Raw genomic sequence first — 466,154 nt, 5'->3', positions numbered from 1 at the left:
TACCTAGAAGAAGTTCCACAAATAGGCCATCTTTCTTTTTCTTTTCTTATTTTTATTTATTTATTTATTTATTTTTTGAGACAGAGTCTCGCTCTGTTCCCCAAGGCTGGAGTGCAATGGTGCGATCTCAGTTCACTGGAACTTCCGCCTTAGCCTCCTGAGTAGCTGGGACAACGGGCATGCGCCGCCATGCCCGGCTAATTTTTGTATTTTTAGGAGAGACGAGGTTTCGCCATATTGGCCAAGCTGGTCTCAAACTCGTTACCTCAGGCGATCCACCCGCCTCGGCTTCCCAAAGTGCTGGAATTACAGGCGTGAGCCGCCGCGCCTGGCCTGTTTCTTTATCTCTTGTTGAAAAACATGTTTTAGATAAGAACTGGCTGTGCTAGAATATGTTCAAGTGTGTGTATTCGTGTCCTAGGCTTGCCATATAAATTAAAACAGATTGTGTGGCTTAAAACAACAGAAATTTATTGTCTCACAGTTCTGAAGACCAGAAGTTCAAAATCAAGGTGAAAGCAAGCTTGATTCTCTCTTGGGGTCTCTGAGAGATAATCTTTTCCAGGCTTCTCTGCTAGCTTCTCGTGGTTGCCAACACTCCTTGGCAATCCCTGTAGAAGCATTCCTCTTCACCTTGTTTTCCCTGTGTGTCTGTGTCCAAATTTCCCTCTTTTATAAGGACACCAGACATTGGATTAGAGCCTACCCTGATCCATTATGACCTCATCTTAACGTTATTACATCCGCAAAGAACTCATTTCCAATTAAAGGTCACATTTGGCCCGGCACAGTGGCTCACGCCTGTAATCCTAGCACTTTGGGAGGCCGAGGTGGGCGGATCACCTGAGGTCGGGGGTTCGAGACCAGCCTGACCAACATGCAGAAACCCTGTCTCTACTGAAAATATACAAAATTAGCCGGGCGTGGTGGCGCATTCCTGTAATCCCATCTCCTCAGGAGGCTGAGGCAGGAGAATTGCTTGAACCTGGGAGACAGAGGTTTTGCAGTGAGCCTAGAGCACGCCATTGCACTCCAGCCTGGGCAACAAGAGCAAAACTCCATCTCAAAAAAAAAAAAAAGTTCACATTCACAGGTACTGGAGGTTAGGACTTCAGCTTATCTTTTGAGGGATCAAATTTAACCCACAACAGTATGTTACAGAAATGAATGTAGAATGACAAGATGCTTAAGCAAGGAAAGCATAATTTCAACATTAGAAGTGGTAGGAATGTTCACAAAAAATACTCATATTTTGAGAGTTTCATTGCTCTTGTTGGCCTTTTTTTTTTTTTTTTTTTTTTGAGACAGCATCTTGCTCTGCTCATCTCAGCTCACCGCAATCTACACCTCCCGGGCTCAAGGGATCCTCTCATCTCAGCCTCCTGAGTAGCTGGGACTACAGACACATGCCACCAGGCTCGGCTAATTTTTGTATTTTTTGTAGAGACAGGGTCTTGCCATGTTGCCCAGGGTAATCTACAACTCCTGGGCTCTAGTAATCCACCCACCCTGGCCTCCCAGAGTGCTGGGACTACAGGTGTGAGCCACCACACCAGGCCTCTTATAGGATTTTTGTTTGTGGTCTTTTACCCTTAAGGGCTTGTTGCCTCAGAATATATCATTAAAAGGGAAGTTATGGAATTCAGGATCTTTAAGATATACACTTGATGCTATAATACATAAAAATTAAAATGTGAGTGGCTTAATATAAGTGTATTTTTTTAACCTTTTTAGCAGTCCAAATAAGTGTTCCTAATGAGTGAAAACTGATCTCCAGGGACCTGAGAAGATGGAGGGAGGGTGAGCTTCTTAAAATCCTTGTTTGGGAAATGCCACATATCACTACTATACACAAAACAGAACTCTGCCCCTAGAAACAAGGGTGCTGGGAAGCATAGTCCCTGAGTTCCCAAGTACTACTTCATGCTGTAGAAGGGAGAGCATGAATTGGTGGACAGCTGTCTATTCCACCTGGATGTATATCTATCTGGAATATTTTTAAAGATAGATCTTGCTTGTAGAAAGTGGAATGGACATTTTTGCATGTTCCTTTTAACCTTATAAATCTGTGAAACTATGGTGCAAGGTTTTAGAAAGTAGCATGTGATTATCTTTAAGATAAAACAAGTATAGGATCCTAGGGTTATTAGAATAATGTAAATTTGTTGTATAAATGCAGCGTGACATATTGGTGAGTATGATCTCTGGTGCTGGTTTATCTGAATTCAGAGCCTAAACTGTATAAGCTTACTTCAGACCTCTGTCCTTCTATCCCCCCAAACACAGAGGCATTTACTAATGGTCTGTTTTGCAGAATATTACATCTCAGCCATAATTTTTATAATTATGTTCATAATCCATATCTCACTGGGTTGTTGTGAAGCCAGTAAAATGACACATACAGTGCCTTGTATGTGGCAGGAGTTTTGTAAATGTTAGCTTTTACTATTACTAGTATTATTTCTCCTGAATTACTAGTAAGGGAATGCAGTCCATATGATCAGAAAGAAAATAATTTTAATTCATAACAGAGTAAAGTTTTCTTTACCTATTTTTATTTAAAAAAAAAAATGATCAGACTGTTGAGAGACATCTAAAACTAGTATTCATTCTTCTTCCACTCTTTCTCTTTCTCCCTTCCTTCTAGCCATACTGCTCCTGCTGGATCTCACCTCATTTTCTTCATTCAGGTCTCTACTCATGTCACCTCTACAGACTTCCCTGATCAGCCTATCCAAAAAACCATCCCCTCTCTCCCTATCATCTTATGCTGCTTGCTTTTCCTTCATATCCATTATAACAAACTGACATTTTAATATATAATTCATAAATATGTATTATGCTTATCATGTAAAACATATATAACTAAGAAAATGGATAAGCAATTATATACAATCTATTTACATATTACTTAAATAGATACTTAACTTCACCTCCTCCATTAGAATGAAAACTCATAAAGGCAGTGATTTTGTCTGTTTTGCTCCGTGCTCTATCCCCCAGGATCTTGAACAGTTCCTGGCCCACGGCAAGTGCTAAAAATATACTTCTGAGGCTGGGTGCGATGGGTAAGACCTATAATTCCAGCCCTTTGGGAGGCCGAGGCGGGCAGATTGCTTTGAGCGCAGGAGTTCATGACCAGCCTGGCAACAATAGTGAAACCGCGTCTCCAAGAAAAAGACAAAAATTAGCTGGATGGGGTGGTGTGAACCTGTGGTCACAGCTACTCGGGAGGCTGAAGTGGGAAGATTGCTTGAGTTGAGGAGTTGAGGAGACAAAGGTTGCAGTGAGCGGAGATTGTGCTACTGCACTCCAGCCTGGGCAACAGAGTAAGAGACCCTGTCTCTAAAAAAAAAAAAAAAAAAAAAAACACTTCTTGAATTAATTAATTAATGGTGCTGGCAGCATTGTAAATTATCACAACCTTTTAATAAATAAATTTGGCAATATATTTCAAGAGCCAGTAAATTTCATTTAATAATAGTTCATAATAATAGCAATATTTATTGTGAGACATTGTCCTAAACCATTTACCTGTACAATATTACTTCTGGATTCTGTCCTAAGGAAATACAAGATGCATTCAACAAATGTTTATTGAGCACCTACTATGTCACACCCTCCCAAGTCTAGCAGGATAGATAAAAACATGGGGGTGGGTGAATGAAAGTATGAACAAGATTTTTATTGCAGTGTTATTTCCCACAGCAAAAATTAAAAGCAGCCAGCCGGGTGTGGTGGCCCATGCATGTAATCCCAGCACTTTGAGAGGCCCAGCCAGGCGGATCACCTGAGGTCAGGAGTTTAAGACCAGCCTGGCCAACATGGTGAAACCCCATCTCTACTAAAAATGCAAAAATTAGCTGGGCTTGGTGGTGCGCACCTGTAATCCCAACTACTCGGGAGGTTGAGGCAGGAGAATCACTTGAAACCAGGAGGCAGAGGATGCAGTGAGCCGAATTTGCACCATTGCACTCCAGCCTGGGTGACGAGAGTGAAACTCCATCTCAAAAAACAAAAAATAAAAAATAAAAAGAAATGAAAAGCAGCCTAAGTTCCATATTAAAAAAACAAAAATAAAAAATAAAAACATAAAAGCAACCTAAGTTCCAACATGGGAAAATGGGTATTGATATGTGGCTGGTAAAATTACGATTTGAAAGACTGTGTTGCTGCAAAATTTACATGATACAATCATAAGGTTCTTTTAAAAGTAGAATTCAAAATTGTATGTTTCTTGCTTGTTGCCATGTTTTTAAAAGATGGAAAAGAAAAAGAAATATACCAAAATACTACAAATTGTGTTAGAGTGTTGAAATTGGAAGCAATTGTTTTCTCTATTTTCCAGATTTCTATAAATATTTAACTTATGGCTTAAAAAGTTGTGGATAAGAGAAACCTTACTTGCTTCAAAAATAGAAGAGGTTGAAAATGTAAATATGCATAATTATATCCTTAATCTAAAAGTAAATACAGAACTTCAAATGAATCAAATTTTCCTTTTATTTGCAAAGTATATATTCACATTTATATAGTTTAAGTCAAGGTTGTAATTCTATGAAATTTTTAAAATATTGAGTGTCAGGAGGATCTTATGAGTTAAATACTGAATTATTTGACTCCTTTAAGTGAATTAGAAGTTTCTGTTTTGGTAAGCATTGCTTTTAGAGGTGTCAGACATTTTAGAACTATGTATGTGGGAATGCCAATTTGAGTTCATTTGTGCCACTTACCCCTCAGTTTTCTTTTGATCCTTGTATTTAATTTCCTAGGGCTGCTGTAACAAATTACCACAAACTCGGTGACTTAAAACAACAGACTTTATTCTCTCATGGTTTTGGAGGTAAGAATTCTAAAATCAAGGTGTTAGGAGTGCTACATTCCCTCCAAAGGCTTTAGGAAGGATCCTTCCATGCCTTTTCTTGCTTTTGGTGGCTCTCATCATTCCCTGGCTTGTGAGAGTGTAACTCCAATCTCAACCTCCATCTTCACGTGGCCTCCTTCCCTTCCTCTGTGATAGCTCCTTTCTTTCCTCTTTCCTTTCCCTTGTAAGAACACCGGTCATTGAATTTAGGGCACACCTAATCAGATCTATAACTTATTTACATCTCTAGAGACATAATTTGATGACATCTGCAAAGGCATTACAGTCATGCGTCCCTTAATGATGGGATATTGTCTAAAAAATGCATTGTTAGGCAATTTTGTCATTGTGTAAACAACACAGAGTGGACTTACACAAACCTAGATGGTGTGGCCTACTAAACACCTAGATTATATGGTATGGCCTATTGCTCCTTGGCTACAAACCTGTACAGCATGTTACTATACTGAGTACCACAGTCAACTGTAACATAATTGTATCATACACTAAGTGTTTGTGTATCTAAACATAGAAAAGGTACAGTAAAAATATGCTATTATAATCTTATGGGACCACACAATCCTATATGTGGACTGTTGTTGACTGACATATCCTTATGCAGTGTGTGACTGTATTTTTGAAATAAAATCACATATTGAAGTTTCAGATGGACATGAATTTTGGGGGAGCTCTATTCAACCCACTACTGTTCTATTATCTTAATTTTCTGAAAACTTAATGTGACTTGCACCTACCTCTCAATTACCCTAAAGAAAAACTGGTGATTTATGGGGTAACATATATTTTGAAAACATTATTTCAGAAGAGATAAAGACCAACATTATCTATGTACCTTCTGCCTGCAGATAATCTCATTTGCCTGGGATTCTGGACATTTGCTAAGTGCGTGTTCGTTTTCCTCTCAGTGACACCACAGTTCTTCCTGCCCTAAAGTCTGTTTTCCCATTCACCTTTTCATTGTTCTTGCACATCTTATAGTTCTTTCTTGCTTTCTTCTATTTGCATATTACAGACTGTGTCCTAGACTCCTCTTCTTATAAAGTCATATTGGATTAGGTCCCACCCATATGACCTCATTTTACCTTATTACCTCGTTAAAGAACCTAACTCCAAATACAGTCACATTCTGAGGTACTGGGGGTTAGGACTTTAGCATATGAATTCAGGGGTGGCAGATTGAGGGGTGTAACACAATTCAGCCCATAGCCATTTCTTTTTTTCTTCTGAATTGCATTATAAAAAGTCCTTTTGTGGCTGGGCGCGGCAGCTCACGCCTGTAATCCCAGCACTTTGGGAGGCCAAAGCAGGCAAATCACCTGAGGTCAGGAGTTCGAGACCAGCCTGGCCAACATGGTGAAACCTCATCTGTACTAAAAATAGAAAAATTAGCTGGGCATGGTGGTAGGCGCCTGTAAGCACAGCTACTTGGGAGGCTGAGGCAGGAGAATTGATTGAACCTGGGGGGTGGAGGTTGCAGTGAGCCGAGATTGTGCCATTGTACTCCAGCCTGGGCAACAGAGAGAGACTCTGTCTCAAAGTAAAAAAAAAAAAAAAAAAAGTCCTTTTTCTGTTATCTTAGGTAGGTATAAGCCTGTTCCAGAAAAGAGTAAGATAGGAGAAATAACTCACTCCTGCCACATAATGAGACAGCAGACAGGAAAATGTGGCCCTTCTTTCTAATGGATGCAAGCAAAACAATTTTATTGAGAATATTGTATGTCACAGAATATGCCACTTAATCTACAGATGAAGAATAATAATTCCAGGTTATTTATTATAGGACTTCTCTACTTTCACCCTCACGATTATCCCAACATCCATTCTGGCTCCAAATTTACATTCTGGCTTCAATTCCCTTCTTGGTATCCCAGTGTGAAATAGTAGTACTGTTTGCATCATAAATACCAGAAATATTTTTAAATGTTCTTTTATAACTCTGTGTGATTTCTTTATGTTTGTCTTCCATCGCCTAATTATAGGAATTCAAAATTCAAATGGCATTCAAACAGGAATAAAAGTGAAAAATCACATGTAATGTAGCCCTTCACCAGTATGTGGGGATGTGTTCATACATTTGAAATTATAATGCGATTACTTCAGTTACTACTTTTCTTAACAGAGAAAGCTCTCAAACTGCCCTGCTTTTTGTGGCAGTAAAAAATAAAATTTGTGTTTAGAATCAAAGACTTAACAGCATGATAAGCTGTGCTTTAAAATTAGCTTTAAACCACAGCAGTCCTAAAATGAGGATTCTGTGAGTTCTAGTTAATAGTCAGCATCACCAAAGTAATACAATATGAAAGTGTAGAATTTATACTTATATGATTCCTTTAAATCTCTGGGTCTTCTTTTAAAGAAAACAGAGCATAGCAACAGCAGAGACTAGCAAAGAAGGAATCTCAACTATTAGAGCTTATCAGTCATACTTTCAAGTAGCAAATTGAACTATTTTGTTGCTACTGATTTCGAAGGGTCCTATAAAGATATTTGAGGTTGAAAGTTCTAATATAACTGTCAGAAATATAAATTTGGGAAGAATACGTATATTTTTAGATTGCATGCCTCACTGCCCTCAAATAAAATTAGGACTAAAACTAATTGTAACTACAGATCTGTGTTGAATTAACAGTACTGCTGCTTTGGATAACAATTAGCCAGAGCATGGATATCTTCATCTATTGAATCCCTTATTAATAACTTTCAAAGTAATGTTATAAAAGACAAAGCCTTGCTAAGCATCTCATTTGATTATCACTTTTATAATGGGAACTGACAGTACATTTCATATCTTAACTAAGCATTACAATTTTTATGAAAGCAGCACGGAGAACTACAAAAGTAAGGAGATGAGAAAGCTTTTTAACCCTCCCTGCCCCTAATTTCCTTAAGTTTAGTGTACTTCTTATGTTTATAGAACTAATTATTGGTTGCCTTTAGCATACAGGTAACTTTTATGCACAGTGATTGCAAATTTTTTAAAAAATCTCTATTGCTACTCATGCTTCTTTCAGAAAAATGAAAAAGATTGTCCTAATAGTTGGCATCCAGAAATAAATAAAACACCACAATTTTTATGGACAGATTTTCATTAGAGTTTGAAAAATGTTCTTATAATCTCAATGTAAAATCTGATAGCCTGACAAAACTGTTGAGCAGTAGTGACTAGGAAGGACAGAGTGTTCCTAGAAGACAAATTATAGTTGCCACCTCCACATTGCCTAAATAGAGTTTAACCATATTGAAATGACAGAAATGTTTGCCAAGAAAATGTTTGCCATGTAATTCAAGCTGCTGTTTTACCTACTTTTTTTAAAAAAAAAAAGCCAAACAAAAATTACTCTTTGTAAACACAGGATCTTAAGAAGTGAATTGAAGTGTTGTGTGCTGTTCACTTCCAACAAACAACTTCATCTATTCAATCTCTAAAAGGAAGCATTATCCAGCAAGCTAACTTCCAAAGAGCAGCTTTCAAACTGCTCCCATTCACAAGCTCTGATAGTGTTGACAATAAAATAGAAATCCTGAGGAATGGTTAATGTCAGAATTGTTCTTAATGTTGAAACATCTTTGTGTATTTTTAAGGGACAGCATAATCAGAGAATATAATTATGTATTGAATTAATCTACGATAAGGGTGAAACATCTTGTCATCCTTCTCTAACTCAGTTACAAATAGACTGGATAAGATGATTTTTTTTTTAAGTGTAAAACTCTTCTATTTTAAATTTGCTTAGTATGGGGAACTCCCATTTTTAAAAAAAATCAGGCTGGGCGCGGTGGCTCATGCCTGTAATTCCAGCACTTTGGGAGGCTGAGGTGGGTGGATTGCTTGAGGTCAGGAGTTTGAGACCATCCTGGCCTACATGGTGAACCCCGTCTCTACTTTAAAAATACAAAAAAATTAGCTGGGCTAATTAGCTGTGGTGGCGGGCACCTGTAATCTCAGCTATTCTGGAGGCTGAGGCAGAAGAATTGCTTGAAACCAGGAGGCAGAGGTTGTAGTGAGCCGAAATTGCACCACTGCCCTCCAGCCTGGGTGACAGAGTGAGATCCTGTCTCAAAAAAAAAAAAAAAAAAAAATTAAAATAGCTTTTATTTTAAATATTAATGCTTATTGTTAATAATTAAAATAATTCAGTAAAGAAGTAAAGAACTATCAGAAAAATGACCCCAAGATGCATACTGCTAATACTGTACTGAACATCATTCTGATTTTTTTTTTTTTTTTTTGAGAAGGAGTCTTTCTCTGTTACCCAGGCTGGAGTACAATGTCATGATCCCAGCTTACTGCAGCCTCTGCCTCCCAGTTCAAGCAATTCTCCTGCCTCAGCCTCCTGAGTAGCTGGGACTAGAGGCGCCCACCACCACACCTGGCTAATTTTTGTATTTTTGGTAGAGACGGGGTTTCACCATATTGGCCAGGCTGGTCTCGAACTCCTGACCTTGTGATCCACCTGCCTCGGCCTCCCAAAGTGCTGGGATTACAGGCGTGAACCACTGTGCCCGGCCCTGATATTTTTCTTTACTTCAAAGCCTATTGTACACACATAGAAGTCAATGAAAGTTTGCTGAATGGATCTTGGAGTTTGTAACCTATTTTTACTCAATAAGGTGCTAAGTACCTCTTTCCAAGTATTGGAGGGCTTAGTTATGTTCATATGGAAAACACGCCAGACCATGAACCTACAGGGGCAGTTAACCACAAATAGAAATAAATGATGGATATGTTCAGTCTTATTCTATCCAAGTGGAATACAAATCTTAAGTTGAATGTATTCTGATGTATCATGTTGTGTTAATAATCATCACCTGTGCTTTGAATGCCTAGAATGGCTTCTCCAGGTTCTTCAACTCCTTTGGCTCCAAAGAAGAGCAAAATGCTCAGGGGGATAGAAAGGAGAATGTTGAGATGCTGCATAGAGTTTGCATATTGTCGACTATACTTTCATACTTATATCGTTTAAGTTGGTAAGCAGTGTGTTTGCTTATGCAAATAGCATACAAAGATATCATTCATTTGCTTTTTGGCAGTAATGATTTCAATCTTCATTCCTCCTACTATGGCCTCAGTTCAAGCTATCATCTATTCCAGCCTGGACTATTTCCCTGGTCTATAGACTACCTGTAGTCTTGGCCCTTTGGTCCAAACACACAGCCACTGAGTGATCTTTCTCAAATGCAGATTTGATGATACCTCCTCAAAACGTTTATAATTTAGGCATTCAAAGTTCTTCATAATCAAGCCTTTGTCCTCCTCTGCAACCTCATCCCTGCCACATTCCTCAAATCACACCTCATCTTTGTTTTATGAGGCATGAAATATGCTCTCTCACATCTTCCTAATTTTCATGTTGCTCCTAACCTAGTAAGTTTTTCATTTTTCAATACTCAGCTTAGGCAGTACTTTCTTAATGAAGACTTGGCCTGTCTGTGACAGTTAACACCCTCCTCTCTGGTGCCATCCTCTGCTACAGAGCTTGCCACACTTCAACATAATCAATTTCCTGTCTTCTCCCTCACTAGATGGCTAGCTGAAGGTCAGGAACTTGGATCTTTTTACCCTTGTATCCCCAGGAATGAATGAATACAACTTGTTTCATATATTCAGAAGCTGTAGTTACCAAGTGTTTATTTTTGACTAATACATATAAGAAATAAATTGTTAGACTATTTTATTTAATTATTTGTTTATTTATTTATTTTGAGGCAGAGTCTCACTCTGTTGCCCAGGCTGGAGTGCAGTGGTGCAATCATGGCTCACTGCTAACTCTGCCTCCAGGGTTCAAGCGATTCTCTTGCCTCAGCCTCCTGAGCTGGGATTACAGGCCCCCGCCAGCATGCCCAGCTAATTTTTGTATTTTCAGTAGAGACGGGGTTTCACCGTGCTGGGCAGGCTGGTCTCAAAACTCCTGGCCTCAGGTAATCCACCTGCCTCGGCTCAGAACATTTTATTTAGTATATAAAATCTTTCAAAATAATGAAAAAGAATCATTCCAGGCTGGAATCGATGATAGCCTGAACCGAGGCCATGGTAGGAAGGATGAAGATAGAAATAATTACTCTCAAAAAGCAAAGGAATTGTATATTTATATGTTATTTGCATAAGCAAACACACTGCTTATCAAGAAGTCCTCAATGGAGAAGACTGTGAACATATATATAGTAAATATCCATTAAATATTTGTCAATTGAGCAATCATTCCTCGTTTAGATTGTTATCTTTCTAAGGAAGGGACCCGTGATACACTTTTATTTATTGTTTCCAGTGCCTAACAGAATACTATGTCCATAAAATATCTCAAATCTAATTTTACTGATTAATCAAATGAGTGAATCCATTAATTATCTCTAAATCTCAACAGGAATGTATAAGATCTATGTCTTTGAATTTCTCTCTACATATTGAAATATCTGTGAGCTCTTTGAGGAAAGGAGTTCTACCTATTGATTTTTATATTTTAAAGTCTTAACAGAGAACACTGAATATAGCAGAAGTTTAATAAATCTCTGTTATTAAGATTTCATCAGTGAAATACGAGTTTGCTTTGCTCATCATTGTATCCCAGTGACCTAGGGCAAGATCTTATTCATTGTAGGAATTTAGCAAATATTCGTTAAATAAACATGATTTGGAAATCTTGCTATTGGCAGGTACAATTAAATCTAACATGAAAAGTTTCCCTTGGGGGAAAAAGTAAAGTTTCCCTTGGTGTCTTAGATTCAGGAATAAATGCAGATCAGAGTATGATTCTGAAAGATGTTTTATTTTTTACTGTGAAACAACTCTACCCTACAGAGGTGGGGAGCAGGGAGGGGAAGGGAGAGAAGCTGGAAACAAATAAGTGAGGCTCACAGGAGAAAATAGCTCCTCCAAGGGGAGCCACATGCTCTGATACCCATGGCAGCCGCATGAGGAAGCAGCCTAAAATTAGCAGGACGGGCAATCCCAGGAAGGGAAAACCATGGCAGCCTTCCTGCCCTCAACAAGTGAGGTGAGGGGCTGGGAGTCCCGGCTGGAACTACCCAATGTAGGCTTTGGAGCTCCACTGCTGTTTGTGCCAGGTAAGGTCCTCCCTCAAAATTCATCTTGGGAGGTAAAGCAAGAGATTTCTTAAGGGGATGTCCAGATAATTGAAATATTTAATACTGTCCCAGTAAAAAGGTGCCTCCAGGAATCTAATGATTAAGACAGCAATAGATTAAGAACATTCATTCATCCTTAATCAGGGTATTCATCTGAACCACTCACTGTCACCTTATTGAATTGGGGCTCTCTGGGGTATGTAGGTGCTGCTTCTTTCAAGTGTTAAAGAGGGGAGGGTGTCCTAGAAAAATCTTTAAAGCCATGTGGGAAAGGGAATGATGAAAGGGCATTGCCAAGCAATGTAAAGAAACTGCAGAGCCAAGAAAGGAAGATCAGAGATAATACAAATAGGACTCAGTGGGCAACAGTGTGCTTCTTTCATGAATGAAGTGCAGAGCAATTGAGCTGATTGAGGACAGTCAACAGAATCCTGGAGGGGACCAGAATATTCTGTATTATTGTTTCATAAAGAATCGAATCAGTGATTGATTTTTACGTTGCACATGAATAACTCCCAGTCAGGGTACTGATCTATCACTCTCCATCGTTTCTATAAGTTTCTGTCTCCCATGCTAGAATTCATTTTAATAATATATTACCAATTGCTTTTTGAAGTTACAGCTCCTCATTAATGGTAAAACCTTCCAGTGCTATTAACAGAGTTTCTCACAGGGTTAATCTGAAGGAGTTGTGCAAGTGGATAGCAGAAATTCAGAACTTTAAAAAAATAAATTAATTGAGATATAATTAATACACCATACAATTCACCTGTTTAAAGTGTGTAAGTCAATGGATTTTAGAAAATTTACAGAGTTGTGCAACCATTGCCACAAACAATTTTAGAACATTTGTATCACCTCCTCATATCCAATAACAGTAACTCCTCTTTTCCTCCAACATGCTCCCACTAACAGCCCCAGGAAGCCATTAATCTACTTTCTGTTTCTATAGACTTGCCTATTCTAGATATTTCACATCAATGAAATCATACAATGCGTAGTCTTTTGTGAGTTTGTTTGTGTAATTTTTGAGACAGAGTCTCACTCTGTTACCCAGGACGGAGTGCAGTGGTGCTAGCTTAGCTCACTGCAACCTCTGCCTCCTGGGTTTAAGTGATTCTCATGCCTCGGCCTCCCAAGTAGCTGGGATTACAGGCATGCGCCACAGTGCTCAGCTAATTTTTGTATTTTTAGTAGAGACAGGGTTTTGCCACATTGGCCAGCCTGGTCTTGAATTCCTGGCCTCAAGTGATCCACCCACCTTGGCCTCCCAAAGTGCTGGCATTAAAGGTATGAGCCACTTTGCCTGGCCTGTTTTTTGTTTGTTTGTTTGTTTGTTTTTGAGACTCGCTCTGTCGCCCAGGCTGGAGTGCAGTGGCGCGATCCCGGCTCACTGCAAGCTCCGTTTCCCGGGTTCACACCATTCTCCTGCCTCAGCCTCCTGAGTAGCTGGGACTACAGGTGCCTGCCACCATGCCCGGCTAATTTTGTTTTTGTATTTTTAGTAGAGACGGGTTTCACCGTGTTAGCCAGGCTGGTCTCGATCTCCTGACCCCGTGATTCGCCCACCTCAGCCTCCCAAAGTGCTGGGATTACAGGCGTGAGACAGCGCGCCTGGCCTTGTTTGTTTGTTTTTAAGAGAATGCTTAAGTGTGCGAGAAGACAGAAGAGAAGCCTCTTTTGTTGTTGAAGTATCAACTGTTGATTCACCCAAAAGAGGATCTGTAATTGTCTCCAGTCTCTGTTTTCAGTGAATATTTATAACCCATTACTCTAAGATTGTCCAGTTATAGTGGTACTTCAGTGTTATATATAATGAAATGATTAATAAATGCTTTACAGTAATGATAATTTTCACTGAATGATAATCTTGGATATGATCTGATGGAATGAAGTATATCCATTTAGGATATCATTAGAGAACTTATATGGGACACAGCTTAAGGGTTTAGTAAATATTAAATGAAGTATGATGTAGTGTGTTTAGAATAGCGCCTTGCAGGTATTAGATTATTAGTAAATAGGCATATTTTCCTCCATCCGACTTTCAGTGTTAGACGCCTACTCGTGTTATAAAACCTACAGAGCAGATTTGAAAAAAATCTTAACCTAGCAGAATGCTTTGAACATACTACTCAATGAACACTTTTTTTTTTTTTGAGACAAAGTCTCACTCTGTCACCCAGGTTGGAGTGCAGTGGCGCAATGTCAGCTCACTGCAACCTCTGCCTTCTGGGTTCAAGCAATTCTCCTGCCTCAGCCTCCCAAGTAGCTGGGATTACAGGCGCCTGCCACCACACCCGGCTAATTTTTTTGTATTTTTAGTAGAGATGGGGTTTCACCACGTTGGTCAGGCTGGTTTCGAACTCCTGACCTCAAGTGATCCACCCGCCTCGGCCTCCCAAAGTGCTAGGATTACAGGCGTGAGCCACTGCGCCAGGCCGCAATGAGCACTTATTAAAACAGGGAAGGTAGATATAGTCATGAATATGTGCAATGTAGAGCTGTGACATTCTTTCATAAAGGCTGAGGAAAATAGTTTCACATTCCGGACTAGGAGGCACCAATTACAATTTCAAGTTTGAACTATCAATTATAATCGTAGATAACCTACTTACTTTCTCTGGTCTTTATGTACATCTCCAGACTAGGAATGATAACACTGGATTATAGCTAAAATGTTATACCTATTGTTCATACTGTAAAACTCCATTATGTCTCCAAGACATACCTGCCCTGTGTTTATTTCATGCTAAAGGTGACACATTGAATTATAGGATCGCTTCTTAGGGAAGTCCAGTTGGTTGACTGTCATAAGACCTTGTAGCTTATAATTACATTGATGAAATTATCGGGTTTCATTGTCTGGTGTTCAGCTTTTCAAACTCAGAAACATAATATATATTTTTTCCCAAAATTCTTAGAGTGATCCAGCCCCTTAGCAAAGTACTCACATTAACCAAATTCCCAGGAGAGTACTATATCAGCCAGAATTCCGATTTGTTAATTTACAATGATAAAAATGGTTTTAAAGCAAACCAAATAGCATGTTATGTTAAAAATCAGCTTTTCTTTTCTTTATGAGGAAACTTATTTTTTAAAAAACTAAACTGAAATTAGAATGCTGCTGGGTAGGCATGGACTGGAGAAAGGCAGGTAATTGATTATGGCATCTTGTGAGCATTGGCCTGGGCTCCCACCTTCTCCACCAGGAGCAATAGGGCTCTCTCGGGTGGACAGTGCTGATTCTTTATTCTCTGATTTCTCTTTCCTACCTGTCATTCTATTACCTCTTAAGATATAGATATATGCATATTTATATTTATGTATAAAGACATATATACATATATACCATCAACTAGACTACAGCCCTTTTTTTTTTTTTTTTGACAGGGTCTTGCCCTATTGCCCAGGCTGGAGTGTGTTGGTGCAATCTCAGCTCCTGCAACCTCCAGCTCCCAGGCTCAGGTGATCCTCCCACCTCAGCCTTTCGATTAGCTAGGGCTACAGGTGCCTGCCACTATGCTGGGCTAATTTTTGTATTTTAGGTAGAGATGGGGTTTCACCATGTTACCCAGGCTGGTCTTGAACTCCGGGGCTCAAGTGATCTGACCCCCCCTTAGCCTCCCAAAGTGCTGGGATTATAGGCATGAGCAACCATGCCCAGCCTAGACTACAGCCCAAATTTGCTCGTTTTTTTTTTTTCTTTTCCTTCTTTTGATGTGCTTGAGGCATTGTTTTTTTGATGTGGAGGAAGAGTTTTACTATTTTGTCCTCTTTATAAAAATAAACACTTTTATTAGAACTTTTTTTTTTTTAAGTGCAGCCAAAAAAAAAAAAAAACTACAAGAGAAAAATCACCCGTAATTCTACTCCCTGGCTATAACTAACATTTTAAAATATTGTAATCCAGGTTGGGTTCTTTGGCTAGTATTTGTAATCCCAGTGCTTTGGGAGGCCAAGGTGAATGGATTGCTTGAGCCCAGGAGTTTGAGGGTGCAGTGAGCTATGATTGTGTCACTGCTCTCCAGTCTGGGCAACAGAGCACAGCTCTGTCTCTAAAAAAAAGAAAAGAGTATTTGACTCCAGAATTTTAAAAAATAAAGTGGAGTCATAAATATTGTTTTGAAAACTGGTGAAAAAAATTTTACATATCATCTTTCCATGTTAAGAAGTGTATGTTGTTGGCCGTGCGCAGTGGCTCACGCCTGTAATCCCAGCACTTTGGGATACCGGCTGAGGTGGGTGGATCATCTGAGGTCAGGAGTTTGAGATCACCCTGGCCAACATGGTGAAACCCTATCTCTCCTAAAAATATGAAAATTAGCCGGGCATGGTGGCAGGTACCTGTAATCCCAGCTACTTAGGAGGCCGAGGCAGGAGAATCGCTTGAACCTGGGAGGTGGAGGTTGCAGTGAGCCGAGATTGAGCCATTGCACTCCAGCCTGGGGGACAAGAGTGAGACTTCGTCTCAAAAAAAAAAAAATGTATGTTGTTTCCAGTTTTTTGCTGTTACAAGCAGTCCTTGATGAATATACTTATAAATACAGGAATGCTAGTTGTTCTTTTCTTAAGACACGTCAAATTACATGCATTATTCATGATATGTTGATTTTCTAGTTAAGTTTTCAGAGTGTAGGAGTGCTCTATGATGCTTCCAAGTGTTTTCTATAAAATAAAATTCTTTCATAATTATGTCACTTTATTTTATGTGTCATGTTTAAGCTTTCAATCCTTTGTATATTATTTCATTCTTATACTCATTGTAAATTTTCTGAAGTAAGCAAAACAGTTTCCTCATTTTTCGTTAACTGAAAAGGTGAGGTAACTGAAGCATGTAGAATGATCTACCCAAGACTGTATAGCTAGTGAGAGATAGAGCTGGGGCTAGAACCTGCTTGTTTTCTTGGATCAGTAGTTTCTAACATGTGAGCAAGACCCCTGGAGGGCTGTGAATTAACTGTAATGGGCCCACAAATCCATGTGTATGTCAAAGATTATCTGAAAACAGATAATTTATTTTTTATTTTTTATTTTTATTTTTATTTATTTATTTTTTTTTTTAGTAGAGATGAAGTCTCACTATATTGCCCAGGCTGGTCTCCCATGAACCCTTGAGCTCAAGTGATCCTCCTGCCTTGGCCTCCCAAAGCGGTGGAATTTTAGGCGTGAGCCACCAGGTCCAGCTGTCTACAACATTTTTACATGTTGGAAAAATGAGGCCTCATCTCAACCTTGAAAAGGTTAGAAACCAGTGCTTTTGACCTTGCTAAGTTTCATTATATTTGCTCTCAAGTATTCTAAAATGGCTTAAAATTCTTGACAAAACCATGGCTCTAAAAATGTAGCTGATATCAGAAAGGGGTCTCGATCCAGACCCCAAGAGAGTGTTCTTGGATCAAGAAAGAATTCAGGGCAAGTCCATAGAGTAAAGTGAAAGCAAGTTTATTAAGAAAGTAAAGGAATAGGCCAGGCGCGGTGGCTCGTGCCTGTAATCCCAGCACTTTGGGAGGCCGAGGCAGGCAAATCACTAGGTCAGGAGATCGAGACCATCCTGGCTAACACGGTGAAACCCTATCTCTACTAAAAAAAAAAAAAAAAAAAAACAAAAAAATGAACCGGGTGTGGTGGCGGGCACCTGTAGTCCCAGCTACTAGGGAGGCTGAGGCAGGAGAATGGTGTGAACCCCGGAGGCGGAGCTTGCAGTGAGCCGAGATCGCACCACTGCACTCCAGCCTGGGCGACAGAGCGAGACTCCATCTCAAAAAACAAAAAAAGAGAAAGAAAGTAAAAGAATAAAAGAATGGCTACTCCGTAGGCTGAGCTGAGTATACATATTGTTGCTTCTTGATTATATGCTAAACAAGGGGTGGATTATTCACGAGTTTTCCGGGAAAGGGGTAAATATTTCCCAGAACTGAGGGTCCTTCCACTTTTTTAGACTACATAGGGAAACTTCCTATCATTGCCATGGCATTTGTAAACTGTCACGGTGGTGGTGAGTGGGAGTGTCTTTTAGCATGCGAATATACTATAATTAGCGTATAATGAGAAGTGAGGACAACCAAAGGTCACTTTTATCGCCATCTTGGATTTGGTGGATTTTGGCTGGCTTCTTGACCATATCCTGTTTTATCAGCAGTATCTTTACGATCTATACCTTGTGAAACCAATCCTGCCCACCTTCTGTCTCATCCTGTGACTAAGAATGCCTAATCTGCTGGGAATGTGGCCCAGCAGGTCTCGGCCTTATTTTATTTTTTAATTATTTTTTTTTTTTTGAGACGGAGTTTCGCTCTTGTTGCCCTGGCTGGAGTGCAATGGCACTGTCTCGGCTCACTGCAACCTCTGCCTCCCAGGTTCAAGCGATCCTCCTGCCTCAGCCTCCTGAGTAGCTGGGACTACAGGTGCCCGCCACCACGCCCAGTATTTGTATTTTTAGTAGAGACGGGGTTTCACCATGTTGGCCAGGCTGGTCTTCAACTCCTCACCTCAGGTGATCCATCCACCTCGGCCTCCCAAAGTGCTGGGATTACAAGCGTGAGCCACTGCGTCTGGCCTTGGTCTCAGCCTTATTTTACCCATCCCCTATTCGAGATGGAAGTCACCCTGGTTCAAACACCTCTGACATAGGTAGCAGCGTTTTATAACAAATAAAATTTCCTTCGTGATATGTAAATTAGGCTCCTCTGAAACAATGTTACTGGGTCTTAAAGTTTAGCATTTTCAAAGAAAACAAAAAATAGGTGGGTGTGACTATGTAAAATATAAGGCATGGGGGCTGGACACAGTGACTCAGGCCTGTAATCCCAGCACTTTGGGAGGCCAAGGTGGGCAGATCACTTGAGGTCAGGAGTTCGAGACCAGCCTGGCCAACGTAGTGAATCCCTGTCTCTACTAAAATTACAAAAAGTAGCTGGGCATGGTGGCGGGTGCTGTAATCCCAGCTACTAGGGAGGTTGAGGCCTAAGAATCACTTGAACCTGGGAGATGGAGGTTGCAGTGAGCCAAGATTGCACCATTGCACTCCAGCCTGGGCTACAGAGGGAGACTTTTTAAAAGCAATGAAGAAGATATAAGGCACGAGGCCAGGAGCAGTTTGGGAGGCTGTGGTGGATGGATTGCTTGGGCTCAGGAGTTCCAGACCAGCCTTGGCAACATGGTAAAACCCCTTCTCTACAAAAAATTCCAAAATTACCTGGGTGTGGATGTGGCATCACATATCTGTGGTCCCAGCTACTCGGGAGGCTGAGGTGGGAAGATTGCTTGAGTCTGGGAGGTCAAGGCTGTAGTAAGAAGAGATCACTCTATTACACTCCAGCTTGGGTGACAGAGTCAGTCCCTGTCTCAAAAAAAAAAAAAAAAAATTATAAGGCATGAAAGGCATGCATACGAATAACTCTTTTTTGGCCGTAATTTGCAGAAGCATCCTGTGGACTCTGGCAAGGTGGGAGAGCCTATCACAAATCACACTGCAGACCAGAGTCTCCCTGCCTCCCATCTGGAGTACCAGCCATTTACAACTCAACAAACTGAGTACCTAGAACCAGCCTAATGTGGATCCTCCAGGCAGAACTCTGTTACAGAGTCTCACTTCAGAGACTAATTGGAAGTGAATAATTTAAAGAATCTTCCTCTAAGTTTTCTTTAAAGACAAAACATTTTTGAATGTTCATAAGCATAGGTTATATGGAACTAAGAGTAGCAAGACAAAGTTCTAGGGACAGAAAGGAAAATGGTGGTTGCCAGCAGTTGGGGGAAGAGGGGAATACGGGGAGTTATTGTTTAATGGATACAGAGGTTTAATTTTGCAAGATGAAAAAGATTCTGGAGATGGGTGGTGACAATGGCTGTACAACAATGTGAGTGTACTCAATGCCACAGAACTGAAACCTTCAAAATGGTTAAAATGGTAAATTGTATGTTATGCATATTTTACCAAAATTCAGAATGGAAAAAAAAATTGTTATCTGGAGATCAGATTTCAAAATAAATTTTTTGTTAGGCCTTTTACTCACAAAATTGAAATAGAATAGAATTATGCTAAGACAATTCATTATTAGGTATGAATTTGATTCAGAGATTGGTAAAAGATAATATATACAAATCAACTGATATTTCTAATAGTTCCTAAATCATGTCATCCTATTTATGCGGACAAGGTTCACCAAAATCTGAAGATTTATAAGATAAACACTGGTCTGGGCAGATGATAACTCTTAATACTTCAGTATTGACTTGCCATGTAACTCTAAGTCAATTGTTCTTTCTGTATGTCAGTTTTCTCATATGTGAAACATGAGTATTAAAGCAGATCTGACTTTGGGAGGCTGAGGCGGGCGGATCACAAGGTCAGGAGTTCGAGACCAGCCTGGCCAATATGGTGAAGCCCCGTCTCTACTAAAAATACAAAAATTAGCCAGGCATGGTGGCAGCCACCTGTAGCCCCAGCTACTCGGGAGGCTGAGGCGGGAGAATCACTTGAACCCGGGAGGCGGAGGTTGCAGTGAGCTGAGATCGCGCCACTGCCCTCCAGCCTGGGCGACAGAGTGAGGCAAAAAAAATTATTCAAGCACAGTATTATTAATAATATTTGGGCATTTGAATATAATAGGATTTAAAACATCACTGTTCCTTTGTATTTGACATCTGTCCCAGTTCATCATCATTATCCTTAGGAGCATTTATTTAGAAGAACTGAATCTGCTTTGTCTTATTCTACATAAGAGTGTTTGTATGCATTCAACGGTAGTCTATTAGACAATTCACGATCATAGAAAGGTTAGGATATTCCTCACTTTCCTAGATTTCTATATTCTAAATCACTTAACCTTAACAATAATTTGGTTAGTCTATGTTGAATACCAAGCTTATGCTGACATCCTTTTTAGATCAGATAATATAAGAGATATACCAATACCCTCAATTATTATTTTCCTATCACAAAGCACATAGCATAAACTGAATATACTGCTCTGATATTTGTCTCTGCTCTACTTATTTGGCTAAAGAAGGATTGTTTGATACCTGGTTGTCAGATCAAATTATAATTTAAATCCTTTAGCTATGTTTAGCTCCTTGGCAGTAGTTGAGTCAAGAACACAGAATTCAGAAGCATATGGTTCAGGAGCATGGTAACTAGATATGAAGCATTTTACCTCTGTTACTGGTGTGAATCTGAACTTGATTACTGTTGGTGCTCTATACAAGATGTAAGTGATCTGATTTGCATCTCTAATGGAGCACCCCATGTTACAAAACTCATCACCCTTGGCACTAATTAGCATTCTTGTTGTCAGCCTCAGGATAGACGCCAAGGACTGAATCAGTCTGGAAACCTGAACTGCTGCTGTGTCTGACTCATCAGTCTAGGTGGCCCATTCAGCCTTTGGCCTTTCCTTAGAGTTTACAGCTCAGTGCAACTGGGTGTGCTCCACTCTGTGACTTCACAAAGTGAACTAAAATATTTATTTAAAATAAATATATTTTTATAGTAGTAATGATAATAGTGGTGGTTTACATTTATTGACCACTTGCTAGGAGCCAGGCATTGTTCTAAAAGTATTAACTCACTTAAGTCTCACAGCATTCCTATGATATTTTCCTCTTTTACAGAGATGAGAAAACTGAGACACAAAGAGATTAAATAACTCGCCTAATGTTTCTCACATAATAAGTGGCGGAGTTGGAATACAGCTCTAAGTACTGAATTACTCTCTTCCTAATTATAGCATTTATTTTATTTTCTCTTTTATCGTCTTACTATATAGCTGATTTAAAAAAAAAAAAAATCCGTGTCCAAACCAAATCGGGCATATATCAATTTCAAAATTTTAAAATCGTTCATCTTTCAATACTAGTTTTTAATTACTGTTTGTTTTCAAAAGAGGTGATGTCCCTTTCTTAAATTTAATTCCTGTGGGTCATTATTCTGAACTTAAGGTCCTTAAAGATCTCAATTTTAGGCCAGGCATGGTGGCTTATGCCTGTAATCTTAGCACTTTGGGAGGCCAAGGTGGGTGGATTGCCTGAGTTCAGGATTTCCAGACTAGCCAGGGCAACATGGTGAAACCCTGTCTCTACTAAAAATACAAAAATTAGCTGGTCATGGTGGCAGGCACCTGTAATCCCAGCTACTTGGGAGGCAGAAGTGGGAGAATCTCTTGAACCTGGGAAGCGAAGGTTGCAGTGAGCTGAGATTGGGCCTCTGCACTCCAGCCTGGGCAACAGAGCGAGACTCTGTCTCCAAAAAAAAGATCTCAATTTTACTATGGCTTTTATGCTTATCTATTTTTTTATTATTTAAGTTAAACATTACCTGATCGTGGCACTTGGGAAGGTTCTCTGCCCTTCACTTTCTAAATTAATAGATTTAGAATCTAAATTAATTTGAGAGGATAAAATAAAATAAATCTCTATCAAACACTTCATTCCAACACATAGTTCACATGATTGGTGAACAAATGACAAACAGGCAGTCCAGCTACTTCTTTTTATTAACATAGTAATCAGATTACTTTCACCACTATTCATGCAAAATTGGAAAGCAGATAAGAAATTTTTTGGCCGGGCACGGTGACTCACACCTGTAATCCCAGCACTTTGGGAGGCCGAGGCGGGCGGATCACAAGGTCAGGAGTTTGAGGCCAGCCTGGGCAACACGGCAAAACCCCATCTCTTTAAAAATACAAAAATTAGCCCGGTGTGGTGGCAGGCGCCTGTAATCCCAGCTACTCGAGAGGCTGAGGCAGGAGAATCGCTTGAACCCAGGAGGCAGAGGTTGCAGTGAGCTGAGATCATGCCATTGCACTCCAGCCTGGGCGACAAGAGCAAGACTCTGTCTCAAACAAAAAAATTTTTTTTTAAATCTGGGTCCTTATTTTATGAGATTTCCCATAGTAGCCAGGGAAGAAGTTTTTAATACACTAAGTGACCTTTAAAATAAAGTTCATGAAGCAATTAGATATGTTTCAATGAACACATAAATTAATCTGGTTCTCACAGTTTTCTTAAGACTTAGTAAAATAATAATGGTAGTAATTACTGTTTAGAGACATAAAATAATCTATAACCACCTTTTTTGTTGCCTTGTATACCCAGTTACTCAAAGCTGTTGTAAGTCTCACTTGGCACACATTTATTGCTCCAGTTTTGCTAATAGATAAAATTTGGGGTGCCTCCCAAAATAACCCTCGTTAAACTAAATTAATAATGTCAACTTGAAAATCTGAGTTTTACTGCTGGCTTACATGGTTATGCAGCATGGCCTTTCTAGTGCTTAACTCTCCTATATACAAAATAATCATAACAAAGACCAATTTCAAGGGCAGGAGTGTTGTTTTGTTGTTGTTGTTGTTTTTATTGGCATGTAATAACAAATATGTGATTGTAGATAACTTCAGATGTCTACTTTAAAAATAGTAACTACAGCCTGGCCAACATGGTGACACCCAGTCTCTATTAAAAATACAAAAATTAGCTGGGCATAGTGCCATGCGCCTGTCATCCCAGCTACTCAGGAGGCTGAGACATGAGAATCACTTGAACTTGGGAGGCAGAGGTTGCAGTGAGCCAAGATCGTGCCACTGCACTCCAGCCTGGGTGGCAGAGCAAGACTCTGTCTCAAAAAAAAAAAAAAAAAAAAGTAACTAATAATTTGCAGATAGAGATGCACAGAGAGAATTCCTTATTATGTATTGTTGCTTCAATTCCTTTAAGCTATTTCTTTTACTAGTGAGAGATAGTAAATCACCTGCATTTCCAAGGACTTGGAAATGCTTTGGAGGAAGTCATGAAATCAAGGTAATCCCAATATCACCGGATGTCTCCATCTTGTTACTCTGCATCTGCTGTGTTTTTTTTCCAAATAGATTCCTGAATGCATTACTAATGAGTGTGCAGGCCTCTGAAATGTGGCGTGGTGTAGCAGACAAGAACTGGGCTTCGGCGTTGTACGGACCTTAGATGTGAATCACAGCTCTGAGTGGCTTTGTGCAATTTCTTCTCTGATCTTCAGTTTCCTCCTCTATAAAAAGAGGATAATGATATAGTATACCTTGGAAAATCTTAAAGTATGCTTCCTAAGTCTTTTTCAGATCCTTGAATTTGCAAAAACCACAGTAACATATAATTTTTTCAGTTTCATCCTTCACAAAATAGGGATAATGACCTATACTTCCTGGGTTATTGTAGTAAATTAAATTATGAATTAAATATGAAGAACAAAGCTTGGTTAATGTGGATGCTGGGTTGGGGTGAGCTAGGGTCACTCAGGGAGCTAAATAATTCATTCTGGCTTATCTGCCTTTCCAGAAATGAGTCCAGTTTGCAGTCCGTCACAGATAGTTGAAATCTTGATTGAAATTAGAAAATATTGTGTGTGTTTTAAGTGTACTGTTTATTTCTGGGCAAACAGGAAACAGTCTGTGGCTTGAGTGGGATCCCCAAAACCAGCGCATGAGAATGAACAGAACTGCCCATCGGCGCAGCATATGGAAGAAGAAAGAGCCTGATCTTTACAGGGTGGATAGAAAGCAAGGACCTTATGTAAAACAAAGTTTGGGCAAAGGTAGTCAGAAAAAAATAGTAGTAAGCCAGTTTAGAAGGATGTAAAAGTACAAAAACACCTCTTATTAGCACCTGTGGACGAACCCTTGGGCAAGGTGGTCACTGAAAACAGCACCAAGTCTTTTTCAAAAGCAAGAGTTCCCCTATATCAATTATCTCAAGAATTATAAGCATCCATTGAGCCAAATGCACATACAGTTCCTCAGTTTGTGACTGGTGCATGGTGAACATACAATCATTTTTAGCTCCTTTCTTCATTTGATTTAATTTTTAATAGTATTTTTGTGTTAAAAAATCATAACCATTATGACAATTAAATCAGTTAATGTTGCTGAGAGTCTGGGCCATTTGATCTTTCCTGGCACATAATAAGTTTTCAGTAAATATGTGTTGATTGACAATAATTTAGGACAGTTTATACATCATTTTTATGGCATGCCACAGATAAATATTTATTATGTGCCTACTTTGTGTCATGCCTCAAGATTAGAACTGAGTGACCTAAAAAGAAAAATTTTGTCTAGCTTCAATTCTCAAAAAGTTTATCTAGTTGAGTAAATAATACATAAATACGTAAATAAAGACCTGGCTGAATTCAACAATATAAGAAACGCTGCAACAAGTAGTTGTTTAATTACATAAGTGGAAGTGACAGTGAACAAAGGCACGGAGTAAAGAGAAGGCAAGGAAATATTGGTGGAACATTTTGGTTGGAGATAAGTAATTGTGTAGAAGAGTGGCAGGTAAGACCAGAACAGTGGTTTGTATTTCATAAGATTGGGATGCTCACATTTCTGATTGTACCAAAGCTTTTCTTATTCTTGATGAAAATTTGCTCTAGCTGCCTTCATCAGTATGTAATGTCATCCTTTGGCCTGACAGTATTTTTTAGCCTTGTATTCTCTTTTGTCCGATATTAAGATTACTACACCAACTTTCTTTAGGTTCATAGTTGCTTAATATAAGCTTTCATTCCTTTCATTTTTAACTTTTTTTTTCATTTTGTCTTCAATGTGTTTATTTAATATTCTTGTTCTTAACTCCAGGTTGACAGTACCTGTCTTTTAGTTGGTGGATTTAACCTATTTGTACTTACATTTACTCAAATTTTTAAAACTTACTTCTGATAGCTTATTATATTTTTAATTTACTGAACCTCTGATTTCTTTTTGTTTTTGTTCCTGATTTCAATTGTATAGGTCAAGTTTTCTTCTGCTGGTTTAGAAATTGTACATTTTGTTTTTATACTTGTTATCCTTATCTTAAGATATAGTCTCATGTTTACTTATCCTTATTGACTTCTTTAACTTATTAATATTTGCATTTTTCTCCTAACAGGAAAAGTACTTTATCACATTGTCATCTGCCTTTAATCTTTTGCTACTGCCCAGAATTTAAATTCTGGTTCTCTTGAATGATGAATATTACCAAAATATTTGGTTTTCATTAATTCTCTATCTCTTAAACAGCAATTTTCAGGGATCTATTTCTCTCTCCTTTTTTTTTTTTTTTTTTTTTTTTTTTTTTTGAGACAGGGTCTCATTTTACTGCAGCCCAGGCTGGAGTGCAGTGGCACAATCAAAGCTCATTGTAGCCTCCATCTCCCAGGCTCAATCCTCCTGCCTCAGCCTCCCTGGTAGCTGGTACTACAGGCACACACCACCACGCCCAGCTAATTATTTTTTAATTTTTTATACAGGTGGTGTTTCATCATGTTGCCCAGGCTGGTCTCAAACTCCTAGGCTCAAGTGATCCATCCGCCTCAGCTTCCCAAAGTGCTGGGATTACGGCTGTGAGCCACTTCACCTGCTGTGCTTCTCTTATTTTTATTACTTTCTCCCAAAATGTTTTCTCACAAAAAATGAGTGTTTGTATGGCAAACCATTTGAGACCTATGTGAGAGAGTACTTTTATTATACCTTCAGATTTGAATGACAGTTTGTCTAGAAATAATATTCTAGGTTCAAATTTCTTTTCCTTCCATTATTTAAAAATATGGCTCTATTGTTTTGCATTCAGTGTTGCCGTTGGGAAATCAAATGGCATTCTGGGTCTTGTTCCTTTGCAGGTGAACTGCTCTTTACTTATGGAAGCTCTTGGAATATTTTCTTTGTATTTGATTATATTAAATTAACTACAATTTAAAAAAGAAAATTTGCACAATATTGTCAGGCCAGTGGACTTATCTACAATAGATTTATCCCCAGCTAAATTTATCCCCATTGTGAAAAATTTTTGTGTTTAACTTCTCTGTAACATTATCTGCTTACTTATCCCTTTTAGTGACGTTATCACCTGCATTTCGAGCTGAAGCTCATTGTCTAGCCTAAAAGATGAAGGGAAAGGAGATATAAGATATTTAATACACATGATAATTACATTGAACCATGAATCTTTGTTTGGGCTGTTTTGATTAATTCATTTTTAGTTTGGAATGAAGAGCAATTTGGAGGTGAGCAAAATGAATGAAAAAGCAAAACAAAAAGATTTTGCAGGTCTTCTTACTGCCTTTATTCACTTGGAAGTTTGCTGACTCAGGAAAATGCCAAACATATAGATTCATATGCAAATAAAATGTGAATTGGATAAGGATATAAGATACAAATTTCTTTTGAATTTTCCATGGTCTGTGTTCTCCAAGCTCTTCCTCTGTACTCTTCCCTCCTTGACAACAGTTTCATTCCATTTGGCACTTACTATTTTCCTGACAAACTATATGTAATAAGATGGTAACTTCCCAGAAGTGTGTATTAGCCATTGCTATTTCAGTCAACCAATTTTATTGAGTCTTCTTTGTGAAAACAGCCCTAGAGCTTAGTCATATGCTATTTTTCTGTTCCCTTCATGTTTCTATTAAATAAACACAAAGTCAATAAAACTAAAGTGATATCTTTAACAATCCCATTGCCCATCAATACATATGAAAATCATGATGAATTTCCTCCTTTGAGTGAGTTCTGATTTTTGAATTAATCTTAAAGATTATTCTTCATGATAAGACAGTGGGGGCCATTGAAAAGAGAGTAAGTTCTAAACTAAAAGGCTTAGGTTAGGCCGGGTGTGGTGGCTCATGCCTGTAATTCCAGCACTTTGGGAGGCTGATGTGGGCAGATCACCTGAGGTCAGGAGTTCAAGACCAGCCTGACTAACATGGTGAAACGCTGTCTCTACTAAAAATGCAAAAATTAGCTAGCCATGGTGGCAGGCACCTGTAATCCCAGCTACTTTGGAGGCTGAGGCAGGAGAATCGCTTGAACCTGGGAGCTGGAGGTTGCAGTTAGCTGAGACCACACCATTGCACTCCAGCCTAAGCAACAAGAGTGAAACTCTGTCTCAAACAACAAGAAGCCTCTAAAAGGCTTAGGTTTGAATCTACTTAATTGTGTAACTCACTGATTGGGTAACTTTGGGAAAACTATGCTTCTTTAAGGCTTAATTTCCTCCCAGTAACATGCAGATAACAACACTTTGCAGGGTTGCTATGAGAATTAAATGAGAGTAACTTAGGCTACTCCGCAACCTAGAATACGCTTGTAAGAAATGTTAGTTCCCATTTCCTTTCCCGCACATCATTAACATTAGTGTGATTACCTGGGTCATGAGTAAGAACACTGAACTTTGTTTTCAGTTTTTGGAGATGTCCAAGCAGACCAAAAATAGAATCTGTGTGGAATCACTCAGAGCCTGGCATATTGGCATATTTTGAGCTAACCTTACGAAGAGAGAATATTCAAGCTGTTATTTTCCTACCCGTAACTTGTAAAAACTTTATTGACCTATGTTGCTGTGCTCAGAAATAACACCAAAGCATTTAAATTTAGTTTTAAAAGAACAAACCTCTTATATTGTTTCAGCACAATAATTATAACAATTTGAAATGAAAAAATAGGTCTGTCATAGCATTCTGACTGCTTCCAATGCCCCACTTTTCAGCACTAATGCCTAACTCCAGTCTACATATCAATTCATGTTCCCAGATAAAACATTGCATATAGAGTTTATTGCAAGCATTTGCTTTTTTCTTTCTAAATTATCACTTCTTTTTTTTGCTTAGTCATACAAAATAATGTCAGGGTTGGTTTCAGTCAGAAAAATTACAAACTTAAACCCTATATAGTGTTCCCTTAGAATATTTACTAAAAGAAAGATATATTTTCTATTCTTTCTTTTTTCTTTCTTTCTTTTTTTGAGACAGAGTCTCACTCTGTCGCCCAGGCTGGAGTGCAGGGGCGTGATCTTGGCTCACTGTAACATCTGCCTCCTGGATTCAAGTGATTCTCCTGCCTCAGCCTCCCAAGTAGCTGAGATTACAGGCACGCACCACCGCGCCCGGCTAATTTTTGTATTTTTAATAGAGACAGGGTTTCACCATGTTGGCCAGGCTGGCCTTGAACTCCTGACCTCAGGTGAGCCACCCGCCTCAGCCTGCAAAGTGCTGGGATTATAGGCGTGAGCCACCGTGCCCGGCCTAATATGTTTTCTATTCATTTTTACCTTTAATTTTTCACAAATATGTTGGAAATATAATCATTTGAATATTTGCAGTGGTTACAAGCACAGACTCAGGTTCAATTTTGGCTCAGTCACTTACTTGTTGTGTGACCTTGGGCAAGTTTTAAACTTCTTTCTAAGCCTCAAGTTTTCATCTGTAAAATGAGAATTATAACAGTACCTACTTCATAGACGTTAAGGAAATCTATTAAATAAAACACATACACAAAGATCCTAGCATAGTGCCTAGCACATAGCTAAGGAATGTTAACTTATTTCTACCAAGACTATAGCATATTTATGTGTGTTAATATAATCATTATATTAATGTGGTGAGAAGTAGGATTTAACTGTATACCTTGAGGAGTACATACATGATAACAATTGTTCCAGATTTCTTTAGTAACTTAGTCTCAGAGTGCTCTTTTAAAAAGTTCTGAATAGATTTTCTTCGCGGAAATGATACTTTTTGAAAAGTGTAAACTTTGATATGTACTACATACCAAAAGCACAAGTAAAGGAAGCTTTGTTGTGTTTTAATGCAAACCACATAGTAAAGCTTTAATTTAATCACCTTAAAATTAGGGGAACAAACAGGAAGTGTTGTAATAATTGATTGTTTTTTCATATTTACCTTAATAAATGCCTTGACCATAGTCCCAGTTTGGTATCAAATAAAGATATTTATACATGTAATATGCATCCTGTGTATAGATATCTTATGTATTCCATGTGCTTTATTCTTGAGAATTTCTTTACTCTTATTTTCATTTAGACTAAGGAGAAATCAAGAAAGCCTATTTCCTTAGTCATCTTAGTCATTATCCACCCCCACCAGCTCTCCAGGCTAAGAACATCATGCAGACTGAGTTATTAAAGTTGATCTGAAAGAGCAATCTGTTCTAAATGACTGTCCCTGGATCTGCAACGGAACCCTGTAAATACCCTTCATTACTCTGGTGGGGCAGTATCACATTTCCTTCATGCCACTTTTGTGTCTGACACAAGTTAGGCAGTGAGATTTGGACTTTCGATGATCCTGGTTGATTGATATAGGAATGGTGCTTCTCCTGAGACAGGTAACCACAAATTTACTTCTCAGGATAATGTTTTAAAGTGGGTGTTCTGTTTAGTTTTTAAAAATGTTTTTAGTTTTTAAAACTAAGTGGGTTTTGAACTTTTAAATAGTTTTTTTAATGTTTTGAGTTTTCCCAGGCAAGCATTTTCAGTAGTTTAGATGAAAAAGAAATTTCTTAATGATTTCATTGTCTTTTTCAATTATATTGTTGTCATGCCTTTTGTATAAGATCTTTTATAATCCACCACCCATCTATTGTTTTGGATAGTCAAGAACTTGTCTTTGCTGTGAAAATTTTTCTCATTAAAAATGAATAAAAAATACATACTTTCTCTGTTTTTCAAAAATACGGCATGGAGGTTTTGTTTAGTTTTTTCATCTGATACTGGATACGTCAAGATGAATCTATGAACTTCAAGCAATACTTATTGAAGCTTTGGTATATGTGAGTAATTTGTTTTAGAGAACTGGAGCCTATAGCGATATAAAAAAATAGCAAATGCAAACATTTTATATGAATCTACTAGCATGGAAATTCTCCCATGCTTACCGTCCAAGTGAAGACTTCCTCTGTCATAGATCTTCCAGATTCCTTGGCATTCCTGTGGATCATCCCAATGTGAGTAAATTGTTTCTGTGGCTGACTGACTGAATTAAGAAAACAGCTGAAGGCAAGCACAGGATCGTGTTCAAACCAGAAGAAACACATGTGTTGGATGAGCCACTCAACTTTATGGGGAAGGCTTAAGACATGTAACCAACCTTGTGTTTGCTTGCCACTTAACAAAGTTTGTTTTTAACTATGTTGGGCATTAGAAAGTTTTAAAGATTATTTTTTGTATCAATAAACTCTAGTGAAATCTTGAACTATTAGGTTTGTGTTATAATGTTTATACAAATACGACTGAAGATAAGCAAGATGGGAACTGGGTTATTTGGGAGCAGAAATTAGTTTTTAAAAACTAAAATCTAAAATATGTTTGATGTACTATAGCCAGAGTGTTCACAATTGCTAAATATTATTTATTTAAAACATTTATATTCAGCTTTTTTTCAAAGAGCTCAAAAATTGTGTATGGTATCTGTATTTGAAAATGTTGCAGTAAAAATGAAAAGAGAAAGATGACTGCCATTCAGAATGTCTTCGGCTTCTCTTTTCTTTTTTTTCTTTTTTTTTTTTTTTGAGACAGAGTCTTGCTGTGTCACCCAGTCTGGAGTGCAATGGCGCAATCTCGGCTCACTGCAACCTCTGCTTCCCGGGTTCAAGAGATTCTCCTGCCTCAGCCCCCCAAGGAGCTGGGACTACAGGCACGCACCTCTATGCCTTGCTAATTTTTTTTGTATTTTTAGTAGAGACGGGGTTTCGCTACGTTGCCCAGGCTGGTCTTGAACTCCTGAGCTCAGGCGATCTGCTTGCCTCAACCTCCCAAAGTGCTAGGATTACAGGCGTGAGCCACCGCGACCGGCCAGCTTCTTTTTTCTGTAACTCTTCTTTTGCATTTTAAACCTACTTTAATTCTTCATATAGATTCCTAATTTCACTGCCCAACCAGCTTTATTCTACCTTTTAGTATGAGTCTCCTTCAACCTTAGTGTTCTATACCTGGATGAAAGGTAGAATACCAGGCTTATCATGGCAGTTTGCAGGAAAGTAAAAATATGTTTACTTATAGTGTGTTTAAACATTGCCTTTACTAGCCACCTGAAATAGAGGTTCTACTCTCCCATGGGAGAGACCTACCCAAGACCCAGCAGCACTTACATTGATTATGGCTTAAGATCTGAGTGGGATAGCGGAGGAAGATCCCCTTTTTAAATAAAAAGAAATTGTTGGCATATCTACATAAATAGAATATGCAGAAGGACAATTAAGTGGTCTTGACATTAGTATCAGCACAAGATTAGGTAAGAGAGAAAATAAATCTGTACATTGAAGCTCTGGATTACTGTGGTAATGAGAATAACCTATACAGATAATTCATTTGCTCCTGTATCCTCTTCTCTCCTCAATACCAGTTATTTCAGTCTGAATTATTTAAAAGTGTTCTTCATCTTTTTTTGCCTGTGTAAGCATAAAACCACATAAAAAAGGTGTAATTAAACCTCCAATGCGATCACAATAAACAAAGAAATTTTATATCTGTTCAATGTACTATAAATAGTCTCACGATGACTGAAGAGGATAAAGATCTCTTCATAAATTCCACGAGGTCAGAAATTTTCGTGTATTTTGTGCACTGCTTTATACTCAGTACCTGGTACACAGTAAGCATTAAGTAAATAATTATCAAATGAATGAATGACTAGGAAGAAACCCTATAAGCAGTTGTATGACTTAATTAAGAAAGCTAGATTTAAACCAATGTATTTCATGCTATCAGAATCTAAGAATGATCTTTTTAAAGAATAATAACTGGCATTTAAGTCTGAATTTTCAAAGTCCTGGCTTCTACCATGATTGATAATGTTATAGCATCATTTAATCTATACTAAGCAATCAGGTTAACTTTTTTTCAAGTTTATTTATTTATTTATTTTTAATTTTATTATTTTTTTTGAGACAGAGTTTTGCTCTGTCCCCCATGTTGGAATGCAGTAGCGCGATCTCGGCTCACTGCAACCTCTACCTCCCCGGTTCAAGTGATTCTCCTGTCTCAGCCTCCTGAGTAGCTGGGATTACAGGCATGTGCCACCACCACACCTGGCTAATTTTTGTATATTTAGTGGAGACAGGGTTTCGCCATGTAGGCCAGCCTGGTCTTGAACTCCTGACCTCAGGTGATCTGCCCACATCAGCCTCCCAAAGTGCTGGGATTACAGGCGTGAGCCACTGCGCCCAGCCAAGGAATTTTTAATGTTAGTTACCTTGTCTGCTTTTGCTTAGCCTTTGGACAAACAATTCAAAAAAGCTCTCAGCTTTAAAACGTTAGACCTTAGCTTCATGTTGGCTTTTCATAGTCAAATTTCCTAAAACGTATCAGTGATTTAATGAGAGTAAATTTCTTATTGATTAAAATTAAAGATCTTAAAAATTAAAATTAAGAGTTTTCATACATTTAAAAATAATGTCATTTTTTTGAATGATGAACTATGGTATAATGCATTTAGTGTTCATTCCAAACATCAATCAATAAATAACTTGGGCCTCTAGCTATAAGGGAAATTCTATAGGTAAAAGAACTGATTGACCCCCACCCCCATAGGTGCTGTCCTGCTATGGAATCCCTTTGCTCAGTTTTCTCCTGTCCAATCAGGTGGAATGTTTCACAGGCACATGGTTTATACAGCTCAAAATAACTTGGGACCTGTGAGCTGACAAATGCTCTGGCTCCGGTGGTGACAGGTTGTCCAGCTTCTTACAGCCATCTTCACTGAAACTAAGGTTAACTCCTCACTCTCTATGGACGGCTACTGTCTATTTCCAAGGGCGTGAAGAATTTCCCTCTTCTCCTGTGCTTTCATCTAAAAGTTCTCCCTGGATAATTATCATTGCAGTGGAGTGCCTCGATTGGACATCCTCATCTGGGTCAACTAAAAAAAGAAAGGTAATATCCAGATTTAAGTTCACAAGTGTGTTTTGATAACAGGGCACTGACAGTGGAAAAGCGAATATTTCAAAGAACTCATTACTGTTACTTGAAATGAAACCTAGGATAACTGTCTAATTACATATGACGGGACACGAAATTAAGTGAAAAATAAAGCTTTCCACATGTAAAGATTTTGGAGGGGATTGATGAGACTCATAGAGATCACAGCCTACTTGAGTTCCTAAGGAAAAATATCTCAACAGAAGAAGTTGTGACATGTTGCATATCTCACTGGCATTTTCCACACATTCATTTATTAAAAGAATGTTGTTTATATAGAGAATATGTATGCAATGCCTATTTCCTTTTTAAAGGAAGTTGAATCTAAAATAATATGCCTGCATAAAGACTTTCATTTTAAATTTTTTTATCATGTAAAAGGATACGCTTGCTATATTTAGTGTTGGGAGATCTGCTCCCTGGATTAATGTACACAACAGCTGCAGAAAGTCTTGCTCAAGGGACATTGCTCTTTCTTTCTCCTTTCTCTCTCTCTCTCTCTCTCTCCGTCTCTTTCTCTCTCTCTCTCCCTTTTCAGCTGCATCAGAAAGACACTTGACAGTCAGTGGCAAATGTTTGGCCTGGTACATTGCACTATTAGCAGTAATAGACGCACATCTTGAGTTATATTTTAAAAACTGTATAAGCAAAGAAAGAGAAAAGATGGATTATTATGTATTTCCAGTCCTCAAAAGTGAACATTACAGTAATGGTGTTAAGGAATTTTAGTACCTTATCAACAGATTTTTATATGCTTATTAAAGATATTAACATCAGCTTGAAAGAAACAAAACAGTCATCCAGTTTTCTTTCTCAAAAAACTATGATTCAATTACTTTTACTTTAGTAATAATGAAATGAATCCTACAAACACTAAATTAAAAATTTGTCATAACTTTATAGTCTCTCCTTAATAATAACGGTTCTTGAGTTCACATAAAATTCATAGTCCTTTTCTAGGAAATTGAGAATGTCTATACTTATAGTTATCATAAACATATTTTTTAAAACAGAAAATAAGATATACTGTCTGACACGTGATTTGACAACAAGCAAAATATTTAAAATCAAGGCCATCCCAAGAAATCTGAAATAGATGGATAATATACTTACAGAGGTGGGTGTCAAGAGATAAAATTATACGCCTTACAGAATCTTATAATAATGGACTATGAAACAAACAGTTGAACACTATCCAAATTCTGGAAGTGTGTCTCTATCCCCACTTACAGTATATGGCTAACGCTACTGGAACTCATAATAATGTGTTAAAACCCCAGTCTTCCATATATCTACAATTTATAATATAGACACTACTGCAATATGCTTACAAAGGCACTTTCAGTAGAACAGACACAGAACCACAATTTATGGACACAAGAAGTTGAATGAGTTTTTGTCCAAGCTGGTTTTGGAATTCATAGTGATAGTTTTTGCAAATTTGCTTTTGAAGATATGAGACAAGAAGTAAATCAGGTTCCATTTTGAAAGGGTTTTAATGAACTAATGTTGGTATGTGAAAATGTGAGAGTTCAATTTTTCAACAGTTAATTCCTACACGTAATAGGAATAGTAGACTCAGTTCACTAACCTGAAAATATAAGTCAAATGCTCCTGCCAACCCTAGAATAATTAATTTTTTTTCATTCACATTGAGATTTGACAAAGATGCTGCTGGTCTCATGGTGTTAGATAACAAGATAGAAAAATGAAAGGGTTTTCTTAACAGGTTTTCCCCTCTCCTAGGGGATGATATTTTTAAAAATATCTCTGTGGTGCTTCATGGTTGACCAAATGCTTTTAAAACTACTATAACATTACCCATTTGCTTAAAGGGAACAACTTAGGTAGAGACTGAATGGTCTGTTTAGAAATTGAAGAACAATTTCAGCAGATATATTTTTGGTGGGAACAAAGGTTGGTGGGACTATTTACCTGCAGTAGCTATAGAGTTCTCAGAGTTCATGTATAACCAGAGTCACCTTGACAAGCTCTGTGCAGGCTCCCTGCTACATAGACCTCCACTCGGAGTCACAGCGCACTCCACTCTCAGGGAGGGGCCCAAAAGAGCCTCCCAACAAAGTGCTTGAACTAGAACTTGATCTTGAGATCCCTTGGGACACCTACTGTTCTCTCAATCTAGCAAATGTATTATGTCAATTTAATTAGGGAAGTTAGCTTTTTTCAAATCCTTAATTACCTTAAAAATGACACAAATAGTAAGCTGAAGAAGAATGAAGTGTTAAATTTTTGCGTTTAAAAAACAAATATTTGAGTTGATAGGGATTGACAAAGTTTTCTCATTTGGGATTTCCTGTATAACAGTTTGGTTCATTATGAATGGTGAGATCTTGAGAGTGATATAAAACCTCCTATGCCTATCACTTTTGTGACAACCACCAAACCCTTTTTCTTTTTTGATCCTAGATGAAGTCTTCTTGATTGCCTTCCATGAGACTTTCTATGGGCCATAGGATTTATTTTTTACAGTATTTCTTTGCTGTCTTTCAGATTAAATAGTACCTTTGAGCTCTGGCTGCAGTGTCTTTCACTAGCGCTTCCCTACATGTTTGTCAACCCTGGATACAAAAACATACATAATACGCTTCGTAGGAGCCAGTCTTTTTTCTCCCACTCAAACGAAATCTTTACTTTCTTTCCTACATTCTTACTTTTACCAGTTCGATTAAAATAATAATAAGAAAATGGCCTACTCACCTTTGGCCTATTATCTAAAAGTCTTCATTACTTAACCTCTGCCCTTAAAGGAATGTCTCCAAACGGATTCCCATTAATTCCCTGATGGATCATCTCTGCTCGGCCTCTTTATCTCAACATTCTTTTCTGATGTATACATTTGTCTGTATTTATCTTTGTCTGTATTTTTCTTTTCTTCTTTCAAACTGAAAAATTTTTGAGATAATGTGTCTTGTATGATTTCCATATTATTATTGACATATCATTTCCATGTTCCTCAAGTTCTTACTCTGGTAATGCAGTATATACTAATTTATTAAATTACTAATGCTGTTCACACCAAAAATAGACTAGAAATAAGACTAAGATGGGGATGATCACTGTGATAGTGAAGGGATGGATATTGTAATAGTGTACCAAGTACACTCCATCTGCACCCAGATTTTAAAAAGGTGATCTGTACATAACTCTCCAGAACTGGTTCCTATTCACTGGGATTTGGTTTTTGACCCAGCAAGAACTTCTCCAAAAGAACTGACTTAGATACTTCTCTAGGGTGATATCATCGGATATAGAAGGCAAAACCAACAGGTCAATACTGGCATTAAAGAGAGGGAGCAAAGTCTATTTTTTCTTTCCCTAAAAAGCATTCTGGGCATATTAATTACACATCACCAGCAAAAGGTCACCTCAAATTTGCATAGTGCTCTAAGTTTTAAAGTGTTTTCACAAACAGACCTATGAAGTGAATAGGGTAGTTCTGCTCATCCCTGTTTTAGATGAGTTACTTAAACATATTTATCTTTTCCTATTCTGGCTGTCTTTACAAATAATTATTAACTATTAGGCTATTTTTGGGCCTGCCTCTAAACCAGATTTAGGTTACTCGGGAGTTCTTTGGTGTTTTCATGAATGTGCTTCCCACACTATAATGAATGTAGAGCAGTGTTTAAAGACACATGTAGCTAGGTGCAGTGGCTCATGCCTGTAATCCCAGCACTTTGGGAGGCCAAGGTGGGTGGATCGCTTGAGCCCAGGAGTTGGAGACCAGCCTGAACAACATAGGAAGACTCCATCTCTACAACAAATTTTAAAAGTTATCTGGGCATGGTAGAAAGCACCTGTAGTCCTAGCTACTTGGGAGGCTGAGGTGGGAGGATTGCTTGAGCCCCAAAGGTCAAGGCTGCAGTGAGCCATGACCGCACCACTATACCCCAGCCTGGGTGACAGAGTGAGATCTTGTCTCAAAAAAAAAAAAAAAAAAGACGCATTAAAAAAATAATAAATTCCTTTTTTTCAGCTTTATGAAGGTCTAATTGACGAATTAAAAATTGTATATATTTGTGATATACAAGGTAATGTTTTGCTATATGTATACATTTTGCAAAGATTAAATCAAGCTAATTAATATATCCATAGCCTCACATACTTACCACTTTTTTGTGTGGTGAGAAAATTGAAGCTCTACTCTTTCAGTAATATTGAAGAAAACATTACATTATTGCTAACTATAGTCCCCATGCTGTACAGCAAGCCTCCATAATTTATTCCTTCTCCTGTGTAACTGGAACTTTGTACCCTTTGACCAACATCTCGGCATTCCTCACACCCAGATTTGTTTTCTCATTTAAATATCTAATACTTCACAATCAGAATACTTCAGTATTTATGTTTGAATTCAAGTTACTTCATACTAGGTTTTGCCAATTCTCTGGTCAATGCCCCAGCTTAAATTTTCATATTATAACTTAAAAATGAATTTATTCCATGTATTTCCAACAACAGGGTCTTCTTAGAGCCTGAAGAAGGATAGTACCGAGTTAACATGAGTTGAAAAACATGTCCAAAGGTATCAGCCTCAAACTTTTGTTTTTATGAACCTGACTCTCTTTTTTTTTTTTTTTTTTTTTTGACGGAGTCTCATTCTTTTGCCCAGACTGGAGTGTGGAATGCAGTGGCACAATCTTGGCTTACTGCAACCTTTTCCTCCCAGGTTCAAGCGATTCTCCTGTCTCAGCCTCCCAGGTAACTGGGATTACAAGCACCTGCCACCACGTCCAGCTAATTTTTGTACTTTTAGTAGAGATGGGGTTTCACCATGTTGACCAGGCTGGTCTTGAACACCTGACTTCAAGTGATCTGCCTGGCTCGGCCTCCCAAAGTGCAGGGATTACAGGCGTGAGCCACTGTGCCCCACCATAAACCTGACTCTTAACATTTTCAGAAAGTTCTTAGGGCAGATCCTCTTTTCTGGAAAAGTCCTAGGGAAAAAATAGAGATATTTAGGAAAGTACAGAAGTTACAATAAGATGTCTATGTTGCTAAATTATTTTACGTGATTTGCTAAAGTCTGTCTTGATGTTTGATGCCACGTTAATTGTTTCATTTCCAATCTGGTACCATTTCATCAATGCCATGCTCTGTTTTCAAGGGCAATTACTCATTCTTATTTTGAAAGTGGGAAAAAAATCTAATTTTCCATTTTGTGAGAAACAGAAAAGAGGAAACAAACTCAAATGTCACTGTGACCGGGCGTGGTGGCTCGCGCCTGTAATCCCAGCACTTTGGGAGGCTGAGGCAGGCGGATTACTTGAAGTCAGGAGTTTGAAACCAGCCTGGACAATTTGGTGAAACCCTATCTCTACTAAAAACACAAAAATTAGCCAGGGGTGGTGGCACACACCTGGAATCCCAGCTACTCAGGAGGCTGAGGCAGGTGAGTTGCTTGAACCCAGGAGGCAGAGGTTGCAGTGAGCCGAAATTGCGCCACTGCACTCCAGCCTGGGCGACAAAGTGAAACTCCATCTCAAAAAAAAAAAAAAAAGTCAAATGACACTCTGAATACTGCAGCTGAAATGTCTAAAGAGAACTTATGATCACCTCCTGCCTCATCCCAGCAAATGATTTTGCCAATGACCTAGTTGCTCAGGGCATAAATATTGGAGTAATTCTTGACTGCTCTTTCTTTCACATCCCACTTTTAATCCATCAGCAAACTGCATTGGCTCTACTTTTAAAGATATCTCAAATATGAGCATTTCTGGCCATCTCTCATGGCTACCGCTCATTGGTCCAAGCCACCATCATCCCTTGCGTAGCATGTTGCAATTGCCTTCTAACTGATCTGCTCACTTCTACTCTTATTTCCTTCAGTTTGATTCTTTGCATAGCAGCCATGATTGAACTTTTTCAAAACCATGCCATCTGCTTCTCAAAACCTTTAAGTGGTTTTCCCTTCACACATTTAATAGAATTTGAAGTCCTTTCCATGGTCTGCAAGACCTTAAATGATCTGGCCTTGTATCTTTCTGACCTCATTTTCTTTGGCTCTTCTTTTTCACGCACTTCTTCGCTCACTGGGCTTGACTTAAACATACAAAACACTCACCTCTTCAGGCTTTGACGCTTACTTCTACCTCAGTCAGGAACATTCTTTTCTTACCAGATGGTCACATGAGTAACTTCTCCACTGCATTATAAGCTTTGCTTGACTTTGCTAGCTAAAATAACACACCTTCTTTCCTCCTCCTTTATTCTCAATCTCCCTTTTCTATTTTATTTTTCTTCCTAACATTAATATTTTTCCTACTAGAATGTCAGTTCCATTAGGACAGAGACTTTGTCTTTTGTTCACCACTGAATCCACAGTGCCTAGAACAGTGCCTGGCACACAGTAGATGCTCAATAAATATTTATTGGATGAATAAATGAATTATAGGGTACCTATAATAGCACTTGTGATTTTTTAAGTACAAATTGTATAATAGTTATACAATTAATGCTTAAAAGAGAAAGTTTTTAAATTAATGCTTAAAAAAGAAAATAATTTTCATATTTTTTATTTTGGCTAATATTTTATCAGTTTAACAATTTATATATGCATTTTCATCTGAGAATCCTCATAGAATTATTATCCTATTTGACAGATGAGGATAACTGAGATTCAGATGCATTAAGTGACTTTCTCAAGAAAACAAAATTATTTAGTGTTGGAGCTGGGATTCAAACCCAGGTTTCTGATTATAATCAGATGTTCTCTGATACTTCTGGTATGAAAGCAAAGCATTCCAGCCTGGCCAACATGGTGAAAACCCATCTCTATTAAAAATACAAAAATTAGCCGGGCATGGTGGCGGGTGCCTATAATCCCAGCCACTCGGGAGCCTGAGGCGGGAGAATCGCTTGAACATGGGAGGCAGAGGTTGCAGCGAGCCAAGATTGTGCCATTGCACTCCAGTCTGGGCTATAAGAGCGAGAGTCTATCTCAAAAAAAAAAAAAAAGAAAAAGAAAAAAGAGAAAAAAAGGAAAGAAAAGAAAGAAAAAAGAAAACAAAGCATGATTTCAGTTATTTTATCCATCATAAATAAATTTTCACTTGAAAGTCATCTTAAAGTTATGACTGCCTTTACCAGTTTATAGTTTTTCTTTGTGTCTGTAAGTTTTCTTTGTCCTCCTTTATTTGTCCTATTTTATCCTACAATTAAAAGTGAAAGATAGGCCAGATACAGTGGCTCACACCTGTAATCCCAACACTTTGGGAGGCTGAGGCAGGTGGTTCACTCGAGGTCAGGAGTTCAAGACCATCCAGAATGATCAACATGGTGAAACCCTGTCTCTACTTAAAATACAAAAATTAGCCAGGCGTGGTGGTGCATGCGTGTAATCCCAGCTACTTGGGAGGCTGAGGCAGGAGAATCGCTTGAACGTGGGAGGTGGAGGTTGCAGTGAGCCAACATCGCACAACTGCACTCCAGCCTGGGCAACAGGAGCGAAACTGTGTCTTAAAAAAAAAAAAAAAGTGAAAGCTAATAATAGAGTTAGGAGAAAATTCTAATGAACACATAAATTCAAAAAAAAATATTGCGCTATGTGGGTGCAGAGATGATGGTGTACAAAACATAGTGAGGGAGACAGAGAAGAAAATACACACACTTCATGTATTGTGATAAGTACTGTGTTTGGAGACTGTGTCAAGGACAGTGAGCTTTGGGAGCACATTGGAGAGGTACCCAACTCAGGGAAGAGAAGAAATCCCAGGGCAGTGATGTCTCAGCTAGGAACCAAAGACCATGTAGGATTAGGCCTGATAGGATAGTGAAAAGAGGTGGGCCCAGGAAGCAGTCCAAGCAAAGAGAATACAAAGATCTGAAGTCAACACAGTTAATTCATGAGACTGTATTTCAATAGAATACAGATACACTGAATTAACTATGAATGTAGACTTTGGTTTCTCTTCAAATTTTTCCTTGGATCAAGTCACTTCACTAGTTCTGCCTCCATTTCTTATCTATAAAATGGAGGCCATGACACATGGCCATAGATGTTAAATAATAATAATAATTATTATTATTATAGTAATAGTAACTTCCATTTATTGAATGTTTACTAAATCTCAAGCACATTTAATCATCACTTCTACCTATGATATGGCTACTACTATTATATCTGCTTTACAGATGAGTAAACTGAGGCGCATAGACTTTAAACTTTCCCAAGTTTATACTAGGATATTAGGAAGTGTCAGAACTAGGATTTCAATCCAGTTCTATCTAATGCCAAAGTACTAGGTCGTAAGTACTACATTAAAACATTAAAGAAATGTTTATTTTGAATACCTGAAAGTTTTGTTATAATAATTTATCATAACCATAAGAACAGGTACATTAACACCTCAATTGGCTTCTGTTCTTAAAAAAAAAAAAACTTATCTAAGAATTTTATTTTCTATTTCCACCACAAAAATAAACTTTTTTAAAGTTCTTCAACTTTAACATCACCTTCACCAAAGCATTGTTTTTTTACGAACATCAGTCGAATACCCATTATAGTGGCAAGCCCTATTTTAAGGACTTTGCCTTTGATGTTATTAATCCTCACTCCCCTGGGAAATAGATTTTTTCATGTTTTACAGATGAAGAAACCAAAGCTCAAAATAAGCTAAGTAAACTTCTCAAAGTTACATAATTGTTAAGAGATGAAGTAGAATTTGGAATTAGATCTATCTGGTACCAAGGCCAATGCTCATTCCATGTTACCTCAATGTAAAAGCTATCTCAAAATAAAGAGTAAAAGACAAAGTCACATTAAAACACAATATACAGGCTCAGCACAATGCCTCATGCCTGTAATCCCAGAGCTTTGGGAGATGGAGGTGGGAGGATCACTTGAGGTTCTTTGAGTTGGAGACCAGCCTGGGCAATACAGAGAGACCTCGTTCCTACAGAAAATTTAAATATTAGCCAGGTGTGGTGGTGTGTGGCTGTAGTCCCAGCTACTTGGGAGGTTGAGGAGGGAGAATTGCTTGAATCCAGGAGTTTAAGGCTACAGTGAGCTATGATCATGCCACTGTGCCCCATCCTGGGTGAGGGAGTGAGACCCTGGAAAGAGAAAGAAAGAAAGAAAAGAAAGAGAGAGAGAAAGAAAGAAAGAAAGAAAGAAAGAAAGAAAGAAAGAAAGAAAGAAAGAAAGAAAGAAAGAAAGAAAGAAAGAAAGAAGGAAGGAAGGAAGGAAAAGAAAGAGAGAGAGAGAAAGAAAGAAAGAGAGAGAGAGAGAGAAAGAGAGAGAGAGGGAGGGAGGGAGAGAGGAAGGAAGGAAGGAAGGAAAGGAAGGAAGGAAGGAAGGAAATTTAAAAAACCACAATAAACAGTAATGTCCAATGAATACAGAGAAAGCCATCCTGATTTATAAGGCACTTAATTTCCCCCCCATCTAAACAGAAACAGAAACAGAAACTTAAACAAGGCTAAAGAAATAGTTGAGTTACAAATGAGGATTTTCGGTGTATTAATTACATTTTCAAATAACATTTTGCACCTTATTTCATATTATCTTTAACTGTTCCTCCATGTAGTTGGTGCACAAATGAGGAAGATTTTCAATTGGGGTATCAACTATACTTTCATATACTATTTTGTATATTATTCACTGTTCCACAAAATTTAATGAATAGCCATATAGTTCTATTTAATGAGTATGTCATAATTTAATTAACTAATTTCTTATTACTGAACATGGTTCCAATTTTTAAATATTATCATGTGATAAACACCTTTGTAGACAAATCTTTGCCCTCCAACACCTTTGCATTTTATTTTATTTATTTATTTATTTATTTATTGAGACAGAGTTTTGCTCTTGTTGCCCAGGCTGGAGTGCAATGGTGCGATCTTGGCTCACTGCAACCTCTGCTTCCTGGGTTCAAGTAATTATCCTGTCCCAGCCTCCCGAGTAGCTGGAATTACAGGCACCCACCACCACGCCCAGCTAATTTTTTGTATTTTTGGTAGAGACAGGGTTTTACCATGCTGCTCAGGCTAGTCTCAAACTCCTGACCTCAGGTGATCCTCCCGCTTTGGCCTCCCAAAGTGCTGGGATCGTAGGTGTGCGCCACTGCGCCCTGTCACCTTTGCATTTTAAATTAATCTTTTTTAAAAGGCATAATAGACTTCATCCAAATAAGTAGCTCTAGTAGGGGCAATCTCAGTCCGTGGCAAGTAGGTAGGAAAAATATTTTGCTATGGATGGTCCTTTCAGTCATCTCTAATTGCCTCTCAAGGTGGCTGCCTACTTTGCCAATTCAGAGGTTAGTTTGGGATAGCATTCTAGAAGTTTGGGAACTGGGACAGCTCCTAGGAAGCCTTTTGTGTGATATAAGTGACCCTATCATATAAGAGAAAGGAAAGAAATCAACTGAAGTAAGTTCTGTTATAGGATGTTAAAGCCAGAAAATATTTAGAAGATTACTTTTTTCTCTACTTTCCCACACAGTAGCCAAGAATGGCAAATAGTCTTCATCTCCATTGCCATCTCTGATTGGTGATGGCTGAAGGAGTGGAGTGTTAGGAAAGTCAAGGTCAAGGGGAAAGTACAGTAATCACTGAGCTGCAGCTTTTAAGGATGAGAGAGAGTAGTGACAGCCTAAGTCACAAATTTGCCATCCTTTAGTAAATGTTTGAATGAATTAATGGATATAATATTAAAAATACAAAATTGGCTTGCATTATTATATTACTTTCTTAAGACTTTAAAAATATTTATTTTTTGAATAGGTAATATCATATAATTAAAATTCAAAAGTTGGGAAGAATACAGAGCGAAGTCTCCTGCCAAGCATCATATTCCACTATATCTCATTTCCTGTCTTAACCAAAGTTAATTTAAGATTTTTTAAAAACCTAGGCTCTAACTCATATCTTTGTAGCCTAATACGGAGAAGCTAAATCATCATAGTTTTCAAGAACAGGTTGAGCCTAATAACAACATTGAATTTAAACAGCTTGTCTCTAGCAAGCTTGTCAAAAAACAAAAGCATTGTTTATTTTCCATGAGCTAGCTAGATCAAGTTCATATTTTCAGTAACTAGATGAGATTATGTTGTCAATATCTTTCAATTTCTATAATTCTATTACATTCAAGGTAAAGAGGAGAGGGTGGAGAGCAAATCTCTGTATATGAAAGCACTTTATAACTAAAAGACCATTATTGACGTTATCAATATCAGGCTTAGAAATGTTATTTAATATTATTATAGTTATGTCATGGCCTTCACAACTGAACTTGCATTTAAAGAGTTTAATAAAGTGGTAATCATCCAGGTCTTTATTTTCAATTTCAGGGAAATTTCATTCTGTTCTTATTTATTTCATAATTTGAGAGTAATATTTAAGTCTTTAAAGTTTGTAAAAGGGGGAAGGCACGGTGGCTCACTCCTATAATCCCAGCACTTTGGGAGGCTGAGGTGAGCGAATCACCTGAGCCCAGGAGCTCGAGACCAGCCTGGGCAACAGGCAAAACCTTGTCTTGCAAAAAATACAAAAATTAGCTGGGTGTGGTGGCACATGCCTGTAGTCCCAGCTATGTGCAAGGGTGAGGTGGGAGGATCGCTTGAGCCCATGAGGTGGAGGTGCAGTGAGCTGAGATTGCATCACTGCACTCCAGCCTGGGTGACAAAGTGAGACCTTGTCTCAAAAATAAATAAATTAATTAAAAGTTTGCGAAAGTATTAAAATTAGGCAATTCTTTATTTTGCGCTTTAATTTCTAACGAATCTGCAGTGCTATAATAGACACAGACTTGTTATTCCCTAGAAATGATCCAAACTTTTTATTATTATTATTTTGTGACAGCATGCAAGACGACAGCATAGAAGCTTCTACTTCCATATCTCAGCTTCTAAGAGAGAGCTATTTAGCTGAAACCAGACATCGGGGAAACAATGAGAGGAGTCGAGCGGAGCCCTCCTCCAACCCTTTCCATTTCGGCAGTCCTTCTGAGGCCGCTGAAGGAGGCGGAGGCCAAGATGACCTTCCAGATCTTTCAGCCTTTCTGAGCCAAGAAGAATTAGATGAAAGTGTCAATCTGGCAAGACTGGCCATCAATCACGACCCTTTGGAGAAGGCAGATGAAACTCAAGCTAGAAAACGACTTTCTCCTGATCAGATGAAACACTCACCTAATTTAAGTTTTGAGCCTAACTTCTGCCAGGATAACCCTCGAAGTCCCACCAGCTCCAAAGAAAGCCCCCAGGAGGCAAAAAGGCCACAGTATTGTTCTGAAACCCAGTCCAAAAAAGTATTTTTAAATAAGGCTGCCGACTTCATTGAAGAGCTATCCTCCCTTTTCAAATCCCACAGCTCCAAAAGGATTAGACCTCGTGCCTGCAAAAACCACAAGAGTAAACTGGAATCTCAAAACAAAGTTATGCAGGAAAACAGCTCCAGTTTCTCAGATCTGTCAGAAAGACGAGAAAGATCTTCTGTTCCCATCCCTATCCCTGCGGATACCAGGGATAATGAAGTGAATCACGCCCTTGAACAGCAGGAAGCCAAGAGGCGTGAAGCGGAGCAGGCTGCCAGTGAGGCGGCTGGTGGAGACACCACACCAGGGTCTTCCCCTTCATCTCTGTACTATGAAGAACCTCTGGGGCAACCTCCCCGGTTCACTCAAAAGTTACGGAGCAGAGAAGTTCCAGAAGGAACTCGAGTACAGTTGGATTGCATAGTGGTAGGGATTCCACCACCTCAAGTAAGGTAAAAATGTCCCATTGGTAATGTTGAGTAACGTTGCTTTCCATCTACCATGACCCTCCCAAGTATTATCATTTAAGTATGTGGTTTACAAAATTATATACTACCTTTGAGAAAAGTAGTCGGTGTCTAAAGCAGCTTTGTCCAATAGAAATGTAAACCAAGTCACGTATGTAGTTTTAATTTCTCTAGTAGCTACATTTTTAAAAACTAAAAAGAACCAGGTGAAATTAAAGTTAATAAATTATTTAACTAACATATTAAAAACATTATCGTAGGCTGGGCGCAGTGGCTCACGCCTGTAATCTCAGCATTTTGGGAGGCCAAGGCCAGCCGATCACCTGAGGTCGGGAGCTCGAGACCAGCCTGACCAACATGGAGAAACCCCATCTCTACTAAAAATACAAAAATTAGCCGGGCGTGGTGGCATGCGCCTGTAATCCCAGCTACTCCGGAGGCTGAGGCAGGAGAATCGCTTGAACCCAGGAGACGGAGGTTGCGGTGAGCCGAGATCACGCCACTGCACTCCAGCCTGGGCAACAAGAGCGAAACTCAGTCTCAAAAATAAATAAATAAATAAATAAATAAATAAATAAATAAATAAATAAAATAAAAATAAAAACATTATCATTCAACATGTAACCAATATAAGAATTATTAATAAGATATTTTACATTATTTTTATTATACCAGGGATTTGAAACCCGGCTTGAATTCTACACTGACAGCATATTTCAATTTGGATGTTAAATTTTCCTAGGGAATACAACCTTCATTTTGGCCAGGCGCATTGGCTTACGCGTATAATCCCAGCAGTTTGGGAGGCCGAGGCAGGCAGATCACTTGAGGTCAGGAGTTCGAGACCAGCCTGGCCAACAGGGCGAAACCCCATCTCTACTAAAAATACAAAAAAAAATTAGCCGGGCGTAACAGGCATCTGTAATGCCAACTATTCAGGTGGCTGAGGCAGAGAGAATTTCTTGAACTTGGGAGGCAGAGGTTGTAGTGAGCCGAGATCGCACCACTGCACTCCAGCCTGTGCTACAGAGCGGAGGCTCCATCTCAAAATAAATAAATTAGGCCTGGCGCAGTAGCTCTCGCCTGTAATCCCAGCACTTTGGGAGGCCGAGGCGGGCGGATCACGAGGTCAGGAAATCGAGACCATCCTGGCTAAAACGGTGAAACCCCGACTCTACTAAAAATACAAAAAAAAAAAAAAAAAAAATAGCCGGGCATAGTGGCGGGCGCCTGTAGTCCCAGCTACTTGAGAGGCTGAGGCAGGAAACTGGCGTGAACCCGGGAGGCGGAGCTTGCTGTGAGCCGAGCTCGCGCCGCTGCACTCCAGCTTGGGAGACAGAGCGAGACTCCTTCAATAAATAAATAAATAAATAAATAAGTATAATTAAAAATTCAGTTATTTAGTTGCACGAGCCACATTTCAAGTGCCCAATACTGCATGTGTCTAATGACACTATTGGACAGTGCAGGGCTACAGTTTATAGCCTAAAAAAGATCTCTACGCAATGAGTACCTGCAGTATTTTTTTAAACTTTAAAGAAACCCAAATAATAGCATAAAAACCGATAGAATTGGGCTGAGGCTAAAGTCAATTTAAAGATTCATTATACATGTATTAAATGCATTATACACTTTCCATGTCAGCTTCATCAACACTATGACTGATGGATAGAGAGGATAGTCATCTTTTATTTGCCTACCATAGTCAACTTTTCTGTGAGGCAAATGCAGTGTAAGTTTCAGGACTCCTCACTTGCCTAGGCTATACCTAATTTTGCATTCTAAGTTTATTTTACTTTTTAAAGGAGCCCTTCCACATTTATGAGCTTCAGGTCCCACAAAACCTGGAACCAGCCTTAGCCCCCAGGGTAACATGTCCTACCTTTGATTTTATAATGGAATAACATGTGAATAATATGGTTGAAGTGGATTACTTTTGTAGGGAATTCCTGGTATTTAGAGTCCTATAAGAGTTACTTTGTGTTTGTAACTACCTGATTATCACTAGAATATGATTTCATTACTATTTAACATTTATTCTCTGTATGTAAATAGGGCATCTGGGCATCATCTTTTTATTCCATAATATTCATATTATAGAACAATAATAGTATTAATAATAGCATTTTGTTTATATATAGGCATATTAATTCAAGGGATTCTGGCCCAAAGACATATTCATATATTGATTTTTGCTTTTCAAAGGCAACATAAGGCAATGTCAAATATTATTTCTACAATGGCAGATACATTTGACTATTAGGTTATCCTGCTGACCTCCTTGAGGGCAGGGATTCTGTTGTTTTTACCTTTGTGTCTTGAGCACCAAGCACAGCTTTGGGCTCATAGTAGCCACTCAGAAATGTTGAATGAGCTGGTGGATAAAGAAACAGGAAAACAAGAAACTCAACTTAGATTTAAATCAGAAGTGAGACAGTTGGCCTAAGATGTAGCAAAGGGTTGGAACTGAAAAACACAGGGCGGTGTCTGCTCTTCTGCTCTGAACGTGCCTGATGATACTCCCAGGGACTCTGGTCAGTAATACTAGTGAGATGTCATTACAGCCCCGTGACAGCTACTACTCAGCGGCATCTGGTCAGTCTAAGTAAGCTGGTGAGCCCTCCAGTTGTGATATACACAAAACTTAGATTAGTCCTGTCCAATCCATTAGTTTCTGGACATAGATTGATTTAAAAAAATTAGACCAGATCATTCAGGTCTCATCCTACCCATTTTTCAACCATGACAATCTCAGATACAAGAATGAATTCAATACACCACTAAGAAATATCAATTAGGAAGACATTCCCCACAAAGCAAAGTAATGTGGTGGCCACTCAGAAACCATTTAATCAGCCAAGTAAAAATTTACAAATCTTCAAATTTAAAAGTGAAAGAAATGTACACAGTTTCCATGTAGCAATGCTAATTTTTCCTGGGAAGAATTTCTTTACTGACAGCATTCATGCCTGTATCCTAACCACTGGTTCGATGCTAGGAAATTAGTAGGTATATGCTAAATATTTTCTGAATGGGTTAGTACTTAATTTTATCACTGCAATTAGATTAAGAATAGAATTAGAATTGTCCAAGTAGACTATTAGCTACCATTTTCCTAAGCACAGAATTTATATAACTCCAATCAGAAAGCAAACATTTATTTGTTTATTTAGTTTTTACTGTGTGCCCAGCACAGTGATCAATGCAATGACAGACACAATATAAATATGCATCCCTGCCTTCAAGGAGCTTGCAATACAGTTAAAGAAATAATCCTAATTTTTATAGTACAAACTTTAAGTAGTGTCAGGTGTCAGAGAAGGAGTGAAGGACTAGAAAAGTCAAAGAAGTCTTCAGAGTTGTAGGAGGATTTTACTTGAACTTTGAATAGTGAAAATTTAGGTAGAAAGTTTCTTATTTACTCATTTAACAAATATCAATTGAGTTACTAAAGTGATTCACTGGGAGTACAAAACAATTGTGAGCTAGTGGAGGTCAGGAATCTTGATTTGAAACCAAATCTAAACTCTTCTGAGAGGGTGGCTCCCAGTGTAATGGCTAGAAATCAGGCAGACAGCAAACAAATCAATCACTGCAGTATTACATAATAACGGCTATGACAGGAGTCTGTAGAGGAGGCAGTGGTGGCTTAAAAGAGTATATGAGTTGCTTGGCCTGGAGTGCATGATAAAGGAAGTGTTAACACAGGAGGTAGAGCAGGCCAAGGGTAGAGGGGAAAGCAAGTGCAAAGCTCCCGAGGCAAGTGTTATCAGGGAACCATAAGTACTCATCTATGTCAAGAACATAGGGTAAAGGTAAGAAAGATCAGAGATAAAGTTGAAGAGGTAGGTGGAAGGAATGGGTCCTTTCGGGCCAGGTCACTTCAACATGTTTATGGAAAGGCACAGATGCTCTAATTATAATAATATTTTTTATATGGCAGGGAGGACACTGACCAAAGTGGAAAGGAGAGTAGAGTCAGATGACTTTGAAGAACCTTGAAAGCAAAGCAGAGTAGTTCAGACTTGGTTTCAAAACAAACTGGAAACCATTTAAGGTTGTGTATAGGGAAGTAACAAGATGAAAGGGAGGATTTAAGAAGAATTAATCTGAAACAATAAGTCACATCTGGAAAAAAAAGAAGCCATGAAGCCACTTAGGAAGCTGTGGAAGGTATGCCAGGCATCTGATGCTCTGGCTGGACTCGGGTAGGTGTGGTAGGAACGAGGAGGAAAGATGTCAGCGAGCAATGTTTAGAAGAAAAGAAATCAAGCTGAACTTGGTGACACACCACAGAGGAAGGATGGGTATACAAAATTTACTCCACAAGTTTGTGGACCTGGATACTTGAAAGAAAGATGGGGTCTCCAGCAAGGACTGAGACAAGGGAAGAAGTGGCTGGTTTGTGGAGGAGGTCGATGGGAATTTGAGTCTGAGGAGACAGAAGGACCATTTCCAGCAGGCAGCCAGAAATGCAGGACTGAAAGTCAGATGAGAGAGTAGTAGAACTAGAAACATTCCAGGGAATACCCTGGACACTGAGAAAAGCCTGACACAATATCTCTGTACTTACAAAGGAACTGTAAACACAACTAACACTTGGAACCAACTCCTAATTGGTTCAGTCCAGTGCTAGGGTGGAGTAGTGATTTTGACACAGAGTCTCTCTGTCACTCAGGCTGGAGTGCAATGGCCAGATCTTGGCTCACTGCAACCTCCACCTCCTGGCTTCAAGCAATTCCCCTGCCTCCAAGCAATTCCCCTGCCTCAGCCTCCCAAGTAACTGGGATTACAGGTGCCTGCCACCGCACCCAGCTAATTTTTTGTATTTTCAGTAGAGATGGGGTTTCACCATGTTGGCCAGGCTTATCTCGAACTCCTGACCTCAGGCGATCCACCTCCCTTGCCCTCCCAAAATGCTGGGATTATAGGCGTGAGCCACCATGTCCAGCCTGGGACACATATATCTTTTTTTTTTTTTTTTTTTTTTCTGAAATGGAGTCTCACTCTGTTACCCAGGCTGGAATGCTGGAGTGCAGTGGCACGATCTTGGCTCACTGCAACCTCCGCCTTCTGGGTTCAAGCGATTCTTCTGCCTCAGCCTCCTGAGTAGCTGGGATTACAGGCGCATGCCACCATGCCTGGCTAATTTTTGTATTTTTAGTAGAGACGGGGTTTCACCGTGTTGGTCAGGCTGATCTTGAACTCTTGACCTCATCATCTGCCTGCCTCGGCCTCCCAAAGTGCTGGGATTACAGGTGTGAGCCACCGTGCCCATCCTGGGACACATATATCTTTTTAAGATAAAGTAGTGCTATTGGGTTTTGAAGAGGGGTGGGGTAGAGACGCCTGGAGCGCTGCTTGTTTGTTCGCCACTGAAACTTTTGAGCCATCTCCACAGGACCCAGGAAAACAGATTTTGATTCAGAGGATTTCCTTAAAAAATACATTAAAATAACAAAGTAATGAGACATTTTGGTTTGCTAAATAGGAACACCACAGTCAATAAAGATAGTATCCTTTTTTGCTATCTTAGCAAGAAAATATAATGAGTATACTGGGCAACTGAAGCCCAACCTATGTGCTCCTGTGTATTATATAATCAGTATTTTGCCCATGTTCTTGTAACCCTAGTTTAACAAGTTGAAAAATTATTTTGTTTATATTGTTGATTTCCAAGTTAATTGGGTAGAAATTGTTGTATAAGTAGGGGTGGAATCCTGTATCACTGAAGCTAGTGTGTTTTGCAAGCCTGTTAATCTTTCTTGGACATAGCTTCATTGGAGGAGTTGTCTTAGAAAATGAAATACATTCATGTATTACCCAGAGATGAAAGAGTCTGTGAGAATTCACAGCAAATGGCCGTGATCCTTTCCTGTATCCCAGCTCCAAATTCTTTCCCCAGGAATGTACAGCTGGGTAATCCTATGTTTGCTTGTACACAACCTTTCGAGGCAGCACAAATTTACCTTTTATAGATGTCGATACCTGCTATGGCTGTTAAGTTTTGTTATTGCTGCTTCTAGACATTTGTCTACAAGTAGTGTAGGAAACAAAATAGTTATAAATAAAAAGCATATCTTAATTTCATATTACACTATTTAGAGGCTTTTTCTTTCTACTTTTTGGAAAAATCTAGATACCTTCATTCATTCATTCATCCAACAAATATTAAGTGCCTATTTATGTGCCCCATACTGTTATAGACACTAAGGTTAAAGCAGCAAATAGGACAGCCAAATTCCCTGCCTTCATGCAGCATAGAGTATAGTAAGGAACGCAGATAATAAACACAAATTCCATAACTGTTTATATAATTACAATTGTGATAAATGTTATAAAGGAGGGAGCATATAGCAAAGGGACCAAACCTTGTGGGTTGGGAAGGTTTTCTTGAAAATCGATATTAAGGCTGAGACATAAAGGACAGCTAAGAGTTAGCCTGGCAAAGTAGGCTGTGGGAAAAAGTGTTGCAGGCTGAGGGAATAGAAAATTTGAAGACTTTGATGCAGCAAGTTAATTGGTGAGTTTAAGAAATTGAAGAAACCAACTATGTCTTGATGTCACTAAATCTTAAAGAGTGAGGAGGAAATGGTTTGAGATAAGCATAGAGAGAGACTAGAGGCCAGATTCTCTCTCTCTCCTCTCTCTCTCTTTTTTTTTTTTAATGTGCCTTAAACTAGTTCCAAGAGGTCAGATTCTAAAAGCCTCCTAGAGCAGGCTACTCAAAGTGGGTCCATGGACCAGCAGCGTCAGCTTCACCTGCGACTTGATGGACAGGCAAATTCACAGGCCACATCTCGGACCCACTGAATCAGGATGTCTAGGCAAGAGGCTCAGCCGTCTGTATTCTAGCAAACTGCTGATAATTTGTTGAAGTTAAGCAATGTGAGCAAAGGGGTACATTGTTCTAGTCTCTCTATGTATGTTTGAAGGTTTTCATAATGAAAAGTTTTTTAAAAATAATATTAGTAACTTTTACATGTTTTAAAACTGATACAAGTGGAATCAGAATGTCTATTTTCTTCTACTACTTGAATTTTTTTCTTTAAAAAGTATATCCATGTTACACGCAACTCTAAACCACTTGTTTTCATTGCTATGCAGTATTTTACTGCATGGCTAGAATAACATATTATTGATATACATTTGGGTTGTTTACAGATTTTTTCCTAATATGAACAATGTCATTACAAATGTTCTAGTATGGTACACAAGTTTTTCCTGGTGAATGAGTGTGTTGGGCATAAAATTGCTGGCAGACTATGTATAACTTCAACTTTATGATAATACCAAATTGTTTTCCAAAGGAATTGTTTTGATTTACATTCCCACTGACATTGTGTAAGAGTTTTGGTTGTTCTACATCATTGCCAATATTGATATTATTGTTTGAGACCAGAAGTGTTTCAAATTTCAATTTTTATTGGATTTTGGAATATTGCATTATACTTACTAGTTGAGCATCCCAAATCTGAGAATTTCAAATCTCAGATGAGATTGGCTCTAATAAACATTTCCTTTGAGTGTTGTCAGCACTCAGAAAGTTTTAAATTTTTGTAGCATTTTGGATTACATATTTTTGGATTTGGGATGCTCAACCCATACCAGACTTTCACATTTTTGCCAGTCTGATGGGTATGAAGTATTATCTCAAGTGGTTTTAATTTTCATTTCCACAGTTACAAATGAGGTTGAAATTTTTTTGTTTATTGACCTTTCAGGACTCATGTTTTATGAAGGGCCTGTTTACATCTTTCACCCATTTTTCTATTGGATTGTTTGTTCTTTTCTTATTGATTTATAAAACTTTTAAAATATCCTGGATAAACCGGGTGTGGTGGCTCACGCCTGTAATCCCAGCACTTTGGGAGGCAGAGGCAGGTGGATCACCTGAGGTCAGGAGTTCGAGACTAGCCTGGCCAACATGGTGAAACCCCGTCTCTACTAAAAATATAAAAATTAGCCAGCCGTGGTGGCGGGCACCTGTAATCCCAGCTACTCGGGAGGCTGAGGCAGGAGAATTGCTTGAACCTGGGAGGTGGAGGTTACAGTGAGCTGAGATCATGCCATTGCACTCCAGCCTGGGTGACAAGAGTGAAACTCCCTCTCACCCTCTCAAAAAAAAAAAGAGCAATATCCTGGATACTACTGGATACTAGTCATATAACACGTTATGAAAATATCCTCTTCTGGTTTCATTTATTTTTCTATTTCCTCTTTTTATTTTTATTTTATTTTAGTTTATCTTTAGATAATTAGATATTCTTAACTTTAGCTCCAAATTAATTAATTTTTTCCTTTATGATGTTGGTTTTTGTAGTTTGCATCCAGTTTAAGAAATTCTTCCTAACCTCAAAGTCATAAAGATATTCTTGTATTTTGTCTTCTAAAAATTTTGTAATTTTGTCTTTCACATATAAGTTTTTAATCCACTTAAAGTTGATTTTTGTGTATAATGTAAAGCCGGGAACCCATTTTCATTTTTTAAGATTGGCTGGCCAATTATTCTAGCACCAGTTGATGGAAAAGTACATCTTTTCCCCACTGATCTATAGCATCAGCTCATCATAAATTGAAATTCCATAAACCTATGGGCTTTCTCTTATTTTCCTGTGATTTATTTATCTCATTATAATGGGCTTTTCACAGCTCTTGGTTTCCAAATTTTTCATTTTAAGGATTTTCGGCCTTTCTTGCTCTTTTGCCCTATAATATAAATTTTGGAATCCTCTTACCAAGTTTTAAAATCTAGGCCAGGCATGGGGGCTTACGCCTGTAATCCCAGCACTTTGGGAGGCCAAGGCGGGAGGATTACTTGAGGTCAGGAGTTCAAGACCAGCCTGGCCAACATGGTGAAACCCCGTCTCTACCAAAAATACAAAAATTAGCAGAGCATAGTGGCGGGCACCTGCGGTCTCAATTACTTGGGAGGCTGAGGCAGGAGAATCGCTTGAACTTAGGAGGTGGGGGTTGCAGTGAGCCGAGATCATGTCAGTGCACTCCAGCCTGGGCAACAGATCAAGACTGTCTCAAAAAAAAAAAAAAAAAAAAAAAAACCCTAATAAGATTTTTGGAATTGCATTGAATCTGTATATCAATTTAGGGGAATTTGACATCTTTAAAATACTGAGCTTTCATAGTCAAGGACATGGTATATTTCTCCATTTTCAAAGGTATTCTTTAATTTCTGTTACCCAGGATGGAGTGCAGTGGCACAATGATAGCTTACTGTAATCTTGAACTCCCAGGTTCAGGTGATCCTCCTGCCTGGTTGCCCTGAGTAGCAGGGACTACAGGTGTGAGCCACTATGCCAGCCTTCATAGGCGGTATTCTTTAATTTCTTTCAAAAAAGATTTGTAATCTTTTCTCTGGGTCTTACAAATCCTTGGTTAGCTTTATTCATAGGCATCTCATTTTTAATGCTATTTTTTTAATGCTATTATTAATGGTATCATTGTTAAAAATCTTTCTATGTTTGTTATGTAATCGAAATACAATCAACTTCTATAACCTTGTTAAATTCATGAAACAATTCTCCTTTGGAGGACTTTTCCTCATTCAACCACCGCTAAATTTATGGAAATCTATCTATAAATTTTTGGGTATGTTCTTCCTTTATAATCCTCTATTTTGTATTTCATTATTTTTGCTGTTTTGAGCTGGCTAAATCCTTTGGTACAATGTTAAACAGCAGTGTCTTGTTCTGTTCAGTACATGCTCTAGTCTTATTTCTGATCTTGAAGAGAATGCTTTCTAGCTCTATAATAACATATTATGTAGGATTTTGTTGTAAGTTCTGATGTCTAAAATACTAAGATTTTTAAAAATCGTGAATGGATGTTGAATTTTTCTGAGCACTTTTTCTGCATTTATTGAACTTATCATGTGGTTTTCCCCTTTACCCTGTTAGTATGGTAAAGAATATTGATTTTATAATGCTAAACCAATCTTGAATTCTTTGGATAAACACAATTTTGTCATAATCCACTATCTTTTTATATATTTCAAGATTTGGTTTGCTAATTTTTTTTTCTTTTTATTATTATTATTATTATTATTATACTTTAGGCTCTATGGTACATGTACGCAACGTGCAGGTAAGTTACATATGTATACATGTGCCGTGCTGGTGCGCTGCACCCACCAACTCGTCATCTAGCATTAGATATATCTCCCAATGCTATCCCTCCCCCCTCCCCCCACCCCACAACAGTCGCCGAAGTGTGATGTTCCCCTTCCTGTGTCCATGTGTTCTCATTGTTCAATTCCCACCTATGAGTGAGAATATGCGGTGTTTGGTTTTTTGTTCTTGCCATAGTTTACTGAGAATGATGATTTTCAATTTCATCCATGTCCCTACAAAGGACGTGAACTCATCATTTTTTATGGCTGCATAGTATTCCATGGTGTATATGTGCCACATTTTCTTAATCCAGTCTATCATTGTTGGACATTTGGGTTGGTTCCAAGTCTTTGCTATTGTGAATAATGCCGCAATAAACATACGTGTGCATGTGTCTTTATAGCAGCATGATTTATAGTCCTTTGGGTATATACCCAGTAATGGGATGGCTGGGTCAAATGGAATTTCTAGTTCTAGATCCCTGAGGAATCGCCACACTGACTTCCACAAGGGTTGAACTAGTTTACAGTCCCACCAACAGTGTAAAAATGTTCCTATTTCTCCATATCCTCTCCAGCACCTGTTGTTTCCTGACTTTTTAATGATTGCCATTCTAACTGGTGTGAGATGGTATCTCATTGTGGTTTTGATTTGCATTTCTCTGATGGCCAGTGATGGTGAGCATTTTTTCATGTGTTTTCTGGCTGCATAAATGTCTTCTTTTGAGAAGTGTCTGTTCATGTCCTTCGCCCACTTTTCGATGGGGTTGTTTGTTTTTTTCTTGTAAATTTGTTGGAGTTCATTGTAGATTCTGGATATTAGCCCTTTGTCAGATGAGTAGGTTGCGAAAATTTTCTCCCATTTTGTAGGCTGCCTGTTCACTCTGATGGTAGTTTCCTTTGCTGTGCAGAAGCTCTTTAGTTTAATTAGATCCCATTTGTCAATTCTGGCTTTTGTTGCCATTGCTTTTGGTGTTTTAGACATGAAGTCCTTGCCCATGCCTATGTCCTAAATGGTATTGCCTAGGTTTTCTTCTAGGGTTTTTATGGTTTTAGGTCTAACATTTAAGTCTTTAATCTATCTTGAATTGATTTTTGTATAAGGTGTAAGGAAGGGATCCAGTTTCAGCTTTCTACATATGGCTAGCCAGTTTTCCCAGCACCATTTATTAAATAGGGAATCCTTTCCCCATTTCTTGTTTTTGTCAGGTTTGTCAAAGATCAGATAGTTGTAGATATGTGGCATTATTTCTGACGGCTCTGTTCTGTTCCATTGATCTATATCTCTGTTTTGGTACCAGTACCATGCTGTTTTGGTTACTGTAGCCTTGTAGTATAGTTTGAAGTCAGGTAGCGTGATGCCTCCAGCTTTGTTCTTTTGGCTTAGGATTGACTTGGCGACGCGGGCTCTTTTTTGGTTCCATATGAACTTTAAAGTAGTTTTTTCCAATTCTGTGAAGAAAGTCATTGGTAACTTGATGGGGATGGCATTGAATCTGTAAATTACCTTGGGAAGGATGGCCATTTTCATGATATTGATTCTTCCTACCCATGAGCATGGAATGTTCTTCCATTTGTTTGTATCCTCTTTTATTTCCTTGAGCAGTGGTTTGTAGTTCTCCTTGAAGAGGTCCTTCACATCCCTTGTAAGTTGGATTCCTAGGTATTTTATTCTCTTTGAGGCAATTGTGAATGGGAGTTCACTCATGATTTGGCTCTCTGTTTGTCTGTTATTGATGTATAAGAATGCTTGTGATTTTTGTACATTGATTTTGTATCCTGAGACTTTGCTGAAGTTGCTTATCAGCTTAAGGAGATTTTGGGCTGAGACAATGGGGTTTTCTAGATATACTATCATGTCATCTGCAAACAGGGACAATTTGACTTCCTCTTTTCCTAATTGAATACCCTTGATTTCCTTCTCTTGCCTAATTGCCCTGGCCAGAACTTCCAACACTATGTTGAATAGAAGTGGTGAGAGAAGGCATCCCTGTCTTGTGCCAGTTTTCAAAGGGAATGCTTCCAGTTTTTGCCCATTCAGTATGATATTGGCTGTGGGTTTGTCATAAATAGCTCTTATTATTTTGAGATACGACCCATCAATACCTAATTTATTGAGAGTTTTTAGCATGAAGGGTTGTTGAATTTTGTCAAAGGCCTTTTCTGCATCTATTGAGATAATCATGTGGTTTTTGACTTTGGTTCTGTTTATATGCTGGATTACATTTATTGATTTGCGTATATTGAACCAGCCTTGCATCCCAGGGATGAAGCCCACTTGATCATGGTGGATAAGCTTTTTGATGTGCTGCTGGATTCTGTTTGCCAGTATTTTATTGAGGATTTTTGCATCAATGTTCATCAAGGATATTGGTCTAAAATTCTCTTTTTTTGTTGTGTCTCTGCCAGGCTTTGGTATCAGGATGATGCTGGCCTCATAAAATGAGTTAGGGAGGATTCCCTCTTTTTCTATTGATTGGAATAGTTTCAGAAGGAATGGTACCAGCTCCTCCTTGTACCTCTGGTAGAATTCGGCCGTGAACCCATCTGGTCCTGGACTTTTTTTGGTTGGTAAGCTATTGATTATTGCCACAATTTCAGCTCCTGTTATTGGTCTATTCAGAGATTCAACTTATTCCTGGTTTAGTCTTGGGAGGGTGTATGTGTTGAGGAATTTATCCATTTCTTCTAGATTTTCTAGTTTATTTGCGTAGAGGTGTTTGTAATATTCTCTGATGGTAATTTGTATTTCTGTGGGATCGGTGGTGATATCCCGATTCTTCTCTCTTTTTTTCTTTATTAATCTTGCTAGCGGTCTATCAATTTTGTTGATCCTTTCAAAAAACCAGCTCCTGGATTCATTTATTTTTTGAAGGGTTCTTTGTGTCTCTATTTCCTTCAGTTCTGCTCTGGTTTTAGTTATTTCTTGCCTTCTGCTAGCTTTTGAATGTGTTTGCTCTTGCTTTTCTAGTTCTTTTAATTGTGATGTTAGGGTGTCAATTTTGGATCTTTCCTGCTTTCTCTTGTGGGCATTTAGTGCTATAAATTTCCCTCTACACACTGCTTTGAATGCATCCCAGAGATTCTGGTATGTTGTGTCTTGGTTCTCGTTGGTTTCAAAGAACATCTTTATTTCTGCCTTCATTTCGTTATGTACCCAGTAGTCATTCAGGAGCAGGTTGTTCAGTTTCCACGTAGTTGAGCGGTTTTGAGTGAGATTCTTAATCCTGAGTTCTAGCTTGATTGCACTGTGATCTGAGAGATAGTTTGTTATAATTTCTGTTCTTTTACATTTATTAAGGAGAGCTTTACTTCCAAGTATATGGTCAATTTTGGAATAGGTGTGGTGTGGTGCTGAAAAAAATGTATATTCTGTTGATTTGGGGTGGAGAGTTCTGTAGATGTCTATTAGGTCTGCTTGGTGCAGAGCTGAGTTCAATTCCTGGGTATCCTTGTTGATTTTCTGTTTCGTTGATCTGTCTAATGTTGACAGTGGGGTGTTAAAGTCTCCCATTATTAATGTGTGGGAGTCTAAGTCTCTTTGTAGGTCACTCAGGACTTGCTTTATGAATCTGGGTGCTCCTGTATTGGGTGCATATATATTTAGGATAGTTAGCTCTTCTTGTTGAATTAATCCCTTTACCATTATGTAATGGCCTTCTTTGTCTCTTTTGATCTTTGTTGGTTTAAAGTCTGTTTTATCAGAGACTAGGATTGCAACCCCTGCCTTTTTTTGTTTTCCATTTGCTTGGTAGATCTTCCTCCATCCTTTTATTTTGAGCCTATGTGTGTCTCTGCATGTGAGATGGGTTTCCTGAATACAGCACACTGATGGGTCTTGAGTCTTTATCCAATTTGCCAGTCTGTGTCTTTTAATTGGAGCATTTAGTCCATTTACATTTAAAGTTAATATTGTTATGTGTGAATCTGATCCTGTCATTATGATGTTAGCTGGTTATTTTGCTCGTTAGTTGATGCAGTCTCTTCCTAGTCTCGATGGTCTTTACATTTTGGTATGATTTTGCAGTGGCTGGTACCGGTTGTGCCTTTCCATGTTTAGCGCTTCCTTCAGGAGCTCTTTTAGGGCAGGCCTGGTGGTGACAAAATCTCTCAGCATTTGCTTGTCTGTAAAGTATTTTATTTCTCCTTCACTTATGAAGCTTAGTTTGGCAGGATATGAAATTCTGGGTTGAAAATTCTTTTCTTTAAGAATGTTGAATATTGGCCCCCACTCTCTTCTGGCTTGTAGGGTTTCTGCCGAGAGATCCGCTGTTAGTCTGATGGGCTTCCCTTTGAGGGTAACCTGACCTTTCTCTCTGGCTGCCCTTAACATTTTTTCCTTCATTTCAACTTTGGTGAATCTGACAATTATGTGTCTTGGAGTTGCTCTTCTCGAGGAGTATCTTTGTGGCGTTCTCTGTATTTCCTGAATCTGAATGTTGGCCTGCCTTGCTAGATTGGGGAAGTTCTCCTGGATAATATCCTGCAGAGTGTTTTCCAACTTGTTTCCATTCTCCCCGTCACTTTCAGGTACACCAATCAGACGTAGATTTGGTCTTTTCACATAGTCCCACATTTCTTGGAGGCTTTGCTCGTTTCTTTTTATTCTTTTTTCTCTAAACTTCCCTTCTCACTTCATTTCATTCATTTCATCTTCCAGGGCTGATACCCTTTCTTCCATTTGATCGCATCGGCTCCTGAGGCTTCTGCATTCTTCACGTAGTTCTCGAGCCTTGGTTTTCAGCTCCATCAGCTCCTTTAAGCACTTCTCTGTATTGGTTATTCTAGTTATATATTCTTCTAAATTTTTTTCAAAGTTTTCAACTTCTTTGCCTTTGGTTTGAATATCCTCCCGTAGCTCGGAGTAATTTGATCGTCTGAAGCCTTCTTCTCTCAGCTCATCAAAGTCATTCTCCGTCCAGCTTTGTTCCGTTGCTGGTGAGGAACTGCGTTCCTTTGGAGGAGGAGAGGTACTCTGGTTTTTAGAGTTTCCAGTTTTTCTGCTCCGTTTTTTCTCCATCTTTGTGGTTTTATCTACTTTTGGTCTTTGATGATGGTGATGTACAGATGGGTTTTTGGTGTGGATGTCCTTTCTGTTAGTTTTCCTTCTAACAGACAGGACCCTCAGCTGCAGGTCTGTTGGAGTACCTGGCCGGCCGTGTGAGGTATCAGTCTGCCCCTGCTGGGGGGTGCCTCCCAGTTAGGCTGCTCGGGGGTCAGGGGTCAGGGACCCACTTGAGGAGGCAGTCAGCCCGTTCTCAGATCTCCAGTTGCGTGCTGGGAGAACCACTGCTCTCCTCAAAGCTGTCAGACAGGGACATTTAAGTCTGCAGAGGTTACTGCTGTCTTTTTGTTTGTCTGTGCCCTGCCCCCAGAGGTGGAGCCTACAGAGGCAGGCAGGCCTCCTTAAGCTGTGGTGGGCTCCACCCAGTTCAAGCTTCCAGGCTGCTTTGTTTACCTAAGCAAGCCTGGGCAATGGCGGGCGCCCCTCCCCCAGCCTCGCTGCCGACTTGCTGTTTGATCTCAGACTGCTGTGCTAGCAATCAGCGAGACTCCGTGGGCGTAGGACCCTCTGAGCCAGGTGCGGGCTATACTCTCCTGGGGCACCGTTTCCTAAGCCCGTCGGAAAAGCACAGTATTCGGGTGGGAGTGGCCCGATTTTCCAGGTGCCGTCTGTCACCCCTGGAAAGGGAACTCCCTGACCCCTTGCGCTTCCCGAGTGAGGCAATGCCTCGCCCCTGCTTCGGCTAGCGCACAGTGCACTCACCCACTGACCTGCGCCCACTGTCTGGCACTCCCTAGTGAGATGAACACGGTACCTCAGATGGAAATGCAGAAATCACCCATCTTCTGCGTGGCTCGCGCTGGGAGCTGTAGACCGGAGCTGTTCCTATTCGGCCATCTTGGCTCCTCCCCCTCGGTTTGCTAATTTTTAAAAGGGTTTTGCATTTTTGTTCAAGTACAAAATTGACCTCAATTTTCTTTCTCATATTTTTGTCAGAAGATAATTGGCCCCAAGCCCCAAGTGTGGTATTTAATTAGTACAACTGCTATAGCCCTTGAGGCTGGTTATGGTTTACATCTTTCTGATTGGTAGTGGCATCCATTCTGAATCAGCAGTTAATTACTTCAAGTATCACTCCTGTCCAGACCATACTGCAAAGGAATGCCAAGATTTAAAGTTTGGGTAGATGACAAAAATCCCCTAAAGGAAATTGGCAAGGAACATCCCAAATGGTAGGGGGGATATAGGGCAGTCATAAAAAGGAAGAGTTGCTTCAAGAGAGATTAAGTAGTTGACTACAGTGAATACTAATTAGAGGTCAAATAAGATGAAAACTGAAAAGTATCATTTGATTTAACAACATGGAGGCCATAATGACCTCAGTAAGAGTAGTTTGAGAGGGTAATGGGCACCAAAGGCAAATTAGAAGTAGTTTAGCAGTGAAAAGGGCATCATCATCCCAAAATGGTAGACTGAGCACATGGGCCTATCTTCTCTTCCAACACCCCAAAACCTAACTGGAAAACCATATAGAATGCCATGTGTAGACCTCAAATTTTTTTTTTTTTTTTTTTTTTTTTTTTTTTGAGATGGAGTCTTGCTCTGTCACCCAGGCTGGAGTGCAGTGGCATGATCTTGGCTCACTGTAACCACCACCTTCTTGGTTCAAGCAATTCTCCTGCCTCAGCCTCCATAGTAGCTGGGATTATAGGTGCCTGCCATCATGCCCAGCTAATTTTTGTATTTTTAGTAGAGACGAGTTCTGCCATATTGGCCAGGCTAGTCTCAAACTCCTGATCTCACGCAATCCGCTTGCCTCAGCCTCCCAAAGTGCTGGGATTACAGGCGTGAGCCACCATGCCCAGCCTATAGACCTGAAATTTTAACAAATTTCTCAAAGGTAGAAAGCATATAGATGGAAGAGAGTCAAGTTTTGTGGGTCCTGAAGTGTACACAGTTTGGGAAGTCCTCTTTAAGATAAATAATGCAAATTGTAAATATCCAATTGGGTACAGGGCTTTGAAATGGAGCCATGTAGGTGAAGAACCCTGAAGCTTCATTGGTTTCATGGTAAATCTGCCTCTAAGCAGATGGAACTTGATTGACAAGAGAACCCAAAGCCCGAATTGTATCCCAGAGAGGACTGTTGCGGCATAAGGAACTCTCTGGACATGCTCCAGGCTCAGGGGCAAAAGATACAATAAGCGAGAGGGGGCCCAGGGCAGTCAGGCTGATTAATCTGGGAGCTACATTCAGAGCAGCTATGTAGATCAGTGCCTCCTGCTTCCCCTGCTTGGGCTGAGCCACAAGCACTGCCAATTTACACGGAAGCCAGAGGAGCCAATGTGTGCTGGATAAGCAGGGCAGCATCCCAGATAGCCAGGAGGACTGAGGAGCTACTGGTACACAGTACCTGCCTACCTGAAATTACAGTCTGCTCCTCCCCAGCAATCACCAAACATATCCCCCTGTAATCAGAGCCAACCTCCCCAAAAAAGCAAGATTTTCAAAAAGCTAAGAAGTCAACATCATGAGAGGCTCTAAATTGAATAAATGGAAGAACTTACTCTAAAAGAAAGAGTTAACATAGCAAACAGAAGAAGGGAAGAAATCATTCTTCAAAATCTATAATATGCAAAAATTCAAGTACATTGAATTAACAATAACAACAAAACTAAAAAATTCAAGATGTTCATTTGTTCATTCATTCAATAACAATTCATTCAGCACTCCCTACTAATCTCACTACTATCAGGGACTATTCCAGATACTTGGGATTCATCAGTAAATAAAGCAAAGTTTCCTGCCATATTACATTTAGATGAGGTGAAGGAGAACAGATAAATATTATATTTAATAAATAAGTAAATTATGTGGCAATTTAGTAATAAGTACTATGAGACAAAGAAAAAGAAAGATTTCTAGAGGAGACAATAAAAACTTTCTAGTCACCCCTCCTCAAAGTAATTTAATGTTTAAAAAAAACTATTTTAGGAACTGTTTTCATCTTCACATTTATTCATCCTCTCTTTTGTTATATCTAAAATAGGATATGTGGGCCGGGCGTGGTGGCTCATGCCTGTAATCCCAGCACTTTGGGAGGCCGAGGCGGGTGGATCACGAGGTCAAGAGATTGAGACCATCCTGGCTAACAAGTTGAAACCCTGTCTCTACTAAAAACACAAAAATTAGCTGGGCATGTTGGTGTGCTCCTGTAGTCCCAGCTACTCCGGAGGCTGAGGCAGGAGAATCACTTGCACATGGGAGGTGGAGGTTGCAGTGAGCCAAAATCGCGCCACTGCACTCCAGCCTAGTGACAGAGCAAGACTCCATCTCAAAAAAATAAATAAATAAATAAATAAAATAAAATAAAATAAAATAGGATATGTGGTAAGGGGTGGTATTGATGTCTTGGTATTAGCCACTACCTACTTATGCTTTTCTTAAGTTACCAAGAAGTCTCTGCCTGGAAGAACTCAATAAATTATTTTATTTTATTTTATTTTATTATTTTTTTTGAGACAGGTCTCACTCCTTCACCCAGGCTGGAGTACAGTGCCATGATCTTGGCTCACTGCAACCTTTGTCTCCTGGGTTCAAGCGATTCTCATGCCTCAGCCTCCCGAGTAGCTGGGATTACAGGCACGCGCTACCATGCCTGGCTAATTTTTGTATTTTTAGTAGAGATGGAGGTTTCGCCATGTTGACCAGGCTGGTCTCGAACTCCTGACCAAGTGATCCACCTGCCTCAGCCTCCCAAAGTGCTGGGATTACAGGCGTGAGCCACTGTGCCCAACCAGAACTCAATAAATTTTAGTAACACTTAAAACATAGACATATCCTCCCACTTACACTCCTACCCTCCCATGAGTGGAACATGGACATGAAGACTTAAGTTTACTAACTCAGTAGCAGTCAAACAGGACACACAAATTGTGTCACAAAATTCAACATAACTTTATTAGACAACATTTATTATTATCTTATTGTCCAATATACTCCAGTTGCACTCTGTATATGAAGAAGAGTTACTCTGATGCTTGGAGAGAGCTGGAAATGTGAGTAAGTAAATGTACTACTTTTTGGCTGTGTTTTAGGCCCCACATTCTTCACTTAAGAGATCAAGCATTGTTAAATGAAGCTGGGCAAAGACAATTAAAGGAAAGTCCTTTTCTGGTGCCCAAGCCTTCTTGAAAAAATGAAAATGAAAAAAACTTGAGGCTATAATGACCCTAGTTGAGTTATTCAGTTAGCATTCATACAACAAATATGTTTTGAGCAGCTAAAATGTACCATACACTGTGCTAGGTGTGGGATAGACTGAGGTAAACAAAACAAACAAGATAATTTTAGCCCTTGTGTTTATTGTCCAGTAAGGAAGAGAGACATTAAAACAAATAAACCTACAAATAAATATATAATTATAAAATATATAAAAGTTCTGGAAAGGAAAAGAACAGGGTGTTAGGAGAGGGAATAACAGAAGTTGGGATAGGGACTTTGGAAGGGCTGGGACATGGTTCAAGAAAGACTCTGAGTAATCATTCTTTTAACAAGCGTTATTACTGGTGAGTCAGAATAACACATTCAAATTACGTTTAGAAGTTGCTAATGTGCTAAAACAATGAGTCATAATATTTATCCAAGCCATATTTTAGAAGAAATAGTAACCTCACAGCAGAATGGTGATACACAGCCAAAAGTCCAGTTACATCTGAAATATGTGTCTCTTCAGTGTCTTCCTTCTTTTTTCCCAGGCTTGCTAGGCTAGCCAAATGAGCAGATCTGGCAAGCCATCCTGGTACATGAAAGGTGGGTCCTTTTCTTTAACCATCTGGACCTGCCCTATTTATCCCAATCATTGACTCATTTCTATTGAGCCATGAATCATGCCTGGCACCTACTGCCATTCTGTAAGTGTCATGAGGATTTGGCGTTCTAAAAACATGCTGCCGGTCAGGGCATTTCTATGAAAGCATTCCCTAACATGGATGGAGGTTTGAAAGTATGGTTCCCCCTGACCCTCAAAAGTCTTCAGCATAGCAGGGTAAATTTAATACCTTTTCAGAAGCCAGCCTGATCCCTGCCTAATTTCTAAGTGGGTCATGCTGTTAAAGTCAGAGTGACGGTTACCGACTGTTTTTTTAGGCCTGCTGAGGCCATCCTGGCCATCTGAGTAAGGACAAAAACACTTCTGACAGAGAGTTTGGGCATTTGAATCATTCCACTTATCTCCTTCTGGCTATCCAATTGCTCATAGATGTTTCCACTCTCATTTTGGTAAGGACGAGAAATGTTCTCTAAATAATTTAGATAATCCTATAATGTTTGTATAATGGAAATTATTAGTTTTGAAATGGCTATTGATATTTGTTTTATCAAATTAATAGAGTTACATTGCTTTAAAAGCCAAATGTTATTAAAGAACAGACCATTTTCAACTCTTTTTTGCAGTTTTCTGTTTATTTACCTCTAGCTTCTAAATAACATGCCAGTGGTTCAAACTTTTTATTCTCAGGATCCCTTTACAATCTTAAAAATCAGTGAGCCCCAAAGGAGGTTTTATGTGAGTTGTAATATTTTATTTATTTATCATATTAGAATTTAAAACTGAAAAAGATTTTAAATATTGTTTATTCATTTTTAAATGGTAATAATAAACATGTTAACAAAAAAAATTATAAAAAATAACTGCATTTTCCAAAATGGACAAAAAACCATTTAGTGAGAAGAGTAGCATTGTTTTTCATTGTTTGCATATCTCTTTAATATCTGGCTTAATGGAAGACAGCTGGATCCTCACATTGGCTTCGGCATCCAGTTTGTTGTATTATGTTGTTTGGGTTGAAGTAAATTTTAAAAAATCCAAACTTACACAGTTATGCAGTCAGAAACAGGAGGAGTATTTTAATAGTCTTTTCAGGAAATTGTGGCTATTCTTATTTGATACCATATTAAAATTAACTATCAGTCGTTTCTGAAAGATTCGTTGCAATGTGAAATCTGAAACCACATGAATAAACTTTTGTACTCTGCTATACTGAAACCTACTGGTCTGTCTTGAACTTTGAATGGATAATATCACGCATTGGTCATCAGGAAAATTAGTAATGCAGATCTTCCAAAAGGTGATACATTTTATTATGTAATATTTTAAAATCACATTTGTTAATATCATCACTGATTTCTTTAAAAAAATTTAAGTATTGGAAAACCATAAACTTACCGTGGAGGATACAAGTTTTCCAAACTTCTAATTTTCCCTTGAAACCTCAAATTTTTTCATTCCAACAAATACTGTCAGTTTTTTTTTTTACTTGAAATATCAGGTTTACTTCCTTCATTTTTGAGAAAATGTCTGCTTAATACCCAAGTTTGAATAACCATAATTTGTCTATCATTTGTTCTTTCCAGTTAAAATATTGTTTCATGCATTAAGCAGCTAGTTCAACCCTTAATGTAAACATCACACAAGTGTTCTTCCATATGCAACAGATTTTTATGATATTAGTACTTATGCTATTAATACTTCTCATTTTACCACCCAAATATTAAGAACACATGGACTCAAGGTGGAGATTAATAAAAGTAATGACTTTTACTGCTTCATCAAGGACACTTTTTGGTGAAACGGAATTTTTCTTTTCCTTTTTTCTTCTTTTTTTTTTTGAGATGGAGTCTCACTCACGTCGTGCAGGCTGGGGTGCAGTGCTGCGATTTTGGCTCATTGCAACTTCTGCCTCCTGGGTTCAAGCGATTCTCCTTCCTCAGTCTCCTGAGTAGGTGGGATTACAGGTGTGCATCACCATGCCCACTAATTTTTGTATTTTTAGTAGAGGTGGGTTTTCTCCATGTTGGTCAGGCTGGTCTTGAACTCCTGACCTCAAGTGATCCACCTGCCCCAGCCTCCTAAAGTGCTAGGATTACAGGCATGAGCCACCGTGCCCGGCCTCTTTTTCCTTCTTGTTTCTTTCTTTCTTTTTTTTTTTAATTGCAAGTGTGGTGGTAAATGCAATAACCACTAATCAGTTTTGCAACAGTGCTTTAATTTGTGTTGCTAAAGCACCAGCAATTAGACCCACTGTGGCTTTTGCACCATCAGTATAAATGTCAATACAATGAAAAGGCAAATAATATCTTTGTGTTATACAAAAATAGTTCTGTCTTCACAGAAAGTGAACTGCACTTTCAGAACCACTGTGATATGCTTCTACTGCTATTGCTTGGTTTGCTGATGTTAGCTATTTCTGCTGACTTCCTATTCTGCAAGATGAAGGGTTAGCACCCCTTAAACTAGCATTCCCCTTGCTCCTTTCTTTGTCACTTCATTATAATCATCACACTGTGGTTTAGGAAACTGCCCACCTTCCTGTTACTACCTAAGTATTGTTCACTACCAAGCCTGGTAGGGTAAAGTGAATGCTTCTTTGCTTGTACAACTCTTTATTTTGATCTTAAAGTTGATGACGCCATTTTTTTTTACATGCTTAGTTCTGTGTTTCCATTGCAAATTTGTCTTAATTCTCCAACAGATTTGTGTAACTTATCCTAAATATTCTCTTCCATGTAGTCTTAGGTGATCCATAAGGCCCATGTTTTTCCCTAGAGAAATCCCTTTAGAAGCCCTTCTTCCTCCTGCTCCAACATGGAGCAGCTGCTGGCTCAGTCTGCAACTCAGCCTTCATTCTGGGACATTCGCTAACGGCTCAGAAGAGGAGAGGTGACCTAGTGGGGAGATCTAAAAGCTCATGTTCCAAACTTGTAACCAACCTCCCTGTTCTAAGCTCTGTATCTCTTCTCCCATTGTCAGCAATCTTGTGTCTCCAAATCCCAAAACTTTCTGGGGTTCTGCTGCACAAATTGGCTTCTTCTTTGACTAATATCCCCAAGTGGGCACTTGGTTTCCACATTTCTCAAATCTCCTGGCTCCTCAACCTGCTTTCCACCTTCCAAGAGTTTTGAAGTCTTAGATCTGCTATTGTCTCCCCTTCCATTCTTTTTGTCCTTATGGTTTTGTACCTTTAAAAAATTCTTTTATTCTCATTTTAGGGACATTTCAGGAGGGGAGTAAAGATAAACATATGTGCTCCATATGTCTTGTTTAATCGGACATCCAGTATTTGAATTTGGAACTGCACATGCTCTGAGGATTTGTTTGTACAAGCTCCTTGTGGTCTTGGTAGTTTTATGCTTTGGGAGATTTATGAACCCATTTCAGCAACTCTATGTTCTGCTGCTGCCACAACAGAAATCAAAGGTTGCCATTGAACTTGATGAAGCAAATAACAAATACTTAGAAAATATTAACTACGAATTTTTTCCATCATTCAATCTTTCAACAAACCCATCAAACACTTATTTTCTGAGTACCTACCATGTGCCAGGGCACTGTTGTAGGTGCTGGCATTGTAGTGGTGAATAAGACCAATACGGTCCTCTCCTGCACTTTGCAGTCTAGTGAAGGGAGCAAACCACAATAAAATAAACAAATATATAAGACAATTTCAGATAGTAACAAATGTTATGAAGATAACAAAAGAGGGTAATGTGCTGGAATGACTGAGGATAAGGGGGCTATATTGGGAAGAGGGTCAGGGAAGGCCTCTCTGAGAAGGTGACATTTGAGCTGAGATCTGACTCATGAGAAGGACCTATCTTTGTAAAGGTCTGGGGGAGGAGGGTTTCAGGAAGTACCAAAATTCCAAAGTGGGAAAAGCTTATGTGTTCACAGAATTGAAAGACCAATGTGGTTGGAACATATTGAAGGGAAGAGTGATGGGAGATGGGGTCCAGAAATCAGAGCTGGAAAGGCAAATTTGGATGTTGTCCCAAATAGAGGTAATAATTGCAACTATAGGATGAGATAAGATGGCCAAAGAGAGAGTATACAGAAATCTGTGGTAAGCACTGTGGATGCTTACAAGAGCATCCAAGACACTGTCCTTACCTTCAAAACATTTACAACCTAGGAAACTGGTGAGGCAAGACACATTTTCAAAATAGAAAATAATAAAAGAGTGTATAATCAAGTATTTGCATGACATAGTATAGGTTTTTTTTTTTTAGGTGAAGTTAGAAAACGTAACAATCATTCAGAATTGATGGTAAAATATAGCTTTGTGGAGGAGGTAATATCTGAGCCAAATTTTGATGGATGACTTATATTTGTAGTAGCTGAAAGGCATAAAAAGAGAATCTCAGAGAGAAAAAACATGGGCAGAGACTTGAATGTGGGGGGGTGACCATGACATATTTATGGAATAATAAAGAATAGCTTGACTGTTGGGAAGTAAACAGGTAAGTTTTCTTCAGTGTGCTTTAGAATCTTGCCTTATAGGATGTGTGTGGTGGCTCATTCCTATAATCCCAGCACTTTGGAAGGCCAAGGCAGATGAATTGCTTGAGCCCAGGAGTTCAAGACTAGCCTGGGCAACATAGCAAAACCCGTATCTACTAAAAACACAAAAATTAGCCAGGTGTGGCAGCACGTGCCTGTGGTCCCAGCTACTTGGGAGGCTGAGGTGGGAGGATCACCTGAGCCCGGGAGGTTGAGGCTGGAGTGAGCCATGATCATGCCACTGCACTCTAGGGCAACAGAGTGAGACCCTCCCCCAACCCCTCCAAAAAAAAGGGCCAGGCGCAGTGGCTCATACCTGTAATCCCAGCACTTTGGGAGGCCAAGGCGGGTGGATCACAAGGTCAAGAGATCAAGACCATTCTGGTCAACATGGTGAAACCCTGTCTCTACTAAAAATACAAAAATTAGCTAGGCATGGTGGTGTGCACATGTAGCCCCTGCTACTTGGGAGGCTGAGGCAGGAGAATTGCTTGAACCCGGGAGGCAGAGGTTGCAGTGAGTGGAGATCGGACCACTGCACTCCAACCTGGTGACAGAGCAAGACTCGGTCTCAAAAAAAAAAAAAAAAAAGAAACTTGCTATATAAATGGTGGGAGGGAGACAGGGATTACAGCACTGAGTGGTTAGATCTAAATTACAGTAAAGATTAGCAACTGCCAAGGCTACTTAATTTTTGACACTTAGTAGTTATTATACCTCCCACTTAACTACTTTTTATTATGTTGATTAATAGTTATTATTTCAAAAAATGAAAAAATGTAAAAGGGTACACTGAGCCATCTCACTCCTATCTGTCCTTATCCATCTTGTTTCCCTTCGCCCCAATAGCCGCTTATGATTTGCATTTTATTCTTTCCAATTTTCTTTCTGCAAATGCAAACAACATGAACATATCTTATTTTCTGCCCCCTTGTAAGGTCATATTCACAAGTATAGGGGTGGGGTAGAACTTTCACATATCTATGGTGGGGCGACATAATGCAACCTGTAAACCCCATTTCTTATACAAGGCTAGCACCCTACATGCACTATTTTGCACCTTACTGTTAAAATTCAATTATATATCTTGGGATTCTTTCCATGTCAGTACATAGTGATCATTCTCATCTTCTTTTTAGAGCAGCATAGTGTTCTGTTGTGCGGCTGCATCAGTCCCCTGAGGATGAACGCCTGAATGGTTTACAATGTTTTGCTGCTTTGAATGAGTAGCCTATACATTTGTCATTTTGTATGTATACAAGTGGATCTATACGATAGATTCCCACAAGTGGGATTGTTGGGTCCAAGGATATTTGCATCTGTAATTCTGGCAGTATTGGCAGACTTCTTTCATAGGGTTTATGCCATTCACACTAGCAATGTGTAAGAGTGGTCAAACATTTAGACTTTTGCCAATCTTCTACATGAAGAATGGAATTTCCATTTAATTTTAATGTCCATTTCTCTTATTATGCACCTCTACATTTTAAACATTATTTTAATAGTATTTTTGGTAAACTTTGGCCAGAAAACTAGGCTGTAATAAAAATTTCTAACTTCAAGGATATAGAATTAAAAGAAAATATCATAACCTACAGAAACATATTTAACTTCGGTTATTTGCCAGAGTTGGGCCACTCCTGGGAGAATATGACCCCTCCTCCTTACTCTGATGGCTCAAGTAACAGAACAAATTAATTTTCATTTAGTTAGGTCAGATGAAACTTAATAGAAAGAAATGAGTGTCCTTAACTTTACGAACCTGTATTATCTCTTAGATTCTCTCATATAAGCGAATGTAGCACTTAATGCATATGATAGAATCAGAAAGTCATTTTAGGAGAAGCCAAGTTCCACATCAAAGACCCTGATCTTTGTACTTGGCTGTTCCTGCTTTCTCACCAGTTTTCTCAGTTGTACCATTCTTAACTGGAGCTACTTTCTAATTTCTTGAGTATGGTGTCAATATGGTTTGAATACTGCCAACTCTTCTCACTGTTACAAAAAAATAATGTTATAATGATGGAGTTTTTTTGTTGTTGTTGTTCTGACTTTAAATGAAGCTCATTTAGAGAATATCTGGAGCTGTCTATGTTATTGTCTTGCATTTGAGTCACATCCAGTGACCATATTCTTTTCCCTGCAGGTGGTACTGTGAAGGCAAGGAGCTTGAAAATTCCCCAGATATTCATATCGTCCAGGCAGGAAATCTGCACTCACTGACCATTGCGGAAGCCTTTGAAGAAGACACAGGACGCTATTCCTGCTTTGCTTCTAACATCTATGGGACTGATTCGACTTCTGCTGAGATTTATATAGAAGGTAAAACAAAATACTCTTGGAGTATGACACTTAATAGTAAGACATTTAGTTATAATCAATAAATATTTATTGAGGGCCTCCTCTACCACATGCTCTTCTAGGAAATGAGGATACAGCAGTGAACTGAGTAGAACAAAAATGCTTAGGCTCATTTACTGATAATTTACATTATATGATGGGAAAGACAGAAAATAAACAAGATAAACAAATAAAATATATGATATGATAGGTATATATAAACACTGTGAAAGATACAAAAACCAAGAAAAAGAGATAGGAATGGCATATGTATGAGTGTGGAGGGCGGAGGGGTGGGGAATGAGCCACAAGGTCGTTTGAGAGAAATTTACTCTAGGCAGAAAAATCAGCAAGTGCAGTGGCCCTGAGGGTGGGAGTGTGCTTGTCTTAAGACACAGAGATGAGCCAATGTGGCCAGGGTGGAGTGAGCAAGAAAGTAACAGAAGATGAGGTTGAAAGGTAAGATGGGGTGGAAGTGGAAGGAGGGAGGTAAGCAGATCACAAAAGTCCTTGTAGGTCATTTTGACCCTGAGGTAGATGAGAAGTTCTGGAGCATTCTGAGCAAAGACATGACATGATCTTAGTTTTTTTGTTTTTTGTTTTGTTTTGTTTTTAAGACAGAGTCTCACTCTATTGCCCAGGCTGGAGTGCAGTGACACCATCTTGGCCCACTGCAACCTCTGCCTCCCGGGTTCAAGTGATTCTCGTGTCCCAGCTTCCCAAGTAGCTAGGATTACAGGCATGCACCACCACACCTGGCTAATTTTTGTATTTTTAGTAGAGATGGGGTTTCACCATGTTGGCCAGGCTGGTCTTGAACTCCTCACCTCAAGTGATCTGCCCATCTTGGCCTCCCAAAGTACTGGGATTATAGGTGTGAGTCCCTGTGCCCAGACGATCTGACTTAACAGTCACTCTGGCTGCTGTTTGAAAATATACTGCAGGGAGTCAAGGATAGATGCATGGATACCATTTGGGAACACTGGAAAGGCATTTACATTGGCATCAAGTTTATATGATTAATTTGAGGTGAAAAAAATCAACTTATGCTCCTTTGTATCTACCTATATTTGTGTTCCTATTTTATCTTATCCTCTGAATTTTGTCTGCAGATCATTCTTTAGCACTTTTTTCACCAATAATACCTTATGTATGCCTTGGTTTTAACATTTAAACATATTATTATGGTATAGATGCCCATATCAACTAGATTGTAAGGCCATGCCTTATTTATATCTCCAATATGTACTTGTACTAGGTACTTACATAGTACCAAGTACATAGTGAGTATTTGATAAACATTTTTTGAATAAATACATGAATAGAAATGTGTTGTATGTGTATGTGTTTTTATCCTCACATTTTTGGAGTCCAATAAATACCTCCAGATTTAGCTGTTATATATCTTCATGGAATGCACTATCTTGAGAAGTAAATCCAGGATCAAAGCTCTGCTAACAGTGCTGAGATTGGATTGCTGGGTTTTTTTTTTCTTTGTGACAAAAAGACTTTAAACACCCCCTCTCTCACAATGAAGTATGACTTGTTAATATTAGGACTGGACGGAAGAGCATCTACCTACACCTACAATGTTTGGAATCCAGTGTAATCCCTTCTTGTATTCAATCTGTGTAGGCCAAGAGCAAGAGGACTTACGAACACCAGAGAATGTCTGCAAATATTGCTCTGTTAGGCCAAAGGCATCAGCAGGTGTTTTACACACAAGAACCCTTAGAAGTTGGGTCAGTTAATTTGAACAGTACCACTAACTAGACATGTGACCTTGAGCAATTCCTTCAACTTCTTAGGGCCTATTTCCTTGTTTGTCAAGTTGGGTGTTAGTGTAGTGAATCACTGAGTTCATTTCTTTTTTTTTTTTTCTTTTTTTTTTTTTTAAGACAGAGTTTTGCTCTTGTTGCCCAGGCTGGAGTGCAATGGCGCGATCTCGGCTCACAGCAACCTCCACCTCCCAGGTTCAAGCCATTCTCCTGCCTCAGCCTCCGGAGTAGCTGGGATTACAGGCATGCGCCACCATGCCCAGCTAATTTTGTATTTTTAGTAGAGATGGGGTTTCTCCATTTTGGTCAGGCTGGTCTCGAACTCCGGACCTCAGGTGATCCGCCCACCTTGGCCTCCCAAAGTGCTGGGATTACAGGCATGAGCCACCACACCCGGCCTCACTGAGTTCATTTCTAAGATTCGGAAGGTATTCAGATATTTGGGAATCGGGTAAACAAAGTATCATCTTAGAAATCTCATGTCGTGTTTAGGAACCAATTTAAGAAATTGTCATCTTAACAATCTTATGTTTTGTTTTTATTTTTCCAGGGGTTTCTTCTTCTGACTCAGAAGGGCACCCTAACAAGGAAGAGATGAATCGGTAATTCTGATTTTCTATCTTATAGCTTTAGCAACCTCAGCTCAATTAATAGCTCAAAGAGAACTATTAATTGGTTACTAGAACTTAAGAAGGGTGGCTCCAGGGTTTGACCACAAAAATAAATAAATAAATAAATAAATAAATAAATTGAGTGGATTTGAAGAAGACCCTACTTTTGCTTAAGTCTTGCCTAGCAGATTAATTTGAATCTTTCCAATTTACTCCCTACAGAGGATGAGCTCCTTAAGGGCAGAAATCCTTTGTTTATGCCTACCTTGAAATGATAATTTGCTTCTAGCCTTTGTGCAGATATGAACATTCATAACCAGAGTAAATGATTCCTCTTTTACCTCCTTCCTTTATCATTCTCGTGGCCTTGAGTCAACTCCTCCTTCTCACCTGCCTTTTATGCCAACCACGTCCTTAGAGGGCTTCCTGTATGCTTCTGCCTTTTTCTCTCTTTTATAGTGTCCAAACTGCAACCAGTTATTCTCTAAAAGAGATCAAGATTCAGATCCTATTGTTTTCCTGACTCAGAAAAAGATTATTATCTATGAGAAAACAAAAATCAAACACAAAACAAACAGCAACATTTAAAAAAAATCTTAACATGGCGTACATACAAAGCCTTATTCAGTAGAGCATCAACCAGGTTTTTCTGTCCCCTCCTTCCTTCCCCACCTCAGGCTGTCTACATTGTTGACATCTCACCCAAATCATGTATAGTTCCTCTTCACTCCTTTGTTCAAGCTATTCACTTGCTAGGATTGCGCTATCTTCTCTGTCTAGCAAACTCTTATTTATCCTACAAAACCCAGTCTAAATGTTCTTTTGCTTTGAGCTCTGTAATAAACTTCTCCCCTATTGCACACGCATCACTGCTTCCTTGTGGCTCCCATAATGTGTTACAAACCTAAGGGGTATGAATTTTGATCTATAAACTTAAATAAGCAAGAAATATCCCTTTTATTTATTTGCTCTAAATCTACTTGTAGTTGTTGGGATTCAGCCTCAGTTGTGTATCATAGAGACTCAAATTAACTGTGACTTAAATGAAACAGATATTTATTTCTTATTTACATACAAATCTGGATTTGATGGGTAAAATGACCCCACATTCCACTAGGTTCCTCTGTGCTTCCTGCTTTCTGCTTTATCTCACACTAAGATGTTGCCCTCATCTTCTTAGGCTAAAATAGAAAGAAATAAAGGCTGGTCAGCCTTTTAAGGTCATCTCTCTTAAAATGCATATACCACTATCCTTCATATCCCATAATCAGAAAGTACCCATGTGGCCACACCTAGCTGCAGTGAATGTTGGGATATGTAGTCTTTATTTGGAGTAACCATGTAAAGCAATCAGGTATTCTATTATTGTAGAAGAAGAAAACAGATGCTTTGGATACACGGATTGGCTTTGCATTAGCACATCATTCTGCTTGAGATCAGATGCTGCCTGGTTAGGGAAAACATCCAGTCTGGTATTGAGTGTCACTTTCCCCCTCACAGTTTAACAATGAGCCAGAGAGAGAGAGAGCAGTTTTGGAGCAAGCACCATTCTAAACACGTTACATGAATTATCTCATTTAATCCTCACAAAACCCTAGGAGATAAGAATTTTTTATTATTTATTTGTTTATTTTGAGACAGAGTGTTGCTCTGTTGCCCAGGCTAGAGTGCTGTGGTGTGATCTCAGCTCACTGCAACCTCTGCCACCCGGGTTCAAACGATTATTCCATCTCAGCCTCCCAAGAAGCTGGAATTACAGGCACACGCCACCATGCCTGGATAATTTTTTTTGTATTTTTAGTAGAGATGGGGTTGCGCCATATTGGCCAGGCTGGGTCTTGAACTCTTGGCCTTAAGTGATCCACCCACTTCAACCTCCCAGAGTGCTGGGATTATAGGTGTGAGCCACCGTGCCCCCTCCAGGAATTATTATTTCCCCATTTTAGAGATGAGGAAGCTGAGGCAAAGAGATATAACACCTAGGCCAAAGGAAAGCCCTCTGTCATCCAGTCATCTATCCATGGGTTACAGGTGAGAGGCCCATGTCCCAAATCCCAAGTTCTCTTCAAGTCCAGAGCTTGTTGCTTTCTGACGTGTGTAATTACTGATATCTTTAACAAGACTGGGAGCCATTTACCGAGAGAGATGGCCTTCCCCTCTGGACGTAGGTTCTCCCTGGCTTCAGGTTCTCTGGCAAGATCCACAGACCTCTGTCTCTTCCACAGCAAAACTAAAATAATCTCCCCTCTGCAGCCTTCTCAAGAATACTTGCTGGCTCTCTTGCCCTTCAAATACTCTCTTTAATTTAATTTGTGTAAACTTGAAGAGCTTGTTGACTTCATGCCGTTTCTACTTTCTGCCATGCCAAATTCTCAGAGGTTAAGTTTTATATGTGAGAGACCCTGTCTTGGATCAGAGGTATAGATTTACAAAGCCTGGCCTCTTACTTGAAATGGGAGGGGGAGGGAAAATACCGAGGGTAACAACAAAACAAATCTCAAAAAATTACCTTCTGCACATGCTTCCATCACTGCATTTGTCTTGGATCTCAGTTAACTGTTTATATGTTTGACTCCCTGGCTACACTGAGAACAACGGCCCAAGGACAGGAATGGTGTCTTATGCATTTTCGTGTTTGCATTGCCTAACAAAGTGTGTAGCAAAAATGCCCTTGGTCAACGTTTGTAAAATATCATCAAACCAAGATTTTTATGACACTCACCTGTAAGCAGTGATGCCATTACTAGTTTTCCTAAAATAATTTTCACAGAGTGATAGGTCTGTTTTATAATCTATATTTTAATAATTTCTCAGAATCCAGAAGCCAAATGAGGTGTCATCTCCTCCCACTACCTTTGCAGCCATTCCTCCAGCAGTACCCCAAGACCAGCATTTGGTGGCCCAACCTCGTGTGGCAACCATCCAGCAGGTACAAGAATCCAAGTGAAACACAAGTGCCATCCACTGTGACAGACAGGCATGGTGACCATGACCATCTTGCATGGCATGATCGTGTTTTTCTCAGGTGCAACTCCATCATTAGGATAATCACCTTGTATTTCTGATGTTTGAGAGCAGTGGTTCCTGTTGCTTTGGGAACATATTCTCAGGCTTCAATAGGCAAATTTCTGAGGAAAAGAAACACTTTACAAATTAGTCCCTCGCTTTTCAGCTTTATAAAGGGTGCCGATTACATATGCAGTGAGCTGTCACCTCTCAGACTGGCCTAGAACAAACAGTCTATATCATAAAACCTGATTAGTTTCATGGAGCTGCAGAGAATTCCACTTTCTAAGACGAAGCAAGCATGTAGTTATTTTTTAGAAAACAGCAAAGGCTCTCATCCTTTAAGTTAATAATAATGATACATGCTTATTGTAAAAACACTTTAAAAGTACAGAAGTATGCCAGGTGTGGTGGCTCACACCTGTGATCTCAGCACTTTGGGAGGCCAAGGTGGGAGGATTGCTTGAGTCCAGGAGTTTGAGATCTGTCTGGGCAACATAGCAAGACCCTATCTCTACAAAAAAGAAAAAAAAATTAGCCAGGCATGGTGGCGTGCACCTATGGTCCCAGCTACGCGGGAGGCTGACATGGGAGGATCACTTGAGCCTGAGAGGTCAAGGCCACAGTGACCTGTGATAGCATAGCTGCACTCCAGCCTGGGCAACAGAATAAGACCCTGTCCTCCCACTCCCCCCCAAAAAATGTATTAAGTAAAAAGCTTAGTCAAGATTCTACTCCAGTGCCTTCACTCCTCAGAGGTACTTCATGTTAGTAGTTTCTAGTGGGTAGTTCCAGGCATTGTCTATGCATACAGAAGAATACATATATGTATGCATAGACTTTAAAACATATGAAGTCATACTATCTAAATATACATATAACATGTTATTGATGTATTTCTTTTATATATATATATTTTTTCTATTTTTGAAAAAATTATTTGTAGAGACGAGATCTCACTGTGTTGCCCAGGCGGGTCTTGAACTCCTGGCCTCAAGCCATCCTCCCGCCTCAGCCTCCCAAAGTGCTAGAATTACAGCTGTGAGCCACCATACCCAGCCTGATATATTTCTTTATTGATGATCAATGTATTTAAATATATTTATCTACAACCTCTTTTTAAAAATTATCTGACCCATTTAGTAGTGCAGAGGGGTCAAGTTTTAGTTCTAATCCATTGGTTTTCAAACTGTGATCTGTGTAGCCCCAGCGGTTCTATGGAGCCTCTTCGGAGGTTTAGGGTTAATGACATAGATCCACAGATCTATATGTGAAGGGGTGGTGTGGGGATAGGCAGCACATATTTTATAGCCACCATGACCTAGAGAGAAATAGAGTCAACTCAGTCTAAAATTTGAAGTCTGTGATTCAAAAACTTAGAATACATCAGTTTTTTGGTTTGAGATGCATTTCATATACCAAATTCTATAGGTTTGTTATGTCTCACTATCCATCTAATAATATTAGTAACAATGAATTTACTGTTGGTTCCCTTCTACCAGTGTCAGAGCCCCACCAATTACTTGCAAGGATTGGATGGAAAACCTATCATTGCAGCTCCTGTGTTTACAAAGGTAATAAAAATATTACTTCTTTCTGTCATGGCTTTAAAGATACCACAGCACCCCAAAGTTATAGGATACAAGATTTATTCATTTTTATCTCAGGATTTGGTCTTCTGTATGTACAGTATAGGGTTTGGGTTGTTTTGTTAGTTACTACAGTATCACTTCAAGTCCCAGATTTCTAATAACAGTTTTAGTAATGAGAGAAATGTCTTTCCCTCTTACCACACTGATCTCTGTGGCCATTATACAACTGTTCAACATAGGAGCCACCCCTAGAGGTCAAGTGATAAATTTCTAGCCACATATTACTCCAAAGGTTTCTCTGAATTTTTAGAAAAATTCAATTGCAGGTACCTGGCTTAGGTGCTCAAGGAGACGGAGTTAAATGCTTTTAGGAGGTTTAACATAAAGCCTCTCTCCCTCTAGGATAAAGAGCTTTCTTTTTCTATTCCATAGTATCAACTATTGAGGTGGCATCAAATTCTGAGTCTCATAATCTTTGTACTTAGCACTAGAAAATTTAGTCAAGCACATTCATTTACAAATGAAAAACCAAGGGAGGGCCAGAGAGATGAAGCCATGTAGCCAATGTCACAGATCCAGTTAGTGGCAGAATCAGGACTACAAACAAGTTCTCCCAATTCTCAGACTATCAGACTGTGTTTATATGTTGCCCAAGCCAGTGAGTGTGAAGATGAAAAAATTGAATCACATTGGATTTTATGGTATTATGAGGACCAAATAGGCAGCATCTATGCCTGGATTTACAGTTTATTGTTTGTATGAACACCAAACTTAGGCCCAAATAGATTTTATCCTCTTTGAAGTATGCTTTGGTTTAGAGCAATGGTTCTCAATCATGGTTAATTTTGCCCTTCAGAGTCATTGGCACTTTTGTTGTCACAACTGGGGGGTTGCGTCCCTGGCATCCAGGAATTGTGCTAAGCATCCTACAACACATAGGATGACAGCCCCCCACAACAAAAATTGTCTAGCTCAAAATGTCAACAGTGTTGAAGCTGAGAAATCCTGGTTTGAGCAAAACGGAAAAAATGGGCTATTTTTCTAGTGAGTACTGATCCTTAAAGGAAGAGCTAAATCCACAACTTCTACAGAAGCATCCATTTCATGGGAGCTCTGCTATATCAGATCATTCAAGATGGCTTTCCAAAACCCAGAGTGGAGTCTAGAGCGAACAACCATGTTTACCAATATCCATATCAGTTAGGCAAACATTCTTACATGAAACAAGATGCCTCTCAATTTTTCAAGTTCAGTTCATACCTACATTTGAGATTTTAGCTTTACTATTTTCAAAGTCTTGAAGTAGGAGAGCAACATGTTGTGATTTGGTGGATACAAGACTTTGATGAGGAGTTATAGGTGGACCTTTATGCGGGGGGTGTATGTGTGTTTGTAACATAGCTAAGAGAGCTACTTCTTATTGTCGCTTATCGTCATTACTAAGTCATCTAACCTTAAAACAGTGATTAAGTGCCACAGACACTTTAATTTATCATGCCAGTTTGTCACACCTTAGAGACAGTGCTGACTCTTCAAAGGCAGCTAAACCACAAGATAGTTTGTACTCAGTCTCAGCTAAAGTCTCCCCCTCTCTTCCCTTCCTCAACTCCATCTGCCCAGACAGACAGGTGACATCAGAGGGATATCAGGTGATATCTCCACTCAATTTCAAATCTTCCTAGGTACTGTGTCTTCCCTGCATCTATGTCCATGAAAAGAGTCCAACTCTGTAAAATAGTTGGAAGAGATTTATTCTCAGCCAAATATGAGTGACCATGGCCTGTGACAGAGCCCTCAGGAGATTCTGAGAACATATGCCAAAGGTGACCTGGGTACAGCTTGGTTTTATACCTTTAGGGAGACATGAGACATCAATCTGTGCATGTAAGATGTACATTGATTTGGTCTGGAAAGGCAGGACAACTGGAAGTGGGGCCTTCCAAGTCATAGGCAGATTCAAATTTTTTTCGATTGGCAATTGGTTGAAAGAGTTATTAACAATAGAAAGGAACATCTGGATTAGGATAAGGGGTTGTAGAGACCAAGGTTTTATCATGCAGATGAAGCCTCTAGGAGCAGGCTTCAGAAAATAGATTGTAAATGTTTTTTATCAGATCTTATCAGACTTAAAGAGTCTGTTCTATCAGTAATTCCAGGAGGGTATAATGAGGCATGTCCCCTTCCCATCATGACCTGAACTAGTTTTCAGGTTAGCTTCAGAATGCCCTTGCTGAGAGAAGGGATCCATTCAGATGGTAGGGGGCAGGCAGGGGAGGGTGCAGAGTGGGTGTGCGCTAAGAATTTCATTTTCGGTTGACACATATCACCCAGAGCATACCTCTGGCACGTTTATCACGGCAGTAAAGCTGTTTACCTTTCTATCTCTCCCGTTCACCTTGAAGACTCTCTAATATCTAGATAGGAGTCCATAGAGGCAACAATAGGTAAAAAGTTGTTATTATTTTGAAAAGTCCAATAGGACTTTAACATTTATTTATTTGTTTGTTTGTGTTTGTTTGTTTTTTGAGATGGAGTTTCACTCTTGTTGCCCAGGCTGGAGTGCAATGGCATGATCTTGGCTCACTGCAACCTTGGCCTCCCGGGTTTAAGTGATTCTCCTGCCTCAGCCTCCCGAGTAGCCGGAATTACAGGCGTCCACCACCATGCCTGGCTAATCTTTTGTATTTTTAGTAGACATGAGGTTTCACCATGTTGATCAGGCTGGTCTCAAACTCCTGACCTCAGATCCGCTCACCTCAGCTTCCCAAAGTGCTGGGATTGCAAGCATGAGCCACCACACCCGGCTAACTTTTATTTTTTTATTTTATTTTATTTTACTTTATTTTATTTTATTTTATTTTATTTTTTAATTTTATTTTGACAGAGTCTCCCTCTGTCACCCAGGCTGGAGTGCAGTGGCATGATCTTGGCTCAGTGCAACCTTCACCTCCTGGGTTCAAGCGATTCTCATGTTTCAGCCTCCCGAATAGCTGGGACTATAGGTGTGCACCGCCATGCCTGGCTAATTTTTGTATTTTTAGTAGAAACGGGGTTTCACCATGTTGCCCTGGCTGGTCTGGAACTCCGACCTCAGGTGATCCACCCGCCTTAGCCTCCCAAAGTGTTGGGATTATAGGCGTGAGCCACAGTGCCCAGCCACATTTATTCTTTACATTTAATTTTCATGAGCTGATTAGAGCCACAGATTGAGCTGCCTTTGTGTGGTGATTCTGATTAGCTCCTTCTATTAATAATTAGATGCTGTGATTGGCAGATGCATATACTTTTGATAAATAAAAATAGGAAAATGAATTAATCATTAACGTATTTTGTTTGTTAGATAAAATATCTAAAAGAAATAGCTTCATGGTGGGAAAAATGGTCCTTAGTACACAGACCCAAACCCTGACGAGGCTTTCTCAGCCTCGTCAGGATATGTGCTTTTGCCTCCATAAATGGGATAAGGATTGTTCGGGCATTGGGTACTAGGATAGGGAGTGGCTCAGATTCCAGAAAGACTTATCAGCGATGATGTGCTTGCGTTAGTTTCCATCAGTGAGGGCAGGATTGAGGTCATAGTCACTGCCAGTGTCATTAGCAAATTTCTGAGTCAGAGCCACCAGTGATGGATGGTATCATGTGGCTATGAGCCATGATAACAGATTATTTGCATATGTTTGTTTGGCTTATTCCTGCTCTATTTACTTGTTTACGGACTTCTGGCATTCCATTCCCTATGACTCACTTTCTATACTGCCCAACAAAGCATTTCTTTGCCAATCGTGGCAAGAAGCCAGTTTTTTTTTAAAGCAACGCTTAGAGAGCAGAGTTTTATTTAACTCCTTCCTCCGCTGGTGACAGCGAAGTACTTATCTTCTTTTAAAGAAAGTTAAAATGAAAAGGAGAGTAGCCCAGCAAAACAGTGGTAGAATTTGAGAGAGGACTGTGGGATTCCAAAACTAGTTCACTACTCTACTCATAGGTGATACCTATGTTTTTAAATACTCTTTAACTGTGGATAGAGATAGACTATCCTCCATCCTCTACGCAGTATCAAAAATACTTTTGCTCTGTTTATGCGGGGAAACAGCACTCACACTTCTTGAGTGTGAAGGGAGGTCTATGATCAAATTAGAATCTTACTCCTATCACTGCTCCCACCCCAGCAGCAGCTGCTCTGGCAGGCTTTCAAGGCTGCAGCAGCCCTGGCCCCAGCTGCTTCAGCAGTAATTTGAAGAGTGCAAGGGGGCAGGGGAAGTGAGAATTTGAAAAAGAGCACTTCATTATATAACAGCAAAGGCAGGAAACCCTGAAATAACTGGGCCGGTAGTGGGATCCAGATTTCTGGAGTTCATGGGCCCCTCTCCCCATTCAATCAATTCTGGAGACTTTTCTTATTCAATGATTGCATGGGACACTTGTGACAGTCAAGGGGCAAAAGAGCTTTCGACCAAACAGTTCTTTATCAGTAAAAACCACTTTGATCCAACTCCAGCCTAAAGCACTGTGAACTTGCAGCATCTTCCAAGGTGCAAAATTATCAACTGGATTGAAAAACAAATAAAATGGCAAAACGATCTTTGTAGCTGACATCTTTTAACCAATAAGGCAGATGCTCTTTCTCAAGGATGTCCCAGCATTATGTTTGTGGTTATAGATCTACTAAGCAAGAACTATATCCTTTCAACTCACATTTATAGCAGTGGGCATGGTGCTGGGCACAAAGCAGGCACACATTTATTCTGTGGCAAATAAATTCCATTTCAAGCCAGGCACGGTGGCTCACAATTGTAATTCCAGCACTTCGGGAGGTTGAGGCAGGAGGATCACTTGACGCCAAGAGTTTGAGACCAGCCTGGCCAAGATGGCAAAACCCCATCTCTAACTAAAAACACAAAAATTAGCCGGGCATGGTGGCACTCGCCTATCGTCCCAGCTACTTGGGAGGCTGAGGCAGGAGAATCACTTGAACCCAGGAAGTGGAGGTTGCAGTGACCCGAGATCATACCACTGCACTCCAGCCTGGGTGACAGAGCGAGACTCCATCTCAAAAAACAAAACAACAAAAAACAAAACAAAACAAAAAAACCCTTCCATTTCAGCTAAGAAGAAATTATTATTTTCATTACTTTGTAACTTCAGAGTGTCTTTAGGAGGAATAGAGAAAAAAAGTAAAATGTCAAATGGCCATGGAAGAAGACATGCTTCTGAAGTCTCTATGTTGTCAAGTCACCCTACAAAGAATGTCCTCCCAGATGACCGGTTTAGTGATGACACACAAGATAGATTTGCACTTTGAATACTGCATACCTGAGGAGGCTGTAGATCTTTGGTTATAGTGACTTTAGCCCAGAGTCATAATTCCTAGAAAAGACTAACTTAATCTTTGCTAGTTGGAGACTGTTTAGTCTGTCTCATTTGTTGTCAGTGAAGCTGAAATGAATATGATCAAGTCTGTACACCCCATGCCATTAGTAACAAACAGCCTAAGACCTACTGCCGTGATGAATGTGATGACAGCTACTATGTTCTAATAGTGTAACTGGTTTGGATCCTGATCTGTGGCAATGTGAGCCAGCTCTTTCTCATGAAACTTTGTAGAAAAGCAGCTTTCAGCAATAACAACCATCATCACCCTGATAGCTATGACTCTTAACAGTTTTCTAAGTGGCTTGTGAGATGACCCTTGGCACCTCCTTTACTGAGTATTGATGATGTGCCATACTGGAATGAGCTTCCATCACAGACATTAGGAGGCCCATTCCATACACTGTAGTATCTCACATAACTAGGCTCGGCTCTTGAATAGAACACAAGTCTTGGCCTTTGATGTTAAATGAATAACAACCAACTGATGGTTTAAATTGTGAACAACATATTTTCTCAAGGAGATCCCTTTGCAAGCAGGGCTTTCGTGTAACCTCTGCAGATTGAGAACTGGCTCATATATCTGAGCTGAACTTTAGGCCATGTCAGAGCATATTAGATTGACCTCATTCTACTGTGAACGTACTGTTTCGTTTACTCAACCTCTTCTCCCCCACCACCACCTTTTTTGATGTTTGGTTTGGTTTTCTAATTGGTTTGCCTCAAGAAGGAATGAAAACTTTATTATGTATAAGCTCCAGGAGGGTGTCTAAGTGCCATTAAAGTTTTCAATGGGCTCCAAAGCTGCCATTTGAACACACAATTTGCTCAGAGGTCAGGGTGGAGGACATACTCACCAGTTTGCCGGGAGCACCCAAAATTCACTGATGCTTCCTGTTTTCCGTTCTTGTCATTAGTAGATGTTTTGGGAAGACAAATAATAATTAGATTTTTCGGTCAAATAGTTCTTTATTAATTCAGAAACCACTCGGTGCTAATCCTGTCCGGAACTACTTCAGCAAACAAATTTGGGACCTCAGAAAGAATAAAACACTAGCATTGAACTACAGCGCCCCCTGGCTGTCACAATATCAATGCATAACATCCCTGAGATGAAAGTCTCTTACACAGCTAATCCTATGTGGTTTCCCCCAGCCCCATATTCTCCTTAGATAAATGCTATTAAGTACGATAGGATCAAGTACAGAATATCATAAGTTGTTCAGACAAGAACTGTAAAAAATAACGAAATATTCGTAACAGCGAATGACAAAAGAGAAAAAACGATTGGCTTTCCCCTTCTCTGAAGTAAGAGCCAGTATTTCCTAAATGCAGGTCCAAAAATTGTAATAATAGAAAGCCATGCAGCATTTGTTGCTTACAGAGTTTGTGGAGTAAGTTTAATTGTAACCTTTTTATGCTTACAGTCTTTGGGCCAAATGAAAAACAAAAATATGCCAATACATGTGCCGAACGAAGAAGCATTTCATAATCACATTAAGTGCCAACTACAGAAAAGAATGTATGGTTTTCAGCTCACAAACCATGATGAATAAGAAACTAGTTGTGAAAAAATGTGCATTTTATTATCTTCTAGAGTCTAGTACAGAATACACTGATATCTTACAATTCAAAGTGGTCTTCATAAACCTTTTATTGTGGGAGTGTGGAAAAGCATTTAATGATTCCTTCGCAAATTTACAACATATTTTACAATGACGTATGACTGTATGTGTGACTAGGATTTTATAAAGATTGTGATTGTTTTTATTCCTCAACAGATTAGTGAGCCTATCCTGTAAAGACCACATAAGAAAAACAAAACAGCAAAATGAAAATCAATTTCCAGGACTGCAGAATGTAAACAAGGCAAAGCTAGGAAGACAGAACCAGTTACTTGGGCCATAGAACCCTTCCACATTATGAGCAGCCACATTCTTTTGTGGACTAATACATCACTCCTATGTTGAACACATCTAGTAGATACTCACTGCAGATTTAAAGATTATTATTATTTCTGGAAATCAAACACCACTTGGGCATTTAAGAACAGAGGTACTGAGGCCAGGTGCGGTAGCTCAAGCCTGTAATCCCAGCACTTTGGGAGGCCGAGGCAGGTGGATCACTTGAGCCCAGAAGTTTGACACCAGACTGGGCAACATGGCAAAACCCTGTCTCTACAAAAAAAAAAAAAAAAAAAAAAATTAGCCAGGCGTGGTGACCTGTGCCTTTAGTCCCAGCTATTCAGGAAGTTGAGGTGAGAGGATCGCTTGAGCCTGGGAGGTTGAAGCTGCAGTGAGCCGTGATCACAACACTGCACACCAGCCTGGGAAAGAGAGTGAGACCCTGTCTCAGAAAAAAGAAAAAAACAAAAACAAAAACAAAAGCAAACAAACAAAAAAACACCCCCGACCAAAAAAAAAAAAAAAAACCCAAATCAAAACAACAACAAAAAACCACCCCAAAGATACTATATTAAAAGTAGCTACATTACTCAAAATATCTTGCCTAATATTTAATAAATTTACTTAGCATTGGTAGAGACAGAAAGGAAAACAAGAGTGAGGGAAAAGCTTTATATGGGCTCAGATGATTCTGTCTTCAAACCTACTTTTGGGGTGTGAGGGCGATCTGGCTGCGACATCTGTCACCCCATTGATGGCCAGAATTAATTCAGCTGATCAGGCTGGCTATGCGGGTGTCCTCTTTCTCCCTCACTGTTCCATGTGCGTCCCTCCCGAAGCTGTGCGCTCAGTGGAAGAAGATGACCATCCCTGATAGAGGAGGACCGATCTTAGGTCAAGGGCGTAGGAGTAGCCGCGCTCCCCTGCTAGAACTTCCAAACAAGCTCTCAAAACTACTTTTGAATGCACATCCACAGAACTGAAGCTGCTAGAGATGTAGATGCTTTGGAGAAAAATCCAAATATGGAGATGGCATCTTTTTCTAAAATTCAACACCAGAACTAGATTACAAAAATGTGTACTTTTTGGTTCTAACTACATTCTTCTTATCATTATAGATGCTACAAAATTTGTCAGCTTCTGAGGGTCAGCTGGTTGTCTTTGAATGCAGAGTAAAAGGAGCTCCATCTCCTAAGGTTGAGTGGTATAGAGAAGGGACTTTAATAGAAGATTCTCCAGATTTTAGGATTTTACAGAAAAGTAAGTTAATGCTTTAAATTATTTTCGATATTTTGTTATTATGAACTTATTGTACACACTTATTTTTATAACTTTTAACAACTAATTAAAAATATAGTCAAAAAGAATAAAACACACCTGTAATCATACTCCTGTTAATATTTCAGTATATGTTCTCCAAGAATTTTTCCATGCATAGTTTTTAAAGAAAAGCATCATATTCTTTTTTGTAAATTGATTATTTACTCAACGTTTAATGAACACCTTTCCATGTCAATAAACACAGAGCCTCCTTACTTTTTTTTTTTTTAGATGGAATCTCACTCTGTCACCCAGGCTGGAGTGCAGTGGCACGATCTCAGCTCACTGCAACCTCCACCTCCTTGGTTCAAGCGATTCTCTTGCCTCAGCCTCCCCAGTAGCTCTGAATATCTACAGTTATTGCCTTGGAATAAATTTCTAGTACGAGAATTGCTGCTATAAATTTACCTTTTTTAAGGCTTTTAAAATATGTTGCCAAAATGCCACCCCAAAGGGTTGAACTAAATTTAGGATGATCACACAATTAATCAGCCAAAATGAGATCCTTTAGGGGAGTGAAAGAGGATGCTATTAATAATTATACAGGGATCCCAGGCATAAACTAGGTCTGTCCCAGTTGAACTGGGACACACGTAGCCCTAGCTATATCCTACTACAGCCAACAATACGTGGGAATGCCTTTCATCTCACACCTTCACCAACGATGAGTGTTAGCCATTTTATTAAAAATCTTCACTAATTTTATAGGCCAAAAGTGGGAACACTTGTTTTAATCTGCACTTCACTAATTAAATCTGGGATGAAACTTTTCTTTTTCATGTTTACTTAAGTCTTTGTATTTCTTTATTTCACATTGGGTTCTTGCTCTTTTTTATCGTAAGAATTATTTAGAAATTTACATGGTTAATTCTTCTTTTCTTATCGCACAATGCTTTCACCTTGTCATGCAGTGCTTTCTCCTTGACCCATTTCAGCCATAAACTACATTGCAACATACTTGCTTTTTAAAAATATGTTTTATTAACTATGTAGAACAATCTATTATAGAAAAACTCGGGAAAGAAATTTGCTAAAATGTTGGCAGTCTTTCTCTGGGCAGTGAGTCTAGGGTCAATTGTTTTACTTCCTTTTGCATTTCTGTATTTTTTTAGTTTTTCCATAATGAACATGTATAACATTTATTTTTTATTTTTTACATTGATTAATAAAAATTTTACAATTTACCATGTACAACATGATGTTTTGAAATATACATTGTGGAATGGCTAAATTGAGCTAATGAACATACGTATTACCTCACACACATCATTTTTTGTGGTGAGTTATTTGCTTTTTTCTTAATCTTTTTCTGCCTATCACAAAATAGTAGTCTGTAGATCAGTGTGACATATGAATCAGAGCTACTGTCAGGTTTTATTGGTAGTAGCAGCAACAATAATATATTCTGAATGCCATTTAAACTGAGAGATGCTGGGCACAGTGGCTCACACCTGTAATCCCAGGACTTTGGGAGGCCAGGCCAAGGCAGATGGATCACTTGAGGTCAGTAGTTTGAGACCAGCCTGGCCAACATGGTGAAACCCTGTTTCCACCAAAAAAAACCAAAAAACAAAAAAACTCAGCCGGGTGTGGTGGCATGCACCTGTAGTCCCAGCTACTCTGAAGGTTGAGGCAGGAGAATCACTTGAACCCAGGAGGCAGAGTTGCAGTGAGCTGAGATCACACCACTGCATTCCAGCCTGAGCAACAGAGTAAGACCTTATCTCAAAAAAAAAAAAAAAAAAAAAAAAAACTGAGAGAGAGAGAAAAAAAAAACTTCAATGGGTCTACCAGTGTAGAAGATTAAAACTAAGTTCAACAACTACTTTTTGAGTGTTGGCAATTCAATACCAATCAAACAACTGTATTCAGTACCACCGTGGGCACTTTCATGAAGCCCAAAGAACTTTAAGATAAGATAAGAACCTACTCTTGGCTGGGCATGGTGGCTCATGCCTTTTAATCCCATCACTTTGGGAGGCTGAGGTGGGCGGATCACATGAGGCCAGAAGTTTGAGACCAGCCTGGCCAACATGGTGAAACCCCGTCTCTACTAAAAATACAAAAATTAGCTGAGTGTGGTGACAGGTGCCTGTAGTCCCAGCTACGCAGGAGCCTGAGGCAGGAGAATCACTTGAACCCAGGAGGCGGAGGTTGCAGTGAGCCAAGATCTTGCCACTGTACTCCAGCCTGGGCAACAGAGCAAGACTTCATCTCAAAAAAAAAAAAAAAAAAAAAAAAAACTGCTCTTGAGAAAACTATGATCTATCTTGAGTCTTAATCTTAGAAACCTCAGAACAGGAGGTATAGTGTACATTTTATTAGGCTATCCGAGCCCAAAGCCAAGAACAATCTCTCAATCTTCACAAACCTTTTTCAGGTAAGGCTGAATGAGTGCCAATAAAAGCAAGAGTCATTTCTGAAATATAACTAACTCAAAAACCTCCTTGGCTAAGGTTTATGTACCCCAAGTGAAACCCAGATTTATTTCAAGAGGAAGCAATATCATTTAATTGTTGCTCTTGGGCAAGGTGTAGTGGGTCATGCCTGTAATCCCAGCACTTTGGGAGGCTAAGGCGGGCAGATCACCTGAGGTCAGGAGTTCAAGACCAGCCTGGCCAACATGATGAAACCCCATCTCTATTAAAAATACAAAAATTAGCCAGGCATGGTGGCACATGCCTATAATTCCAGCTACCTGGGAGGCTGAAGCAGGAGAATTGCTTGAACCCAGGAGGCAGAGGTTGCAGTGAGCCAAGATCGTGCCATTGCACTCCAGCCTGGGCAACAAGAGTGAAACTCAGTCTCAAAAAAAAAAAAAAAAAAAAGTTTTTGCTCTTTTGCTGCCTTTCTGTAATATCCATCCTGTCCCTGTTGAGATCATCTTACTTAATATTGTCACATAACCTTATTGTATCACTCCTGAGTGTGCAAGAGACTGTGAAATTCTGTAGGAAGCTTCTGATGAACATGTAGTTTCTCAGTAAATTAAATGCTCAGAATCTTTTACTTTCTTTTCTTCTAGAACCTCGATCCATGGCAGAGCCAGGTAAAGATGATTTCAACTTTAATGTACTAGTATATGAGTGATTTTATATATACAAGAATACATAATGAAGTTACACTGAGATGAATAAAAAGTGAAAAATAAAGTTTTAGGAAAAAAAGATCCAAATGGGCCGGGTTCAGTGGCTCATGCCTGTAATTCCAGCACTTTGGGAGGCCGAGGCGGGCGGATCACTTGAGATCAGAAGTTCAAGACCAGCCTGGCCAACATGACAAAATGAAACCCCATCTCTACTAAAAATGCAAAAATTAGCCAGGCATGGTGGCGCACGTCTGTAATCCCAGCTACCTCGGAGGCTGAGGCAGGAGAATCACTTGAGCCTGGGAGGTGGAGGTTGCAGTGAGCTGAGATCATGACACTTCAGTCCAGCCCGGGCGACAGAACAAGAATCTGTCTCAAAGAAAAAAAAAAACCATCCAAATGAACTATAGCTATTATTGTAGGAGGAAAGGAGGGGTGCATGTGCAAATCTGGAATATATATTTAATACCTCATATGAATGCAGCTGGTTCTTGGTTATTGAGAAGTGTTTCTTAGGAATATTTTTCCTCCATAAATGGCCGCCATTTGAGCCCTCTCAAAACTAGGCAAAGCAATTTTTATAATGCTAGGTCAATTTCATTTTCATAGCCTAGGTATCTCAAAACTTATGCATCATCAGATTTTGAAGCTTGCAGAGATTCAATAAAATATCTGTGATGTTATTAGATTTGGTTGGGAGGATACTACGATGACATACAAGTGACAGTAGGCGAAGTTAGAAAATACAAGTCACTCACAAAACAGGACATAAACATCTGAATGCCTTCTCTGTGACCACCCAGAAAAATCAGATTGTATTTGCAACCCTGTGAGAGAAAGCTGGTTTTTTATCTCATTATTATCATTCTCTCTTCAGGCCAGGCATGGTGGCTAACACCTGTAGTCCCAGCACTTTGGGAGGCTGAGGCGGGTGGATCACCTGAGGTTGGGAGTTCAAGACCAGCCTGGCCAACATACATACAACCCCATCTCTACTAAATTTACAAAAATTAGCCGGGCTAGGGTTTTTAAGGGTTTTGGAGTGGGTTGAAGAGCGGAGATCACTGGTTGATTGAAAAGTGCGGGGTGAAGTCATGGGACAGGGAGATGAAGAAGCTAGGTTCTCATGCTGATCTCGATCCTCTGTGGGGGTCTTCAAACTAGTTGCTGGAATTCATGGTCTGAAAAAAATGTCTTAAGAGATCCTTAAACAAAAGCCTTATGAGGCTGGGCACAGTGGCTCACACCTGTGATCCCAACACTTTGGTGGGAGGATTGCTTGAGCACACGAGTTAAAGACCAGCCTGGGCAATATAGTGAGACTCCCACCTCTACAAAAACTTAAAAATTAGCCAGCCATGGTGGTGCATGTCTGTGGTCCCAGCTACTCGGGAGGCTCAGGTGGGAGGATCACTCAAGCCTGGGAAGTGGAGGTTGCAGTGAGCCAAGATTATGCCTCTACGCTCCAGCCTGGGCAACAGAGCAAGACTTTGTCTCAAAAAAAATAGAAGCCTTATGATTCTAAGGTTAGAAATCTAGTCTATAGTGGCTGGGTGCAGTGGCTCATGCCTGTAATCCCAGCACTTTGGGAGGCCAAGGCAGGTGGATCATGAGGTCAGGAGATCAAGACCATCCTGGCTAACACGGTGAAATCCTGTCTCTACTAAAAAAAATACAAAAAATTAGCCGGGCGTGGTGGCGGGCGCCTGTAGTCCCAGCTACTCGGGAGGCTGAGGTGAGAGAATGGTATGAACCTGGGAGGCAGAGCTTGCAGTGAGCCGAGATCGCACCACTGCACTCCAGCCTGGGCAACAGAGCAAGACTCCATCTCAAAAATAAATAAATAAATAAAAAATTTTAAAAACCATGTCTATAGCAACAATGGGGATGCAAATCAATTCTTAAACAGTCTTATGATCCTAATGTCAGAAATCCTATCTATAGGAACAAGGGGATGCAAATGGTCAGGATCTAGTGCTATGTGACTTTTAGTGACAAAGGAAGTGGGTCAAAGTGCAGCCTGATTAATGCTTAACTATATTTCTGTCCAGAACCTAGCATGCAATTCTTGTCAACCCTGTGGGGATGGTTTCAATATTACACTGACTGGAACTGTGTGTCTCAACTACCACTTAACAAGAATAGAGTTAGCTTGACTGGCTTAGACCAGTCATGATTTACCACCTCAGGCTGAGAGGGGCCAACTTTCTTCGAAACATATGACCATTCCAAGTAGAGTAAACAAAGCCAGGGTTCTATCAACAAGGAGGTAGGAGGATGAAGAGTTACTGAGTAGGTACTTGCCTTGGTCCACTGTGTGCTGCTGTAACAGAATACCTGAAACTGGGTGATTTTTAATGAAGAACAGGGATTTGTTTCTTACAGTTCTGGAGGCTGGAAAGCCCAAGATCAAGGGGCCTGCATCTGGGTGAGGGCCTTCATGCTGTGCCATTCCATGGCAGAAGGCAGAAGGGCAAGAGGGCAAGTGCACAAGAGAAGGGAGGGAGAGAGGGGGCCACTCTTAGTTTCATGATGAACCCACTCCCACAATAACAACATTTATCCATTTATTAGGGCAGAGGCATCATGACCTAAACACCTCCCTTTAGGCTCCACATCCCAACACTGAAGAATTGGGAATTGTTTCCAGCACATGAGCATTGGGGGACACATTCAAACAGCAATACTCAATACTGCCTTCCATGCCCCCCTGGCCAGATTTCCTAGAAATGGACTAGTTATTTTAATTCAATTATCATGAAGCACTGAGATGCCTGCCAAGTTTCTCCTAATGCAACTATTTTTTAATAATTTTGTTTTTAATGTCAGTTCAACGGAGTGACAACTGGAGGTTTATGCTACTGTCTTATACCTCCTCTTTATTAGCTGTCAAGGAATATCTAACTTTAATAATTTTGGACTGTAATCATGTGGTTCTACCTGGGAATCACCTCTGTAGTTATTCACAGAGGATCATCGTTCACAGTGTATCAGAGCAATCCATAAGAATTACCATAGTAATACAAAAGTAGAAATGCATTTCACTCTTCTTTCACACAGAATTTCAAGTTACTCTATCAGCTCATTACTACTAGTAAAGCAAAATATTTACCTGCTGTCCAATTTTAAATTGTGGTCCTGGTTTAAAATAATCTCAATGCAAAAGTTCCCCAGGGAAATAGTGAGAGATCTAGGCTTAGAAAATGTTTTATTAGTCCTTTAATTTCACAGAAACTTCCTTTTCCTTTGACTCCTAATTTGTTTTTGTGATTTTTAAAAAGTTTATTGTTATTCATTTCTATTTTTGCCATCTGTACTGATGACATAAAAATAGAAGATTATCTGAGAATCCATATTTTTTACAAAATCCCCTTGTCAGGACGGGCATGGGGGCTCACGCCTGTAATCCCAGGACTTTGGGAGGCTAAGGTGGGCAGATCACCTGAGGTCAGGAGTTCGAGACCAGCCTGCCAACATGGCAAAACCCCGTCTCTACTAAAAATACAAAAATTAGCCAGGCTTGGTGGCACACGCCTGTAGTCCCAGCTACTTGGGAGGCTGAGGCAGGAGAATCGCTTGAACCTGGGAGGCGGAGGTTGCAGTGAGCCAAGATCTTGCCACTGCACTCCAGCCTTGGCAACAGAGAGAGACTCCATCTAGAAAAAAAAAATCCCCTTGTCAGTACTTGGCCTGTCTGCATGGAGTTATTGTTTCTACATTCTTTGATTCATTTTGCCTACTAATCGGTCAATTCAATCAAATAATTGTTTTGACCAATTGTTTTCAAATAATTAATATAGCCAGCTTCTTATATTGACTTTGTAGAATCATCTGATATCAGTAAATTCTATAATTCTGTTCTCATAATTAAGTCAGTAACCATTCTGTTTCACTGGCATATAGAGGAGATTTGCACCTTGGTCATTGCCGAAGTGTTTGCAGAAGATTCTGGGTGCTTCACATGTACTGCAAGCAACAAATACGGCACAGTATCAAGCATTGCACAGCTGCACGTGAGAGGTAAGGGCCCTTTAATGCCAGAACAGTTTAGTCTATGACTTTGAGTGTGAATATGCAGATTTTGTGTTACCATTCCTTACTGTTTTTCATACAAAGCTGGCTTGGCTCTCCTAAAAAGATTTGAATTATTGAGGAAAGTGTTCTTGAACAGTGTCCAATTTTCAATTTCTTGTTGCACTTACAGCCACCACCCCAGTTAACCTGCTGTCGTCATTATATTTCCTAAGAGAACATCTCCTCAATAAATTTCTAAATTTCTTTCCAAAAGGGTACTTAGATTTTAAATTTAGTTTTTTATTTTTAATTTAATTTTTTCCTGTATCCTTACCATTCTTTAACGCCCCGATGATGATCTGTTTTTGACAAGCATTTTCCCATTCATACATTCATCTGGTGTGAACATTTTCCCATTTGTGCACATGACCCAATTCAGGCTTACAGTGGCTGACAGCTCAGGTCCTGTGATTGTCCTTTCAGGAAATGAGGACCTCAGCAACAACGGGTCTCTTCACTCAGCCAACTCCACCACCAACCTGGCAGCTATTGAGCCACAGCCCTCCCCACCCCACTCAGAGCCTCCGTCTGTGGAACAACCCCCCAAACCCAAACTCGAGGGGGTTCTGGTGAACCACAATGAGCCCCGGTCCAGCTCCAGGATTGGGCTTCGTGTGCACTTCAACCTGCCTGAAGATGACAAAGGAAGTGAAGCAGCCTCCGAGGCTGGTGTGGTGACCGCCAGACAGACCAGGCCCAATTCTTTCCAGGAGAGATTCAACGGACAGGCAACAAAAACCCCAGAGCCTTCTTCCCCCGTGAAAGAGCCCCCTCCAGTTCTGGCCAAACCCAAACTGTAAGTAAAAAGTAGGATGAATAACCAGGAGCTTCTGTGATCTTTTCTTGAATCTGATCTCCTTAAAAATAATGGAACTCAGCTAGGCACAGTTGCTCACACCTGTAATCCCAGCACTTTGGGAGGCCAAGGCAGGAGGATCGCTTGAGGCCAGGAATTCGAGACCAGCCTGGGAAAAATAGTGAGAACCCTGTCTCTAAAAGAAAAATTTTAAAGTAAAAAAATTAGCAGGCATGGTGGTGCACACCTATAGTCGTAGCTACGAGGGAGACAGAGGCAGTAGGATCACTTGAGCCTAGGAGTTTCAGCCTACAGTGAGCTGTGATCGTGCCACTGTACCCCAGCCTGGGTGACAGAGCAAGACTTGTCCAGGAAAAAAAAAAAAAGATGGAACCAAAAAGCAGAATTCCCAAATGAGAAAATACACGTTAAATGTTTTGCCAAATGTACATCCTTACATCAATAGAAGCATACTATCACTATTATCCTTAATTAATAATCTACCTCCAAGCAATGTTGCACTTAAACTAATTCAGAAACATTTGTCTGACGTTCTGACATTAGAGGCCCCAGGTAAAGCACTTCTGTGCTTCTCTTATAAAGACTTTTTTTGTGTCTAATCATCTTTACAGTCTGTAATTTCATCCTTATATTTCCCATTTCTGCTTCAATTTAAGCTTCTGTAGTCATTATGGAAAAGCTATTTAGTATTTTTTAGATAGTTCCTAGCTGCTGCTGGATAAATATAATAGGATGAATAAGTGGTCATGATTTTCTGACTCAACTCAGGAGCCTACTGTGGTTGTTGCCCTGACTCTCTAGAAAGCCATGTTGCAATGTTTAAAATGTCCATCCATAACAAAGCAAATACAGGGCATGATATTGCTATTATTTCCTGTTTCATCCACACATCAAAATGATAAAAAATTGTTTCTAATTACAAAAACCTTTAAATATCAACATCAAAATCTACAGTCCCAGTGCACCCACTGTGTGTTGCTCATCACCATGAGATGTTCACTAGAAGCCATTCATGTTTAGTTTTATATTCTTCTCACCACTATATAAGGCAAAATTCTGGACATAAGATTCAATGTTGTGAAACATGCCTCTAAGCAAGTCACATCCAGAAATGTCAGTCCCTTCCAAGTCCTGTCAGTCACAGGAAACAGGAATCCACTTAAAGTAAAAAGAGAGGAAGAGGTTATTGCAGGGATATAGGCAGAAATGGGTAAACCAAACACAACCAAACCCTGCAGGAGAAGAACTAGAGAGGCGGGAGCTGGGCCTCTTCACCTGTCACTCAGGATCACAGGTCAGTCCAGCCTCTGTCTGATGGAGCTTGCGTGGCTGGTTCCCCCTCTGTCCACGTGAGCATCTCCTTGTTTCCTCTCTACTTATCTGATCCATTCTTCCCTCTTTGAAGACCCATCAGCTCATACGTGGCCCATCATGGCCATGTCCCCATTCCACGTCATGATCTGTGTCAAGTACCACTGTTAACTAAATCAGTCTCAGCCCCTCAACTCCCAATTCTAATTGGTCCAGGCTGGTCAGGTGACCTCCTACTCCCTCCCCCAGTACACTCAACTGTTAGAGGATTTATGTTTGGAAGAAACTGTGGATGGGAGAAGTTCTCAGAGAAGGGAGTTACAGGGAACAGGTAACCCCAAACAACCTCCTGGGGAATTGCCTCCTTTGTAGGACTGTCTCTTCCCCAGTAACAGTTTTAGGGGCCGTTACATATGATGATGGAAAAAAAATTCTGCCAAAATATTTAAAGAGGTTTATTCTAAGTCAATATGAGTGACTGCGGCCCAGGGAAACACAGTCTCCAGAGGTCCTGAGAAAGTGCACCCAAGGCATTCAGGTTGCAGTTTGGTTTTATGCATTTCAGGAAGACAAGAATTGCAGGTAAAATCATAAATCAATACAAGAAGACAAACATTGGTTTGGCCCAAAAAGGCAGAACATCTCAAAGCAGGGACTTACCAGTCATAGGTGGGGCCGCGGACTCTATGGCTGGCAATTGAAAGAGTTAAGTTTTGTCTGAAAACTTGGAGTCAGTAGAAAGGAATGTTCAAGTTAAAATAACGGAATTCACTGTCATGTGATGCCATGCCAGAGTCGGGATGAAAAGAAAACCACCATACACGGGGTCAAAAAGGCCGGTTTCAAATTAGCCAGGTGTGGTGGCGCGTGCCTTTAATCCCAGCTACTCAGGAGGCTGAGGTGGGAGAACTGCTTGAACCCCGGAGGCAGAGGTTGCAGTGAACCAAGATCGCACCACTGCACTCCAGCCTGGGCGACAGAACGAGATTCTTTCTAAAAAAAAAAAAAAAAAAAAAAAAAGACCTGTTTCATGAGATTTTATGGCTTGTAGAAGTGACTTTCCAGCCAGGCATGGTGGCTCACGCCTGTAATCCCAGCACTTTGGGAGGCCAAGGCGGGCGGATCATGAGTTCAGGAGATCGAGACCATCCTGGTTAACACCGTGAAACCCCGTCTCTACTAAAAAAATACAAAAAAAAAAAAAAAAATTAGCCAGGCATTGTGGTGGGCACCTGTAGTCCCAGCTACTTGGGAGGCTGAGGCAGGAGAATGGTGTGAACCCAGGAGGCGGAGCTTGCAGTGAGCCGAGATCGCGTCACTGCACTCCAGCCTGGGCAACAGAGCGAGACTCCGTCTCAAATAAAAAAAAAAAAGAAGAAGTGACTTCTCTCTCTAGGCCCCTTAGAATAGGATTTGAGCATGGAAAAAGGTAAGAGTTCAGTCCTCAGGTATGTCAGTTAGGATTAAGTTGAGCTTCAAGTTGCAGACAACCCAAACTAACAGGGTGTAAATACTTGAGGGTTTATTTTCTCTCACATAAAGAAAGTAGACAGGGAGTCTGGGGCTGTGACGTTGGTTCCATGGTCATTAAGAATCTAGTCTCCTTCTGTCTTTCTGCTCTGCCATCCCAAACACTGGCTTCTTCTCTAGGTGCCCTCATGGTCCAAGACGGCTGATGGTGGTCAAGTCACCACATCTACAGTTCAGGCAGTCAGAAGGACCAATGGGCAGAAGTCACATTCTTTTTTTTTTTTTTTCTCTGAGATGGAGTCTTGCTCTGTCGCCCAGGCTGGAGTGCAGTGGCGTGATCTCGGCTCACTGCAACCTCTGCCTCCCGGGTTCAAGCAATTCTCCTGCCTCAGCCTCCCGAGTACCTGCGATTACAGGTGTGCACCACCACGCCTGGATAATTTTTGTATTTTTAGCAAAGAAGGAGTTTCACCATGTTGGCAAGGCTGGTCTCGAACGCCTGACCCTGTGATCTACCCACCTTGGCCTCCCAAAGTGCTGGGATTACAGGTGTGAGCCACCCACTGCACCCAGACAAAAGTCATACTCTTGATGTTAGAATCCCTTCTAAGGAGACTTCTTAGAGGTTTCAACCAAAATCTGCTTCTGCCTCTTTGGCCAGAATTTAGGCAGATGGGACACTAGTTGCAAAGGAGGCTGGAAGTACAGTCTTTAGCTGCACATATTGCCACCATGAACAAAATTGGGTTCTTTTACAAGGGGGGAATTAAGTAGACAGCAGTGTCTGCCACATGAGACTTCCAATTAATATAAGACGCCTTTCTACTAAATCATGTAGTGACGCCCTCTAAAAACATAGTTCTCAGCACTATATAATTCTTTAATATTCTTTGCTTTCCTTTTCTCTTGTGTATATGTATATGTTTACATTAGTATAGATATGAATATATATATTCACATCACATACACATACACCACACCCTTTGTAAATCTACATGCCTACAACATTTTCTTACTAGTTTTAACCTCATTAGTTTAACCTCACAACTTCGCATTAAAATATATTGACTCAGTCTTCTCAAGGATACAATTTTCTGCTTGTTCCTTCAATTTGCTATTCATATGGAAAATAGAGATAATGTAGATCTTAAAATTGCAACAGAAAGGGAAGCTGTCATTTTTAAACCTTGTATCATCAAAGCCTGACTTTGAAATTTCAGACTGAATATTAAGCTGCCTAGAGCAGTGATTGCTCGTCCTGGCTACATTCTAGAATAAAATGTGGAGCTTTTAAAAAATATTTATGCCCTCCATCTCAATTGAATCAGAATCTCTCCACAGATTATTTTAATGTGCAGCCAGTTTGGAAATCACGTCTAGAGTTAGAGAAATAACCCCGGCCGGGCATGGTGGCTCACGCCTGTAATCCCAGCGCTTTAGGAGGCCAAGGCAGGTGGATCACTTGAGGTCAGGAGTTCTAGACTACCCTGGCCAATATGGTGAAACCCCGTCTCTACTAAAAATACAAAAATTAGCCAGACATGGTGGTGCATGCCTGTCATCCCAGCTACTCAGGAGGCTGAGGCAGAAGAATCGTTTGAATCTAGGAGGCGGAGGTTGCAGTGAGCTGAGATCATGCCACTGCACTCCAGCCTGGGTGACAGAGCAAGACTCTGTCAAAAGAAAAAAAAAAAGAAAGAAAGAAAAAAGAAAAAAAAAGAAATAACCCTGACAGTTGCTACTCTTCCCCACTCCCTACCACCCACCTGGTATACCCAGGAAAACACAATAATTAACATTTAAAAGTGAGATAATGTCAGACAAAAGTCAGAATATACTAGAAAAGCCTATGCTTTGGGGCCAAATGTTTCTTTAGGGCAGTGGTTCTCAGTCCTGGTGACTGTGAGAATCACCTGGGGCCTTGTGGTAGGCAGACCTGCCGCATCAGCATCACCTGGAAGCTTGGTTGGAATGCAGACTCCCAGGCCCCACCTCACACCTGCCGAATCAGAAACTCTGGGGATGGGGGCCAGAAACCTGTGTTTTAACAGGCCCTCCAGAGGATTCTGAGGCCCAGTAAAGTTTGAGAATGACTGACCTGCATTTGAAAAGATGATAATAACTCTGTCTGAATTCCATCCCAGGTAAATTAACTCTGAGCAGGTGCCTAAAGCAGCAAGGTTCATTTGTCTTTTACAGTCTCCAGGTGATTCAAATGTGCAACCAGCACAGTGACTACTGCTAAAACCATAGCAGATTTACTCAGAACTAGTTTTCCAAGTCAGTGATGCACTGGCAAATGTTTAATGACTGACAGGGGTGAGAAAGCCCTGATTTTTAGCATTTGCACCAATTTCAAGCTACTAAGAGAAAGTCATTGAATGGGTAGTTGAGATGTGCACTATCTGTTCTTCAAAGCCAGTGAACTGGCTCCAGCACACACTGCCAGAAATTGTCGTTGCCAAAACTGCTTTCAAAAGTACTTGATACAGTATCTCAAGTTTGTTGTTTGGCATTTTATCCTAAGAATTCAAAATCCTTAATAATTTCTTTTGTATTCCTTATAATGCAGAGTCTCTGTGTCCCAAAAGCAACACATATTTCCAAAGAACATAAAACTGGCCAGGCGCATGCCTGTAATTCTAGCACTTTTGGAGGCCAAGGCGGGCAAATTGCTTGAGCTCAGGAGTTTGAGACCAGCCTGGGCAACATGACGAGACCCCTAACTCTACAAAAAATACAAAAAATTGCTGAGCGTGGAGGCACGCACCTGTGGTCCCAGCTACTTGGGAGGCTAAAGCAGGAGGATCACTTGAACTCAGGAGGTCGGGGCTACAGTGAGCCATGATTGTGCCACTGTACTCCAGCCTAGGTGACAGAGTAAGACTCTGCCTAAAATAATTAAATAAATAAAAATAGAATAAAGAACATATAATTAGTGGTCCTGAAGCACTGTGAACTCACCTATGGGTCTTCCCGTGGTTACTCATTCAACAGTAGATTCTCCTAAACATCAAAGTTTGGCAGCCTTAATGACTTTATGCATATATGATTTTAAGACATTTTTGTTGCACTTTCTTTGTTAAAAAATAACTCTTTTGTGAAGAGAAATTCAATACACTATTGAATTCAATGGACCATTAAGGCAAATCATGTGATGCCTCTGTGACTCAGGTTCTATAAATGGAGAAACTGCTTCCAGTTTGATCTTTCTCTTTTTTAGGAACAATAAAAGTCTAAGGCAAGGTTTATAATCAGGGTGAGCATATAATCATCATTCAAATTAGGACATTTCTGAGAGTGAAAGTGAGTTCTATTAATAATGATGTCAGGGCCGGGCATGGTGGCTCGCGCCTGTAATCCCACCAGTTTGGGAGGCCAAGACGGGCAGATCATTTGAGGTCAGGGGTTCAAGACCAGCCTGGCCAAAATGGTGAAACACTGTCTCTACTAAAAATACAAAAATTAGCCAGGCATGGTGGCAGACACCTGTGGTCCCAGCTACTTGGGAGGCTGAAGCACAAGAATCACTTGAACCCAGGAGGCAGAGGTTGCAGTGAGCCAAGATCGCACTACTGTGCTCCAGCCTGGGCAACAGAGTGAGACTCTCTCAAAAAAAACAAAAACAAAAACAAAAATAATGATGCCAGGAAAAGATGTTAAACCAGGACCTTCCTGAATGTATTGGGACATATGGTCACCTTATCTATAAAGGTTTGTTATCGCGAGAGAATGAGAAACCCCTCTGAGACACATCCGGCTTCTTTGTTAAGGTTGGCTCTGAAACAAGGCAGAGTGGAGAATACAGCATGTTCTTATGGAGAATTCAGCCCTTTTCAGTAACTCACACTGGCGTGTAGCTCAGTGCCTTCTGTTCTGAAGCTGGGATACTTTCCACTGATCATCAGAACTTTGAGAACTGCCTACAAGAGAAACATTGTCTCTATTCCTCTTTTCCAATTTATAAACTCTTTGTTGCACAACTCCAAGGTCGCAATACAAAAAATACAGTGTGAATGACGCCCTTGGAAAGAAGGAAAGACAAACTCACCAATTATTGATCAGCTGATTTCTTGCCACTCTGGTTGTGTGTTCTTTATCAGCATCAAGTTATTGTATTTATTTACTTATTTATTTATTTATTTATTTATTTATTGAGATGAGTCTCACTCTGTCACTGAGGCTGGAGTGAGGTGGCATGATCAGGACTCACTGCAATCTCCACCTCCAGGCTCAAGCCTGGGATCTCGAGTGATCTTCCTGGGATCACTGAAGCAATCCTCCTACCTCGGCCTCCTGAGTAGCTGGGGCTACAGGCGTGCACCACCATGCCTGGCTAATATATATATATAATTTTTTTTTTTTTTTTTTTTTTTTTTTTTGGTAGAGACAGGGTTTCACCATGTTGCCCAGGCTGGTCTCAAACTCCTGGACTCAAGTGATCCACCTGTCTCCACCTCCCAAAGTGCTGGGATTACAGGCATGAGCCACCATGACCCGCCTAACAGTCTGTCTGTACATTGTTTGAAAGGTGAGGCCAATAATAACACATTTCCTTCTCTCTCTCCACCCTTGTTTTGTGTACAGTGATTCCACTCAGCTACAACAGCTTCATAACCAAGTCTTACTGGAACAACACCAGTTGCAAAACCCATCTCCTAAGGAGTTTCCTTTCAACATGAGTGTTTTGAATTCCACTGCTCCCCCAGCGGTGACAACATCCAGTAAGCAGGTGAAGGCTCCTTCATCACAGACGTTCAGCTTGGCCCGGCCGAAGCATTTCTTCCCCTCCACGAACACCACTGCAGCAACCATGGCCCCTTCCAGCTCTCCAGTGTTCACTTTGAGCAGCACTCCTCAAACTATCCAGAGGACAGTGAGCAAAGAAAGCCTCTTAGTGTCTCACCCCTCTGTGCAAACCAAATCTCCAGGAGGGTTTTCCATCCAAAATGAGCCACTCCCACCAGGCCCAACAGAGCCAACACCGCCACCATTCACATTTTCCATCCCCAGCGGAAACCAGTTTCAGCCCCGCTGTGTGTCCCCAACTCCTGTCTCTCCTACCAGCCGGATTCAGAACCCAGTGGCTTTCCTCAGCTCTGTTCTGCCTTCTCTCCCTGCCATCCCACCCACAAATGCCATGGGGCTGCCTAGAAGTGCACCATCCATGTAAGTGTCATTGAGGTTTCTTGATGTAAGATGCTAGTTAAGAGGTGATGTGTGCGTTGAATAGCTTGATCTGGAACAGGGCTCTCATTTTGTGGATTCCTAGATAATCTTATTCTCTTAGACACAGAATGGATGTGGAACACTTCAGGACAAAGGGGATGATTACTTTGAATGATTATTAATAATTAAAATATCAGGCTAGGTGTGGTAACTCATGCCTGTAATCCCAGCACTTTGGGAGGCCGAGGAAGGCGGATCACTCGAGGTCTGGTGTTTGACAGCAGCCTGGGCAACATGGTGAAACCCCCATCTCTAGGAGAAACACAAAAAATTAGCTGGGTGTGTTGGTGCATGCCTGTAATCCCAACTACTCAGGAGGCTGAGGCAGGAGAATCATTGAACCCAAGAGGCGGAGGTTGCAGTGAGCCGAGGTCACACCACTGCACTCCAGCCTGGGTGACAGAGTGAGACTCTGTCTCAAAAAAAATTTTTTTTAATTAAAGTATCAAAAAGACCTTTACAAATACCGATTCTCTGCGCAGGGCTTAATTCCCTAAATGCCTAATGACCACTGGTTTCTCGTTGTCATTTCAACCACTCTGATTTCTAGGCCTTTTTACCCTGGCCAGTGCTTTTCATGGGTGTGTCGGGTGTGGATTTATCTTACAGGCCATCCCAGGGATTAGTGAAGAAAAATACAAAGTCTCCTCAACCAGTGAATGATGATAACATTCGTGAAACTAAGAACGCGGTGATTCGAGACTTGGGGAAAAAAATAACTTTCAGTGATGTCAGACCAAACCAGCAGGTAAGATTGTTGGATTCAGAAGATTTATTGAAATTTTATTGTAAGGAATATAATTTTGCTTGATTCAGTCCTCGGATACTCAGGTAACCTCAGTGAAGCTGATGTTGCCGCTCAGATGGTAGAGCACAGACTAACCAAAGGTCATGTGAGAAACCTGCCTGTGTGGATCTGCAGTTCTTAATTCTCCCAGTAGTTAACTCAGTTTACTTGTTTACATGTATTTACCCAGAATAGGATATATTAAACAAGAGAGTAGATAACTTTTGTGCATCCCAGCAATCCTCCCCTCAGTTTACAATCTAAAATTTTTTGAGACAGGTCTCCCTCTGTTATCCAGGCTGGGGTGCAGTGGTACGATCATGGCTCACTGCAACCTCGACCTCCTGGGCTCAAGCGCTTCTCTTGCCTTAGCCTCCCAAGCAGCTGAGACTACAGGCCCGGCTAATTTTTTAATTTTTTGTAGAGACAGGGGTCTTGCCATGTTGCCCAGCCTTGTCTCAAACTCCTGGGCTCAAGCAATCCTCCTGCCTCGGCCTTCCAAAGTGCCGGGATTACAGGCGTAAGACACCACACCCAGCCTATGACCTAGACTTTAAGGAACTCTGGGGTTCTAAGCTGTCTAATCTTCAATCTAATGTGCTTAAAAGTTTGATTACCAGTACCTGTCAATCTTTATATTAGGTGTGATCATGTGAAATAGCCATTAGGCAACATCCTGTGGTTCAACCTGTACAACTCTGCTTTCTAGTAAATGCTTGCACCAAAGGAAAAAGAGGAAAGCCACCTGCGAGCATCATTCAAACAAAAGAAAGATAGACTGAACATTTTCTTATTTGAGGCATTTATTTTTGCTTTTGAGAATCCAATGGTTATTTTTAATGCAGATTTTGATTTTAATAATCTAACTCTTGGTTTATTTCCCAAGATGAGAACTGATAAAAATACAACAAAATTTCAATCAATACAGTATGCCAAATATTGTGGAATTTGTGGACTCCTAGAAACAAAGCTCTCAATTTCCCAGACCACATGCTGTTTTCCTTAGTGTTTCTGTCTCTTATTTCCAGTGGAGCCATGGATATATAGTAATTTGCAATTGTGTTATATATTGAGCAACTTATACTGAGTGGATTCTTTTGAAAATGTGCTGCTTAAAACCTTTTAAAAATTCACTTAAAATTATTAAGGAGAATATTTAAACTTGTCATAACTGAGTATACTTTTCATGGATTATTTCACCAAATTTCATCTATTTCTGGGAGGCAAATGCCAACCCTACTATTCTTCTCTTCCATCTTCTAGACAGAGAAACTAAGGCACAGGCTCAGTAGTGGAACTAGAACTAGATCTATGGTTTCCAGGATACTCTCACATTTTCCCTGAAATGCTGCAGCGTTTTCAGTTTTATGAGAACAGTTACCTTCAAGCCCTATAAATGTTGCTCTGTCTAATGCAGATTTGTTTTCCTATAATACTGTCACCACACTTGTGGTTGTTAATCCTTCTAAGTGTCATTGTAATTATGGCTGTATTCAGCCTATGTCTTTTACAACTCGGAGAGAGAGCAATTAGAGACTTGTAAAAACAATGCTAGCTCAGCACATACGCTGTTTGATTTTACTTTTATAGTTACTCTGTAGGTAGATCCAGGATACCCCATTGCCCAACTCAGGGGAAAGAAGGGTTTTTCTCTTAGTTACCTGACATGTGTGTACATGTAAATGTGAAATTCCACAAGTTGAGTGCCATCAACCCAGTAGAAATCTCTCTTAAACCTCCATCATGAATTAACTTCTGGACTAATCGCAGGAACTAGGAAAGTCTCTAAAAGCATCTCAACACTCTCATCTGAATATTTGTGACATGTGTCATTCTCCTGAGAATTATTACTCTGAGAATTATTACAGTTGGTTAATTACAGAATTTATCTTAGACTACATTCCATGCCATGGATAATGAAATCCAAGCTGCATAAATGAAATTCGGGAAACTGGGAGCTGTCTGAGATGGAATGCTTGCATTTGGATGGCAGATGTTGACTCTGAGAAAGTTTTGGGAAATAAAATGATGATCGTATTATAATATTGTTTTATCCATTGCTGCCTTGGGAAATGATAGTAAAAACATCATGAAGAACTGTCTAAAATATACTGTGACCCACGCTGGTGAAGTTAAGAAGAAAGTCAGCTTAGGAAAGTGTAAAAACACTAGACAAGCAGAGAAAAATTAGGAAGAGACACCTGTGTATTGATAGTCATCTAGGCCTGCAGTCCGGGGTCACAGGAATGAAAATAATCTGTGTTCTCATTCCCATATTAGCCTACACACGTGGGAAGGGGGTGCAAATGATTCCTTTGGAAGAGTATGCATTTGTTTTGCTTTGAAAACTTTTAGGTCCAGAAAGCTGGGTTCTCTTGCCCTATTTTAGTTCTAAGTAAATAAAGAATACACTGTCCTAGAACATTTGCATGATCTAGCATTAACACATTGTTCTGAGCGTGAAAATAAATCAGAAGTCCTTGAACAATGAATATTACTGACTATAAACAATTTTCTCCCCAGAACTCAAATTTATAAATTATGTTTTAAAATGTGTTTTCTTTGATGTATCTACCACTTTGTGTTTCTCTGTTGTGATAGTTCGGTCTTTGCCTTAAACTCATGTTATGTATTTACAATTAGCAAGTAACATTTGTAGATTCTTAGAACCTTTTGAAATGAGAAGGTGCCATCCTTTCAGAGGCTCCTATTTATTAAAATTTTTAGCTTTCCAAACTTAAAACAAAGTGTCTTTGAGTTGGGGATAAGCCAAGAGAAAGGTTTCCTTATTTCTAGATTTTAGGCTGCATCATTTCCTATTTTGAAGAGTACCATCATCACCAGTGGATCCTGACTGGACATCAATAAAACCTAAATGGTTTAGGTTAGAATGGTGAATCTAAAAAGTCAAACGAATCCAGGATCACGGCCGGGTGTGGTGGCTCAGGCCTGTAATCCTAGCACTTTGGGAGGCCGAGACAGGCGGATCACTTGAGGTCAGGAATTCAAGACCAGCCTGGCCAACAGTGAAACTCCGTCTCTACTAAACATACAAAAATTAGATGGGTTTGGCAGTGGGTGCCTGTAGTTCCAACTACTCGGGAGGCTGAAGCAGGAGAATCACTTGAACCCAGGAGGTGGAGGTTGCAGTGAGCCGAGATCATGCCACTGAGCTCCAGTCTGGATGACAGAGCGAGACTCTGCCTCAAAAAAAAAAAAAAGGAATCCAGGATCACAAAGCATAATGGAGCTTTCATGACAAATGATTTTAATTCATACATGACTTAGCATGAAGTTCTGCATCCAGTAAATATTTGTTGACTAGCTATGTTGTTAATTTCTAATCTCCATTTCCCACCCCTCTACCCCCAGCTAATGTCTTATTCCAACTTTCCTCCTTGACCTCATTTCTCTGGAAACTTTCCCATCTCGTTATTTGGTCCTCTCACACCCCCTGCTTATTATTATTATTATTAATGTTTCTTTTAAACTATCTGCAGTTTCCAGATACTGCCCTATGTGACAGAGGAAAAAAAAATAAGTACCTAATTTTTGTTCTGCTTTTTGTTCCTCTAATCTTCTTCTCTGAGCTGTTCTGTCAGTTCTTCTATTTAAGTCTTTCCTCTTTCATCTCTTACCACGAATTCTTTATGACAATCCTCTTTTGTGAGCCGTGAATAGTCATGCCATTCATTCCCTTTCTAACAAGAATTTCACATTGGCCTTACATTCTACTTTGTAAGGCCACTGGCTTTATGCTGCCCACTTTGGGCATTGCAGGACCTTGGCTGCTGGGATAGTGAAGTGTCTCTGTATCCTCTGCCATGGACCCACACAGAATGCACCAGTCAGGAGCAACCTGGGGGCTCAGACTGGAAGGTGTCTTGTTCATTGCTGCATCCCTGTTGTGCATGGTGCAGAGCGGGTGCTCAGTGAACATTGCTGAGTCAACCCACAACTATGGAATTTACATTAGTTTCAGATAGGTAATAAAACTGTTAACCAAGCAGAAAAGTTTGGATTTGTTGCAAAACTATGGAAAATAGTTCACTTGACTATATAGATTCTGATTATACCTCATTATGGATACTACCCACTATGGTAACAATCCAACTTAATCAGCTGATTTTAAAAGATGAAAACTTTTTTATTTTTTTGAGACAGGGTATCACTCTGTCACCCAGGCTGGAGTGCAGTGGCGCGATCTCCACTCATTGCAGCCTTGACTTCCTGGGCTCAAGTGATCCTCCCACCTCAGCCCTACCCCCAGTGGCTGGGTCTACAGGTGCAAGCCACCACACCCTGCTTATTTGTAGTTTTTGTTTGTTTGTTTGTTTGTTTGTTTTAGAGAGAGGAGGTTTCGCCAAGATGAAAACTTTTAAAAACACACAGAAATTAAACAAAAGTCTTGTGTTAACCAAACATTTAAGTATAAAGTAAATCTGTGCATCTTTTAATAATTCTTTATTCTTAAGTACAAATTCGGATTAAAAGTATTTTTAGGCAAGCTCCTTGAAGGTAGAGTCTGTATTTTGCGGAATGTTGTATCCCCATTGTCTATCACAGTGTTTAGCATATAATAGGTACTTACTAAGAATTTGGCAGCAGAGACAGGGTGGGCTATGATAACTAGGTATTTCTACTGAAGGCAACAAGTGATTGTTAGATAAATGGCAAAATAAATTATCTTCTAGGTATGCTAACCTCCAAGTTTCTGTCACCCAGGCTGGAGTGCAGAGTGCAGTGGTGCATTCTCTGCTCACTGCAACCTTCAGCTCCCGGGCTCAAGCAATTCTCCCACCTGAGACCTCCAAATAGATGGGACTACAGGCATGTGCCACTACTCCTGGCTAATTTTTGTGTTATTTGTAGAGACGGGGTTTCACCATTTTGCCCAGGCTGGTCTTGAACTCCTGAGCTCAAGCGATCCACCCGCCTTGGCCTCCCAAAGTGCTAGGATTACAGGCGTGGGCTACTGTGCCCGGCCTACCTCCAAGTTTATCTAAGAATCCTTTCTTCTGTCTCTAAACTCTGTCTCTGGAAAGAAAAGGAGAACACTTTCTCTCATACGCAATGCTTTCTTTTAGTGCACATCATACCCAGAATCTGTCGGGAACACTTTGAGCAGGTTTTCTAGCTGGCTTGATCCTGTTTGATTATTTGCCCCTGAAGTCCAGGCTCAGGACCCAGAGTAGAGAAAGCCCGCAGTGAGCTCAGGCAGTGACTGTTGGATCATGGCCCATACCTCAGCAGTGCCATATCCAATTTGGGATGCGTCATTACATTATGGTTAGCAACAGAAAAACTGTCTCCACCAATTGGAAGGAACAGCCAATTTGAAGAAACTTTTTGCTGATGTGTCCCAGAAATCAAATGTTTCAAGTTGTCAATTTATCAGCCTGAAGAGGATTATCTTTTTTTAAAAAAATGGTTATATTTTCAAGTGGCATATTCTTCTGAAGTAAATATTTTTAGCTTTTCATTTCCTTTCATAGAGCAACTCTAATTCTATGCAATTCATGAGTCTAGAGAGGATGGGTCATTTCTCATTGATTTAATTTCTATAACACCCAGATTTACACAGAAAAAATATTCTTTCCTTTGAGTGTAGACATCATCTATGAGCAGCTAACACAAAATCTGTTTTTACTCACAAAGGAGATGAGGCAAAGGAAAATGGAGAACATGGCATAAACCCAGTACTGGACATTTAAAATGGACATTTACAGACAGTGGATTGATAGTGAAAGATTTGTGCAGAACCATGCAGAAAATACCTTTACATTTAATTTTAATTTTTTTTTTTTTGAGACGGAGTCTTGCTCTGTTGTCCAGGCTGAATTGCAGTGGCATGATCTCAGCTCACTGCAATCTCCACCTCCTGAGTTCAAGATTCTCCTGCCTCAGCCTCCTGAGTAGCTGGGACTACAGGTGCTTGCCACCATGCCTGGCTAACTTTTGTATTTGTAGTAGAGATGGGGTTTCATCATGTTGGCCAGGCAGGTCTCGAACTCTTGACCTCAAGTGATCCACCTACCTCAGCCTCCAAAAGTGCTGGGATTACAGGCGTGAGCCACCATGCCCGGCCTAACTTCTGCTCCTGATTCCTTCCTTTCTTGATCCTGAAAGGACCTAAGCTGATCCCACATTGACTTTGTTTTGTCTGTTGCCTACGGATGCATGATGGGAACCACAGCACACCCTCTGCCCTGACACACTGTAGGCCTGCAGGCTGCTTAAGGCAGCCTTCCACTTGCCCATCAGCAAACAGCCAGCTTGCTCCTCACTCTTTAGATTTCTCAGGCAGGGGGCAGATGGCAAACCCCTGTGTCCTCCTAACTGTAGGAGGCATAGCAAGCTCTCCAAGCTCTCCAATGGACCCTGTCCAAGAGGGTCCATTTAATCTCCCTCGCTAAACTTGAGGTGAAACAAGTACCCCAGGGTTAGGGGTGGAGGTAGGCATCTCACAGACATTAATGGCTCTCTCCAAAGTCCTCTTGCTGGGTCTTCTCCCTCCTGACTCTTGTGTCTGTGATGGAGGTAAAAGGTTGAAATCATCTAAGCTGTCCTTAAGCACCTGCTTTGAAATTTTTGAATAATAATGTGTCTCAAAAGTCACTTGTTTTCTGATATCTAGCCCATCTTGGTGCCTCAGTAGAAGCTTCTGATTACAATCTAGTTACAAGTGTCTCCTCACTACCTGGTTACTAATTTTATATATGTGTATATATGGCATATGTATATGTATGTGTATATATGGCATATATATACACATATATGGCATATATATACACATATATATATGTGTATATATGGCATATTTTTTTTTTTGAGATAGAGTTTTACTTTGTTGCCCAGGCTGGAGTGCAGTGGCGTGATCTCGGCTCACTGCAATCTGTGCCTCCTGGGTTCAAGTGATTCTCATGCCTCAGCCTCCTGAGTATCTGAGACTACAGGCACTCACCACCATGCCTGGCTACTTTTTTGTATTTTTAGTAGAAATGAGGTTTCACCCCGTTGGCCTGGCTGGTCCCAAACTCCTGACCTCAGGTGATCCACCTGCCTCAGCCATCCAAAGTGCTGGGATTACAGGCATGAGCCACCACACCCGGTCTCTAATAGTATATTTTAAACAACTCATTGAGTTCTCTGTTTTCATCACCTCTCAACTTGGAGTACTGGTTAAGATAATAAATATATAGCCAAGTGTGTATTTACTATACACATTTATAGTCAAACAAAATGCACATATTTTCATCATATTGCTTCTGTAGTTTCTTTGGCTAAATCAGTTCAAGCATTTAAATTCTGTAAAATCAGGCCCCAACTTAAAATCAAGTTCCTAAAATTAGTTGTTTGGAATACATAGAGACAATGTGGTATTTATATTCTCAGGCAGGTGCTTAAAGGCTATATTATAACCCATTGTATTTCTGAAGTATAAGTATAATCATAACTTACCACCATGTATAATAATATTTCTCTGGGGCCAGGCACGGTGACTCACGCCTGTAATCCCAGAACTTTGGGAGGCTGAGGCGGGCAGATTGGTTGAGCTTAGGGATTCAAGACCAGCCTGGACAACATGGCGAAACCCCATCTACAAAAAATACAAAAATTAGCTAGGTATGGGGGTGCTGTGTGCCTGTTGTCCCAGCTATTCGGGAGGCTGAGATGGGAAGATGGCTTGAGCCCAGGAGGCAAAGTTTGCAAGCAGCCAAGATCACACCACTGCACTCCAGCCTGGGCAATAGAGCCAGACCTTGTCTCAAAAAAAAAAAAAATTATTTGGAAAAAAAATAGTTCATAATATAGAATTTCAGGAATTCATCTTTCTCTGTAATAACTCTAACAGTGTAGTTAGCCAAGAACTTACCAGTTCTCCCCAGTCAGACAATAGAAGCTGCAGAAAAGGTTCTTTAGCTTGTAGCAAGAACTCTGTTAGAATAGGGGCTAGAGGTGGTGTGGATGGATTGGAAATTTGAGGACATAATAAAACAAGATAAGAAGCCATAGAAGGTTAAGACCTCTTGCCTATTGAAAACCCCCAGAGGCCAGGTACAGTGGCTTAGGCCTGTAATCCCAACACTTTGGGAAGCCAAAGTGGGAGGATTGCTTGAACCCAGTTCAAGACCAGCCTGGGCAATATAGGGAGACCTCATCTCTAGAAAAAAAAATTAAAAATTAGCTGGGCATGATGGTGCATACCTGTGGTCTCTGCTACTTGGGAGGCCGAGATGGGAGGACTGCTTGAACCCAGGGAGTTGAGGCTACAGTGAGCTGTGGTCACATCATTGCACTCCAGCCTGGGTGACAGAGTGAGAACCCTGTCTCAAGAAGGAAAAAAAGAAAATCCCTCAGAATGCTTCTCCATTTTGGGCTGGCTCCTTGGTTACTCCCTTTATTTTATTCTATAGACCTCAGGGACTGGTCTTCTTGTTTCTCTTCATCCATCAAGTTTTTATTTGTTCCTGATAATTTGGATTCAGATACATAATATCCTGATACAAAGCAAGCAAAGCCTTTATAAAGGTTTTCAGGAATAACTGGAAACAGACTATGTGAGAGTAAAAAGTGTCTGATATCCACCTTGATATGCCCTTTTCTTCACATAGTCCCTTAGGAACAAGGGCCATTCGTAGAGAATTGGTAAAAGGATCGGATGCATGAATGACCCAAATAAGATTTACCAGAGTAAACCCTAGGAGTCCAGAGTAAACCCAGATCCTGTGTTAACTGTTGGAGGCATTTTTTTTTTTTTTTAGATGGAGTTTCACTCTTGTCCCCCAGGCTGGAGTGCAATGGCATGATCTTGACTCACTGCAACCTCTGCCTCACAGGTTCACGCAATTATCCTGTCTCAGACTCCCGAGTAGCTGGAATTACAGGCACACGCCACCACGCCCAGCTAATTTTTGTATTTTCTGAGGCATTTCTTTAAGGAACTGTGGCAGGACATAGAAGTGAGATAGGAGCAGAGGAAACAGGAATGGAATGAGGGCGGGCAGCGGACAACACCAGGGTTGGGTCTGGGGAAACAGCTGCAGCCCCAGTGTCAGGGAAGGGACACGTTGGGAGACCAAGCCTTGGAGCTTTCCCTTCTGGCTTTCAGTGCCTGTGCCCTGTCCTTGGCTGGCCAGCACTAACCAGTCCTGGGAGTATGCTGAGAAGTGGGGGCTGGAAATGGGAGGTGGAGGACCAGGATCTGTAGCATCGAGAGAGGAAAGAGGAAAATCTCTGGTGGGTGAAAAGGAAACATCTGAAGCCACACAGCCTCCCCATTCCTGTTAACCATTTAAGGGTGGTTGGCTGTAACTTGGTGATGATGGAAACTGGGACTTCCAGCTGGGCGTGCTCAAGCCTGTAATCCCAACACTTTGGGAGGCCAGGGCAGGTGGATCGATTGAGCTCAGAAGTTCAAGACCAGCCTGGGCAACATGGCGAAATCCCGTCAGAAAGAAGGAGGGAGAGAGGGAGGGAGGGAAGGAGGGAAGGAAGGGAGGAAGGGAGGAAGCGAAAAGAAAAGAAAGGAAAGGACACAAAAGGAAAGGAAAGGAAAAAAAAGAGAAAAAAAGAAAAACTGGGACCTCTGCTTGCTTTAGTCTTTGTTTCTGAAAGATGAACAGAAAACTCTGAAAAGCACAGATTAGCTTTTAGAAAACAATAACATTTTCTTTATGATTTACCCATAACAAGAGTCCCCAGCTAATTCCCTAGTGGGCCTCCAGGGTGGGTGCCATCCGCATACCCTCCCCAACACCCCCTGCCAGATACAGGCTCAGTCAGCACCTCTAGGCACTCCTCCTTAAGAGCACAGGCAACCAGTCCACACTCCTCTCCACCAATGATCACAGAGCCTGAAATAAATGGAGAACAGCCACCCTCATGAAAAGTTTGGGGTCTAGGATCTGCATGTGGAGTGAGAACTATGTGAATTATTCGTTTTGAATGTCATTTGAAAGTAATAAATAATCAAATGTAGCACCTATCTCACATGGTAAGGGAATAAAATGATTTATTGGCTTACTTCTAAACATCCTGGAAAATAAACCCAAATTTATTAAAAAGAAAAGTAATATCAATTTAGAATCATGAATACAATCCAACAAAGAAAAAAAATTTCCTGGTGTAATTTTAAACTGGCAAGTCTAGAAAATACTTCAAACTTGTGAGACCATTTAACGTATTTCTGAAAAATATAGTCATTGTGAAGAATTAGGTTGAATCATATGAAACTTCTGATAGTCTACAATTGTTGACCTACAAAAATGTCAGTTTCACATGGTTCTACCTAATAGGTGGATAGTGGAAGCTTTGTTAACTTTTCCCAAAAATATTCCTATAATGTAGAAAATAATCTTAATATATTTCAACTAAATCTGGTTTCAGAATCCAGTAACAATCTTTTACTTTAACTGATTTGAATGATCTCATTAAAAATTAATAAGCTTTACTGGATATTAATCACTTTTTCCACCCTATAAGAACTGTGTACTTACTTTTTTTTTTACCCAGTTTGAGATGAGGCAGAGAAGAGCAGATTTAAAATTGGTTCCAATAAATTAAAACCAAGAAACGCTTGGTTTCTATAGTTCCAAAGTTAAAATTCTATCCAAATTCAGATGATTATGCTGAATGTATAAGGCAGTAATTAGAGAACATCACTAATGTGATTTAGCTTGAGAATGCATGAGTCCTCAACTCAGTTACTCTCCTGCTGACTAGGGGCAGGTGCATATCAGCCACGTGATTCCAAATTCCACTTCAGGAGCATCCCAGTACCATCTCCATAGAGCTCCCCTAAATTATAAAATTAGGGTTAACTAGAGTCATAAGTTTAACCAAAGTTCTCACTCTCACCCCAAGCACATGGCTCCAGATTCTTCAAAGATGTGGTAGTGTCAGAAAAAGTGATTGCTTCTATTTGATTCATGTATTCACTCATTCTTCAGATCTTATTGAGCTCTCACCTGCCATGGTGCAGGTACTCTTCTAGGTGCTGTCAATATAGGGAGAAGGAAGACAAGATCCCTGCTCCTGTGGAGCTAACATTCTAACACTTGAAGATTCAATCATTCAATCAATAAACAAACAAGAAAAATACTAGATAGTAACCAGTGCTATGTAGAGAATTAGAATGGGGAGTTACATTAGATGAAGGGATCTGGGGAGGCTGCTTTGGGGAGGTGACATTTAAGTTTGATGGGCAGGCTATGGCAGGGAGAGGGAGTAAGAGGAATCCAGGATGAGTCCTAGATTTAGGGTTTACTTAGTGCTGTCAAAGTGTGGTCCGAGGACCTGTGCCAGCCTGCAAGATGTCATCTCTCTGCCTTGAGACTAGCACAGAAATTAAGAGTAACCATTCAGGGCTGGGCATGGTGGCTCACACCTGTAATCCCAGCACTTTGGGAGACTGAGGTGGGTGGATCTCTTGAGGTCAGGAGTTCGAGATCAGCCTGGCCAACATGGTGAAACCCTGTCTCTACTAGAAATACAAAAGTTAGCTGGGCATGGCAGAGGGCGCCTGTAATCCCAGCCACTGTACTCCAGCCTGGGCAACAAAACAGAGGTAGACTTCGTCTCAAAAAAAAAGGAAATAGTAACCATTCAGAAAATTTCATAGAAATTTGACAGGGAAGTTTTATACAGTATACAATAATTTTGCATTTCTTTCATTGTGCTAGTAATTTATTTTACTTTACAAAAGTGCAGCCTGGAAATTCTTAAAACCTGATTTTCATGGTAGACAGTGTGAGAAACATTGGTTTAATCACTTAACCAAGTGATGAATAGTGGTGCCATTTCCTGAAATGAGGAAAAGCAGGTTACAAGTACCTCTTGGGGACAGAAATCAAGTGTGCGCTGTTTGAGCCATCCTGTTTGAAATGCCCATTAGATACCATAATGTAGAGTAGTAGTATATGACTCTGGAATTCTGGGAAAGAGACCAGGCTTGGAGATATGGATTTGGGAGTCATCAGCAGAAAGTATCTGAAGCTAGGAGACTGGATGAGCTCACCTAGAGCAGAGGAGCACAGGAGACTGGTGCGGCGAGAGAAAGAGAAGGAAAGACCAGTATGGTGTGTCACGGAAGAAAATGTTTCAAAAGGAAAAAGTAGTCATCTGTGTCTAATGCTGCTTAGATCAAGTAAGGTAAGAACAGATAAATGACAATTAGTTGTGGCATATTCGGAGACCCTGACGGTAGCAATCTCAGAGGAACAAAAAGAACACAAGACTAATTGAGGTAGGTTAGCAAGAGAATAGGTGACAATGAAATGATCTCATAACGGTAGAGGATTATTTCAAATAGTTTTGTTGTGAGGGGGGCAGAGAGATGCAGTGAAAGCAGATATGGCGTTAAGAGAGATTTTTTTCTTTTTCTTTTCTTTTTCTTCGACACAGAGTTTTGCTCTGTTGCCCAGGCTGAATTGCAGTGGCATGATCTCAGCTCACTGCAACATTTGCCTCCTGGGTTCAAGCAATTCTCATACCTCAGCCACCCCAGTAGCTGGGATTATAGGTGTGCACCGCCACACACAGCTAATTTTTGTATTTTTAGTAGAGACAGAGCTTTGCTGTGTTGCCAGGCTGGTCTCGAATTCCTGGCCTCAGGTGATCCACCTACCTCAGCCTCCCAAAGTGCTGAGATTACAGGCATGAGCCACCATGCTTGGCCTCTTTGTTTTTTTCTATCATTCTTGTATTGTTACAGTAGAGATATATTTTTCAAGACAGGTTTTCCTGAAGTGTGAAGATGGAAAAATCCAGTAGAGACAGGAAGCTGGTGATGCAGGCATGTATCAGAATGCAGTTCAGAATGGCTTTGCCAAAATAACGCTATAGGAAGTTTTCCATATTGAAAGGAACACTAATAGTAGCTCTGAAAATTATATTCCATCTACATTCCATTTCCTACAGAACTCTACTGGGGCTGCATGCTCAGGTGGAAAATCAGGATGCACTAAGGCCGTGTGGGATTTTAGGAGAGACACTGACATTTCCTTTAGTGCTCCATGGTGAGAAACTGGATCTGGAACATACCTGTTTATTTGGATTTCATGGTATAAATCTAACGTCTGAATCTTAAAAAGTGGCTTCCTCAATTGTACTGATGGACATGTTCTTCCTTGCCATATGGAAATTGAAACACATTTGTCATTTTGACAGGAGTACAAAATTTCAAGCTTTGAGCAGAGGTTGATGAATGAAATAGAGTTTCGCTTGGAACGTACTCCTGTTGATGAATCAGATGATGAAATTCAACATGATGAGATCCCCACGGGCAAGTGTATTGCTCCCATCTTTGACAAGAGACTCAAGCACTTCCGGGTCACAGAAGGCTCTCCAGTCACATTCACCTGCAAAATTGTTGGGATACCTGTTCCAAAGGTAGGGAAGATGACAAGCCAGTTGGCCACCTAACAGCATGGAACTACAGACAGTGCCTTCAAGAAGGTCTTTAAAAAATTTACACAATGTTTTTTCTTCTTCTTTGTATTTGTTATTGATATAGTTGTACATGTTTTAGGGTATATGCAATATTTTGATACATGTATACAATGTGTAATGATCAAATCAGGATAACTGGGATATCCATCACTCAAACATTTATCTTTTTTGTGTATTGGGAACATTACAGTTTTTCTCTTCTAGCTATTTTGAAATATACAACAAGTTATTATTAACTATAATTTTTCCACTGTACTATCAAGTACTAGAACTTATTTCTTCTATCTAACTGTATGTTTTTACCCATTAACCAACCTCTCTTCATTCCCTCCTCCCATCTACCCTTCCCAGCCTGTGGTAACCACCGTTCTACTCACTACCTCCATGAGATCATTTCCTTTAGCTCCCACGTGTAAGTCAGAACATGCAATACATGCCTTTCTGTGCCCAGCTTACTTCACTTAACATAATGACTTCCAGTTCCATCCATGTTGCTGCAAATGATGGGATTTCATTCATTCTTTTTATAGCAGAATAATATCCCATTGTGTATAGATACCCCATTTTCTTTATGTATTCATTCATTGGTGGACACATAGGTTGATTCTGTAACTTGGCTATTGTGAATAGTGCTGCAATAAATACAGGAGTGCAGATATCTCTTCAACATACTGATTTCCTTTCTTTTGGATATATATCCAGCAGTGGGATTGCTGGATCATATGGTAGTTCTATTTTTAGTTTTTTAGAGAAAAGAATCTCCATACTGTTTTCCGTAACAGCTGCACTACTTTACATTTCCACCAACAGTGTATGAGGGTTCCCCTTTCTCCACATCCTCACCAGCATTTGTTTTTTTTTTTTGTCTTTTTGGTAATAGCCATTCTAACTCTGGTGAGATGATATTTCTTGGGGTTTGATTTGCATTTTCCTGTTGATTAATAATGTTGAACATTTTTTCATATACCTGTTGGCCATTTGTATGTGTTCTTTTGAGAAATGTCTATTCAGGTCTTTTTTTTTTTTTTTTTTTGTGAGACAAAGTCTCACTCTGTCGCCCCAGCTGGAGTGCAGTGGCACAGTCTCAGCTCACTGCAACTTCTGCCTCCCAGGTTCAAGCGATTCTCGTGCCTCAGCCTCCTGAGTAGCTGGGATTACAGGCGCCCGCCACCACACCTGGCTAATTTTTGTATTTTTAGTAGAGACGGGGTTTCACCATGTTAGCCAAGCTGCTCTCAAACTCCTGACCTCAGGTGATCCACCCTGGAGGCCTCAGCCTCCCAAAGCACTGGGATTACAGGCATGAGCCACCACGCCCAGCCTATTCAGGTCTTTTGCCCATTTTTAACAGTCTTTGTTTTCGTTTTTGCTTTTGCTGTTGAGTTGTTTGGGCTCCTTATATAATCTGGTTAGTAATCCCTTGTCAGATGGATACTTTGCAAATATTTTCTCCCATTCTGTAGGTTGTCTCTTCACTTTGTTAATTGTTTCCTTTGCTGTGCAGAAGCTTTTTACTTGCTGTAATCCCATTTGTCTATTTTTGCCTTTGTTGCCTGTGCTTTTAAGGTCTTACCCAAAAAAAAATTTGCCTAGACCAATATCCTATAGTGTTTCCCCATTGTTTTCTTCTAGTAGTTTCATAGTTTCAGGCCTGGCATGTAAGTCTTTAATGTATTTAGAGTGGATTTTTTTATCTGGTGAAAGGTGAAGATCTAGTTTCATTCTTCTCCATATGGGTATTCAGTTTTCCTAGCACTATTTATTGAAGAGACTGTCCTTTCTCTCAATGTATGTTCTTGGTGCCTTTGTCAAAAATGAGTTGGCTATAAATACATGGATTTATTTCTGGGTTCTCTATTCTGTTCCATTGGTCTATGTGTCTATTTTTATGCCAGTACCATGGTGTTTTGGATATGATAGCTTTATAGTGTAATTTGAAATCAGGTATCATAATGCCTCCAGCTTTGTTCTTTTTGCTCAGGATTGCTTTGGCTATTTGTGGTCTTTTGTAATTCCATGTGAATTTTAGAATTGTTTTTTCTATTTCTTTATTTATTTTTTTTCTTTTTTGAGACAGGGTCTCACTCTATTGCCCAGGCTGGAGTGCAGTGGTGAGATCTCTGCTCACTGCTACCTCCACCTCCTGGGTTCAAGCGATTCTCCTGCCTCAGACTCCCGAGTAGCTGGGATGACAGCTGTGTGCCACTATGTCTGCCTAATTTTTGTACCTTTAATAAAGATGAGATTTCGCCATGTTGGCCAGGCTGGTCTTGAACTCCTGGCCTCAAGTGATCCGCCCACCTCGGCCTCCCAAAATGCTGAGAATACAGGCGTGAGCCACCACGCCCAGCCTGTTTTTTCTATTTCTGCAAAGGATGTCATTGGTATTTTGATAGGGATTGCGTTGAATCTGTAGATCACGTTGAGCAGTATAGACATTTTAACAATGTTAATTCTTCCAATTCGTGAATGTGGGATATCTTTCCATTTGTGTGTGTGTGCCCTCTTCTATTTCTTTCAGTGTTTTATAGTTTTCCTTGTAGAGATCTTTCACTTCTTTGGTTAAATTTGTTCCTAGGTATTTTATTTATTTATTTTGTAGGTATTGTAAATAGTATTGCTTTCTTGATTTCTTTTTCAGATTGATTGCTGTTAGTGTATAGAAATGCTACTGATTTTTGTACGTTGATTTTGTATCCTGCAACTTTACTAAATTTGTTTACCCTAAGAGGTTTTTGATAGAGCCTACATTTTTCTAAAATATAAGATCATGTCATCTGCGAGCAAGGATAATTTGACTTCTTCCTTTCCAATTTGGGTACCCTTTATTTCTTTCTCTTGCCTAATTACTCTGGCCAGGACTTTTAGGGCTACGTTGGATAAAAGTGGTAAAAGTGGGCATCTTTGTCTTGTTCCTGATCTTAGTGTAAAGGCTTTCAATTTTTCCCTGTTCAGTACAATATTAGCTGTGGGTTTGTCATATATGGCCTTCATTGTGTTGTGTTCCTTCTACTCTCAATTTGTTGAGGGTTTTTTATTATAAAGAGGTGCCAGATTTAATTGGGTGCTTTTTCAGTGTCTATTGAAATGATCATATGGTTTTTGTCTTTGATTCTGTTGATGTGATGTGTCATGTTTATTGACTTGCCTATGTTGAATCATCCTTGCAGAGCTGAGATGAATCACACTTGATCATGATGAATAATCTTTTCAATGTGTTGTTGAATTTAGTTTGGTAGTACTTTGTTGAGGATTTTTGCACCTATGTTTACCAGGAATATTAACCTGTAGTTTTTGTTGTTGTTGCTGTTGTTGTTGTTGTTGTTGGGTCTCTGGTTTGAGTATCAGGATAATGCTGGTCTTGTAGAATGAGTTTGGAAGTATTACCTCCTCTTTAATTTTTTGAAATAGTTTGAGTAGAATTGATATTAGTTCTTCTTTAAATGTTTGGTAGAATTCAACAGTGAGTCCATTAGACCCTGGGCTTTTCTTGGATGGGAGACTTTTTCATTACAGCTTCAATCTCATCACTCATTATTGGTCTGGTCTGCTTAGGTTTTCTGTTTCTTTGTAGTTTAGTCTTGGTAGGTTGTATGTGTCCAGGAATTTGCCAATTTCTTCCAGGTTTTCCAATTTGCTGGCATATAGTTTTTCATAATAGTCTCTAGTGATCCTTTGTATTTCTGTGGTTATCAGTTGTATTGTTTCCTTTTTCATCTCTTATTTTATTTGGGTCTTCTCACTTCTCTCTTTCTTTCTTGATCTAGCTAAATGTTTGTCAATTTTGTTTATCATTTTAAAACACCAACTTTTCGTCTCTTGTATTTTTGGTCTTTTGTATTTTTTTAGTCTCAACTTCATTGATTTCTGCTCTGTATTTGTTATTTCTTTCCATCTACTAATTTTGGATTTGGTTTGTTCTTGCTTTGTTCCTTGAGATGCCTCTTTAGCTAATTTATTTGGAGTCTTTCTGGTTTTTTTTTTATGTAGGTATTTATTGCTATAAACTTCCCTCTTAGTAAGAAAGTCTTATCAGACTCTAGTGAAGTATCTACAGAGAGAATGAAAACCCATACCAGAAAATTAGCAAAGCCCAGATAATTTCACTTAAAAAAAAACCCATCAGGAATGAGATCATTAAATAGTCAGGCTAAAAAGAAATCAGACTTATGGGTAAGTTCAAATTTTAATAAAAGTTTAAAATAAATGTCTTAGTCATGATACTATATTTTGGGCTATTGATTTTCATAGCCATCAAACTCACCAAATTGATATTCTTCTGTCTGCTTAATATCTATTTAATATCCACAGGGCACCTGTTCTTGTACAAAGTGAACTGTATTAGGTTGGTAAATGCTGAAGATGTCATATCGTTATCACCGGATGCTGAAAAATCACATGTCAGCAGATTTTTTGGCAGTCAGCTGAGAGAAGGATTTACACCCAGCATGTTTGTGGCAGAGGATCTCTCTGCTCTACCTTCATAAACATTAGCATAGTGTTATCATGTATGGTTAGGTAACCAGGAAAAGTAGAGGAGGACAGCTGCAACCAGCACTTTATCTCCTCTGTCTTCGAGAGATCTCCTTCACACATGCAAAACTTAACATGAGATATATAGATAGAGGTGTATGTGCGCACACACACACACACACATAGATATTTACATTTTGGCTAGATGAGAAATTTAGCAAGTTAATCCTAGCCTCATTCCATTTGGTGTAACAAACCATACTAACCTTTCAAGCAAGGTGACTTATTCTAAGTGCTGAGATCTGCAACTGCAGGAGACTTGAGCTTGTAAATAAGGTAATGAGAAAATATCCACTCTCCTGGTTTTCATTATTTTGCTTCTGAAGACACGTCCAGTCCTTAGGGTGGCTTTTAAAACTATGTGTGAAGTACAAGAAAAATAGTCAAAAGCTTCATCTTAGTCCTAAATTATATTGGATTCTTGACTTAAATAATATAATATTTAATATTAAATAGTATTATATAGGTACAAGTGGAGGGGCATATTATACAGACATTTTTAATATGTTTTATAACTTTTTTTCAAGTGCTTCATAAAGTATGCTCACTTAAAAGATGGCAGTTGGCCCTTTCCTCACCCCAGACCCTAGTTCATTAACCTCTAAAGATAAACAATACAGTGTACATCTTGATAATTTTTCATTTCAGGTTTACTGGTTCAAAGATGGGAAGCAGATTTCTAAGAGAAATGAGCACTGCAAAATGAGGCGAGAAGGAGATGGGACATGTTCTCTGCACATTGAATCCACCACCAGTGATGACGATGGCAACTACACCATCATGGCAGCCAACCCCCAGGTGGAGACGCAGGGTTCTGCGCTGTGCTGCACTCTGAGGAAGGAGCGGTTGATGTCATTGTGAATGAGACCTTGAGAAGTGCGAGTTACTAAGGATTGCTGAGGAAAATGAATGAGAAGCATTGTGATTTTGTGTAACTAGGGCACAGCATCACAACTTAAAGGACTAGTTAGCCACTGACGGGTCACTCAGTCCTTCAGCCTTTGTCAAGGGACATTAGTACTATTTTTTCACTATGTATACCTTGCAGACTTCTTGAACTAAATCTTGTGTTTCTCAACACATTGATTCTCTTGAAGAGTCAATAAATCATTATATCAATCATTCTATCAAGAATGATCTGTCATTTTTGTTCTTTAGTGAATAGGCAAATTACCTTGCAAAGGTTTGTGAATATCCCTCAAACTCATAATGTCCACATTTTGGGATTGTTTTGTTTTTTAAACTTGGAAAGCCATAATCATCCACTTTCCTTTTCTGAATAAAGCCAAATCTTAAAACTCCCCTAAAAGATGTGGCAGAATAAACATCTTCAATTACTATTTGAATAGGAAGTACAGAACCATAACAGCCATTCCTATTGAAATGTTAGTTCTGAAGAATCTCTGTTGAGGAACGTATGAAAATATTTGGCCATGCTTTCTAAATTTTGACTGAAAATAAAATACATAAGAATTCAAATTTCTTTTTACCTTTGTGCTGTTCATATCTCAGTTTAAAAATGAAAGTCCTTACCATACTCTTAAAAATCTCTCCCCCTGGAATATTACCAATGATTTAAGAAATCATATTTTATTGTTTTTATTCCTCTCCCCCAAAGAAAAACTCATAATAGCCAAAATTTCACAATGTTCTGGTCCAGAAAATTTTATGTAAGTTGAAAAAATGTGAGATTCTTCTTATTTTAATCTTGTTCATTTTCTGTTTGTCAGGGGAGAATCAGCTGTTCTGGCCACTTGATGGTACAAAGTTTGCCCATTCGCAGTCGACTAACTTCTGCTGGTCAGTCTCACAGGTAAAGACAATAAGAATTCCCCTTTTCTAGGCCCTTCCCAAGCACCTGCCCACTATCATGAGCACCGAAGTACTAGATCCACAAATTCTTAATTAAAGGTAGTCCTTCACTTGCAGCACTAGCATCACCTGGGAGTTGGTTGGAAATGCAGAATCCCAGGCCCCACTCCGAATCTACTGACTCAGAATCTGCATTTTAACAGAATTCCCAGGTGATTCACAAACATAGTAAAGTTTAACAAGCACTAGTCTCCGGGTTTTTTTTTTTTTTAAGTTTGATTTTTATTTTTTAGAGAGGGTCTCACTTTGTTGCCCAGGCTGGAGTGCAGTTGTGTGATCATAGCTCACTGCAACCTCAAATTCATGAGCTCAAGCCATCTTCCCACCTCAGCCTCCCAAGTAGCTGAGACTACAGACGCATGCCACCATGCTGGCTCAATTTTTCTGTGTGTGTGTGTAGAGACAGGTGTCTCACTATGTTGCCCAGGTTTGTCTCACACTCCTGGCCTCAAGCAATCCTCCCGCCTTGGCCTCCCAAAGTGCTAGGATTACAGGCATGAGCCACCACTCCCAACCTGGCATGCTTTTAATAGTTCAAAATTTGTAACCATCAGTAGCACCTGCACACATAATACATAAATCAGACCCGTTGAAGTAAGTTACCATCTTTCGTTTCATAAAACAGAAACCTTTAATGATTGAATATATATTGATGGCATGTTTTTGTTGTTGTCTCCAATACAACAACTGGTTTTCTTCCTCTCTGATTTTACTAACCACTAAGAAGAAAGAGCCTGGCTTTCCATCTGAATCTTACGGTGCCACAAAGTGTTAGCAAAGCATTCTATAGCTGCTGACACAGACGAATTAAATGTGACTTACCAAAGGAACAAAAATAGTGACCCATGTTTCAGATACAGTATTTCACCACCGTTGCAACTATGCCTTCTTCTTCTTTTTCTTTTTTTTTTTTTCTGAGATGGGATCTCACTCTGTCACCCAGGCTAGAATGCAGTGGTGGGATCTCAGTTCACTGCAACCTCCACCTTCTGGGCTCAAGTGATCCTCCCACCTCAGCCTTCCAAGTAATTGGGACCACAGGTGTGCACCACCATGCCCGGCTAATTTTTGTATTTTTTTGTAGAGACGGGGTTTCACCACGTTGCCCAGGCTGGTTTCAAACTCCTGAGCTCAAGCAATCAACCTGGTTCAGCCTCCCAAAGTGCTAGGATTACAGGCTTGAGCCACCACACCTGGCCCCCTCTCCCTTTGCCTCCTCCTCCTCCTTTTTCAAAAACAGCTGTTACCATTAGTCAGTCTTATCCAGTTTAAGTTCACAGTCATCTTTAATGGTCTGCCATAATTTATAGCCAGGTTAAATTTTATTACTCAAAGACACAGGGATTGCAGCTGCCTTGCTCTGGGTAATAAACAGGACTTCTCTTTTGGCTCTCGTCTGAGGTTCAGACTGAATACTAATCTATTTGTTTATTTTGATGGCTTTTGAATAACTGGTCGAACTCATAGCAAGGGGAGCTGAGCCCACTTAACCCAGAATGACAGAAAGAAGCTAAGCCTGTTTGTTTGATTGCAGATCTCACAAGACAATCCCACAGTGTATGAGATACTTACCACTTTGTGTTTTACATCAGCTCCACACCATTATTTATTGTTTATGGTCCAGGCTCCCCTTCCCCACTTCAAAAAAAAAAAAATCTGTTCTCTAGGTCCTGTAGCCATGCCTAAATGCCTATTATCATAAGTTTGTAAATTTATTTCTGTGTTTAATATCTGAACATGCTTGTTGTTACAGGGGAAGATCCCGAGCGCAAGAAAGAGACAAAGAGCCCCTACAGGAACGCTTTTTCCGACCACATTTCCTGCAGGCTCCTGGGGATATGGTAGCTCATGAGGGGCGCCTCTGTCGGCTGGACTGTAAGGTAGACTCCAGCACCCATGCTTGGTTCCAGATCTGTTCATATTTTGTATTTGTTTGCATTCATTTTTGTTTGTATTTGTTTTGTGGGTTTTTTTTTTCTTTCAGGAAAGATGAGATGGGGAAGGGAGACAGATCACTTTTTTTTTATCATAAGGCTTGTTTGGTATTTAATGTCAGATGAAATTATTTTATGAAATTTTTGAATCTTTATATATTAATAAAAATTACATTGGTATTATATCAAGTTAACTGAATTTTTAGAAGACAACCAAAGAGGTGATACACAGTAGTTCCCCCTTATCTGAGGGGCACGCGTTCCAAGCCCCGCAGTGAATGCCTGAAACTTTAGGTAAGTACTGAGCCCTACATATACTATTTTTTTAAAGTTGATAACAAAGACAGCTACTAAGTATCTAATGGGCAGGTAGCATAGACAGTGTGAACACGGTGGGCAAATGGGTGATTCATACTCTGGGTAGGATGGAGTAAGACGGCATGAGATTTCATCATGTACTCAGAACGAAACACAGCTGAAAACTTAGAAACTTTATTTCTGAAATTTTTCATTTAATATTGTCAGACTGTGGTTGACCTCAGGTAACTGAAACTTTAGATAAAAGGAGGACTACTATAATTCAGACGTTTGCGTCTAAGCCTTTTAAGAATTCTAGAATGCTATGGAAGATTTAGATACAAGTCTTTTCATATGGTGTCTGGAAAGCCTTTATTACTATAAAGCCATATGGTGTGATTTTCACATCCTTGAAGTGATTGTTGGATGTGTGGCCTTTGAAAATTTATAGACATGAAAATATGGCTCCAAGGTAGTGTATGAGAACAGAAGCTGATTTCTCATACTAATTAACCTCCATTATCTTTAGCTATTCTGCATTCTCATTTTTTGACCGGGCTCTAGTTGAGCAGCTTGGATATCTCTCAGAATGAAGAGAAGCTTACGTCACCCTTTCTGCCCATAGATGCAGAATGCTATGGAAGACTTAGATGCAAATTAGTCAAAACTTGAGGTTAAGCATTCATAAAGGGTCCACTTCTATCTGTGGTTCTTCTTCTCTCTGTGGCTGCCTAAATAATATTTGGATTGATTGCTACATCCCCCTCCCTAAACTCTGAAAGATTCCCATGCCTGGGTCCCATCCCCAGAGATTCTGACTTATGGTAAATGGGCACCAGGATTTTTAAACACCTCGCACATGATTGTAATACACAGCAAGATTCGAGAACTCTGGTTTAATATCTGGCCTTTCATCATCCTCAGCAAACTAACACAGGAACAGAAAACCAAACACCACATGTTCTCACTCATAAGTGGGAGTTGAACACTGAGAACACGTGGACACAGAGAGGGGGGCATACCATGCCCTGTTGGGGGGGTGGGAGGGGTGAGGGGAGGGAACTTAGAGGACAGGTCAATAGGTGCAGCAAACCACCATGGTACACGTATACCTATGTAACAAACCTGCATGTTCTGCACGAGTATCCTGTGTTTTTTTTGTTTTCGTTTTTTTTAGAAAAAAAAATCTGCCTTTTCTCTTGGCTATTAGGTATGTAAGCAGTATATTGTCTCTGAAATTGATGCTGCAGGCCTATTATATCTATCTATTTCACTTTTTTAATTCTTATTTATTCCAATCTAGAGTATAATCAAATAGGTTAACCATGACCTCAACTGTGATCAAAGTACCATACAGTTCAAATTCATACAGCCATTTATTCAGACCCTTCTTTTCTCTCGATGCCCCTACAGAGCGGTTTCTCATCACTCCATGTTTTCTCTCACTGTCTGTTTGGTGCCAAGCAAGGATAAAGAATTCAGCCATCAAATAAATGTGCCTGTCATCAGTCATTTGCCTCAGCTGTCCTGTTGTTTATTAGGTGAGTGGTTTACCGCCTCCGGAGCTGACATGGCTACTCAATGGCCAACCTGTGCTACCAGATGCCTCCCACAAGATGCTGGTCAGGGAGACCGGAGTCCACTCTCTGCTCATTGACCCGCTCACTCAGCGCGACGCAGGGACCTATACGTGCATCGCTACCAACAAAACCGGGCAGAATTCTTTTAGTCTGGAGCTCTCTGTAGTAGGTAAGGTTTGCTTCTGGGACCCCTAAACACAACTTCCTCCAAAGTCATTACCCAAATAGACAGAGCCTCTGCCAGAATTCCTTCATCCTTTGCCCTACTAACTCCAATCTCAGTTTCCCCTTCACTGTGGTAGGGGCGGTATTTCCCACAGCACTTTCAAAAACATGCCAGTAATCTAAAATCATAATATGACACCATGTGCATAATACCCATTAAATAAATGAGAGCCATTGTAATCATCAATCAATCAATCGATCAATTAGCTGTCACTAAATTCCAGTTATTTGCCCTGCAGTCCATCATTCCTGGAACATACCAGGCTCTTTGTCCTCCATCTAAGCTTTCATGCCCTTGCGCCAATGATCCCTCTACCTGGATGTCCTTTTCTGCCTGGCAACCTCCTACTCATTCTGTAAGACCTAACTGAAATGTCACCGCCAGGTACAGTGGATCCACCAGGCACAACTACCCCTTCCCAGCCTAACAACCATAAAGTGTTTCCACAGCACTCAGGAAAGGAGAGATTCACAGAGCAGGTAGGGCCTTCTGTGTAACTGTTCATTATTTGCCTCCCTGAAGAGATGCTGAGCTCCTGAGTTCAAAGACTGTGGCTCATCTTGCGCATCTCCAGTGCCTGTCTCTCTTCTGCGTATCTCAGTGCCTGGAACATGGAAGGTGCCCAAGAAATATTGAATCAATGTCTAAACAAATGAAACATTATATTCTTAGATGATGTGAACAAAACACTGTAATGCCTATATATAAGGACAACAAGACATTGTCATCTGGGAGGTGCCAGCCCTGCAGAGCAGTAGTCCAACCAGAAGTAAATGTCAGAATGCAGGAATTCTGGTGCTGGGCTTCCTCCTACTCTCAGTGTGGCCTTTAAGAAAATCAGGGTGTGGGGCGCAGTGGCTCACGCCTGTAATCCCAACATTTTGGGAGGCTGAGGCGGGCGGATCACCTGAGGTTAGGAGTTCAAGACCAGCCTGGCCAACATGGTGAAACCCCATCTCTACTACAAATACAAAAATTAGCCAGGTGTGGTAGTGCACACCTGTAATCCCAGCTACTAGGGAGGCTGAGGCGGGAGAATCGCTTGAACCCAGGAGGCGGAGGTTGCAGTCAGCCAAGATTGCACCACTGCACTCCAGCCTGGGTGACACAGCAAGACTCCATCTCAAAAAAAAAAAGAAGAAAATCAGGGTGGCTTCAGCATGCTAATCCTCTCTCTAGGCTAGTGGCAGTTTCCCCTGTATATCTTTTTCCTTCCCTCACTTTTAATTTCTTCTCACCAATAAAATAGGAAAAACTAATTCTGCAAGAATACGTTGATTTCAGGCTTTTACCTTTATTCCACTATTTTGCTAAAAAATATTGACCTTGGAACCCTAAGACATGAGGTACCTTTACCTAAATTTGTCCTGGCCAAATCTCTAAAAGCCTCCTTGGGAAGCACAGTCTTGTGTGTGTGTGTGTTTTAGATAGTATTATTCTGTAGGTGTCAGATTTTTGTGGAAAAACTAGTATGTCTTCTACAAAATAAAACTCCTCCCCCAAAAATCTGTTTTAGTAAATAGAATATATGATTTCTCAAAATCTACTGTTGAGATATAAAAGAAATTCCTTTAATTCCACCATTCCTGGCATTTGCATCCCATGCGTATGACCCAGATCCTCAAGTATTGCCTCTCGTGGGATGTGCAGAGATGGTTGCCCCATTTCTTTCTGTTTTTTAAACCATTTATGAAGCTTTTATCAAGGCAGCGATCCTCACTAAGAGACCTGAGGAGTGTTCTGACCAGGAGGTAAGGTGGGTGCATGCCCACTCTGCTAAATTCCAGAACTGTGGTGACTGTGAGGCATGAACCTCAAAGTACTTACTATTCAAATAAGAATGACCCTTCTCCACCAGGCGCAGTGGCTCACGCCTGTAATCCCAGCACTTTGGGAGGCCAAGGTGGGTGGGTCACCTGAGGCCAGGAGTTCGAGATCAGCCTGGCCAACATGACGAAACCCCGTCTCTCCTAAAATGACAAAAATTAGCCAGGCTTGGTGGTGCACGCCTGTAGTCCCAGCTACTCGGGAGACTGAGGCAGGTGAATCACCTGAACCTGGCAGGGGAGGGGCGCAGGCAGAGGTTGTAGTGAGCTGAGATCTTGCCACTTCACTCCAGCCTGGGTGACAGAGCAAGACTCTGTCTCAAAACAAAAAAACAAAAATAGAAAACAAAACAGAAAAAGAAAAAGAATGACCCTTCTCTTGCTCAGCCAAAGAGGTGAAGAAAGCACCTGTGATCCTGGAGAAACTACAGAACTGCGGCGTTCCCGAAGGCCACCCCGTGAGACTGGAGTGCCGCGTGATAGGCATGCCCCCACCTGTGTTCTACTGGAAGAAAGACAATGAGACCATCCCTTTCACCAGAGAGAGGATCAGGTACAGCAGCCACCACATCCAGAGGGACTCCCACTCTCAGTGGGGCTTGTTGCGCCACCCAAATAAGTCTGCTGCTATTTGAGTTTGGCTTATTTCATTTAGAATAATGCATTTGTGTTTCATCGATATTATTGTGTGTATTAAGAATGTATTCCTGGCCAGGCACAGTGGCTTATGCCCGTAATCCCAGCACTTTGGGAGGCCAAGGCGGGTGGATCACGAGGTCAGGAGATCGAGACCATCCTGGCTGACATAGTGAAACCCCGTCTTTACTAAAAAATACAAAAAATTAGCCAGGCGTGGTGGTGGGCGCCTGTAGTCCCAGCTACTCAGGAGGCTGAGGCAGGAGAATGGCTTGAACCTGGGAGGCGGAACTTGCAGTGAGCTGAGATTGCGCCACTGCACTCCAGCCTGGGTGACAGAGTGAGACTCCGCCTCAAAAAAGAAAAAGAAAAAAAAAAGTACAAGGAATTTATGGAAGATTTTGCAAATTTTTTGTCTCATGTCTTCAATTATATCAGGACCCAGAAAAGCTCTTTGAAGTAAAAAAGCTAAAACAAAATGAAACATCAAGGCAGTTATACTCCTTTTCCATCCATCACTAAATGATTGTTTTTAAAGTAAGCTTAAGGATACAGTTTCTTAAACTGGGTACTTTGCTTAATCTTCCCTAACCAACTTAGGGAAATGGCAATTTCTTTGCCATTTTGGTTTTATACCACAAGGGGACAAGTAAGCAAAGGTTGCTTCTGTACAAAACTTTCTACTGAGAATTATTTCGCCACAGTAAATGGAAATTTCCCCAGAGAATGTTGTAGCTGTTGGGTTTTAAAGAATTTTGTCATCTAAAATATGTGTGTGTATTGTGTGTGTTGGGGTTGTGGGGGTGTGGGGGTGTGTATTTTTCTACAGTAAAACTTAAGCAAGAACAGAGAATAGTCTTGGGTTAATGCTCCAATCTAACAACGCAATATGTTAAACTAGATTAAACTATATACTCTAAGTAAACTGAGGGTCTACAATTTTAAATATGGTTTTATTGGGCAAAAACAAAATCAATGTCTGGAAAGTTCATTCCCAGTCGAGGCTGACTGCTGGGACTGGGTGATTGCTCAGTCCTGGACTCTGAGGACCAGCTCAGTTTAGTCACCACTTCCTGGGGAAGGCAGTGGCAGGGGAGGGAGGAGGAGTGACTGAGATGCTGCCGTGGGGAAAGCCTAAGACTCAGAGACCGCTGCCCACTCACTGCCCATTCATCTTTCCCCTGCCTTTAGTGAAAAGATGCCTGTCATTTTAATGTAAGCATAGGACATTCTGGCTGGGCACAGTGGCTCATGCCTGTAATCCCAACATTTTGGGAGGCCAAGGCAGGATTGCTTGAGACCAGGAGTTCAAGACCAGCCTGGGCAACATAGCAAGACCCCATCTCTAAAAAAAAAAAATTAATTGTCTGGGCATGGTGGCACACACCTGTAGTCCCAGCTACTCAGGAGGCTGAGGAGGGAGGATTGCTTGAGCTCAGGATTTGAAGGCTGCAGTGAGCCATGATCATGCCATTGTACTCCAGCCTGGGGACAAGCAAAACCCAGTCTCAAAAGAAAAAAAGAATAGGATATTTTGATACTTTAAAGTCATAGTGATTGGCTTCTGAAAACCACACACCTAGGAACATCTGAATGGTCCTAAAATGCACACGCACACACACGCACACACACATACAGAGAGAGAGAGAGAGATACAGTTGCTCCTCAACTTACGATGGACTTATCTGGATGTAACCCCATCATAAATTGAGGAGCATACGGAATGCAAGCATCCTAAGTCAGGAACTGCCTGTATATCACTGTGATTATAACTGTGTTGTAAGTATTTACGGTTTTCATGTCTCTGCCTTCTCTCACCTATATACCTCTGCTCAGGACATTCCTTCTTTGGGAACTCTCTTCGCCGCCTTCTCTACCTCCACGCTGCAGCCCACCTCCCTAATGTCTGTTAGCCCTTAATACTCACCTCAAACATCATCTTTCTAAGGAAGAGCAGCGCCCCTGCTTCCTCCCCGGCTTGGTCCATGACTGAGTTGATGTTCTTCTACCAGCAACTGTTGCACATAGTCACAATTGTTAGTACTAATGGTTTCATTCTCTCTCCCACAACTAGACTGTGAGCATCTTGAGGGAAGAGACCACATCTTCTTTGTTTTCATATGTCCTGACTCTTCACAACACCCAATGCCTTTCACCTAGTAGCATATTATGTAAGATGAAGGAATTACAAACAAATGCATGAATTTCCACTGCTATTGCCTCACCTCACTAAACTACAGCAATAGCACCCTAATGTGTCTCTCTGCGGCCAGGCTCAAGCCCTATTCAATACCCCTCCTCACCACTGTGAGGATGATCTTTTAAGAATGCAAACTGACCGGGCACAGTGGCTTACACCTGTAATCCCAGCACTTTGGGAGGCCAAGGCAGGTGGATCACTTTTGGTCAGGAGTTGGAGAACAGCCTGACCAACATGGCAAAACCCCGTCTCTACTAAAAATACAAAAACTAGCCAGGCATGGTGGCATGTGCCTGTAATCCCAGCTACTTGGGAGGCTGAGGCAGGAGAATCACTTGAACCTGGGAGGTGGAGGTTGCACTGAGCTGAGATCACATCACTGCACTCCAGGCTGGGCCACAGAGTGAGACTCCGTCTCAAAAAAAAAAAAAAAAAAAGAATACAAACTGATTATATCAGCTCTTGCTTAAAATATATCATTAGTTTCCCATAATCTGAGAGGAAGGATCCCATCCCTTTACCATGGTGCACGTGACCCTCTCCCCTGCCTTCTTCCCCGTCCCCTCACTTGCCAGTACCCCGTGTGCACTCCCACCCCAGCTGTAAGGAATATGCCATGCTCCCTCCCACACCACCACGCCTTTGTGCAGGCTATTCCACCACCTGGAACAGCCACATCCCACCCTCCCTGTGAGTTTCCACTCGACCTTTGAGACTGAGCTGGAGCACATCTTCTGGGAAGTTTTCCCACCCTTGAATTGGCTACATTATATTTCAGTGCTTAAGAAATAGATTTTTAAAGTAATCTCATCTTAGTCATCTCAGGTCTTTCTACAGTGTTACGTTTTTCTGTGCGCCTCACCTCACATATGCTGGTGCTTCTGAACATCCAGTATCTTCAGGCCTCCTCCTTGATGCCTGCGGCTTCCCAGAATAACCTTTTCCCCTCTGTCTTCCCCAGGCATCTTTCCCACGACATTACTCTAGCATTTGTTGCATTCTATTTATCTTTATTTCTACTTATTTATCCTTTATTTATTTATTTTCCATAAACTTAGGGATCCTTCTAGAGAAGGAATTTCTTTGGCCGGGTGTGGTGGCTCACACCCGTAATCCCAGAACTTTGGGAGGCCGAGGCGGGTGGATCACCTGAGGTCAGGAGTTCGAGACCAGCCTAGCTAACACGGAGAAACCCCATTTCTACCAAAAAAAAAAACAAAAAAATTAGGCAGGTATGGTGGCAGGCATCTGTAATCCCAGCTACTTGGAAAGCTGAGGCACAAGAGTCTCTTGAACGTGGGAGGGGGAGGGTGCAGTGAGCTGAGATCACACCACTGCATTCCAGCCTGGGCAACAGAGCAAGACTCTGTCTCAAAAAAAAGAGAAGGAATTTTTGTCCTGTTCATCTTTACACCCTCAGCACCCAAGGCAGTAGCACCTAGCATTTTCCCCAACATAGTATTCGGTAAGTGTTTACTAAAGAAATATATCAAAGAATGAATGGATTAATTAATTAACTAATGAGAAGGTAAAGGTAGCCAATGTGTTAGTGTAGTGAAATTGTGGTGGATATTTTATTACTTTATTCTTGTCATACTTGTTATTAATTGATTTATTCTTGTTTATTCTTATTACTTTATAAATTCTTAGACATAATAACTTTCAATGAAAGGTAAACACTTATTCATCCTTTGAGCTCAGGAAGCCGTTGCTGTGGCCCCTACTGTGCAAATGAGCTGTGGCAGCCCCAGAGGAGAGCTTGGAACTATGAGTGATAAGAGGGCCAGGCCAACAAGGGGTGTAGGGAACATGTGGCCCTATGGTTTTTGATCCACGGCTGCATATTGGAATCACTGGGGAGTTTCCAAAAATCCTAATGCTTGGATCCCAGCCTTTGATTCTGATATAATTACCTGGGATGTGGCCTGGGATTCCAATATGCTGTCAAGGTGAAAAACTGTGGATGTGGAGAAAAACAGAAGGAAACAGCAGGCTGGTTTCCTCCTAAACCTCATGAAGCTGGAAGCTGCATGAGCCCGACTGGTTACATTAGGAAATGCCATCTATGCTGCCAGTCCATCCACCCGCTAGCTCTATTTTGTCCTGCTTTCCCTGTTCATCCCAGAGCGTCCTAACAAAGTTATCGATGAAATGTCCAACCTTGTTTGGAAAAGAGATCTTTCTGAACTTTGGTTGTGAAAAGTGGGGGTTCTGCTGGTGGGGAGCGCAACTTCAGTGGACTTGCAGCAGCGGGGAGGGCAAGAGCAGGTCTCAGCCCCAGCTGCCCCCTCCTCCTAGCATGATTAAGCTCACTGCTGCTCTTCTGGGACGTCTTCCACCTCAAATTTGTCTTGATGTCTGCCTTAAGCTGAGTTCCCCCTTCTTGCTGGAACCCTAAATTTGACAAAGGCACTTCCGCCCCCAGATAAAATATAGGTATATTCTCTCTTTTTCTCCAGTATGCACCAGGACACAACAGGGTATGCCTGCCTTCTCATTCAGCCAGCCAAGAAATCAGATGCTGGATGGTACACGTTGTCAGCCAAGAACGAAGCTGGCATCGTGTCATGCACTGCCAGGCTGGATATATACGGTAAGTGTAATGCTGTCAGTTGAACATCTGTATGCAACTGACAGCTTAAAAATTTTTTTTAAAGATAAGTGGGTCGGGCAAGGTGGCTCACGCCTGTAATCCCAGCACTTTGGGAGGCCTGTAATCCCAGCACTTTGGGAGGCCGAGGCAGGCAGATCACCTGAGGTCAGGAGTTCAAGACCAGCCTGGTCAACATGATGAAACTCCACCTCTACTAAAAATACAAAAATTAGCCAGGCATGGTGGCACACGCCTGTAATCCCAACTACTCGGGCAGCTGAGACAGGAGAATTGCTTAAACCCAGGAGGCAGAGGTTGCAGTGACCCGAGATTGCACCACTACACTCCAGCCTGGGCAACAGAGCAAGACTTTGCCTCAAAATAAATAAATAAATATAGATGGAATATGTTTCCATAAATGAATTGGGTAGACTATACTATATTTTAGTGCTTAAGAGATAGATTTTAAAAGTCATCTCATCCTGGTTACCTCAGGGTGTTTGTACACTTTTACATTTTACTATGAGCTTCACCTTCTTCCAAGACAGGGCCTCTAATACCAAGAATTACAGCTAGTACAGAGTTTGCAAGTGCTTGTGCCTCTGAACATCCAATGTTTTCTTTCCATCTCCTTGCTGCCGCGGGCCACCCACTGGAACGTCTCACTGCCTGTGATGCCCTGGCAGAATTTTTGAAACTCCTTTCATTTATTCATTTAACAAATGTGTATTGCTCCAACCCCCCAATCAGACTTCTCTAATAATAGAGAGCTGTCCTAATAATAATAATATCAAGTGACATTTGTAGAATGACACATAGGCTCCCCTCTCTCATCCAAAGGCGGGATTCAAAGTGATACCTTTAAATCTCCCAGACCCATGAGATTATTATAATTGTTACCTTCATTTAACGCTGAAGATTACATGAGAGTAACAACATTGTACAGGCTGTCCCACCACCTGGAACAGCCCGCCCCACCCTCCCTGTGAGTTTCCACTCAACCTTTTAGACTGAGCTGGAGCACATCTTCTGGGAAGCTCCCCCACACTTGACTTGGCTGTGCTATATATTTAGTGGAAGACTCAGAGAGGTTAATGACTATAGCTAGGAAGCAAATCTAGGCCTTTGCATTGTTTCTTTGAACCACATTTCCAATTTTCAAAAGGATCTAAGAAATAAATTTTTATTTATGTATTTGTGTACTCAATCCTACACTTTTTGACATTAACTGGTATTTTTGGAGACATATTTCTTAACCCAAAAGAGTGTTTCTTTTTTTTAATCCTTTTTTAAAAAACATAATTGATTAGAAAATCTCACATTCAAAACTGGCTTAACCTGATTAGCCAAAATAATAAATAAGACTAGCTCTGTCTATTACCTGATAGATCTCTCTGCTATTTATGGTTGCATAGCAGGTATTCCCTTTTTTTAGTACCATACAGGAGGGGCTTCAGGCTGCCATTTTCCCTAGGTCTAGTTTTTGGAGAAAATATGTAATTTTCTGGTTATTTTCCCTTATCCTAGGACTTGAGAAGAGATTAAACTGTGAAGGAAGCAGACACTAATGTACTTTTCCCTGGAAAAATCGGGGGAGAAAGAGGCCAGTAGTGATATGTTCCTTAATCAAGGCTCAGTCCTTAACCATTTCCCAGTCTTCACCAAATCAGAAGGCAGTAGGTCTCCAACTGAGAAACTCCCCACCAATAAGCCCTGAAACAGATGACTCTTGTGCCAATCCTGCCCTCCAGTGGCTGAGTTTCCAGATCACTTTGCCCTGGCTCTCCTCTCCCTTTCGTTCCTGTCCTGCTTCCATATCACCAACAATAGGCGGTGCTGTTTCCTCAGTTGGGACCTAGGATAGAGGAGGCGTGGAGGACTTGGGCTGGAATCAATTCCCTTCCCCGCCACCACACTTCCTGCCTTTCTGAGGAATAGGACACGTAGGCTCCCCTCTCTCTTCTCTCACTTCCTAATCCTAGGAAATGCAGTAGTCCAGTTAAGGTGTCAGAGAGAGCCGGGAAGGGCTAAGAGATGGAGGGGCTGGGAGGAGAGACTGCACAAGAGCAGGCCTTACTGAGTGTCTGCTCTTTAGTGAAACTGCTCTAGGTTTGGTTCTCCAAATTTTGATTTTTCTGAAGTCACTCAGAAGTATGGAGACTGAAAAACTGAATCAAGATGATGAAATAAAGGACCGATTTCTAAATCAGAATGCTAGAAAGGGGCACAGCTTTCCAGGACCCAGAGCACGAGAGTTCCCCACCTAGGGAACGCCCTTCTGCACATCAAGGTCCCCAGAAACCTAATCAAAAGATTGCCTGGTAATTTCTGAATCAGGAACCATAGCAGAGACAGATATCTCACTCAGGCCATGTTCAAACCTTAAAGTCATATCTGCTAAAAACAGCAGCACTTGGTGAACATAGAAACTCTAATAAATTATCTTTTGTCCCTGAACCATGGTTGATTGTACCTAAATCACTTTTCAGTCTTCTTGCTGTAACAATAGAACCCGATTAGGGAGGTGGGTAGGTAGGTAATGACTGATTAGGGTGATTAGGGTATGAGGTAGGCACTGCTCAGAGGGGCAAACCCATTGTTTGGCTTTCATTTCTGCAGCTTTCTTGTCTCTATCTTTTGAGGTACCCTCTTTGAGAGCCTACAACCTTCTGTACACTGCCCCTAACAGGTCTTCATGGTAGGACGGTGGAAGGGGATAAGCTTGAGAAATCACCCTAGTCACCCACTCTTCCATCTTATAGAATTCTTTTTTTTTGAGATGGAGTCTCACTCTGTCACCCAGGTGAAGTGGCGTGCCTTGGCATGATCTTGGCTCACTGCAACCTCTGCCTCCTGGGTTCAAGTGATTCTCGTGCCTCAGTGTCCTGTGTAGCTGGGATTACAGGTATACGCCACCATGCCCAGCTAATTTTTGTATTTAGTAGAAACTGGGTTTCACCATGTTGGCCAGCCTGGTCTTGAACTCCTGAGCTCAAGTGATGTGCCCACCTCAGCCTCCCAAAGTGCTGGGATTACAGGCATGAGCCACCATGCCTGGCCACATCTTAGAGGAATTCTAATCTCTCCCTTGTAGGATTCTAATCTCTTACTGAATTAGAATCACAGATTTTGGAATTAGGGGCTTAAGACATCACCAGCGCAGTTTCCTTATTCCTGGCAGGGAAGGCTTTATTGTTCTCTTCTACAAATGAGGCAATTCAGACCCAGGTATAGTTATATGCTTTACCAAGAATCTGCAGGGAGCATCGGGGTGAGGACAGAATGCACCTCTGCAGCGTACATGCTGGACTGCATTCCTTTGATCGTAACACATTATTTGGTCCATTTTCCAGCTCAGTGGCACCATCAGATCCCACCGCCCATGTCTGTCCGGCCCAGTGGCAGTCGCTACGGATCTCTCACCAGTAAAGGACTTGACATATTTTCTGCCTTTTCCTCCATGGAAAGCACGATGGTATATTCATGCTCTTCTCGAAGTGTAGTGGAGAGTGATGAACTTTAAGAATGCCTGGGTGCCTGCTGTGTAAGAGAGCGGACTGTGGAGGGGGAATGAGAACAAGCCAGACTTGGTGGTTTCCGAAGTTGAGTAAGTTTCCACGCTGCTGGACCTGTGGCAAGGAGTGCTTTGAATAAGTCAGCTAGGGATTCTTGCAGTCTCAGCTGAGGGAGAAAGGTAGGGCTGTGCCTTCTAAAGATTCCAACAGAGATGTGAGAAGATAATACAGATGAACCAAAGATGTCACACAGTTGCCATCCACTGCTTTGGGAAAAAACTAGCATGCTCCCTGCTCCCTGTTGTGTTAGGGATGTTTAGGTCGTACTAGGAGCAGTTAGGAGCCATATGCCTGGGCTGAGAGGAGTTAGGCAGTAGTGACCTTAGGACATGACTAACTCAACAAACAATGCCAAGGAGAAAGGCGGAGAGGTCACCATCGCCTTTATCGATTACACGTATAGCAGTAGTTTTGGTGAATTCACTAAATCAGCTTCCACTTAGCATTAGGAGGTCATGCCATACAACTCACGTATGCGGGCAAACACTTTTGATTTGCATATCCTGGGTGTACTGAGCCACATAATAAGGTGTCAAAATGTGCTTGAGATTCCAAAAACTTGCTGAAACACTTGATATTGCACAGTGCGCTTATTTTGTGGCCAAAACATGGCCTTATCAGCTTGTCTGCACTATTTTCTTTTGGGTGGTGACTGGTTTTTTCTGACTTTGCATATCCCTAGACACTAGAACTAAAGGATTGTTAATAAACCAATCAGAAAGAAATCCTCTGTGGGGTCACTTTAAAAACTACTAGCTTCAACTACCACTTACGAAATGTGCAAGAGTCATCATTTGCCCATAAAATACACCTCATGCGCTCCTACCCCTTTCCCCAAAAGTCTGAAAGTGTAGGAGGAAGGAAGAGATACAAACAAGGAGAGGAAATGATGGGAGAGTGTTGTTTTTGTCACTTGCCCCAGCAGAGCAGTGGTTTTGGAAGGAGAGGTCTTTAATAGCTTTGAAATGCTTTGAGATCATTGGTCGAATTGCATTTTCTATGTAGAGAATATTCTGCTAAATGGAAAAGTAGGGGGAAAGGGGAATATGCATCTTTATTCTAATCACCAATTCAAACCCTGCCTCTTAAGGAATTTTTAGACTTAAGTTCACTGTGATATCCCTAGTACCTAGAAGAGTACCTAGCACAAAGTAGAAATTCAATAAATATTTGCTGGATGAATGAATCTTCTGTTATTATGTCTGTTATAAGATAGCCTAATCTTATATTCTGCAGGAATATGCCACCCACACACCAGTCCAAACACTGCCCTGGGAATGCTCATCACAGCACAGTTTGCTCTAGGCTGTGCAGGGAAATGAATTGCAGGTGTCTGTTATCAATTGCCTGTGCTCGAATCTCTGGTGCTGTCTGTGCCAAGCACATTCAGCTGGCATTGTATTTGTGTGAACAGACAGTAACTGCTTAGAAAGGCTTGAAACTGTCTTTACTTCAAGGCAAGGATTTCCAGCATAAAAATAAATTCATTCACTCGAGAAATCATTTGTATGTCTACTCTGTATGAGATGCTGTGCTAGATACTGCAGCAGATGTAAAGATATGAATAAGTCACAGTCCCTACCCTCAGGGAGCTCACAACCTATTAGGGAAGGTAATATTTGAGGTATGCAGAATGCTGTCTCTTGAAGCAAAATAGAAGTTTCTAGTGCTCTTCATTCTATTTTTTTCATAACTTTAAAAATCTTTTCAATCTTTATTTCTTAATGAAACAAAGTGCCATAGGTTACATCCTGAAGCAATAACTATTTCAATTATTCAGCAGAATTATTAGATTCTGTTTTTTAATGTATTCAGTAACAGTAGTAAAATACAGGCATCCTTAATGGAATAGAATGCATTACATATGGAATCCAGTAAAATATTGTTTCCATATTGACTTCTGAGATCTCTTATAAACAAAGAGCACTTTTTTCTTTCTTTCTTTCTTTCTTTTTTAATGGAGTCTCACTGTCACCCAGGCTTCAGTGCAGTGCCACGGTCTTGGCTCACTGCAACCTCCGCCTCCCAGGTTCCAGCAATTCTCCTGCCTCAGCCTCCCAAGTAGCGGGGATTACAGGCACACACCACCACGCCCGGCTAATTTTTGTATTTTTTTGTAGAGACAGGGTTTCGCCGTGTTGGCCAGGGTGGTCTCAAACTCCCAACTTCAAGTGATCCACCCACCTCGCCCTCCCAAAGTGCTGGGATTACAGGCATAAGCCACCGTGCCCAGCTTAAAGAGCACATTCTAACCCCAGGACTGCTCCTAGATTGTACACCAGACCTCCCCGTCACACCTTCTTCTGTAAACCCTAGATAGTTCTCGCATGAAAGGATGTTCTTCATCTCTGTGTGTTTTAGCTTTTTGAACAGAGAACTAAGATAAATATTACATTTGGCCACTAGGTGGCGTTGTCTCACCCCAAATATTAGCAGGCCTAAAAATTCCTGAAATTTGAGCTATTAGGTTATGTTAAAGCAGGGTTTCCCAACCTCAATACTACTGACACTTTGGACTGGATAATTCTTTGTTATGGAGGACTGTCCTGTGCATTGTAGAATGTTTAGCAGCATCCCTGGCCTCTATCCACTAGTTGTTCTTCCCCACGTTGTGGCAGCCCAAAATGTCTCCAGACATGGCCATATGTTCCCTGAAAGGCAGAATCCGCCTTTGTTGAGAACCACTATGTCAAACAAATCAGGGTCCTGCTTTAAGAATTCCATTAGAACCCACCCAGTACCAGTGTAATCCTGGCACTTTGGGAGGCTGAGGCAGGAGGATCGCTTGAGCCTAAGAGTTCGAGGCCAGCCTAGGCAACATAGCGAGACTCTATCCCTACAAAATATTGACTTTAAAAAAAGAATCCAATTAGAATTCAATTACAATGAGGAATATTTGAATAAAAATTTTAGTTCCATTGGATATTTGTTTTCAACATATCCAAAATCAGATTCATCTTCCGTTTATAAACCATTCCTCAATCTAGTTTAATGATTTCTGTTATTGGCACCACCAACATTCCTCATAATTCTAATAAGAAACATCCAAGTCAATTTTTGCTTCCTCTACCCTATCAATGGACAAGTCCTGCTGATTCTACTTCTATCATTCTTCTTATAGTCAGGAGTTTCTTCCTTTCCCCTGCAGTACTCCAGTTCAGACTTCCATTACTTCCTTCACTTACCCTCAATAATACTTCTTTTTTTTTTTTTTTTTTTTGAGATGGAGTCTTGCTCGGCCACCCAGCCTGGAGTGTAGTGTTACAGTCTTGGCTCACTGCAACCTCTGCCTCCCGGGTTCAAGCGATTCTCCTACCTCAGCCTCCCAAGTAGCTTGGAATACAGACGCGAGCCATCATGCCCAACTAATTTTTGTATTTTTAGTAGAGACAAGGTTTCACCATGTTGGCCAAGCTGGTCTTGAATTCCTGACCTCAAGTGATCTGCCTGCCTTGACCTCCCAAAGTGCTGGGATTACAGGCATGAGCCACCAGGTCCGGCCACTTGACCTCAATACTTCTGCCTTCAACCATAACATACTCCTTCTGGTCTTCCTGCCTCTAGTCCTGCCATTTCTTCCTACTCAAACCCAGCCCAGATCTCAGCAGCAGATCTTCTTTGCAAAATACTGCTCCAGTTATATTAATATTATTTCCAAGGGTTCAAACCCCTAATGGCTACCTGGAGCCAATTCAGATACCAGCTGACCTGCCCTGTGCTACCTAATATGATCCCAAAGCTTTTCATCCATTACTCAGAAAACATACCCAACACAGCAGCAAACCTCACATAGGCACCTGCTTTCCAGCCACATGCCTTTCTTCTGCCTCTGCCTGGAAGGCTCTCCTCAGTCTCCACCTACGGAAGTCTTATCAGTTCCTTCAAGTCCATCTCAAATGCCATTACCTCTGATATATTTTAGGATCTCCCACACTCCAACCAAATAGAATTCTACTTTCTTTGAAGCCTTATACCAAGTTCCTTGAGTCTGGAGGAAGAAAAGGTTACTTTCTACATTTTTGTTTGTTTGTTTGTTTGTTTGTTTTTGAGACAGAGTCTCACTCTGTCGCCCAGGCTGGGGTGCAGTGGCGTGATCTCGCTCATTGCAACCTCTGCCTCCTAGGGTTCAAGCAATTCTCGTGCGTCAGCCTCCCAAGGTAGCTGGGATTACAGGCACCCCCCACCATGCCTGGCTAATTTTTGTAATTTTAGTAGAGACGGGGTTTCACCATGTTGGCCAAGCTGGTCTCGAACTCCTAACCTCAAGCGATCCACCAGCCTTAGCCTCCCAAAGTGCTGGGATTACAGGCATGAGCCACTGCACCTGGCCTCTACAGTGTTTTGTACAGAACACAGCCTCTGTATACCTGCCTGCCCTCCGTCTTACACTAGCCCACTCTTGCTTGCATTAGGTTTTGGCTACTTGTTGGTACGGACTGTGTCAGGAGTTTGTTTTCATGCCTTATATAGAGTAGTCACTCAATAAATATTTATTAACCTGAATGGAATTTTAAATTGTATATAAGTAGGTTTATTTCTATATAAAGTGTATTCAGTCTAAGCAGTGATTGTTAACCTTGCCTGCACATTAAAATCTCCTGGGGAGCTTTTAAAAAATCTCAACACCCAGGCCATTTCCCAAATCAACTGAATCAGTAGCCCTGGGGTTGTGACACAGGCATCAGTATTTTTTAAAGCTTCCCAGGTGATTCCGATGAGCAATCAAGGTTGAGAAGAATCATTTTATTACCATGATTATCGTAGAACTTACCCGTAAAGGTCTGAAGGGATGCAGATGGCACAAAGCTGTAGTGCTGGAATCCATGAGGAAGGTACTGCCCCTGGTTACACGTGCAGTATGTGCCTGGAAAATAGAAATAAGCACACATATTGTCTTTATTAGACCCTACTATTTTGTGCTACATTCGTTAGACATGCAGCATTCATGAAGCCCCCAAAGGAAGCTCAGAAACCTGCAAAAAATGGATCAGGGAAAGAAGGAAAGTTGATGCGATTTGCCTCGCCATTTATTTCAAAAATGTGTGCAGATTCCATAAGCACCCTTCTCTCCAAGCAACTGAAGGGCTTTTCATAACTTAATTAGTCATGGCATTGGGGATCAGAGGGAAAATGGAGAAAGAAAATGCACCATTTAAACCAAAACTGCCTTTTTGAGATAGATCACTCTTCACCAAACTAAGGGATTACTCAGAATTTCCAAATAGCAGAAGTGGTTTAAATGCATCCTTCTCTTTTTATTCATCACTTAACTTTTGTAGGCATTCAATAAGAAAACATGGTCAATAGACAAGCAGCAAGTAGACTTAGGGCCCTGAAGGACACGTACAAGGAAGAATCATTCCCAGAGGAGTCAAAAGATGACTTTGGTAAGGACAGTTTCACCTGGATAATCCTCAAATGATAAACGGGTTGTGCTCCACATATTCATTTGTAAAGTGGTTGTTTAAAACTGAGACTATATTTCCTTACACACATATCACCCAACGCTAGATTCCCAAGTGAATCCAGAAAAACCCATCTAATTCATGACTGATTACAGCACAGAAATACCTCCCTTTACTGCATCTCACTTCACTGTACTTCACAGATACTGCAGTTTTTACAAATCGAAAGTCGGTGGCAACCCTGTGAGAACATGTGCTCTCACTGCCTGTTTCTGTGTTGCATTTTGGTAATTCTGGCAACAATTCAAAATTTCAACATTATGATATAGTTATGGTGATCTGCGATCGGGGTCTTCGATGTTGCTATTGTAATTGCTTTGGGGCACCATGAACTGCACCCATAGAAGGCGGCAAATTCAATCGCTACACGTTGTGTGTGTTCTGACAGCTCTACCAACCGGCTGTTCCCACATCTCTCTCCCTCTCCTTGGGCCTCCCTATTCCCTGAGACTCAGCAATATTGAAATTAGGACAATTAATAACCCTACGTTGGCCTCTAACTGTTCAAGTGAAAGAAAGAGTAGTACATCTCTCACTTTAAATCAAAAGCTAGAAATGATTGAGCTTTGAGAGAAAGATACTTCAAAAGCTGAGCTAGGCCACAAGCTATGTCTCTTGTGCCTGTTAACCAAGTTGTGAATGCAAAGGAAAAGTTCTTGAAGGAAATAAGTGCTACTCCAGTGAACACATAAATGATAAGAAAGAAAAACAGCCTTATTGCTGATATGGAGAAAGTTTGAGTGGTCTGGATAGAAGATCAAACCAGTCACAACATTCACATAAGCCAAAGCCTAGTCAGAGCAAGGTCCTAATTCTCTTCAATTCTGTAAAGTCTGAGCTAGGTGAGAAAGCTGCCGAAGAAAAGCTGGAAGTAAGGCCGGGCGCGGTGGCTCATGCCTGTAATCCCAGCACTTTGGGAGGCCGAGGCGTGTGGATCACGAGGTCAGGAGATCGAGACCATCCTGGCTAACACAGTGAAACCTCATCTCTATTAAAAATACAAAAAATTAGCCGGGTGTGGTGGTGGGTACCTGTAGTCCCAGCTACTCGGGAGGCTGAGCCAGGAGAATGGCGTGAACCTGGGAGGCGGAGCTTGCAGTGAGCCGAGATCCTGCCACTGCACTCCAGCCTGGGCGACAGAGCGAGACTCTGTCTAGAAAAAAAAAAAAGAAAGAAAAAGAAAAGCTGGAAGCTAGCAGAGGTGGTTTCATGAGGTTTAATGAAAGAAGCCATCTCCATAACCTTAAAGTGCAAGGTGAAGCAGCAAGTGCTGATGTCGAAGCTGCAAGTTATCCAGAAGATCTAGCTAAGGTCATTGATGAAGGTGGCTACACTAAACAACAGATTTTCAGTGTAGACGAAACAGCCTTGTATTGAAAGAAGATGCCATCTGCGACTTTCCTAGTTAGAGAGAAGTCAATGCCTGGCTTCTAAGCTTCAAAGGACAGGCCGACTCTCATTAGGGGCTAATGCTGCTGGTGACTTTAAGTTGAAACCAATGCTCATTTACCATTCTGAAAATCCTACGGCCCTTAAGAATTGTGCTAAATCTACTTTGCCTGTGTTCTATAAATGGAACAACAAAGCCTGGTTGATAGCACATCCGCTTACAGTGTGATTGACTGAATATTGTAAGCCCACTGTTGAGACTCAGAAAAAAAGTTTCCTTTGAAAATATTACTGCTCATTGACAATGCACCTGGTCACCCAAGAGCTCTGATGGACATGTACAAGAAGATTAATGTTGCTTTCATGCCTGCTAATACAACATCCATTCTTGATCCAGCTCATGGATCAAGGAGTCATTTCAACTCCCAAGTTTTATTATTTAAGAAACACATTTCTTAAAGCTATAGTTGCCATAGACAGTGATTCCTCAGATGGATCTGCGCAAAGTAAATTGAAAAGCTTCTGGAAAGGATTTACCATTCTAGATGCCATTAAGAACATTCATGATTCATGGAAGGTCAAAATATCAACATGAACAGGAGTTTGGAAGAATTTGATTCCAACCCTCATGGATGACCAAGAGGTTCAAGACTTGAATGGAACATGTCACTGCAGATGTGATGGAAATAGCAAGAGAACTAGAATTAGAAGTGGAGCCTGAAGATGGGGCTGAATTGCTGCCATCTCATGATCAAACTTGAGTAGATCAGAAATTGCTTCTTATGGCTGAGCAAAGAAGGTAGTTTCTTGAAATGGAAACTACTCCTGGTGGAGATGCTATGAACATTGTTGAAAAAACAATAAACAATTTAGAGTATAACATAAACTTTGTTGATAAAGGAGCAGCAGGATTTGAGAGGATTGATTCTAATTTTGAAAGAAGTTCTACCGCCGGTAAAGTACTATTAAACAGCATTGCATGCTGCAGAGAAATCATTATAAAAGGAAAAGTCAATCAATGCAGCAAACTTCGCTGTTATTTTAGGAAATTGGCACAGCCACTGTAACATTCAGCAACCACCACCCTGATCAGTCAGCAGTCATTAACATCAAGACAAGACCCTCTGACAGCAAAAAGATTACGAGTCTGTGAAGGTTCAGATTATTGTTAGCATTTATTTTAGCAGTAAAGTTTTTTTTGTTGGTTTGTTGTTGTTGTTGTTGTTACAGAGTCTGGCTCTGTCACCCAGGTTGGAGTGCTGTGGTGTCATCTCTGCTCACTGCAACCTCTGCCTCTCAGGCTCAAGCCATCCTCCTACCTCAGCCTCTCAAGTAGCTGGGACTACAGGTGCTCACCACAGTACCTAGCTGATTTTTTTTTAAGTTTTTGTAGAGCCAGCATCTCACTGTGTTGCCCAGGCTGGTCTCAAACTCCTGGGCTCAAGCGATCCACCCCCTTGGGCCTCTCAGAGTACTGGGATTACAGGTGTGAGCCACGGTGCCCTGTCAAAGTATTCTTTAATTAGGGTTATGTACATTGTTTTTTAGACACAGTGCTATTGCACACTTAATAGACTGCAGTATAAACGTAACTTTTATATGCACTGGGAAAGCAATAAAGTTATGTGACTTGCTTTATTGTCTGGAACACAGTTCTCAGTATCTCCGAGGCATACCTGTACCTATTACACTAGATTGGGTTATGGTCCCAAGAACAGGGAACCAGACAAAGCAGTGAATAAGAGAAAAAAGACTACTTCCTCCTCCTTTTCGGTGCCTATGATGTGTCAAAGCTAGAGTGTCTATGATCCTTTCTGCATCTAGCCTTCATTCTTTTTTTTTCTCCCCAGGTGCCCTGTGCCCCACGTTCTATAATCTCACTGCTCTAACTTGTCCCATCTCATCCCTTCCCCAAGGCCTGCCAGGGTGCTTCATGCTCCACAATGACCTAACTCCAGTTCCATACATCTTGGCTTGGTATCCAGAAGAAACCAGTCCAGTTGAACAAATTCTAAATGCCCGAGAGTCTTTTAACTTCACAGAGGTGCTGAATTTTTAAAACCAATTGCTTTCTCCCTCCCATCAACTTCTGTTTAATAAAATTGCTGGCAGAGTTTTTTAAAAAAATCAAACCGTTAGGGGAAGTAGAGGGAACTGACTCAGACACCCGAAGTGTTCCTGCTGATCACAGCCTCTTCCTTTCTTCCTTCTCCTCCATGTGCTCCCAAAGTACCTTCCAAGCTGGGACCTTGAGTTTGTGTGCATATGGGCTGTTAATAAGTTGATTGTAAACTCAAAACTGCCAGGGAAATTATAAATGTAGGCAAATTTACTCATAATAGCCTTTATTCAGGGTCCTTTCCAGTGTCCTTGGGTAACCTGCATTGAAAATACTTCCACTAATGGTTGAGTTGAAAGTCAACGTGCCTTACCAGTAAATGAACAGTTACTTAGACTTCAATAGAGTCAAAGTCCTTTTAATCACTAATAGCTTTTTCTTCTTTTAAGTGTTTCAATATTTCAGAAAGTTCATTACTGAAGCATTGTTTGAAGAATGCCAAGCATCTTCTAAACTTTGACAATGCAGTGGTCATCAGTATGCTAAAAAGTTGCTAATATCATGTTTTTAAAAATCTGTGCAGTGCAAAAAAATTGCATATTTGCTAAAAATATGTTTGCCTCTTATTTCTGTCTAATTATATTAGTTAGCATACTTGGTATTATAGAACCATAAACAAGCCGCCTTTGGTTAATATGTACGTAATAGCCACTTCAAATTCCAAAGAGAAATAGCCTTGAACTTGCAAAAATAAAGAGCACACTTTTCAATCCTCTGAGAATTGTGCCATAAATGTTGAGAGTATTGAAAATGGCTGTACTGCTATAAACACTAATTTGCTAGAAGATTTTAACATGTAAGTGAAGAGAAACTGTTTCTCTAATAATAAAAAGTAAAATATTTCAACATTATTTGGCAATAGTATTTTAAGGCAGAAATAAATGTACATTTTTCTTTAAAATGTAGAAAGTAGTTATAGTTTCCAGGTTTAAAGATCACTTTTTGATAATGAATGAATCAATTTTTTTTTTATTTCTTAGAACTGATAAGAGCAGATACTACACTTGGTCTTAGCTAAAAGGCCAAGAAGCAATTGGACCAATTTTTCTTTCTTTCTTTTTTTTTTTTTTTTTTTTTTTGAGATGGAGTCTCACTGTATCACCCAGGCTGGAGTGCAGTGGTATGATCTTGGCTCACTGCAACCTCCACCTCCAGGGTTCAAGCGATTCTCCTGCCTCAGCCTCCCGAATTTTTAAATGTACAAATGTATTTGATTTTTTTTTTTTTTTTTTGAGACAGTGTCTCGCTGTATTGCCCAGGCTGGAGTGCAGTGGCGCAATCTCGACTCACTGCAACCTCTGCCTCCCGGGTTCAAGCGATTCTCGTGCCTCAGCCTCCCAAGTAGCTGGGATTACAGGCATGTGCCACCACACCCGGCTAATTTTTTTTGTATTTTTGAAGGAGATGGGGTTTTGCCATGTTGGCCATGCTGATCTCCAACTACTGACCTCAGGTGATCCACCCACCTTGGCCTCCCAAAGCTCTGGGATTACAGGTGTGAGCCACTGCCCTGGGCCTTATTTGACATTAAAAAGTAATTTTTATAAATGATTCTTATTTATATTGTATAAATTACTACATGTGTTATAACCTGGTTAAAATATCTCTGGAGCAACAGAAAGATAACTGGATTTTGGTTTTCATTCTTAAATGCTTCTTAACTGAAAACAAAGACACATTAAAAAATGGGATTTAAAGATGGGCAAGTACAGTTTGGACTGGAAATTCATGGAGATATGAACATAGTCTTGTTACAATAAGAGGTGTTTTTATACTCACAAGAAATGTAAATTATTTGTATATAGCTAGCATGGTAAAAGTAATTGCTCAATATTCCAAAACTCCAAAAAATCCAATGTTTCTACACAGATTCAATGAGTTATCAGCAAACAAGAGATAGATTCCTGTGCTTTCCACATGATTACTGTTGTAAGAATCCAGTGAATGTATACTAGTATTGACTATAGTTGTCACTGCCAAAAGATGGCTAAATATGTATACAGTATAAAAGTTTTACTGCGTGTTTTAAGGGCAATAAAACTCCTAAAATAATTCAAATGAGAAAATTCTAATGCAACTATATTTTAACACAATATTGGTAAAAAATGTTTCCAGTATTTTGATTTCAGAGACACCTTATCCTCTTTTATGATTTTCACTTAGTTTTTGCAACCATTAGCATTAAATTTATTGACCTAATCGTCTCTTTTCATTATCTCCCTGTCCAGATAAAAATCTGTAGAATATTTAATAGCATTAGGAAAGCTTCCTAGTTTGTAAATTCTTAGGTGAATTCTAAAGAGGATTTTAGTCATTCAAATGAGTTTAGATAGATTCTTTAATATTTTCATAACTCTGGGATCTCTGTTTCTTTTTTTGTAAAATGAGCAAAGTACTAAGGTTTGCTGAGGATGGAGGGTAAGATAAATGCATAAATAAATATTTATGAAGAGTTTAGACAACCCCCCCAAAAAAAGTGGTAGCAGTTTTTTTAAATATATATTTTTAAAAATGTTTTTAATGTTTAAAATATTTTTCTCCAAAGTAAATAGTTAACTTGTTTAAAAAGTTCACATTTCTGGCCGGGCGCGGCAGCTCACGCCTGCAATCCCAGCACTTTAGGAGGCCAAGGCAAGCAGATCATGAGGTAAAGAAATCAAGACCATCCTGGCCAATGTGGCAAAACCCCATCTCTACTAAAAATACAAAAATTAGCTGGGTGTGGTGGCTACTGTAGTCCCAGCTACTTGGGAGGCTGAAGCAGGAGAATCACTTGACCCTGGAGGCGGAGGTTGCAGTGACCCGAGATCCCACCACTGCACTGCAGCCTGGCTGACAGAGTGAGACTCCGTCTCAAAAAAAAAAAAGTTCACATTTCTTTCCTGGCCACTACTTTGTCCTTCCTTAGAAGGGTAGTACACAATGATGGGATTTTGTCTTCCAAGATGGCGTGCAGCAAAGAAATAAACGGGCAAACCTAAAGAAAAATCAAATGGATTTGCAAGAAATATCCTGTCTGCTTTCTGTAGGGAGATTCCAGGGAAATTCACTTCAGCGTAGGCAGAATAGCCTAGGGGAATTTTGACTCCTGTGTCTATGATTGAAGCTAGTGGAAATGATGACTCCACCGTGCAGAGAAATAGCAAGGGAGTTTCTGTGTTCCTTTCTGGCATAAGTAGTTCAGGACAATTCCACAGTACTGTCCCAAACCCTAATGAAGAAACATCCCATGCCGGCATCTCAGTGGCCTTACATTGGAATGAATCAGCTTTAGAATACCTGGTACACGTGGACCCTCAAAAATAAGCATATCCTTTGGTCTCTGTTTTTGCATTCTCAGCTACATCACGTCTGAACTTAATCCTGTTGATTCACATGAAGACTGACAAATGATGTGCACCCACACACACACAAACACACACACACTTCAAGTAAGGAGTCGTGGAGCACCCACAGCTGACTTAGTTCAATCCAAATCAAGTGACACCTTGTAACGCTTTTTCTCCCTCTCCATGCATGAGTTCTTCCCACTTGAAAACACACCAGGCCCCAGAAGGCTCGCAAACATGGTATGCTTCCATCCCAAGAAGCTGGAGTCAACTTATTTTCTAGAGTACTTTTTTTTGGTTATTGAAATCTTAATGCAAAAGCCATTATAGTGGCTATTTTGAAATGCGTGCATTGCATAAACTGTATATTTCACCTCTATTACTAGAAAGCAATTAATAGATCTTGGCTTTTATCCCTGTTTCTCCACATCATGCGTGTGAAGACCTTCTGTGGAACTGAAAACCAGTGATCATTTAAGCCAAAATGTCTGCGAGCATAACTCACGTCCTTCCTCAGAAGGCACATGGTATTATTGTATTCTGGTAGAACACGTCATCTACATGACACCCGTTGCTGTTCCCTAGTCGTGCTTTCTTAAGGATTTGTTGGGATTGTGTTTTGTTTGGAGATTTTGCAATTAGAAGAATAAAAATTAAATTTATGAATCAGAATTTAATATAAGCTGCATGTTTTTAAAGGCAATTTAGAGGATGTGATGGACTGTTTCTTTATTCATTAAATAAAGTTGTATTTATTCTCAATTAATTGTTGGGTTGGTTTTGTTTTGTTTTGTTTTGTTTTTGTCCCACTCTTAGTATCCTGTGTTCTGTTATGTGATGGTCAGTCAGGTACGCCCATGAGAGGAGTCATAGGAAAGGCTCAAGAAAACAAACTTTATTGTACTCACAGATCCTAGAAACAGGAGGCATGTCACACCATGCAGGGCCACACGGGGAAGCGCCAGCTTCAGTCAGGAGGCAGAAGGGGCTGGAGCAAGGTGAGAGCCTAGGCCACGGCCCTTATTGGAGTTCCTGTGAGGAAGGCAAGGCAGGGCAGGATTGGCTTGTTTAAATAATTTGGACAGGCTCTAAGGAGAGGACCCTAGGTACCTGGTATCTGGCCCTGAGATAATTAAGGCAGGTGAATATTACCTCCTGGTGTGTGCAGTCCAGATCTCCAGATTGGTTAGTCTGCATACCAAAGGCAAGCTTTCCTTTGAGCCCTTTGCTATCCTTAAAAATTGGCCAGCCTTAAGAGGGGCAGTCTCTCCCCACCCGGAGAAGTTTTTTGTTGTTGTTCTGTTTTGTTTTAAGAAACAGTCTCATTCTTTCACCCAGGCTAGAGTGCAGTGGTACTCATAACCTCAAACTCCTGGGCTCAAGCAATCCTCCCACTTCAGCCTCCCAAGTAGCTAGGATTACAGGCGCACACCACCACACCCAGCTAACTTTTAAAATTTTTTGTAAAGACAGGATCTCACTATGTTGCCCAGACTGGTCTCAAATCCCAGGCTCAAGTGATCCTCCTGCCTGAGCCTCCCAAAGTTCTGGGATTACAGGAAGGAGCAACCACACCCAGCCCAGAAAGCTTTTTAAAATGTTAAAACAGCATAATATACAGAACATTTTAAAACTAAACAATATACTTAGTATATGAGATGGGTAAATTCTTGTTTTCCAGAACAGTAATTTGCTGCATAAAAATGTTTTAGTCAATCACTTATATGACAGTGGTCTCTTAAGCTTATAACAGAGCTGAAAAATTCCTATCACCTAGTGACTTTGTAGGTAACTGATACCGTTTGGCTCTGTGTCCCCTCCCAAATCTCACTTTGAATTGTAATCCCCATAATCCCCACGTGTCTAGGGCGGGACCAGGTGGAGATAATTGAATCATGGGGGCAGCTTCCCCCATGCTGTTCTCTTGATAGTGAGTGAGTCTCACGAGATCTGATGGTTTTATAAGAGTCTGGCTTTTCCCCTGCTGGCACTCATTCTCTCTCCTGCCACCCTGTGAAGAGGTGCCTTCTGCCATGATTGTAAATTTCTTGAGGCCTCCTCAGCCATGAGGAACTGTGAGTCCATTAAAACTCTTTTCTTTATGAGTTACCCAGTCGCTGGTATTTCTTCATAGCAGTGTGAGAATGGACTATAATACAGTAACATAACATCGTAGTGCAACACATGACTCAACATGTCTGTAGTGATGCTACTACAAACAAACCAACTGCTCTGCCACTCATATATATTCAAACAATTGCACATAGTACATAATACTTGATAATGAAAATAAACAACTATCTTACTGGTTTATGTATCTGTTATAACTTACTTTTAGAGTGTACTTCTTCTCCTTATAAAAAGAATGGGTAACTGTAAAACAGACTCAGGCACATCCTTCAGGTGGTATTCAAGAAGGCATTGTTATCATAGGAGATGGCTCCAGGCCTTACACTACCCCTGAACACCTTCCAGTGCGACAAAATGTGGAGGAGGAAGACAGTGACATTGATGAATCTGGCCCTTTGTAGGCTCAGGTTAATGTGGGCCTACAAAGATTAAAGTTTCTTTTTTTTTTGAAACGGAGTCTTGCTCTGTCGCCCAGGCTGGAGTGCAATGGTGCGATCTCAGCTCACTGCAACCTCTGCCTCCTGGGTTCAAGTGAGTCTCCTGCCTCAGCCTCCTGAGTAGCTAGGACTACAGCCATGCACCACCATGCCAGGCTAATTATTGTATTTTTAGTAGAGCTGGGGTTTCACCATGTTGACCAGGCTGGTCTCAAACTCCTGACCTCAGATGATCCACCCAACTCAGCCCCCTAAAGTGCTGGGATTACAGGCGTGAGCCACCATGTCCGGCCATTAATGTGTGTTTCTATGTCTTAGTTTTTAACAAAAAAGTTTAAAAAGTAAAAAAAAATAAATTTTAATTTTAAAAAATCTTGTAGAATAAGAATATAAAGAAAATAGTTTTGTACAGCTAAAAATGTGTTTGAGTTTTAAGCAATGTGCTTTTACAAGAGTCAAAAAGTTTGAAAATGTAAAAAAATTACCAATAAGCTGAGGTTAATTTATTATTAAAGAAAGAAAATATTTTATAAATTGAGTATAGCCTAAGTGTACAGTGTTTATAAAGCCTGCAGTGGTGTACAGTAACGCCCTAGGCTTTTGCATTCACTCACCATTCACCCACTGGCTCAGCCAGAGTAGCTTCCATTCCTGCAAGCTCCATTCATGGTAAGTGCTTTATACAGGTGTGCCATTTTTTATTTTTAATACTGTATTTTTACTGTACCTTTTCTATGTTTAGAAACACAAATAATTATCATTGTGTTATAATTTTCCACAGTATTCAGTACAGCAATGTGCTGCACAGGTTTATAGGCTAGGAGCAATAGGCTATACCATATAGCCTAGGTGTGTAGCAGGCTAGACCATCTAGTTTGTGTAAGTACACTCTATGATGTTCATACAATGATGAAATCACCTAACAACGCGTTTCTCAGAATGTATGCCCATTGTTGAGCAATGTGTGACTGTTGTCTTTCAGCTCTGGTATTGTGGGGATACACGATTCATCTGAAATAGCAATCTAAAAATCCTATGTAAATTCAATATAATACTTGTTAACATTTGTACCCACTAGTATATTTATAACCAGAGAAAGGAAAAGGTGTACATATGAGACAACAGATCATATATTTATAGTCTTATATGTGCTTTGAAATTTCTGGCCAGGCACGGTGGCTCATGCCTGTAATCTCAGCACTTTGGGATGCCAAGACGGGCAGATCATGAGGTCAGGAGATGGAGACCATCCTGGATAACACAGTGAAACCCTGTCTCTACTAAAAATACAAAAAATTAGCCAGGCATGGTGGCGGGTGCCTGTAGTCCCAGCTACTCGGGAGGCTGAGGCAATAGAATGGCGTGAACCCGGGAGGCGGAGCTTGCAGTGAGCTGAGATCACACCACTGCACTCCAGCCTGGGGGACAGACCGAGACTCCGTCTTAAAAAAAAAAAAAAAAAAAAGAAAAAGAAATGTGTTTCACACATAGGTATAGAAAAGAGATATCTTCAGTGATGTCTAGACAGAGAGCAGATGCTAGCCAAATTCAGTACCGAAATAGCACTTTGCTTTTACTGCAATATGGCAAAATTTAAGTGAATTGAGCCTTAATTGTTGAATCCTGCAGCTCCACTAACCACAACCTAAATACACCCTCATCTGGGCCATATCTAGCAGAAATTTTAGATCTTCATTAGTATAAATGTCAACTCATTAACTAAGAAACTGGCAATATTGGATGTTTAGCCTCGTCTTCCTTATGATCTGCAAATAGAAAAATAGGAAGTCGGCCGGGCGCAGTGGCTCACGCCTGTAATGCCAGCACTTTGGGAGGCCGAAGCGGGTGGATCACGAGGTCAGGAGATCGAGACCATCCTGGCTAACACGGTGAAACCCCGTCTCTACTAAAAATACAAAAAATTAGCCGGGCGTGGTGGCGGGCGCCTGTGGTCCCAGCTACTCGGGAGGCTGAGGCAGGAGAATGGCGTGAACCCAGGAGGTGGAGCTTGCAGTGAGCCAAGATCGCGCCACTGCACTCCAGCCTGGGCGACAGAGCGAGACTCCGTCTCAAAAAAAAAAAAAAAAAAAAAAAGAAAAGAAAAGAAAGAAAGAAAGAATAGGAAGTCAGTATAACCAGTTTTTGGTAATGAGATTAGTGGTGGCTTGTCCCATCTTTTTTTGTTTTTGTTTTTGTTTTTGAGACAGGATCTCACTCTGTCACCCAGGCTGGAGTGCTGAGGCACAATCATAGCTCACTGCAACCTCGAACTCCTGGACTCAAGCAATCCTCCCCCAACTCAGCCTCCAGAGTAGCTGGGACTGCAGATGCACATCACCACACATGGCTAATTTTTAAATTTTTTGTAGAGATGGAGTCTCACTTTGCTGCCCAGGCTGGTCTTGAATTCCTGGCCTCAAGTTATCCTCCTGCCTCAGGCTCCCAAAGTGCCGCGATTGCAGGAATGAGCCACAGCGCCCAGTCACCTTTCCCATTTTGATAGTCCTGTTCATTTGTGTGTGTTTCTTCAAGAGTTCTGACCTTGGGGTTTGGGAGCTCAATCTCTAGCTTGCACCCAGGGAGAGCCCACATACAATAATAACTAGTCAAACTTCCAGAGGAGGTCTTCCTTTATTATTTAATGTCCATCTAGTAGGAGTTCTTACAGCACATATCCCTGGTACGACACTAATGAAGGATTCGGCTAAACTCTGTTTAAGACTACTTAATGATTAATGTGTATGTGTTCTTTTTTGGTTGTCTAGCCAAGGACAAGAATGATGTCACATAAGACTGGGTATGTGTAGATACTTGATAATATTTGTTGATTTGTTGAGAAAAGGGAACACAGACACAAAAATATTTTTGAATTTTAATGTCTTGTCAAACTAGAAAGAAAATGAATTTCCAAGATGAACGGTATAAAATACTATAGCAAGTTTTAGGTTGCTTGGTAATCTAAATTCTATTACATATCATGATATATGAATCTTGACTGCAAAAAGATTTTATACTTCGTTTTAGCTGAGCTCCTACTTCATAAACCACAATGGATCTCTCAACATACAGTTTGAAGAGTTTCATCAAAGATTGGATTTGATCACTGAGACTCATTTACTTTGCCCTCATATGTCTTCTAGGAAAAAAAAAAAAATAGTACATTGAGTAGGGTGGAAAAGTTTAGAAATTTGGTGAAAGCTAAGTTGCTTCCAGAAATCTTCAAAACCCAGAAGCAGAAAGCTAAAGGCTTAATATTTAAAAAACAGACTCCCATTCTTTTGGAGGAGCGAGGTTAGGGAAGAAGTATGAGATTAGAATCCCATCATTTTAATTAAATTGTTTTATTTCATTAAGAAAGTGTTGTTAAATTAGTAGCCAAAAATGAAATATCTATTGAAAAAATAACTTTTTTCTGTGCAAAGCCCTATACTAGAAGCCATTGAGATATAATGAAAAGCACACTACTCTTTCACAAGGTATTTACAGTTCAGAGAGGGAGATGTGACACCCTACCTGAAAAATGACTAATGATCTTAATATATTTTTGAGACATTCTCTGATAAAAGCACCGATTTTGCTCATTCTCAAACTCTGCACACCTACTGCAGTTATTAATTAAGCTTCTCAGGAGATCTGAGTAAGTAGACTATTGTGCCCAAATAGCGAGTAAGGCAAATGCCTTGAATCTTGCCATTGACCCAAGTGCACACTGCAGAGTGGAGTTGTGACTAGAAAGGGGTCCTGGCATCATGACTTCTAGAATTGTGTTGTTTGTCTGCTAGATCACATAGCGTCTTTTAAGAGTTGTTGGAGTCAAGAGGTTAAACATTTTACTATTGAATTTGCAGTTTCTAAATTTTCAGTTTACTATCAAATTTGCAGGAAGCAAAGTTCTGAGCTCTCCTCTGTTTCTTATTAATGGATATCACCTGGAAAGGGAAATGCAGCTTCAAACTCCCAAGGGGTTTCTGAAAATTCACTTGTGATTTTTTTTTTTTTTTTTGAGATGGAGTTTTGCTCTTATTGCCCAAGCTGGAGTGCAATGGCACAATCTCGGCTCACTGCAACCTCCACTTCCCGGGTTCAAGCGATTCTCCTGCCTCAGCTTCCCAAGTAGCTGGGATTACAGGCATGTGCCACCACGCCTGGCTAATTTTGTATTTTTAGTAGAGATAGGGTTTCATCATGTTGGTAAGGCTGGTCTCAAACTTCTAACCTCAGGTGATCCACCTGCCTCAGCCTCCCAAAGTACTGGGATTACAGGCATGAGCCACTGCGCCTAGCCCACTTGTGATTTTTTTAAGTGTAAATGTATGTATGGGCTGGGGAAGACACTTTCCCTCATTACAAACCAAATGGATTTTGATAGGGATAACTAAGAAAATAAAAATTGTAATAAAGTCTGTAGATAAACTGCGAAGAGGAAGCTGTGTCTGAGGTTAGGCTTTGGAATCCAAAATAAAAGAGTTTTGGGAGTCATTGGTGTTGTTTTTGTTGACTTGTGACAAGACAAATTCCAAATGCATAGATAACTTAGAGTCCTGCTTTTCCTAATTATGAGTAAGACATTCTCCCAAATGCATGCACCACTCTTCACCAAGTCACTCTTTACATGAAGGGCTTGGTTTATTCATGCAATGGTTAAGCAAATTAATAAAAGTAATTCAAACCAATACCATGTTTATTATTTTGCTCCCATTTTGATTGGTCTTGATGGTAGTGAAGCCCTTATTGTCCAACTTGTACTGACTAAAAGGAAATCACTTCCAAAGGCAATATTTTTAATTTCTGTGTTTTAGAAATATAGATGTGTATTCCTGTATATGTGTGTATATATACATTACTGTATACATATAAGAATAACTACATATATTTGGGTACTTGTAAGGACTTAGTAGCAATCTGCTTAATATGGGTAATAAAATATTGAGGAACTGTGTATCTAGTTACTTAAAAGCTAAATATTTCACTTTAATCTTTTAAAAAATCAACAAAAAGTTTACAAGTTGACAAAGAAAATGTTTAAATTAATTACATGTACTCTCATCAGCTTTTTGAGGAAGTACTATAAAGCGGCACATTCGTTTATTGGTCGGATTAGGTTTAAACACTCTACATCTTTGCTCAGGGAAGCATTCTATATCATCATCTCCAAAGAGTTCTTTAGCGCCATCAGGAAACTGGCAAGGTACTTGGCATGAAAAACAAATCCACGTTTTTATTTATATTTTATAAAATGTATATTTTAATAATGTGTACACAGTTTAAAAAAATACAGAGCACCGATACCCATGTACTGTACCCAGAAAAAAAAAAAGTGTTTCTACTTCATGCATGCACACACAATGCACTAAAGCAAAAACGCAGTTACACAACAGGAAGGTAGCTCTGTTGTGAGCAAACACAAGTAATGGATACTGTAACTTCACCCGAACAGGACAAACTCACAAAGTTTAAGAAAGTGATTATTTCTCTGAGGACTGGAACAGAATAGCCTAATCCTATTTTTCTTAAGATTGTTTTCCCTCAAAGTAGCCCAGAAAAGGGGAAAGGGGGCATTACTTTCACAGCAATCAACCCATTCACAAGATCCATTAATGAAATCTACAAAATACAGAGGAGGAGGGGAAAAGAAAGGCAATTAAATGATTGCGTCCATAGGTCTGGTGATGCGAATAAAGGTAATCTGAGAATTGACTAATTTTCCTCGAGGAATGCATCCTTAGAATCCCGGGCCGCCGGAGGCTTCTGGGCTACTTGGGGCAGGGCCGCGGCTCGGAGCTGCTGCCGGACATCCACCCCCGCGAAGGCGCGCGCCCTAGGTGGCCATCTGGAAGGGCTCGGGCTGGAAGCCGAAGAGTCTCTGGCTGTACAGCTCGCTCTCGCCCGGCAGCTTCGCGCCCGGGAACGGGAGGTAGTGGTCGCGGCCAAAGTGCTCACAGTGGAGACCCACCCAGTCCCGCTCCGAGCCGAATCGCTCGGCCTCGGCCAGGATCCGGGTCAGAGCCATGATGTAGCTCAGGGCCATCTGTAGGGTCTCGTACTTGGACAGCTTTTTATCCTGGCCCCACTGGGGAACCACCCTGCGTAAGCGGTCGAAGGCCGTGTTGAGCCCCTGCATGCGGCGGCGTTCGCGCGCGTTGGCCGCCAGGCGCCTGCGCGCCGCGCTCTCCAGCCGCCCGGCCCCGGCGCACGTGCCCGCGCACTCGGCGCCGCCCGCGCACGGGGGTGCAACGCGCGCTCCCGCCGGCAGGCCGCTGGGCTTGCAGGACTTCATCCCCGGCCCCAAGCAGCGAGGCGCCGACCTCGCACGCCCGCCCGCTCAGGACCTGCGCGTGGGCTGGTCTCTCGAGCCGCTTCCCAACGTGCCTCTTCTGAGCAAATAAGTCATAAACAAAGCAACTCACGTGCAATCAAATAGTTTACAGTGGGGGGGTGCGGGACTCGGCCTTCTGTCCTACTGGATGACCAGGCTGATATCTCTTCACTTGCCCAAATTTAGGGGAAATTGAGATGCTCAAGAGAAAGTCATTTTCTCAACGTGAAGTTGAAAAAGAGAAGGAAACCTTCTGCAGCAGAGTTTGGTGTGGCTGGTTCGAGGAAGGCCTTTCAAGTCCTCTGGGAAAGCCTGAGACTCCTTTGCAGGAAGATGAACTCTTTCCCGAAGCTCAGGGAAGGAGCGCTTTTAGCGCAGTAGCTGTCGGAGAGTGCAGGATGAATCTTGGAGGGAGGAGAATTTATAGCAAAGAGCTGAAGGAGGGAACAGGTGGTGGCAGGTGGGCGGGCGTCCCTCGGCTTCTATCTCAGCACCTTCCTACTCTGGGAACTGCGGGGGGGAGGGGGCGACGCACAGCAAAATCCTGACATTACAGCCTTAGTCTGTTGAAGTTTCTCCAAAGCTATGTCCAACACTAACTAACACACCATCTGGAGTGGCCTGGCTGTCCCCAAAAGAATAACAAGGTGGGGGTTGGGGCAGAGCTTGGTCTATCTTTTCCCATATCAGTGGGCAGCTTACGTATCAAAAACTTAACCGAGATTTGTAAATTATTAGAAATCATCTGTGTGAAAATGTTGGTTTTGGCATTATGAGATACATCGGGACTGTAGTATAAGAGGATGTAGCTTTGTTGAGAAGTGTGACAATTTTGCATAACGCTGATCTAATATACTGACATTTTAATTTTAGTTATTAAGTAAGTTGGAACAAATTAGCAGGTTCCAATATTATTGCAGACCTGGAATTTTACTGTGCAAGTAATTTGACTGTTTTCTATGAAATAATGTATTATAACATATCAAAAGATATTAATGTGTATATAAAACTTTATATTATTCTAATTATATAATTGGGTTGCTTGAGTTCAGATACTTAGGCAAATCAATTCAGTATTTATACTTCATTTCCCCTGCCACAGGTTCATAAATGTTTGTGGGAAATGCACTGAGATGATAACTAATCATTTAATCGTTTAACCTTTAAATCAAAGAAAAGTAATCATAATGCACATTTTTGTGCAAAATGAGAACATCTAAGTAACTTCTGAGGTTTTAAAAAACAGTTCCTAAGGCACAATTTTTGAAAATAGTTTACATCTTTGAACATTTCAGTTGTGTCAACTGCCCGCAGGAATAATAACAAAGCATGATTTCTGCTATTGATAATGACAATCTAATTGATGCAGAAAAACCATTAATTTGATTCTCTCATCTCTGCTCATTTCTCACTCTTAAGAGGAATCAAGGAGCAAGAAAACTACCTCCAAATAGGTTCAATCCAGAATCCTTACTGGATTCTTTAGGAAGACCAAGTATGCTCTTTCTCCTTTTGAAATATGGATATGTCAGCATTATTCTCAAATATGTTTATTTAATTAAAGTATCAACAAACTGTCACAAACCAGGAGTCTTTTAACCGTGACTTGCTTTCCCCGCCATTGCTGAGACTATAACCCCATTGTGACTGCCCTGACTCCAAGTCCTGTCTTCCCATAAATAGTTGATTAATCCCCCAGCTGAAGCAATGACAATGAAATGAAGTTGAATGACATGAAGACAATAGGAAGCAATTGAACATTAATGATCTCCAGCATGACAGATGTTGAACACAGACTTCTGCATGGAGCCACTCAGCTCTGTTACTTTGAGTCATAACAGTCTTGGTTGGGAACAGCAGTCCTGTGACAGAAAAGACTATGTTATATAGTCATCAAAATGTCAAATATATTTTTCTGTGTTTCTGTGGAAATCTGCCCTATTAATGCCGTTGTTCTTCATATTCATTTGCTTCATCCCTTTCCTCCAAAGAGCTCCCTCTGTGCTGCTCTGTGGAATGTTTCTCTGCAAAATGGACTGTACATTTGTTCTGGACGTTATTGTCCAAACTGCTAATGAGATGTATGATTTTGAAGGCCACGTACCCAGGATTGATGAGATTGTGCAATGAAAGGCAATGAAAGCATAACTTGAAGAGAAACAGGAAATACTACTGTGCACACAACAGTTATATTAGAACATAAACTAGCAGATACCTATGATATGAAGTTGATCCAAGAATAGAGAGAGTTGCTGCAATAAAGGGTCTTGGAGGGCATGTATAACACATTTCCCAAATGTATTCTGAAAGACATTATTAGTATGACAAAGATGCTTCTGGGGGAAAGGGTTCCATTGTCAAATAAATTTGGGAAACATTATCTGCTGTCTTACATTTGGAGAGTCATGAAGCAAAATTGACACAGTAAAGTTTCTGAGAAATCCTGGAGTAAAGAAACCTATTGACTTCAGCATTTCTGAGATCTCCTTGAACACAGAACCCTCTTATCCTAGAAAGATCTATTGACAAATTTCCTTGGCTGGGTGCAGTGGCTCATGCCTATAATCCTAGCACTTTGGGAGGCCGAGGCAGGAGGATTGCTTGAGACCAGCCTAGGCAATATAGTGAGATCCTATCTCTATAAAAATGTTTTAAAAATATTAGTCGGGTGTGGTGGCATGCACCTGTAGTCCCAGTTACTTGGGAGGCTGAAGTGGGAGGTTTGCTTGAGCCTGGGAGGTGGAGGCTGCAGTGAGCAGTGATCACCACTACACTCCAGCCTGGGCAACAAAGTATGACCCTGTCTCAGAACAAACAAAGTTCCTTGGACACTTTTTCTAACCTGCTCTGGTACATTTCGTTTCATTTATTTTATTTATTTATTTATTTATTTATTTATTTATTGAGATGGAGTTTCACTCTTTTTGCCCACACTGGAGTGCAGTGGTGCAATCTCAGCTCACTGCAACCTCCACCTGCCAAGTTCAAGTGATTCTCCTGCGTCAGCCTCCCAAATAGCTGGGATTACAGGCATGCGCCACCACACCAGCTAATTTTGCATTTTTAATAGACATAGGGTTTCACCATGTTGGCCAGGCTGGTCTCAAACTCTTGTCCTCAGGTGATCCACCTGCCTCAGCCTCCCAAAGTGCTAGAATTACAGGCGTGAGCCACTGCGCTCAGCCGTCATTTGTTTTACAGAGGAGAAGGAGACTGAGATCTAGAGACTGAACATTGTACTAAAAGGCAGTGAGCAATTTAATGATTAGATTGAGGCAAGAAGTCAAATCTCCTGCATCCCTTCATTTTAGAGGCTTTAAAATTAGAAGATCACTTAATACAAGCCCCTCATTTTGCAATGGGCCAACTGATATCTACCAGTCAATTCCCAGTCAGACAAGTCACTAATAAAATTTTCAGGAATAGAATTAGCAATTTTGTGCATAAAGGACAGCATCAGTTATTTTATAACCCTAGTGTCTAGCACACTAAACACTAGAAAATAATAAGTAGTCAGTAAATAACCTGGAATGAGTGACTGGAACAATAAACTAGGTAAATGATAGATGCGGGCCAGAATGAACACATTCCTAGTGAATAACCCAGACAGTGATTCATGTTCCCTCACCTGTAGGGAACGGGAGCTAGCTGCACATTTTGAATGCAGAATGACTTCTTAAAAAACAGGCTGGGTGCAGTGGCTCACACCATCATTTGAGTACAGGAATTTGAGACCAGCCTATGCAACACAGTAAGACCCTGTCTCTACAGAAATAAAATTAATTAGCTGGGAGTAATGGAGAATGCCTGTAGTACCAGTTACTTGGGAGGCTAAGTAAGGGAGGATAGCTTGAGTATAGGAGGTCAAGGCTTCAGTGAGCTGTGATTGCACCACTGACTCCAGCCTGGGTGACAGAGCAAGACCCTGTCTCAAAAAAAAAAAAAAAAAAAAAATCCATAGCCTTTTGCGCCAGAAGAACATGTATGTCAGACTAATTTCCATAGTGTTTCCATACTGAATGTATGACCCTACCAGTTGAATTGGTGGTTACCATACATCTGGTGGTTGGCCAGAAATCAAAACTGGCAGATGGAGATAAGGAGATGGCAGGAATTGGGGGTGGACCCAGGGAAGAAGGAGTTTACACATGCAGAAGGAATAGAAAAATAGAAAATATTATTTTAAAGGTAAAAGATCCATGGCTAGAAATTATTACATAAAATGTGTAGAATAGGTTTAAGGGTAAACATTCCTTTATTATCCAAAACTGTGTTTAATTTTTAAGATGAAAGCTCTCAAACACACACACACACACACACACACACACACACACAACTAAAAGAGAGAAAGGAAAACACTTGGGAAAAAAATTCATTCTGAAATTTGCAGAGAAAACTATGGAAATTGAAGACTGAGGCTTCGTTATGGAGAGTGTAGCAGTCAGGAGACTCTAGGTCCCCTAAAGACTAAGAGGAAAGCCAGCAAAGGACAAAGGAACAATGAAGCTGAGGTCCACTCCTATTTTATTGAAAACCAAAAGTGCAGTGTGTAAACAGTTCCTGTAGCTTTATTTATTTATTTATTTATTTAAAGGCGGAATCTGACTCTGTCTTCCGGGCTGGAGTGCAGTGGTATGATCTCGGCTCATTGCAATCTCTGCCTCCTGGGTTTGGGCAGTTCTCCTGCCTCAGCCTCCTGAGTAGCTGGGGTTACAGGTGTGCACCACCACACCCAGCTAATTTTTGTATTTTTAGTAGAGATGGGTTTCACCATGTTGGCCAGGCTGGTCTCAAACTCCTGACCTCAGTGATCTGCCCGCCTCGGCCTCCCAAAGTTCTGGGATTCCAGGTGTGAGCCACTGCGCCCAGCCAAGTTCCTGTAGCTTTATAATGTGCTGCATAGTTACTAGGAGGAGAAAAACCCACAAAAAGATTGAAGGATTGATATGCTTAGAGAGAGGAAGGTAGAAGCCAAATCTTGTACCTCTACTCCCTGCCACTCAAAGGTCCAGGGAAGAGAAAAGCCAGTGAAGAACAGAAATTAAGAAGGGACAGGGACTAATCATGAGGTCAAGAGAAAGATGACAATGGGGGACTTTGTCCCAGGCCTCCGCAGTAATCACTCACCAGAAAAACCCAAGCTCACCAAAGGACCCCAGGAGGTTCTCCAGCTTCCAGTCACTTGGCACACTGCTGGAGAATTCTAGCTAGGCACTTTGATTTAGACTCTAATTGCCACGAGCCAGACCGACTTGCACAGTTTGCACTCTGCCTTCACTCTTCTTGCTAGTGGATCTTACAGTCCTGTTGGCATTGTGGCTAAACATAACACCATCTTTGGAGTCCATTTTGAATCCTGGACCCCCCATCAACTAGCTGAGCTGTGTGCTCTTGTGCAAGTCACTTCTCCTGTTTCTCCACCTGCAACGTAGGAATCATAATACCTACCTCATAGGGGAGATTGCATTAAATAAGACTGGGCCTGCAAAGGACCCTGCCTGGTCCCTATGAAAGTCACCCTTTAAATGACAGCAAGGATTACATATTATGAATTTTTTTATAAATCATAATAAAAATGAACTTGTCATCAGTTTCTGAAGATTTTGAATTAAATGAATAATTTTTGAACCTTTTATACATCGAACTATAAAGTCATGATATGAATCTCAGCTGTGTGATCTTGGCCAACTTACTTAACTTCTCTGTGCCTCTCATGTTATATGTAAAAGAGGAATAGTAATAGTATAATCAATCTCATACAATAGGATTAAATTAGTTTCTCTTTGTAAAGCACTTAGATCTATGCCTGGCATACAATTAAATGTAATATAGCTGCTTGCTTAAATAAACAAAATAACCTGTTGCAGTTTTCCAGGGTGTAGAATAGTCACCCACTCCTGCTTATTTTTGCTTCAATTTTCTGCTCTTGAGTGCAGGTACCTTAGGGTGAACAGGGACAGGGAGAGAAGGGAAAATTCAAATAGGTTCATTTTGCCTTTGATATTGGAGCAATCTTGTTTGAAATGTCAGAGACTGACCAGGTGCGGTGGCTCACGGCCGTGATCCCAGCACTTTGGGAGGCTGACGCAGGTAAATCATCTGAGGTCAGGAGTTCGAGACCAGCCTGGCCAACATGGCAAAACCCCGTTTCTACAAAAAAACTACAAAAATTAGCAGGGCATAGTGGCACACGCCTGTAGTCCCCACTACTCGGGAGGCTGAGGCAGGAGAATCGCATGAACCTGGGAAGCAGAGGTTGCAGTGAGCCGAGATCGTGCCACTATACTCCAGCCTGGGTGACAGAGTGAAATTCCGTCTCAAAAAAAAAAGTCATTGACAGAAGCCAAAAGGCTGCTCAGGGAAAGCCTTACTTCATGGTAAGTTTAGTGATTTCATTAGAGTTTGAGGTTCAGTTTTACAGTTGCAGACACATAGTTAAAAGTGTTCATTTTCAGGGGATGCTCTACTTGTCCAGTGACTGAAATATTTGCATTTACCATCGAGGCCCCTTCCTTCCTGGTACTGAGGTATTTGAGAAGACAAACTGACAATCATGATGTTGCTTTACACATATAGAACCAGAACAAAGGGAATGGGTCTTAAGGATGTGCTAAGCTTTTTGTGGCATACTTAGGCTGGCAGCTACATTTCTCAGAATGCCTTTCTCTGTGTGGCTCCAGATTTGAGCTGGGCAAACGAGCAATTGCATGAGCTATGGGAGGCATAAGTAAAGTCACCAAAGTCTGGAGATGACTGCAGGTTGAGGGACAGGAGAGACAGACACAGAGGTGCCATTGGAGCCCAGTTTGTGCTTGTCTTCTCTTATTCCACATCCAGCACACACCCTCTCGACTGTTGGCCCTACTGAGCAACAGCAGCCCCAGGCCCACCACCAGATGCTTCATGTGAACTCAAGGAGGTGGCAGCCACAGGGCACCTGACTTCTCTGCCACCTCCCTGCCCTTACTTCAGCAGCTGGACATCCCTGGCTTCCAGAGTCCTTGCATGCTCAGATTCATTCATCCAAGCCAGTGCTGCTTAGGGACTTTCATCCAATCCTTCAACAACCTTTTTTTTTTTGAGACGGAGTCTTGCTCTGTCGCCCAGGCTGCAGTGCAGTGGTGCTATCTCAGCTCACAGCAACCTCCGCTTCCCGGGTTCAAGCAACTCTCCTGTCTCAGCCTCCCGAGTAGCTGGAATTACAAGTGTGAACCACCAAGCCTGGCTAATTTTTGTATTTTTAGTAGAGATGGGGTTTCACCATGTTGGCCAGGCTGGTCTCTAACTCCTGACCTCAGATATTTGCCCAACTGGGCCTCCTAAAGTGCTGGGATTACAGGAGTGAGCCACCGTGCCCGGCCAGCAACTTCTTTTTTGGACCTTTATGTCCCTAGCTCCTCTCCCAATTGTGTAAGGCCTTGTGCTTATAAGAAATTCCTTCTTCCATTATGCTCAGAGTGGCTCTGCTTTCCTGATTGGACCCTGGCTGGAGCAAGAGATATTTCATCCAGACCGTAGTAAGGCCACAAGACCTATCCCTGCCTGCCAGTGGAGAGAGACCCTCTGCGCAGTGTCCATGTGTCCACCAGGATTCGAGACTTTGTATGTTGGACAGGGATTACTGCTTCTATCTGTTCAGCCCTGTGCCAGGCAATATCAGGGATAAGACGGCCTTTAGCCTGTTGGAATTCACGATCCAATTCTGCAGGTAAGACCCATTTAACAGATATTAAAAACCTACCCAGAGCAGTAAACCAGGGTCTTGCTCCCCAACAGGTGCATAAGACAACCAATTAGAGTATGGGAAAAATAATATAAATTTTACTGATATTTGTTTTACATCATTCTTTTAATTTCTGTCTTGGGGTGGAGGGACCCCACACACAGGGGGAGAGTAGACATTGCCCCGCCCCAACCCCCAGCAACACAGCTCTTTTTCCTTTTGCTAACGGCCCCTTTCGAGAGAAATAATGTCCTCCAAAAGCAATGGCAACAGACCTGCTGCTTTGTTTCTGCACTGAAATGGTGGCATTTGCTGTTTCACAGTGAGCAGGTGGCTTTCTTCCCCAAAGGGTGGCTCTTATTACATCCAGGTTTCAGGCGGTACCTGAGTCAGCTCAGAGTTAAAGCCCAGAGGCTTCACTTGCCCAGGCCAGCCGCTGATGTCGGCTCCCTGCCCCGTGGGAAGTGGTTTTCTGTTTATTTTAGTTGGTCTAGCCTTTTTTGTTTCCTTGTGCAATTTCAGCAGCTTGGCTAAACAAGTTATTCTAAGTGTCCAGACACCCGGGTCTTCTGATTCTGAGGTTGTATTCCCATCACTCTTCACCATTGTTTTTGACTCCTACTTCCTGGCTGTGTGCCTGCCTCGTGCTGACCTCCACTGAGAGGGAAGCAAAAAGATACCATGGCTAGCTGGCCAGACATCTGTCCCAATCGGATTCCTAGGCGATCTTTAAGTAGAATCCCAAACTGGAAGCCATATGAGTGTATAGTCTTTTCTATTCCTTTGGTAACTATATACCAACTTGTTTCATTGTTTCAAATTGATTTTCATTTGTTCATTTATTCAACAAATTTTTATTTTATTTTATTTTATTCTATTTTTTGAGACAGGGTTTTACTCTGTCACCCAGTCTGGAGTGCAGTGGCACATCATGGGTCACTGCAGCCTCAGCTTCCCTGGGCTCAGATGATCCTCCCACCTCAGCCTCCAGAATAGCTGAGACAACAGGCATGTGCCCACCATGCCCAGCTAATATTTTTATTTTTTATTTTTTGAGACGGGGTTTCGCCATGTTGCCCAGGCTGGTTTCGAACTCCTGAGCTCAGGCAATCCGCCTGCCTTGGCCTCCCAAAGTGTTGGGATTACAGGCGTGAGCCACTGTGCCAGGTTTGACGAACATTTATTGTACTTACAATGTACCAGGGATTGTAGGCCCTAGAGATAGTGCTGAACAAACTGCAAAAATCTCTGCCCTCATGAATATTTAAAACTGATATTGTTGGTATCTTCTTACATGTTTATTTCCTGCTTCTCCAAATAGACTAGAAATTCTTTGAGAGAAGGGACAAATTTTTAATGTCTGGTTCTTGCCAGAATGTTCAATAAATACATATTTGCTGCTTGGCTGACTGAAGTTCTTACTTATTCAGGCTTACCTTAAGCTAAAAAAAAATGGTTATCATCACCATAACAATATTTGCACCTTCAGGAGATACCAATTGCTCACCCAGTGTTAACTCCAATTCTTATAACCCTCTTTGAGTGAGGACAGTTGTAATCCCATTTTGTGGCCGAGAAAACCAAGGCCCTAGTTAAACTGAGCAACACAGCAGCCAGGTTTGAACCCAGCTCTCTTTCTACACAGAGCTCATGCTCTGTGCTGCACTGGCCCTTGTCTGTGAGAGTTTTGATGGCAGGAACATGGCCTTATTCTTCACTGTGCACCCAGTTCCTAGAAAAGGAGCTGGGACCCGGTTGCGCTCATTAAATATGCTGGGATGTGTAAGCAGGCACTGTGTCAGGCCCAGCTGGCCCCCATTCTGCTAAACTGTAGGCACAGGATCTAGCAATCTGCAGGCACAGATGAGCCTCATTCTGTGAACCAAGTCCAAGGGTTTCTTGGAGCCCCATTTCCCACTAGGTGTTGTCTGATGTACCTGGGAGTGAGCCAGAGGCTCCTGAAGATGCATAAGCCTCACCTTCTTCTTTGGACCTTCCTGCAACACCCCTTCCCCCATGGGCCCTCCTCCTTAGGTTCCCAAAGTTCCCATCAGCTTGGGTAACGGGGGTCCCTTGTCCACCGTGAGATCTCTCCTCTGAGGACCTGGACTCTTGCTCTTCTCTCAGCAGAGGACTAGGGGCCTGCCTAACCTACACGCACCTTCCCACCCCGGCACCCACCACTGGATTACTCCCACACTGCACCGTACCTGGAGCCTCTGCATCTCTTCACATAAAATCAGATCCTTGCACATTGGTGCCAAAATAAAGAGTCTCAGTTTGCCTTGTCCCTCTGCCACTGAGCATCTGACCATCCTGCTCACAGGCCAATTTCACCTCCGAGTCAGTTCCTCCAACCCTGGCTGCCATTGTTTGCATGTTCACCTCCCTGGGACTGCCTGCTCTTGCGGCTTCGGTGGACCAGGAGTGGACCTGAGCACCCGGCACTTTGACAGTCATGACATCCCTGCTGACTGCAGTGCTCAGGTGACAAGTGACACTCATGACCTTTCTTTTCAGCACATTTGTCCTGTTCCCTAGTGGCTACTCCCAATTGCCATATAATTTGTCACTCTATGTCACTTGATTCACCTTAGCAAGCTTGCTTTTCTACTATCCGAGGAACACTGAATTGGGTCCCAGGTAACACTGGTTCCATGTCTCCATGCTCCTTGGTGGCATACATGACTCACATAAGTCATCTAGGATGGAAGCCAAAGTTGGCTTATATACTTAACCACTTCAGGCTACGAAACACTCCTACAACATAAGTTTTCTGCAGAAGCCCATTAAAAGAACCTCTTACTGATCGGATCCCCAACATGTCCCCAGAATCAAGTGGTTCGGAGTAATTCCAGAGTGCTGACTCAAACCCCAATCCCTCCTTTTTCTCATTACTCACTTTATCCAGATCAGCTTTATTGGTCCTCCAAAGTGTGTTTCCCAAATTTTGTCCTGAAACTGCTACCCTTCAACAAAGAAAAGAAAATTCTGGCTTAGACAAAGCTATACGGTCATCCTTTGGTTCCTGTTGGGGATTGGCTTCAGGACCTTTTTTGGATATCAAAATTTATGGATGCTAAAGCCCCTGATATAAAATGTGTTATATTTGCATATAACCTATGCATATCCTCCCATATACCTTAAATCATCCACAGATTACTTGTGATAGCTAACACAAAGTAAATGCTATGGAAATTATTGTTGTACCGTATTGTTTAGGGAATAATGACAAGAAAAAAGTCTGTGCATGTTGAGTACAGACACGATTTTTTTTCTCAAAAAAATTTTTTTTTTTGAGATGGAGTCTAACTTCTGTCGAGCAGGCTGGAGTTCAGTGGTGTGATCTCGGCTCACTGCAACCTCCACCTCCTGGGTTCAAGCCATTCTCCTTCCTCAGCCTCCCGAGTAGCTGGGTTTACAGGCATGCGCCACCACACCCAGATAATTTTTGTATTTTTAGTAGAGACGGGTTTCGCCATGTTGGCCAGGCTGGTCTCAAACTCCTGACCTCAGGTGATCCACCCGCCTTGGCCTCCCAAAGTGCTAGGATTACAGGCATGAGCCACTGCACCCGGCCTTCTCAAATATTTTTGATCCACAATTGATTGAATCCATGGATGTAAAATCCATGGATAGGGAGAGCCAACTCAATGATTGTTTTTTTTTTTTTTAACTGCAGGACTTTTTAGAACCTTTACTATGATTATGGTTTTTCTCAAGACAGAATGTGCAGCATTTCCCGAACTTGTATGGCATGGAGCTCCTTCATCTCAGAGGATATCCAAAGAGTGTGTCCATAAAAAAAATTTTGAAAAATGCTAAATCCAGCTGGGTGCAGTGGCTCACACCTGTAATCCCAGCACTTTGGGAGGCTGAGGCAGGCAGATCACTTGAAGCCAAGAGTCCAAGACAAGCCAGGCCAACATGGCTAGACCCTCGTCTCTACTAAAAATACAAAAATTAGCCAAGCGTGGTGGTGCGCACCTGTAATCCCAGCTACTCAGGGGGCTGAGGCACAAGAATCCACTTGAACCTAGGAGGTGGAGGTTGCAGTGAGCCGAGATCACAGCCCTGCACTCCAGCCTGGGCGACAGAGTGAGACCCTGTCAAAAAAAAAAAACAACAGACAGACAGACAGAAAGAAAGAAAGAAAGAAAGAAAGAAAAAGAAAGAAAGAAAGAAAAGAAAAGAAAAGAAAAATGCTAAATCCATAACTTACATTAAAGAGTAGTCTGTCTTAAAACATTTCAGTGGATAATTTTTAAACATCCGTACATCTTTACACTGAGAAATTTTTAAACTTGCTATTTTGAAATTAAAGAACTAGATTCCTCCTCCCTACATTCTAGTCATTCTTTTGAGCCCTGAAGATTTCTCTTATAAAGTGACTTATAAGCATGCAAATTCTCCAGCAGTGTCGAGGGTAAGGTAGATGTGCTGGGAGAACATTCAGGGACAGAACTGGTTGGCAAGGAAGATGCTCAAGCACTCATAGTTCCGTTGGCTGTGAGGGGAGGAAGACTTTTCTTCATCCATCCTATGCTCCTGGCTGAGGCCCCTAAAACAAAAGGTAGCCAGGCACTGTGTCTCACACCTGTAATCCCAGTTCTTTCGGAAGCCAAGGCAGGAAGATCACTTGAAGCCAGGAGTTTGAGACTAGCCTGGGAAACACAGCAAGATCCTGTCTCTACAAAAAAAAAAAATTAAAAATTAGCTGGGTGTGATGGTATGAACCTGTGATCCCAGCTACTCAGGAGGCTGAGATGGGAGGATTGCTTGAGCCCAAGAGTTTGAGGCTGTAGTGAGCTACAACTGCATTACTGCACTCCAACCTGGGCAACAGAGCAAGACCCAGACTCAAAACAAACAAACAACAACAACAACAACAACAAAAAACCCAAAAGACTGATTAACAAGAGAAAAGCATACAAATTCATTTAATATACATTGTATTTGACATGGAAGCCTTCATAAGGAAATGAAAACCTGAAGAAATAGGTAAACCTGCATGTTTTGTGTGCCAGGTTTGATGAAGAAGTGGATAGTTGTGGAGAAGTATGATTGCACAAAGGGGTTTATCATCTAATGGTGATAAACTGGGGGAACTTAGCAAGGTCTGTTTGTTCAGATTCTTCCTTGTGTCTTCGAAGAAAAGGATATTCCTTTCCTCCAGGTATAAGGTGGTCACCTCTCTTTTTTTGAGATGGAATCTCACTCTGTCTCCCAGGCTGGAGTGCAGTGGCCCGATCTCAGCTCATTGCAACTTCCGCCTCCCAGGTTCAAGTGATTCCCCCACCTCAGCCTTCCTGAGTAGCTGGGACTACAGGTGTGCACCACCAAGCCTGGCTAACTTTTCTGTATTTTTAGTAGAGATGGGGTTTCACCGTGTTGGCCAGGCTGGTCTCGAACTCCCGACCTCAGGTGGTCAGCCCACCAGTCATTTGACCTGCTTCAGGGGAGAAGGGCAGGGAAAAGGTGAGAGTCACCTTCCTGCTTCTGCTGTTTTCTCAGATATTTTGGGGATCATGCCCTGAACCCAGTCTGCAGGCAGCCTAGAATTTGGCTGTGTGTACAGGAACTCAGGAAAGGAAGGAAGTGTCAATAGAGAGAAGGGAAGTGGTGACAGGGTCAGATTCAAACTCTGGCCTACTCCATAATTTATTGCCCAAGCCCTGGTGATATATGCGTGTCTGTGAATAACTTGCCTCTGCTATGTGAATGCTTCTAACTGTTGTTCAGTTAACCCACTAAAAAGAAAAACAGAATCAGACATCATGTGCCTCACAATGGAAAAACACAGCATCTAGTATACTCACTAAAAAATTGAACCTGAATTTTATTAGGTCTCCATATCTAATGATTAATTTGCATGAAATTCAGAGGAGAGAGAATTATGTTAAGAGAGACCATGGGGCAATCAGCAAAATCCAGAATTAAGAAACTGAATAAGACAATTGATTGGTTTCTCCAACAAATATACTGCATTTTTTTTTTTTTAAAAAAGGAGGGAAATGTGTAGAATTAGAATAAGAGACTAGAACCATATCAACCAAATGCAATGTGTGAGTCTTGTTTGGATCCTCATTCAGATAAACCAACTGTAAAAATATTTTTGAGGCTATCAGGGAAATTTAAGCTCTGACTAAATAGCTGGTAATAATAAAGAATTATTGGCTGGGCATAGTGGCTCATGCCTATAATCCCAGCACTTTGGGAGAACAAGGCAGGAGGATCACCTGAAGTCAGGAGTTCGAGACCCGTCTGGCCAACATAGGGAAACCCTGTCTCTACTAAAAATACAAAAATTAACCAAGTGTGATGGCACACATCTGTAGTCCCAGCTAGTCAGGAGGTTGAGGCAGGAGAATCGTTTGAACCCGGGAGGCGGAGGTTGCCGTGAGCCAAGATCGTGCCATTGCATTCCAGCCTGGGTAACAGAGCAACACTCTTAAAAAAAAAAAAAAAGGAAGAATTATTAGGCTGCATGTTGTGGTTCATGCCTGTCATACCTGTAATCACAGCAGCATTTTGGGAGGCTGGGGCAGGAGCATCACTTGAAGCCAGGAGTTCAAGACCAGCCTGGGCAACATAGCAAGACTCTGACTCTACAAAAAATTTAAATATTAGTGAGGTGAGGTTGCATGCACCTGTAGTCTCAGCTACTTGGGAGGCTGAGGCAGGAGGATTGCTTCAACACAAGAGGTCCAACTTACAGTGAGCTATGATCACGCTATTGCACTCAAGCAGGGTGACACAGCGAGACTTTGTCTCTAAAACAAACAAAAAGAATTATTATTATTTTAGATGTAATAAAGATACCATGGTTACACTGTTTAAGGCCTTATATGTTAGGGGTACATACTAAAATACAAATGAAACTATATACGGTAATGTGTAGGATTTACTCTAAAATAACTCATGGTAGGGGGAAATAGGTGAAGGTATTGGTGGAACAAAATCAGATGCCTACTAGTTAATAATTGTCAGAGCTGTTTATGGACACATTGTGGTTCATTATATGGTACTATTCTCTCTGTTTGAAATTCTCCATTACACCAAAATTATTTATTTATTTATTTATTTATTTATTTATTTATCGAGATGGAGTCTCGCTCTGTTGCCCAGGCTGGAGTCCAGTGGCATGATCTCAGCTCACTGCAACCTCCGCCTCCTGGGTTCAAGCAATTCTCCTGCGTCAGCCTACTGAGTAGCTGGGATTACAGGGATGCGCCACCACGCCCAGCTAATTTTTGTATTTTTAGTAGAGACGGCGTTTCATCATGTTGGCCAGGCTGGTCTCAAACTCCTGACCTCAGCTGATCCACCTGCCTCAGCCTCCCAAAATGTCAGGATTACAAGCGTGAGCCACCGCGCCCGGCCATTACACCAAATTTAAAAATTGTGTGTTGGGATTGGGATGAATGAGTCGATCATCATCATGTGGGCTCCTGAAATTAGAAAAAAAAAATCAGTCTGTAGAAAATTTCTATTTCAAGGTTGTATTTGGTGATGCTTCAGAAATGGGGACAGAATTCAGAACAGGAGCAGCGTGTGTCTTCAGGTGCTGGTGGTCACCATCAGTGCCTTGGCCTCAAGGAGGTGACCTGCTTACAGGTCAGTGAACCTCACAGAACCTCCCTCTGGGGTCCCAGATATTAATCCAACTCTTTGCTGATTTCACAACCTGCCCGGAGACACCCCTAGCTGCTCCCTGCTGGACTGATCCCAGTCCTGATGTTACCTACCATGTGTGTTACGGGAGGGGGAAGGAAAGGAGACTTAGAGAGATAAATGTAAGGTACGGGAGCCCTCAAGACGGGGAGGCCATGAGAAGGTTGTAACTGCTAATTCCTGACATGGAAGCATGAAAACCCTTGGAAGCTTAGAGGAAGTTTTGGTAGATCCTGTGATATGTATCATAAGCTAAAGCAATGCTGCTGAGTCTAACTCCTGCAGAAGTGAGGATGGGTTATGTCATGGCCACCCATGGGGGATGATTTCCATGCCAGAGAAGAGAAGGAAATGCATTGGCCCTTACAAGAAATTCTAGCTTCAGCTCAGCTACAAAGTTACCCAGCCTTTGATGATATCATATAGAAGGTCTCCCTATTTGAAGGAGGTAGGAGAAAGATTTCAATCTCTTGGTCAGAACTTTGCCCAGCTCCATAGTTGTCACAGATAAATGAACCCAACCTCACATTCAGATCCTGATGAAGCCTTCTGGAGAAGTCAAAGCCAGAGTCTTCCAGGTTTGAATCAGTGCCCAAACATGAATTACAATGACGGATATTATGGAAGAAGCCATTCCCAGTGATAACTGTGGGAAATCCATGGCCTGCCTCACTGTAGGAGTAACAGAGCCAAGACCAATTTCCAGCTCATCACTGAAGGCAATACTGTGGTTCATAAAGAAAAGGAAGGTACTTAGCTGTACAAGTTTGTGCAGCTTAGATGAGCCTGAAGCTTTTTTTCTGATACAGTGGACCTTTGGCGTTTGAAGAATTAACATTCCAGCATCACCTCTTCTCGAGGAAGCCCACTTGGGTATTTTGGGTAGGCATAAATTTCAATCCCAGGCTGCCAGACATGGATGCAAATCACTTAGCCATGGAACAGATCCAGCTGGCTAACCACCTGGCACCTGCCTCCCCGTGCAGCCTTACACTCTTGTGCCTTACAGCTCAGGTGCCCTTTATGAGGAAAATGTTACATTATGATAATTTTTTTTTGAGATGGAGTTTCACTCTTGTTACCCAGACTGGAGTGTAATGGCGATCTCAGCTCACCGCAACCTCCATCTCCTGGCTTCAAGCAATTCTCCTGCCTCAGCCTCCAGAGTAGCTGGGATTACAAGAATGTGCCACCACGCCCTGCTAACTTTGTATTTTTAGTAGAAACAGGGTTTTTTCATGTTGGTCAGGCTGGTCTCGAACTCCTGACCTCAGGTGATCTGCCAGGCGAGGTGGCTCATGCCTGTAATCCCAACACTTTGGGAGGCCGAGGTGGGTGGATCACGAGGCCAGGAGTTCAAGATCAGCCTGGCCAACATAGTGAAACCTCGTCTCTATTAAAAATACAAAAATTAGCTGGGTATGGTGGCGGGTGCCTGTAGTCCCAGCTACTTGGGAGGCTGAGGCAGGAGAATCCCTTGAACCCAGGAGGTGGAGGTTGCAGTGAGCCGAGATCACATCATTACACTTCAGCCTGGATGACACAGCAAGACTCTGTCTCAAAAAAAAAAAAAAAAAAAGAAAAAGAAAAAGAAAAGAAAAAACAAAAAAGAGAATCCAGAGGTTTTGGGTTAAACCATTTGCAAACATCACAAGCCTACTGTACAAAACTCATTCTCAATCTTTTTTTTTTTTAATCTTTGTTGAGAAATCGTATCACTCAGGCATCTTTCAGAAGCAAAAATAAAATAACCATTCTTCGGTTAATGTATTTATTTATTTTTATTTTTTTATTTTGTTTGAGACGGAGTCTTACTCTGTCGCCCAAGCTGAAGTGCAATGGCGTGATCTTGGCTCACTGCAACCACTGTCTCCCAGGTTCAAGCGATTCTCCTGCCTCAGCCTCCAGAGTAGCTGGGATTACAGGTGCTCTCCACCACACCTGGCTAATTTTGTATTTTTAGTAGAGACGGGGTTTCACCATGTTGGTCAGGCTAGTCTCGAATTCCTGACCTCAGGTGATCCACCTGCCTCGGCCTCCCAAAGTGCTGGGGTTACAGACGTGAGCCACCAAGCCCAGCCTCTTTGGTTAATTTAAGCAAAAAAATGGGATTTATGAGAAAGATGCTGGGAGTAGCTCACTAAATCAAGTGAAGCTGAAACCATCAATTCTCTGTCAGGACGTAAATGAAGGTGACCTGGGACCTTGGGAGCTACTGATCCTGGCACTGGAGCACTATCATGAGACGACTCTGCACCAACTGACTTGTCTATTTCAGTCACGTTTTCAAATACCCAGGAGAGAGAACGTAGCTGGCCAGCTTGACAGGTGTCTCTAGCTTTGGCCAGAGAACAGGACACGGAGCACCAACATGGTCACTGGGAGATCAGTTGTGAGCCAGAAGCCACTGCAGGTTGTGTCTACTAGAGAAAGAAGGACCTGCTAGAGAAAGAGGGATCCTGCCCCAATGATGGAAGCCAGCTGAAGCTGTAGATTAACTAAATAAAAAAAAAAAAAGTAATCAAGCATCTTGCAGAAGCTGTGATTCTGGTTTTTAGCACAGTCCTCCCTACCGCTGCTGCTCTCTATTCATCTGGTAGAACTGGCCCTTCCTGTCCCATGCTCCTCACTCAGCCCCATGCAGAGGCAGAGGTCTTCAAGAGCTCCTATTCTCTTGGCGTCCGTTGCAATGAAACTGCCTCTGATGGGAGAGAGGAGAGCTTGTGGTACAGGCCAGGCAGCCCACACTCCATCAATGTCTGGCCCTGAAAAAAGCAACCCCATCCCCAGCTACATGAAAGCTTTTCTCCCACGTGGATCATCACTTGATCTTGCTTATCCATCTCTCTTGGGAATGATCCACATGAGAAATATGACAGAAGCCATTGCCATAGCTGTTGCCAGGTAACCCAAGTTCTAGTTCTAATGGGACCTGGGAATTGGCATGAAGTGCTTCCGGAGCAATAACCCATTCATCTCAGGGTGAATCAAAATACAGCATGATGGCTGGATCCTCATCTCTTTGATGAAAAACAAGTAAGTTTAACAAGTCAGAGCAAGGGAGAAATAAACAAGTTAAAGAATATTCATACAACTTTAAGATTATGGAGTTCGTCTGTAAAAATGTTAAAAGTTGAAGGTTTTAAAACTAGCACTACTACTTCAACACTACTGTTCCTGCCTATGTTAACAGGCCTATCCTATGGCTGGAATTATTATTATCATTATTGTCATCTTTAACACCCAAGATTTATGAAAAAGTGCATTAATGTACCAGGCACTATATTAAGCCCTTTCAACATATCATCTTACCTCATCTTTTCAGCAGCTCAGTGAAGGGGGTATATTATCATACCCATTTACAGATGAGGAAAGCAAGTTCCAGGGAGGTTAGGAAACTTGCCCTACGTACCTTTTGCTGGTGAGTCGTGGAACCTGGATTTGCCTGACTGCAGTGCACAACCTCTTAACTGCTCTAAAATCTTATGTAAAGAAAATCTTATGTAACTACTACAAAATCTTATGTAACTACTACAAAATCTTATGTAAAGAAAAACGGGTCTGCTTAAAATGGAGTTGGCACATTGAACATAATTGAACATAATGATTCAATGTTGCTACATGCAGAGGAACCTCCATGTCTCCCTCAGGCTAGAGACAATGTGGTAAGGCATTTGGGGCTTACCCGTATTGCACTGACGATCAAATCTCCAGGCCCTGGATAAATAATGGCTAACCTCATCCTTACTCTGTCTTAGCATGACAGCCAGGCTCAACACTAACCCCTAGTAAACAGACTCTTCAATTCAACTTATCAATGCACTGCGAAGACGTCCGACTCCATTGCAACAATCCTAGGAGGATGCTCTGAGCTCTGCCCTGCCCATTAGAGGCTGTAAGTTTGTGCAAATAACCATAAAATTAAACCCACCCAGGGAGGGCCATTGATTTCCAATTGGCACAGTTCGCCAGATGCTGTTTGGTCTAAGAACTGCCTTGACCTCTAGTAGTGACGCCGCCTGCCCTTGGCTTTGCAGGGTGTGTTCCCAGCAGGGAAGGCCTCTCCACTAATGCTTGCTGCTGGAACTTGGGCTGAAAATGTGGTGGGTTCCCCATATGTTGCAGGGGAGAGGCCAGCCACACCCGGCGTTGGATTCACCCTCTTATCCAACCCTGGGGCTGAAGCCACCCCCAGGAGATTACAGACGCTCCCACCCCCAACTAATTAAATAGGTGGCCTCCTGCTGTTAAAAGGGAATGAGGGCGGAAAAACAGAGGATGCCTGATTTAACTAGGACCTGGGTAAGTAGCTCACCAGCCGGACCCAGAAATCACTGATGCGTGCCTAAGCAGTCTCTAATGGGTCAGGGTGGTTCTATGCCTGAGATCTGGAGTTCTGCTTATTCTCAGTTGCCTTTGTACTTTCAAACCTGTAGTCCAAAACATTCATCATGGAAGCTTTACAAATTATTAAAAATAATATTGTTCTATTAATGAGTATATCTTATACAGCTATTATTACACACCAATCCTTGTGTTCAAACATTGGAATAAAGTGACTATTCAAAGACATTATTTGTTTCTTGTAGTACAACCTGAAGACGATTCTACCCCTTTCCACACACACACCCACTCGCACACACACACCCACTCGCACACACACACCCACTCGCACACACACACCCACTCGCACACACACACCCACTTGCACACACACACATAGAGAGTAGGCTTCTGAATGCAAAGCAAAGTGTTTACCTAAGTTACCAGTGCTAAATCTAAATATCCATGCAATTCTAAATCTAGATGGAAACTAAAATTGTGTTTCCAATTAAGGAAAGAAACCCCTTAGACTTTTTCAGTTCAGCCTAACAAGCAAGTTACTAATTGTTTCAGTTTTGGTTTTGCTACAAATCATTTAGAAGGAAAGAGGATCTGAGGTGCAAAGAGGAAGGCAGTTGTAATAATGGGAAATTGGACTAAATTAAAATGATCCTAAGTCACAGCACAACTAGGCCTCTTTGCCACCAACTTTTGACATTCTAATTAGGGTAAATGATTATGCAAATCCAGTCAGTCGCTCTTTTCCCCCCCCCAGCTGAAGTGCTTGTAATTGTTCAAGTGAGGACTGTTGGTGGCATAATTAAAGCTGTCCTAAAAATTAATTGAGAATCAGAGGACAACCTCCAAAGATGCTCTCATTTGTGGGCAGCCCAGCACAGCTGTCCTTTTGTCCTGCCTGCCACCAGGACGCCTCGAGTTTCCCCATCAAGTATAATAGAATGTGACACTCGAGGTGTTCTCAAGCCTCGGTCCTCATGAGTGGAGTGGAGGACCGGACAGCAGGAGTCCAGCACACCTAGGTCACCTCCTTCTGGGCATGTTAGCTGAGGAAACAGGGTTGGAGGGTGAATCCAAACATGGAGCACAGAGCACCTGAGTTTGGGGGCACCTATGAAATAAAATTGATCATGAGTTGATAAGCATTGAAACTGCATGACATGTACTTGGTTGGTTGGTGGCGGGGTACGGTAAGTATAGTAATTTGCTTTGCTTTTGTATATGTTTAAAATATTAATTTTTTAAAATTAATGCATGCAGTGCCAAAAATAACATCTGTTATGGAGAGAAAGTTCTTAATAGCAAAAGTCGGCTTTTGGTTATTTTTTAATGGGGCAGAGTTCTGGAGACACTAATCTTTAAAAGTGGGTATACTGTTCTATTACCTCTCCTTAATCACCTCTCATTACATCAACAACACATCCCCAGATCTGGCCCTTACTCTTCTCAGTTTAGCCCTGACACTTGGAAGAACAAAGACTGAGTGGCTGGGAAAGAAACTGAACCAAGTGAGAGGCCGAAGAGCTCTATGTGGGGGAGAAAAGTAAGAGAGATCCCCAGGTAATCCAACCAGAGGATAACTGAGAGCTGACTGTGAATTACTTCTATGTCACAAAAACCCAATACTATCCTATCTGACTCCTAAATTAAAAAAATAAAAAGTTCCAGAAAACCAAGAGGCAAACTCTCTACAGAGTAACAAGCTCCCCGGGACAGCAATGAGTAAGAATGCCGAGGGAGAAGCAATTGATAGTTTCAGCTCTGTAAGTGGAAGTTTTTAAATCTGGGGAGCCCCTTGGCTGTAGGAATCATACCGCTGGGTAGCTGCCGGCCTTGGAGATCACTCATCTTCCCTGGTGCAGCATGATGCTTTTTTCTTTATTTTTTAGGAGTATCCATGACTGGGGTAATTAATGAGCTCATAAAAAGCTGCTCCAGCCAGGCTGTGCCCAGTGTTTCCTAGCTTTGTTAGGAAAATTTGAGAGAATCAGTGTGGCCGAATTAATTGGTCTTCAGGTAGTAACTAAATCAAAGATGTCTTGGGTACCCTGGGAAGCTGGAGTCTCCTCTTTCCTGAGACTCAATCAGCTCAAGATTGATGAAGGGGTGCTGAGGTCAGGCTTAGAAACACAAAACCATCTGCCAACTCTCTAGGGCTGGTATCTGCAGTAGAGCAATTTTAGAAGAACAGGTGTTCACTTTTAACTTACCTCTTCTTTTCTTTTATGCTGAAATCGTGATTTTTAGCTAGAAAGTACCTCCAGTTGGTTGATGAGATACACAGACTGTCTATTGTAACTTAAAATAACCTGGCCCAAAGGTATTGAGATAACTTCAGCTGACTATTACCCAAAGTCATAGGCCATGCATCCCTGACAGTGGCCACTCTGGCTTCCCCAGAAGTATTTGGCAGCATCAGCAAACGATGACTAGAAGTCACTGCCCCAAAAAGATTAAGCCAAGGAACACTGTTTCACCCTCAGAATGATGCAGGACTGTGGAACAGATTCAATTTGGCCCATCTACTTTGTAGAGCATGCTCAAGAGCCACAAAGTCCTTGAAAGCTGACAGTTAAAATGTTTCTGGTTCCTTGAAAGTATCTTCCAGCTCAATAGTCTGAGAACATTTTCAGAAGTCTTTGACGATGAACTGTAAGCACACCCATATGTTTGGGGATGATGGTTCAATGACAGGAGGTGCCTTTGCTCAATACAAAAAAGGTTCAAGATTTACATCAAGTTTTCTTCTTTTTTTTTTTTTTTTTTTTGAGACAGAGTCTTGCTCTGTTGCCCAGGCTGGAGTGCAATGGCGCGATCTTGGCTCATTGCAATCTCCGCCTCCCGGCTTCAAACGATTCTCCTGCCTCAGCCTCCAGAGTAGCTGGGATTACAGGCTCCCGCCACCACGCCCAGCTAATTTTTGTATTTTTAGTAGAGACAGGGTTCTGTCATGTTGGCCAGGCTGGTCTCAAACTCCTGACCTCAGGTGATCCACCCGCCTCGGCCTCCCAAAGTGCTGGGATTACAGGCGTGAGCCAACGCACCCGGCCAAATTTTCTTTTTAGTGAAGGTATCCTTGTTCCTGCTAACCAGTTATGTTCCCATCTTCCCAAGAATATGAGAAACTTCCCAAAACTCTCATGTGGCAGATTCTGTTTTCCAAAGGTAGCTGCAGTTAAATATATCTCATCCTGTATGCTCGTCTTACAATGTGATGTTGACGCTTGTCTGTCAGGAGGTTAGATTCATGGTTCCTGTCCCTTGAGCCTTGATAGAACTTTGTAAATGCCTCCAACAGTAGAATGTAGCAGAACTGAAACGGTGTGAGTCTAAGTCACAAAAGGTGACACAGCTTCCACTTGGCTCCCTCAGGGCATGTGCCTTATGAGCTAAGCCAACGGGGAGGAAGTTCAGTGATCCTAAACCTTCCATGCTAGAAACATCATATGAAGATACCACATAGAATTAAAGATGCCCAAGGAGCTCTAACTGTTCCAGCTCCCGGCTGTCTTGAGTGTTCCTAACCCAGGCTCCAAACATGTGAGCAAACAAGCCTTTAGATGACCACAACCTCTGCCTTTGAGCCACCCAGTTGAAACCAAGAGGAGTACAGACAAGCTTTCCCCATTATGTCCCGTACAAATTCCCAACCTACAGAATCTGTATGTGTAATAAATGGTGGTTTTATGCCTCTAAATTTTGGGAGTAATTTGTTAACACAGAATAGTAACCAGAACAACACTTGAGGGGTATTCCTTGAAGTGTGAAAGGGTATTAGGTTTGCAGTCGTATAGCCTGGTTTTGAATTCAGACCTAACCACTTTACTGAGTGACCTTAAGAAGGTCAGTTTCCTTTCTGACCATTGCTTTCCTCATCTATAAAATGGGGTTAATAATGGCTACCCAGGCCGGGCAGAGCGACTCACGCCTGCAATCCCAGCACTTTGGGAGGCCAAGGCGGGCGGATCAATTGAGGTCAGGAGTTCAAGACCAGCCTGGCCAACATGGTGAAACTCCATCTCTAATAAAAATACAAAAATTATCCAGGTGTAGTGGCAGGTGCCTGTAATCCCAGCTACTCAGGAGGCAGAGGCAGAAGAATCATTTAAGCCCAGGAGCAGAGGGTGCAATGAGCTGAGATTGCACCACTGTACTCCAGCCTGGGTGACAGAGCAAGACTCCATCTTAAAAAATAAAAATTAAACATTAAAAAAAATCGCTACCCAAATATACATCACATTTAAAAATTAAGATGCAAAACAGTGTGATTAGTAGGCTACCGTTAATGTTAGACATATGTATACGCACAGAGACATATGTGCCTAGACAAACTTACCCACATTGATACATTTGTACATGTATAAACTTAACTAGGAGAATAAAAATTTGAAAGAGTGGTTGCCTCTGAGGAAGGGAATGGTAGATTAGGGATCAGAGCTGGGAGGGAGACTAACTCTGTACACTTTTACATTACTTGAATCATTTACCAAATGTTTGCACTAATAATTTTGAAACAATTATAAAATTAAAATAAATAAAATTTTGGAAATGTCATGGCAAATTTTGTATAACAAGTATGAAATGTTTAATAAAAATAATACTTAAGGCTGGGTGCAGTGGCTCACACCTGTAATCCTACCACTTTGGGAGGCTAAGGCGGGCAGATCACTTGAGGTCGGGAATTCAAGACCAGCCTGACCACCACGGTGAAATCCCTTCTCTACTAAAAATGCAAAAACTAGACGGGCATGGTTGCGCATGCCTGTAATCCCAACTACTTGGGAGGCTGAGGCAGGAAAATCACTTGAACCCGGGAGGTGGAGGTTGCAGTAAGCCGAGATCATGCCATTTCACTCCAGCCTGGGTGACAGAGAGAGACTCCATCTCAAAAAAAAAGAAAAAGAAAAGAAAAGGTTTTCAATAGGAGATTGAGGGGATTGGTTGAATAAATTGTGGTATAGCTATACTTTGGAATAAAGTTCAAACATTAGAAAGAATAAGCTAGAGCATGAGCTAAAGAGTCATGTCAGTTGACTGTTACATCAGAAAGAAGGAGGTGCAGAGAGGGTTATAGAACATGACACCATTACTTTAAAACAAACATATATAAAACAAAAATCATATGTAAGTGTGTTCATCAGCTGATATATTATTATATAAACATGGAGAAGAGAATGGAAGAATGTACCACATTGCCAACAACAATTTCATGGGGTGGAGGATGGGGAGGGAGGAGGACTAGTTGGGGAAGGAAGAAGTGAGTTGGGGGGAAGAGGAAAAAGACTCAGTATTTGCAGACGGAACTCTGAGCAAATACAGGAGTAGAAAACTGAGCACTCAGCATTCAATAAAAGCTCTGCGATAAGGAGGCAAATTCCACATGAGTGGAATACGCCTGCCTAACTGTGGACACACAGACACAGAAGGGATCCAGGGTGGCAGAAACCAATCAGGGAGAGGAGGATATCTGTGCAAGCAAGCCTGGTGGTAGCTTGGAATGGGAATCAGAGTCCAGGCAGGGATAGGACGGCTCTCTTGCAGAGTATGGGGTGCAGAGATGCGAGATGGGTTAGGTATAGGGAGATTGATCAAATAAGTAATATATTAAGGATAATGGAAATTAGGTTTCTCACTGATGGTGAAGGGAGTTACAAATACAGAAAGGACTGGTCATGTTGAATTAGAATTGGAGGTATTCGTTTGAATTCATGGCTTTCAACATATATAGATACAGAAATAAATATAAATGAGTGCATGTGTGTGTGTAAAACACATATTTCATAACTCTGTCCACTGAGAGAGGCTGGAGCAGCAACATCCAATAGCAATGAGTAGATCTGACAACTAGATTCTGGCATCTAAGCTGTCATTTTGCACTAGAAGGAATCAGGGCTCCTTGTAGAAATGGCTGATTCCAGGGCTGGTACTTGGAAAATACAAGATACACTGGACTACCTATCTTATCATTCCAAAAAGCAAAGAAGTGCTCAAAGAGTGATGTAGACAAAAGCCAGATTCAATAGGCCTTCACTGGACAAATTTGAGATAATTTGAACATCAAAATAAAAATCAATAGTAATACATTATAGTTCATTGTATAATATAGAAAACTATGAATCTGGAGAAATATAAATTATAAATTGAAAGTTTGATGAGGAAAAAGATATTTAAATTGTTTCAAAGTACTTCTCCACAAATATTTATTAATTACAAAGGGGAAATGGGTAATTTACAGTAAAGAAAGCTAGTAGACACCACCTTAATCAAGAAATCAGAGTAGGCCAGGTGTGGTGCCTGACGCTTGAAATTCCAGCACTTTTGGGTTCAAGGTGGGAGGATTGCTTGAGCTCAGGAGTTTGAGGCGGCTGCAGTGAGCTATGATCACACCACTGCACTCCAGCCTAAGCACTACAACAAGACCTTGCTTCTAAAAAAAAAAGAAAGAAAGAAAAAGAAGTCAGAGTGAAGGTCATCAGCAGCACCACGGGCTCATCAAAATCATGTGCCACCTAATAGGATGCAACAAGGTCACAGTATCACCTCTGATAGACCTGCCAAAGGTGCATATCCTGAATCTAACCACAAGGACACACCAGACAAACTCAAATTGAGAGACATGCCACACAAAACTGGCCTGTAATCTTTAATAGTGCCAATGTCATGAAGTCAAGGAAAGACTGAGCAACTATTCCAGATAGGAAAGTGAGGAGATATGAAAAATTGAATAGAATGTGTCATTTGGGACTGGATCCTTTTGCTATAAAGGGCACATTGCCATTAAGGACTATTGCTAAAAACATGAATCAGGTCTAACAATAAGTGAGCAATAGTGTGTCCAAGTTAATTTCCAGAATTTGATGGCTTTATTTTGTATATGTGGGAGAATGCTCTTGTTCATAGGAAATACACACTAATGTAGTTGGGGATGGTGGGGCATTAGGTTAGCAACTGGATTTTTGAATTGTTTAAGGAGAAAAGTTGTTGTCATATTCTGTAAACATGTCTGTTGTTTATGATTATTTTAAAAGAAAAAAGGATAATAACAGACAGAGGAAAAGATGATAAATAAACACAAGAATCTAATTTAGCTCAGTCTTAAAATCCACTAAAATGAGAATAAACATAATTTTAAAAAATATGTTATTGTGGTAACATATGTAACATAACATTTACCATTGAAGCCATTTTTATCTTTTTTCTGAATGTTTGTTGACACTTTATTGACACTTCTCCATTTAACACTTTTTTAATTTTTTAAATTGATACATAAAAATTGTATATATTATGGACTACATACTGATGTTTTGATACGTAAAATATATAGTGATCAGATCAGGGTACTTAACGTATCCATAATCTCAAACATTTATCTTTTTTTTTTTTGAGACAGAGTCTTGCTTTGTTGCCTAGGCTGGTGTGCAGTGGTACGATCTTGGCTCACTGCAACCTCCATCTCCTGGGATCAAGCAATTCTCATGCCTCAACCTCCTGAGTAGCTGGGACTACAGGTATGCATCACCACGCCCAGATAATTTTTATATTTTTAGTAGAGATGGGTTTCACCATGTTGCCCAGGCTGGTCTCAAACTCTTGGCCTCAAGCAATCCACCCACCTCAGCCTCCCAAAGTGCTGGGATTACAGGCATGAGCCACTGCACCCGGCTATCAATTCTTTGTGTTGGGAACATTCAATATTCTTTCTTCTAGCTATTTGAAAATATATAATATATTATCAACTGTAGTTATCGTTACTTACAGTGCTACAGAACATTAGAACTTATTCCTCCTCTCTAGCTGTAATTTTGTGTCCTTTAACAAATCTAGACCTAAAACCATAAAAACCCTAGAAGAAAACCTAGGCATTACCATTCAGGACATAGGCATGGGCAAGGACTTCATGTCTAAAACACCAAAAGCAATGGCAACAAAAGCCAAAATTGACAAATGGGATCTAATTAAACTCAAGAGCTTCTGCACAGCAAAAGAAACTACCATCAGAGTGAACAGGCAACCTACAAAATGGGAGAAAATTTTCACAACCTACTCATCTGACAAAGGGCTGATATCCAGAATCTACAATGAACTCCAACAAATTTACAAGAAAAAAACAAACAACCCCATCAAAAAGTGGGCGAAGGACATGAACAGACACTCCTCAAAAGAAGACATTTATGCAGCCAAAAAACACATGAAAAAATGCTCACCATCACTGGCCATCAGAGAAATGCAAATCAAAACCACAATGAGATACCATCTCACACCAGTTAGAATGGCAATCATTAAAAAGTCAGGAAACAACAGGTGCTGGAGAGGATGTGGAGAAATAGGAACACTTTTACACTGTTGGTGGGACTGTAAACTAGTTCAACCCTTGTGGAAGTCAGTGTGGCGATTCCTCAGGGATCTAGAACTAGAAATTCCATTCGACCCAGCCATCCCATTACTGGGTATATACCCAAAGGACTATAAATCATGCTGCTATAAAGACACATGCACACGTATGTTTATTGCGGCATTATTCACAATAGCAAAGACTTGGAACCAACCCAAATGTCCAACAATGATAGACTGGATTAAGAAAATGTGGCACATATACACCATGGAATACTATGCAGCCATAAAAAATGATGAGTTCACGTCCTTTGTAGGGACATGGATGAAATTGGAAATCATCATTCTCAGTAAACTATCGCAAGAACAAAAAACCAAACACCGCATATTCTCACTCATAGGTGGGAATTGAACAATGAGAACACATGGACACAGGAAGGGGAACATCACACTCTGGGGACTGTTGTGGGGTGGGGGGAGGGGGGAGGGATAGCATTGGGAGATATACCTAATGCTAGATGACGAGTTGGTGGGTGCAGCGCACCAGCATGGCACATGTATACATATGTAACTTACCTGCACATTGCGCACATGTACCATAAAACCTAAAGTATAATAATAATAATAATAAAAGAAAAAAAAACAAACAAACAAAAAAAAAAAAAAAAAAAAAAAACAAATCTCTCCCGATACCGCCTCAACCTTGTGCCCTTCTCAGCCTCCAGTAACCTCTCCATTTAACATGTTTTAATTGTACAGCTCAGTGGCATTAAATTACTTCACAATGTTGTACAACTATCACCACTATTTTCAAAACCCTTTCATTACCCCAAACAGCAATTCTGTCACCATTAAGCAGTAACTCCTCTTCTCCCCTTTTCCTAGCTCCTGGTAACTTGAAATCTACTTTCTGTTCTATGAATTTGCCTATTCTAAACACTTTATATAAGCGGAATCATGCAATATATGCCCTTTTGTGTCTGGATTATTTCATTTAGCGTGTTTTCAACATCCGTCCATGTTGTAGCACATATCAAAACATCATTCCTTTTTATAGCTAACTGGTATTTTACTGTAGGTATATACTATTCCTCTATTGATGGGCACTTGGCTTCTTTCCACCTTTTAACTATTGTGAATAATGCTGCTGTGAACATTGGCATATAAGTGTGTGTTTGAGTCACTGTTTTCTTTTTTATTTTTTTAGACAGGGTTTTGCTATGTTGGCCAGGCTGGAGTGCAGTGGCGCAATCTCGGCTCATTGCAACCTCTGCCTCCCGTGTTCAAGAGATTCTCCTGCCTCAGTCTCCTGAGTAGCTGTGATTACAGGTGTGCACTGCCACGCCTGGCTAATTTTTGTACTTTTAGTAGAGATGGGGTTTCGCCATGTTGGCCAGGCTGTTCTCCAACTCCTGACCTCAAGTGATCTGTCCACCTCGGTCTCCCAAAGTGCTGGGATTACAGGCGTGAGCCACCATGCCTGGCCCTTTGAGCCACTGTTTTCTGTTATTTTGGGTTTACACCTAGAAGTGTAACTACGGGGTCATGTGGTAAAGATGTTTTAGAAAACATAGTCCACAAGATCGAGAGAACAGTGAGAGGTAACAATAAAACCGTAGAAGCTAAAGGCATGAACAAGTGGTAGCTGAACAAGTGATCTGAGGAGCAATGCTACACTGGCTGTGGAGCAACACAGGAACCAATAGAATTTCCATGATTGAATCCTTAAAAGGCTCAGGAATTGGTGGCACTAGTTACCAGAGAAAGTTCTAGACAGTGGAGAAGAACAGGCTTGTTTGAAGGTTCTTTAAGAAGTGGTATTAGGCTGGGCACAGTGGCTCATGCCTGTAATCCTAGCACTTTGCGAGGCCGAGGTCAGCAGATCACTTGAGGTCAGGAGTTCAAGACCAGCCTGGCCAACATGGTGAACCCCATTTCTACTAAAAATACAAAATTAGCCAAGTGTGGTGGTGGGCGCCTGTACTCTCAGCTACTGGAGAGCCTGAGGCAGGAGAATCACTTGAACCAGGAAGGTAGAGGTTGCAGTGAGCTGAGATCAGGCCACTGCACTCCAGCCTGGGCAACAGAGCAAGACTCTGTCTCAAAAAAAAAAAAAAAAAAAAAAAAAAAGTGGTATTAAAATGCTCAATTTGGGCCATCATAAAGTAATTGGTATCAGATTTAACCTCCGGCTGTTAAAAATAAAATTGAAATTAAAAACCTGGACAAAATGTGAAAAACCAGGGTTGCAGACATTAAACAGTTACCAATACCATGCTGTGATCACAGAGAGAAGGGGCTGTGATCATAGAGGAACTCACACAGGTAAGTTCCACATTTACTCTGGCTTTCTCCCATTTTCTGGGCCAGGCTGTGGGGCCATGGAACACAGCCAGGGGAGAAGAGCGTCACACGGGTTAGGAGTAGACTTCAGGCTCCTCCTGTCCATCAAAGCTCCTCAGACCAGGGTCTCTCACATCTGCTGCCTTGCCATGCCTTCCTACAGCTGTCACCAGTCACAGACCAGCCTCGTCCTCCTGGGGCTTGGGTGACAGCTCCATGCATTTTGAGGCAAGGGACACCATCTGCATGCCCAGCATCCACCAGGCTCCATGGGCCGCAGCATGTCAGTATCCTCTGCTGGTTTCTTGTCCTCATCCTTTTCTGTGGGCTATGATGGGGACAATGGGGGCTACAGTGGCAGCTGTGCTAATGCCCTGGCCAGGTCCAATGGGCTGCTGATAGGCAACGAGAAGATCACCATGTAGACCCTCAACAACCACCTATCTGGCCTCCTACCTGGCCAAGGTGAACGCCCTGGAAGAGGTCACCTGAGAGCTGGGGGTGAAGGCCCATGGCTGATACCAGAAGCAAGGGCCTGGGCCCTCCTGTGACTTACACCCACTACTTCAAGACCATCAGGGACTTATGGGACAAGATTCTCACTGCCACCATTGAGAACTTCAGGATTGTCCTGATGACCAACAGCACCCATCTGGCTGCAGATGACTTCCGAACCAAGTTTAAGGAGCTGGCCCTGGGTCTGAGCCTGGAGATCCACATCAACGTTCTGTGCAGGGTGCTGGGCGAGCTGAGCCTGGCCAGGACTGACCTGGAGATGGGGATGTAAAGCCTGAAGGAGGAGCTGGCCTACCTGAAGAAAAATTACCAGAAAGGAATTGGTGCCCTGAGGGGCCAGGTGGGAGGCCTAGTCAGTGTGGTGATAGATTCCCCTCCAGGCATCAACCCAGCCTAGATCCTGAACAACGACTTGAGAAGCAAATAGGAGGTCTTGGCTGAGCAGAACTAGGAGGGTGCTGAAGCCTGGTTAACCAGCCAGTCCCAGGAGCTGAATCAGGAGGTTGCCAGCCACATGAGCAGCTCCAGATGAGCAAATTCAAGGTCACTGACCTGCAGTGAACCCCCCAGGGTTTTGACATTGAGCTGCAGTTGCAGCTCAGCATGAAAGCCGCCCTGGAAGGCACACTGGAAGAAACAAGGGCCCTCTTTGGAGCCAAGCTGGCACAGATCCAGGTGCTGGTTAGGGGTGTTGAAGCCCAGCAGGGCGACATGGGTGCTGACAGCCAGCAGCAGAACCAGCACCAGCAGTTCATGGACATCAAGTCTCAGCTGGAGGAGGAGATTACTATCTACTGAAGCCTGTCCTTGGGCCAGGATGCCCAACAACAACCCGCCTGCCTCCAAGGTCCTCTGAGTCCACTGGCTTCTGGGCTTCTGTCCTCCAGGAGAGGGGTTCCCCTGGGTAGGGGAGTGGGAGGGGAGGGACACTTTCCCCTGGCTCTTTTCCTGGCCAGCCAATAAAGTTTTATGGCCTAAGGTGAGTGTAGGGGTGTGGGGAGGAGAATTAGATTTCATAGTTGAAGGCTGAGGAGCCAATTGAGATTAAAGGTGGTGCAGGGCACCGGAGGCGGTGCTACAAAAAAGGAACCCAAGAAGTCTGTGTGGAAACCTCTCTCAGGTCTTGGCCAATTCCTGGGCCATGTAAGAACAGTGACTAGAAGACGGAGTGCTGGGTGGAGATCTGGAGTTTTCACAGTGCTGGGAGACATTGGGATTTGGATCCAGCCAGAGTGGAGAAACTTCAGTGAACACCCAACATTCAGTTGAGACCCTAGCAAATTACACAGATGGGTTGAAAGTTAAAGATAAAAAAGATAAACCCTGCAAACACTATCCAAAAGAAAACAGTTGTGCTTTATTAATATAAAACAAAGTAGACTCTAACACAAGAAATATTACAAGAGATATTATAGCTTATTAAGAGGGCTAACACAATCGTATACATTAAAAAATTAACATGTACCTAATAATACAGGTTCAGAACATATAAAGGAGAACTTGACAGAACTAAAAACAGGGATAGCATCCATTTACATAGTTACAGATTTTAACAACTTCTATGAGTAACTGATAGCAAAAGCATACAAAAACATCAGTAAGGCTGGGCGCGGTGGCTCACGCCTGTAATCCCAGCACTTTGGGAAGCTGAGGCAGGCAGATCATGAGGTCAGGAGATCAAGACCATCCTGGCTAACACAGTGAAATCCTGTCTCTACTAAAAAAAAATACAAAAAATTAGCCGGGCATGGTGGTGGGCACCTGTAGTCCCAGCTACTCAGGAGGCTGAGTCAGGAGAATCGTGTGAACCCAGGAGGCGCAGCTTGCAGTGAGCCGAGATCATGCCACTGCACTCCAGCCTCGGCGACAGAGCAAGACTCTGTTTCAAAAAAAAAAAAAAAATCAGTAAGATATAGAAGATTGAAAAACGTGATTAACTAACTTGGTCCAAAAAATATTGCACCAACAATATAGAATACACATTCTTTTCAAGTACACGAATATGGTTTGGATTTGTGTCCCCACCCAAATCTCATGCCAAATTGTAATCACCATTGTTGTGGGAGGGGCCTGGTGGGAGGTGATTGAATCATGGAGGCAGACTTCCTCCTTGCTGTGCTCATGATAAGGAATGAGTTCTCATGAGACCTGGTTGCTTAAAAGTGTGTAGCACCTCTCCCCTCTCTCTTTTTTCCTCCTGCTCCAGCCATGTAAGACATGACTACCTTCCTCTTCACCTTCCACTATGATTGTAAGTTTCCTGTGGCCTCCTCAGCCATGCTTCCTGTACACCGTGTGGAACCATGAGCCAATTAAACCTCTTTTCTTTATAAATTACCCGGTCTTAGGTAGTTCTTTATAGCAATGCAAGAACAGACTAATACATACACACAGAACATTTATCCAAATAGACCATGTTTTGGGCCACAAACAAGTCTTCACAAATTTGAAGGGATTGAAATCAAATAGTACATGTTCTCTAAACATTGTGGGATAGAAAAATAAACTCAAAAGAAAGGAGAAGAAAGAAAACAATAAGAAAAAAGCAAAAATCAATGAAATCAAAAATAAATCTATGCTGGAAAAAATCCACAAAGACAAGAATTGATTTTTTGAGAAGAGTAATAAAATTGATAAACTCCTAGCAACTAATCTACAACAAAGAAAACACAAATTGCCATCTTTACGAATAAAATAAGGGATATCACTACATATCCTACAGACATTAAAAATATGAAAGGATACTATGAACAACCTTATGTCAATAAACTAAAAATAGAGATTTTCCAAGGAAAAAGTCCTTGGAAAGCACAATTTACCAAAACTGATACAAGAAATAGAAAATGTGAATGGTTATACAATTATTAACTATTCAATAGTTAAATAAATTAACTGGTCAACTGTTAAATAAATTGAATCAATTATTAAAAGGCTTCTACCAAGAAAACACTCCATATGGTTTTGGTCTCAGATTCGTTTCCCTGGAAACAGATTCTGAGATGTTGAATTTCATGCAGGAGTAGGAGACACATCTGTAGGAAACTGAAAGCAGGATTGGCCAGAAGTAAAAACTGACTCACAATGCAGTTGCAACCCAGGCTTCAGCCAAGCCCTAGAGCTGAGATAACCATTGAGAATTGAATCAATTCGAGGAAAGGGGCTAGGCTTTAGTATTCTTATGTTAGCACCCTGAAAATAAGCTTAATCTTGGGTGAGGCAGTTCCCTGCAGCTGAAGGTGGCTCCCAAGGAGGAACATGCTGTGAGCTGTCAGCGTCAGACATTTGAGCAGTTGGAGAAAGGGTGCATTAAACCTTAGAAGAGATTTAGGTTGAGTACCAGAGTATCCAATAAGGTTGCACTGGTGATTTTTCCAAACATGTAAGGAATAAAATCTTACACAAACTCTTCCAGAGAATAGGAAAAGAGGAATCAATTCTCAACTCATTTTATGAGGTCAACATAACCTGACACTAAAACTTAACAAGGACATTAGGAGAAAGGAAAAATATAGATCAATATCACTTATGAACATATATTCAATATCCTAAATAAAATATAAACAAATAGAATCTAACAATACATAAAAATAAGAAAATATTATTACCAATTAGTATGTATTTCAGGAATATAAGGTTAGTTTAACATCTGAAATCAAGGTATTTCATCCACACTAACAAAATAAAGGAGAAAATCCATAGGATAATTTCAATAAAGAAGGAAAATCATTTTACAATATGCAACATCTATTCACGCCAAAAGAAAACGTTCAGTTGGGCAAGGTGGCTCACACCTGTAATGCCAACACTTTGGGATCTGAGGTGAGGAGATCACTTGAAGCCAGGAGTTTCAGACCAGCCTGGGCAACATAGCAAGACTCCATCGCTACAAATTTTTTTTTTTTTAATTAACTGGGCATGGTGGCATGCACCCGTAATCTCAGCTACACAGGAGGCTGAGGTGGGAGGATCACTTGATCCCAGGAGTTAAAGGCTGTTAAGCTATGATCCCACTAGTAAACTGTAGCCTGAGTGACAGAGCAAGACCCTGTCGAAAGAAAGAATGAAAGAGAAAGAAAGAAAGAAAGAAAGAAGGAAGGAAGGAAGGAAGGAAGGAAGAGTTCTCAGCAGACTAAACAGAAGAAAAATTTCTTAATCTGATATAGAATATCTACAAGAAAGCCACAGCTAACATCATATTCAATGGTGAAATATTGAACATTTTTCCCCAAGGTCAAGGATGTTCACTCGTTTTTTTGTTTTGTTTTGTTTTGTTTTTTGGTTGTTGAGACAGAGTCTCACTCTGTCGCCAGGCTGGAGTGCAGTGACACAATCTCAGCTCACTGCAACCTCCACGTCCTGGGTTCAAGTGATTCTCCTGCCTCGGCCTCCCAAGTAGCTGGGACTACAGGCATGTGCCACCACACCTGGCTAATTTTTGTACTTTTAGTAGAGACCATGTTTCACCATGTTGGCCAGGATGATCTCAATCTCTTAACCTTGTGATCTGCCCGCCTCAGCCTCCCAAAGTGCTGGGATTACAAGCGAGAGCCACTGCACCCGGCAGGATGTGCACTCTTATCACTTCTATTCACTATTGTAGCAGAGGTCTCAGCCAGTGCAATAAGGCAAGAAAAGGAAATAAGGGGTAAAAGGTAGAAAGGAAGAAATAAAAATGTCTTTGTTATTCATAAATGGCATGACTGTTTATGTAGAAAAACCAAAAGAATCTATAAGCTGCCAGGTGCGGTGGCTCATGCCTGTAATCCCAGCACTTTGGGAGGCTGAGGTGGGTGGATTGCTTGAGGTCAGGAGTTCAAGACCAGTCTGGTCAACATGGTGAAACCCTGTCTCTACTAAAAATACAAAAATTAGCTGAGCATGCTGGTGTGTGCCTGTAATCCCAGCTACTTGGGAGGCTGAGGCAGGAGAATTGCTTGAACCCAAGAGACAGAGGTTGCAGCAAACCAGATCACCCCTCTGCACTCCAGCTTGGGCAGCAAAGTGAGACTCCATCTCAAAAAAAAGAATCTACAAGCAACTAGAATTAATAAATTCTATTAAGGTCACTGAAAAGAAGACAAAACATATAAAATCGGTTGCGTATATATTTATAATAAATTACTGGAAGATGAAATTTTCTTTTTCTTTTTTTTTGAGACTGGGTCTCATGTTGTCACTCAGGCTGGAGTTCAGTGGCAAAATCATAGGTCACTGCAGCTTTGCAGCCTTGATCTCCCAGGCTGAGACTACAGGCACATGCCACCAGGCCTAGCTAATTTTTTTTTTTTTTAAGTAGAGATGAGGTCTCCCTCTATTGCCCAGGCTGGTCTCAAACTCCTGAGCTCAAGCAATCCTCCCACCTCAGCCTCCCACACTGCTGGATTACAGGTATGACCCACCTCACCCAGCCTGAAATTTTAAACTACCATTTATGATAACATTTTTAAAAATCACAAACCTAGAAATAAATCTAGTGAAAGATGTGTAAGTCCTACACTAAAAATTACAAAATATTGCTAAGAGAAATAGAAAAACTTAAACATGTGGAAGGAAAAGTCCTTGATTAGAAGACTAAATCTTGTTAAGATATCAGCTCTCTATAGATTCATCTATAGAGTCAATGCAATCTAAATAAAATTCTCAGCAAGATTTTAAAGACTTTGTCATCCTCAAAAGTTGGCTAACTTACACTTTCAGCTATTGAAATTTACTATAATGTTACATTAAATTAAGACCGTATGTTGGTGCAAAGATAAATAGGCCAGTGGAACACAATAGAGAATCCAGAAAAATACCCCACAGATACAGTTGGTTGATTTGAGATAAGAACACTACTGAATTTAGGGGGGGAAAGTGGTTTTTTTCAGTAGGTAGTGCCAGAGCAGTTGGTTATCCACATAGAAAAAGGATGAACCTTGACCCCTACCTTACAATACATAAAAATTAATTTGAGGGGCCAGGCGGTGGTTCACGCATGTAATTCCAGCACTTTGGAAGGCCAAGTGATCAGGCGGGCAGATCACCTGAGGTCAGGAGCTCAAGACCAGCCTGGCTAACATGGTGAAACCTCTTCTTTACAAAAAATACAAAATTAGCAGGGCATGGTGGTGCATGCCTGTAATCCCAGCTAGGCAGGGGGCTGAGGCAGGAGAATCGCTTGAACCCAGGAGGTGGAGGTTGCAGTGAGCTGAGATCGCACCACTGCACTCCAGCATGGGCCACAGAGCAAGACTCTGTCTCAATAATAATAATAATAATAAATTTGAGGTAGGTCATAGATTTACATGTGAAAAGTAAAATAATTTCTAAAAGAAAACATAGAAATTTTCATATTCTTGGGGAAGGCAAAGATTTCTTAGACTGAACACAAAAACACTAATCATAAAAGATCAAATTGATAAATTAGGCTTTATTAAAATAATTTGTTATTAAAATATACCATTAAGAAAGTGAATGAACATGCCACAAACTAGGAGAAAATATTCACAGTATATACATCTGATGAAGGATTCATATCCAAAATATATAAAGAACCCCTACAAATCAATAAAAAAGACAACTCAATTGTGAAGTAGACAAAAATTTGAACCAGCATTTTGACAAAAGAAGATCCCAAATGTCCAACAAACCTATGATGAAGTTGTTCAACACCAGAACTCGCTGGGGTATGCAATTTAAAACCCACAATGAGATAGCACTATACTCTCCCAAAATGACTAAAATTAAAAAGTGACACTACCCAATGCTAGTGGGAATGTAGAGCAAGTAGAACTCTCAGATGTTACTGGTGAAAAGTGTACATTCATTCAACTGCATTAGAAGACCATTTGGCAGTATCAAAGTTAAACATATAATAAACCTATTACTCAATTATACTCCTAAGTATGCTCTTCAAAGTAAATGCATGTATATGTCTACCAAAAGACATGTACAAGAATGTATTTATAACCAAAAACTAGAAACAACCCAAATGATCACCAACAAATGGTAAAAATAGAGCATAATATAGTTACACAATGAAATGCTATACAGCAATAAAAAAGAATGAACTCACCATCAGGTATAAATCTAAAAAACATTATGTTGAATGAAAGAAACCAAAACCAAACAGTATATACTTTATGAATCTATTTATAAAAGCCAAAGAATAGGCTGGGCACAGTAGCTCACATCTGTAACCTCAGCACTTTGGGAGGCCAAGGCAGGCAGATTGCTTGAGCTCAGGAGTTCAAGACCAGCCTAAGCAACATGGTAAAACCTCGTCTCTATAAAGAATACTAAAATTAGCCAGGTGTGATGGGATGCACCTACTGTAGTCCCAGCTATTCGAGAGGCTGAGGCGGGAGAATTGCTTGAGCCTGGAAGGTTGAGGCTGCAGTGAGCCATGATCCAGCCACTGTACTCTAGCCGGACGACAGAGCAAGACCCTGTCTCAAAAAAAAAAAAAAAAAAAAAAAAAAAACCCAACAATAAGCAACCAATTTATAGTGATAGAAGTTTCAGAATAGTGATAATTTTAGGGAGTGAGATATGGAGAGTTATTTTGCTTTGTTTTATTTTGCCAAGAAAGAGCATGAGGGAACCTTCTAAGCTGAGGGGAACATTCTATATCTTGATCTGGATGGCTGATACACATTGTATACTTATGTTAAAACACATATAATATTGGCTGGGGATGGCATTTTGGGAGGCTGAGGCAGGTGAGATCACTTGAGGTCAGGAGTTCAAGACCAGCCTCACCAACATGGTGAAACTCCATCTCTACTAAAAATACAAAAATTAGCTGGGCGTGATGGCACATGCTTGTAATCCCAGCTACTTGGGAGGCTGAAACAGGAGAATCACTTCAACCCAGGAGACAGAGGTTGCAGTGAGCCAAGATCGTGCCATTGTACTCCAGTCTGGGCAACAGGAGCGAAACTGTCTAAAATACGTATATATATACACATATATATAGATGGATAGATAGATAAAAATAATACATATGTGCTGAACAGCTCCCACACATTGGACAATTTCCTTGCCCCACCATGGGAAAAAAAAAAAGACTAGAGGTTTTTTCTTTGGAGAATATAAAACAGAAGATCTCAAGACTCAAAGGCACCAAGCACAGCTGAAGGAGGGATACCTTACTGAAAATCAGGGGGTTAAGTAAACCTATGCATGTCAAATGCTGTTTCATCCCACCTTCTTCCTCACTTGACTCCCTGAACTGAAAACTTACCCTCATGTCTCATTGGCCAGAATTGTATCACATATTCATTTCTAAACCAAGGAACAGGATAGGAAATGTCCAAGATGGAGGAATCCAGAAAAATCAAGACAACCTTGAAGTTTGTCATCACTATCATCATCCGCCTCATCATCACACATTTATCATATGTTCATACAACACAGACTTGATTCCGTTACCTACTAGACCAAAATTAAACAAACATTGTTCCTGCAGCCATTATTCTGAGAAGCTACCAAATTCCCAGGACAACGTCTCTAATTTGGTTGAGCGTGAGTAGCATGCCCACTCTCTGATTTGCAGGAAGAGATGGCATCTGGCCACATTGGCTTCCATGATAGAAGTTGGGTACTACCTCCTTAGACTACTCACAATGAGAATTTCCCAATTTCAGGTGCCAGGACAATGGTGTTTGGATGCTGAATAACCCCAAATGACAAATATTCGTTCCCAAGAAAAAGTCATGAACTGCCTTTAATCTACCTTGAGCTAAAATTTGAAAACACTTTCCCTGTTATTTATCTGTCTTTGAGTTTATCTGATACCTTTTCAACTGGACAGTCTTATTTCTTTCTTTGCTCCAGTAGCACAAGGCTATAAATCCTCTTTTTGTGATTCAACACTCAGGAGTGTTCCTGGTCTCTAGGAGTTCACCATCTCCCTCTCATTTGCTGCTCTGAATAAAGTACAAAGGCGTGGTATGTAATTTTCACTCTTTCTTCTCTAAGTCCCATCCCATTAACCAATGGTCTGCATTATAGTAGATTGCATATGTGTAAACAGAAAATATGATTGAGCAATATACTTCGCCTATAACAGATCTCACTAGAATACTACATGAGTTTTGTTGTATGGATCAATTCCTGCTGGAAAAAAGTACAATATTAATGTGCAGTGATTAATTAACATTGCCAAGTCAATTCCCTAATATTGCATAAAATAAAATTTGTTTTGGCTCCCTTAAAAATGCGTATGTTTTATTCTTGCAGGTCTCAGCAACCCAACTTGTTCTGCATATGGTTGCATGTTTAATTAGTGATCCTTCTGTAAGACTCTGCAATTAGCACCATGATGATTAATAAAACAACTCCTTTAAAGCTCTATTTAGCTAGCAGAACTGCACAATCAGGTATAATTAATTCATCATTAATAAATCATGGCTGATTAACTAATCTGTTTATTACAACACATTACTGAACAGCTCCCACCTGAGCACAGCTAATTTTTCTATGCTGAACAGAGCTAGAAGCTAATAAAAAATTTAAAAAAATAAAAGCTTCTCTAAAAGTGCACTAAGTAGCAAGTGTGTTGGTATAGTCAGGGAGATCATGGGGCAATGTACATTTAAAAGTTATTGAACTGCACAGGCAATTGTCACTCAGGAGTGAAGAAAATGGTGGCTAAGTCTGAAAGCCTAAACACCTAATGGTTCTCGAATTTAAACATACTCCAAAATCACCTGGATGGCTTGTTACAACCCAGATCACTAGGTCTCCTCCCCGGAGCTTCTAATTCAGTTGATCTAGGTTAGGGCCTGTGAATGTGCATTTCTTTTTTTTTTTTTTTTTTTTGGAGACAGTCTTGCTCTGTCACCTGGGCTGGAGTGCAGTGGTACGATCTTGGCTCACTGCAACCTCTGCCTCCTGGGTTCAAGTGATTCTCCTGCCTCAGCCCCCCAAGTAGCTGGGATTACAGACGCATGCCACCATGCCCAGCTAACTTTTATATTTTTCGTAGAGATGGGGTCTCACCATGTTGGCCAGGCTGGTCTCGAACTCCTGATCTCAGGTGATCTGCCTGCCTTGGCCTCTCAAAGTGCTGGGATTATAGGCATGAGCCACCACACCCAACCGTGAATGTGCATTTCTAACAAGCTCCCAGGTGGTGCTGATGCTGATCGTCAGAGAACCACAGTTCTACCTTTACTCATATACTGGGAATGACTCACCATTGCTGATTTCTAAGTCCTTTTTATAGATTTTAATAGTTTCCAAAATAAAACACCAGTAAGAATAACTTTCAGTATTGTTTATCTGTCCTTGTGTTTACATGTTATCTATTCAACTGGATTGTTAGTTTAAAAATTGCTGTTTTTTTAATTTTTCTCTGTGTGCCCCCAGAACCTAACAACTACTTTCTAGATGTAGAAACCCTAGACAAAACCCACACATGCCCTGAGCATTCATCTCTGAGTCTTTGCTCATACCCTGATATTTGTAAGCCCTTTTCTTCAATACTTCCCTGCCATCGCCCTTGGTGTCTGTGCCATATGTAGGCCTTAATCACAGACCCACACAAGAGCTCATTATCTTTTCATAAAAGGATGAGCCTGGTCTCCACAGTTAGCGTGAGTCCCTTGAGAGCCGCGTAAGCTCCCTCTCTAATCATGTTTGCCGCCTGCCCCCCAGCTCTCTGCCCTGCCAGCTTCTAGCGGGGTGTCTTACATTGCTTTTTACCAACCATGTAAGATTGCTTTACAACACATCTGACCCCAGGCTGTGAAATCAGATCCCAGCTGGGTACCTAACTCGCAGGATACAGGGATGGACAGCAGGGGGGAGTCCCCTCCTGAAAATAACTTAGAAAGAGGAAAACAATTCACCCTCTGAGAGTTAAGCCACAAAGCAAACAAAGAAATGAAAGAAAAAAAAGACAGATAAACTTAAAGCAGTGATTCTCAGCAGAATAATGGATTTTTCCCTTGGCAACCACCTCCCTGGGATATTGGGCAATGTCTAGCAACATTAAAAGAACAGAATGGCTTGACTATAAACTGATCCACGTGGAAAGACAGCACTGGTTAGCATGGAAGCTCTGGAAAAGCTTGCTCAGGGAGTCAAGCTTTGGCAGGGCCCAGGCAGGTCTTACCTGAGAGAAAGGCTAAGGCATGGAAAGGAGAATCCAGACTGTGCTATGAGGCAGGTTACATACAGTGGACTCACATCTCATGCAAGTGCAGGCTAAAGTCAACATGTCTTAGAAAAATACTGTGAAAAGGCCGGGCGTGGTGGCTCATGTCTGTAATCTCAGCACTTTGGGAGGCCAAGGCAGGCAGATCACTTGAGGTCAGGAGTTTGAGACCAGCCTGGCCAACATGGTGAGACCCCATCTCTACTAAAAATACAAAAATTAGCCAGGTGTGGTGGCGCACACCTGTAGTCCCAGCTACTTGGGAGGCTGAGGCAGGAGAATCACTTGAACTCAGGAAGCAGAGGTTGCAGTGAGCTGAGATCGGGCTACTGTACTTCAGCCTAGTGACAGAGTGAGACTCCGTCTCAAAAAACACAAAAAACAAAAAAAAACAAAAAATACAAAAATTATCCAGGCATGATGGCGCATGCCTGTAGTCCCAGTTACTTGGGAGGCTGAAGCAAGAGAATCACTTGAACCTGGGAGGTGGAGGTTGCAGTGAGGCGAGATTGTGCCACTGCACTCCAGCCTGGGTGACAGAGTCAGACTCTGTCTCAAAAAAACAAAATAAAACTGTGGAAAAAAATACATAAGGCAATTGAGGAATGGGAACATTAACTGGATAGTCAATAATATTAAGTAATTGTTGCTAATGTTTTGGATAGTAGTTTTCTATTGCTGCACCAATATTACCATAAACTTAGTAGCTGAAAACAACACACATCTATTATTTCACAGTTTCTGTGGATCAGAAGTCCAGGCACAACTGAGTTCTCTTCAAAGCTGCAATCAAGGTGTTAGTGAGGGTTAGGGTCTCGGTCTCATAAGAATGCTCAACTGGGGAAAGATCTGCTTCCAAATTTACTCAGGTTGTTGGCAAAATTCAGGTCCTTGCTTTCATAGGAGTGAGAGCTTCATTTTCCTCCCGGCTATTGGCTACAGGCTGCCTTCAGCTTTTAGAGACCACCCTGAGTTCCTTTTGGGTTGCTGTAAACCAAAAATAAAATTCTAAGCCCCTCAGCCGTCTGAATGGACGCCTCTTCTTGGCAAGGGCATTCCAAACTTAACCTGAAAAACTAGCTCAGGCCATGATGGGAAGGGGACATGCCTCGTTATACCCTCCTCCCTTTTGGAATTACTGATAGAACAGACTCTTTAAGTCTGAAAAGAAACATTTATGATCTTTCTCTCTCAAGCCTGCTCCTGGAGGCTTCAACTGCATGATAAAACCTTGGCAAGGAGAGGGAGAGCATTAGGACAAATACCTAATGCATGCAAGGCTTAAAACCTAGATTGTTGATAGGTGCAGCAAACCACCATGGCCCATGTATACCTATGTAACAAACCTGTACATTCTGCATGTGTATCCCGAAACTTAAAATTAAAAAAAAAAAAAAACCTTCATCTCCACAACCCTTTATCGTAACCCAGACATTCCTTTCTATTGATAATAACCCTTTCAATCAATTGCCAATCAGAACATCTTTGAATCCACCTATGACCTGGAAGCTCCTGTTCCCAGTTGTCTCACCTTTCCAGACCGAATCAATGGACATCTTACATGTATTGATTGATTGATGCCTTATGTCTTCTCTAAAATGTACGAAACCAAGCTGTAGCCGGACCACCTTGGCACATGTCATCAGGACATCCTGAGGCTGTCACAGGCATGTCCTTAACTTTGGCAAAATACGTTTTCTAAATGGATTGAGACCTGTCTCAGATAGTTTTTGGTTTATATTCCCCAACATGGTACCTTGCATCCTCATAGCCAGCAAGGCAGAGGGAGTCTCCAACAAGACCATGCTACAATCTTGTATAACATAACCATGCAATACATATATGTAATCACATACATTCCACCATCTTTGTTGTTCTTATTGGTTATAAGCAAGTCACTCTCAAGGGGAGGTGATCACATAAGGGCTTGAACACCAGACCACCTTAATGGTCTGTCTATCACAGAAGTGATATTAGTGTTAAGGTTACTTTTTTTTAAGAGTACTTATATTTAAAAGATAAATACTTAAATATTTGCTGATGAGAGTGTATGATTTCTTCAAAATAATCCAAGGGAGAAAAGAAGTGGGCTCTGAAGTGGGGTATAGATGATTGGCCATGCACTAAAACTTCTGAACCTGAGGGATAGGTTCATGGGGGCTCATCACACTATTCTCTACTTTTGAATATGTTTGAAATTTTCATAATAAAATTAAAAAGATAAAGACAGAGCAAGACTATCTCTAAAAAAGAACATAAAAGGCTGGGCATGGTGGCTCACACCTGTAATCCCAGGACTTTGGGAGGCCGAGGCAGGTGGATCACTTGAGGTCAGGAGTTCAAGACCAGCCTGACTAACATGGGGAAACCCCGTCTCTACTAAAAAATACAAAATTAGCCAGACGTGGTGGTACATGCTTGTAATCCCAGCTACTTGGGAGGCTGAGGCAAGAGAATTACTTGAACCCAGGAGGCAGAGGTTGCGGTGAGCCAAGACTGTGCCATTGCACTCCAGCCTGGGCAACAAGAGTGAAATTCTGTCTCAAAAAAGTAAATAAAAATAAAAGATAAAGACACCATGTGCATTCATTTTCTTTTGCTGCAAAACAAGTTACATCAAATTTAGCTACTTAAAACTACAAACGTTTATTATCTCAGTCTCTGTGGGTTAACAATCTGGAGCAGCATAGCTGGATATCTCTGGTTCAGGGTTTCTCACAAGGCTGCTGTCAAGGTGTCAGCAGGATGGCATCATCTGAGGATGACCGGAGCGGGAAGGTCCACTTCCAAGCTCATTTATGTGGCTGTTTGTCAAAGGCCTCAGTTCATTGCTACGTGGGCTTCTTCTTAAGGCTGCTCATGATGAGGCAGCTGGCTTCCCACAGGGCAAGGGATTCAAGACAGGGAGGTAGACGGACAGAAACTGACCAAAACAGAAGATGCAGCCTTTTATAACCTAACTGCATTACCTCTGGATATTCCGCTGGTCTCACAGACCAATCCTGGTGCAATGTGGGAGGGGACTGCCTAAGGGCCTGATAGCAGAAGATGGGGATCATTGGAAACCATTCTGGAGGCAGGCTACCATAGTGCATAAGGCAAAAATTAAGTTTTCCAAGATTATCCTTGAAAATTCCACAAATAGGCCGGGTGTGCTGGCTCACACCTATAATCCCAACACTTTGGGAGGCCAAGGCAGGCAGATCTTTTGAGGTTAGGAGTTCGACACCAGGCTGGCCAATATGGTGAAACTCTGTTTCTACTAAAAATACAAAAATCAGCCAGGCATGGTGGCAGGCGCCTGTAGTCCCAGCAACTCAGGGGGCTGAGGCAAGAGAATCACTTGAAACCATGAGGGAGAGGTTGCAGTGAGCCAATATCACGACATTGCACTCCAGCCTGGGTGACAGAGCGAGACTTTGTCTCAAAAACAAAAAAAAGAAAGAAAGAAAATCCCATGAATAACCTGTAAAGCATAGTAGACAGATACACCAGTTCACAAGCATAGCACTACCAGTTTTTTTCTACAGTGCTAGAACAAATCACTGTTTTGTTGAGTGTTTGACAAAGATGTTTGCTTGAACTAGGGACCATCGTTGTACCAAAAATTAATATATTTAGGCCAAGTGTGGTGGCTTACACCTATAATCTCAGCATTTTGGGAGGCCAAGGCAGGAAGGTCACTTGTGCCCAGGAGTTTGAGACCAGCCTGGGCAACATAGTGAGACCTCATCTCTATAAAAAATCAAAAAATTAGCCAGAAGTGGTGGCACGTGCCTGTGGTCCCAACTACTCAGGAGGCTGGGGTGGGAGGACGGCTTGAGCTTGAGAAGTCAAGGCTGCAATGAGCTATGATCACGCCACTGCACTTCAGCCTGGGTGACAGAGAAAGACCCTATCTCAATCAATCAATCAATCAATCAATCAATCAACACTAAAATCACATGTGGCCTTGACCTGAGCAGATGTAGTCAAATTTGACTAAAGTAAGTGCAATACGATGGGATTCTATTGTGTTGTCAAAGTGGGGAAGCCTATCATGTCTTGATGACATCTGCCATTTAAGTCCATTTTGCTGACTCTCCTTGTTTTGGCTCCCTGGTCACCAAAGAGCTTTCTGATTACAATTTGGTTACCCAAACAGATATGCAAATAAGGAGAAAATGCTCTGATCTAATCTATTCTGTGGTTACATTTCTCATTGTAAAATAACAAATTGGTGTTCTGGCTTTATATTTCAGTCTCTATGTGCTAGGTTAATGTGAGTCTGCCCCTGAAAGATAGATTTACTCTTGGTGCACTTACATAATAGGCTTTTGAGACTGTACCCCTAATCCCCTGGGCTGTGATAAGTTTACCCATGTAATGTCATCCTAGAGGGAACCATCTGAGTGGCCTGAAAACCTTCCCCAGGCATAGCAATTATATTTACTGTACACAGAATATATCCATGAGCTCTCACATTTCTCAGCTCTTTGGCTGTTAGATGGAGATATGTGACCAGTTCTGGCCAAAGACTGTGAACAGAATTGACACCTATCACTTCTGAGCCAAAGCACAGGAAGGTCTCCATACAATCTTTCCTCCTGCTGCCACAACTACAGAGACCACATGTTGAGATGGCAGAATGAAAAATCAGCCTGAGCCACTGCATGATCACAAGAAACAGTACCCCTCCTGGCCTGTACTAGACACTGAGGTCAAATAAAATGTTTGTTATTTTAAGCCACTATGATTTTGTAGATATTTTGTACTTTAGCATAACCTAGTCTAATTCAATACACCAGAGATTGGATGCCAACTTTACTGGGAGCACTATTTTCAACCAATAGCAACATTAAACTTGAAAGCAGTGATATGGTTTGGCTGTGTCCCCACCCAAATCTCATCTTGAATTGTAGCTCCCATAATTCCCACAACTTGTGTGAGGGACCTGGTGGGAGATAATTGAATCATGGGGGCAGTTTCCCCCATACTGTTCTCATGATAGTGAATAAGTCTCATGAGATCTGCTGGTTTTATAAGGGGTTTCTCCTTTTGCTTGGCTCTCATTCATTCTTTCCTGCCACCATGTAAGACATGCCTTTCACCTTCTGCCATAATTGTGAGGCCTCCCCAGCCATGTGGAACTGTGAGTCCATTAAACCTCTTTTTCTTTATAAATTATCCAGTCTCAGGTACGCCTTTAACAGCAGCATGAAAATGGACTAATACAGTAAATTGGTACTGGGAGTGGGGCACTGCTGTAGATACCCAATAATGTGGAAGCAACTTTGAAACTGGGTAACAGGCAGAGGTTGGAACAGTTTGGAGGGCTCACAAGAAGATAGGAAAATGTGGAAAGTTTGGAACTTCCTAGAGACTTGTTGAACAGCTTTGACCAAAATGCTGATAATGATATGGACAATGAAATCCAGGCTGAGGTGGTCTCAGATGGGGATGAGGAACTTGTTGGGAACTGGAGTAAAGGTGACTCTTGCTATATTTTATCAAAGAGACTGGCAGCATTTTGCCCCTGCCCTAGAGATCTATGGAACTTTTAACTTGAAGGAGTTGATTTAGAGTATCTGGCCAAAAAAATTTCTAAGCAGCAAAGCATTCAAGATGTGACTTGGGTGCTGTTAAAAGCATTCAGTTTTAAAAGGGAAACAAAGCATAAAAGTTCAAAAAATTTGCAGTCTAAGGATGCGATAGAAAAGAAAAACCCATTTTCTGAGGAGAAATTCAAGCCAGCTGCAGAAATGTGCATAAATAACAAGTAGACAAATGTTTATCACCAACACAATGGGAAAAATGCCTCCACGTCATGCCAGAGATCTTTGTGGCAGCCCCTCCCACTATAAGCCCAAAGGCCTAGAAAAAAAAAATGGTTTTGTGGGCCAGGTCCAGGACCCTCCTGCTGTGTGCAGCCTAGGGACTTGGTGCCCTGCATCCCAGCTGCTCTAGCCATGGCTAAAAGGGGCCAAAGTATAACTCAGGCCATTGCTTCAGAGTGTGCAAGCCCTAAGCCTTGGCAGCTTCCACATGGTGTTGAGCCTGCAGGAGCACAGAAGTCAAGAACTGAGGTTTGGGAACCTCTGCCTAGATTTCAGAGGATGTATGGAAATGCCTGGTTGTCCAGGCAGAAGTGTGCTGCAGGGATGTAGCCCTCATGGAGAACCTCTGCTAAGGCAGTGCAGAAGGGAAATGTGGGGTGCAAGCCCCCACACAGAGTCCCCACTGGGGCACTCCCTAGTGGAGCTATGAGAGGAGGGCCACTGTCCTCCAGACCCCATAATGGTAGATCAAGCAACAGCTTGCACCATGCACCTGGAAAATCCACAGACACTCAACATCAGCCTGTGAAAGCAGCCATGAGGGGGGCTATATCTTGCAAAGCCACAGGGGTAGAGCTGCCCAAGGCTATGGAAGCCCATCTGTTGCATCAGCATGGCCTGGATTGAGACATGGAGTCAAAAGAGATCATTTTGGAGCTTTAAGATTTGACTGCCCCAGTGGATTTCAGATTTGCCTGGGGCCTGTATGTAACCACTTTGTTTGGGCCAATTTCTCCCATTTGGAACAGTTGTATTTACCCAATGCCTGCACCCCCATTGTATGTAGGAAGTAACTAACTTGCTTTTGATTTTACAGGCTCATAGGTGGAAGGGACTTGACTTGTCTCAGATGAGACTTTGGACTGTGGACTTTTGAGTTAATGCTGAAATGAGTTAAGACTTTGGGAGACTGTTGGGAAGGCATGATTGAGAACATGAGATTTGGGAGGGACCAAGAAGGGAATGATATGGTTTGTCTGTGTCCCCACCCAAATCTCATCTTGAATTGTAGCTCCCATAATTCCCACATGTCATAGGAGGAACCTGGTGGTGGGAAATAATTGAACGATGAGGGCAGTTTCCCCCATACTGTTCTTGTGGTATTGAATAAGTCTCACAAGATCTGCTGGTTTTATAAGGGGTTTCCCCCTTTTGCTTGGCTCTCATTCTGTCTTGTCTGCCACCACGTAAGACATGCCTTTCACCTTCGCCATGATCATGAGGCCTCCCCAGCCATGTGAAACTGTGAGTCCACTAAACTCTTTTTCTTTATAAATTACCTAGTCTCAGGTATGTCTTTATCAGCAGCGTGAAAATGGACTAATACAAGCAGAAACACAGGTCCCTCTGCATTCACCTCTGGCCATTCTCAGTTAAGATCAGGTAGGCAAGAGGTGGGCAGAGGTGGAAGAGGCAGGAACAAACCTATCTGGAAGTAGGGCTCTCAAACCTGCCCTGCTCATTTCAGCAGATAACTCACTGTACAGCATATATCCTAGAGGCTCTTTGCTCTTGCTACCCAGAGATGTCACTTTTTATATTTGTATAAAAACATAAAAAGCTGGCCACGCACAGTGGCTCATGCCTGTAATGCCAATGATTTGGGAGGCCAAGGCAGGAGGATCACTTGAAGCCAAGAGTTCAAGACCAGACTGGGCAACATAACAGGACCCTGTCTCTACAAAAAATTCAAAAATTAGCTGGGCATGGAGGCACATGCCTGTAGTCCTAGCTACTCAGGAGGCTGGGGTGGGAGGATCACTTGAGCCCAGGAGTTTGAGGCTGCGATGAGCTATGATCACCCCACTGCACTCCAGCCTGGGCAACAAGCAAGGGCAAAAGAGCAAGACCTTTTCTCTTAAAAACAAAGAAATAAACAAACATTAAAAAGCTGCATAGTGACTAAGAAGCCAAAATAAGAAGAGTCAGCAAAATGGCAAAATTGACTTAAATTGTAGATGTCATCAAGACATGACAAGCTTCCCCACTTGGTGAATTAAAATCCCATCATACTGTATTTAATTTAGTAGAATTTGACTACACATGCACAAGTCAAGACCAAATGTGATTTTACTGTTTATTTATTTATTTTTAGACAGTCTCGTTCTGTCTCCCAGGCTGGAGTGCAGGGTGCGATCTCGGCTCACTGAAACTTCTGCCTCCTGGGTTCAAGTGATTCTCCTGCCTCAGCCTCCTGAGTAGCTGGGATTACAGGCACCTGCCACCGCACCCAGCTAATTTTTGTATTTTTAATAGAGACGGGGTTTCACCATGTTAGCCAGGCTGGTCTCGAACTCCTGACCTCAAGTGATCCACCCACCTTGGCCTCCCAAAATGCTAGGATTACAGGCATGAGCCACCGTGCCTGGCCTTAGTGTTTAAATATGTTTATTTTTATATAAATGTAGGCATATTTATATAAAGATAATGTTTATCTTTATAACTTTATCTATTCAGGTGTGCTTGTCCTGTCCCGGTCCCTGCTTCCCTGGTGGCTACTTCCCACACACATGTGCACTGCAGCCCCTGAGTCCATTTTCAGCAGGCTGAGGAAACACAGTAAACATAATCAGTGTTCTTACATAAACAGCCTATGTATGGAAAAAAAAAAAACATAATCAGTATTCTGACTATTCGGACTTAACTATCTATTGGACAATTTCAAACAAAAATCACACAAGTGAATATGTGGTTTGAAAATATAGGATGAGCTGCCTGGCCGCCACTCCGTCTGGGAGGAAGTGAGGAGCGCCTCTGCCCGGCTGCCACCCCATCTGGGAAGCGAGGAGCGCCTCTGCCCGGCTGCCCCGTCTGGGAAGTGAGGAGCGCCTCTGCCCGGCCGCCCCGTCTGGGGAGTGAGGAGCGCCTCTGCCCGGCCGCCCCGTCTGGGGGGTGAGGAGCGCCTCTGCCCGGCCGCCCCGTCTGGGGGGTGAGGAGCGCCTCTGCCCGGCCGCCCCGTCTGGGGGGTGAGGAGCGCCTCTGCCCGGCCGCCCCGTCTGGGAGGTGAGGAGCGCCTCTGCCCGGGCGCCCCGTCTGGGAGGTGAGGAGCGCCTCTGCCCGGCCGCCCCGTCTGGGAGGTGAGGAGCGCCTCTGCCCGGCGCCCCGTCTGGGAGGTGAGGAGCGTCTCTGCCCGGCCGCCCCGTCTGGGAGGTGAGGAGCGCCTCTGCCCGGCGCCCTGTCTGGGAGGTGAGGAGCGCCTCTGCCCGGCCACCCCGTCTGGGAGGAAGTAAGGAGCGCCTCTACCCGGCTGCCCATCGTCTGGGAAGTGAGGAGCGCCTCTGCCCGGCCGCCCCGTCTGGGAAGTGAGGAGCGTCTCTGTCCGGCCACCCCGTCTGGAAGGAAGTGAGGAGCGCCTCTGCCCGGCCGCCCCGTCTGGGATGTGAGGAGCGCCTCTGCCCGGCCGCCACCCCATCTGGGAGAAGTGAGGGGCGCCTCTGCCCGGCCGCCCCGTCTGGGAGGTGAGGAGCGCCTCTGCCCGGGCGCCCCGTCTGGGAGGTGAGGAGCGCCTCTGCCCGGCCGCCCCGTCTGGGAGGTGAGGAGCGCCTCTGCCCGGGCGCCCCGTCTGGGAGGTGAGGAGCGCCTCTGCCCGGCCGCCCCGTCTGGGAGGTGAGGAGCGCCTCTGCCCGGCCGCCCCGTCTGGGAGGTGAGGAGCGCCTCTGCCCGGGCGCCAGGTCTGGGAGGTGAGGAGCGCCTCTGCCCGGGCGCCCCGTCTGGGAGGTGAGGAGCGCCTCTGCCCGGGCGCCCCGTCTGGGAGGTGAGGAGCGCCTCTGCCCGGGCGCCCCGTCTGGGAGGCGAGGAGCGCCTCTGCCCGGCTGCCCCGTCTGGGAGGTGAGGAGCGCCTCTGCCTGGCCGCCCTGTCTGGGAGGTGTACCCAACAGCTCCGAAGAGACAGCGACCATCAGGAGCAGGCCATGAGGATGATGGCAGTTTTGTTGAAAAGAAGGGGGGGAAGTGTGGGAAAAAGAAAGGAGAGATCAGATTGTTGCTGTGTCTGTGTAGAAAGAGGTGGGCATAGGAGACTCCATTTTGTTCTGACTAGGAGAAATTCTTCTGCCTTGGGATGCTGTTGATCTATGGCCTTTCCCCCAGCCCCGTGCTCTCTGAAACATGTGCTGTGTCAACTCAGGGTTAAATGGACTAAGGGCGGTGTAAGATGTGCTTTGTTAAACAGATGCTTGAAGGCAGCACGCTCTTTAAGAGTCATCACCACTCCCTAATCTCAAGTACCCAGGGACACAAACACTGCAGAAGGCCGCAGGGACCTCTGCCTAGGAAAACCAGAGACCTTTGTTCATGTGTTTATCTCCTGACCTTCTCTCCACTATCATCCTATGACCCTGCCACATCCCCCTCTCCGAGAAACACCCAAGAATGATCAATAAATACTTAATTAAAAAAAAAAAAAAGAAAACTAGTAAAGAGGAAAAGGTCCAATATTTGGAAAAACAGCAGGTTTAGAGGAAGTACATAGAATCTAAGAACAAATTATGTTTATTTTGTTAGACTCGCATGTAATTATTTTGTACTTCCCTGATTTTGCTTTATCTTTGTTAATGTTATAATTAAAAACACATTTGGGTAAAAAAAAAAAAAAAGAAAGAAAGAAAAGAAAAAAAGCTTTAGCAGGGGTGGCAAACCACAGCCCACAGGACAAACTAGCCTGCCACCTTTTATAAATAAAGTTTAAAAAAAAAAAAAGAAAATATAGGATGAGGCCAGGTGCGGTGGCTCACGCCTGTAATCCCAGAACTTTGGGAGGCCAAGGCGGGCGGATCACGAGGTCAGGAGATCGAGACCATCCTGGCTAGCACGGTGAAACCCCGTCTCTACTAAAAATACAAAAAATTAGCCGGGCGTGGTGGCGGGCACCTGTAGTCCCAGCTACTTGGGAGGCTGAGGCAGGAGAATGGCGTGAACCCGGGAGGCGGAGCTTGCAGTGAGCCGAGATTGTGCCACTGCACTCCAGCCTGGGCGACAGAGTGAGACTCCGTCTCAAAAAATATATATATATATATATAGGATGAAAAGTCAAGTCCGGTGCTACAAATAACAACTTTCATGTGAAAAGGAATCCAGAGTTATGTCAGAGACTTCTTTCCCAAAAATATCTATTAAGAATATAGCACCACCAGGCACAGTGGCTCACGCCTATACTCCCAGCACTTTGGGAGGCCACGGCGGGTGGATCACTTGAGGCCAGGAGTTTGAGACCAGCCTGGCCAACATGGTGAAATCCCATCTCTACTAAAAATACAAAAATTAGCCAGGCATGGTGGTGGGCACCTGTAATCCCAGCTACTTTGGAGGCTGTGTCATGAGAATCATTTGAACCTGGAAGGCGGAGGCTGCAGTGAGCCAAGATGGCACCAGCCTGAGTGACAGAGCAAGACTCTGTCTCAAAAAAAAAAAAAAAAAAAAAAAAAAAAACAATTTAGCACACATTTGAAAGATCAGATTCAGATCTGATAAAATTCGGGCCCTCTCAACTGTGCATTTATATAAACTTATTCATATAATTCAGTCTCAGGTTAGGAAAATCCAAAATTGGGGGAAAACCCTCTGGTGATTCTCGCCCTTGGTATCATGACCCGTGGGTGTGTTGAGATCAGTTGTGAGGTCCGGGGGGAGGCGGTGGGGCACTGGTTACTCATTAAGTTAAGGCATTAAAGCTGGTGAATTATTGATTTATTGCACATCAGGAGAAACACAAGATTACTGCTATAATAAATTCACTCTTACATGCTTTAGCAAAAATCAGTAAAAATAGAAAACATGGTAGCAATTAAAGTGAAAAAATTGGGGTCATTAAAGAATGTCTGACTGATTAGCTTGCAGTTTTTGAGATGGCTGAGAACTACCATCAATGAGATCACCTTAAACACTCTTAATGACTTGAAAAAGTCTCCATCCCAAAGTCAACTATAGGTATTCAATATTGTACATTTAACTGAATTTAAAGTTATGTTAAAATGCATTTTATTGAAGTAAGAGAAGAATTCCTTTTACATTATCATTCTCAAGCCATATATCAAGAAAAAGATTGAAATTACATTCCTTTTTTTTTTTTTTAACAGAGACAGGTTCTCGCTGTGTTGCCCAGGCTGGTCTCGAACGCCTAGGCTCAAGCGATCCTCCTGCCTCGTCCTGCCAAAAGTGCTGGGATTACAGGCATGAGCCGCCACGCCCTGCTGAGATTACATTACTTTGAGTGTTTAATTTCACGACGACAGGAAGTAGGCTAATACATACTCTTTTGTTTTAATTTTCTGGATTCGTCCTGATTTTTAGTCTTTGTACCTGAGTACAACAATAAAGGAAATCACTTCTTAGATACATTAAAATGACTTCTAATCTTGCCCCCCACACATGAACTGTTTTCAGTTTGCTATTTTTAATGGCCCATGCTTATTTATATAGACACAGCATCACACTGCTAACATTTTATGGCCTACTGTCCTCTTTCTTAGTATCATATTATAAAATATTTTTCTATATTTCTACATAGTTATTGACTCATTTTAATGGCTGCAAAATCAGGTACTCATTTAAGCTCAGATGGTTTAGTTTCACTCCTCAGAAATGTATTCCTCCTTCTCTTGATTGGTAGTCATAATCAAATGAAGTGACATTATTCTTTGTAGCTGGTTACTTAGATTTCAAATACACTCATGAGTGGAGCCAAAACTCCATTAGTGCATTAGTCTGGAAGCATTATTAAATCTCCATTAAAATGTCTTCACTTTTCAATTTTGTGTGTGTGTGTGTGTGTGTGTACGGAGTCTCACTCTGTCGCCCAGGCTGGAGTACAGTGGTGTGATCTCGGCTCACTCCAACTTCTGCCTCCTGGGTTCAAGGGATTCTCCCTGCCTCAGCCTCCCAAGTAGCTGGGATTACAGGCATGTGGCACCACACCCAGCTAATTTTTGTAATTTTAGTAGAGATGAGGTTTCACCATGTTGGCCAGGCTGGTATCGAACCCCTGACCTCAGGTGATCCGCCCACCTTGGCCTCTCAAAGTGCTAGGATTACAGGCATGAGCCACTGCACCTGGCCCATTTTTCAATTTTTAACATGAGGATTAAGTAGACTACTATGCACATTTGCTAAAGGCAGCCCCTTACATTTCTTTTTATGCAGAAAATACTTGGTGGTTAGAGACAGCAGCATCACAGCATAACCACCTCTAGACTGTCAGTGTGCCCTCTAAAACAACAGCTGCACTTCCTGTAATGTCAACCCTTCCGTCTGGACGAAGTGAAATTCCCAGCTCTCCTCCTCGGCGGGAACACTGAAACGCTAAAGAAAACAAACAAGTCAAATTAAGAGTATTTTCACCCTTTTAAATTAACAAAGCATAGTGAAAGACTTATTACAAATCTTCGAGTCCTCCCAGATCAGTTTCAAGAATAAATTCCTTCGTCTGTTTATGGTACTGCCCACTCCCATCCCCATTCTCCTGCAGACTGAGACAGCCACAAACTCAATTTGATCTGCAAAACACACAGCTCCACATACTCCCTTCCTGAGCCTTTTCCTGGGCCATCTCCTTTACTAATTCCTGTAATGTCCCAGACACACCCCACTCATCGCTTCTTCCCCAGCACTCTCTAGGAGTAAGCAAAGATGTTTGAAACAGTAGAGGCAGGCCTGTAACTCTAAGATGAAGAAGGATGGTCTCAGCCCTGCTGAGAAGTCCCCCATCTTCTCAGCTCTGAATAGGACAGAGGGAGTTCATTCACTCATAACATATTCAAGCGACCACGTGTTCCAGGCAGACAAAAGAGGCATAGCCTCAGCCTTCCGGGAGCTCAGTACTTAGGAGAATAATTAGACTCGCCAAGGAAAATGAATAGCCACCTTGCTCTCTCTAAATCAGGGTCACAGACTCCTCCTTGGATGATCAGGGCAGTGCAGCCTCCATTGGCTGCCATCATTTTTCTCTGCCTCTAAGCAATACATTAATCACTAGGGGACTTGGTTCCAAAGTAATTTGTTTGATTCAATCCTGTGACTAGCAATAGCAGTAAGGAACCTTGGTGATCATACAGTCTCAACCCATCACATTACAAATAACCTCTCTGGGCCAAAGTTATACAGCTATTTTATTCAACAAACACTTATTGGTCAGTTACTTTTTCTGTGTCTGTACAGTCTCTGTATGTTGGGGGAGGCAGAGGTGAAGGATGTTTGGGGTGGAGGATCTTTAAGGGTGAAGGAATTTTAAAAACTTTCATTTTCACATAGGGTGATCCCTAACATTTTATTACATTTTCAAGGGGATAGTACATATGAGAAGGAACACGAGCTTCGAATTAGGCAAATAAAAAAGAAATTGGTAAAGAGCTGTCCTACCATGCATTTCTTTCTTCCCCAGATGCTGGGACCAGTAGCTGCTGAGAACAGCGTGTGCAGACCCTCAAAAGAAATGAAAAGTTAGGAGACAATCCCAAAGAAAACAGAGGCGATTTTGTGGTAAATTTCTAAGCAATCACAATCAATTATCCAATTTGACTAAACTCTAGATCACCTAAATCATTATGTTGGCCAGGCCACAGCAAGGTGTAGAATTATGAAAGGAGACAGAAAGGAAGACATAGAATTTATGGATAAACTCTGCCAAATTATGTATCAAATGTGTCTTACAGTTTCTTTTCTTTCCTTTTTTCTTTTTATTTTATTTTATTTTAATTTTTATTTTTTTGAGACACAGTCTTGCTCTGTTGTCCAGCCTGGAGTGCAGTGGCACAATCATGGCTCACTGCAGTCTTAACATCCCGTTCTCAAGCCATCCTCCTACCTCAGCCCCCCGCAAGTAGCTGGAACTACAGGTGCATGTCACCATGCCTGGCTAATTTTTGTATTTTTTGTAGAGATGGGGTTTTACCATGTTGCCCAGCCTGGTCTTGAACTCCTGATCTCAAGAGATCCACCTGCCTCAGCCTCCCAAAGTGCTGGGATTACAGGTATGAGCCACTGTGACTGGTCCTTACAGTTTCCTAAGGCTGAATTAGACTGCAGGTTTTAATTCTTGTCTTGTCTACCAGCTCATTGTTAGCCCTTGGTAGGAGAATCAAGGTCTTTGCATAATTCTTTTTTTTTTTTTTTTTTTTTGAGGCGGAGTCTCACTCTGTCGCCCAGGCTGGAGTGCAGTGGCACAATCTCGGCTCACTACAACCTCCGCCTCCCGGGTTGAAGTGATTCTCCTGCCTCAGCCTCCTGAGTAGCTGGGATTACAGGCATGAGCCACCAGGCCCAGCTAATTTTTGTATTTTTAGTGGAGACAGGGTTTTACTATGTTGGCCAGGCTGGTCTTGAACTCCTGACCTCAAGTGATGTACCCATTTCAGCCTCCCAAAGGGCTGGGATTACAGGCATGAGCCACCGCGCCCAGCCTTACATAGGTCTTTCTACATCTTTCCAGGGAAAGTATCTCCTTCTTCCCAGAGTGCATATGCAAAGAAAGGTGGAAACTCTGAAAAAAGGCTAAATTTTCTTTTCTTTTAACTATTATTTTTTAATTTTTTTGTAGAGACGGGGTCTCCCTATGTTGCTTAGGCTGGTCTGAAACTCCTGGCCTCATGCAACCCTCCCACCTCGGTCTCCCAAAGTGGTGGGATTACAGGCATGAGCCACTGCACCTGGCCAAAAGGCTAAATTTTCCACCAAGCTAACATTCCTGAGCTTTTGGTGCCAAAAGAACTTCTTTTTTAGTGAGGCATTTTTTCACGTTTGTACTCTAGATTTAGATCAGATATTGGATTTTAAAATGAAATAACAAAATATACAGCAATAACTGACAGAAAAATATTTTGTGAAGAAAAAGATGGCGAGGTTAAAAGCCTCTTGTTTCGGAAAACCTATTAAGTGTTATGGGGCGGGCATGGTGGCTCCATGCCTGTAATCCCAGCACTTTGGGAGGCCGAGGCAGGTGGATCACCTGAGGCTAGGAGTTCAAGACCAGCCTGGCCAACATGGCAAAACCCTGTCTCTACTTAAAATACAAAAAAATTAGCCTGGCATGGTGGCAGTTGCCTGTAATCCCAGCTACTCGGAAGGCTAAGGCAGAAGAATCTCTTGAACTCGGGAGATGGAGGTTGCAGGGAGCTGAGAACGTGCCATTGCACTCCAGCCTGGGCAAAAAAAAAAAAAAAAGTGTTATGGGATGTTCAAGTAAGGCAACCAACCATCTTGCCTGGTTTGCCTGAGACTGTTCTGGTTTTAGCACTGAAAGTTCTGTATCCTGAGAAACCCTTCAGTCCCAAGCAAACTCAGATGTTGGTCATCAAAGTCCAAAGGCCTTTATACTCTAGAAAAGCATTACGGGGGAAAAAAAAAAAAAAAAAAAACTTGCACTCTGTGCCAATTAAAATCTTTGTGAAGCAGCTGTGCATGTGCAAATCTGCTCGGAACTTTTCCTCCATGGGGAAGCTGGACTGTTTGGATATTGTTGGGTATTTTCCTGAGTCTTAAAAGTGCTTGTTTGCTGAGTTTTGAATTCACGTGTTTTGTTCCTCAGAGAGTGGCTGAGCCATCCAGGCCCTGCCATCTGACCAGAACAGGAGCCTTGAAGGCTCTGCCCAGCCTCCTGTAGCCCCTTCACCATCCCACCCACCATCCTCCCACATCAAGCATTCTCGTCCTTTGCAGTGCAGCCCACTGTTCCCAAAGATGGTGAGAGTAGGAGTCATGACATTTCTGCCCATCTTTGACTCATCCCTCTGCTCCCAGGTGGCGGACAATCTAGAAATATTGGCTCAAGGAGCTAGTTTTGTTGTTATTATTAAAATAGCTAGTAGTTGGCTAGGCACAGTGGCTCATGCCTGTAATCCCAGCACTTTGGGAGGCTGAGGAGGGATCATTTGAGGTCAGGAGTTCGGGACCATCCTGGCCAACATGGTGAAGCCCTATCTCCACTAAAAACACAAAAATTAGCCAGGTGTAGTGGCGGACGCCTGTAGTTCCAGCTACTAGGGAGGCCGAGGCAGGAGAATCGCTTGAACCTGGGAGGCTGAGGTTGCAGTGAGCTGGGATCATGCCACTCCGTTCTAGCCTGGGTGATGAAGTGAAACTATGTCTCAAAAAACATAATAATACAATATAATAGCTAGTAGTTATTGGGCACTTACCATGTGCCAGGCACTGTAGTAAGCCCTTAACTTGCATTGTGTTTTTATAGCCCTATGAGGTATTATATACAATTTATAGAGGAGGGAACTGAGACTTTTAAAAGTCAAGTCACTTGCCCAAGGTCAAGAGCTAGGAAGCTAGGAATGTAAACCTAGGCTGTCTGACACTCAGGTTTAACCCTGTTATCTGCCTGCTCTATTTTATGTTTTTCATGTAAGACTTCAGTGAAGGGATGGCAGGGATGGGGAAAGATAGAGGAATAAGGCAGCTCAAAACCCAAGCCACCTGAAAGGTCACAGGAAGTGCACTTAAATAACTATTTGTGATCCTCCTCTTCCATTGTTTAACCCTCCCCTGGGCTCAAGTAAAAAGTACCTGTCACTGGGTCTTCAGCCACACCAACCCACGGTGCAAAATATCTTGAGTAAAAGTCAAATGCTTGGGTCTGCCCACCAGGCTCTCCTTTAAGGGTAAGAATAAGCCCTTTCACCTTCCCTGTGTTTTCAACTTGCAGCAGATTCTCCGTGTTCACTTTCAGGTTCTCCAGAAATGACCTTGTTCATAAACAAGATGGATTAGGACAAACCCATTTCACAGCCCACTCACCACACAGACTGTGTAAAACAGGCGAGGGTGCAGCTTGCTCAAACAGCTTAACAGGAGGGGAAGGAAGAACAAGTGGGAATGTCTTCCTATTGGGGAAAGAAACACTCTGGCTGCGTAAATCATGGTTTGACTGGACACAGCACAGCCAGACTAAGGCAGAGCTATAAATCTGGGTACTCAGCCCTCCCCAAAGTGCTGATGCAGCCAAATATCTTACCTGTCGTAAACGTCACTGAGGCGGATGAGGAGCTTTCGGGTATCTGGAGAATAACAGATGTCCTGGACTAGTGTGTTGCCTATGGCAGTCTGTGGAGACAGACCAAAAACTCCTCAGGGACATGCCCTGGGCCAAGTCCTTGATCCCCTGAAATGGGAATTGACTTCTCATTAAGCATCCACTGTGAGCCAAGCATGCCCATCGTCTCCAGTCCCCAAGAGTGTTAGTGCAGTTTCAGAGCTAAAGGTGTTGCCCAAGGATGGTCAGTCTCCTGGCTACCAAAGAGGCCTCTGTGAGCCTCAAAACAGGCATTGTGGCCAGGTGCAGTGGCTCACACCTGTAATCCCAGCACTTTGGGAGGCTGAGGTAGGTGGATCACCTGAGGTCAGGAGCTCGAGACCAGGCTGGCCAGCACGGCAAAACCCCATCTCTACTAAAATACAAAAATTAGTCGGGCATGGTGGTGCACTCCTGTAATCCCAGCTACTCGGGAGGCTGAGGCAAGAGAATCACTTGAACCTGGTGAACCAAGAATCACTTGTGAGCCAAGAATCACTTGGCCAAGATCGCACCACTGCACTCCAGCCTGAGAGACAGAATGAGATTCGGTCTCAAAAAAAGAAAAAATAATAGGCATTGCTCACAAGTGCCTACTATGTGCCTCAATGCACAACTCCTTCAAGTAGGTATTCTCCCCGCAGAGAAGGAGAAAGAGACTTAGAAAGGCCAAAGATCTCTCTCTCTCACACACACACACACACACACACACACACACACATATACACACACACATATCTTGACCCAGGTCTGAGAAGGTCAGAGAAAAAGCTCTAAATCCCTACTGTCCATCATCTTTAGAGATGGGGGGGGGCCTCATGTCCACCTCTTAGAGCTGTGAGGATTAAATAAAATCGTATATGTGGAGTATCTGCAGCAGCAATTAGAACGTTCCACATGGCAAGGACTCAGGGCTAGCAGCTTGATTGGAAGGAGGGACTAGAGGGCTCGTCCTGTGCTGCTCTGCTTGGCAAGCATACTACTTTCACTCAGATTGTATGTGACAGATCAATAACATAACATGTTCTCAAGATACCTTGGTTCACTCTACCTGACTGCACATAATCTTGCTGAAATCCGGGAACATCATTTGTTTGTATGTTTGTTTGAGGGTGGCTTGGGGCACTGAGGGGGATTATGAGGAGACAACCCCTTCCCACACCACCAAGTCATCCTTTGGCACCAGCCCCAGCTGCCAGGCCCAGCAGATGGTAATTACATGGTAGTTGTATGGTAGTCACTAGGTGGCTTCAGGTTCTCTAATCCTTGTTAGAGGCCAAGATACTCCACTTCCCACATCCAGAATTCCTTCTGCCTTGGGTGGTACTTGGGCTTTCTGCCTCTGTGACTATGGGCTGACCAATGTAACTTCCTCAAGAAATGGGAACTCCTACAGCCAGATCCCATCTGTTCTCCAGAGCCTTAGTCTCTCGAACCCGGCCCTTACCTGCATGGGTTCGTACATTGATTTAAAAGTTTAGGGGTGGGCGCGGTGGCTCACGCCTGTAATCCCAGCTCTTTGGGAGGCCGAGGCGAGCGGATCACCTGAGCTCAGGAGTTCGAGACCAGCCTGACCAACATGGAGACACCCCGTCTCCAATAAAAATACAAAATTAGCCAGGTGTGGTGGCACATGCCTGTAATCTCAGCTACTCGTGAGGCTGAGGCAGGAGAATTGCTAGAACCCAGGAGGTGGAGGTTGTGGTGAGCCGAGATCACGCCATTGCACTCCAGGCTGGGCAACAAGAGCGAACTCCATCTCAAATAAAAAAAAAAAAGTTTAATTTCTTGGCTGGGAATCTTACTGCCAGTTTCTAGAGAAGAACACAAAATGGCAATACTTACAACCCTTTGTTATCCCATTTAATAAATGCTGACCCTGAGGCTAAGTTGAGTTCTTTCTACCATGAACAAGGTCTACCATTATAAGTTTTTTTCCACTTTCTTACCAGTATGTTTAAAGCAGTCTGTTTTTAAATTTGGCTTGTCTCCAAAACCCAAGCCATGGGTGGGGCTGAGTATAAAATCAGGATCCATCATGCTTATTTGTTTATATTCTTTGAAAACATAGATAAAGCCAAATACTAGAGATTACAAATGCTGTAGTTAAAAATTCACTGAGAAATACCCAACTAGTACTCACAATAGACTAAGGTACAGAATCATTTTTCTCATGACAGCCCTTGCCCTGGTCCTGACCTGGGCCCTCTCTTCTCTACACACCAAGCCCCTGGTCATCCAGGGCTGCTCTGGCCCTGCAGAACCTTCGTGGGACAACTGCAGTGCCTACCTCACTGAGAAACATTGAGAATTAAATGGACAATGCAAGGGAAATGCTCAGCCTGTGGCACTGCACACAGAGAGACTCTCAAAATGTTTCATCATCATTAATATTATTAAGCCCCATGCCTACACGGACCCCATGAGGAGCCCATGTTCCATATCTTGTCTTATCTGCAAGGTACCCATGCTTTCTTGGTTTCCTCTATCAAAGCACAGCCCTCCCCAACCTCAGTCCCATCCTTTACTACAGAAACTGGGGACACTGACAGCTGCCAGGAAGGTTCCATTTTTTCCCTCCACCTTGTGTGTATGGATTTTATGGAATGACCTCTTTCTGCCAGAAATTCCCAACTTTCACACCTGAACTTGTACAGCCATGCTCAGGGCCCATTCCTCTCCTTCTAGCTAGAGAAGCACAGAAATTCAACATCCCTTAATTTCCTTAAAGGCTGGTCTCCTCCCAAAAACTTACATTTCCTTAAGACATCCTATTCTCCCGCTTGTTTACCACCTCCATTGGTTCTTTTGTGCCTTTCAGCCTGTCACATAACCATGTCTCTTCCCTCCATCCTACCACAGGGGCCAGCACTGACAATCAGGAGCCAAAGAAAACTGGTCAACCTTCTCACCAAATAGACTGAATATTAAAATTCAAACCTGAAACACTGTAACATTTATATTGGTAGAATGCCTATCTTTGTGGATCAAATGATACCAAATTTTTGTGTGCAAACAATAACAAATAACTAGGCTCAGGTTTGATTCTTTTTACCAACCTTTATCAAGTCCTCTACTTCATGGAAGTCCTAGATGGGGGGAAAAAAAAATTATTATAAAACAGCAGAGCTGTCGGTTGTACACACCTTAGGGCAATAATTACAAAGAGCTGACCTGGGGGTGGGCTGGATAAAGAGGGAAGTCCAGGATGATGCCATCCTCTGCTCGTCTGGCCCTTAGTTCTCCACTCAGAGTGACAAACGTGAGCATGCTAGTCATGTTTTCTGGCCAAAATAGGAATCAAGAAATAGGAAATAAACTTTGTCATATATGCGCATGTCCATTTCAAACACCTTTGCATTGTCTTAGATTTTCTGGCAATGTCATCCTTTTCTATGATGGAGTGAGGTTTGGGTTGCTGGGGTCTAGAATGGAGAAAACTCTCACTAGATTCTAACTTGAGAACCAAGAACATAACTGATCAGATGTGGTGTCATACTTCAAGGCTTCAGATCCCAGCTCTTTACTGCTTACTGTGCCCTTACTAACTTAGCCTCCTTTTTTTTTTCTTGAGACAGGGTCTCACTGTGTTACCCAGGCTGGAGTGCAGTGGCACGATCTCAGCTCACTGTACCCTCTGCCTCCCACATTCAAGTGATTCTCCCACCTCAGCCTCCCAAGGAGCTGGAATTACAGGTGTGCACCACCACATCCAGCTAATTTTTGTATTTTTAGTAGAGACGAGGTTTTATCATGTTGGTCAGGCTGGTCTCAAACTCCTGACCTCAAGTGATCCACCCGCCTCGGCCTCCCAAAATGCTGGGATTACAGGCGTGAGCCACCACACCTGGCCAGCCTCCTTAAATCTCAGTTTCCTCATCCATAAAATGAGGTTAATACATTAAACCTACCATTTATAATGTTTTCTTTTTCTTTGAGGAACTGTCTCACTCTGCTGACCAGGCTGGAGACTGGCTCACTGCAGCCTTGACCTCCTGAGCTCAAGCAATCCTCCCACCTCAGCCTCCCGAGTAGCTGGGACTACAGGCATGAGCCATAATGCATGGATAATTTTTAAATATTTTGTAAAGACAGGGTCTCACTATGTTGCTCAGGCTGGTCTCTAAGTTCTAGACTGAAGCGATCCTCCCGCCTTGGCTCCCAAAGTGTTGGGATTACAGGCGTGAACCACTGCACCCAGCCTATAATGTTTCTAATACAGATTTTAAAATATCCAGCAGCAACAACCATAGAGTCATAACCTCTTCTAGTCTAAGATATGCCAAGGGAATAACAAAACATTTAAGTTGTAAATATCAGTCTTATACGAAATAAATTTGGTTTATCCTAAATGAACCAAACTTTTTACATAACAATGTAATTTAAAGAATGCACCACAAATGCTGGCATCCCATGTTACTGATACAACTTGGGCTACTTATCAGTGTGTATAACATTTTTAGTGAAAACAAAGAATGGTGACCTAATTCTTTTCTCCGCCTTAATATTTCTGTAAAACTTAAACCACATGTCAAAGGTGAAGAACTTTGGTTTATTAACTTTCATTGAGCATAAAATTGACATTTGGAAGCACAAAGCTTAATTTTTCTCATTACAATTTGTGTAAGACATTATTTACAAAGCATTTTTTCATACCTTATCTTATCTAACCTTAAGACTGCCCTATGGGGGGTTCCAGGGTGTTATTATTCCAAACCTCAGCATCAAACCAACCCACGTGGAGTCCAGTTTTCAAAAGACACTCAATCTTGCTTTGGGAGGCCGAGGCGGTCAGGAGTTTGAGACCAGCCTGGCCAACATGGTAAAACCCCATCTCTACTAAAAATACAAAAATTAGCCAGGCGTGGTGGCAGGCACCTGTAATCCCAGCTACTTGGGAGGCTGAGGCAGGAGAATCACTTAAACACAGGAGGCAGAGGTTGCAGTGAGCCAAGATCTTGCCATTGCACTCTCCAGCCTGGGTGACAAGAGCAAAACTCCATCTCAAAAAAACAAAAACAAAAACAAAAAGACACTCAATTTAATTTCAGTAAACCCTATTTTTCAAGACTCAATTCCTAAACATTTCGGAATGTTTGCTTGCCTTTGCACATGTCCCCTATCCACAGATACCAAAATCATCTTTTTAAAATGTATATTGAATTACATTATATGGCCTCTCAACTCTATCTCCTGCCAATCATATAGACAGGCCCCAGGGGCTTAGCACTTGCTAGCCCCTGCCTGGGATGCTCCTCCTCTCGCTCTAGCTCATCCCACAGATGCTTATCCTGTAGCCCAAAGTTCCCCTTCTCTGGTGGGTGCTGATCCATATTCTATGTCCGACCCATGGCCTCAGGACTGGGACTCCATGAGGCAAGGAAGTACCATAGGGTACAAAATGTAAGGAGGCACCTGCTCTCAGCTGCAACCTGGGGCCTTGCTGGCTCTGCCTACACCTGGCCCTGACCCTGCTTGCCCAGAGTGCTGGTGGCCAACAGCTCTCAACTGAGTCACTCTCTTGGAGTTACCTTTGGCTGAGTAGAGCTACCTTGCCCAAAGTCATACATTTTTTCCAGGCTTTGGGAACTGGTCCATAGAGGGTAAAAAGGCCTGAATCTTTGCCTCTACTTGGAACTATACTACTTGAAAAAATGTCCAGCTTTAGAGCTCCCCATGGATTTGGCCTAGGCCTTTCCTTGTTGCTACTACTCTGCAGTTCAATTTCTCCCTTTATTCAATCCTACTTTCTTTTTTTTCTTTTCCTCGAGGCGGAGTCTCGCTCTGTCGCCCAGGCTGGAGTGCAATGGCACAATCTCGGCTCACTGCAACCACGGCCTCCCAGGTTCAAGCGATTCTCCTGCCTTAGCCTCCTGAGTAGCTGGGACTACTGGCGCCCACCACCATGCTCAGCTAATTTTTGTATTTTTAGTAGAGACGGGGTTTTGCCCATCCCCCACAGTGACCTTCTGTCCTATCATCCTGTTTCTTTCCTTGTTTCCATTTCCGTTTGCTATCTATGCTTGTTTGTGGCTGCTTCCATCTCCTGTTTTAGGGCATTTCCCAGGAATCTCTTCTCTGTCCCATCCCCACAAGGCCCTGATCTTTGTCCATTAAACTAAATACAGCTAAGGTAGAAACTGGCAGAATTAAGGTGCTGCAACTCCTCTTAAGGTGAATGTATACAGTGGGGGCCCAGGAATCTTTAAAATTCAGAGCAAAGAAGCTCTTATTGGCTGGGCGTGGTGGCTCACGCCTGTAATCCCAGCACTTTGGGAGGCCAAGGTGGGCAGATCATTTGAGCTCAGGAATTTGAGACCAGCCTGGGCAACATAGCAAAACCCTGTCTCTACCAAAAATACAAAAATTAGCCAGGTGTGGTGGTGTGCACCTGTGGTCTCAGCTACTTCGGAGGTTGAAGTGGGAGGATGGCTTGAGCCCAGGAGTCAGAGGTTGCAGTGAGCTGATATGCTGCCTCTGCACTCCAGCCTGGACAACCGAGCCAGGACCCACCTCAAAAAAAAAAAAAAAAAGTTTATTGAAGAATCTCTTATTGTGAAATGAATTTCAATGTGTGAGCGGAAATAATTGGAGTGAAATATTCCTGTTGGTCTCCAATCTCATATCGTATGAGATGACAATTCTGCCCATGCAAGCTTCACAAAGACCAGAGATCTCCAGTTTAAAATGAGGCCAAGCATGGTGCCTCACGCCTATAATCCCAGCACTTTGGGAGGCCGATGCAGATGGATCACTGGAGGCCAAGAGTTTGACACCAGCCTGGCCAACACGGTAAAACCCCGTCTCTATTAAAAATACAAAAATTAGCTGGGTGTGGTGGCGGGCGCCTGTAATCCCGCTACTCAGGAGGCTAAGGCAGGAGAATTGCTTAAACCCAGGAGGTGGAAAGAGGCGGAGGTTGCAGTGAGTCAAGATCATGCCATTGCACTCCAGCCTGGGCAACACAGTGAGACTCTGTCTCAAAAAATAATAAAATAAAATAAAATAAAATAATAAAATAAAATAAAATAAAATGGTTGTCAAACTCTTTGTAGACCAGAAAGTAAAATAAAATAAAAATAAAATAAAATAGCATTCTGACCGCAGCTTTCCAATGATGCTGGGCACATACTCAGAAAGGCCAAAGTGCTATTGAAGGTTGCTGGTTTTGTTTCTGCATTATGAATATCATGAAGTAAACTCTGCAGAGTCTTTATACCAGTCACTTTGGACCATCAGAAAAAGTGTGTGTGAGAACTTAAAAAAAAAAAAATGCCATTTGCTAAGTGTTAGATTCATTAAAGAAAATCACATTACTTATTTTGTGAAAGAGCACTGCTGCAGAAGCCAGGGTGGCATGGCCACAGAGTGGGACCTCACTTGCTGGTGTAAACCATCTCAGTCCAAAGCAGGAACCTGAGGATAGGAAAAGCCAAAGAGAGATGAGATCATTCCCATGCAAGCAGATCACAGATTTCTCATTTTCTTTTTTCCTAAGTAGTTCTCTAGCATGATGAATAGCCAAAACATGTTGTAAAAGGATGAATGATGGCTAGGCAAGCATCCTAGGGCTCCCCAGTGCTAGATCTGGAATGGACACATTCAGATTCACCAACACCCCCTCCCCTAGATGAACTGAAAACCAAATCAGAATCTCCCACTCTATCTACTATCTGCATGCAAATAATAAGGGCGCATTTTCCTTAAAGATCATTCTCCCACCTAAAAAATAATTTCTGATGTCAGTCAAGAATTATTTTAAAGAATGCATATTTAGGCCAGGTGTGGTGGCTCACGCCTATAATGCTAGCACTTTGGGAGGCTGAGGCACAATAATTGCTTGAACGCAGGAGGCGGAGGTTGCAGTGAGCCAAGATCATGCCACTGCACTCCAGACTGTGCGACAGAACAGTTCTTTAAAAAAAAAAAAAAATGCATATTTACTTTGTGCAAAGTTGTCTGTTGGGTGCAGTTTTCGGATAAAAGCAGTTTCAGAGAGGTTCATCTCCCTTGCAATTTTCTGATGCATGTCTTCATCCAATTCCTTAATTAGAAACAAAAGATCATGGAGGTTTCAGAAACACAGATCTGACTTCCTTTGGACAACAACTACCATTAATTTAAAAAGCAGTTTAGTAATAATAAAAGTTACATGCTTAAAAGGAAATAATTACCAAGGAATTCAAGGCACTTTTATAAAGATTGGTTCTCAGAAACCCATGCTTGCAGTATCCTGTGAAGAAGGGTTATAAATGTGCAAGCTGGAACAGACTGTGAAAAACTGGCTGGCTTAGCCTGTCTTTTGTCACATTAAGATCTAGTCTAGCTGACAGAGTGTGCTCTCTTCTAAAAACAATCTCCACACGAGGAAGTACCCCAATCTCCTTTGCCTTGTTGGTGAAAGGGAGGTTCAGCACTCACTCTGGGCAGGCTGGACCGCTCCTCCCCGTCTTTGCATGGTTTACTCCCGTTCATGGGAAGGGCTTCAGGCCAGGGGTCACCTCCTCCAGTAAGCCTTCCCAGACCACTGTGTCTAAAGGTGTTGTCTCCTCTCCAGTGCTTAAATGTCCTGAAATTGCCTGGTGTGCCCTTTACTGTCTGGCCTCGCCACCTCTGATTCTAAGTTCTGTTGGGGTACGGACTGTGCTGTCTTGCTTTGTCGGGACCTGGAACAATGCCTGGTATTCATCCCAGCATAGTAGGAGATCAGTAAACATTTGTTGAAAAAATAAGTACATTATTTCACTTAATCTCATTTTTAAAACCCTCAATGTAAATATTTTTATACCCTTACAAATGAAGAAATTAAACGGAGATCATATAATATCCTAAGACCACAATATACCTAATAAACAGTACAGTGATTAAGAATGAGAGCTTAGTTAGGCGTGGTGGCTCACGCCTGTAATCCCAACACTTTGGGAGGCTGAGGTGGGAGGATAGCTTGAGTCCAGGAGTTCAAGACCAGCCTGGGTAACATAGTAAGACTCTGTCTCTGTAAAAAAGATTAAAAAAAAAAAAGAGTTAAGGCTTTAGCTGGGCATGGTGGCTTATGCCTGTAATCCTGGCATTTTGGGAGGCCAAGGCAAGAAGATGGCTTGAGACCAGGAGTTCAAGACCACCCCCCAGTCTCTATAAAAAATAAAAATAAAAAGTGTAGCCGGGCATGGTGGTGCTTGCCTATGGTCCAGACTAAATGGGAGGCTGAGGTGGGAGGATATTTTGAGCCCAGAAGTCAAGGCTGCAGTGAGCCATGATTGTGCCACTGCACTCCAGCCTGGGCGACAAAGCAAGATCCTGTCTCAAAAACAAAAAAGAAAAGAAAAAAGAAAAAGAATAAGGGCTTTGCAAATGTGGACAATAGTAACAACTGGCCAGGCACATGCCTATAATCCCAGCACTTTGGGAGGCTCATGCCTATAATGCCAGCACTTTGGGAGGCCAAGGAGAGTGGATCGCTTGAGCCTAGGAGTTGGAGACCAGCCTGTGCAACATAGCGAGAACCTGACTCTAAAAAAAAATTTCTTTTACACAGTAACAACTGGTGAATCTAGAGAAAGGGAATATGCATGTTCATTGTACCATTCTTGAAACTTTTCTGTAGGTTTTTAATTTTTCAAAATAAATTGTTTAAAAAAATTATGTGGGTTTGAAAACAGAATTGAATTTCTATCCTGTGTGAGCCCCTAGTAGCAGTGTAAAAGTGGGCAAGTCATTTAATCTTATGGCCTCAGTTTCCACACCTTTAGGATGGGAATAATAGCACTTAAGTCAAGGTTTATTGTGAAGATATATACATGCACACAAACACACACACACACACACACACATTCCTCTTAACTCAAGAAAAAAGTGGACCCGGCTGGGTGCGGTGGCTCACGCCGGTAATCCCAGCACCTTAGGAGGCCGAGGCGGGTGGATCACGAGGTCAGGAGTTCGAGACCAGCCTGGCCAATATGGAGAAACTCCATCTCTACTAAAAATACAAAAAAATTAGCCAAGAGTGGTGGCACGCGCCTGTAATCCCAGCTACTTGGGAGACTGAGGCAGGCGAGTTGCTTGAACCTGGGAGGCAGAGGTTGCAGTGAGCCGAGATCGCGCCACTGCACTCCAGCCTGGGTGACAGAGTGAGACTCCATCTCAAAAAAAAAAAAAAAAAAAAAGTGGACCCGAAGTATGTTTTCCTTTTGAGAAGAAAAATCCATTTTTAATCAATAAAATGCTTACTAGTTAGATTTTGAATTTTAAAGAAGTTTCAAGACAATGCATTTTTGTTTTGGTCAAATTTATTGCTCTTGAGCTCCTGAAACCCAGAATAATTATAATTTTATATTAATAAATTCATAATTTACTTCTCTGAGTTATGCAAATTAAACACTCTTGTGTTTGATTCAAAATCTTTTGAAACATGTTCCATATAATTGTATAGGGCATAAAACTGTGATTATTGTGAAAAATCAGTCATGATTTTAAAACTACCAGCTGATAGAAAAATCTGAGCAGGGGCCAGGTGTGGTAGCTTATGCCTGTAATCCCAGCACTTTAGGAGGGCGAGGCGGGTGGATCACCTGAGGTCAGGAGTTCGAGACCAGCCTGGCCAACATGGCAAAACCCCATCGCTACTAAAAATACAAAAATTAGCCAGGAGTGGTGGTGCGCACCTGTAATCCCAGCTACTCAGGAGGCTGAGCAGTAGTCGCTTGAACCCGGGAGGCAGAGGTTGCAGTGAGCCGAGATCATGCCATTGCACTCCAGCCTGGGCGACAGAGCGAGACTCCGTCTCAAAAATAAATAAATAAATAAATCATGACAGGAAACATAATAAGTTTTTTTTTTTTTTTTTTTTTTTGAGACGGAGTCTCACTCTGTCGCCCTGGCTAGAGTGTAGTGGCACTGTCTCAGCTCACTGCAACCTATGCCTCTTGGGTTCAAGCAATTCTCCCACTCAGCCTCCTGAGTACCTGGGACTACAGGTGCAGACCACCATGCCCGGCTAATTTTTTGTATTTTAGTAGAGATGGAGTTTCGCCATGTTGCCCAGGCTGGTCTTGAACTCCTGAGCTCAGGCAATGAGCCCATATTGGCCTCCCAAAGTGCTAGGATTACAGGCATGAGCCTCTACGCCCTGGCTCACCCAGAGAGAGACTGAAAGAAACAGAGAGAGAGAGAGAGAGAGAAATAACTCATCCCAGTGCCCAACACGTAGTAGGTACTTGATACATGTTAGCTTTTTATTTGAGTGGCTCAAAGTCATGCTTTAACCAGCCATACTACACTGCCTGCCCATCACAAAGACAAATGATTATTAACCCTTTAACATGCTACAGACAGGGAAAACCAATGTCTAGCAGAGAAAATCGACCCCTGCAAGGTTTCTAAGACGGAACAGCAATCAATCAATTAATGAGTACTGTGCTGAGCCAGGAGCACAGCAACACAACCAAGGGGATTTGTTGGAAATGCAGAGTCCGAGGTCCCGTGTCTTGGGCCTCTGACATTCTGAATCAGAATCTCCATTTTCGCAAGCTTCCCAGGTGATCGTGTGCACATTAAAGTTTGAGAAACCCTCGTGTATAAGCCATGGATCTGTGTTCAAGGGACTTAGCATCTAGGTGGGGAGTCAAGACAGCCACAGACAGCAACTGTGAACAATACCAGAGAATATGTAATTGAGACACATAGATTTTGACAATAAATACTCTAAAACTTTAAAGATGAGGCCTTGTGGTGAACCTAGAAAAGAGGGGAGATTTCGGTGATTTGGACAGAAAAGTGTGTGCAAAGAGCTTTGTATTAGGATAGCTTCTTAGGCAAGTTGCTTGATCTCACTTCTGTTTTTTTGTTTTGTTTTGTTTGGTTTTGTTTTTTTGAGACGGAATCTCGCTCTGTCACCCAGGCTGGAGCGCAGTGGTGCGATCTGGCTCACTGCAACCTCTGCCTCCCAGGTTCAAGTGATTCTTCTGCCTCAGTGTCCTGAGTAGCTGGGATTACAAGTGTGTGCCACCACACCCGGCTGATTTTTGTATTTTTATTAGAGATGAGGTTTCACCATGTTGACCAGACTGGTCTCAAACTCCTGACCTCAGGTGATTCTCCCACCCCGGCCTCCCAAAGTGCTGAAATTACAGGCATGAGCCACCGCACCCACCCTTTCTCTTGTTAAATCAGAGATTAAACTTTAACATAATGGATACTCCAGAATTCTAGAAGTAGGATGGTGAAAATGCAGTGGGATGAGTACCTGTCCCACCTTTGGGCACCTGTGGGCCTGGATAAGTGAGAAATCCCACCTAAGAAGAGGAGTAGAGGGGGCCACTGGAAAGTCCCAGCCTACAAGACAACAATGTTAACAATTGAACTCAAGCACTCTCCATGGCCTGTTGAATGTTTTCTGTGGAAACTGGTCCAGATGCACATGAGCACAACACCTGATAGAAACTGGGAGGTATTTAAGCCCCTTAGTGCAGAGTCTGCAATCACAAGTCTCAGTGGTAATCGAAACGTGATCAAGAAAAGCCTTTGCTGGCCTTCCTGGACTTGCCTCCTTGCCTGCAGAAACCTAAAGTGCCTGCCAGTCCTTCCTCTATCTGATCTGGCCAAACTTCCTATCTTCGTCCTTCCTTTCTTTGTCTATAGCTCCCTGTAACCTTTAGGATAAGTCTTTAAAAGTATTAAAGCATCCTACATTGTAGCCAAGCTCACCATCTATTGGTAATAGGTTTCTTTGCAAATGGGCCCTTTCACACATTAGCTAGGACACAAACTCCACTGCCCACTAGCTCTTTAATCCTCTCTACCTTGGTATACTGAATTTCTTGCAATTTGAATTTATATAACTGTAACTTCTATTTCAGGACACTAAAAAATGCACCTGCTATTTGCCTGAGGGACCAGAGACACGTGGAAAGTTTAACAGTAGCAGCCCACATGTACCACTGGCAGCTGGACTTTCACTGAATTTCTACACTGCAACCAAAGGTCAAGACAATGGTGAATCATGGAAAGACTTCAACTTTGAAAGCCTTACAAACAAAAGAGAGAGGATGCATTTGTTCAAAATACTGGTTTTTCTTTCCAACAATTTTTCCATTTTATACTAGGAGCTTCTTTTCAAACACTGGACAAAACAGTTACAAACCAACAGCTATGAATTCCCTTGCTTTAATATCCATTTCCCTTTGGCCATCTCATGTGAATCAAATTTCCAACAGCAAAAACAGAGTGATGTTTGCCTTTCTGAATTCCAGTGTACTGCTTTGGCATACCGAGGTTCCATCGCCTTATGACCCACAAAGATTAATGATCAGAAAATCAGAGTAAAGTTTTAAAATACTCCCATCTTGTGGCAGTTTTGAAATATGGCAGCCTGAATATGACAGCCCTGACTTACCAGTCCTTATTGTTCATTTGTCCCTCTGCTGTAAATAAGATTCCAGTAAAGTCAACACACCTGGATGGAGAAAGTTCTAACACCATCAAGGAAGTGGAAAAGTTGTAAACTAAAATCTACAAAACATTAGGCTGGGTGCAGTGGCTCTTGTCCAAGCACTTTAGGAGGCTGAGGTGAGAGGATCACCTGAGGCCAGAAGTTAGAGACCAGCCTGGGCAACATAGCAAGACCCTGTCTCTACAAAACATAAAAATTAGCTGAGCGTGGCAGTGCACACCTGTTGTCTCAGCTACTCAGGAGGCTGAGGCAGGCGGATAGCTTGAGCCCAGGAGTTCAAGGCTGCAGTGAGCTATAATCATGCCACTGTACTCCAGCCTAGGGGAGAAAGCAAGGTCCTGTCTCTGAAAAAAAAAAAAACACCACTGGTTATTACCACCACAACCAGTAGTTAGTTATGGGTCCCTCTAGTTTTTTACCCAGCTATCATCATAATGTATCTGTTTTACTTTTTACATTGCTTCTATACATTTTCCATGTTTCTACAAGGTCTTTATTGTCAAACGGATTGTCAGGCATCTGAGGACACCATCAATTTTTTATTTATTTATTTATGTTTGAGATAGAGTCTCACTCTGTCACCCAGGCTGGAGTGCAGTGGTGCTTTCTCAGCTCACTGCAACCTCTGCCTCCCAGGTACAAGCAACTCTACTGCCTCAGCCTCCCGAGTAGCTGGGATTACAGGCATGCGTCACCACACCTGGCTAATTTTTGGCTGGTCTTTAACCTTGGCTAATTTGACGGGGTTTCACCATGTTGGTCAGGGTGGTCTCAAACTTCTGACCTCAGGTGATCTGCCTGCCTCGGCCTCCCAAAGTGCTGGGATTACAGGTGTGAGCCACCGCACCCAGACATTTTTTTCAAATATTTGTTTTATGTTCCACTTAGACCTTAATCCGTTTTTGTTTTCACCTAATGTATAGTGTTATATGTTTCTCATGTGAAAAATTTAAAAATTTAAAAATGTCAGCCGGGCGTGGTGACTCACACCTGTAATCCCAGCACTTTGGGAGGCCAAGGTGGGAAGATTGCTTGTCTCAAAAAAATAAAAATTTAAAAATTTAAAAATGGACTTGTCTTGAAAACAAAAAATCCTTTAGACTATTATAGAAGCTCTTGAACTTTATTACTCAGAAGTTTTTACTTTACTTTCAGTAGTCTTTTATCAAGTGTTCAAAAAGCTCAAAGCACCATGACCTAGTCTTTAGTCTATCCACCAGGTTTTCCTGTGCTTAGTCTCATCCTGGTCAAATTTTGAATAACTTAAAACAAAGCTACAAAAAAAAAAAATCATCTGAAGCCCTGCACTTAAAATCTGAGGTATTTTTACCTCATAAAACCTAACATTATTCCATTCTCTGAGGCCTGGTACCTTCAGGTCTTTTAGCCTCTGTGGTAACTACTGAATAACGATGGGTTTACATGCCCATTTTCTGCACTAGACTCTGAGCCCCTCAAGGGCAGGTGAACTTGTTAACCTTTGTACCTCTGGCTCCTAGCCCAGAGCCTGGCTGAACTCCTACAGAATTGTGGCCAATATTATAAGATTTAGCGTTTATTTGTCTCTGACATTTTCCTGTGGCCACCTGTATTCTCTCCACCATCTCAGGACAACGAACCCAAGGGCAGACACCACCATTTATACTTCTATTATAAATTTTATTGATTATGAATTAGGAAAAGTGCTACCTTTGCCTCCAGGAGGATAAGATTCTCACATCCAAAGAGCAGAAAAGCATGACTAAGAGGCGTAGCAAACTAATCTTTAGATATCTATTCAGGTGTCTCTGACAGGCCATGAAATTATCCTGGTCTCACAGGCCCTAGCCTCAAAAGAAGTGAATTGGAAAACTCTTTAGAGAGCGTCCCCAAATCACGGACTTCCTTATCTTCTTTTTCCTTCTTCCATTCATACTAAAGCGTGTTGTTTTAAACTGTAAGTTCTTTGCTTAAATTTTTATTTCCTAGTTTTTCCAAATATATAATTAACATACAAAATATGTTTTAATGGAGAGATAGGTAGAAAGAGAGAGGAAAAAAGAAAAGAAAGAAAGAAAGAAAGAAAGAGAAAGGGAGAGATATCAATCCCATAAGTCTGATGTTTGCTGAATTTACTGGAAATAAAAGGAGTAAGTTGGAGAATAATCCAATTCTTGTTATCTGGTAAAAATGGAATATATTCTATTCAATATAAACTACTGTCAAAACTCTTCAAGGATATTACATGCGGACATGGGGCAAATGTATTAAGACTTCTGACAAGCAGTTATAGTCAATTCCACAATTCCTTGACAGGAAGTTGTATCTGCCAGATTGTTTCTAAAGAAAGGTCATGATTTGGAATCTGGTTGTTAATTGTTTTCATACTAATCTTCCCAAGCTCTTGTAATAATGGACAAAGTTTATTAACTTTATCACCTTCTGCATTTTGTGGAGAGAAAATACCAGCTCAAGTTTGCGTAATGAATGTAGAGTTAAGGTAAGAAAAGGACTCTTGATGGCCACCTTACTGCTCCACTTGAGGGAGAAAATAAGTGTGAAAAGGACTCAATTAATAATATTCCACCAGGTGTGGTGGCTCAGGCCTGTAATCCCAGCACTTTGGAAGGCCAAGATGGGAGAATCACTTGAATCCAGGAGTTTGAGACCAGCCTGGTCAACATAGCGAGACCACATCTCTATTTTATAAAAAGTTTTAAAAAATAAAAAACAACAACAACAGCAGTAAAAAACGATGTTCAGGTCATCAGTCCTCCTTTTTTTTTTTTTTTTTTCTTTTTCCTTAGAGACAGGGTCTCGCTATGTTGGCCAGGTTGGTCTCAAACTCCTGGCCCCAAGCAATCCTCCTGCCTCAGCCTCCCAAAGTACTAGGATTATGGGCAAGAGCCACCACACCCAGCCCAGTTCTCCATCATGATTGCACACTGGAATCACTTGGGGAACTTTAAAAAAACACTGCTGGCCGGGTGCGGTGCTCACGCCTGTAATCCCAGCACTTTGGGAGGCCGAGGCGGGTAGATCACCTGAGGTCAGGAGTTCGAGACCAGCCTGGCCAACATAACGAAACCCCGTCTCTATTAAAAATACAAAAAATTAGCTGTGCATGGTGGCGGGCACCTGTAATCTCAGCTACTTGGGAGGCTAAGGCAAGAGAATCACTTGAACCCGGGAGGCGGATGTTGCAGTAAGCTCAGATCACGCCATTGCACTCCAGCCTGGGCAACAAGAGCGGAACTCCGTCTCAAAAACAAAACAAAACAAAAAAACACTGCTGCCCCCCACTCCCAGAGAGTCTGTTGTAATTGGTCTAGAAGACAGCATTTTCAAAGTTCCTTGGGTGATTTTCATGTATAGCCAGGTTGAGATTCACTGTCCCTGAAGGCCCCAACACACACTTTGCCCAACTTAATACGACTTATTTAAGATCATCAATTGCTAACTGTCTTCTTGAAGTAATTTCCAGAAAATCTACTCTTGTGCTAACTGCTCTGAGTGAAAGGACACCTTACCTTGTTTCTTACTACTTAGGGACCAACACAAGGTCAATATTTAAATATTAACTATTAACAATATTTAACTATTTAACTATTCCATTAATATTTATCTATTTAACTATTCTATTAATATTTAACTATTCCATTAATATTTAACTATTCTATTAATATGTATCCTAATCAAAAAGCCATTTTAAAAATGAGTCTTTCAGTAAGTTATTTATATACTATAGCTTAATTCCTTCTACCTCTCTACTTAACTACTTAATTCCTTGCAAAATGTCTCATTTTCTTGATCCTGAAAAGAATTTCTAATTGCCTGAGCTATAGGTAAGGTTAAAGATACTCATTTAGGATCTGTTATGCTAAATGTGAAATCGGCTATGTCTAGTCACACAAAACTCATCTAATTTCATTCCCCTCAACACTTGGTGCTATGAAAACCTGATGGCTAAAAGGGAGCTCTAGCTCTTCTTTTTTAAAATTGGCTCTAGTTCCTCTTTATCTGAATCTTCATTTCATTGGACGTACCCAAGGCATAGGCATTTTTATCAAATACTTTGGTCAAAATCAACTTGCATACATCAACATTACTGATATGATGGCAAAGAACACAAACCAAAGAGGTAAACAAACAGGTGAAACTAGTCTTTTAAAATAAGTAATTGTTTCTACAGGAATCTAGAATTTCAAGTACTGTAATTCAAAACCAAGCACTTACATTTTCTAGGAGGCAAACAGCAGCAGGATTCCCACGAAATGCTCTTGCTGTGAATGCATCTGCTATGAAAATAGGAAGCTTCATTTTCCTTGCAAGCTGTTTTTGCAAGTTCTCAAAATTGCTGGTAGCCTGCTTTACGTCTTCTTCTTGGAAAAGAAAATCAAAAAGTTAATGTTTTACTTGGTGTCCAGACGCAAAGAACAGTTCCCAGATACAGAGTCAAGCAATTATTCAAACATACTACATTTAAAGATAGATAATCCCCTAACTTCTTTTTTCTTTTTTTGAGATGGAGTCTTGCTCTTTTGCCCAGGCGGGAGTGCGGTGGCACCGATCTCAGCTCACTGTAACCTCTGCCTCCCCAGTTCAAGCGATTTTCCTACCTCGGCCTCTCGAGTAGCTGGAATTACAGGCACCTGCCACCACGCCTGGCTAGTTTCTGTGTTTTTAGTAGCGTCAGGTTTTCACGATGTAGGCCAGGCTGGTCTCGAACTCCTGACCTCAGGTGATCTGCCCTCCTCGGCCTCAAAAAGTGCTGAGATTATAGCCATGAGCCACTGTGCCTGGCCAATCCCCTAACTTTTTAAAATCTCTAAAATGAAATTCATTTTTAAATACTGGCTAAATTGATTTTTTCCATATTTTGTATTGACTTTTCATATTATACATAGAACTTAGCAGCATAATCATAGTCCTTCTCAGAGTAGCCAGAACTAGCTTAGGATCTGTTTTTGTTTTGTTTTGTTTTGTTTTTTTGAGACAGAGTCTCGCTCTATCACTCAGGCTGGAGTGCAGTGGCGCGATCTCGGCTCGCTGCAAGCTTTCCCTCCCAGGTTCACGCCATTCTCCTGCCTCAGCCTCCCGAGTAGCTGGGACTACAGGCGCCCGCCACTGCGCCCGGCTAATTTTTTGTATTTTTAGTAGAGATGGGGTTTCACCATGTTAGCCAGGATGGTCTCGATCTCCTGACCTCGTGATCCACCCGCCTTGGCCTCCCAAAGTGCTGGGATTACAGGCGTGAGCCACCGTGCCCAGCCACTTAAGCTCTGCTTTTAATGAAGTGTATGAAACATACAAGAGGCATGTATGTTGCTTACAGTCTCCCAATGAATATTATTACCATTTTTTAAAAGAATGCATTTTTTTCTAATTAAAAAATATGCTCATTATAAAAAATCTGGAAAATAAAGACCCATAAGTGCACAAATTAGCAATAACATTATTAATGTTCTGGATGTACAGCTTTTATCAGAACTTTTACCCTCTTAACAGTAAATTGGCCCTCTGTATTCACAGAGGATAGATCCCAGGACCGTCTAATGATACCATACTCCCACGGATGCTCAAGTCCCTTATATAAAATAGCATAATTTGAGGGCCATTCCAATACAATTGGAAAATACTGTATAGTATGAATATTTTCTAAAGACACCAAATGCTTCAAAAACATCCTTTTAATAGATTTACAATACGTTTATGGATATGCTATAAGTTGTTTAACCATATCCCTTTGGGTGAATATTTAAGTTGTTTCTAATTTTTCACTTGTAAAGATAATGCAGTGATCAAACCTATTGAATGTAAATTTTCTTCTGTGTTCCTGATTCTTTTATATATATTCCTAAAAGTGAAATCCCTGGGTCAAAGTGTACAGATGTTTTAACTTAAACAGTTAAATTTATCTGCAGAAAAAGTATACCAATTTAGACAGTATATGAGAGTGTCTAACCATTGCTAATCTGATAGATTTTAAAATATCTTGTTTTCATTTGCATTTCTTAGATTATTCTTCTTTCTTTCTTTCTTTTTTTTTTTTTTTTTTTTTGAGACAGAGTCTTACTCTGTCACCCAGGCTGGATTGCGCAGTCTCCACTCACTGCAACCTCTGCCTCCTGGGTTCAAGCGATTCTTATGCCTCAGCCTCCCAAGTAGCTGGGATTACAGGCACATGCCACCACACCTGGCTAATTTTTTGGTATTTTTTGTAGAGACGGGGTTTCGCCATGTTGGCCAGGCTGGTCTGGAGCTCCTCACTTAAGTGATCCTCCCACCTAGGCCTCCCAAAGTGCTGGGATTACAGGCGTGCCCCACTGCACCTGACCTGCATGGTGTGTGTGTGTGTGTGTCTGTGTGTGTGTGTGTGTTTTGAGACCATTCTCTTGAATTTTAATCTTGGTTCCATTTACCATGTAACTGTAGGAAAATCAGAAAGCTTCCATGTCCAAATAGCTTAGTCATTAAACCTGCCCACGGATGTGCCTGGGGAGAGTGATGTATATTTGTCCCTCTGTAATAGTCTTAGTTTGTTTACAGTTTTCCCGTCACTGCAGATTCCTGTTATTCTGTAGCTGTTAGCACAAAGAACCTACTTCATGGCCTGGCACAGTGGCTCACGTCTGTAATCCCAGCACTTTGGGAGGCCAAGGCAGGCAGATCACTTGAGGTCAGGAGTTCGAGACCAGCTTGGCCAACGTGGTGAAACCCATCTCTACCAAAAATATGAAAAAATTAGCCAGGTGTGGCGGCTCGTGCCTATAATCCCAGCTACTTGGGAGGCCGAGGCAGGAGAATCACTTGAACCTGGGAGGCGGAAGTTGCAGTGAGCCGAGATCATGCCACTACACTCCAGCCTGGACAACAGAGTGAGATTATGTTTCGGAGAAAAAAAAAAAAAAGAACCCACTTCACTCTTGCTTATAACTTCCGCCTCAAAACTAGGCTACTCATTAATAAATATCCGTTTAGTTCTTTGAAAAAAATAAATATTGGCCAGGCGTGGTGGCTCACGTCTGTAATCCTAGCACTTTGGGAGGCCGAGGCGGGCCGATCATGAGGTCAGGAGATCAAGACCATCCTGGCCAACATGGTGAAACACCGTCTCTACTAAAAATACAAAAATGAGCTGGGCATGGTGGCGCATGCCTGTAATCCCAGCTACTAGGGAGGCTGAGGCAGGAGAATCACTTGAACACAGAGTCGGAGGTTGCCGTGAGCCGAGATCACGCCACTGCACTCCAGCCTGGTGACAGAGAGAGACTCCGTCTCAAAAAAAAAAAAAAAAAGAAAGAAAGAAAGAAAAAGAAAATATAAATATGTAGGCCAGGCACGGTGGCTCACACCTGTCATCCCAACACTTTGGGAGACTGAGGTGGGTGGATCACTTGAGGTCAGGACTTCGAGACCAGCATGGCCAACATGGTGAAACCCCGTCTCTATTAAAAATACAAAAATTAGCCAGGCATGATAGCAGGCACCTGTAATCCCACCTACTCAGGAGGCTGAGGCAGGAGAATCGCTTGAACCTGGGAGGCTGAGGTTGAAGTGAGCTGAGATTGTACCACTGCACTCCAGCCTGGGTGACAGAGAGAGACTCTGTCTCAAAAAAAAAAAAAGAAGAAGAAAATAATAGAGTACTGGCATTCAAAGTGTATCCAAACACCATCTACTTTTTTTTCATTTGGTGAAAAGAAAATAAGTATCAAAAAGAATTACAAAGTGTAAATAAAATAAGTTTTAAACCAAAATTTGAAAGAAAATTTTTCTTTTTACTTTGTTTATGGTTTCTTTTAATTGTCAGATAAAATTATATTTATCATGTACAATATAATGTTTTGAAGTATATATATATATACACATTGTGAAATGGTTAAATCTAGCTAATTAACAAATGCATCACCTCACATAATTATTATTTTTGTGATTAGAACACTTAACATCCACTCTCTTTGCATTTTTCAAGAATACAGTATATTAACTATAGTCATGATGCTATACAATAGATCTCTTGAACTTATTCCTCCTATCTACTGTAATTATGTATCCTTTGGCCAGATCTCCCCAACCACTCCCCTCCCCAGCCACCCCCACCTCTGACAACCACCATTCTACTCTCTACTTCTACAATGTCAACTTTCTTAGATTCCTCACTGAGTGAGATTATGCAGTATTTGTCTTTCTGTGTTTGGCTTATTTCACTTAGTATAATGCCTTCCAGGTTCACCCATGTTGATGCAAATGATGGGATTTCTTTCTTTTTTATGGCTGAATAATATTCTATTGCATAAATATAGACACTCCTCTACTTTTGATGCGGTTACATCTCAATAAACCCATCGTAAGTTAAAAATATCATAAGTTGAAAATGCATTTAACACACCCAACCTACCAAACAATATAGTTTAGCCTAGCCTACCTTGCACATGCTCAGAACACTTACATTAGCTTTCAGTTGGGCAATCATCAAACACAAAGCCTAATTTATAATAAAGTGCTGAATATCTCATGTAATTTATTGAATACCCTACTGAAAGTAAAAAGCAAAATGGTTGTATGGGTACACACCATTAACGTACACCACTGAAAGCACACTGGGCTTTAGTGATACTGAGCATTTTATAATACAGCTATTGGCCATTTGTGTATCTTCTTTAGAGAAATGTCTATTTGGATACTTTGCCTTTTGTCCATTTTTTAATAGGGTTACTGGGTTATTTGGGGGCTTTTTGTAATTGATTTTCTTTCTTTTTGTTATTGAGTTTCTTTCCTTTTTTTTTTTTTTTTTTTTTTGAGACAGAGTCTCGCTCTGTCGCCCAGGCTGGAGTGCAGTGGTGCGATTTCCGCTCACTGCAAGCTCCGCCTCCCGGATTCACGCCATTCTCCTGCCTCAGCCTCCGGAGTAGCTGGGACTACAGGCGCCGGCCACCATGCCTCGCTAATTTTTTTGTATTTTTAGTAGAGATGGGGTTTCACCATGTTAGCCAGGATGGTCTCGATTTCCTGACCTCGAGATCCGCCCACCTCGGCCTCCCAAAGTGCTGGGATTACAGGCGTGAGCCACCGGGCCCAGCTGTTTTTTTTTTTTTTTAGGCAAGGTCTCACTCTGTCACCCAGGCTGGAGTGCAGTGGTGCAATCAATCACAGTTCACTGCGGCCTCGACCTCCCCAGGCTCAGGTGATTCTCCCACCTCAGCCTCCCGAGTAGCTGGACTACAAGCATGCACCACCGTGCCTGACTGACTTTTGTATTTATTGCAGAGAGGGGGTCTCGCCATGTTGCCCAAGCTGGTCTCAAACTCCTGAGCTCAAGCAATCTGCCTGCTTTGGCCTGCCAAAGTGCTAGGATTACAGGCTTGAGCCAATGTGCCGGGCCAAGTTTCTTATATTTTTTGAATATTAATCCCTTATCAGATGTATAATTTGCAAATATTTTCTCCCATTCCATACTTTGTCTTTTCATTCTGTTGTTTCCTTTGCTGTACAGAAGCTTTTTAGTTATGTAATCCCATTTGTCTATTTTTTGTTTTGTTGCCTGAAGAAAATTAACCTCTAAATTAGTTTCATCTAGCTACTAATATAGATCTATTCAAATACGATATATGCAGTGTTCAACTACTTTGTGTTTACTTTTATGCATACTTCCTGGATGTCACAGAAGCTCTGAACACCGCCTTTGTTAAAATGTTCATAGGCTAGTTCTGAATTCCTCAACCAGATTTATGTTCAAACACCTGATGTTTGGGAATTTTTTCACTTTTCTGCTAAAATTTAGGATTCTCATACTATCATCATGATTTACCATTTACCAAACAAATTTTATGAAAACACTTTGGTGTTAAGATCCACATTCTTGCTCCTCAAAATGTGGATCTCCTCAAAAGCTCAAGGGCCTGGAAGGGACTTCAGAAAATAGATTATAAATTGATATTAAGATGCTTTCTAAATAAGAAAACATAGTTCAGTACTTTGCAGTGGTAAAACCTTACCATATGCCAAAAAAAGACAACAACAACAAAAAAAAACCCTTTTCCATATGCCAAAAATTGTTCAGGTTCTTCCTGCTGCTCTATTAAGGAAGCTGTACTTGACAATCCAATTGAACTGGAGGTTTATATTTTAAACTTATAATTTTTATTTTTATTTTTACTTATTTATTTATTTATTTGTGGAGACAAAGTCTCACCCTGTCACCTAGGCTGGAGTGCAGTGGCACAATCTTGGCTCACTGCAACCTCTGCCTCCCAGGTTCAAGCGATTCTGCTGCCTCAGCCTCCCGAGTAGCTGGGACTACAGGCGTGCACCATTGTGCCCAGCTAATTTTTGTATTTTTAGTAGAGATGGGGTTTCACTGTGTTGGCCAAGCTGGTCTCAAACTCCTTACCTCAGGTGATCTGCCCACCTCAGCTTCCCAAAGTGCTGGGATTACAGGCATGAGCCACCACACCTAGCCTAAACTTAGAATTTTCAGTTTCACAGTTAAAGACTTATGAATCTTTTTATAAAGCACTGGTGGAGTTTTGCTCTATCTTGAAATTAATGGGGAAAACTTGGTCCACATATTCTTTACAAAAAGATATTATCTATCACTCTTGCCCTAGTTGATCCTCTCTCCCCAGCTACATGATAGCCTTGAGAACCACCATCCTGCAATCACCTGATAGCTACTAGAAGGGACAGGATGTGGTTGAAGTCTCTTCAAAGCTGCATTCACAGAGAATTGTCATTTGACTTGTCTGGTAGTTCCCTGGAAGACCCCCACTAACAAGGTTTGTCTTTTTTTTTTTTTTTCTTTTTGAGACAGAATCTCACTCTGTCACCCAGGCTGGAGTGCAGTGGCATGATCTCGGCTCACTGCAACCTCCGCCTCCCAGGTTCAAGCGATTCTCCTGCCTCAGACTCCTAAGTAGCTGGGATTGCAGGAGCACACCACCACACCAGGCTGATTTTTGTATTATTTTTAATTTAATTTTTTTTATTTATTTATTTGAGACAGAGTCTCGCTCTGTTGCCCAGGATGGAGTGCAATGGTACGATCTTGGCTCACTGCAACCTCCACCTCCTGGGTTCAAGCAATTTTCCTGCCTCAGCCCCCCAAGTAGTTGGGATTACAGGCACCCGCCACCATATCTGGCTAGGTTTCATATTTTTAGTTGAGACGGGGTTTTGCCATGTTGGTCAGGCTGGTCTCGAACTCCTGACCTCAGGTGATCTGCCCGCCTCGGCCTCCCAAAGTGCTGGGATCACAGGCGTGAGCCACCGCGCCCGGCCGTGGCTTGTCTTTATTGACCTGAGTCAAAGCTCACCCAACACAAACAGCCTTTCCTCAAGAGTTGTTTGTCAAAAACAAACAGCAACTGTTTAATAGCAACATGGCTGCCTGAGTCAGTGGATAATAGCTAAGGCAAATGATAGGCTAATCAAAAGTTGATAAGGAATAGCAAGGGAATGAGATGTCCAGAAGGGGTTTTGAAAAGCTCTGATGACCAGGCATGGTGGCTTGTGCCTGTAATCCCAGCACTTTGGGAGGCCTAGAAGGGTGGATAACTTGAGGTCAGGAGTTCAAGACCAGCCTGGCCAACATGGTGACACCCTGTCTCTACTAAAAATACAAAAATCAGCTGAGCATGGTGGTGTGTGCCTGTTATCCCAGCGACTCAGGAGGCTGAGGCAGGAGAATCGCTTGAACCTGGGAGGTGGAGGTTACAGTGAGCCAAGATTGCACCACTGCACTCCAGCCTGGTGAGAGTCTGTCTCCAAAAAAGAAAAGAAAAAAAAAGCCCTGACATAGTCTTGAGAATCTAGAAGGCAATATACATACATAGGGCTCTGCATATATCCTAGGACTGTGTGCATGCAGAAAACCTGAAGAAACCCTAAACTCTCACCTCTGACTGAGACCTAGGGGTTTTGTGCAAGCAGAAAGTGAAAGGTAAGGCAGAGTTACTACCTGTCTGGCTGAGTGTCAAGGGTGTGCCCCAGCATGCACAACTGAGTCCATCAGCAAAGACTGAGAGACATATTGACTCCAGGAACATAAGAAAATCTCTGTCTAATCATTAGCTGATGCTAAGCTAACATACTAGTGTCTTCAACGGCCACATACAACAAAGAATACAGACTTTGAGAAAGTTCAGAAAAGTCACTAAAGAACTCACAATAACAAACAATGGTGAAGGGGAGAATCTGATTTCCAGAGGTACCACAGTATATTATCTAAAATTTCCAGATTTCAACAACAAAAAAGAGGTGTGTATAGAAACAAGAAAGTATACCATACAAAGAATAAACAGTAGTTAATAAAAACTGTCCCTGAGGGAGTCCCAATGTCGGGCTTACTAGACAAGAACATTAAATCAGCTGTTTTAAATATGTTCTAAAAACAAAAGGCAACCAAGTCTAAAAAACTAAAGCAAAGTATGAGAAGCATGTCCCACCAAATAAAGAATATTAATAAAGAAATCATTTTTTAAAAGAGAACCAAGTAGAAATTGTAGAGATTGAAAAGTATAACAATGGAAATGAAAAATTAATTAGGTCCAACAGCAGGTTTAAGCAAGCAAAAGAAAAGGCCAGTGAACTTGAAAATAGGTTAATTGAGATTATTCAGTTTGAAAAACAGAAAAAGGAATGAAGAAAAATTTTAAGAGCCTCAGAGATCTCTGGGACATCATCAAGTATACCACTATATGCATAATGAGAGTCCCAGAAACAGAAAAGAGAAAGTGGCAGAGAAATTACTTGAAGAAATAAATGGCCAAAAACTTATCATATTTGATGAAAAACATTAATCTATGCAGCAAAGAAACACAGCAAACTCCAAGTATTATAGAATAAACTCAAAGAGACAAACACCTAGACACAATAATCTAACTGCAGAAAGAAAATGACTGAATTGGCGGGGTGCAGCGGCTCATGCCTGTAATCCCAGCACTTTGGGAGGCTGAGGAGGGCAGATTGCCTGAGCTCAGGAGTTCGAGACCACCCTGGGCAACATGGTGAAACCCTGCCTCTACTAAAATACAAAAAATTAGCCAGGCATAGTGGCGTGCGAATGTAGTCCCAGCAACTCGGGAGGCTGAGGCATGGGAATCGCTTGAGACCCGGAGGTGGAGGTTGCAGTGAGCCGAGATCATGCCACTGCACTCCAGCTTGAGCTACAGAGTAAGACTCCATCTCAAAAAAAGAGAAAACAACAGAATCTTGAAACCAGCAAGAGAGACATAATTCACCATATAAAATGGATCTTCAATAAGATTAACAGCTGGTTTATCAGTAGAAACTATGGATGCCAGAAGGCAATAAAATGATATACTCAAAGCAAGAATAGAGACCAAAAGAACAACTGTCAACCAAGAATTCTGTCTAGCAAAACTATCATTCAAAGCAAAGGTAAAATTAAGATACTTCCAGATAAACAAAAACTTGTTGCTAGAATTTGTTGCTAGTATTCCTCTTCTGGAGGAAGTATTAGTGGGAGTCCTTCAGGCTAAGATGAAAGGACACTAGACAGTAACTCAAATCAACGTAAAAAAACAAAGAGCAACAAACATACAAATGGCCAATAAGCACATGAATGGGTACTCAACATCACTAATCATTAGGGAAATGCAAATCCAAACCACAATGAGACATCATCTCACACCTTTCAGGATGGCCACTATCAAAAGAACAGAAAATGCCAGGTGTGGTGGCTCACACCTGAAATCCCAGCACTTTGGGAGGCCGAGGAGGGCATCCCCTGAGGTCAGGAGTTTCAGACCAGCCTGGGCAACTTGGTGAAACCCTGTCTCTACCAAAAAAATACAAAAATTAGCTGGGCATGGTCATGTGCCTGTAATCCCAGCTACTCGGGAGGTTGAGGCACGAGAATCGGTTGAGCCCAGGAGGCGGGGGTTGCAGTGAGCCGAGATCACACCACTGCACTCCAGCCTGGGTAGTGACAGAAAAAGACACTGTCCCATAAAAAAACAAACAAACAAAAAAAGTTTAGAGATTTGTTGCACAATGATATGAATATACTTATTACTATTGAGCTTAACTTTAAAATGGTTAAGAGGGTAAATATAATGTTATGTGATTTTTACCATAATAAAAAAATAAAGTAAGGCCAGGTGCGGTGGCTCACGCCTGTAATCCCAGCACTTAGGGTGGCCGAGGTGAGCAGATCACGAGGTCAGGAGGTCGAGACCATCCTGGCTAACACAGGGAAACCCCGTCTCTACTGAAAATACAAAAAAATTAGCCAGGCGTGGCGGTGGGCACTTGTAGTCCCAGCTACTCGGGAGGCTGAGCCAGGAGAATGGCGAGAACCCAGGAGGCAGAGTTTGCAGTGAGCCGAGATCAAGCCACTGCACTCCAGCCTGGGCAACAGTGTAAGACTCTGTCTCTAAATAAATAAATAAATAAATAGCACCAGTAGACCAGACAAGGTGGCTAATGCCCATAATCCCAGCCCTTTGGGAGGAAGGTGAGAGAACTGCTTGAGGCCAGGAGCTCAAAACCAGTCTGGGTAACACAGCAAGACCCTGCCTCTATTAAAAAAAAAAAAAAAAAAAGCCAGGGATGGTGGCATGAAAGGCTGAGGCTGGAGCTTCCCTTGAGCTCAGGAGTTGGAGGCTGCAGTGAGATATGATCATGCCACTGCACTGTAGCCTTGGTAACAGAGATCCTGTCTCTTTTAAAAAAAAAACCAAAAAGACAACTGCATAAAGCAATAGTCATAAATCTATACTGATGCCCATAAAATGTAAAAAGATATATTTGAATGGCAAGAAAGTCACAAACAGGCAAGGTGGGAATGGAGCTATATAAGTGCAGTTTTTTTATACTATTAAAATTAAGTTTCTGTTAATCTAAACTAGATTGTTATAAACTTAAATGTTAAGTATAATTCTCCAGGCAACCGTTAGAAAATGACTCAAAATATATAGAAAATGAAGTGAGTTGGGTGCAGTGGCTCACGTCTATAATCCCAGCACTTTGGGAGGATGAAGCAAGAGAGCTGCTTGAGTCCAGAAGTTCACAGCTGCAGTGAGGTATGATCATACCACTGTACTCCAGCCTGAGCAACAGAGTCAGACTTTGTCGCAAAGAAGAAGAAAGAAAGAGGAAAGAGGAAAGAAGAAAGGCAGGCAGGCAGGCAGGCAAGAAGGAAGGAGGAAGGAAAGAAAGAGAAAAGAAAGAAAGAGAGAAAGAAAGAGAAAGAAAGAAAGAAAGAAAAGAAAAGAAAGAAAGAGGAGAAATAACAATGGAACACAAGAAAATATCTAGTTGGGACTCTACCGATGGACAGTGAAAAAAAAAAAGGATGAAAATATCAAGTTACCATAAAAGAAGGTAGTAATGCAGGAGTAAAAGGAACAACAAAGACATGAGACATATAGAAAACAAATATCAAAATAGCAGTCATGAACTCTACCTTATCAGGAATTACATTTAAGTGCTTAAACTCTCCAAACAAAGGGCAAAGATCAGTAGAATGGATTTTAAAAAGTAATCTAACTTGCTGGGCATGGTGACTCAGGCCTGTAATCCCAGCACTTTGGGATGCCAAGACAGGTAGATTGCTTGAGGCCAAGAGTTCGAGACCAGCCTGGCCAACATGGTGAAACCCCGTCTCTACTAAAAATACAAAAATTAGCCAGGTGTGGTGGCATCTACTAAAAATACAAAAATTAGCCAGGTGTGGTGGTGTGTGCCAGTAAGCCCAGCTACTCAGGAGGCTGAGGCAGGAGAATCACTTGAACCTGGGAGGCGGAGGTTGCAGTGAGCCGAGATCACAACACTGCACTGGCTGGGGCAATAGAGGAAGACTCCATCTCAAAAACAAAGAAAAAGACAAAACAAAACAAAAAACTAAATGCTTTCTATAAGAGACAAACTTTTTAATTTTTATTTTTTATTTATTTATTTATTTTTATTTATTTATTTATTTTTTTTTTTTTTGAGACAGAGTTTCGCTCTTGTTGCCCAGGCTGGAGTGCAATGGTGCAATCTCGGCTCACGGTAACCTCCGCCTCCCAAGTTCAAGCAATTCTCCTGCCTCAGCCTCTCAAGTGCTGGGACTACAGGCATGTGCCATCACGCCCGGCTAATTTTGTATTTTTAGTAGAGAAGAGGTTTCTCCATGTTGGTCAGGCTGGTCTCAAACTACCGACCTCAGGTGATCTGCCCGCCTCAGCCTCCCGAAGTGCTGGGATTACAGGCGTGAGCCACGCACCCGGCTAAGAGACAAACTTTAGATTCAAAGACACAAATAGGTGAAAATAAAAGAGTGGAAAAAAGATATGCCATGAAAAAAGTAACCAAAAGAGAGCTGAAGCAGCATACTAATATCAGACAAAATTGACTTTAAGACAAAAGTTGTTACTAGAAACAAAGAAGGACATTTTATAACAATAAATGGAAGAATCCATCAGGAAGATAAGACAATTATAAACATATACACACCTAACAACAGAGCCCCAAAATACATGATGCAAAAACTGATAGAATTAAAAGGAGAAACAGGCAATTCAACAATACAGTCATCCCTTGGTATCCACAAGGCACTGGTTCCAGGAGTCCCTGTGGATATCAAAATCCAAGGATGCTCAAGTTCATTATATAAAATGGTGTGTATTTGCATATAACCTATGCACATCCTCCCATATACTTAAATCATCTCTAGATTCTTATAATACCTAATATGATGTAAATGCTATGTCAATACTTGTAACAATATATTGCTTTTTTATTTGTATTTTTTATTGTTGTATTTCTTTCTTTCCTTCTTTTAATTTTTTTATTTTAAATTTTTTTTTAATAGAGATGGGGTTTCACTACATTGCCCAGGCTGGTCTCAACCTCTTGGGCCTCAAGCAATCTGCCCACCTAGGCCTCCCAAAGTGCTAGGATTATAGGCATGAGCCATTGTGCTCAACCCCCCCCTTTTTTTTTTGAGACAGAGTCTCGCTCTGTTGCCCAGGCTGGAGTGCAATGGCACGATCTCAGCTCACTGCAAGCAACCTCTGCCTCCCGTGTTTGAGCAATTCTCCTGGCTCAGCCTCCCAAGTAGCTGGGACTACAGGTGCGCACCACCACGCCCAGCTAACTTTTGTACTTTTAGCAGAGATGGAGTTTCACCACATTGGCCAGACTGGTCTGGAACTCCTGACCTCAGGTGATCCACCCACCTCAGCCTCCCAAAGTGCTGGGACTACAGGCATAAGCCACCACCCCCAGCCCCGACCCCTTTCAATATTTTTAGGTTTTTTTTTCTTTTCTTTTCTTTTTTCTTTTTATTTTCTTTCTTTCTTTTTTTAATATTTTTGATCAATGGTTGATTGAGTCCACAGAAACAGGACCTACAGCTATGGAGAACTGACTGCAGTTGGAGATTTCAATGCCTACTTTCAACAGTGGATGAAACAGCTAGACAGAAGATCATCAAGGAAACAGAAGACTTGAGTAACACTATAAACCAACTAGACCCAACAGATGCCTACAGAACACTCCACAACAACAGCAGACAACACATTCTCCTCAAAAGCACACGAAACATTCTCCAGAGTAGGCCACTTGTTAGCCCATTAAAGAAGTCTCAATAAATGTAAAGGACTGAAATAATAAAAAGCGTGTCCTTCAACCACAATAGAATGAAATTATGTAACAGATGGGAAAGGAAATTTGGGAAATTCAAAAAATTGTGGAAATTAAACAACATTCTCCAGTAGTAAAAAGACCTGGAGCTTCCTGGAGACATGACTGATTCTAGCATAAGTGCAGGGAAAAGACCAGGTGAGGCTAGAATCTCTTCTAGTACTAGAAAGTAAACCAGTACTCAAAAAAATAAATAAAAAGGAATACAGGAGTCAACCTGGAAGAGCTCCCAATGGCCGAAGCAAGAACAATTTGAGTAACAAAATAAGCAACATAGTATTGGATTATAACCCAAAGATAAAATTAATATCCATAACCCATACTTACATAAATAAAAGACTACATAAATAAATGGAGGAGAAGAGACAAACTTCCTTACAGAATTCCAAATAGCTTATCTAGCTAACTACCTAATCTCCTTTCCAGGAGATGGAGCTTAACTTCCCCTGGACCCTGAGTATGGGCTGCTCTCAGTAACTTGCTTCCAAAGAACAGAGCATGGAAAGACAGTAAAGAGTAACTTTACAGTGGAGAAACCTAGCAAACACTACCTCAGCCAGGTGATCAAGGTAAAGAGTCATGTTATTACCATGTGAAGAGGATGGCACTTTACCTCTGTGGTTTTCCTCCCAAGAACCCATAACCCCTGTCTAATCCTGAGAAAAACATCAGAAAAACCCCAATTGAAGGATATTCCACAAAATACCTGACCAGCAGATGCTAAGGAGACATGATGACTAACGTAATGTGGTATCCTGGATGGGATCCTGGAACAGAAAAAGGACATTAGGGGAAAACTACTGAGCCATACATAAAATTTGGAGTTTAGTTAATAGTAATGGACCAGAGCTAGGCACGGTGGCTCACAACTGTAATCCTAGCACTTTGGGAGGCCGAGGTAGAAGGATCACTGGAGCCCAGGAGTTCAAGACCAGGCTGGGCAACATAGAGAGATCTCGTCTCGACAAAAAATTTAAAAAAAAAAAACAGGCATGGTGGCACACACCTGTAGTCCCAGCTGGTTGGGAGGCTAAGGCAGGAGGATTGCTTGAGCCTGGGAGGTCAAGACTGCAATAAGCCATGACTGTACCACTGCACTCCAGCCTGGGTGAAAGAAACAGTGAGACCCTGTCTCAAAAAAAAAAAAAAAGTAATGGACCAGTGTAATTTCACAACTTGTGACAAATGTAGCATAGATACTACCATCAATGTAAGATTTGTTTTGTTTTGTTTTTTGTTTTTGAGACAGGGCCTCACTCTGTTGCCCAGGCTGGAATGCAGTGGTACAATCATAGCTCACTGCAACCTTGAGAGGCTCAAGTGAGCCTCTCCATTAACTGGGACTACAGGCACACACCACCACATCTGGCTAACTTAAAAAAAAAAAAAAATTTGTTAGCAGAAATGAGATCTCACTATGTTGCTCAGTCTGGTCTCAAACTCCTGGTCTCAAGCAGTCCTCCTTCCTTGGCCTCCCAAAGTGCTGAGATTATAGGTGTGAGCCACTGTGCCAGCCAAATATAAGATGTTAACAGAGGAAACTGAGTGAGCCATATATAGGAACTCTATGTAATATAGAGTTTGCAACTTTTCTGTAAATCTACAACTATTCAAAAATCTAAAATTTTATTTTTTTAAATGATCTGAGGCCTGCCAATAGCCATGGGAGTGAGCTTTTAAGCAGATCCTACCCTAGTTGACCTTTGAGATAACTGAAGCTCCAGCTGACACTTTAATTATACCCTTATAAGAGACCCTAGGCTGGGCATGGTGGCTCACGCCTGTAATCCCAGCACTTTGGGAGGCCAAAGTGGGTGGATAACATGAAGTCAGGGGTTCAAGACCAGCTGGGCCAACATGGGGAAAACCCGTCTCTACTAAAAATACAAAAATTAGCCAGGCTTCATGGAGCATGTCTGTAAACCCAGCTACTCAGGAGGCTGAGGCAGGAGAACAGCTTGAACCCATGAGGCAGAGGTTGCAGTGAGCTGAGATCGCACCACTGCACTCCAGCCTGAGGGACAGAGTGAGACTCCATCTCAAAAAAGAAGAAAAAGAGATCCTGGGCTAGAAGCGTCCAGCTAAGCTGCCCCAAGATTTCTGATCCACAGAAATTGTGAAATAATAAAAGTTTGTTGTTTTAAGCTGTTAAGTTTTGGAGCAATTTGTTACACAGCAATAATAACTAATAGAGTATACTTCCTTTTATGTAGAATATTCAGAAGTATCCCCCACAAAAACACTGGGATAATTTGCATTCCATTTGTTTGACAGTTATATTCTTCATTGTAAATAATAAATTCTCATTCTGGTTTTTAAAACAGATTCCACAGCAAATTTACTTAGCCTGAGGCCATCCCAAAAAACTTATTTTGAAGTATAAAAGCAAAATATATGTCAATGAATGCCAAATCTACATTCCTATCCCAGATTAATTTCCTACTAGACACATTCACTCGGACAGTACACGGCATCTCAAAATCAACACACCCAATATTCCTATATTTCCTATGTCAGTTACAATTCTCAGCATCCAACCCTAAGCCAAAAATAATTCATCCTTGACTTCTTTTCACTCACCCATGCACAGCCTCTCTACTCAAGCACTAAACCCTGCTGATAAATAGCTCCTAATTTTTTTTTTTTTTTTTTTTTTTGAGATAGAGCTGGGACCACAGGTGTGCACCACCATGCCTCATTCTGTTGCCAGGCTGGAGTGCCGTGGCGCGATCTCGGCTCACTGCAACCTCTGCCTCCCGGGTTCAAGCGATTCTCCTGCCTCAGCCTCTCAAGTAGCTGGGATTACAGGTGCATGCCACCATGCCCAGCTAATTTTTGTATTTTTTGTAGAGATGGGGTTTCACCATGTTGGCCAGGATGGTCTCAATCTCTTGACCTCATGATCTGCCCACCTTGGCCTCCCAAAGTACTGAGATTACAGGCGTGAGCCACTGTGCCCAGCCAAATATTTCTTAGAGAGCCTCCTGTATCTATCCCTAATACCATTGCTCTAGTTTAAGTATTCATCATCTCTACTGGTCCTTCTCCTAGTCTTCTCTCTTCTTACCCTCCCAATATCTACCCTCCACACTTTATTTATTTATTTATTTAGAGACAGGGTCTCACTCGCCCAGACTGGAGTGCAGTGGCACAATCTCAGCTCACCACAACCTCCATCTCACAGGCTCAAGAGATTCTCCTGCCTCAGCCTCCCAAGTAGCTGGGATTACAGGCATGTGCCACTACTGCCCGGCTAATTTTTGTATTTTTAGTACAGACAGGGTCTCACCATGTTGGCCAGGCTGGTCTTGAACTCCTGACCTCAAATGAGCCACATCCCTTGGCCTCCCAAAGTGCTGGGATTACAGGCGTGAGCCATCATGCCCGACCAACTCTCCACACTTTAATCAGAACTATCTAATTAAAACACTACATTGGGCTAGACGCAGTTGCTCACGCCTGTAATTCCAGCACTTTGGGAGGCCAAGACAGGCAGATCACGAGGTCAGGAGTTCAAGACCAGCCTGGCCAACATGGTGAAACCCTGTTTCTACTGAAAATACAAAAAGTAGCCAGGTGCGGTGGCAGGCACCTGTAATCCCAGCAACTCGGGAGGCTGAGGCAGGAGAACTGCTTGAACCCGGGAGGCGGAAGTTGCAGTGAGCTGAGATTGTGCCACTGCACTCCAGCCTGGGTGACAAAGCAAGACTCCGTCTCAGGGAAAACAACAAAACAAAACAAAAACCCACCACATTGGCTGGGAATGGTGGCTCATGCCTGTAATCCCAGCACTTTGTGTGGCCAAAAGAGGTGGATCACTTGAGGTGAGGAGTTTGAGACCAGCCTGGCCAACATTGTGAAACCCCGTGTCTACCTAAAAATATAAAAATTAGCCAGGCGTGGTGGTGTATGCCTGTAGTCCCAGCTACTCAGGAGGCTAAGGCAGGAGAATCACTTGAACCTGGGAGGCAAAGGTTGCAATGAGCTGAGATCACGCCACTGCACTCAAGCCTGGGAAACACAGTGAGACTCCATCTCAAAAACAATACAAAAAAAAACAAAAAACACTACATTGATCACCAATCTTAAAAGCCAAGCTCCACAGGGTAGCACACAAACTTCTCCAAGATCTGGTTCCTACCTACTTCCTTATTTTACAATGTTTCACCTGCTTAGAGTTTCCACTTCTGCCGTTATTTTGTACATCCATGCCTTGGATCTTACTACTGCGACCTCAACTGTAAATGCCTTTCCTATTTTTCACTGCCCCACTACATTTTACTTATCTTCCAACACTTAACTCAGGAGTTGTCTCCTTCAGAAAGCTTTCTCTGAAGCCCTAGACTGTGTGAATGGCCAGATTCTGTGCTCCCCAAACACTCTGTGCTTACCCTATTTTGTCACTTGCTATAGTTTAATGTAATTTATCTATGTAATGGAACGTATCTGTATGCTCTTGAAAGTCAGGGACAGGTTCACTTTATGTACTTGCATTTTTTTTTTTTTTTTTAGCTCATCCAACATTATAGAATGTACTTGGTTTTTGTTTTGTTTTGTTTTTGTTTTTTGAGATGGAGTCTTGCTCTGTTGCCGAGGTTGGAGCGCAGTGGCGCGATTTCGGCTCATTGCAACCTCCACCTCCCGAGTAGCTGGGATTACAGGCATGCAGCATCATGCCCGGTTAATTATTTTTGTATTTTTAGTAGAGACGTGGTCTCACCATGTTGCCCAGGCTGATCTTGAACTCCTGACCTCAAGTGATCCACCAGCTTCGGCCTACTAGAGTGCTGGGATTACAGGCATGAGCCACTGTGCCAAGCTGTACTTGTATTTTTTATGGATGGATGGAAACATATACTGACCTACTAGGAATTCAGTAATGCTCTCAAATCAATTTCCATTTATTAATAACAGCTGCATCTGCCTATATTGGAAAATCAGCAGCACATTACATCGGAAATATTATTTATTCTGCCCACAGAATAGTTCATATGAGTTACAGATTTCACTGGAATAATTTCCTGGCTCCCAATGTAGTTCTTAGGATACTGTACTTACTTTAAAAATTCTATTAAATTCACTGCTATTAAATAAGTTTAGCAGGAATGAACCAGATTCATTAACAATGCTATGACAAACACAAATAAATAAAACAGCATGGAACTAGAATTAACATTATTTCAATTACTAATCTCCACCCCCTATATAATAACCTAACAACCCATTTTAGAGATTCAGAAACTGAGGTGGCCGTGCACGGTGGCTCACGCCTGTAATCTCGGCACTTTGGGAGGCCGAGGCCAGTGGATCGTGAGATCAGGAGATCGAGACCATCCTGGCCAACATGGTGAAACCCCATCTCTACCAAAAATACAAAAATTAGCCGGGTGTGGTGGCACATGCCTGTAATCCCAGCTACTCGGGAGGCTGAGGCAAGAGAATTGCTTGAACCAGGGAGTCGAGGGTTGCAGTGAGCCGAGATCGCGCCACTGTACTCCAGTCTGGCGACAGAGCGAGACTCCACTACAAAAAAAAAACAAACAAAAAACAACAACAACAACAAAAAAACTGGGGTTCAGAAAAGTTAACTGGTTCAGAATCAATTCACTGGTAGCTGCTGTCAGAACTGGGACTCCTTAATTATGAAGTCAAGTCTAAGTTTTGCCATTTACTTTTTTGGTAAACTTTGAAACCTACTTTATCTCCTGGCTTTTTCATTTCTTGGTCCATGAAACAGTAACTTTGCAAGACTGCAGTGAAAATGAATTACTTAAAGTGTCCCTGCCCCCAGTGTGACCATCATTTTTTGCAGACTTAAAAACATACATATATGAATAATGAGATCTATATTTTTATCTACCACCAAGAAGCTTAAAATCTGGTTCGGGCTGGGTGCTCTGGCTCACGCCTGTAATCCCAGCATTTTGGGAGGCTGAGGCAGGTAGATCATGAGCTCAGGAGTTCAAGACCAGCCTGATCAACATGGTGAAACCCTGTCTCTATTAAAAATACAAAAATTAGCTGGGCGTGGTCATGTATGCCTGTAATCCCACTCAGGAGGCTGAGGCAGGAGAACTGCTTGAACCCAGGAGGCAGAGGTTGCAGGGAGCAGAGATCATGCCACTGCACTCCAGCCTGGGTGACAAAGCAAGACTCCACCTCAAAAAAAAAAAAATCACGTTGGGGGAAATGGTCTATTACTGTATTATCAATGCTGTATTTTCAAAGTTATTAATGTGCTTATGACACACTGAAAGCAGTACAATAATTTGATTTAAATGATTTAAGTAGCTATCTTTTAAAGCTGCTTTCCTTAGCCTTCACAGCAATTCACTGGAACAAAAAGAATGTTCAATTATTTTAATTATTTTCAAAAATTAGACAAAGAATATGTTTAGGTGCTTTCTTCCTTTTGAGTTTTCATTTGTTTACTTAGTATAATTATTAAGATTGAACAGGCCTTTTGGTTGCCAGATTCACAAAGAACACTTAGGTGACTTAGAGAAACAAAAAAGTATCAAGAATATAAACTGTGTAATTCAGTCTTGTCTTGAGAAACAATGTTGAACCATAATAAAGGAGATCAGTGCTTTCTAAAGACAACAGATACATAGGATGTAAACCAAAGAATAAGCATTTCACAGTCTTACACAAACTTAGTGTTTAAAAGGCATTAACTACCTTAATTAGACGAAATTTAGTGGATTTTGTTATATTTTTTAGATTATTTGCTTTTTATATAGGCAAAAGATTATGATAATCCAGTTTTTATGGTACTTTACAATGCCATTGGGGATATGTGAACAAATATCTTAACCAATTTTTCGTTAATGTGCCTTCCCTCCCCCCAGAGTGTAATCTCTTTCAGAAAATTTCTTTTTTTCTCTCAGGCTCTGCACGGAATTTTCCTCTCCTCTTCATCCTGATGGTGTAATACATGATCACGTGTTCGTTGTCTTGTTTTCCTCTGGGTCACATGGGTACTTCTATTTCCTTCTCCTTTTTCATCTTTTCTCTCATTATGGTCTCTAACAAGATCCTCTCCAGGGTCCCTCTGATCTCTATGCTAATAGGAAAGCACCGGAATGATGAAAAGGAAGACAAAGAGAAAAAAAAAGTCCCAAAAGCAGCTGGGAGTCTTTGGTTTTAACCATCTCTATGGAAACAATTCCACACAGATAGGTCTGGAAACAATTCTGTAGGGATCACTGGAACAGTGGTGAGCCAGTCTCACCAAGCCTTATTTACGGGATTCAACTTGCAAATGAGAATCGTTGACAAGACTTTTTTTTTTTTTAAGAAAAGTAGTAAAATAGGAAGCCAAATAAAATGTACATTTATGACTATGTAGCTGTTTTTTTTGTTTTTTTTTTTGTTTGTTTTGAGACAGAGTCTTGTTCTGTCACCCAGGCTGGAGTGCAGTGGCACGATCTCGGCTCACTGCAACCTCTGCCCCACCAGGTTCAAGCAATTCTTGTGCCTCAGCCTCCCAAGTAGCTGAGATTACAGGCATGTGCCACCACGCCCAGTTAATTTTTATAGTTTTAGTAGAGACAGAGTTTCATTATGTTGGCCAGGTTGCTCTCAAACTCCTGACCTCACGTGATCCACCTGCCTCGGCCTCCCAAAGTGCTGGGATTACAGGCATGAGCCACCACACCCAGCCTATATAGTGTATTTTTTAACTCAAAACTTCCTACTGTAATAATAAAAAGGCAAAAGGAATGTGTAAACCAATTTCAAGTCCTTCCTGAGCATGCACACTGGCAGAGTGCCTGACCCAAAGAAATTATGGCAAGCAAGCAAGCAAGCAAGCAAGCAAGCAAGCAGCAGCAGTTTGGTAGTGAAAAGTCAGTCATGTCATTAGAACGATTTTAAGATTGTGGCCCATAACCACACAAAATAAGCGGAAGGAATGCCAAATTCAATCAGGCAGTAAAACAAATTGTTTGAATTCAAGCAAGGAGTGAAGGAGATTACAGAATTCCATCTACCAAATCAGGTTGAAAGACTGAAAAGGATAAAAGTAGCCATGCAACTTGAACCCACGAGGACCAAGGGAAGAACTCCATCAGAATTGTGGGAGCTTAGAGTCTTATTAATACAGCAATTATTTTTTTAAACGGAGGGAGAGGGGTTGGGACTTACAGTGTCTTGGGACTCACAGTGTCAGTGATAATGGGACTATAAAGTTTCAGGCCTGTTCCAAAAGTCTCCAGCCAATAAGCTAGTAACCACAGGTCTCCTGAAATGGTAACTCCAGTGTTAATTAGGTGACATAACCTCAATTTTCCAAAAATGATGTCTGTTTCCTTAAGTTATAGATAAGTTATTTGTAACCTCACGAAGGTTCATAGTGTTTTAAGACCCTGGCTCTTGGGTAAAACCATATGGGACTCCCATTCTAGCTCTACCACTCAACTGTGTGACCTTGGGCAACTATTTTCACTTCTCTAGGACTTAGGGACTTCATCTATAAAATGAAGATACTTATTTTTCAGGGTTGTAAGAGTACAGTGTGTAGCATAAGCTACACACTGTACTCCACTTGCTCTTTACAACCCTGAAAAATAAATGTGAGCCATTGTTACTACAGCATCCTTGTTTGGTTTTCCATCTCTTTTAATGATAATAACACTGTCCTTTCTTCCTTCCACTGAATATTTTTAGGGAGTGGGCCATTGGGGGTATGTGAGCACCATGACTTAGGGAATTCTTACTGTCCCACACTCATCTTAAGCAGGTTTGAGGATGAATTAAAGCCTTAAAATGAAGTTTCCATTAAATGAAGGTAATGGAAACTTACCCGTCTCCATCCTACACACTGCAGATCTCATGGGAGAAAAAATTATACATCCGCCTACGTTGCTAACACCTCTCACCCTACCCACAACAGGCTTCCCAATGTCTGTACCACAAAGTTGAAAGTCTTTTGGCCGGACATTGAAGACTGTCTACAATCTAGCTTCATCCACCTTTCTAACATTACCCCATCTTCCTGACACCCACGTATGTTCCTACCTTTGCTCTTGAACTTCCACTGATTTTTATTTTTTTTTTTGGAGGGGGGGGAGGTGGGACGGAGTCTCTCTCTGTCTCCCAGGCTGGAGTGCAGTGGCGCGATCTCGGTTCAATGCAAGCTCTGCCTCCCGGGTCCACGCCATTCTCCTGCCTCAGCCTCCTGAGTAGCTGAGACTACAGGGGCCCGCCACCACGTCCGGCTTTTGTGTGTACGTGTGTGCGTGCGTGCGTGCGTGTGTGTGTGTATTTTTAGTAGAGACAGGGTTTCACCATGTTAGCCAGGATGAACTTGCACTGATCTCTTTACCAGGCTTCCCCTTAACCCTTTGCGCAGAAATTCGGGGTTTTTCTCTGTTTTTGAGACAAGAGTCTCGGTCGGTCTCCCAGACTGGAGTGCACTGGTGCAATCACGGCTCACTGCAGCCTCAACCTCCAGGGCACAAGCCATCCTTTTGTCCAGCCTCCTGAGTAGCTGGAACTACTCGGGAGTCCCATCTACTCCCGTGCGCTGCCATCACGCCCAGCTAATCTTTGTATTTTTTGTAGAGACAGCGCCTCACTATGTTGCCCAGGCTGGTCTCCAACTCTTAACGCTCAAGCGATCCTCCCCCTCGGCCTCTCAAAGGCGTAAGCCACCGCGGCCGGCCTTTTTTGGAACTTAAAAAAAAGGCCATAATGTATCATTAGGAACCTTGATGACATGACAGCAAAACCAAAATGTACTTATTTATTAGGTGTCACTTGGAAGCGCGATTTTCAACAACGCAAAACTATAGAAAACAACCCAAAGTCGGCCTCCACAGGCTAATGAGTCCCCGAGGCACTGACTGGCGGGAGAGATGAAAACGCGAAGGTCAGAGGAGAAAAAGAGGAAGGATTTGCAGAGAGAACGGTAACGTGGTGGACAAGAATACACCCAAGAAACCCGGATCCCGCGCGGCACACCGGGACGAAGCGCGCTGGGGGGCGGCCAGCACCTCCGGGCCAGGGGAAGGAGGCGGACACCCAGCTTGAGAGCCGAAATCGGCCCCGGTGGACGCTTTCATCTTCACGGCCCAGAAACACTCCTGTTTTTCGCCGCACAATGCAAACATGGTGGACCAGAAAACCCGCCCCGCGTCTGCCGGCCGAACCACGTGGCGCCCTTTCCGCGCCGTCGATGCCTAGCCAGGGCGGGGCCCTCACGGAATTTGTTCACGGTGGGGGCAGATCACCGGAGAACTTCTCCAGAGCGCGACGGCATGGTTCCTTCTACACGCTGGCAGAACTGCCATTGCCATCGCCCCGAAGCGGCAGAATGGTACGCTCTGAAAACTGGATGGTTCTACCGTAAGCAAGAAAGACGGTGCGCGTTGCAGCTCTTTAACTGGAACAGCCTCTGCTCTGCCTACCTCGCCCCCAACAGCTGCGCAGCCCACCACCGCGCAGGCGCGCTGTGTGCCGTCAGCGCCAGGCGAACCCGACTTTCCCGTCTCGCGAGAGTGGGGCCGGTCGCCTTCGCAGTTCTCGCTCCGCCCCCCACTTCTTGCTCGCTCCCTCCCATCCCCCCAAGCCAGTAGCTGTGCTGCGCAGCTCCCTAAGCGGTTGTCACTGCTGGAGACGGTTGGGAGAACCGTTGTGGCGAGCGCTACACAAGGCAAACGACTTCTCCCTTCTCTGAACTGGACCCAGCGAGCACCAGAGTCGGCGTAACTATCGCCTGACAGGGTATCTGAAGTAAAAGGGGGTAGGTTGGGCTGGTGGTTTCGAGAGCGGAGTCGGGAGAAGGACGAAAGGCCGGGAGGGGCTGGGTTGGGGGGTAGTGGGGTGGTCGCCGCTCGGAGGCCGCCGCTCGGAAGCGGCGGAGCTGCGCCTCCCCGACCATCTCCCACTTCAAGGAGGGCGGCCTGCCGATGGGAGGACTTGCTCAGGTGGAATTCAGTGGACGACGCCGAGGCCCGAAGTAGGGGACATCCAGCATTTCCCCCTTTCCCTGCTGGCTTGGCCTCCGCCATTTTGGGTACAGTGGCGCGGCCACCTCGGCTTCCCGCCCTTCCCCGCTCTTTTTACTTTTTGTTCCCCAGCTTCCGAAAACTGATCTAGAAGCCCAGGGGAGGGGGTGGTCAAAGCTCCCTGGAAGGGATGAGGGTGGGCAGTGAAGCGAGCAGGGAAAGGCCGGGCAGTTGGGTGGAGGGAGGATCGGGGTTGCTGGGCGCGCTCCCGATGGAAATGGCGCCGGATGGGCCTGGCCTCCCCCCGCGGCCTCCCTTCCTCCGCAGTCTCGGCAGGGCTACCTGGGCTGACGGGACTGCGAGTGACTTCTGACGCAGATTCCCAAGATGAGAGAGGCTGGAGCTGGGGGAGGAAAGCCAATGGCGACGAAGGTGCTCAACTCCCAAATCCAGGACAAAGGAGGCAGACGGTCTCCTTTGTAATTCTGCCGCCCGGTGGCGAAGGGTTTTAAGCCAGGCTTGGCTGCTGGCGGGAGGGGGAAGGGGCGTACTCTCCCTAGCTCTCTGGTCTCTAGGGCAGCTAGATAAACGGAAAGTCTCCTGGGAGGAATAAAGGACGCTTAGCCGGCCCTTATATTCCAGATTTGGAACTTCGAAAAGAGTACGTACTGATTTTCCAAAGGGTTTTTTTTTTTTTTTTTCATGTTTAAACGTTAATAAGGACTTCGGGGATGATTTTGTAAGCAGAAAAGTGGGTGATTTATCAAATAGGAATGTGAAATGGGCATGGTTCAAGTAGGTCGTCTGGGCCCAGTGAACTATGATTGTTGCTTTTTGAACTTTGGGGGTGGGGGTGGGTGATGTAGCAATTGTTTTGCGTAGTTTGGCGTATATATGTTAGAATTTGTTTTTAAGTTTTACTTTTGGGAAACATTTAAAACAACCCAGTGATGGTAGATGTGTGTGTATTGAAATTGAGTTCCTTTCGATATTAAATCTTCCAAGAGTTGTATTTTGTGCAGTTTTTTTTTTCGATGGCATTAAGGCTCTAGAAATACAATACTTCAAAATACGGTTATGGCTTATTTTCTTTTGGTAGCTAGGCATGTTTTTTCTTTAGTGTAGTGTATAGTACACTGTAATCGTATTTTAAACAAGGGAATAAGCCTACTAAACAGAAAAACAAATTGTAAACCCAGTCACGAGGTGGTGGTGTGATTCGGATGAGGGTCCTGAGAACTTGATCCGTAATTTTCGTTGAAGACACAGTACAAAAGGGACGAGAAAGGCCTGAGAGTAAGAATTTCTGATAATTCATGTAAAACTTTATAAGAATATTGTTACCTACTTTTCCAGCTCTAAAAATAAACAAAAACTTACTATTGTTTAAGATGTTCAGTGATGCTTTGTCAAGATTGCCAAGGAAAAGTTTACGAAAATCTTACCTTGAAACAGTAGGTTTGAGTGACCCTTTGAAGAGATAGCCCAGACTGTCCTATGAAGTTATATATAACAAATAGCTTTACTAATTGGATTGGACTACACACCTTTTTTCTGTCCTCTTTTTCATTTGTGCCGTTATCTGGAAATCCATCTAATTGCCTTTTTAAAATAATGTTATCTTTGATTTCCTTGTTTTGGTAAACAACTGACTGAACTGCAGTAGATAAAAACCTGGTTCTAGTAAACTAACATTTTAGAGACCTTACCTCCTTAAGCTATTAGGGGTGTGTCTAGTTTTTTGTTTTTGTAAAGAGCAAGCCCATTGGGAAGGAATGATGTAAATTTTCTGTTAAACTTAAATCATCAGCACTTTTTCCAAAAAATAAAATTCATTCTCATTTCTTGACCACTGGGCTACCATTTAGAAAGTTATTTATTGATGCGTAAAATCCTTTATGTATTACTTCAGAAGATAGGCTATGCCTCCATTTTAAGAGGATTCTCTATTTCATTTGTTCTTCAGTGGATTTTTTTCTTTAACGACTTTGGTATATAATTCACATACCGTAAACTTCACCAATTTTAAATGTACAGTTTAGTGGATTTTAGTACATTCACAGCGTTGTGTGACCGTCACTACAATTTAATTTTAGAACATTTTTGTCACTCCAAAAAGATATCCATACCCTTTACTGGTCATTCCCATTGCTGGCATCCTCCCTCCCCTCAAGCCTCAGACAATCGTGAATACAAATGGAATCATACAGTATGTAGTCTTTTGTGACTGGCTTGTTTCACTTGGTGTAATGTTTAGAAAATTATACTTAAAGTCTCATAAAACTGACCAAAGCTATCCTCATATTTTAACTGTGGTATCTTTTACTGGTACTAGCACCTAGAATTCTTAAAGCAGAGTAGTGATTAGCCGTGACATTGTTGCAAAGAAAGGTTGAGGTGGATTATCCTGAATAATTAGTAAACTGTTTTAAGTAGTTTCTGACAGCTTTATTAGAGCAGATTGCTTCTTCCTGTGCCCTTAGAGTTTTTCTTGTTTTTGTTTTGTAGGTAGGATTTTTAGTTTTGAAGGGGTTGGTAGAGTGAGGCTGTTTTTATTGTATGTGCTTTGCATACACGGTCACCCTATAAAATTGACTAAGTGTTCCGAATTTGGTTGGGTTTTCCGCAATTAAAAATTGTGTTAACAGTTTAGTGTTTCTTACAGATAACACTGATAACACTTTTTTGTTTTCATTGGGTCTTATCATTGGTACAGACTGATCCAAAAATCCAATTGGCTTGCTAGTATTTTTTTCCTGTGAATTGCTAAGATTTATGGGTAAATTAATTTTTTTTTTTTTTTTTTCAAGCATTTGCTCCTTAAATGCAAATCGTACCACTAAGATCCTCTCACAACAGATTAAGGTCGAATGTGCAGAGTTCTTCAATTTTTCATGAGGCAGTGAGGGTAGATTTGTAACACTTTTTGCTTTCTGTGTAAATCACCCTTTATGGGAAACACTTATTTTTTAGGTTGGTGCTATTAAAAAAAATAAATAAATAAAACGGTAGGCATTTTCAAAACGTCTCTGAACTTTTTTTTTTTTCCAAACTGGGTTGGGGCCTCCTCCTCTCAGAGCTACTCTTTAGAATAGTATTAAACTGTTAAAAGCCTTTGCTGGCTTTGGGAAATAAAATTTTTAACAATTCTCAGTTCTTTCCAAGGCTTGAATTGTTTTCTGTCCTTTAAGGTTCACGTATTTTTTGTATGGTATAGCCCATTGGCTTTTGCAAGGCCCGTTAAAATCCAGTAACAATTGCCATCAGTAAATGCTTACCATGAGGCAGACCAAGCACTTGAATAGTCCAGTGAGGTATAGGTACAACTGCTGTAGTTTACAATTGAAGAGGCTCAGAGGTAAAGTGGTTCAGGTAGCCAGTGAATGGCAGAGTAGGATTCAGACCCAGAACATTCATACGATTTATTTGTGTGCATAACAACTAGTTGTAATGTCAGTTAAAAGTTTGTATTCCCATTTTGGTTTTCTATGTCTAGAGTGGCACCTAGGGCTGAAGGTGATTGACACTAGAGGTACTTAACCACTTCCAGAGAATTTCTACATTAGCTTATTTTAAGTGCATGAATTCTAGGAAAAAAAATTTTACCCTTTGCCGATGCCACCCCTAAGAGTTGCACCAACAAATAGATGACATGAAATTAAGCATTAGTGAATGCTGTTGATACGAAATATGATCTTCAAACATAAAGGAATCAAATGAACAAACTGTTTTGTTTACAGGGGAGGAGGTGGTGAGGGAAAGGTTTGAAATACTCAGGTGAGTAGGATTCCTACAGCTGCATAGTGAGATTTGTAAGGTTCTGGTAAGTTTCTGCAGCTGAAGGACTTCTGCATTCACCTCTTTTGTAAATATGGAATTTTAAAAGGAAGGATGGTTGCCTCTGGGGAAGGGAACTGAGGTCATTTTGGAGGGGAAGGGGGGCTTCTAGATGTACCTTTTATGCTTTATTAAAAAGTATATTACCTATTAAAGTTTGTGTTTAAATCTATTTGATTAAAAAGTTGCATAAACTGGTTTCTAAACACTGTCTCCAGTGGCTTCAAAAACACAGGTACTGTTGGAAGGCATTCACTTTTGAGTGGCCTTTGACCTCAGTTTTAATCTAATTAATTCAGTCATTTCATAATTTTGCTCTTGGTGAGTTTAAACTAGATTTGGCTAAAATAGAGGTGGGAGTGTTGGCCCTTCAAAGACAGTTTGATGTGTTCAAAATTGTAGTGCATTTAAAAGGGTTAGACTTCTGTGATATTTTTCCAACATCAATCAGTACTCATTGCATTTTTTTACTTAGGCTCTTGATGTTAGTGGGTACTGGTATTATATGCAACTTCTGAATAAGTTTTGAAGAATTTGAGTAATCAGTTGAATAAAAACCTGAAAAGTGGTGAATGAAAATTTGAGAGATAAGGAAAGGCTAGAGATGGCATTCAGGGGACACAAATAGTTTGAAGACTCTGGTAGTAGAATTATGCAAGTTTTCTTAAAATTAGGCAATATATAATATTGATACTAAGAAATTCAGTACTTTTCCATAGGAGGGGTCAGGTCTCATTGCCTTTTCCCTACCCCAAAATATGAAAGGTGGTCTACAGTTTTGTCGTGGCATTGTCACAGCAGTTGGCCCCATGTTACATTTCCTCTTGTGGCACCTCTGAGAGGTGTTTCTTCATTACCTCTTGACAAGAGTATATTTTGATTGACTGCTCTATGTGCTTGTTTATTTTTTATAGCATTTAAATCAAACGGTATTGAGATGGATTGGGTTATGAAACATAATGGTCCAAATGACGCTAGTGATGGGACAGTACGACTTCGTGGACTACCATTTGGTTGCAGCAAAGAGGAAATAGTTCAGTTCTTTCAAGGTACCTCTAGTATTAGTCAAAGTTTAGTAGTATTGTAATTTTATATTTGTATTGTTGTACTGTTTTTAATCTGTGAAACCCATTTGATTTTTGGAACTTTTAAGTTTAACTATGATAGTCTTGGTTAATGTATTAAAATAATATGCTCCAGTTAATATTCAATACAGAATGTGTAGAATATGTAAAACCTAATTAATGTGCAGTAACATATTTGAGAATTGTGATGAAATGAACCGTGAATTAGTATATGGAGCATATATTTGATTTGTAGCCTTTTTTCATGTAATATAGGTGGGCTTTTAGAGTGTGTGTAATTACACAGTGTTTTTACACTGGTCGCAAAAAATTTATTTAATCCAGTAATATTTGAAAAAATCTTTCGTTTGTATTATGGGGTGATGGGAAACTAAGCTTTTTTGTTTTGTTTTGTTTTGTTTTGTTTAGACTTGTTTTAAATATTTGATTCAGATGGGAATGTTTCAGCCTTTAACACTGTTCCCCTTGATGGGGTTATTTGTCCTTGGGTTAAAGGGTTGGAAATCGTGCCAAATGGGATAACATTGACGATGGACTACCAGGGGAGAAGCACAGGGGAGGCCTTCGTGCAGTTTGCTTCAAAGGAGATAGCAGAAAATGCTCTGGGGAAACACAAGGAAAGAATAGGGCACAGGTGGGGATGGAGAGTTTGGGATGGTGTTAAATTTTTATTTTTGGGGGTTGTGGGTCACTATTGCTTAAATGGGGGGGTAGCCATAACATTTTTCTGGGGTAGTTTAAAAGAATTGATAATTATCTAAATTTAACTTGAAAACTACAGATTTGGGTGGGGAATTAATGCTAATAGTTAAATTAAAATTAGATTGTTTCCATTTCTCTATAGGATGTTGTTGATAAATGCTTTTGTATAATCACCTATTTCCTTTAAAACACCTATTATGTACTAAAAGAGACAAAGTAAAAATATATTTATACTTTATGAATTGTTTTCCGTGACTAATTTCTTTGTAAAACTTAAATAATTAAGTTCTTAGGTTTAAACTGTTAACTTATGGTGTATATAGGCAATTTAAATTGGGTTATGTATCTAGATATAGAAAAACTTACTGCATTTTGCCCAGTATCTAATTTACACTAATACATTTATGCTGAAACCTGTACCTTAAAACGTTTTTAAATAGGTATATTGAGATCTTCAGAAGTAGCAGGAGTGAAATCAAAGGATTTTATGATCCACCAAGAAGATTGCTGGGACAGCGACCGGGACCATATGATAGACCAATAGGAGGAAGAGGGGGTTATTATGGAGCTGGGCGTGGAAGTATGTATGACAGAATGCGACGAGGAGGTGATGGATATGATGGTGGTATGTGTATCTAATGAACAAAGGTTCTGTTGTCATTTTCTTAATGTTCCTGACACTTTGTCAAGAAATACAGAAATGGCAGTAATTTCAGTACCTATTAGGTTTTAAAACCTGTTCATGAAAATATGGATTCCCATGGCTAGCTGTGGGACTTGATTGATGCACATATTGGCACCTAGAAAACTTACACAGAAATTAAAATTAAGATGTTGGCATATTTTGACCTTTTTTTGCCTAAGGATGAAATTTAATTTACATGTTTGAACTTAATTAACCTTTTGAGATTTTAAATTTCCATCACATGTTGACTGCTTCTTTCATAGGTTTTAAGTTGGGAATTGCAGACTTGCAATCAAGTTACACAGACTGTTAGCACAAAATGTTTTTGTAAACTGAACTATAAAATTTATCTCTGGAAAGTGTGTACTCATGTATTTCTCCTTAAATTACACAGGTTATGGAGGTTTTGATGACTATGGTGGCTATAATAATTACGGCTATGGGAATGATGGCTTTGATGACAGAATGAGAGATGGAAGAGGTAAAATAAATATTAAAGACATTTTTATTCATAGGTAAATTTTAGTATTTGCTTTGCAAGCTCTTAGTGGTAATATAGGAAACTTGTATAAAGTTAATTCAGACAAATTTCAGTGCATTCCTATATAGAGCTTTATACCTTGTATAGTATGTATGTATACTTCCGTACTTGTATCTGTAATAGTTTATAATCTTGGCAAATTGTATTTTCCAGGTATGGGAGGCCATGGCTATGGTGGAGCTGGTGATGCAAGTTCAGGTTTTCATGGTGGTCATTTTGTACATATGAGAGGGTTGCCTTTTCGTGCGACTGAAAATGACATTGCTAATGTGAGTAATTTTTAATAACTATTAGTGGTTTTATACTTATCCTGGTATCTAAATCTTTAAGCATTCTTAATGTTCTCATGTTCATAGCTTAATACCAAAATCCCTTGAATATAAAAATAGATCTACCTTTCTTTTTTTGAGATGGAGTCTTGCTCTGTCCCCCAGGCTGGAGTGCAGCAGTGGTGTGATTTCTGCTCACTGCAAGCTCTGCCTCCCGGGTTCACGCCATTATCCTGCCTCAGCCTCCCGAGTAGCTGGAACTATAGGTGCCCGCCACCACACCCGGCTAATTAGATCTACCTTTTAATTCTAATCACTGATGGATATTTTTGTATCCATTGTGTGTTAACCTACATAGGATTCAAGCAAGTAAAAAGCTACATTTGTGAAGTCCAGTTAAGAGTATAATGAAAGACTGATCAGCATAGAATGGTGATGACTATACCATTTTGTGCTGGTGTCTTTTGTTGTACTGTTTTTTGTTGTTTTTTGGGTTGTTTTGTTTTCTTTTTTGAGACAGTGTCTTGCTCTGTCGCCCAGGCTAGAGTGCAGTGGCGCGATCTCGGCTCAATGCAACCTCCACCTCCCGGGTTCAAGTTATTCTGCCTCAGCCTCCTGAGTAGCTGGGATTACAGGCACACACACCACCACTCCCGGCTAACTTTTCGGATTTTTAGTAGAGATGGGGTTTCACCATGTTGATCGGGCTGGTCCTGACCTCGTGATCCGCCTGCCCTGGCCTCCCAAAGTGCTGGGATTATAGGCTGAGCCACTGCACCTGGCCTGTATTAGGGTTTGAAAGAGTGTATATATAAATATTAGTGATTCGGTTTGGCTTTCTAGGCTAGATAGTGATTAGAAACTGAGGAGTTGGAAATAACAGGAATAGATGCTGCTGTTGTCACTGATGTGAGGAAACTGGTTGATTTCAGATTTGTTAGGAGGTCAGCAAACTTCAGTCCATGGGCTAAATCCAGTCACACCATTCCTCTACCTGTTGAGTGGTTACATTAGAGACCTAATGGCCATTCAAGCCAAAAGTACTGACACTCTGGCTTTAAAAGCAATGGTGTGCTCTAGATCTTACTGGGAATCAACTGGCCTGAGTTCCAAGTGCTTTTAATGATAGTTTAAAACCTGGCTAACTTGTGATTAGAACCAAATGATACCTTTTGGGGAACAATTTCATATAGTTTTAAATAGTTGCTTTATTCAAACCACATGGTTCCAAATCATGATATCCCCTATTTCTCTCTCTCGCTCGCTCTCTCTCTCTCTGTGTGTATTTTTTTTTTTTTTTTTTCTGACAGTCTCCCACTCTGTCTCTCTGAGGCTCGAGTGCAGTGGCGTGATCTCGGCTTACTGCAGCCTCCACCTCCTGCGTTCAAGCGATTCTCTGTCTCAGCCTTCTGAGTAGCTGGGATTACAGGCGTGAGCCACTGCGCCCTATCTGCTTATTTTAAAAGCAGTAAATTCTTTACATTATCCCTAAGTGTATATATTCACAGAACCTCTGTAGTTGACTAAGTTGTTAGTCTGGCAGGGCAGTGGAAGGGTTTTGTTTTAATTGATGAGGAAAAATCAAGGTATGTGGTAATTTACTTTTAATATTCTCAATAGAAAAGTAAATCAGTGTTTCCTTTTATTTAGTTCTTCTCACCACTAAATCCAATACGAGTTCATATTGATATTGGAGCTGATGGCAGAGCCACAGGAGAAGCAGATGTAGAGTTTGTGACACATGAAGATGCAGTAGCTGCCATGTCTAAAGATAAAAATAACATGCGTAAGTGATGTCTTTGGCATGCTATCTTATTTCCTGAACGTGAATTTATAAAATAAGAGGCTCTAAGATCTGTAGGCAATGCTTGGCAGTTGTTGGGATTTAAAACCATTTGACCTCTATAATTGCTTTCTGTGGGCTTTATATATCGCTGTACTAGTAATAAGCATACTTTGTTTAATATTACTTAATTGATCTTTTTTACAAAGCTTGTATTGATGAATTTGATCCATCATTCTTTTCTCCCCTGTTACTCTTTCTTTTTTTCTTAAAGAACATCGATATATTGAACTCTTCTTGAATTCTACTCCTGGAGGCGGCTCTGGCATGGGAGGTTCTGGAATGGGAGGCTACGGAAGAGATGGAATGGGTATGTAAAGTTTTTAAAATATGCAGGGTTAGCTGCTTATCAATGAGTCTCAATTTTTTTTCTTTTTTTTTTTTTTTTAAAGATAATCAGGGAGGCTATGGATCAGTTGGAAGAATGGGAATGGGGAACAATTACAGTGGAGGATACGGTACTCCTGATGGTTTGGGTGGTTATGGTAAGTATCTCTAGTTCAGTTTGTGTTAGTCCCCATATGTAGTGCAAACTTTAAAGTGCAGGTATTACTTTTATTATTTTATGCACAGATATCTCCTGCTGAGTGATTCTTAATATCTTTTTCTTAAGGTCGTGGTGGTGGAGGCAGTGGAGGTTACTACGGGCAAGGCGGCATGAGTGGAGGTGGATGGCGTGGGATGTACTGAAAGCAAAAACACCAACATACAAGTCTTGACAACAGCATCTGGTCTACTAGACTTTCTTACAGATTTCTTTTGTATTTTAAGAACTTTATAATGACTGAAGGAATGTGTTTTCAAAATATTATTTGGTAAAGCAACAGATTGTGATGGGAAAATCTGTTTTCTGTAGGTTTATTTGTTGCATACTTTGACTTAAAAATAAATTTTTATATTCAAACCACTGATGTTGATACTTTTTATATACTAGTTACTCCTAAAGATGTGCTGCCTTCATAAGATTTGGGTTGATGTATTTTACTATTAGTTCTACAAGAAGTAGTGTGGTGTAATTTTAGAGGATAATGGTTCACCTCTGCATAAACTGCAAGTCTTAAGCAGACATCTGGAATAGAGCTTGACAAATAATTAGTGTAACTTTTTTCTTTAGTTCCTCTTGGACAACACTGTAAATATAAAGCCTAAAGATGAAGTGGCTTCAGGAGTATAAATTCAGCTAATTATTTCTATATTATTATTTTTCAAATGTCATTTATCAGGCATAGCTCTGAAACATTGATGATCTAAGAGGTATTGATTTCTGAATATTCATAATTGTGTTACCTGGGTATGAGAGTGTTGGAAGTTGAATTCTAGCCCTAGATTTTGGAGTAAAATCCCTTCAGCACTTGACTGAAATACCAAAAATGTCTCCAAAAAATTGATAGTTGCAGGTTATCGCAAGATGTCTTAGAGTAGGGTAAAGGTTCTCGGTGACACAAGAATTCAGTATTAAGTACATAGGTATTTACTATGGAGTATAATTCTCACAATTGTATTTTCAGTTTTCTGCCCAGTAGAGTTTAACTGTATAAATGATGACTTTAAAAAAATGTAAGCAACAAGTCCATGTCATAGTCAATTAAAACAATCCTGCAGTTGGGTTTTGTATCTGATATCTGCTTGGAGTTTTAGTTTAAAGAATCTATATGTAGCAAGGAAAAGGTGCTTTTTAATTTTAATCCCTTTGATCAATATGGCTTTTTTCCAAATTGGCTAATGGATCAAAATGAAACCTGTTGATGTGAATCCAGTTATTGAACTTGTTACTTGTTTTTGCCAGAAATGTTATTAATAAATGTCAATGTGGGAGATAATAGTATGGCGTCTGTCCTAGAATGCTTTGTGTCAGTTACTAATTCTAAAATCAAATTGGTAGAAGGTACTACATAGGATGTCTATGATTTAGGAGAGGGAGCCGGGGTAGCCTGTATATGTGGAGCCTCTTGACTGAAGCTATGATTCATCTTAATGCTTGTACCCACTTCCTTTAATGAGCAATTTAAATATTAGGGCATACACCACCTGTCTTTTTTGAAAGTTGCATGTGTTTTATTTTCCCAGGATTACCCTCTTAACATCTTTAAGCAGTAATTAATGAAACCAAAGTTGCCCTTTTAAAGCAGGCTAATTTTCCAAATATTTATTTCGTTCATAAAATTCACATTTTATTTTTTAAACATTATAGGTTAGAAGAATTACAATTGTAATTCCTTGGCACCATGATAGCATTATTGTGGTAGTACTGCTAGGTGAGGGAATGGTATGTTGTCTGTTTTGAAAAGTAAAACGAATACGCGTTCACAATCACAAAATACAGATTGTTAAAAGTCTTGTAACAGAAAAATCCAAAGTTAGTATAGTTTTTAAATAAGCCAAAACTACATGGAGCAAGTTGCTGTCATAAAAGCTGCCTAAAAAAAAAAAGGCAGTGGTGATACATGAGTTTTGAAAAGTGAGAAACTTAAAGGATGACTAAAAATCATGGTTTGTTGAATGAAATTAGCCTTGGAATTTAAGCAACTTAAGTCACATTTTAAAATTTGTTTTAAGCACAGTAATAAAAAAGCCTGTTTGAAAATTTCATTTTTTGCTTATTTAGTAATCATAAAAATGTTAGCCCATCCCACCTATCAATACAAAATGGTTCAAGAATATAATCCTATCTTGAGGACATTTCTATCAGTATTCAAGAAAGACCATCTAAAAATCTGTGTCACATCTGACACCTCAAAAGCTGACTGGAAATTTACGGGTTTTGGAAAAAATAGATCTTCAAGTAAAGTGTTCATTTCATACTTCGGCTATTCAGAAAAATTTAAATTTCATGGAAGCATATATTCATGAAGAAAAGATCCTGCAGTATTAATAAGAACTCCTTTGTTAGGCAGGGAGGTACCTAGGATTAACCACTAAATATAATGCTCTTAATCCATAAATTTTCTATGTATTTTTTATAGGCTCACAAACTTAAAGTGCATGGTTAAAAATTAATGTAAAAAATAGGATACTGAATGGTGATAGTGTTTATGTGACTATTCAGAGGTAATTTATACAAGTTAAATTCTTAGTATGCCATAAGCAATATAACTTGGGTTAGTGTTCATTGAGTCAGCTTGAAATAGGTCAAGTGTACTGGCCAGGTGCCGTGGCTCACGCCTGTAATCCCAGCTACCTGGGAGGCTGAGGCAGAATTGCTTGAACCCAGGAGGTGGAGATCGTGCCATTGCACTCCAGCCTAGGCAACAAGAGTGAAACTCCATCTCGGAAAAAAAAGAAATAGGTCAAGTGTGTATTTCATGATCTCAACACCCTTGGCATAGAGGTGCTCAGTGGACATGGTGAAATTTTACTGTGGATGTATACAGGTAGGCCACTAGAATGTGATGCTTCCTAACATTTACTCCAATGAAAATGTTAATACAAAATTTTTTGAACTGAACTCTAATACATTACCAAAGCAAAGTTCTGATTTTTTTCTCACTTTTAATGCTTAGAGGAGAGGACCCTCATAAGGAGCCTGTAACATCCCCTACTATTACATACTTTTCTTTCTGGGGAAGGATTTGTGTTTTCATCTTTGAATTGGGGTCTGAGTCACTCCTTAAAAAAACAGCAATTTAGTGAAACAGCATATGGGAAGATCTATAAATCAGGAAAAGAAAGATGGTTATATGTAACTTCCTTTCAAGATTAGAAGGAAAAAAGTAGAGGCCGAGGCCAAATAATGCCCCTTTTAATTTAATCCACTGTAGCTGAAAATGTTCAGCAAGCACGACAATAACTGATTTTTAAAAAGACCAAGAGGAAATTTTGTAGGACAAAATGTTGGCCCTGTCTAATGCAAGAGGCAAAGGGAGAGGGGTAGAAGAAAGGGCAAATAAATACAGTTGAAATCTTACAAAGATAATGAATATCTGTTGAATTAGAATATTAATAATTTAAAAAGTTTTATGCATTTCCAGTCTCAGAACTGTGAAGCTTTAAAGTGCATTAAGAGAATTGCAGGCACCATCAAATACCAAATTGACAGAATTCAGAAGAAAAAAACAATCTGAAGGCTTATTTTTAAGAAGGCCTTTACAAGATAAGGCAAGTTGTGTTAGCTCCGCTATCTGACCTTTTAATGAGTTACATGATTTTTAAACATGCTCTGTTGAAAATACATTTTGAATAACAATGGGGAAGGAAATATATAACTTGTAATTTCCATGAGCTGAATATGTAGAAGATAAACTGGTACCAAATACTGACCGAAAGCTGCTTAAGAAGAGCTGTCTGGTTACCTTTGTATACAACATCATAACATTCATTGTAGGTAATTTCATACATAAGGATTTAGTTCTGGAGTCTCAGGGCAAGTTAGATGAGCATCTCTGAATGAGCAATGCATGACAGGAATCACAAACCCGTACTGGTTTTGGTGAAGAAGGCAAAGGTAGTTCGTTGTCAGAGCAGGCATTACAGAAAATTTCCCCACAGTTTCTACAGTGGTGCTATTAAACAGAAAAATCAGAGGGAAAAAAAAACTTTAAATAAAATTAGAAGCACTTTTGCACCCCAAATTTTTGGACTCACTTCCTACCTCCCTTACCTTTCTCTTAGAGAGTGAGAATTCCTTTTCACAAAGTTTACAATGTGTTGCTTCTTTGTCTTTCAGCCAAACCAGTCCCTAGTAGGAAGAAAAAATGCTCAAATTGGTAACACTAAAAATTATATGTGAAAACTTTTTCCCCCAAGAACAGTATTTATAGGAATAGATATATGAAGAATGGAAAATAAGTTATTTTCTTTGAGAGATGTATATATATGTAAATATGTATGGAATTAGCCTCAAAATATTCTGGGTTGGGGAGGTGGGACGTGGATTATGTATAAAAAACAAGATTGCAGCCAGGCGACAATGGCTCACACCGGTAATTCCAGCTAAGGAGGCTGAGGTGAGAGGATCGCTTGAGGCCTGGAGTTCAAGACCAAGCTGGGCAACACAGAATCTCTCTTAAAAAATAAAAATTGAAAAAATAAAAAATCAAGACTGCACATGATAAATATTGAATATGGGTAATGGTTCATTTTACTCTTTTCTATACAATTGTATATGTTAGAACATATAACATGTAAAAATGCTTTAAAGAGATACAAATCTGTTGCTGATGGGAATTCTCTTCAGGAAAAGAACCTTAAAGATTAAAAGAACCTTAAAATAGTCCAACAACATTTTATTTTTAAAATTTTTGTGGGTACATAGTAACATATTTATGGGGTACATGAGATGTTTTGATACAGGCATGCAAAATGAAATAAGCACATCATGGAGAATGGGGTATCCTAGTCCAACAATATTTAAGGATAAATTCTTACTGTGTGAAATGCAATAGTTTGGCATTATGTGTAACTTATACCTTAAGACCCTAAAGTTTGAAGGAAATTGGGGAAATCAGACATTGGAGTTTATTATTTTATAAGACCTCTTTAGGAGGCCGAGGCAGGAGGATTGCTTGAGGCCAGGAAGACTGGCCTGGGGAACAGACTCCATCTTTACAAAAAAATTAACCAGGCTGCGTGGCATAAGCCTATAGTCCCAGCTACTCTGGAGGCTGAGAAGGGAGAATCGCTTAAGCCCAGGAGTTTGAGGCTGCACTGAACTATGACTCAGGCTCGAGTGCCACTGCACTAGAGCCTGAGCAACAGAGTGAGACCCTATCTCAAGAAAAAGGGGGAAAAAAAAGGACCTAACCTTAATAAGTGGCTATTTACCTCAACTTTTATAACATATTTAATAGCTGCTATGTAAACGTTAGTAAAAAATGGATGTAAGTAGTCTTAAGCAGTATTTATGACAACTTGACCCTTTTTTTTTTTGAAAAGAGAGAGTCTCACTCTGTCGCCCAGGCTGTAGTGCAGTGGTGCAATGTCAGCTCACCGCAACCTCCGTCTCCCAGGTTCAAGTGATTCTCCTGCCTCGGCCTCCCTGTAGCTGGGATTACAGGAACACGCCACCAAGCCCGGCTAATTTTTGTATTTTTAGTAGAGATGGGGTTTCACCATGTTGGCCAGACTGGTCTCAAACTCCTGACCTCAGGTGATCCGTCCACTTCGGCCTCCCAAAGTGCTGGGATTACAGGCATAAGCCACCAGTCCCAGCCTACTTGACCCATTGTTAACTAGCTTGCTTAACCAATCTTGGCTAGAAAGACCTTTTTTCCCCTGTGAAGGCAACTTTGTTAGATGATTATCAGTTTCACAATGAGAAGACCCAGATGAAGGAGGAGACTCAATACTGATTGATTTCCTAAAACATGTCCCTAAAACAGCCCAGACCAAAGAACCCAAGTATAACTGAAGATTCCAATTTGGACATGGAGCAACTGCAACCTATAAATTACTACTGAAGCACAGGAACCCTTTTTACCTAATGAGAGAAAAATTCTCTAAGAAAAAAAGGCCCATAGATACATTTCTAAAAACAAGAGTTTTCTTAAAAGACTTTTCCAAAAGCAGAATTCTTTGAAGAAAAAAAAAAACAGCATTCACAGATCAAGATCACAAGGTTAATTTCAGGTCTTTTTGTTTCAGAGTCTTAATAACTAGCACTTATTATACAGCAGAGATAATACAGTATTGGTTACTGCATATGAGGAAGCCTAAGTCTCCTTAGAACACAGGATTATAAGGGCTTTTTTTTTTTAACTAGATAGCTCATATCAGACAAACACCAGCAAAGAGTCAGATAGCTTGAATCATAGAATTTTTTTTTTAATGCAGGACGGGGGCCAGGTGCAGTGGCTCACACCTGTAATCCCAGCACTTTTGAGACTTTGAGAGGCCAAGGTGAGAGGCTCTCTTTAGACCAGGAGTTCAAGACCAGCCTGGGCAACATAGCAAGACCCCATCTCTACAAAAAAAATAAAAATGAAAAGAAATTAGCCAAGCATGGTGGCATGCACCTGTAGTCTCAGCTACTTGGGAGGCTGAGGTGGGAGGATTGCTTAAACCCAGATGTTCAAGGTTACAGTGAGCTATGATCATACCACTGCACTCCAGCTTGGGAAACAGAGGAAACTCTGTCTCTGAGGGGGGGAAAAAAAAGGCAGCAGCAGGAAGGGACCCTAAAAGATAATCCCAACTTGATGAAAACCATACAAAGCAAAGTGACTTGCCAAATGTCCCACAGCCACCTAGTGGAAGCAGCTTGTAAGGGCATTAGGTTCAGAAACAACCTTGCTGACATGGAGACTAGCCCTTTGGAGACTTCTTTTCACTGAAATTACCTGCCGCCCTCCCAGGAGAGAAGCTCACTTTAAGGTAAGCCTAGTGTGTCCCTGTGAAGGGATCTCAGAGATGAGCACCTGGAGCCCTCTCATTTTACACATGAGAAAATTTAAAGCCTAGAGAGCTGAAGCTGCCTGCTCAAGGAAACAGCCGTTTACCAGAAGAGCTGACTAGAACGGAACAACCTCTTGCTCTGCAAATAAACAGCAATTTTTCTCTGCCCAATTCCAGAAAGTTAGCTGCTAGACTTACACCCCCTAGATAGGATACTACGGGATTCTTCTCTGGAGAAATTCAACTGCCACAGAGAAAAGTCCTGTAAATACTAAACATTTGTAGAGGGTATCCAATAGTTCACTAATCATAGCAGATTTCTCTATGGCGAGGCCTACCAGTCTATAACAACCCACCCAACCAATATACACACAAGGTTTCCAATAACTCTTATTTGTGCCTTTTTTTGAAATTGGGGGATATCACAACATTTGAGAAAACTTCAGAGAATCGATAATGAGGCCGGGTACAGTGGCTCACACCTGTAATCCCACCACTTTGGGAGACTGAGACGGGAGGATCACTTGAGCCCAGGAGTTTGAGACCAGCCTGGGCAACACAGTGAGACCCCCACCATCTCTAAAAAATAAAATAAAATTAGCAGGGTGTGGTGATGTACACCTGTGGTCCCAGCAACTCAGGAGGCTGAGGAGGGAGGATTGCTTGAACCCAGAAGTTCAAGGTTACAGTGAGCTATGATGGAGTCACTACACTCTGGCCTGGACAACAGACACTGTCTCTAAAAAAAAATTTTTTTTTTTTTTGAGATGGAGTCTCGCTCTGTCGCCCAGGCTGGAGTGCAGTGGCGCAATCTCGGCTCACTGCAAGCTCCACCTCCCGGGTTCGCGCCATTCTCCTGCCTCAGTCTCCCGAGTACCTGGGACTACAGGTGCCCACTACCGTACTCAGCTAATCTTTTGTATTTTTAGTAGAGACGGGGTTTCATCGTGTTAGCCAGGATGATCTCGATCTCCTGACCTTGTGATCCGCCCGCCTCAGCCTCCCAAAGTGCTGGGATTACAGGCGTGAGCCACCGTGCCTGGCCAGAAAAAATTTTTTAAATGATAATATCAAAGACAAAATATAACAGGATGCTATTTTTAAAAGGAAAAATGAGCAAATAATAGCCCACTGAATATTAAAAATATGCCTGCAGAAAAAATATCCCCCAGAAGGTTGTACCTGAATCTAACCAAGGCTTTATTTTATTTTTCATATTATTTTATTATTTAGACGGAGTCTCGCTCTGTCGCCCAGGCTGGAATGCAGTAGTGGGATCTCAGCACACTACAACCTCCGCCTCCCGGGTTCAAGCGATCCTCTTACCTCAGCCTCCCAAGTAGCTGGGACTACAGGCGCACACCACCATGCCTGGCTAATTTTTGCATTTTTAGTAGAGATGGGGTTTCACCATGTTGGCCAGGTTGGTCTCGAACTCCTAACCTCAGGCCAATCCACCTGACTCAGCCTCCCGAAGGCTGGGATTACAGCCGTGAGCCACCATGCTTGGCCTAATCAAGGCTTTAGATTTAACTTCCAGTTCACAGGCAACAAGCAGACAGGAACAAGTTAACAAACACTACAAACAAACATTCAGAGAAAATCCAGAATGTGAAAAACTGTTTAGGACAGCTGTTCTAGACCCTTCAGGTGGTCAACAGCATGGAAAAGAAAAAAAAGTCAACTCACATATGAATCCAGTTTCTACATAAAAAAACTGAGAAAAGCAGATAATATTCTGTTAAAGACAGATGTGAGTAGTAAGTTTAAGGCAAAACAAAGTACTAATTAACACAAAATACAGGAGAGATACTACAAAGAGGAGAGTGCAATCAAGAAGCAGATGAGGCTTCTAAGGTACTGGTCATGTTCTATTATCATTAACCTAAGCAGAGGATACACAGTGTTTTTTTTTTTTTGGAGATGGAATTTTGCTCTTGTTGCCAGGCTGTAGTGCAATGGCATGATCTCAGCTCATCGCAACCTCCGCCTCCCAGGTTCAAGCAGTTCTCCTGCCTCAGCCTCCTGAGTAGCTAAGGTTACAGGCATGCACCACTATGCCCGGCTAATTTTGTATTTTTAGTAGAAATGGGTTTCTCCATGTTGGTCAGGCTGGTCTCGAACTCCCGACTTCAGGTGATCTGCCCACCTCGGCCTCCTAAAGTGCTGGGACTGCAGGCGTGAGCCACTGTGACCCGCCCCACAAGTGTTTTTAAGTTGTACTATATATGCATTCTCATATGCATATTTCACAAAACATTTTTTTAGAGTTTACATAATGATGGTTTTGGCAAATATCCACGTATCCACACATCTTTTTTTTTTTTTTTTGAGACGGAGTCTCACCCTGTTGCCCAGACTGGAGTGCAATGGTGCAATCTCGGCTCACTGCAACCTCTGCCTCCCGGGTTCAAGCAATTCTCCTGCCTCAGCCTCCTGAGTAACTGGGATTACAGGCATGTGCCACCACGCCTGGCTAATTTTTTCTTTTGTATCTATAGTAGAGATGAAGTTTCACCATGTTGGCCAAGCTGGTCTCGAACTCCTGACCTTGTGATCCACCTGCCTTGGCCTCTCAAAGTGCTGGGATTTACAGGCGTGAGCCACCATGCCCAGCCTCCACACCCATCTTCTTTTTTTTTTTTTTTTTTTGAGACGGAATCTTGCTCTGTCGCCCAGGCAGGAGTGCAGTGGTGCAATCTCAGCTCACTGCAACCTCCACTTCCCAGGTTCAAGTGATTCTCCTGCCTCAGCCTCCCAAGTAACTGGGACTACAGGTGCGTGCCACCACACTCAGCTAATTTTTGTATTTTTAGTAGAGGCGGGGTTTCACCATGTTGCCCAGGATGGTCTCAATCTCTTGACCTTGTGATCCGCCCACCTTGGCCTCCCAAAGTGCTGGGATTACAGGCGTGAGCCACTGCACCCGGCCCCATCTTCTTGAAAAGTATGAGGATACGGCCTGGCAAGGTGGCTCACATCTGTAATCCCAGCACTTTGGGAGGCTGAGTTGGGTGGATCACCTGAGGTCAGGAGTTCGAGACCAGCTTTGCTAACATGGTGAAACCCTATCTCTACTAAATATACAAAAATTAGCTGGGCATGGTGGTGGGTGCCTGTAATCCCAGCTACTTGGGAGGCTGAGGCAGGAGAATCGCTTGAACCCAGGAGGGGGAGGTTGCAGTGAGCCGAGATCACGCCATTGCACTCTAGCCTTGGTGTCAGAGCAAGACTGTCTCAAAAAAAAAAAAAAAAAGCGTGAGGAGAAAACAAAGGTATATTCAGATACGCAAATTCTTTTCTTTCTTTTTTCAAATTCTGGTAGAGACAAGGGCTTGCTATACTACCCAGGCTGGTCTCAAACTCCTGGCCTCAAGCAATTCTCCCACCACAGCCTCTTAAAGCACTGGGGTTACAGGTATGAGCTACCATGCCCAGTCTCCAGATGTGTAAATTCTTACAACCTCTATCTTCATTCACCATTTTCAGAAAGCTACTGAAAGATGTGTTGCCAAAAATAAGGGAGTATACAAAGAGAGAAGTTATGGAATTCAGGCAACAGGAGCTCCCACAAAGGGGGAAGGTAAAGGAAAATCTGAGAATACCAGCAAAGGGAAACATCAGGACCAGAATAAACATGAGCAGGAGAGCAGAGAACTCTTGAAGTTGGAGGCAAGACGTCAAAGAAAAAATAATGACGTAACCAAGTACCTGATATATTTTACCATGTGGAAAACTTTATCAAGAAGCTTTTTTTAATAGAGGTGTTTCAAGGTATGAGAAAACTCAAATGTTATACAACTAATTTGTTTTTAAAAAGAGAGGGGCGCAGTGGCTCACACCTGTAATCCCAGCACCTTGGGAGGCTGAGGTGGGCAGATCACGAAGTCAGGAGTTCGAGACAAGCCTAGTCAATATGGTGAAACCCCATCTCTACTAAAAATATAAACATTAGGTGGCACGCGCCTGTAATCTCAGCTACTCGGGAGGCTGAGGCAGGAGAATCACTTGAACCCGGGAGGTGGAGGTTGCAGTGAGTCGAGATTGTGCCACTGCACTTCAGCCTGGGCAACGGAGGGAGACTCCATCTCAAAAAAAAAAAAAGAGGGGACAATTATTAACTCCAGAGGAAGGATAAAGTAGTTCAAGCGAGAAAATATAATCACAGTACCTGGCTCAACAAGGAACAACATTCAAATAATCATAATAAAAAATTCAGAGTAGGGGCTAGATGCGGTGGCTCACACCTGTAATCCCAGCACTTTGGGAGGCCGAGGCAGGTGGATCACCTGAGGTCAGGAGTTTGAGACCAGCCTGGCCAACATAGCGAAACCATCTCTACTAAAAATATAAAAATTAGCTGGGTGTGGTAGCACGCACCTGTAGTCCCAGCTACTTGGGAGGCTGAAGCAGGAGAATCGCTTGAACCCGGGAGGCGGAGGTTGCAATGAGCCGAGATCGCGCCACTGCACTCCAGCCTGGGTAACAGAGCAAGACCCTGTCTCAAAAAAAAAAAAAAATTAGCTAGGTGTGGTGGCAAGTGCCTGTAATTCCAGCTACTGGGGAGCCTGAGGCAGGAGAATCACTGAACCAGGGAGGCAGAGATTGCAGTGAGCCGAGATCATGCCATTGCACTCCAGCCTGGGTGAAGAAGCAAGACTCCGTCTCAAAAAAAAATACAGAGTAAGACAGGTGTGGGGGCTCATGCTTGTAATCCCAGCACTTTAGGAGGCCAAGACCGGAGGATTGCCTGAGGACAGGTGTTCAAGACCACTCTAGACAACACAGCAAATACTGTCTCTACAAAAAATTTAAAAATTAGCCAGGCAAGGTGGCACGCACCTGTGGTCCCAGCTACTCAGGAGGCTGAGGCAAGAGGAGAGCTTGAGCCCAGGAGTTTGAGACTGCAGTGAACTATGACTGTGCCACTGTACTCCAGCCTGGGCAACACAGCAAGACCCCATCTCAAAAAATAATAAATAAAATAACATAAATAAAATATATATATATATAAAGTAAATGAATGCCACAAAAAAACCTTACTTAATTATACTGGGAGACCAGAAAGACCAAAATGCCAGCGAGCAAAACTCTTCATCCACCATATGACGAAGTTAATATATAAGTCTAAAACTGCTGAATCAAGAGCAAATAGTACATACTGAATATTAGTTAGAAATACAGAGATAAATGCCAGAAGAAACAGCTAAAAAACTGGAAGTAGCTCCCTTTGGGTGGCAGGAGCTAGGGCAGATAAAGGGCAAGGGAGTGAAGAACAAGAGACTGCCACCATCATCATCATTATTATTATTAATATTATTTGGTGTTAAATTTTCTTAGTATAATTTTTTTAAAATGATTTTCATGTAACACTTTTTTGTCACCCAGGCTGGCGTGCAGTAAGTAGCATGATCAAGGCTCCCTGCAGCCTCGACCTCCCAGGCTCAAGCAATCCTCCCACCTCAGCCTCCCAAGTAGCTGAGACTATAGACCTGCACCACCACACCTGGCTAATTTTTTCTTATTTTTTAGTAGAAACAAGGTCTATGTTACCCAGGCTGGTCTTGAACTCCTGGCCTCAAGCAATCCTCCTGCCTTGGCCTCCCAAAGTGCTATGAACCACCACACCCAGTATCATGTAACACTTTTTGATTTTAAAAAATGAAGTTGTTGGGTAGGAAGCCACCTATCACTGAAGTGATCACACAGACACTGTCCTTTCTTCTATGTTGTAGCAAGGATTCAGACACATTCACAACCATACTGGTAAAGTGTTCCAACCACTTTCACACACATGTATTAACCTACTCAATATTCAGAGCAACCCTACACAGAATCATCAGCCTATTTCAGAGAAGGAAGCTGAGGCTCAATGAGGACACATGACTTGCTTGGCATAGGAACTCAAGATTCTCAAGTTCATAGGCAATTTCACTCTATCATGCCATACTTTGTAGGGAAGTAAACAAAATTATTTCTAAAGTCAGTTTCTTTTTTTTTTTTTTTTTTTGAGAAGGAGTCTCGCTCTGTTGCCCAGGCTGCTGCAGTGCAAGGGCATGATCTCTGCTCATTGCAACCTCCACCTTCTGGGCTCAAGCAATTCTCCTGCCTCAGCCTACTGAGTAGCTGGGATTACAGGCGCCCACTACCACACTCGACAAATTTTTGTATTTTTAGTAGAGATGGGATTTCACCATGTTGGCCAGACTGGTTTCAAACTCCTGACCTCAAATGATCCACCTGCCTCGGCCTCCCCAAGAGCTGGGATTACAGGCGTGAGCCACTGAGCCCAGCCTCTAAGGTCAGTTTCTAAAGGAAGGTTATTAATAATGTGACTCTAGGGGTACAGGGAAGAGCTGAACCCCCAGCATCCAAGCTCCTCATTCAGTGCTTCGGCCTCTATATATCCTGGGGTTCATTAATAATACATTAGATTCACACAGGGCATTACCTTCCATTGGAGACTTTCACATACCTTCCCACTTAGGAAAACGTTCTACTCACCTGCAATGCTTTGTTGGCTTCTTTTATGTCTTCAATTTTAAGTTTTGATCTAAAAAGATTACAAATAGGTCCAAATTTCAGTACACATATTTAAATATAGAACACTTAGTATTTCAGTAGGTATTGGTATTTCACAGGATATAAAATTATGTATAGTATATGATTTTTATGGCCTTCTCTGGCTAGTGGAATATTTCATATTTTCCTATATTTTCTAAATGTCCTAAAGCAAAAATATTTTAGATTTAAAACTTGCTTTTTAAGAAATATTGGCATTTTCAGCCAGGTGCGGTGGCTCACGCCTATAATCCCAACACTTTGGGAGGCTGAGGCCCACGGATCACGAGGTCAGGAGATCGAGACCATCCTGGCTAACATGGTGAAACCCCATCTCTACTAAAAATACAAAAAATTAGCTGGGCGTGGTGGCGGACACCTGTAGTCCCAGCTACTCGGGAGGCTGAGGCAGGAGAATGGCATGAACCCGGGAGGTGGAGCTTGCAGTGAGCCGAGATCACGCCACTGCACTCCAGCCTGGGCAACAGAGCGAGACTCCATCTCAAAAAAAAAAAAAAAGAAAGGAAAAAAGAAATATTGGCATTTTCATGTGATCATGACAATATTTATAGCTATCATTTATTGTAGGTTTACTATGTGCCTTTGCATGCATAAATCTCATGTAATCTACACAATCTCATGTAATCTACACAAAAACCTATTTTAAAGATGAAGAAATGACTGATGAAGTTTAGTCACTTCTAAGAGGTCACAGAGTTCCAACTGGGGGAGCCAGGATTCAAACCCTTGTCTGTGACCCCAAAGGGCACATGCTAACCATTATTCACATTATTTCTCTAGCAAATACAGAAGTGCTAAGGAAGAAAATACTGTGAGCCAGGCGCAGTGGCTCACACCTGTAATCCCAGCACTTTTGGGGTCCAAGGCAGGTGAATCATCTGAGGTCAGGAGTTCGAGACCAGCCTGGTCAATATACAGTGAAACCCCATCTCTACTAAAAATACAAAAATTAGCTGGAAACAGTGGTGCACACCTGTAGTCCCAGCTACTAGGGAATGTGAGGCAGGAGAATCACTTGAACCCAGGAGGCAGAGGTTTCAGTGAACCAAGATCACACCACTGCACTCCAGACTGGGTGACAGAGTGAGATGCCGTCTCTCAAAAACAGCAACAAAAAAGAAAATACTGTGGAAGACATAGCTGCAAATACTTTTCCACTTTTTTGATGGAGTCTCGTTCTGTTACCCAGGCTGCAGTACAGTGGCACGATCTCAACTCACTGCAACCTCCGCCTCGTAGGTTCAAGTGATTCTCCTCCCTCAGTTTCTTGAGTAGCTGGGATTAGAGGCACCCACAATAAGTCCCAGGCTAATTTTTGTATTTTTAGTAGAGACAGGGTTTCACCATGTTGGCCAGGCTGGTCTCGAACTCCTGACTTCAAGTGATCTGCCCGTCTTGGCCTCCCAAAGTGCTGGGACTACAGGTGTGAGCCACCAAGCCTGGCACTTTTCCACCTTTTGAAAATATGTATATTGGGCCAGATGCGGTCGCTCATGCCTGTAATGCCAGCACTCTGGGAGACAGAGGTGAGCAGACCACCTGAGGTCAGGAAGGAGTTCAAGACCAGCCTGGCCAACATGGTGAAACCCCATCTCTACTAAAAATACCAAAAAAATTAGTTGGGCTTGGTGAGGGGCACCTGTGATCCCAGCTACTCGGGAGGCTGAGGCAAGAGAATCACTTGAACCGGGGAAGCAGAGATCACACTGAGCCGAGATCGTGCCACTGCACTCCTGGGTGACAGAGCAAGACTCCAACTCAAAAAAACAAGAAAAAGAAAAAAGAAAATATATATGTTGGAATCAATTTGCTACCAAGTGGTATAACTGTTTTTTTTTTTAGATGGAGTTTTGCTCTTTCACTCAGGCTGGAGTGCAGTGGCATGATCTCAACTCACTGCAACCTCTGCCCCCAAGGTTCAAGCGATTCTCCTGCCTCAGCCTCCCGAATAGCTGGGATTATAGGCACCCGCCACCACACCCAGCTAATTTTTGTATTTTTAGTAGAGACGGGGTTTTTCCGTGTTGGCCAAGCTGGTCTCAAACTCCTGACCTCAGGTGATCCACCCGCCTCAGCCTCCCAAAGTGCTAGGATTACACGCGTGAGCCACCGTGCCAAGCCCCAATTGGTATAATTTAAATTTTTTTCTTCTTTAAAAAAGAAAATGTATGTTAATGAAAATGCAAATTATAAAAAACAATATTTAATTACCTGTGATCCCATTACCCCGAGGTAATCTTCTCTATATATCTGTGTATTTTAAATGGAATAATTATCTACATAGTTTTCCATAACCAGCTATTTTCACAATATATCCTGAACAGCTTGCAGCTACTGGCTTGTTACTGAGTATCTGCCATATCATTATAGTAAATGGTTACTTGGTATATACCACGAAAAGAATATAAAATAGTTTATATAATTATCTACTGTTGATCTTTCAACTTCTTTCAAATTTTTCACCACAAAAGTTGTTTATTAAAATTACAATGACTAGTTCAGGCACGGTGGCTCCTGCCTGTAATCCCAGCACTTTGGGAGGCTGAGGTGGGGAGATCACTTGAGGTCAGGAGTTCCAGACCATCCTGGCCAACATGGTGAAACCTCATCTCTATCAAAAATACAAAAATTAGCCAGGCATGGTGGTATGCACCTGTAGTCCCAGCTACTCAGGTGGCTGAGGCAGGAAAATCGCTTGAACCTGGAAGGCATAGGTTGCAATGAGCCAAGATCGCACCACTGCCTTCCAGCTTGAGCAACAGAGCGAGACTCTTGTCTCCAAAAAAAAAAAAAAAAAACCAACAACAACAACAACAACAACAAAATTGGAATGACTAAAACAGTATTAATTCTCTTACAAATGAAATTTCTGAATCAAATGATATATCAGATACTAAAGCCTCTACTACTGAAGCAGGACATTAAAAATCTGCTTTGCCCTATAAAATGCTCTTCATTCCAAGACATAAAAACAAAGTGCGAGTCTTTCACCTACCTCCTATTGACTCTTACAGTGGAAATAATCAATGTAAAACTACACACTGTAAAAATACTGACATAATAATCACATTTTCTTGGCTAAATTCACATCTACAAAATGTGCCTCAGGAAAACTGACTCTGTTGGGAATAGTGGCCACAACAGTGATGATTTAATTGTGCTATACAGAAAAACTGAATATGGAATTAAAGTGGCTTAATGATATTCACCACAGAAATTATTTTCTTGGCTGGGCACAGTGGCTCACACCTGTAATTCCAGCACTTTGGGAGGCCAAGGCAGGCGGATAACCTGAGGTCAGGAGTTTGCGACCAGCCTAGCCAAAATGGTGAAACCCTGTCTCTACTAAAAACACAAAAATTAGCTGGGAGTGATGGCACACACCTGTAATTCCAGCTACTCTGGAGGCTGAGGCAGGAGAATCGCTTGAACCCAGGAGGCAGACGTTGCAGTGAGCCAAGATCACGCCACTGCACTCCAGCCTGGGCGACAGAGCAACACTCGGTCTCATGCCCGGCCTAGGAAATACTTTATGAAAATTTACTGGTATTGACAGATTTTTTATTTAAATGCTCTTATTCATAAATATGAACTCAAAAAAGACGGCCTCTCTATGATACATATTGCCTAAGTGTCCTAAAGAAAGGAGCATCAGTTATAATTCCAATAACCATAACGTACAAGAATACCTTCTCAGCCAGGCGCAGTGGCTCATGCCTGTGATCCCAACACTTTGGGAGGCCAAGGTGGGTGGATCACTTGAGGTCAGGAGTTCCAGACTAGCCTGATCAACATGGTGAAATCCCACCTCTACTAAAAATACAAAATTAGCCAGATGTGGTGGCACACGCCTGTAATCCCAGCTACTCAGGAGGCTGAGGCAGGAGATTTTGTATATATACCTATATACATATATATACATATACAAAATAAGCCTGAAAGGAAAACATACATATATATACATATACATATACACACATATATATGCATATATAAATACACATAGTAGTACTACTATATATAAATATACATAGTACTACTATATATAAATATACATAGTAGTACTACTATATATAAATATACATAGTAGTACTACTATATATAAATATACATAGTAGTAGTACTACTATATATAAATATATAGTAGTAGTACTACTATATATAAATATACATAGTAGTAGTACTACTATATATAAATATACATAGTAGTAGTACTACTATATATAAATATACATAGTAGTAGTACTACTATATATAAATATACATAGTAGTAGTACTACTATATATAAATATACATAGTAGTAGTACTACTATATATAAATATACATAGTAGTAGTACTACTATATATAAATATACATAGTAGTAGTACTACTATATATAAATATACATAGTAGTAGTACTACTATATATATATACTACTATATATATACGACTATATATACTACTATATATAAATACATATAGTAGTACTACTATATATATATAAATACATATAGTAGTAGTACTACTATATATATATAAAAATACATATAGTAGTAGTACTACTATATATATATAAAAATACATATAGTAGTAGTACTATATATATATAGTACTAAATATATATAGTAGTAGTACCAGCTACTCGGGAGGCTGAGACAGCAGAATTGCTTGAACCTGGGAGGCGGAGGTTGCAGTGAGCCGAGGTTGCGCCACTGCACTCCAGCCTAGGCGACAGAACAACTCCATCTCAAAAAAAAAGATGGATTTGGAAGGCTCTAAACACTGACTATTCTTCTGAGTAAATTATAATTATAGTAGACTGTCTAATTTAATAATTAAGGAAATGAAAATAAGCCTGAAAGGAAATATATACATATTCTCCTGTCTCAGCCTCCGAAGTAGCTGGGACTATAGGCACATGCCACCACGCCCGGCTAATTTTTGTATTTTTAGTAGAGATGGGGTTTCACCAGGTTGGCCAGGCTGGCCTCAAACTCCTGACCTCAAGGGATCCGCCCGCCTCAGCCTCCCAAAGTGCTGGGATTGCAGGCGTGAGCCACAGCACCTGGCCCGAATCTATATTTTTATAAGAATTCTTCAGGCCAGGTGTGGTGGCTCATGCCTGTAATCCCAACGCTTTGTGAAGCTGAGGAAGTGGGAGGATCATTTGAGCCCAGGAGTCTGAGACCAGCCTGGGAAACACAGTGAGACCCCGCCTCCATATAAAATATATAAATAAAAATTTAAAAAAGAATCCTTCAAGCTGGATGTAGTGGCTCACACCTGTAATGTCAATACTTTAGGAAGCCAAAGCGAGAGGACTGCTTGAGGCCAGGAGATTGAGACCAGCCTGGGGCAACACAGAGAGACTCTGTCTCTATTTAATTTTTTTAAAAAAATAATCTTTCAGGCCAGGCGCAGTGGCTCACGCCTGTAATCCCAGCACTTTGGGAGACCGAGGCGGGCAGATCACGAGATCAGGAGATCGAGACCATCCTGGCTAAAACGATGAAACCCCATCTCTACTACCAAAATACAAAAAAAAATTAGCTGGGCGTGGTGGCGGGCACCTGTAGTCCCAGCTACTCAGGAGGCTGAGGCAGGAGAATGGCGTGAACCTGGCAGGCAGAGCTTGCAGTGAGCCAAGATAGTGCCACTGCACTCCAGCCTGGGTGACAGAGCGAGACTCCATCTCAAAAAACAATAATAATAATCGTCATCATCTTTCAATAATAAGCCGATAACAGTAAATATTTCAATTTTCAAACCCAGTAAGTGGAGGTTGCAGTGAGCCAAGATCACACCACTGCACTCCAGCCTGGGTGACAGAGTGAGACCCTGTCTCAAATAAATAAGTAAAGGCAACATCTAGACATTTATATGATCATGCCTGTAATTCAACTATAAAGTCTCTATTAAGTATGAGGGGCCAAGCGTGGTGGCTCATGCCTGTAATCCCAGCACTTTGGAGGCTAAGGAGGGCAGATCACCTGAGGTCAGGAGTTCAAGACTAGCCTAGCCAACATGGTAAAATGCTGTCTCTACTAAAAATTAGCTAGGTGTGGTGGCGGGCGCCAGTAATCCCAGCTACTCAGGAGGCTGGGGCAGAAGAATCGCTTGAACCCAGGAGGCAGAGGTTGCAGTGAGCTGAGATAGCACCACTGCACTCCAGCCTGGGCGACAAGAGTGAAACTCCCTCTCAAAGAAAAAAAAAAGTATTAGTTGGGGAATGGGTGAAAAGTAACACATATTCCTTACTTTACTATTCCATTGTTTTAATATTAAACCATTATGATCTTAGTAAATGCAAATGTGCTTATTTTTTATTGTGAGGATTGCTCACTGTTGAGTCTCTAGCACTTAGTATAGTGCCTGGCACATAGTAAAAGCTCAATAAGTGTCTGTCAATAAATAAATGGAAAATAAGGTAATAAGCACTAAGCACAGGGTCTGGCTCAAAGTGCTCAATAAATGGATGCTAGATTGGAATTGAAATCTTGCTTATCAGAACCACAATGCAGATTGTTCTTTGAAAAGCTGTAAAGACAAAAACAGCTTTATCTTTTTGAGATCTAATATTTCCTTTTGTGGTTCTAGTGAATTACTCCTTCTTATGCCCTTGGAAATTGGTTGCATTATCTCTTAATGGAATCCCACCTTTAGCAACTAAGTCTCCATTCTAGTATGATTTCTACTTAATTGAATATACACAAATGACATATGTCCATATAACTAATTCTATCTAAATAAATGACAAGATGTTTACAAATAGAATTGTTTGAGGTTAGCTAAACTTTGCAGATTAATACTTGGGAGAAGGGAAGTACTTGCTTTTTTATCTTAAACCTTTTTGTGCTATTTGAATGTTCTAATCACATAAAACATCAAAGAGATTTATACAGGTGATGAGATTATGAGACATTGTAGCTTTCTTATTTTTACTTTTCTGTACTTAAAAAAGTGGGCTGGGTGCAGTAGCTCACACCTGTAATCTCAGCACTTTGGGAGGTTGAGGCAGGATGATGTCCTGAGCCCAGGAGTTCAAGACCAGCCTGGACAACATAGCAAGATCCTAACTCCACAAAAAATAAAAAAAAAATTAGCCAGGTATGGTGGTGTGCATCTGTGGTCCCAGCTACTCCGGAGGCTTGAGGTAAGAGAATAGCGTAAGCCTGAGAGATCAAGGATGCAATGAGCTGTGACTGCGTCACTGCTCTCCAGCCTGGGCAACTTGAGAGCAAGACCTTGTCTCAAAACAAATAAAAATAAATAAAAAAAATTTAAAGTGACTATATTTTTTAAATGTGGCAGTGGTACATTCAATACTAAATTAAACCTTCTTGAGCTTATTCCAAATATCTGGCAATATGTTCAATCAGGCACAAAGCTGCTACCCCAAAACACAGACTATGGGGAACAAAAGGAAAATGTGGCTGGGCACAGTGACTCACACCTATGATCCCAGCATTTTGGGAGGCTCAGGTGGGAGGACTGCTTGAGGTCAGGAGTTTGAGACCAGCCTGGGCAACATGTAAGACCCCATCTCTATAAACAATAAAAAATTAGTAGGGCATGATGGTGCCTGCCTGTAGTCTCAGCTACTTGGTAAGCTGAGGTGAAAGGGTTGCTTGAGCCCAGGAGGTCAAGGCTGCAGTGAGTTATGATTGTACCACTACATCCCAGCCTAGGTGAGACCCTGTCTTTGAAAAAAAAAAAAAAGGAAATGTAAGAAAGGCAGAACACCATTCCTCCTTCTTGTCTTTACAGGATCCCAGTGACATTTTACTGCAACAAAACCAAACTGTATGAAGTTAAGCCCTGTCTCCAGGAGGCATGAAACTACCTCCAGTTCTCACGATGCTGGCTTCTTCTCAAAACAATCTCAAAGACAGCTCCCCGGATATTTTGAAAATTCAGCTTCTGTTTTTCTGAGAAAAATATATTAATAACTTCTGAATTCTCTGACACTGAAGAAATTGAACAAGAGTGTTAGCTTTCATCTACTGGGAAATATTCAAAGCTAAGTCTACTAAAATGAATAAAACTTTTAATAAAATCTCTCTAGTCTAGTCTCATTTTTTAATCTTTAGAGTTTTTGTTTTGTTTAATAGTTCGTATCTTTCTCCTTTTTTTTTGAGACAGAGTCTTGCTTTGTCGCCAGGCTGGAGTCAGCTCACTGCAACCTCCACCTCCTGGGTTCAAGCGATTCTCGTGCCTCAGCCTCCTGAGTAGCTGGGATTACAGGCACACGCTACCACAAGCAGTTAATTTTTGTATTTTTAGTAGAGACAGGGTTTCACCATATTGGCCAGTCTGGTCTTGACCTCCTGACTTCATGATCCACCCGCCTCGGCCTGGAATTACAAAGTGCTGGGATTACAGGCGTGAGCCACCGCGCCCGGCCTAGTTCATATCTTTCCTATATTTAAACTTTTCTGCCTAATAGATTTGGCACACTTATACCTTTTATAAAAGTCAATAATGACTACTTAGTTGAAGGAAAAAAGAAATTACTCGCTAAGCTTGTTGCCGAGTTCTTGAAGAGCTTGCTCTTGTTCATGATATATTTTTTTCAACTGCTGATTTTCATCCTGGAGGTTAAGGAACTCCTTCAGAACAATAAAAGACAGAAAATGCAATTTAAAAGAAAGAAACAAGAAACTCCAGATTGTACATATACCATTAATTAGAAACAAACATCCTTTAGCTTTTTAAAAGAAACAAATTGTGTCCAAAGCTCTTTCCTAGCTGCTGTATGTATCAACTATTTTCCATTTACTTAATCTCTTTACTGATATTTTTTAAGATGACTAGTATATCCATTTCCTTGGTATAATGTAAATTATGATTTATCTTTTTAAATAAGTTAACATTTGTCAAGATAGAATTTTTAAAGTTTTACCACTATTTACTTTTTTAAGACTAATGATTTGTTGAGTCTCATTTCTAAGATGAGATAAGGCATCTTTCTCCTTTTGAAGATCTTCCTGCAAAGTCTGCCTCCATTCCTTCTCAATCTTCAAGTCAGTTTCCAGTTGCACCCTTGAATGACAAATAACACACAGAAGCTCAGTGCTATTTCTCACACTACAGTTGTTACATATTCTTTACTAAAATCACCCTTTTGGTTTACTACTTTGGCCTTTGTAATGCATTTTTCAGACATTTTCTTTCACAAATATGTTTCAGTAAACAAGTTCAGCAGCACAGGGTTTTCCAATCACAAAATACTGACTCATTTGCCAGCCACGAAAAAATCCTTGCTAAACCATTTATACCATTAATTAATTTCATATACATAAATATTGCATAAGCATAGAAAATGCCTTGGAAAGGCACACACCATAATATTAAAACTGGTTACATCTTGGGAATGGAACTAAGAGGAGGAATGTAAGATTCTAATTGTCTTACACTTCTATGCCATGTGAAAAATTTTACAACAAACTTTATTCCAATATAAGAATTACAGCAATTGCTAAATCAGTTTAACTTCAGTAACGGCAAAATCAGCCCTGTTGCAGAGTGCTAATTTGCAAATTACTGTTGGAAGCTGACCAATTACAGGAAAGACCTAAAACCAAGCAGACATTGGGGGGAAAGTCCACACTGCCTGGAAATGCCAGTTCTGAAAGCATTTCTGCATTGTTCTTCTTTTTTTTTTGAGACAGGGTCTTGCTATGTTGCCAGGCTGGACTCAAACTCCTGGGCTCAAACTCCTGGACTCAAACTCCTGGGCTCCTCCCACCTCAGCCTCTCAGCATCTGAGACTATAGGCCTGCCACCAAAACTCCTAAATTATTCTAACAGGTGCTAGCTGGCAAAGCAAACATAGTTGAATTTCCACATTTTAAGTTGACTAAAAAAAAAAACACAAATCACTTCCATGATTATTGCTCATAAGCAGGCATAACAAGTGAGGCATTTATCTACTAACAATACTACAGTTACTAATACTTTATATTTTAATTGCAACATTATAATGTTGAGTACATTAATATTTTTGTGTTAATATTTAATTATTTTTTATTATTTCCTCATAGTTAGCATTCCCACATACAGCCATATATTTTTCAGTGGAATAAATTTTAGATTTTGTAATTCAGGTTGAGGAGAAGAGTACCTGAAAATGGAATTTACAAATTATTGATAAATACTATTTTACTACAAAGTTAAAATTTGAACAGCATCTCTTCAACTAATGTTATTTCATCACAATGCTGACAAGAAAAAAAACTGATTCCCACTGGGGCCACTGTCTGTGTGAAGTCTGCACATTCTCTCCATGTCTGTGTGAGTCTTCTCCAGGTACTCCAGCTTCCTCCTAGATCCCAAAGATGTGCATGTTAGATGAACTGGCATTATCTACATTGTCCCAGCCTGAGTGTGAGTGTGTTTGGGTGCATCCTGTGATGGAATGGTGTCCTGTGGAAGACTGGTTCCTACTGGGTGCCTGAGCCACCAGGATAGGCTCCGGCCACCAGTGAGCCTGAACTGTAATAATTGGGCAAAGAATTAGCTTACTCGTTTTTATTCATCTTTCTTAAATGTATGCATAACTCACGTTTATTTCAATATTTAATATTAGAAGTGTTCTGGTCTTTAGTTAGCAGTTTAGTGATGTTTTTGTGAACATAATTATGCAGTAGAAACTTAACTCTTCCTCATATCAAGTAGCCTATGATAAAACTGGTTTCATTTAGCATCATTTCACTCAGAGTTTCCAAGAACCTGTTGATGACATTAAGTGAGGACTTACTGTGTATGTTACATAATGTGAGGACTTACTGTGTATGTTACAAACACTGAAGTAACCAAAGCACACAGTACCCTGTTGAATGGCCTCATCATCCAGAATCAGAAAAAAAGTGAATGAAAAAGCAAAGGAAAATTTTGTTTTTAAGTTATATAAATATTTTGCCAGAATACATGTTGAATACTGAAGGCAAAAACCATAAAAGGAAAAAGGGAAGATGTACTAAGCGTGATGGCTCATGCCTATAATCCCAAAACTTTAGGAGGCCAAAGCGGGCAGATCTCTTGAGGCCAAGAGTTCAAGACCAGCCTGCCCAACATGGTGAAACCCCATCTCTACTAAAAATACAAAAATTAGCTGGGTGTGCTGGTGCCCACCTATAATTCCAGCTACTACTTGGAAGGCTGAGGCAGGAGAATTGCTTGGACCCGGGAGGCGGAGGTTGCAGTAAGCCAAGATCTCACCACTGCACTCCAGCCTGGGTGACGGAGCAAGACTCCGTCTCAAAAAAAAAAAAAAAAAAAAAACAGAGAGAAAGAAAAAGGAAGATGTAAGTACATAAAGAATTAAAACGTCTAAATAAAAATCACTATAATGTAAATTTTAAAATAAACAATAAACTTAGAAAAAATTTTCAGGCTGGGCGCAGTGGCTTATGCCTGTAACTCCAGCACTTTGGGAGGCCGAGGCAGGTGGATCCCTTGAGGTCAGGAGTTCGAGAACAGCCTGGCCAATATGGTGAAACCCTGTCTCTACTAAAAATACAAAAATTAGCCAGACGTGGTGGCACACACATTTAATCCCAGCTATTCAGGAGGCTGAGGCACAAGAATCGCTTGAACCTTGGAGGCAGAGGTTGCAGTGAGCTAAAATCGCACCACTGCACTCCAGCCTGGGCAATAGAGTGAGACTCTAAAATATACATATATATATATATATATATATATATATATATATATATATATATATGGTTCATGCCTGTAATCCCAGCACTTTGCGAGGCTGAGGCAGGCAGATCACAAGGTCAGGAATTCGAGACCAGCCTGGCCAACATGGTGAAACCCCGTCTCTACTAAAAACACAAAAATTATCTGGGTGTGGTGGCGGGTGCCTGTAATCTCATCTACTCGGGAGGCTGAGGCATGAGAATTGCTTGAACCCAGGAGGCGGAGGTTGCAGTGAGCTGAGATCGCGCCACTGTACTCCAGCCTGGGTGACAAAAAAAAAAAATAGTGGTATCACTATAGAATAAGTTGCATTACTGCATAATATCAGATTTGTCTTACCTATGCTTTTGTCAAACACTAGAAAGGTAATTCAGTAACAGAGTACCAGAGTTTCAAGACTGTATTCTACTGACCAGCAAAGTATCCCAGTCGTGTTCTTCATGTGTTTCATTTGGCAAGTCACAGAGTCTTACACAACAAACCCAGGGCACATTAATAAATCTGACGACTTAAATGCTCCTTGTAACTTAAAATTAAGAGGAATTATTTTTTTTCTGAATGTTTTGGGGTTTTTGTTTTGTTCTGTTTTTACAGACAGGAACTCACTCTGTCACCCAGCAGGCTGAAGTTTAGTGGCACAATCACAGCTCACAGCAATCTTGAACTCCTGGGCTCAAGCAATCCTTTTGCTTCATCTTGCCGAGCAGCTGGGGCTACAGGTGTGTGCCACAACACCCAGCTAATTTTTTTTTTCTTTCTTTCCCTCCCTCCTTCCCTTCCCCTCCCCTCCCCTCCCCTCCCCTCCTCTCCCCTCCCTTCCCCTCCCTTCCCCTCCCTTCCTTTCTTTCTGTAGAGACAGGGTCTCACTATGTTGCCCAAGCTGGTCTTAAACTCCTGACGTCAAGCAATCCTCTCGCCTTAGCCTCATAAAGTGCTGGGATTACAACCATGTGCCACCACGCCTGGCCCTGTTTTTGGCTTTGGGAGTGGATTTCAATTTCACAGTTTTCACAGTGTAGAAATAATATGGGTTGTCTTTCTTTTTTTTTTTTTTTTTGAGACGGAGTCTCGCTCTGTCGCCCAGGCTGCAGTGCAGTGGCATGACCTCAGCGCACTGCAAACTCCGCCTCCCGGGTTCAAGTAATTCTCCTGCCTCAGCCTTCTGAGTAGCTGGGATTACAGGTGCCTGCCACCATGCCCAGCTAATTTTTTTTTTAATTTTTAGTAGAGATGGGGTTTCACCATGTTGGTCAGGCTGGTCTCGAACTCCTGACCTCATGATCCGCCTGCCTCAGCCTCCCAAAAGTACTAGGATTACAGGCGTGAGCCACTAGGCCCAGCCTGTAGGTTAACCACAGTAATACTTCCTGGCCTAAAGCCAGGGAATTATACATATTAATTCCTCAAATTTCTCAAATTACTCAAATATTATATTTATTATATATTTGTATATACATATTATATATTGTATTATATAATACATATTATATAATATATAATATAATATGTATTATATAATATATATAATATAATACGTATATATATTATACGTATAATATATATAATACATATTATATTATATATATAATATATAATATGTATTATATAATATATATAATATATAATATGTATTATATTATATATAATATATATAAAATAACATAATATAATATACATATTATTATATATTAAATGGAATATAGAATTCTGGTTCTGGACAAGATGAAGTAAGCACATTATTCCCCTATCCCTCCAACTAAGTACAGTTAAAAACTCCGGACATTATATGTAAAACATACACAAGAAGACTCCAAGGCTGGGCGCGGTGGCTCACACCTGTAATCCCAGCACTTTGGGAGGCTGAGATAGGCGGATCACCCGAGGTCGGGAGTTCAAGACCAGCCTGACCAACATGGAGAAACCCTGTCTCTACTAAAAATACAAAATTAGCCAAGAGTGGTGGCACATGCTTGTAATCCCAGCTACTTGGGAGGCTGAGGCAGGAGAATCGCTTGAACCCGGGAGGCGGAGGTTGCACTGAGCCGAGATCGCACCATTGCATTCCAGCCTGGGCAACAAGAGCAAAACTCCATCTCAAAACAACAGCAACAACAAAAGAAGACTCCAGAAAGTAAAGACAAGAAGTTTGATCAGGTAGGAACTCCAGGAATCAAAGAATAACATGGTGATGAGTTACCTCAGGTTTCTTTTTATCTCATATATAGCTCAGACTGGGTGTTAATGAAGCCCTCAACCCATTGAATACTAATGAGCGTAGACAAAAAAAGCCCCAAGAAGAGCTGTTCCCGGGCCAAAGGGCCAGGAAATAGCCTAGCAAGACAGAAAACTCTGGACAATAAATGCCCTATTCCAGCAAAACACCCGAGAAAAAACCCATGCCCCCTGAACAAGCCTCAGTCAGCAAAGGCTGAGTGAGGAGCCTGGATTTCTGCTCTTGCCTGGCAATGATGAGGTAACGTTCTTGCACCCTGCTGTGGTAGTATCAGAAAATGCCAGGTGGGAGCCTGAACTTCCTAACCCCCAGCAGTAATAAGGCATCTGGTTATGGTTTGAATGTTTGTCCTCTTCAAAACTCACATTGAAACTTAATTCCCAATTTAACAATATTAAGAAGTAAGGCCTTGCTGGCACAGTGGCTCATGCCTGTAATCCCAGCACTCTGGGAGGCCAAGGCAAGCAGATCACTTGGGGTCAGGAGTTTGAGACCAGCCTGGTCAACATGGTGAAACCTCATCTCTACAAAAAATACAAAATTTAGCCAGGTGTGGTGGTGTGTGCCTATAGTCCCAGCTACTAGGGGGGCTGAGGTAGGAGGATTGCCTGAACTGGGGAGGTCAAGGCTGCAGTAAGCTGAGATTGTACCACTGCACTACAGCCTGGGCAACAGAGCCAGACCTTGTCTCAAAAAAAAAAACCAGGCGAGGCCTTTAAGAGGTAATTGGCTCATGAGGTCTCTGCCTTCATAAATGAATTAACAGGTTAATGGACTAACGGGTTATCACAAGAATGGGTCTGTTATAAAAGCCAGTTTGGTAGGCCTGGAATGGTGGCTCACACCTGTAATCCAAGCACTTTGGGAGGCCAAGGTAGGAGGATCACTTGAGTCTAGGAGTTCAAGACCAGCCTGGGCAACATAGAGAGATCATGTCTCTATAAGAAAAATAATAAATAAAAATAAAAAATAAAGCCAGTTTGACTCTCAGTACACCCCTCTTGCCCTGTGATGTCTTCTGCCATGTTATGATGCAGCACAAAGCCCTCACCAGAAGATGACCAAATGTAGCTGCCCAATCTTGGACTTCCCAGACTCCAGAACTGTAAGAAATAAACCTGTTTTCTTTTTAAATTACCCAGTCTCGGGTATTCAGTTATATTAATAGAAAGTAAACTAATCTAGGCTGGGCATGGGGGCTCGTGCCTGTAATCCCAGCACTTCGGGAGGCCAAGGCAGGTGGGTCACGTGAGGTCAGGAGCTCGAGACCAGCCTGACCAACATGGCAAAACCTCATCTCTACAAAAAATACAAAAAATTAGCCAGGCATGGTGGCACGTGCCTGTAATCCCAGCTACTAAAGAGGCTGAGGCACAAGAATCACTAGAACCCGGGAGGCAGAGGTTGCAGTGAGCCGAGATTGCACCACTGCACTCCAGCCTGGGCCACAGAGCGAAAACTCTGTCTCAAAAAAACAGAAAGTAAACTAATCCAGTCTATCCCTGGATCTAAGGGAAAAAAACAAAGAAAAAAGAAAACAAAGTGTCTCTGAAGCAACCCCACTGGTAACAATGGAAGAGTAACCTGGGACTTGAATTCCCATGCAGCAGTAACAAGGCATTTCTTTTTTCTTTATTTTTTTTTTTTTTTGAGACAGAGTCTTGCTGAAATAAAAATAAATTAGCCAAGCATAGTGGTGTATGCCTGTAGTCCTAGCTACTCAGGAAGCTTGGGCAGAAGGATCACTTGAGTCCAGAAGTTCAAGTTCACAGTGAGCCATGTAGGGCACATACCACTGCCCTACAGCCTGGCCGACAGCAAGACCCTATCTCAAAACAAAACACAAACAAAACAAACAACAAAAGAAAATAGATCAAATGGAAATCTTAGGACTGAAAAATACAATAATCTTGCTGAAAGGGCTCAAGAGAAGAATGAAGATGGTGAGGGAAGAATGAATGAATTTGAAAATATAACAACAGAAATTACCCAATCTGAACAGGAACCTGTGGGACTACTAAAAAAAAAAAAAAGATCGGTCGGGCTCAGTGGCTCACGCCTGTAATCCCAGCACTTTGGGAGGCCAAGGTGGGCGGGTCACAAGGTCAAGAGATCGAGACCATCCTGGCTAACACGGTGAAACCCTGTCTCCACTAAAAATACAAAAAATTAGCCAGGTGTGGTGACGGGCACCTGTAGTCCCAGCTACTCGGGAGGCTGAGGCAGGAGAATGGTGTAAACCCAGGAGGCAGAGCTTCTAGTGAGCCAAGATCATGCCACTGCACTCCAGCCTGGGTGACAGAGAGAGGCTCCATCTCAAAAAAAAAAAAAAAAAAAAAAAAGGCCAGGAGTGGTGGCTCACATCTGTAATCCCATCACTTTGGGAGGCTGAGGCGGGTGGATCACAAGGTCAGGAGTTCAAGACCAACCTGGCTAAGATGGTGAAATCCCGTATCTACTAAAAATACAAAAAAATTAGCCAGGCGTGGTGGTAGGCGCCTGTAATCCCAGCAACTCAGGAGGCTGAGGCAGGAGAATCACTTGAATCCAGGCGGCAGAGGTTGCAGTGAGCCAGGATCGCACCACTGCACTCCAACCTGGGCGACAGGCTGAGACTCTGTCTCAAAAAAAAAAAAAAAAAAATACAAAAATTAGCTGGGCATGATGGTGCGCGCCTGTAGTCCTAGCTACCCAGGAGACTGAGGCAGAAGAATCACTTGAATCCAGGAGGCGGAGGTTGCAGAGAGCCGAGATCGCGCCACTGCACTCCAGCCTGGTGACAGAGCGAGACTCCACCTCAAAAAAAAAAAAAAAAAAAAAAGACCCAACATTCATGGTATCAGAGTCTCTGAAGGGGAGAAGAAAGCAACTGACACTAAAAAAAAAAAAAATCTCTGAAAAAGTAACGGCTGAAAATTTCCCAAATTTGACAAAGACATAAACCTACAGATACAAGAAGCTGAACAAATCCCAAATAGGTTAAATCCCCAAAAAAATTTTTTTTGAAAGCAGTAAGACAGAAATGACATTAACACCTAAAGAGAAACAACAATTCAAATGACAGTGTATTTTTAATCAGAAAACCATAAAGGCCAAGAGAAAGTGGCATAAGATTTCTCCAGTGCTAAAAGAACTGCCAACCCAGAATTCTATTCCCAGTGAAAATATCTTTCAGAAATGAAGATAAAATAGAATTTATTGCCAACAGACCTACCCTAAAAGAATGGCTAAAGAGCTGGGCATGGTGGCTCACACCTGTAATCCCACCTTCAGAGTAGGTTTATTTGAGGCCAGGCATTCAAGATTAGCCTGAGCAACATAATAAGACCTCATCTCTAAAAAAAAATTTAAGGCCAGGTGCAGTGGCTCATGCCTGTAATCCTAACACTTTGGATGATCATGGCAGGGGAACTGCTTGAGGCCAGGAGTTCAAGACCAGCCTGGGCAACACAGCAAGATCCTGTCCCTATAAAAATTAGCCAGGTGTGGTGGTATGCAACTATCATCCTAGCTACTCAGGAAGCTGAGGTGAGAGGATCCCTTGAGCCCATGAGTTCAAAGCTGCAATGAGTTATGATCATGCCACTACACCCCAGCCTGGGCGACAGAGGAACAAGTCCCTATCTCAAAAAAATAAAATAAAATAAAATAAAATAAGTTTTTTAATTAGCTGGCATGGTGGCACATGCCTATAGTCCCAGCTACTTGGGAGGTAAGAGCAAGAGCATTGCTTGAGCCCAGGAGCTTGAGGTTGCAGTGAGCCATGATCACACTACTGTATTCCAGCCTCAGTGACAGAGTGAGACCCCTCTCTCTTAAAAAAAAAAAAAAAAAAAGAAGAGGCCAGGCACGGTGGCTCAGGCTCACGGCTGTAATCCCAGCACTTTGGGAGGCCACAGTGGCCAGATAATTCTGGCCGCCCAGGAGTTCGAGACCATTCTGGGCAACGTGGAGAAACCCCATGTCTACCAAAAAAAAATAAATAAATACAAAAATACAAAAATTAGCCAGGTAGGTGACATGCACCTGTAGTCTCAGCTACTCAGGAGCCTGAGAAGGGAGGATTACTAAGCCCAAGAAATCAAGGCTGCAGTGAGCTGTGATCACACCACTGCACTCCAGCCTGGGTGACACAGCAAGACCCTGCATCAAAAAAAAAAAAAAAAAAAAAGAATGTTTAAAGAAAGTTCAGACACACACAAAAAAACTTGGAGCTTCAGGAATAAAAAAGAATAAAGAAGTTTTCTAAACTAGATTAAATTTAAACATTAAATTCTGTTTATGGTTGCACATATTACAACATTATCTAACATGATTCTCAATATATGTAAAAGAGATAATTAGGCAAATTATATTAAAGATGGGAGAAGGTATGAATACTTAAACAGAGGTAAGGTTTTCACACTTCATCCAAAGTGGTAAAATGTTAATGCCAACAGACTGTGGAAAAACAGCATATGCGTAATATAATGTCCACAGCCAACACCAAAAATCTATACCAAGAGATGCATTCAAAATTGCTACAGATAAGTCAAAATGGAATTCTAAATAATGTTCATGTAACTTATGGGAAGGCAGGAAAAATTAAATAGAGGAACAACAAACAGGAAAAACAAATTAAACAATAAAATGGCAGACTTAAGCTCTACTATATCAATAATTACAATAAATATAAATGGACTAAATATACTATGAAAAGAGAGAGTTGGAAGAATTGATTTTAAAAGCATGAAGCAGGCCAAGCATGATGGCTCATGCCTATAATCCAAATGCTTTAGGAGGTTGAGGCAGAGGAATCACTTGAGGCCAGGAGTTCCAGACCAGCTTAGGATACATAGCAAGACCTCCATCTCTTAAAAAAAGAATTGTTTGATTAGCCAGGTGCAGTGGCGTATGCCTGTAGTCCTATCTACTCAGGAGTCTGAGGCAGGAGGATCTCTTGAGCCCAGGAATCAGAGGCTGCAATGAGCATAATGGCACCATTATACTCCAACCTGGGCAACAAAGCAAGATCCTGTCTCTAAAAAACAAATAACAGCAACAACAAAACATGAACTATATGCTGTCTATAAGAAACATCAGGCTGGGAGCAGTGGCTCACGCCTGTAATTTGGGAGGCCAAGGTGGGAGGATCACTTGAGCTCAGGAGTTCAAGATCAGCGTGGGCAACATACCAAGACCTTGTCTCTACTAAAAAAATACAAATAAAAATAAATTAGCTGGGTATGGTGGCACAACACCTAAGGTCCCAGCTACTCTGCAAGCTGAGGTTGGGAGGATTGCTTGAGCCTAGGAGATCAAGGCTGCAGTGAGCTATGATCATGCCACTGCACTCTAGGCTGGGCAACAGAATGAGACCCTGTCTCAAAAAAAAAAAAAAAACGAAAAGAAACTTCAAGCCAGGGATGGTGGCTCACATCTGTAATCCCAACACTGTGGGAGGCAAAGGTGGGAGGATCGCTTGAGGCTAGGAGTGCAAGACTAGCCTGGGCAGCATAGCAAGACCCTGTCTCTCCAAAAGAAAAAAAAGAAACTTCAAACATTATAAAGGTAGACTGAAAGTAAAAAAATGGAAAAATACAAACATTAATCAACAGAAAGCAGGAGTAACTATATTAATATCAGAAAAATTAACTTCAGAGCAAAAAAAATTTACCAAAGACAAAGAAGTACATCATAATGACAAAAGGATCAATCTACCAAGAAGACATATTAACAGTCCTGAATATGTAGGCACCAAATAACAGAGCTTTAGAATACAATAAGCAAAAACAGAATTGAAAAAATGTATTTACCAAGCCACAATTACAGTTGGATATTTCAACAAATCCTCCCTCAATAATTAAAAACTACTAAACAGAAAATCACCAAGGATAGAGAAGAACTTAACACTTCAATAGGTATAAAGGCTGCTTAGCAACTTATACATCATAAATGGCATGTGGTCTTGTTTTAATGATCTGTTAATATAATATGTAACTATTTTCCATTGTTGCTTTCTTTTTTTCTTTGGTTGTTTGTTCTTATTGTTGTTTTCTTTTAATAACAGAATTGGTGCATATTAACTGAGGGAAAAATACTGATGTTTCTAAAATAAAACTAAAATGCCCCTGTCAACCTCAACCTGCCAGCATTCACCTGAAATAACCACTCCCCAGAATCTGTATTCTTTAAAATCTTTTCTATCTATGTATAAATATATATGCATGCATGGTTTTAATTTTATTCTTAAAATTGAATCATATTTGACATACTGTTTGCAACTTGCTTTTTTTCAGCACAATGACATATACTAACATCCTTCCTGGTTGGTGACATATAGATCATATAAAGTTCTAATAAAAATGTTCTCAGAAGCTGGGCATGGTGGCTCACTTCTGTAATCCCAATACTTTGAGAGTTGAGACGGGAGAATCACTTGAGGCCAGGAGTTAGAGAACAGTCTGAACAACACGGCAAGACTCCGTTTCCACAATTAAAAAAAAATGTTTTAAAAGAACTTAAGAACACAGAGAAAGAAACAACAGATACAGGTGTCTATTTGAGGGGGGAGGATGGGGGGAGGGAAAGGAGGAGAAAAGATAACTATTGGGTACTGGGCTTAACACCTGGGTGATAAAATAATATACACAATAAAACCCCATGACACATGTTTACCTAGTAACAAACCTTCACATGTACCCCCAAACCTAAAATAAAAGTAAAAAAAAAATTAGAGACAATTGGCCGGGTGTGGTGGCTCACACCTGTAATCCCAGCACTTTGGGAGGCCGAGGCGGGTGGATCATGAGGTCAGGAGATCAAGACCATCCTGGCTAACACAGTGAAACCCCGTCTCTACTAAAAATACAAAAAAAAATTAGTTGGGTGTGGTGGCAAGCGCCTGTAGTCCCAACTACTCAGGAGACTGAGGCAGGAGAATGGCGTGAACCCAGGAGGCAGAGCTTGCAGTGAGCCGAGATCACACCACTGCACTCCAGCCCAGGCAATAGAGCGAGACTCCATCTCGAAAAAAAAAAAATCAGAGACAATTAAAAAAAAAAGTTCGCCAGGCACAGTGGCTCACACCTGTAATCCTAGCACTCTGGGAGGCCAAGGTGGGCAGATCACCTGAGGTAAGGAGTATGAGACTAGCCTGGCCAACGTCATGAAACTTTGTCTCTAATAAAAAATACAAAAACTTAGCCAGGTGTGGTGGCACAAGCTTATAGTCCCAGCTACTCAGGAGGCTGAGACAGGAGAATTGCTTGAACCCAGGAGGCAGAGGTTGCAGTGAGCCACCAAGGTCGTACCACTGCACTCCAGCCTGGGCGACAAGAGTGAGACTCCATCTCGAAGAAAAAAAAGAAAAAGTTGATTTAAAAAAAATGTTCTGGCTAGGTGCAGTGGCTCATGCCTGTAATCCCAGCACTTTGGGAGGCCGAGGCGGGTGGATCACCTGAGGTCAGTAGTTCGAGACCAGCCTGGCCAACATGGTGAAACCCCGTCTCTACTAAAAATGCAAAAAATTAGCCAGGCGTGGTGGCAGGCACCTGTAATCACACTACTCGGGGGGCTGAGGCAGGAAAATCGCTTGAACCCAGGAGGCAGAGGTTGCAGTGAGCTGAGGTCACATGCCATTGCACTCCAGCCTGGGCAACAAGAGTGAAACTCCATCTCAAAAAAATGTATATATATATATATATTCTCAGAAAACAGCATGTCCTTTAATAATATAAGTTTCTTGTAGTTACAAAAGACTATTATACTCAGCACCTAGAAACATAATGACCATCAGATTAATGTGAAACAACAGAAGAATGAATAAAACTCTCCTAGAGCAAGAAGACAGCAAAAGAGAGTTGAAAGTACTCTGTAAATCATAAAGGGAGTAAAAACCTAAGTATTATTACAATTATATTTTCTAATTTTTTTTGTTTTTTAAAGTAAACACTAAAAGCTAGCTGGCATCATTAGATAAATAAAAATATTGGTATTCTATCATTATGTGCAAAAAAATGAGGGGGTTATGTTAACACAAGTATTTGTTTCTAAGAGTGAAATACTCACAGCTGTTTCTCCTTTTGGGAGATTTGTTTCTGCAGACTATCAGATTTACTGAGACATTCTTGTAGATATTTCTCGTCCTCATCTTCAGCTTCCATTTGCGCCTTCTCTGCTTGCTGCAATCTGGTGTAATTCAAATCAACTTTGGGTAAAACTGAGGCTAGAACTAGGGTGTAAAAGGGTGAAGAAGACAAATAAAAGAAAAATGGGGAAATAGAAACATTTCTAAATGAAAACAAAGTTTGGGGGAAAACTCACAAACTCAAACGTGAAAGAGCCACACAATGTCTAGAAGTTGTTTTGTGATTTTTTTTTTCAATATAACATGTAGTATGCCCAGAATACTATCTTCAAATTTGTTTTATTTCTTGTTCATAATTAACAGTGCAAAGCAATACAGCCTTTACCACTTATGCAGAGCATAATGAATCAAATTTCAAAGCATAATAGGTATGTTACTACCTTTTTACAAAACCATGAAAAGCAAAGGATTTATGCCTACACTAGGTGAAGAAGCCACACTGTTACATGTTATGCTAGGATGTGTATGCCAGGAATCAAGTGTGCTACAAGGCCAAGAGCAAAGACCTGCAATTACTCCAAATGATAGCCAAGTCCTTCTTACGGCATCTTTATGCATCTACTAAATTATGCTGAAGCTCTATGTATGTGTGTGTGTGCACGTGTGCATATATGTTAAAGATTCAAAAAGAATTTGGTGCCAGTTGGCATCATTTGCTAGAGATCATTTTTGTTCCTCACCATTTAATATTAAAAATCAGCTAAAACATTGTGATTTTCATCTTTCCTGTTTTTATTTGTAAGTCGTTGCATTTTCCTGTGCTTAGCTCCACTCCCTGCCTTCTTTGGCCGTCTAGGATTTCTTGTATTTAACTTCAATATTTTTATAAGAAAATATTTACCAAGATTCGAAGGATATTAACTACTTGCAGGAAATCACAAGAGAAATTTCAGTTCAACTAACTAAAAAACTCTTCCTCTTCCTTTCTTCCTTAAAACCATACCAGTGGAGCAACCCTCACATATTTCAGGGGTATAAATGCTGCTTCCAAGGAAAGGAGAGTAACATTTAAGTTATCTCCAAATCCAAGTTTAAATTAAAATATTCAGGTGCTGGGGTTGGACCCAAGCTTTTCTCTAAGGTTACAAAAAGGAAAACGAAAGTCAGAGTGAGGTAGGCCTTGAAGTTGTGCTATCACAGAAGAGGGCAAGGGAGAACCGGAAAACTGAGAAGCTGAAGCACAGGATGTTGGCCAGTCTGGGTTATAAATTATTTTAAAGCATATGTAAAAATCTGTAAGGGAGCCATTGGGCAAAGAGTGGGCCAATGAGAAAAAAAAATCTGTGCCAACACAGTATAAAACTGAAGGTTAAGTTATTTTTAAACAATCTTTATATTTTTCATCAAAAAGTAGCTAAAAAGATAAAACTGCATCTGAAAATCCTGACCTCCAAAGGGTCAATACTCAAATCACCCTTTGTGCACAAGGTTTGAGGAATGTATGTCTGGAAATCCAAGTGCACCCACTCTGCTTGATGGCAGTGTATTACCACAGCAGCTGACCAAGAAATGTACAGGGTTCCTAACACCCTTTTAGAATATTTAATAGCATAGATTCCTTTCTATTTAATATATTATAAAATTGTTGATTCTCTTTTCATTTAGTCTGTTTAAATACAAGTGGTCTTCAGAAAGATATATCTTTGACCAGCTTGTACTGGTCCTGCGTGTCACTGCTGGCACATTTCACCAACGACATTGCAATTGTCCTAGTTTGAGTTAACAAATCGTTGTCACTTCATAATGGAATGGAAAGAAATCAAAGACAGAAAAAGGTAATAAAGATGTCCAAAATGTAAAAATGGGGATAAAGAAAACAAAAAAGAAAAAAGAAGAAAGAGGATGTCAATAAAAGAATATTCATGTCAATAAAGCATTAACAGTTATGTTTTTCATAAGTAGATTCAAAGAAAGCAATGATAAAAGACATATGTTGACACCAACATGACAGGGCAATGGAAATACATTACATTTTCCAACAATAAAAGTGAAAAATGCCAATATAAAACAATTCAATTTAAACAAAATTCTATCTTCGGTTGGGTTGAGGGTCCTAGCTCAAAGAAACAAAACTAAACCACCAATTCGGAATGCTTGATTTCAGATAAACAGATGGTGAATGGCAAAGAATATGACAAGTAATATGCATGGAAATCAATCAGGGATAATCTCACTCTGTTTGTTCATTTTTAATTTTTTTGACGTTTTTATTTGTGTATTTGTTTTATGTAATTGAACGACATGAAACTGCTGATATTAGGCCTCTAAGAAAAATCTACAATATGACAACTTCAAACGAATCAGCGTAATATAAAGCAACTTGATTCCATGCAACAACCAAAGCAAAAACGCAAAATCCTGCTGGGCTTAAACAAAAAAACATGTCCTAATCTATGTCTTCCTAATGGTTTTTGTGGCAGGTGTAGGAACTGAATAAAGAAAAAGGGAAGAAGAAAAGAAAAAAAGAAACTAAGACTGGAAATGCTGTACCTTTGTTCCAGCTGCCTCATGGCTGCAGTAATTTTATTGGTTTTTTCTTCTAGTCGGGCAATTATTTCATTTTTTTCTTTCAAGCCATCTTCAGAACCCTATTTATAAAAACAAAAGCTATGGTGGTTTTGATTTTTGTGTGTGTGTGTGTGTGTGTGTGTGTGTGTGTGTGTGTTTTTAATAGGGTATCACTATGCAGCCCAGGTTGGGTTTGAACTTCTGGGCTCAAGCTATCCCACCTCTCAGCCTCCCAAGTAGAGTTTTGATCTGTTAACCTGAGTATTTATAAGTTTCTTACACCATTTTGCTATGGGACTGTTACTTTGAAATGAACAGTTACTTTATACATTAAAATAATTGAGTGATATAAGCAGTGCTATTAGTCTTTTTTTTTTTTTTTTTTTGAGACAGAGTCTCACTCTGTTGCCCAGGCTGGAGTTCAGTGGTGCCATCTCGGCTCACTGCAAGCTCCGCCTTTGGGTTCATGCCATTCTTCTGCCTCAGCCTCCTGAGTAGCTGAGACTACAGGCGCCTGCCACGGCGCCCAGCTAATTTTTCTGTATTTTTAGTAGAGACAGGGTTTCACTGTGTTAGCCAGGATGGTCTCTATCTCCTGACCTTGTGATCCGCCCGCCTCGGCCTCCCAAAGTGCTGGGATTACAGGCATGAGCCACCGCGCCCGGCCCTTTTTTTTTAAAGATGGGGTCTTGCTATGTTCACCAGGCTGGTCTCGAACTCCTGGCCTCAAACAAGCCTCCCATCTCAGCTTCCCTAAGTGCTAGGATTACAGCATGAGCCATGGCACCTGGCCTCTATTAGTCTTCATTTAAAATGTAATAGGCTGGGTGCAGTGGCTCACACCTGTAATCCCAGCTCTTTGGGAGGCCAAGGTGGGAGGATTGCTTGAGACCAGCCTGGGCAACATAGTGAGACCTCATCTCTACAGAAAACAAAAGAAAAAAAGAAAAAAAAATTAAAAAATAAAATGTAATAAAGAAAAAAGTACTCCACCTTCAATATTTTTGGAAGATGACAGAATACATTCTTGTAAAATATGACATTTTTCAAATTAATTAAATTGTAAAGGGTTTTGGCAACAAATCTACTTAATAGCAATATCATCATACAAAACTTACAATTATGGGCCAGGCATGGTGGCTCATGCCTGTAATCTCAGCACTTTGGGAGGCCGAGATGGGCGGATCACCTGAGGTCAGGAGTTCGAAACCAGCCTGGCCAACATTGTGAAACCCCATCTCTACTAAAAATACAAAAATTAGCCGGGCGTATTGCTATATGCCTGTAGTCCCAGCTACTAGGGAGGCTGAGGCAGGAGAATCGCTTGACCCTGGGAGGCACAGGTTGCAGTGCGTCAAGATCACACCACTGTACTCCAGCCTGGGCAACAGAGCAAGACTCCATCTCAAAAAAAAAACAAAGAAAGAAAATTTACTATTATGATAGTGTAGCATTTCAATCAAAATTAAATCTTTCTTAGAACTACACTGGAAAAGGAAGTTCACAAAAACGTTTTGCAGTTTAAATTGAGAGTTTTCCCAAAAGATTTAATCTTCATACTCTTCATCTTTCAACATTAAAAATTTAGACAGGTGATATTTTGTTTGTTGATACCTTTTACATTACATTTCTTAAGCTTTCATTTAGAAAAAAAAAGACATTGGCCTTTATAATATGGCACAGTTAAAATAAAATGGGCTCATCTCTTAAAAACCAAAACCTTTCTACAAATATTCACTTTCAATTTACATAAAATGAAATTTAAGAACAATCCTTACCTGCAACTTTTGATACATCTCTATGTTAATTGCTTTAACTTCCTCTAGTTGTTGTCGAAGGCCTATCAGAGTATCTTGTTTCTCATGGATATCTTTCTCCAGCAACTTCATGGCAAGTTCAATCTCATGCTTCATACTAACTTGTACTGCTAGCTCATTCTCTACATCCTGCAATTTCAATATAACCTCAATTCACATGCCACTTCAGGGTGTAAAAATTAGATAGACTTTAAGAAAGATTTTCCATTCAATATGCACACTACACCTTTTAAGTCCACTAAAGGGAATCAACCAGGCCCTATAACAACATAATAAATATTTGAAATGCAAGGCCAGGCGCAGTGGCTCATACCTGTAATCCCAGTACTTTGGGAGGCCGAGGTGGGTGGATCACTTGAGGTCAGGAGTTCAAGACCAGCCTGACCAACATGGTGAAACTCCATCTCTACCAAAAATATACAAAAACTTAAGCCAGGCATGGTGGCACACGCCTGTAGTCCCAGCTACCAGAGAGGCTGAGGTGATAGAATCACTTGAACCCAGGAGGCAAAGGTTGCAGTGAGCCGGAATCACACCACTGCACTCCAGAGGGGGCAACAGAGTAAGACCCTGTCTCAAAAAATAAGTAAATATTTTCAAATGCAGTTTTTGCTAAAATGAAAGCATTTTCTATATTCTGTTAATCATTACTCTTTTACGGTCCAAGAATTAATCATTTTTATGCTTCATAGATTCAATATTAATTTTCCTTAAACAAAAGGAAATGAAGCGGTCTGTACATGTAAAGGCCAAAGTAACTCAAAAAACAGTTTAATTTCTTTTTTTTTTTTTTTTTTTGTGAGACGGAGTCTCGCTCTGTTGCCCAGGCTGGAGTGCAGTGGCACCATCTTGGCCCACTGCAAGCTCCACCTCCCAGGTTCACGCCATTCTCCTGCCTCAGCCTCCCGAGTAGGTGGGACCACAGGGGTCTGCCACTATGACTGGCTAATTTTTTTTGTGTGTGTATTTTTAGTACAGACAGGGTTTCACCATGTTAACCAGGATGGTCTCGATCTCCTGACCTTGTGATCCACCAGCCTTGGCCTCCCAAAGTGCTGGGATTACAGGCGTGAGCCACCGTGCCCCACCAACACAGTTTAATTTCTTAAGAATTTTTTATCAGAAGAATTAAAAAGTTTCTTATGATTTATTTTAAGAAATTTATTGGCCTGGTGCGGTGGCTCACGCAGGTAATCCCAGCACTTTGGGAGGCCGAGGTGGGCAGATCATGAGGTCAAGAGATCAAGACCATCCTGGCTAACATGGTGAAACCCCGTCTCTACTAAAAATACAAAAAATTAGCCAGGCATGGTGGCAGGCGCCTGTAATCCCAGCTACTCGGGAGGCTGAGGCAGGAGAATGGCGTGAACCTGGGAGGCAGAGCTTGCAGTGAGCCGAGATGGCGCCACTGCACTCCAGCCTGGGCAACAGAGCGAGACTCCACCTCAAAAAAAAGAAAAGAAATTTATTAACATTCAAGACAAACAGAAAAGGTGATAAAAAGATGCGCAACATTCTCTTCTTGACCTGGGTGGAGGTTACACAGGTTATTTGTGTTATAATTCATTAAGCTGTATATTCGTATTTTTCTGTTGGCATTATATTTCACAATTTCAAAGGTTAAAAAACAAGGTAATTTTAAACATGACTTTCCTAAAATTTGAATATGTCGTTCTGTTCTATTTCATTTTCTATAATGCTGGTCACAAACCATTCATTCACAATCATATACTGTAACTTACAGTTTAAAAAACACTGATACAGGTCAGGCACAGTGGCTTATGCCTATAATCTCGGCACTTTGGGAGGCCAAAGCAGGTGGATCACTTGAGGCCAGGAGTTTGAGCCCAGCCTGGCCAACACGGCAAAACCCCATCTCTATAAAAAACACAAAAATTAGCCAGGCATGGTGGCCCATGCCTGTAGCCCCAGCTACTTGGGAGGCTGAGGTACAAGAATTGCTTAAACCTGGGAGGCAGAGGCTGCAGTGAGCCAAGATCACACCACTGCACTCCACCCTGAGTGACAGAGCAAGATTCTGTCTCAAAACAACAATAGGCCGGGCGCAGTGGCTCACGCCTGTAATCCCAACACTTTGGGAGGCCAAAGCAGGCAGATCACTTGAGGCCAGGAGTTCAAGACCAGCCTGGCCAACATGGTGAAACCCCATCTCTACAAAAAATACAAAAATTAGCCAGGTGTGATGGTACATGCCTTGTAGTCCCAATTACTTGGGAGGCTGAGGTACAAGAATCACTTGAACCCGGGAGGCAGAGGCTGCAGTGAGCCAAGATCACACCACTGCACTCCAGCCTGGGCGACAGAGTGAGAATTCGTTTCAAAACAACAACAAGACATTGATATAGTGGAAGCTTAGAAAATTTGAGAAGATTAAGGGGTAGCTTGCTACATACCACACCAAAAAGGATAAGGCTGAAAAAGATATTTTAAATGGTGCTTGCTTGAGGGTAAATTACTCCCAGGATGATCTTGCTAATGTAATTTTTAATATAACCTACCTGTCGTAACTGAGATTCATCTCGAAGCTGCCTTCTGGCTTCATTGTACATTTCATCTAGCCCCTGACGAGAATGCTTATATGTTTGAAGCTCAGTTTCCACATCTACTTTGGTAACCTAGGAAGAAAACAAGATTTTTCATTCTATAATCACTACTATTAATACAGCATAGAAATACCTACTTCATGCAAAAGTCCCTAAAAATGGTAATTTCTGACACGAGAATGTCTGTTTGAAAGCAGTCTATACTTACCTCTATGTGCTGCTGTGTTTTCATTAAAATCAATTTATTTTCATTTCGTAATTGATGATTTTCTTCCTGGAGTTTAATGATGTTATTCTTTGCTATTGCTAACTAAAAATTAAGAAACGGGCAAGAAAAAAGATTTTAAACACCCTTATACTTGCTTTACAGGTTATGTGCATAGCCATAAACATCAGAAAATAAAATCTCACAACTAGCAAAAGGTCTGTCACATTCACAGAAACGTTCATAAAAAAAACACACTCGTTATTATCCCAAGATACTAATTTTAAAAATTATACTCTTATTTCCTTTTGAATTATTCCTACTATTTTCTTTTATAGTTGAAACACATTAGCCTTATTTGTTATGCTTATAATAAACATATTATGCTTACTGTATGATTTACAGTATGTCCTGAATACAAAGTGTCTGAGTAAACAAATAGAGAATTATGCATTAAATAACAAAGGCTTTAAAGACTTGTGTAAAGATAAAAACATGCATAAGGAAAAAAGGTTGTGCTATCATTGAAAATGTAATACAGACATTTGTGGTAACTGAGTTGGACACCCCATGAAGTCTAGACATGTAATGGGAACTTAAGTGACTACGACAAACAAGAGACAGGTCTCACCATGAGTTAAACATGAATGATTAAGTGGTTTTGACTCTGAGGCCCAGAATGGAAAGAGAGATCCTATGAAAGCAAAGCAGAGACCATTCCCTAATAATGGTTTGCAATTAACACATTTCTAAACACTTTAACAGGGATCAACTTGAACTTCACATTCCTACTAGAGTCAAGAAGAGGCACAAACTAGTGAGTAGCTCTATAATGGTCCCGATCAGGAGCCCAACCATCAAAATAAAAATGCATTCTTAACTGCAGTCATGCAGGTTATCATGTGTTCCTTGGTTTGGAAAAAATAGGCCAATTTGGCTGGGTGCGGTGGCTCACGCCTGTAATCCCAGTACTTTGGGAGGCCGAGGCAGGTGGATCACGAGGTCAGGAGTTTGAGATCAGCCTGACCAACGTGGTGAAACCCCGTCTCTACTAAAAATACAAAAAAATTAGCAGGGCGTGGTGGTGCATGCCTTTAATCCCAGCTACTCAGGAGGCTGAGGCAGGAGAATCGCTTGCACCTGGGAGGCGGAGGTTGCAGTGAGCCAAGATCACGCCACTGCACTCCAGCCTGGGTGACAGAGCAAGACTCCGTCTCAAAAAAAAAAAAAAAAATTAGGCCAATTTTAAAAGAAATGAGAATGTTAATTAACATGGAAAATAGGGTTCACAATACAAATAACAGAAGCCTAAATATTTCTGAAAATATGTAAGCAATAATTCTGTGGTTTAATATATTAAAAAAAAAATCTAGAAAGCAACTTTACAAAAAAGAGAGCTGAGATAAATATGCAAGAAACCAGAGCACATGGGATGAGTTTTGCACATGAGAAGGTGGAAAAATGGTCAACAAGATCATGCAGTGATGCCTGTGAAGAAAAGTAATCTGACTAGTGGAACAGTGGGAAGGGAGGGACGGTATCATTTTAACAAGAATTTCTTTTTTTTATGTGTATTATTTTTTTGTATTATACTTTAACTTCTGGGATATATGTGCAGAACGTGCAGGTTTGTTACACAGGTATACATGTGCCATGGTGGCTTACTGCACTTAACAAGAATTTCTAACTACAGTTGATTACACTAGGTAAACATAGGTCATCCAAATTTTAAAATGAAAATCACAGCTTATCTACTGAAGAGTTTGTGTGAGTTTCATCTCTGAGGCTCATTTTTAGAAGCTGAGTATCTCAAATATAGTATCTCAGATTCATATAACTGAGGATTTGCCTAAGAATATATGGTTTCTCTAGAACTTATAATCATCAGTTACAACTATATTACAAGTATTGCATCACAATAATGAGTGTGTGTTCGTGTGTGTGTATGTTTAATGCATTCATACTTAAAATGGAAAAGGATCACAAACACTAGGTCCATGAAATACATTTATCCATTAGACAATACCTCTTCAATCAGCTTAGTATTTGACTTTTCTAATGAATCAACTCTTGAATGGAGGCTGCTGACTGTGCTGCTGAAATTAAGAAAGGAAAAAACTCATTCAAAATCACACAAACTCAAAAAGGCACGAAAAAATATGTTATCCTAGATTTACTATGTTTACTGACAGGCACCAACTGCCCTGTCCAAATTTCTAAGTGTGGAAAATTTCATTAAGCTGGATAACTTGATTTAGCTAGGAGGGCAATAAAGAGTGTAGCAAAATAATATTTATATTAAAATTCCATTTGGTGCTACTGAATTTTTTTTTTTTTGAGATGGAGTCTCACTCTGTTGCCCAGGCTGGAGTGCAGTGGCACGATCTTGGCTCACTGCAGCCTCTGCCTCCTGGGTTCAAACAATTCTTCTGCCTCAGCCTCCTGAATAGCTGGGTTTACAGGCGTGCGCCACCATGCGCAGCTAATTTTTGTATTTTTAGTAGAGATGGGGTTTCACCATGTTGGTCAGGCTGGTCTCGAACTCCTGACCTCATGACCCACCCACCTCAGCCTCCCAAAGTGCTGGGATTACAGGCGTGAGCAACAGCACCTGGACTACTCATTTTTTTACATTGTCTTCTTAGGGTCCTTCTTAAATTTAACTGAAAATATTTGGGAATAAAAATTCGACACAAAGATTACTAAGTATTGTTAAAATTATATTTAAAAGGATGAACTTTTAAATGTCCACTTTATAATTATGTGGTTTGATGAGGCATATAAACAATGGTCTTTAATTCAAGCTCCATTTTGATTCCCCTCTCCATTTTCATGAGAACTTAGAGACATCCAAAGTCAACCACGGTTTGAGAAATATGAAGATGAGAAGATGAGATACCCAGCATCAGGTTCTTAGTATCAAGGATCTGGCAGCTAAACACCCTGTCTTTCAAAGGAAATAGTCAAAGGTCAGATTATACCAGATGAACACACTTTTTGCATTTTTGTTTAAATGAATCAAGACTGGACTTTACTGTATATTTTAAGAATGTTGGCCAGGCATGGTGGCTCACACCTGTAATCCCAGCACTTTGGGAGGCTGAGGCAGGCAGATCGCCTGAAGTCAGGAGTTGGAGATCGGCCTGGCCAACATGGTGAAACCCGGTCTCTACTAAAAATACAAAATTTAGCCAAGCATGGTGCCGGGCGCCTGTAATCCCAGCTACTTGGGTGGCTGAGGCAGGAGAATCACTTGAACCTGGGAGGCAGAGGTTGCGGTGAGCCAAGATCACGCCACTGTACTCCAGCCTGGGCAACAAGGGCGAAACTCCATCTCAAAAAAAAAGAATGTTGTCCAAGGCCTGCTTGATACTACCATCTCAAAACCTTCTCTAATAAAATGTAATATTCTATATATAGTATGTTTCAGCAAAATCAATAATAGATACAATAAATTTTATACCAGTCTCAGAAACAAGTATTGGTATTTTACTAGTGAAACAAGAAAAGTGTTTTTCCATTCATATTAAATCATTTTTAAGACATAATCATTCTTAGGTAGACAACTTGAGTTTTTCACAAATAGCACCAGGATGTCCTGATGGTAACGACAGACAAACACAGGTCTAGGAGATGTAAGACCAACAGCCCTGCTTTTCTACTTCCTAATTGTGTCACCTTGAAAGTTGTAAAACCAGCCAGGCGCAGTAGCTCACACCCATAATCCCAGTACTTTGGGAGGCCGAGGCAGGCAGATCACAAGGTCAGGAAATCAAAATCAGCCTGGCCAACATGGTGAAACCTCGTCTCTACTAAAAATACAAAACTTAGCTGGGCGTGGTGGCACACGCCTGTAATCCCAGCTACTCGGGAGGCTGAGGCAGGAGAATCGATTGAACCCGGGAGGCAGACGTTGCAGTGAGCCGAGATCGCGCCATCGCACTCCAGCCTGGGCGACAGGGCAAGACTCCGTCTCAAAAAATAATAATAATAATAAAAGAAAGTTGCAAAACCTTCCCGAGCTTCAGTTTATTTTCTACAAAATTGGACAATAATATTCACCTTGCCTTTATGTGAGGATACAATAATCATCAAGAAAAGCACTTTGAAAACAAACCCTCAATAGTAGTTTTGAGTGAGGAATAATAGGTGAATTCAGGCCAGGCACGGTGGCTCACACATGTAATCCCAGCACTTTGGGAGGCCGAGGCTGGTGGATCATGAGGTCAGGAGTTTGAGACTAGCCTGACCAACATGGTGAAACCCTATCTCTACTAAAAATACAAAAATTAGCCCAGCGTGCTGGTACGTGTCTGTAATCCCAGCTACTCGAAAGACTGAGGCAGGAGAATTGCTTGAACCTGGGAGGTGGAGGTTGCAATGAGCTGAGATCGCGCCATTGCATTCCAGCCTGGGCGACAAGACCAAGACTCCATAAAAAAGTGAATTCTACCTTTTTTCTATATGTTTTCTATATTTTGAAATATTCTAAATGTACAATAACTACTTTTTATTAGAAAAACAATGAAAGGCCGGGTGCAGTGGCTAACATCTATAATACCAGCACTTTAGGAGGCCACAGTGGGTGGATGGCCTAGCTCAGAAGTTTGAACCAGCCTGGGCAACAGGGTGAAACCCCAGCTCTGTGAAAAATACAAAAAATTAGCTGGGTGTCATGGCACGAGCCTGTGCTCCCAGCTACTTTGTAGGCTGAGGCAGGAGGATCGCTTGAGCCTGGGAGGCAGAGATTGTAGTGAGTCAAGATCAGGCCACTGCACTCCAGCCTGTGTTGACACCGTGAGAACCCTGTCTCAAAAAAAAAAAAAAAGAAAAGAAAAAGAAAAAGCAATGAAACACTTTTATTTTTATTTATTTATTTATTTAGAAGCAGGGTCTCATCTGTCACCCAGGCTGGAGTGCAGCGGCACAATCTCAGCTCAGTGTAGCCTCAATCTCCAGAGCTCAAGTGATCTTCCCACCTCAGCCTCCTGAGCAGCTGAGACTACAGACACATGACACCATGACCAGCTAATTTTTTGTACTGTTTTGGGTGTATAGAGACAAGGTCTCATCATGTTGCCCAGGCTGGTCTCAGACTGCTGAGCTCAAGTAATCCTCCCGCCTCAGCCTCCTAACATGCTAGATTACAGCATGTGCCACTGCGCCCGGTGCAATGAAACATTTATAAAACATAAGGGATACAAAAGTCAGACATCGGTATTGCTGTAACTGATTAACACACATGATTTAAACAACTGAGAATGAGAAAAGTCTTTTGAACTGGGCCGGCCACGGTGACTCACGCCTGTAATCCCAGCACTTTGGGAGGCCGAGGTGGGTGGATCACGAAGTCAGGAGTTCAAGACCAGCCTGGCCAATGTGGTGAAACCCCATCTCCAGTAAACATGCAAAAAATTAGCCGGGCGTGGTGGCGGGTACCTGTAATCCCCTACTCAGGAGCCTGAGGCAGGAGAATCACTTGAAACTGGAAGGAGGAGGTTGCAGTGAGCCAAGATCACGCCACTGCACTCTAGCCTGGGTGAAAGAGCGAAACTCCGTCTCAAAAAAAAAAAAAAAGAAAATTCTTTTGAACTGAATGGAATAACCCCAAGATAAATTGTTGGCCAGGCATGGTGGCTCACACCTGTAATCCCAGAACTTTGGGAGGCCCAGGCGGGTGGATTGCTTAAGCCCAGTAGGTGGAGGTTGCAGTAAGCTGAGACTGTACCACTGCACCCAAGCCAGGGACAACACAAAGAGCTCTCGTCTCAAAAAAAAAAGTTAAGTGAAAATAGTAAGGTATAGAGTAGTGTGAAAGTATGCTACCTAATATGTAAGAAGAGGGAGAGGGAAGAGATATGAGAATAGATATACATATTATTGCTATGAGCATAAAGTATCTCTGGATACACAAGAACCTAATATATTAATTACTTGTGAAGAGGGAAACTAGATGGATGAAGATCAGGGAGAGGGAGACTTTTGTTTTACGTTCCTTTTGTGCCTTTTGAAGTTTGAGCCATATGAATATATTAATATTACCTGTTACCAAAAAGTGATTAGAAGTTTAAACATAAATAATTAAGAAACACAAGCTTGCATTTAGAAATACAATCTCAGAAATACAAATTACAAAATATACATATATTTCCTACGATTTCTATTAAAACTCCATTTAAAAAAGACTGATATGAAGTCTTTCCTATTTCTACAACTTTAGAGGAAAAGCAAGAGTCACAGCTTATTAGTTTCTTGTCCTAAAATGGGAAAATGTTTAATTGTATTTTATGATTATAATACATATTCATTGAGTAGTACTCAGAAAATATAGAGAAGTACAAAGAATAAAATAAAAATTATTCATAATCCTATCATCCAGAGAATATTTTACTAATTATTAAGTGCGATTAATGAAAACAGTTCATTTCTAATTACATAGCAAATATTACTCACTATACCTGTGCTGTCCAGTATGGCTGTCATGAGCCACATGTGGCTACTAAACACTTAAAATGTGGCTAGTCCAAATTGAAATGTGCTGTAAGGGTAAAATATATATTGGATTTTGTAGACAGTGCCAAAAAAAAAGAGTATAAAATATGTCATTAATAATAATTGTTTTTTAAGAGATGGGGGTCTCATTATGTTGCCCAGGCTGATCTCAAACTCCTGGGCTCAGGTGATCCTCTCGCCTCAGCCTCAAAGTAGCTAGGACTATAGACATGTACCACCATGCCAGGCTAATAATAGTTGTTTTTTTTTTTCTTTGAGACAAGGTCTCACTGTGTCACCAAGGCTGGAATACAGTGATGTGATCACAGTTCACTACAGCCTTGAAGTCCTGGGCTCAAGAGATCTTCTTGCCTTAGCCTCCCAAAGTGCTGGGATTACATGCATGAGCCATCACACCTGGCTTAATTTTTTTTTTTTTTTTTTTTTTTTTTTTTTGAGATGGAGTCTCGTTACGTCGCCCAGGCTGGAGTGCAATGGTGTGATCTCGGCTCACTGCAATCTCCACCTCCTGGGTTCGAGCGATTCTCCTGCCTCAGCCTCCCGAGTAGCTGGAACTACAGGCACGTGCCACCATGCCTGGCTAACTTTTGTATTTTTTAGTAGAGATGGGGTTTTACCATTTGGCCAGGCTGGTCTTGAACTCCTGATCTCAAGTGATCCACACGCCTTGGCCTCCCAAAGTGCTAGGATTACAGGAGTGAGACACCGTGCCTGTCCCCTAATTTTTATATTGATTGCATGTTGGAAGAATATTTGGGGAATACTGGGTAAAATAAAATATATTTTTAATTTTTTGGGGTTTTTTTTACATTTTTATTGTAGTTACCAGAAATTTTAAATTACCTATGTGGCTGGGCACAATGGCTCATGCCTGTAATTTCAGCACTTTGGGAGCCTGAGGTGGGAGGATTGCTTTAACCCAGGAGTTGAAGACCAGCCTGAGCAACACGGTGAGACCTCATCTCTATGAAAAAATTTAAAATTACTAGGCATAGTGGTGCACACTTGTGGTCCCAGCTACTTGGGAGACTGAGGCAGGAGGACCACTTGAGCCTGAAAGGTCAAGGCTGTGGTGAGCCTGATCATGCCACTGCCCTACACCCTCCAGCCTGGGCAACAGAGTGAGACCCTGTCTCAAAAAAAAAAAAAAAAAAAAAAAAAGGCCAGGTGTGGTGGCTCACGCCTGTAATCCTAGGACTTTGGGAAACAGAGGCAAGTGGATCACCTGAGGTCAGGAGTTTGAGACCAGCCTGGTCAACATGGCGAAACCCCGTTTCTACTAAGAATACAAAAAAATTAGCTGGGCGTGGTGGCGGGCACCTGTAATCCCAGCTACTCGGGAGGCTGAGGTAGGAGAATCGCTAGAACCCTGGGGGCAGGCAGAGATTGCAGTGAGCTGAGATGGTGCCATTGCACTCCAGCCTGGGCAACAGAGCGAGACTCTGTCTCAAAAAAAAAAAAAAACAAACAAACAAACAAAAAAACAAAAACTATGCGTCTCATATATTTCTTTCTTTTTTTTTTTTTTTTTTGAGATGGAGTTTCACATTTCACTTTTGTTGCCCAAGCTGGAGTGTGATGGCACGATCTCAACTCACTGCAACCTCCACCTCCTGGGTTCAAGTGATTCTCCTGCCTCATCCTCCCAAGTAGCTAGGATTACAGGTGCCCGCCACCACACCTGACTAATTTTTGTATTTGTTAGTAGAGATGAGGTTTCACCATACTGGTCAGGCTGGTCTCAAACTCCTTACCTCAGGTGATCTACCTGCCTCGGCCTTCCAAAGTGGGATTATAGGCATGAGCCACTGCGCCTGGCCGCATCTCATATATTTCTATTAGAATTGCACTTTACTATTTTACATACAGGTCTCAAAAATTCTTCTCAACAAGAGTTATTCACTGATGGCTTCAATGACCAGTTGACAATGTAAGAAGGCAAAAACTTCCACCACAGAAGATGACAGACAGCCACATTTACATATGAAGCCCTTTGAAGTAGGAAAAATGAATTTTTGAACCATCAAAATGATACAAACTTTTACCTTAGCCTTTTTTGTCAAGGGTACAGCAATAAGTTTTAAGTTCTATTTAAATCTGATGAAGATTCTGTTTTAAAAACCTGATTCTCGGGCCGGGCGTGGTGGTTCACGCCTGTAATCTCAGTACTTTGGGAGGCCAAGGCAGGCAGATCACAAGGTCAGGAGATTGAGACCATCCTGGCCAACATGGTGAAACCCCGTCTCTACTAAAATACAAAAAAAAAAAATTAGCCAGGTGTGGTGGTGCGCGCCTATAGTCCCAGCTACTCAGGAGGCAGAGGCAGGGGAATCACTTGAACCTGGGAGACGGAGGCTGCAGTGAGCCGGGATCATGCCACTGCACGCCAGCCTGGCAACAGAGTGAGACTTCATCTCAAAAAAAAAACTATCTGACTCTCATTTTCTGCTTAAAATGAATTATCTCCAATAATTCTCTGTATTCTTACTTTCCATTTTCTCTCTATCCCCTCAACCCCTTCTCAAAGACTCTTAGAAGAAAGGAATACAGTAAGCTGAACTGAAGGGAAAAAAACAAAAACCTAAGACAACATTCATAAATGTGCGAAGTATCCATAATACTTACTTCAGTTGTCTATTTAATTCTTCAACGTAATTCTTTTGGTCTAATATGGCAGCAATTTGAACATTCCTAAATGAGGAAAAAAGTAGCTTTGTGCTAGTTGAAAAGGTATTTATAATAGTGCAAAAAAATCTAAATCATCTAAAATTATTATAAAACTAAAATAATAAAACACTGTCTTGCCTTTAAAATAAAACATAAGAATAACAGTAAGCTGTGTACTAAGTATCTATAACCTTTGTTGAATAAACTACTTGCTAATAACAGACTTAACAATACCATTAGTGTATTTTAAATTTAAACATAATTAGGGCCGGGCACGGTGGCTCACCCCTGTAATCCCAGCACTCTGGGAGGCTGAGGCAGGTAGGTCACTTGAGTCCAGGAGTTTGAAACCAGTCTGGCCAACGTGGTGAAACCCTGTCTCTACTAAAAATAACAAAAATTAGCTAGGCATGGTGGCGGGCGCCTGTAATTCCAGCTACTGGGGAGGCTGAGGCAGGAGAAATCGCTTGAACCCAGGAGGCGGAGGTTGCAGTGAGCCAAGATCGAACCATTGCGATCCAGCCTGGGCAACAGGGCAAGACTCTGTCTCAAAAAAAAAAAAAAAGTAGTTCGATCTTGAAGTAAACCAGTATTTGCAAACTTGTGAATAATAAGCTTTCATCTCTTTTATTCCAAAAACCACTATTAAAATGGGTCTCAGTAACTACAGGTGTAACCAAAGGTCCCACTTCATACTATTAATAAAACCTCCTTCTCCTAAGTGATTTTCCATAATCTCCTTTGTAAAGCTTGTAATGGAAGTGAAAACGAAATGAAGAAGTCACAAGGGGGAAAACAACAAAATAAAACCACACTGTAAATAGATGGATCTTATAATGATTTGTAAAGAGCTATATAAAAAATCCAATATGTGAAATAACTTATGAAAATCATACCTTTCTTTATTTCCAATATCTTCTTCATTCTTTAAATACATAGAAAAATCAATCACTCCAACCTGAAGTAAATAAAGTTTTTTTTAATTTAAAGGGGAGAAAATACTTTATCAGAAGTACCTTTACTGAATGTCACTCTTAATATTCCTTTAGTGTTTAACAGTCCTGTTTACAACTTCAAATGACACCTGATCAAGGAGGAACTGTGCAAACTGAAAACACTCTGCATTTGGCACTAGTCACTTTCACTTACTTGTGAGTCTAAATCCTCTCCCTTCACACACAGATTAGCATCGATCACATTCAGGCCAACCAGCAGCCCAACAATTACCGCTCCTTCTTCTTCCATCATTAGTGCATGATACTCATAAAACTCACTGTGAAAATTTAAAAAATAAGGACTTTAAATCACAAATTTATTTCAAAAACTAAAATTTAAAATCACTATTATCTTCCTAATCTTCTACCTTACAGAAATGGAAGCCATCTCAGTTAGGTGCCTTCAAATTAGCCTTTATACATCTGAATAACTTTTTATATTTTTTATTTTTTATTTATTAATTTTTTTTTCTTGAGACGAAGTCTCGATCTTTCGCCCAGGCCGGACTGCAGTGGCACTATCTTGGCTCACTGCAAGCTCTGCCTCCCGGGTTCACGCCATTTTCCTGCCTCAGCCTCCCGAGTAGCTGGGACTACAGGTGCCCGCCACTGCACCTGGCTAATTTTTTGTATTTTTACTAGAGATGGGGTTTCACCATGTTAGCCAAGATGGTCTCGATCTCCTGACCTCATGGTCTCTAGGCCTCAGCCTCCCAAAGTGCTGGGATTACAGGCGTGAGCCACCGCACCTGGCCAACTTTTTATATTTTTTAAATTTAAATGTCTCTATTGAAAAATCAAAAAGGACTGAAGGAGACAAAAGAGGGAAATTTTTTTTGAGAGAGAGAAAAGAGGAGCAAGGAGGGATGAAAAGAAAAAGTGGCACCAGACACGGTGGCTCACGCCTGTAATCCCAGCAGTTTGGGAGGCCGAGGCGGGAGGATCATTTGAGGTCAGGAGTTCAAGAGCAACCTGGCCAACATGGTAAAACCTCATCTCTACTAAAAATACAAAAATTAGCCAGGCGTGATGGCACATGCCTGTAATTCCAGCTACTCGGAAGGCTGAGGCAGGAGAATTGCCTGAACCCGGGAGGCAGAGGTTGCAGTGAGCCAAGATCGCACCACTGCACTCCAGCCTGGGCAACAGAACAAGACTCCATCTCAAGAAAATAAAAAATAAAAAGAGGCAACACTGAGCCCTGGGACGTTTCTGACTCAGACGGATAGTGACTGCTGCTGATCTAATTATGATATATTTTATTAGAGTTGAATTTTCAATCCTTGGATTTATTAAGACCCTTGGGATAAAGACTAAGGTAGAAAATGAACATATGCAACATTTCAAAGCCCATGTTCAAGTCAACGCATTTGATAGGTATACTATAAATCTTAATAGATAATCATCAATTAAAGACACTTTGGGATATCTACATTCTAAAAACTTGAAAAAGAGAGTTGTGAAAGAAATAGGACAGTTCAAAAACTAAGTCTCATCAACATACATTCAGAGAAGTAGTTATCACTGTCTCATGCCTTCTTTAATAAGTCCCATGTACATTATTTAATCACTTTAATTATCCTTCAGAATATTGAGAAGCCATGGGTGCTTAACATATGGTCATTCTCGTTTAACAACTGGGAAAACCACAATGTAAAACCAGCGTCACAAGTAAAACCAAAACCAGGACTAAATTCTCCACAACATCAGAGAGGCACTCTAACAGAACAAGAATGAATGGAGGGCCACCATGGGCCCACTCCCTTGGAGAACTGATTGCCTTGCTCTGAAAATCTGTCTTAAATAAATGTTTGGCCTTCGTTTTATTTTATTTTTTTGAGACAGGGTCTCACTCTTATCACCCAGGCTGGAGTGCAGTGGCGCGATCTCAGGTCACTGCAACCTCCCTCTACCAGGTTCAAGTGATTCTCCTGCCTCAGCCTCCCAAGTAGCTGAGATTACAGGCATGCGCCACCACACCCAGCTAATTTTTGTGTTTTTAGTACAGACAGGGTTTCACCAAGTTGGTCTCGAACTCTTGACCTCAAGTGATCCACCTGCCTTGGCCTCCCACAGTGCTGGGATTACAGGCGTGAGCCACCACACCCAGCCAAAATAAATGTTTGGACTTCAATTTAAAGTGTGCCCACAATACAGTTGAAGCAATAATATGGATATTCAAATTCTAAAACAAAAAACAAAAAACAAAAAGCCTATGAAATTAAAGCCACAAATTTCAACACAAATTTTTATCCATAGAATTAACCATATTCAGAAAAATAAAACTAACAGAAATGTACTATATATGGCAGTTTCCAGGCAGGGCAAAAGAAAAAATTTTTAAACAAAGAGGAAGAAATGTAATATATATAAATTTCCCCATCCTGGCTGATAATAAAGCTTAAGGTATTCATATGTAAGGCTAGTTCCTGATCCATGTTATGCCTCCATCATGTTTTTCTGTCTCATTTTGCTCCTCCTTTTATTTTATATCATTTTATTGTATGTTATATATCCTTTCATATTACATCTTAAATCCTTTTTGGAAGATAGCATATAAATAAAATAAAAAATGAAAAGATCACAACTTAATAGTACTAACCTCAAGAGATCCCTCTGAATAATTAAGCAACGTAAGTAATCGGCCATTTTTTTTTGCATGAGGGCTAATCGAAGCCATGCTCTTGCTCGACCCAGAGGGGTCCTAAAGAGAAGAACCAATTGATCAGAAAACAGCCCTAGCCCAAAGATCACATCTTCTATCTCTAGAGGTACACATTAACAAGGAAAAAGGGCATTTTTATAATGGTTTTGTTTTCATTTTTATAGGTTTATCTTTTTGAGCACACAAACCAATCCCTGAGAGCTGGGTAAATCTGTTCCTCCTGTAGGACATCCAGGTACTATTTAATGTCTTAGAAGAAATGACTCTCTAAACACAGTAGTGTGTCACTTAATGATACTTTCAGAAAAATGCGTTGTTAGGTAATTTCATCATGGAGTGCACGTTTGCAAGCCTAGATGGTATACACACCTATGCTATATAGTATACCCTATTGTTCCTAGGCTGTAAACCTATATAGCGTGCTACTGTACTGAATGCTGTAGGCAATTATTACACAATTGTTAAGTATTTGTGTATCTAAACATAGCTAAACATGGAAATGGTAAAGTAAAAATACGGTATTATAATCTTTTGGAACCACTATCGTTGAATGAAATGTTATGCAGCGCAGGACTATGGTGAGAATACTTCTATAAGAAATATTTTAGGTGGGCACGGTGGCACACACCTGTCATCCCTACACTTTGAGAGGTCAAGATGGGAGGATCACTTGAGTCCAGGAGTTAGAGAACAGCCTGGACAACATAGGGAGACCCTGTCTCTATATTTAAAAAAAATTAATTTAATTAAATTTAAAAATCAAAAAAATTAAAATTAAAAAATAAAAAAAACATCAAAATGCCAGGTGTGGTGGCATGTGCCTGTAGTCCCAGCTGCTCAGGAGGCTAAGGCAGGAGGTTGCTTAAGCCCAGTAGGCAGAGGCTGCAGTGAACAGTGATTGCATTACTGTACTCGAGCCTGGGAGACAGAGTGAGACCCTGACTCAGAAAAAAAAACAGAAATATTTAGTCTGAATGGGCTTAGCCCTCTAAAAATAAATATTAAAACTTCACCAGGCCGGGCCCAGTGGCTTACACCTGTAATCCCAGCACTTTGGGAGGCCGAGGCGAGCAGATCACAAGGTCAGGAGTTCGAAAGAAGCCTGGCCAACATGGTGAAACCCTGTCTCTACTAAAAACACAAAAAATAGCTGGGCTTGGTGGTGGGTGTCTGTAATCCCAGCTATTCAGGAGGCTGAGGCAGGAGAATCACTTGAACCCGGGAGGCAGAGGTTACAGTCAGGCAAGATTGCACCATCGCACTCCAGCCTGGGCAACAAGGTAAGATTTGGTCTCAAAAAAAAAAATTTCAACAATAAGCCACCATAATGCCTTCAAAAACATAGGTAACATTATATCTGAATTTTAAAAATCATAACAAAGCTAAGATGGTGCCAGGCTAGTAATTAAAGAGAAATCACTGTGCTGCTTCCTGGTTTTCAAATGTTTCTTTAATCCAGTTGCATTTAAGAAATTAAATCTCATACCTCTCTTAGTTCTATCTGTTATTAAAAATAAAAGCGGCCTGGCGTGGTGGCTCACGCCTGTAATCCCAGCACTTTGGGAGGCCAAGGCGGGTGGATCACTTGAGGTCAGGAGTTCATGACCAGCCTGGCCAACATGGTGAAACCCCGTCTCCACTAAAAATACAAAAATTAGCCAGGCACGGTGGCATGAGCCCATAATCCCAGCTACTCGAGAGGCGGAGGCAGGAGAATCGCTTGAACCCAGGAGGTGGAGGTTGCAGCGAGCCAAGATGGCGCCACTGCACTCCAGCCTGGGCAACAGAGAGAGACTCAGTCTCCATAAAATAGAATAATAATTTTTTTAAAAACCAACTTTTATACCACTTTTTTTTTTTAGAGAGTGGTATCATTCACACTCTTATATTTTCTTATGCAGAGAACATTTTGGCAGATAGTACAGGAAGAGACTTGATCTTCACTTCTAATAATGCGTTTCTTATAGCTTAGCATTTTAATGAACACCATCAGAAAACAGGTTTTACTATTGTAGAGTCTGGCTTTTTAACAAAATATGAATACATATTTTCATATTAAAATAAATCAAATCTTATGTTTTTGTTTTTGAGAGTTGAAATTCTGTTTTTCCTCTTTGTTAAAAATCTTTACACCTGGTACACCAAAAATATCAATTGTGAACAAACATCACTTGATTTTTTTTTTTTTTTTCAAATTTTTTTTGGTGGGGGAGACAAAGTCTCACTCTGTCACTCAGGCTGGAGTGTAGTGATGCGATCTCGGCTCACTGCAACTTCTGCCTCCCAGGTTCAAGCAATTCTCCTGCCTCAACCTCCCGAGTAGCTGGGACTACAGGCGTGCACCACCACACTCAGCTAATTTTTTTGTATTTTTAGTAGACATGGGGTTTCGCTGTGTTGCCCAGGCTGGTCTCGAACTCCTGGGCTCTCAGGCAATCCACCCATCCCAGCCTCCCAAAGTTCTGGGATTATGGGCATGAGTCACCACGCCCAGCCACTTTATTTAACTCTAAAAACTGGGTTTAAATCCTGCCTCTGCCACCTTTTAACTATAATTTATCTGGCATTTATTTTTCACATCTATACAATTATAATAATAACCTTTACCTGTAAGACTGATTGAAGCACTAAAGGAGATAATTCATGTAAAACAGGTACCTTATTACTCTAACACAGTGCTCAACAGTAGCCACTTATTTTTATCACTCAATAAAGTCCAATTTACAAACATTTGAACATTTGAACATTCAACAACAAATAACAGCAAAACATTACCATATTCCCCACAACATATACAAACCCTAAGTTGTAAAACTATGAGAAAACAAACAAATAACCTTTCATAAAATGCTTAATGCAAAAAAAGTTATCTCATTAACAAGAATTAAGATAAATTAAAGGGAGGCTGGGCGCGGTGGCTCACGCCTGTAATACCAGCACTTTTTTTGAGACAGAGTTTTGCTCTTATTGCCCAGGCTTGAGTGCAATGGCATGATATCAGCTCACTGCAACCTCTGCCTCCCGGGTTCAAGCAATTCTCCTGCCTCAGCCTCCCGAGTAGCTGGGATTACAGGCATGTGCCACCACATCGGCTAATTTTGTATTTTTAGTAGAGACGAGCTTTCTCCATTTTGGTCAGGCTGGTCTCTAACTCCCGACCTCAGGTGATCCGCCCACCTCGGCCTCCCAAAGTGCTGGGATTACAGGCCTGAGCCACTGTGCCGGGCCAATTCCATCACTATTGAGGACAGGAGTTCAAGACCAGCCTGGTCAATATGGCAAAACCCCCATCTCTACTAAAAATACAAAAATTAGCCAGGTATGGATGGTGACACATGCCTGTAATCCCAGCTACTTGGGAGGCTGAGGCACGAGAATCACTTGAACCTGGGAGGCAGAGGTTGCAGTGAGCCGAGATTGCACCACTGCACTCCAGTCTGGGCAACAGGGTGAGACTCTCCATCTCAAAATAAAATAAAATAAACAAAGATAAACAAAAGAGAACGCTTACATTTTAATTACACTCTAAAGAATATAAGAACTGGTCAGGCACGGTGGCTCACACCTGTAATCCCAGCACTTTGGGCGGCCAAGGTGGGTGGATCACAAGGTCAGGAGATCAAGACCATCCTGACTAACATGGTGAAACCCCATCTCTACTAAAAATACAAAAAATCAGCCAGGCATGGTGGCATGCACCTGTAATCCCAGCTACTCGGGAGGCTGAGGCAGGAAAATTGCTTGAACCCACGAGGCGGAGGTTGCAGTGAGCTGAGATCGCACCACTACACTCCAGCCTGAGTGACACAGCAAGACTCCATCTCAAAAAAAATAAAGAAAGAAAATAAAAACTAAAAAGAAAATTTAAAAAAAACAGAATATAGGCTTGGTGCAGTGGCTCACGCCTGTAATCCCAGCACTTTAGGAGGCTGAGGCGGGCAGATCACGAGGTCAGGAGTTTGAGACAATTCTAGCTAACACGGTGAAACCCCATCTCTACTAAAAACACAAAAAAATTAGCTGGGCGTGGTGGTGGGCGCCTGTAGTCCCAGCTACTCAGGAGGCTGAGGCAGGAGAATCACTTGAACCCAGGAGGCGGAGGTTGCAGTAAGCCAACATCGTGCCACTGCACTCCAGCCTGGGCGACAGAGCGAGACTCCGTCTCAAAAAAAAAGAAAAAAAGAATGTAAGAACTGAGTCTTAACACTTTACACCTACAAAAAATTTTCAATACTCATGAAAGTATTCTTAGCTAACATACTACAACTTTTAAGATATTTTACATACATTTGTCTGATGAAACAGGCTGGTGACATTATAGGTACCAATTTTCAGAGGAAGCAAAGAAATTTACACCAGTCCTAGGGTATATAAGTGGCTTATCTGAGAACTGGAATCTCCTGAGCCTGTGCCCTGGATTCACCCTAAATCAGTCTTTCATCAATACTTACTGACTTTCTACTACAGGCAAACTAATTTAACACTCAGAAAACAAAGATGCATAATTGATATATCCTAATTTAAAAGGACTTTCAATTTCCTACAATACAAGACAGAATGGTGAGTGGTTAATTCTGATCGAAGAGGCTAAGAAAAACTTCATAAAGGAAATGGGATTTGAGTTGAGCCATAAAGAATGAACATAATTTTATTACAAGAGGATTAGAAGAAGGGGACTTAAGACTAAGAGAAGACAATCAGCTAGAGTGTGAGGTACTTTGGAGGAACAACGAATACACTTCTGCGGCTAGGGATGAACAAATAATAGGCCTCCTTACTTCAGACCAGGTAGATCCCGGACACTGGCTCCTATTTCCTCTGCTTCGGGGTACAGCTTCTCCACCAGTTCCAAAGGGCCCCAGATGGTTTTGTTATAACTCAAAAATGATTTTCTTACTGAAAAAAAGAACACATAATGCACACAGTGTCAATATATAAAACTGTAGTAACTTATTTTTAAATATTTAGTTTCAACATTTCTAACTTAACATACAATTATTCAGAGACCTTTCCTCTTTTATCCACTACATATCCCAGTGGATCTGGAGCCTGTGCAAGTAGGATCCTTTTGCCCATCCTGCTATTTTTTTCTGCATGATAAAAAGACACAGTGACCATTCTTTTATATCAAATATGCAGTCAGGTAATTAAAGTGAAAAATGACTGCACTCATTCTCTACCAGTACCAAAATAAAGGCTGGTGGCCCTAGCTGATTGATCTTTGTAAGTTTATTAAACAAACCAAGCACAAATAAAAAGTTATTTTATTTTTTATAATGCTTTTTTTTTTTTAAGTAAGTAGAGATGGCGTTTTGCTATGTTGACCAGGCTGGTCTTGAACCCCTGGCCTCAAGCGTTCCTCCCATCTTGGCCTCCCAAAGTGCTGTCTGGAATTACAGGCATGAACCACCACATCCAGCCTAAGAAGTTATTTTAATTTTAAATATGAAAAATTGTGAATTTCCTTTTCTTTGTATTTTATTCTGAGATTTGGTCAATATAAAACCATGAAATTGCCATACATTTTTGTTATTACTGACCAGATCTCCTGCAAATACAGGGTGCCTATCATATACACCACCCAAGGACACCCAAGATAGGCAATTTTTCCCAGGGGGAGAAAATCACACGCACAAAGTAGCTTTATAATGATTCATCCAGATAAGCCTATAACTGCTAGGACATGGTTCAACATATGTTGTGAAGTAAAGGAAATACAGCCTAAAAATAGTTTTAAATTTAACTATTTTGGCCATAATTTGGCAAACTCCATTTCAGCAGTCTTGGGGAAAATCAAGATGCACTCCCAGGTGACAGAGTGAGACCCCCATCTCAAAAAAAAAAAAAAAGAGGAGCATGGTTAAATAAATTATGCCATATACATACCATAAAATATCGCACAGCTATTAATTCTGATATAAACGTCTACGTAAATGGAAAGATCTCCAAGCCATATCATTTTTTTTTCTTTTTGAGACAGAGTCTCAGTCTGTCTCCCAGACTGGAGTGCAGTGGCATGATCTCAGCTCACTGCAACCTCTGCCTCCCAGGTTCAAACAATTCTCCTGCCTCAGCCTCCCAAGTAGCTGGGACTACAGGCATGCAGCACCACACCCAGCTAATTTTTGTATTTTTAGTAGAGACAGGGTTTCACTATGCTGGCCAGGCTGATCTCGAACTCCTGACCTCAAGTGATCCGTCGGCCTCAGCCTCCCAAAGTCCTGAGATTACAGACATGAGCCATCGCACCCAGCCACTTTTTTTTTTAAAAGAAGGAAGTCAGAATAATGCTAATAGCATGATTACAATTAGAGTAAAAGAAAAAAAAACAGAAAAGGGATAACAGAATATCTAATTCTCCCGTTTTCTTTCTTTTGAGACAGAGTCTCACTCTGTCGCCCTGGGCTGGAATGCAGTGGCACGATCTCAGCTCACTGCAACCTCCATCTCCCAGGTTCAAACAATTCTCCTGCCTCAACCTCCTGAGTAGCTGGGATTACAGGCGAACACCACCAGCCTGGCTAATTTTTGTATTTTTAGTAGAGATGGGTTTTCACCATGCTGGCCAGGTTGGTCTTGAACTCCTGACCTCAAAGTGACCCACCCACCTCAGCCTCCCAAAGTGCTGGGATTACAGGTGCCCAATTTCCTTTAGAGAGGTTAATAGAAGAGAATGAATAAAAACCATGTTTTGCTCTGTGTACTTCTCTGTTGTTTGATTCATGTACAAAAAGAGTATCTTTCGCTAGTATTTATATATTTTAAGAAATTGCTTTAAGTCTTTAAAAAAAAAGAAATGAGTATACTAATAACATCACATAGGATTTCTCAAATTTTGATGTCGAGGCTTCCTTCTTGTCTTGAAGTACTTTTTATTAAAACAAAGTTTAGGTAAATCTTTGAATTTTTTTTTTTTTTTTTTTTTGAGAAAGGATCTCTCTCTGTTGCCCAGGCTGGAGTACAGTGGTACAATCAGAGCTCACTGAAGCCTTGACCTCCTCAGGCTCAAGTGATCCTCCCACTTCAGCCTCCCGAACAGCTGGGACCACAGGCATATGCTGGGATTACAGGCATTAAGCCACTGTGTCTGGCCAGTCAAGCTTCTTTTACTCTATAATAGTCACTCTAGTGTACAACTCTTACATAGCCCTCTACATAGATACTCATCATAGGAACTAGAAGCCAAAACTGTGAACAATTATTATAAGTAAAAGCACAGTTATTATGCAATGAATATTTTTAAATTAAATATAAAACAAACATTTTATATGTAACAATAATTCAATATGTACTGAGAGTAGAATACAATATCTGCTGTTATCATCTTCAGGGATGGCTCACATTTCTAGAATAACTCCATCCAGAAGATATTTCTACATATGTTCGTGTATATATCTAGGAGGTTTCTATTTCAACAATCCACTATTTCAATGCAGTTGTTCAACAGGGTTCGAACTATTAATATGAGCTCATAACAGTATCACCAGCTTTAAAATATAACTCTATAATTGTCCTAGAAAACAGAAAATAGTTCAGATTATGTAAGTTTAAAAAATTTAAAAATCAAATATTCTGTTTACAAAACATTAACAATTAAGCATTTTCTGAAGACCATTATTAGACCATTATTAGAAAACATAAAGTCATAAGATATTTTCTCCCAAAATCAATCCACTCAATATTTTTTAGTGCACAGTAACGTAATTATGGCCTCAAAAAATAACCCATTCTCAAGGGCACTTGAAAAACGGAAATTCTAAAATGAATTAATTTTTTAAAATCTCGTGATACCTTTAAGACCGTGTTTCAGGCAATGTTCCATAACAACAAAGAATTGCTGCAAGGGGGGATAGTCAGAATCCAAAGTGCGGCCAAAGCTCAGAGCAGATTCAATGAGTCCTTTGATACTCAGTTTAGCCATGTTTAACAAGTTTGCTCTCTCTACAGCTGTGGGGTCTTTTGTAGCTGAAAACACAAGAAAGGAATCCAACATCATTTGTAAGACATGACAGTGAAAAATATACAAACCCTTCCCTTCCCCTATAAAAACCAACAGTAGTTTGCTGTTCCTTGGTTGACAAATTCTCCCCAGCTAAACCACACCCTTGATTAACTTCTCTTTATGTCTCTCACATAATACTGTAAAAAATTTCCAGCCAGGCACGGTGGCTCACACCAGTAATCCCAGCACTTTGGGACGCCGAGGCGGGTGGATCACGAGGTCAAGAGATTGAGATCATCCTGGCCAACATGGTGAAACCCTGTCTCTACTAAAAATACAAAAATTAGCTGGGCGTGGTGGTGTGCGGCTGTAGTCCCAGCTACTCGGGGGGCTGAAGCAGGAGAGTCACTTGAACCCAGGAGGCGGAGGTTGCAGTGAGCTGAGATCGTGCCACTGCACTCCAACCTGGTGACAGAGCGAGACTCCGTCTCACCAAAAAAAAAGAAAGAAAAAAAAGAAAATTTCCATGACCACTCCAGCCAAAGTTTATGAATTATTCTCAAGATCCTGCAAATCTGCCATTCTCCTGTATTTAACTTTCCTGGTACCTCTTCACAGAGAATGAGTTTTTTAAAATGATCTTCTGTGGAGATAAATTTGGGGTAAGAGACAACAGGTTTAAGGGCCTCATGCAAAAGGTGGATAGCAGGTACCGTCTTAGGAGGAATTCCAAGGCAAAAATGTTCAGAATAAACTGGCAATAAAATAAAAGGTAGTTAAAATTCTAGGATTCCAGTGTCATCCACAACAAACATGACAGGTAAAATACACTGACAAGTAAGGGGACACAGAAGAAGCCGTCCAGTTCTTTCAGTCTACCCTCTTTCTGTCTGGCTTCTTCATTCTGACTGTAGTTCTGTATTGCATGACTGTTTTATTTTCAAAGAGAAAATAAAAGCAGAGACCAGTTTTACATTAATGTTCCTCACCCATCCACACAGTTGAGGATGCCCACAGCGCCAGTCTGAATACCAAGTTAATAGATGCATATTCTAAAAGGCCTGATTTTTAATTGATATTTTTAAGACACAGTATCATCAAGCAAGATATTTTCAATTCACAAAAATATTGTCCTCCTTCCCACAAATTTTATTCTCAGTTTACTTAGAAATTCAGACACTTCACCATCATCTCATCACTGTTGTGACTGGTGGGAATACCTTCAACAAACACAGATGACAAAACTAAGGTGTGGAAAAACGAAGCACTTAGTATAACATTTCATAATCTCTGACAAATTTACAAGTAATCAATGTACCCGTTTTTCCTTCACTGAACAAAAACAACAAAAAACCCAGAGTCTCCAATGATCTAGTATTCTAGCTCTGATTTCTAGATGGCTAGGCATGAAGCCTGACACTGAATCCTAAGCAACCTGAAATGCAAACAGCCACAACTGCTATGGCCAAACTGCCTGGTGGAAAAATGTCCACACACGACATTCCTTCAAATCTGCATCGTGGTCTGACTCCACTATTTTTCGGGAGTGAAACCACTTGATGTTTCATAATCCGTGGCAACTCTCATTTTTAACACAGCCCATCACAATTCCTAACGTGCGATGCGACAACCACACAAAGGGTGTTTTGCAGCTGCTGGGAGGCAGATCGGTGCTGGGCACCGGCAGTTCCCACGCCGAGGGGCGTTCACACCGCGGCCACGCCCCGGCTGCGCTCCAGGACTCCTCCGGCCCGTACGCGACCCCCAAAACCGGCCGCAGGCGCGCAAGGAGTCCCAGGGCCAGTGCCCGCACCTTGCCGGGGCCTATAGTCCCTTCCCTGCCTCTCTTCCTGCCCCCTCCCCCCAGCAAGGCTGCCCAGAGGCCTGGGGCCCCCCAGGACCATCGCGGCGGGCTCACCCAAGCTCCTGCGCGTCAGCATTCCCCGTCTCCCGCCCTCGGCGTCAGGCACCCAGGCCAAAACCTGAGATGCGTCTTCCCTCCGCCACCCCCAAACCTGAAAAGTCATCGCCCCTCCCCGCCTGCTCCCTGACCCGGGAGTGACACCCTGCCTGGCCCCGTCCTCGCTCCTGGACGCCGTGGCACCTCGAGCCCTCGGCCACTGTGCCTCAGAACCCGGGCGGGAACGGGCCGGAACAAGGGAGGGGGCGCGTTGCCATGACGACCCCGGGAGCCCCTGAGTCCCAGGCAGTCCCCGCCCATCCTGGGTTCGGGCCCCAGTTCCGACTGGCGGCCTCGGCGTCTCCCACAGCTCCCAGTCCACCCCGCCTGGCCGCGGCCCTCAGCCCGGGACTGAGGGCCGAGCGTTCGGTCTCGGCCCGCTCGCCTTACCCATGGCGGCGGCGGCGGCGGCGGCTGCGCGGTCTCGGGCGGAGGTTCCCTCGGCCTGGCCAGCAGCTCCCTCCAGGCGCTCGGCGGCCACCACCGCATCTGCAGCCAGGCCCGCTGCGGCCCACAGCGCCCCCGGCGGCGGGAGGGCGCCCGGGCGGCCCCAGGGGGAGCGGCGCCCCGTGTGGGGCGGGGACCCGCGGAGCCCGCGGCGGGCGGGAGAGCAACCCCGCCGTCTCTAAGCCTCCTCGCATCCGCTGGGACAGCGAGGAGAAGGAAAGGAACGTGAAGGAGACCACATGTGTGAGGAGCCAGAGTGCTGGGCCCTCGGTTCCGTGTCCCGGGGGCTTCGCCGGACCGCGAAGGCCTGATTTCAAGGGGCGGCCGGCCACACGCAAACGTTGCTTCCACCGGGCTGGTGGGGCCTGATCTAACACGCCTGACTACTGCCCATTCACCTTCACAAACACAAAGGGGACCAAAAAATCTGAAGCAATTAACAGTAGGCAGAAACCTACTAAAACTAGTTAGTCCCAAATTACGACTTTTTTTTTGTTTTTTGGGTTTTTTTTTTTTTGAGATCGAGTCTCGCTCGGTCACCAGGCTGGAGTGCAGTGGCGTGATCTCGGCTCACTGCAAACTCTTTCTCCCGGGTTCAAGGGATTCTCCTGCCTCAGCCTCCTGAGTAGCTGGGATGACAGGCGCGCGCCACCTGGCCCAGCTAATTTTTGTATTTTTAGTAAAGACGGGGTTTCACCATGTTGGCTAGGATGGTCTCGATCTCTTCACCTGGTGATCCGCCCATCTCTGCCTCCCAAAGTGCTAGGATCACAGCCCTGAGCCACAGAGCCCGCCCTAAAACAGTTTGGTAAAGCTCGTAACAAAAAGTTAAAGTGAAAAAAGAGAGAAAACAATTCAAAAATATTTCATTATGTGCCACAGCAATATCCACACAAGCACTAAAATTCAGACCTCGGCTGGGTATGGTGGTTCATGCCTGTAATCCCAGCACTTTGAGAGGCTGAGCTGGATAGAGCACGAGGTCAGGAGTTCGAGACCAGCCTGACCAACATGGTGAAACTCCGTCTCTACTAAAAATACAAAATTTAGGCAGACGTGGTGGCACGCGCCTGTAGTCCCAGCTACTCGGGAGGCCAAGGCAGGCGGATCACCCGGTCAGAAGTTCGAGACCAGTCTGGCTAACATGGTGAAACCTCGTCTCTACTAAAAATACAAAAATTAGCCGGGCGTGGTGGCGCATGCCTTAATCCCAAGATTCCGTATCAAAAAAAAAAAAAAAAAAAGTCAGACTTCATCCCTGGATCCATCTTGGTTCACAGTTCCCAGGATTATGAGCCCTAGTCACCGTAAGGGCCAGTAGTGACTCAAGTGGAATTAGATAGGCATATCCTATTAGCTAGAAGAGATTTATTTTTTCAGACAGGGTCTCACTCTTGTGACTCATGCTGGAGTGCAGTGGCACGATCTCAGCTCACTGCAACCTCTGCCTCCCAGGCTCAAGTGATCCTCCCACCTCAGCCTCCCTAGTAGCTGGGACCACAGGCGCTCATTGCCACACCCAGCTAATTTTTTGTATTTTTGTGCTTTTTAATTTTTTTTAAAAGTTACATAATATATGACATATATCTTATGATCCCAGTTTTAGTTTATCAATAAATACAACAATATGAAGGTATATCTATCTATCTATATATATCTATAGATAGACATATATACATAGTTAGAAAAATAAATGCATAGGTAAGAGACTGAGTAAAGTACATGAAAATGTTAATAGTTATGATGTGTGGGTAGGGGCATTGTGATTACTTTTTTCCCTAAACTATTGTGTGTGTGTGTGTGTGTGTGTGTGTGTGTGTTTAGGCTTTTATTTTAGGTTTGAGGATACATGTGAAGGTTGGTTGCATAGGTGAACTCATGTCATGGGGGTTTGTTGTACAGATATTTCATCACCCAGTTAAGTCCAGTATCCGATGGTTATCTTTTCTGCTCCTCTCCCTCCTCCCATCCTCCACCTTCAAGTAGACCCCAGTGTCTGTTGTTCCCTTTTTTTTTTCTTTTTCTTTTTTTTTTAAGACAGGGTTTCACCTTGTTGGCCAGGATGGTCTCGAACTCCTCAGCTCAAGTGATCTACCCTCCTCAGCCTCCCAAAGTGTTGGGATTACAGGCATGAGCAACCACATCTGGCCTTGTTTTTCCCTCCTTTGTGTTCATGAGTTATCATTTAGCTACCATTAATTTTTATTTTATTTTTTGTAGAGATGGGGTCTCACTATGTTGCCCAGGCTGGTCTCAAACTCCTGGCCTCTAGTGATCCTCCTGACTCAACCTTCCAAAGTGCTGGGATTACAGGAATGAGCCACTGTACCCAGCCTACAAGTCACCTTTTCATGAGCAATATGGTCCACTGAATCCAGGTGGACCAGCTTGTCACATCATGCCACAGAACTTTCAGCCATAGCCTTAGCTGACTCAAGACATGATTTTCTTACAATGACAACTGTAATGCTTCTGAACATTTGTATAGCATCTGGAAAATGTTACCACGCTGCAGGGGAAAGGAGATACATATAATGGCCAGGAAAATTGCAGAATTCCTAATCAGAAAATGTGGGTTCTGGCAATGACTTGCCATGGGTCATACGCTAACACAGACTATCTATGATAGGTTCTCTATAGGGTTTAATTCAATTGAGAAAATATCCATTAAAAATATTGATAAATATTAAAGTATCCTACTAATTACAACTGCTCCTTTAAAAAAGCAGTAAACAGGCCGGGTGCAGTGGCCCACGCCTGTAATCTCAGCACTTTGGGAGGCCAAGGTGGGAGGATCACTCAGTCAGGAGTTCGAGACCAGTCTGGCTAACATGGTGAAACCTCGTCTCTACTAAAAATAAATACAAAAATTAGCCAGGCATGGTGGCGCATGCCTGTAATCCCAGCTACCTGGAAGGCTGAGGCAGGAGAATCGCTGGAACCCAGGAGGCAGAGGCTACAGTGATCCAAGATCTCACCACTGCACTCCAGCCTGGGCAACAAAGCGAGACTCCGTCTCAAAAAAAAAAAAAAAATAAAAAGCAGTAAACAGCCAGATGTGGTAACTCATGCCGGTAATCCAAGTATTTTCAAGAGGCTGAGGCAGGAGGATTGCGTGAGGCCTGAAGTTCCAGACTAGCCTGGCCAACATAGCAAGACCCTGTTTGTAAAAACAATTTTTTTTTGGTTAGTTAGCTGGGTGTAGTGGTGTGCACCGGTAGTCCTAGCTACTCAGGAGGCTGTGACAGAAGGACTGCTTGAGGCCAGGAATTTGAGGTTGCAGTGAGCTATGATCCTGCCATGCACTCTTGCCTGGCCAACAGAGACTCCATCTCTTAAAAAAAAATAAAAATGCTATGAAGCTCCATATAGGTACTGTTATAGTACTGTATAAAGATGAAGATAATTCTTTTGGCTGGGAGAAAAATCAGAAAAGGCTTTTTGGAGAAGGTGGCATCTTAAAGTCTTTCTAAGTGGATAGAGATGCCTAAATGGTGATGGAGGAACAGACAGATCTAGAGAGTAGATCAAATGGGAAACAGAATAGGCATGCACAGGAACAGCAAAAATAGTTTCATATGGTTACGACAAATACACAAAGATGCCATTAAAGAATAACCAATATTACAAACCATGGGTTCCAACCTACTAGTGGGACCTGAAAGCAATTTTAACAGGTTGCAATTAGCTTTGTTTTTATTTATTTTTTATTTTATTTTATTTGAGACAGAGTCTCGCTGTCACCCAGGCTGGAGTGCAATGGCATGATCTTGGCTCAGTGCAACCTCCACCTCCACCTGCTTGAATTGGGTTCAAGTGATTCTTGTGCCTCAGCTTCCCGAGTAGCTGGGATTACAGGCGTGCACCACCATGCCCAGCTAACTTTTCTATTTTTAGTAGAGACGGGGTTTTACCATGTTGGCCAGGCTGGTCTCGAACTCCTGACCTCAAGTGATCCGCCCACCTCAACCTCGCAAAGTGCTGGTATTACAGGCATGAGCCACCGTGCCCGGCCACGCTTTGTTTTTAATGGAATAGAGTGGAAGAAATCAGGGTATATCAAATACAGAAAGGGTAAATATTGTTTTATGACAGTATTGTTTCAGATGCATATTCATACACAAATCTACATTGAGTCATGATGTAAAATGGATTTCTTATTGTGGATGTGGTAATTTTGATTTAAATACTAGCCTAGATCATCATAGACCAAACTATGTAATTACTAAAGGATGAGATTACAAATAAATTTCATTTTCTGGCCAGGCACGGTGGCTCATGCTTGTAATCCCAGCACCCTGGGAGGCCGAGGTGGGTGGATCATGAGGTCAGAAGTTCGAGACCAGCCTGGCCAACACAGTGAAACGCCAACTCTACTAAAAATACAAAAATTAGCTGGGCATGGTGGCAGGTGCCTGTAATCCCAGCTACTCAGGAGTCTGAGGCAGGAGAATCGCTTGAACCTGGGAGGTGGAGGTTGCAATGAGCTGAGATTTTGCCACTGCACTCCAGCCTGGGCAACAGAGCTAGACTCCATCTCAAAAAAAAAAAAAACAGAAATTTCATTTTCTAAAATATGTAGTGTTTGAAATTCTTACTAAAATCATGTACTGCTCTGTAATTAGAGGGGGAAAAATGTTTTGGTTTTTTTTTCTTTTGAGACGGAGTTTCACTCTTGTTGCCCAGGCTGGAGTGCAATGGCGCGATCTCAGCTCACTGCAACCTCCGCCTCCTGGGTTCAAGTGATTCTCCTACCTCAGCCTACCTAGTAGCTGGGATTACAGGTGCCCGCCACCACACTTGGCTAATTTTTCTATTTTTAGTAGAGATGGGGTTTCACCATGTTGGCCAGGCTGGTCTCAAACTCCTGACCTCAGTTGATCCACCCGCCTTGGCCTCCCAAAGTGCTGGGATTACAGGCATGAGCCACCGTGCCCAGGCCAAAAATGTTTTAAAGAAAGAAAAATTATGCCAAGATCTTTAAGCTCAGCGAACCATGAGATGATGTCATTTACAGAAATAAGGATCACAGGAGGAAGGCATCACATGAAGATGGAAATTTCCAATTTCTTTGTACTAAGTCTAAAATGTTCACAGAATATTCTGAAGGCATTGGCTGGAAGGCAGCTATATAACTAGAACTTGGAAGACAGGGTGTAGTACAGGGTAAGTAAACAGCCACATGGGTGATGGGTGAAGCCAGTGACTGTCCAAGGAGAAAGAAGAGGACCAAACCAGACTTGGAGCTCTGGGGAAAACCTGCCGTTAGACAGCCAGGAATAGGGAGAAAAGAAAGGAATCAGAGACGGCAGCAAGAGGGAAGTCAGGGGGAAGGGGACAGGAACTCTGAACTGATTCAGGAGAGGGGCCACTGGAACAGCCACATTGTCTTCGCATCGTGGCTTTATACTTTTTTTGTTGTTGTTGTTGTTTTTTGAGATGGAGTCTTGCTCTTGTCACCCAGGCTGGAGTGCAGTGGCGCAATCTCAGCTCACTGCAACCTCCGCCTCCCAGGTTCAAGCGATTCTCCTGTCTGAGCCTCCTGAGTAGCTGGGATTTCAAGCGCCAGCCACCACACCCGGCTAATTTTTTTTGTATTATTAGTAGACAGGGTTTCACCATGTTGGCCAGGCTGGTCTCGAGCTCCTGACCTCAGGTGATCCACCTGCCTCAGCCTCCCAAAGTGCTGGGAATACAGGCATGAGCCACCATGCCCAGCTTCCTAACTCTTTTAAACAATTAAATGGCTAGACTCATCACCAAGACAGATCCAAAAAAAAAAAAAAAAAAAAAGGAAACACAGAACACATCCCCAGGTTCTCTTCTATGGAGCTTTACTTTTCAGGCCATACAAACCTGTAATGAAGCAAAAGGACTTTCTTATTCATTTCATTCCCAGGAACTGAAATTACCATCAGATTCCTTCCTGATTTATACTCTCATTATATCTAATCAATATTTAAGTTTCATCACAGCAACCTTTCCCGTTTGTCCTATCTAATCTATAACCCCTCTCCATGATCAAGCCCATCCTGTGTGCCCTTCATAAATCTCTTTATAATATCAATGCTGCTTGGTTTCAGCTTTCTAGCATGATCAATACTTCACTTGTCACTATTAGAAAACATGCAGCCGGGCGCAGTGGCTCACGCCTGTAATCCCAGCACTTTGGGAGGCCGAGGTGGGTGGATCATGAGGTCAGGAGATCGAGACCATCCTGGCTAACATGGTGAAACCCCATCTCTACTAAAAATACAAAAAAAAAAAAATTAGCTAGGCGTGGTGGCAGGCACCTGTAGTCCCAGCTACTCGGGTGGCTGAGGCAGGAGAATGGCGTGAACCCGGGAGGCGGAGCTTTCAGTGAGCCAAGATCACACCACTGCACTTCAGCTTGGGCAACTCTGTCTCAAAAAAAAAAAAAAAAAAAAAAAAACATGCTAGATAACCCTGAGTTTAATTATTATTCAGTATTAATAATAATTGACACAGTAAGATCCATTAGTAGAAAAAATTTATTAAATAAAAAACTTCAAGTAATAATTTAAAAAAACACATGAGGTAGAAATAAAAATTTTAACATATTTAACATTCATTAAAAAAAACCCTCGAGAAATGGAAGATTTCCAACCCCCAGAAGAATCTGTTACCCCAAGAATCTTTTAACCTTTGTTAAAATCTGTTACTTTTTATATATACAATATAATCACTTTGAGACAATTTTGTTTTACAAAACATCTTTACACAAAAAAGGAGAACTGAGTGATACCCCCAAACATAGGGGCATATGAACATATGTAAAAATAGGAATCAACTTTTTAAATTTATTATCAATTCAGAAAACAAAATTTGTTGCAAAAGATGATGTAAGAATTATTTTCTTTTATATCAAAATCTACTCTAGAATACTGAAATACTGAATACTGAAAACAAAAAAGGGGGATAGTAAGGGAGGATAGAAAATTAACAGGAAGTAATCAATTAATGTCATAAAAGACTAGGTTTAGAGTGAAAACACATCTGATAGCAGAAAAAATCCTAGCAAAATGGGCTTTGGATTAGGGACCTCAAAATACAGAAAAGAATCACACTTGTGTTCTCATCATCACAAGACTGTGCTTAAATGATGAAAACAAATCAAATCCCTTTATCCAGTCTTTCAAATAAAGTTCTTACAATGATATCTACAAAATCAAATTAGTCCTGAAATGTCTGACTTAAAAGTTTAAAGCTCAAAGTCAAAAGTTAATCCATCTTCAAAGCTGGTAAAAATTTATCAAACTCTTTTTCTAGGTCAGGCAAAAATGCACGTATAGAACCCATAAATTTAGACTTTTCACAGTTTTCGGTACACCTGTGCTTAAAAACATAAATACTGCATTAAATTTTGTATGGTGATAGAATTTTCTGTACGGGCACTAGCTAGAGGAGATACTGCCCTAGTAAGAAAAGGCAAGGGAAATAGTGTTTTATTCTCTTTGAAAGTCACCCAATATGTGGCAAAGACTTTCATGTTCTCTTGATGGAAGATCAATGATGTAAAATAAATTAAGGAAGAAATATTTAGCACAACATGGAATGGCATAAATTTATGATGTTATTATTTAACATTTTGTAATCTGACTTACAGGACCACAAAAAAAAATAAGGTTCTTTATGGCATTCAATGAATAATTATGCCCTTAAGCAATAAGAGTTATTTATCTTTTTTTTTGAGATGGAGTTTCACTCTTGTTGCCCAGGCTAGAGTGCAATGGTGTGATCTCGGCTCACTGCAACCTCTGCCTCCCGGGTTCAAGTGATTCTCCTGCCTCAGCCTCCCGAGTGGCTGGGATTACAGGCATGCGCCACCATGCCTGGCTAATTTTGTATTTTTAGTAGAGACAGGGATTCTCCATGTTGGTCAGGCTGGTCTCAAACTCCCAACCTCAGGTAATCCGCCTGTCTCAGCCTCCCAAAGTGCTGGGATTACAAGCGTGAGCCACCGCGCCCGGCCTCAGAGTTATTTATCTTAGCCTACTTCATACCTTCATAAGAAGTATGAAGTTCTTATGAAGCCTAAGAACTTCATACACTGTTTTGTTTTGTTTTGTTTTGTTTTTTGAGACGGAGTCTCGCTCTGCCACCAGGCTAGATCTTGGCTCACTGCAACCTCCGCCTCCCGGGTGCAAGCAATTCTCCTGCCTCAGCATCCCGAGTAGCTGGGACTACAGGCACATGTCACCATGCCCAGCTAATTTTTGTATTTTTAGTAGAGACGGAGTTTCACCATGTTAGCCAGGATGGTCTCAATCTCAACCTCGCGATCCACCTGCTTCGGCCTCCCAAAGTGCTAGGATTACAGGCGTGAGCCACTGGGCCCAGCCCATACACATTTTTAAAAAACGATTTATCTTAAGGCCAGGTGCAGTGGCTCACCTCCTCTCTATTAAAAATTTTTAAAAAATTAGCCAGGCATGGTGGTACATACCTGTGGTCCCAGATACTCGGAAAGGTAAGGTGGGAGGACTATTTGAGTCCAGGAGGTCAAGGCTGTAGTGAGCAGTGATCCCGTCACTACACTCCAGCCTGAGTGAAGTTAGGCACCACTTCTTGGGGAAAAAAAAGGCTGAGTGTGGTGGCTGACACCTGTAATCCCAGCACTTTGGGAGGAGGCGAGTGAATCACTTGAGCCCAGGTGTTCAAAACCAGCCTGGGCAACATGGTGAAACCCTGTCTTTACAAAAAAATACAAAAATTATCTGGGCATGGTGGCATGCACCTGTGGGCCCAGCTACTGGGGAGGCTGAGGTAGGAAGGTCACTTTAGCCTGCGAGATTGAGGGTGCAGTGAGCTCTGATCATATCACTGCACTGCAGCCTGGGTGACAAAGCAAGGCCCTGTATATAAAATAAATAATACTCCATTTTAATCTAATCATTTGTTCTGGATTAAAAAAGGGTTATGGGCTGGGGGCCGTGGCTCACATCTGTAATCACAGCACTTTGTGAGGCCTAGGTGGGAGGATTGCTTGAGCCCAGGAGTTCAAGACCAGCTTACGCAACATAGTGAGAGCTTTAATTTAAACAAGTAAATAAATACTCACAACAGTGCAATCAAATGTGACCATATACAGAAGAAAAAGGATATTAATTTTTCTGAGTTTAAATGATTAAGCAGCTTCTCCAAAGGAGGATAGCAGTTTAGTGAGGGCACACACCCCAGAAGAATCAGTTTATGTTTGGCTCTGGTTATAGCAACATTAAGACGTCGCCAATCTTTCAAGAGTTCACCAACCTGTAAGAAATATAATTTTCAATTATTCAAGTTCAAAGGAATGGTTAAATATATTACAACACATCCCTACACAATGGACACCTGTGCAAATTTAAGAATAGAATGAGACCAGGTGTAGTGGCTCATGCCTGTAATCCCAGTACTTTGGGAGGCCAAGGCAGGTGGATCACTGGAGACCAGAAGTTCAAGACCAGCCCGTGCAACACAGTGAGACCCCATCTCTACAAAATATACAAAAATCAGCCAGACGTGGTGGTGTGCACCTATGGTCCCAGCTACTCAGGAGGCTGAGATGAAAGGATCACTGAGTCAGGGCTGCTTGAGCCCAGGAAGTCAAGGATGCAGAGCCATAACCATGCCTCCACACTCCGACCTGACCTCTCAAAAAAAAAAAAGACTATCTGAGGCAAGAACTGAGTAGATGAGGGATGGAGTACAAAGGAAACCTTTTATTATGTATATTTTAAAACCATATGGATGTATTATACAGTTGAGAAAAATGAACTAAGGAGAAGTAAAAATAAGAAAACCAAAAAAAAAAAAACTATTTGGGAGGACAAGGTGGGAGGATTGCTAGAGCTCGGGAGTTGCCCACAAGCCTGGGCAACATGGCTCTCTACAAAAAATACAAAACTTAATTGGGTATGGTGGCACATGCCTATAATTCCAGCTACTCAGGAGGCTGAGATGGGAGAATCACTGAGCCAGGGAGGTGGATATTACAGTGAGCCGAGATTGTGCCATTGCACTCCAGTCTGGGTAACAGAGCCAGATCTCATCTCAAAAAAAAAAAATCAAACCTGAATTGTCTATAAATTTGAAAGTATACAAGGAAGATTTTATATTAAACAGGCCTCAATTACAACAGCCAAGGGGTGGAAGCAACCATTCCATCTGACAGATGAATGGATAAATAAAATGTGGTATATAGAGACAATGGAATATTATTCAGTCTTAAAAAGGAAGGAAATCCTGTCGCATGCTACAACAGGATGAACTAGCTGGCTAAGTGAAATAAGGTAGTCACAAAAAGATAAATGCTGTACGATTCTACTTATATGAGGTACTTAGATTAGTCAAATTCAGAGATAGAATGTAGAATGGTGGTTACAGGTGCTGGGGAAGAAGAAAATGGGTGGTTAATCATGAATACAGAGTTTTAGGTTTGAAAATGAAAAGGTTCCAGAGATCTGTTGAACAACAGTGTGAATGCACTCAACGCTAATTAAACCGTACACCTAAAAATGGTAAGATGGGCCGGGCATGGTGGCTCACGCCTGGAATCCCAGTACTTTGGGAGGCCGAGGCAGGCGGATCATCTGACCTCAGGAGTTTGAGACCAGCCTGGACAATATGGTGAAACCCCATCTCTACAAAAGTACAAAAATTAGCCAGGCAAGATGGCAGATGCCTGTAATCCCAGCTACTTGGGAGGCTGAGACGCAAGAGTCACTTGAACCTGGGAGGCGAAGGTTGCAGTGAGCCGAGATCGCACTACTGCACTCCAGCCTGGGCAACAAGAGGAAACGCCGTCTCAAAAAAAAAAAAAAAAGTAAGATGTATGTTTTATGTGTTCTTTTAAACCACAATTTCATTTTCTTTAAAAAAAAAAAACAAAAAAAACAGAATACATCTGCAGAACGTGCAGTTTTGTTACATAGGTATACATGTGCCATGGCGGTTTGCTGCACCTGTTGACCCATCCGCTAAGTTCCTGCCCCTCACCCCCAACCCCCTAAAGGCCATGGTGTATATTGTTCCCTTCTCTGTGTCCACATGTTCTCAATGTTAAACCCCATTTTTTTTTTTTTTTTTTTTTTTTTTTGAGACAGAGTCTTGCTCTGTCGCCCAGGCTGGAGTCAATGGTGCAATCTCGGCTCATTGCAACCTCCACCTCCTGGGTTCAAGCAATTCTCCTACCTCAGCCTCCCAAGTAGCTGGGATTACAGGCGCCTGCCACCACGCCCGGCTAGTTTTTGTATTTTTAGTAGAGACAGGGTTTCACCATGCTGTCCAGGCTGGTCTCAAACTCCTGACCTCAGGTGATCCACCCGCCTTGGCCTCCCAGGGGGCTGGGATTACAGGTGTGAGCCACCGCGCCTGGCCCACAATTTTTAAAGAGAGAGAAATGCCCCAAATGAATCAGTAGCAAACACAATTAACTCACAGTTCCATCCTTATTACTTCTAACAAAAGATACTAGGACAATACTTTTGTCCCTTCCTTGGTATTTGTCTACTGTATTAACTTCGACCATCCCAATAGAAGAACGTGCCAATAAATCATTGATGATCTTTAATTGCTGCCTGTACGGTGCAATAATACCAATATCAGAGGGACTGCATCCAGCCTAAATAGAAAAAGACACAATTTAAAAGAAAGAAATCCTGATTAAGTTAAACTTTTCTGAATTTAATGATTAAATGTTTACATTATGTGCCCAACTGATGTTTATAACAAACTTTCCTATCTCAAAGACTGAATACAATTACTCAATTTGCTCTAAATCTGTCCATATTTCCCATGATGAAATAATTCCTTAGACATTCCTCCCTTAATTTTTAGTTTCATGAGAACGTAATGGATTATATGCCACTAAAACAGTGCACACACACACACACACAGTACAAAGAAATACATTTCACCTTCTGCTCTTTCACAGAAAAATTTCCAATTCCTAATCACTACAACATAGTATTGTCTCAATTAGAATTAGCTGACATTACAAAAAGTTATTATCGTAAAGGCAAACTCCAAATGTCATTATAAAATATTACATGTCTTAGATACATTTTCTCAAAATAAAAATAATGGGGCTTCAATCCCCCCCTTATCTTAATAAACGAGAGTTAATGCCAGATTGTAAGTGTCTTACAGTCTAATATTCTATTATTCTGCACTTTAATATTTGTTAGCTTTGAAAATTCTAAATTACCTTAACAAAAATGGAGGTTAGGAAAACTGTGAGTTTGGCTTCTGTTACATTGCTCACACCACCTTTTTCAACTTGTTCTGGCGCTGGAACCTAAGTGGAAAAATATACAGCCTGCTGATAATGCAATCTCTAAAGAGTACTGTAAGTACGCAAGTGGCCATAAAGACTATACTACCGATTTGGAGATGAAAAATAGCTTTGTCTAAAAGATGAAGGTGAAAGAATCAACAAAAACGAATGATATCAATATTAGTCACTTTCAGAAAGCCACGCAGAGGGCACCTATCTTAAACATGCTACGATTGAGGCTAAAATACCTACGAAAGCTGATCACACACTGAGCTTCACATACTTTACTTTGTTATCCCCCATTTTACAGGAATCAAAGGTAGAAAAGAATAAGTAACTTTCCCAAGGCCTCACAATAAACTGTGGCACTACTATTTGAACTTAGGGTGGCCGGGCGCAATGGCTCACACCTGTAATCCCAGCACTTTGGGAGGCCGAGGCAGGTGGATCACAAGGTCAGGAGGTCGAGACCAGCCTGGCCAACACGGTGAAACCCCGTCTCTACTAAAAATACAAAAATTAGCTGGGCGTGGTGGTGCGTGCCTGTAATCCTAGCTACTCAGGAGGCTGAGGAAGGAGAATTGCTTGAATCTGGCAGTCGGAGGTTGCAGTGAGCTGACACAGTACCACTGCACTCCAGCCTGGGGGTCAGAGTGAGACTCCGTCTCAGAATCAAACAAACAAACAAACTTAGATCTGGGTCGTATATCTGTGCTCTTTCCATTTTCTTGTCCCCTTTTATATATATAATGGAGCAGATAAAACTGCTGCCCTACCTCCTGATACATCTCTTCAAAGACTACTTTCCTCCTACATCATCCCTAAGCAACCTTGACTTTTTTTTTTTTTTTGAGACACCAGGAGATTGCACCACTGCACTCCAGCCTGGGAGACAGAGCAAGACTCCATCTTAAAAAAACAAAAACAAAAAAGTTGTTGTGCAGATTTCTGTTTAATGATTGGTTTGTAAAAAGGTCTTCATGTGCATATGTAGGGGAGGGAGGTTATGAGAAACCTCTGTACTTTCCACATAATTTTGCTATGAACCTAAAACTGCTCTAAAAAATAAAGCCCTTTTTTTTTTTTTTTGAGATGGAGTTTCACTCTGTCACCCAGGTTGGAGTGCAGTGGCGCGATCTCGGCTCACCGCAACCTCCGCCTCCCAGGTTCAAGCGATTCTCCTGCCTCAGCCTCCCAAGTAGCTGAGACTACAGGCGCACCACCACACCCAGTTAAGTTTTGCATTTTTAGTAGAGACGGGGTTTCGCCATGTTGGTCAGACATGTTGGGGTCTGTCTCGAACTCCTGACCCCAGGTGATCCACCCCCCTCGGCCTCCCAAAGTGCTGGGATTACAGGCGTGAGCCACTGTGCCCGGGTTTAAAGTCTGTTTTTTAAAAAGTCTTTAAAAGGACATCAATTTATTAAACCCTCGGTCCATTTGTAAACCCAGCCCTTTGATAGCATCAGTGCCATTTCCTTTTCTAGGAAATAGAATTATACCCTTGAGTTCACTTTGTGGCTTTCCTTCTTCAAAAGTCAATTTTGACATCTACTGACCTCCAGAATAAACCTCCTCCAAAAAATACTGGGCCTATAGAAAGAAAGACTATTTTGGGCCGGGCACAGTGCCTCACACCTATAATCCCACCACTCTGGGAGGCTGAAGCAGGCGGATCATTTGAAGCCAGGAGTTCAAGACCAGCCTGGCCAACATGGTGAAACCCTGTCTGTACTAAAAATACAAAATTAGCTTGGTGTGGTGGTGGGTGCCTGTAATCCCAGCTACTTGGGTGGCTGAGGCAGGAGAATCGCTTGAATCCGGGAGGAGGAAGTTGCAGTGAGCCGAGATCACGCCACTTGGGCAACAGAGCAAGACTCCGTCTCAAAAAAAGAAAAAGAAAAAGAAAGGAAAAACAAAGAAAAGACTATTTTGGGTTGAAGTATGAGAAGTACATTAGTTTTGCCTTTTTTTTCCCCCCGAGATGGGAATCTTGCTCTGTCACCCAGGCTGGAGTGCAGCGGCGCGATCTCAGCTCACTGCAACCTCCGCCTCCCAGGCTGAAGCAATTCTCATGCCTCAGCCTCCTGAGTAGCTGGGATTACAGGCGCCCACCACCATGCCCAGCTACTTTTTATATTTTTAGTAGAGACAGGGTTTCACCATGTTGGCCAGGCTGGTCTTGAATTCCTGACCTTGTGATCTGCCTGCCTTGGCCTCCCAAAGTGCTGGGATTACAGGTGTGAGCCACCACACCCAGCCTAGTTTTGCCTTTTAACTGATAAGCTCTAATTAGGGCATGTGCTAATGAAAACTGAGAAATTTAAATAATAGGACAAAATGAGGAAAAACTAAAGAGAAATTTTTTTTTTTTTTTTACCTTGTCTGTATTAAGGAAACAAACAGGATTGTTGGGTTCAAATACTCCCATCAACCAAGGATTATCAGAATAGTCAGCATAAAATTCCAGTTCCAGCTTCACATCTTTAAAGTGAGGTAGTTTTATCACTGCATTGGCCACTTTGTCTGATCCACACTCCAGCTTGCCCTCATAGGTCAGCTTATTACTTAAGGACATAATTTTACTAAGGGAATTACAAAAGATAACTTTAGTTTTGGTAGATGGAAACAAACATGAAAACCACTCCTAGCTAACACTGTTACAAATACCTGTTCATTCTGTACTGCACGGTTAACTGTACAACAGCACTCTTATTCTGCTCCAGCCTCTTGAATAAGCTTTCACTCATGCCAAGAGCTCTGTCAATAAATCAGATTCAGGTTTATCAGTGTACTAAATCTGTTCCTTGAAAATAATCTAGTTTAAAATTAACACTTAAATATCTGCCTACCTTGCTTCACGGTTTAGCACCAGGGGAGGAAGCTGCTGATGGTCCCCAACTAACACAAATCTCCGTGAAAAAAAAAGGGGGCCCAGACAAATTGGTTGGCTAATTTGAGAGGCTTCATCCACAATACAAAAATCAAAAATTTTACGGGAAAATATTGGATGGTTTATTCCCATACATGTTGTTGCAACTATAAGCTAAAAACAAGGAAAACAGATCAGTTATTTAATACGTAAAAGAAATGTACTTTTGTTTCTGTCATTTTTTAAATGAAAAGATCAAAAGGTTTTTGTTCTATGGCATCAGGAATCCTTCAATATTATTTAATTCTGAAATATTTATAGCATGCAAATTTTAATTTTTTTTCTACAAATTAAAAATAATCGAGTAAACTTTCCAGACACTATTGAACAATGCTCACATTTGGATATTTCCCAATGGGAATCTGGAACATTCAAGAGGTAATAAGTTAGTTCGTTTTTTGTTTGTTTGTTTGTTTTTTTAATGTCAACCAGGACTTTGCTTCTGGGAAGATGGAGTACTTTTCCTTATTCTTTCCACAAACGACAAATAAAATCCCTAGGCATTATATATATAAAATAAACAAAAGAAGACTCTGAAAGGTGGAGAGAAGGCAGACCAGCTAGGGAGCTCAGGACCAAAGAAACAACACAGTAGTTGATTCCCTGGGCTTTCTTTTGCCTCATAGATCCCAGATTTGGAACTGAAGGAGCCACAGCACACCAGTGGGTACTAAAAACAGCTGCAACCAAAGTCTGTTCTCTCTAGCTGAAGGAACAGGAAAGGGAAAGCCTAGCTAGACAGAAAACTTTCACACAGTAACTACTCTAGCCAAATATCACTGGAAAAAAAGTACAGCCCCACAACCACAGACACCAGCAAACACAGAGGAGGGCAGATCTCTGCCCTTCTCAAGGCTGTAACAAGGTGCCCCACACCCCACCAGGCTGGTGTCAGAGAAAGCCAAGTACGGAGTCAGGTCTTTCATGCCCGATGACTGGTAACTGGCACCAACCCCATATGTTAGTAGAGACCACATCAGAAGCCTAGACTTCCACCCCAACCAAGCAGGCCCAGCGGTAACGAGGAACCTCCCACTTTGGTCAAAGAAGGCTGAGTGGGAAACCCAGACTTCGACTCCCACCTGGCAGGAATGAGCTGGTACCCTCTCTTCCCCTACCACGGCAGTGTGAGAGGAAGCCAGCTAAAACAGAAGTTTTCAGTAACAATAAAATATGCTCGTTTCAATTAAAAAAAATCAATCAAAACAAGACGAACCAGGAAAATCTCAAACTCAATGAAAACAGACGACAATCCATAAATGCCAACACCAGAATGAGAGATGTCAGAACTATCTGACCAAGATTTTAAAGCAGCCATGGTAACAACATTTAATGAGTGATTATGAACACGCTTGAATATGAACCAAAAAACAAAGTCTCAGCCAAGAAATAGAAAGAATAAAATGGAAATTTTAGAACTAAAAATATGATAACTGGGCCAGGTACAGTGGCTCACGCCTGTAATCCCAACACTTTGGGAGGCCAAGGTGGGCAGATGGCTGGAGCTCAGGAGTTCGACACCAGCCCAAGCAAGATGGCGAAAACCAGTCTCTTCAAAAAATACAAAAATAAGCTGAGTATGGTGGCATATACCCATAGTCCCACGTACTTGGAGGGCTGAGGCAGGAGGATCACTTGAGCCAAGGAGGTCGAGTCTGCAGTGAGCCATGATCATACCACTGCACTCCAGCCTGGGTGACAAAGTGAGTCACTGTCTCAAAAAAAAAAAACCAAAACAGGCCTGAGGCCGCTGCTAGCCGGAGTGTCACCATGAAGTTCAATCCCTTCATGAACTCGGACCGCAGCAAAAACTGCAAACATCACTTCAATGCCCCCTTGCACGTGCACAGGAAGATCATGTCATCCCTGCTCTCCAAGGAGCTGTGGCAGAAGTACAATGTCCGCTCCACGCCCATCCGCAAGGATGACGAGGTCCAGGTAGTTCAAGGACACTACAAAGGTCAGCAAATTGGCAAGGTAGTCCAGGTGTACAGAAAGAAAGATGTCATCTACATCGAGTGGGTGCAGCATGAGCAGGCCAACAGCACAACCGTCCATGTGGGTACTCACCCAAGCAGGGTGGTTATCACCAGGCTAAATCTCAACAAGGATCGGAAAAAAATTATTGAACACAAAGCCAAGTCTTGACAAGTCAGAAAAGAGAAAGGCAAATATAAGGAGGAACTTATTGAGAAAATGCAGGAATAAATATAACCTGTTGTGCAACCATGGTTTAACTGAGATTTTTAGGCTAGTGTGTGTTTCTCTGGAACTTTTCAGAATGTCTCTGGAACATTTCTTTTTCTTTTTTTTTTTTTTTTGAGATGGAGTCTTGCTCTGTAGCCCGGGCTGGAGTGCAGTGGCATGATCTCAGCTCACTGCAACCTCCGCCTCCCAGGTTCAAGCGATTCTCCTGCCTAAACCTCCTGAGTAGCTGGGATTACAGGTGCCCGCCACCATGCCCGGCTAATTTTTTGTATTTTTAGTAGAGACGGGGTTTCACTATGTTGGCCAGGCTGGTCTCAAACACCTGACCTTGTGATCCACCCGCCTCGGTGTCCCAAAGTGATGGGATTACAGGCATGAGCCACTGGGCCCGGCCATGTTTGTGTTCTTTTTTTTTTTTTTTTTTTTTGAGATGGGAGTCTCGCTGTCTCCCAGGCTGGAGTACAGTGGTGGCGATCTTGGCTCACCGCAAGCTCCGCCTCCTGGGTTCACGCCATTCTCCTGCCTCAGCCTCCCGAGTAGCTGGGACTACAGGTGCCCGCCACCATACCTGGCTAATTTTTTGTATTTTTAGTAGAGACGGGGTTTCACCATGTTAGCCAGGATGGTCTCGATCTCCTGACCTCATGATCTGCCCGCCTCAGCCTCCCAAATCTTCCTCTGTCACCTAGGCTGGAGTGCAATGGCCCGATCTTGGCTCACTGTAACCTCTGCCTCCCAGGTTCGAATGGTTCTCATGCCTCAGCTTCCCAAGTAGCTGGGACTACAGGCATGCACTACCATGCCTGGTTAATTTTTTGTATTTTTATTAGAGACAGGGTTTCGCTGTGGTGGCCAGGCTGGTCTTGAACTCCTGGCCTCAAATGATTCACCCATCTTGGCCTCCCAAAGTGCTGGGATTACAGGTGTGAGACACAGCGCCTGGCCTGGTATTCTGTTTTTTGGGTTTTTGGGGTTTTTTTGGGTTTTTTTTGGAATTATGAAGCATTTCCCATTTTTATTTATAAAATTATTAATTAAAATTGCAAAAGTAGATTTACAGAGCCTCAGGTAACAAAACAGGAAATGAAATGTTCCAGAGATGGCTGGGCGCAGTGTCTCACGCCTGTAATCCCAGCACTTTGGGAGGCTGAGGTGGGCAGATCACCTGAGGTCAGAAGTTTGAGAGCAGCCTGGCCAACACAGCGAAGCCTCATCTCTACTAAAAATACAAAAATTAGCCAGGCACGGTGGCTCATGCCTGTAGTCCCAGCTACTTGAAAGGCTGAGGCAGGAGAATCACTTGAACCTGGGAGGCAGAGGTTGCAGTAAGTGGAGATCACACCACTGCACTCCAGCCTGGGTGACACAGTAAGAGTCCATCTCAAAAAATAAATAAATAGGCCAGGCGCAGTGGCTCACACCTGTAATCCCAGCACTTTGAGAGGCTGAGGCGTGCGGATCACAAGGTCGGGAGATCGAGACCATGCTGGCTAACACGGTGAAACCCCGTCTCTACTAAAAAAAATACAAAAAATTAGCCGGGCGTGGTGGCGGGCACCTGTAGTCCCAGCTACTTGGGAGGCTGAGGCAGGAGAATGGCCTGAACCTGGGAGGCGGAGCTTGCAGTGAGCCGAGATGGCGCCACTGCACTCCAGCCTGGGGGACAAAGCGAGACTCTGTTTCAAAAAAAAAAAAAAATTGTATCGCCACCAAATAATGAGGAGATCACTCATACATGTGAAATGTTCCTGCTTAGAAAAACAGTTTGGCAGATTAAAAAAGAAAAATGAACATGCAACTACCAATCAATAAAGAAATTGTACTACTGGGAATTTATCCCAGGGAAATGAAGACTTATGTTACGCAGAAACCTGTAACATGAGTGTTTACAGCAGCTTTATTCACAATATCCAAAAACTGGAAACAATCCAGATTTTCAGAGGATGAATGGTTAAACACAATGCAGCACATCCAGGCTATGGAAAAATACTCGGCAACAAAAAGGAACAAACTATTAATACGTACAACTATCTAGGGGAAGCTCTGGACCAATCCGAAAAGGCTACTGCATTTACTTAACATTCTCAAACGACCAAATTATCGAAATGGAGATCAGAGTCTCAGAGTCATGGCTGTCAGAGGTTAAAGAGGGGTAAGGCAGGAGAGTGGATACAACTATAAAAGTGCAACATGAGGAATCTTGTGGTAATAGAATAGGGACTGTATCAATGTCAACATCCTGGGTGTGACATTGTACTACAGACTTGCAAGATGTCACCACTGGATAAAGGGGACACAGGCTCTCTCTAGTATTTCTTACAACTGCATGTGAATCTACAGTTACCTCAAAATAAAATGTTTAATTTAATAAAAATATTAACCAGATATACATCTTAGCCAGTTCTAGATTTATCAGTAACAGGGACAGATATTAGACAAAAATATGCTAGCGTTAGACAAAGGAGGTAAAGGAACAATCTATTAAATCTAATTTTTGGGAAATTTTTTAAAGACAAAAATATCAGTTAAGCCAGGCACTATAGCCATGCCCATAATCCCAGCTATTTGGTGGAAGGTTCAACCAAAAAAAAAAAAGAAAAAGCCAGGCGCAGTAGTTCACGCCTATAATCCCAGCATTTTGGGAGGCCGAGGCAGGAGGATAACCTGAGATTGGGAGTGTGAGACCAGCCTGACCAACATGGAGAAACCCCGTCTCTACTAAAAATACAAAGTTAGCAGGACATGGTCACGCATGCCTGTAATCCCAGCTACTTAGGAGGCTGAAGCAGGAGAATCGCTTGAACCTGGGAGGCAGAGGCTGCGGTGAGCTGAGATGGCGCCACTGCACTCCAGCCCGGGCAACAAGAGCAAAACTCCGTCTCAAAAAAAAAAAAAAATTAGTCGGGCGTGGTGGCGGGTGCCTGTAGTCCCAGCTACTCGGTAGGCTGAGGCAGGAAAATGGTGTGAACCCGGGAGGCGAAGCTTGCAGTGAGCCAAGATCGCACCACTGCACTCCAGCCTGGGTGACAGAGCGAGACTCCGTCTCAAAAAAAAAAAAAAAAAAGAAAAAAAAATCAGTTAAGAACTCTCAGTACAAATAAACATGAAATAACAAAATAAAATAAAAATTAGGTTCTGTATAAAAGCCTAGAGATAGTTATCACAAGACTATTAAGTACCATTGTTTCTAATTCAAACTTACTAAAAAACCCGGATTTTTTTTTTTTTTTTTTGAGCCAGAGTCTCACATTGTCACCTAGGCTGGAGTGCAGTGGCGCAATCTCGGCTCACTGCAACCTCCGCCTCCCAGGTTCAAGCGATTCTCCTTGCCTCAGCCTCCCAAGTAGCTGGAATTACCGGCACCCACCACCACGCCCGGCTAATTTTTTTTTGTATTTTTAGTAGAGACAGATTTTCACTATGTTGGCCAGGCTGGTCTTGAACTCTTGACCTCATGATCCGCCCACCTCGGCCTCCCAAAGTGCTGGGATTACAAGCGTGACCCATTGTGCCTGGCCGAAACCCTGATTATTAGTAGTTTCCTAGGATATTTGAAACTAGAAGAGAGCCCTAAATAATAAACCCAAAACCTTATTTCAGATCAGAAGGAAATAGCAAACTATAAGTTAATAAACTGGTCGTATAGTACATATTAATTAACCACGTGCAAATCCAGTCAATGTGACTAAATTTCCCAGAGTACAGTTTCTCCCCTCATTCTGGCTGTGGACATTAACTGTTAGTATTATTATACAATAATTGTGCTTACTTGACTATTGTAGAGTTCTTCTAGAAGAGCTAAGGATTTAATGGACTTTGATCTGCAAATTTCTTGCTCTGTAAATTGCTGGACAGCTGGATGAACCTTCTGAGTCTGACCCAAACGCAAAAATCCTATTTTAAACTTGGCTAACTTCAAAAGAATATTGTCAACAGCAGAGTGTGTATAGCTGGTCAACAAAACGCTAAAACCACAGGCGTAGAGAATTCTTACCTAATAATGGGTAAGAGAAAAAAGAAAAAACAGCCTTACTTTTAATTCCAGATAATTTTTAACATGTTTATAAACTTAACAAGAACCATATCCAAGAGCTGAGCCAAGTAAAAATTATGAAGCCAAAACATTTTACAAAAATTACATGACATTATTATATGTTATTAGCAATATGTCAATAATAATACATCATAGGCCAGGCATGGTGGCTTACGCTTGTAATCCCAGCACTTTGGGAGGCTGAGGCAAGTGGATCACTCAAACCCAGAAATTCAAGACTGGCCTGGGCAACAAAGTGAGATGCCATCTCTTTTTAAAAAATTCTTTTTTTAATTAGCCAGATGAGGTGGTGCGCCCCTGTGGTCCCAGCTACTTGGGAGGCTCAGGAACGAAGACTGTTTCAGCCCAGGAGGTTAAGACTGCATGAAGTGTGATCATGCCACTGCATTCCAACCTGGTCTCAAATACCAATCCCCCTGACTTGGACTCCTAAAGTGCTGGGATTACAGGCATGATCCACCTCGCCCGGCTCATGTAACAAGACTCCATCTCAAAAAAAAAAAAAAAAGAAAAAGAAAAAAGAAATTTACTGACATGAAAAAAAAAATCCAAGAAAAATCTCTAACATCTTTTTTTTTTTAGGACAGAGTTTTGCTCTTGTTGCCCAGGTTGGAATGCAATGGCGTGATCTCAGCTCACTACAACCTCTGCCTCCTGGGTTCAAGTGATTCTCCTGCCTCAGCCTCCCAAGTAAAGCTAGGATTACAGGCGCATGCCACTACGCCCGGCTAATTTTTGCATTTTTAGTAGAGAGGTGGTTTCACCATGTTGGCCAGGCTGGTCTCGAACTCCTGACCTCAAGTGATCTGCCCGCCTTGGCCTCCTAAAGTGCTGGGATTACAGGCGTAAGCCACGACGCCCGGCCTCTAACATCATCTTTAAAGGGAAAGGAAAACATATAGTGATAAATATCACATACCACTAACGGAAAGAGATCTTAGAAAATTCTAAATGCGAGAAATCTACATGATTACAACTGTTTGTGCTTCAGCTTTACTATTTCTCGTCATTCTAAAAAGTTCATTTGAAACAAAGCCACTGAATTAAAATTCAGCCCTTTTGATATTAAATATTACATCCTCTGAACTGAGGAGAAGCTAATACAAATATTTTGTCTCTAAGCAGAAGAATAATAACCTTACGAGAGTACATATCGTAGTTGTTTTTCCTGTCCCAGGCATACCCACGATGAGTGTGTAGTCTTTTGAAAGAAGTACCTTTTTCATCGCTTGCCTCTGAGGCTTATTCAAACCTACATTTAAATTCAAAAATAACAGGAAAAAGAGTGTTGAATTTCAAAGGAAAAGTTAATTATTTTATAAGAAAAGCAGTCTCTATCCAAGTCTATTCTTCAATACAAAACCATTTCCAAAGAGTCTTGGTCTAAACATTGTAATTGCAAGTCTAATCAAGATATTAGACTACAGTATAAGTCAAATAGAAACAAGAAAAATTAATCAAAGCAGACGTGGTGATTTTAGCATACCCTTTAGAATGCAGGCAACTGTATCCTTTGCATCATGTGGAAGAACAGAACTAAGATAGGATATAAACTGAGGTTCATGAAAGTCAATAATTAAATCTCGAAGTTTTTTGCTGAAAAGTGAAAAAGCACTTTTAGTAATATTCCTTAGAAAAGTGGAGTGAAATTCAAATTTGCTCATTGTTACAAACCTGACAAATGTGTTTTCCATCAATTTGGAAAGATTTCCTAATGGGGTATCTATATCACAATTTTTTTCTTCTTGGTCTAATCTGAACAAAGTTGATTCTGGAAGGACCGACAAGTTTCTAAAACAACAAAACAAATATACATGAATGTTTTCCATTTCGCATAGTCTATATAAGAAATATGCTGCTATCTGCTAAAAGAATTAATGGGCCAGAATAGATATTAAAATAGCTACCAGCCCTCAGTCACACTTGCCAATCAAGGACAGCATGAGGCCCTGGATTGGTGGGAAAAGGCAGAGGGAAAGGGAAGGTTCAAGGCACCAAGGTCAAAGCAATTAATAATTGGGAACCTGCAACATTTCCTGAAAATTCATTTACCCTTGCAATCGAACACAGGTTCACCATCCCCAGAGGGATCCTGAATGCATGGCTCTTCCTTCCTCTAACCTGGAGTGTAGTCTTCTTTTCTGTTACCTTCTCCCTGTCTTCTATCTGTCCCTTAAGCTCTGGTATTCCCTAGAGTCCCTTCCCTGGTTCATTGTACTACTCTTTCTCATTGTTTGCCCCAGGGTCCCAGGCCCTCACGTGCCTCCAAATTCCAAATTCCATCTTTAGGCCTGACCTCACACTCCTCTCCCACCTGGCTCCTCACCCAAGCTTTGGGTTTGGATATTTAGTAGGCAGTGAGATCTCTTCACTTAGCTAAACTCAGGCTGTGAAAGCACAGTACTTTCAAAGCAGAACTCCTCCTCATCCCTGCTGAACCTGATGCTCCTTCTCTGGTCCTGATCACAGTTAATGGCATTGGCATTTGCATTTGCGCTGCCATCTTGATCCTTCCCTCTCCCTCATCCTCTCCCCAACTCACATACCCAATCTGTATCCAAATGCCAGCCAATTTTACTTTCTAAATACTTCTCAAAGTCATTCCATTCTCGCTGCCAACACTACCCTGCCTCAGTTTCCTCTAGCCTGGGTCACTGCAACAGCTTCCAGGTTTGCTTTTAGTTTTTCTTCCATTAATGAACTCAATTCTCTACACTGTAGCCAAAGGAAAATGCAAATCCAATGATTATCCACTCTTCTGTTTAAAACCTTTCAATACATCAGAATAAATAAAATCTAAACTTTTTTTTTGAGAGAGGGTCTTGTTCTATTGCCTAGGCTAGAGTGCAGTGGCATGATCATGGCTCACTGTAGCCTTGAACTCCTGGGCTCAAGCAATTATCTCACCACCGCCCCCTGAGTAGCCAGGACTACACGTGTACACCACCACACCTGGCTAATTTTTTAATTTTTTGGAGAGATGGGGGTCTCACTATGTGGCCCAGAATGGAAAACTTTTTAACGTGGTATATAAGACATTCTATGACCTGATCTCTCTAATTACTCTCTTCCTTATATTTTATATTCTAGAAATAACGTAATTACCTGCATTTTCCTGAATGCTCCATGTCACACTACATCACGTTTGTGCAACAGGTTTGCCCAGTATAGTATGCTCTTCTCACACTGTTTCACCAGACTAATTTATTAATCCACAGGATGAAGATTCAGAATTAGCTCTTCGAAAAGGCTTCCCTTGGCCTGGCATGGTGGCTCACGCCTGTAATCCCAACACCTTGAGAAGCTGAGGCAGGAGGATCACTTGAGATCAGGAATTTGGGACCAGCCTGGCCAACATGGTAAAACCCTGTGTCTACTAAAAATATAAAAATTAGTCGGGCATGGTGGCACACGCCTATAATCCCAGCTACTCGGGAGGCTGAGGCAGGAGAATCGCTTGAGCCCGGGAGGCAGAGGCTGCAGTGAACTGAGATCGTGCTACTGCACTCCAGCCTGGGCGACAGTGAGACTGTCTCAAAAAAAAAAAAGCCTTCCCTGAGCCTCCTAAAATTGAATTAAATACCTCTCTTCTGTGTTCCTATCAATTTGAACACATATCATATTAGACTGAAAATAAGCTGGGTGTAGTAGCTCATGCCTATAATGCTAGCACTTCGGAAGGCCGAAGCAGGAGGATCACTTGAGCCCATGAGTTCAAGACCAGCCTGGGCAACGTAGTGAGACGCCCCATCTCTACAAAAAATTCAAAAATTAGCCGGGTGTGGTGGCATGCACCTGTGGTCCCAGCTATGCAGGAGGGTGAGGTAGAAGGACTGCTTGATCCCAGGAAGTCCAGGCTGCAGTGAACTGTGATCATGCCACTGTACTCCAGCCTGGGCTGGAGTGAGACCATGTGTCAAAAAAAAACAACAAAAAAAGAAAATATGTATGTCTACACGCAAGACTGTAAATTCCTCAAGGATTTGCAAAGTACTTAATACATGGTAGATACTAAATAAATACTGCAAAGGATACAAAAATCCGAGCAGACAACTGGAATATTGTGGATCACCATCCCATGTCATGACATCTAGACAAGGGGTGGTTATGACTCAACTAAGATTACTGATCAGCAGGGAACAAGCCTGGACATTTCCATTACAGTTACTCAGATGTCACTGAGTCCCAATTGCTGACCTCTATCCATTAAGAAATGGTCGGGCATGCCTGTATTAACTGTAAGAAATGCTGGAAAACACAATCCAGCTGACTGTGAAAGAAGAGGGAATATGGATTATTCGTGAATGTGGATATTGGTCTCTGCCACAATTTTTTTTTTTCTTTAAGACAGGGTCTCACTCTGTCACTCAGGCTACGTACAGTGCAGAGGTGTGATCTCAGCTCACTGCAGCCTCAACTTCCTGGGCTCAACTGATTGTCCCACCCCGGCCTCCACAGTACCTGGGACTACAGACATGCACCACCTCCTAATTTTTGTATTTTTGGTAGAGACGAGGTTTTACTTACGTTGCCCAGGCTGGTCTCAAACTCCTGGGCTCAAGCGATATACCCACCTCAGCCTCCCAGTGTGCTAGGATTACAGGCGTGCACCACCTCGCCTGCCCAGATTTTCCTATCAACTATTCTACTATTAATATTTTTATTTAGGCCAGGCATGGTGGCTCACTGGGTCCGGCCTAAATAAAAATATTAATAGTAGAATATATATACATATATATATATTTTTTTTAGACAGAGTCTTGCTCTTGTTGCCCAGGCTGGAGTGCAGTGGCGCGATCTCGGCTCACTGAAACCTCTGCTTCCAGGTTCAAGCGATCCTCCTGCCTCAGCCTCCCGAGTAGCTGGGACTATAGGCATGTGCGCTACCATGCCCAGCTATTTTTTTGTATTTTTAGTAGAGACGGGGTTTCACCGTGTTAGCCAGGATGGTCTTGATCTCCTGACCTTGTGATCTGCCCAACTCGGCCTCCCAAAATGCTGGGATTACAGACGTGAGCCACCACGCCCCACCTATGTATTTTTATTTAAATCAGCCATTTTGTTGTAACTGAAATGGGTATACTTATATCACAACTGTAAATGGGAAAAATAAACATTTTTATTTAAAAAAGAAGAGAATAGTCAGTGCCCAGCATGCAAGGAGAAATAAGCATTATAGCTAACACAGGGTGGTATCTATGCTGTCTGCTATACATGTGGTTGTAAGAATTAGATAAGATTATGTCCACATCATCACTATGGAACATAATGTACTAAACAAAACTTTAGCAGTTTGGTAGTTTCTCAAAATGTTAAACGTGAAATTAGCACATGACCCATGCCTAGGTAACGACAAAGAAAATGAAAATATGTCTACCTAAAACTATGCATGTCAATGTTCATAGCAATATTAATCATTATAGCAAAAAAGTGGAAACAACTCAATGTCCATCAGCTGGTGAATGGATGAACAAAATGTGGTGTAACCACACAACAGAATATATTCAGCCATAAAAAAAATGAGGGTCTCATATATGCTGAAATACGAATGAACTTAGCAAACATTAGGCTAAGTGAAAGAAGCAAGATACAAAAGGTCACATATTGTATGGTTCCACTTATATCATATATCCAGAATGGATGAATCCATACAGAAAGAAAGCCAATTTAGTGGTTGCCAGGGACTTCAGGGAGGAGAGAGTGGGAAGTGACTGCGTAATAGGAATGAGGTTTCCTTTTAGGGTGATAAAAGTGTCTTAGAAATAGACAGAAGTGATGGTTGCACAATATTGGGAATATACTAAATGCCACTCAATTATACACATTAAAAATGGTTAATGATCAATTTTGTTATATGAATTTTACCTCAATTTATTTAAAATAAAAAGAATGAAATGCTGATACATGTTATAACATGAAGATGAATTTCAAAAACAGCGTGCTGTGTGAAAAAACCCAGTCACCAAAGACCACATATTGCATGATTCTATTTATATGAGATGTCCAGAATGGGCAAATCTACAGAGACAGAAAGCGGTTAGTGGTTGCCTCGGGCTGGGGAAATCGGAGGAAAATGAGAAGTGACTACTAAAGGGTATAGGGCTTCTTCCTTGGGAGTTTCTTTTTGGGGTGATGAAAATACTCAAAGTTGATTGTGATGATGGCTGCACAACGCTGTGAATATACTAAAAACCAGTGAATTGTACATTTTAAATGGATGAACTACACAGATGTGAATTATATATCAATAAAGCTGTTATCAAAAAAAGTAACATTTCATTACCTGTCTAATAAACAAGTTACTGTTGTCATGTTAATCTCCTTCACATATCCTCTAGACAAAGCAAACAGTGACCTTTCTTCTCCACTTACAATAACTCTGTCACCTGCCATTAGATTTGTGACAGGTATGGTACCATGTTTATGTTGGAAATTATGTAAATATTGCCCATCACAAACTATCTTTACATGTTCCATTCTAATCAGGTTTCCAATGCAACTGCCACTCTTCTCCCTATGAAAAGACCAAAGAGAAAAAACTTCTGTTTATATTACATACGTAAGTATTGTGTCTGCATTTTCCTACAACTTACTTGGTCATCTGACTCCTAAAAATTATTATTGAGGCCGGGTGTGGTGGCTCACGCCTGTAATCCCAACACTCCAGGAGGCCAAGGCGGGTGGATTACCTGAGGTCAGAAGTTCAAGACCAGCATGGCCAACATGGCCAACATGGTGAAACCCCATCTCTACTAAAAAAAAAAATACAAAAAATTAGCCAGGTGTGGTGGTGCTTGCCCGTAATCCCAGCCACTCAGGAGGCTGAGGCAGGAGAATCACTTGAACCCAGGAGGTGAAAGTTGCATTGAGCCAAGATCTCACCATTGCTCAACAACCTGGGTAACAAGAGCAAAACTACCTCTCAAGAAAAAACAAAAACAAAAACAAAAAGACTAATATTGAGCCTGTCATTTTTACATTTTCCACAACCTACAGTAAAATGTTAGAAATGTTAAGTAAACATTCTATTAGTTTCTGGGGTGTTTTGAGACACCCTCCGACCCCCACCCCCTTCAAGCCATTCTCATGCCTCAGTCTCCTGAGTAGCTGGGATTACAGGCATACACCACCACACCAAGCTAATTTTTTATATTTTTAGTAGAGACAGGGTTTCACCATGTTGGCCAGGCTGGTTTCAAACCCCTGGAATCAAGTGACCCACCGGCCTCAGCCTCCCAAAGTGCTGGGATTACAGGCCTGAGGTACCATGCTCGGCCCTCTACTAGTTTTAAATGAATTGCTCAACAACAGTCTTGCAAGAAAGTGCTAGGGATCGCCCCACCCTTGTTGCACCCACAGGCTGGGATCTCCAAAAACGGTGTTTTATTAGCACTTTGATCCCTGAAGGGTAGATACCCCCGCTTCTTGGGCTGATACATATAATACCATTACAGAAAATGAACCATAATAACCTGCTCCCAAATGCAATATAAAAAAAATTATAGCCAGGCGCGGTGGCTCACGCCTGTAACCCTAGCACTTTGGGAGGTCGAGGTAGACAGATCATCTAAGGTCAGGAGTTCGAGACCAGCCTGACCAACATGGAGAAACCCTGTCTCTACTAAAAATACAAAATTAGCCAGGCATGGTGGCACATGCCTGTCATCCCAGCTACTCAGGAGGCAGAGGCAGGAGAATCGCTTGAACCTGGGAGGCAGAGGTTGCGGTGAGCCGAGATCACGCCATTGCACTCTAGCCTGGGCAACAAGAGTGAAACTCCGTCTCAAAAACAAACAAAAAATTTTAAATATCTCCTGCAGCACTACTAAATAACATGCAATCTCAGAGGCTTATTAGTATTTATATATGTATGACAGATTCGCTACATATATGCAGTCTAACTACAATTAAATAAACTTTCTCCACAGCAATGTTATCTTGTGTTAAAGTCTAATATTAGGGAAAAAAATGATCCAGTTGTTTCTGAAGTCATGTTATTAATATTCATTCTGGGCCGGGCGCCGTGACTCATGCCTGTAATCCCAGCAATTTGGGAGGCTGAGGTGGGACGACCTGAGGTCGGGAGTTCAAGACCAGCCTGACCAAAATGGAGAAACCCCATCTCTACTAAAAATACAAAATTAGCCAGGCATGGTGGCAAGCACCTGTAATCCCAGCTATTCAGGAGGCTGAGGCAGGAGAATCACTTGAACCCGGGAGGTGGAGGCTGCAGTGAGCTGAGATCATGCCATTGCACTCCAGCCTGGGCAACAGAGCAAGAATCTGTCCAAAAAAAAAAAAAAATTCATTCTGGAAAGAAAAAAATGAACTAAAACAATTTAAGTTTTACATAAAAAAAATCTGAGGCCAAGTGTAGTGGCTCACACCTGTAATCTCAGCACTTTGGGAGGCTGAGGTGGGCGGATCACGTGAGGTTGAGAGTTCAAGACCAGCCTGACCAACATGGAGAAACCCCATCCCTACTAAAAATACAAAATTAGCCGGCTGTGGTGGTGCATGCCTGTAATCCCAGCTACTCGGGAGGCTGAGGCAGGAGAATCGCTTGAACCTCAGAGGCGAAGGTTGTGGTGAGCCAAGATCGCAACATTACTCTCCAGCCTGGGGAACATGAGCAAAACTCTGTCTCAAAAAAAGAAAAAAAATTTTTGAGGCCCGGTGCAGGGGCTAACGCTTGTAATCCCAGCACTCTGGGAGGCCAAGGCAGCTGGATCACCACGAGGTCAGGAGATCAAGACCATCCTGGCTAACACGGTGAAACCCCATCTCTACTAAAAATACAAAAAATAGCCAGGTGCTGTGGCTCACACCTGTAATCCCAGCACTTTGGGAGGCCGAGGCATGTGGATCATCTGAGGTTGGGAGTTCAAGACCAGCCTGACCAACATGGAGAAACCCCATCTCTACTAAAAATACAAAATTAGCCTGGTGTGGTGGCCCATGCCTGTAATCCCAGTTTACTCGGGAGGCTGAGGCAGGAGAATGGCTTGAACTCGGGAAGAGGAGGTTTCAGTGAGCCAAGATTGTGCCATTGCACTCCAGTCTGAGCAACAAGAGCAAAATTCCGTCTCAAAAAAAAAAAAAAAAATAGCTGGACGTGGTGGCACGCGCCTGTAGTCCCAGCTACTCGGGAGGCTGAGGCAGGAGAATCATTTAAACCCAGGAGGCAGAGGTTGCATGAGCTGAGACCGTGCCACTGCACTCCAGCCTGGGCGACTGAGCGAGATTCCATCTCAAAAAAAGAAAAAAAAAATTTTTGGCTGGGTGCAGTGGCTCACGCCTGTAATCCCAGCACTTTGGGAGGCTGAGGTGGGCAGACTGCTTGTGGCCAGGAGTTCGAGACTAGCCTGGCCAACATGTCAAAACCCCGTCTCTACTAAAAATACAAAAATTAGCTGGGCGTGGTGGCACGTGCCTGTAAACCCAGCTTCTTGGGAGGCTGAGGCATGAGAATTACTGGAACCCAGGAGGCAGAGGTTGCAGTGGGTCAAGACACTCCAGCCTGGGTGACAGAGTAAGACTTTTTTATTTTTTATTTATTTTTTTATTTTTTTGAGATGGAGTCTCTCTGTTGACTAGGCTGGAGTACGGTGGCGCAATCTTGGCTCACTGTAAGCTCTGCCTCCCGGGTTCATGGGATTCTCCTGCCTCAGCCTCGGGAGTAGCTGGGACTACAGGCACCTGCCACCATACCCGGCTAATATTTTGTATTTTTAGTAGAGATGGGGTTTCATTGTGTTAGCCAGCATGGTCTCAATATCCTGACCTCGTGATCTGCCCCCCTCGGCCTCCCAAAGTGCTGGGATTACAGGCGTAAGCCACCGTGCCCGGCCCAGAGCAAGACTTTGTCTAAAAAAAAAAAAGTTTTACATACCACAAAAGGCCTGAGACTAAAAAAATGAAAGCAATTAAATTTTACATAAATTTTACATATGTATAGTATACTCACTACACATACGCAGTCTATCCACAATTACACAAACTTTCTCCACACAATGTTTCCTTGTGTTAAAGTCTAATATTAGGGAAATAATGATCCAATTATTTCTAAAGTCACATGATTAATACTCATTCTGCAAAGAAAAAATGAAGCTAAAGCAATGAAATTTTACATAAAGAAAAATACTATGCAAAGATAAATTCTAGGCCAGGCATAGTGGCTTATACCTATAATCTCAACACTTTGGGAAGCCAAAGTGGGAGGATCACTTGAGCTCAGGAAGTTAAGATTATGCTGGGCAACATAGCAAGACCCTGTTTCTATAATAACATAAAATAAAATAAAACAAAAAAATTAGCCATGGCACAGTGGCTCGCAGCTGTAATACCAGCACTTTGGGTGGTCAAGATGGGAGGATCACTTGAGGCCAGGAGTTCAAGACCAGCCTGGGCCATATAGCAAGACCCCATTCCTAAAAAAAAAAAAAGCCAAGTTTGGTGGTGCACACCTATGGTTCTAGCTACTCAGGAGGTTGAGGCAGGAGGACTGCGAACTTTATCCCAGAAGTTCGAGGCTACAGTGAGCCATGATTGCACCATTATACTCCAGCCAGGGCAGCAGAGTGTGACCCTGTCTCTTAAAAAAAAAAAAAAAAAGAAAAATTCTAACTTTACAGGTGACATATTATTATTATTTTTTTAAATGAATCCCACAAGGACTACGAAATGGACCTTTAGAAAATTTGCATCTGTATCAAAAGTTACTGAAAATATAAACATTTAAAATACGAGTATTTAGACCAGGCAAGGTGGCTCACGCCTGTAATCCCATCACTTTGGGAGGCTGAGGTGGGTGGATCACTAAGTCAGGAGTTCAAGACCAGCCTGGCCAAGATGGTGAAACCCTGTCTCTACTAAAACTACAAAAATTAGCTGGGCACAGTGGCAGGCGCCTGTAATGCCAGCTACTTGGAGGCTGAGGCAGGAGAATAGCTTGAATCCAGACAGCAGAGGTTGCAGTGAGCTGACATCGTGCCACTGCACTCCAGCCTGGGTGACAGAGTGAGATTCCATCTCAAAAAAAAAAAAGCGAGTATTTAAAAAGTCAAGTAAATATCACATTAATTTGCATTATACCAATATATACAATATATAACAATTCACTTTAAGATATACTCAAGTTTATAATGTTATCACCGATGAAAAAGTATATACTGAAAACTTTTAACAGGATTTAAAATAATTTTTTTTTTTTTTTTGAGTCAAGGTCTGGCTCTATCACCCAGGCTGGAGTGCAGTGGTGTGATCTCAGCTCACTGCAACCTTCACCTCTGGCTCAAGCCATCCTCCCACCTCATCCTGGGACTACAGGCATGCACGACCACACCTAGGTAATTTTTGTATTTTTTGTAGAGACAGGGTTTTGCCATGTTGCCCAGGCTGGTCTCAAACTGGTGAGCTCAAGCAAACCACCTGCTTCGGCATCCCAAAGTGCTGGGATTACAGGCATGACACACTGCCCTGACAAAAGTAATTTTTTTTTTTTTTTTTGAGACAGAGTCTCGCTCTGTCACCCAGGCTGGAGTGCAGTGGTGCGATGTTGGCTTACCGTAACCTCCGCCTCCCGGGTTCAAGCAATTCTTCTGCCTCAGTCTCCCGAGTAGCTGGGATTAGAGGCACCCGCCACCAGGCCCGGCTAATTTTTTGTTTTTGTTTTTTTGTGACAGTTTTGCTCTTGTTGCCCAGGCTGGAGTGCAATGGCAGGATCTTGGTTGACTACAGCCTCCACCTTCCCAGGTTCAAGCGATTCTCCTGCCTCAGTCTCCCAAGTAGCTGGGATTACAGGCATCCACCACCACGCCCGGCTAATTTTTGTATTTTTAGTAAAGATGGGGTTTCGCCGTGTTGGCCAGGCTGGTCTCACACTCTTGACCTCAGGTGATCCACCCACCTCGGCCTCCCAAAGAAAAGTAATTTTTAAAACAAGATTTCTTGAGGCGTATTTAGTCTACTGAAACTATATTACTAACTAGCAATGATTGCAGCACATAGGATACACAGGAATGGTGCTCTTCTTAGAAACAATTGAGAGCCATCTGCAGTTGTCATGAATAAATGAAATCGCGTATCTATAACATGCTTCATAACCTGTATTTGTCATAAATTCCAAACGCCACCTCATTCACTAATCCAAACTACTGAAATCTTACTGTACTAAATGGACTACTTACATTTCCGAAGCAGGCATTAGCCAGATATTTTGGTGATTCTTTTTATTATCCTTCGATTGTGACTCCAGGGTTAACATTAGACACCAAAGGCTGAAATATTCTAAGTGTGTTTGCTTCAGATGCTGGGTTTCTTCTTCTATTTTGGGCAGCATCACAATTGGGACTGAACTACCATCCATCTGTTGTTCAACTGCTCTAAATATAAAGTTCCAAGTTAGAGATGCTTATAAACCATTTCCCTGGCTGGGTACGAAGTGAGATAATTCCAAAATAAGAACACATATATGATCATCATCATAACTCATAACCATAGCCCCTAATGTTCCTTAAAAGTCATTTAAACATAAGCCATATGGCTTTTTATAAAACAAAATGTGTGAGAAACTCAATACTGCATTATTTTATCTTCAGTGACTATCCCCGAAACAACTCAGGTTGGGTAAACCCTAATCTTCATTCCCGTATGCAACAAGTTTTGGCTTTTAATACAACTTCATTTCTCAAAAATCATAATATTTGTACACCCAGCTCAGTGACGTAAGTACACATAAAAACATGGAGAATCATTTGGATTTTGCTTAATACCAGATTAAAATATTTTCTATAGAAACAAACATGCTATAGGACAGCATACAAAACACTGACGATAAACATAAGATTTCAAAGAAATATGCTCAGACTTCCTACGGTTCACAGTCCTCTGCCATTAAGAGATCCCTTGAAAAAATACCTTAAAGAGTATTTATGTGAGGCTGAGCGCAGAGGCTCACGCCTGTAACTCTAGTATTTTGGGAGGCTGAGGGAGGTGGATTGACTGAGCTCAGGAGTTCAAGACCAGCCTGGGCAACACACGGTGAAACCCCGTCTCTACTAAAATACAAAAAATTAGCCAGGTGTGGTGGCGGACGCCTGTAGTCCCAGCTACTCGAGAGGCTGAGGCAGGAGAATTGCTTGAACCTAGGAGGTGGAGGTTGCAGTGAGCCAAGATTGTGCCACTGCACTCCAGCCCAGGCAACAGAGCAAGATTCTGTCTCAAAAAAAAAAAAAAAAAAAGTATTTCGGCATAGTGCAGTGGCTCAAGCCTATAATCCCAGCACTTTGGGAGGCCAAGGCAAGCAGATCACTTGAGGTCAGGAGTTCAAGACCAGCCTGGCCAACATGGTGAAACCCTATCTCTATTAAAAATACAAAAAATTGCTGGGCGCAGTGGCTCATGCCTGTAATCCCAGCACTTTGGGAGGCCGAGGTGGGCGGATCACAAGGTCAAGAGATCGAGACCATCCTGGCCAACATGGTGAAACCCTGTCTCTACTAAAAATACAAAAATTAGCTGGGTGTGGTGGCGAGCGCCTATAGTCCCAGCTATTCGAGAAGCTGAGGCAGGAGAATCGCTTGAACTAGGGAGGCGGAGGTTGCAGTGAGCCGAGATCATGCCACTGCACTCCAGCCCTGGTGACAGAGTAAGACTGTCTCAAAAAAATAAATAAATAAATAAAATACAAATAAATAAATAAAAATACAAAAAATTAGCTGGGCGTGGTGGCTCACACCTGTAATCCCAGCACTTCGGGAGACTGAGATGGTCAGATCATCTGAGTTCGGAAGTTGGAGACCAGCCTGACCAACACGGTGAAACCTCTTCTCTACTAAAAATACAAAATTAGCCGGGAATGGTAGCAGATGCCTGTAATCCCAGCTACTCGGGAGGTTGAAGCAGGATAATCGCTTGAACCCAAGAGGCAGAAGTTGTGGTGAGCCGAGATTGCACCATTGCACTCCAGCCTGGGCAACAAGAGCAAAAAGTCCGTCTCAAAAAAAAAAAAAAAGAAAAGAAAGAAAATACTGTGTTTTTTTTTTCTATTATCTTAATTTTAGAAATAATATGAAGGAAAATATAAAGGAAAAATAACTAAAATGATGTTATCAATGCTGGTCTGGCCACCAATGTTAAACATATTTAGTTGAGTTCATACTCAACTAGAAATAATGCCTCTGATAGACAATATTTACCTGCTATAAAGAGCACAATTGCCAATTTGTGAACAATATTTACAAGTTTTCTCTTCTTCAATTATTTGTGGCAAAGAAGCAAGCTGTGTCTTCTGTCTAGTAGCAGATTTGCTAATACGGTGAAACAATGAGAATGCCATCTGGTTTCTTAGCTTTAATAATTCTATGAAAAAAAGGTGAATGTCTTTTTAAGAGTTAAATAAAGTTTATCATGTCTTTTTCAGTATATATGTAAAACTTTCAGATTTAAAAACATTTTAGGGCCGGGAACAATGGCTTACGCCTGTAATCCCAACACTTGGGGAGGCCGAGGTGGGCGGATCACCAGAGGTCAGGGGTTCAAGACTAGCCTAACCAACATGGTGAAACTCCGTCTCTACTAAAAATACACAATTAGCTGGGATTGGTGGCGCATGACTGTATTACAGCTAATCAGGAGGCTGAGGCAGGAGAATCACTTGAACCTGGGAGGCGGAGATTGCAGGGAGCTGAGATCGCACCATTGCACTCCAGCCTGGGTAACAAGAGCAAAACTCGGTCTCAAAAAAAAAAATAAATAAATAAATAAAATAAAAATAAAAACATTTTAAAAAGGAGAAAACAGTATTCATATTTCCCACTATACTAGAATAACAACATTTTGGTACATTTCCTTTAAGTTTCTGTTCACTTGATAAATTCTTTAAACTATATATTTCATAACTAGTAAGCATTGTGAAGTTGGTATTAGCTGAATACTGAGGATAAATACAGCTATCTAGAATATCTTTAATATAAAATAGAAAGTTTGAAATAAAGTTTTGCATAATAAAATTTTAAAAGATTAATAATGTTTTCAACTATAGAGTATATTATTAAAATTCTTTTAAAAAAATACCACAATTGGCCAGGTACAGTGGCTCATGCCTGTAATCCCAGCACTTTCAGAGACCAAGGTGGGCAGATCACTTGAGGCCAAGAGTTCAAGACCAGCCTGGCCAACATGGAGAAACCCCATCTCTACTAAAAGTAAAACTAGCCAGGCATGGTGGCACATGCCTGTAATCCCAGCTACTCAGGAGACTGAGGCAGGAGAATCGATTCAACCCAGAAGGTGGAGGTTGCAGTGAGCCAAGATTGTGCCACTTCACTCCAGCCTGGGCAACAGAGTGTGACTCTATCTCAAAAAATAAAAACAAAAACACATACATACAAAACAACTACAAAAAAAGCCCACAGCTACAAATTATAACCTAATAAGTGCTGTGAGTAGATTGTCAGGTATAAATATGTATCACCAGAAGCTGAAGTTGGGGGTGGGCAACGAAGTAAAACTAAAAAAAAAATGGCTCAACCTCTTTTATCTAGATGGTTGGCAGGCACAGGGTACATCTGACCAGTCTTCAGGTAGAGAAGCAAGCCAGCCTCTGGATCAGCTCTTCTCTCTTGGCTTAGTAGAGTGTACAGAACAACCTGTGCAAACATTGACATTTGCTCAAACAAAACTATAACTTCTTGTATTTCCCTACATTGTCTTGCAACCAAAACATACTTTTAAACTCAAAAGATCAATAAAGTTATTTCTATTTAATAAGTAACATGAGCCAAACTGGTAAAGATAACACAACAAATCTGATGTCAAACATTTAATCCAGGCCAGGCATGGTGGCTCAGGCCTGCAATCCCAACACTTTGGAAGGCCAAGGCAGGCAGATCGCTTGAGCCCAGGAGTTTGAGACCAGCCTGGGCAATATAGTGAGACCAACTGATAGCCATTATGTTAAGCAAAAAAAGCCAGACACAGAAAACTTTGTATGTTCTCACTTACCTGTGGGAGCAAAAAATTAAAACAATTGAATTCATGGAGACAGATAGTAGAAGGTTGGTTACCAGGGGCTGGGAACAATAGTGAGGGTGGTGGGGGGAGAAGTGGGGATGGTTAATGGGTACCAAGAAAAAAAAAAGAGTAATGAATAAGACAGTATTTGCTAGCACAACAGAGTGACTATAGTCAAAAATAATTTAACTGTGCATTTTAAAATCACTAAAGGAGTATCCCTGGGTTATTTGTAACACAAATAATAAATGTTTGAGGGGATGGATACCACATTTACTATGTTATGATTATTACGTATTGCATGCCTGTATTAAAATATCTCATGTAATCCATGAATGTATACACCTACCAAGTACCCACAAAAATTTAAAAGCATAAAAACAAAAACATAGTGAGATCCCCATTTCTACAAAAAGAGATGTATGTAAAAAAATTTAAAAATTACCCGGGCACGGCTGGGCGTGGTGGCTCATGACTATACTCCCAGCACTTTGGAAGGCCAAGGTGGGCAGATTACTTGAGGTCAGGAGTTCGAGACCAGCCTGGCCAACATAGTGAAACCCTGTCTCTACTAAAAATACAAAAATTAGCCAGGTGTGATGGCACATGCTTGTAATCCAGCTACTTGAGAGGCTAAGGCAGGAGAATTTTTTGAACCCGGGAGGTGGAGGTTGCACTGAGTCAAGATCGTGCCACTGGACTCTAGCCTGGGGGACAGAAGGAGACTTCACTTCAAAAAAAAAAATTAGCCAGGCATGGTGATATGCGTCCATAGTCCCAGCTACTCAGGAGGCTGAGATGGGAGGATTGATTGACCCTGGGAAGTAAAGGCTGCAGTGAGCCGAGACCGTGCCACTACATCCCAGCCTGGGTAACAGAGGGAGACTATCTTAAAATAAAAAAATAAAAAGGCCGAGCGCAGTGGCTCACGCCAGTAATCCCAGCACTTTGAGAGGCCGAGGTGGGCGGATCACGAGGTCAGGAGATCGAGACCATCCTGGCTAATAAGGTGAAACACCGTCTCTACTAAAAATACAAAAAAATTAGCCGGGCGTGGTGGTGGGCACCTGTAGTCCCAGCTACTCGGGAGGCTGAGGCAGAATGGCATGAACCCAGGAGGCAGAGCTTGCAGTGAGCCGAGCTTGCGCCACTGCACTCTAGCCTGGGTGACAGCAAGACTCTGTCTCAAAAAAAAAAAAAAATTTAATTTACACAAAACAAACATAGTTCATGCTTCTCAGTTTTACTTAGATAACCAAGAATTCTACAGAGAATTTTCTTAGAAAGCAAATATTTAGATATCCAATAAATTGAAGAAGGAAATTAATCAAACTGTGATTTACATTTTGAAGTTAACAGTCTGTAGACACTATTTTCTCCATTTAAAATAAACGAACCAAAACAAAAATGATTATCATTTACATGATAGCTACTGTGACAAATAATACTAACTCTACAGAGTTTGTTTCTCCAGAGCATGAAATGTCATTAACCACCTTAGGTTTCATGAAATTCTCAGAGAAACCATCTAAGACAAGTTAAAAATAGTCCTTTTAGCTCATGTAACAGCTTTAGCTGCAAGTCAACATAGCAAGACCCCATCTAAAAAAAACTTTCTTAAACCTTTTATTATCAAAATTAAAAAGTCAAATCCTTTAAGTAGGGAACCTTATTTTTTTCCTCATACCCAACATAATAATGAACTATCATAATTAATTTTTCAATGTCTTGTCTCGTGCATAATATGCAATATAAATTCCAACTTTTTTTAAGCCTTGTTCTAGCAAATTTCCTCATATTTTTCAATACAAGAATTACTACTTTACTCTTAAAATTTTCTTGCACTTCTTGCAAAAATAAAATCTCCGATTGAACAAAATTAAATACAGTAATATTCTTTGCCTTGAAGCAATGGTGAATTAGAGCAACAATCTCAATGGAAAAAGATCTTGGAATCTAGATCACTTAAGATATTGAAAAGCTTTTATTTATTTACTTATTTTTGAGATGGAGTCTGGCTCTGTCACCCCAGCTGGGGTGCAGTGGCGCAATCTCAGCTCACTACAACCTCTGCCTCGCTAGTTTGAGCAATTCTCAGCCCCCCGAGTAGCTGGGCCTACAGGCATGTGCCACCACACCAGGGGTGTGTGTGTGTGTGTGTGTGTGTGTGTGTGTGTGTGTGTGTGTGTGTGTGTGTGTGTGTGTGTGTGTGTGTGTGTGTGTGTGTGTGTGTGTGTGTGTGTGTGTGTGTGTGTGTGTGTGTGTGTGTGTGTGTGTGTGTGTGTGTGTGTGTAGTAGAGATGGGGTTTCACCATGTTGGCCAGGCTGGTCTCAGACTCCCGACCTCAAGTGATCCACCCACCTTAGCCTCCCAAAGTACTGGGATTACAGGCGTGAGCCACTGTGCTGGCCTGAAATGCTTTTATATTTACCTCCTGTTTAGCATTATAAAGTGATTTCATTCAAACTTGTGATTTTAAAAATCAATTAAAAATTTTCAGTCTCATATACACAAAATACATTCCTTCTGACCTTTGACTTCAAAAACAAGCCTTTCTTCTATTGGCATAATTTTCCTTCCTCCAGAGGGTTATAATTTAGCCAAGTATGTAAGTTTGTAATTTCAGTTATTTCTGTATTATCAAAGTAAAAAGTTCAAGTCTTTAAAAAGGGGAAACACTTTTTCTTCCACTTCCAACATCTACAGAAAATCTAATAATAGGTGAAACAAAGTTACCCTACTTTTCATTCCCAAATGTAAAGCTCTTGTGAAAACCTTCAATATTTCATACACAATTAATAGCAAAAGGCTGGGTACAGTGGCTCACGCCTGTAGTTCCAGCACTTTGGGAGGCTGAGGTGGGAGTATCAGGTGAGGTCGCGAGTTCGAGACCAGGCTGGGCAACATGGCAAAACTCGATTTCTACAAAAAATACAAAAATTAGTCAGGCATAAGGCCGGGTGCGGTGGCTCATGCCTGTAATCCCAGCACTTTGGGGGTCTGAGGAAGGCAGATCACGAGGTCAGGAGTTCGAGACCAGCCTAACCAACATAGTGAAACCCGTCTCTACTAAAAATACAAAAAATTAGCTGGGCATGGTGGTGAGGGCCTGTAATCCCAGCTACTCAGGAGGCTGAGGCAGGAGAATCGCTTGAATCCGGGAGGCAGAGGTTACAATGAGCTGAGATCACACCATTGCACTCCAGCCTGGCGTGAACCCGGGAGGTGGAGATTGCAGTGAGCCAAGACCGCGCCACTGCTCTCCAGCCTGGGCGACAGAACAAGACTCTGTCTCAAAAAAAAAAAAGTATAAAACAGACAATTTTCTTATTAACATATATACCTGACTACGGTGTTCAATAGAATTTGATTCTTTGCCAGTTTTAAGTTCCAGCGGCATTATCTTGTATTTCGTTTTATACCCTCGATGTATTTTCACACCAACTGTAACATCTATTTTGCCTTTCAATCCAAACCTAGGGGACCAAATGCTTTCTTCAATATCCATTGGTTTCACGACTTCAATGTTACATGTTGAATTATCCTTACTATTATCACTTGGCCTGAAAAAAAAAAAAGCACAAAAACACTTAATTAGAACACTTAGCTCATTTCACATCTGCTGGCTCTGACTGTCTATTACACACAGAGAACGTGGGGAGGGGAAAGGGTCTACCTACCTTTACAGCAGTGATTTTCAAACTGTGGTCCCTGGACCAGTAGCAACAGCATCACCTGAGAACTTGCTATAAAAGTAAATCCTCAAGACCCACTCCAAACCTACTCAAACAGAAACTCTAGGGGTGAGGCCTAGCAATCTGTTTAATCAACCCTCCACAATTTTGATGCATGCTCAAGTTTAAGAACCACTCTTCTACGGGCTCTGCTCATGAAATTTAGTCTTTCTCAGTATTTATCATCTGTTCCTTTCAGTCATTCCTACTATATCTTCTTAACTCAGGCCCTTATTTTCTCAGGCCTAGATTACAACAGTCTTGCTACTTAAATTGCTAGAGCCACAATTCCAATCTGAGTATTATGATATACAATTATTATGCAAATTAGTATGTAATGGCTTGCATGTGGTTGCACCCTAAGCAATGAGAGATGTATTCCTTCACATAACACTAGATTACACTGATTAAGAATGAGCTGTCTGCTGGGCCTGGTGGCTCATGCTAAGGCAGGCAGATCATTTGAGTTCAGGAGTTCAAGACCAGCCTGGCCAACATGGTGAAACCCTGTCTCGATTAAAAAAATACAAGAATTAGCCGGGCAGGGTGGCACATGCCTGTAATCCCAGCTACTAGGGAGGCTAAGGCAGGAGAATTGCTCGAACCCAGGAGGCGGAGGTTGCAGTGAGCCAAGATCGTGCCACTGCACTCCAACCTGAGTGACAGAACAAGACCCAGTCTCGGAAAAAAAAAAAAAAAAAAAAGAAGAGCTATCTCCATCATCTATGAAGTCTGGGGCTCATTCACCCAACACTTCATCCACACATCCCCAGGTGACAATCTTCAAAGGAGCTCATGGTCACTTCCAAGTGTTTCATTTTCTTTACTTAATAACTGAATGAAACCATGTCTACCACTATCAATATTTAAAGTAAGTACTCAATTTTTTTTATTATAAGAGGTTCTGACTTTAATCTCTTAATTGGTAAATAACCCATGAGCACAGGAAGGAGAAAAAAAGGGAACATATAAATGTTGAAGGAATGAGAAGAGGTGGAAATAACTTACAAACCTCTCTTATCTAAGATTTACTCATTTTCAGAGCAGTTACAGTTATTCTGCAGAAAGATAAGAGTTACCTCTTACTAATCCTATCTACTGGGAAAATATTTTACACTTTTAGATTCAAAGCCAGCCACATAAAATACTAAATCTAGTGGAAATCTTACATGAAAAAGATGACTTTTCTAGTAATAAAACATTTCCTATCAAAATGAAGATTTTTAAAAATAGAATAATTCTAGTTGTTAGAATAGATTATTTAGTTGATTTTTGTTTAGTTCATATTATTATGGTCAGCCCCTATTTCTTTTTTTGGACAGCTATTTCTTCCTTTTTTTGTTTAATAGAGACAGGCTTTTGCCCTGTTGTCCCGGCTGGTCTCAAATTCCTGACCTCAAGTGATCCACCTGCTTTGGCCTCCCAGAGTGCTGGATTACAGGAGTGAGCCACCACACCTGGCCATGGACAGCAATTTTTTAAATGAGAATATTTTCTAAGAAAAATAATGCTGTCTTAAATAATTTTTTATAAAAAAACTATTTCAAGATGCTTCAAATATAATCTCATGGAAGATATGTATCCTTCCAGAATCGCTGAAGAAGACAATAGTGAAATTCAGAGAAGCCATAATTTATCTAAAATTTCTTTTTCTTTCTTTCTTAGTGAGACAGGTCTTTCTCTGTTGCCCGGGGTAGAGTGGAGTGGCATGAACACAGCTCACTGCAGCCTTGACCTCCTGGACTCAAGCAATCCTTCTGTTTCAGCCTCCCAAGTAGCTGGAATGAGAGGTGTGCACCACCACACCTCGCTAATTATTTTCAAATTTGTAGAGACAGAGTCTACAAAAGGCAGGGCAACATGGTGAACTCAATCAATCCTCTTATCTTGATCTCCCAAAGTGCTGGAATTACAAGCAAGATCCACTGCACTGGGTCTGAAATTTCTTAAATATTTATATTCTCTCACCAACTGTTACTTGTTCATGGTGTGTATTCAGATATGCTTTTATTAAATTAGGCAAAACTTATTATTTATGAAATGTCACATGTATACCTAATAGAATACAGGTTAAAAAAAACTTTTAAAGTTGTTACTAAAATTCAGTGCCCTGGAAAAAGAAGCAATATGGCTTTATTATTATTATTATTCTGAGACAGAGTCTCACTCTGTCACCCAGGCTGGAATGCAGTAGCACGAACACAGTTTACTGCAGCTTCGACCTCCTGGGCTCAAGAGACCCTCCTGCCTCAGCCTTTCAAGTAGCTGAAACTACAGGCATCTGCCATTAAGCCCAGCTATTTTTTTTTGTAGAGACAAGTTCTCACCATGTTTCCCAGGCTGATCTCGAACTCCTGGTCTCCAGCAATCCTCCTGCTTTCGCCTCCCAAAGTGCTGGGATTACAGTTATGAGCCACCATGCGCAGCCACTATATGTTTATTACCACAATTTTTTTTTTTTTTTTTTTGAGATGGAATCTCGCTCTGTCGCAGAGGCTGGAGTATAGTGGTGCAATCTCGGCTCATTGCAACTTCCACCTCCCAGGTTCAAGCAACTCTCCTGTCTCAGGCTCCCGAGTAGTTGGGATTACAGGCGTGCACCACCATGCCTGGCTAATTTTTGTATTTTTTAGTAGAGATAGGGTTTCACCATGTTGGCCAGGCTTGTCTCTAACTCCTGACCTCAGGTGATCCATCCATCTCAGCCTCCCAAAGTGCTGGGATTACAGGCATAAGCCACCACACCCAGCCACCACAATTTTTTTAAATGGCAACAAAAATTAATTTCTAAGTACTACTTTAGCTATAGTCTACAAAATTTGGTATGTAACCACCTATTCTAAATGTGTTAATTTCCTTTATGACTGACCTTTTAAAACATTTATCAACATTTTCTTAGTTCACAAACCATGAGAATTTTAGATATCCTTTTGTTACCAAGTTCTAACTTTGTTACAGTACAGTTGCAGAATATCGTTTCTAAGATACTGATCCTTAAAAATTTATTGGTGTTTCCCTTATGGCATAATGCATAATCTATTTCAGTAAAAGTTCTCTGTGACTTGAAAAATTATATATACAGTCAGCCATTGTATAACAATGATTTTGTCAACCTAGGATAGTGGTCCCATAAGATCATAATGTAACTAAAAAATTCCACTGCCTAGTGACATCTAGCTATTGTAGTAATACAACACACTACCTTTTCTATATTTAGATATGTTTAGATACACAAATACCGTTGTTACAATTGCCTACAGTATTCAGTACAGTAACATGTTGTACAAGTGTGTAGCCTAGAGGCAATGGGATATACCATATGGCCTAGTGTGTAGTAGGAGCTCTACCATCTAGGTTTGCATAAGTACACTCTGATGTTCATACAATGATGACATTGCCTAACACATTTCTCAAAACATATCCCCATCATTAAGCTAGCATGAGTGCATTGTATATAAAATGTATATAATTTTGTGTTTTGACAAAAAAATGTGGGATTTGATTTCAAAGATTCCTTGTAGGTCAAAGATGAGTCTGAATTCCACACTCTTTCCTTAGCATCTATGATGCCCTTCTTCCAGGCTGCAAATCCCTTGCTGACCTATCCTAAGCCTTCTTCAACAGATTCTATTATCTCCTTCTGTGCCTTATATGCTGTTACCTGCCAGGGTTCCATGCTGCTTTTGTCACCTACATTTTCTCCACCAGCAAACCCCTTCACTTTTATTATTTTCATCTACCACCAATACACTGAGTTCCTGAGGGCTTTAGTTATCCCTATAACAACAGTACCTGGTATAATCCTTGGCACACACATAGCATTGAATAAATGTTTGCAGAATTTATTAACCCAGGATTCTGAGAACCATGCTTATCATTGTAAAAACAATGGGTTAATTTTAACCAAAAAGAAAAAAACACATTTGGGTTAAGACTCCACCAAAGGAAAACAAACAAACAAACAAGCAAACATGCAGACAGGATGCTAAAACAATTAACAAAAAGTAAAAGACAAGCTTATGCCCAAAAAAACTACAAAAATAGATATCTACCGTAATTTAAAATGTCAAGCAGCTGGGTGCAGTGGCTCACACCTGTAATCCCAGCACTTTGGGAGGCTGAGGCGGGTGGATCACCTAAGGTCGGAAGTTCGAGACCAGCCTGGCCAGCATGGTGAAACCCCATCTCTACTAAACATGCAAAAATTAGCCAGGCACGGTGGCAGGCACCTGTAATCCCAGCTACTCAGGAGGCTGAGGCAGAAGAATCGCTTGAACCTGGGAGGCTGTAGTGAGCTGAGATTGCGCCACTGCACTCCAGACTAGGTGACAGAGCAAGGCTCCATCTCAAAAAAAAAAAAAAAAAAAAAAAAAATTTTCAAGCAAATGTAAATGACAAAAAGAAAGAAAGGAGGAAGGAAGGGAAAAAAAGGAGGGAGGACGAAGGAGGGTAAATGAGGATAAATAATTAGGAGCAGTTGAAGATAAAATCAGCATTTTTTTTTTTTTTTTTGAGATGGAATCTTGCTCTGTCACCCAGGCTAGAGTTCAGTGGCGCGATCTCAGCTCACAGCAACCTCTGCTTCCCGGGTTCAAGCGATTCTCCTGCCTCAGCCTCCCGAATAGCTGGGATTACAGGCGCCTGCCACCATGCCCGGCTAATTTTTATATTTTTAGTAGAGACAGGGTTTCACCATCTTGGCCAGGCTGGTCTCAAACTCCTGACCTCATGATCTGCCCACCTCAGCCACCCAAAGTGATGGGATTACAGGCATGAGCCACCATGCCAGGCCGATAAAATTAACTTTCTTAGTGTTACAGAACATTCACAGAGACCAGAATGACAGAATATTATAAAGCAAAGCAAGGAACTAGGTGAAGGATGACTACTTGATAAACACAGTTTATCACAGTGAAGCACAATATCCATCCCCTATGTCAGTCTGTTCCAAAGAAATAACAAAAAATGAAACATTTATAAATTTATTTTTAAAACACAAGAAAAACTAAACAATCTATTCACTGTAGCTTTTTTCTAAGTGTAGGGAGCTGGTGGTAAATTTATGACCACTACAGAAATAAAAAATATAAAAAACAAACTCAGCCGGGAGCAGTGGCTCATGCCTGTAATCCCAACACTTTGGGAGGCTGAGGCAGGTGGATCACTTGAGGTCAGGAGTTCGAGACCAGCCTGGCCAACATGGTGAAACCTCGCCTCTACTAAAAATAGAAAAATTAGCCAGGCGTGCTGGCTCATGCCTATAGTCCCAGCTACTCAGGAGGCTGTGTCACAAGCATCATTTGAACCCAGGAAGCAGAGGTTGCAGTGAGCCACGATCGCGCCACTGTACTCAGCCTGAGCGATAGAGCGAGACTCCATCTCAAAAACAAAACAAAACAAACAAACAAAAAAAACAAACTCAACTCTAACAGCCAAGATGGCGTGCCACTGTACTCCAGCCTGAGCGACAGAGCGAGACTCCATCTCAAAAACAAAACAAAACAAACAAACAAACAAAAAAAACAAACTCAACTCTAACAGCAAGACAAGCCTTTTTTTAAACTACTAAATATTTTTAAAATACATGTAAAAGTCCCATTAAAGGGCCGGGCATGGTGGCTCACGCCTGTAACCCTAGCACTTTGGGAGGCCAAGGCAGGAGGATCATTTGAGTCCAGGAGTTCGAGACTAGCCATCCTGGGTGACATGACAAAACATCATCTCTACAAAAAATACAAAAATTAGCCAGGCAGGATGGTGTGCACCTGTAGTCCCAGCTACTCAGAAGGCTGAGGTGGAAGGACTGTTTGAACTCAGGAGGCAGAGGTTGCAGTGAGCCTAAATCATACCACCACACTCCAGTCTGGGCAACAGAGTGAGACCTTGTCTCAAAAAAAAGGAGAGAAAAAAAAAAGTAAATGAGATCAAAGCAGAAACTAGCACACACAAGGAGCCTGCTATAGTTATACAGCTAAATTACGGCCAAACTGGGATTCACATCCAGGCTCATTATATCCTTCGAACCACAGGGAATAGGTCCAAAGAACTAACTACTCCAAAGCTTTATGACTCACAAATCTTAAAGCATTTTTTTTTTTTTTTGAGACGGAGTCTCGCTTTGTTGCCCAGGCTACAGTGCAGTGGTACGATCTCGGCTCACTGTAACCTCTGCCTCCTGGTTCAAGCGATCCTCCTGCCTCAGCCTCCCGAGTAGCTGGGATTACAGGCACCCACCACCACGCCTGGCTAATTTTCGTATTTTTAGTAGAGATGGTGTTCCACCATGTTGGCCAGGCTGGTCTCAAACTCCTGAGCCAGTTGATACAGTGCCTCAACCTCCAAAAATGCAGGGATTACAGGCATGAGCCACCATGCCCGGACCCCCTTAAAGCTAATTTTTTAAATCACAAAATGTCATAAAATATTGAAAATATTCAGAGAACATTGAGAATATTAGTATACATGGAATTCGTGCCTATTTAAAGAAAAATAAAACTCTGCCTGTTTAAAAAAAAAAAAAAAAAGGAGCCGGGCACAGTGGCTCACGCCTGTAATCCCAGCACTTTGGGAGGCCGAGGCGGGCAGATCACGAGGTCAGGAGATCGAGACCATCCTGGCTAACACAGTGAAACCCTGTCTCTACTAAAAATACAAAAAATTAGCCAGGCATGGCAGCAGGCACCTGTAGTCCCAGCTACTCGGGAGGCTGAGGCAGGAGAATGGCGTGAACCCGGGAGGTGGACGTTGCAGTGAGCCAAGATCTGGGCAACAGGGCGAGACTCCATCTCAAAAGAAAAAAAATGGAAATCAGATAAAAACCCTCCAATGGCTTCCATTCTAATCAGAGCAGCAGCCAAGTCCTGATCAGGATGATAAGGCTCCAGGGGAACTACTGCTGCTCTTCTCCTACTGCACTTTGCTCTAGCCATCACACTGGTTCGCTGAGATACTGAACACACAGCTAGTAAGTGTCAGCCACAGGGCTTTTGCCCTGTTTCCCCTACCTGGAACATTCCTCCTACAGACAGCTGTACGGCTCACTACTTCATTTCCTTTAAGCTTCTGCTCAAATGCTACCTTAAGAGAAAGGCCTTCCATGAACATTCTATGGAATATCCCTGCCACCACTACCTACCTATTCTCCCCTTCTTCTTATCCTCCTCATTGTTCGGCACTGCATTAATCACAGTCTGGTCCCCTGCTATTTACTTGTGCAGTAGTATAGAAATTTCACAAAGTAGGCAGTTGTATGTTTTGTTTTGTTTTTTTGCTACCATGATCCAAGCACCTAAAACATTACTTGGCATATATTAGACACCCAATAAATATTTGCTAAATGAATAACAGAAAAAAACATATTTCCCCTATAAAATTATAACAATGCCACTTTGAGGAGAAAAAAAAAAAAACTTGAAAATACACGTAATGCCAAACAGCATTAAATGGCTAAACACAGTAAATATATAGCACATCCATATGACAGTCAACACATGACACAGACAATATGCTAGTAACACAGAGAAATACACATGAAAGAATCAAATGAGGCCAGGCACAGTGCCTCATGCCTGTAATCCCAGCACGTTGGGAGGGAGGCCGAAGTGGGAGGATCACTTGAGGTTAGGAGCTTGAGACCAGCCTGGCCAACATGGTGAAACTCCATCTCTAATAAAAATGCAAAAACTAGCCAGGTGTGGTGGCATACACCTGTAATCCCAGCTACTCAGGAGGCTGAGGCAGGAGGATTGCTTGAACCCGGGACATGGAAGTTGCAGTGAGCCGAGATCACACCATTGCACTCCAGCCTGGGGGACATAATAAGACTCCATCTCAAAAAAAAAAAAAGAATCAAATGAAAAAAATTAAGACCCCCAAAATATTTATAAATTGATTACTTTATAAGAAAATACAGGCCAGGCATAGTGGCTCACACCTGTAATCCCAGTACTTTGGGAGGTCAAGGTGTGTGGATCACCTGAGGTCAGGCATTCAAGACCAGCCTAGCCAACATGGCGAAACCCTGTCTCTACTAAAAATACAAAAAATTAGCCGGGTATGGTGGTGGGCGCCTCTAATCCCAGGTACTTGCGAGGCTGAGGCAGAAGAATTGCTTGAACCCAGGAGGCGGAGGTTGCAGTAAGCCGAAATCATGCCACTGCACTCCAGCCTGGGCAACAGTGCAAGACTCTGTCTCAAAAAAGAAAAAAAAAAAGAAGAAAGAGGCTGGGCACAGTGGCTCACGCCTGTAATCCCAGCACTTTGGGAGGCTGAGGCGGGTGGATCACCTGAGGTTAGGAGTTCGAGGCCAGCCTTGACAACATGGTGAAACCACATCTCTACTAAAAATACAAAATTAGCCAGGTGTGGTGGCAGGTGCCTGTAATCCCAGCTACTTGGGAGGCTGAAGCAGGAGAATCGCTTGAACCTGGGAGGCGGAGGTTGCAGGGAGCCAAGATCAGTGCCACTGTATTCCAGCCTGTGCAACAGAGCAAAACTCCATCTCAAAAAAAAAAAAAGAAAGAAAAAGAAAATACATATCTACATTAAAAAATAAGCTATCATAATAATGAAAATAAAATTTTCTACTCACTGGGTTCTTTTTTATCATGGAAAGATACTTAGGACCATAATTTATAAAATAAGCAAGGAAAACGGCTAATTGTAATTACTCAATCTTTTAAAAACTTTGATTCAACACACAGAATGGCATCCTGGTCTAAAAATATGAAGACTATATATATATAAACAAAATGTGTTTCTTACAGAGACAGCTGCATCTGAGGGAAGTCAGTCGAAGTGTTTTTATGCATGAAATCTCCTGCCCATTTACAAAACGAAGGAAGATAGTCCTCTACTTCTTGTTTTATTTCATCTTGACTTAGATTTAAGCGGTACCTGCCAAAAATATAGTAGTAAATAGACTTAAATTTAAGCGGTACCTGCCAAAAATATGATAGCAAATATGAAAGTATAAATATGAGAAAAGTAAATGAGGACAAAAAAATACATATAAGCAACCCAACTGTTCGTCAGCCAATAAATGGATAGACAAAATGTGGCATACTCCATACAATGCAGTATTATTCAGCTATAAAAAGGAAGGAAATTCTGACATATGCTACAACATTGAAGAACCTTCAGGATATTATGCTAAGTGAAATAGGCCAGTCACAAAAGGACTAATATTCATATGAGGTACCTACAGTAGTGAAAATCACAGAGCTAGAAAGTAGAATGGGGGTTGCCAGAGGCTGGGAGGAGGAAAGAAGGGGGTGTTATTGTTTCAAGGGCACAGAGCTTCAGTTTGGGAAGATGTAAAGAGTTCTGGAGATAGATAGGGTGATGGTTGTACAACAAGGTGAATGTATTTTGCCTCTGAACTGTACCCTTAAAAATGGTTAACATGGGCAGAGCGCAGTGGCTCACATCTGTAATCCCAGCACTTTGGGAGGCGGAGGAGGGTGGATCACAAGGTCAGCAGTTCGAGACAAGCCCGGCCAACATGGTGAAACCCTGTCTCTACTAAAAATATAAAAATTAGCCAGGCGTGGGGGTGCATGCCTGTAATCCCCGCTACTTGGGAGGCTGAGGCAGAAGAATCGCTGGAATCCAGGAGGCAGAGGTTGCAGTGAGCCGAGATCACACCAGTGCACTCCAGCCCGGGCAAGAGAGCAAGACTCCATCACACATACACACACACACACACACACACACACACACAAAGTTAACATGGTAATTTTTTTTTCTTTTCTTTTTCTCTTTTCTTTTCTTATTTTTTGAGACAGGGTCTCGCGCTGTCACCCAGGCTGGAGCACAGTAGTGCTATCTCGGCTCACTACAACCTCTGCCTTCTAGGTTCAAGTGATTCTGCCCGCTCAGCCTTCAGAGTAGCTGGAATTACAGGCACACACCACCACGCTAAGCTAATTTTTTTGTATTCTCAGTAGAGATGGGGTTTCACCATGTTGGCCAGGCTGGTCTCAAACTCCTGGGCTCAAGCAATCTGCCCACCATGGCCTCCCAAAGTGCTGGGATGACAGGCATGAGCCACTGCACCTGACCTAATATGGTAATTTTTTTTTTTTTTTTTTTTTTGAGACGGAGTTTCGCTCTTGTTGCCCAGGCTGGCGCGATCTTGGCTCACTGCAACCTTTGCCTCCCAGGTTCAAATGATGCTCCTGCCTCAGTCCCCTGAGTAGCTGGGACCATAGACATACGACACCATGCCCAGCTAATTTTTGTATTTTTAGTAAAGACAGGGTTTCACCATGTTGGCCAGCCTGGTCTTGAACCCCTGACCTCACGTGATCTGCCCGCCTCGGCATCTGAAAGTGCTGGGATTACAGGGGTGAGCCATCACGCCTGGTCTAACACGGTAATTTTTATGTGCATTTAACCACAATTTTTAAAAAGCATCCAAATAATGCCAAGCATGGTGGTGTGGAACTATGATCCCAGCTATTCAGTAGGCTGAAGCGGAAGGATCGTTTCAGCCCAAAAGTTTGAGGTTACAGTGACCTGTGATCTCACCACTGTATTCCAGCCTGAGTGACAGAGTGAGACCCTGTTTTAAAAAAAAAAAATCCAAATAATACTGAAACAGTGACATGACATCAAATTTCTGATAATTTGCTCTAATTCATACCAAGGTCTAATTGGAAAAGTCTCAGTTACACCTTTGGGATAAAAAAAATGGCGATATTGCTCCTGAAACCAAGCAATGGAAAGTAGAAATGTAAAAGAGAAGAAAGAGTCATATGGACAGAAAGGCAGTAACAGCCTTACAACATGAAAAGACAGTATATAGGAATGTTAACTTCTTATGTGAGAAATCTACAGAAACAAAAAAACCCAAGTCTTAATTTTTCAGGGTTCTTACAAGGTCAAAATTATGTCATAACAATATGAATACATTATTTATCATTTTCCTTTCATGACAGTACAGTTGAATTTTCTGAGGGTACATGACATAAAACATAGAAATATTTTGAACGCAGAAGCAGATACGAGAATCCACGATCTTATATGAAGTCATACATTTAAAACATTTGCAAAAATAGAGGCTTGGTCTACACCCATACCACCCAGAATGCAGCCGATCTCATCTTATCTCAGAAGCTAAGCAGGGTTGAGCTTGGTTACTACTTGGATGGGAGACCACCTGGGAATATTGGGTGCTGTAGCTTTAAGTAAGAAAAAAAAAAACGGCCAGGCTCTGTGGTTCATGCCTGTAATCTCAGCACTTTAGGAGGCCGAGATGGGCAGATCATCTGAGGTTGGGAGTTCAAGACCAGCCTGACCAACGTGGAGAAACCCCATCTCTACCAAAAATACAAAATTAGCCAGGCATGGTGGTGCACGCCTGTAATCCCAGCTACTCGGGAGGCTGAGGCAAGAGAATCGCTTGAACCCGGAAGGCGGAGGTTTCAGTAAACTGAGATCGTGCCATTACACTCCAGCCTGGGAAACAAGAGTGAAACTCCATCTCAAAAAAAAAAAAAAAAAAGAAAGAAAGAAAGAAAAAAAAAATAGAGGCTGGAGGATTGTCTGAGGTCACAGTGGGTGATAATTTCATCATTGCACTCCAGCCTGGGCAACAGAGAGACACCTTACCTCAAAAAAAATAAATAAGGAAGAAAGAAAGCAAAAAGAAACTGAAAAAATGTAAAACAATGACATTCATTACATTTTTTTTACAACAGTTTTCTTCATTAAAATGTTATGTTAACAAGCATAGATTGATATTTTTAAATGAAATATATTTTAGGCTAGGTGCAGTGGCTCATGCCTATAATCCCAACACTTTGGGAAGCCGAGACGAGTGGATCACTTGAGGTCAGGAGTTCAAGACCAGCCTGGCCAATATGGTGAAACCCTGTCTCTACTTACAAACACAAAAATTAGCCAGGCGTGGCAGCAGGCACCTGTAATCCCAGCTACTCAGGAGGCTGAGGCAGGAGAATCGACTGACCCAGGAGGTGGAGGCTGCAGTGAGCTGAGGTCATGCCATTGTAATCCAGCCTGGGTGACAGAGCAAGACTGTCTCAATAACAACAACAACAAAAATGAATATACATGTTAATTTCAAATGAATTAATAAACATGTTTTACTTTCTAGTACAGTAATTAATCATAAATATAGCCCACATAAACAAAAGCTCTTTCCAGTCTTTAATAATTTTTTAGTGTAAAGGGGTCCTGAGAGCAAAAGTTTTGAGAACTGCTGTTATAAACTTACCCTCCCAGCATGATTATTCCAGTTCCTTCTTTATGTTTAAGCTCCACAATCTTAATAACTACTCTAGGGTGGTAGGGGCTTATCAGTTTGTATATAAAATCACACCTAGGTTTGAATCCTAACTCTGCACTACCAAATGTATGACCAAGAGCAAGTCACTGTTAATTAAGCCTGTTTCCTCATCTGTAAGGAGGAGATAATAACTATCTTACAGAGTCAGTCTGAGGATTAAATAGAACACTGTATGTAAAGCACTTAGCTGATGGTAAGCCCTCATTAAAGTATAGGCTGGGCGTGGTGGCTCACACCTGTAATCCCAGCACTTTGGGAGGCCAAGGAGGGTGGATCACCTGAGGTCAGGAGTTTGAGACCAGCCTGGCCAACATGGTGAAACCCCATCTCTACTAACAAATGCAAAAAAATTAGCCGGGCATGGTGGCGCACGCCTGTAATCCCAGCTAAAGAGAAGGCTGAGGCAGGAGAATTACTTGAACCTGGGAGACAGAGGTTGCAATAAGCCGAGATCACGGTGCTGTACTCCAACCTAGGCGACAGAGCCAGATTCAAAAAGAAAAAAAAAAAATCATTAAGATGTAAAGACCTGGCCGGGCGCAGTGGCTCACGCCTGTAATCCCAGCACTTTGGGAGGCTGAAGCGGGCAGATCATGAGGTCAGGAGATCAAGACCATCCTGGCTAACACGGTGAAACCCTGTCTCTACTAAAAATACAAAAATTCAGCTGGGCGTGGTGGCGGGCGCCTGTAGTCCCAGCTCCTCGGGAGCCTGAGGCAGGAGAATGGCGTGAACCCAGGAGGCGGAGCTTGCAGTGAGCCGAGACTGTGCCACTGCACTCCAGCCTGGGGGACAGAGCGAGACTCCATCTCAAAAAAAAAAAAAAGATGTAAAGACCATGATGATAACCATAAATACAGTGCTAACTATAGGTCAGCACTATTCCAGGTGTGGTGGCAGGCGCCTGTAGTCCCAGATGAGATACTCGGGAGGGTGAGGCAGGAGAATGGCGTGAACCCAGGAGGTGGAGCTTGCAGTGAGCCTAGTGAGCCACTGCACTCCAGCCTGGATGACAGAGGAAGACTCCGTCTCAAAAAAAAAAAAAAAAAAAGATACAACTTATAATTTTTCTCACTTGCTTAAGGGAGCACCATAATAACACATTCATCAGACATTGAGACTTCAGGATACTACACATTTACCATATAACTGTGCAATATTTCTAACACCAAATTTAATAAGCTGTTACTTTCCTAGGTTTCTGCCACCTCCAGCTTACCAAGACTGACAGAGCAGAGTTGTGTCAGCCCTCTGGGAGAGCCAGTCCAATAGAGAAGACAAAATTAGCAATGCTAGCTCTGCCAAAATTGTCTTAAGCAAAATAGCAACCGCAGGTTGAAAGAGAAGCTGAAATTCCTCAAGCCAGGAAGCAACTGCTAATACCAAAGCATCCAAAAAGATCTAGAGAAGCACACATTTAGAGTACTGAAGGTGAAGGTTATCCTTGCAAAAGGCTGTTTGAAATCAGGCAGTTTCCAGTTGATTAAAAATGATGGCCTTTCGGCCGGAACCGCCATCTTCCAGTAATTCGCCAAAATGACGAACACAAAGGGAAAGAGGAGAGGCACCCGATATATGTTCTCTAGGCCTTTTAGAAAACATGGAGTTGTTCCTTTGGCCACATATATGCGAATCTATAAGAAAGGTGATATTGTAGACATCAAGGGAATGGGTACTGTTCAAAAAGGAATGCCCCACAAGTGTTACCATGGCAAAACTGGAAGAGTCTACAATGTTACCCAGCATGCTGTTGGCATTGTTGTAAACAAACAAGTTAAGGGCAAGATTCTTGCCAAGAGAATTAATGTGCGTATTGAGCACATCAAGCACTCTAAGAGCCGAGATAGCTTCCTGAAACGCGTGAAGGAAAATGATCAGAAAAAGAAAGAAGCCAAAGAGAAAGGTACCTGGGTTCAACTAAAGCGCCAGCCTGCTCCACCCAGAGAAGCACACTTTGTGAGAACCAATGGGAAGGAGCCTGAGCTGCTGGAACCTATTCCCTATGAATTCATGGCATAATAGGTGTTAAAAAAAAAATAAAGGACCTCTGGGCTACAAAAAAAAAAAAAAAAAAAAAAAAAAAAAAAAAAAATGATGTAGATGACCATATGGTCTCACAAAGTCTCATATATTGCCAGTAGAAATGTAAACTGGGACAATGTCTATAGAGAGCAATTTGGTAATATGTATCAAAATTTTAGGCCAGACCTGGTGGCTCATGCCTGTAATCCCAGCACTTTGGGACGCCGAGGTGGGTGGATCACTTGAGGTCAGTAGTACAAGACGAGCCTGGCCAACATGGCGAAACCCCGTCTTCACTAAAAGTACAAAAAATTAGCCAGGTGTGGTGGCTTATGCCTGTAATCCAAGCTACTTGAGAGGCTGAGGCAAGAGAATTGCTTGAACCCGGGAGGTGGAGGCTGCAGTGAGCCAAGAGCAAGCCACCACACTCCACCCTGGGCAACAGAGCAAGACTCCATCTCAAAAACAAAACAAAACAAAAACTGGTAAGGTAGGCCAGGCGCGGTGGCTCACGCCTGTAATCCCAGCACTTTGGGAGGCCGAGGCGGGCGAATCACCTAGGTCAGGAGTTCAAGACCAGCCTCAACATTGAGAAACCCCGTCTCTACTAAAAATACAAAATTAGCCAGGCGTGGTGGTGCATGCCTGTAATCCCACCTACTCGGGAGGCTGAGGCAGGAGAATTGCTTGAACCTGGGAGGCAGAGGTTGTGGTGAGCCGAGATCACGCCATTGCACTCCAGCCTGGACAACAAGAGCAAAACTCCACCTCAAAAAAAAAAAAAAAAAAACTGGTAAGGCAGGCCAGGCATGGTGGCATGTACCTGTTGTTCCAGGTTCCAGATACTCAGGAGGCTGAGGTGGGGAGAAACACATGAGCCCAGTCGTTTAAGTACAGCCTGGACAACATAGCAAGACCCCTATATCCCTTCCAAAAAAATACTGTAAAGCTGCATTTTTTTTTTTTTTTTTTGAGATGGAGTCTTGCTCTGTTGCCCAGGCTGGAGTGCAGTGGTGTGATCTCGGCTCACTGCAAGCTCCACCTCCCGGGTTCACACCATTCTCCTGCCTCAGCCTCCCAAGTAGCTGGGACTACAGGCGCCTGCCACCATACCCGGCTAATTTTTTGTATTTTTAGTAGAGACAGGGTTTCACCATGTTAGCCAGGATGGTCTTGATCTCCTGACTTCGTGATCTGCCCGCCTCGGCCTCCCAAAGTGCTGGGATTACAGGCGTGAGCCACCGCACCTGGCCGTAAAGATGCACTTTGAAACTAGTTTTATCTTCTTCCCAACCCCATGTAATTCTCAGTATATCACACTGTTTCTAGAACTAAGGCAAAAAAGTTCTTTATACATTCTCTGAAAGTAGTTAAGGAATCTGCTATGCACATGTACAAAATATTTAGGTATTTTTACCCAAAAAGTTCCTGTTGAGCAATTTCAGAAACTCTTCACAGAGTTCCAACAGTGTACTAGAACTATGAAATCTGCATTTTAGATTACACTAATTTATATTGGATAGTCTACACAAATACTTTATAGTTTCTAGGACAGAAGTTATATAATAAAATTATACCTGCAGTTCTTCTTATAACTACTTACATTTCCTTCAAATGTCTTATTTCTTGAATTGTCTGAAAAGCAAGTTCTTGTAGCTTTTCTGGGGCAAAGCTATTATTTATTGCTTTTTGAAACACCTCATGGAGAACCGTACCAATTAGCATTTGGCGTGTGGCTGGATCAGAGCTCTACAAAAGCAAATCACACAATTTATTTCACAACATATTAACAGACACAATTGTATATTTATTACCTAATCTATTAAACCACCATAGCCAAAATGCACTGGTAAGACAAATGCCAAAATATTAAAAAATTTTTTTTCCAGTGGGTGGAATTATAAGTGACTTTCACTTTCTTCTATTCAGAATTGTCTGAATTATTGTATATGTTTTTTTCTTTTTTGAGACAGAGTCTTGCTCTGTCACCCAGGCTGGAGCACAGTGGCACAATCTCAGCTCACAGCAACCTTCACCTCCCAGGTTCAAATGATTCTCATGCCTCAACCTCCCAAGTAGCTGGAATTACAGGTGTATGCCATCATGCCCGGCTAACTTTTATTTTTTGTATTTTTAGTAGAGACAGGGTTTCACCATGTTGGCCAGGCTGAGTATGAGTTACTTTTAAAATCAATGTTCTCCATTTTGAAAAAAATTAAAATAACCAATATTTAAAAATTCAAAATATTCTCAAATAATTAATATTTAAAGTATTGTTCTCTTATTTCACTTGATAATCTACCCAATAGACAAGTCAATAAAGGCATAGCTGATAAACTCATGTAAGTAAAAGATACCATTCAAACATAAAATGTAAACCTACTTAGCAGTAATGTTTGGGAAGAAAAAAAATTTTTTTAACCTACAGCGGAGATTTTTGGCAAGGAATTTTTCTCCACTCAAAAAGAAACACACATTTATTGATTAACTCTTGTATTAGCCTAGACCTTTTTTGTTTTTTTGAGACAGAGTTTCGCTCTGTCACCCAGGCTGGAGTGCAACCACGCGACCTTTGCTCACTGCAAGCTCTGCCTCCCAGGTTCACGCCATTCTCCTGCCTTAGCCGTCTGAATAGCTGGGACTACAGGCGCCCGCCACCACACCTGGCTAATTTTTTTGTATTTTTAATAGAGATGGGGTTACACCGTGTTAGCCAGGATGGTCTTGATCTCCTGACCTCGTGATCCGCCAGCCTCGGCCTCCCAAAGTGCTGGGATTACAGGCGTGAGCCACTGCACCCGGCCCAAAAAGTTTTTTAAAACTTAATATTCAGGCCAAGCACAGTAGCTCATTCCTACTAGGGAGGTTGAGGTGGGAGGATTGCTTGAGCCTGGGAGGTCAAGGCTTCAGTGACACACTGCACTCCAGCCTGGGTGACACAGTGAGACTCAAAATAAAATAAAATAAAAGTACGTTTCAAGAAAAATAAATAAAAAGCTGGATGTTGGGTACAATTATCTCTTTGTATGTTTGAAATAGCCCAAAATACATTTTTGTTTGTTTTGAGATGGAGTCTCCCTCTATCCCGCACCCTAAAGTGCAGTGGCGGGATCTCGGCTCACTGCAACCTCCGCCTCCAGGGTTCAAGCAATTCTCCTGCCTCAGCCTCTCGAGTAGCTAGGATTACAGGCGCGCACTATAACGCCTGGCTAATTTTTGTGTATTTAGTAGAGACGGGTTTTCACCATGTTGGTCAGGCTGGTCTTGAACTCCTGACCTCGTGATCCACTCACCTCGGCCTCTCAAAGTGCTGGGATTACAGGCGTGAGCCACTGCGCCCAGCCCCAAAATACGTTTTTTTTTTTTGAGACTTTTTATTTTATTTTAAAATAAAATTGCATGTTTCAAGAAAAATAAAAAGCTGAGTGTTGAGTACATGGGAGTTTATTACAGTCATCCCTTTGTATGTTTGAAATAGTCCAAAATACATTCTTGTTCGTTTGTTTTGACACAGAGTCTCGCTCTGTCACCCAGGCTAGACTGCAGTAGCATGATCTCGGCTCACTGCAACCTCCATCTCCCGGGTTTAAACAATTCTGCCTCAGCCTCCTGAGTAGCTGGGACTACAGGTGCACGCCACCACGCCTGGCTAATTTTTCTACCAAAATACATTTTTTAAAAGCGATTTGCACATTTATTTTTAGTTTAGTGGGAATCACATGAAGCCAAGTTTGGAAATGTCTAGGTGTGTTTAAATTTAAAAGTTTATCATTTAATTTTCTTATTATAATTACTTATTTTATTAAGCCCTGAACAAGATTCGAAGGACTCAGACACCTGGCCTTTAGTCCTAGCACTGCCATCTCATAGTTATGTGGCTATGGGGCAAGTCACTTAACCTCTCTGAGCCCATTTTCCTCATCTATAAAATGCAGCTGATTAATACCATTTATTTTATAGGGTTGCTGGGAGGATTAAGTGAAATAATAAATGTAAAAGTGCTCTGTAAAACTCTCAGACCCTGCAGAAACATTAACTGTTATTATTATTTACCCTAAAAGTTTCACTCAGGACAGCTCTTCTCATACATCGAATACTACTGGCTATGCTTGTGCCAGAAATCAGCATGTCTGGATACAGAATCAAATATCCAAAATCTTTATCTATTATCCAAGTATCAGATGTGCAGTCTCCCTCCAAATGAATGATATCTCCTGGCTCTACTGGAACAGAACACCTGAAAATAAAGCAAAGTTAAAGTATAAATACATTGCTTAGGTTCCTACATTTAAACTTATTAGGGAGGCTTCAAAAAAATAAATGAGTATTTTATCTGAAGAAGAAAAAAATATTTCTAAATTTCTGGGTCTTTAAAAAAAAAATCAAATACCAGGATACAGTCTTCTAAAACAACTCCTAGTCATTTTACCCCTTTCTATGTGTCAAACACATCTGAGAATACTCAAGGGTCTTCTATAAATCCCAAAGGGAAAACAACTTAGTACCAGTAAAGTCTATTGCAAAAGCTATCAAAAAACCTTTGCTAATGTAATATATAGCTCCAATTATGAAGTGGGTTGTTTTAATAATTAATTCTTTCTTAAGACTTTTAGGAAATCTACAGCTTGTATAAGTCTTGAAGCATGAAGCCAAACCCAGTGTAGCAAGAATAAAATCAAACTGAACTAGTTGAAACTAGGCCAGGTGCGGTGGCTCATGCCTGTAATCCCAGCACTTTGGGAGGCCAAGGCAGGTGGATTACCTGAGGTCAGGAGTTCAAGACCAGCCTGGGCAACATGGTGAAACCCTGTCTCTACTAAAAATACAAAAATTAGCCAGGCTTGGTGGCAGACACCTGTAATCCCAGCTACTTGTGAGGCTGAGGCAGGAGAATCGCTTGAACCCGGGAAGCAGAGGTTGCAGTGAGCCGAGATCGCACCATTGCACTCTAGCCTGGGCGACAGAGCGAGACTCCGTCTCCAAAAACCACAACAACAACAAAAAACAAATTAATTCACGGCTTAGACGAAGAGTCAAAGTTAGACCTCTAGCTTTTCTGCATCTACACTCCACCCTTCACATACCACACTTTGAGTAGAGAAATCTAAGGCTTAAGAATGTTCATATGTTTTAATTAATTATGCTTTTAGTTAAAACTAACATGCGTTTAAACTGCAATCTTAGAATGTACTGGGAAGGCCGGGCGCAGTGGCTCACGCCTGTAATCCCACCACTTTGGGAGGCCGAGGTGGGCAGATCATGAGGTCAGGGGATTCGACACCATCCTGGCTAACATGGTGAAACCCTGTCTCTACTAAAAATACAAAAAAAAAAAAAAAAAAAAAGAATGTACTGGGAAATAGGAAGTAGTCATTAATAAGGTCCTTTGTACGTGATTTTCTTTTCTTTTTTTTGAGATGAAGTTTCGCTCTTGTTGCCTAGGCTGGAGTGCAATGGCATGATCTCAGCTCACCACAACCTCCACCTCCCAGGTTCAAGCGATTCTCCTGCCTCAGCCTCCAGAGTACCTGGGATTACAGGCATGTGCCACCATACCCAGCTAATTTTTTTTTTATTTTTAGTAGAGACTGGGTTTCTCCATGTTGGTCAGGCTGGTCTCAAACTCCTGACCTGAGGTGATCTGCCTGCCTTGGCCTCCCAAAGTGCTGGGATTACAGGTGTGAGCCACTACGCCTGGCCCACGTGATTTTCAAATGACAACAAAAGTCAATTTTTGGAATATGAGACTTAAGATACAGGAGTAATAGATACAATTTTCATGCAGAATTAGGCTAGGATCAAATCTACTCCCTTTTAAACAATTAAATTATAGTAACATTCACAGAAGCCATTTGATGAGTTTTACGACGGTACCCTTAAGATTCGAATCGGTGCTCAAAGTCACATAAAAATTACCAGTCATTCCTAAGGATGCATAGTTCTTTATTTTCTAGTGACTGTGAAGCAGTGATGACCAGGCGCTTTTCACAGTTTCCCTCTTTGTTCTGTACAGTATTGACTGCCAACACCAGGTACCGGTTATCCATTCCTCGGCTCAGAACTGTTCTTGGAAAGGAAGCTACCACTTTCTTCTGAAATCTAAAGCACACACATACAAAACTATTTTAGCACGACCATGAAATAAGAAGCCATCCAATATGTTTTATCTACAAACCAATCTTCCAGTTTTCTAGGTTTCTTTCTTCTGAAAAGCTTATTGCAATGACATTTAGACAAAATAGGTAAAATTAAGAGAGCAAAGACACAGAAGAATTCCTATTATAAAAACTTCCCACAATTAATGCAATTTCAAACATGCTCATGATATGAGATTTTCCATTTTAATTTCTGTAAGGAGTTCTGTGGGACACTCATTACAATGAGGATTAAGAATAAACTGGAAGCCAGGCATGATGGTGCACACCTGTAGTCCCAGCTACTCAAGAGGCTGAGGTTGAAGGACTGCTTGAGCCCAGGAGTTTGAGGCTGCAGTGAGATACGATCATGCCACTGCAACCCTTCCTGAGCGACAGAAAAAGACCCTGTTTCTGGGGGGTGGGGGGGAAGAAAGGAAAGTATAAATTGGATAATATTAAACAAGAAATTTCTACCACTGGTGCAAGCCTTCCCAAAGTACAAGTAAAAGGAGATGTTTTGGACACGATCCTTTTTGTAAATATGAGACTTATGTTACGGAAAAGGGTATTGTCCGTGGTTCACTGAAAGTCCTATCATGAGCCACAGAATTGTACTTAGAAATAATTTAGTCCAACCTGCTAACGTAATGTCGGAAATCTTTCGATAAAATCTCACTGGACAGAAAGCAGGCTTAATACCTATCGACTTAGCTCAATCCTTTACAGAGTAATTCAGAACTTTATTACTTATATTTATAGTGGGTAAGTCAATTTCTCAATACTTCTATCCATCGGTCCAAGCTGTCTAAAATTATGCAAAATAATAATCTCTCAAGAAAACAGCCGTTCTCCTATTAAGTACCTCTTAAGTCTTCCCCGTTTGACTGAGGCATCAGTGAGGGACCAAAGGAGGGTCCAAAGTCATTACCTCTCCAGTGATAACACCAAACGCCTTTCACATTACCCTGCAAGTTATCTTTTGTTACCTGACCGTAGGTTCTATTATTTTGCAAACGCTTTATTCCTGTACTCCACCTAACCTCAGGCCATGAATTTCCCAAGACTGGCTATGATGCCTTAAAGATGTTTCTCAAAAGGTATTGCTGATCAAAAGCCCAAACGCAGAAGTCCCTCAACGCTAATTAGCATTATTGCTATAATATTGAAAGTAATTCCACATTATGACCGTGGTTAACTTCCTCTGATCATTTATATACACCATGCTGAGGGTGCAGAGATCTCCCAAGGATAAGTTAATCCAACTAAACATCGAGAAAAGCCTAGGGCGGTTGCAATTTCCTATTATAAAAACATTTCAGTGGCCGAAACTCCTCAGCTTAGAGAGAGAGATGAAATCAAGGGAAACAATGAACCGCTGGGCGAGGGAGAGTCCAGGCTCTGGATGAATGTGGCCCCAAAGAACACCTTGGGAGGCGGGCCCCGACTCCGGAGGCTCGTCAAGTGCCCAGGGAGCTGCACCGGGTCCCTGGGCCCCGGGCCCGGTCAGTCTGAGGCGGTGCGGACGCATCCTCTCCCGCTCCTTTCAAATCTCCCGCTTTGTTCCCACACCCTCCCCCCTCTCCGCTCACAGCTCCGCCGGCAGCTCCGCCTCCTCCCAAAAACTCTTCTCCATCAGCAGCTCCAGTTCGTTCAGCTGCTCCATCCTGGACGCGGGGATCGCAAACTGTAGACAGAAAAGACAGCGGAACCAGGGGTAACATAGAAAACTTATAAAAGGGAAAGAGGCGCGAGCCTGCGCACCTCGCGCGCATGCGCCAACCCGCAGAGGTCCCAAATGACCTGCGCCAGGCCGCCCCTCCCGCGCCAGCGCGTTCCACGTGGGGTGGCTCACCTGAGCAGCAGGACTCTGGCCCCTGCCTTTGCTCCCTTGCTTAGGACTGGGAATACAGGGAGTCTTCATATCTGAAGCAGACTAAACGCTCCTGCCTTCTCTCTTGACATTCCAACCCGTGTCCAACACACGCTTAGTTTGAACACAACCATTTGTAGTTGCCCAAAACCAGGCGTCCCCGGTTAGCCTTCAGAATTGTGCACTCCCTGGGAAACAGCCTCTCCCCTTTTTTTCGGAAAACTCATTGAGAAAATAGAAACTGTCGGATAGGAACTCCTTGATCATGCCAAGGCTAAATCTACAAAACTTCTGGCCGGGCATGGAGGCTCACGCCTGTAATCCCAGCACTTCGGAAGGCTGAGGCGGGAGGATCACGAGGTCAGCAGTTGAGACCAGCCTGGCCAACACGGTGAAACCCCATCTCTACTAAGAATACAAAAATTAGCCGGGCGTGGTGGCACGCGCCTGTAATCCCAGCTACTCGGGAGGCTGAGGTAGGAGAATAGATTGAACACGGGAGGTGGAGATTGCAGATCCCGCAACGGCACTCCAGCCTGGGCAGAGCGAGACTCCGTCTCCAAAAAAAAAAATTCTACAAAACTTCTAATATCTGCACCATTCTTCATAACCTCTTTCCACTTTTTTTCAATAGCAGACAAAGTGTTCTTCTGGTTAAAGGGCAATCGCTCCGCTTGCACTTGGCATCCCAGGGCTTCAAGCATTCTCAAGGGCGTCGCTTCTTCAATTATTCTCTTGTATCATCGGCCTCGCCTTCACTATTGGATTGAGCCTCTAATATGGCCTGATGTCTCCCATTTTTAAAAGATGTTTCCTTGCTGGGCGCAGTGGTGTGCACCGATTTTTGATATTTATATACTTCTCTCATCTGGAGGCACTGACTAGAACATCCAGAGCCATGTTAAATATCAGTGGTATAATTGTTATTCTTATTTTTGTTATTCATTTTTAAATGGATAAAATGTGCCGGGTGCCCGGTGGCTCAGGCCTGTAATCCCAACACCTTGGGAGGCCAAGGCGGGTGAATCACTTGAGGTCAGGAGGTCAAGACCAGCCTGGCCAACATGGTGAAACCCTGTCTCTACTAAAAATATAAAAATTAGCCGGGTGTGGTGGTGCATGCCTGTAATCTCAGCTACTCAGGAGACCAAGGCAGGAGAATCACTTGAGCCTGGAAGGCAGAGGTTGCAGTGAGCTGAGATCATGCCACTGTACTCCAGCCTAGGTGAAAGAGTGACTCAGTCTAAAAGAAAAAAAAATTGGCAAAAAGTTAATATATTTATCATGTACATGGGCTTTCAAATATGTACACACTGGAATAGGAGTTATTCTATTAGTATTTGTCCCTGATATCAACAGCTTTATGACCTACCTTTGCAAGTGATATAACATCACGGTAGTCACGGGCCCACTCAGCCAGATTCAAGAGAAGGGGAACACAGTTCCTACCTCTTGATGGGATGAGTGTCAACGACACATAAGAAAAGCATATGGGGCCTCGTGGCTCACGCCTGTAATCTATCTCATCATTTTGGGAGGCCGAGGCGGAAGGATCATCTGAGGTCAGGCGTTTGAGACCAGCCTGGTCAACATGGCAAAACCCCATCTCTACTAAAAATACAAAAATTAGCCAGACACGGTGGCGCATGCCTGTGATCTCAGCTACTTGGGAGGCTGAGACAGGAGAATCGCTTGGACCTGGGAGGCAGAGGTTACAGTGAGCAAGATTGTGCCACTGCACTCCAGCCTGGGCAACAGCGAGAATCCATCTCAAAAAAAAAATAAAACCATATGAATTGGGATGTGTTCTGGTCATTGTTGGAAAGTATAAAGGTATACTCTGCCAAAATGTCCTTTATTAGATTAAGGAAGACCCCTTTGTTCTAAATATGATTCATTTTGATAATGAATAAATGCTGGATTTTGTCAAGCAGTTATTGCATCTATAGAAGGACTGCATGGTTTTTCTCCTTTATTCTGTTATTATGAGAAGCTTTACCATTGATTTCACAATGTTAAAAAAAACTTTGTATTCCTAGGATAAACCCAGATTGGTCATGACATAATAAACGTTTTATGTATTGCTGGATTTGATTTGCTCTGTTGTTAAGAATTTTTCCATCTATGTTGGTTTTTTGGTTGTTTTGTTTCTTGAGACAGGATCTTGCTCTGTCACCCAGGCTGTAGTGCTGTGGCACAATGACAGCTCACTGCAGCCTCGATCTGCCAGGCTCAAGTGATTCTCCCATATCAGCCTCTCAAGTAGCTGAGACTACAGGAGTGTGCCATCACACCCAGCTAATTTATTTTTTTTATTTTTAGTAGACACAAGCTCTTGCTGTGTTGCCCAAGCTGGTCTTGAACTCCTAAGCTCAAGCAATCCTCTCAACTCAGCCTCCCAAAGTGCTGGGATTATGGGTGTGAACCATCAAACCCAGCCCATCTAAGTTCTTGAAGGATACTGATTTGTAATTTTCTGTTTTATAACAGCATTGTCGGGTTTGGGTATCAGGGTTATACTGGCATCATAAAATGAGTTGGGAAGTGCTCTCTTCTAATTTCTAGAAGTTTCTGAGATTATTCCTTAGCTATTTAGTACACTTCACTACCTAGCCCTGGAGTTTTCTTTGTGGAAAGGTTTTCTTTTTTTTTTTTTTTTTTTTTTTGAGACGGAGTCTCGCTCTGTCACCCAGGCTGGAGTGCAGTGGCACGATCTCGGCTCACTGCACACTCCACCTCCCGGGTTCACACCATTCTCCTGCTTCAGCCTCCCAAGTAGCTGGGACTACAGGCGCCCACCACCACACCTGGGTAATCTTTTGTATTTTTAGTAGAGATGGGGTTTCACCGTGTTAGCCAGGATGGTCTCGATCTCCTGACCTTGTGATCCGCCCACCTCGACCTCCCAAAGTGCTGGGATTACAGGCATGAGCCACCGCGCCTGGCCCTGTGGAAAGATTTTTGATGATGAATTCAATTTATTTTATTTTTTTTTAGACGGATTTTGCGCTTGTTGCCCAGGCTGGAGTGCAATGGTGCGATCACGGCTCACCACAACCTCCGCCTCCTAGGTTCAAGCGATTCTCCTGCCTCAGCCTCTCAAGTAGCTGGGATTACAGGCATGTGCCACCACGCCCAGCTAATTTTGTATTTTTGGTAGAGACGAGGTTTCTCCATGTTGGTCAGGCTAGTCTCGAACTCCCAACCTCAGGTGATCCACCCGCCTCGGCCTCCCAAAGTGTTGGGATTACAGGCATGAGCCACCACACCCAGCCCTCAATTTCTTAATTAATTTTTTGAGACAGGGTCTCGCTCTGTCACCCAGACTGGAATGCAGTACTGTGATCACAACTCACTGTAGCCTTGACCTCCCTAGACTCAGTTGATCCTCCTACCTCAGCCTCCCAAGTAGCTGAGACTATAGGTGCACATCACTATGTCCAGGTATATTTTTAAAAGCAGACACAGGGTCTCACTATGTTGTTTGGGCTGGTCTCAAAATCCTGGGCTCAAGTGATCCTCCCATTTTGGCCTCCCAAAGTGCTGGGATTACAGGCATGAACCACTACGCCTGGCCTCACCTTCTTTAATTGGCTACGCAGATTTGCTGTTTCATCTATGTCAGTCTTGGTTGAATTTTTCAAAGTATTTTTCCATTTCATCTAAAATGTCAAATTTCTTTTTTTTTTTTTTTTTTTTTTTGAGACAGGTTCTGGCTCTATTGTCTAGGCTGGAGTGCAGGCTAATCTCGGCTCACTGCAACTTTCCCCTCCCAGGATCAAGCCATCCTCCCACCTTAGCCTCCCAGGTAGTTGGGACCACAGGCGTGCGCAAACACACCCAGCTAATTTTTGTATTTTTTGTAGAGATGGCGTTTAGCCATATTGGCCAGGCTGTACTCCAACTCCTGAGCTCAAGCTGCCCACCCACCCTGGCCTCCCAAAATTCTGGGATTACAGGTATAAGCCACCACACACGCCTGGCCCTTAATATCTTTTAAACATCTGTAGGATCCACAATGATGCCCTCTTTCTCATTCTTGAGATTTGGGGTTTATTTTCTCTATTGTCTTTTTTATTTTTATTTCTGTTTTGTTTGTTTGTTTTGTTTGTTTTTCAGACCGAGTTTCGCTCTTATTGCTCAGGCTGGAGTGCAATGGCGTGATCTCGGCTCACCACAACCTTCACCTCCCAGATTCAAGGAATTCTCCTGGCTCAGCCTCCCGAGTAGCTGGGATTACAGGCTTGCATCACCACACCTGGCTAATTTTTGTATTTTCAGTAGAGACAGGGTTTCTCCATGTTGGTCAGGCTGGTCTCGAACTCCCGACCTCAGGTGATCCACCCGCCTCGGCCTCCCAAAGTGCTGGGATTACAGGTGTGAGCCACCGCGCCCAGCCTTTTATTTCTGTTTTAACTGCAAACCATCACTGACAAAGCAGTGATCTTTGTAAAAACATAATCAGACAGTGATACTCACCAGCTGAAAATCTTCAATAGTTTCCCATTGCATTCTTTTTTTTTTTTTTTTTTTTTTTTGATATGGAGTCTCACTCTGTTACCCAGTCTGGAATGCAGTGGCGTGATCACAGCTCATTGCAACCTCCACCTCCTGGGTTCAAGCAATTCTCCGCCCTCAGCCTCCCAAGTCGCTGGGATTATAGACATGCACCACCACGCCCAGCTATTTTTTGTATTTTTAGTAGAGACAGGGTTTCACCTTCTTGGCCAGGCTGGTGTCAAACTCCTGACCTCAGGTAATTCACCAGCCTCGGCCTCCCAAAGTGCTGGGATTACAGGTGTGAGCCACTGCACCGGCCTTCCCATTGCATTTAGAATAAAAGACAAAATCATTACCATATCCTGTAGACGGCTACATGATCTGACCTTTGTCTATTTCTTTCTTTTTTTTATTTTTGAGATAGAATCTTACTCTGTCACCAGGCTGGAGTGCAGTGGCACGATCTCAGCTCATTGCAATCTGCACCTCCTGGGTTCAAGTGATTCTCCTGCCTCAGCCTCCCGAGTAGCTGGGACTACAGGTGCACACCACCACACCCGGCCAATTTTTGTATTTTTAGTAGAGATGGAGTTTCACCATGTTAGCCAAGATGGTCTTCATCTTTTTTTTTTTTTTTTTTTGAGATGGAGTCTCACTCTGTCACCCAGGCTGAAGTGCAATGGCGTGGTCTCAGCTCACTGCCACCTCCGCCTTCCAGATTCAAGCGATTCTACCGCCTCAGCCTCCCGAGTAGCTGGGACTACAGGCACATGCCACCACACCCAGCTAATTTTTGTATTTTTAGTAGAGACAGAGTTAACACTATGTTGGCCAGGCTGGTCTTGAACTCCTGACCTTGTGATCCGCCCACCTCAGCCTCCCAAAGTGCTGGGAATACAGTAGTGAGCCACCGTGCCTGGCCAGGTCTTGATCTCTTGACCTCGAGATTCGCCCACCTCAGCCTCCCAAAGTGCTGGGATTATAGGCGTGAGCCACCACGCCCCACCGCCTTTGTCTGTTTCTTTAACCCCATCTGTTGCTACTCCTTCATGCACAATACTTCAGTCACACCTGCCTTTCAGCAATTCCATTGTCAAACCAAACTTTTTCCTGTTTCGGGGTTTTTGTACCTGGCGTTCTCTTCACCTGGGCCAGTCTTTCCCCTGAACTCTCTGCATGGCTGTTTCCTTTTCATCCTCCATGTGTCTGTTGAATGTATATATAGTGCATCAGAGAAACCTTTCCTTGACCATTCTCAAGTAGCTTATTTACTCTTTTCATAAGCACTTTCCACAAGCTGTAATTATTTTATTGCTTGGTATGTTTATTGACAAGTTCAAATTTAATGACATGTTACAGTTTCATTTGAACAGTGTATTACTGTATTAGAGTATAGCATCATAGCTAAAAGAATAGGCTCTAGATTCAGACCGGCTGAATTTGAATCCTAGATCCGCCACTTACGTGAACCTGGCCAAGTAATTTAATCTCCCTAGGCCTCGATTATTCCCATCTGCCAAAAAGAAATATTAAATGGTACTCATATCATAGTATTGTAATGGAGATTGAGCTAAGGCATCAAAGGTGCTTAAAACAAGGAATGCCACATAATTCTTCAGGGAATATACATAACTGTTATTATTTATCACCAGTTTCTAGTGCCCAATACGGTATCTGGGATTCAAAGAATAGATGCGAGGAACTATGTAAAGTGTATGCTTGCTATACAAGTGTGTCAGGTATTATTGATCCAACTCTGCAAGGCAACCCATTAATTGTACATAGTTTGGGAATAATCCTTGGGGAAAAAAAATAAATAATTGTACATAGGTTTTTTTAAAAAAACATTTTATATAAAAAAATGAGACAGAGTCTTGCAATGTTGCCCAGGCTGGGCCCGAACGCCTAGGCTCAAGTGATCCTCTTCGCTCAGCCTCCCAAAGGGCTAGAATTACAGACATGAGTCATTTCACCCAGCCATAAAAACTATTCATAAGTTTTATTATATATATAAATGATATGTATACATATATTTTTTCATTTTATTTATTTATTTATTTTTTATTTATTTGAGACAGAGTCTCACTCTGTCACCCAGGCTGGAGTGCAGTGGGGCAATCTTGGCTCACTGCAACCTCCGTCTTCTGGGTTCAAGCAATTCTCCTACCTCAGCCTCCCAAATAGCTGGGACTACAGGCGTCCACCACCATGCGTGGCTAATTTTTGTATTTTTAGTAGAGATGGGATTTCACCATGTTGGCCAGGATGGTCTTGATCTCCTGACCACGTGATCCACCCACCTCCGCCTCCCAAAGTGCTGGGATTACAGGCGTGAGCCACCACGCCTGGCCAGGTTTTATTATATATTTGCCACTCATGCTGGCAAATCAGCAATAAGACATTTCTGTGAAACAAACCAAATGACTTTATTTCTAAATTGTTTATTTCTTGAACTGTTTGTGTTTCATTTCTCCCTGCTAGAACATAAAGTCTTCAAAAATAGGGACTAACCCTTCCTTCTACCCACCAGTAAACATCACTGAGTACCACTCTGACGCCATACCCTGTGCTCCCTGCCCTTGAAGGAACCAGATGTTGGGATGTGGGGACACTGATAAACAGGCAGTTAGCATAAAGTGTGGCACATACTCTATTAGAGAAATACCTGGTGTTATATGCTGATTTGGGAACCCAAATCAGATTGCAAGTACAGCTAACAAGCCTCCCAAGGGAAGTCCTCCATAATGCTGACACAAGGTCTGGCACACAATTGGTGCTGAATAAATGGATGGTCAGTACCACGGTGAAGAATGGAATGAGGACAGGAGCACTGGCTCATGCCAGTAATCCCAGCATTTTGGGAAGTCGGGGTGGGCAGATCACTTGAGGTCAGGTATTCAAGACCAGCCTGGCCAACAGGGCAAAACTCAGCTCTACTAAATACTCAAAAATTAGCTGGGCGTGGTGGTGGGTGCTTGTAATCCCAGCTACTCGGGAGGCTGAAGCAGGAGAATCGCTAGAACCCAGGAGATGGAGGTTGCAGTGAGCTGAGATCACACCACTGCACTCCAGCCTGGGCAACAGAGTGAGGCTCTGTCTCAAAAAAAAAAAAAAGTACAAAACTCAGCCGGGCATGGTAGCACATGGCTGTAATCCCAGTTACTTGGAAAGATGACTCGGGAGAATCGCTTGAACCCGGAGGTGGAGATTGCAGTGAGCTGAGATCTCACCACTGCACTCCAGCTTGGGTGACAGAGTTAAGACTCTCGTTAAAAAAAAAAAAAAAAAAAAAAGTAATGAGATATTATTAAACATATCCAGTAACTTCTCTACCTTCTACAGGTAATCATTGAAAACTAGGAGGTATACCTCACTTATCAATCCGGAAACCAGACCACTGTCCCATTCTACAGACCAGAGAGCTATACCCACTGAGAGGTGGAAGAGAGGAACAATAAAGATCAAAAAAGAAATAAATGTCAGTCTTCAAATGGAAGATAACCTGGCAAGATGCACTTTGGGTAATCTATCTGAAATAAATCAGATATAAACACAGTCATTATTTTAAATATTCTTCCATTCTGACTTATGTTTAGCATTTGTGCTTCAATATGTAAACAGTTAAAAGAAAGAAATTGTCAAAACATGGATAAAATTTATTTTTAATATCCTCTGTATTCTATAACATATAGAATGCAAATTTTTCTTTAAAAGATATTTGCAATCTCCTTTTACTGATAACATAACTGAGGTATCTTTTTTTTTTTTGAGATGGAGTCTTGCTCTGTCACCCAGGTTGGAATGCAGTGGCACGACCTCAGCTCACTGCAAACTCCGCCTCCCAGGTTCAAGTGATTCTCCTGTCTCAGCCTCCGAAGTAGCTGGGACTACAGGTGCGTGCCACCACGCCCAGCTAATTTTTTGCATTTTTAGTAGAGACGGGTTTTCACTATGTTAGCCACGATGGTCTGGATCTCCTGACCTCGTGATCCACCTGCCTCAGCCTCCCAAAGTGCTGAGATTACAGGGGTGAGCCACCATTTCCGGCTCAATACTTATTTTATATACTTAAATTATCTTAAGATTTAATAACAATAATTAGCTACAGTGTGGTCTAGAAATGTAAATATACAAATGGTTTTAAGAACACATGTATTTCTTTTCTTTTTTTTTTCTTTTATACAGTCTCACTCTGCTGCCCAGGCTGGAGTGCAATGGCGCAGTCTCGGCTCACTGCAACCTGTGCCTCCTGGGTTCAAGCAATTCTCCCTGCCTCAGCCTCCCAAGTAGCTGGGATTACAGGCGCCCGCCACTATGCCCAGCTGATTTTCGTATTTTTAGTAGAGACAGGGTTTCTCCATGTTGGCCAGTCTGGTCTCGAACTCCTGACTTCAGGTGATCCACTCACCTTAGCCTCCCAAAATGCTGGGATTACAGGTGTGAGCCACCACATCTGGCCAAGAACACATGTATTTCTACCTACTGGTACACTTATAAATCATACAAAGATACATACTTATTTTTAAAATAAAGACTTTCAAAATGAAACCAGCTCGTCAAATTTTTACCAAGGTATGACAAGAAACCTTTTATGTAAAGAAATAAAAATTGAAGCAAAAATAACACTTTCAACTTAGTTTTCCTTCTTTTGTTTGAAAGAAACGGGGTCTCACTATGTTGCCCAGGCTGGTCTCAAACTCCTGGGGTCAAGATATCCTCCTGCCTCAGCCTCCCAAAGTGCTAGGGTTACAGGCAACAGCCACCACGCCTGGCCTCAACTTAGTTTTCTAATGTCTCCTTTTTTTTTTGAGATGGAGTCTCATTCTGTCACCCAGGCTGGAGTGCAGTGGTGTGATCTCAGCTCACTGCAACCTCCACTTCCCGAGCTCAAGCAATTCTCATGTCTCAGCCTCGCGAGTAACTGGGACTACAGGCACGAGCCACCACACCGGCTACTTTTTGTATTTTTAGTAGAGGTGGGGTTTCACCATGTTGATCTTAAACTCCTGACTTCAGGTGATCCACCCAACTTGGCCTCCCAAAGTGCTGGGAACAAAGGCGTGAGCCACCACACCCGGCCTTCTGATGTCTTTAAAGTCACATCAAAGGGCCGGGAGCCGTGGCTCACGCCAGTAATCTCAGCACTTTGGGAGACCAAGGTGGGCAAATCATGAGGTCAGGAGATCAAGGCCATCCTGGCTAACATGGTGAAATCCCGTCTCTACTAAAAATACAAAAATTAGCCAGGCTAATTTTTGGTGGTGGGCACGTGTAGTCCCAGCTACTCGGGAGACTGAGGCAGGAGAATCACTTGAACCCGGGAGGCAGAGGTCTCAGTGAGCCAAGATCGCACCACTGCACTCCAGCCTAGGCGATAGAGTGAGACTCCACCTCAAAAAAAAAAAAAAAGTCACATCAATTCTACAAATTACTCTTTCTGAACACAGAACTTTAAATATTCCCTTCCCATTTCTGACATGCTTATAATAAATCATAAAAAGTACTCTAAACAGAATAAATGGAATTCTTACATTTTAAAACATTTTCTTAATATAAAGGATAACAATTCAAATCATATTTTACATTTCTACGTCTTCATATTGCACTAAAATTATTTTACATGGAAGAACTAGTTGATGCATCATAATACCTTAGAAACATTTTTTGATATTCACATCTATATTAATAAATATTTCACAGTCTACTTAAATATTCTAGTATAGAGCAAATCATCTAACAAAAACAAATCTATAGTGCTACTTTGTTTTTAAGAGCAAAGATATTCAGTATTTTTATTTCTGCCTCTGGGAAACACACTGACATTTTAAAACACATGTAAGTCACTCATAGTACCTCATAATAACATTTGAGCAAGACTTAGTCGTTCATTCATTTATTAAGCAGGGTTTCATGATGTTGCATAGGCTGGCATGGAATTCCAGGGCTCAAGTGATCCTCTCACCTCAGCTTCCAGAGTAGCTGGGACCACATGCCCGTCCCACCATGCCTAGCTTCTTCATTTATTTTTGTGTCTCTACATGGCTACTTTTTAAATACAACATTAATTTTTTTAAAAAATGAAGGAAAGAAGTGTTTTTCCTATTATCCAGTGGAGCATAATTGTGAGAAAAGAGATAACAAAAATAAAACGTCAATGCTGGCTGTTTTATAGAACTTAAAAATTCAATTCTCATTATTCTATTGCAATATAACCAACCCTGCTTATTTTAATAATAATAAACACTGTCAGTCTTTTAAAAACCATGATAACAATTAAAAACTTTGAACAGCATGACAAAGCTAATGGCAACCTCTTGAACCCCGTTTTAAAGCTGGTTCTACTTCCAAATAAAACTTTAAAGCGGTTTAGCCAGCATCAGCTTAGGAATATTTTCTTCAATGTTCTAAGGTATAATGTTTGGCATCAAAAAGTATGGTAAGCACTTCTGATTTGTGACTAAAGAAAAAATAATCAAGTACTAAAATACCAGTGGCTCCTGTGACAGGGTAAATATCCCCATTCAAGTAATGCTCCCCCCACAATTATAGTAATATTTCATTTCTCCCTCTGAGAATGTATTAAGAAAAACCAACCATAATTTCTTTTTTAGTTGAGGTGAAAAAACTGCTTCATAAGTTCATATGTTGTAAAAGCCACTGCTTGAGAGGGAATACAGCGAATGTAATTAAGAGATAAACCACGATAGAGTCCTTTTCGAATTCCATGGTGTCCATAGACATACTTCATAGTATCCCGCATGGTACTGAAAGACAATGATTAAATGATGACCTCTATGCCCACTCATGAAGAAACAATTTCAGGATCCATAATATCAATTTTTTTTTTTGAGATGGACTCTTGCTCTGTCACCCAGGTGGGAGTGTGGATTGCAGTGGCACGATCTTGGCTCACTGCAGCCTCTGCCTCCCAGGTTCAAGTGATTCTCCTGCTTCAGTCTCCTGAGTAGCTGGGATTACAGGCACGCGCTACCATGCCCAGCTAATTTTTGTAATTTTTAGTAGAGACAGGGTTTCTCCATGTTGCCCAGGCCAGTCTCAAACTCCTGACCTCAGGTGATCCACCCGCCTCGGCCTCCCAAAATGCTGGGATTACGGACATAAGCCACTGCGCCCAGCCCATAATATCAATTTTTAAAGAGCTTAAATACCATCTTGAATAGCTTTAGAAAGACAAATGTTATAACAAGTGAAAATTTTTTCATAATAAAAAGGCAAGTCATTCCAAACAAGTACAAGCATTATGCATCAAATTTCAGGACTCATTAGTACAACATATTTTGTTTGTACTATGTCTATGACATTTACTGGACAACACTATTTCATACTTATATTTGAAATATTAATGCAATCCTTTTAAAGGATGTATGTCCAGTTGCCCTTTAAGCCTTTATTATAGCTCAAGTTGTATAGTATCAACAGCAGGTGGTTATAGAACTAAAGCTTGAAGGACTATCTTTCAGATTTCAGCAATGAAGACTTTCCTGTTTCAGAGTTGTTCCTTTCCTTTCAAACCAATAGTTTGGGCTTGGCCTTTCCCTTTCAATAGGCAATCTGAACTGAAATCTTTTCAAAAATCTTTTTTTTTTTTTTAAAGAGACAGGTTCTCACTCTGTTGCCTAGGCTGGAGTGCAGTGGCAATCATAGCTCACAACAGCCTCCAACTCCTGGGCACAAGCAATCCTCCCACCTCAGCCTCTTGAGTAGCTGAGACTACAGGCACACACCACCATGCCTCACTAAATTTTTTGTTTGTTTGTTTTTAGTTAAAAAAAAATTTTTTTAGAGCCAAGGTCTTACAATGTTTTCCAAGCTGATCTCAAACTCCTGGCCTCAAGTGAACCTCCCACCTCAGCCTCTCAAGTAGCTGGATACAACAAGCACAGGGCAATGCTCCCAGCCCAAAAAATCTTTTGGGTGAACACAGAAATCCAAATTCACGAACAAATGTTCTGCTCTTCCCCTGAGCGACAACATATCACCAATCAAATGGAACGGTTCTAAATTACTATAAAGAAAACTCTGGAGCTGTGCTATACAATCACAGCAGCCACTAGCCACATATGGCTATTAAGCATTTGAAATGTGGCAGTCCAAATCAAGACGTGCTGTGAGTGTAAAATACATCCTGGATTTCAAATAGTTTGTATAAAAAAAACAAAATAATGAAATGTTGAGGTGATAACAGTTTAGGTTAAACAAAAAATATTTTTAACAATTATATATATATTTTTTCTTCTTTTTCTTTTCTTTTTTTTGAGACGCAGTCTCGCTGCCAGGCTGGAGTGCAGTGGCACGATCTCGGCTCACTGCAACCTCCGTCTCCTGGGCTCAAGTGATTCTTGTGCCTCAGCTTCCCGAGTAGCTGGGACTACAGGCACACACCACCACACCCAGCTAATTTTTTTGTATTTTTAGTAGAGACGGGGTTTCACCATGTTGACCAGGATGGTCTCGATCTCCTGACCTTGTGATCCTCCCACGTCAGCCTCCCAAAGTGCTGGGATTACAGGTGAGAGCCACCGCGTCCCGGCCCTTTTTCTTTTTTAGACAGAGTCTCGCTCTGTCGCCCAGGCTGGAGTGCAGTGGCATGATCTTGGCTAACTGCAACCTCCGCCTCCCAGGTTCAAGCAATTCCCTGCCTCAGCCTCCTGAGTAGCTGGTATGACAGGCACCTGCCACCACACCCAGCTAATTTTTTTTGTATTTTTAGTAGAGACAGGTTTCACCATCTTGGCCAGGTTGGTCTTGAACTCCCGACCTCATGATCCACCCACCTCTGCCTCCCAAAGTGCTGGGATTACAGGGGTGAGCCACTGCGACAGGCCTCTTTTGTTTTTTTTGAGACAGAGTCTCACTCTGTCACCTAGGCTGGAGTACAGTGGCGCCATCTCAGCTCTTTGCCTCCTGGGTTCAAACAATTATTGTGCCTCAGCCTCCTAAGCAATATTTCTTTTTTTTTTTTTTTTTGAGACGGAGTCTCACTCTATCACCTAGGCTGGAGTGCAGTGGTGTGATCTTGGCTCACTGTAAGCTCCGCCTCCCGGGTTCACATGATTCTTCTGCCTCAGCCTCCCGAGTAGCTGGGACTACAGGTGCCTGCCACCACACCTGGCTAATTTTTTGTATTTTTACTAGAGACGGGATTTCACCGTGTTAGCCAGGATGGTCTAGATTTCCTGACCTCATGATCCGCACACCTCGGTCTCCCAAAGTGCTGGGATTACAGGCGTGAGCCATCACGCCCGGCCAATATTTCTTTTTATACTTTTTAAAAACTTGGCTACAAAAAATTTTAAATTAAACATGTAGCTCACACTATATTACTATTTTTAAAAACTGGCTGGGCGTGGAGGCTCACGCCTGTAATCCCAGCACTTTGGGAGGCCAAGGTGGGCGGGTCACCTGAGGTCAGGAGTACCAGACCAGCCTTGCCAACGTGGTGAAACCCCGTCTCTCCTAAAAATACAAAAATTAGCCAGGCATGGTGGCAGGTACCTGTAATCCCAGGTACTCGGGAGGCTGAGGCAGGAGAATCGCTTGAACCCGGAAGGCGGAGGTTGCAGTGAGCCAAGATCGTGCCATTGCACTCCAGCCTGGGGGACAAGAGCAAGACTTTGTCTCAAAAAAAAAAAAAAAAAAAAAGCTTTAAAATAATATTTTTTTTTTTATAGAGACAAGGTCTCACTGTGTTGCCTGGGCTGGTCTTGGACTCCTGAGCTCAAGTGATCCTCCCACCTTGGCCTCCCAAATTGCTCGGATTATAGGCATGAGCTACCACAACTAGCCTAAATTTAATATTTTCTTTGTTTGTTTTTGTTTTTTTTATTGAGATGGAGTCTCACTCTGTCACCAAATTGGCTCACTGCAACCTCCACCTCCCTAGTAGATGGGATTACAGGTGCCCGACACCACATCTGGCTAATTTTTGTATTTTTAGTACAGACGGGGTTTCATCATGTTGGCCAGGCTGGTCTCAATTCCTGACCTCAGGTGATACGCCCTCCTCGGCTTCCCAAAGTGCTAGGATTACAGGCATGAGCTATCGTGCCTGGCCCTAAATTAAATTTTTAACAGGAGGATTAGAACCTGATTATAGACCAGGCAGGCAGGCAGATCACTTGAGGTCAGGAGTTCAAGACCAGCCTGGCCAACATGGTGAAACCTTATTTCTACTAAAAATACAAAAATTAGCCAGTCATGGTGGTGGGTGCCTATAATCCCAGCTGCTTGGAAGACTGAGGCAAAAGAATCACTTGAACCCAGGAGGCGGAGGTTACAGTTAGCCAAGACCATGCCACTGCACTCCAGCCCGGGTGACAGAGTAAGACTGCATCTCAAAAAAAAAAAAAAAAAAAAAAAACCTGATTGCCTGATTGTAATCTTATAAAGTTACTAAAATAAACTTTGGGAGATAAAATGGAAGATACAGACTATTGGTCAAACTAGAGTCCTATCTCCTTACTGAGTTTAATGTTACATTTCCTAAAGAAAATGAACAATGACATATGATGAACTTACAGGCACTTTTCAAATTCTGGCAGAACAGTTCCTAATTGCATTCGCCGACGAGTCACATCAAATGGGTAGCTAAAACAAGAAAAAAAGGCATAAAGAATTAAAAATTTTTGGTTTTCTACTCAACAACTATTGAATACAAAGCCCTATAAACTCAAAGAAATAATATGTTACTGCTCTTATTGTTCTATCTAACCTAGGAGTCGGGATATAGGCATATGAATAAAATCAATTAACAATACAGAGATCTTTGCTTATGTGATCCCTCTGATTAGAGGATTCTTCTCTCCCATCACCGTAATATCAAGTTCTGTTCATTCCTAAAGGCCAAATTAAATGCCAGTTCCTGAAGAAACAAACTGGTTGCTTTTCATTGTTGAACACTAATATACGGTTTCTCAACACTGGCACTACTGACATTTTCGGTTGGATCATCCTTTGTTGTAGGGAACTGTCCTGTGCACTAGAGATGTTTAAGCACATCCCTGACCTCCTCTCACTAGATACCAGTAGCACTCTCCCAGCTGTGACAACCAAAAATGTCTCCAGACATTAACAAATGTCCACTGGTGGTAAAATCACCCCCAGTTGAGAATTGCTCTAATGTTATGCAGCAAGTCCCCTTGAATACAGTAGACCAATACAAATTTTTCCATAAGAGCTAAAACTAATAATACAGATAATTGCCTGAAATTAAATACACAATATACAAATGCAATCTCTTTTTTTTTTTGTTTGAGACGGAGTCTCACTCTGTCGCCCAGGCTGCAGTGCAGTGACGCAATCTTGGCTCACCGCAACCTCCGCCTCCCAGGTTCAAGCAATTCTCTGCCTTGACCTCCCGAGTAGCTGGGATTACAGGTGGCTGCCACCACACCTGGCTAATTTTTGTGTTTTTAGTAAAGATGGGTTTTCACCATGTTGGCCAGACGGTCTCAATCTCTTGACCTTGTGATCCACCCGCCTGAGCCTCCCAAACTGCTGGGATTACAGACGTGAGCCACCGCGCCCGCCCTGTTTCTTTTTTTCTTAGGCGCAAGGTCTCACTATGTCTCCTAGACTGGCCTCAAACTCCTGGGCTCAAGCAATCCTCCTGCCACAGTCTCCCAAGTAGCTGGGACAACAGGCAGCACTACTGCATCCAAACATGTTATTATTTATAATATGCTTAAAGTGCACACACATCTGAAAAAATGTATTAAATTGATACCTATATTTTGCAAGGGATCCTCTTTTTAAATAATCTATTAGAAAAAATAAACGATTAACCAATGCTGAAAATCAGGACTGGGTAACTATAATTTGATTAAATTAAGTTGGTGAAGAAACTTACGATATTGTCTGCGCTATTGCTCCAGCAACGCCACCACAAAGTAAGTTTACGTGAGTTTTCAAAACTAAGACATTAGGATTGTCTGATGAAGGTCTGCCAAGAAGGGTAGGAGCATGGGAAAGCCCAACACTCTTCAAGGTACCAAAAGTAAAAAATGAAACACCTGAAAAACAAAAAATAAATTCACCATGATGCTTAACATAACATGAGCTGTGAAAAAGACACCATTCTTAAATAATAAACACATTTCCTAATTTCTGATGTTTGGCTTAATTTAAAATAGAAAGATTTGTGTACATAAATAACCTAAAGATGACAAAATTACCACCAATAAAAAATTATAGCTTTGGTTTTCACGCACCACTGCAGTTTACTGCACTGAAGGAGGCTATAGTGAATATAATGCCACTTTATATGTGAAAAAAAATAAAGTTTTCCAAGGTTTCACATGAGAAAAATTAAATTCATGATTATTAATCACAAGGAAATGTGACAACTTAACATTTAAAATAACGATGGCTGGGCGTGGTGGCTCACACCTGTAATCCCAGCACTTTGGGAGGCTGAGGTGGGCGGATTACCTGAGGTCAGGAGTTTGAGACCAGCCTGACCAACATAGAGAAACCCTGTCTCTACTAAAAATACAAAATTAGTCAGGTGTGGTGGCGCATGCCTGTAATCCCAGCTACTCGGGAGGCTGAGGCAGGAGAATCATTTGAACCCAGGAGGCGGAGTTTGCGGTGAGCTGAGATCACGCCATTGCACTCCAGCCTGGGCAACAAGAGCGAAACTCCATCTCAAACACAAAACAAAACAAAACAAAAAAACAGTGATGGTGATAATGTAAGATACAGGCAAAAATTAAGAAGTGAAAAAGCATTTTTATTTTAAATAAGTGTCTGAGTTTGTCTTCAAGGAAGAATTGTGACCATGAGAGAAGCGTTTATGTTAATTCACAAAACACGTAGAATCTAATAAAAATAGTACGCAGGTAGCGCTTGTTAAACATTACATGATTTTACTGGAACCATTAAGGTTGTTTATTAATAAAATTAAGAATGAAATTCAGGGAGGGAAAAAAGTAAATAAATATGAAATTCAAGCATTCCTCCCAACTAAGCATTACTCAAGATATTGTGATGTTTATTGAATTGGCCAGGTGTGGTGGCTCATGCCTGTAATCCCAGCACTTTGGGAGGCTGAGGCAGGCAGATCACAAGGTCAAGAGTTTGAGACTATCCTGGCCAGCGTGGTGAAACCCTGTCTCTACAAAAAACACAAATATTAGCTGAGTGTGGTGGCACACGCCTGTAGTCTCAGCTACTCAGGAGGCTGAGGCAAGAGAATTGCTTGAACCCGGGAGGCGGAAGATGCAGTGAGCCGAGATCGCAACATTGCACTCCAGCCTGGCAACAGAGCAAGACTCTGTCTCAAAAAAAAAAAAAAAAGATTCATAAGGGATTTCTCTTACCAAATACAAAGACTCATTATGAAACTGCCCTAGCCCATGTGGCAGCCTAACACTTATGGAGGCTAAGGTGGGAGGACTGCTCAAGCTCAGGAGTTTGAGACCAGCCTGGGTAATATAGTGAGAACTCATCACTACAAAAAATGTTTTAAAGGAGGTAGATGCAGTGTTACGTGTCTGCAGTCCCAGTTACTCAGGCGGCTGACATGGGAGGATAACCTGAGCTGAGGGAGGTCAAGGCTGCAGTGAGCCACGATTGCACCACTGCACTCAGCTATGATTGCACCACTGCACTCCAGCCTGGGCAACACAGCGAGACTCTATGTCAAAGAAAAAAAGAGAAAAAAAAACAAACTCTGCACTAATATTATTTTTTTAAGATGATTGGGAAAAGAAGAGACTTTTTTTTTTTTTTTGAAACCGAGTTTTACTCTTGTCACCCAGGCTGGAGTGCAATGGTGCGATCTTAGCTCACTGCAGCCTCCGCCTCCTGGGTTCAAGCGATTCTCTTGCCTCAGTCTCCTGAGTAGCTGGGATTACAGGCGTGCACCACCCCGCCTGGCTAATTTTTGCATTTTTAGTAGAGATGGCGTTTCATCAAGTTGGTCAGGTTGGTCTCAAACTCCTGACCTAATGATCCACTCGCCCTCGGCCTCCCAAACTGCTGGGATTACAGGCACGAGCCACTGTACCCAGCCAGGAAGAGACTATTTATAAAATGGTGCCAAGTCAAAAATGAAGGGGAAAAAAAAAAACTTCCTTAACAAAGAAAAAAAATACTTCCAGACAGATTAGTGGCATATATATAAAATGCTAAATGTTAAAAATCATTCTCAGCAGAAAATATTTTTTAACACAATAAAGACTATCCATAAAAGAATAGATAGACGCATTCAACTACCTTAAAATTTGAATTTCTGAACCACTAGAACGGCTAAAAAAAAATACTTTGTTTTTTTTTTTTCAAACTGGGACAGGGTCTTACTCTGTCATTCAGGCTGCAGTACAGTGGCATGATCACAGCTCGCTGAAGCCTCAACCTCCTGGGCTCAGGCAATCCTCTTAACTCAGCTTCTCAAGTAGCTGGGACCACCAAGCCTGGCTAATTTTAGAAAATTATTTGTAGAGACAGATTCTCCCCATGTTGCCAAGGCTGGTCTCAAATTCCTAGGCTCAAGTAATCCTCCTGCCTCAGCCTCCCAAAGTGCTGGGATTATAGGTGTAAGCCACCATGCCTGGCCACACAACATTTTAGTTTGCTATTAGTGCACTGTTTTTTTGTTGTTGCTTTTTTTTTTTCTTTTTTGGGACAGAGTTTTGCTCTTGTGGCCCAGACTGGAGTGCAATGGTGCAATCTTGGCTCACTGCAACCTCCCACTCCTGGGTTCAAGCAATTCTCCTGCCTCAGCCTCCCAAGTAGCTGGGATTACAGGCATGCTCGACCACGCCCAGCTAATTTTGTATTTTTAGTAGAGACGGTGTTTCTCCATGTTGGTCAGACTGGTCTCAAACTCCTGACCTCAGGTGATCCGCCTGCCTTGGCCTCACAAAGTGCTGGGATTACAGGCATGAGCCACCATGCCAGCCCTTGTTGTTGCTTTTTTGTTTGATTTTTAGAGACAAGGTCTCACTCTGTCACCCAGGAGGGTGTCCATTCTTTTGGACAAAGCTCCTACACTAGGCCCTAACAGACCAGACTAAAAATCAAAACAGAGTCACCATGCTTAAGTTCCACACTACCAAACTAAAACTAGTTGTTACCTGACCTCCTGAGAAATTAGGAGAAAGAAGTGACAGCCACTTTCTCTAACAGGCCAGTTTCAATCTTGAATAAGCTTGATAGTAAACTTCTGTTTGCTTGCTTGCTTGATTGATTGATTGACTGACTGATTGATTTAGAAATGGAGTCTCACTCTTTCGCCCAGGCTGGAGTGCAGTGGCGTGATCTCGGCTCACCACAACCTCCGCCTCCCGGGTTCAAATGATTCTCCTGCCTCAACCTCCCGAGTAGCTGGGATTACACGCACACGCCACCAAGCCAGCTAATTTTTGTATTTTTAGTAGAGATGGGGTTTCATCATGTTGGCCAGGCCAGTCTCGAACTCAGGTGATCCACCCGCCTTGGCCTCCAAAAGTGCTGGGATTACAGGCTTGAGCCACCACACCCGGCTCCTTTTGCTTTAATACTTACACAAAAAAGGTAGCCTAATACAACCTGAAGTTAACTAGTGATTTTTCTATTTTATTCTTCCTGTCCCCAACTTACAAGGATAGTAACTTTGAACTGAGCAACCTGCTTGTTCATTGTTTCTGCTTTCTTCAACCCTTCCTCTATATAAAATCAACTCCTTCGGGTCTAGTCATTGCAACACTTACTCTATTTTTATGAAATGAAGTATTGCCCAATTCTAGAATTGCAAAATAAAGCCAACTGAGATGTTTAAACTAAACTGGCTGCAATTTTGTCTTGTAACACAACTATATGTAAATCCACAATTACCTCAAAATAAAAAGTTTAGTTTAAAAAAAAAACAGGACTGCCGGGCACGGTGGCTCACGCCTGTAATCCCAGCACTTTGGGAGGCCAAGGCGGGTAGATCACCTGAGGTCAGGAGTTTGAGACCAGCCTGACCATGGGCAGGAGAATCGCTTGAACCCAGCAGGTGGAGGTTGCAGTGAGCCGAGATCACGCCATTGCACTCCAGCTTGGGCAACAAGAGCCAAACTCCGTCTCAAAAAAAAAAAAAAAAAACAGGACTGTAAATAACGTAATAAATGGAGATTAGAGAACTATAGGTATCCTTATTTTTCTTCTTTCTACTTTTCTATATTTTCAAAATTTGCCATAAGTCTTCATTATTTATAATGAGACAAAAACCACTTTTCAACTCCTATTTTTGATTAACATGCTCATAAAAACTAAATGTTTAACATCATCTAACATGTGTGTTAATAAGACTACAGCTGGCTCAGATATTAAGAAAAAGATGTAAAGTACTTTTCCACTTATTATACACAAATAGTCATCTTTATATCCAAGATATTATTATGTGACCATGCATAAATCATTTCTTATTAAAAGTACTTAACAGAGAGCATCTTTTTGTATTACCATTTCAGAAAAAAAAAAAGGGTAACAAATTTTAAACACGCAAATTAGGATTCTAGCAAATTTGAAACATACCTGCATATGGAGCCATTCCTAAAATAGTAGGCATCAGACCTCTGTAAAATCCAAAGAAACCACCTTCCTTTTGAGTGAAGGAAAATTGCAAGTGAGATTACATTGTGCTCATTATCATAAACATCAAAGAACAAAATCACACTTTATAACAGAAAAATTATTCTGGGATCCACCCTGAAACACAAAGATGTGTTTTCATAATTATTGTTATTAACATCAATAATTATAAGTAAAATAATAATTATTTATATGACATTCAAAATATTTTCCTAAGTATAAAAGGGCATGTTATAGATGAGGAAGGTAAATATGAAATACCTTTGCATAAATTGTTTTGAATGCATGAATAATTCCTGTATAGGTATGTTCCCCTTTCACCTGGAATGCTAGGCGGACCCTAACCATGTCAAGAGGGTAAGTACAGATAACTGCTGTCATACCTGAAAAGAAAGTAGAAATTTAAAGGTAAAACAAATTTTTGATATATACATATATTCCCCTATCATTAGTATTATTCTCAATATTATGGCAATGGTGAAAACCCAATAAAATCAAAGGTGATATTATTGACAGAATTATACCATATCATTAGATGGAAAACAACCTAGTAAGTGAAGGGTCAGTTTGTAAAAAACGTTTTCAAGTTCTTCTCACTGTGAAGTTATACTGTTAGCACCAAAATGGTACAGTGTACAGTGTAAGGGAATCATGAGATTTAAAAAAAAAAAAATTATTCTACTATTTATGTATTCCCAGTTAAGATATCAGAAAGGAAACACAGTAGGTTCTCCTGATCCATGGTTTCCACGTCCATGGATTGAAGCAACCATGGATGGAAAATGTAGTGAGGTCTACAATGGTTGCATCTGTAATGAACATGTACAGATTTTTTGGTCACTATTTCCTAAACCATATACTATAACAAGTATTTACATAGCATTTACATTCTATTAGGTATTATAAGTAATCTACACCCAGCCCAACTCCATCTATTTCTTAATTCCTTTTCCGACGTTCCAAGTTTTCTGGTTACTGGCTGAAGGTGGTTTAATAGGCCAGGCGTGGTGGCTCACGCCTGTAATCCCAGCACTTTGGAAGGCCGAGGCAGGTGGATTACAAAGTCAAGAGATCAAGACCATCCTGGCCAACATGGTGAAACCCCATCTCTATTAAAAATACAAAAATTAGCTGGGCGTGGCGGCACATGCCTGTAGTCCCAGCTAGTGGAGAGGCTGATGCAGGAGAATCACTTGAACCCAGGAGGCGGAGGTTGCGGTGAGCCAAGATCACACCACTGCAGTCCAGCCTGGCAAAAGAGTGAGATTCCAGGAAAGGAAATAAAAGGAGGGGAAAGGAGGGAAGGGGAGGAGGGAGAGGAGGGGGGGAGGGGAGGAAGAGAGAGACAGAGAGAGAGAGAGAGAAAGAGAGAGAAAGAAAGGAAGGAAGGAAGAGGTTTAACAAAATCACTGGGAGCTAGGCATGCTCACGCCTGTAGTCCCAACACTTTGGGAGGCTGAGGTGGACAGATCACCTGAGGTCAGGAGTTCGAGACCAGACTGGCCAACATGGTGAAACCCCATCTCTACTAAAAATAAAAAAATTAGCTGGGTCTGGTGGCACGCCCCTGTAGTCCTAGCTACTTGAGAGGCTGAGGCAAGAGAATCGCTTGAACCCAGGAGGCGGACGTTGCAGTGAGCCAAGATCGTGCCACTGCACTCCAGCCTGGGCGACAAGAGTAAAACTACTGCATCTAAAAAAAAAAAAAAAAAAGTAAAAACAAAAGAAAAGAAAATCACTGTGGGAGTTAATGTAGTGGTTAAATAATGAATTGGTAGGAAACAAGAGTACCCAGAAATTTGTAAAGGTAAAGGAGGTGTATGGGTACCATGGCTCACTCCTTTTAATCCCAGCACTTTCGGAGGCTGAGGTGAACAGATCGCTTGAGCCCAAAAGTTCGAGAACAGCCTAGGCAACATAGCAAAACTTTGTATTTATTTAAAAAATAGGCCGGGTGTGGTGGCTCACACCTGTAATCCCAGCACTTTGGGAGACTGAAGTAGGCAGATCACTTGAGGTCAGAAGTTCCAGACCAGCCTGGCCAATGTGGTGAAACCCCATCTCTACTAAAAATACAAAAATTAACCAGGTGTGATGGTGGGCACCTGTAATCTCAGCTACTCTACTCGGGAGGCTGAGGCAGGAGAATCCTTGAACCTGGAAGGCAGAGGTTGCGGTGAGCCAAGATCACACCACTGCACTCCAGCCTGGGTGACAGAGCCAGACTCTGTCTCAAAAAAAAATAATAATAAACTATTAACTTTTGACTTATAATCAAAATTGACCAAAATGGTCAAAAGTTAAAAGAGTATATACTCTAGGGCCGGACACGGTGGCTTACGCCTGTAATCCCAGCACTTTGGGAGGCCAAGGCGGGTGGATCACTTGAGACCAGGAGTTGGAGACCAGTCTGGGCAACACAGTGAAACCCTGTCTCTACTAAAAACACAAAAATTAGCCAGGCGTGATGGTGGGTACCTGTAATCCCAGCTACTCAGAAGGCTGAGGCAGGGAATCCTTGAACCCGGGAGGCGGAGATTGCAGTGAGCCGAGATCATGCCACTGCACTCCAGTCTGGGCAACAGAGTGAGACTATGTCTCAAAAAAAAAAAAAAAAAAAAAAAAAAGAGAAAAGAGTATAAACTGTAGGGTGCACCTCCTTGTTTCAAATTAGACTCTACTACTAACTAGATATATGACCCTGATCAAGTTACTTAACCTGGGTTTCAATCCTGTTATCTGTCAAATGAGTATCATAATAAGTGGGTACCCAAATCAGGGTTTTATAAAGATTAGGTGAGCTAACATATGTAAATGCTTAAAATAATTCCTGGTACATAGTAAAGGTTATATATAAGTGTTAGCTATTATTCTCATGTATTCTATTGAAACTATGTACTTTTTTACCCTTTCCTTTGAGAATCAATTTATTTATCTCCTCTTCTTGCATCCCCTTGCCCCCCATCTGTCTCCTGCACATCAAAGCTCACAAATTTGAATTAAAAGGGAAGCACAATCAGAGAATTACTGAAGAGGAATATGTAACAACGTGGGAATTCAGCTTGCCTGCTGCTAGTAATCAGACTGACATCCGTAACAATCATTCAGAGGGTGACTGAGGTTTTCAATTCACGAAGCTACAGTCTCCCATTGGGCCTCTTTTCTCCATTCACACACTCCTTACTATTCTACCTAACACTTCTTTTAAGAAGGCCAAAAAAGCCCTCAATGTACAAATAAGGCAAATCAGAAACGGCTTACCTTGAATAGTGATGGTAACAGCTTTCTTCTTCCCTCAGTTTACAACTACAATCCAATACAAATAGTAGAATATGTTTACCTACCAGGAAGCAATGAGACTCGATCAAGCTGAGACTTGCTTTCAATTTTTATGAACGTGCAAACTCTTCTCTTTCCCTCCCTTAAGTCAAGAAACTAAGGACATAAAGATGAATCTAAACAAAGTCAGACTTTTTTCTCTAAATTCTCATCATCTTACTGTCTCTATAGTCTAGAATCCCAGGAGTTATGGGAAACCTGAGAACATATTTTAACCAGCAATTACATTAGAAATCATATTTAGAAAGTATGGTAATTATGAATTATTTATTGTGTTCCAGAAATAAACACAAAAGACTTTTTTTCCTCTTTGTTGAGATGGGGTCTCGCTCTGTCACCCAGGCTGGAATGCAGTGGTGTGATCACTGCACACTGCAGCCTCAAACTTCTGGGCTCAAATGTTCCTGCTACCTCAGCCTCCTAAGCTGCTGGGATCACAGGTGTGCATCACCCCACCCAGCTACAAAGGATTTCTTAAAAACGGAACTAACATTACAAGGAGAGAGTAAAGGGAAAGAAGAAATTAAGATTAGAAATTGCATAATACAGGGTTGAAGTATATGGACATTTACAGACCCTCATCAATTCATCCTCTCCCACAACTTCTCAATGAATACGGAAGTGGATTTGTTCTCAAAGATGGCTTCTCACCACCCTCCATTCCCATCTGAGGCTGACATAGTGGGAGCAGCATCCAGAGTCCATGTACATTTTCAAAGAGATTAAAGTTTGACAAAAATACATAGATTCTAAATATATACTTTAGACAAAAGAAGGACTCCAAGCATCACAGATACAAAAGCTAAGCCACAAAGCTAAGCAAATTGGTCTGGAGTAGGAGTCCAAGGGAGTCCAGTTCTATAATAGTTTGTCCTTCGGAAACACGTTACTACTTCAAGGTTGACTAAATATCAGTTATGAACAACCAAAATACACCTGTCTATAGTTGTGTGCAATCTCTGATGAGTGTGACAACTAAAATTATGTTCTTAGAGTAGGTTCTAGGAAGAAAAAATTCAGTTATGACACTCGTGAGCCACAGTAGAAACCATTATAACACAAAAGAATAACTGTATGTCTTTTTCTTCTTACTTCTAACATCTTTTTTTTTTTTTTAATTTTTTTTTTCCAAGACGGAGTCTTGTTCTGTTACCCAAGCTGGAATGCTGTGATGCGATCTCGGCTCATTGAAACCTCCACCTCCCGGGTTCAAGCAATTTCCTGCCTCAGCCTCCCAAGTAGTTGGGATTACAGGTGTGCGTCAAGACACCTGCCTAATTTTTGTATTTTTAGTAAAGATGGGGTTTCACCATGTTGGCCAGGCTGGTCTTGAACTCCCGACCTCGTGATCTACCCCACCCTGACCTCCCAAAGTGCTAGGATTACCCACCGTGCCCTGCCTTTATTTTTGAGGAAAGGGGGTCTCATTGTGTTGCCCAGGCTAGTCTTGAATTCCTGGGCTCAAGTAATCCTCCCTCCTTAGCCTCCCAAAGAACTGGGTTTATAGAGTATATGCCTTTTGTACAGGATTCTCACATAGAAATCACAGATCTCTGATACTTGTACAACATAAGTCAAAAAGCCAAAGGACTTAAGAGTAGAGATCTAAGCATCATGCCACTCCCCCACTCCCACAAATCAGGACTCAAATTCTATTAATCAGAACTTACCTACATTCCAATTTTCAAAAATTCAAGAGTTGGACTACCAGCTCAGAAGAGCAATTTTTCCAAACATGTAGGAAGCTTGTTGCTTTTGAATTCTGGATCAGAGCTCAAGGGAGATATTTTTTTATTTTTAACTTTTTCTTTTTCTTTTTTTTTTTTTTTTTTTGAGACAGAGTCTCACTCTGTCACCGTGCCCGGCCCTAGAATTCCCTTTTAAATATAAAAGTATTTGGAAGGCCAGGTGCAGTGGCACATGTCTGTAGTCCTAGCTACTTGGGAGGTTGAGATGGGAGGACTGCTTCAGGCCAGGAGTTCAAGACCAGTCTGAGCAAAATAGCCTCTTATTTTTCTGTCTCTACAAAAAAAATTAAAATTAGCCAGGTATGATGGCATGTGCCAGCAGTCTTGGCTACCCAGGAGGCTGAGCGGGGAGGACTGCTTGAGCCCAGGAGTTAGAGGCTGCAGTGAACTATCATCTCAGCACTGCGCTCCAGCCTCAGCAACAGAGCAAACCCTGTCTCTGAAAAAAAGAAAACAAAAAGTTATTCGGGAAAGGTGCCTCCAAGCCTCTTCGAGATTCTCAAAGTACCGTGAGCACGTGGTTCTAATAATCATTGGAGTATACCGTACAGTCATTCTAGTTGCAGATGTCCAGCCTCTGCTGTGATTGGCTACTGCCTTTGCCATAGTGGTTGTTAAATATTTTGAATATCACCTTTATTTACAACTAAAATATTCCCTACATTACAAATGAAACAAAAAGGAGAATAAAGAATTCAGGTTGCTGACTTAAAAGCATCCAAAAAGTCACTGGCATGGAAGGATTAATAACATTCCCTTGTGTTCATGGAGGACTTCAGGTCTTTCAGACTGTTTTTACAGGAATTCTTCACGCTGACCCTCAGAACAACAGAGATAGAGGAGAAAGAATGGGAAAAAGGAGGGTTGGGGGGGGAGAGAGAGAGAAACCACAAGCTCCTCTTTAACAAACATACAGGCAAGTTACAGAGGTTTTGGGTGATCTGCCCATGGTCAAAGGGAAGGTGAGTAACGGAGGCCAGGCAGGATTCCAGCAAGTGTTCTGTCCACTCAACCACCAAGCTTTGGACCGGAACATCAAGTAGGAGCAGACCAAAGAGCACAACAAGCAGAACTCAGCTCATCACTTCTAGGTTCTAACACTTTCCTTCTTTTTTCTCTACTCTTTATCTTGTCACGTTTAGTTCCATGGAAACTGGCAGAGCCAGATGGATTTCAGACAACTAAAACATACGTGGGGAAAGAAGGAGACCTTCCTTAAAAATACAAACCCTTCTCTTCCCTTTTGCGGCCATCACCAAAGCAGGAGCGGCCAAAATGAAGTTCAATCCCTTTGTGACTTCCAACCGAGGCAAGAAACGCAAAAGGCATTTCAATGCAACGTCCAACATTAGCAGGAAGATTATGTCTTCCCCTCTTTCCAAAGAGCTGAGACAGAAGTACAATGTGTGATCCATGCCCATCCGAAAGGTTTTGATGAAGGTCAGGTTGTATGAGGACATTATAAAGGTCAGCAAATTGGCAAAGTAGTCCAGGCTTACAGGAAGAAATATGTCATCTACACTGAATGGGTGCAGTGGGAAAAGGTAATGGCACAACTATCCATGTAGACATTCACCACAGCAAGGTGGTTCTCACTAGGCTAAAACTGGACAAAGACGGCAAAAAGATTCCTGAACAGAAAGCCAAATCTCGCCAAGTAGGAAAGGAAAAGGGCAAATACAAGGCAGAAACAATTGAGAAGAGGCAGGAATAAAGTAATCTTATATACAAGCTTTGATAAAAACTTGAAATAAAAAAAGAAAATACAAACCTTGATCTCAATCTATAGGTTTCCTTTTGCTGTCCAACTGAGATTTAGTATGTATTGGATTGTAGTTGTAGGACGAGGGACAGGGAAAAGCTTTTAAAAAGCTTTAAAATAAGCTACATTAAAATGATCATAAAAAACACCACTTTTTACTTTGGCAAATATAAAATTTCCGAAGTTACATTTAGAAGCCTTATCAAAAGTAGAGGAGCAAAGATACCAGACATAAATTAATCATAAGATCCATTTCAAGTGTTTCAATCACAGGAGAAAAATATAAATTGTAATTACTTAAACATAGTTATACAAAGTCTAGCTCTGTTGCCAACGCTGGAGTGTAGTGACGCGATCTGGGCTCACTGCAACCTCCACCTCCCAGGTTCAAGCAATTCTCCTGCCTCAGCCTCCCACGTAGCTGGGATTACAGGCGCCGACCACCATGCCTGGCTAATTTTTCTATTTTTACTACAGACAGGGTTTCACCATGTTGGCTAGGCTGGTCTCAAACTCCTGATCTCAGGTGATCCACCCGCCTTGGCCTCCCAAAGTGCTGGGATTACAGGCAAGAGCTACTGTGCCCGGCCCTGAATTAAATTTTTAACAGGAGGATTAGAACCTGATTATAGGACAGACACCATGGCTCACACCTATAATCCTAGCACTTTGGGAGGCTTAGGCGGGTGGATCACCTGAGGTCAAAAGTTCGAGACCAGGCCAGATGTGGAGGCTCACGCCTGTAATCCTAGCACTTTGGGAGGCCAAGGCAGGTAGATCACCTGAGGTCAGGAGTTCGAGACCAGCCTGGCCAACATATTGAAACCCCATCTCTACTAAAAATACAAAAATTAGCCAGGCATGTGGCACGCGCCTATAATCCCAGCTACTCAGGAGGCTGAGGCAGAAGAATCTCATGAACCCAGGAAGCGGAGGTTGCAGTGAGCTGAGATTCCATCACTGCACTCCAGCCTGGGCAACAGAGGGAGACTCCGTCTCAAAAAAAGAAGAAAAAAGATAATTACAAAGTGATATACCGGATGCATGCAGTGACTCACACCTGTAATCCCAGCACTTTGGAGGGCCGAGGTGGGCGAATCACCTGAGATCAGGAGTTTGAGAACAGCCTGGACAACATGGTGAAACTGCGTCTCTACTAAAAACACAAAAATTAGCCAGGCATGTGGCACATGCCTGTAATCCCAGCTACTTGGGAAGCTGAGGCTGGAGAATCGCTTGAACCCAGGAGGCGGGGGTTGCAGTGAGCCGAGATTGTGCCACTGCACTCCAACCTGGGCGACAGAGAGGGACTCCATCTCAAAAAAAAAGTGACATACAAAATAACGCATTGAAAAATTTGGAAACTTTCTCACATTGCTCTTCTGTAAAATGAAGATAAATCATAGCGCTTTCCTCATAATATTGTCCTGTGGACTCCATGTCGAGTGTCCAAATATTACATGTCAAGAGTTCTGTCAGCCAGGCTGAGTGCAAACTCATCCCACTACTCAGCCTGGGTGACAGAACGAGAGCCTATCTCAAAACAAACAAACAAACAAAAAAAAAAAAGGAAAGTGAGAAAAAGGAAAGAGAAGAAGAGGAGAGGAGAGAATGAGGGGAGGGGAGGGGAGGGAAGGGAAGGAATGTTGGGAGAATTTGACTCAAAATTTGAATGTTCAAATGGGTGCAGTAGTGTGTGCCTCTAGTCCCAGCACTTTGGGAGGCTGAGGCAGGAAGATCACTTGAATCCAGGAGTTTAAGCCATCCTGGGCAACAGAGCAAGACTCTATCTCTAAAATAACTTTTTTTGGCAAAAAAGTTACGTGAGCGAATAATGTTGGCACAACTGACAAGTCACATGGAAAACTTATTCCATCCATCCCTCACTCCCTCTATAAAAGTAAACATAAGATCAACATGCCAAAAGAAATAGTTTTAGTAGAAAAACATGATTAGGGCCGGGCATGGTGGCTCATGCCTGTAATCCTACATTTTGGGAGGCCAAGGCGGGTGGATACCTGAAATCAGGAGTTCGAGACCAGCCTGGCCAATGTGGCGAAACCCCATCGCTACTAAAAATACAAAAATCAGCCGGGCATGGTGGTGCGAGCCTGTAATCCCAGCTACTGGAGGGCTGAGGCAGGAGGATCGCTTGAACCTGGGAGACAAAGGTTGCAGTGAGCTGAGATCATGGCAGTGAGCTGAGATCGTGCCACTGCACTCCAGCCTGGGCAACAGAACAAGACTCCGTCTCAAAAAAAAAAGAAAAAGTAAAACATGATTAAATGTCTTTACCTTAGAATGGGGAGAAAATTTCTACATACAACACAAAATTTAGAAGTACCAGAGGAAAAAAACTAACATGTTTGGCCATGTAAAACTTCTGTATAGGGAAAAAAATCTTGGATGATTTTTTTTTAAAAATCATGGAACCGAAGGTCAAATCTAAAACTGGGAAATAAAATATTAACAATATCTGAAAGAAAAACAACTAATGTCCTAATTCCCAAACTCAGAAAAATGAATATTTAAAAAACAGAAATAGGCCAGGTGAGAATTTGAGGAGTTTGAGACCAGCCTGGGCAACATGACAAATGCCCATCTCTACAGAGAATACAAAAATTAGCTGGGTGTGGTGGCATGTGCCTATAGTCCCAGCTACTTTTGGGAGGCTGAGATAGGAGGATGGCTTGAGCCTGGGAAGTGAGGGCTGCAGTGAGTTGTGATCACGCCACTGCACTCCAAGCCTGGGAGACAGACCCAGACCCTGTCTCAAAAAAGGAGAGGAGAGGAGAGGAGGGGAGGGAAGGGGAGAGGAGAGGAGAGGAGAGGAGAGGAGAGGAGAGGAGAGGAGAGGAGAGGAGAGGAGAGGAGAGGAGGGGAGGGGAGAGGAGGGGAGGGGAGGGGAAGGGGGGGAAGGGAGGGGAAAAGAGGGGGAGGGGAGGGGAAGGGGGAAGGGGGAGGGGAGGGGAAGGGGGAAGGGGGAGGGGAGGGGGTAGGAGAGTGGAGAGCAGAGGGAAGAGGAGAGAGAAGAGAAGGAAAGGAAAGGAGAAGGAAAGAAATTGCTAATCATGGTTGTCTCTAGAGAATGCAACTATTTTTACTGTATAGGAGTAGTTATTACTTTAGTCATTATAATTCGTTACAATTTTTTCAAAGAAAAAAGAAATTTTGAAAAGTAATGGCTGGTCCAAGTGAAGTGCAGTGATGTTTAAAACTCATTGATCACAGTCAGTTACAGTTTCTTTGCTTTTTTTCTCCACTCACACTGCATTACATGACTAGCCCTCAAAAAAATTTTTAAAAATTTTTAAACATTTCCAAAAGTAGAATTGTCAAAGAGAATGCAAGCTTTTCGCATAGTTATAAGTTGAGACTACTCCTTATCCTCTAATGTAAAATGACTCTTTTTCAGTTGGCATACTGATAATTTCATATATATAACTGAATATAGAAAAACAACAAATGTGTGCTACTAAATCAATGTCACACTTTTTATTTTAATACATACCTTTTTTTGAGGATGCACCCAGGAAAAAATGCAAGTCACAGGACACCTGCAACCTGTGCTTTCCCCAATGCCACTCATATAATCTAAACCAAATTAAGTACTTTAATAGAAAATTAATTTGTCAGAAATAAAATATACCTAACTCCTCTTACCTGCCATGGATCCAGCCATTAATCTGTGCACATGACCTGAAATTCCCAGCTTCGTAGTAATTAACTAGAAAACAAGAACACTGAATTAAATGAGATATTTTTTAAATGCTGCCCATTTCACTGTTTAATAATGAAGATTTATTTCAAGAGTTACAGGACTAATAAAAAGAAAATTAATAATAAATGTGAACGAAATGAGCACAATTAAATACAGCTTGGCAGTGTCATATCACAGCAGAAGGGGATATTTCCTCTGTAGTCTCTGCTTTAATTTTTTGCATTTCTGCAGAAGCAAGCTAGCTTAGAATTGCTAAGTATACGATACTGTGTATTAAGGAACACAAGCCCTTAACAAGTGACTGGGGGTAGTAGGAATAAACTGCTACTATTTTTTTTTTTTTTTGAGACGAAGTCTCGCTCTGTGTCCCAGGCTGGATTGCAGTGGCAAGATCTCGGCTCACTGCAACCTAGATTCAAGCGATTCTCCTGCCTCGGCCTCCCAAGTAGCTGGGACTACAGCCGCACGCCATTATGCCCGGCTAATTTTTTATTTTTTAGTAGAGACGGGGTTTTACCACATTGGTCAGGCTGGTCTCGAACTCCTGACCTCAGGTGATCCACCCACCTCGGCCTCTCAAAGTGCTGGGATTATAGGGGTAAGCCACCACACCCAGCCTAATTTTTTATTTTATTTTTTAAATGCTCTATAGACAATGAAGTCCTGATACACAAATGGCATCAATTCTCTTCGGCTGACTAGCTTATAATGTTGTTCCGATCTCTGCTGCTTGTTTGTTTGTTTGTTTGTTTGTTTTTGAGATGGAGTCTCACTCTGTTGCCCAGGCTGGAGTGCAGTGGTGCGATCTCGGCTCGCTGCAAGCTCCGCCTCCCGGGTTCACACCATTCTCCTGCCTCAGCCTCCTGAGTAGCTGGGTTTCACCATGTTAGCCAGGATGGTCTTGATCTCCTGAACTTGTGATCTGCCTGCCTCGGCATCCCAAAGTGCTGGGGATTACAGGCATGAGCCACCGCACCCGGCCTTGTTTTTTTTTTTTTGATTCGGAGCCTCACTCTGTCACCCAGGCTGGAGTGCAATGGCACGATCTTGGCTCACTGCAACCTCCATATCCCTGGTTCAAGCAATTATCCTGCCTCAGCCTCCTGAGTAGCTGGGATTATAGGCCTGCGCCACCACATCCAGCTAATTTTGTATTTTTAGTAGAGAAGGGGTCCCTCCATGTTGGTCAGGCTGGTTTCAAACTTCTGACCTCAGCTGATCCTCCCACCTCGGCCTCCCAAAGTGCTGTGATTACAAGCATGAGCCACTGCGCCCAGCCAGTTTCACTATTTTATTTAATAAGAAAATCCAAAGTCACAGTGTTCCTCTCCTACAATTGAGAAACAAAAAGCACACTAAAGGCTGGGGCCCACAGATGGCTTGGGCCCAGGAGTTCGAGACTAGCATGGGCAACACAGTGAGACCCCATCTCTACAAAACATTTTTTAAAAAATTAGCCAGACCTCTTCTCCACCACTGAAAAAGAAAGAAAAAACAAATTAGCCGGGGGTGGTGGCACATGCCTCTAGTGCCAGTTACTCAGGAGGCTGAAGTGGGAGAATTGCTTGAGTCCATGAGGTTGAGGCTGCAGTAAGCCAGGACCACATCACTGCACTCCAGCCTAGGTGACAGAGAAACTATCACAAAAAAGAAAGAAAAGAAAAGAAAAGAGGGAGGGAAGGAGGGAAGGGAAACACATTAAAAAGATATTAATATTATATGGATTTATTATTATCTTCTTTAAAGATATTCTAGCTTTCATTCATTAGGAGTAAACATAAAGAATTTACTTGGCCAGGTGCAGTGGCTATGCCTATAATCCCAAGACTTTGGGAGGCCAAGGCGGGCAGATCACCTGACATCAGGAGTTCCAGACCAGCCTGACCAACATGGTGAAACCCCGCCTCTACTAAAAATACAAAATTAGCCAGGCATGGTGGTGCATGCCTGTAAGAATCTGGCAGGCAGAGATTGCAGTGAGCCGAGATCATGTCATTGCACTCCAGCCTAGGGAACAAAAGTGAAACTCCCTCTCAAAAAATAAATAAATAAAGGCCGGGCACGGTGGCTCAAGCCTGAAATCCCAGCACTTTGGGAGACCAAGGCGGGTGGATCACACGGTCAGGAGTTCAAGACCAGCCTGGCTAAGATGGTGAAACCCCATCTCTACTAAAAATACGAAAATTAGCTGGGAGTGGTGGCAGGCGCCTGTAATTCCAGCTACTCAGTAGGCTGAGGCAAAGAATTGCTTGAACCCAGGAGAGGGAGGTGGCAGTGAGCCAAGAGTGCACCACTGCACTCCAGCCTGGGCAACAGAGTGAGACTCCGTCTCAAAAAATAAAATAAAATAAAATAAAATAAATAAATACATAACTCATAAATGACTAACAATTCTGGAATCGGTAACTCCAAAGACAAGTTATATTTAAAATCTTAAGCTATCACAAGTCTTATTCCTTTAAAAAGGCATTGCTATACCAAAAGTAACTTTTTGGCCTGGTACCATAGCTCACGCCTGCAATCCCAACACTTTGGGAGGCCAGGAGTTCGAGACAAGCCTGGCCAAAATAGCAAAACACTGTCTCTACTAAAAATACAAAAATTAGCCAGGCATGGTGGCACAGGCCTGTAATCCCAGCTACTCAGGAGGCTGAGGCAGGAGAATTGCTTGAACCCAGGAGGCGGAGGTTGCAGTGAGCCTTTCAAAATCGTGCCACTGTACCCCAGCCTGGGCAGCGAGACTCTTGTCTCAAAAATTTAAAAAAAAAAAACAATAATTTAACTTTTTAAAAATATGAAACTTTTACACATTTTTAAATGTCCAAAGCAAATGCCTGGTCAAGCATGCATGATATTCAAGAACGCAAAAGAGAAAAGATCAAAGTTTAACTACCGTTTTATAATGCTCAAATGCCATAAACTGGATTGCACCATAGGGAAAGATTCGAATCATCATTGCACCATTTCCTTTATACAATCCAAGGAATCCTTCTTTTTGAGGAACAGCACGCAATGCAGAAAATACTCCTATTTTTAGAGGAAAAATGCTGTTAAAACAGAGAAAAATATCTAAATCTAAATTTTCATGACAATCACAGATAAAGATTAATGTGCCATCACTCGGGATATAATTTTGCCTGAGAGATTACATGAATAGTAATTTCTATAAAACAGTTAAACCTACTAAAAATACATCATATATCCAAATAACATAAATAAGCATACCCCATATAATATAAAACCTACTGTAGAAACAACTACAAATTACAGCAAATTCTGTTTATAATAATAGCAAATTATATTAAACTATAGCAATCTAAAAAATATTAACAATAGAAATATATGCAAGGTCCAGGTTTGCACTAAACATGATCTACTCTTTTTTTTTTTTTTGAGACAGAGTTTCACTCATGTTGCCCCAGCTGGAGTGCAGTGGTGCAATCTGGGCTCACTGCAACCTCTGCCTCCCAGGTTCAAATGATTCTCCTGCCTCAGCCTCCCAAGTAGCTGGGATTACACATGCCCGTCACCACGCCCAGCTAATTTTTGCATTTTTAGTAGAAACGGGGTTTCACCATGTTGGCCAGGCTGGTCTCGAACTCCTGACCTCATGATCCACCTGTCTTGGCCTCCCAAAGTGCTGGGATTACAGGCGTGACCCACCGCACCTGGCCCTGAAGATGATCTACTCTTTATCTGGAAGGATGAAGGAAGGTTTCAGAGTCCTACCCAGATACATGTGTTTTGTTTGTTTACATTAAGAGATTTTTAAATAAAACAAGCAAATAAAAAGACTACCTATTAATACTCTTTAAGTGTGGGGACAAATTTTCATTATTAGGACACTTTAGGAATAATGATAAACAAAGGGCTGAGTTGTAATCTATATACAGTGATATTCTGAGCTTTCTGACAAGTAAAAAATATATAGACACATTTATATATAGTGATATCTTTATTACTCTATTAACATCAGTCACTAATCCTACAAGCAGTATACAGACTTCTCAAAAACATATTACTACTTCCATTATTCAACATTTAAATTCAGGTTCCCTTTCAAATTTCTCAAGCAAACTTTTGATCAAATATGAAAGGAAATCACCAGGTTCATTTCAAATTTTAGACTGCAAATAACCTCGTCAGCCCTTCTCAGTAATTAAAATTGTAGGTACTTATTAACATCCAAAAGATATATCCCAAAAGCAGATATCTAAATGGACTAACATTCTGGTAAGAAGAATTCTGGCCTTGCGTGGTGGCTCATGCCTGTAATCCCAGCACTTTGGGAGGCCGAGGCAGGTGGATCACCTGAGGTCAGCAGTTTGAGACCAGCCTGGGCAATATGGTGAAACCCTGTCTCTACTAAAAATACAAAAATTAGGCAGGCATGGTGTCATGCGCCTGTAATCCCAGCTACTCAGCAGGCTGAAGCAGGAGGCAGAGGTTGCGGTGAGCCGAGATTGCACCACTACACTCCAGCCTGGGTGATAGAGTGAGACTCCATCTCAAAAAAACCAACAAAAAGATAACTGCTTGTTTGAACAAAAATTATGGCAATGCAATCTGGAGTTTATGACATATGTAAAAAGTAAAATGTATGACTATAATAACAGAAAGAATAGTTCATACCAATAAAAGTGCCAATTCATCAAGAGAACAGAGGATACAAAATGTGGACAGGAGGGTAACAGGAAGCTTTAAAAAAAAAAAGAATTCTAGGCCGGGCGGGGTGGCTCAAACCTGTTATCTCAGCACTTTGGGAGGCCAAGGAGGGTGGATCACCTAAGGTTGGGAGTTCGAGACCAGCTTGACCAACATGGAAAAACCCCGTCTCTACTAAAGATACAAAAAAAATTATCTGGGCATGTTGGCAGGTGCCTGTAATCTCAGCTACTGGGGAGGCTGAGGCAGGAGAATCGCTTGAACCCAGGAGGTGAAGGTTGCAGTGAGCCGAGATTGTGCCATTGCACTCCAGCTTGGGCAACAAGAGGGAAACTCCATCTCAAAAAAAAAAAAAAAAAAAGAATTCTATTAAAACTTCCTTTTGCTGGAAGCGGACGCAAAGGTTAAGCCCTGTTTAATTTGATCCAAAAGTGTTTGTAATAATTAAAGGGTAATCAAATTTAGAGCAATGATTACCTAGCAGAGACAGGAAGGCTAATGATAAGGTAGAAGTATCGAGGGGTTTTCAACTATACTGACAATGTTTATTTCCAAAGCTCTGTTGCAGGTCCACATATGTTTATTATGTTATTACTTAAAATTTTTTGATTGTCGCCAATTTTGTTAAAAGCATTTTAAGAGAAACCATTAGTAGAAGTGAAATAGATACAGTACTTCTAAAAATAAGGGGCCGGGTGCGGTGGTTCATGTCTTTATTCCTAGCACTTTGGGAGGCAGAGGCAGAGGATCACTTGAGGTCAGGAAAGACCAGCCTGACCAACATGGGGAAACCCTGTCTCTCCTAAAAATACAAAAAGTAGATGGAAATGGTGGCGGGTGCCTGTAATCCCAGCTACTAGGGAGGCTGAAGCAGGAGAATTGTTTGAACCCGGGAGGCGGAGGTTGCAGTGAGCCAAGATCGCAACACTGCACTCCAGCCAAACAAGAGTGAAACTCTGTCTCAAAAAAACAAAACAAATTGGGACAAGGAGAAAATTTTAAATATACTCCTTCCTTATAATTTGAGGAAAATAATTTTAATTTAAAATAAGAAGTACAACCAGGCACAGTAGCTCATGCCAATAATCTGAGCACTTTGTGGGGCCAAGGTGGGAGGATCGCTCGAGTCCAGGAATTTGACACCAACCAAGACAACATAGTGAGACACCGTCTCTACAAAAAAACTTCAAAGTTAGCTCTGCATGGTGGTGCTCGCCTTTAGTCCCAGCAATTCAGGAGACTGAGGCAGGAAGATTGCTTGGGCCCAGGAGGTAGAGGCTGCAGTGAGCTGTGATCACACCACTGTACTCCAGCCCGGGTGACAGAATAAGACCATGTCTCAAAAAAAAAAAATATATATATATATATATATTTAAAAAAAAGACAAGGCCAGGTGCGGTGGCTCATGCCTGTAATCCCAGCACTTTGGGAGGCCAAGGCAGGCAGATCACGAAGTCAGGAGTTCGAGACCAGCCTGACCAACACGATGAAACCTCGTCTCTACTAAATATACAAAAATTAGCCCGGCATGGTGGCACACGCCTGTAATCCCAGCTACTTGGGAGGCTAAGGCAGGAGAATCGCTTGAAACCAGGAGGCAGAGGTTGCAGTGAGCCGAGATCACGCCACTGCACTCTAGCCTGGGTAATAGAGCAAGACTCCATCTCAAAAAATATATAAATACATAAATAAAAGACAAATAAAATAAAAACACGTCTTTGAGGCCTTGGAAGTAATGTCACACTTTTTATAAGAAGTCGGAGTAGAAGTAATAGTTTTGTCCAATAGCATATCTTTATCATCTGTGAAAAATCATGTTTAAAAAAGCAAAATTTTAGGGGCCGGGCACAGTGGCTCACACCTTTAATCCCAGCACTTTGGGAGGCCAAAGTGGGTGGATCACCTGAGGTCAGGAGTTCGAGACCAGCCTGGCCAACATGATGAAACCCTGTCTCTACTAAAAATACAAAAAAAAAAAAAAAAATTAACCAGGTGTGGTGGCAAACACCTGTACTCCCAGCTACTCGGGAGGCTGAGGCAGGAGAATTGCTTGAACCTGGAAGGCCAAGGTTGCAGTGAGCCGAGATCGTGCCATTGCACTCCAGCCTGGGTGACAAGAGTGAAACTATGTCTCAAAAAATTAAAAAATGGGCTGGGCGCGGTGGCTCACGCCTGTAATCCCAGCACTTTTGGAGGCCGAAGCAGGCGGATCACCAGGTCAGGAGATGAAGACCATCCTGGCTAACACGGCAAAACTCCATCTCTACTAAAAATACAAAAGATCAGCCAGGCGTGGTGGCATGTAGCTGCAGTCCCAGCTACTTGAGAGGCTGAGGCAGAAGAATTGCTTGAATCCGGAAGGCGGAGGTTGCAGTGAGCCGAGATCATGCCACTATACTCCAGCCTGGGCGACAGAGCAAGACTCCATCTCAAAATAAATAAATACAAGAAAAAATTTTTCAAAAAGAGCAAAATTAAAAAAACTATCTTATACCTACAAAAATTGAGGAGGTACCTGGAATAAAATGCTTAAAAGCATTTAAAAAATAAATTAAAGCCCAGTGCAGTGGCTCACGCCTATAATCCCAGCACTTTGGGAGGCCGAAGCAGGCAGAACACGAGGTCAGGAGGTGGAGACCAGCGTGGCCACCACAGTGAAACCCCGTCTGTACTAAACATACTAAAAATTAGCAGGGCTTGGTGGCAGGCACTTGTAATTCCAGCTACTCGGGAGGCTGAGGCAGGAGAATCTGGCCTTGAACCTGGGAGGCGGAGATTGCAGTGAGCCAAGATCACGCCATCACACTCCAGCCTGGGCAACAAGAGTGAAACTCCGTCTCAAAAAAGAAAAATTAAATTAAATTAAAAGCCACCAATACAGATTTATTTTTTTGAGGGGGCTCGTATATATTAAAAATAGAGGACACTCCAAAGACTACTACAATAGTTCACTGTTGCACTCCAGGAATTCTACTCCAAATTTTATATGCCTTGTAGGGTATACTGTAACCAGGGTACACTGTAACCTATGGCATGCAGCCCTATAGAGCGTGAAATCTAATATGAATTTGTAACCTAATGATTGCAAATCAGGAAACAAAACAACACACATCAGCACAGGGAGGAGGTTAAAGGAATAATAGAATCCTGTTCACACACTGATACGCAGGGTCATCGTAAAACACCCCAAGACACTGGGTAATATCATTCTTCTCCATTTTATCCTCAATTTAGACAACAAAAGAAAATAATTTCCTTCCTTTCCAGTTTTTTATAATCTCTCAATAAGTTCACAGGTCTAATTCTTTCTTTTCTGGGGACAGAGTCTCACTCTGTTGCCCAGGCTGGAGTGCAGTGGCACGATCACAGCTCACTGCAGCCTCAAATGCTTGGGATCAAGCAAGCCTTCCACCTCAGCCTCCCAAAAGTACTGGGACTACAGGTACATGCAACCACACACATTTAACTTTTTTTTTTTAAGATGGGGTACCACTCTATTGCCCAGGCTGGAGTACAGTGGCACAATCTTGGCTCACTGCAACCTCTACCTCCTGGGTTCAAGCAATTCTCCTGCCTCAGCCTCCTCAGTAGCTGGGATTACAGGTGTGTGCCACCATGCCTGGATAATTTTTGTATTTTTAGTAGAGACAGGGCTTCACCATATTGGCTAGGCTTACCCACGTTTAATTTTGATTCTTTGTATACATGAGCAATAAACTGTGTGAGGAAGAATTCATTGCAGAGGCAGGGCGCAGTGGCTCATGCCAGTAATCAAAGCACTTTGGGAGGCCAAGACAGGTGTGTCGGACAGCTTGAGCCCAAAAGTTTGAGACCAGCCTTGGCAACATAGTGAGACTTTGTCTCTCCAAATATTTAAGACGCCCTGTCGCAAATAAATAAATACATAAATACATAAATAAGTCTAATAAAAACTAAATTAAAGATGAATGATAATTCACTCCTGGATATGAAGATAGTTGCAATTTTTCTATTTCAAAGTACAGACTTCCTCACTATTAAAAATGTCAGCTGGGGCTGGAAACGGTGACTCATGCCTATAATCCCAGCACTTTGGGAGGCCGAGGTGGGTGGATCGACTGAGGTCAGGAGTTCGAGACCAGCCTGACCAACATAGTGAAACCCCATCTCTACTAAACATACAAAAAATTAGCTGGGCGTGGTGGCGGGTGCCCGTAATCCCAGCTACTCGGGAGGCTGAGGCAGGAGAATCACTTGAACCTGGGAGGCGGAGTTTGCAGCGAACTGAGATCGCGCCATTGCACTCCAGCCTAGGCAACAAGAGAGAGACTCCATCTCAAAAACAAAACAAAACAAAACAAAATGTTGGCAGGGTGGTGAGGTCCCACGCAGTAATCCTAGCACTTTGGGAGGCCAAGGCAGGAGGATCACTTGAAGTCATGAGTTGCAGACCAGCCTGGGGAACAAGTGAGACCTACTCTCTATTTTTTTTTTTTTAATAAAAAATAAGAAACCAGCCTGGCCAAACATAGTGAAACCCCGTCTTTACCAAAAGTACAATAATTAGCTGGGCACAGTGGTGCATGCCTGTAATCCCAGCTACATAGGAGGCTGACACAGGCGAACTGCTTGAATCCAGGAGGCAGAGGATACCGTGAGCTGAGATCGCGTCACTGCACTCCAGCCTGGGCGATAGAGCAAGACCATCTCAAAAAAAAAAGAAAAAAAAGAGAAAAAAAAAGAAAAGAAGAGAAAAGAAAAAATATTGACCAGAAAATGAGTTACAATTAATATACTGCATAAATATCCATTCAGGTTTGTAAGAATGACACTTTTAAAATGCAGTTGGAAAAATAACTGTTATTCACCCTGTTAAACATCTTTCTATAAAATGATATAAAAATCAAGCACAGTGGCCGCGCGTGGTGGCTCATGCCTGTAATCCCAGTGCTTGGGGAGGACAAGGCAGGCAGATCACCTGAGGTTAGGAGTTCGAGACCAGCCTGGCAAACACGGTGAAACCCCATCTCTAGTAAAAATACAAAAATTAACCGGACATGGTGGCACACACCTGTAATCCCAGCTAGTCAGGAGGCTGAGGCAGAAGAATAGCTTGAACCCAGGAGGCAGAGGTTGCAGGGAGCTGAGATTGAGCCAGCCTGGGCAACAGAGAAAGACTCCATCTCAGAAAGAAAAAAAACTAACACAAATAATGTTTTGGCTGGGAGCAGTGCCTCATGCCTACAATTTCAGTACTTTGGGAGGCCAAGACAGGCAGATTATTTGAGGTTAGGAGTTCGAGGCAGCCAACATGGCGAAACCCTGTCTCTACTGAAAATACAAAAATTAGCCGGTCATGGTGGCGGATGCCTGTAATCCCAGCTACTCATGAGGCTGAGACTATGAGAATGGCTTGAACTCTGGAGGAGGAGGTTTCAGTGAGCCAAGATCATGCCACAGTACTCCAGCCTCTGGGCGACAGAGCAAGACTTTGTCTCAAAAAATAGTAATAATAACAGGCCGGGCACAGTGGCTTTCACCTGTAATCCCAGCACTTTGAGAGGCCAAGACGGACAGATCACAAGGTCACCAGTTCCAGACCAGCCTGGCCAATATGGTGAAACCCCGTATCTACTAAAAAATACAAAAATTAGCCAGGCGTGGTGGCGCGCGCCCGTAGTCCCAGCCACTCAGGAGGTGGAGGTAGGAGAATCACTTGAACCTGGAAGGCGGAGGTTGCAGTGAGCAGAGATCACACTGCTGCACTCCATCCTGGGCGACAGAGTGAAACTCTGTCTCAAAAAATAATAATAATTAATGTTTTGATCTTTGCATATATATCATTGACCACATTTCTGTTTACTTCCTTAGAATAATCTCCTGGAACTGGAACCGCAAGGTCAAAGAATAGGTACTTTTTGAGACTTTTATGCATATTGCCAAAATGCCCTCCAAAAGACTAAACAATTCTTATTCTCACCAATGACAAGTTATTAAACTGTCCATGTTAATCAAATGGCTGGTCTGTAAGGAACAACTAAGGTCTTGATTTTTTTTTTTTTCCCCAGACGAAGTCTTGCTCTTGTCCCCCAGGCTGGAGTGCAATGGCTCGATCTCGGCTCACAGCAACCTCCACCTCCCAGATTCAAGCTATTCTCCTGCCTCAGTCTCCTGAGTAACTAGGATTACAGGTGCCTGCCACCATGCCCAGCTAATTTTTGTATTTTAAGTAGAGATGGGGTTTTACCATGTTGGCCAAGCTGATCTCAAACTCCCGACCTCAGGTGATCCTCCTGCCTCAGCCTCCCAAAGTGCTGGGATTACAGGCATCAGCCACTACGCCTGGCCTAAAGTCTTGACTTTTTTTTTTTTTTAACAAAGCAAGTGGCCGGGCACGGTGGCTCACACCTATAATCCCAGCACTTTGGGAGGCCGAGGCAGGCAGATCACCTGAGGTCAGGAGTTCGAGATCAGTCTGACCAACATAGAGAAACCCTGTCTCTACTAAAAATACAAAAATTAGCCAGGCGTGGTGGTGCATGCCTGTAATCCCAGCTACTCGGGAGGCTGAGGCAGGAGAATCACTTGAACCCGGGAGGTGGAGGTTGTGGTGAGCCGAGATAGCGCCATTTCACTCTAGCTTGAGCCACAAGAGCAAACTCCGTCTCCAAAAAAAGAAAAAAAAAAAAAAAAAAAGCAAGCACTGGATTCTTCTTGCACAAATATTTCTAGAATGCTTTTTAAATTAAGCGTTAAAAAGGAGTAATTATTTCAGTTTTGCATTTTTAAATTTCATCTCCCATCTCTTATTACATTTAAAAAATCAGACTGAGGCCGAGCACAGTGGCTCATGCCTGTAATCCCAGCACTTTGGGAGGCCGAGGCAGGCGGGTCACCTGAGGTTGGGAGTTCGAGACCAGCCTGACCAACATGGAGAAACCCCATCTCTACTAAAAATACAAAATTAGCCAGGCGTGGTGGCACATGCCTGTAATCCCAGCTACTAGGAAGGCTGAGGCAGGAGAATCGCTTGAACCTGGGAGGCAGAGGTTGCAATGAGCCAAGGTCACGCCATCGCACTCCAGCCTGGGCAACAAGAGCGAAACTCCATCTCAGTAAATAAATAAATAAATAAATAAATAATAAAAAATCAGACTGAGTTGTCATGTGTGCCTGTGAACAATGTGACTAATTAATCCCAATAAACACGTAATATTTACTTCAATGATTCCGAGATTTGGGCTAGGAAAATATCAGCATCCTAAAATGATAATATATATAACCACTACTGCAAATGAAAGGATTATAATGGACAAGAAATATATTCTTTGGAAAATTTGCCCCCTTTCCTTTTTTTTTTTTTTTTTTAATTTGCTCCCTTTCAAGTTCCTGAACCTACAGAGAAAAAACAAAGAACAAATTTGCCCCTGTTTGAAATGCTCATTTCCTGGTGCTGTAAAGAAATAGTACTTGAATATAAATTTAATTTACTTAGCAAGGTCATTTTTATTTTTTGCAGAAAGGGTATACTCGCCAGCAGTTTTGCCACGAAAGTACACCAAACAAAGGAGACAGGGTCATTTATAACCTGACATGTCTACCCTACTGCTGTGTCCAGTTTCCATTGGCTGGAACGGGACCTCACAGACTGTATGTGTCCTGATTGGCTAGCAACTTAGAACTTTTTAAAAGAGGCAAAGGCAGAAGAGAACAAGGGAAGGAGAAAATAACCTGTGGAATGCTGGGGAAGGTAAAAAAAAAAACACCTTTAAATAAGCAAGAGGAACAAGCTATGACCTAATGCTTGCTGGGAGCAGAATAAGCATGCCAGGGCAAATATTTAGGCTAAATTATGGGAGCTAAGAACATAAAGTACATTGATTTTTTTATCATGGCTAGCAAATATTTAAAAATGTTAGCACAGGTCTTTGAATAAATTTTGCTTTTGAAGAAGTTACTATTTATTCCTAATTAAATGGGGAAAAAAGTCTTTAAAGAGGAACCTCTACTTTACTTTTTACACCCCCAAACTTAAATTCCCTTTTTTGCCCACTTTCCACAATATTTTCATTCATTTTTATCTTTAGCATCTATTAACTCACCTAAATGCTTGTAATGGTGATTGTGAGCTTGTAATAAAACCTTTACTCGATCCAATGGAGCAACTGTTGTTTTGGCACAGCATCCAGCAATACCTAAAAATTTTTCAAAAGGTCAGGAAGAAATTGCGTACCATTTCTTTCCAGATGGAAATCATTAGTTGTTCAGCCAGCAAACCCTCTAATCTCTAATTCAGTCTCCATGAGTAAATCTGCCCACAACATATGGATATGCAGATGACTGGTCCCCATTCCCTGTAACTTAATAAGTGAGCATGATTACACTGCTAAAACTTACTAAAACAAGTTTTAGTAGTGTAAATCGGTATCTAACACCTGAGGAACGCTGGGAATCTTGCTAAAATGTGGTTATGAAGACAGACACTTGAAGGTATTTATCCAACTGCCAGGTTCTGTTTGAAGTAACCTCCTCTTCTTCTGGAACATTTTTATGGAGACAGACACTTGAAGGTATTTATCCGATTGCCATGTTCTGTTTGAAGTAACCTTCTCTTCTTCTGGATCATTTTTCATTGAAACAACCAACTTTTACCCATAAAATCAGTCATCCATTTATACATTCAGCAAATATGTATTTCGACCCTACCATGTGCCACTGGGGAAAAGTATAGATGAAAGTAGAATAAAGTGCATACATGGGCTTTAGCATAGGTCAGAGTCCAGGCCAGCCTTTCGAGCTTAGCATGCTTCTAAAGCAATAATATAGACTTCTCTACAATACTGTACGTCCAGTAATGACTTGAAAAAATGGGTTGCTCCTTTTATAAAAAGGTGAATAACAGGCCAGGCACAGTAGCTCACACCTGTAATCCCAGCACTTTGGGAGGCTGAGGTAGAAAAATTACTTGAGACTAGGAGTTTGAGACCAGCCTGTGAAACACAGTGAGACCTCATCTCTACAAAAAATTTTTAAAAATTGGCCGGGCGCAGTGCTTCATGCCTGTAATCCCAGCACTTTGGCAGGTCGGGGCGGGCAGATCTCCTGAGGTCAGGAGCTCGACACCAGCCTGGCCAACATGGTGAAACCCCGTCTCTATTAAATATACAAAAAAATTAGTGAGGCATGGTGGCAGGCGCCTGTAGTCCCAGCTATTTGGGAGGTTAAGGCAGGAGAATCCCTTGAACCCAGGAGGCCAAGGTTGCAGTGAGCCGAGATCACACCATTGCACTCCAGCCTGGGCGACAAAGCGAGACTCCGTCTCAAAGAAAAAAAAATTAGCAAGGCATGGTGGTGTGCCTCAATACTCAGAGACTAAGGCTGGAGGATCACGAGCCCACAGTTGGAGGTCGCAGAGAGCTATAATTGTGCAGCTTCGCTCCAGCCTGGATAACACAGCAACACCTGGTCTTTAAAAAACAACAAGTCCGGGCACGGTGGCTCACGCCTGTAATCCCAACAATTTGGGAGGCCGAGGCAGGCAGATCACTTGAGGTCAGGAGTCTGAAACCAGCCTGGCCAACATGGTGAAACCCCATCTCTACTAAAAATACAAAAATTAGCTGGGCATGGTGGCGGCTGCCTGTAATCCCAACTACTCGGGAGGCTGAGGCAGGAGAATCTCTTGAACCCAAGAGGTGGAGGTTGCAGTGAACCAAGATCACACCATTGCACTCCAGCCTGGGTTACAGAGACTATGTCTTAAAAAAAGAAAAAAAAAAAGAAAACACAAATAAAATAAAATTTTAATTTTAAAAATCCATATTCTGAGATATCCAAAAATAAACTGTGGCTGGGAGCAGTGGCTCATGCCTGTAATCATGAGGAGGGCGGATCACAAGGTCAGGAGTTCAAGATCAGCCTGGCCAACATGGTAAAATCCCATCTCTACTAAAAACACAAAAATTAGCCGGGCGTGGTGGTGCGTGCATGTAATCCCAGCTACTTGGGAGGCTGAGGCAGAAGAATTGCGTGAACCCAGGAAGCAGAGGTAACAGTGAGCCGAGATCACACCATTGCACTCCAACCGGAGCAACAGAGCAGGTCTCTGTCTCAAAAAAACAAATAAAATAAATAAATAAATAAACCGTATTTTTTACTCAAATATTATATCCACTACGTTTCCATATCAAAGCTCTCTTATCCGAACCAATGAAAATAATAGTTGGCCAGGTGCGGTGACTCATACCTGTAATCCCAGCGCTTTGGGAGGCCAAGGCGGGCAGATCACCTGAGGTCGGGAGTTTGAGACCAGCCCGACCAACATGGAGAAACCCTGTTTCTACTAAAAATACAAAATTAGCCCGGCGTGATGGCGCATGCCTGTAATCCCAGCTACTTGGGAGGCTGAGGCAGGAGAATCACTTGAACTTGGGAGGCAGAGGTTGTGGTGAGCTGAGATCACACCACTGCACTCCAGCCTGGGCAACAAGAATGAAACACCATCTCAAAAAACAAAAAAAGGCTGGGTGCAGTGGCTCATGCCTGTAATCCCAGCACTTTGGGAGGCCGAGGTGGGTGGATCACGAGGTCAGGAGTTCAAGATCAGCCTGGCCAAGATGGTGAAACCTTGTCTCTACTAAAAATACAAAAATTAGCCAGGTGTGGTGGTGGGCACCTGTAATCCCAGCTACTCGGGAGGCTGAGGCAGAGAATTGCCTGAACCTGGGAGGCAGAAGTCTCAGTGAGCTGAGATTGCGCCACTGCACTCCAGCCTGGGTGACAGAGTGAGACTTCGTCTCAGAAAAAAAAAAAAAAAAAAAAAAAAAGAGTAAATCATAATCATAGCTATCCAAAATTATGGATAAACTAAAAATAATATGCATTTGGTTACATTTGGTTTCAGAATATTGTACATTATCTTCTCAGTTGTGTATGAATTAACTGTATAATGAATTATTTAGGCCAGGTGCAGTGGCTCTCGCCTGTATTCCCAGCACTTTGGGAGGCCGAGGTGGGCAGATCATCTGAGGTCAGGAGTTCGAGACCAGCCTAGCCAACATGGTGAAACCCCATCTCTACTAAAAATACAAAAATTAGCCGGGTGTGGTGGCACATGCTTATAATCCCAGATACTTGGAAAGCTGAGGCAGGAGAACTGCTTGAACCCGGGAGGCATAGGTCGCGGTGAGCCGAGATCACACCACTGCACTCCAGCCTGGGCGACAAGAACGAAACTCCGTCTCAAAAAAAAAAAAAAAGAGAAATTGTTTAGAATGTATTCAATAAGTACTTTTATTTAATAGTATCTATTTTTTTTTTTCCAGGCTGGAGTGCAATGGTGCGATCTCGGCTCACTACAACCTCCACCTCCCAGGTTCAAGTGATTCTCCTGTCCCAGCCTCCCAAGTAGGTGGGATTACAGGAACCCGCCGCCTCGCCCAGCTAATTTTTTTTTTTTTTTATCTTTAGTAGAGAGAGGATTTCACCATGTTGGCCAGGCTGTTTTTGAACTCCTGATCTCGTCATCCACCCACCTCTACCTCCCAAAGTACTGGGATTACAGGCATGAGCCACCGCACCCAGCCTATTTAATAGTATCTTAACTTGCTTTCACACTACCATAGTCCTCCCTTATCTGCAATTTCACTTTCTGCAGTTTTAGTTACCACCAGTCATCCATGTTCAAAAAACATTAGATAGACAATCTGTAAATAAACAATTCACCTGGGCACAATGGCTCATGCCTATAATCCCAGCACCTTGGGAGGCCTAGGTGGGAGGATCACTTGAGGTCAGGATTTCAAGACCAGCCTGGCCAACTTGGTGAAACCCCGTCTCTACTAAAAATACAAAAATTAGGCTGGGCGCAGTGGCCCACACCTGTAATACCAGCACTTTGGAAGTCCGAGGCAGGCAGATCACCTGAGGTCAGAAGTTCGAAACCAGCCTGACCAACATGGAGAAACACCATCTCTACTAAAAATACAAAAATTAGCTGGGCATGGTGGCACATGCCTGTAATCCCAGCTACTCGGGAGGCTGAGGCAGGAGAATTGCTTGAACCCAGGAGGCAGAGGTTGCAGTGATTCACGATCGCACCATTGCACTCCAGCCTGGGCAACAACAGCGAAACTCTGTCTCAAAAAAAAAAATAAAATAAAATACAGAAATTAGCCAGGCGAAGGGCCGGGCATGGTGCCTCACATCTGTAATCCCAGCACTTTGGGAGGTTGAGGCGGATGAATCCCGAGGTCAGGAGATCGAGACCATCCTGGCTAACATGGTGAAACCCCGTCTCCACTAAAAATACAAAAAGTTAGCTGGCATGGTGGCACATGCCTGCAGTCCCAGCTACTCGGGAGGCTGAGGCAGGAGAATCGCTTGAACTTGGGAGGCAGAGGTTGCAGTGAGCCGAGATCATGCCACTGCACTCCAGCCTGGTGACAAAGTGAGACTCCGTCTCCAAAAAAAAAGGAACACACAGACACACACATACTCACATTTAATATCAAGTGCCAACAAGGCAGTGGGGATACAAAATGGAACAGACACTTTAGAAATACTTTGACAGTTTCTAATTAAAACCGGCCGGCTGTGGTGGTTAATGCCTGTAATCCCAGCACTTTGGCGGGCTGAGGCAGGAGGATCACTTAAGCTCAGTTCAAGACCAGCCTGGCCAACATGGCAAAACCCCATCTCTACTAACAGTACAAAAATTAGCCGAGCAACACGCCCGTAATCCCAACTACTCTGGAGTCTGAGGTGGCAGAATCGCTTGAACCCAAGAAGCAGACGTTTCAGTGAGCGGAGATGGTGTCACTGCACCCAGCCTGGGTGACAAAGCAAGACTCCATCTCAATAAATAAAAAATAAACACAATGAGGATTGGTGCAGTGGGTCACGCCTGTCATCTTAACACTTTGGGATGCCGAGGTGGGCAGATCACTTGAGGTCAGGAATTGGAGACCAGTCTGGCCAACATAGTGAAACCCGTCTCTACTAAACATACAAAAATTAGCTGGGCATGATGGCGCGCACCTGTAGTCCCAGCTAATTGGGAGGCTGAGGCAGTAAAATCGCTTGAACTTGGGAGCTGGAAGTTGCAGTGAGCTGAGATCGTGCCACTGCACTCCAGCCTGGACAACAGAGCGAGACTCTGTCTCAAAAAAAAAAAAAAAAAAGAAAAAAGAAAAGAAGGAAATACATTACTTATACGTGCAATGTGAATGAATCTTAAACGCATTAAGGTAAGTGATGGAAGTCAAACTCAAAAGACTACATACTGTATGACTCAATTTATATAACATTCTGGAAAAGTCAAGACTACAGAGATAGAAAAACAGATCAGTGGTTGACAGAGGTTACAGATGAGAGGAGAGGAATGTCAAAGAAAAGTGGAAATAAAGCCGGGCACAGTGGCTCATGCCTGTAATTCTAACACACTGGGAGGCCAAGGCAGGTGGATCACTTGAGGTCAGGAATTCGAGACCAGTCTGGCCAGAATGGTGAAACCCGGTCTCCACTGAAAATACAAAAATTAGGCCAGGCATGGTGGCTCACGCCTGTAATCCCAGCACTTTCGGAGGCCGAGGCAGGCGGATCATGAGGTCAGGAGATCAAGACTATCCTTGCTAACACGGTGAAACCCCGTCTCTACTAAAAATACAAAAAATTAGCCGGGTGGGGTGACACACGCCTGTAGTCCCAGCTACTCGGGAGGCTGAGGCAGGAGAATGAATCACTTGAACCCGGGAGCTGGAGGTTGTAGTGAGCCAAGATTGCACCACTGCACTCTAGCCTAGGCAACAGAGTGAGATTCCTTCTCAAACAAAAAAAAACAAAATTAGCCAGAAGTGGTGGCACCCACCTGTAGTCCCAGCTACTCTGGAAGCTGAGACAGGAGGATCACTTGAACACGGGAGGTGGAGGTTGCAGTGATAATCGGGCCACTGCACTCCAGCCTAGGCAACAAAGCGAGAATGTCTCAAAAAAAAAAAAAAAAGTGGAAATATTTTGGAACTACTCTATAGTTTGACTGTGGTGGTCATTACACAACATGTTTGTCAAAGTGCATTTAACTTAGCCAACAACGATAGCTCTTTTTTTTTCCCTTTCACGGAATCTGGCTCTGTTGCTCAGGCTGGAGTGCAGTGCTGCAATCTGGGCTTACTGCAACCTCCGTCTCTCACGTTCAAGTGATTCTCCTGCCGCAGCCTCCTGAGTAGCTGGGACTACAACATGTGGGCGCTACCATACCCAGCTAATTTTTGTATTTTTTGTACAGACTGGGTGTCACTATGTTGCCCAGGCTGGTCTCCAACTCATTAGCTCAAGCTATCCCCCCTACTGAGCCTCCCAAAGTGCTGGGAATAGAGGCCTGAACCACTGCACCTGGCCATAGATCTTTTGTTCTCTGATTTATACCAAGCAAGTCAGAGGCACATAGTTGGAACTCGAATATTTTCCATGTGAATAAATGTCATTTTTTTTTTTAATTGAGAGGGAGTCTTGCTCTGTTGCCCAGGCTGGAGTGCAGTGGAGCGATCTTGTCTCACAACAACCTCCACCACCCAGGTTGAAGCGATTCTCATGCCTTAGCTTCCCAAGTAGCTGGGACTACAGGCACGTGCCACCAAGCCTGGCTAGTTTTTTTGTATTTTTAGTAGAGATGGGGTTTTGCCATGTTGGCCAGGATGGTCTTGAACTCCTGACCTCAGGTGATCTGCCCACCTGAGCCTCCTGAAGTGCTGGGATTACAGGCGTGAGACACCTCATCTGGCCTAAATGTCATTTTATCAGCAAAAGAACAAAATAATTAAATTCCAAAGCCTGGATTGGTGGCTCATGCCTTTAATCCCAGCACTTTGGGAGGCAGAGGTGAGCAGATTGCTTGAGGCCAGGAGTCTGAGACCAGCCTGGCCAACATGGTAAAACCCTGTCTCTGCTAAAAATATAAAAATTAGGGCCAGGCACAGTGGCTCATGCCTGTAATCCCACCACTCTGGGAGGCCAAGGTGGGTGGATCACGAGGTCAAAAGATCGAGACCAGGCCAGGCGTGGTGGCTCACGCCTGTAATCCCAGCACTATGGGAGGCGGAAGCGGGCGGATCACGAGGTCAGGAGATCGAGACCATCCTGGCTAATATGGTGAAATCCCGTCTCTACTAAAAATACAAAAAATTAGCCAGGCATGGTGGCGGGCACCTGTAGTCCCAGCTACTCGGGAGGCTGAGGCAGAAGAATGGCGTGAACCCGGGAGGCGGAGATTGCAGCGAGCCGAGAGCATGCCACTGCACTCCAGCCTGGGCAACAGAGACTCCATCTCAAAAAAAAAAAAAAAAAAAGAGATCGAGACCATCCTGGCCAACATGGTGAAACTCCATCTCTACTAAACATACAAAATTAGCTGGGTGTGGTGGCACACACCTATAGTCCTAGCTACTCGGGAGGCTGAGGCAGGAGAATCTCTTGAACCCAGGAGGCAAAGGTTGCAGTGAGCTGAGATGGCACCACTGTACTCCAGCCTGGGTGACAGAGTAAGACACCGTCTCAAAAATAAATAAATAAATAAATTAGCCAGGCACGGTGGCATTCCCCTGTAATCCCAGCTACTTGGGAAGCTAGGTCAGGAGAATCACTTGAACCCAGGAAGCAGAGGTTGCAGTGAGCCGAGATCATGCCACTGCACTCCAGCCTGGGTGAGGGAGTGAGACTCTGTCTCAAAACAACAACAACAACAACAACAAAATTAATACTGCTGCAGTCTTCAGATATTATCTTTCTACAAATCCTCATAATGTGAGGTTTTTTTTGTTTTATTTTATTTTGGTTTTGGGATGGAGTGTCTCTGTCACCCAGACTGGAGTGCAATGGCAGGATCTCGGCTCACTGCAACCTCCGCAGTGATTTAGGCGATTCTCCTGCCTTAGCCTCCTGAGTAGCTGGGATTACAGGCGAGTGCCACCATGCCTGACAAATTTTTGTAGTTTTAGTAGAGACAGGGTTTCACCATGTTGGCCAGGCTGGTCTCAAACTCCTGACTTCAAGTGATCTGCCCACCTCAGTCTCCCAAAGTGCTGGGATTACAGGCGAGTGCCACCACACCTGACAAATTTTTGTAGTTTTAGTAGAGACAGGGTTTCACCATGTTGGCCAGGCTGGACTCAAACTCCTGACTGCAAGTGATCTGCCCACCTCAATCTCCCAGTGCTGGGATTACAGGCGTGAGCCACCCTGCCCAGCGAATTTTTATTGTTTTTTTGTTTGTTTTTGTTTTTTTCTTCTTTTAGGAGAGGGTCTCTCTCTGTAGCTCAGGCTGGAGGGTAGTGGTGTGATCATGGCTTACTGGAGCCTCGATCTCCTGGGCTCAAGCAGTCTTCCTGCCTCAGCTTCCCTAGTAACTGGGACTATAGTAGTGAGCCACTGCACACAACCTCAATGTGGAATTTTTAAATTTTTGAATCTTAAATAATTAAGTAATGACAACCCAGAGAAGTAATTAAGGAAGGGTGGAGCTTGAAGGCCCAGGAAATTCCTAAGAGACAATATGAACTTTTTGATCCCAAAGTCACATCAATAATAGGGCTTGTCAAGTACTGTGTCACAGTTTACTAGAATCACTGGAACCAGTTTTGGCTGTAGACAGTTTTGCACAATTTTCCAGTCGTCATTAAAAAGCTGATCTGCAATATTTGTTTTCCTTTAAGCAAACAGCAAAATCCAAGTCTACACTGGGTCACTCATGGTTTTTATAAAAGAAAGGAGTGCCCAGCATGTCTCACTAAAACCCCAGGGTCTCTGTAAGGGATCCTCCTCTTTTCCCTGTTATCCAGCCCTGAAGAATGGGTGCCTGATTCAGACCTTCCACCTCCCCAGCCTCTGCCGGAGTGCCAAAGGTCCCACTCCCCATAACCTGGCTGTCATTAGTCAAGTGATTACTAGAAAGAGGTTACAGCAGGTCAGGGCAGACATCTAACAGAACATTGAAGCAGCCAGAGTCCAGGAACGTCATAGAGGCCGCTTGCATCCCACTTGCCCACAATCCTGCCCCCGCCACCCAGAGCGCGGCTGGCTCTTCGTGGCATGGACCCACCTCCGGCCAGAAAGGAGCGCAGCCAGTAGAAGTCTCTGCGGGTTGTGGGCCCTCCGGCCCCTGCCGCCTGCGGCATTGCGGGAGGGGGATCGGCCGCCGCCAGGGCTGCCGCGGCCGCCGCCGCCGCCATCAGGACCAGGGTCGCGTCAGGAGCCTAGGTTGCCAACTTACAGAACACCGGACGGTACCATAGCCAGAACAGGCGGTGACAGGATACTGACCGCCCCGCCGGCGGGGCAGAGTAACACCCGGCGGCGCGGCGCCGGCTGATGGCGTACGGCAAGGGCGGGGCCTGTGTCACGCGCCAAGGGGCTCTGCCGGGAGGGGCGGGGCCAGGACGTGGAAGGGGGCGTCACCCAGGCTCGTAAACTCCCCCATCCCGCCTCACCGGGCGTCGCCACTGTCAGCTCACTGCTCAGGCCCCTTCTGTTCGGACGGAAAAAGGAAACGGTAGGCAGTGAGATGGTCCCATTAAAACCCACAACCTGGACGGGCGCGGTGGCTCACGCCTGTAATCCCAGCACTTTGGAAGGCCCAGGCGGACCGATCATGTGAGGTCAAGAGTTCAAGACTAGCCTGGAGGCCGGGCGCGGTGGCTCACGCCTACAATCCCAGCACTTTGGGAGGCTGAGGCGGGCGGATCACAAGGTCAGGAGTTCGAGACCAGCCTGGCCAATATGGTGAAACCCCGTCTCTACTAAAAATACAGAAATTAGCCGGGCGTGGTGGCGAGCACCTGTAATCCCAGCTACTCGAGAGGCTGAAGTAGGAGAATCACTTGAATCCAAGAGGCAGAGGTTGCAGTGAGCTGAGATGATAGCGCCACTGCACTCTAGCCTGGGTGACAGAGTGAGACTCCATCTAAAAAAAAAAAAAAAAAAAAAGAAGACTAGCCTGACGAACATGGTGAAACCCCGTCTCTACTAAAAATACAAAAAATTAGCCAGGCGTGAGGGCGGGCGCCTGTAATCCCAGCCACTGGGGAGGCTGAGGCAGGAGAATTGGTTGAACCCAGGAGGCAGAGGTTGCAGTGAGCCTAGATCGCACCATTGCACTCCAGCCTGGGCGACACAGCGAGACTACGCATCAAAAAAATAAAAAATAAAAAAGCCCACAACCTTAGAAAGCTCTCTCCTGTCTCGTCCCTTGACCTATATTGACCACTGACCAGTAATCGCCTATCGCGCTTTTTTTTTTTTTTTTTTTTGAGACGTAGTCTCATTCTGTTGCCCAGGCTGGAGTGCAGTGGCCAGATCTCTGCTCACTGCAACCTCCGCCCCCTGGGTTCAAGCAATTCTCCTGCCTCAGCCTCCCTAGTAGGTGGGATTACAGGCGTGCGATACCACCCCTGGTTAATTTTTGTATTTTTAGTAGAGACGGGGTTTCCAACATATTGGCCAAGGCTGGTCTCGAACTCCTGACCTCATGGGATCCGCCCTCCTCGGCCTCCCAAAGTGCTGAGATTGCAGGCGTGAGCCTCTGCGCCCTGATCTCCGAGCTGTATTCTGACCTCCTAAAATGCAGCCTTTCTAACCTGCGACTTCTCGCTTTTTCAGGCATGTTTGGACTTGCTTTCATCTCCCACCAAATCAGCTCTGCCTTGTCAGAGCTCCTCACTGAACATCAGTTTCTGCCATCCCTAAATCCCCCACTAAGCTTCCATTCCACCCCTACCACCTCTGCAAAAAAAAAAACACAACTAGGCCTGGCGTGGTGGCTCACGCAGTAATCCCAGCACTTTGGGATGCCAAGGCTGGCGGACCACCAGAGGTCAGGAGTTCGAGACCAGCCTGGCCAACATGGTGAAACCCTGTCTCTACTAAAAATACAAAAATTAGCCAGGCGTGGTTGAGGGTGCCTGTGGGTGCCAGTAATCCCAGCTACTCGGGAGGCTGAGGCAGGAGAATCCCTTGAACCTGGGAGGCGGAGGTTGCGTGAGCTGAGATTGCACTGTTGCACTCCAGCCTGGGCGACAAGAGCAAAACTCCATCTCAAAAAAAAAAAAATATATATATATATATATATATATATATATATAGTCTTGCTAAAGCAGGTGATTCTTTCTTTTCGGCCCTACACATTTCACAAATAGTTCTGCCTTTTCAGGCAATCCTGAATCTGTCTTCCACTTAGTTCTCCAATTTGTTTGAAATGTTTGTTTTTTGGTGCCGTAAATAAATAGCACTTGAACATAAACTTAATTTATTTAGTAAGGCCATTTTTACTTTTTGCAGAAAGGGTACACTTGCCAGCAGTTTTGCCAGGAGAGTACACTGAACAAAGGAGACAGGGTCATTTATGACCTGACGCGTCTACCCCACTGCTGTGTCCGGTTTCCATTGGCTGGAACAGGACCTCACATTTTGTGTTTGTTTCGATTGGCTAGTAACTTAGAACTTTTTAAAAGAGGCAAAGGTAGAGGGGAACAAGGGAAGGAGGAAGTAACTTGTGGAATGTTGAGAAAGGTAAAAACACTTTTAAATAAGGAAGAGGAACAGGTTATGACCTAATGCTTGCTTGGACCAGTATAAGCATGCCAGGGCAAATATTTAGACTAAATTGTGGGAGCTAAAAACATAAAGTACATTGATTATTTTTATTATGGCTAGCAGATATTTAAGAATGTTAGCACAGGTCTTTGAATAAATTTTGCTTTTAAGAGAAGTTGGCTGGGCGTGGTGGCTCATGCCTGTAATCCCAGCACTTTGGGAGGCTGAGGTGGACGGATCACGAGGTCAGGATATCGAGACCATCCTGGCTAACACGGTGAAACCCCTTCTCTATTAAAAATACAAAAAATTAGCTGGGCGTGGTGGCGGGCACCTGTAGTCCCAGCTACTCGAGAGGCTGAGGCAGGAGAATGGCGTGAACCCAGGAGGTGGAGCTTGCAGTGAGCCGAGATCGCACCACTGCACTCCAGCCTGGGCAACAGAGTGAGACTCCGTCTCAAAAAACAAAAAAAGAGAAGTTATTATTTATTCCTAATTAGACGGGGAGGAAAGTCTTTGAAGAGGAACCTCTATTTCACTTTTTACAAATTCCACTGAGCTCTGCTTCCTACCAACCTCAAGTCTCTGCCCTAAACTCTGAGGAAACTTCCAGGTTCATCTCCCTGGTCCCACTGTATCCAAGACTCTTATTTATTAACCAACATTTACAAGCACTTCTCTCTTACTGTGGACCCCATATCACTTCCAGCCTGGACAAAACTCATTCCCAATCTTTGTGACCAAAGTTGTACTGAACTTTTATCCTCCCTTTCAGAAATTACCTATCATATTTTTTCTAAATACTTACTCCAGCCTTCCCTTTACAGATACTGATCTCTTTCTTTTTCTGTGCATGTGCCTCTGCAAAACGTACATTTGCAGATGTCCTAGTGTCCCAGAGCTTAGTCTATGGGTCTCTTCTATTCTATGATTATATTTGCTCTTAGAGATCTCACCCAGCCTCATGGCTTTTTTCTTTCTTTTTTGAGTTGAAGTTTCCCTCTTATTGCCCAGGCTGGAGTTCAATGGCACAATCTCGGCTCACTGCAATCACCACCTCCTAGGTTCAAACAATTCTCCTGCCTCAGCCTCCCAAGTAGCTGGGATTACGGGCATGCACCACCAGGCCTGGCTAATTTTGTATTTTTAGTAGAGACAAGGTTTTACTATGTTGGTCAGGCTGGTCTCAAACTCCTGACCTCAGGTGATTCACCCACCTTGGCCTCCCAAAGTTCTGTGATTACAAGCATGAATTACTGCCCCCGGCCCCACCCACCCCCCCACCTTTTTTTTTTTTTTTTTTTTTTTTTGAGGCAAGGTCTCTTGCTCAGGCGAAGTACAGTGGCAAGATCACAGCTCACTGCTCACTGCAACCTCAAACTCCAGAGCTCAAGTGATCCTCTCACCTCAGCCTCCCAAGTAGCTGGGACTACTGGCATGCACCACTATGTCTGGCTAATTTGTTTTTAAATTTCTTTTTTTTTTTTTTTTTCAGACAGAGTTTCACTTTTGTCACAGGCTGGAGTGTAACGGCACGATCTCAACTCACTGCAACCTCTGCCTCCAGGGTTCAAGCAATTCTCCTGCCTCAGCCTCCCAAGTAGCTGGGATTACAGGCGCCCACGACCAGGCCCAGCTAATTTTTGTATTTTTAGTAGAGACAGGGTTTCACCATGTTGGCCAGGTTGGTCTTGAACTTCTGACCTCAGGTGATCTACCCGCCTTGGCCTCCTGAAATGCTGGGATTACACGCGTGAGCCACCTCGCCCAGCCTGTTTTTAAATTTTTTGTAGAGACAAGGTCTCACTCTGTTGCCCAGACTGGTCTCGAACTCCTAGCTTCAAGTAATACCACCTCAGCCTCCCAAAGTGCTAGGGTGGCAGGTGTGAGCCACTGTGCCCGGTCTCCAACTATGGTTTTTTTTTTTTTAGACGAAGTCTTGCTCTGTCACCCAGGCTGGAGTGCAGTGGCGCGATCTCTGCTCACTGCAACCTCCGCCTCCCGGAGTCAAGAGATTCTCCTACCTCAGCCTCCGGAGTCGCTGGGATTACAGGTGCGTGCCACCACGCCATGCTAATTTTTGTATTTTCAGTAGAGACAGGGTTTCACCATGTTGGCCAGGCTGGTCTTGAACTCCTGACCTTGTGATCTGCCTGCCTCGGCCTCCCAAAGTGCTGGGATTACAGGCATGAGCCACAACCAGGCATGGTGGCGCATACCTGTAATCCCAGCTACTCAAGAGGCTGAGGCAGGAGAATTGCTTGAACCCAGGAGGCAGAGGTTGCTGTGAGCCTAGATCGTGCCATTGCGCTCCAACCTGGGCAACAAGAGCGAAATTCCATCTCAAACAAACAAAAACAAAAACAAAAACCCTCTGATGGCTTCCCATTCCACATAGAGAAAGCGGAAATCCTTACAATGACTTTGTGAATTCCTACTAAATCTCTGACCTCCACAACTAGGACTCCCCTCAGTCATGCTGGCCTCTTTGTTGTTTTTCATAAACACCAAACATGCTTCCTTCGGGGCCTATACATGTGCTATGTCTTCTGCCTGTACTGTTAGATATTCCTTGTAATTTCCTCCTTCTCTCCCCTCCAAGTATTTACACAAAATGACACCTGAAAGAGGCCTTGCCTAACTACGATATTTAAAATTACCAATCCCTACCACAATTCACTATCTCTTTTCTCTCCTTTTTATTATTATTATTATTATTTTGAGACAGAGTCTCGCTCTGTCACCAGGCTGGAGTGCAGTGGCGCGATCTCCACTCACTGCACCCTCCACCTCCTGGATTCAAGCGAATCTCTTGCCCCAGCCTCCCGAGTAGCTGGGATTACAGTCACAAGCCACCATACTCGGCTAATTTTCTTGTATGTATATATATGTGTGTGTGTGTGCATACATATATATGTGTGTGTATATATATGTGTGTGTATATATACATATATACACACACACACATTTTTTTCTGTGTATTTTTTTTTTTTGAGATGGAGTCTCACTCTTGTCACCCAGGCTGGAGTGCAAAGGCACGATCTCGGCTCACTGCAACCTCCGCCTGCCAGGTTCAAGCAATTCTCCTGTCTCAAGCTCCTGAGTAGCTGGGACTACAGGCGCACGCCACCATTCCCGGCTAATTTTTGTATTTTTAGTAGAGATGGGGTTTCACCATATTGGCCAGGCTGGTCTCAAACTCCTGATCTCAGGTGATCTGCCCACCTCGGCCTCCCAACGTGCTGGGATTACAGGCATAAGCCACCTCACCCGGCCAAAATAAAGTCACTCTTGTCCCCACATTCGACCCCTGTAATGCATCTATTACAATCTGATGCACCTACTTCTTCTGCAATAGCCCCTGAGCCTTGTGGGAGACGCTGAAGTTATTTCCACAGCGTGGGTGACATGTTGCATCAGTTTGTTTTCTAGTGGTAAGCGGAGGCTGCAGCAACAATACAACAGACGAGATATCATAGGTCAAATATAAGGCACAGAATTAAAAATGCCTTTGTCACCACATTTACCCATAGCCAAACCAGGAGGAGAGCCACTGGAAGAAAGAAAGGGTAGAGAAACACACTCTAGAAAGAGGTTCATTTCTCCTTCTGTAGGGCAGAGCACCAGGAGGAACAGAAGACTGTGAGTGGAAATACAAATGTTTAGTAGATACTTGGTGGGGGAGTTCTTCTCCATCAAGCGGAATGACTATGGTAGTTTCATCTCGTTAGTGAGGACATAGGCAGCCTAAGGATTATGGGCTGGGGGTGCGCATACCAAACGTTGCCCAAGGGACAAAGGTGCCAGTATTATGTGTAAGACTACAGGAGCAGCAGAAGACCATGTCAGACGGCTGATCAAGGTTCCCTTTAGAAGAAGCCTTGTTCCAATGTATTGGCATGTGGAGCATTTTGGCCCAGACTCCAACAGGATCAATACAGACCACTTACACTGGCCAGGAAATCCCTTGCTCTTTGGCAAGAAAGGCCCTGTTCAACCTGGTTCCGGAAGTTGCCAGTCCAACCCTCATTCAAGTGTCTCCTCCCCTTGCCAGGCGTGGTGGCTCACACCTGTAATCCCAGCACTTTGGGAGGCCGAGGCAGGTGGGTCACCTGAGGTTGGGAGTTCAAGACCAGCCTGACCAACAGGGAGAAACCCAGTCTCTACTAAAAATAAAAAATTAGTTGGGGTGGTGGCGCATACCTGTAATCCCAGCTACTCGGTAGGCTGAGGCAGGAGAATTGTTTGAACCCAGGAGGCAGAGGTTGCAGTGAGCCAAGATCATGACATTGCACTCTAGCCTGGGCAACAAGAGCAAAACTCCATCACAAAAAAAAAAAAAGTGTCTCCTCCCTGGATCAAGGTCTTGGGGAGTGCTAAATAGCATTTGCTGTTGGCCTGTTATGAGCACTGGTAGACATGCATCTGGTCCGACTCTTTTGTTTTTTTGAGACAGAGTCTCACTCTGTCACCCAGGCTGGAGTGCAGTGGCGCAATATCGGCTCACTGCAACCTCCACCTCCCAGGTTCAAGCGATTCTCCTGCCTCAGCCTCCCGAGTAGCTGGGACTGCAGGTGTGCACCACCACACCCAGCTAATTTTTCTATTTATAGTACAGACAGGGTTTCACCATGTTGGCCAGGATGGTCTTGATCTCTTGACATCGTGATCTGCCTGCCTTGGCCTCCCAAAGTGCTGGGATTACAGGCATGAGCCACCACGCCCCGCCCAGACTTTCTTTATAAGTGTGATCAATAGACCCTCCCCAGTGGTGGTACTGAGTCCATGGTATGGTACCAGCACAGAATGTATTTCAACCAAGTTAAGATTTCTTTCTTTTTTTTTGGAAACAGGGTCTTGTTCTGTGGCCCAAGCTGGAGTGCAGTGGTGCCATCATAGCTAACTGCAGCCTAGACCTCCTGGGTTCAAGTGATGCTCCTGCCTCAGCCTCACAAGTAGCTGGGACTCCAGTTGCATGCCACCACCATGCCTATCTCGCTCCCTCTCTCTCTCTCTTTTTTTTTTTTTTTTTTGGAAGAGACAGGATTGCACTATGTTGCCTAGCAGGCTGGTCTCCAATTCCTGGCCTCAAACAATTTTCTCACCTTGGCCTCCCAAAGCATTGGGATTACAGATGTGAACCACCACCCCTGGCCCAAATTAAGGTTTCTTTTATTTTTTTTAAGATGTTGTCTCCCTCTACCGCCCAGGCTGGAGTGCAGTGGCATGATCTCAGTTCACTGCAACCTCTGCCTCCCAGGTTCAAGCAGTTCTCCTGCCTCAGCCTCCTGAGTAGCTGAGATTACAGGCGCACACTACCACGCCCAGGTAATTTTTCTATTTTTTAATAGAGATGGGGTTTCACTATGTTGGCCAGGCTGGTCTCAAACTCCTGACCTCAAGTTATCTGCCTGCCTCGGCCTCACAAAGTGCTGGGATTACAGGTGTAAGCCACCTTACTCGGCCCTAATTAAAGTTTCTAATTAAGGCCAAATTAAGGTTTGCCTGAAGCAAAACCTCCCACCCATGCAATGTTCTGGATTGCAAAAATATTCACTGTGTGTCTTCAAATTGCCATTTTTTGTTTAAATAAACCTTGCCACTTGGGGATTATATGGCAAATGAAATCTCTGGTCTATATCCCTTTCAAGTGCCCAATCTTGGACATCATGCCCAGTAAAATGTGTGCCTACGTCACTACAAATGCATCAAGAGTATCCATAAGCGACACTGAGTTGTTCCAAGCCCTTAATGGTGGCTATTTGGTTTGCCCTTTTACAAGGGAAGGCCTGTAACCATCCTGTGATGGTGTCTTCATGTTAGTATGTACTTTTATTCCAAGCTTACTGGCAGGGGTCCATTGTAGTCTATCTGCCAGCCTCTCACAGGAGTGGCTGTCTCATATATGTGTCCAGATCTATGTGGGATGCAGCGGGGGCACAGGTGGGAGCAAACTGAACAGTGTGACTGCTGCTGCTAAATCTGCATAGCAGAGGGGCAATCCTGCTCCCTTTGCTATTCGCCAGCCCACTCATACACTGTGATGCCCACTGTATTTATGTGCCAATCAGCTAGCTCAGAGAATTGCAAGGGAGCCAGGGTTCTAATTTTTGCCAGGGTACCAGCCTCCATGTTACAGGGGTGGGGGGTGGGGGTTGAATCTGACCAATGTGCTGAAACATGATACACAATTAGATTTGCAGTGAGTTCTTATAGCTTTTCCCAAATAACTTTCCACGTGGCAGCTCCCCACAGTATGTGCTAGTCATTCCAACCCACTGGGGCAAGCCAAGTTATAAGGTCCCCTTTTTTTTTTTTTTTACTGAGACAGGGTCTTGCTCTGTCACCCAGGCTAGAGTCCACTGGCACAATAATGTCTCACTGCAGCCTCAACCTCCTGAGCTCAAGCAATCCTCCTGCCTCAGTCTCCCTTGTAGCTGGGACTACAGGTATGCACCACAACACCGAGCCACTTTTTTTTTTTTAGACGGAGTCTTGCTCTGTCACCAGGCTGTAGGCTGGAATGCAGTGGTGCCATCTTGGCTCGCTGCAACCTCCGCCTCCCGGGTTCACACCATTCTCCTGCCTGAGCCTCCCGAGTAGCTGGGACTGTAGGCACCCACCACCATGCCCGGCTAATTTTTGTATTTTTAGTAGAGACGGGGTTTCCCTATGTTGGTCAGGCTGGTCTCGAACTCCTGACTTCTTGATCCACCTGCCTCAGCCTCCCCAAAGTGCTGGGATTACAGGCGTGAGCCACCGCACCCAGCCAACACCGAGCCAATTTTTAATTTTTTTGTAGAGATGAGGCCCTCACTGTGTTGCCCAGGCTGGTCTCAATCTCCTGAGCTCAAACAATCTCGGCCTCAAAAAGTGCTGGGATTATAGACGTGAACCACCACTCCTGGCAAAGATCATTGAATACTGCCCAACTATTTGCACAGAGAACTATATATAGGCCATGGCTCATGGGTACAAACCAATTGTGCAGCTCAGGGTTCTGCCTATTGACTGCTTTGCTGCATTCCCTTCTCAAACCGTAAGGTATCTGCCTGTGTATGGAAAGCTGCAGCTACTGTGTGTCCATCCATACAGGTTACCTCAACCCATCTGAGTACCAAGTGTTTTCAAGAATGAGGGTCATGCCTCCATGTACACACTCTGCAGTAGGGGCAGCACTGGTCTCATAGTGTACTGGCCTTAAGATAGCATGGACAGTCGGGCACTGTGGCTCACGCCTGTAATCCCAGCACTTTGGGAGGCCAAGGTGGGTGGATCACCTGAGGTCGGGAGTTTGAGACCAGCCTGACCAACATGGTAAAACCCCGTCTCTACCAAAAAAACAAAATTAGCCGGCCGTGGTGGTGCATGCTTGTAATCCTAGCTACTCGGGAGGCTGAGGCAGGAGAATCACTTGAACCTGGGAGACAGAGGTTGCGGTGAGCCAAGATCTTACCATTGCACTCCGGCCTGGGCAACAAGAGCGAAACTCCGTCTCAAAAAAAAAAAAAGATAGCATGCAATTCATCTCTGAAGAGACTCATGGAGAGGGCACTACATTATTGCAGGTATGTACGCCACTTTTGTAAAGTGGAGGCCTGGGCAATAGCTGAGGCAGTCCTGGCAAACAACGCTTCCATCCAGCCTCTGAGAGGGAAACCTGTTTTGTTTTTTTGTGTTTTTTTTTTTTTTTGGAGACAAGGTCTTGCTCTGTCACCTAGGCTGGAGTGCAGTGGCACCATCAAAGCTCTCTGCAGCCCGGAACTCAGAGCCTTGAGTGATCCTTCCCCTTCGGCTTCCCAAAGTGCTGGGATTACAGGTTTGAGCTGCCATGCCTGGCAAGGAGACTTGGCCTTACTGTTATTGGCAAAGCAGCAGTTTTGGGTTTCACATGCTATAAGACCTTGTACATCCCCCAGGATCTGTTCTTCAAGTGGGGAATAGTGGGTTTCAGCACTATTGGTCCAGAGTTGTGACCAAAATCCTAGAGGAACTGCTTTCCCATGTTGGACTTGCCAGAGGGCCCAACTGGTCCCCTCAGCATTTATGGTCACATCTAAAGACATCACTATCCAGGAAAAGGGGAACC

At 41.9% G+C, this 466,154-nt stretch overlaps 9 protein-coding genes and 3 pseudogenes across 38 annotated transcripts; 6 read left to right on the top strand and 6 right to left on the bottom strand.

Annotated features, from left to right (window-relative positions):
* The first annotated feature begins 28,858 nt into the window (after positions 1-28,858).
* Positions 28,859-140,509, top strand: MYPN (myopalladin). 3 transcript variants are annotated; one of them, XM_002820892.6, is made up of 20 exons: positions 28,859-30,105; positions 45,518-46,420; positions 73,050-73,225; positions 75,572-75,623; positions 78,447-78,561; positions 80,141-80,212; positions 88,620-88,761; positions 91,847-91,870; positions 95,813-95,929; positions 96,407-96,779; positions 104,169-104,750; positions 105,420-105,558; positions 118,768-118,989; positions 124,231-124,380; positions 125,313-125,395; positions 127,208-127,334; positions 129,227-129,434; positions 131,705-131,870; positions 136,613-136,746; positions 140,100-140,509. In XM_002820892.6, the coding sequence occupies exons 2-20, from the start codon at positions 45,519-45,521 to the stop codon at positions 140,267-140,269; spliced, it is 3,954 nt and encodes a 1,317-aa protein (XP_002820938.3). In that variant the 5' UTR covers positions 28,859-30,105; position 45,518; the 3' UTR covers positions 140,270-140,509. The 3 variants fall into 3 exon arrangements, with proteins under 3 accessions (XP_002820938.3, XP_024110011.3, XP_024110009.3); XM_024254241.3 differs by lacking the exon at positions 28,859-30,105 and adding an exon at positions 32,958-33,649; XM_024254243.3 differs by lacking the exons at positions 28,859-30,105; positions 45,518-46,420 and adding an exon at positions 30,190-30,723.
* Positions 140,510-150,209: 9,700 nt separating this feature from the next.
* On the bottom strand, positions 150,210-150,328 carry LOC112135368 (U2 spliceosomal RNA; annotated as a pseudogene).
* A 9,942-nt stretch (positions 150,329-160,270) lies between these two features.
* ATOH7 (atonal bHLH transcription factor 7) lies at positions 160,271-161,903 on the bottom strand. Its single transcript, XM_024254112.3, has one exon. It carries the CDS (start codon positions 161,465-161,467, stop codon positions 161,009-161,011), a length of 459 nt encoding a protein of 152 aa, XP_024109880.1. The 5' UTR covers positions 161,468-161,903; the 3' UTR covers positions 160,271-161,008.
* Positions 161,904-215,061: 53,158 nt separating this feature from the next.
* On the bottom strand, positions 215,062-264,084 carry PBLD (phenazine biosynthesis like protein domain containing). 9 transcript variants are annotated; one of them, XM_024252971.3, is made up of 10 exons: positions 263,773-264,084; positions 239,063-239,205; positions 229,345-229,444; positions 228,718-228,816; positions 224,575-224,684; positions 224,460-224,489; positions 221,344-221,432; positions 220,896-221,074; positions 217,746-217,808; positions 215,062-216,689 (listed from the first exon to the last, which is right to left on the bottom strand). In XM_024252971.3, exons 2-10 carry the CDS (start codon positions 239,144-239,146, stop codon positions 216,577-216,579), a joined length of 867 nt encoding a protein of 288 aa, XP_024108739.2. In that variant the 5' UTR covers positions 239,147-239,205; positions 263,773-264,084; the 3' UTR covers positions 215,062-216,576.
* On the top strand, positions 263,039-274,214 carry HNRNPH3 (heterogeneous nuclear ribonucleoprotein H3). 11 transcript variants are annotated; one of them, XM_024253503.3, is made up of 10 exons: positions 263,039-263,225; positions 268,182-268,316; positions 268,848-268,986; positions 269,495-269,634; positions 270,134-270,220; positions 270,434-270,549; positions 272,200-272,335; positions 272,607-272,702; positions 272,785-272,877; positions 273,006-274,214. In XM_024253503.3, the coding sequence occupies exons 2-10, from the start codon at positions 268,205-268,207 to the stop codon at positions 273,080-273,082; spliced, it is 996 nt and encodes a 331-aa protein (XP_024109271.1). In that variant the 5' UTR covers positions 263,039-263,225; positions 268,182-268,204; the 3' UTR covers positions 273,083-274,214. The 11 variants fall into 11 exon arrangements, with proteins under 11 accessions (XP_024109271.1, XP_024109269.1, XP_024109266.1 ...); XM_024253501.3 differs by having other exon boundaries at positions 269,495-269,661; XM_024253498.3 differs by having other exon boundaries at positions 269,495-269,679.
* Positions 274,215-274,510: 296 nt separating this feature from the next.
* On the bottom strand, positions 274,511-338,690 carry RUFY2 (RUN and FYVE domain containing 2; the record flags this gene model as incomplete). The annotated part of the gene is given in 18 exon segments (NM_001133232.1): positions 274,511-276,891; positions 276,990-277,067; positions 286,226-286,274; positions 294,801-294,895; positions 295,199-295,328; positions 308,272-308,391; positions 310,841-310,938; positions 312,637-312,804; positions 315,195-315,311; positions 315,448-315,549; positions 317,471-317,540; positions 324,583-324,648; positions 325,521-325,582; positions 325,774-325,897; positions 328,222-328,323; positions 333,063-333,180; positions 336,076-336,249; positions 338,577-338,690. Coding segments are annotated over 18 exon segments (1,821 nt in total). The 3' UTR covers positions 274,511-276,747.
* Positions 338,691-345,127: 6,437 nt separating this feature from the next.
* DNA2 (DNA replication helicase/nuclease 2) lies at positions 345,128-402,533 on the bottom strand. Of its 5 annotated transcripts, XM_024253493.3 has the most exons (22): positions 402,175-402,295; positions 401,912-402,006; positions 400,102-400,284; positions 398,239-398,422; positions 395,789-395,934; positions 388,617-388,748; positions 379,463-379,682; positions 375,637-375,754; positions 374,303-374,465; positions 372,293-372,487; positions 366,388-366,618; positions 361,779-361,895; positions 361,591-361,700; positions 361,247-361,356; positions 359,820-360,044; positions 353,763-353,956; positions 353,581-353,670; positions 353,291-353,495; positions 350,842-350,931; positions 350,074-350,256; positions 347,760-347,906; positions 345,128-346,168 (listed from the first exon to the last, which is right to left on the bottom strand). In XM_024253493.3, exons 1-22 carry the CDS (start codon positions 402,241-402,243, stop codon positions 346,100-346,102), a joined length of 3,276 nt encoding a protein of 1,091 aa, XP_024109261.2. In that variant the 5' UTR covers positions 402,244-402,295; the 3' UTR covers positions 345,128-346,099. The 5 variants fall into 5 exon arrangements, with proteins under 5 accessions (XP_024109261.2, XP_054379341.2, XP_054379340.2 ...); XM_054523366.2 differs by lacking the exon at positions 366,388-366,618 and having other exon boundaries at positions 402,175-402,533; XM_054523365.2 differs by lacking the exon at positions 388,617-388,748 and having other exon boundaries at positions 402,175-402,533.
* Positions 355,613-355,990, top strand: LOC100441088 (ribosomal protein uL24-like). Its single transcript, XM_054523384.1, has one exon. The coding sequence runs from the start codon at positions 355,613-355,615 to the stop codon at positions 355,988-355,990; it is 378 nt and encodes a 125-aa protein (XP_054379359.1).
* Positions 390,921-391,039, top strand: LOC112135258 (5S ribosomal RNA; annotated as a pseudogene).
* On the top strand, positions 393,662-394,255 carry LOC134761996 (large ribosomal subunit protein eL21). Its single transcript, XM_063727379.1, has one exon. It carries the CDS (start codon positions 393,700-393,702, stop codon positions 394,180-394,182), a length of 483 nt encoding a protein of 160 aa, XP_063583449.1. The 5' UTR covers positions 393,662-393,699; the 3' UTR covers positions 394,183-394,255.
* A 766-nt stretch (positions 402,534-403,299) lies between the features above and the next one.
* On the bottom strand, positions 403,300-455,885 carry SLC25A16 (solute carrier family 25 member 16). Of its 6 annotated transcripts, none has more exons than XM_054523379.2 (10): positions 455,577-455,860; positions 446,587-446,679; positions 436,734-436,867; positions 433,783-433,846; positions 423,532-423,653; positions 423,214-423,280; positions 418,562-418,724; positions 417,232-417,300; positions 413,287-413,456; positions 403,300-403,435 (listed from the first exon to the last, which is right to left on the bottom strand). In XM_054523379.2, the coding sequence occupies exons 1-9, from the start codon at positions 455,704-455,706 to the stop codon at positions 413,300-413,302; spliced, it is 999 nt and encodes a 332-aa protein (XP_054379354.1). In that variant the 5' UTR covers positions 455,707-455,860; the 3' UTR covers positions 403,300-403,435; positions 413,287-413,299. The 6 variants fall into 6 exon arrangements, with proteins under 6 accessions (XP_054379354.1, XP_054379356.1, XP_054379355.1 ...); XM_054523380.2 differs by lacking the exon at positions 403,300-403,435 and adding an exon at positions 405,867-407,898; XM_054523381.2 differs by lacking the exon at positions 413,287-413,456 and having other exon boundaries at positions 403,347-403,435; positions 455,577-455,862.
* On the top strand, positions 429,633-430,088 carry LOC112135170 (large ribosomal subunit protein uL24-like; annotated as a pseudogene).
* Positions 455,886-466,154: the final 10,269 nt, after the last annotated feature.

The sequence above is a fragment of the Pongo abelii genome, chromosome 8, assembly GCF_028885655.2.
Source record: "Pongo abelii isolate AG06213 chromosome 8, NHGRI_mPonAbe1-v2.0_pri, whole genome shotgun sequence".
NCBI classification, from domain to species: Eukaryota; Metazoa; Chordata; class Mammalia; order Primates; family Hominidae; genus Pongo; species Pongo abelii.
This window is presented reverse-complemented; position numbering and strand designations above follow the sequence as displayed.

Excerpts from the sequence above, each read along its gene's own strand:
- MYPN (XM_002820892.6), top strand. The coding sequence starts at position 45,519 with ATGCAAGACGACAGCATAGAAGCTTCTACTTCCATATCTCAGCTTCTA. Across the intron at positions 91,871-95,812 it reads TCGATCCATGGCAGAGCCAG|AGGAGATTTGCACCTTGGTC; the intron begins GTAAAGATGATT and ends ACTGGCATATAG. Across the intron at positions 127,335-129,226 it reads TCTGTCGGCTGGACTGTAAG|GTGAGTGGTTTACCGCCTCC; the intron begins GTAGACTCCAGC and ends GTTGTTTATTAG.
- DNA2 (XM_024253493.3), bottom strand. The coding sequence starts at position 402,243 with ATGAAGACTCCCTGTATTCCCAGTCCTAAGCAAGGGAGCAAAGGCAGG. Across the intron at positions 374,466-375,636 it reads CAACCATCTAGATAAAAGAG|AATTATTAAAGCTAAGAAAC; the intron begins GTTGAGCCATTT and ends TTTTTTTCATAG. Across the intron at positions 347,907-350,073 it reads GAAGTAATAAGGATGGAACT|GTTGGTGAACTCTTGAAAGA; the intron begins GTGAGTTAATTG and ends TATTTCTTACAG.
- SLC25A16 (XM_024253512.3), bottom strand. The coding sequence starts at position 455,706 with ATGGCGGCGGCGGCGGCCGCGGCAGCCCTGGCGGCGGCCGATCCCCCT. Across the intron at positions 417,301-418,561 it reads GCAATAGCGCAGACAATATC|CTACCCATTTGATGTGACTC; the intron begins GTAAGTTTCTTC and ends TTCTTGTTTTAG. Across the intron at positions 413,457-417,231 it reads CCAGAATTTGAAAAGTGCCT|TACCATGCGGGATACTATGA; the intron begins GTAAGTTCATCA and ends ATTGTCTTTCAG.
- PBLD (XM_024252971.3), bottom strand. The coding sequence starts at position 239,146 with ATGAAGCTTCCTATTTTCATAGCAGATGCATTCACAGCAAGAGCATTT. Across the intron at positions 224,685-228,717 it reads AGTGCTCTTTCACAAAATAA|AAAACATGACTAGCATGCTC; the intron begins GTAATGTGATTT and ends TATTTTGGCCAG. Across the intron at positions 217,809-220,895 it reads GGCTGAAGACCCAGTGACAG|GGTCTGCACACGCTGTTCTC; the intron begins GTACTTTTTACT and ends ATTTCTTTTGAG.
- LOC100441088 (XM_054523384.1), top strand. The coding sequence starts at position 355,613 with ATGAAGTTCAATCCCTTCATGAACTCGGACCGCAGCAAAAACTGCAAA.
- HNRNPH3 (XM_024253498.3), top strand. The coding sequence starts at position 268,205 with ATGGATTGGGTTATGAAACATAATGGTCCAAATGACGCTAGTGATGGG. Across the intron at positions 268,987-269,494 it reads AAGGAAAGAATAGGGCACAG|GTATATTGAGATCTTCAGAA; the intron begins GTGGGGATGGAG and ends GTTTTTAAATAG. Across the intron at positions 272,703-272,784 it reads CTACGGAAGAGATGGAATGG|ATAATCAGGGAGGCTATGGA; the intron begins GTATGTAAAGTT and ends TTTTTTTTAAAG.
- ATOH7 (XM_024254112.3), bottom strand. The coding sequence starts at position 161,467 with ATGAAGTCCTGCAAGCCCAGCGGCCTGCCGGCGGGAGCGCGCGTTGCA.
- LOC134761996 (XM_063727379.1), top strand. The coding sequence starts at position 393,700 with ATGACGAACACAAAGGGAAAGAGGAGAGGCACCCGATATATGTTCTCT.